At 42.2% G+C, this 576,716-nt stretch overlaps 4 protein-coding genes across 14 annotated transcripts; 2 read left to right on the top strand and 2 right to left on the bottom strand.

Annotated features, from left to right (window-relative positions):
* Positions 1 to 115,727: 115,727 nt before the first annotated feature.
* NKX2-2 (NK2 homeobox 2) lies at positions 115,728 to 117,885 on the top strand. The gene is made up of 2 exons (XM_061636683.1): positions 115,728 to 115,986; positions 117,326 to 117,885. The coding sequence occupies exons 1-2, from the start codon at positions 115,728 to 115,730 to the stop codon at positions 117,883 to 117,885; spliced, it is 819 nt and encodes a 272-aa protein (XP_061492667.1).
* Positions 117,886 to 202,867: 84,982 nt separating this feature from the next.
* Positions 202,868 to 204,606, top strand: NKX2-4 (NK2 homeobox 4). 2 transcript variants are annotated; one of them, XM_061636457.1, is made up of 4 exons: positions 202,954 to 203,356; positions 203,776 to 204,258; positions 204,291 to 204,295; positions 204,333 to 204,606. In XM_061636457.1, the coding sequence occupies exons 1-4, from the start codon at positions 202,978 to 202,980 to the stop codon at positions 204,471 to 204,473; spliced, it is 1,008 nt and encodes a 335-aa protein (XP_061492441.1). In that variant the 5' UTR covers positions 202,954 to 202,977; the 3' UTR covers positions 204,474 to 204,606. The 2 variants fall into 2 exon arrangements, with proteins under 2 accessions (XP_061492532.1, XP_061492441.1); XM_061636548.1 differs by having other exon boundaries at positions 202,868 to 203,356; positions 203,776 to 204,606.
* An 11,239-nt stretch (positions 204,607 to 215,845) lies between these two features.
* Positions 215,846 to 316,279, bottom strand: XRN2 (5'-3' exoribonuclease 2). 2 transcript variants are annotated; one of them, XM_061587991.1, is made up of 30 exons: positions 316,035 to 316,279; positions 296,085 to 296,212; positions 295,894 to 296,005; positions 293,199 to 293,310; positions 292,141 to 292,199; positions 290,578 to 290,667; positions 289,086 to 289,158; positions 287,143 to 287,193; positions 285,760 to 285,917; positions 285,066 to 285,140; positions 281,489 to 281,622; positions 280,091 to 280,148; positions 279,901 to 280,008; positions 279,084 to 279,128; positions 276,756 to 276,887; positions 275,008 to 275,126; positions 273,930 to 274,065; positions 259,267 to 259,374; positions 259,075 to 259,164; positions 255,784 to 255,856; positions 242,198 to 242,281; positions 237,388 to 237,485; positions 237,223 to 237,302; positions 234,832 to 234,888; positions 233,671 to 233,739; positions 233,351 to 233,485; positions 232,318 to 232,454; positions 224,189 to 224,258; positions 219,653 to 219,797; positions 215,846 to 216,406 (listed from the first exon to the last, which is right to left on the bottom strand). In XM_061587991.1, exons 1-30 carry the CDS (start codon positions 316,107 to 316,109, stop codon positions 216,350 to 216,352), a joined length of 2,868 nt encoding a protein of 955 aa, XP_061443975.1. In that variant the 5' UTR covers positions 316,110 to 316,279; the 3' UTR covers positions 215,846 to 216,349. The 2 variants fall into 2 exon arrangements, with proteins under 2 accessions (XP_061443975.1, XP_061443976.1); XM_061587992.1 differs by lacking the exon at positions 316,035 to 316,279 and adding an exon at positions 314,384 to 314,406.
* A 5,375-nt stretch (positions 316,280 to 321,654) lies between these two features.
* Positions 321,655 to 487,220, bottom strand: KIZ (kizuna centrosomal protein). Of its 9 annotated transcripts, XM_061587964.1 has the most exons (18): positions 459,820 to 459,897; positions 446,484 to 446,519; positions 443,376 to 443,424; positions 442,762 to 442,830; positions 436,090 to 436,152; positions 432,968 to 433,118; positions 430,726 to 430,888; positions 426,480 to 426,569; positions 422,135 to 422,762; positions 420,693 to 420,933; positions 416,284 to 416,418; positions 389,795 to 389,959; positions 384,124 to 384,274; positions 382,983 to 383,139; positions 381,767 to 381,832; positions 362,533 to 362,632; positions 325,219 to 325,262; positions 321,655 to 322,846 (listed from the first exon to the last, which is right to left on the bottom strand). In XM_061587964.1, the coding sequence occupies exons 2-18, from the start codon at positions 446,502 to 446,504 to the stop codon at positions 322,743 to 322,745; spliced, it is 2,397 nt and encodes a 798-aa protein (XP_061443948.1). In that variant the 5' UTR covers positions 446,505 to 446,519; positions 459,820 to 459,897; the 3' UTR covers positions 321,655 to 322,742. The 9 variants fall into 9 exon arrangements, with proteins under 9 accessions (XP_061443948.1, XP_061443938.1, XP_061443958.1 ...); XM_061587954.1 differs by lacking the exon at positions 443,376 to 443,424 and having other exon boundaries at positions 459,820 to 460,042; XM_061587974.1 differs by lacking the exons at positions 442,762 to 442,830; positions 443,376 to 443,424 and having other exon boundaries at positions 459,820 to 460,041.
* Positions 487,221 to 576,716: the final 89,496 nt, after the last annotated feature.

The raw sequence follows: 576,716 nt of genomic DNA, 5'->3' as shown, positions 1-576,716 counted from the left end.
GATTTTTCACATTCCGCAATGTTAAATTGAAAATACCCCCATGCCATTCTGATGCTTCCCATAAGCTCATTTCAAAATAAAACCTTACAAAACTTACAGTCCTGAACTCAGAAACGCTTGCTTAACAACCCTTTCAATTTTCATGGCGATACACAAACAATCAGGGAGAATAGAGAGTTCAAAGTCTAAAAAGAGAGAGGAAAACCACAGAGCCCTTTTGGGCTTTTTTCTCTCAGAGTTCTCATAATCTGCTGAAATTCATTAAAAATCAGCCATGTTCACAGAGTACCTGTAATCCTATGACTGACCTTGCCCCATACTCGTCTGCAGTGTAAAAGTTTAAAAAATGCCTGGCTGATTTTTAATTAATTCAATAAATTTTGGCTTGAACTGAATGATAGTGTTGGGCATGCTCAGCAAGAACCAACTGTCAGTGTTCTAAAAGCCGGACTCACAGCTGCTGGGCTTGCCTAATCAGGGGGCCACACCCACACCAGACCTTTATTTCACTTTAGACAGTCATGGCTTCCCCCAAAGAATCCTGGGAAGCAGGGCCGGTTCTAAAGGGCAGCCAGGTTGGGCACTGGCCCGAGGGCTCTGGAGCTACAGAAGCCCCCTCCGCTCCCCTTCTGTGATCCACACGCCCCCACACTCCCCACTTACCTGTCAGCCAGTTTTTAGCATTGCCCTTAATGAAGATGGCGGCTGCAGCTTCCCTAAGGTACTGAAGCTGCTGCCGCCATCTTAGTTGATGGCAGAGATGTGCACGCAGAGCATGCACGTGTGCCATCAACAAAGATGGCGGCTGAGGCTTCATTCCCCTTAGGGGAACCGTGGCCACCATCTTCATTAAGGGCAATGGTAAAGACTAGACATGTGCGCACACCCACACACCCACTGGGGGGCCACAGCAAGCTGATTCCCAAGGGCCCCTGCATGCCTGGAGCCGGCCCTGCTGGGAAATGTAGTTTGTGAGGGGTGCTGAGAGGAGACTCCTATTCCACTGACAGAGCTTCAGTGGCCAGATTGGTTTGACAGTCAGCCACTCTGATTGAAAGTCTGTGAGGGGAACAGAGCATCTCCTAGCACCTTTCACTAACTACACTTCCCAGGATTCTTTGAGAGAAGCCATGACTGTCCAAAGTGAAATAAAGGTCTGGTGTGGATGTGGCCAGTGACAGCTTTGGTTTAAATTTGGGTGGGAGGCTACATGTGCCTGCTGTAGAATAAAAAGGTGGGGGAAACCATGAAAAGCAATTATACTGTTCACAATGTTTTCCTTTTGGAAAGGAAAGGGGCTTCCCCTCTACCCAGTGCCCACACACCCAATCTCCTCCCCTCCCCCTCCTACCATCCCTCCCCCTCCCCCAGATCAGTGTTGGGCTGCAACCTGGGAGACCAGAGTTCAAATCCCCACACAGCCATGAAGCTGACTGGGTGACCTTGGGCCAGTCACTGCCTCTCAGCCTCAGAGGAAGGCAATGGTAAAACCTCCTCTGAATACCATTTACCATGGAAACCCTATTCATAGGGTCGCCATAAGTCGGGATCGACTTGAAGGCAGTCCATTTCCATTTTCAAACATGATTGCACAGAAATAAATTCTATTGAAGTCAAAAAGTATGCAAATGATCAAACCCACCCTCCCTTCTCCTCCCTCCTATCCTCTCCCTTTTGCCCCTTCCCTCCCCTTTCCTTTGCCCCACCCTACCCATCCCTATCCCCTTCCAATCCCCTCCTCCTCCCCCCCTTCTCCTCCACATTGTCTTAAGCATGATTGCACAGGAGTAAATACCATTGAACTCTATCAGCATGCAAATGATCAAACCTGCCCTCCCCTCCCACTTCCTTTGCCCACCTCCAATCCACTCCTTACCCTTCCCTGTCCTCCTCCCCCACGGTCAGTTTTACCTATCCTAACCATGATTGCATAGGAGTAAATCCCATTGAACTCAATAGGCATGCAAATGATCATACCTGCCTTTCCCCTGCTTCCCCTCTCCCTTCTTCCTCCCCTCCCCTCTTCCTTCTTCCTCCTCCCCAGCCCACTCCAGCCCTCCCTCCCTCCCTCCTGGTCACTTTTACTTATCCTAATCATTATTGCATGGGAGTAAATCCCACTGAACTCAATAAATATGCAAATGATCCAACCTGTCCTTCTCCCCTCCCCCTCCTGCCTGCTCCCCTCCCAGTCCTCCCCTCTGCCTTTCCACCCCTCCCTCTTCCTCCCCTCCCCATCCCCTGTGGTCAGTTTCACCTATCGTAAGCATGACTGCAGGGGAGTAAATCCCACTGAAATCAGTAAGCATGCAACTGATCAATCCATTCTCAGCAAATTTGGACAGGATCCCATTTTTTACCTCCAGGATTAAAAAGCAGAGAAATTCACTAATAGACAAAAATCCTTGCAGTTTAAGAATGTACCTATAGCCCACAGATATTTCTATCAAACTTTAAAAAGCTGGGAAATTGGGCAGCTATAGTGAATGCACCAGGGGAGCAGGAGACCTGACCTCCTCTCTGAGATATTGGACTGCCCTACAAATTGGTCAAAATGGAAACACAATTTGGGGTGGTCTTTCACAGTCCAATCCACTTCCTGTGCAGCTTGGAAGAATTTGGTAACATGTGCCTCTGAACATATGGTGAGTGGTGGCAACACCTGTAATCAGCCCAAATAATAGAAAGAAGACATGTGTTGTGCTGATCTTGTTTTAGCAGGGAGGAAGCAACATTATTAAGACAGTTGATATAGTTCAGATGGTCACTTTAAATATGTCTGATTTACTTTGCAATTTTAGTGAAGTTTCCTATAGGAAATCATTTTCTTTTGTTTCTATTTCTGTGAATATGTGAAGTACAGCAACACTTTGCAAAATTTACATGAAAAAAACTCCAAAAATAATTGTGGAATAATGGCACTGACTATTCTGCAGAATAGTCTCCAGTGGACATCAGGAGTGTCTCAGTTTGCACAAGATAAGACAGTGGGAGGTGAAATATATTCCAGCAAAATTCTAGGTGTGCTCTATGTTTTTAATTGACTGTGCCCACCTTGCCTTAAATGAAGTGGTTTAAACATAGCAGGCTGAAAACATGCATCTTCTTTTTTCCAACAGCTAGAGTCATTGCTGAAGTAGCAACATATTATAATCAGTCTGATTTTACATCAAACTGCAGTTTCAGATTCAACTGTTAATGCACCCAAAACAGAAATAGAACATAACCTCCATTTTGAAACACAAAAGACTGTCTTCACTGTCATATGACATTGACCAATAAAAAGGCTTTGAAATTAATAAAAATAAATATGATTTGTAGGATGAATAATGAGAGAAATAAAATTTTCTAGTTTAGATTCTCTGTAGAAACATTAGTAACACAGGAAAGAAGCAAAGTAAGAAGAACACCAACATACAAAATTTAATTCTCCATCTTTGGAGATGGCAGGTGTTGCCATCACTCACCATATGCTCAGAGGCACATGTTACCAAATTCTTCCAAGCTACACAGGAAGTGGATTGGACTGTGAAAGACCACCCCAAATTGTGTTTGCATTTTGACAAATTTGTAGGGCAGTCCAATATCTCAGAAAGGAGGTCAGGTCTCCTGCTCCCCTGGTGCATTCACTATAGGTGCCCAATTTCCCTGCTGTTTAAAATTTGATAGAAATATCTCTTGGCTATAGGTACATTCTTAAACCGCAAGGTTTTTTGCCTATTAGTGAATACTTTAGCAGCAAAAATAGTTTGATTTTTAAAATGCCCTAAATTTATATGGAACTCTAAATTTGTTGGAAGTTGAAATAGCTATACAAATCATTTTTCAGAACTCTGAATAAATATTTTTATTTTTATAATATCTCTCTTATAGCTAGACAATCTCTAGACACATTCTGTGTGGGATTGCCCCTAAGATGGTCCAGAAACGTCAACTGGTCCAAAATGATGCTGCCCAGCTAATGACTAATGTGAGTAGGCATGGCCATATTGCTCTGTGTACTAGGATGTGTCAGAGTTCAGTTCAAGGTGTTTGGTATGTCTAATTAATCCATAGAGTCTAAGTCCTCAGTATCAAGGGGTATATTCTTCTCTATGGTCTTTCACAAACTGCCTGGAGCTGGCACAGGAACAAATCAGGGGTAGACATAAACACACACCTTCTGTCCTGGCTGGTGTATGCAGCAGGGCTTTGGATGCAGCAGCAGATCTGCAAGATGCAACTGCTGAAAGTTGATTTATATTTTTTTTAAGTAAATAAATAAACAAAAACACTGTATTCTCCAAATATTTTACTTTTTGTTTGTCTCCAACCCATTTCCATTCACACATCTGAAAACACAGGAAGGACCATAAAACCCATGAATAAAATGCATGCTCAAAAACATCCAAAGGCCTCTAACTTATGAATATTCAAGGAATTGTGGCGCACATTAGTCCAGATAAAATGGGTGTATGTTTTCATATGTCAGGGGCAGGAAATAGAACTCCAAAATAATTTGTACATAACTGCTCATCTCTCTCATCATCAGAGATTTAGAGAGATAAAAGTCAGATAGGCCAGCAAAGTACCATTTGTCCTCTCCTTGTCCCATTGGCCTGTCTTCACCTCTTGTACCAGCATCAATATTTAATTGAGTATAAGAGTGGCATTTTTAAAAAATATGATTATCGTTATTACCCCATATATCTGAGGCTCCCAGTGGCTCTGCTGCCACATCAAGGGTGTGTGCATGCACCATCTAGTCTGCACATTATGAAAATTGGAGAGTGCAATGTTAACTTTGCAAAATATTGCAATACCATCTGAAACATTTTTTCTTCTTGAGAGACAGTTCTAGTATATTATTTAGCAGTGGAACTATTCTATGTGTTCATGCAGTTTCAAAAGGCCAAAGAAAAGCCAGCTCAATTATAAATGGAATATTAAAAGCACTCACATTGCTCACATCTTGCATTGTAAAGAATTTATGGATTTCACCTTGAAAAAGAAGATGCATAGAGCATCTTTAACTCTTAATAAATTGGAGGCTTTTAACATTATTTAACTAAATATGTGCCTAAGAGCTTTAATATGGTTAGGAGGAGAAAGTATAGAGGAAGATGGGCAACGTAGAACATTTTCTTCAGATATGTTTTCTGAACTTCACCATGAAAAACTGAACATTTTACATTTCTGGGATTAATATACAAATACAACATAGCATAATCATTTATAATGTTGACCATATAACTTTTAGACTCCATAACATTTTGAATCTATTCCACAACACTACAAATTATTATTTGTGTTTGTATTTAATGGGAAGCAGATTCAAATACCCATTTAACCTCCAATCCAGCAAGAGATTTCCTATTTATTTTGTTCCTTTACAGCTCATGGATGGGATTTTCTGGCTGCATTGCTGTTGATGAGACACATCTGCCCATACTTGCTCCTACTAGGCAGGCAGATGAGTTCATCAACTGCAAGAATTTCAATTTCATTCTACTCAAGGGACAACTGAACATGACCTGTTATCATTGAAGGAGAGTGGAGTACTGTGACAGACTATGGATGAGGGTACATTCTTCCCAAGGATCTAAGAAGCATGCTCTGAATTGAGTGTCACCTACCCTTAGTGGAAATGGCTCATGCAACTGTATAGGGGCTATCACAACCAGAGGAATACCATCTACAACAGGACTTTCAACCATTACTGCAAAGTTATAGAGCAAGTATTTGGCATATTCAAGGCACGGTGGAGACGCATCATCTCTAGGCTGCCAGTGATGGAAGAGGGTTTTGTCAGACATATACTACAAGGTGTTCCAGACATTCCTGAGCATGTACTGCCACCAGAATATAATGAGGATTGCCATCCATATGACAGGGATGCAAGGGACGGCAGTAGTTTGCAGTGCAGTCTTCCATTGCTTTACAGGAAATATAGCCCATTAATTGGTACACATACAATTCAAGTTTGTGTATGTTCTGCATTCATTTTCTAAATAAAATTAACTTAATTACACCTACATGCTTCAGTCATATACAGTGCATGACATTTGTGCTACTTTCCAATGAGGAGGTACTCCTCGCTCTAGCATTGTGACTGGACACTCAGGTGGCCTCAGTGGCAAGAGGCTCATCTACATGGTGGTTTACTGTGTGCTTAGTGCTACTCACACATTGTTTTAATTCGCATGGTTCACATGACATTACCGGTGAACAGAAGCTATCACACAGTTTCCCCCCATAAATCCATACTAACCCGTTATTATTATTTATTATTATTGTTGTTGTTGTTGTTGTTGATGATGATGATGATGATAATAAATAGTGTTACTGAATAATACTGGTATAACTCTAGGAAGTCTCAGCAAGGAACCCTCAGTCAACTTTCTCCTTCCCTACATTCATGAAATCCCATAATCCATTTTTTGTGTGATTTACTTTCATTTTGTAAAAAGAAAAAAGAAGAAAAAGACAGTGCACGTCATTTGTGTTAATTGAGTAAGATACATCAATATAATGGCAGCATATTAATTGTGCAACTAAATAATACCAGTAAAATGACAGAAGGTCTTAGCAGGGGACACTAAGCCAACTTTCTCTATCCTTCAATTACAGAACCATAATTACCAAAGAGCACACGATCTACCAAGTCTCAGAGAGAGGGGGAGAGAGAGGAAACCTACTTTGTGAGAAGCTGCTGTCCCTTTTGGAAACAGAGGCAGCAAAGAAGATGATGACTAGCACACCCCTTCCTATTACCTCCATTTTCAGGAGTTGGGGGATTCTGGTTTTTCCTGCCTCCAGGTTCCCCCTGTTTCAAGTTGGTTTTATGCAGTAGCTTTTGTAATGTGGTTTAGATTTTCAACAGTGTTTTGCCGTTATTCTTGTATTTTATGGTTTTAACCTCTGTTTTGTGAACTGCCCAGAGGGCTTTGGCTGTTGGGCAGAATCTGGATAGTTGTCCCAGAAGTATGCTGAATAACATCCTTCCCATTTACACAGAGCCATTCATCCCAAAAAAGGGGGGAGATATTTTGGGGACTTTGAGGTGAAGGTGAAATTCTAAGGCCTTTTGTGGGTGGGTGGTCCAAGCTTTCTTATGAGGTAGCTGAGGGTGGTTTCTTTCTTTCTTTCACTCTATAAAAATATTATTTATTTTAACAATTTGTAAATCATGCCTTCATCCAAAAGTGGATTTCAGTACACATAAGAATTTAAAATTCACAATGCAATATTAAAACAATAGAGCAATTACAAACACAACAGAAAGCTGTGGCTCTGCTGGCAACAGTCTTACAACAGAGTTCCTGAGGATAGGATGCTCCTGAGAAAAAAAAATACTATACAATGATGCAGTGTCATTCCCAGATGCATTCTTGCAGCAGGAAGATGGCTGCCTCCATGAATGGTATTGTTTGTTTATGCAGTACTTAGATCACTTTTCCATTGAGAAATCGCTCAGTAGCATATCTGACATTCAAGGTTACTTGATGTGAATATATGACATGATTTGATCGCTAATTTACCATCGCATTTACATTTTAACTGCTTGTGAAAGTTCATGTTTGAAAAATATCAAAATCATATCAAAGGATGCCAACAAGTACAGATCAGGCAGATTTCAAAGGAAACTTTCACATTTATATTTCAAATGTAATTTTCAGGCTTGAATATTCACAAGCAAGATGTCAATGGTGAAATGTAAACTTTTGGTGAACTTGAACATTTGCAAATTTTCATTTCGGTTCTAAATAGCACAGAGTTCCTCCATATCGTCTCTTCTTAAGTAAGGAACATAGGAAGTTGCCTTAGATTGAGTCAGAACATTGGTGCATGTAGATCAGTACTGTCTACACTGGCTAGCAGTGGCTCTCCAGAATTTCAGTCAAACAACATTCCCATTCCTACCTGGAAATGCTGGGGATTGAACAGGGGCCTTCTTCATGCAAAGTATTGGAAGTGGCGCAAGAGCAACTCCTGTTTGGGTTCTTTTGTTTGTATTCCAGAAGAAAGATGGCTAGGCTTGCCTACCTTTATCTGTGCTGTTACCTAACTTCCTTCCGTTGTAAACTGATCTGCCCCTCCTTCCTTTGTCTTCTTCTTCGACTGTCCAAGGAGAGAGGAGACATCTTTGTCTTTTTTTTCTCTCCTGAGCCAAGAGGGCAATACCCAAGTCTGGGCATTGCGCCTCCCACTTAGTTAGTTAGAGCTAGATATGCCTTTCCTACCTACCTACTATGTATTTCTATAAATAAAGTAGTTTTTCTTATTTTACTAAGTCTTAAGTCTCAGTGATTTAAATGCAGGATAAAAGTCTGCTTCTTAGGTAAATACTCACTGGCACACACGCAGCTCAGACTGCTGAATTACTCTGCATACATATTTCCATGACACAAGCAGATACTCTATCACTAAGCAATGGCTCTTCTCCTTCTTGGGGAGGGCTACTTGGAACATGTCATGCCTTATTTTTGAGCTACTTTTTCATGTAATTGCGGTTGCAAGACTAGAGGGATTATTTAGAAATGTCTTCCATTTTAAGCTGAAGCAATACTACTACTAATAATAATAATCATTTCATTTATTAGTTGCCTCATACCTAACAGTCTTTAAAAACATAAAATATAAAACAGATTTTAAAACATACACTATAAAAACTGAAAACCCAAATAAAAAGGAATTGGGCAACAAGGTGATGTGCCTGCATTTTTGCTAGTATGAAAGACTGAGAGAGAGAGATTGTGCAAGAAGGTTCAAAGAATGGATAAGAGATAGAGATGGAACTGATTGTCTCAGATGAGGAAAAATAATATTTTGTTTTCTTGACCAAAAACATTTGCACAAAAATACACAGTGTGGGGCCAAGAAGATGAAGCTAGCAGGGCTAGGGCAAAATCTGATGAGCGGGAGCAGGCCAGAGGCATTTGGAAGGTTAAGGATGGAGCCAGAAAGAATCTTGTAAATTATGGGTAGAGCCTACCAAAATCTGGAGTTCCTGGATTCTTAGACTCACCCTTCCCCTAAGTTGGTTACTAGTCAGAATATGGTTTTATCTGTCAGACCAGTAAAATACTGGCTGATTAGTAATCCTTACACCACCAAACTTTGAGGGCAAGAATCCTTAAATTATGTATGACGGACAATGTTCAGCTTTGTTCCACATGACAGGGTCAGTGGAGAACTAGGAGGAATCAGGACTTAACATGCCTGAACAAGGCATGCCGTGCCTATTTTATCAGCTTCTTTCTCATTTGTCTTATAGAAATTATCCATCCTATATATAGAAATGATCCATCATTTAGGGGGAAAATTAGGAGCATCACAGCATTGCAAGAGAAAACCCCATCCCCCAACAGTGAAAATACCAGGCAATGCCCACAATCTGCAAGCAAAAGAAGTGATAAAGCTGCTTGTTTATTTTTTGCTCTGTTTCAACAACAGGGAGATTTGGCTGGGTGTCTCTCTCACCTGCTGCCTCGTACATTTTCAATTTAAAAAGGAAATCTTCAAGCTCTGTTTCAACTATTTTTAATACTTTGGAATCTAGTTTTACTCTTCTTTACTCCCTGAAGGTGATTTCAATCTATTTAAAATTATATTCCCAGTAAACCCCTTGCTAATTTATTTCCCACATATGTAAAACACAGATACATATTGGGTAAGATAATATCATTTAATTGGATTTGATTGCAATCTTATACTTACTTCTAAGTAGACATGCATAGGATTTTATGTAATGTTCTGTTGGTCTAGCAGTGTGTGAATCTTCATCGGGCAGAAGAATTTTGTCCGAGCAAAGGCATGAATATTCCTACATCAACAAAAATTGATCCAGTAAATACATTATTTTAACCAGGGCTGGCCTACAAGTTTTGCCACCTTATGCAAACAAAACTGATGTCATCACCACCACCCCTCAAGTTTTATCATATGCTGAGCATATTATTTATTTATTAGATTCCCTACCCATCTTTTACCATAACATCCCAGGGCGAGTTACAGTAATAAAATATACATTTATAAAAACAAAACAGTAAAGCCATAAAACAAAAAAGTGCGAAAACAATTTTAGAAGTTCCATATATAAGCTCCAGCTGGTGTATAATGCAACGGCTAGACTGCTGTTAGCCACCATCATGTGACATCTGCTTTTGAGCAAGGTCCTTGTATTACTTTACAAAATCCTGAATACCTTAGGCCCAGGGTACCTTAGGGGCCACCTGAACCCTTACATCCCAACTTGATCACTGTGATCATCTATGGGAGCTTGGCTGGTTGTCCCCGGAGTTGTTGAGGCTCATTTGACATCAACAAAAACCAAATCTTCAGTGTTACTAGGCCATTCCTGTGGAAGTCTCTTCTAATAGAGATTCAGCAGGCACCTTTGGTTAGCTGGAATGTTAGCTGGAAACTTTTCTTTGTCACCAGGCTTATACAGACAATTAAGAAAAACATTTTCCATAATAGTCACCTGGTGATCTGTTTAAATTTGTGTGTGTGTGTTTTATAGCATTAAAATTGTTGCAAACCATTCTGATATTTTTATGAAATTGCAGTATACAAATATTTTTTTATAAATAAATAAAAATAAAACAATGAAAAACAATGCCATATATAAAAACAGTACAAATATTTCAAAACAATTTCATAAGTAGAAACAGTTAAAATAGTTCCAGTACAAATGCAAACTGGGATAAAGATCTCCATTTGAAAGGCTTGCTGAAAGAGGAAGGTCTTAAGTAGGCTCCAAAAAAGGCAACAGAGGTGGTGCTTTTCTAATAAGTAATAGGTGAGGGTTCCAAAGGGTAGGTGCCACCATAATAAAGTCCTGATTCATATATCATATGGAATGAATTTCTTTATAAGATGGTATGTACAAGAGGCCCTCCCCTGCAGAACACAATGATTGGTTATTCAAGGTGAGATAATCTTATAGATATCCTGGTTCAAAGCTGTATAGGGCTTTGTACACCAATACCAGCACCCTGAATTTAGCTCAATAGCTAATTGGCAGTCAGTGCAAATCTTTCAGCAGTAACATAAACATGGTGGCAAAAGTCTGTGCCAGTAAGCAGTCAAGCTGCCACATTTTTCACTAGCTGCAGCTTCCAAGCCAACCTCAAGGGCAGCCCTACATAAAGCACATTGCACTAATCCAGTCTGGAGGTTACCAGCACATTGATGACAGTGGTTAGGCTATTAAATTATTGTGAGAGTATTGAGATACTATATTCTCATTTATCATTTCAACAGCATTAGTACTCCACATTACTTGATTTACCCAGTTAATCCACCAAGATTCCTGGGTAACATTACTAGCATATGCTTATGTTACATGATTAGATTAGAATCCTTTTTTCATCTATGAGCATGCATTGAAAAAGTGGATAAATCCCAAAGTGCAGACAGTGATTCTGTTTCTAAGACAGGTGAATAGCTGAAATGTCCCCAGGCAGTTATGTAGTTTGCCTCAGTGTCTTGACTACTTCTGGCTGTGGCTGTGTATCACATCAGAATGGCTGCATGCAGACAAGTGGTTGATTGCATTATTGTTCCTCATTATAATGCTAGTCCTTTTATCTTCATTTCTAGTGTTGCTTTCACACTGTTGTACCTATTGCATTATAGAACAATATACTGCCATGTCATGCTAAATTTCATTCACACCAGTGGGCATGGTATGGCACAACATAACAACAGTGGCTGTCATCTGACATGTCATCACCCCCTTTATGTGCATATATACATCTGTATGCAAGAATGCAGCCCCAAATTTCATAATGTGAGTGGCAGTGCTGTGATCCCAAGAAAACTGTGGAAAAAATAAAATGCCGAACACCCACAATTTTCTGGTTTCACAGGCTTGTTGACAGATTTTTGTCTGAAAGCAATTAACATGGAAATTAGCGCTAAATTTCCACTTGATTCCACTAGATTTCCAGGAGAGGCTTTTGCATCATGTAAAAGATCACATAAAACATGAAAATTGTCAGAAAAACAGAATAAAGTGCTGTCTGAATGCAGCCAATGTTCTTGCGCATGTTTCAGAGATCCTATTGCCCATCTACTGTGCACATTTATCAGCACAGAAACACTTTCAACTGAACTCTCTCCGTGCTTCCAAGCCACAGTGGATGGTGCTTGATGGGATGTATTTGCAGTGCACTGTGTGCTGTGGTCCCCTCCCCTCAACTAATACCCAGCCACCATTGCATCCGCAAGTAGCCGGCCGACAGAGTTTTCCAAGTGGTGAATGGGCTTTTGTCATCTGGCCAAGAAAGTGCTGCTCTGACACCCTCGGAGGCTTGCTGTAACAACTTTGCAAGGCACTTTAGGGACAAAATCGATGAGATTCAGACAGAGCTGGATACTGCATTTAGAGCAAGTCCAATGGAGGCATCCAGAGCACTGTCTGTTCTACCTGTACTGGATCAATTTCAATTATTACGGACTGAAGATGTGGACAAGCTGCTTGAAGAAGTGTGGCCCGCCACCTGCTCCCATCCTGGCTGCTGAGAACTAGCTGTAGCAGACTGACTGGGTGGATCCAAGGAGTGATTAACGCTTCGCTAGAAGAGGGAGAGATACCATCTGCCTTGTAGGAGGCAGTGGTGCATCCGCTCCTTAAGAAAACCTCAATGGACCCAGAAGTGTTAAACAACTATCGCCCAATGGCAAATATTCCCTTTTTGGGCAAGGTACTTGAGAAGGTGGTGCTGGTCCAGCTTCAAGCATGCTTGGAGGAAACTGGATTACTTGGATCCATTCCATTCTGGCTTCATGCCTGGCCATGGCACTGAAACTGCCTTGGTCGCCCTGGTTGATGACATCTGTCAAGAGAGAGATAGAGGAATACGACCCTGCTTGTTCTCCTTGATCTCTCAGCAGCTTTTGGTACTGTCTTGACAAGGTGGGGGTTGGGGGTACTGTGCTTCAGTGGTTCCGCTCATACCTTCAGAGCCGCTTCCAAAAAGTAGTTATGGGAGGCTACTGTTCAGCACCATGGGGATTATCCTATGGTGTTCTGCAGGGCTTCATCATGTCCCCCATAATATTTAACATCTATATGAAGCCACTGTCATCAGGAAAGTTGTAGTGAAGTGCCATCAATATGCAGATGACACCCAGCTCTACCTCTCTATTCCACCTGAAACAGGAGAGACAGTTGAGATGTTCAGCTGGTGTTGGAGGCAATGATGGATTGGATGTAGGCCAATAAATCGATGCTGAATCCTGAAAAGGCAGAGGTGTCATATGTCCAGAGTGGTCATGTCCAGGAGGTGGGAAGACGGCCTGTTCTGGATGGGGTTGCTCTTTCCTTGACAGAGCAGGTCCGTAGCCTGGGGGTACACCTTGATCCAACACTGTCACTGGAGGTTCAGGTGGCTTCAGTGGCTAGGAGTGCCTTTTTCACCAGCTTCGACCCCTTTGGGACTAAGACTTGGCCACAGTGCTCCATGCTCTGGTACCTTCCAGACTGAATGATTGAAATGCACTCTATGTGGGGCTGTCCTTGAGGATGACTCAGAAACTTCAACTGCTCCAAAATGCAACAGCCCTATTACTGGTAGGGGTCCCTTTTAGCACTCATATAATCTCTGTTTTAAAATAGCTGAATTGGTTGCCAGTTTGTTTCCGGGCCCAGTTTAAGGTGTTCATGTTAGTGTTTAAAGCTCTAAATGACTCAGGTCCCAAATACCTGAAAGACTGCCTCCTTCTCTACAGACCCTGTCAGGTGTTGAGATAGCAGAGGGGGCCCTTTTGGTAGTTCTGCCACCCTTGGAAGGTCAGGGGATGGTGGCCCAGGAGAGGGCATTCTCTGTGGCAGCCCCTAAGCTGTGGAACTCCTTCCCCACCGAGGTGCATCTGGCAACTTCATTGTACAATTTTTGGCAAATGCTGAAGACACATTTCTTTACCCTAGCCTTCGACACCTGAGATGTATATTTTTAGGACCCACCCTATTTTCAGTGATGTTGTTTAGATCATTTTTAACTGCTTTAATTATGTGTTTTAAAATTCTAGTAACCTGCCCTGGGACCTCTGGGTGAAGGGCAGGGAAATAAACAAATAAATAAAAATTATTATTATTATTGATGATGATGATGATGATAAATTCCCCATCCTTCCTGAGTTCCAGAAGCCTGAGGTCCATTGTGGGCATACATGCAAGTATTTGTTTACCTGTGTGCATGACCAATTTTTTATTTTATTTTTGAGATGCAAGTTATCTTATATATATTTACACAGAACAGTGGGTAAAAGAAACATCTCTGTGTTGCAGGAGACTCACTCAGCCCACTCTCCCTATGTTGCTCCACACAGATATTTATTTACCTGTGCCCAGAACATTGTTAAATATATATTTGAGATACCAGTTTTCTGATATATCAAACTAGGGACCCATTTGCACTGTACAATTAAAGCAGTGCCTTTAAATGCTCATGGCTTCCCCCAAAGAATCCTGAGAACGAGGATTGCCAGATGCCCACTTTTTGCCCAGAGTCTCTAGATTTTAGGGGTACTCTCTGGGACTCCAAGAGAATCTCCTTTCTCTCCAGACTCTCAGCTTTCATTTAAAAAATAGATTAAATGTCTAGGTGGTCTGGTTCACAAGATAAACACCAAAATGTCAGCTGCCCCCCGCAATTTCTGTTAAATGAGCTGAGAGCTGGCTGCTCTAACCCCACCCTTTCAGGTTTGTAGCCAATAAGTGAAGTGCTTAATGTATTAGGCTTAATGACAGCACTAAGGCCTGCCCCGTGACTTCACTAGGGCCTGCCCCTGAAATCTCAGGGTTTGGGATGCTTCTGACCTGGCAACCCTACAGTAGGGCCCTGCTTTGCGGTGCTCCGCTTTGCAGCGTTCCACCGATACAGCGGTTCTCAAATGCAGTGATTGTTCCACTTTTATGGCATTTTTCAGGCGTCGGGTACCATTTTAGACAATGTTAGTCAATGCGTTCCGCTTTACTGCAGATTTCGCTTTATAGCGGCGGTCCAAAACAGAACCTGCCGTATGAGCGGGACCCTACTGTACTGGGAATTGCAGTTTATAAAGATAGTGAGAATTGTTAGGAGATCTCTATTCCCCTCACAGAGCTACCGTTCCCAGAGTGGTTTAAAGATCAATCCCTCTTCCCAGGGAACTCTGGGAATTGTACCTCTGTGAAGGGAAATTTTGATTTTCAGGTCAAAAAGAGTGGTTTTGATCGTGTCCTGTTCCATTGTTTCACATATACTGATGTTTCAGTGCCTTGTTCACTCTGGTCAGTGCTTCTTTCTCAGTCCTACAACAATTGCATGTGTGAGTGTACTAATAAGAAATTACAAAGGAGACAGAAGCCCAATTCAAGAGAGTGAGGATGAGCATGTTGGCCTCACCCCTTCTTGTACATCCCAGTCACATGTTGGGAACTGACCCTCTGCGGCAGGGAGTACGTTGTACTTGAGTACTCCCCCATGCTTTAGAACCTTTATCTTTGAGGGCGCTAAATCATGAGCCTACTGAAAAAGTTAAGCCCCTAACAATTCATAGGGAGTTGTAGAAATGGCAACCAGGTGTGTAGTTGTTCGGGGTCATGGGTGGGGTTGTAGACCCCTTACTTTTTTGAGAGCAAGGTTCCAGCCAGGTCCCTATGTATGAGCCAATCAGTATGAAAGGGGAGCATGTTAGCCACTAAGAAGAGTCCTTGTCCTTTTGTGCTGATTGGAGCCAACCAGAGTGAAAGGAGGCTTTTTTCAGTTGCTAACACACAGCCTCCCCTTTCATGCTAATTGGCTCCTAGAGATTTTTGTTAGAGTGGAGTGTAGCCACTGAGAGCAAGGGAGACGAAAGAAAGTGGAAAGGGGGATGTGGCTGTGAGGGGACATCATGAAGGGACCCTACATTTCTGAATTTGCCACTACACTACTGATGGCAATGAAGATGTGCAGAAGGGGGAGGACTCAATCTCACCTTCTTTTGATGGTATTTTTACAACAGCCCCATAAGTGAGTTAGGCTGAGAGACACAGTGGCTTATAGTTAAACTGGCTAATAGATGTTGCTTTTCTCCAAGGAATCCTGGCCACTGTGGGCTTCTGTAACAGATAATCAACAGCAACCTCACCAGACATCTTATTTATTTATTTATTAAATTTATTAGTCGCCCATCTGGCTGGTTGTCCAGCCACTCTAGGCGATGCACAACACAAAAACATACAATTCACATTAGATCCTTAAAATTCCAACAATAACACTAAAATCTAACCCACCCCAAAGGCCTGCTTGAAGAGCCAGGTTTTTAGGGTCCAGCGGAAACTCATCATGGAGGGGGCATGGCAGATGTCATTTGGGAAGGAATTCCATAGAGTGGGTGCCACAATTGAAAAAGCCCTCTCCCTAGTTCTCACCAGTCTAGCTGTTTTAACTGGTGGGACGGAGAGAAGGTCTTTTGAGGCTGATCTTGTTAGGCAGCAACGTTGATGATGCTGGAGGCGCTCTTTCAGATAGACTGGGCTGAAACCATACAGGGTTTTAAAGGTCAAAACCAACACCTTGAATTGGGCTCGGAAAGCAACTGGTAACCAGTGCAACTCCTTCAGCACTGGAGTAATGTGGTCTTGCCGGCGGCTACCATTAATCAGGCTAGCTGCCACATTCTGTACCAGTTGCAGCTTCCGGACCATTTTCAAGGGTAACCCTATGTAGAGCGCATTACAGTAGTCTAGGCGAGAGGAGACCAGGGCATGTACCACCAATGGGAACAGATGGTTTGGAAGGTAGGGGCGCAGCCTTTGTATCAAATGGAGTTGATACAATGCCGCCCAGCTCACAGCCGAGACCTGAGCCTCCATGGACAGCTGGGAGTCAAGAATGACCCCCAGGCTGCGGACTTGGTCTTTCAGGGGCAGTTGTACCCCATTAAGCACCAAGTTAACATCCCCCAGCCTTCTCTTGTCTCCCACGAACAGTACCTTGGTTTTGTCAGGGTTCAGCTTCAGCTTATTCCTTCCCATCCAGCCACTCACCAACTCCAGGCACTTGGACAGGGTTTCCACAGCCAACCCCGGTGAAGACTTGAACGAGAGATAGAGCTGTGTGTCATCTGCATACTGATGACATTGCAGCCCACATCTCCTGATGATAGCTCCCAGTGGCTTTATATCGATGTTAAACAGCATCAGGGAGAGGATAGAACTCTGTGGTACCCCACAAGTGAGAGGCCATGGGTCCAAGACCTCATCCCCCAGTGCCACCCTCTGGTACCTATCAGAGAGGAAGGAACGGAAGCACTGCATTACAGTGCCCCCTATACCCAGCCTCTCCAGGCAGTCCAGAAGGATACAGTGGTCAATGGTATCAAAAGCCACTGAGAGATCCAGGAGGATGAGGAAGGTGCATTCGCCCCTATCCAACGCCCTCCTCAAATCATCAACCATCATTTCTGGGGGATCCTTAGAAGAAGTTATGGCAGTCAAACTAGTATAAAAATGGTATACTTTTATGGTGCAGATAGATCTTGGTGAGCTTACTGCTGAGTAGGATTTGAAAACAAGATTCCATCAATCCAGCCTATCCATTATAGCACACTATCTTTTTCCTTCAGGGTTTCCATAGAAATCCTTAGAGGGATAAAAGGCCTCATAAAGTAACTGAGAAGTGGGTCCTAAATATGTATGAAATACTGTCACCCTCCCACCCCGTTTTCCTTTTAATTGTACATTTTATGTGACACAATAACCCTCTCTGGAGTACAAAGTCAATTGAACCTTGACAGCCATGCATAAGGAGTAGAGTACTAATGTTTAGATATTTGCACTGAGAATGTCTCATTAAGTAGGAGAGGGAGTCTTCCTTCACATTAAATAACCTTTGAGTTCATGCATATGAGAAATCCAGCGTGGCTGTTTCCTCAATAAGATGTTCTTACTTAGTTTTTCTATTACAGTTATCAGGGAGGATCAAAACAGACAGATGCATTTACTGTTTTCCATCAAAAGATAATACAAAGAAACAGTTTATAAAATCAGATTATATGAAAAATTGCCTAATGATTATAATTTCTAAACCCATTGCTGAATAATGATGCATTCAAGAGTTGTCATCGAATGATGAAAGGAACCTTAATATGAAAGATTTTCTCTATGAAGAATGACTACAGATGAATTGCAGGGAGATACAATCCTTTGATAAAGAACAATAAGAGCCTCTAGAACACTTAATAATAGACTACTCAGGATGAATTGAGGATTGCAATAAAAGCCCATAAATTAAAAAGTTTTGGAATGATATTCTGATAAAAGACATGCCAAGGTGATTTTTTTTTAAAAAAAAAACTGCTTTAAATCAACAGACACTGACTGTCTGTATATTTAAAAAATGCACATCATAAACTAATTTCTGAGCTCAAAGTAATTGCTTCAGAATACTGTCGTATCACATACGCTGAAAATATATATCTAGTCAATCTTTTGAATAACTCAAATTACAGTATCTTAATGCATAAACCAAATACTTGTGAAACTGAAGAGCACTTTAGTACTCATAATTCTCTCCCTGAAGTAACTGCAAAGAGAAAAGATGAAGATTCCTCAAGGACAGAAGCCTTAGAGAATAAGGCTTGATCTACACATGCAGCAGAATGAAGTGATAAAATCCTGAGGTTGTCGAGTGGGCTATTCTACTTGAGGTTGCAAGTTGCAGCGGGCATTTTTTAATGTTCTCCCTTTGCAGAAAAACATTCATGAAGTCCAGCGCATCAGGGAGAAAGCGCATCAGGGGGGCACTGAAAATTAAATAAACTCCCTGCTATCACTTAAAAAATGAAGTGGGATAGTTCATTCTATAATGTTATAATTCTAAAAGCTCATTTGCACCTCATTCTGCTGCCTGCACTGATTAGGTCTAAGGCTTGATTCAGATGCTTTGCCCACCATCCAATCTTTTCATGTGGTGAAAGACTGAGTGTATAACTCTTCCCATCACCATGCACCATGCCTCAATGTGAAGGCACTTATTGGTACCATTTACTCCCTCCATATGGAGCACGCACCTCAAACATTACATGTGCAAACTAAAGCTACAGGGTGATAGACACACGATCATCAGTCATTGACTGTATCATCTGTACATTTTCACTTGATAACTTTCAGCAGAACATGTAAGGTATCTGCACTGAACAGCATTTTGTTCTGAATTCATGCCAGGTGACATAGAAATTTATCGTGATGAATTCATGGGTGCAAGCTATCACTAGATGTTGTACTCACCAAGTGATGGTCTGGCCCCAGACTTTGATCCCTGACATCTGCAGTTTCAAAAGCATCAGGTAGCAGCAGTGATGGAACAGATCTTTACCCAAGAGCTTGCAAAGTGGTAGGAAAGATGATGCTGTAACTCTTCTAGGGTTGTCAGGTCTCTGGTTTTCTCCCAGAGATTATGGGTTTTTTGGGGTACTGTCCAGGTCTCTGGATGAATCTGGTTTTGACCTTTAAAACCCTACACGGTTTTAGCCCAGTCTATCTGAAGGAGCGCCTCCAGCATCATCAGGGATGCCGCTCAACAAGATCAGCCTCAGAAGACCTTCTCTCGATCCCACCGGTTAAAACAGCTAGACTGGTGAGGACTAGAGAGAGGGCTTTTTCAATAGTGGCCCCCACCCTGTGGAACTCTCTCCCAAATGATCTCCGCCACGCCCCTACTATGATGAGCTTCCGCCGGGCCTTGAAGACCTGGCTCTTCAGGCAGGCTTTTGGGGTGGGTTAGGTTTTTACTGTTATGGTTTTAAATTTTAACATTTTAATGTATTGTTTTTTATCTTGTACATCGCCCAGAGTGGCTGGACAACCAGCCAGATGGGCGACTAATAAATTTAATAAATAAATAAATAAATCTCCGTACTCCTAGCTTTGATTTTTATAAAATAAGTTCCTAGGTGGTCTGGTTCAGGAGATATGCACCAAAATGTCAGCCACCCTCCCTCGCAACTTCTGTTAAATAAGCTAATACCCAGCTGCTCGAATCCCTGCCCTTTCACGTCTTTAACCAATAAGTGAAGTCACAGGGTTGGAATTGACAAGGGATTTGTTGACCTCCAAGCAATAGCTAGAACCCATTGCAAGTACTGAAATAGCTGCCTTTTTCTGCTTATCTGCACATCACGCTTTCAATAAGGTTATAACTTGCAGCAGCAGCAAGAGTGCTTTTTCTCTGTGTGCACAGTACACAATAATAGAGCAGATCTAGAACAGAAGATCACAGCAGGATTTTGGTAGGCATGCAGAGTAAACAATTTCAGTTATGATTATAATAAAAGTGTACATACAGGGTTTTTTTTAAAAAAATTACTAGCAAAAATAGCATATTGTATATGTTATCATTCAAATAATTTTTGAACAGAAATTTAAAAATAGTCTACATGTGTCTTATCATGCCATTACAATGTGTTATACTTTTCTAATTATAAGGAATCAAACAAGCTTAAGTTTTCCTGGGATGTTGAAGAGGGCAGTTTTTTGTCTAATTCATAGCCTACTTCGAAAACCTTTCCAATATGAAGCTTTAATCCTATACTCACTTTTCTGGGAGTAAACCTACAATGCTAAAACCCCATACCTGGGACTAAACCCCATTGAATTTAATAGGACTTACTTTTGAGTAGACATGGTTAGAATTGTGCAGCAAATCAATGTGACTTTTGAGTGAACAAAGCAAAGGATTGTATTGTAAATCTTTCTCTTCCCCTCCAATCCTATTAAAGCAATTAGGCAGGGCTTACTTAGGTCACTGCTTTTATTATGTAGGAAACGAATAGTGATTTAAAAAAAAAAGTTCTGCAACGACCAACTGATTTTAACAATAAACTATTACAGTGCCTTGCAAAAGTAATCAGACCCTGATCAATGCTGTCATATTACTGAATTACAAATAGTACATTTACATTTTGTTCTGTATGATATTTTATTTTGAAACACTGAAATTCAAAATTAATTATTGTATGGTGACATTGGTTTTATGTTGGGAAATGTTTGTAAGAAACATAAAAAACTGAAACATGTTGCTTGAATAAGTATTCAACCCATACACACCAATATTTGGTAGAGCCACCTCTCGTTGCAATAACAACTTTAAGTCTTTTGGAGTAGGTATGTACCAGCTTTGCACACAGTGTCGGAGGGATTTTGGCCCATTCTTCTTGGCAGATTCGCTCTAGGTCGTTCAGGCTGGTTGGTCGTCGCTTGTGGATTGCAATTGTCAAAAAGCACCACAGATTCTCAATGGGATTGAGATCAGGACTTTGACTGGGCCACTGTAGGGCATTCACCTTTTTGTTCTTGAGCCACTCCAATGTTGCTTTGGCCTTGTGCTTGGGATCACTGTCCTGCTGAAAAGTGAATTGCCTCCCAAGCGTCAGTTTTTTAGTGGACTGAAGCAGGTTCTCTTGCAGTATTTCTCTGTATTTTGCTCCATCCATTCTTCCTTCAGTTTTAACAAGATGCCCAGTCCCTGCTGATGAGAAGCATTCCCACAGCATGATTCTGCCACCACCACCATACTTCACTGTAGGGATGGTGTATCTTGAGGCATGGACAGTGTTAAGTTTGTGCCACACATGGCACTTTGAGTTTTGGCCAAAAAGCTCTATCTTGGTCTCATCTGACCACAAAACCTTTTCCCACATTGCAGCTGGGACACTCTCATGCTTTCTGGCAAACTCCAGACATGCTTTGAGATGGTACTTTTGAGTAACAGCTTCTTTTTTGCCACCTTCCCATACAGGCCAGTGTTATACAGAGCTCTTGATTTATTATTTATTTTATTCAGCTTATATCCCGCCCGACTAGCAAACAGCTCTCTGGGCGGCAAACATAGAAACATATACAATAATAAAATTACAAGATCAATATAACAAATATAAAAGTACATCATCTAAAATACCAATTACAACATTTACATAAATAACTTAGATTAAAATGCCTCAGAGAAGAGAAAGGTTTTAACCTGGCGCCGAAAAGATAATAGTGTCGGCGCCAGGCGTACCTCCTCGGGGAGACTATTCCACAATTCGGGGGCCACCACTGAGAAGGCCCTAGATCTTGTCACTACCCTCCGGGCCTCCCTATGGGTCGGGACCCGGAGGAGGGCCTTCGTAGTAGACCGTAGTGTACGAGCCGGTTCATAACGGGAGAGGCGTTCCTGCAGGTATCGTGGTCCCGCGCCGTATAAGGCTTTATAGGTTAATACCAACACTTTGAATCTGGCCCGGTAGCATATTGGAAGCCAGTGCAGGCGAGCCAGAACAGGTGTTATATGCTCAGACCGCTTAGTTCTTGTTAGCAGTCTGGCTGCCGTATTTTGCACTAGCTGTAGCTTCCGAACCATCTTCAGAGGTAGCCCTACGTAGAGCGCATTGCAGTAGTCCAAACGTGAGGTTACCAGAGCATGAACCACTGATGTAAGGTCCTCCTTACTCAGATAGGGACGTAGCTGGGCTACCAACCGAAGTTGGTAAAACGCATTCCGTGCCACCGAGGCTACATGGGCCTCGAGTGATAGGGAAGAGTCTAAAACGACTCCCAAACTACGAACCTGATCCTTTAGGGGGAGTGTAACCCCGTCCAGGACAGGGTATGTATCCACCATCTGACCAGAGAAACCATCCACCAGCAGCATCTCAGTCTTATCCGGATTGAGTCTCAGTTTGTTAGTTCTCATCCAGTCCATTGTCGCGTCCAGACAACGGTTCAGCACATCGACCGCCTCACCTGAAGAAGATGAAAAGGAGAAGTAGAGCTGCGTGTCATCAGCGTACTGATGACAACGCACTCCAAAACTCCGGATGACTGCACCCAACGGCCTCATATAGATATTAAAGAGCATGGGAGACAAGACCGAACCCTGCGGGACCCCATATTGGAGAACCCACGGGGTCGAGCAATGTTCCCCAAGTATTATCTTCTGGAGACGGCCCGCCAAGTAGGAGCGGAACCACTGCCAAGCAGTGCCTCCAGCACCCAACTCCGCAAGTCTCTCCAGAAGGATACCATGGTCGATGGTATCAAAAGCCGCTGAGAGATCAAGGAGAATCAACAGAGTTACACTCCCTCTGTCTCTCTCCCGATATAGGTCATCACACAGGGCGACCAAGGCCGTCTCAGTGCCAAAACCAGGTCTGAAACCCGACTGAAATGGATCTAGATAATCCGTTTCATCCAATAGCGCCTGGAGCTGGTCAGCAACCACTCGTTCCAAGACCTTGCCCAAGAATGGAACATTTGCCACTGGTCTATAGTTGTTAAAGTCCTCTGGGTCCAAGGAAAGTTTTTTCAGGAGTGGTCTCACCGCCGCTTCTTTCAGACAGCCAGGGACCACTCCCTCTCGTAAAGAGGCATTTATCACTTCCTTGGCCCAGCCAGCTGTTCCATCCTTGCTAGTTTTTATAAGCCAAGAGGGGCAAGAATCAAGTACAGAAGTGGTTGCACGTACCTGTCCAAGCACCTTGTCTACATCCTCGAACTGAACCGACTGAAACTCATCCAACAAAACATGACTAGACTGTGTTCCAGACACCTCATTAGGACTATCTGTCATAAAATGGGAATCTAGGTCCCGACGAATGCATAAGATCTTATGCTGGAAGTGCTTAGCAAACTCATTACAGCGGGCTACCGATGTATCTACCATGTCCTGTGGGCCAGGGTGGAGTAGCCCTCGGACAACTCTAAAAAGCTCTGCTGGGCGGGAGAGAGATGACTTAATAGTGGCGGTGAAATGTTGTTTCTTCGCCGCCCTCACCGCACCTACATACCGCTTGGTAGAAGCACAAACCAGCACATAATTGCATTCGTCGGGAGTTCATCTCCAACTCCGCTCAAGCCGTCTCCTATCTTGCTTCATCACTCTTAGCTCCGGAGTATACCAAGGAGCTGTATGAGCTCTACAAAGGAGAGGGCGCGCAGGAGCGATATGGTTGACTGGTGCACCATTACTCCACTCCCACCCACTGAACTCTGTAGCACCTTCAAAGTGATTGTGGGCCTCTCTGTGGCTTCTCTCAAAAGTCTCCTTCTTGTTCGAGTGCTGGGTTTTGCAGGATGGCCTTTTCTTGGCAGTGCCTGAGTGGTGTGATGCAGCATCCACTTCCTGATTATTGATCCAACTGTGCTCACTGGGATATCCAAACACTTGGATATTATTTTATACCCTTTTCCTAATCTATGCATTTGTATTACATGATCTCTCACTTCTGTAGAATGCTCTTTGGTCTTCATTTTCCTTCAGATCCACAGCCTGACCAATGATCCTTCAACAGCGGGGGTTTTATCCTGACAATGTGACAGCAACTTTAATGCTTCACTGGTGGAGACCAATGGTAAGGTAACTGTGTCTTCCATGAGGGCAATTCCTTTCATCTGTGTAAACTGGGAGCTTCCACAGCACAGGGGTTGAATATTTATACAAGCAATGTTTCATTTTTTTATGTTTCTTACAAACATTTCCCAACATAAAACCAATGTCACCTTACGATAACTGATTTTGAATTTCAGTGTTTCAAAACAAAAAATCATACAGAACGAAATTACAATATACCCTTTGTAATTCAGTAATATGAGAGCATTGGTCAGGGGTCTGATTACTTTTGCAAGGCACTGTATATGGGGTATGTGTATTTTACATCCCCAGAGTGTGTGTATGCAGTATTCCCAATATCCCTGTGAGGTAGAGTTACCGATTAGAAACCAAGGCAGCTCACAACAAGAAGTAAATCCCTTTAAAATCCAATAACCATAAAAACAAGCATAAAACAGTTGCAAAATAGGTTAAAGTGGCATGATTCTGAATTTTGGGTTCTGTGAGTGAAGTTCCTTACCATTTGAGGTTGCAGTCCTGTGCACGCTTCCCTCTTTGTGTAAGCCCCATTGAATACATTGGGACTTGCTTCTGAGTAAACATGCATGGGATTGCACTATAAATATCTTTACAGGTGGTGTAAATAATAACATCTTTCACATTCATGCTTATATAAATATTTCATACTATGTCTCAATAAGTATCTGATTTCACACTGTGGTTTTATATTATTATTTCCTCTATATTTTAAGTGAGTTCTTCTTCCTTGGTGTGGTCATGGTTCCCCTCTGTTGTTTTCATCCTGAGAGGCAGATTAGGTAGAGAGATTATGAGTAGCCCACGATTGCCCAGTAAACTTTGCAGCTATTTCCATTTTAAACCATTAATTAAAATTATTTACATGCAGGCAAAGGTTATGAAGCACATGACTTTCCCCAAAGAATCCTGGAAAGTGTAGTTTCTCCCTTGCAGTTATAGTTCCCACCACCCTTCACAAACTACAGTTCCCATGATTCTGTGGTGGAATTCATGTGCTTCAAATGTGTGTTGGATATTCTTTAAATGCATGGTGTGGATCTGCCCCAGGCATGCTTGTGCATTCATTAGTGAATTGAAAAGGACAATTTTAAAAGATACTTTTAAAAACAGGATAAGGGTTGTAGTTCAGTGGTGGGGCACATGCTTTGCATGCAAAGGTCCAAAATTCAATCTCTGGAAAAGACTATTTCCTGGAATCCTGGAGAGCCAATGCTAGTCCATGTCATCAGTTCTAAGCTAGATGGTACCAAATGGCCTGAGTCGGTACAAGGCAGATTCCTTTGTTCCTAAAAATGGAAAGAGACCCAAGGGCCACAGTGACGCTGAAATTTATTTATGCATTTTATTTACAACATTTAAATACCACTTTATTGTAAAAAATCTCAAAGCAGTTTACAGAAGAAATTAAAACAAAATTACTAACAAAAACAGTTAAAGACAGGTATTTAAAAACATTCAAAATAATAAAGCCAACAATAAAAACAGATAAAAAAAACACAATAGCTTCTACATGCCTGGGTAGACTTAGCCTAAACAAAATGTTCTTAGCAGGTGCTGAAAAGGATACAATGAAAGCATCTGCCTAATGTCAACAGGTAGGGAGTTCCAAAGCATAGGTGCTGCCATGCTAAAGGATCAATTTCTTACAAGAGCAGAAGAGCAGAACTATGTGGCACTCATAACATGGAACGCACACCTTGAACTTGGCCTGGAAGCAAATCAGCAACCAGTACAGATTTCAGAGCAGAGGCATTATGTACTCACAGAGTCTCACTCATGTCAGCAATCATGCCATGGCATTCTGCACTAACTGCAGCCCCCAGGTCAGGTTATGGTGCATGGGGTTTCTGTAACCTTGGCTGACTGGCTGCCATGATTTTTTAATTTTGGTTTTTGGTTAGGAAACCTGACTGGTTGTGGGATGCTGATTTTTTTTGCCTTATATGAATCTTCTTGCGGTTGATATGGTATTTCATTTAGGAAATCATCACTCTCTTTTGTTTTTGTTTTTCTGTTTGCATTTCATTGACCTCTGAGCTCACTCCCTTACACCCATAGAAGCAACAACAGGGTTTACATGTGCTCAGCTCAACCCCGTTAAACACACTGATGATGCACCTTGTTGGTTGCATGACCATTTGTTTCTTGCCCAATAGCGGTAAAAAAAGAATTCACATACTGGGAAATGTGGCTTCAATTGCTGTTGTTCCTAAGCTACTACCTGTGAAGGTAGTGTGTTTTCCTGTGTCAATTGTTATTCACTGGAACTGGATTGGCTGTTAAAGCAAGTTTATAGCAGCCCACAGGGTAGGCAGGAAAGGGTAGAGTATCTTCTTATTCCTTTCTCAAACCTCTCTCTGCAGTGAAGGGTCATGTTTGTAAAGATGTTCGGAGCAGGGGCAGGGCATTGCAGGCAAGGGATTGCCATCCCTGCTTGGATATGGATATTTTTGCAGAGGACCCCTAGTCACACCTTACAAACAGCACAATCCTAACCATATCTACTCAGAAGTAAGTCCTGTTGAGTTCTCTGGGGCTTAGACCCTTAGTAAGGTTGCTTAGAATTGCAGCCTTCAGGGTCATTCACCTTTTCTCCTGATTGTTCCCATCTAACATCTGCACAACTCTAGGCCAGAGCTTGGAAAAGTTACTTTTTTGAACTACAGCTCCCATCAGCCCCAGCCAGCATGGCCACTGGATTGGGCTGATGGGAGTTGTAGTTCAAAAAAGTAACTTTTCCGAGCTCTGCTCTAGGCTCCCTTCTTCCTGCAATGGCCTTCTGATGACTGACCTGGCCTGAGGACACATAAACCCTTATTGCCAGGAGCAAGTAGGCTAGATTAAATGTTCCCTATCCAGGCTCCCTAAGCAAGTGAAAAGGAATTATCCTGTCACTTCAGCTGGACCTGGAAACACTCTTTTAGCTAAGATTTCTGTCTTAATTTCCAATCAGATTTTTGGTTTGTTTGTTTGTTTGTATGGTATGATCCAAGCGACTGTGGCTGATGTTTACTGTATCATGCTTAATGACATTACTAGGGCCAGCTCCTGTGACATCACTAGGGCCCGCCCCAAAATATCAGGGTTTAGGATACTTCTGACATGGCAACTCTTCCCTATCATGTATTTATATTATATTACGCATTATGGAACCTATGCAACCCAGCTGAAGGCCTTATTATCTCTGGGCCTGTTCTTCTGAGCTTTCCACCATTTAATGGGGGGTTTGTGCTGCACAAATTGAGCCTACATGTATACAGGCCTATGCACAGAGTACCTGGCTCACACAATGCCCTATCCATGTCATAGGGATCCATGAGACAGGGGAAAAGGGCATGCAGCCACTGTCTACAGTTGCCAACCAACAGGGAAAATGAGTTCTTCTGTGTTCAGTATTTGATAGTTGTTAGCCATTGTGTGCATTTTTTCTGGAAAAGTATAAAGAAACAAGCCTGCCTATTTGGCTAGTTTTCTGCTTTGGGGGCAGTTGTCAGAAAACAAAGAAAGGCTAGTGTGTTCTGTATTTTACCATCCACCATTTTTTTCCAGCTCTACATTTTGATGTATCAATAGCTTTTGCAATGGGCTCTGTCCCTTGATTAGCTTAAAACCAGAGCTTGGAAAAGTTACTTTTTTGAACTACAACTCCCATCAGCCCAATCCAGTGGCCATGCTGGCTGGGGCTGATGGGAGTTGTAGTTCAAAAAAGTAACTTTTCCAAGCTCTGCTTAAAACCACTGGACCCTGCCCCCCTGTGACCTTTTCCCCAAACTGGTAGGCTCTACTACCTGCCTCAAATCCCAGACCAAAAGTCCTATGGCCCTCAAGCCCCACCAATGTACCGGAATTTCCTTTCCCCATGTGTTAGCAACTTGGAACCACTCCCTCTACCATGAAGCAACAATCCTTAGCCAGCTGAGTGGGTGAGTAAGCATACAAGCGTGAACTAGATCTTACTTCCACCAAGTACATCGGTTTAAAATGAGAGTATCATTATATAGCATGAACCCAGCCTCAAAATGGTAGGTTTCATGTCCACATGTACAAAGGAGGGAGCAGTCATGCATTTTGGAAACTGGCTTTGAGAAATCAAATCCTGCCTTCTGATGCAGGCAGGATTCCTTGATTGAAAGCTGTTGTGGTAACCTTGAACCTGTGACTTCATTCTGGCCTTGCCCATTTTGAATAGCTGTATCAAAGCCACAATAAGGTAGTTGGAACCATTTTGAATCGGTGTAACTGAAATGCAATTCTGACTACTGTGCTTAAAATAGCCGTGTTTGCTCACAGCCAAATGAGAAACTAAGATGATTTATTATAAGCTGCAGCAGAATCTATTATTCATGTTAGAGGCATGGAAAGGTCTTTGATATGTATCTGGAAAAATCTTGAAGCCCATAAAAGAGATAAATTGTGTATGAATCGTGTCACTGAAAGGAGAGAAGAAGCTCTCATTCACAGTGTCAGGCCTTGGTTATAATGTAGTTATGATCACCAAACTATAGCTAATATAAGTACATTCTACACATATTTGACCTGAATACTAATTTTATCAAAAACAGGCTTTCATTAATGGAATGAAAGAATTAAAGAGAAAATGTTCATTTGGTCTGGGTTTTGCTCCCTGCCTACCGAATTTGGAAAGAGGTGTGCGGCCAAAAGCCTGGCTGTTTCTTCTGAATCAGTGTTAAATTCAGCCCTTCTCATCTCCCTGCATCACTTCCCACAAACAACAGCTAGCTTTTCCTATCCTAACTTTCCCCCCATCTACCTCCTTCTCCCTTACTCTTCAGCTTCATGCTTCTCAATTTCCCTAGTTCACAAGCTCTTTTACATCTCCTGGCTGACAGGATATTCTTTCCCTAGGATCTCTGTGTGAGCTCTTTCCCCATCCCATCCCACTCCAACCCTAAAAATACACACACCCTTTCCAAACTGAATACTGTATACCATTGTTTTTCAACAGAAGCTGGGAAGTTGCATTGACAGGGAGAGAGAAAAAATCACTAATTAATTAAGTAATTTACTTAACTTCAAGATGTGTCAAAACATTATTTTGGATTGACTGAACAAGAGTAAAGATTCCATGGGCTAGTTCACATATGCATGAAATTGTGTGTATGAATGAGCCTTCCCAAACCGAGCATCATAGACAGATATGAATCATCTTCAAAATAATTCTTTTCGATTGAGTCAGTGAACACATTTAAGGTCCAAGTTATCAAGTGGCGGCGCATGCACTTTGTGAACAGACATGGTATCATCTAATTCATTAACTATATGAACAACTGTAGAGCCTCCTTTTCTTTTTCACTACCATGGGTTATTACTATACATTTCTCCTGCTAGTATTTGGATTACTCTGTCCCTAATTGTTGCCTTGTTTGTTTTAATGAAAAGACATCCAAATGTTTGGTAATGACTTCATACAAGATAATAACAACAAACTCTCCTGCTTAAATGCCTATAATTAGAGTATTCATTATTATTAATTGTACTAATTAACCGCCCGCACAAACCAGCTTGGCAAGGAATCCACAGAACAAATGCTAAGAAAGAGTGGCTACATAGGTTTGGATTTTGTTGTTTTCATAACTGTAACCTGCCTTTCTGCTAGGGTGGCCACTTACAGATTGCTAAACAAGAGGAAATGGATCACCAAAAAAGAGGGACAAAAGATGACACAAATTTGCATACTTTTTCATATGCTAATTTATAGAGAGAGATGCAAAATTAGAAATAATTATTGTATGTTTAGTAAAAATACATCTCACCATCCTGGATAAGACTGTGACCATCCTGGGTAAGATTGTGACCTGTGTCCAGATGCAGACTGTTGATGGGCAAATATAAGGCACCTGCTCTCCCTTTTTATGATTCTTTACCTTTAAACCTGACTTGTACTGGAGAGCCCTTGAAGTAGAGGATGCCTTCAAGCAGAGAACTGTCCCCTAACAGCCCTTCAAATAAAGAACTGTCCTCTGTAAAGTAGGACACATGGACACCCTATTTTCCACCTAATAGACCACTAGATGGCTCACGATATAATCCTAATATCACAAAAGTAACAACAAAGTATACATATATAACACTGTATAAAAGCCAATAGAAACAGTGGTGACAATATAGACAGCAACAAATGTACAAAACCAAACCACCATATCATCCTTCAATGGCCTGGTGGAACCAGAAGGTTTCTGCAAACTTTCTAAAAGACTTTGTAGAACAGACCAGGCAGGCTTTTTTGGGGAAAGGAATTGCACAGGAAAGGCATCACCATGAAAAAGTCCCTGCTCTTTTTTTTTAATAGTGCATGTTTCTAGATGTTCATCAGGCCATGGTCTGCAGAATCCTTGTGAAAACCTTCTTGTTCCATCCAAGCACAGCTTGTGGCCTGACATCTTGAACATTCATAGACTTCTCTGTACAACTGAGGAGACCCAGAATATGTTTCACCGCTGCAGGTGGTGTACTTATCCTGTTTCCTCTTAGGCAACTATCATTCCTTGTCCCACCAGAGAGATATTGGCAAAAGTCAAGCAGATGGATCTCACATCCTGTGAGATCCAGCTGTTGGCTATGATCTGCCAGCTCAAGTCATTCATAGCTGTATACGGAAAATTCATAGTTCTGCACATGATATTCCCTTGCTGGGCATGCTGTCAGCCACAGCATCCCTACAGATCTTCAAATCATTAGTCCCTGTAGGACAAAGATGGGAGAGCTGTGCCCCTTCAGTACAACTTCTGACAGGATCATCTCTGACTGAGGTCTGAAAGTAAAAAAGGAAAAGAGGTGGGGGAAACCCTGTTTTTACTGCCACATTCAGAGCCTTTATGGTCTTCGTTGGTATGGTTAAAGAGGGATGGGGAGGGCAGATAGTCTAATCTATTTGGGCTCATGCATCTAATATCTTTACCCATTCATCTCCAGGATCTAATGCTGGATGCTTGAATCCTGATCCTCATCACAGGCCCGTTCTGTAAACTTAATTTTACAGGAAATGTCCTGGAGTATTCTTCTGAAGGAACCCACAGAAATATATGGGAACAGCGTGAGAAAAACCCCTTGAAATGAATTTAGCTTGTGCATGAGAACATCCTGGTGGATTGTGTCCCAGATCTTTATTCTAGTAACTCCCTCATCATCTACCACAAGGTGTCACTAGAGATTCTTTTACTTTTCCACAGGCAGGAGGAGAACCCCTCATTATCAACGCCCCCCCCCCTCGGGGTTATCCTTCACTTGCTAACAAAATACATGGATGGGGAGTGGTTGGTTTAAAAAAGAAAAGACCGTGGCAAGAAATTAGGAGATCACTTTTGTAAAGATTGAAGTTATAATTAAGCCAAGCAATTTGCTATGACCAAATGCAAAGGAGCACATGATGCCTGCCCCATTTCACTGTACAGAAGAGGGAATTTTAGCAGGTGCTGCTTTTCTCAGCCCTTCATAAGAAGGTGTGCTATCAACGTCCTTTCTCCAACACAACGTATACACCATTCTCCTTTTCTGCCCTTCATGTCTGGAATCCCCCCCATCCCAGATCACCCAGGTGGTGTGAGCTCTTTCTCCCTACAGAAACCCTTACTCAGAACCCACATTCTCCATGAAGTCTTTGCTCCAGTTCATTTCCACTGGAAGCAGACCTGGTAGATTATGGTCCATTTTTATTTATGTATTTATTTGTTTAATGCACCTCCTTCCTCCCAAAGGAGCCCAGGGCAGCAAAAACAAATTAGCTGGGGGCGAGGGACACTTTCAATTTATTTTGAAGTACCACACTTTTAACTGCTTACGGCATAAACGTTATGCCTTTCAAATACATGTTTTATTTAGAAGACTTGGAAAAGAGACTTAACTCTTTTCCTTGGATCAATCACTCTCCTGGAGCAGCTATTTTTTTTGGAGGGGGAGGATCAGGCTTCATTTATTTGTATGTAGTATGTAGTTTGACCCTTATTTATTTATTGGTTCCAATAAAGGGGAAGTTCATCTGGCACTGATAGTGTCAACTCTCTGTGATAGGCTACACCTGCCTCCAAATCCCTCGTCTCAAGGTGCGCGGCTCTTTCCCATCCTTTGCACCTCATTCCCCTGTCAGTGCATGAGTCCCACAGTGAGGCAATCATCCATTACGAAGGGCAAAAAGAGCAGCATCTGCTTTATTTGAAATGCTGTGCCTGTTCACTTCATTGCTAATGCAACACTAATCTCACATACCTGGTAGTAAACCCCATTGAATTTAATAGGACGTCCTTTTGAGTAGACGTTGTTAGGACTGTTCTGTAAATGAACGGGACTTTTGAGTTCACATAGGAAAGGATGGTGTTGTAAATCTCTCTCTCCCCCACTCCAATCTTATTTTTTAAGCAATTAGGCAACGCTTGCTTAGGTATCACTGCTGTTATTTAGCAGAAAACTAGTACTGATTTTTTAAAAAGTTCTGCAATAACCAAGTGGTTTTCACAATAAAATGTTATATGGGGTGTAGGTGTTTTTTACATCTGCAGTGTATGTATGTATAGAGTCTTTCCAACAACCTGTAAGGTAGGTCAGGCTGAGAGCTGGTTCAGTCAAGCTGCACATGTTCATTGTGTGTGTATGTGTGTTAGCAAGCTTTTTTGTTTTTGTTTTTTTGCTGTAAAATATCAGGACTGTGGAATTTTACAGTTAAAGTAATTGGGGCGCTTCCTTTGTGCATCTTTTTCCCCCTTCACTTCATGGTTTGTGAATATGACATGATATATTTGCAGCTCACTTTTTTTCCTGCCCCCTTTCATCTTTGCAACAACCCTGTGAGGTAGGTTAAGCTGAGAGTTGGTTCAGTCAAGCTGCACATGCTCAGTGTGTGTGGATGTTAGCAGGTGTTTTGGAGATAATTTGCTGTAAAATATCTAGACTATGAAATGTTGCAGTTAAAACAATAGGGAAAGTTGGTTCAGTGCAGCTGCACACCTTTTATTGGCTATTCCTATCTTTTTAATATGTTTCAATCTTTAAATGTTATTTAATAATTCTATTGTTATGATTTTTGAATTATAACTAGAAATGTAGTGGCAAATTCTGAAGTCCATGAGAGTTACACCACACACACACACAGCCATGCCTCCTTTTCTACTTTCCCTCATCTCCCATGCTCTCTGTGTCATCTCCAAGTCCATGTTCCACTACAACAGACATCCTTAGGAGCCAATCAGCATGAAAGGGGAGGCTGTGTGCTAGCTACTGAGAAGAGTCTTAGTGGCTGACTCACCTCCTCTCACTCTGATTGGCTCCAATCACAAAAGGACAAGGACTATTCTCAGTGGCTAGCATGCTCCCCTTTCATGTTGATTGGCTCATACATAGAAACGTGGCTGGGATCCTGCTCCCAAAAAGTAAGGGGCCTATGCCCCCCCCAGGACCCTGGATGACCATATCCCTGTTTATAACTTTTTAAAATGCCTTATGAGGGCAGAAACTCTGAAAGGCAGATTAAAAATCTGTTAATTAAATACATATTGGATCAAGACTGTGGATTCAAAATAACTGTTCATATTGGTAATATATGTACATAAGCAGTAGTTCTTGCCAGTACATCACTGGGAGGTGTGGGTGGATGGAAATGTAGGCAGCCCAATCTACATAGAGTGTAATGGACCCAGATATCCTGTTGGCACCCCTGCCCTTCCCGTCTATTGAACTTTTCCAGAAGTGAACTGGGTATGTGGACCTTGGAAATGGTGAATTGCTCCTTGAGGGATGGGGTAGTTCATAGTGACCTAAATTGTTTTAACTGATTTTAATATTGTATTTTTATATTTTTGTAACCTGCCCTGGGACCTTACAGAATGGAGAAAGTGGCCAGACTCCTCATAAAGAAGGTAAATCTTGGTACTGGAGAACTGGTGCCCAGTCTGCAATATTCCATCTTTGGGAAAGGTGGGAAAGCAATTCCAAGTGGTGTTCAGTGGTATGAATAATTTGGATCAGTTCCAGTCCAGCTTCAGGCTCAATTTTATGATGGAAACAACCTTAGTCAACCTGGAGGATAATTCAGAGAATGGAGGGAGGACAATCCTACTGATCAGGGCTGGCGCCAGGCATGACTGAGCCCTTGGGCACCAGCCTGCTCCAGGCCTGTGGCACCATAGCCCAAAGCCCCATAAAGGCGGTGCAGGGCTAATAAGCCAGCCCACACATCCCACCTTCCTCTCGTGTCATGTGAATGACATGTACACATAGTGCACATGCCTACCATCACCCAAGGTGGTGGTGTCAGCCCCTTAGGGGAACCCCCACCGCCATCTTAGGTGATGGCAGGCATGTGTGCACAGTGTGCACAGCATTCACACTGATGGGAGAGGTATGTGGGGTGTATAGGCGGACTTATTGAAGCCTGTGTTGTCTGTATTGGGGAGGTGCCTGGGAGCACTCACTCCATGATCTGTGGCAAGGTTGGGTTGCAGGACCCGATGCTGCTGTGGATCACTGAACAGGAAAACCACCCTTCTACCCTAAGGAGGGGCACTTCAGGGGCCCCTCTGGACTACCGGGGTCCTCACCCAGGGCCCAACCTGGCCGCCCTCTGGTGCTGGCTCTGCTACTGATGCTCCTGGACCTCTCAGCAGCTTTCAATACCATGAACCATGATAATCTTCCAGACCAGTTATCTGGGCTGGGATTCAGAAGCATGGAGTTATGTTGGCTCCAGTCCTTCCTGAAGAAGCAGACTCAGAAGGTGGTGCTGGGGATCTTTTGTCCCACCCCTTGGCCTTTGGCCTAAGAGGTGCCTCAGGGTTCTGTCATGTTCCCCATGCTGTTCAACATGAAACCACTGGGAAAAGTCATTGACAGATTTGTGCTGAAGTGCCACAAATACGTAGAAGACACTCAGCTATATATGACACTCAGCTATATGCCACCCTGGGCTCCTGCTGGGAGGAAGGGTGGGATATAAATCAAATAATAAATAAATATATCTCTTTCTCACCTAATTATCCCAGGGAGGCTGTCGATTTTCTGAACTGGTTGCTGGAGACAGTACACGGGATGGATGAAGGTAAACAAGCTGAAGCTCAATGTAGAGAAGATGGACTAGCTGTGGGTAGGAACATAGGCTACTATGGATGAAGATTTGCAACTCGTCTTTGATTAGGATTGCACTCTCAAGGAATAGGGATGGTGGAGAAACTTTGCAAAATGCCAGAGGGCACCAGAGAGCTTAAATTGAAAAATTGCCTATTTGTTTCAGCATTTAAAGATAATTTAATAAGTGCCACTAAAATAATGGAGCTTGGAGGTCAACTTTATCTAAGTGACAACATTTGCCAAGTTTTAGATGAAGGAGAAGTATGTTGTACTGCAAAATTGAAAAACGGACTTTTGCATTTGGAATATTTTGAAACTAAGCATGCAAATACAGCCAAAGAAACCTGTGATTCTGGATGTGTCCATGTTTGGCATTGAAGAATGGGACATGCCAGCTTAGCCAGAATCAATGCTCTAGAGAAGGAAAATTTGGCTAGAAGCATTAAAATTAAACAGTGTAAATTCACAGAATAATGTAAATGTTGTATAAAGACAAAATATGTAAAACCAAAATTTCCTAAGAAAAGTGAAAGGAAAACTACACAACCTCGAGAATTAATTCACACAGACTTTTTTGGACCCATGAGAACACCATCACAGGGTGGAAATCTATACATGCTTACTTTCATAGATGATTATTCGAAGTATACTACAATGTACCTATTGAGAGAGAAAAGTCAAGTACTTCAAAATTGTGTCCAACAAATTTGGTAGAAAGTCACAGATTATAAGATCTAACAATGGAGGATAATTTGTGTCCAAGGCTATGCAAGACTTTCTACTACTCTGGAACAAAATGAGGTAGCAGAACGCATGAGTCATTCCTTGTTGGAAGATGCACAGTTACCACAGAAGATGCACAGTTACCACAGAAGTGCTGTGGGGAAGCAGTGGTTACTGCCACCTATCTGCAGAACTAACTTCTGGCAGCTGCAACTAACAAAACACCTTTTGAACTATGGCATGATAAGACACCAAGAGTGTCTCACCTTCATGTATTCGGCTGCAAGGCCTTTGTACACATCCCGAAACAAAAGAGGTCAAAATTTGACAACACTGCCAAGGAAGGAATATTCATTGGATATTCTTCAACGCAGAAGGGATACCGAGTCATAGATCCCAAAACTGATGAAGTTGGAGTATACAGAGCTGTCCACTTTGATGAAGGAAAGTGTGCACACCAACCAGAAGGGGCGCCACACAGATGACAGCAAAATGGAAGAAGAAACAGCGAATCTTCCACAACAGAAGAGATATTAATACAGCTGCAGAGGAAGACAAGGAGTCTGCGCCAGAAGAGGCATCAGAGCCAGAAGGGGCAGCCAAAGCGCCAGCACCCAGATGCTCTGAACGTACCAACAGAGGTGTATCACCAGAAAGACTTGCTTACCTCATGAGAGATGAACTTTCAGAGACAGAGACCTGGAAAGAGACTGAAGTCTTACCCAAAGCTGAAGCTGAGAGGTGGAGGCAGGCTGTCAAGGAAGAGCTGGAAGCTCTATACAGGAATAAAACTTCGACACTGACCAAGCTTCCTCAAGGAAGGAAGGCTGTAGGCTGCAAGTGCATATTCAAGAAAAAGCCAGATGTTGAAGGTAACATTGAGAGATACAAGGCAAGACTAGTAGCCAAAGGATACTCTCAAAAGTATGGACAAGACTACTATGAAACATTTGCTCCTGTAGTCAAACGCATGGCTATCTGAGTGTTGCTGCTAATAAGAAAATGCAGGTGGAGCACATGGATATAAAAACAGCATTTTTGCATGGATAAATAGAAGAGGAAATCTACATGCAATAACCACTAGGGTTTGAAGTTCCAGGAAAAGAAACCCTAGTGTATAAACTTCAAAAATCCATCTATGGACTTAAACAGGCTGCCAGAGCCTGGAATGAGAAACTGTGCAAAATGCTCTTGAAAGAAGGTTTTGTACAAGGAAGAGCAGAGCCATGCTTGTACAGCAGATTCAGAAACAACAGATGGACTTACTTACTTATTTATGTTGATGATCTACTGTCAGCTTACCAAGACCCACTGGACAAGCAACAACTAGTGAATCATCTCAACAAGGAGACTGAGGTGCAGTGCCTAGGTGATGTCACTCACTTCCTCAGAATACAAATTGAAAGAGAACATGATGGATCCTTCTTGCTGAGTCAAAGGCAAAAGATCCAAGACCTTCTTGAGAATCTAGGACTGAAGGATGCATATCCAGCACATACTCCAATGGAAGTAGGATATCTGAAACCAGACCACAACAAACAAACATGGGAAGACCATGAGAGCTACAGACAAGCCATCGGGAAACTTCTGTATAACAGTACTGTTACCAGGCCAGATGTGGCAGTAGCAGTGGAATACGTGTGCAGAAAAACCAGCTCACCAACCAAGAAGGACTGGGAAGCAATCAAGAGAGTGGTGAGATATGTGAAGGGCACTGCAACCATGAAACTGAAGTTAGCGGCTACCCAAGATCCCAAACTAGTGGACAACACACTACAGGTCGAAAATCCACCAGTGGAAACATCTTTTACTATGGAGGTTCAGTGATCAGCTGAGCAAGTAAGAAACAAGAGGATGTAGCATTCTCTTCCACAGAAGGAGAGTGTCAGCTTCTGAAGCAACCAGACAGTTGACATGGCTAATTGAACTGTTCAAAGAATTAGGCATCTCTATACCTGGGTCTGTCATGATGCATGAAGACAACCAAGGATGCATCAAACTCATGGAGTCAGATGGGGTGAGTTCACGGACCAAACACATAAACATGAAGCACCATTTCATTAGAGATATCTACCGCAGAGGACTACCCAAGATGGAGTATTGTCCAATGGAAGACATGACTGCTGACGCTCTAATGAAGGTGTTGGGCAAAGTCAGATACTGCAAGCTGCAAGACAAGATGAACCTCATGGGCTGAACCAAACACTCGTTGAGAAAGGGTGTTGGAAGTGGGGCAAAAGCAACTCCTGTTTGAGTTCTTTTGTTTGTATTCCAGAAGGAAGATAGAGTTAGGGTCCTCCAGCTGGCTAGACTTGCCTACCTTTACCTGTGCTGTTCTCTACCTAACTTCCTTCCATTGTAAACTGATATGCTCAGGGAAGCTTCTCTGCCCCTCCTTCCTTTGTCTTTTTCTTCAGCTGTCCGAGGAGAAAGGAGACATCTTTGTCTTTGCTCTCTCTCCTGAGCCATGAGGGCAATACCCAAGTCTGGGCATTGCGCCTCCAACTTAGTTAGCTAGTTAGAACTAGGTATGCCTTTCCTCTTTACTATTTATTTCTATAAAGTAGTTTTTCTTATTTTAGTACGTCTTAAGTCTCAGTGATCTAAATGCAGAGTAAAAGCCTGCTTCTCAGGTAAATATTTATTTATTTTATTTATTTTAAAATAATTCTAGCCCGCTCTATTTTAACCAGAAACTCAGAGCAGCGGACAGCAGCAATAGAATAAAAGCTATACAATACACCCAATACATACAATCAACAAGTTAAAAAACATACAAAAAATTTATGCTACTATCGTAATTTGTTAAAATTCCTATTCTGCGTTTAGTTTAAACGCCGTCCGGAAAAGGAATGTCTTAACCTGGCGGCGGAATGCCAAAAGCGAAGGGGCCACATACTGGCACACACACAGCTCAGACCGCTGAGAATCTTTGCACATATATATTTCCATAGCAATTCCTCTCTGGTTGCAACCTTCCTTGAGCTGGTTTGACATGGCCATGAATTCTTAATGTGCTGTCAAGGTGCTCTGTGTGCCTGCCTGCCTGGGCGCTCAGCATGCCGAATACTTCTGGGAGTTTGCACACAGCTCTCCACCTCTCTGCATCTGCTTAGTGATGAAGTGGCTCTCGGGCTGCCAAAGGTTGAGTGCCACCGCTCTAAGCAGCAGCAGACCGATTCAGTTAAATAAACACAGAGGCTCAAGAATAAAACTGGAGGCCTTACATTAACACTTTCCCCAGAATGTAATGTTGCTCTAGACAGGTTACAATACATGGATCCAAAAGCCACATGACTTTTATTTGGGTTGCCTGAAATATCACCAAGTCATCATGACGGGCAATCTTTGGTATTCCTAGAACTCGTCATCAAGCTAGATGTTAAACAAAATGTGGTGGCAGGGAGAATGATAGCAATCTTACAGGTGGAGTTCTGCAGACATAACTGGATTAGCCTTGCTGGGTGCAAGAAAGCTTGCAGGATGTACCCAGCTGGCTAAGAAGAAATAATGGCTGTTGCCCATTCTTGAAAATAAGACATCTAGTAGTTATTTAGCCAAAACCCTTAAAACAGGGATGGGGAACCTCAAGTCCAGGGGCCAAATGCAGCCTTTCATGCTCTTTAGCTGGCCTCTCCCCAGGCCACACCCCTTACAGCCCTGCTTTGCACCCTCCTTGTGTGGGTTTGCCTGGCTGGAATGTGTCCTTGAATTCTGATCGTGCCTTGTGGTTGCCTGGATGGAGAAGAGAGAGGGGTGCCAGAGTACATGCAGAAAATGGTTTATTGTACAAATGTTAAACTCACAATTGTTGCTCTGACCACATTTGTTCCTGGCCCTACCACCTAACCATTGGCATGTGACCCTGCCAGAAGATTGCCCAGAATGGAAGGCAGCCCTCAGGCTTGAAGAGGTTCCCTACCCTTACCTTAAAAGCTAATCGCATCCTAGACCAGAGGAGTGAAATTAGACTTTGAGATGCAGGCATCATGGCAAAAGTTTCCCTGCTCTATGTTCTTAATATGTTCTTATAAAAGAGGATTAGACAAATTCATGGAGGAAAAGGCTATCAGTGGCTATTAGTTATGATGGCTACTCTCTGCCTCCATAGCTGGAGGCAGTATGCTTCCAAATACCAGCTGCTGGAAACCACAGAAGGGGAGAGGGCTTGTGCATCAGGTCCTGCTTGCAGGCTTCCCCTGGGCAACTGGTTGGCCACTGTGAGAACAAGATGCTGGACTAGATGGGCCATTGGCCTGGTCCAGCAGGCTCTTCTTATGTTCTTCTGTTCCCCCCTATTATGTAGTGGTTTTGGTCTGTAAGACCATACTCAAGATACTCTGCTCAACCAGGCCAATTTCTTCTCTCGGTTTTCCTTTCTCTCCCTACACCCCAACTTAATGCACAACTGCCCTCAATATTCGACACCTCTTGAATAACAATGTGCCTGGTCAGTTCTTGTCTAACTATCTTGTGGAGTCTTTTTCCGTTTTATTTTCTTTTTAATTACATATAACCCTTCCTTCATTAACCTGGGGCCCCCCAGATGATTTGAACTACAGCTCCCACCTGTTACAAGTGTGACAAGAGCAACTCCCACTTGGTTCTGTTTGCATGGGGAGAGAGATAGTCCTCCTAGCTGCCTAGGCTGCCACTGAGCTGTACTCATATTTTCTGTCTGTCTTCCTTCCATGTAAACTGATATATCTGAGGGAGCTATTCACACCTCTGACTCACCTTCCTGTTTCCCTCCTCTCTGCTGACCACCAGAAGAGAAGGAGCCATGTTATTTTTGTCCTCTCTCCTCTAGCAATGTCCAAGCATGGTCACTGCAGCCTTCAACTTAGTTAGCTAGACAGAAGCAGCACTTTTCCTATCCAGTATGTATTTCTATTAATAAAGTAGTCTTTTCTTGTTTTTTTGAAACCAAGCCTAAATCTCAGTGATTCAGAGCAAAGTAAAAGTTTGCTTTCTCTCAGGTAAAATCACACCCATGCAGCACAGAGCACTGATCAAGCTACTGTAAGGGCCCATCCATGCCTAACCACAAAATCCACATTTTCCATATTTGGTTGGTGGCCTCGAGATCCATACATGTCCTGTTTGTGGTTGGATTATTGTGAAAACCCAATTATCAAGCATCCATACATGTGGGCTTCCCCCCCCCCAAATTGCTTTAGCATTGGCCACTCTCCTAAGTCCACCCGTTTTCAGTGATTGATCCATAACGGTCATTTGCTTTCTGCACACTTTTTTGGAAGAGCGCAGAAACAGGTTTGTGGATGTGCAAAAGGGCAACGTTAATGGAACACACACACCCCAAGTGCAAGCAAAAGAAACGCCTGGGCTGTTACATATAACATAGTGCATACTAAGGATGGGAGCTACTGGTTACTCCTGATTCCATTGAATTTTTCAAACTGAGAGGCAAATCCCTTTCCGTGTTCAATTGTTTCCCACAATCTCCTGCTGTTACCATTTTGAAAGGGCTTTCCTTCTGCCCAGTGCACACACCAAGTCTCCTCTTCATGCCTCCTCCTCCCAAATTGTATTAGATCCTCCACCACCAACCAAGGGAGGAAGCAAGAGATTGTCATTCAGTTTTAAGTTTGCAAAGAGAGGACCCAAATTAGTTTCAGGATCGGAGGAAAAGAACACAACTTACAGTGTGTGTGCTCATACACACACACAGAGAGAGAGAGAGAGAGAGAGAGAGAGAGAGAGAGAGAGAGAGAGAGAGAGAGAGATCTGGCTGCCTGGCTCTTTGGTTCGTTTGGCTCCCCCTCCCATCCCCATCAGCTGTTGGGCAGCAAAAGAGAGGTTTTGCCTGCTGCTGGATCGACTACAGGATCAATGCCACATTAAAGTACTAGAGATTGCTCCTCTCCCCACCCCTGCCTCCTTTCCTTGTATCAGCCCAAGGAAGCTCAGTTAAAAACCTCCTCCTTTAAACTCCATGTTTTCAATGAATTGTTTGCATAATATCACAAAATAGCTTTTAAGTGGAAATATTATTCATTAAACATTTGATTTTACGATTGTTCGCAAAATAGTAGTTTTTTTTTTAAGTGATACAGTTACAGAAGCCAGAAAGAGGAAGTAACCCAGTTCAGTACCAGAAGCAGGAATGAAATGTAAGGGAGAAAGAGGAGGCTTGGACAGAGGGTAGATCCAATTTCAGTACCAGAAATGCAACTGGCTATTGGGGGGAAGGAGACAGGGCGCTTGGCATATGACCAAGGAATGCCCATTGGCCACCTATTGCAGGAAGGGCCACGAGTACATGGGCATTAATGCAATTGATTATCAATACAGGAAAGAATATCTGTTTTTCCGTTATATTTCTAATGCTGATATGTGAATGCAAAAATCCGTACTAGCTTGCAATGTCATATGGACAATGGTGAATTAATGAGGACGCAAAGCAATAACACTGCAGATTATACAGTCGTATAGATGGGCCCTAAGTTAAAGTCCGCTAATTTACTAAAACTTGAACTGATCTACCAGCCATTACAGCCAACACCATCATCAATCCCAATGCTGGCTGTGGCTGTTAGGAGTTCTAGTCCAAAACATCTAGATCAGCCTTTCCCAACTAGTAGGCCACCAGATGTTGTTGGACCACAATTCCCATCTTTCCTGACCATTGGCAATGTTGGCTGAGGCTGTTGGGAGTTGTGGTCCAACAACATCTGGTGGCCCACTAGTTGGGAAAGGCTGATCTAGAGGGATACCGGGTTGGCAAAGGCTGATATGAACAATGTTGGCCTTCTTCCTATGTTGTAAATCTGCCTTTGGAATTTGAAAGCCATGAGTTTGGTCCACATTTTACCATTCTCAAGATTTCATACATTTAGAATCTCAGGCCTGGTTTGTTTATTTTTATTCATTTTATATACCACTTAATATCACATTTCTAAGCAGTGTACAGTGTACATAAAAACAAGCCATACTTAAAACAAAACAATAAAGCAATAAAATTATCATTAAACCCATGACTGCCTTAAAATTCATGCTGGAACAAGAAAGTCTTAGTCATGCTCCTGAAGTTCAACAAGGAGGGTGCATGCCTAATTCCAGGTGGGAGTGAATTCCACAGGTTTGTGCCCAGATATTACACCTCATTTTTGTGTATCTCACATGCAATGCTTTCCAATTTACTCAGTTCACATATTCAGCTGCCAGTCATCTAGCGATGAGAAATCAAGTTGCTTGAATGTTATCTATGAATTGGTCTTCAGCGTTTCTTTTCATTATGAAAATAACTCAGATTTGGTCAGTTTATTTCTTTTAGGAACATGTGGCATATAAAGAGAGGTGCAAACATGTGTGTGACACATCTTGATATCTTAAGGCACATCAAATAATCATGTCAGAGGGTTAGACATATTTATTTGAGTTATGTGCTGTATTTTTGCCCTGCCTTATCCTTTCCTGCGGGATTGAATTGCTGCATGAGATTGAATGGGTTGGGCAGGGTGCACCGGACTGGCCAGAGTTATGCCCCTTGAATTCCCACTCCCCCTTTTCCTTGTAGGAATGGCCATTTTTCTTATTAAATTCCACATTTGTACTCCACATTTTCCAGCCTCTGCTAGAAGGCAGATGTGTGCAGAAAAGACATCTCAAGACGCAGGTGGGGGCATCCTTTTAGGAAAGTAAAGCCAGCTGCCCTCAGAGATTATTCTGCAACTCAGCCACGCTGTCAAGGTTGTCTGACCCTGCAATCCTATAATCCCATTAAATTCAGTGGGACTTACTTCAGAGTGGACATGCATAGGATTGCACTGCAAAAGCAGCAAAATATCAACCAAGGGATTAAAAGAAAATACATTATGCTGCAATCCTACATCCATTTTCTTGGGAGAACTCCCCATTCAACTAAATAAGGCTTACTTCTGAGTAGACATGTATAGGTCCGCATTGTTAATGGTCAGAATCGCTTTTCATTAGACTTTAGACAATATTGTGTAATGAATTCCTTATCCATATTTATTTATTTTATTTATTTATTTTATTTCATTTATAAACCGCCCGTAGCTAGTAGCTCTCTGGGCGGTGTACAAAACAAGGTTAAAATACAATGTTACAATAAAATCAATAACAAATATCAACAAAATTTAAACTAAAGACATTAAACATAAAACATTAAAACATTAAAATGCCTGGGAGCATAGCCAGGTCTTAACCTGGTGCCTGAAAGAAAGTACCGTAGGCGCCAGGCATATCTCTTCAGGTAGGCTATTCCACAGTTCGGGGGCCACAACAGAAAAGGCCCTAGATCTAGTAACAATCCTCTGGGCATCTTGATGAGTTGGTACCCGGAGGAGGGCCTTAGATACTGAACGAAGTGCACGGGTAGGTTCATAGCGGGAGAGGCGTTCCACAAGGTATTGCGGTCCCACACCGTGTAAGGCTTTATAGGTCAAAACCAGCACCTTGAATCTGGCTCGGAAACAAATAGGTAGCCAGTGCAAATGGGCCATAAATGGAGGCCACATCTCTCATACTTAGGTATTTCCCCCCTTTTCTATGATGATAAAGCAATACACATTTCAGATCAATACCTAGTGGATAAAGAAAGCTCAAGAAATCCAACATTTTGCAGATGCTCATGATATACAGGCTTTTTTAAAGCCACAAAGGCCATGTATGGACCAACAAATTATGGCACGAATTGATTACTTTCAAAGGATGGTACCAAATTTCTTAAGGATAAAGAGTCTATTGCACTGAGTTAGAAAGAGCATTACCATGAGCTCTTTAATTGTAACTCTATTGTGGCTGATGAGGTCTTCTCGCAAATTCTGCAACAACAAACTAGACACAAGCTTGCAGTAGCCCCTAATTTGGATGAAGTCAGTAAAGCCATTAATCAAATGAAGAATAACAAAGCTAGTGGACCTGATGAGATCCCTGCTGAGGTCTTTAAAGAAGGTGGGCCTGAACTTACACAACAACTTCATAAGCTCATTGAAAACATCTGGATGAGGGAGGAGATCCTGGAAGATTTTAGGGATACCATATTTATCACTCTTTTTAAGAAGGGTGATAGAACAGATTGTGGGAACTATCGAGGCATCTCTCTTCTTGCTGCCACTGGTAAAATCCTTGCAAGGATCCTCACAAATTGCCTCCTGCCTATCTCAGAAGATATCCTCCCCAAATCCCAAAATGGTTTCTGCCCTTCCAGGGGGACAGTGGACATGATCTTCACTGCATGACAGCTTCAAGAAAAATGCCGGGAGCAAAACCGAACTTTATATATGGTGTTTATTGATCTGACTAAGGCCTTTGATACTGTGAATCAAACTGCTCTCTGGACCATCCTTCTGAAAATTGGATGCCCTGATAAATTTGTGAATATTTTGCAACTCCTTCATGACAACATGACAGTGATAATTTTAGATAACAATGGCTTTCAGAGCGATCCATTTAGAGTTGGTTCAGGCATAAAACAGGGATGTGTCATTGCTCCAACCTTATTTGCTATTTTCCTTGCTATGATTCTACACCTTATTGAGGGGAAACTTCCTACTGGTGTGGAAATCATATATTAAATAGATGGAAAGCTTTTTAATCTCAGTAGGCTGAAAGCAAAAAGTAAGGTAATGTCAACCTCTGTTGTAGAACTTGCCGATGATAATGTAGTCTCTGCACATTCAGAGAAAGATCTTCCAACTATCCTAAATGTCTTTGCAGAGGTATATGGAAAGCTTGGGCTCTCACTTAATATAAAAAAAACCAAAGTGCTTTATCAGCAGGTGCAAACTAGTCTCTCTAGCACCATCAATCCAGCTAAATGGTGCGACGTTGGAGAATGTTGATCACTTTTCTTATCTTGGCAGCCATCTCTCTGTAAAAGCTGACATCGATGCTGAAATTCAATATCGTCTGAGTCTGTGAGTGCCGCATTCTCCTGAATGAAGTGTAGAGTGTTCGAGGATCGGGATATTCACAGGGAGACCAAAATGCTTACTTACAAAGCCATTGTACTACCAACCTTACTGTACACCTGTGAAACATGAACCATTTATAAACACTACTCCCAACTTCTTGCAAGATTCCACCAACACTGCCTCTGGAAAATTCTGCAAATTACTTTGGAAGATACATGGACTAATGTTAGCTTTTTGGAAGAAGCAAAGACCACCAGTGTTGAAACAATGATCCTTCAACATCAACTTCGCTGGACTGGCCTTGTTGTTGAATGCCTGATTACTGTCTTCCAAAGCAACTACTTTACTCCCAACTTAAGGATGGAAAATGGAATATTGGTGGACAGCAAAAGAGGTTTAAAGATGTTTTTAAAGATAATCTTAAAAAATGTAACATGAGCATCGAGAACTAGGACGTTTTGGCCCATAAGCATCCCAATTGGAGGTCAGCTATTATCAAAGGTGCAATGGACTTTGAAGAAGCATGAGTACAGGGCGGAAGGGACAAATGAGCCAAGCGGAAGGCACGTCAAGCAAATCCTCATTGCAACTGTCTTCCATCTGTAAACCTATGTCCTCACTGTAGGAGGCTATGTGGATCTAGGATTGGCCTCCACAGTCACTTACGACCCACCGTTAAAGACCTTATCTTGGAAGGTCACGAGTGATCACCCATGAGTGCTGCTATTGAAAAAAACAGTATCACAACAATTCAAAAGCATCTTAAACATACGCAGTGCTTGATAAACATAAGACCTACTCAGATGTTACATGTGGGTACCCTTATCTCCCCAACCTATCTCCCTAATAACATCAAGAAACAGAAATTCATGTCATGACATCACAGCATGCATTATTTCCCCAGCAGCCACTGAGCTGGATTAAAGGGTGGGGAGAGGAACATTGGATGTGATTATGCACATCATGCATTCCTTTTACTAGACATTACCAGGGAGACAGATGAGGGTGACGGTGATTGGAATCAGCCACCTTTCCCTTTGTAACATCTGACTAGGTCTTTAGGGGGAAATTAGAAGGAGAATCATGTGTGCCAACTTGAACACCTTGGAGGAAAGGTGGGTTATAAATGGCGCTGTTGTTGTTGCTATCATCATAATCACCAACAACAAAATCATTCTCTTGGCTTTTCCCTGCTTTTGCTGGGGGTGGTGGAGGAAGAAAAGCATTCTCCCCTTACCTGTATAACTATGCTGCTCAGTCCTCACACAATGTACTTAATTTTCAGGCCAGAGAAATGGCTTTAATGTCTTGAGATTAGCCCATCCTCCATTGCCCCTGCAAACTTTATAGCTGTCGCTTGCACTGCAAACTACCCGTTGATTTATCCTGTGCCGAAGTATGCTGGCATTTTATTGGCCATTTGAAATTTGTTCTGGGAATACTGATACATACATGTGTTGTGAATGGTAAAGGGAGAGGGGACTAGTGGTCAGGAGTTGCTTCATAGTGTGATGGAGTGTAAGCTAAAAATTGTTTTTGCCTCAGACTCCTTTGACCCTGAGACAAAAGGTCAAAAGCACTCCCTATTCTGGAACTGATGCATTTTTTTTAACGATACACAGAGGTAACAGTGAAGGGAGGAATTCTGCCACCTAAAGCAACTCTTTCATGCTGCTTCATGGTAAGGCCAGCCCTGTCATCTGTCCTGTTTTAAAAAGTGTGCTGGGCTATATAATTTTCTTAGCAGATTCTCATTTTGATGCCTAGGCTAGTCCAGACTCTTATCATATAGTCCACAGTTGAAATCAAAGAGATCAGCAACAGTATATAAAACAATGTTTATTTGTAAAACCAGAGAGCATGGGGAAAGTTACATTCGGGATCACAGGGATCATTCTTCCATTGTACTAGAAGACAACAAAAGCATGGATTATTGATAAGAGATCGTGTGGGATGCTTTCTCTTCCCAATGTAGATCCATCACTCTACACATCATTTGCTCTTGAGCCAGAATCTGACATTTTGACTGGGGAAGGAATTGAGCTGACCGCTGCGTGTCCATATCCTTTTTTGCAATGCACTGTGATGTCTGAAAGAGAAAATATGAAACATTCTTTGGTTCATTATATAGACACAGCTTGCAAATTGGGTATGTAATAGTCTTATCAAAGCCAAATTGTGTGGCTTCAGGCAGTCTATGGTCCAGTGCCTATATGAACTGCTCACTGAATACCAGCTACTATCAACCTTCTGAAGTTGCTTAGCAATGTGATGAATAGCAGTCTGAGGAGCTGATTTGGAATAGGGAAGCATCAGGGGATAGAGTTAGATGCCCTCTGTTCCTTCACCGCTGCTTCAGACAAAATCTGAACCCCCATGGCTATTTTACTGTGAAAATAATGGTGATTGGGAGATCCTATCATGCATTTCCCATGTCACTTCTCTTTTGGCCTTCAGCCATAGGCAGGGCCGGCTCCAGGAATGCCGGGGCCCTTGGGCAACAGCTTGCCCTGGCCCCAGGTGTGTGTGTGCACACGCGCATGAGCGCACACACACATGCACGTGCTGCCCCCATGCCCCCCCAACTACCTGTCTGCTGTCTTTTACCATTGCCCTTAACGAAGATGGCGGCTGCGGTTTCCCTAAGGGGATGATGCCTCCGCCGCCATCTTTGTTGATGGCACGCGTGCATGCTACGTGCGCGAATCTCTGCCATCAACTAAGATGGTGGCAGGGGCTTCAGTACCTTCGGGAAACGGCGGCCACAATCTTCGTTAAGGGCAATGGTAAAAGACAGCAGACAGGTAGGTGAGGGTGTGGGGGGCACGGATCATGGAAGGGGAGCGTAGGGGCAGCTGAGGGGCCCCCTGTAGCTCCAGGAGCAGTTGGGCCAGTGTCCCACCTGGCCTCCCTAGGCAAATGTAGGGTGCGGTCTCTAGGGCACATCTCCAATTCACAATAGATGATGGTGAGGCCTAATAGTGCCTCATGTGACCTGAGTGTACACCATAAAACATGCCCCAGAATTCTCTGCAACTTGAAGAGGTCCTGTGTTCAAGTTAATGTGGAAGTCTGAAAGCCATGGGGGACAGGGAAGCAGAATTCATTGCAGCTCTTGTTGTTGTTGTTATGTGCCTTCAAGTTGCGACCCTATGAATCAGTGACCTCCAAGAGCATCTATCATGAACCACACTGCTCAGATCTTCTAAGTTCAGGTCTGTGGCTTCCTTTATGGAATCAACCCATCTCTTGTTTGGCCTTCCTCGTTTTCTACTCCCTTCTGTTTTTCCCAGCATTATTGTCTTTTCTAGTAAATAATGTCTTCTCATGATGTCTCCAAAGTATGATAGTTTCATCATTTTAGCTTCTAGTGACAGTTCTGGTTTAATTTGTTCTAACACCCAATTATTTGTCTTTTTTGCAGTCCATGGTACGTGCAAAGCTCTCCTCCAACACCACATTTCAAATGAGTTGATTTTTCCTTATCCGCTTTTTTCACTGTCCAACTTTCACATCCATACATAGAGATCAGGAATACCATGGTCTGAATGATCCTGACTTTAGTGTTGAGTGATACATCTTTGCATTTGAGGACCTTTTCTAGTTCTCTCATAGCTGCCCTCCCCAGTCCTAGCCTTCTTCTGATTTCTTGACTATGGTCTCCCTTTTGGTTAATGACTGTGCTGAGATATTAATAATCCTTGACAAGTTCAGTGTCCTCATTGTCGACTTTAAAGTTACATAAATCTTCTGTTGTCATTACTTTAGTCTTTTTGATGTTCAGCTGTAGTCCTGCTTTTGTGCTTTCCTCTTGAACTTTCATCAGCATTCGTTTCAAATCATTACTGGTTTCTGCTAGTAGTATGGTATCATCTGCATATCTTAAATTATTGATATTTCTCCCTCCAGTTTTCACACCTCCTTCATCTTGGTCCAATCCTGCTTTCCGTATGATATGTTCTGTGTACAGATTAAACAAATAGGGTGATAAAATACACCCCTGTCTCACACCCTTTCCAATTGGGAACCAATTGGTTTCTCCATATTCTGTCCTTACAGTAGCCTCAGGACAATCAGATGTTGTGGCACCCCCATTTCTTTTAAAGCATTCCATAGTTTTTCATGATCTACACAGTCAAAGGCTTTGCTGTAATCGATAAAGCACAGGGTGATTTTCTTCTGAAATTCCTTGGTCCGTTCCATTATCCAACGTATGTTTGCAATATGATCTCTGGTGCCTCTTCTCTTTCTAAATCCAGCTTGGACATCTGGCATTTCTCGCTCCATATATGGTAAGAGCCTTTGTTGTTGAATCTTGAGCATTCCTTTACTTGCATGGGATATTAAGGCGATAGTTCGATAATTACTGCATTCCCTGGGATCCCCTTTCTTTGGAATTGGGATATATATTGAACGCTTCCAGTCTGTGGGCCATTGTTTGGTTTTCCATATTTCCTAACAATTTTCATCAAAATTTGGACAGATTCATTCTCAGTAGCTTGTAGCAACTCTATTGATATGTCATCTGTTCCTGGTGATTTGTTTCTTCCAAGTATTTTAAGAGCAGCTTTTACCTCATATTCTAAAATTTCTGGTTCTTCATCATATGGTTCCTCCATGAATGAATCTGTCATCCTTGCATCACTTTTACAGAGTCTTTCAGTGTATTGCTTCCATCTTCCTTTTATTTCATCTTGGTCGGTCAGTGTGTTCCTCTGTTGATTATTCAACATCCCTGCTCTTGGTTTAAATTTCCCTTTCATTTTTCTAATCTTTTGGAATAGGGCTCTTGTTCTTCCCTTTTTGTTCTCTCTTCTATTTCTATACAATCGCTATTGTAATAGTTTTCTTTGTCTCTACGTACTAGTCACTGTATTGTTGCATTTAGGGTTCTGACCATGTTTCTATCTCCTTTTGCTTTTGCTTTCCTTCTCTCTTTAACCATTTTAAGAGTTTCTTCAGTCATCCATTGAGGTATTTATCTCTTTTTAACAAGAGGTATTGTCTTTTTGCATTCTTCCCTGATGATGTCTCTGACTTCACTCCATAGTTCTTCTGGTTCTCTGTCAACTGAATTTAAAGCCTCAAATCTGTTCCTTATTTGATCTTTATATTCTTCTGGGATGTTATTTAAATTGTATTTTGGCATTATAATTGTTTTGTTGTTCTTCTTTAGCTTTACTCTGATTTTTGATACAACCAGTTCATGATCTGTACCGCAGTCTGCTCCTGGTCTTGTTGTCGCAGAAAGTATGGAACTTCTCCATCTTCTGTTGCCAATTATATAATCAATTTGATTCCTATATTGACCATCTGGTGATGTCCACATGTACAGTCGTCTTTTCGGTTGTTCAAAAAATGTGTTTGCAAAAAACAAATTATTGGCTTCGCAGAATTCAATAAGTTTTTCTCCTGCTTCATTTCTGTCTCCTAAGCCCCATTTTCTTACAATTCCTAGTTCTTCTCTGTTCACTACTTTTGCATTCCAGTCCCCCATGATTATCAGAACATCTTAGTTTGGTGTGTGATCAATTTCCTCCTGTACTTCTGAGTAAAATCTCTCCAATTCCTCTTCTGCATTTGCCATTGGATCATAGACTTGGATGATGGTTATATTAATAGGTTTCCCATTTAATCTTGTTGATATCACTCACTCTGACCTTGCGTTATAGCTCCTAATTGATTTTGCTACATCACTCCTCACTATTAAAGCAATCCCGTTTCTTCTTAATTTCTCATTTCCTGCATAAAATATTTTGTAGTTGCCTGATTGAAAATGTCCCATTCTCATCCATTTTAATTCACTCACGCCAAGTATTGTAATGTTGATACGTTCCATTTCTTGCTTGTCAATTTCTAACTTTCCCTGGTTCATGCTTCTCACATTTCATGTTCCTATTGTGTGCGCTGTACAACTCTGGACTCTCCTTTCACATCTGTGTGCATCAGCCTCTGGGCTTCCTTTCAGTTTTGACCCAGCTGCATCATTAGTCACAGCGCTACTCGTACTTGTCCTTTGTTCTTCCCCAGTAGCTCGGTGAATGCCTTCTGACCTGGGGGGGTCTCATCTTCCAGCTCTATCTCATGTTGTATTTTGGATACTCTATTCATAGGGTTTTCGTGGTAAGAGGTATTCAGAGGTGGTTTACCATTGCCTTCCTCTGAGTTTGGATGCATCTTAGTCTGGTGTCTCAGCTTTGACCATTCCGTCTTGGGTGCCTCTGCTAGGAGTCTAGCCTTTTGGTCTAGACTCCTGATAGCATTGCTCTCAGCTTCTTCAACACTCTCAAACCCCCTCACCACGTTAAGGTGTGCATCCTCAAGGGGAAGCATCCTAGTGAGAAGCAAAAGCCATGGCCAGAATAATACTGAGTCCCAGATTTTACTATGAGTAAACCTGATTGCAGTATGCTTCAGCATGAGTACAGAACAGGCACCGAAGTAAAATATTCTGCCACTTGATCATTTTTCTATTAGCATGAGGCAGCCCATCCCACAATGTCCTGGAAACTTGTGCATTATATGGAAAACCTTGACTTATTCATTGTGTGCTGGCATTTAGTATAATAAAAATGTTAAAATGTTTAGACACTTGACATTTACCACCACACTTATGCACTGGGTTTTTTTCTTCTGTACTTATCAAAAGAGTTTATGAACACATTTAAAGCTTCTCATTTGAGGGTTTTTTTTAAAAAAAATCACAAACATATCAATATGTTGTGTTTAAAATAAAATGCTGCATTTGTGGCATGTTGTTGCGAACTCCCCCAGCATCTTTGCTCTCTTTCTTTATAGTTTTCCAGACAGACATAGAAATTATTCACTGTTCTGCATAAAAATTACTTCTAATGTCCTTCAGAAAATAATGTAGGGCTTTTGAGTGACAAGGAAAATATCCAAGGTGCCAGGACAGGAACAAAATAATCAAAGGCCATTTCCCACTCTTTTCCTTCTCCCTGTGAGTATGTACCAAATGTCTTGTGTGGTTGCAGCTAATTAATAATGATTAGCAATGCTGATTAGGGGCAGGCTGATCTTATGGTCCCACTACACTGGCATGTCTTATGCCAGCATTTGCACCAGCTTAACTAGTTATGACTTTATGCACTCTCTGCAGCAAAGCAGAAGGACAAGAAGATAGACAGCAGTAGATAACAGAACTGCAATGACAACCCTGCCCCCATGGCATCCCTGGAAATTCTGCTGCCACCTACCACCAGTGTTGCCAACAAGAAAAAAATCCTACCCAACCGACGCCCTAAATCCACCAAAATCTGACCTTAACCCACTAGACACCACATTTGATAACATTTTGGTGTTACTGTAAAACGAAGAATTTCTTAACAAGTTGGATAGGGTTGCCAGATCAGAAGCATTCCAAACGCTGAGGTCTCAAGGGTGGGCCCTAGTGATGTCATGAGGTGGGCCCTAGTGATGTCATGAGGTGGGCCCTCTGTACCCTACATTTCAGAAAGAGGTTTGAGAAATGAGTAAGGGTTAATAAGATTCTCTTTCCTTTTCTGCCTACCCTCAGGGTTTCTGCCTACCACTGTTGTTGCTTCTATGGATGTGAGGGAGTGAGGTTAAAGGTAAATGAAATGCAAATAGAAAAAGAAAAAGAAAAGAGAGTGATGTAAAGAAATGCAAGAAGACAATAAGGGATGCTAAAAAAGAATTTGAGGAGCACATTGCTAAGAACATAAAAACCAACAACAAAAAATTCTATAAATACATTCAAAGCAGGAGACCATCTAGCGAGACAATTGGACCCTTGGATGATAAGGGAGTCAAAGGTGTACTAAAGAACGATAAGGAGATTGCAGAGAAGCTAAATGAATTCTTTGCATCTGTCTTCACAGTGGAAGATATAGGGCAGATCCCTGAACCTGAACTAACATTTGCTGGAAGGGATTCTGAGGAACTGAGACAAATAGTGTTAACGAGAGAGGAAGTTCTAGGCTTAATGGACAATATAAAAACTGACAAATCACCAGGCCCGGATGGCATCCACCCGAGAGTTCTCAAAGAACTCAAATATGAAATTGCTGATCTGCTAACTAAAATATGTAATTTGTCCCTCAGGTCCTCCTCCGTGCCTGAGGACTGGAAAGTGGCAAATGTAACACCAATATTCAAAAAGGGATCCAGAGGGGATCCCGGAAATTACAGGCCAGTTAGCTTAACTTCTGTCCCTGGAAAACTGGTAGAAAGTATTATTAAAGCTAGATTAACTAAGCACATAGAAGAACAAGCCTTGCTGAAGCAGAGCCAGCATGGCTTGTGCAAGGGAAAGTTCTGTCTCAGTAACCTACTAGAATTCTTTGAGAGTGTCAACAAGCATATAGATAGAGGTGATCCAGTGGATATAGTGTACTTAGACTTTCAAAAAGCGTTTGACAAGGTAACTCACCAAAGACTTCTGAGGAAGCTTAGCAGTCATGAAATAAGAGGAGAGGTCCTCTTGTGGATAAGGAATTGGTTAAGAAGCAGAAAGCAGAGAGTAGGAATAAATGGACAGTTCTCCCAATGGAGAGCTGTAGAAAGTGGAGTCCCTCAGGGATCGGTATTGGGACCTGTACTTTTCAACTTGTTCATTAATGACCTAGAATTAGGAGTGAGCAGTGAAGTGGCCAAGTTTGCTGACGACACTAAATTGTTCAGGGTTGTTAAAACAAAAAGGGATTGCGAAGAGCTCCAAAAAGGTCTCTCCAAACTGAGTGAATGGGCGGAAAAATGGCAAATGCAATTCAATATAAACAAGTGTAAAATTATGCACATTGGAGCAAAAAATCTTAATTTCACATATACGCTCATGGGGTCTGAACTGGCGGTGACCAACTAGGAGAGAGACCTCGGGGTTGTAGTGGACAGCACGATGAAAATGTCGACCCAGTGTGCAGCAGCTGTGAAAAAGGCAAATTCCATGCTAGCGATAATTAGGAAAGTTATTGAAAATAAAACAGCCAATATCATCATGCTGTTGTATAAATCTATGGTGCGGCCGCATTTGGAATACTGTGTACAGTTCTGGTCGCCTCATCTCAAAAAGGATATTATAGAGTTGGAAAAGGTTCAGAAGAGGGCAACCAGAATGATCAAGGGGATGGAGCGACTCCCTTACGAGGAAAGGTTGCAGCATTTGGGGCTTTTTAGTTTAGAGAAAAGGCAGGTCAGAGGAGACATGATAGAAGTGTATAAAATTATGCACGGCATTGGGAAAGTGGATAGAGAAAAGTTCTTCTCCCTCTCTCATAATACTAGAACTCGTGGACATTCAAAGAAGCTGAATGTTGGAAGATTCAGGACAGACAAAAGGAAGTACTTCTTTACTCAGCGCATAGTTAAACTATGGAATTTGCTCCCACAAGATGCAGTAATGGCCACCAGCTTGGATGGCTTTAAAAGAAGATTAGACAAATTCATGGAGGACAGGGCTATCAATGGCTACTAGCCGTAATGGCTGTGCTCTGCCACCCTAGTCAGAGGCAGCATGCTTCTGAAAACTAGTTGCCAGAAGCCTCAGGAGGGGAGAGTGTTCTTGCACTCGGGTCCTGCTTGCGGGCTTCCCCCAGGCACCTGGTTGGCCACTGTGAGAACAGGGTGCTGGACTAAATGGGCCACTGGCCTGATCCAGCAGGCTCTTCTTATGTTCTTATGACAGTGATGATTTCCTAAATGCAATACCATACCAACCACAACAAGGTCCTATGAATAAGGTAGAAAACTCAGCATCCCACCACCAGTCAGGTTCCTAACCTAAACCAAAACTAAAAAAATCCTGGTAGCCAGTTAGCCAAGGCCACAGAAATCTCCATGCAGCACATCCTGACATGGAGGTTGCAGTTAGTGCAGAATGCTATGACATGATTGCTGACATGAATGAGACCCTATCAGCACATAATACCTCTGCTCTGAAATCTGCACTGGTTGCCGATTTGCTAGCAGGACAAGTTCAAGGTGTGCTTTCCATATTACGGGTGCCACATGGTACTTGTTCTGCTCTTGGATGAAATCAGTCCTTTAGTGTGGCAACACCTATGCTTTGGAACTCCCTACCTATTGACATTAGGCAGATGCCTTCATTGTACTCTTTTCAGCACCTGCTAAAAATATTTTTGTTTTGGCAAGCCTACCTAGGCATGTAGAAGCTATTGTGTTTTTTATCTGTTTTAACTCATTGTTGGTTTTATTATTTTGAATGTTTTTAAATACCGTCTTTAACTATTTATGTTAATAATTTTGTTTTAATTTCTTCTGTAAACTGCTTTGAGATTTTTTACAATAAAGCAGTATATAAATGTTGTAAATAAAATGCATAAATAAATGTTGGTACCACTGCAGCCCGCGGGTCTCTTTCCACTTTTAGGAACAAAGGAATCTGCCTTGTACCAACTCAGGCCATTTGGTACCATCAAGCTCAGTACTGATGACATGGACTAGTTTTGGCTCTCCAGGATTCCAGGAAATAGTCTTTTCCATAGATTGAATTTTGGACCTTTGCATGCAAAGTATATGCCCTACCAATGACCTGCAGCCCTGCCTCTGTTTAAAAAAGTATCTTTTAAAATTGTTCTTTTCAATTCACTAATGAATGCATATCATACCTGGGGCAGATCCACACCATTCATTTAAAGAACATTCAACACACATTTGAAGCACATGAATTTCACCACAAAATCATGGGAACTGTAGTTTGTCAGGGTAGTGGGAACTATAACTGTGAAGGGGAAATGACACTTCCCTGGATTGTTTAGAGGAAGTCATGAACTTTAAATGTGGGTTGGATGTGCTTTAAATGTATTGTGTGGATCTAAGACATAAACTTTGCCTGCATTTAAATCATTTTAATTATTTCTTTAGAATGGAAAGAAGCTATAAAGTTTACTGGGTAACCATGGGCTACTCACCATCGCTCAGGCTAATCTGCCCTTCAGGATGAAAGCAACAGAGGGGGACTGTGACGCCCTTCCCTGGCTCTCCCTGTCAGGTTCCTACCTGCTCATGGCTACTGCCTGTCACTAGGCACCACCAGGGACTCCACCAGTCCAGACTGTCCTTTTTTATGGTTTCTCTCTCCGCTCTAGCACAGATCTCAATAGATCCCCCTGCTAGGCAGCACCACCAGTCACGTTCTATAACCAGTATCCCCAGAGACTCTGCCTGAGTCTCTCTCAATCAGGTTACCTCTGTGACTGCATGCTTAAGCTGTCCCAATCCCTTTGATCTACACAGAATGCATATAATTCTGGTTTGCTCTGGATACTTGTGGTGTTATATTCTTCCCTTCCCCGCTGCAACCATTTGTCACTGTTACCCTTCAGCCTTGGTCATTACCTTACCCTCCCTTCTGGTCTGTGAAACCCCAGCCAAGGATCAGGCCTTCGGTAAACCAAATATAGTTTTTATTAAATAACAGAGATAACAAAATTACTTTATAAAGGCACATAAGCATATGGTTTCATCTATTACTATGATACTTGTCTTAGTATTAATCCGAACTCCACACTCTCCTCACATCCACCAACTCTCCACACAATCTCCTCTCAAAAACCCACCAAAACAACCCACTCACGTCCACCCAGATTTAACTGTCATCCTTCCATTTATACTCTCAGCCATTCTAAACACTCAGCCAATCATCCAGCATTCTACTGCCCATTCACTCCCCCCTCCTCTTTCATTCCACTTACCACGTATCTCCTATACAAACAGCACTTACCATATATACATTGATACAGGAACATCACAGGGACCATGACCTCCTCAAAAAAGAAGGTCACACTTAAAATGTAGAGGAAATAATCATGTACAACCATAGTGTGAAATCAGATACTTATCGAGCCATAATATAAAGAAATATTCATATAACCATGCCTGTTAAAGATGTTTATTATTTACACCACCCATAAAGATATTTATAGTGCAATTCTATGTTTGTTTATTCACAAGCAAGTCCCAATGTATTCAATGGGGCTTACTCAAACAGGGAAGTGTCCACAGAACTGCAACCTCAAATGATAAAGAACTTCATGCACACAAACCAATAGGTGAATCATCTTCAGAATTATGCCACTTTAAGCTGTTTTGCAACTATTTATACCTGTTTTTATGGTTACTGGATTTATTTCTTGTTGTGAGCTGCCTTGGTTTCCAGTTGGCCACCCTACCTCACAGGGTTGTTAGAAAAACTCCATATACACATACACATACACATACACACTCACCATATAATAGTTTATTGTCAAAACTAGTTGGTCATCGCAGAACATTTTTTTTTTAAAAAAAATCAGTATAAGTTTCCTATATAATAAAAGCCCTGCCTAATTGCTTTAAAAATAGGATGGAGGAAGAGAGAAAGATTTACAACACAAACACAATCCTTTGCTATATTCACTCAAAATCCCATTAATTTACAGCACAATCCTAACCATGTCTACTCAGCAGTAATCCTATTGAATTCAATGGGGCTTGCTCTAGGTATGTGGGATTACCATTGCAGCTTTTCTTCCAGAAAAGTGAGGTTTTCAGAAGAGGCTATGAATTAGACAAATGAACCGCCCTCTTCAACAGCCCAGGAAAATTTAAGCTTGTTTGACTCCTCATAATTAGAAAAGCATAACAAATTGTAATGATCTTTAGTTCTCCTGCACACAAGAAAGAAAGAGACTTTTGCTGTTACTGAAAGCTATACACTTACTCAGTTCATCAGATTTTCAGACATCAGGAAAAAAAATAACAGTTTTCTAGCCTTGCAACAGGTTCTAGCTATTGCCTGGGGGTCAACAAATCCTTTATCAATCACAACCCTGACTTTACTTATTGGCTACAAACCTGAAAGAGTGGGTTAGAGCAGACAGCTATGAGCTCATTTAACAGAAGACGGTGGCTGACATTTTCATGTCTGTATATCTCTTGAACTAGACCAACTAGGAACTTATTTTTTAAAAACAAATGAAAGCTAAGAGTCTGGAGATTGGGGTGACTCACCCGGAGACCTGGGGAGGACCCCCAAAATCCAGCATCTCTGGGTGAAAACCGGAGTTCGGACAACCCTAATTAGAATTTTAAAGTACTAGTAACTGTAGGTGTGTTGTATTTAAGTTTGGAACTGCAGATATAAATATGTATGTGTGTCTTTTAGATCTGAGGGAAGTATGGAGGTTTTGCATTCCTTTTTTTAGATTTAAAAAATGCTGTGTGTGGTGATGGGGTTTGGAGGTGTGATTGGCTACTCTGAGAACAGGATGCTGGACTAGATGGGCCCTTGGCCTGATCCAGTAGGCTATACTTGTGATGATTATGTACTACTTAAAGGATATCTGTTGTGGAATTACATTAAATACAAACAGCATTTCCTCATTGGTTAGGCAGATGCACTCTGTGTGTGCTCATGCCATTTATTTCTGAGGCCTATAGTTCCTAATCATCATGCCTCCTCTGCTCATGTTTGTGGGAGCCAGCTGTGGTTTGTGAGGAGGAGTTGGTGGTGCTTAGGCTGTATCTCACTTTGGTTAGGTAGATAGATAGATAATTTTTATTTCGGTCACAGACCAGCAAATACAAAAGAGGTAATTCGTAATCATAAAATACGTATTTACAAAGGCATCTTCCAGTTTACAAGGCTATGTCATTGAGACTAAAGCAGGAATGGTTCAATCTGGAAAGGCTTTTAAAATATTTATACCTACATTAAAATGTTTACACCAACTTCTTCCTACGGGCCATGGCGGCTACACAGAATTTCGTCACCATATTCGTGACCCATGGCTCACAATCGGCGAGTAAGAGATGAACAAATTTTTCTTCAGTGAATCTGACCTTTTGTGCAGACATGGATAGATGAAAGTAGGACGAATATCACCATAGAGAGGGCAATATAGTAAGACATGATCCACTGATTCCATCACCCAGGCGTCACAAATGCAAACCCGTTCAGCATAGGGCACTCTCTTGTATCTCCCCTCTAATAGCGCTGAGGGAAGTACATTAAATCTTGCAAGAGAAAATGCCTTTCTGTACTTGGGGATGCTCAAATTGGTTAGATAATCCGCAGGCGTGGAAGCTTTCACATTAAACCAAGTATTGGGGTATGCTGTCGCAAGACTCAGATTATTTTGGAGCTCAATATCCCCAATTCGTTGAGAAATGAGTTCTTTAGCCTTGTAGTAACCAAGGTCTGACACGGCTTTCAATGAAAAGCCAAGTGATTGCAATTTGATATTCACCGCATGTTTCCATTGAGATTGATAGGTGTCGGTAAGTATTAATGGAGTGAGACCCAGAGGAGAGAAAATCAACCTTAGCCAAAGATTTAACTTATGGATCCAGGCACATGACTTTTTCTATAAAGTCCCAACTTCCAAACGAAGAGCTACATTTGGTACACAACTGGGTAAACCAAAAATGCTCCTAATGAACTTAGATTGTATGCATTCCAGGGGAGCATAGTTACCCTGAGAGCAAAGCTGTGAGCCATATAACAGCTGAGGAACGACCCCGGCATTAAACACCTGCATGGCTGAGGGAATGTACTGGCCCCCATTGGAAAAGAAAAAAGCAAGTAATGTCCTTGCGCTTCTCTGGGCATTTTCAGCTGCATTATTTAACTGGGTTTTCCAAGAGCCAGAGGAGTGGGAAGTAATTCCCAAGTACTTGAAGGCGGACACTTGTTCAATCAGGTGATTGTTTAATAGCTATCGGTGTTTAAGCCTTCTTTGAGTAAAAACTAAGATCTTAGATTTGTCGTAGTTAATTTCCAGCTTTTCTACCATGCAATAGGAACTAAGTGCTCTCAGAAGGCGATGCAAACCCACACTTGTTAAGGACAAAAGGGCAGCAGCAGCAGCATAAAGCAGGGAAGACAAAGGTCTACCTCCCAGCTTAGGAGAGTGGCGTTCACCTCCGCTAGATGTTTAATTAAGAAGTTGATGTAGAAGTTAAAAAGAGATGGGGCAAGAATACATCCCTGCTTGACTCCATTGTAAGTTGGAATGGGGGCGGTCAGCTGGCCCTCACGGTTACATCTTACCTTCATACATGTACTTCCATAAAGACTCTGGATTAAGATCAATAGCTGCCTATCGATATTAGACTCCTCCATTTTTCTCCAGAGCCTGTCCCTAGGGATCAGATCAAATGCGGACTTAAAGTCTATAAAAGCCGCATATAACGTTCCCCCAGGAGGAGACATATATTTCTCCACGAGACTTTGGAGCACTAGACTCTGGTCAAGAGTGGAACGTCCTGCTCTAAAACCAGCTTGCTCATCAGCTACGATCTTTTCATCCTCCCGCCAGTCAAGGAATTTCTCGAGGAGATGGCCAGCATAAAGCTTGCTGATAATACTCAGCAAGCTAATTGGGCGATAGTTGGCTGGATCGGTTCTTTTCCCTTTTTAAAAAATGGGGACTATGATAGCCAGCCTCCAGTCCTTAGGTATATAAGCTGATTGATCAATGTGTGTGAATAGGGCAGTCAGGATCGGTGCCCACCAGCCTATATTATCCTTAAGCAGTTCCGGGCGCACGTTGTCACTTCCAGGTGCCTTTCCCGGTTTAAGCTTGCTAATAAGAGAAACAATTTTGGAAATAGATACTGGTGGCCATTTGGGAAGGGAATTTAGATTACTATCCTCCCCTCCTGGGCATTCACTGCTTTGGCTCTTAGCAAAAATGGCTCTAAAATGAGATTCCCAAGCGCATGCTGGAATATGAAAGTCCGTACTGACAGAAGACTGCCCACCCTTGGAGACCAATCTCCAAAAAGTGGCCACGTCATTCGCTCTGGAAGCTTTTATTAAATTTTGCCATCCCTCTCTCTGGGCTCGCTTTTTTTCCCCTTAATTAAGTTTTTATAACGCTTCTTAAGCTCAAAGTACTCCAAAGGCAGAGCTGGTAGATTAAGGTTTCTGTATAACTTATACTTATCCAAAAGTAAGTTCTTTAAGGTGATACATTCATGGTCAAACCAAGGTTTAGAGCTACAAGGCTACAAGCCTTCCTAACACTTTCGGAGACAAATGGTTACGAAAGGTACAGATCAGTTCCTGAAAGAGGTCTACCACTGTTTCTGGAGCCTTAGCAGTTAATATAGACTCTTGCAAATGAAGAGTTTCCTTTGATTGTAATTGTTATGCCATATCGTTGGCTAGCTTAGGTGACCATTTTATGCGCGCGGCTCTAGGTTCTGGGTAGAACATTGCCTGCCCATTTTCCTTCTCAGAAAGGCAATTGGCAAGAACCTCCTTGTCTTTATATCTCTTTAAAAAACAAGCACATCAGAGGATCTGGTGTAAAATTCCTCCTCTGTCACTGGCCCATAGTGTGGTGCTGGATAAATTACTCTGGCATCCTTTCAATCAAAGAGGTAGCCAACTAGCCATGGCTTACAGCAGCAATGAAACAATAGCTGAGTAGCACCTTAGAAGCTGTACATAGGAACAGAAATGCAAACAATGAAAAATACAAGAAAATGTCTAGAAGCAGATTTTTTTTTTTTAAAAAGGCTAGATTTTGGCTAAACAGTTTCATGAAATACATAATAGAGAAAAAAATGTTTGACATCCACTAGATTTCCCATTGCCACTAGAAAGGAAATTTTGCCACTAGACCCTCACCTAAAAACACTAGATTTAATGGGGAAATCACTAAATTGGCAACAGTGCCTACCGATCACAGTGATAACCATCAAGGATGCCTCCTCATATTATTAAACCAAGGGTGGACAACCTTTTTTTTCAGCCTGAGGACCATATTCTCTCTGGGCAACCTTCCGAGGGCCACTTGTGAATGGCGGGTGGGGCCAGAGGCAAAAGTGGGTGGAGCAACAAATGTAAATGTTGGTTTCATTAATCAAAGCACTTGCAGGTGTTAGGTTAGAGGTAAGATCTTTATTCAGTTGAAAGTAGTATCTCACTTCAGTCCGAACTGCTCCTAGATTGCAGACTTAGTCCCTCTGAAGTCTGCATTTGGGAAACCGCAGGCCGAGGGGGAGGGGGAAGAAGAGCAATTTAATTAAGACTATACACCTATTTGCTGTAGGGAATTGTACTGAACCTCTGGAGACCGCTATTGTTTGTTCTGCCACCTGCTCCTGCAAGGAAGATTAAATCACAAGTCTTTTGGCCAGCACTAGCAGTATATAGAGTGGAAAGTGTTTGGTGCCCACTAACAAAATTGTTTGTGCTCCCCATTGCCTTCCCCAGGGCATGGTAGACGCTCCCTTGGAGTTGGGGGCTGTAGGCAACTGAGTTCAAATTCATGAAAGCTACATACTTATCCTGTGCCCAGAGTACTGATTTTAAGTGAGGGTTATTGAGCCAGTATATCGTTCTCCTATCTTGCAGGAAAAGAGGGGAAACTCTGTGACTATGGGCATTCTGTTCTGCTCAACTTGAGATGCTTAGTGGTGAGGGATGGAGTATGTTTAAGAATCCTGCTTTGAGGCATGGGCTCCCCCTCCACTGCATATCTGTCTAGGGTTTCTTAGCCTTGCACCCCTAGTTGCAGCACCTATGTTGAGATTTCTGGTGGGTAGAAGTCCTGAAGCAAAATATCTATAAGGAGTTTGAGAACACAGGAGTTATCAGTCTTCACTTTTCCTCGTGGTATTGGTTGTGTTCCACCAGAGTAAGGGTTAGGGCTGCATAAATGTACCACACCAACATATTGGGGCTTTTTCAGTGCCATGAGATAGCAATCCTAGCCTGCCCTAACTTGCAGGCATCAGCTGAAGATAGGATTCCTCTGTGGGCTTATTAATTTCACCCTTATTGAGAGTTGGCAGATAAATTATTTAAGCTGTGTGGAAAGTATTATGAAGAAAAATGCCACACAGAGGATCTACAACAACAAGAACTTTACTAACTAATGATATGAAGAGAACAAGACCACAACATGGTGCTGCTTGTAAGGCAGGACTGGTAATTGAAACTTCCACAGCCTGGAGCTGACTCAGCAGTTCCTGGTATGGCAAGCCTGGAGGGCTAATACACAACACCCGTCCTCCCTAGTTCTCATAGTCCCGAAGATACTTGGGATGAGATCTAATGCGGGTTGATCGGTGACAGTTTTGCATCAAGGCTGATAGTGTTAGACAATTTTTCTATTTCTCCTGTGGGATCTTTGCTGGGGGTCCTTTAAATGACCTATGACACAGGCTTAAAGCAAAAAGGTAGGCCTTTATTTGGTAGACAAGCATATGCAAGGACAGCCCCCCCGAAATTTAAGAGGGACTGTAAAGAAGTACAGTCTGAACAGATCCTCTATACCTTATTGAACACACATGTGACATTAGTTTTACCAATCCCCTAAATTCTTTGTAATAGTTCTTCCCTCTTGAAATATTTCCAACAAACCAGATAACTTTATTAAAATGAATTCATGGATATTCATAATCAAGTAGATACCTCCCATCCCCATTGTGTTCATTGATGTCAGTCGGTCCCTTTGGCTGATATTACCACTATTCTACTGTCATATATTACTGATGATCTTGTACTGTTCTGAAACCAATATCTACCATTACATTACTTTCTACCATGGCTCCTGACCAGTCAAGCTGGTCAAGGAATATCTCTAGGACATAACAGCATGTTCCTTGGGTGATTGGCTCTCCTTAGAATAACTGGCAGTTTCTATAAAATTATACACATCATACACATCATGCTATTTTTTAAAAAAAGAATCAATGTCAAGCTGAAATTCTTTCTCATTTCTACCTAGATTCTGTTATAAAACTTCCCTTTAACTGAAGCCATTTGCTCTATTAGTAAAAGAGATCAGAAGCCCAGTTTCCAAGATCACATAGTAAAAAAAATAATTCATTAAGAGTTTGTACACATTTGTTCAAACAATGTCAGATTAATGATCTGCAGTCATGCATGGCCATTTGGCACCGAAAGATGCTCAGGAATTTTGTAGCAGGGTGAATTTAACCCTTTTTCTGCTTGGTACACGCAGGCCTGCTTTTAATGCCTGCTGTGTGTAACAAAGGGGAAAGAAATCCATTTTTCCTTCATCAGTTTATCAGGATGCCTGGGGGGAATCTTCCATCATTTCCCCCATCCAAAGCTAAAAAAATTAAAATTTAGCTTCACACAATTCTTCTTAGGACTAATTCTGTTTATACCTAGCCCCACACCATGGGTACTCCTCTTCCAGAGGAATAAGCTGGGGTGGCACATAGCAAACAAGATATCCCTCATCAGATTCATGAGGACTGTCAGGGACACCCTCTTTGGAAAGATAGCACTCCTCTGCAGTGCCTTTCTCACATTCAGCTTGTGTGAATCTCTCCTGGCTTTCACCTCCTGGCCCAACCAGTGGATCCAGTAAATCAATGGGCTTTGGACAGACCCAGGGAATCTCCTCCCCCATCTCACCATATCTAAGCCAATGTTTACATCCCTCATTTGCTTCAAAAGCTTCACAGCCCTCCATCATTTTTGAGGATACAAGACTGGCAGGCAAGTCAGGGTGAGCCCCACCCCTCTTTTCAGCCCCTCCCAGGTTGCAGTTAAAAATGAGCTCAAGCCACTTTGCAGATAAGTATCTGTAGCCTCGATTGTCTTTCTTTCCCTGGCCTCGGATTATAAGGGCAAGGTGTTGGATTTCTTCTTGGTCTCAGTTTATACTGGCAAGGCGATGGATCAGGAACTCCAGAGCTGGAGCCAACACTGTAGAGGTTGCTGGCATCTACGCTCTGATATCCACTGCTGCCCAGGTCCTTCAGCTGAGGTTCCACAGGAATGTCAGGCAGACTTGATGCCATCCCGTCAGAGTTGCAGCCATCAGAAAAACCTTCCAGGACATCCAAAAAAAAATCTGGAATCTCTCCTGTAGCTCCTACTTGGGCAATCAGGTTTGGATCAATGCTTTCATCCGTGGAATGGAATTCTTCTCTCAGCCACTCTACAATCTCCTCCTTGGGCTGGGGTGGTGGTGATGGCACCTCTGTGTCACTCAGGTCAAGTGGTCTGTGAGTGTGGCTTGTGTAGATCCATACAACTCTTTGCTCCACTCGGATAGCTGTATAAGTGGTCATCAGGACTTTGGCCAGGGTCTCTGCTTGGCTCTTCACAAAAACGTAGTTGGATGGATGGATGGATGGATGGATGGATGGATGGATGGATGGATGGATGGATGGATGGATGGATGGATGGATGGATGGATGGATGGATGGATGGATGGATGGATGGATGGATGGATGGAATGACAGGGCAGCACTGTAGGAACTGAGAGAGTGTTCTGCATCTGACAGGAGAAACTAAAAGGTTAAAAACCCTAACCTTCCAGGGGCAGCCCTATTCTTGGGATGGGGCAGTTCAATCCTCAGTAATTCCCCTGCTTCCCCTGAAAAGGCCATAAGATCGCTGGGTGGTCTTTTCTTTTTCTTGTGGAAAATTGTTGACAAGTGATGCAGGAAGATATTTCAGAATTTGTTCAGCCACCCCCCTTTTGCTCATGTAAGCCATACCATGGGTCACCTGAGCAAGATGTTGCACCAGGGGTCTGGGGTTTGGACCATACCAGATACTCTTAAATTGTGCACAATCAGCGTTGATCCAGGTTTCCTATCCTCTGTAAGAGCCTTGTCCTACAATTCTGCAGATTTTAGAATATTAACACACACAAAGATAGAAATCTGAAAGAAAAGAAAGGAGCTGAGGAACTGCAGGTAGCTGTAAATAGGAACTGTTCAGACTGTACTTCTTTGCAGTCGCTTCCAGACTTTCTGGGGGACTGACCTTGCATATGAATGTAGAAATAAAGGCCTACCTTTCTGCTTTAAGCCTGTGTCATAGATTTATTTAAAGGACCCCCAGCAAAAATCCTACAGGAGAAATAGAAAATTCTCCAAAAATAGTGCATCACCTAGTTCCCTGTTTGGCTCTGGTTCATGCAGGTCCACTTCAGGGTCCAGGTGCTACTGCTCTTGTCTGGCATCTGGAGCAGCCACAGGCTTATTTCCTCTTCCCACTTGAGTATTTCCAGCACCCTCAGAGAGAACTGATGGAGCTGAGCTTCGTCCTCTTATCTGGTCCACATGTCGATGTAACACATGACCATCTGGTATTTGAACCCTGTAGGACAATGGCCCTGTAGCTTGGGTCACAGTGGCAGGAATCCACGTTGCACCAGAGCCATAGTTCCTGACATACACCAGGTCACCTGGGGTGAACACCCGTGCCAGGTTTTGAAGTGCAATGGACTCCCTTGGTAGGTCCTTGGTCAAGCCAGGATGCAACCGATCAAGCAGAGTCATTAGTCATCTGCTCATTAATAGCTCACCTGGGCTCCTTCCAGTTGTGGCATAAGGTGTGATGTGTTGTGTCAGGAGAAAACTTGCAAGATATCAGTCCCAGTCACCTTCAACAAACCTTTTCAATGCATCGTTTGTTGTCCTGACCATCCTCTCGGCCTGTCCATTGGTTGCTGGATGAAAAGGCGCTGAAGTGACATGCCGAATCAGTCCATTATCCAGGAATTCCACAGAAGTGAACTGAGCCCCATTATCTCATATAATGGTGTTGGGCAACCCATGTGTTGTGAAAAGTCTGTGTAAGGTCTTGATAACAATACGGGATGTCATTGATGATACCAGAACCACTTTGAACCATTTGGAGTATGAATCAACAACAATCAAGAAGGTTTGCCCCTGGAAAGGGCCTGCAAAGTCTGTATGAAGCCGTGACCATGGCATTTTTGTCTATTCCCATGGGTGCCCTGGGGCATGTGGTGGAGCTGGTCTTGAAAGCTGGCACTTCTCACATCTCTTGATGCATTCTTCAATCTCGCTGTCCATCTTGAGCCACCAGCCGTAGCTGCACCCCAGGACCTTCATTCACACTATACCAGGGTGTCCGACATGTAGGGCCTCCAGCACCCAATGTCTCAACACAGTGGGAATGACAAGTCTGTTTCTCCACAGGAGGCATCCCTTGTGCACTGATAGCTCATGTTGTTTGGATACAAATGGTCTGAATTTCTCCTCAAGCTTTCCTAATGGCCATCCCCTCCACACCTAGTTGAGAACACAGGCAAGAACTGGATCCTTGGATGATGCGGTGGCAATATCCCCAGCATGGAGGGGTGGTTCCGGTAACAACTCTATTAACAGCACATCCAGTGGGGGGGTTGTGTCAACCCCAGCAGAAAGGAGAGGGATGCAGCTCAAAGCATCAGCATGGGCAATGCTCCTGCCAGGTTGATGTTGCAAGGTGTCAGTGTCTGAGGATGTGTCTGAGAGTATTGTTCTTCAGTTGACTTCAGTAGACTCAGCAGCAGCTGTGAGGTTTGTAAGCAAAGTTGCTTAGGCTACTTTCCCTGTAGCTTTACACTAAATAAGATAAAAGCATATTATGTTTTTTGTAATATATATGATATCTTTATGATGACGTATTTTACATTTTTGTGTTTCCTGGTATATTTTGATGTTTTGTATATTATATGTTTTTGTGGTTCTTAGTTGTTTTACTTATGTACATTGTTTAGAGATATTTATTTAATTATGTTATTTAAAATGTGGAATTATTGTGAGTGGTGGTATTGCTTGGCTTTGAATGCGGAATTTGTATTGTATTTCTTATATTGATTCCTTTTTGTTATGATTTGTAAACCACTTAGAGAGTTCTGCTGAATTATGAAGCAGAATATAAATTAGATTAAATTTAATTAATTATATATATATATATTTTACCACAGGCTCTTAGTTAGCTTTCACAATTTTTAATTTAAAGGTGTTCTGTGGAGCTCATGAACACAATTTAAACCTGGGTCTTTTGGCTTATGAGTCTGTGGTCTTAAATATGAGGGTATTCTTGGGGGTCGTCTTAGAAGATTATTTAAACATTTTAGGACTAGATTGACATGGGGTACATACATGGATATTATCCCATTTTATTCTCAGAATAACCATACAAAATAAGCAGAGTCAAGAGACATGACTGGTCCAGACTGCTCCAGTGAATCTAGTGACTGAGCAGGGATTTAAATGTAGCCCAACAATCTAACTGCTACTACACCACACGCAACCCCCTAAAGTAGGGGCGGGAAGCCTTTTTGCTGTCAGGGACCACATTCCTTTGGAGTAGTCTGTTGGGAGTCACATGCCAGTGATGGGCAGAGCCAGAGCCAAAAGTGGGTGGGACCAGCACCTCTCTCTCTCTCTCTCTCTCTCTCTCTGACGCCCCTTCCCTTCGCTCATTCTCTCTCTCCCTCTTTTTTCTCATTCACTGGGCTTCTGGGGGAAGGACAAATCATTCTTGCCAGAGGTCTGAACTGCAGAAGGCTTTGTGCTCCCATTTCTTCCATCACTCCATTTCTGCTTCCCCACCCCTGTTTTCCTTCCCACATGAATTTACACTGAGAACTGCAGGTTGCCCACCTCTGCCTTAAAGGAAAAAAATGCCGTTTTTTCTTTGTATTTATCTATATGCTTTCAATGAATTAGACTGCATACGTAGCCTCCCTGAGGACCTCCAGTTGCTTCTGTGTTAACTTACAGCTTTAATAGAAATTTGTATGATATTTTACAAACTTTTTATACTTTACTACAAAAGTGGTCCAAAAAAAAAAGGTGTTATCTATTTAGGCAAGTTATCCTTTTTTTGAATTTTAGAATTGGATGCTTCGATATATTTCTCTCTTCCTTTCTCACAAATGTGATTTCCCCCCTCTCTGTTGTCAACATTATTGTTGATCCTGAAATTATAGTGTAAGGAGAGTGATTTGCTAAGAGATGTTGCAAATAAAAATGAGTCTCAGAAAATAACTACAACAAAAAACATTTAAATAAAGATAGAGGTTAAAGAGAGAGCAACAAAAATAGCTCCCAGGGGCTCATTTGGCTTCATCTTACAGCATGATTTTGAGAGGGGGGGGTGAGAGACCAAACAACAGAAATACTATTAAGTATATTTCAATATGCCTCTTTTACTTATTCCTCCTTCTCTACCTTTAACTATGTAGGAGAAACCAACTCACTCCTAGCACTTCACTGAGGTGGTGGCAGAATCAGCTTTCTGCTCTTAACACAGAGTGCCCTGGCCTCCTCTGTCATTGAGTCTATGGGGTGGGGATGGGGGTGGGATACACATACCCATGATTCCTTACAGTAAATGGGTTGTTCAACATCCCCCCCAACCAGCATAATGTCAGGTACTTTATTAAGTGTACATAATACATACATAATAAGTCTAAGCTTGCTGTGGTGCATAAAAATATGACTGGTCCATTCTTCCCATGTAACTCAATGGCTACAGTGAGGAGAGAGATCAACCAGAGTGCAGAGTGTGCATGTAACTATGCAAACTTCCATGCTCCAACAGCACACGTTATATCAGTCTGCTGTCTTTCCTTGACTGGGTCTGGAAGAAGACCAGGAAGGTGACTCCTCCAGTGAACATCCACAGGAAAGAGAGGAGAGCTAACACAGTGGTCAAGAAACTGAGGCATGAAAGAACCAAAAACTGGTCCTGCTTTGAGTCATGTGCCTTCCAGAAACTCGGTCAACAGCTTCAAGCAAGCAACTAGCTTTATTTCTCAGCCTACCCTGCCTATCCACACTGTAATGTGAGGATAATAATGGTAACATAGCTTATTTAGTTATTGTAAGGAATACTGAGGGCCAAGCTAGAATTGACACTAAACACATAATTAGCAATCATGACCCTCTTTATTTTGGAAAAAACGTTAATAGTGGGGGGAGGGTTGTTGTTGGGACCAGAGTACACAGGGAGGTGAGATTTAACCTTTTCCTTGGTCTTGACAAAAATCTCCCCCTTGCTGCTGCCAATGGAAGCTTCCTTTTCAGGGCTAATAGTAGGGCTGTGAACCAAATTTGGATGAAGCCTGAGTCCCTAACCAAATCGCTCCAATTTCAGCTGATCTGGGCTTCGGCTGGCTCAGGCTGAGACAGTCCCAGATTGCCCCAGGTAGGGTCAGCCCACTCAAAGCAACCTGGGTCGATCAAATGGCAGGGCGGTCAGGCAGGGGTCGGGGGAGAGAAGGAGAGGCAGGTAGCCTCTGCATGGTCTGTTCCACTTTGCTATGGATTCCTCACAGGGAGTGTGTTGGCAAAACAGCTCCTGGCCCACTGAATTCACTGCTCATCAGCTGGTGAGTGGAGGGTTCAATCTTGCTCTCTGCAGGGGCCTGCTTTGCCAACACGTTCCCCACAGGGAACGTGCTGGCAAAGCAGTACCCAGACGGTTTGAATGCAGGGTCTCCGTCTTCCCCAGCTCCCTTCCCATTTGCATTTTAAGTAGGGTTTAAAATCCCAATTAAAAATCCCCCTGGGAACACTTTTTCCCCCACCACCCTCTTGACCACATGTTTAATTAGGGTTTAACCCCTAATGAAACATAAGGGCTGGACCCACAAATATATCTGGGACTCAATTCCAGATCATGTCAGCCCCAGATTGTCCTGGGACCAATCTGAAATGCTGTATCAGGCTCCAGATCAGATTGGGAGGGCCATGCACAAGCGTTGGGGGCTATTTGCACTGGGACTGCACTGCAGGAAGGAAGGGTTAAATCTCCTCTTCCCATTACTTGTGGTCCCAATAAAAATGGGGGGCAGTCTGCAGTTAATGCTTTCATTAAAAAAAAGCTGGTGTAGCTAATCATCAGAATTAGAGATCATATATGTGACATATGTGAACAATCTAAAGTGCCATATGAATGCAAAGCAGTATGATCATCAGTGGTAGCTTCAGATTTGTGGAGAAATTCATTAACTCTTTGTACATTTATAATTTAGCACACAGGCAAATTTGGAACTGCTCAGATTCTGCTGAGCAGAATTTACCTGGCAGCTATAACGAATGAAATCTTGTATGCATACAGTGTGAAAAGAAAATGTCTGTGTCTGTGCAGCAGGAAGAGTCAGACAGGCAGAACAGTGCTATTTGTAGACCCTGCTCTTGGATATAATGGTCCTAATTTTTTAGGAGGGGGGTTGCCTCCTCTTCCCCCTACATTAAGCTTTTATCTTAACCAGAATCAAGGTTTTTGCATCTTTAAAATGAGGAACCCTCCTGATACTTATTACTTGGCTCTGCTGTTTCTTCAGGTCTTTCACTTTGATGTAAAACTTTGGCTTACAGTTTGTATTTAACATCTTGATTAGCATTAAGGCTCCTTAGAGATTTGCATATAATAATCTGACCTACTATTGAAAGTTTGTTGTAAAGGATTTTCTTCTGCTTTTAAACTAAAGAATACAAGTATAGGGAAGCAATGATTGGGAAGACTCCAGAGAAGGGAGATTTGGGCCCGTTGACACAAAAAAAACCCAGCTTCAGAACAGACTGTATTCAAACAGGGGAGTGAGGAGGAAGTTCTTCCTTGCCCCGTTGATGGGATGCAGCTCGCTCCAAGGGCCTGCCCCATGACATCACTAGGACCCTCCCCTGAAATCTCAGCTTTTGGGATGCTTCTAACCTGGCAACCCTATGCCCAGGAGAACAGAATCCATTAGACCTAGAGTCTGAGAAGGATCTCTTTGATGGAGTGTAGAGGAGGAAGTTACTAAACTCCAAATCTGGAGTTGTAATATCTACAGTTATGTATATGCACAACAATGTTCATGTCATGGATAGATGGGAGTTAAAATGTAGAAAATGCATATAAATTTGCAAGTCTTATCTTTGGTCTTTAGCAAGTGTTCCCTCTTGCCTTCCTGGCTTCCTTCATGAGGGCAAAAAAAGTACATGTTGACCTTTGTTTCCTCCTACTTAATCTCCTCAAGTCGGGTTTGCCATTGTGTCCGTTTCATAAGCAGCTTTCTGTAAGTAGAGAACCTCCTCTTTTGTCTAAGGCTGCAGACACACTAACCCATTTGTAGTTTTTCCTCAATCCAGAATCATTCATATTCATGCTCAACATGCTGCTTTCAATCTCGATTGATTCTAGTTCCTGCTGTTCACAAAGGTGGATGTGGTTAGTAGAAGTTGGTGACTCCAATGTCAGTGGGGCAATGAATCTGATCTGGCTTTTAGTCTGAGCTTTCAAGGAGCATCTTGGACAGCTCCCTGAAAGTTCCGAGTAAAACCAGGAGTGGATTCACTGTCCCACTGATCAGAGCCACCAGCCTCTACTGGGTGTAGTTACTTGATATGCATTTGAAAACCCTACCCTTGATTAGAGTATCCATACCTTTTCCTCCCTCCACATGCCCCAGGTGAAGGAAGAAAGAAGTGGTTACTGCGATCTTGGTATATGTCCAACTACAACATCATTGGACAGGTGTGGATACAACCCCCCGCCCATTGCTGAGACCGTCTACATCTGTTTTCAAATGGACACACTGTGGGGTAAGGCAAAATCAATCTGCAATGAGCTTTAATTTTCTGAATAAAAACAGTGCTTTTCAGGGGCAAAAAATATGCAATAGATCTAGACTAGATAGAAATCTTTTTTAAAAATACAAGTTTAAAGGTACTTTAATAACTTTACATTTTTATCTAAATTTAAAATGGAACTTAGTCTGCAACTACATTTAAGTTGGCAGCAGAGGGGAGGAGAGTAAGTAGGGCAGAGGAGCAGTGGAAGACAAGGAGGGGGCACTGGATGGCTCTGGAGAGTCATATGCAATCTGGATAGATGGCTGGGTGAGCCAGCAGAGCAAGCTCACAAAGGGCCTGGAGAGTGCAATTCATCACCACCCTGTGCACACCACCTGAAGCAAATACCTCATTTTGCCTAGGACACATTTATGAGTTATGAAGAAAAGAACAACATTGTATTTGTTTATGTAATTGACTGCAATATTATATTCTTCATGTTCTTGTTAATAAATCCACTTTTTTGTTAAACTAATCTAATGGGTTCTGATCTAGGCAGATTCTAACCCAATTTATCTCAGGTCATGTTGTTGCTTTGGGCTTTTCAAAACAGGTATATGTCAATTCTCTGTTAATTCAGAAAGTGGTAAAGTTGGAGCAATTCAAACCCATTTATTTTGGCTTTCTTAGTGATCCCTGTGATGTCTTTATATATTAAAAACTGTAAATATGGTAAGTGCGGCTTTATATAGGGATATATGGTAAGTGAATTGAGTAAGAAGGGGGAGTATATGGGCTAGAATGCTGGAGAATGTTGGATGATGATTGGCTGAGTGTTTGAATGGCTGAAGGTATAAATGAAAGGATGACAGTTGAGGTTGTTGGGGGAGTTGAGAGTGATTGGAAAGGAGTTGAAGTGAGAGGCAGTTGGGATTGAGTTGACAGAGTTCTGAGGGAGGTTTGGATTCTATTAGGCTGATATTTGGACAGAATATATATGACCAGAAACATAAAGAGTGACACCATATGAAACCATATGCTTGTTAAACATTCCTAAAGTAATCTTGTTATTTCCTAGTGTTATCAAATAAATACTTTTATTGGTTTACCAAAAGCCTGATCCTTGGCTGGGGATATACAGAGCAGAAGGGAGGGCAGGGTAATTACCAAGGCTGAAGGGAAACTGTATCTAATGGTGGCAGTGGTGAAGGAAGAAATAGTAACAATGTCAAGTATCCAGAGCAACCCAGGATTGTATGCTTTATAGACAAAGATACAGGGGGGTTGTGGACAGCAAGGGCAGCCAGACACAAAGTAACAAGCCATAGGGAGACTAAGGCGAAGTCTCTAGCAGTATTGTTTACAGGGAGTGGCTGGTGGTGCTGCCTAGCAGTGGGATCTTGAGAAATCTGTGCTAGAGCAGAGTGAGAAAAAATAACAGTGACGATCCTGACTGGTGGTGTCCTGAGGTGGTGCCTAGTGAAAAGTGGTAGCCACAAGCAGGTGGGAACCTGACAGGTGGAGCCAAAGGTGGGAATGTCACATCCCCTGGGATGCAACATTCAGGAGAGGGTAAGGACTCTCTCAAGGACCTCAGGCTACATCACAGAGTCCTTTTACACTGCAGTTGTGTCTTAAAAGAGCCTAGTTGAAGCAGTAAATAGATTTTAGAGTCCAAAGTCAAAGCATTCAGGACTCTAAACAGAGTGCTGAATGGCAAAACTGCTATATGAAAGAAAAAATGGAAATGGACTGCCTTCAAATCAATTCCGACTTATGCCGACCCTATGAATAGGGTTTTCATGATAAGCGGTATTCAGAGGGGGTTTACCATTGCCTTCCTCTGGGACTGAGAGGCAGTGACTGGCCCAAGGTCACCCAGTGAGCTTCATGGCTGTGTGGGGATTTGAACCCTGGTCTTCCAGGTCGTAGTCTAACACCTTAACCACTATGCCACACTGGCTCTCTGTATGAAAAAACAGAGCTGAAAATATGCATAGCATACTGTGCAAACCAGAGCATGACTAAGGTTCAGGTGCCCATAACTTCAGAACAGAATGATGTATGAGGATGTCATTAGAGGGGTAATATTATAATAAATATTTTGAAACAACAGCAAATTATGTGTCTTTACCTCAGAAAGCTGTATAGCATAACAGGCCCAGAATGGTAGCTGCAACTGCAGCGATATTGGAATAGCAGCCATATTGGATTTCCAGGCGAAAACCTAGATCACCAACATCTCCATTTTTTTCTGTGTCATTTTACCTATCTAATCTATATGCAAAAGCTTTTCACTAAGTGCAGTTTTGTGCCTCATTTTCTAGGAGTTGTCACTGTTCTACTAGGGGTCACCCATTTCATTAGTTGAATTTGTTCCATTGAAAACCTTAGGATCCACACCTAAGTCTGAAAGTCTGATCAATACAAGTTTTAATAAAAGATTGACTGTGAAAGTTTGTAATCTTCTGCTGCATACTGATATTCTGGAATGTGTTTATAAATGTTGTGTACATGGATGGATTAAAGATATAGATGGCATCATATCAATCAAATTTGAATGTGGATATGGGAAGTCTAATACATATAATTTTTTCTAAGGTATTATGAAAGTATCTTGAACTCTCTTTTACAGGGAGATGCTATGTATTACTTGAAGTATTTGTATTTTATTTGTTTTTTTCCATGCTTTATATTGAACAACTTTGAGTGTAGCATATATAGAAAAGAGAGCCAGTGTGGTGTAGTGGTTAGAGTGTTGGACTATGACCTGAGAGACCAGGGTTCAAATCCCCACACAGCCATGAAGCTCGCTGGGTGATCTTGGGCCAGTCACTGCCTCTCAACCTCAGAGGAAGGCAATGGTAAACCCCCTCTGAATAAAGCTTACCATGAAAACCCTATTCGCCATAAGTCGGGATCGACTTGAAGGCAGTCCACTTCCTTCATATATAGAAAAGTAGTACACAAAATAGTGACTGACTGGCTATGAAGAAAATTATCTAATTAAAATCTTATATTATTTGTACCCCACTCCTTACAAATTGAGAAGATTTATAGAGCTTTAAATGGTGCATGTTGGAGAGTTTCCCCCCGTCATATCTTTTGGACATACCTATTACTATTAAACAAAAGAAGATCCTGCAAAATATGTGTATAGATCAGACAGATGTAGAATTTAGTCTTCCCCTTTTAATGTGTAGAAAGATAACGATTACATACTATTGGGGAAAATAAAAGAATAATCTAATTTATTTGTATGGCATTCCAAAATTTGAGATGTTATAATCATGTCCAAATGCATAGTTATGTGTGATATAGGGAAGGAAGACACAACGGTGACAGATTTATTGAAAATTTGTATTTGTTGTTTTGAGATTTCTGGAATTAACAGAATAATTACAATATCAATCCATATTTTGTTTTTGTTATAATAGATTTCCTTTTTATTCTGTATTATTTTTCCTTTGTCACATATGAACTGTGTTATTAATTTCATTAAATAACATAAATAACAAATATCTTACAGTTCTTTCTTCCATACTGCTGTCGTGATTCCATATATGATGGCGCCAATAACAAGCACTTGCTTGAAGCTGCTCTGTCAACAAACTCAGAGAGAGTGATAGAATAAAAAGAGATGAGTTAAGATCTGAATAACACAGTTGGAAATCTATATAGATATAGTTATAGATACCAATGGGTTGCAATGCTTCATACACTGGAGATCTTAGGGATAAGGGAGAAACTCAAGTCAGTTCTCATTTAAAGCTGAATCTATGAAATGCGCACTTTCCAAAGCCATAAGAGAACCAAAACACAGCCATCTTTCAAAATTCACACATCTGAATTTTGCAATGCATTTATCCAACCAAAGAATGTTTACAAAAATGCATATATTGAGGGAACGTGTGCATAAAAATGAATATATTCATGAAAATGACATACAAAAATGCATTATATTAAAATAAATTGCTTGCAAGAGTGTATAAGCCAAAACTGCATACCAAAAAGTGTGTAGGAGAAATTCGCACAAAAAATGCAGAAGAATTTTCATGAGGATTTTTTATTTTTAAAAAATCACAGATTGCTGCAGAAATGTGGAGAACTGAATTTAAGATTAGAAAAATGAGGAACGGAGAGGACCGAAATTGACAGATTCTTCCATCGCTACTAGTAGTAGAGTAGGGAGTAACTCTAAAGCCCTTTGCATTTTTAGCCTGTAGAACTGATGAAGACCAAAATAATTATGCTTTGGAAGCTCTTTTTAGCATTTTAGCATTTGTCCAAGAAGTATGTGCTTCGTTAAGACGTGGAAGTGAACAAAAAGTATTTTTTGTTTATAACAACCAGAACAATGATCACATTTTTACTTCCAGATCACTGTTACCTGGAGATGTGGCTCTCTTGACTATCTGCCTCTCTGAAGCACAATTTCTTTTGCTTTGTATGAAGCATCGTTACTCTGCTATTTCCTCCTGCTCTCCCTGACATTTGTTAACCTTCCAGTAATGAAATTCACTTGCATTAATGGCTTAGATCTCACTATAGTTGTTGTCCTCACACTTGCTCTGCACCTTTTGTTATCAGTGCGGCAGGCTTCCATCAGCGCTCACACAATGACCCTCTGCAGCACTTTTAACAATGTTTGTATTCTTGTTGCTAAATTTCACAATTTAGACCATCTTGAAACATTTCTGTGGTTTATTTATGCCCCACATCTTACTAATTTCCCTTTCTGGTTATTTTATTTTTATGACAAGGCTAATTAATAGTACACATTTTTCCAGAGACCTGCTTAATTACGTTAAAGATTAATTAGTTGACTTCATTAAGTGAGTATATGAAAAAAACCCTCAGAGGCCTTCTGAGTCTCAGGGAAACACTTTTACAGTGGGAAGGGAGTTCTAAGATATTTTGCCTGAGGAGATAGCCTCAAATTTGCTTCCTGTCTTACTTCAGGATAATTTATTTTATTTTTATATATATTGATTGATTGATTACATTTATATCCCACCTTTCTACCCAGGAGCTCAAAGTGGTGTACATGGTTCTCCACATTTAATCCCCACAACAACCCTATGAGGTAGGTTAGGCTGAGAGGCAGTGACTGGCCCCAGGTCAGCCAGTGAGCTTCTTGGCTGAGTGGGGATTCAAACCCTGGCCTCCCAGATCCTAGTCCAACATTCAAATGATTACACCACACTGGCTCACACTGCATTCCAATGATGTGCAGAACCACCATCCAGAGAAAAAAATACTGGTCTTTTTGAAATTCTTTTTTGGCTTCCCTTGAAAATTCCTCAGATGATTTCCTTGAGGGAAAATTGCCAAATTTTTATCAAATTTCATATTAGATGAGAATTTTGTGGCAACTCCACTCAGAGTGAACCAAAAGACCCAACTGACCAAATGTTGCAATCTTACATAAATTATTATTTAAATGTAAAGTAAGTGTCTGTTGAAGCCAGCCTCAGGTGCTAAGAAATACAATCATTTTTCTGATTATTGATGTTTAACTTTGCACTAATGCAAATGGCTGCAACTCCAATGAATAATCCAAAACACAACTCAATGCAAAACTTGCACCAGTAATTTAGCCAAACAACAGTGTACTGTTTCCTTCATTACAGATGTTTGATTGAATGATCAACTCTAAAATATGTAGAGTTATGCAGTGGATCATATATCTGTGAGTAAAAAAGGAAACTTCTCACATCAGCATCATTCATTAAAGTCATTTGTTTACATATTTTTAAAAAGCTGTGCCATCCGTCATCACTGATCCCAGGCATATTAGAACAAATACAATATAACAAGTAATAATAACAAATCAAACTACAGCATAAAACTACAGCAACAATAGCATGAGATGGACTTCACAAAAGTAACTTAAAATACTTAAGAGAATAAGAAGTATTTGTTTGATACTTAAACATAACAAGGTAGGTGTCAGATGAGCTTCCCTGGACAGGGAGTTCCATAGGTGAGGTGCCACCGCTGAAATAGCCTTGCCCCTTATTACCACCCACCATTTACTTCTGATGCATCTAAATGAGAGCATCAGCAGACGATCCAAATGTATGTAAGGGCTGTTTGATATGGGAGCAGGCATTCCTTTAGATACCTTTAGATATCCATGTCTTGGTATTAAGGATATTATTATATAATATTAATATTAATGGATATTAAGATCCTTCAGGGCAATCATCCTAGGACTCCTCAGCATGAAATCTGGGATCACTGCTATTAGCTCAGGCAGGAAAACTATTCAGCAGTGGGATGGTCAGCATACTAAAATTCTATTTGGGGATTAAGGCTCCCATATTTGACCATGTGGTGACAAATAAACATGGCAGCCTTAACACCCAAATAGGGCTTGACAATAACCACAATTTGTCCCTAGACCTCCAGCACCAAGTGCAAACACAGCCAAGGCCTGATCAGAAAGGCATTATGGAGATGGAGATGGGATTCCTATAGATCACAGGAATTTCCCCTCCCCAACCCTCAAGTCTATGTTGGTGCCTCACTGGGATCCTAGGTGGTCACAGCTGAGAGAGATCCATTCCTTCTATCTCATCTGCCCCGATTTCATTAATATACACCATCAGCCCCCTTATGGGTAGTAGTTGTTTGTTGTGGACACTCTAGTCACTGTGTCTGAGAACACTGACCAGAACAGGGACAGACTTTAAATATCTCACTTCCATCCCTTCTCCTCACCTGGATTTTCACCCCAATATCATATCTCCTCCTGCCTGTTAGTACTCTGACACACACACACACACACAATATTCATGACATCTCCCATGCACATAACAGTTTCAACTGGCTGAGCAAGAGCTCAGGTGGAATAAATGCAATACAGCTATTACAATGTGGGCAGCAGTTATAAAAGCTAAAAATACTTAAAACATTTAGTAGTAGTAGTAGTAGTAGTAGTAGTAGTAGTAGTAGTAGTATTTAGGTTTATTAGTTGTTTGTTCCTTGAATGTCTCCAAGCAACTTACAACAATACTTAAAACAAAAAGAAAAATATACTATTAAAAAAAATCTAATAAAACAACAACAACCCCACACAGCCACAGGAAGTTTAGCAGCATACTAATAACAGACATCATCTCAGTCTATCAAATGCCTGGGGGGAAAAGGTAAGTCTCTACCTGGTGCTGAAAAGAGGTTGATAAAAGCGCCAGGAAGACCTCACTGGGGAGTATATTCCACAGATGGGGAGCCACAACTGAAAATCTATAGTTGCTAAGTCCAACTAACTCAAAAATAAGATGTGTGCAACATCTAATATATTTCAGATAGTGCAGAGTGCTAATCCTCAGGTTCAATACCAGGGATGAGGAAACTTTTTCAATCCCAGAGCCTCATTCCCTAATGGAAAACCTTTTTTGGGGGGGGGGGCAATGCCAGAGAGAAAAGTGAGTGTGCCAGAGGATGCTACTCTTCTTGCCCTTGTACAGTTGGCAACATTCCAGCCATGCAAAAGTCAGGGTTTCTACCCTCATGCACATCTCTCTGTCCTATTTCATTGATAATATTACTCTCTTTTTTTTGTTACAATCAAGTCATATATAAATATCCTCCATCCAGGCAAGCAAGAGGCATTATCAAAGTGCAAGGACACATTCCAAGCTAGAGAAAAGTACTTGAGGAGGGTGTGTAGCAGGCTGGTGAGGGGTGTGGTTTGGGGGCATGCCCTGGAGAGAGTCCTGAGGATCAGATGGAGAGGCCTGGAGGACCACATTTGGTCCCTGTGCCGGAGGTCCCCATCCCTGTTCTATATGCTCAAAATGCTCCTGCTGGGAGGAAGAGCGGGATAGAAATATAATAATAATAATAATAATAATAAAGCAAGTTAAAAACACATAACTGCCAATTCACTGCAAATTAATTAGAAATACTAAACACTGCATATAAAGGTTCAGGATGTCAATGTCAAGTTAGACCAAGAAACATACTCCCTAAGACTTGTGGAGTTCCCAAAACCTTCAAACAATCCAGTGGCTCCAGCCTGTCGGCCATTTACTCTCTCTCTCCCTCTACCTCCCTCTCTCCCTCTCTCCCTCTCCCTCTTCCTCTCCTGGCCAAGCAACCATCCCATCTCCCACCTGGGATCCCTCTATACCTGACATGAGAGGCATCAGTCTAGATTATACCCCATAGACACCATTCCAACAGGTAACAACAATTACACATTAAATCTAGGTGTTTGTTGGAGCTCTGATATAAGGAAAGCAGGGTTAGATGTCCAAGTGTGAGAGAGAAAAGAATCTAAACATGCTATCAGCCATGTTTCATACCAGTTTGAATACTCCATGGTCCTTCAAGGAATCTTTTCATGTTGATATGTTCTTCTCACAGGAATTTTGGTTTAAAAAGAAATTACCTCAGTTTATAATCTTCCTGCCTATCCTTTTTCTATATTCTACTTTACCACAAAACTCTTCAGACCTCTTATGGATAATAACAGTGCCTTGCATTCTTCATCAATAACGAACCTGTTTCGTTTGGTCAGACTTTAAGAGAAGGAAGCTATCCTTTCACCTGTATAGTCAGGGTGTGAGAGAATGAAATGTTGGCCATTACTGCTCAGCTTCAGCTACACCATGAATGGGTTTGAGATTTCGAAGGCTGAGTCTGCTGTCATGTGACAAGTGTCACTGTTCATCACTTCAGGAAAAAACAATTGTGTTCATATCTTCTAAATGGGTTCTTCCAAATTTTTCTTCAGTCTTTCTGTTGTGCTCACTGAATGAGCATTTCTGTACAAGCAGCTTCCATTCATCCCTGTCCCACCTTCCAGTCTTTCCCTCAACCAGCTATTATTACTCAAATGTAGCAAACTAGCACTTCAAGCTACTTTCTAAGTACTAATTAGTAGCTGTAGTTCAATTACTTTTAAAGTAGCTAGTGCTGAGCAATGGTTCCATTCGTACTCGGACAGATTTGTTCCAGAAGGTGATTCTGGGGGACCACAGCCCAGTTCCATGGCATGTATACTAAAGGGTCCTGCCAGGTTCTAGCTTCCCCCTCCCCCATACTCAATGAGATCTACATGAAACTGCAGAGCCAAGTCGTCAGAGCATATGCTGAGGTGTCTGGGATGAGCTGAGGATCAATAAACTGAAGTTTAGTTCTGCCAAGATGGAGGTGTTGCTGGGTGCTTCCTGTGCCCTAGATGCTTCTATTCAACCTGTTCCTGATGGAGTTGAACTCCCCTTGAGAGATCAGGTTTGCTGTTTGGGGTTTATTATTGATCCAGCTTTGTCATCAAGTTCTCAAATGGCCTGTGCAGCATGAAGAATCTCCAAGTTAGACTGGTGCACAGGAGCTTTCATTGAAGAGGGGCAATGGTGAAGACCTCACCTCCCAGCAATGGCATCACTGCTATTTCCTGGAAACACCAGATTGGCTCTGCTGGTGCTTGAACTGCCCTGACCTCTCCACCACCCTGGCCTGCCCGTCCACTATTCTGATATGCAGTAACTGTTATGTAAATTTATTTATTTATTTATTTATTAAACTTGTATACCGCCCCATAGCCAAAGCTCTCTGGGTGGTTCACAATAACTAAAAACAAATACAATTTAAAATACATCTTTTAAAAAACAATTCAAAACACAATTTAAAAATTTAAAACAATATAGAACACATGCTAAAATGCCTGGGAGAAGAGGAAAGTCTTGACCTGGCACCAGAAAGATAACAGTGTTGGCGCCAGGCGCACCTCGTCAGAAAGATCATTCCATAATTTGGGGGCCACCACTGAGAAGTCCCTCTCCCTTGTTGCCACCCCCCGAGCTTCCCTCGGAGTAGGCACCCAGAGGAGGGCCTTAGATGTTGAGCATAGTGTACGGGTGGGCTCATATCAGGAGAGGCGTTCCATCAGGCATTGTGGTCCCAAGCCATGTAAGGCTTTATAGGTTAAAACCAGCACCTTGAATTGAGCTTGGAAACATACAGGTAGTCAATGCAAGCGGGCCAGAATTGGTATATGTTTGAACCGTCTGGTCCCTGTTACCAATCTGGCCGCTGCATTTTGCACAAGCTGCAGTTTCCAAACCGTCTTCAAAGGCAGCCCCATGTAGAGTGCATTACAGTAATCTAACTTGGAGGTTACCAGAGCATGGACAACTGAAGCCAGGTTATCCCTGTCCAGATAGGGGCGTAGCTGGGCCACCAACCAAAGTTGGTAGAAGGCACTCTGTGCCACCGAGGCTACCTGAGCCTCAAGTGACAGAGATGGTTCTACGAGAACCCCCAAGCTATGAACCTGATCCTTCAGGGGGAGTGCAACCCCATCCAGGACAGGTTGGACATCCACCATCCGGTCAGAAGAACCACCCACTAGCAGCATCTCAGTCTTGTCTGGATTGAGCCTCAGTTTATTAGCCCTCATCCAGTCCATTGTCGCAGCCAGGCACTGGTTCAGCACATTGACAGCCTCACCTGAAGAAGATGAAAAGGAGAAATAGAGCTGCATGTCATCAGCATACTGCTGGCAACACACTCCAAAGCTCCGGATGACCACACCCAACGGTTTCATGTAGATGTTGAACAGCATGGGGGACAGAACTGACCCCTGCGGAACCCCATACTGGAGAGTCCAGGGTGCTGAGCAATGTTCCCCAAGAACCATTTTCTGGAGGCGGCCTGCCAAGTAGGAGTGGAACCACTGCAATGCAGTACCTCCCACTCCCAGCTCAGCCAGTCTCCCCAGAAGGATACCATGGTCAATGGTATCAAAAGCTGCTGAGAGATCAAGGAGAATCAACAGTCACACTCCCCCTGTCTCTCTCCCGACAAAGGTCATCATACAGGGCGACCAAGGCAGTTTCCATGCCAAAACCAGGCCTGAAACGTGACTGAAATGGATCCAGATAATCGGTCTCATCCAAGAGTGTCTGGAGCTGGCCTGCAACCACTCGTTCAAGGACCTTGCCCAGGAATGGAACATTTGCTACCGGCCTATAGTTATTAAGATTTTCTGGGTCCAGGGAGGGTTTCTTCAGGAGTGGTCTCACTACCACCTCTTTCAGGCAGCCAGGGACCACCCCCTCTCACAGAGAGGCATTAATCACTTCCCTGGCCCAACTGGCTGTTCCATCCCTGCTAGCTTTTATTAACCAAGAAGGGCAAGGATCCAGCGCAGAAGTGGTTGCACGAACCTGTCCAAGCACCTTGTCAACGTCCTCAAGCTGCACCAACTGAAACTCATCCAAGAAATCGGGACAAGGCTGTGCTCTGGATACCTCACTTGATTCACCTGCTATAACACTGGAGTCTAAGTCCTGGCGGATGCTAAAGATTTTATCCTGGATAAATGAGCAGAGATTGTTAATGGTATGAGATGCTGTGTGCCAGTGTGTGCTGTGTTGTGCCAGTGTGTGTTGCGCCTGCAACTTAATTAGTTAGTTAGTTAGTTAGAACTAGGTATGCCTTTCCTATCTATTATGTATTTCTATAAATAAAGTAGCTTTTCTTATTTTACTGTCTTAAGTCTCAGTGATCTCAATGCAGGGTAAAAGCCTGCTACTTAGGTAAATACACACACTGGCACACACACATCTCAGACCGTTGATGATCTCTACTAATATCTATACAAATTTACATAACACTAGCTAAGATGAAGGTGCTATGCCCAGTCATGGGGCAGATAAGCTTCCCTAAGTACATCAGTCTGTGACGGAAAGAAGTCAGTTCATGTGTCCAGTAACCCCATTTTGTTCTGGGTTGTAGACAACTGTAGTCTGGTGTTCTATGCCTTCCTCATGGAGAAAGTCTTGCATAGCCCTGGACAAATATTCTTCTCCATTGTCAGATCTTATGATCTGTGGCTTTCTGCCAAATTTGTTGGACACAATTCTGACATAGTCCTTCAATTTTTGAAGTACCTGACTTTTTTCTTTTAGCAGGTACATTGCAGTATACCTTGAGTAATCATCTATAAAAGTCAGCATGTATAAATTTCCACCCTGTGATGGCATTTTAATGGGTCCACAAAGATCTGTGTGAATTAATTCTAGAGGTTCTGCAGTTTTCCTTTCACTTTTCTTAGGAAACTAGAAGCCTTTGTTTTTGCTTTTTCAGTCTATCTTTGTTTAAAGTCAGGCTTTGCTCCTTTCTGACACCTATCACAATCTCTTTGAAGGTGATTTCGAGATTTGCACTTAAAACAGAGCTTCCTTCTGTGTTCTCCAGTATCCTGCTGTGGTCTCAAGGTATGACTCATCCCTCTGTCTTTTGTTTGTTTGCCATCTCTGCCCATAGTGAAATTTGCTTTCTCAGACATTGCCTGTTCCTGTCCTGGTCCTTCAAATATGATGTAATTCGTCTCATATTCTGGTCTGTCTGTTCTAGTACACAAGCAGTTAATTGATGACATTCATGGAGAGAGCTCAGGAGCAATGCTTTTTGCATCTCATCATCAAATTTTCTTCTACACCTTTTCAGTTCACGGAGCAGTCCTGTGAATCTCTCTAGATGTGTACTGAGACTGTCTGCCTCTCATAAACAGTTCCTTGTAAAGGTACATTACATGATTTTTAGACTTTCTGTCATATATTTCTTCTAGCTTCTGCCACATTTCTTTCACATTCTTACATCCTATGCAAACATTTAGTGCCTCATCTGATAATGCAGAAATAAGAAGAGATTTCACTTTTGCATGCTTACGTCTCCAGGATGCTGTAACAGTTTCATCCTCTGCCAAAGGCTCAGGTTCGGTCAGGATTCCATACAGAACCTCTCCTTCCAGGAGTGCAGTCATTCAAAGACTCCAAACAGCATAATTGTTCTTCTCCAGCCTCAGGACATTACTCTTTAGTGTTGATTCTCCAGCCATGGCTTTCCTATCTTTTGTTCTGCTTTTCTTTCTCTAGTCTAGTCTCCTTTTTTGATCTCTTTCTAAATCACACACAGTATTTAGCCTTTTTAGCTTTCAGGCACAACTTGCAATTCAACATAGTTTACTGGGCTTCCATAACCCTTTGTTATATAAATTTGAATACAGTAGGGCCCCACTCATATGGCAGGTTAGGTTCCAGACCCCTGCTGAAAAGCAAAAACCACCGAAAAGCAGATCAGCTGTAGCACAGGGGTCTGGAACCTAACCTGCTGATCGCACCAGAGGAGGAGAAGATCAGATCTTCCCCTCCTCGGGCACAATGAGCTCAAGCAGGAGTCTGATCACACTAGACGAGGAGAAGATCAGCTGTAGCGAGCTACAGGTGATCTTCCCCTCCTCCGGCGTGATCAGCTGGAGTGCAGGGAGCTCCAACCCCCCTCCAGCTGATCGCCCCGCTGGCGCTGTATTAGCGTAACACTGAGAAGCGGGGCCCTGCTGTAAATGAGCAGAGATTGTCGGTGGTCTGAGATGCTGTGTGCTATTGTGTGTGCGTTTACCTAAGAAAGCAAGCTTTTACCCTGCATTGAGATCACTGAGACTTAAGATTTAGTAAAATAAGAAAAGCTACTTTATTTATAGAAATACATAGTAGATAGGAAAGGCATACCTAGTTCTAACTAAGTTGGAGGTGCAACGCCCAGACGTGGGAGTTGCCCTCATGGCTCAGGAGAGAGAGAGAGCAAAGACAAAGGTGTCTCCTCTCTCTCGGACAGTCAAAGAAGTGAAGAGAAGAAAGAAAGGGTGGGAGGAGGAAGGGCAGACAAGCTTCCCTAAGCATATCAGTCTGCAATGGAAGGAAGTCAGTCAGAGCATCACAGGTAAAGTTAGTCAAGCCTAGCCATCTGGAGAACCCTAACTCTATCTTCCTTCTGGAACATAAACAAAAGAACAAAACAGGAGTTGTTTTTGCTCCACCTCTAACAGTAATAACCCTGCTGCCGGCAGGCCAGGTCCACAACAACCCCCGTCCCTGCTGGCCATTCTGCTGGGATACCAGCTGTGATCCCTTCTGCCTTGTCACAGTTATTCATCCTCTGGTAACCTCCATATTATTGTAATGTACTGTAACGTGTTGTGCACAAGGCTGCCTTTAAAAACTATCTGGAAACTACAGTTAATTCAAAACCAGAGCTTGGAAAAGTTACTTTTTTAAACTACAACTCCCATCAGCCCCAGCCAGCATGGCCACTGGATTGGGCTGATGGGAATTGTAGCTCAAAAAAGTAACTTTTCCAAGCTCTGTTCAAAACACAGCTAATAGCTTGGTAACTGGAGCTGACGTTGGGACATATTTCACCAGTCTTCAACAGCTGCTCTCAGTCTGTTTCCTGGCACAATTCAAAGTCCTATTGATGACCTTTAAAGCCCCTCATGGCTTGGGACTAGAGTACCTCTACAGCAGCCTACCCATGCACAGAGGTCATCACTGGAGGCCCCTCTCTGGGTGCCCCTATTGACTGAAGGTATAGCAGATGGCAACCTGAAAGAGAGCTGTCTTGGTTGTAGTGCCCCATCTATGGAATATGTCTGCTAGAGAGCCTCACAATGTTACGTTTTTGTCACCAGGTGAAGATCAATTTGTTTTCTCAGGCCTTTTAAAGAACTTCTTTTGCTAACTTGATTGGTTTTGTGCTGGTTTTATTTCCTTTTTAAAAAATCTTGTTTAAAAATTACATGTTATTTATTTTATTTATTTATTTATTTATTTTCATTTCTAGACCGCCCATAGCTAATAGCTCTCTGGGCAGTGTACAAAACAAGATTAAAATACAATATAGAATAAAATCAGTAACAAAGGAACACATTAAACTAAAAACATTAAACATAAAGCATTAAACATTAAAATGCCTGGGAGCATAGCCAGGTCTTAACCTGGCGCCTAAAAGAAAGAACCGTAGGCGCCAGGCGTATTTCCTCCGGTAAGCTGTTCCATAATTCGGGGGCCACCACAGAAAAGGCCCTAGATCTAGTAACAGTCCTCCGGGCATCCTGGTGAGTTGGTACCCGGAGGAGGGCCTTAGATACTGAACGAAGTGAACGGGTATGTCCATAGCGGGAGAGGCGTTCCACAAGGTATTGCAGTCCCACGCCGTGTAAGGCTTTATAGGTCAACACCAGCACCTTGAATCTAGCTCGGAAACAAATAGGTAGCCAGTGCAAGCGAGCCAGGACAGGTGTTATATGCGCAGACCGATTTGTCAACAGCCTGGCTGCCGCATTTTGCACTAGCTGAAGTTTCCGAACAGTCTTCAAGGGCAGCCCTACGTAGAGCGCGTTACAGTAATCCAGTCTAGAAGTTACCAGAGCGTGAACAACCGAGGTGAGATCATCACTGTCCAGATAGGGACGTAGTTGGGCTACTAAGCGCAGATGGTAAAATGCATTCCGTGCCACCGAGGCCACTTGAGCCTCGAGCGACAAGGAAGGGTCAAAAAGGACCCCCAAACTACGAACCTGTTCCTTCAAGGGGAGTGTAACCCCATCTAGAACAGGATAAGCATCCACCATCTGAGCAGGGAAAGAGCTCACCAACAGTGTCTCAGTCTTGTCTGGATTGAGTTTGTTTATTAGCTCTCATCCAGTCCATTATCGCGGTCAGACAACGGTTCAGCACATCAACAGTCTCACCTGTGGAAGGTGAAAAGGAGAAGTAGAGCTGCGTGTCATCAGCGTACTGATGGCAACGCACTCCAAAACTCCTGATGACCGCACCCAGAGGCTGCATGTAGATGTTAAAAAGCATGGGGGACAAAACCGACCCCTGAGGGACTCCACAATGGAGAGTCCAGGGTGTCGAGCAATGTTCCCCAAGCACTACCTTCTGGCGACGATCCGCTAAGTAGGAGCAGAGCCACTGCCAAGCAGTGCCCCCAACTCCCAACTCCGCGAGCCTCCCCAGAAGGATACCATGGTCGATGGTATCAAACGCCACTGAGAGATCAAGGAGAATCAACAGAGTCACACTCCCCCTGTCCCTCTCCCGACAAAGGTCATCATACAGGGCGACCAAGGCTGTTTCTGTGCCAAAACCGGACCTAAAACCGGATTGAAACGGATCCAGATAATCGGTTTCATCCAAGAGCACCTGGAGCTGGCCGGCAACCACACGCTCCAGAACCTTGCCCAAAAAAGGGACATTTGCCACCGGTCTGTAGTTGTTCAAAACATCTGGGTCCAAAGAAGGTTTCTTTAAAAGAGGTCTTATTATTGCCTCCTTGAGACTACCAGGGACTACTCCCTCTCTCAAGGAGGCATTTATTACCTCCCTGGCCCAGCCGGCGGTTACAGCCCTGCCAGTCTTCACTAGCCAAGATGGGCAAGGGTCCAGAGCAGACGTGGTCGCCCGCACCATTCCAAGCACCTTGACCACTTCCTCGAGCTGCACCAGCTGAAATTCATCCAATAATAAAGGACAAGGCCGTGCTCTGGACACTTCAATGGATTCATCTGTCATAACATCAGAGTCTAAGTCCCGACGGATGCATGCAATCTTGTCCTGGAAGTGCTCCGCAAATTCGTTGCAGCGGGCTTCCGATGTTTCCTTAGTACCTTATAACTGTTACTTTTTTATTGATGTGACTTTAAGATGGCTGTCACTTGCTTACCAAGGTGGTCATAGACCAGACAGCCACGTATTGGGGTCTGCCAAGTCCTTGACACCTCTTATGCAGGCCCAACTAATGGGAGGAAAAAAAGATTGGTGGTGGTGGGTTGTATCCTATTTGACAGGTTACAAACTGTGAAGGCCTAGATGAGATTTACTAAATGAGACATCCAAACCCTGACAAAAGTCCTTTGCGGACATGAATGGAATCATGAAGAGGCATATAAGAAAGCTGGATCAATAATATACCCAAACAGCAACAAGCCCTTTAAGCAGAGACCATATGCCAGTCTGCGCCTGTGTTGGAATTACTTTTTAACGTGCTTTTAAGCCTTTTTTTAAAAAAAATATGTTTTTAAACCTTTTTTTTAAAAAAAATGTTTTTAAAGATATTTTGTTTTAATATATTTTGAAGTCTGTTTTTATGATGTTTTAAAGTGTTTTTAGTGTTTTTGTTTGCCTCCCTGGACTCCTACTGGGAGGAAGGGTGGGAGATTAATCAAATAAATAAATAATATAACACATATTTTTCACTTTGATGGTGATGATTTATGTAGCACTTCTTAGTATTTATAGTGTGTTTTACAAAGCATTTAGCCAGTGATTCTTACAAGAATCATGCAAGGTAGTTAATATTATCATCAGTGTTTGCTTGTGCAGTAAGGAGTTTGAGCCTGCCAGGTTAAGGGTTAGTATGTAGTTCCTGAGAGTCAAAAGAAAGTCAGAAAATGGAGCCTGGTCGCTCAGGAGGCAGAGCCTGGCAAACCCTGGCAGACCCTGATGTGTTCAGTGATGTTTGTACTCATCCAAGTAAATTAGCATGTGTGGGACCCTTTCAAATGACCAAGGTCCATGTTCCCCCATAGAAGGGTTGAACGTTAAAAATCATAGCCACTGAAATTTTGTGTGAACCTTGTATCAAAAAGGTCAAAATGATGCTATGAGCAAGGCTTGGAGCATCTATTCACTCAGAAAGAAATGACTGTATTCTTACAATAGCTTTTCTATAGCTGAGCAGAATCTCTTCAGTTCCATATTTCCATATTTCTGAATAATTGTATTTATTATTTTACTTTCAAAGATACTTTCTTAAAAATAAATAAAGTAAGCCTTTCCAACAGGAGTGAGAGACTTGTTTAAAATGTTAGAATAGTTAACCTACAGTGTAACCCAATATTTATCTGGCTGAAAAACTGATATGATATTCAACATAGGACCAAACTAAACTGATGTGGGAAATCCATGATTAGGCTTTATAATAACCGGGGGGGTTGCGAACAGATCAAGAGCATGGCACTGAGAGATGGGGGGGTTAACCCTTCTCCCACAGCATCTTTAAAATTTAAGCTGCTATTTGCCCTGTTAATCGATACCTATATGATACCTGTAAGTTCTCTGTAGGAAAAATAACAGTTTCAGTCAGAAAAAGCACATGAAGAAAAAGATTAACTTCTCTCCTAGTACCATGATCCCAATTCAAGATATCAAATTTTCTATGAAAAGAGTAAATCCAGATTAAATATGTTGGGGGAATATAGGCTGGCATTTTGATGCCAACAGTGCCATATGAATGCTGCAAAAATCTGGCATGCATGCGGATCACCGATCCCACAATAAATACCCATCTAAAAGCCCCCTCGGTCCAGACAAGATAGAGACTCTGTTAGTAGGAAGCAGAGCTTGGACAAATTACTTTTCGGAACTACAACTCCCATCAGCCCCAGCCAGCATGGCCAGTGGATTGGGCTGATGGGAGATGTGGTTCAAAAAAGTAATTTTTCCAAGCTCTGGTAGAAAGTTCCTCTCCCCAGATAAGTGGTGTTCAACCAGTTTGGATAGGGTTGCACTTACCTTGAAGGCTAAGGTTCATAACTTACTCCTGAATTCACTGCTGTCACTAGAGGCACAAGTGTCCTCTGTGATGTAAAGCGCCATCTACTAGCTTTGACTGATAACCCAGCTATCTGTAGTCTCACAGCTACGTTACTGCAGTGTGTTTTATATGGGACTGCCTTTGAAAGAGGTCCAGAAAATCACAGCAGATGCAGAACTCAGTGACCAGATGCTAACAAGGACCAGACATGTGAGCACTCTACATCAATTCTGGCCCATTTGCACTGGCTTCTAATACATTTCTGGGCAAGTTTAAAGGGCTGGTTTTAATCTATAAACATAAAGCCTTGAACAGCTTGAGGCCCAATACCTCATGGAATGGCTCTTCTTATATGATCCTAACTTGACCCTGAGATAATCTTCAGAGGCCCTTGTGATGTCCTTATATGTTAAAAACTGTAAATATGGTAAGTGTGGGTTTATATAGGGATATATGGTAAGTGAATTGAGTAAGAGGGGGAGTACATGGGCTAGAATGCTGGAGAATGTTGGATGATGATTGGCTAAGTGTTTTGAATGGCTGAAGGTATAAATGAGAGGATGACAGTTGAGGTTGTTGGGGGGAGTTGAGAGGAGAGGGATTGGAAAGGAGTTGAAGTGGGAGGCAGTTGGGATTGAGTTGACAGAGTTCTGAGGGAGGTTTGGATTCTATTAGGCTGATATTTGGACAGAATATATATAACCGGAAACGTAAGAGTGACACTATATGAAACCATATGCTTGTTAAACATTCCTAAAGTAATCTTGTTATTTCCTAGTGTTATCAAATAAATACTTTTATTGGTTTACCAAAAGCCTGATCCTTGGCTGGGGATATACAGAGCAGAAGGGAGGGCAGGGTAATTACCAAGGCTGAAGGGAAACTGTATCTAATGGTGGCAGTGGTGAAGGAAGAAATAGTAACAACGTCAAGTATCCAGAGCAACCCAGGATTGTATGCTTTATAGACAAAGATACAGGGGGGTTGTGGACAGCAAGGGCATCTAGACACAAAGTAACAAGCCATAGGGAGACTAAGGCGAAGTCTCTAGCAGTATTGTTTACAGGGAGTGGCTGGTGGTGCTGCCTAGCAGTGGGATCTTGAGAAATCTGTGCTAGAGCAGAGTGAGAAAAAATAACAACGACGATCCTGACTGGTGGTGTCCTGAGGTGGTGCCTAGTGAAAGGCAGTAGCCACAAGCAGGTGGGAACCTGACAGGTGGAGCCAAAGGTGGGATCGTCACAGCCCTTCTCTGAGTGGCCACTCTGACAGATGTTTGATGAATAGTGATAACAGAGAAGATCTCAATGGTGACACCATCACCACCACTTTAGGGGATGCCCTCGCCAAAAAGACTCGCTTGGCCTTTGCATTAACATCTTTTCAGCACCAGGGAAAGACTTGTCTGTTCTCTGAGGCATTCACTTGTTAACACTACATCACTGCTGTTAGGAGGGTATTCTTTTGCTGATTCATTTTGATAGTGATCATGCTGAGGTTTCTCAGGGGAGGCAGGTTTGATTATTACTGTGTAATCACTTGTAGTGATTTAATTGATTACTGTGGGGTTGAGGGTTATATGTAATTTACTGTATTTGAATTACATGGTCTGTTTTAGGCTGCAAGCCTAACCCCACTTACCTGGGAGTAAGTCCCATTTAATTTAGTGAATAGACATGATTAGGGGATTGCACTGTAAACTGTAACTTCACCTTTAGATTTCAGTATAAGATGATTAAGTTAAATTAATAATTATGATGATGACAGTAAACTGTTACATCATCTTTAAACTTCAGTATAAGGTGATTAAGATGATGATGATGAAGAAGATTAGAGAAGTACTTTGAATACTCAGAAGCACTCTAGGAATGGTGCCTGTTTTATTGTTGTAAGAATTAGCTGACATTCAATTTGGCAAACATCTATGTCCATGTCCCCATGCTAATTCACTAATGTGATATAAATAGATGTCCCATGTCGACATGCAACTGAAAGATAACTGTTCTAGTGTGGGTTGTTAAAATCTCAGATAATCTCAGATAATCAGACAATGTCACTATCTCTCAGCCTTCCCTGCCCCGTTCTCTGCCCTTACTCTAATTATCAGACTATCAGGAATCATCTGAACACCTTCTCTTCTTCCTTTCTTTATTCAAGTAAATATGTTATTTTCAGTCTAATATAGATAATACAAACCACCAGGTATACAAACTATGAACTTCCAATATGTAATGAGATAAAGCATACAAGTTTCATAATGTTCCCAGCAGTGTATATGTGTGTACATGATCTTGCTCCTTGTCACACCAATAAATTATGACGAGACTCCATTTTTCCACAAAAAGATTACAAGAGTATCTTCCTTCTCTATCTCTTACCATATTTGGTATATATACCATGCATACAATATCCCATTCTTTAATGCATGCAATTACCCATACTTTAATAATCCATTCTGCCAAAGTTAGCTTTATCATTATTATTTTCTGATTGTAGCAAATACTTATTCTGGGAGGAGTCAATAAATGCTGGACAAATTCTGCTAGCACTAGGTCTTTAATGTAACCAAATAAAATAAAGGATCTATCAGCAGCGTATATCCCATTATTATGTCAATTTATTATACAGCCACGAGAGTAGCTGTATACTATAGCCAGCATGGATCTTTCACATTCCGCAATGTTAAATGGAAAATACCCCCGCATGCCATTCTGATGCTTCCCATAAGCTCATTTCAAAACAAAACCTTACAAAACTTATAGTTCTGAACTCAGAAACGCTTGCTTAACAACCCTGTCAATTTCCATGGCGATACACAGAACAGTAAGAGAGAATCGAGAGTTCAAAGTCTAAAAAGAGAGAGAAAAACCTCAGAGCCCTTTTGGACTTTTTTCTGCCAGAGTTCTCATAATCTGTTGAAATTCATTAAAAATCAGCCATGTTCACAGAGTACCTGTAATCCTAATACTGACCTTGCCCCATACTCTGACCTTCATCTACTGCAGTTTAAAAGTTAAAAAAATGCCTGGTTGATTTTTAATTAATTTAAGAAATTTTGGCTGGAAGCCTATTATAACGCGGGGCATGCTCAGTAAGGACCAACTGTCAGTGTTCTAAAAGCCTCACAGCTGCTGGGCTTGGCTAATAAGAGGGCCACACCCATACCAGACTTTGATTTCACTTGAGACAGTCATGGCTTCCCTCAAAGAATCCTGGGAAGTGTAGTTTGTGAAGGGTGCTGAGAGGAGACTCCTATTCCCCTAAGAGAATGGTTAACAGTCAGCCACTCTGATTGAAGGTCTGTGAGAGGAACAGGGCATCTCCTAGCAACTCTCAGCACCCTTCACTAACTACACTTCCCAGGATTCTTTGAGAGAAGTCATGATTGGCTTTGAGCCATGGCTTTGAGAGAAGCCATGATAAATTCTTTTAAATTGTTTTTAAAAGATGTGTTTTTAAATTTGTATATTTGTTTTTAATGTTTTTAGTTATTGTAAACCGCCCAGAGAGCTTCGGCTATGGGGCGGTATATAAATACACTAAATAAATAGATAAATAAATAATGATTGTCCAAAGTGTAATAGAGGCCTGGTGTGGATGTGGCCAGGGACAGCTTTGTTTTAAATTTGGGTGGGAGGTAGGGTTGCCAGGTTCAGGTCCTGAGACTGATCCTGTATCTTTAGTAGAAGAGAATGTCAGCCAAGTGCCGGTGTTCTTGCAACAATGTAATGGGAAAAACCACAAGGTAGAATTCTCCCTTCCCCCTGCCCAACTTTGAAAGATACAGAAGACATCTTGGTTGCCAGGCCCAGCCTGGTCAATCTTACCTATCCTAATCATGATTTTATTTATTTATTTAATTTAATTTAATTTAATTTATATACCGCCCTAAGCCCGAAGGCTCTCTGGGCGGTGTACAAAAAGATAAAAATTGCATAGGAGTATATCTGATTCAACTCAATAATCATACCAATGATCAGACGTGCCTTTTCCCTCCTTCCCCTTTCCTCTCCCTTCCTCCTTCCCTCCCCTCTTCCTTCTTCCGCCTCCCCTGCCCACTCCATCCCTCCATCCCTCCCCCCCGGTCAGTTTTACCTATCCTAATCATGATTGCATGGGAGTAAATCCCACTGAACTCAATAAACATGCAAATGACCACATCTGTCCTTCTTCTCCCGTCCCCTCCTGCCTGCTCCCACCCCAGTCCTCCCCTCTGCCTTTCCACCCCTCCCTCCTCCCCCTCCTCCCTTCCCCATCCCTTGTGGTCAGTTTCACCTATCCTAAGCATGACTGTCGTATGTGTGTGTGTAAATCCCACTTAACTCAATAAGCATGCAAATGATCAATCCATTCTCGCAAACTTGCGCAGGATCCCATTTTTTACCTCCCGGATTAAAAAGCAGGGAAATTCACTAATACGCAAAAAACCTTGCGGTTTAAGAATGTACCTATAGCCCACAGATATTTCTATCAAACTTTAAAAAGCAGGGAAATTGGGCAGCTATAGTGAATGCACCAGGGGAGCAGGAGACCTGACCTCCTCTCTCAGATATTGTACTGCCCTACAAAGTTGTCAAAATGCAAACACCATTTGGGTTGGTCTTTCACAGTCCAATCCACTTGCTGTGTAGCTTGGAAGAATTTGGTAACATGTGCCTCTGAGCATATGGTGAGTGGTGGCAACACCTGTAATCAGCCCAAATAATAGAAAGAAGATATGTCCTGTGCTGATCTTGTTTTAGCCTGGAGGAAGCAACATTATTAAGACAGTTGATACAGTTGAGATGGTCACTTTAAATATGTCTGATTTACTTTGCAATTTTAGTGAAGTTTCCTATAGGAAATCATTTTCTTTTGCTTTTGTTTCTATGAATATGTGAAGTACAGCAACACTTTGCAAAATTTATACTAAAAAACTCCAAACATAACTGGAATAATGGCACTGACTTCTGCAAAATAGTCTCCAGTGGACCTCAGAAGTATTTCAATTTGCACAAGATAAGACAGTGGGAGGTGAAATACATTCTAGCAAAATTCTTGATGTGCTCTATGTTTTTAATTGATCGTGAACACCTTGCCTTAAATAAAGTGGTTTAAACATAGCAGGCTGAAAACATGCATCCTCTTTTTTCCAACAGCTAGAGTCATTGCTGAAGTAGCAACATATTGTGATCAGTCTGATTTTACATCAAACTGCAGTTTCAGATTCAACTGTTAATGCATCCAAAATAGAAATAGAACATAACTTCCAATTTGAAACACAAAAGACAGTCTTCACCATCACATGACAATGACCAATAAAAAGGCTTTGAAATTAATAAAAATACATTTGACACAGATTTCTAGGATGAATAAGGAGGGGGAAAATTTTCTGGTTTAGATTCTCTGTAGAAACATTAGTAACACAGGAAAGAAGCGAAGTAAGAAGAACACCAACAAACATACAAAAATATAATTCTTCATTTTTGGAGATGGCAGGTGTTGCCACCACTCACCATATGCTCAGAGGCACATGTTACCAAATTCTTCCAAGCTACACAGCAAGTGGATTGGACTGTGAAAGACCACCCCAAATGGTGTTTGCATTTTGACAACTTTGTAGGGCAGTACAATATCTCAGAGAGGAGTTCAGGTCTCCTGCTCCCTTGGTGCATTCACTATAGCTGCCCAATTTCCCTGCTTTTTAAAGTTTGATAGAAATATCTGTGGGCTATAGGTATGTTCTTAAACTGCAAGGATTTTTGCCTATTAGTGAATCTTATTATATCTGTCCAGAACTTCTTAATTTTGAGACAAACCAAAAGATATCTTACATCCCAGCATTAGTTGCCTTGCACCTTCAACATAAATTACTTCTTGTACTATTAATACAGTTGAGTTAATAGCATAAAAAATAAATACTACATTTATAAAAGCTCTTCTTAAGGCTCACAATAACTTGCTGACAGATATTCTGCCATATCCATAACTACTGATCTGACTAAATTTCCTGTCCACAAATCAGCACTCTTTTAAGCCATATATATTTTCTGCTGATTAGCTGTGATTTGCCTGGAAATGTCATGACAAAATTATTTTGCAAGCAACTTTAATGCAATTTGGAAACAGAGTAAATATCCCTAACACGATCCAGTCTCATGTGGGAGGACTGAACTAATATAAAAAGCAAAAGCATTTGTAACAGAGTTCTTATTTGTCTTTTGTGTGAGTTCTTGCTGTGTGTTATTTGACTTCAACACATGCTTGCCCTTTGGGGACCATATGCTGTTTGCCCATGAGCATCTGTAACTTAAGCAAACCAATGCCCCACAATCATAAAAGTTGTGCGAATGTTTTTCTGCTCTGCATATGCATGCATGTGTGCACATGTGACTTCCATTGTCTTTCAAGAAATAATAATTCTTCAAAAATCATAATTGCCATACAGTCCTTCAAGCATGTCAGACCAGCCCAATCTGTTTTGCTGCTTTAGTCAAAAAGTTTGTTTCCTGTTTTGGGGGGGGGAAACATGAGGAATGCCGAAGGAAGTAAAGAAGTACTGATAACAGCAGCAGTATATCTTAAGATGGAAGAAAGCCAAAGAAATCCTAGAAGTATTTGGGGGGGTGGGCTGAGGCACAGCAGATTCTGCTGCTCCTGCATCATTTCCAGTTCACCTGTATTTATGGGTGAGGCGGAAACTTCCTTTAAGCCTCCTAAACGCTGGACTTCCCTTCTACCTGACCTTCTGGGTCAAAGAAGTAATCAGGTTTCACTTCTTTTGGTTCATGTTTTACACAGCAGTTGCTTCAAAAGAGCCTCGCTATTCTCAGTGGCTGCATCAATATAATGGTAACGATTATTACTATCATGAGAATGACCCATTTTGCATGAGTATTGTTTATCAGCATTAGACTGTAAAGCAACTGGAATGTCTCTCTTCTGAGAAATCTGGAATCCTGCCGAAAGTGAAGAGGCCTAAATAAAACTGCAGCAAGAGCCATTTTTGTAGCGATCATTACATCAGAGTCATAATAAACCACAAAGTGATAAATATGAAACTAATTACAGTTTGCTGTTACCAGATTGTTATGTGTGCTTTTAAAAGGCATGATAGGCAATGGCCATCTGTTAATCACAGATGTGTATCTACTAGATGAGGTATGCTTAGGCTTGGCTGCCCAAATATAAAGACAGCCTACACCAACGTGCATGCAGAGGTGAAGGGATTACCTGTTCTGAAGTATTACACAAAGGTGTTTCAGAAGGGTTTTTGTCATTAAAGTAAGTGGGAGCAAAAATAAATTCTAATCAGAACTGGTTTATGACACATAAATATTGAGTAACATCCCGGCTTAATTGATGTGAACAGGCATTTCCTCAGCTGTTTCTAGTCAGAACTGGACCTTACTAAGCCAGTCATGCACAACTTGTGACCTACCAAGGAAAATGCAGTCCACTAGTCACATATTACACTATTTTAGGATCTTGAAGCTCCATCGCATTTTTGCAGTTACAGGCAAAAAAGGAGGTTTTCTGGGCTCCAGGAAGGCTGCCATAACATGCCTAGTAGGCTGTGTTTGGCTTAGCAACATACACATTAGGTAGGTCTGTATGGCAACCTCTTATTTTCCTTAAAGCTCCGTTGTACCAACACACAGTTATTCCAGCGATACGTGTGATTTGATTACTGTTTCATAGCTGGTTTACACATGCCTGAATGCATGCACTCATCTCTTCTCACTTGGTTGTTCAACACTTGGTCCTCAGAATCAAATGTGTGAACCATCTCCGTCAAATACCACTGTGTTCAAGTTAATAATGGGTAATGTGAATTTTCTCTAGTGATTAATTTGCAATAGCTCACTCACACAGAGAAATTATGTCTTGATCAATGAATGATGTATAGGCAGAGTGTGAACCAGCCTCAATGCAAGAAAAACATGCTGTTGGAGGACCAGAACTGTTCTTTTTAAAATGTTCTTGATTACCATTGCAGTCACCTTTCTTCTCTGTTTTATGTCCTTTGTTTTTGAATTCTTTGAAGTCTTCAAACCCAGGCTCACTTTATGAGGTGTGAGGTTTGCAGCAGCTATGCATACATAATGTTGTGAGTTATGCCTGTTTAATTTGGTGCCAACCATTCTATGTGAGACCTCAATGCAGTGTTGTACGGACTATCTGATTCACAACTCACTTTCTGAACACAACAGAGTGTGAGTTGTGAATCAGGAAGTACATAATTCAAGACTTGTCTGAACCTCAAATTTACCAGGTGGCTTGGGAAAGCTATCATCTATCACCCTTGCCTTCTCCATAAAAGCTTCTGTCATAAAGGGACAATAATACCGGCCAATCTTACCTTATTCACATTCTTTAAATACTCAAAAGCTACTCAGAGGGGTAGATTTAGTCATTGGTTCAGCACATGCTAATGAAGTGATGAATTTTAAATGTAGGAGCTATTGTTGTTGTTGATGTTATGTGCCTTCAAGTCGATTACGACTTATGGCGACCCTATGAATCAGCGACCTCCAAGAGCATCTGTTGTGAACCACGCTGTTCAGATCTTGTAAGTTCAGGTCTGTGGCTTCCTTTATGGAATCAGTCCATCTCTTGTTTGGCCTTCCCCTTTTTCTACTCCCTGCTGTTTTTCCCAGCATTATTGTCTTTTCTAGTAAATCATGTCTTCTCATTATATGTCCAAAGTATGATAACCTCAGTTTCATCATTTTAGCTTCTAGTGATAGTTCTGGTTTAATTTGTTCTAACACCCAATTATTTGTCTTTTTCGCAGTCCATGGTATGCGCAAAGCTCTCCTCCAGCACCACATTTCAAATGAGTTGATTTTTCTCTTATCTACCTTTTTCACTGTCCAACTTTCACATCCACACATAGAGATCGGGAATACCATGGTCTGAATGATCGTGACTGTAGTGTTCAGTGATACATCATTGCATTTGAGGACCTTTTCTAGTTCTCTCACAGCTATCCTACCCAGTGCTAGCCTTCTTCTGACTTCTTGACTATGGTCTCCATTTTGGTTAATGACTGTGCCGAGGTATTGATAATCCTTGACGAGTTCAATGTCCTCATTGTCAACTGTAAAGTTACATAAATCTTTTGGTGTCATTACTTTAGTCTTTTCGACATTCAGCTGTAGTCCTGCTTTTGTGCTTTCCTCTTTAACTTTCATCAGCGTTTGTTTCAAATCATTACTGGTTTCTGCTAAGAGTATGGTATCATCTGCTTATCTTAAATTATTGATGTTTCTCCCTCCAATTTTCACACCTCCTTCATCTTATACCAAACATATACTGCATTTTTTAATTAGAAGAAGGAGAGAGGGGGGGGAGTGTTACTCTGTTGATCCTTCATGATCTCTCAGCGGCTTTCGATACCATTGACCATGGTATCCTTCTGGGAAGACTGGCTGAGTTAGGAGTGGGAGGGACTGCATTGCAGTGGTTCCGCTCCTACTTGGCAGGTTGGCTCCAGAAGGTGGTGCTTGGGGAACATTGCTCGGCACCCTGGATTCTCCAGTATGGGGTTCCACAGGGGTCAGTTCTGTCCCCCATGCTGTTCAACATCTACATGAAACCGTTGGGTTCGGTCATCCGAAGCTTTGGAGTGCGTTGCCATCAGTCTCTGTCACTTGAGGCTCAGGTAGCCTCGGTGGCACAGAGTGCCTTCTACCAACTCTGGTTGGTGGCCCAGCTACGCCCCTATCTGGACAGGGATAACCTGGCTTCAGTTGTCCATGCTCTGGTAACCTCCAAGTTAGATTACTGCAAAGCACTCTACATGGGGCTGCCTTTGAAGACGGTTTGGAAACTACAGCTTGTGCAAAATGCAGCGGCCAGATTGGTAACAGGGACCAGACGGTTCGAACATATACCAATTCTGGCCCGCTTGCATTGGCTGCCTGTATGTTTCCGAGCTCGATTCAAGGTGCTGGTTTTAACCTATAAAGCCTTACATGGCTTGGGACCACAATACCTGATGGAACGCCTCTCCCGATACGAACCCACCCATTCACTACAGTCAAGATCAAAGGCCCTCCTCCAGGTTCCTACTCCGAGGGAAGCTGGGACGGTGGCGACAAGGGAGAGGGCCGTCTCAGTGGTGGCCCCCAAATTATGGAATGATCTTTCTGATGAGGTGCGCCTGGCACCATTACTGTTATCTTTTCGGTGCCAGGTCAAGACTTTCCTCTTCTCCCAGGCATTTTAGCATGTGTTTTAAACTGTTTTGAATTTTTTAAATTGTGTTTTAAATTGTTTTTAAAAGATGCGTTTTAAATTTGTATATTTGTTTTTGATGTTTTTAGTTTGATGTTTTTGCTGTAAACCGCCCAGAGAGCTTCGGCTATGGGGCGATATACAAATACAATAAATAAATAAATTACAATGGAAGGGGAAAACAAATACATGAATACCTTATCCATCTACATATGTTCTGTATATATACTATTGCAGAAAAATGCACCCTATTGTTAAAAAATATATACTGTAATACACTCTTAGTATATTGCATTAATAACTGTGTACTGAAGCAATCTCTGCACCTCTCTCTCATGCTGTGGCATGTATAGGTGCTCTAACCTGGAGGGAGTGAGATGGTATAAGAGTGCAGCATATCCTGAGCATATGTCCTCATTTACTTTTTGTTGTTCATAACATTATTTATTTTCTTACATTTATGTATCCCCTTTCTTCCAACATGGAACCCAAAGCAGCATGGCATACACATGGTTCCAGGGTAGTCAACCACCTAGGCTTAGATCAGATCCAAACCTAAGGTGGTGGGCTAATGTTCCTTCAGACCGTGCCCTGGGGCCATGTAATAAATGTGAACTTTGAAAAGCACTTGCTGGAACAGTTCTTCACAATAACTTAAAATTTGTCAATTACTGGAAGTTCCAGGCTTAAATCTTGAGATGCTGATTCAATGTGCATATTCAGAAATTTAGGTCTTGTGCAAGAGTCCATTCTCTGAGCATTGGGACTCCCAGCAAATTTTACCAACAATGATAAAGAAGATAAACTCAAAATATGACACAATCATGATTTTTCTTGGAAATATTTACTATTTAATTTGGAGAACTTTCAAAAACTTCTTGGGCAGCATCCAGACAAATTTATGCACTTTTAAGCCCCAGTTAGAGTAGGAGAGATTTAAACACTTGCTTATCTCTCCAAGACAAATGAATGCTTCTTAAAAGTACTTCACTTTGGCTAGATTGGATCCTTGGGGATTATTCATATTTTGCATCAGAATATTCTTTATCATACACACATCCAAAGTTTGAACTCCACTTCAAACGTGAATATTCATTTGCAATTTAGAACTCATTAAAGTTTAGAATCCTATGTGAGCAAGGTTGGTGATTGTTCCTGAAGTATCCAAGGATCTGATTCCCTTTACCCCTACCAGCCTCCGGATTCAACCCAACACGCCTCTTGGTGCTGGTGCTGGTCATGAGCAGCAAAGAGTACAGCTTCAGGGAGCTATATATGGAATAAGGTAGTTCTCGCCCAGAGGAAAAGGAATCCAAATCCAGACCTTCCTCTCACAGGAAAGACGTTTCCGTGAAGGGTGCAAGCAAGCTTTTCAAGTGCTGCCTACCTGTGAAATAAACCCTTCGATAAAACCGTATAACCTGTTTTTAACCATAGATAAAGACTTAATTTCCGTGAGGAAGTGTGAAGTACAGTAGTAACCATGTCAAGATCAACAGCTACTGCTAGGCATAGCGTGGCTTGAGATTTTACAGCAGTAATTAAAGGTTTCTCGGTGCCCTGTGAAGAGCCAAGAGGTAACTCGCGGTTAGAGAGCTATTGTTGATGTTCAGCACTTCAGGTTAAAAGGTGCCTTTTATAGCTCTATTTGCACCTGCTGAATTGTCTCCTTACTCACATCCAAACTCATCTTCTCCCGCTCCTAGGTCTTACCTAACCGCAGCTATTCAATGAAGGAGGAATTAATTTTCCTCCCTCTTCCTGACAACGAGAAATAGCTTCCTTTTCTGGCGAGAAAGCCTGGAGACGGTCAGGTTTTTCTAATGTCATCAGGCTCGGAAGAGACATCGTTTTGATCGTTGTTGTTGTTGAAGGAGGTGGGAAGACACAGAACAAGGACTCAGAAAGTAGATTTATAACCTGATTTTAGGCCGTTTGGTCCCAATGTATTCAGTGGGAATACTTACACTCAAGTAAGTATGCATAGGATTGCAGCCTAAATTTGGGTCCGATACTGCGATATAAACTCCGGATTTGAGTATGATTGTGAAATTTAGCGCTAGTCCTTACCACAGAGAGTGCGACACACTCCGATCCTTTGCATCTTGGTATTCGAGTGAGTGTTCCTAGAGAGTCTTTAAAAAATGAAGGTCTCATCCAGTTCTGTCAGTTCCAGCCCAGCATTCTGTTTCCAACAGAGTGCAATAAGATGCCTTTTGAAAGCACACGTGCAGTGCCTATAGGTCTGAACTATAACCCCCATTATTCCTGGCCATTGCCCATGCTTGCTGGGAGTTGTAGATCAGCAACATCTGGAGGGTCAAAGGTTTCCTACCTGCTGTAGGTAACGACCTTCCCCTGGCGTTTCTTCCATCTCTGCATCTGGCCTCAGAGGACCGAATGTGTCTAAATCCTTTCTGAAAATCGCCTAAGCCGGTAACTATGGCCAAACGTGTGAAGTCTTCCTTTAGACCCTTTTGAACCTTTTGGATAACCTCGAGTTGTAGTGTTATGAGAGAGGATGAAAAATGTCTCAACTTTCTATCCCATTTACACTTTCCACACGCCCCCCCCTTAATAGCCATTTCCTCATAAGGAAGGTCCTCCAGCCTCTTGGTCACTTGGCCTGCCCTTTCCTATACTCCTTCGAGCTCTGTGACCTGTTGGTTTTGGTTTAGATGGAGTTACCAAAATTGTACACAATTTTCTAAATAACAGAGCCTTATCATAGTTACGGTTTTACCGTTTACTAATAACTCATCACATTGAGTTTGCCTTTTTGGGGGGGGGTTGACGTCTCAAGATCTGTTTCTTCGGTGGTGACCGATCCCAACTCTGATCGATCTGTGTGTGTGTGTGTGCGCGCGCGCGCGCTTGTTTATATATGGTATATCCAAGCCTCCAGCAGTTCTGTAATGGGATGAAGGTGGTTTTTTATCCTTGCTTATTTCAAGTCATTGATCTTCGGACTACAAATAAATAAATCGTTGGGGTAGTGCTTACTCGCACGCTGGAAGGACAGCATATTCAAAACCACTTACCACGGATTAGGTACCCTGTAAGCACCCTGAGGGCCTTACCATCGGGGCGGTAAAGGAGCTGTTAAAAGAGTGGCTTCTTCTTCCCTGCCCTTGTATGCTTGAGGGGAGGGGGTTGTAAACTGTTTTAGTGGTCTTCATGCTTAAGGAACCAGGGATGTTACTAGTAATTTCGGGTTAATTATACGGAGTACCTAGAGATGAGTTCTGTTAATGTTCTTTTGCTTCCTTCCACATAGTAAATGCTGAATAAAATGTGTCTGTAAGACCGGGATGGTTGTGATAGCCCCTTTGTCGGACCTAAGCTCTGAAGAAAGGGGGACATAATGAGCTGTGGCCAAGACGATCTCTTCTTGGCTTCCACTCTCAGCAGCTAGCGAGTGGGAGAAAGTGTGAACTCATCGTGTCTGAGTCTGAGGTTAGCAGCAGCGAAGAACTGAGGCCATCCCTCCTTTTCTCCGCGCAGTTCCTCTCCCCACCCGCAGACCACCACCACGGAAGGGGAGGGCGGGCGGGGCGGAGGAGCTGCAGCTGGAACCATCAACGGAAAGCCAGCCTTAATCTGTTGCAAACCGCGCTATCAAAGCTTGAATCAGCATATCTAATGTAAACGAGCTTTCACACATAAATAACGTGCCACATCTGGTCCTTGGGGGTTTTATAGTGCCTTAGCTACCGAGCGATTTATGGGGAGGTGAGCTCGTGAAAAACAAGAGGAGGGATCGGGCCAGGGCAACGGGTAAGCCTGAAACACCTACACGTTTAGGTGGCGGTTGTGAGAGAAGCGGGATGGAGGCAGAGAAAGCATGAAAGGGTCCTGGTAACTATTTAGAGACCTGCAGACCAGGCGGGATCTGACCGAGGAAGTGGGGCGGGGAGGCAGCGCGTGTCGGGGGGGAGGTGTAGTTCCATCTGCTCAGGAGGTTCAGAGCCGAGGTGGTGGCAACTGAGAGAAAGCCATCCAGGAACAGTCGTGTTTGCGCTTCGAACCAATTTATTACCGATGAACATATGGCCAATATTTTGACTCACGTCATAGAGCAAGAAGCAAAACAAACAAGATCGCGTCGCTGAGGAGAGAGAGAGAGAGAGAGAGAGAGCACAGTTTCCCCCCCCCCTCTCCTCAGCTAGCTCGGTTCATCAAGAGCTGCTGGCTGATTTGAGACAATGTGAGGGAGCGCCCGAGGGAGGAAGGCGCCCAGGCTTCTGGGGTGTCTATATAAAGTCCACCGGCAGCAGCCTCCCCTTGGACAAACACACACAGGCAGAGTCACTCACATCCACCTATCCCACGCGCCCCCGCACCACCAGAAACCCCTCTCGCAGCCCGGCGTTCTGGGGGCCAGCCGAGCCTGCCCTGACCTCCGCACACAAACACACACACACCCCAACCCGTCTCTCCAGCCCACCCACGCACCCACCCACGCAGGCAGGCAGGCGGGCGTGTAAACGAGTAGGCAAGCGACGCGCGGGGAGAACAGCGAGGGCGAGGCGCGCACAAGAGGGCTACGCAGCCTCCCACCCCCACCAGGTGAGGCGCTTTGCTTTCTTGACGCGAAGGGAGGCGTTGGGCGAGGTTGGTGGGCTGCGGCGGCGGGTGCAGCCGGAACGCAGAGAATCAAGTCGGGACGGGGAAGCGGGTCGGGGTGCGGGAACATTTGTCTGACTCCAGGTAGGGGTGCGGGGCTCCAGCGCCGGTCCCTGGATGAACAACTTTGGCGCCGAAAAGTGAAGAGAGTCAGGCGCGCTTTAGGCGCCGCTGAAGTGTTTCGCCTGTGAAGGAAAGCCGTGAGAGACTTTGGAGGGGGCCAAGATGAGGCGCGTGGAAGCCGCCTTGGAGGGCTTCTGAGGTCTGGCGCGCAAAAAAGGCAGGCGAGGACGAGACGATTGGGAGGAAGGGGAGTGACGATTCCCTTGTCCCGCTGTACAGGTCAGGCTAACGGAGTGGCGCCTCAGTGCTCCCCCCCCTCCTCCTTTGCTTTCCCCTTGTCCAAAGGAGCCGGGCCATAAAAGACTGGCCAGGGAAAACAGCCGCAGCGGCGCTTTGCCCAGTGGGACTTGTTCATCTTGCCAGGTGCAGAAGGTCTGCCAAGCAGCGCTCCTGCTAAGGGGAAGAGAGGGAGGGACAAAAGAAGGGCGCACAGCCTGAAGGGAGAAACCACCGGGGAGAAAAGGTGGCCAGCCATAAGCCTGCCATCGGCCCCCAGACAGCATTCCGCGCCTAACAGCTCGACCCCGCTAAGGTAAATAGCCGGCCAAGAAGGAGCGATGTGCGCCTGCTGCTGCCCGAGCGCCTTCAGAGCAGCAGCGCACTCCGGAGAGCTCCCTCCTTTCCCCGCCCCTTCGGCAGTCTCGCGGGAAACAAGACCCACATTTACCTGCTTGGGCTGCACGCGCTCCTGCGAACTACAGCGCGCGCCCTCCCCGGGAGGCACGTCTTGGCAAGTCTGGCCACTGTTCAGCTTACTGCTGATCTTCTCTGTTTCTCTAGATTTGGTGTCTTATTGCTAAATGCTGCACAACATTTAGCTCTATTGACCTGTTTAATGTCTCTTTTCTTAGAGGGAGCGGGACGTAGAGATCCCGAGACACAGAACGTTTGCTTCTTTTCTCAAATGCAGATTATCGTGCTAGGAGCGAAAAAAGCAGCTGTTAAAAAAAAAAGTCCGGGGGGGGTGAGATACACTACTCGAGGGAGTCAGCAGAGTTCGCCATAGTATCAGAAATGGTTCAGAATCCGTCTGATGGAATCAGAGATGGATGTATTTCTCTTGCAACTGGTTGATCTTCTTCCATTTTTAAATTACGAAACAAAATCGCCTTGCATTTCATTGATTTTCCTCACTGAGGGATTCATTTCAGTGTGGCAAAGTGGTAGTCCAAGAGTTCCTCAGCTTTCAGCTTTTGTTCATTTCTTTCTTATATATAAAAGGTAAAGGTGTCCCCGCACTTATAGTGCGAGTCGTTTCCGACTCTTAGGGTGCCGTCTTGCGACGTTTACTAGGCAGACCGTATATATGGGGTGGGATTGCCAGTTCCTATCTTTTAAAACTAGCCCTTGGTTAAGAAAACTCGAGGGATTAGCTCAAAGTGTGTAAAATGAACATCGTTCCTAAAATCATTTGAAATATGAGTGACTTTTGAGTAGCTGGCTTCCTCTCTCCCCCTCCCCTCCATCCGAGTTACATGTAGAATATATATATAATTAATTCTGATAACCAAGTGCTTTCAGGTCTGCTTTGCATAAAGAAACAGAAATCTCTTCTATTCAAATTGTTCTTATCAAAAAGGAAGGGATGGATTTTTTCTTTGCAGAAGCAAGCTGACAATGTTTAATCTCATTGAGGCACGCTTAATCATTACAGAGAAGCGAACGAATAAAGCTGAAGGAATGGCTAGAGGGAAGGAAGCATTTAGTTTACAAATAAAACGGTCATAATAGTCTGCAACCGAAAGGGTACCCGGAGGCTAGATTTAGCTTTAGCAGAAAATTATATATTCAGCAGGAAAGGCAACTCTGAATTCTACAGCCTAAGTGGAGCTACGTGGCAACGCCAAGACTTTCCTTTGATTGCTTAGGTAGTTGGAGGAACAACTTAATATATTATTTCGGTATTTTTGTAAAAACCTCATTAAAGTCGATTTATCAAAGTCCTAACACGTGCCCTCTGGCTTTCGTACAGCCCGTGAATAACCGATTAGACTGCAGAAAAAAAACCGTGACGTCTATTACAATTTATGACCTCGGGATATTTTCGGAAAGAATTGGGGAAAGCGTGTTATCAAAGCGAGGGCTGCAGAGGGCGAAAAAATCATAATCATCCTCAAAATGAAAATCTCATTTAGATGTGGAGATCCTGAATACTTTATTTATTTATTTATTTTTCTGTGGGGATGACAAGGAACCGATTGCTTTTTCAGAAGGCGGCGGGCGTGAGACGTCCCATCCTGACAGTGCCTTTGATATAGCAGAGCAGTGATTATTTGCGCTTTCCTTGCCTTCCTATAACTGTGGGAATCTTTGTTATTTCTGTCCCTCCAGAATGGTGAAAGTAATTCTACCCCATTTGCAGGTCAGAACTTTTTCAGTCATAGTGAAGATAGCTTAATCGGGGGCTGATTTCAAAAACAGAAGCTGCTCAATATTCCTCCCTCCAGGAGTCTCCTCTATCGTAACCAAAACAATTTTGTCCAGGCTTTCTGCTTTTAGGATAATTCTCTTAGAGTAGGCTACTATTGTTATTGTTATCTTTTCTGACGTCAGTAGCTCTTGCACGTCGCTTTTCGCAGACAGAAGAGGAATAATTATTTTTGTGTCAAGAGATAAATCTCGTCCTTTCAAAATGTTTGGACACGCACACACACATATCAGCAAAAAAAGGCTAGGTGAACTGCAGTCAAATGCAATTGTAGGTCGTCTTTTGGTGTCGGGAGGTCTTGTGCCTTGCATTTTTTCAAATGACGCTTTATTAGCAGCCTCAAAAGATGGCACCCCTTAATAATTAATCTCTCCCTCCCCCAAGACACATTAAAACAAAGGCTTACACGACTTGATTGTTCTTAGGGTGTGCTGCGAAGATGAATCTCTTAAAAACAATAATCAGAAGTAGATTTTGAGTATATATTGTCTTTTCCTATTGATTTCAAGTGCACCCTGTTCTGAGACTATCAAACCCAAGATGAAACATGCCATTCCCACAACCTGTGTCTCCCACCTAATCCTCATCAGGAGTGTTAAAGGTGCAATGTGTTTTCACTTGCACAGAGTGAATGAAAACAATCTGCTTGCACCTTTTCTCTAATAAAACAAGCTAATACACTTGAAGGCTGTTATCTGAGATGGGATTTTGTGATGGGTGTGAGATCAATACTGTACAATTCTCCCCCTCGCCCTCTCACACATACACAAAGAGGGATTTCTGTTAAACACCTTTTCCTCCTCCGTTCAAACACACACACAAATCAAGTCCAGCAATTTGGTACCTTGAGATGAATAGAAAGACCTTGAACTTTTTAAAGACCGGGAAGGTTTCTGTCCGCTAGCAAAGGAGAAGGAAAAGACAATACCTTTAGCTCTCTAGCAATAAGGCCAAGTGGGGTTTGAACTAACTGCCTGCATCTTTCCCTCACACCCTGCAGTGTGTGCTGCTTATTAGTGAACCCTGGCATAGAATGTAACTGTAATCGTTGCAGAGGAGTATATACCAGATAGCAGCACGTTGTTGCTGCTATAAATCTTGACTAGGATCTGACCATAAAGTACCGTGTTCATTGAGGTCTAAACTTCAGGATCAACCACTTTCAGGAGTGGTATATTATAAATGTCCTGCCTTCAAATAGTCCTAGTCTTAGAGCAGTGTACAACCAGCACTGCAAACTTTCAAGTCCTGCTTTAAAATTAACCGTAACTCCTCTGCTGCTGAACAATCTATAGTTCTCTTGGTGGTGGTGCTACCTCCAACAAGCCCTCATTTAGCTTTAGCCTCTCATGTTAGAAGTGCACATGCAATTTACATGAGTATGGCTGCTAAGAGGGTCTCTTTCCGTGCTCTTATCCCCTACAAACTGTTTAGATCCTATATGTTGTTGTTGTTGTTTAAAATCCCTATTTTGGACACTGAATCCTTCCTCGAAGCTTGAAGGACGGTGAAGATATCTGCAGAAATCAGTGAACAGGCGACTGTCTAGTGTTTGAGCTACCTGTAAAAGTAAACAGGTAAACACTTCCTCGCTCCTAGAGGGCACTTGTGTTGAAGTACAAGCACTTACGCTGTGTACACGCACCTCTCCTTTTCAGCCTCTTGTTCAATTGTTCAAATAACCCCCTCCATCCTTTAATTCCAGGGCTTGGGTTTCGTAGTCTCTGGATGGAAGGGCATTTCGGGATTCTTAAACTGATGGGCAGACAGAATTGCCAGTTTAGCTCTGGCTCTCAGGAAACCACAATCACTGGAATACTTCACGTCCATTGTCAGATCTGTTTTTATTGCTGTTGTTGGGAGAGAGTTAATAGGAGAGCGTTCACTTGAGATACACTATTTAATAGGATTCTCCTTGACTAGCTAATAACAAGACAATACTGCAACCGGATTTCAGGCCTCAGTAAAAAGGTCCCAAGAGCCCAAGCCCCGGTGCATCTCACTTCTTCCAAGGAATGTGGATTTCTGTCAACATCATCATTCACCACCCTGGGCCAAGTCCATCAGACCTCAAATATGGAGAAAGGGGGGGAGGGAACGTGACTTGGGGAAGAATCTATATATTCTGATGTTCCCATTGGATTTCTCTGCACATTGCTTGAGACGATTGCTTATTTCCCCCTAAACCCCCTTCAGCATAAGCCCAGCCAAAGCTTGGTTGGGATGCCAGTCTGTAGGACAAACCAACCCATGAAAAGAAGACCAAGGAAGGCGTGCACAAAGGGGTGATGGATATGACTCCTTAGGACATTAGACAAGGATATTTGCGGCCCACTAAAGGAAGCCAAAGAGAAAGGTCAGGGTCCCATCTGCAACGGAAGAAAAATTTCTAGGGCAATCCGAATTCAGAATGTCTTGTCACCCTCAGGTTTTCACCACAGCAGCTAAAAATCTGTTGAACCCTCAAGCCAAATGCAACCGGACCTGCAACTGGACCTATAATTCCCTTGGCAGCCCAGTCCTTCCTAAGCTTTCCCACCAGTCTGCCTCAGTCTCTCTGAGTGGCCTTTCCCACCACTAATTGGGCAGAGATCTTTCTATGAGACCCAGGGTGCATTTCATCCAGCTAGGCCAGGATGTGGCATTTCATCTCTGGCCTCACCACACAGTAAATCCACCAGGTCACGATGGGAGTGGAAACCTGTGTGTTCAATCGACTCTTTAGCTAAGGCCATAGAGCTCTCCCGGCCTCACGTTCCATCCCCACCCAAAAGTTTCCTGGGGTTGCGAGGTGTGGCGAATGGGATGCCAAACACTTAGCTCACTCGAAACACTTAGCAAATGAAAGAGAAACAGACAGAGAAGTTTATGAATTATATTTAACAGGAGACAAAAGAGAGGGAAGTTGTGGTCCTTTCTACCAAACGATTCCTTTGTTGTTGTGGGAACTTCGTATGTTCGGCAAACTTGTATGTAAGCCCTATAGACTGATATCGGAGGGAGGCGGTGAAGTGGTGCTGAAGGGGAACAAAATTATGACTTATTGCAGGTCTTTTGTGTACAAAGGAGAATAGCTGGTCACAGTCCAGCTGTGTCGCTCAGTCGGTGTGTGTGCTTCTGAATGGCCTATTGTCATCGCCGTTGGAAGGGCGGCTGATTAATGTCCTTCAGGAGCCCTGATTTTCCCTTAGGAAAATATTTGCTTATCAGGTGGCCGGAGGGAGCGAATCTGCCCGAGTCCATCACATGGGAAGCGTGTGCTCCAGAGTGTAACTTCACCAGGAGGTCTTTATTGATACAATTCAACAAGTGAGACTTTCCTCCTGATTGTGATGAAAAAATGTTGTTGTTGTTTGGTTCGCTGCCCAAGTATCAAGGGTTCAGGTAGACAGTTCTACCCCACCTAAAACACAAACAGCAACAGAACACAAGACACAACCCGTTTTCCAGGCCACAGGAAAGGCCCATATAAGAATAATCCCTTACACTGCCATATTTCCCCTATCTCCGCCTCCTCACTTGTTTTAAACAGAAGGGTAGAGAAGGGGAGGGTATTTTGTTTGCAGTTTGCTGCTGTTATTTGTAGTTGCATGCTCCTAACATTTTTCAAAAGTCTCCTTTAACTGTGGGTCTAGTCTCCTTGGCCTTGATCCAAAGAGAAGAGATAGTTTTTCCCCTCCAAAAATTACTTAACGCTGAAGAACCTTACTTCCTTCACCTCACTACTCTCAAAGTAAAATTTATAACTCATGTATTTTACTACATTTGCTGCTTAATCCTTCCACTGTTTAGAGATCCTTTCGCATTCACTGGATTGCCTGGTTGCCTTACTTTATCTGAGCGCATTATCTCAAGTTAGCTCATTTGTTTTCAAATGGGGATCACTTTACAGACATGTATATTATTGAATAATTCCTGCATGCATGTCAAATACCGACTTATCACTCCACACACACACACATTATCAGTATGTGCAGTAAAAACGATGAATGTCCATTTAGTGCTCCCTTGAATCGATACGCACACACAAATAATATATCTCGAGTGAAAAAAAGGAGACGAGCTAGGGAGCATCTACATGAAGGGACTTTCCTTAATATTGTGGCAAGATTCCGAAATGAATGAAGAGATAGTCCATTGAAAGACGTTGAATGCCATGACAACTAGGAACAACCTCAGATTTATTCCAAACAGTTAGAACACATTGAAAGAGGGCGTCAATCATGTATTATTTCGCCAGTGAAATAAATGCAAAACCTGGTCTAGGACAAAGGCTTCCAACAGAAGCCGGACATTTGTCTACATTTCGCCCATTGTCCGCAGCTTAGCAATCGGTTTGTATTTATGTTTGCTCCGGTCCGACCACCCAGGATGCGCTCAGGGACTTGCTTAAAAAAAAAAAACACGAAGCATTGTCATCCACATCACATACTAGATGGGAGGCGTAGGGAGCGGGTGGGGGTGGGACGAGGAGATATATATTGATCAACAATCATTAATTGCTTTGGTGCTTCTTCTGAGATCGCACTCCATCTCTCTCTCTCTCTTACACACACACACACACATCCCATTTCTCTATCCCGACCAGTTGGTCGAGAAAGTCGGTCAATTACAGCATCTTGATGGTCTCCGAAAGTGTTACGGGGCGTTGGGGAGCAGGGAGTTTGCTGGGGAAAGGGAGGCGATCCCGCATGACTCCCCTTTTGAAAACCTCCCTTCCCCAAAGCCGGCTTTAAGACCGTAGGAGGATTCCTTCCACCGAGTTCTGTCCTGCCCTAAATATTGCAGGCAGCATCGCCAGCACCGCAACCCCACCCAGATTCCCTCGGAGATAAACAATGCCTCTGTATTCCGCCTCCTGCTGTAGAGCAAGGGACAGAGAGTTCACTCTTTTAAAAGGGAATCGAGCAAAGAGTCCCAAGACAGGGCTACGAGCTGTGAACCTCTGGGGACCAAACCAAGTCGGGGGGAGGGAGGGAAAAGGGAGGGGGAGAGTCAGCAAAAAAAAAGTCTGGTTCAAGTGAAAACCGAAAATGCTGGGAATTTTCCCATCCACAAGGTTTATTGTCCTTTCAGTGTTCCTAAAGATAGGCTATTTAATACTGTCTGAATAATAAGCAGTAGCGTCGTATTCTAAGCACATACCTCAGAGACTTTAGGTGCTATTTTAAAAGGTATTTAACATTCATTTGCTTTTTTTAAAAAAAGAGAGTGCCTTTGAAACTGTGTAATCTGGGGGGGTGTACGTGTGTTTCCTCAAATTTCCAGTTTAAAGCAGAATTTTAAAAATTGGCTAGCTCTGGCTTTTACAGCCACATGCCTTGTTAAACGCACAAGTAATCTCTATAGAAAACGGAAGAGTGAAATAAATTAGTCATGTGCAAATAAAAAAAAACCCACCAAAAATCGTTCGACTCTATCTACGAGCTGAATGATCCTCTTTATTGCTAGTTTAGCTGATTTCGGAGCAAACTGGAACCAATTACTTGCTGTTTAATTTCTACCACTCATCCTTAAGCCTCAACCAAAATATTGACCTAGGAGGTTTACATAAGTTGGGCTCCTGCCACCCCAACAACATCTTGTTTAGGGAATCAATAATTTGAATAGATCTCCCTTTTCTTTCTTTTCTTTTCACTTTATTCTAAAGGTGGTGAATTTAGCTCAAGCCACTGTAAAATAGTCAATTTTCCAGCTTGCTTGAAAAGAAAGGAAAGCAGGAAGGAAGGAAGGATGGTCACCAACGAGAATGGGAAATGAATGCAAAATCGGGTTGGAGATGGGGGTGATGGGTTTTTTGTTTTTCTTTGTAATTTCAGAGGCAATTTGTTAAAACGTACTTTCAAGTATGTGGAATATCTGGCTACTTGGAGCTCCTTTGTATGTAAATATTGTGTAGAAAAGCCCTCCCCATCTTTGTAATTAATTGACACGTTATACCACTCATCATGTGCTACAGCACCAATGGTGGAGGCTCGCATCCCCCCCAAAAAACCCCGCAATTTCACATCTGCAAACACTGTCTTCATCCACTTGACTCCTAAGACCCGCCCACACGTGGCCAACCTTTTGCGTTTTTAATGTATTTCTGTCTCCCCCCCCTTTCTCTCTCTCTCGGCAGGTTCATGTGCAGAGACCAACCTTATATGGACTGCCCGTCTCAGCAATGGCTTGTTTTTTCAAGGAGGCACCGTCAGCGCTCTGTGCTTAAAGCAGACCCTCAAGTAAACGCACGTTGGCATTTTTCCTGGAGTTACAAAGTCTTGAGGAAGCCCCATCGCCCCCCTTGTGATCCACGAATCTCAGCAACCCAACCCTGAAACAACAGATATTATATGCCTAAAGATCGCCGCTGATTTTTCTCCACCTCCCACCCCCTCCTCCACCACCATCACCGCCACAGCCCCCGTCACCGCTTCTAGTCTTTCCGTTCCTTCTTTATTCCAACCCCAACCCCCACTTCCTTCTTCTCTCCCTCCCTCCCTACCCCCCCTTTTTTCACCGTGTATGTTTGGCGAACCGAGAGGATTGACAAACTGGTCCTTCAAAGTTTCCTGCATAAAATTTGGCCAGAATATGTCTCTGACCAACACAAAGACCGGCTTTTCTGTAAAGGACATATTGGACTTGCCTGACACCAATGACGAAGACGGATCCATCGTGGAAGGGGGGGACGAAGAGACCGAGGGGCCGGAACCCCCCAAAAAACCCGGAGTTTTGGGAACAACCGCATTGGACTCTGTTCAGACGCTACCTCTGAAGAACCCCTTTTATGACAATACTGATAATCCCTATACGCGTTGGCTCGCCACCACCGAGAGTATCCAGTATTCCTGTAAGTAGCCGAACTTACACTGGGGCTCCCACTCATTGTGAGCCTGTTACACTCGCCAGGAACCCGGATGAACCCGTGTTGCTTTCCATTACTCTCCCCTCGCCAAATCCCTCCTAGTTCTGTTGTTGGGGGTATGTGTTTAAGTTGTCCTTGGAAATAACAAAAGCAAACTGGAGGTCTAGATTCTTTAATTACCTTAACCGAGTAAAAATAATGGTTTTGGATCCTCATTTATGACAGCAAGAGGGGGGGAAGAAAACCCAGTCTGAAAAGATTTTAAAATGTGCCACCCCAAATTCCCCCATCCATCCAACCGTATTCCTCCCCCTCACTGAGTCCTTTCCACTTCTGTAACTAACAGAGCATGCTTTGTGGGGACATTTTGGATGGCCTTGCTTTAAACGTTTGAAAATCGTCCCATTGGCTGTGCTGGGTCAAAGAATGGCTTGTTGAATTATTCTTTAAAAATCAATCCACGTAGCCCTGAAAGAAGAAATCCATTATGTGTGTTTGTTAATGGAAGTGTCCAAACTCCAAGTGTTGTGAGGGGGGGGGCTTCAGCGGGAAGTTCTCCTGCGCAAGACCCCACTTAAATGAATGGGAGTTACGCAAGACGGCTGTGCACTGCGCCCAATATTATTATGTTAACTATGGTCTGTCCGCCCCTATCTACAAACATCTTTCTTACTATTTCTGTGCTGAGTTTCCTAAAAGACCCATTAATGTGGCATATATATTCAGCTGTATTTTGTCTGTATGTTTGTATTTGTGTACACAATTTCCCGTCTGTGTTGCATGTGTGTGAAGCCGAGAGAGAAAGAAAATTCAAACACACCGCGGTCCATACCTCGCACGAGCGCGGGGCGGCGGGGGGGGGAGAGAGAATGTGTGAATATGATAAATACATATCAGATGTAGAAGTTTTTAACCACACAAACATAAAATCGAAATGGCTTTTAGGTACTCAGTTACCATTCATATGTAGAGAATGTGGGCTTTTCCATTACGATTTGTTGGTTGTTTAGTCTTGATAAGCCTCCATTTGGTTAATAAGAGGGCTATTCTCATTGAGGAATCTAGTGTGCACCCCAAAGAAAGGGGATTGCAAAAGACTCCCTCGCTTTCCTTTCTCCGGGTTTGGAAGGCAAGCAGTCAGGAGAATGAGCAGAGCCCGGTGGTTCACAATGGAGCAGGTCCTGCTTTCCTCCTCGCCCGCCCGCCCGCCCGCTCGCCCGCTCGCCTACCTGCCTGCCTGCCTGCCTGCCTGCCTGCCTGCCTACCTACCTACCTACCTACCTACCTTTCTTCTGATTTGCTTCCTTTGTGGCTTTTCCCTCAGTGCACGGCTTGGCATCCAGCAACTCCCAACAGGATTCGGTGTCCAAATCTCCAGAGCCTTCTGCGGACGAGTCTCCGGACAACGACAAGGAAACTTCGAGCAACGGCGATTCTGGCAAGAAGCGGAAAAGGCGGGTGCTTTTCTCCAAAGCGCAGACTTACGAGCTGGAGAGGCGCTTCAGGCAGCAAAGGTACCTCTCCGCGCCGGAGAGGGAGCACCTGGCTAGCCTGATCCGCCTCACCCCGACGCAGGTGAAGATCTGGTTCCAGAACCACCGCTACAAGATGAAGCGGGCCCGGGCCGAGAAAGGTATGGAAGTGACTCCTCTCCCCTCCCCGCGCCGGGTAGCCGTGCCCGTCTTAGTCAGGGACGGCAAGCCGTGCCACACGCTCAAGGCACAGGACTTGGCTGCCGCCACCTTCCAGGCGGGGATCCCCTTCTCCGCCTACAGCGCCCAGTCTCTCCAGCATATGCAATACAATGCCCAGTACAGCTCGGCCGGCAACCCCCAGTACCCCTCAGCGCACCACTTGGTACAAGCCCAGCAATGGACTTGGTGAACGCTCTAGAGCCACAGAGACTCAGAAGGAGGATTCCAAATCAGTCCAGCTGGGGGAGGGTGTGTGTGTGTGTGTGTGTATGTGTGTGTGTGAGAGAGAGAGAAGACTGAGGTTCTGATGCTGGGGTGGGGAGGGGGTTTCCTTCTTTAGGGGCGGGGGTCAGTTTGCATTATTTTGGGTGTTTTGTGCGCCATGTTTACAAGAAAAAAATCACGCCGTTGCTAGTGGTCCTGTCTACCTACAACTACACATTTTAAATAATAATAATAATAAAAAAGATTAAAAACTGAAGGCTTTTGTGATTTTTGTAAAGTTTGTTTGTGTGTCATAGAAGCTGTTGTCAGTTGCATTGTAACCAAGGAGCGAATATTTTGAAATAGAACGTTATTTCTCATTCATACAGATATATACACTTTACATATGGCCAAGTATAGAATTCTGACCACTATTAGAGATCCCGTTTTTATTTTATATTAGTGTAAATATATGGGATGATTGTGACCATAAATTCAGGACGGGCTTCATTCGGTTTGTTTCTGGTTAGATGGGAAATCCTCTCCCCCACAAAAAAGAAACCAAAACTTTAGAAGCAAATCTGTATGTCCTATTATATGTGTGTGTGCGCGAGAGAGACTCTTCATACCAATATTCCATGTATAAATCCAGGAGGAAGGCTAGGATGTTTTGAGGTTTTGGGTTTTTTTAATAAGAATTTTAATTAAACTGCTGTGTTTTGTTTTGTTTTAAATTCCACATTAAACAGAACGTTTTTGTTGTGGCTAAAGTTAAGCTAGCTTCTTTTCAAATTTTATTTAGTAGTAACATTGGAACAACTCTGAGGAAAGGGAACTTGCTGGAAACCAGCAGAGAGGAAAATCGATCGCTCTCAGGCTTGGAGCAGCTTAAAGTGCTTGTGGGAGGAGGTGTTAGTCTCTCCAGCGAAGTTTGCTCTGGGCCTGTGTGCCGCAGCTGTGGAGTCAGGAGGATCCCAGAGTCTTAGAGCTCTCAATAAAGATGACAAGGACAGAGGCAGTGCCTACCCTACCCTCCCACCTCCACCCACCCCCGACCCAAACTTTTTTCAGATCGGCACTGAATGTAATCTCGTCCTCTCTACCTTCTGCCTGCTCAAGTTTATCTACTTGAGATACTAATAAGGAGATAAAGTGACTGGTGGAAATGAAAAAAATCACCCTCCTCTTTCCCCCTCCCCCGCCCCGCCGTCCTCTCGCAGCCTCATTTAAATGTAAGAGTGCTCCTTCAAGCTGAGAAGCTTTTGATTCCACTAGCAATTCAATGGCCTTTACTTTCTTCGCTGGTTTGGAGGGTGTTGCTCCTGCTTCGAAACTGGAAGTCCCGCGTCGTTATCTTCTGAGACTTGGTGCTGCGTCTTTCGGTCTTTGGCGAGGGAGGCTAAATGCTCAGAGGTCCTCCACGCAGACGAAACTGCTGACTTCTTCGCCCTCTTTTTTGGCATTTGAAACCCAGTGAGGTGCGTTGATTCTCACCCGAAAGGAAACACGTTTTAGGTATTGGTTCCACGCAGGTTGACGGTGGAAATTGTTGGGAGACGGTTCGCGGGTCGAAGCGTGCATGGAGGGCGTTTTGAGAACCGAAAGACTTTCCTACTAGGAAACGGCGGATCTGTCAATTTCGTGACTTAAAGAAGGAAGGATACAGACAGGGACTGAATTCGGGACTGGGGTGCTTAATACAATCTGAACGAATTAACTGACGGATCATCGGGGCCGGTTTTCTGCCTTGCCCGTAGTGTGGGATTTGAAACCAGACCTGTTTTGAAAGACTCTGTCCCTGCTGCGCCATTCCCGAGACTGTAGCTCTTTCCCGAAGCTCTGCAAACAATTGAAAGGGCGCCCTGGACACGGAGAGCGGTCCCAGCGGAGCTTCCGGCAGAGCTCCGGTTCCTGGCCACATTTCAACTCCACATCTAAAGCAAACATGATTATCTGGCGCAGAGATCTCTGCAGTAGTGAACTGAGCATCCGGAGGGCGCTAGCCGGGCGCCCCTCACGGCTTGGAAAGGCCTTTAGTGGCTTCGCCAAAGGGTTGCAGCCAACTGTGGGGACAAAGTTAAAAACCTGCCTCCTTCCGGGGGGGAGCGGTCTCTGCCAAACGGTCGTCCTTAGAAAAAGAGCAGTCTGGCGGTGGCCCAGCCGCAGCCTTCCCTGTGGCTGCAGGGATCGAAACTGCCCGCGGAGGATCGGCAACTACTCTCAGAAGGCGGCGCCCTCGAAGCTGGAATTGCTTTCTGGGGGCGAGGGGGGCCAGATAAGGAGGCTTTCACGGATGGCCTTCATATGAGCTCCCATGCTCGTTCTATAGGACTTGCTGGAGCCCAGCTGCGTAGACCTACTCGATGCCCCCATCTCCGTCTGTCTCTCTCTCTCTACGTTCACATTCAAACACAACATCCCGGAGAGAAGCAACTGCGGCTCTTTTTCTTTTCTGCTCTATTCTTTTTTGAGCAAACCTTCCATCCATAGCGGGGTTGGGGAGGAGGCGAGCGCGGGGGGGGGCGCCACTGTCTCTTCGGTCTCTACTAAATCTATCAAGCTGGTGGAGTCTTGTGTGGCCCTAACCCCCAGCGGCCTTACATTTCAGACGCCGATGGTGGCGCAGGAGTTTGGGGTAGTCTATCTTTGCACAATATACAGTACCCATCACAAAACGGCACAATAGGGAAGGCTGGGAGTTGAGGATGTTAGAGGCGTGCATATTAAGTCGGGGTGGGGGAGAGAAAAGAAAGAGCCACAGAAGGGGCGGGGGGGGGGGAGAGCGAGAGCGCTTTCCCTTCCCTCTCTCTTCTTCTTTTCCTTGTTTTGTTTTGTGTGGGTTTTTTTTAAAAAAAATGCGATTCATCAATTGGCGTATCTAGAAGGAGCAGAGCATCCCCGAGTCAGGGGGAACTACCTCGGGTTTTGTTCCGCCTGTCAGTTGGTGCCATTGTGAGCCACGTTGTACATGCTATATTCCATATGGACAGCTGGGCCGGGAGAGGGCAGAAAGGGACCTTCACAAAACCCAAATTGTATCCCCCTTTCAAAACCAGTATTGTTGTCTGTGAAAGGAAGACGAATGAAAAATTCGTGCGATATCTGTTCTGGAAGGAGAAGAAGAGGAAGAAGAAGAGAAGAGAAGAGGGAGGCAGAGTCCCTTCCCCTCCCTCTTTCTGAAGGCAAACAGGGCCTCTTTTTTCTACAGAGCCTCCTGAAAATATGTCTGTCGTTTCACAGGAAATTAGTTTCTTGCATCTGTACAGAGGCTACAACAAAATCTCGGCCATAGAATTAAAGCGTTAAAATCTCGGTGTTTGCCTCCTCACCCCCTAATTGTAGTTCCGCCGCCTGCCTGTTTGTCTAACTGTTCAGCTGAGCCGGGCCCACAGAGAACAAGGAATCTCATTCACGAGGAGATGTAATGTTATGCAGAGGCTCCTCAGGCCAAAACTGGACCAGGCCGCTGCAGGGCTGCTCTCTGATTATATATGTTGTTCTCCCCCCTTCTCCAGAGACATCGAGGACCATCCCACGCTGCCTAGAATGATCACAGAAAGTTTTCTGGAAGAACATTTGTGGACATGATCCAGGCAAACGTGAGCACTTCTAAGTCCCACTGATTTCACTGAGAAAGGGAAGCACTTGCTTCAATCTCTCCTTTTGAAATCTATGAGATTTAAAAGTGCTTCAGATTTTGTTTGGGTCCTGCCCTTGCCTTTTTGAATGGCAGCTCTTAGGTTAACATAGCAGGTCATTTGAAAAACCGCCCCTCCCTAGTACCTCTTAAGAGCAAGCGTGTGCTTGCGCCAGTTTTTCTACGTCCCTCTCTTTGTCTAGTGAAATTAGGACGTTTCCGTTTTAGCACACTTCTCATTAGTTTGTTGGTTTGTTTTTGTATATGTATATTATGTATAGCTTTTTGTTATTGTAAGTCGCCTAGAGTGTCCACTAACCTGGACAGATAGGCGACCAATAAATAAAATATTATATTATATATATTATATAGTATATCTGGGTATGATTCTCAAAAACCGGGAAGCCATGTAAGTCCATTAAAGAACAAAATTCACAGAATCAGTAACATGATACCTTTCCCCAGAACCATCGGATGCTTTGGTTGCTATATATAGAGGCAGTTTTTATCCCAAACCTTCAGGTTTTCCTTAGCCATTCAGCATCCTGATTGGGGTGAACGGTCAGAACAAGTAGCCATACCTTTCGGGAGGTAAATCCCAGTGAAATCAACCGGCCTTGTTTTCGGGTAACCTGGCCTGGAGTGTAAATGCCATGTTACGTAGTACATGCTACGTTAAGGGCACGCTTAACTTTCAAGCACATTTCCCATTGAAACCTGCACGATGGAATGACGGTGACAAATAATGACAATAATTGCCGACTTGAACGCTCGCATTCCAAAGAACGTCAGTTTGCAAAACAAAAAAAAGCGAAGGGGCACCATCCAGCCTCACTGATTCCCAAGGGAACGTGTGTTTAGCTTCGTGGCTGGATCCTGCCCATCGAGTCCAGCCTCCTCGAAGAAAGTCGTATTTCGGCATTTCAGCAAAAACACCGCAGCAAAATTCTGTTGCGTGCCTATTTCTGTATTTTTCTGCATTGACTAAACCGTCCCTTAACACGTTTTTTGTAGACAATGGCAGGAGGCAAAACGAAAGCATTACGGCGGGAGGAGAGAGAGAGAGAGAGAGAGAGAGAGAGGAGACAATGAAAAAAAAATCCAGTTCGTTTGAGAACTGATGGGCTGTCCTGGGCCTCTGGGTATGTGCGCCTTCGCGCTAGCCCGTTTTTCCTCAACAGAAGAACTTGCCGTCTAACGTCTGCCTTGCCGGGCCATTTTCTTTTCCACTGCCTCTGCCCGCCATCAGCACCCCCGCCGCCTGCCCCCGCTGGCTTCCCTCCCGCAACTCGTCACTGGAGTAGCTATTTAGGGAGAATCAACTAACCTGATAATGAGTCGAAAAACCCCTTTAAGCTCGGGAAATAACCTGCATTCATTACCTATTGACTGTTAGGCTTACTTTAGACCTGGCGTGGGATTTTTTTCTTTTTCTTTCAAACGATTCCTCTCAAGAGGTCTGGTCAATGGAAAGCTAATCCAATATTTACAAAGTATAAAGACAATCCTCAGTTGTATCTATCACCCTGCGATGGGTTGGAGGAGATGGTGAGGAAAAGGAAGGAGGGGAGGAACGCAAACTTTAGGTTGGGGAGAGCAGGTTGGAGGTCTCTTCCGGTTCTCCCGCCGCCGCCGACCCCGCCTCTACCCTGCCACCCTCCACTTCCTGAGCGGGGCCCAACACAAGCAGCACCGTTGCGGAGCGATGCGGCAGCAGATACTCGTGAAGTGCTGGTGTGTATTAGATATTGTATTGAGCAATATTTCAGGAAATATGTACTTGTGGCGTCCTGAGAGCGACACTCTTGCTCTGTCGATAAATCAACTCGCTTTATCCCAACATCTGCAAATAAACTCTCTCTGATCTCCCCCATCAAAAGAAAACAATTTAGTTTTATTGCTTTATTTCTCTCTCTCGCCCTCCCTCTCTTCCTCTTGGAAGCCTTCTTCGATTATAAGCGCTGTTATTAATAAAGCTAGCTAGGCGAGCCTTAATCGCTTACAATCGGGCGAGGAGGGGTAGGGGAATGGAGCACGAACCGGCGTCAGCCTCCCGACGAGTCTCTCCCTTTAATGACACTCTTTCGCCACAAGGGGTCACTAGAGTCCTTCCTTTCTGCACAGCTCAATGTCCTCCCGGGGCTATCTAGCCTATAGGTTCGAAATCCATTTCAGGCATACTACATTTTAGGCTTTAAAACGTTGCTTATTGCGGAAAAAGAGAAGGAGTTTATAGTGCTGGTATTTGACCGTAAGAAAGGATTGATTGATTAATTGATTTATGTCAGCTAATTATATACCGCTTAATTACCGAAGTTGGTGTCCGAATTTTCATGGGCTTGCTACCCCTGAATCCAACTGTCTGAATTGGATTGACAGTGGTGCGTCGAGTCGAACATCTTTATTTTCTGGACTGTTATTTGCTCCTATCAAATTAAGAGGCCTGCAGCATTTGTTTTCCACTCGCTGGAATCCCCCCCCCAAAAAAAAGACATCGAGAAACTCTGTAGTGGGGGATGTCATTTTCCCCTGCAACATAGCAAATGAAATACGTTCCTCGGTTTAATTCACAAGAATAATCGTCTGCCCTTGGCGTGAGGGGATCTCCCTGTGCGCTACCTGACTGCCCGCCTGGCAAAGCGGTAGTCCGATTGCTCTGGCATAGGGCCAGGTTACTTTTAAGTGTGCAAGCGCGCCATGGGTGGAAAAATAAACATCATCGTTAGGTAATGAACATCAATCTGAGTGTCCACATAGAACGACCAGATGACTGCTTTGGTGATGAGACAGCTGTACACGTACATTGTGTACCCAGGGCCAGATTTTTTTTTTTTGTGGGCCGTGCTGCAGTTAGGTAACTTTAATCTCTAAATTTAATGGTCTTATGACTGTGTGGCATAGTGGTTAAGGTGTTGGACTACGACCTGGGAAACCAGGGTTCGAATCCCCACACAGCCATGAAGCTCATTGAGTGACCTTGGGCTAGTCACTGCCTCTCAGCCTCATGAAAACCCTATTCATAGGGTCACCATAAGTTGGAATCGACTTGAAGGCAGTACATTTACATTTTATGACTTGAAGGCAGTTCATCAGCATCATCATGGAGGAGGGTTGCTCCCTATATGGTAATGTGTATTCCTTCACTTACTTCAAAATGTAATAAGCCAGGACTACTGCTTTCGGGAGCCCTCCTGCTCATTTTGCTAAGTAAGGCTCTGGACTACTCCCCCCCCCCCCAAAAAAAAAGTCTTGCCCTGATGGCAACACTGGGTGTGAAAATCAGTTGAAGGCTGAACTGTGGGTTGAAAAAGAAACACTCTGGCCATGTTTAGAATACTCATGTCATAGTATTGGTGAAATTAGCAGAGTTTAGCTGAATGTAGCTTGCTCAGCTTTTCTGTGCAGAATGAGTGTGTGTGGTTCACCTGAGAGAGCGCAAGCTTTTACCTTGCTTTGAATCACTGAGACCTTAGACTTTGTGAAATAAGAAAAGACTACTAATTGAAATGCATACTTGATAAGAGGTGCTCTAGTTCTAGCTATCTAAAGTGATTGCAGGCTAAGTGGCCAGGCTTGGTCATTTCCCGCATGCTAGAGGAGAGGGGAACAAAGACAAAGGTGTCTGCTCTCCCTCAAGCTGGTCCAAGAAGGAAGGAGAGGCTGGAAGTGAGGCCAGCCCCCTGAGAGTATCAGTTTACAATGGAAGGAAGACAAGTAGAGGAACACAGGTAAGGATAAGCAGCCTAGCCAGATGCAGGACCCTCTCTCTATCCCCCCTCAGGAATGCAAAGAGAACCAACTAGGAGTTGCTCTTGCCACCCTTCCAACACATTTGACATATGTTTTGGTCATATGAGGGAAGAAAATACTTTAATTTGATCAATCAGGGAAGTTTGGGATTAGTATTGTGAACTGGCTTTTAGACTAGCTAAAAGACATGTAGAGTTAGGCAAGTGTCCCTGAGAGAAGATGTGCATTTATTCAGAAGTGCGTATGACAATGATTTCACACCACATGCCATGGTTCTTTTTCAGCCCTTGCAAATCCATTTCCTTTGCAGAGATTGAATGCACATGTGGTCAACCAGCTGTGCAAATCAGTTCCCACCCTGAACACAACATTGTCAGACAGAAAAAGACAATGAGATATGTGGGTTTTCTCCAACTTAATTCAAATGTGATCCTTACTTGTGGAAAACCGCCACAAACTTTCTAAATGTAGGCTAAGTTTGACGAGTGTCTGCTCCAGCATTTACCAAGAATTCATGGAGGTGGGGAGCAACTGATTGTGTGAAGTACCTCTGGCAGAGTTCATAGCACACAAACCAGGCATTTTCACTCATGGTGACAAACTCACATCCAGTGAACAAGCTGCACATTCAGTCAATGCTTGAAAGAATCCTAAAAGTCTTCCTGTGGGACTCAGCATGCATAAATTATCATGGATTTCTAAAAGGATTTTGCAAAGTTGCACATATAAAAGGTATTCTCAAGGTTGAGAATATAGCAAGATCTCGGTGGTGACAGTGCCACTGGAGGAAGATGAAGACTCCTGTTCATATCAGATGCATCCAGTGGGGATCAACTTAGCATTGTGAGATACATCCCAATGTACCTATGCAACACCTGAATGCATGGATCCCCCTTGCTGGACTGATAAAACAAGTCCCAGAAAAACAGATATGCATAACATGCAATGCATGCATGACTAAGCCATTTTGCACATTATTTGGAATTATGTAGTAGCAAAGGTGGAGGAATGTTCTGGACTGCACCACTTCAGACTTCAGGTGGGGGATCACATTTTTCAGTGCTCTCCTATATTAAAGTTGGAAAAAACATTATGAATATAGAAAACTAGCATATTGGGAAGAAAGATAGTGTAGCACAGCCCTCTCCCTAAGATGCTGGCTTCCTACATACAAGGAGCTGTTTATGTGGGGATCCATTACAACAAATATGGCATGCACATGAACCAACTGCAGCCCGAAGCAATGCAATCCAGCATTCTACCCACTCAGTCTATCTCCTCGTTCTGTGTAAGAACATCTATGAGTCCTTTTTAAGCAGAAGGCTACGAAGAGGATATGGGTCAGTTTCTGGGTGATGCTTAAGCAGATCTAGTTACTTCTGTGATGTGAATACTCAGGATTAAGTTGGAACAGAAATTCCCAATGGATAAAGGACAGCACACTTAAGTATCCACCTAGGAACTGCTTTCCTGTCTCTTCATTTCATATTAAGACTACCCAGCTTTAAATGAGCACCCTTCATTTACAAAGCAAGCAAGTTCCCAGGACAAAAATCTGTACTTTGAGTAGAGAAGAATGATTAAGAAACAGGCATTTATTTTTGCCCGTGTTTCACACTACCCTCAGGGTGAAGAGGAATGAACAAATGATGACCGCTTACAGTGCTCAAACCACACATATTAAATGGACGTGGCTTGGCACAGTATGAGTCAGGAAGCCCCCAGAATAAATCTTACCTTAGCATAACATCTTCAGGTGGACTTAAGGAAGCCATTGTTCTCTCAGTCTCTGCTTGATATATTAGTGTGGCCTGCAACAAAGTGTTGCAGTGGGGTGTACTCCTGTTCAGGATTCCAACCAGCTTGATAAGCCCTTTTCTGGGACACTCCATTCCAATCCCCCACCCTAAATTTTCTTTCCCCCATCACCACCAATCAGTATTCCATGCCCTCCGAGCATGCTTAGTTATCAATGGTCTGTTTCCCGTCCCCTCTTCAGATTTTTGTGTGTGCTTGGGCAACTTTGAGTTTTCTCTAAGTGTGCTGGGGCTGTAGATCTGCTTGTGGATGCTGCCATTTAGGCTACATAAGGATCTACACTCAGATAATAAGTTTACTATTAGTATGCATGACATTAGCCTGCCTATCTGTTGTAAGGATTACTGAGGAAATATATATGTGAGGCTTAGACTGTGCTATGTACTACTATGGCTTAGGATGGGTCAGGGATTAAAACCAAAGATTGGCTACCTCCAGCCCATTTGCTCGATATAATACACTGACCTCTCTTTTGTTATGCCATTCCTTTCTCTTTCTGAATCAATGAGCGTAATGCATGAACCTGTAGCTTTATTTGTGTCTATCAAGATAATTATTTGAAAGGGGGAAAAGAGAGTAATACTGCAATTAGCCACAGAGAGGCACTATTGGATAAGAAGAGGGCATCAAAAGCAGTGCAGCATCTGATCTGAGACAGATTAATGTACCATTTGTTATCCTACCTTGAAGCAAAGCATGTTTTTTTTCTGTCTGCATCTTTCCCATTCTTCCCAACCTTGATGGTCAAGGGTGCGTTTTCATAGTGTAAATTGGATTGGATGCCCCCCTTAGACAGGCACACATTGGAAACTGACTGTCCATACGGGAGGTAACGAGAGGCAGTGTGAACAGCAAATGCTGTGCACTCTGTCAGCTGACTTCCTAATGCAGGACTGTCCTAGAAGGAAAATGTGCTACCCAAGCTCCTTCTCTACATGCCAGAGCACCAAACCAAGAATCCAGCAGTCTTTCCATGGGATGTCACTTCTTCTTACTCTGGTGCCCCTAGGAGTTACTAGATCAGCTGGATTAAATGTGTGTCTATATGTTCTGCTTTACCGCTGGGATTAAACCTACTGATCTACCAGAGCAAAACAGGCTCTTAAATATTTTGAGGGGAGACTGATTCTGTGCACCACTCTGCCAGCTCCCCTTCCCATACAACTTCCCTGCAGTTCACACTTTTATAGTAAAGGCCCAAATCAGTAATCTGGGGGGGGGGAGGCAATTGACAATCCCCTCAGATCAGAATGCACTAGTAGTAAGTAACCAAACCATTAGATTTATTAACAAAAAGAAAACAGAATTGCAGACAGTTAAAGAAAGAAAACATTGGATTAAACTCATAACATTTGTCCTAATTTGTGTAATAGGCAGAGAGGTCATAGCTTAGGCGCTGGAGGTTCCACAGTGAGAGGCAAATTGAGTCTAGACTCAGGAATCAACAGACTCTTCCTGCACTCCTGACAAAAGATGTCACGTGCATGGATACCAGACAGCATGACTAGCAAACTCCAACTGAAGACATTCAGCACAGGAGTTGGTTATACATTTACAGATCTTTGCCTAAGAAATTGACATTAGTGTCATTATCAGCTTCAGGGTCCTGAAACAAAAGTCAATCCTGGCTGCAGCATGTGCTGTTGACTCTTCAGGAAGAAACGGAAGAAGGAAGATAGGTTGGGAGTCTGGATGCCACAGATGGTCAAACAGACTAACGAAAGGCAATAAAATGTAGTTCTGTAGACAAGTTTGTGAAACAAAGACAAGGGAAATATCATCTGAATATGAAAAAAGAATGAGCAAATCAGAATTTTTATGGTGCTCATCCTCTGCAGGGCAGCTGGCCCCCATCTTTAGCTAAAAGGTCTTCCCAATAGTGAATACTATGACAAACAACATAATACAAACTGGGTCATTAAGTATAAGTTTGAAAGCCTTTCAGATATATATGGGTACCAAACAAAAGTACAATTATTATGCAAGTATATGTTCAAGAAAATTGTTTTTAAATTTCTTATTAGAATATTATATTAATACAGATGCATTTCTTATATGAAATAAGAATGATTGTTGTTAATTCTATGGAAGTCAGCTTTTCTAGTTTTCAAATTAAGATTTTTGTTTTTATAAAAATCAGACAAAGATATATACACAACAGTTGACATCTTTTCTATACCAAAGAGACTGAAGACATATAGTCATTTAAGTCACCATTTATGAAAACACCATTTAGGGTCCCAGTACTAGATACATTGCCAGAGTGTTCTCTGGGCACACTACATTCACACATTTTTATATCATCATCCTCACCATCAGCATCAGCATCAGCATGTTCTGTTATAACTCCATTTCATTTTAATGGGGCTTGAGTAGGAGAAGATGCAGGTGGGTCATGCTCCATGATGCAGATCTGTCTACTACTCTACTGCCCTTAAGGACCTTCTGCTCTATGCCTCACCCCTCTTGGGGCAGGCAACTGCTTAACTTTGCTTTGTGGCAAGGCCTGTAGTGGGAGAATGGCAAGCAACGGGAGGCACAAACATGCTACCATGCATCACTTCCCCATCACTGTAGCTTGCCAGTTATACTGTATAAATATGGTTTTCATATATGATAATGGGAGACAAAAGAAAGGCGGTGGGGACTGCATAAAGAACAGCATGCTATTTTTTCAAAAAAAGGGAGAGAAAACAGAACATTCAACCAATATTTACAGTTTTATGTGCAAATATCATTATCACACCTGCCTCACAGATATGCTTATATACATATTGAAACACATATGAACCTGCCAGCCCTCCTTCTCTCTCCACTCCCAGCTCAGGAGAGCTGCAACTTGGTCCCATCTATCTATCTATCTATCTATCTATCTATCTATCTATCTATCTATCTATCTATCTATCTATCTATCTATCTATCTATCTATCTATCTATCTATCTATCTATCTATCTATCTATCTGTCTGTCTGTCTGTCTGTCTGTCTGTCTGTCTGTCTGTCTGTCTGTCTGTCTGTCTGTCTATCTATCTATCTATCTATCTATCTATCTATCTATCTATCTATCTATCTATCTATCTATCTATCTATCTATCTATCTATCTATCTATCTATCTAATCTCCCAGTAGGAGCCCAGGACAGCAAACAAAAGCACTAAAAACACTTTAAAATGCCATAAACACAGACTTCAAAATATATTAAAACACAACTATTAAAAACATATTTTAAAAAATCTTTAAAAACATTTTTTTAAAGTTTTTAAAACATTTTTAAAAAGAATGTTTAAAAATATATTAAAAAGCAATTCCAACACAGATACAGACTGGGATGAGGTCTCTACTTAAAAGGCTTGTTGAATGAGGAAGGTCTTCAGTAGGCGCCAAAAAGATAACAGAGATGGCGCCTGTCAAATATTTAAGGAGAGGGAATTCCAAAAAGATAGGAGCCACTACACTAAAAGTCCATTTCCTATGTTGTGCGGAACAGACCTCCTGATAAGAGGGTATCTGCAGGAGGCCCTCACCTGCAGAGCGCAGTGATCGACTGGGTATATAACGGATAACATGGTCTTTCAGGTATCCTGGTCCAAAGCTGTATAGAGCTTTATACACCAAAACCAGAACCTTTAACTTAGCCAGGTAGCTAACAGGTAGCCAGTGCAATTCTTTCAGTAGGGGAGTGACATGTTGGTGATAACCTGCTCACGTGAGCAGTCTCGCTGCCACACTTTGCACCAGCTGCAGCCTACAGACCAACCTCAAGGGTAGCCCCACATAGAGAGCATTACAGTAATCCAGCCTAGAGGTTACCAGTGCATGGACAACAGTGGTCAGGTTATCCCGGTCCAGAAATGGCCACAGCTCTCCTACCTGCAAAAGTAGGTAAAAGGCACTCCTAACCACTGAGGTCACCTGGGCCTCTAGCAACAAAGATGGGTCCAGGAGCACACCCAGACTACAGACCTACTCTTTCAGAGGGAGTACGACTCCATCCAAAGCAGGCAACTGATCAATTATCTGAACTTGGGAACCATCAACCCACAGTGCCTCCATCTTGCTAGGATTCAGACTCAGTTTATTGGCCCTCAGCCACCACTGAGTCCAGGCAGCGGTCCAGGGCTTGCACGGCCTCTCCTGATTCAGATGTTACGGAGAAATAGATCTGGGTATCATCAGCGTACTGCTGACACCTCACTCCAAATCTCCCAAAGACCTAGTCCTAGGGACAAAGTGCTGCTGACTACACAGAGAAAAAGCATTATATATGGAGTGTCACAAAATATTTGCCTATATTGATGCTAGTGTCTGATATTTCTCCTGCTCCTGAACTAAACTATCATCAATTATATATTCCTCAGGGGTGAGATAATATAGTGGTTAAGGTGTTGGACTATGACCTGGGAGACCAGGGTTCGAATCCCCACACAGCTCACTGGGTGACCTTGGGCCAGTCACTGCCTCTCAGCCTCAGAGGGAGGCAATGGTAAACCCCCTCTGAATATCGCTTACCATGAAAACCCTATTCATAGGGTCACCATAAATCAGAATCGACTTGAAGGCATAGTTAACATAGTGGTATTATTTTCTTGTATCACAAAAAAAGATTTGATTAATTTGTTTATATATTTACATATGTAAAATGACAGAGTTAACAGTATAGGTATTATTCTTTTGTACGACAACAGAATCACAGTTTATTGCAATTATATACAGAGAAGGGGAGCTAGCCATTTAAAATGATATTAATTTTAAAGAACAGAAATCAGTTACCACAGTATTAATGAAAATATAAAAAACAAATAGAACCGTCACATTATAACCAATAGAACTCAAGGCCACTCAGATTGTGGATTTCTATCCAGTATTTTACAAACAGCTTCCAAGTTAAGTCAAAAATTTTACTCCACTCCACACTGGGTTTTCTTCCTATCACAAACATAGCTTGTTTAGTGAAACGTGCAAAGCTAGACAGTTTTTTCATTGCCTTTAAACTGGAAGACTTCAGAGTCATTTGCGAAGGAATTCTCTCTCCTTTGTTTTACTGAAGACAAATGCCATCAAATCTTATGTGTACTTGAATGAGTACAATTTTTGGTTTGGTTCTGTTTTTGTACCATGGAAGCAAGATAAAAGCAAGAGTTCCACATCGTTGCTGTGTGCGTTGCTAAATTTGTTTAAAGCAGCACAGTAACAGAGTAACAGCAGAAGTTGAAATGCGAGTGTGCCAGCGTGTGTGCGCGTTTACCTAAGGAAGCAGGCTTTTATCCTGCGTCGGCATCACTGAGACTGCAGACTTAGTAAAATAAGAAAAGTGACTTTATTTATAGAAATAGATTGTAGATAGAAAGGCATACCTAGTTCTTACAAACTAAGTTGGAGGTGCAACGCCCAAGTGTGGGAGTTGACCTCATGGCTAGGAGAGAGAGAGCAGAGACAAAAAGTGTCTCCTCTCTCCTGGACAGTCGGAGAAGAAAGGAATGGAAAGGGCAGAAGGAGGAGGGACAGTTAAGCTTCCCTAAAGACGCAACAGTCTAATGGCCAGAAGGAAGTCAGTCAGAGCATCACAGGTAAAGGTAAACAAGCCTATCCACCTGGAGGACCTTAACTCTATCTCCCTTCTGGAACATAGACAAAAGAACAAAACAGGAGTTGCTCTTGCCCCACTTCCAACACCCCTTCTCAACAAGTGTTTGGTTCAGCCCATGAGGTTCATCTTGTCTCGCAGCTTGCAACGTCTGACTTTGCCCAAAGCCTTCATGAGAGCGTCTGCAGTCATGTCTTCTGTTGGACAATACTCCATCTTGAGTAGTAGTCCTCTGCGGTAGGTATCTCTAATGAAATGGTGCTTCACATCTATGTGCTTGGTCTGTGAATTCACCCCTTCTGACTCCATGAGTCTGATGCATCCTTGGTTGTCCTCATGCATCACAACAGGCCCGGGTATAGAGATGCCTAAATCTTTGAACAGTTCAAGCAGCCACATCAACTGTCTGCTTGCTTCAGAAGCTGACACATACTCTGCTTCTGTGGAAGAGAGTGCTACAGTGTCTTGTTTCTTGCTTGCCCAGCTGATCACTGCATTTCTGTAGTAGAAGATGTTTCCACTTGTGGATTTTCGATCTGTAGTGTCTTCAGCCCAGTCAGCATCTGCATATCCCACTAGTTTAGGATCTTGGGTAGCTGCTAACTTCATTTTCATTGTTGCAGTGCCCTTTAGATATCTCGCCACTCTCTTGATTGCATCCCAGTCCTTTTTGGTTGGCGAGCTGGTTTTTCTGCACAAGTATCCAACTACTGCTGCCACATCTGGCCTGCTAACAGTGCTGATGTACAGACATTTCCTGATGGCTTGTCTGTAGCTCTCATAGTTTTCCCATGGTTTTTTGTTCTGGTCTGGTTTCAGATATCCTACTTTCACTGGAGTAGGTGCTCAATGTGCATCCTTCAGTCCTAGACTCTAGAGAAGGTTTTGGATCTTTTGTTTTTGATTCAGCAAGAAGGATCCATCATCTTCTCTTTCAATTTGTATTCCAAGGTAGTGAGTGACATCACCTAGGCACTTCACTTCAACCTCCTTGTTGAGATGATTTACTAGCTGTTGCTTGTCCATTGGGTCCTGATAAGCCAACAGTAGATCATCAATGTAAATCAGTAAGTCCATCTATTGTTCTTGAATCTGCTGTACAAGCATGGCTCTGCTCTGCCTTGTACAAAACCTTCCTTCAAGAGCATTTTGCTCAGTTTCTCATTCCAGGCTCTGGCATCCTTTTTAAGTCCATAGATGGATTTTTGAAGTTTACATACTAGGGTTTCCTTTCCTGGAACTTCAAACCCTAGTGGTTATTGCATGTAGATTTCCTCTTCTATTTCTCCATGCAAGAAAACTGTTTTTATATCCATGTGCTCCACCTGCATTTTCTTGTTGACAGCAACACTCAGAAGAGTTGTGATAGTTGTGTATTTGACTACAGGAGCAAATGTTTCATGGTAGTCTTGTCCATATTTTTGAGAGTATCCTTTGGCTAATAGTCTTGCCTTGTATCTCTCAGCATTTCCTTCAGCATCTGATTTCTTTTTCTTGACTTCTTCTTGAGGAAGCTTGCTCAGTGTCCAAGTTTTATTTTGTGTAGAGCTTCCAGCTCTTCCTTTGCTGCCTGCCTCCACCTCTCAGCTTCAACTTTGGGTAAGGCTTCAATCTCTTTCTAGGTCTCTGGTTCTGGAAGTTCATCTCTCATGACGTAGCAAGTCTGTCTGGTGGTACACCTTTGTTGGTACGTTCAGAGCGTCTGGATGCTGGCGCTTTGGCTGCCCCTTCTGGCTCTGTTGCCTGTTCTGGCTCTGTTGCCTCTTGTGGCTCAGATTGCTCGCCTTCCTCTGCAGGTATATTATTGTTATACCTTCTGTGGTGGAAGAATAACTCAGCTTCTTCTTCCTTTTCGCCGTCATCTGTTTGGTGTGGAGCCCCTTCTGGTTGGTGTGAGCACTTTCCTTCATCAAAGTGGACAGCTCTGTATACTCCAACTTCACCAGTTTTGGGATCTCTGACTCGGTATCCCTTCTGCGTTGAAGAATTTCCAATGAATATTACTTCCCTGGCAGTGTTGTCAAGTTTTGACCTCTTTTGTTTTGGGATGTGCACAAAGGCCTTGCACCCGAATACACGAAAGTGAGACACGCTTGGTGTCCTATCATGCCATAATTCAAATGGTGTTTTGTTGGTTGCAGATGCAGGAAGTTGGTTCTGCAGGTAGATGGCAGTAACCACAGCTTGTCCCCAGTACTTCCTTGTACTGCGCATCTTCCAACAAGGAACGAATCATTTGTCCAAGAGTCTAGTTCATTTGTTCTGCGACCCCATTATTGTTAAACCTTCTGTGGTGGAAGAATAACTCAGTTTCTTCTTCCTTTTTGCCATCATCTGTTTGGTGTGGCGCCCCTTCTGGTCAGTGTGTGCACTTTTCTTCATCAAAGTGGACAGCTCTGTATACTCCAATTTCACCAGTTTTGGGATCTATGACTCGGTATCCCTTCTGCATTGAAGAATATCCAATGAATATTACTTCCCTGGCAGTGTTGTCAAGCATTGACCTCTTTTCTAACTGCAGCTTCTCCCCAGTACTTCTTTGGTAACTGTGCATCTTCCAACACGGAACGAATCATTTGTCCAAGAGTCCAGTTCATTTCTTCTGCAACCCCATTTTGTTCTGGGTTGTACCCAACTGTAGTCTGGTGCTCTATGCCTTCCTCGCGGAGAAAGTCTTGCATAGCCCTGGACACATATTCTCCTCCATTGTCAGATCATATGATCTGTGGCTTTCTGCCAAATTTGTTGGACACAATCCTAACATAGTCCTTCAATTTTTGAAGTACTTGACTTTTCTTTTTTAGCAGGTACATTGTAGTATACCTCGAGTAGTCGTCTATAAAAGTCAGCATGTAAAAATTTCCACCCTGGGATGGCACTTTCATCGGCCCACAAAGATCAGTGTGAATCAATTCTAGAGGTTTTTTGGTTTCCCTCTCACTTTTCTTAGGAAATTTAGGTTTCACACTCTTTGTTTTTATACAGCACTCACATTTCTCTGTGCATTTGCATTGTCTAATTTTAATGCCTCTAGCCAAATTCTCTTTCTCTAGAGCAGTTACTCTGGCTAAGCTGGCATGTCCCATTCTTCTATGCCAAATATGCAAACATTCAGAATCACAGGTTTCCTTGACCGTATTTGCATGCATAGCGTCAAGGTATTCTAAATGTAAAAGTCCATTTTTCAATTTTGCAGTGCAACATATTTCTCCTTCATCCAGAACGTGGCAAAATTCTCCACTCATATAAAGTTGCCCTTCTAGCTTCATTATCCGAGTAGCACTTATTAAATTATCTTAAAAATCCGGAACATATAGACAGTCTTTAAGTTCAAGCTCCCTTTCTCCTTCTGGCATTTTGCAAAGCAGCTTTATTATGCCTATTCCTTGAGAAAGGAATGTTTGTCCAGATGCTGTTAATACACTTTGCATGTGACTTCTAAAACTTCTAAACAGGTTTTTATCGATTATGAGATGTGAGGTGGATCCTGAATCAATTAAACATCTGTTTTTATAATCATCTTTTCTTGCATCCAATACATGGTAACTACAAGCCTTTGTTTTTGCCTTTTCAGTCTGCCTATGTTTAAAGTCAGGCTTTGCTCCTGTCTGACACCTATCGCAATCCCTTTGAAGATGATTTGGAGATCTGAACTTAAAACAGAGATTCCATCTGTGTCCCTTGCCCTCCTGTTGATTCAGGCAATAACTAATGTCTCTATTCTTTGTTTGTTTGTTCCTGCCCATAGTAAGGTTTGCCTTCTCCGACATAATTTCTTCCTGTCTCTCTTTAAAATCTTGATCTTTTAAATATATGATCTGACATGTTTCGGTCAGAATTTTCTAGCACATGGGAAATTAATTTATGACGCTCATGGAGAGAGCTCAGAAGCAGTGCCTTTTTCATTTCATCATCAGCTAGGCCCCTCCCGCATCTTTCCAGTTTAAGTAGCAGTCCTGTGAATCTTTCTATATGTGTATTCAGAGTGTCTGCTTCCTTCTCTTTCAGGGAAACAATTCCTTTACATTACATGAATGTTAGATTTTCTGTCATATATTTCTTCTAGCTTCTGCCACATTTCTTTTACATTCCTACATCCTACGCAAACATTTAATGCCTCATCTGATAATGCAGAAATAAGCAGGGATTTCACCTTTGCATGCTTACGTCTCCAGGATGCTGTAGCAGTCTCATCCTCTGCTGAGGGCTCAGGATTGATCAGGATTCTGTTTAAATCTTTCCCTTCAAGGAAAGCAGTGAAGCACAAATTCCACACCACATAATTATCCTTTTCCAGCCTCGGGATGCTCTTAAGTGTTGATTCTTCAGACATCCTTTCCTATCATTTGTTCTGCTTTTGTTTCTCAAAGTCTCCCTTTTGTTGATTTCTTTTGTAAATCACACACAGTATTTAGCCTTTTTTAGCCTTTAGGCACAACTTGCAATTCAACATAGCTTACTGGGCCCATAACCCTTGTTGTTGTGTAAATTTGTATATTTATTAAGCAGAGAATGGCAACGTTCTGAAATCTGTGTGTGCCAGTGTGTGTGTTTACCTAAGAAAGCAGGCTTTTACCCTGCACTGAGATCACTGAGACTTTAGTAAAATAAGAAAAGCTACCCTATTCATAGGGCCACCATAAGTCAGAATCGACTTGAAGGCAGTCCATCATCATTTTATTTATAGAAATACATAGTAGATAGAAAGACTTGGGAGTTGCCCTCATGGTTCAGGAGAGAAAGTGAGCAGAGACAAAGGTGTCTCCTCTCTATCAGACAATCGAAGAAGAGAAGAGAGGAAAGTGTGGAAGGAGGAGGGGCAGATAAGCTTCCCTAAACATATCAGTCTAACTATGGCAGACAATCAGTCAGAGCATCACAGGTAAAGGTAATCAAGCCTATCCATCTGGAGGACCCTAGCTCTATCTCCCTTCTGGAACATAAACAAAAGAACAAAACAGGAGTTGTTCTTGCCCCACTTTCAACAGTAAAATCATTCTGCTAACTGGTTTTTCCTTAATGAAACCAAGAAGAAGAGTGCTCAGAAGGGCTGGTTTTGGAACAATGCAGATAGTTTTCTTTAGAACAGCAAGAAAAATCTCAGACTGTGTCCTCAAGAACTGCAACCAGCCAACAAGAGTTTTAGCATGCTTCCTCCTTCCTGCAGAATACAAACAAGGGAACATCTTTAAGAAAATAACTATCCACAGTCCCAGGAAAACATGGGCCCACCAGACTATACATACAGGTACATTTCTATGGATTATAATTTAAAGAATAGCTGTTTTCCACAGTGCATCCTGCACCAATGAATTTACAATTTTGAATATTAAAGGTCCTACTCCAACATTTCCCTCACTCTCTGAAAAGCTCTGGAACTCCATATATGTGCCTGGGATTTGAAGAGATCAGAGATCTCACACCCAGAAATGGACAAGCGGAAGCTTGCTTGCTATATGTGAAGGCATTCAGTGTGACAGTGGTTAATAGATGATATTCAATTATATTTAACATTCTACAGTATCTGGTACTGTTCAGCTTTTGAAAATTCTTATTTATCATCCACCAATATCAGGCTGCTAATATGTAAAATCATGAATTTTAAATTGAGAATTTCACATTCAGATTTTGAGCCTGAATTTTAAATTTGACATGTTGCATTCAAAATTTAACAGGGGGGAAAAATGTAAATTTTAATTATTTGTTAACCCAGCTTTAGATATGAGTGAATCATGAGTCCCTCTGGATAGTGGAAGAAATGCATTCTCTAGCTTCCCCTTCCAACAATGACAAAGACGGCTACTAATAAAAGCCTTTCCAATTGGATTTATCTACCCTGCAGCAGCATCACAGAACACACACTTGATCCCCCCCCATCTTAATGTGGTCTTTGTCTTTTATTGTCTAAATACTTGCCAACCTTATATGTTTCTCATGTTCAAAAAAAAAAGCAGGAGCTGAAACAAATTATTGTAAAATTTAATGCCCTTTTCTTGCAGAGCAATGTGTTAGCAGCAGCAAGTAATGAATTCATGCGGTTTGCTCCTTCCCTCTGCAGGAATTGTCTCCTACTGAAGGTTAAGGACACTCATCTGAAAACTCATCTGTCATACAGAGAGGTGTTTATTTGAAATGTTGCATAATGTGACTGTATCACACATTCCTAGTAAATGAATTGTTACATGGCAATCATCAAATCAAGTCCCTAGAATAAACTCTCGCTGAAAAGACAGAAATTACTGACAACCAGTAGCTTGCAGTGAAATGGTGTTTGCTTTGTATTGCACTGGGGGTGGGGGGGACTCCACCTCAACCAGGTTTGGTAAATAGATGCTTGTAGCCTAGCACACATTTTATGATCAGGGAATCTCTGGCTGGATTTTGTCATATATTTTGTCTAAAGTCTTCTTAATACCTCTAAATATGAAGCTTCCATATACTGTTTCAGACCATCTAGTCCAGTTTTCAAATATCTCTAGCTAACATTTTTTCCAGCCCTACAGCTTGAGATCCTTTTCACTGGAAACAGCTGAAATTTAATCCTGGGCTGTTCTGTATGCACATCTCTACATCTAAACCGTGGGCACTCCACCCAGATGTTAGAAGAAATCATCCATCACAGTTCTCATACTATTTATGTTCTTACAGATAAATAATCTATTTACGGATTGAATTATTTATTCATTCATTCATTTGATTTGATTTGATTTATTATTTGATTTATATCCCGCCCTTCCTCCCAGCTGGAGCCCAGGGCGGCAAACGAAAGCACTACAAACACCTTAAAACATCATAAAAACAGACTTTAAAATGCATTAAAACAAAACATCTTTAAAAACATTTTTTTAGAAAAGCTTTCAGTTTTTTTTAACAAAGGTTAAAAACATATTTTTTTAAAAAAAGGGTTTAAAAACATATTAAAAAGCAATTCCAACACAGACACAGACTGAGATAATGTCTCAACTTAAAAGGCTTGTTGAAAGAGGAAAGAGGAATTATCTGCAGAACTGTGTCCTCTTTCTTCGTAAAGAAATACAGCAAAGGCAGCATCTTTGGGAAATGGGTGACATTTATTCAGAGCTAGTCCTGCTCAGAATAAACTCATTGAAGTTAATAGACATGACTAACGTAGGTTCATTAATTTCAGTAGGTCTGCTTTGAGTAGGACTTAGTTGAATACAGCCCAGGGTCCCACTCTTCATCTAACTTTATGTTTATTCACACACATGCACACAACTTCTCCCATAACTCTCCCAATATGTCTTCTGTGAGGATGGGAAGGGTTGCTTGAAGGGAGGATAAGCACATACAAAGAAGGGCAAAGGCTTCTGTATCTTTCATACTTAAGTAACCTGTGTACTTATTTCTATAGCACTGTGGTTTTGCAAAAGAAAAGTTTGGCAGACACAACCTGTAGGTACAGAAGGGTGAAAAAAGTGCCCTCTTCTACACACTGGTGTTACAAGTACAGGAGCCTCATCTTCCTTTCCATCTGGTCACATTGGCCTCTCCTACAGGTTGGAGAGCCTTTCTTCAGCTTCTGGGACAGAAAACGAAGATGTCTAGGGCAAGTAAATGTCTGGATCTACTACTTTTCTGCCCCCCGCTGTGTGCAAATGCATTATAACGGCTGAGACTGAGCTGTACACCAGGACAGCCCAAGGTCAAATTTCACCTCTGCCAAGAACTCAATGTGATCCCCTTAAGCAATCCATTGTCTTTCAGTCTCCTTCCTCCTCCTCTCTCCAGTTTAGAGACAATGTAATACTGGCCTACTTTGCATAGTTGTTATAAAGCTTACTAAGATAACATATGTGGACTACTCTAAACTTTCTAGAGCATCAAATGAATGCTATGAGCTGGTTTCCCCACCACTACAGTTGGAGTCTGTTCAGATGCAGCAGAGGCAAAAGTCTAAAGTCCCCCACATCCCCTTTCCAGAGTCCCAAATTCGAATCAGGGGATGCGTTGGCTATATCTGCAACAAAAAAATTAAGGGCAAACCACATGATTAATGTCACATGTAGTTTGGCCCTTGCATAATCCGCCTATCATCTAGTTTCTTTAGACCCCTCCATCCCTCCCTCTCTGCCCCTTTCTCTCTCAGTTCAGCTGCCATCATCATTCTTAAAGTTTCTTGCCAGACAGTTTAAGGTTTTAAAAAAACCCTTCTAATTGACACATTTCTAGTGTGTACATGGTACAGAGTCCCCCAAGTATGTAGGAACCACTCCCTTATTTTTAAGTGGTCCTATTTCATTTCCAAACTGATAGCCATTGAGGGACCTGAATTCTCTATTAGGGAGATTATTTTCCATAAAACCATGAGAGGTAGTGACTGGCCATTACCACATCATAAGGCTAAACTAGACTATGCATGAAATGTGTGATTGCAATTCATCTATCTGATTTAGGGAGGGGGGTGAAATACAAACTGCAGGGAGATTCCCAGGCCTGGGACCACAGAGCATGGAGAAGAGGGGTTAACTCTGTCCCTCCATGCCATGATCCTGATTAAAATCCCCTCCTCCAAAGCTACTATTTGGTCCAGGAAGGGAAGCAGCTATTGGCACCACTACCAGCTACCCTCAGCACATTTCCCTACCTGGTTAATTGGTGCTCAGGAAGAAGTAGGTCTTTGCATTATTTTAGTTGCTGTGGTTTATATACTGGTTATTCCAGCACCTTAATAGCAAAACAAAAGGAGTGAAATGAGTTCCTAAGTAGAATAGATCGTAACTGCCACAGACATTTCCACCCCCGCATATCCCTGGATCAGTATTTCTTGATTTAGTACTTCAAGCCATAGAAAATTGCAGCTCCTCCCTGATGAAGTGCTTTAATTCTGATAGCACTTTTCAAAGTTGTTCAGCAGGCCAGGCAGTTAACGTTCCTCTTCAGATGTCCTCCTCAATGCCTTTATCAGCTCTTTCAATTTCCCTGTACCAGAAACTGCCTGAAGTACACTTGGTGGCCTTCAGGCTCACATGCCTTTCTCAGTCACTCAAGTGGAAAGCCACACAGCCCAAGTTTTGGAGAGGACAGCTGGACGGACCCTGCTCTGCAGAATGGGTTCCTACATGCTATTAGAGGAGAAAGACATTACTTCGAGACACTTTTCCGAATAGTGGTGTCATATTCTGTTGTTCAAAGTAAAAATAGCAATTCACATCTAGTTGTTCCGCAAGCGGAATCAAAGTACTATGTGGCGCAATCGTATAGGAGGAGGAGGAAGATAAAGAAATGAAATATCAGTCATAATGATTTGATACTGATTAATAGTCATTGCTGATACTCACAGTAATCTTTTACCGCTGATCTTAGCATTTAGCACCACACCACTGAATTTGGAGATAAAGCCTTTTGCTTTGCTCTTTTAAGAGTAAAAGCATTCTGTGCAAAGTAAAAGGCAGCCTTCCCAGCAACCCCCTCCCCAGCACTAGAACAGAGAAGTCTGGAAATGGGGGGGTACACATGTGTGTGAGTGTATGTGTATGTTTGACTGCATGTATGTGAGACTGCATGGCTGATGAGTGTGTGTGCTGTGTGTGTGGTTAATGTGCATGTATGAGTGTATTTGGTGAGTGTATTTGCGTGCATAGTCTGTGTGGGTGGTGTGGCATGTGGCCTTTGGAGAGGGGGCAGTCTGTCAATGCATCCCTTGGGCTGGTAAAGGTCAGCCACCCCAGCCTTAGACCAAGTTGCCCAATAGCCCTCCAAAACCTGGAGCTGGCCCTGCTTCCCTGCCCAGAGGCTGCAGATACAAAATACAGAATGGGTCTGATTCAAGGTGCTGACCCTAGTGTATAAAGCCCTATAGAATTTGGGAACTCGGGTATCTGAAGGAACATCTTCCCCAATATCTCTCTATCAGAGCTGTATGGCTAGCAGGAGTTGTCCTGCTTGTGGTCCTCTTGGCTAGCAGGGCAGTGATGCAAGTCTAGGCATTCTTGGTGGCAGCACTCCATTTACAGAACTCCTGCCTGAGTAACATTCTGCTGTCCTCCATATGAACTCTGTTCAGGCACAAGCTGAAAATATTTATTTGTTCACGTCTTCAGCTGAAGTTGATTCTGGAGAATATGATATTATTTATTTATGGACAGAGGTGGGGAAAAAGAGGTAAAGCACAAGTAGCTTAGTAGAACAAGTATCACATTTTATTCATTTACTATTACATTCTTGCAGAGGTTGGTGACAGTGCAGGGAGCTATCTGCTCTATACAGGCTTACCTCCTTAATGAGAAAAGGCAGGAATTATCTATCCCTCCCCTTAAGCCCCACCCATTCAGGTGAGTAGGGAAGCCTTCTCAAGTTCCCCATTACTGGACCACAGGTCCTACAGCCCTGAGCAGCAAAGCTTGGGAAGTGCCTATTGTTGGAAGTGGGGCAAGCACAACTCCTGTTTTGTTCTTTTGCTTATGTTCCAGAAGGGAGATAGAGTTAGGGTCCTCCAAGTGGCTAGGCTTGACTACCTTTACCTGTGATGCTTGACTGACATCCTTCCATGGTTAAACTGGTATGCTTAGGGAAGCTTATCTGCCCCTCCTCCTTCCACCCTTTCATCTCTTCTCTTCTCTTCTCTGACTGTCCGATAGAGAGGAGACACCTTTGTCTCTGCTCTCTCTCTCCTGAGCCATGAGGGCAACTCCCAAACCTGGGCGTTGTGCTTCCAACTTACTTACTTAGAACTAGGTATGCCTTTCTATCTACTATGTATTTCTATAAATAAAATAGCTTTTCTTATTTTACAAAGTCTTAAGTCTCAGTGATCTAAATGCAGGGTAAAAGCTTGCTACTTAGGTAAACACACACACTGGCACACAGCATCTCAGACTGTTGACAATCTCTGCTAATATCTATACAAATTTACACAACACCTAGTACCCTCAAGGGTGCCTAAGGGTGCTTAATTCATTCCTTACCTGTTAACCTTTCCACATCTTTTGGCTGAATGTGAGCAATCAACCAAGGGATGTGTTCATAGGAACATAGGAAGCTGCCTTATAGTGACCATTGGCCCATCTAACTCAGTATTGTCTACACTGACTGGTAGCAGCTCTCCAGAGTTTCAGGCACAGTTCTCTCCCAACTCTACGTGAGGAGATGCGGGGGGTTGAACCTGGGACCCTCTGCATGGAAAGCAGATGCTCTACCACTAACCTGCTAAAGCCCCCAATTCAACTAAGTCCTGTTCAGAGGAGACCCATTGAAATTAATGAATCTAAGTTAGACATATCAATTTCCAGTGGGTCTACTCTGAGCATGACTAGCATTGAATACCACCTCTAGTTAACAGCAACTCTACTCTGACACCAGAACAGTACATGTTTGAAGTGTGGCAAAAGCAACTCCCCCTTGGTTCTCTTTGCGTGCCTGAGAGGAGATAGAGAGAGGGTCTTGGCTGTCTATCTTTACCTGACACTCCTCTACCTGTCCTCCTTCCATTGTAAATTAGACCTCACCTCCATACTCACCATCCTCCTCCTCCATCCAGCTGAGAGAGAGCAGACATTTTGCCTTTGCTCCTCCCCTCTAGCATAGGGCAAATGACCAAGCCTGGCCTTTGCGCCTCCAGCCTAGTTAGTTGGAACTAGTTATGCCTTTCCTATCAACTATGTTTTTCTATAAATAAAGTAACTTTTCTTATTTTACAAGATCTCAAGTCTCAGTGATATGAATGCAGGGTAAAAGCCTACGCCTTTCAGGTAAAACACACACAGTACACATAGCTAAACTCTGCTGCATGGGGTTGCCAGGTGTCTGGCTTTCACCCAGAGACTCTGGATTTTGGGGGTCCTCTCTGGGACTCCAGGTGAGTTACCTTAATCTCCAGATGCCCTGCTTTCATTTTTTTTAAAAAAATAAGTTTCTAGGGGGGCTGGTTCATGAGATATACACCCAAACACCAGCCACCCCCCACAACTTCTGTTAAATGAGCTCATAGCTGGCTGCTCTAACCCCGCCCTTTCAGGTTTATAGCCAATAAGTGAAGTTAGGGTTGTGATTTGTTGACCTCCAGTCAGTAGCTAGACCCCATTGCAAGGCCAGAAAACTGTTGTTTTTTCCTGTTTATCTGAAAATCTCATAAATTGAGTAAGTATATAGCTTTCAGACTTTTTCTCTCTTGTGTGCAAGAGTCAAACAAGTTTAAATTTTCCTAGGCTGTTAAGAGGGCAGTGTTTTGAAAATCTTCTCAATATGATGCTTTAATCCAATACTTGCTTTTCTGGGAGTAAAACTGCAATACTAATCCCACATACTGGGAGTAAACCCCATTGAATTCAATAGGACTTACTTATGAGTTGACATGGCTAGGATTGTGCTGTAAATTATTGGGACTTTTGAGCGAACATAGCAAAGAATTGTGTTTGTGTTGTAAGTCTTTCTCTCCTCCTCCAGTCCTATTTTTAAAGCAGTTAGGCAGGCTTACATAGGTATCGCTGCTTTTATTATGTAGGAAACTAATACTCATTTTTAAAAAATGTTCTGTAATGACCAACCAGTTTTGACAATAAACTATTATAAGCGGTGTATGTATTTTTGCATCTCTGGCGTGCGTGTATATATTGAGTCTTTACAACAACCCTGTGAGGTAGGGTTGCCAACTGGAAACCAAGGCAACTCACAATAAGAAATAAATCCCTTTGAAATCCAGTAACAAGTATAAACAGTTGCAAAACAGCTTACACTGGCATTATTCTGAATTTTGGGTTGGGTGAGTGAAATTCCTTATCACTTGAGGTTGCAGCTCTGTGCATGCTTCCCTGTTTGAGTAAGCCCTATTACATACTTTGAGAGTTGCTTCTGAGTAAACAAACATAGGATTGCACTATAAATATCTTTACAAGTTTTATAAATAATAAACATCTTTGACAGTCATGCCTATATAAATATTTCTTCATACTATGTCTCAATAAGTATCTGATTTCACACTATGGTTGTACATGATTGTTTCCTCTACATTTTAAGTGTGCCCTTCTTCCTTGGGGTGGTCGTGGTTCCCCTCTGTTTTTTCCATCTTGACTGGCAGATTAGCCTGAGAGATGGTGAGTAGCCCATGGTCACCCAGTAAACTTTATAGCTTGTTTCCATTTAAAAAAAATAATTAAAATGATTTACATGCAGGCAAAGTTTATGGCATAGATCCACACAATACATTTAAAGCACATCCAACTCACATTAAAGGCATATGACTTCCCCTAAAGAATCCTGGGAAGTGTAGTTTCCCCCTCACAGTTAAAGTTCCCACCACCCTTAACAAACTAGAGTTCCCATGATTCTGTGATGTGATTCATGTGCTTCAAATGTGTGCTGAACATGCTTTAAATGAATGGTGTGGATCTGCCCTAGGTGTGATGTACATTCATTAGTGAATTCAAAAGAACGATTTAAAAAATACTTTTTTAAACAGGGGAAGGGCTGTAGCCCAGCGGTAGGGTATATGCTTTGCATACAAAGGCCCAAAATTCAATTTCTGGAAAAGACTATTGCCTGGAATACTGGAGAGCTAGTGCTATTCCATGTCATCAGTACTGAGCTAGGTGGTACCAAATGGCTTGAGTCGGTATAAGGCAGATTCCTTTGTTCCTAAAAGTGGAAAGTGACCCATGGACCATAGTTAATGTTATAGTTTATTTATATACCACGTTTTGGCCAAAAGGCCCCCAAAGTGGTGAACAAAAGATTATAAAACATATTACAAAAAAATTACATAAGAAATAACCAGTAAAAAATATACAGTAAAAATACAATGCAACAAAAATAATGCAAATGCAATACAACAAGAACAATGCAACAAGAACAGAGGACAGAACAAGAACAGATGTTAATATGAACTGTGATCATCTGAGAAAAAGAAGACAAAAACTATAATGAAAATCCAGTCATTTAGGAAGAGTAATCTCTGTTTCTTCAAGTGTCAGTAGTTGATTTGTTGTAAGCTGTCCAGGGAATGTTTCTTGATGGGCAGCAGGAATGCACATGGCATGCAGAAGCTGATGAAGTAGAAATAAGCAAAGCTTGTGCCACAAGTATATTCTTTACCAGCAGCATAGTCAGACTCGGGGTCACACTGCTTCCCATAGCTGGCAGCCAATAAGATCTCCTGCCAGGCCTCACCAGTTACACATCTGAACCAGAGCTTGGAAAAGTTACTTTTTTAAACTACAACTCCCATCAGCCCCAGCCAGCATGGCCACTGGACTGTGCTGATGGGAGTTGTAGTTCAAAAAAGTAACTTTTCCAAGCTCTGATCTGAACAGCAGCAGCACTGCTTGTGGGAAGGTCTGGAAGTTGTTGTTGCGATTTATTTGGGTTCCATCAACCAGAGCAATTTTCCCAAACACCTGCATCCCAACATTTATTTATGTGACTCCAACATTTATTTATGTATCTTATTTACAACATTTATATACCGCTTTATTGTAAAAAATCTCAACATGGTTTACAGAAGGAATTAAAACAATAAAATTATTAGCAAAAACAGTTAAAGACCAGTATTAAAAAACATTCAAAACAATAAAGCCAACAATGAGTAAAAACATAAAAAACACAATAGCTTCTGCATGTCTGGGTAGGCTTGCCTAAACAAAAATGTTTTTAGCAGGTGCTAAAAGGAGTACAATGAAGGCATCTTTCTAATGTCAATAGGCAGGGAGTTCCAAAGCTTAGGTGCTGCCACACTAAAGGACAATTTCTTACAAGAGCAGAACAAGTACTATGTGGCACCTGTAACATGGAAATCACACATTGAACTCAGCCTGGTAGGAAATCAGCAATCAGTGTAGATTTCAGAGCAGAGGTATTATGTGCTGATAGGGTCTCACTCATGTCAGCAATTATGTCACAACATTCTGCACTAACTGCAGCCTCTGGGTCAGATTGTGCTGCACAGGGATTTCTGTGACCTTGGCTGACTGGCTGCCAGGACTTTTTTAGTTTTGGTTTTTGGTTAGGAACCCTAACTGGTTGTGGGATGCTGAATTTTCTGCCTTACGCACAGGAATCTTGCTGTGGTTGGTATGGTATTGCATTTAGGGAATCATCTTTTGTTTTTGTTTTTCTGTCTTTTCTTTTTCTTTTTCTATCACTCCCTTGCATCCAGAGAAGCAACAACAGTGGTTCCATGCGCTCAGCTCAACCCCTTTAAACCCACTGATGATGCACCTGTTGGTTGCATGATGGTTTGTTTCATTCCCAATAGTGGTAAAAGAGAATTTATACTGAAGTGTGGCTGCAATTGTTGTTGTTCCCAAACTGCTGCCTGTGAAGGTAGACCAAACCATATGTGTTTTCTCTCTGTCAATTATTACTCACTGGAATTGGGTTGGCTGTCAAAGTGAGTTTATAGCAGCCCATAGGGTAGACAGAAAAGGGTAGAGAATCTTCTTATTCTTACTCATTGCTCAACCTTTTTCTGAAGTGAAGGGTCAAATCTAAGAAGTTTGGAGCAGCTATGTTAAAAGGTTGGGGCAGGACATTCCAGGCAGGGGTTGCCAACCTTGCTTGGATATGGATATCTTTGCAGAGGATCCCTAGTCAAGCTTTACCAACAGCACAACCCAAACTATATCTACTCAGAAGTAAGTCCTATTGAGTCCTATGGGGCTTAGTCCCTTAGTAAGTGTGTTTGGAATTGCAGCCTTCAGGGGCATCCATCTTTATTCCTGAATTCTCCCATCTAACATCTCCACAACACCAGGCTCCTTTCTTCTCACAACAGCCTTCTGGTGGCTGGCCTGGCCTGAGAGCACTTAAATCCTTTTCGCCAGAAGCAAGGTGGCTAGATTAAATGTTCCCTACCCAGGCTCCATCTTTTAGCTAAGATTTCTATCTTAATTTCCAATCAGAGAAATGTTGAATTGTATGCTCCAAGCAACTGTGGTTGATGCTTAGTGTATCAGGCTTAATGACATCACTTGGGCTCTCTCCTGAAATCTCAGGGTTTGGGATGCTTCTGACCTGGCAACCCCACTGCTGCATCTTAGTTAAATTCTCTGCTAATGTGTAACAGCATAGAGTGGGTGAAAGAACACCGGCCTACCAGGCCGATGCACTAGCAGATCAAACATTCCTTCTCAGCCCCAAGGTAAGCAGTAAAAACTTACACTGTATCTAAGGGAGGGTGGGAGGTTGCCAAGTATTTCAAAACAGGCCAGAAAGGGGGAGCAAGAAGAGATTAAATAATAGTCTCACTCTGAACTGCCCTGTATTCCTATTTTGGGAAAAGGCCAGAACATAAATGTTGCAAGTGTGGTAAGAACAACTACTGTTTGTTTTCTTTCCATACTTGAGGAGAGACAGAGAAAGGGTCTTCCAGCTGGCTAGGCTTTCCTACCTATCTGTACCTGTGATCTTCTCCACTTATCTTCCTTCCATGTAAACTGATACTCTCAGGGAAGTTGACCTCACTTATGACCCTCCTTCCTGTTTATCTCTTCTCTGACTGTCCATGGAGAGAGAAGACATCGTTCTCTTTTTCCTCTCTCCTGAGGCATGAGGTCAATGTCCCACCTTGAGCTTTGCCACTCCAACTTCGTTAGCTAGCTAGAACTTGGGTATTTTCCTATCTACTATGTATTTCTATAAATAAAATAGCTTTTCTTACTTCTGAAAAGGTTTAAGTCTCACTGATTTAAACACAAGGTAAAGCCTGCTTCTTTAGGTAAATATATTCACTGGCACACACAACTCAGAACACTAAAAACTCTGCAGAAAAATATACACAACAATAAAAACTGCATAATAAATAATAATAAATAAATAATATAGAGAGCTACCTTTTCAGCATGATCAAGCATTTTCTGGCCTGTATCTATTCACGGCAGAGCTTGTTTTGTCTCTGAGGCATAGTGCTGGCATTCATGCCACCCCCCAGGATTCCATGCCCAGCTTTGAAATATTTATTGTGTGACAACCAGCACATCACAGAAAATGTGTCACTTCTGTCATGGATAATGGTTCTTCTATATTACAACATCATTTGCCCTACTTCTGTCTCTTTTATAAATTTAGAGCATACACTGTGCATTAATATACCATTTAGAACAAAAGGGTACATATTTCACTGCTTCTCAAGAGAAGATGCTACACAAATAGCATATATACCTTTACGGTGGTGAGAAGGCCATGCTTTACATGCAAAGGATCCTAGGTTCAGTCCCTGTTATCTCTGATTAAAGGATCTCAGGCAGCAGGTTTTGAGAATGACCTCTGCCTTGAGCCTTTGCAGAGCTGCCACAAGGTAAAGTAAACAGTACTAACCTGCACGAACCAATAGTCTGACACAGCAGAAGCCCCATTCCTTTCATGAGCATTTGCATAGAAGAATTCCCAGAGAATTTTGCCCTAAATTATAGTTCCAGTCTCTTCACAACAGAAGGGCAGGGCTATCCTACTAATGTGGTGCCCTCCCAATGTTGTTAAACTACAACTCTCCATAGTCAGCGCTAGTACTGACTATTGGCTATACTATCTGGGGCTAATGGGAGCTGTCGTTCATCTAAAGGGCACCATGTTGGCTCTCCCTATCCTAGCAACTAAAAGCCAAAGGCAAGGGGAACACAAGCAGCATAATCCTATGTAAAGTTAGGCACACCTGCACTCACTAATTTAAACAGGCTTAGGTGAATCTAGTTCTGCATAGGATTCCAGCCTCCCACATTCACTCCTTTCCTTCTTTGTCCCCCAACAGAAGAATGTAAGAACAGAAGAAGAGAAGAACATAAGAAGCTGGATCAGTCCAGAGGCCCATCTAGTCCAGCATCCTGTTCTCACAGCAGCCAACCGCTTACGCATGGGAAATCTGCAAGCAGGACCTTAATGCAAAGAGCACTCTCCCCTCCTCTGGTTTCCAGCAACTGGTATTTGGAAGCATACTGTCTCCAACTATGGAGGCAGAGCATAGCCATCATGGCTAGAAGACACTGATAGGCTTTTCCTCCACAAATTTGTCTAATCCTCTTCTAAATCCATCTAAGTTGGTGGTCATCACTGCCAACAAGTGATCCCATTCTCCATCTCATAGTTTCCTGTGACAAATCTTTGAAATGTACAGATACTCTTATGCACATTGATGGAGAAAAAAATGGATTTTTTCTATAATTCATACATACATATATATAATAAAATTAAGCAAAAGGTCATAGGCCTTGGGGTTATAAGAAAAGCAAATTCAGCTTTCAGTTCATAGTAGGTAGGCCTGAGTATATGTTTAATTGATGATTGGTGATGCATTGTCAATGAGCAAGCATGCTTCCTTAGTAGGGAAAAGCAATTTTCCGGGGAAGCGGGTTAAAATGGTAAAAATGAAGATTTTAGTTAAGATTATAGAGAATTCATATATCCTTTTGTTTATATGTTTTGCTTTATATGAAAATATATTTTTAAGAAAATATATCCAGAGGATTAAAATATCCTAGATGCTTGGGAATGAAAATCAGTTAACTGGCAAACGGTCACGTTCACCTGATTTGTGAGTGACTACCCTTAATATGCTGGGGGGTAAAGAAAGGCCGGGGACGGAACTGGCAATCCCACCCCATATATACGGTCTGCCTAGTAAACGTTGCAAGACGTCATCCTATGAGTCGGAAATGACTCGCACTATAAGTGCGGGGACACCTTTACCTTTTTACCCTTAATGAGAATTCTGTTCCAAACAAAGGGCATGCAGTCCTTTTCTTTAATGCATTCTCGACTATGTGATCTTGGAAAACAAGGTTTCTGATCTCACATACTATAGAGCTTGCATCCCTCTGTGTTTTATGGAGGAGTGGCTGGCTCAGATTTACCCTTTTCCCTTTTCTGTGTTCCCTCATCATTCTTTATATTATATTCTTTATATTATGTGGCTTTTGGTTATAACATGGTGATTTAAATTAATCTTTCTCTATAGCAAAGTAGTAATAAGCAGAATTTCACATAGAAACTGCCAGTCACTCTAAGAAGAGCCAGATTTGGCTTGTAATCATGGCTTCACCCAAGGAACATGCTGTTATGTCCTAGAGATATTCCTTGACCAGCTTGACTGGTCAGGAGCCATGGTAGAAAGTAATGTAATGGTAGATATTGGTTTCAGAACAGTACAAGATCATCAGTAATATATGACAGTAGAATAGTGGTAATATCAGCCAAAGGGACCGACTGACATCAATGAACACAATGGGGATGGGAGGTATCTACTTGATTATGAATATCCATGAATTCATTTTAATAAAGTTATCTGGTTTGTTGGAAATATTTCAAGAGGGAAGAACTATTACAAAGAATTTAGGGGATTGGTAAAACTAATGTCACATGTGTGTTCAATAAGGTATAGAGGATCTGTTCAGACTGTACTTCTTTACAGTCCCTCTTAAATTTCCGGGGGGCTGTCCTTGCATATGCTTGTCTACCAAATAAAGGCCTACCTTTTTGCTTTAAGCCTGTGTCATAGATTATTTAATGGACTCCCAGCAAAGTCCCCACAGGAGAAATAGAATAATTCTCCAACACATCTGAAGTGCAGGTATTCTAAAGTGCTTGTTGGAGTTCCTTTTTAAAGTTCTGTGCACACTTCTGTTACAATCCACCAGGATCAAGAAATGGAACCCACAATGCAGATGAAGAGGTGGGGCTATGCAGATAGAAATATGCTTGATTCTCAGTGGCTCCCATTAAGTTCTATTGTGCTCCAAGCAATGGGAATCACCAGGGGCATAGAGCATGTGTAGCTCCAAGTACTATTCCTGCATCCTTTTACTTTCTTTCATACCAATGAATGGTTGGTATTAATTTCTCTGAGGTAAAGAAAAATGCTACAGATAGGGAAACATGTTGTGTTGAAGGCAAAATGTTCTCCAGCAGTGACACATCAGATGTCACAGTCTCCATTGATAAGCAAACTGCAGGGGATTCCACTGTGTTCCTGTTGCACAGGGCACACAGATAATTTCTGCATGTACCTTTCTGGGCATTTGTGCAATGTACAGACCAACTGCTTTTGCTGAACTTGTTTTTCTTCTTCTTCTCAGTGGTATGACACTTTTAAAAATATGCTGTAGTGATTAGAATGTTGGACTAGGAGTTGAAAGACCCTGAACAGGGTGAACGAACAGGAGTTGGGCAGAGGAGGTGTAGAGAGGAAGATACAAAGACATGGAGGACTCTGAAGCTGTGTGCTCTGAAGGGCTCCATAGCAGCTTGATTGGAAGGGGCGTGGCCTGATAGCTGCTGGCTGAAGGGGCATGACCTGATAGCTGCTGGGTGCAACTAGGAGCAGCTGTGTGTGCTGGGAGTTTTCATTTTGTTTCCTGACTCCTAACTGAGCAGAGCAGAGGGAGCTGTGTTAGCTGGTCCAGAGGAGATACAAGCGAGCCAGCTCTCAAAGAGAGAGTGAACAGGGAGAGCTAACAGGAGTTTGGCGGAGGAGTTTGGTGGGGGAAGTCAAAGGGGAGGGCTCTAAAAAAAAGTTTTTTTTCTTGTACAGTGCATCACATACCGGTGGGACTCTCCTATTTATCCTGAAGGAAGACAGGACAAAGCACAGGCCATTCCAGTACAAGTAGAAAGAAAGAAACAAAAAGCAGTAGAGACTATGGATGGGAAGGACACTACAGCGGTGGTGATCTGCAAGGTGTGTGCCCAGTTTGTTTTCTTGCTTGAGAACAACATGGCATACATGTGCAAGCTGATGCAAGCTGGTGGAAGAAAAAGTGAGGGGCCTGGAACATCGGGTGGCCACACTGAAGAATATAAGAGAAGATGATGAGTTCTTAGATAGAACGCTGGAACAACAACAGCAAAGAGAAGTACGGAAGGTGGAAGAACAATAGCAAGTTGAAGCAGAAGAAGAGACTGTTTTGGAGAGCAACAAAGAAGTGGAGGAAACTCTGTGGAAAAGGTGACAGAAGTAGAAGAGCTAAAAGACACCTTTCACTGGTGAAACTATGGAGCCACTTCCAGGCACTTGAGGATGAGACTAGAGGACAGTCTGCAAGGGGACAATTACAGGAGACCCCACACGACAGCGAGCGAGAGGCTGAAGCTCCATCAAACAGAGGCAATGAAACATGCCCCATGACAAGAAGAGAAGAATAGTAGTAGTGGGAGATTCCCTGCTATGTGGGGTTGAAACCCAAGTATGCCAAGAAGATCCATAGACTCACCAGGTATGTTGTCTCCCTGGAGGATGGATTAGAGATGTGACAGAAGGGTTGCCATCACTCATAAAGCCCAGTGACAGATATCCCTTTCTTCTCATCCATGTGGGAAGGAACTAATGATACTGCCAAGTGGAGCTATGAAGAAATCACATAAGACTTTGAAGCTCTGAGAAGGAAACTCAAGGACTTTGAGGCCCAGATAGTTTTCTCATCCATCCTTCTGGTACTTAGAAGAGGAGTAGAAAGGGAAAGAAAAATACTCCAGGTGAATGACTGGCTATGTAGGTGGTGCTGACAAGAGAGATTTGGATTCTGGGACCAGGGACTATGCTTACTAGAAGATGGACTGCTGGCAAGTGTTGGGTTGTAGCTCACAAGGACTGGGAAGAATGTATTTGGCCACAGTGTGGAGAACTTCCATCAAGAGAGCTTTAAACTGAATCCTAAGGGGGAGGGAGATGTAAATTTGGTGGTAACGACTAACAAAGACTTGTGCACAGTAAGAGGAACTGAGCAAACAGCTCTAATGGGGCCCAGTAATAGTCTTCATAAAAATATAGGAAGGAAGCCAGACTGTAAATAACATAGTCTTCAATGTCTGTATACTAATGACCAGAGTATGGGAAATAAACAGGATGAACTTGGATTCTTGATGCAGGAGAATAAATACGACTTGATAGGTATAACCAAAACTTGATGGGATGACTCCCATATGACTGGAATACAGCAACTGAAGGATATAACTTGAGAACAGAAGGAATAGAAAGGGAGGCGGAGTCACGTTCTATGTTAAAAATATATATCCCTACATAGAAATACAGGTGGATGAGGTTGGTCGCTCCACCGAGAGTATCTGGATTAAAAGAAATGGGGCAAGGAATAAAAGGAGCGTGGTGGCTGGAGTTTGCTACCAACCACCCAATTAAGGAGAAGATGAAACTTTTGAAAAGCAAGTTGCCAATGTTTCAAGGAGACATGATGTAGTAGTAATGGGGGAATTCCATTGCCCCGATATCTGTTGGGAGGCAAATTCTGCAAAACACGCCCATCCAAGAAATTCCTGACTTGTACTGGAGATAAATTTCTCCTACAGAAAGTGCAGGAAGCAATTAGAGGATCAGCTATCCTTGACTTAATTCTAACCAATAGAGATGACTTAGTGGATGAAGTGGCAGTTACAGGAACTCTGGAGGAAAGTGACCACGCTATACTTGAGTTCTTGATTTTAAAGGAAGCAAAAGCTGAGAGTAGCCATATGCGTACCCTGGACTTCAGGAAAGCCGATTTTAATACATTCAAAACAATGGTAAGTAAGTTCCGTGGCAAGTGACCCTAATGAGAAAAGGAGTCCAAGATGTATAGTTTCCAAACTGAAAGATTGCAGTTCCTCTCTATTTAGCACTGGGAGAGATGGGACTGTGGAAAGCAGTGTTATCTGGTTTCATTTATTTATTTATTTTTCCCATTATTTTTTTACAGGAAAATAGTAAGGAAAATCATACACTCAGTATTTTTTAATTACTCACTAAAAATAATAAACATGCTCCCAGTTTCCAGTGTTCATTCTCAGTGGCATAACCACTGAGATAACTAACAGAATCTTTAAATGTTATAGAATAATTTTTATTTTATTAATAATAATTTAATTGTGTGAAATTATAATTGGTTTTGCAATCCTATACCCACTCACAAGGGAGTAAGCCTGATTAAACACAAAGAGACTTATGTCTGAGTAGACATGTATACCATTGTACGGTAAGTTAACTATACAGTGAATTCTTAATGAGACTTCAGCTCTAGGATTCTTAAAGCCTTTTGTTCAAACAACTGACTCATCAATTGCAGTTCTGACTTCACTCATTGGCTAAAAATACTGAAAGGTGGGAGCAGCCAGGCTCACTTATCTCACAGAAATCACTTAGAAGTTTGCCTTCACATTTTGCTTCACAACTTCCCTTCCAGAAGGGCTATAGACTTATTTTTTCAAAAAGAAAGAAAGTAGCCCCTGCTAGCATAGGAACTACACAGGAAGTGGATTGGACTGTGAAAGAACAACCCAAATTGTATTTGCATTTTTACAAATTTGTAGGGCAGTACAATATCTCAGAGAGGTCAGTTCTCCTGCTCCCCTGGTGCATTCACTATAGGTGCCCAATTTCTCTGCTTTTTAAAGTTTGATAGAAATATCTGTTGGCTATAGGTACATTCTTAAACTGAAGGTTTCTTTGCCTATTAGTGAATATATATGTGTCTGCCAGAGGATGTTAAGTGAAAGCAAGAAAAAGCTTGTTGTTGTTGGTTGGGGGACCAGCAGAGCACAATCTCAAACCAAGTCAAAATCTGGCTTCCCATAACCTGAGTCCAATAGTCCATGTCCTGCACTCTGGGATGATCAAGAAAAGATCCTGGCCCACCTCTGTGTGACAACCTTTCAAGTACTTGAAGAGTACTATCATATCTCTCCTCAGTCTTCCCTTCGCAAGGTTAGACATGCCCAGTTCTTTCAGTCTGTCCTCATTGGATTTTGTTTCCAGTCCTGTGATCATCCTTGTTGCCCTCCTCTGAACCTGTTCCAGTTTGCCTGCATCCTTCTTAAAGTGTGGTGTCCTGAACTGGACACAGTATTCAAGATGAGATCTAATCAGTGCCAAATAGAGGGGAACTAGTACTTCACGCCATTTGGAAAGTATACTTCTGTTAATGCACCCTAAAACAGCATTTGCCTTTTTTGCAGCCACATTGCACTGTTGGCTCATATTTGTTATGTAAATTTGTATAGATATTAGCAGAGATCATCACCTGTCTGAAATATGTGTGTGCCAGTGCATGCGTTTAGCTAAGTGGCAGGTTTTTACCCTGCACTGAGATCACTGAGACTTTAGACGTAGAAAATAAGAAAAGCTACTTTATTTATAGAAATACACAGTAGACAGGAAAGGCATACCTAGTTCTAACTAACTAAATTGGAGGTGCAACGCCCAGGTTTGGGAGTTGCTCTCATGGCTCAGGAGGGAGAGAGAAGGCAAAGGTGTCTCCTCTCTCTTGGACAGTCGAAGAAGAGAAGAAGGAAAGGGTGGAAGGAGGAGGGGCAGATAAGCTTCCCTAAGCATATCAGTCTAAAGACAGAAGGAAGGACACTAATTCTATCTCCCTTCTGGAAGCCATCTGGAGGACCCTAACTCTATCTCCCTTCTGGAACATAAACAAAAGAACAAAACAGGAGTTGTTCTTTCCCCACCTCTAACAATATTCAGCTTGTGATCAATAATCCCAAGATCCTTCTCGCATGTAGTATTGCTGAGCCAATTATCCCCCGTCTTATAACTGTGCATTTGGTTTCTTTTTCCTAGGTGTAGAACTTTGCCCTTATCCCTGTTAAATTTCATTCTGTTGTTTTCAGCCTAATGCTCCAGCCTATCAAGATCACTTTGAATTTTCTTTCTGTCCTCCAGGGTATTCCCTCTCAATTTTGTATTATATGCAAATTTGATTCCCTGCATCTCCTCATAAAAGCAATTAATAAATATGTGGAAGAGCACTGGGCCCAGGACTGAGCTCTCCAGTACCCCGCTCATTACCTCCCCCCAGTTTGAGAAGGAACCATTGATAAGCACTTTTGAGCACTCTTTGTCTTCCTGACTTATTGCACATTACAAGACTGCACCAGCTCTCATTCAAAATGACTTTAAGAAAAGGCGAATGAAGTCTACTTGTACACTGTTGCTCCTGTGAAATCTAAGGCACTTGTGTGTCACCCTATAGCAGTGATTCTCAAACGGTGTGCCCAGGCACACTGGTGCGCCCTAAGAGGTGGCTAGGTGTGCCTCAAATATTATGAAAGTATATTTTAAAAATGAGAAGAAACCCATTTGTATAGGGTAAGCAATAGATTTCTATAGTTTGTTATTTTTATTCATAGTTTAAAATACATTAATATATTTTTAATTTTGTACACAAAGTGCGCCAGAAAATTTTTATGTTTTACAGTGCGCCGCGAACCAAAAATGTTTGAGAACCACTGCCCTATAGGGATGGAAAGATCTGTCAATTTCGGTTCTCTCATTTTCTCATTTTTCCAATCATAAATTCAGTTCTCCTCATTTCTGCAGCAATCTGCATTTTTTAAAAAAAATCAGGAAAATTCTCCAACTTTTTAGTGCAAATTTCTCCTAATAAACACATTTTTGTAAGCGGTTTTAACAAAGGTACACATTTTTTGCAAGCCACCTCTCTATCTAATGCACTTTTGCACATTTTATTTTCACTCATATATTCATTTTTATGCACACTTTCCCCTCATATATGCATTTTTGTAAATATTGTTTAGTTGGCAAACTGCATCACAAAATTCTAATAAATGCAAGTTTCTAAGAATGGCTGTGTTTCAGTTCTCATACTGATTCGGAAAGTGCAAATTTGATAAATTCTGCTTAAAATGCTGTATTGAAATTCTCACCCATCCCTATCACCCTAAAATCAACATAAGGCTATTTTTTTTATAGGATGGTATAAACCTGAATGGGAAATGCACAGCAGAGTCAGACTTAGCAGTTCAGGGAAATCAGAACTGGCAGCTCTGCTTTTGTGACCACGTACATGAATGCAAAACAAACAAGAATCTCTTAAAATGCTTAACAACTTCTCTGCCCCGTAGTTTTGGAGTCATAGAAAATCAGCACCAAAATAGTTGTGTGATGTTAGCTATTGTGCATGATAATTTCATAGTCGTTCTTTAAAAGGCCTGTGGCTACTGTCAGCCTTGGTGTTTTGAAGTGGCGTATCATCTTTGACCTGACTATTCAGCAAATTATTGCTTTATTGTAGGAGCTTTATTTCATGCATGAGTAAGTCAATATTTGAATTCCTACAGAAATTTAGCAAGATCAAGGTGAAATACAGACTTTTATTTTCTTCTGCGGAGGCCTTTTACAATCAAAACTATGAAGTCAGTTTAGTGGATGGGGCACTGATAGTGAAAAGTAATTGCATAGGGGAAATCACAAGATTGGATCAAATGTCCGTGCAAGTATTACAACCTAGTCCCTAAGGGTGCAATCCAACCCCCACTTATCCTGCGCTAAGGGAAGTTGGATGTGGCAGATCTCCAGCTGAGTCAACTGGGTCCTGGCTCAGCCAGACTGTGCCAGCATAAGTCCCTCAGCCTGGCTCAGCCAGGGCTCAGCCGTTTCAGTCAAGACCAGTGCAAGTGAAGCTGGTGTAAGTCCCTAAAAGGGGGCATTCCAGGAATATGTTTCTTTGTTTGTTTGTTTATTATTTGATTTATATCCTGCCCGTCCTCCCAGCAGGAGCCCAGGGCGGCAAACAAAAACACTAAAAGCACTTTAAAACATCATAAAAACAGACCTTAAAATACATTAAAACAAATAAAAAAGCTTTAAAAACATCTTAAATAAAAAGGGGGGAAAGGTTTAAAAACATATTAAAAAGCAATTGCAACACAGATGCAGACTGGGCTAGGTCTCAACTTAAAAGGTTTGTTGAAAGAGGAAAGTCTTCAATAGGAGCCAAAAAGATAACAGATGGCGCCTGCCTAATATTTAAGGGGAGGGAATTCCACAGGGTAGGTGCTGCCACACTAAAGGTCCATTCCATATATTGTGCAGAACGGACCTCCTGATAAGATGGTATCTGCAGGAGGCCCTCACCTGCAGAGCACAGTGATTGATTCGATATATAAGGAATAAGATGGTCTTTCAGGTATCCTGGTCCCAAGCTGCATAGGGCTTTGTACACCAAAACTAGAACCTTGAACTTATATGAATATGTTGGGGGTGAAGTGGAAAATTGCACTCTCAGGGGTCACTGGTATTAGTATGTAAATGAGGTGGAAGGGGACGGATGTTGCGACAGGATGGGGTGGACAAAAGATGAGTATGTGCGTTCATACTTCCTCTTAATGGAGAATTACCTGACGAATCACGGAGCCAGGTGGGAGCGGGAAACAGGTAAAGCCCCTTTTTGGGTACCTTGGGACACATGACCGTACATTGTAAAAACCTATAAAAGACCCTCAATTTGGGGAAGAAGGCAGTCTCCCGCCATAGCACATGCTAGCAGGGACTCCTTACAATTGTAAGTATAATAAACAGCTGTAAGCTTCAACCTGCCTCAGTGTCGTTTCCTGGACAAGGACTCCATTAAGGAGAAAACTCCACAACAAGGGCGTGGCTGAGGTTAGGGAAATTAGTCTACATCCAACTTGTGTTCAGAGCTTTGCTTGCAAGTCCCAATTCAGGCAAAGGTTACACCGGGAAAAAGGTCAGTCTACGAAAACAAATACAACAAAAATCAATGGACAGGGGCCAATCCTCACAGCCCAGTCCCAGGCTCACTAGCCACCCTCACCTCTCCGACAAAGCTTGCTGGATCTGGCGGAACTCCTGGCCTATCAAGTTATTTCAGCACACTCATCTGTCTGTCTCCTCAAGATGAGTGCACTTGCAATTTCTGGGGCTTACTCCCCAGTAGGGGTATTTAGGAACACAGGCTTTTACTTTCTGGTCCCTGCGTGCAGCTCTGCTGGCTGAGCTGACATCCAGCTATCCCAGAGGCTCCTGAACAGCAGCAGGATGCGGTGGAACAAGCTTCCCTTGCTCCAGCACTACTTACGCCAGCTGCTCCTGAGTTGGATTGCTCAGCTTGTATACCTTACACAGAAACACATATAACATTAACTAATCTCCAGAACATTGCAATACTTTCCCCTCACCCTACTTGAGTTAGAAGGCAATCTGGAGAGGAAACAGGGTAGGAAAGAGGTTGCTTAACCCTTTTCCCCTGCCCAGGGAATCAGTGTTTGATGATTTTGCTCCACCCAATTTTCCCTGCAATGCTACATGAGGCTCCAAGCTTATGTTTGTGAGATCAAACACACATTTTGAACGCAGTGCAGAGAAAGCAATTAGACCTGAAATGATTTTTCTCCCGTGAGCTGTCCTCTGCAAATGCTGGTATTCAAATATTGAATATTGACAGATTTTCTCTGAGCATTCAAAAACCTTCTGAATACTTGCTATCTGTATTTTATATGCAATGACATTTCATTTCAGTATTTTATCTTTCTCTTTGATACTTGGTTTTAATATTTGGTAGGTGATACTTGAGTGTGTTTTATAGCTGTCATGCAAAAGTAGAGATGTGAAGGCCCAGAAAAAAACTGGGGAAAGTTGGCAAAAACTGGAGAGGGGGGACCTTATTTTTCCTAATTTTTCTGGGGAGTTTCCCAGGCCACATCATTATCAACAGTATTTCATATTTGCCAGGACATGCTAACTGGCATGCAATACTATTTAGTATTGATGGTATTTAATGTGACAGCTTGTGGGATTTCATGTTTAATATCTGCCAAAATTAAAACAAAAAGATGCTAAAGCACTCAAATTCCATTTTTGAAGGGAAAATCCACTTTCAAAATTCTAATTTGAATTGCAAATTCAAAATTATGCATTCAAAATTCAAACGAAGTAGGGCATTATGGTGGGTTTCCCCCCCAAAAATATTTGGAAATAACTAGTTTCTGTGCTCATAATTAAGGCTGCAATCCAATACACACTTGCCTGGGAGTACGTCCCATTGAACCCAATGGATCTTACTTCTGAGTAGACATGTATTGGATTGCAGTATTAGTCAATATCCACGAACTGAAGGCAGGAGAAGTTCTGTATTTCTGGAAAGAGCCATATCATAAATATCTTTTTAAAGTAGATAAGTTAGAGATTGTGACACAACCTGATTTTTCTGATGATACATTTGCTAACTGTTAGTATGATAATATTTTCATTTCATTGTGCAGAAAAGATAATTACTTTTTTAGGGTTTAAGAACTGAATGTGTTGATCCAAAGTTAATCTCTGTGTTTTAGCATTTGAGTATTATATTAGAAATATAAATGTCAATGGGCTGATGTATCATGAGATGAAAGAGACGTTATTTAAATTAAAGGAAATACTAAGAATGGGAAAATTTAATACCGGTGTTCCATACTCTGTCATCATCATCAAAATCAGCTGCTACCACAATTAAAGAAGAAAGGACATAATACGTTTGCTAATAGGAACACCCATCTAGAGCACTGTCCCCTCTGCCTATTGCTTATTTCTTGTAATGAACTGAAGTGAATGTTTTATTTGTTGCGCTGAAAAGGTTTATGATTATAGACATGATGTTGCAGTAATGGAGTTGACACACCAGTAATAGAGTTGACATTTTATTGAAAGAAAGAAAAAAAATGAAAGAGGGTTTTTCCTTAATATATCCCCATCATCTTTGAATAGTGTCTCATGTTACCAACACAATAAACACTCATATAACAGGAAATGCTTCAGGAATGTTGCTAGGAATAAAGAAATCAGCTGTATACTTGAACTTTATTCAGAAATCAAGGCAACAACTTCTTCACCATTAAATCACAATAAATCTAATCAATGTTCCTTGGTCACACATGGTGAAAATGGATAACTAGTAACAGACGCCAAGTATCTAGTCCTGTCTGGATGCTCCTAAGTGATGGTTGCGCAGAGGCAATGTTACCATGAGGCAAGGTGAGGCAGCCACCTCAGGCGGTGGGTTTTACATGCTAACAAATGAATAACTGAAACATATGGGGATCAGTCATGCCATTCATTACTAGAAAAGGAATGAAAGCCAGAGGCTTAAATTAATTTTGAGTTAGATATATTATTTCATTAAGAACTGATTCATTTTCATGAAATGGTCAGATGAAGGCTACATGGTACAGCCTGATTCCAGAACCTGGATCTCAACCAGGAGTCTTTGGATAACAGAAATGTCATTCATCAAGAGCAAGGTCATCATGCAACATATTGATTGCCTTTTGATTTTTCCACTCCAAATAGTCCTCTCCAAAACTCCTTCTTTCCATGATAATGTTGCTTCTATTTAATTTAATTTTTGTATATTGTATTGTTTATATTGTGTATTATTATATTTTTATATCTGTGTTTATTTTTCTTGTAAGCCGCCTTGAGGGCCTTTGGCCGAAAGGCGGGGTATAAATAAAATTTAATAATAATAATAATAATAATTTTGCCATAGTCGTGGGGGTGGGGTTGGAAGCACTTCCAGTGTCCTAGAAAAACCCCAGTTGCAGAACTAGTAGTTCTGCAACAGATGTGTGCAGATGTTAATAAGTGTGTTTCTGAAATGATCCTACAAATGTATTCATTTATAATTTATGAAATACTTTCCCCCTTTAAAAGATGTCACAAGCAGTCAGCAAAAATTGAAAGTGTTTGGAGCTATAGCTCAATGGCAGCAGGTAGCAGCCCTGAATATTGGCTAGCTATGTCACTTTCCAAACAAGGGCAGATGAGCATACAAGGAACTTAAATGCACATCCTAGCTGATCAGTGAACATAATGCATGAAGAATCTACACACCATAGCAAATTTAATGATTAGTATATATGAGTGAGTTCATTCAGTTCATAAATCTTTGTCTTTGTCTCATTTGCAGTTTATAGCTGTGATTCTGCCATCAAGATGATCACAGTCCCCAAAACAACAAAATTAATTATTAATTATTAGTGTGCTTTTATTGTGTAAACTCTTATTGGAAAGGTATTTACATAAATTACAAAACATGTCCTTAGGATTTATGATGACCCTCCCCCCATTTTAGGCAAAAGAAAAAGAAGAGAAACTGGATGTTTTAGATCACAAATACTATTTTTGCATATTGTGAAATGACTGGTTAAATACAGTTGCTCTCCACTTGTAGGATATTTGTTGTAGCTTGGTTACTTACTTTTCCAACAATAAACTGAACACATTTATCTTGATGACATCATTCCATCTATGAGCTACCTACATGAATGAGGCACACCATAGATACTATTTAGCTATGAGGTTTATGAATTAAATAATTTCAAATGGTGAATGAGCTACCTATATGAATGAGCTATGAGCTACCTATATGAATGAGACACATCATGGATACTCTTTAACTATGAAGTTTATGAATTAAATAATTTCAAATGGTGAATTCATCCATCTGTGCAAAATACGCTGTTTGAAGAATGCCTAAGAGAAGGTATTTTCCTTTCCTTTCCAAAACATATTCTGGCCTTAGAAAAAAGATCGGTTTAAGGGTGCTTAAGACATCAGGACTAAGGACATAAAAAGATGAGAGCTGGATGAGAACAAAGATTTATCTAGTCTGCCTTTCTGTTGTCCATAGTGGCCAGCCAGACGTGTCCAGGAAACCCACAGTAGGGAAATAAGGGCAAGAGACTTTCCTAGTTGTTTATTACCAACACCTGGTATTTGAAAGTACACCATCTCGAATCTTGGAGGCTCTGTTTAGGCTTTCATGGACAGTAGGTATAGATAGTTGTATCTACTTCCTCTTTAAAGCGATATAAGCCAGGGGCTATCATCACATTGTGGGGCAGTGAATGTGTGTTATGTGAAGAACATAAGCCTGCTGGAACGGGACAGTGGCCTCTAGTCCATCATCCTGTTCTCAGTGGGCAAACAGATGCTTATGGGAAGCCGGAAAGCAAGACCTGAGTGCAAGTGGCACTCTCTCCTACTGTGGTTTCCAGCAACTGGCTTTCAGAAGCATACTGCCTCCAACTATGGAGGCAGAGCATAGCCATTGTGGCTAATACTTAATAATAATAATAATATTTAATTTGTGTGTCGCCTATCTGGCAGATAGCCACTCTAGGCGACGTACATTAAAATGGGATAAAATACAATAGTATCAAATGCAGTCACATTAATCTCAATAAATAAAATACTGGACAGTCATCAGTACATTTATAAAAACATTTACATATACAGCATATAATAGATGACAAAATCATGGAGATTAACCCATCCCAAAGATCTCAAAGGCCTGTTGAAATAGCCACATCTTCAGGGCCTTGCGGAATACATCCAGGGAAGGAGCATGTCGGAGATCAAACGGGAGGGAGTTCCAGAGAGTGGAGGCCGCCACAGAAAAAGCCCTCTCCCTAGTACCCACCAACCTAGCTGTTTTGGTTGGTGGGATTGAGAGAAGGCCTTGCGTGGCTGATCTGGTCGAGCGGCATAATTGGTGGCGGTGGAGGCGCTCTTTCAGGTAAACTGGGCCGAAACCGTACAGGGTTTTAAAGGCTAATACCAACACCTTGAACCGGGCCCGGAAAACAACCAGCAGCCAGTGTAGATCAAATAACACCGGCGTAATGTGATCACGGCAGCGGCTGTTGGTAAGTAAGCGCGCCGCTGCATTCTGTATAAGTTGCAATTTCCGGGTCGTTTTCAAGGGTAACCCCACGTAGAGCGCATTACAGTAGTCCAATCGAGAGGTGACCAGGGCATGTATTGCGAGTGGGAGCTGTTGAACAGGGAGGTAGGGTTGTAGCCTACGTATAAGGTGTAACTGATACCAAGCTGCCCGGCTCACAGCCGAAATCTGAGCCTCCATGGACAGCTTGGAATCAAGAATGACCCCAAGGCTACGGACCTGGTCCTGTAGGGGCAGCCTCATCCCACCAAACACCAGGTCAACATCTCCCAACCTTCCCTTGTCTCCCACAAGTAGTACCTCGGTCTTGTCAGGGTTCAGCTTCAGCCTGTTCCTGCCCATCCATCCACTCACGGATTCCAGGCACTTGGATACGGTCTCCACAGCCCTCTCCGGTGAAGATTTGAATGAGAGATAGAGCTGAGTGTCATCCGCATATTGGTGGCACTGCAGCCCAAATCTCCTGATGATCGCTTCCAGCGGCTTTACATAGATGTTAAATAGCATGGGAGAGAGGATAGAACCTGGTGGCACACCACAATTGAGAGGCCAAGGGTCTGAAACCTCATCACCCAATGCTACCTGTTGATGCCTATCGGAGAGAAAGGAATGGAACCACTGTAAAACCGTGCCTCCCAATCCCAAACTCTCCAGGCGATCTAAAAGGATACCGTGGTCGACGGTATCAAAAGCCGCTGAGAGATCTAGGAGGACAAGGAAGGTGAATTCTCCCCTATCCAATGCCCTCCTCATATCATCTACCAGAGCGACCAAGGCTGTTTCAGTTCCATGTCCAGTCCTGAAACCCGATTGGTATGGATCTAGATAATCCATTTCATCCAAGTGTGTCTGCAGCTGATTAGCCACCACTCGCTCAATGACCTTGCCCAAGAATGGTAGATTCGAAATTGGGCGAAAGTTGTTTAATATTTGGGGATCCAAGGAGAACTTCTTTAAGATGGGCTTTATAATAGCCTCCTTGAGGGCTAGTGGCATAACACCCTCTTGCAAGGATGCATTGACCACCCTCCAGTTGTGGCTAGTAACATTCTGACTTGGTAGCGCTGCAATATTGAACCCTGATGTTTTCATCACAATATGGCTTGTACAGCAGTTATTCAGGAAAGTGTACCATTACACATGTGCAGAGGGCCACTGTCTCCTCACTAAAAATATATCAGTTTTCTACACATCGATGGACAATGGAAGCACATCCATGTAAGAGAGACAAGTGTGATTTTCAGACAAGATTGACTCCACACCTCTTATTTAGAAATTAAGCCATACCACATGACATACGTTTTTAAATTCATATATAGATTACTCCTGCACTGCACATCCATTGTCAAAAAAATAAGCTTACATGCAAAATACTTTTAATATATGAGCACTTACTTTTAGCTGCATGCAGTTTTTCTCCCCCCCAAAAAATCAATTCAATGTTTCATTATCCAAAACACTTTTTTCTCTAAATTAAAATAATGAAGTATTCCAACCAATAGACAAAAATATTGTTTCATTTGAGCCAGGGCACATCAAAACATATCTATAATGCATGGCTCAGTACTGAAAATGTGAATAATCTCTGCTCATGTGCAGAGGACACCACACCAAACTAATCATAATGAGCCTCTGTTATGTCTAAGGTTAGGGAGAATATCTTCCAGGTTTGGGGAAGGATGTGGAGTCGTATCCAGACAGGCAAATTTATTTTTTTATTATTAAATGTATATCCCACCCTTCCTCCCAGTAGGAGCCCAGGGCGGAAAACAAAAACACTAAAAATACTCTAAAACATATTTAAAAACAAATTTAAATAATAAAAATATTTTAAAACATTTTTAAAAAGCATTTCCAGTGCAGAGGCAGACAGAGATAATGTCTCTGTTGAAAAGGCTTGTTGAAAGAGGAAGGTCTTCAGTAGGAGCCGAAAAGATAACTGATATGGTGCCTGTCTAATATTTAAGGGGAGGGAATTCCAAAGTGTTGGTGCTACAACACTAAAGGTTCACTTCCCATGTTGTGCAGAACTGACCTCCTGATAACATGATATCTGCAGGAGGCCCTCACCTGCAGAGTGCAGTGATCAACTGGGTACATAAGGGGTAAGATGCTCTTTCAGGTATCCTGGTCCCAAGCTATTGATTCCATAAAGGAAGCCACAGACCTGAACTTACAAGATCTGAACAGGATGGTTCACAACAGATGCTCTTGGAGGTCACTGATTCATAGGGTCACCATAAGTCGTAATCGACTTGAAGGCACATAACAACAACAAAAACACCAAAACCAGAACCTTGAACTTAGCCCGGTAGCTAATGGGCAGCCAGTGCTATTCTTTCAGCAGTGGGGTAACATGTTGGTGATACCCTGCCTCAATGAGCAATTGCACCACTGCGGACCAACCTCAAAGGCAGTCCCATGCAGAGCACATAATACATCCTGGAGGTTACCAGCGCATGAACAACAGTGGTCTAGAAACAGCCACAGCTATCTTAGGTTACCTGGGCCTCTAGCAACAAAGATGGATCCAGGAGTACCCCCAGACTACAAACCTGCTCTTTCAGAGGGAGTACAACCCCATTCAAAGCAGGCAATTGACCAATTATCTGAACTCGAGAACCACCAACCCACAGCACCTCCATCTTGCTAGGATTCAGACTCAGCTTATTGGCCCTCATCCAGCCTACCACCAAATCCAAGCACTGGACCAGGGCTTGCACGGTCTCTTCCAATTCAGATAATACAGAGAAATAGAGCTGGGTATTATCAGAGTACTGCTGACACCTCACCCCAAATCTCCTGAAGACCATACCCAATGACTTCATATAGATGTTAAATAGCATTGGGGAACAAGATGGTACTCTGTAGCACCCCACAGCATAACTGCCAGGGGCCTGAAAGATAATCACCCAGTGCTATTCTCTGAAAACTACCCTGAAGATAAGACTGGAACCACTGTAAAACAGTGCCTCCGATACCCATCTCACCAAGTCAGCTCAGAAGGATACCATGATCAATGGTATCAAAAGCTGGTGAGAGATCAAGAAAGAATGACAGGTCACACTTTCCCTGTTGTTCTCTTGATAAAGGTCATTCATCAGGGCAACCAAGGCCGATTCAGTCCCATAACCAGGCCTGAACTCAGATTGCAATGGGTCAAGACAATCTGTTTCATCCAAGATTACTTGCAATTGCTGCACCACAACCCTCTTAATCACATTCCCTAAAAAGAGGGTATTTGCGACCGGGATATAGTTGTCACAAACCAATGGGTCCAGGGTGGGCTTTTTCAGGAGTGGTCGGGGCATCAAGATTGCGACAGAATTGGGCAACTTTACTCTCGAAGTGCCTTGCAAACAATTCACAGTGGGTCTAAAACTCCATTTCCTGCAGTTGATGTTAACAGACCCCTGACAATATGAAAAAGCTCCACTGGATCAAATCATGGACAGCTACTTGAGGATGCAATGGAGGCAGAGAAGTGGGCCTTCTTCACTGCTCTCACTGCCACACAGGCATGATTATGTTTTACTCATGCCTGGTTAGCCTCCGAGCACTTCTTTTCCCGCTTGAGCTTTAGCCGTTGCCCAGCCTCTTTCATTGCCCTCAGTTCACTGGTGTACCAAGGTGCAAACCAGGCTCCGCAATGCCAGAGAGGGCAACCATGTTAAGAGCCTGACACTGTCCTGCTTTAAGTCAAGGAAACCAGGCTCAGACTCGCCTGTGGCTTTTTCTCTTTTTATGAAAGTAATAGATACATCGAAATCAGTTCACCTCATTAACTTAACTACTCTTTCTAGGAACTTTGCACTGCCCTAACTCTAACTAAGCATGACCTCATGACTCTAAGACATTGACTCAGCAACTGGGTGCCCCCCCGAGTTCCCTTAAGTAGGCTTGGATCTCACACACAAACGAAGGCTCCTCCTCAGCTCAATCTGTTGAACATCCCACCTCAAATGCCTCTGAGCACAGGACGAAGGTAGTTTGATCTCAGTTTCCCCCTCTGACAAAGGGGGGCTGCTAGATGTCAGTTCCGGCAGAGGAAGCTGGGCAGCACTCAGCTGGGAAACGTCTGATGTGCAAAGCTGATTCTCTGGCGGCAGCAAAGTGTCCAGCTGGAGAGTGTCAGACACGCCATGTGGCGCTTCCACAGGGGGGTCAGGAACTGAGGGGGCTGAGCTGTCCAAGATGGGGGATGGGGTGCCCCAAGAGTCCATCCTGCTGTCTGCCCCCTCCCCAGATTCCCAGTCCAAGTCCTCATCCTTATTTTGCCCTCATCTATACACCCCCTCCCTGCTTGGCTCACAACAGATGTATCTCGTTGGTCCACAGTGTGACAAGGGCTTCAACAGGGTCACCTGCTTTATGTACGGAAATTCCCCCAGGACATTCAGGAATTCAGTGGATTCTATTAGTCTCTGGGGACAGACCATCTTAATCTGTCCACCACCCCTGCAGGGGAAGATTGGAGCCGCAAGTCTAAACTTCACCAGGAAGTGGTCTGACCATGACAATGGGGTGACATCCACCACCACCCCATCTCCAGACCATCCCTTCCTTCATCTGGAGCAAAAACCAAGTTGAGGGTGTGCCCTGCCCTATGTGTCAGACCGGTGACAACTTGAGACAGCTCCATGGTTGTCATGGAGGCCATGAAGTCCTGAGCCGGAACACTAGAGGCAGCCTCAGTATGGACAATGAAATCACTCAGGACAATCATTCCGGATGTTATGGAAAGATATATATGCAGAGCGTTTCAGCGGTCTGAGCTGCGTGTGTGCCAGTTTGTGTATTTACCTTAGAAGCAGGCTTTTACCTGCATTTAGATCACTGAGACTTGAAAATGAAATGGCCTGCCTTCAAGTCGATCCTGACTTATGGCTACCCTATGAATAGGGTTTTCATGGTAAGTGGTATTCAGAGGGGGTTTACCACTGCCTCCCTCTGAGGCTAGTCCTCCCCAGCTGGCTAAGGCCTGCTCAGCTTGCCACAGCTGCACAAGCCAGCCCCTTCCTTGTCCCCAACTGCCAGCTGGGGGGCAATTGGGCGCCTTGGGACTATGCAGCTTGCCCACAGCTGCACAGGTGGCAGGGCACGTAACCCCTGAGCCACTCACTGTGGGGATGATCTTTAGCTGGCCCTTTATACCCAGGAGACACGAGCAGGGATTTGAACTCACAGACTCTGGACTCCCAGCCAGGCTCTCCTCCCCACTGTGCTGAGACTTAAGACCTAGTAAAATAAGAAAAGCTATTTTATTTAAGTTGGAGGCGCAATGCCCAGACTTGGGTATTGCCCTCATGGCTCAGAACAGAGAGCAAAGACAAAGATGTCTCCTCTCTCCTCCGACAGTCAAAGAAGAAGACAAAGGAAGGAGGGGCAGGTCAGCTTCCCTGAGCCTATCAGTTTACAATGGAAAGAAGTTAGGTAGAGAACAGCACAGGTAAAGGTAGGCAAGCCTAGCCAGCTGGAGGACCCTAACTCTATCTTCCTTCTGGAATACAAACAAAAGAACCCAAACAGAAGTTGCTGTTGCCCCACTTCCAACACAGGGCTCCTCCAATTCCACAGCTGAGACAGCCTCCACCAGTTCAGTCAAAGAAGCTGCTGGGCAGCAGGGTAGATGGTACACCAGCAGCAGCCCTAATTTACTGTCTCCTTGGCCTGACACCAGGCACAGGCCCTCACAGCCAGCCACAGACAAAGTGGTTTTCTGGTGACAGAGATGGAAGTTCTGTAGACCACAGCAACTCTCTCCCCCCCCATCCCTGCAGCTTGTGCTGGTGTTGCACCAATTATCCAGTTGGGCAAAGCTGGGTCAGATCAACTCCTCCCAGTCCCAGCTTACCCATCCAGGTCTCGGTAACGCACACCAAATTGGCACCCTCATCCACAATCAAATCATGGATGAGTGTGGTCTTATTGTGTACTTATCTGGCATTAAACAACAGCACACACAGGCCAGTGGGTACAACAAATGAGCCACCAGGAACCCATCCATGGAAGGAGAGGGAGCCAAAATGTTTCATTTTAGAAATTACTGAGAAAACTCACCCAAAAGCAAGCTAGAAATAATACCACTATGCATTTTCTTCTGCATTCAAGATATTCTGAACTTAAGCTAAGGGAGGGGTTTGTTGGAAGCAGATCCACAGATCTTTTCTGGAAATACTCTGGAATTACAAGTGGCTTAGATAAACCTGCCCTGTTCCACCCAGTTTTTAATGAATGAATGCAGGGAAATGGTTAACACCAGGGCTGGCCCCAGGCATGCTGGGGCCCTTAGGCACCAGCCTGCTCTGTGCTCTGGCACCCGCTTGCAAGCACACCCCACCTACTTACCAGGTGGGTGGAGGAGCAGGATGGTGGGCAGGTGAGAGGGGTGGGACGACAGGCAAGCGAGAGAGCGGGAGGGGTAAGCAGGTGGAGAGAGGGTAAGGTGGCAGGACGAGTGGGATGGTGGGTGAGTGAGCGGGGAGTGGGGGAGGGGGAGTGAGTGGGGGAGGGTGGGCGAGGGGAGGGGTGGGGGGAGGGCGAGTGAGTGGGGGGAGAGGGTGAGCAAGCAAGCAGGCAGGGGAGGGTGAGCGAGGGAGCAGGTGGGGCAGAGGGAGAGCGGGCAGGCATGGGGGAGAGCGAGTGAGTGGGTGGGGGCTGGCCGGTGAGTGAGTGGGCAGCTCCCTCCCTGCGATCTGTGGCAGAAGGAAAGCACTACTCCCCCACCATAACGAGGGGCCTTCGGGCCAGCAAGCAAGCGAGTGAGCAAGCGAGTGGTGGGTGAGCGAGCTGGTGGGACAGCAGGAGGGGGAGTGAGTGGGTGGGGGAGGGCAAACGAAGGAGCCAGCAGGGGCGGAGGGCAAGAGGAAGGGCGTAGGTGGGCTGGTGAGCGGGTGGGCAGCTCCCTCCCTGCAATCCACAGCAGGGAGCCTGCCGTGGAATGGGAGCACTACTCCACCACCATAACGAGGGGCCCTTCAGGGGCCCCTGTGGGCCATTGGGCCCTCAGCCAGGGCCCCACCTGGCTGCCCTTTGGAGCCGGCCCTGGTTAACACACAGCTTGTTGCAACTCATACACAAGCCATCCACTATTTCTCCTCCCAATTCACAAAACAAATACAAAATTATTTAAGTAAAATTTTATATTTATTATAGGAAGAGATTCACTGTGTTTGGTTGCTTGCTTGCCCACTCTAGCAAGGCCACAAAAGAAAATACTAAACTAAATAAAAGAAGCCACTTAAAGTAGAAAACATACCCTGTTGTTTTTCTAGTTACCTATGAAGAGACCTGGCCTTCAGGAAAACAGCTCTGAGCACGACTTCAGAAGCGGGCTAAGACTACCACATAGCTCTGTTCTTGAAGTAGGCCAGACCTCCCTAACATGCTATACTGACTATGCTGGATAAACCTCATCATAACAGATGGAGCAGGAGATGTCCTAGTAGGGCTGACAAGCAGGCAGTCCAGGGAGGGAGCCCCTTGCCATTGTTACATTTGTGGATTAGGAATGGTGCAGAGAGCTGACTGGCCATAAAACAGGGATTGACAGAAATCCCTTCACAAGCCTTTGTAAATTCAAGAAATTATAAAATGTGTATGTAACAAGAAAGAGTATGCTATGCAATGTTGAGATGGGGGGGCGTTAAAATTGGCTTGACATTCTCTTTGGGAGGGCTGCCCCTCAGTAGCCCCAGTGACCAGCCTCCGCTGCCACCCTCAACACAGGGCGTGGGGGAACTAACGTCTCCAGAAACAGCTTTTTTTGTGTATGTGTGTTTACTTATTTATTTATAAGTTTTGAAAAACATATATATTCATCAACAATCTAAACAATACTACTTTACCCCATAAATCTTCCCTCTTCCCACCTATTCAACATCTTCCATTTTCCATTGAAATACACAGTTATAGAGTCTGGCTCATCCAGACGACTGTAAAATGTGTGACATGATCGCTTTGTGTTTTCATTATTTTTCGGTCGTCCATATGACACCGTGCGCTTTTGCACATTTTTGCGCTGTTAAATCCGCTCCTGCAATACCGCAAATCATGTGATTTGCTTTTTTAAACCGGGAATCATCCGCTGTACCTTCAGGTGCTCGGATGCAATACCGCAGACTTTACAGCTGTGGGCGTTTGATGGGCGGTTCTTGGGCGGTTCCCCATATCCCTTCCCTCATTCTCAGCCAATCACATTTTTCCACTGTTGCGCATGTGCGCTAATGTCCGGGGAAAGCCCAGGAAAAAGGAACCTATCAGAGCAATGGTGTGGTGTTGGGGGGCCCCCTGCAACTTCTACTGCACAGATGCAAAAAAGCGCATTTGCGCAGAAACAGAAACAGCGGTTAATTTTTAGCCAGCCTGCAAACTGGGCAGCCGCTCAGGGTGAGATCCGCAATTGTGGTTGTTTGTAAACTTTTTCAAGGGAGAAAATATTTATCTTTGCCTAACCTCCACCTCCCACCCCTCACCCCCCCGCATCAAATGCCCTTCTTGAACATATTGGTCTTTGCTTCCAGGCATCCAGAGTCGAGGGAGAGGGAGGGAGAAGAGAAATAGAGGCTTTCCTCTTGGATTAGAAACACTCAGGCACCGTTAGTCAATTTCGCTTTCCTGCCTGCAAGGCTACTCTCTTTGAGTCTTGTCAATTTCAACCACAGCCTGCAGGTTCTCTGCAGCCCAGCTGAGCTGAAAAGCATACAGTGGCTTTTGCAAAATATCGCAAATACAAGCAAAAAACCCACAGGAATTATTGGCATATAAGTGGTTTGCTAGAGCGTCTCAGCCACCTGCAACCATAGAGACTGGTGGTCTACCTTCCTAGACATGACACATCATTACTTGCTGTTCTGGAGAAATAAGTGGAATTGCAATCATGTGTATCTCCAGAAACGTTAATATGCGTAAAGGTAGAAAAGCATACAGTTGGTTTTGCGAAATATCACAAATACAAACAAACAAAAATACAGGAATTATAGGCATATAAGTGGTTTGCAAGTTTCTTTTATCAGAGGGAACACCGCAAAGCCTGTGCTGGTCGCTTCAGCGCAGATTGACACAGCAGCACGCGGGGCTGCTTGCCCGCATTCCCTGCCCGAGCCAAGAGCAGCCACCCATGGGGGGGGCTGTTTGCTTCCCTCAGGGGCAGCATTCCTGCCGCCGAGCCACAGAACGGTCCGGGGCTGAACCCTGCAGTGAATGAGCCCAAGGGCTACGGGGGGATTCACCCGGCGATTACAAGCGCTGATCCCTTGCACTGCCCACAATCTCCCTGGATGGTCAGGGGCACCTGGAGACACCCCCCCGGCCGGCGCTGCTCCAGAGTGGTGAGCGACAAGGAACTCCATTACAGCCACTACTACCAAACCATCAAGAAATTCAAACTTTCGTGCTCGTACGTTCAAGCGCATGCGCCCTGTTGTGCTTTGTTGCAAAGGGGAAAAATACGTCATATTTTTGCAGACCAATTGGCTGATAGGGTTATGGGCGGAGCTGGGAAAAAGCGAGAAGAAGTATGGGTCCTCTCTCTGTGTGTGTGGGTGCAAAAAAAGCGGGGGTTTTCTATTGGGAAAGAGCAAACAAACAGGCAAAGTGAGGACTGTCAGATGACGAACTGGATATGGAAAACGTGGATTATCCCGCTCCATTCGGATGAGCCCTAAGGAGAACGTTAACTAAACCATAGTCTTTTAAAAGGAGTTGGTACTTGACCCATTCTTTTATCTTTTGCAGAGAAGAGTATGAAGGGCCACCAGGCCTCTTCGAAAGCCTCTTTATTTTCCCCTTTCCTTTTGCTAATCTTAATTTGATTATCAATTTTTCTAATAGGGCAATTTCCCACACCTTTCAACACCATCTGTCCAACGTGAGACCTTCCAGAGTTTTCCAGACCCGTGCAATCACCATTCTGGCAGCCACCAACAAGAAGCCAATCAATTTAGAAACAGCTTTTTCTAGTCTTGTCCAGTAATCCTATTTTAAAAGTGTAAGTGAGATGTCCTCTTGAAACCAATAGTCATATATTCCTGCTTGTATGCCGGTTGCAGATCTAAAGATGTGGAAGTGGAAAGGTAAGCCCGTTTCACCTCTTGCTCCTCCCCAACCTGCTTCTTTTTTGTTAAAAGGTTTGTATTGGCCTTGATCAGCCCTGACCTGTGCCAGCTTCCAACCAGTCATCACAATGAGAAAGCCTTTTTCTCCCATTAATCCTTAGTCCACGGGGTCCCATTGTGGATTGTTACGGTATTTTGCTTCACTGTTTGAGGTTAAAGGGCACCATTTATTTCAGTGCTGAGATAATTCTGCAGAAAATACATCCATGGTGATGACCACATCAGTGCCATTTTTAGACTTATAGCTAAGGACCCTGTGACTTTTATCTGATGCACCTGCACAGCAGAGGAGAAAGAATCCAATTACTACATGACAATAGGTATCAAACTCCTTCTGAAAGAATGAAGCCTTGAATATGGGAAACAAGTACCATGAAAGCTAAATTCTTTAACTTTTTTTTATATAAAAACACTAACTTTCTCTTGAAGGCTTTTATTAAAGCCAACCAGTAGAGTCTTGGACAATTTTCCTATCTTTAGTGCTGCTACTGTTGAAATATCAGCCATCCTGCATTTTATTTTCAAATGTATAATTACTGCACTGGATTGAATAATGGTATGTTTCAAGAAAATGACCTTCATAGTTACTGCAAAGCTTTGCAATCTGTGTGTTGAGTTATATGCTATTCCGTTCATCAACAACAATAATTCTGTTGGCTTTGGCTTGTTAGAATGATTATTGTTAGCTCAATAGCATTGCCAAAGAGCAGAGCACTTTTCATTTCTTTTGGCTTGTAATCATGTTCTAGGTGGAGTAATTGTCTGTGTAAGAGATGAAAGAAGAACCTTAAATGTGTCCTGCTTATAGCAAAGATTGTGGACACTATCCAGTGAGACATTCTCTGGTGAAAACTGGATTGAAATGAATGGAATGTGTGCAAGAGTTCATTTCAGTGGGTTTGTCCCAAACGTCCCACTGACTTGTGCCCATTGTCATTAGTCTCAGCCTCAGGCTCCACATTAGCATGTTCATTTGTTCCACTAGGTTTCTACCTCATGTGCTTTGGGACGAGAGAATCCTCCAAACAAAATGTGTGACAAATGTACTGTTTGGTCAGTTTTCAGTACCACAAGATGTGTGGAATCACAGGCAAGGTGATGTAAGTGAGTGGAAGCGGGAAACAGGCCCAGTAGGGACCACTCCCACCCCACACTTCACAATGATGCATACAGCATGGGGACTGCTGTTATGATTTTGCAAGGCTTTTGCTCCAGCATTGCTACTATGATTACAAGTCTTATGGAGATGTCTAGAGAGCTATCTGGGTCCATGCCATGGAGAACACTTCTTTTGCATGAGCAGGTGGTGCCTGCCACTTTAAAGAAGGCAGTGGTGCGGTCACTACTGAAAAAGCCAGCCTTGGACCCAATGGATTGTAACAACTATCAGTTGGTTACAAATACTTCCTTTCTGTAGAAGGTGATCGGGAGAGTTGTGGTTGAACAGTGCAGACATTACTGGATGAGACTGATTATATGGATCCATTCTAATCTGGGTTCAGGACCAAATCAGCCTTAGTCAACCTGATGGATGACCATTATGGAGAAGACAGGGCAAGGGTGTGTATTGCTAATCTCCTCAAGAAATCTAGATGTAAATCAAGGAGGTATAGAATGGTATGTGCATGGCCTCTGTCCCATAATTCATGTATCATACCCCTGAGTTATTGGGGTGCTGATTGCTTCTGCACACTGTTATGGCTTCTGGCTGGGAAAATAAAATCCAGTGATGACATACAGGTTATTTCAATATATTTATTATTTATTTATTTATTTAGTTGCATTTCTAAACTGCCCTATAGCTAACAGCTCCCAGGGCGGTGTACAATATAGCAGAGTATACTAACCATGGAGAATATTTAGAAAACTGCACGGTGAAATGCTTTTGGCCCATACCACCTTGCCTGAAGTTCATACTTTCTGGAAGGATCCAGCACTGTGTAAGCAGCTCAAATTTTAACACATCTGATAAAGAATTTGCTTGGATATATAGTTCACTATATCTAGCCTTTCTTGTGGTTCACATTGTACTGTACTGGTAGCTGCATCAGTATTTTCAGTTGAGATGTCCTCATGCCCTCCCTGTACTTCCATACTTTGTCTCTACTGAGGTAGACACATTGGGTGCTACCTGCATGATGTCTGATGAAGTAGCATCTTCAGCATGTGTATCAGCCTCACTAGATGTCTTCTGCCTTTTGAAGTAGTTGCTCGGCTGTTTTGCTTTTTCTCTCTAGCAAGCTTATATAGAAAACTCTTGTGCCTTTTTTCAACTGTAAACCAATCAAAACTGGAGCACTAAGTTTCTGTTGCCCAAGGAAGGTATTTTCAATGCACATTTCCTGAGAATCTTGTCAGCACTTTTGGTTTCTATTCCGCTAGGTTACTTTTGGGGTTTTGTTCTGCTGCTGAGTTGTCCCTTACAGCAAGCTCCAACTCAGTCATTTTTAAGGCAAAACCCAAATATACATGCAATTGAAGAAAACTGAGTAAACATGGACATTCCTTCACACTTTGCTTGGAGAAGGAAGAAGGCCTACAATCAGAGCAGGGAGGGCCTTTGCAGGGTTCAAATTAGGAGAAAAAATAGCTATTGCTATATTTCACCAGGGCTCAGTGTGATTTAGGTTACTGTTACTTTAAGACCAACTTCCTGTTGGAAGTGGGGCAAGAGCAACTCCTGTTTGGGTTCTTTTGTTTGTATTCCAGAAGGAAGATAGTGTTAGGGTCCTCCAGCTGGCTAGGCTTGCCTACCTTTTCTCTACCTACCTTCCTTCCGTTCTAAACTGATATGCTCAGAGAAGCTGACCTGCCCCTCCTTCCTTGTCTTCTTCTTCGACTGTGTAAGGAGAGGGGAGACATCTCTGTCTTTGCTCTCTCTCCTGAGCCATGAGGGCAATGCCCACGTATGGGCATTGCGCCTCCAACTTAGTTAGAATTAGGTATGCCTTTCCTATCTATTAAGTATTTCTATAAATAAAGTAGCTTTTCTTATTTTACTAAGTCTAAAGTCTCTGTGATTTAAATGCGGGGTAAAAGCCTGCTTCTTGGGTAAATACACACTGGCACACAGCTCAGACTGCTGAATTACTCTGCATATTTCCATAACACTCCCAGAGGACCTCTAGCACAAGGAACTTGCCATGCAACTGGAAACGGCTAGCGAGATCAGTGCACCCTTGTTATTTCATTAACCGCTTGGATAGGGTGTTCAATAAATATATTGGTTAGCACACTACAAGCTGTCTCAGGCTGTTTCCAGATTGCACAAAGGGGGATATGCTGCAGTAGGAAAGCCTGCAGGCTATTGCAGGAAGATCCATTACCAAAAAAGCCATACTGAAATGAAGATCGTATTTATTCAAACTTGTCCCATCAGCTTCATACTATCATTGCATTTCTGGAGTGTTGGAATCTTGTAAAATTTACAAAAGCATCATCATTCGATCAGAACAAGTAGCATTCATCTGAAGTGCCTGTGACCCAGGGAAGCTTTCTGTCAAAACAATAGAGAGAGTCCAAAACTCCTGCTGATTAGCTGGGTGTGCATCTATGCAGATTAAAATAAAAAATAAGTAAATAAATTTAGAATTTGGGGAAGAGCTATACCCGCATCCCTCCCCGGAACATCCGTGGGACAGGGGGAGTACAACCCTGCTTCTGCTACTCAGTCTCTCAGCTAGGGATGGAGAGATCTGTTTCGGTTCTCTCGGTTGATCATTTTTCGAATGTTAAATTCAGTTCTCTACATTTCTACAGCAATCTGCGACTTCAAAAGAAAAATCCTCATGAAAATTCTCCACCATTTTAGTATGAATTTCTCCAAATAAACACATTTTTGTAGGCAGTTTTAACAAAGGTACATATTTTTGCAAGCCGTTTCTCATCACATCATGCCTTTTTGCATGTTAATTTCAATCATATATTCATTTTTATGTACACTTTCCCCTAATATATGCATTTTTATAAATACTGTTTAGTTTGCAAACTGCATCCCAAAATTCTAATAAATGCTAATTTTGAAGGATGGCTGTGTTTCAGCTCTCATATTGTTTCGGAAATTGCGAATTTGATAAATTCTGCTTGAAATGTGAACTGAATTGAAATTCTTACCCATCCCTACTCTCAGCCGCTTTCAGTATCATTGGCCATGATATCCTTCAGGGCCAACTCTGCAGGATGGGTATCAGTGGCACTATGCTGTCATGGCTCTGTTCTTAACTGCAGGGTTGTGTCCAAAGAATAGTACTGAGAGAGTGCTCCTTGGTCCCCTGATGTTTATGCTACAGGGTTGCACAAGGCACTGTTCTGTATCCAGTGCTATTCAACACCTATGTTATTCCATTGGTAGTGCTCATGAGGAGTTTTGGAGCAAAGCATCATTAGTATGCTGATGATACCCAGCTCTAGTTCTCCATTACATCTGAACCGGATGCAGGGGTGGACTAGATGAGGGTCAATAAACTGAGTTTGAATCCTGGAAAGGCCTTGTGGGTGAGTGGTTCCTGTGTCCAGGAGATAAGTCAATTGCTTCTTCTGGATAAGGTTGCACTCCCTCTGAAGAAGTAGGTCTGCAGTCTGGGGGCGGCCCACGAATTGTGGAACAGTCTCCCTGAGGAGGTGCGCTTGGCGCTGACACCATCATCTTTTCGGCGCCAAGTTAAAACCTTTCTCTTCTCTGAGGCATTTTAATTTTAGTCTAATGTTTGTAATTTGATTTTAGACTGTGTTGTTTTTATATGCTTGTTGTAACAGATTCTGTAATTTTATTGTATTTTATGTTAACCGCCCAGAGAGCTATCGCTAGTCGGGCGGTATATAAGTTTAATAAATAATAATAATAATTCATATTTGTCACTAGAAGCCCACTGACCTCTACGGCCAGGCATGCTTTCTGCCAGCTTTGGTTGGTATGCCAGCTGCAACCATTCCTGAACTGGGATAAGCTGGCCACAGTGACCCATGGATTGGTAACCACAAGACTTTATTTTTGTAACAAGCTTAATATGGGGCTGCCCTTGTATCTGATCTGGAACAGTGGAAAATTCAGAAGTGCAGGGTCCCTTCATGTCAGTCACAGCCAGGGCAGGGCACCCTTTTTTACTGCTGGGTTGAGAATAAGATCCTTGTTAACATACCTTCTCCCACAACAAAAGTCCCTAGGAGCCAATAAGCATGAAAGGGGAGAGTGTTAGCTACTGAGAAGAGATTTCACAGTGGCTGACTTACCTCCTTTCACTCTGATTGGCTCCAATCAGCAGGAAAGGGCAAGGAAGCATGTTAGATGACTCTTCTCAGTGGCTAACACTCTCTCCTTTCTTGCTTATTGGCTTGTAGGATGCTGGAGACATAGGGACCCTGCTGGGACCCTGCTCCCAAAAAAGTAAAGGGTCTAAGATCTCCTGAGACCCTGGATGGCTACACCCCTGCAGCAAGTGCAGAATGCAGTGACCAGAGTTTTGCTAGCAACATGTTACCCCCTTTGATGACAGAGCTGCACTGGCTGTCAGTTCGCTACAGGGCCAGATTCAGGGTTCTTGGGTTTATTCATAAAGCCCTGAACATCTTGGGCCCAACGTATCTTAAAGACCATGTAATTCCTTATGCTCCACCTCAATCTCTGAGATCCTCTGATGGGACACTTTGGTTGTTCCCTATGAAGCTGAGGTCCAGCTGGCCTTTACTAAGGAGTGGGCCTTTAGTGTGGCAGGCACAGGAATGTAAGTAACATAAGAAGCTGCAATAGATGGACCATTGTTCCATCTAGCTCAGTATTGTCTACACTGACTGGCAGCAACTCTCCAGGATTCCAGACTGGGTTCTTTCCCAGCCCTACCTGGAGATCCCAATGGGAATTGAACCCAGGACTTTCTGCATGCAAAACAGATGCTGTACCATTGAGCTATGGTCCATCCCCTGTCGCAGAGTGGGGAAATTGGGAATAGAGAGACTGAGTGAGCCTTTAAGTGTGTTTGAATCTTTGCTAAAGATTACACCTTCCCTGCAAATTAGTCAGACAGAGACTTTAAGCTTTAAAATAAGAAATAACTACTTTATTCTGGAAGTACATACTTGATAGGAAAGAGTTCTACATCTAGCTAACTAGCTAAGTTGGAGCTGCAAACACTGAGCCCAGTGCTTGCCCTCATGCTTGGAGGAGAGGGAGAGACAAAGAGAATATGTCTGCTCTCCCTCTCAAGAGAAAGAAGAAGAAGGAAGGAGATCGGAAGATGTGGTCAACATCCTATGCATATCAGTCTAGCAGGAAGGGAGAGACAGCAGGAGATCAAAGAATAGGTATTAGCCTAGCAAGCAGGAGGTCTCCTCTCTAGCTACCTTTTTTAACCCCATGCAGCCTCAACCCACAAGTTGGAGTTGAACCACATATTCCAACATCCCCTGCCTTGTGGAACTCCCTGCTAGTATAGGCCTGGCAGGAAGCATTCCTGCCTTCTTCAAGATGTCTTCTCAAAACTGTGTTATTTAGGCAGGCCTTTGAAACATGAATTGCTTTTTCCCAACCAGTTTTTATTGATTTTTTATTTATCTTATTGTGGTTTTGTCAGTTATGTATACCGCTTTGCTGTACGTTCAAGAAAAGTGCAGTCTATAAATTTTTAAATAAATAAATAAAAATCTGGACCTGTTGCACAAAATCAGTTTCAGTTGTCGCCTGATGATGTGCTCTGCCCGAGAGTTTCAGTTGCCCTAATCTGAATTGCCTCCACTATTCGGTTTTGATTTAAATTGCACTTCTTACAATAGTATTATTTTGTATAATCTGTATTATTTATATTATATGGAAACTACTTTGGGACCTATGGTGAAAAGAATTCTAAAAATTCTGTAAATAATTTAAAAAGAAAAAGAAAATGGCAGCAGCAAGGAGAAGGGCTGTAGTTTAGTGGTAGAGAAGGGCCCAGGTTCAATCCCTACCATATCCATGTAAGGCTGGTAGAGAACCCTAAAATCCTGAAGAGCCGCTGTCAATCAGTGTAGACAATACTGAGTGACATAGACCAATGGTCTGACTTGTCATAAGGCAGCTGGAGTGGAATGTGTGTAGGGGCAGCTCTCTCTACCTATGTCCTCTGCTTGGAGGCCTTCATCCGTAATACATCCATGTTACTCACCGTGATGTAATCAAGAGGCAGGAGTCAGCAGGACAGGCCCAGCCTTTTTACATTCCAGCAGTAGCCACAGCTGTGGTTCCAACTCCCTTCTTCCTTGGTGTCAGTGGCTATAGTTCATCCTCTAGTAGCAGCAGCAGCAAGTATGCTTGCTAGGTAACAACAGACAGGTGGACTGTGGACTGGACTGCCTTCAAGTCGATCCCAACTTATGGTGACCCTATGATTAGAGTTTTCATGGTAAGCGGTATTCAGAGGGGGTTTACCATTGCCTCCCTCTGAGGCTGAGAGGCAGTAACTGGCCCAAGGTCACCTAGTGAGCTTCATGGCTGTGTGGGGATTCGAACCCTGGTCTCCCAGGTCGTAGTCCAGTAGTGATGTTATAAAAGCAGATGTCCTATCTAATATCAGATTAATCTGACTGATGTTATTGAATGGCAACTGACTGAAAACATAGCTGGGGAAATGTTGCATATTCCCTATGAGAATAAGTGACTCTGGCATTGGAAAATTGCCCAAATAATTCATAGCTGAGAATGGAATGTGATATCACCCATAGGGTTCGTGGCTTGCAGTTCCTGATCAATAATAAACAATCCATTTTTGCAGGACACATCTAAGTGTGGAAAACTTTAAATAAGAGGCTAATCCTGCCACCATTCCCTCTAATTCCCTTCTTGAACCATCCATTATTAGTCACTGCAATTTATGGATTGGAAAGAAGCAGAGGCATACAGGATGAGGGATTTGTACACAGGCCCCTGACAGGTGAACAAATTAAAGAACAGCTACGAGGAGTGCAGCATAATTGCTTATAGCTCCTCCAAGTAGTTCACTTTATAATAATCCCAGAAATCAGGCACCAGGCTATGAAACTGCTTACCTCATTGAAAACTGAATACCCTCCAAAATGTATTATGTTTTGTTAAAGGAAGTGACAGGAACCTCAGAAGGACTTCATATCGTGCAGAGAAATGACCTAGAAGCCCCTATTGAACCTTAAAGCTGATAAAGCCTTTGGGAAAAGAAAACTTTGAGATCTGAGTTAGCTCATATAAGGGAAAACATACTGAAATTTATGCATCTGTCTCATCAAATCCTAGGTAAAATATACAGTTAAGGCTGCAGTCCTAAACTCACTTGCCTGGGAGTAAGCACTGTTGAACTACTTGCTTCAGGCACAGTTCAGATTGTGCTGCTGGTTAGTCCAAGATACTGGCGAGAGTGTGAGGACTCCATCACATTTGGTAGAGGTGAGATGGCTGTGGTTAATTTTTTTCAGAGAGAAAAGCAAAGTTATTTCATAGGAAGCCAAGTTTGCCTTCCTATCTATTTTTTGTGGGGAAAGCGAAGGATCTGACGCACAAGGGATTACTGACATTTTTATTTATAGTTGCTAGACTTACATTGCTATACAGAGGAAAACATTGTACACTCATAGTTTCAAGGATTGATTTCACCAAGTATGAAAAAACTAGCAAAACAAGTGAAGACGAGCAGAGGACAAAAGACAGAAGAGCTGGCCCTGCTCTATTACATATATTTTTAAGGAAAAGCATGGCTGTCATGCTTTGAATACATACAGACAATTGTGGGAAGGCCTCCTACATGGGACGGGGGTGTGTGTTTCCTGATGGTGCAAGTGTAGCAATTGTGCACTCCTGTGTTGTTTTTATCTCTGTGATAAAGACAAGTGATAGCTCCCTCCACTGTTGAAATGTCCAGCTGATTTTATTCTGTTCACCTGAAAAACATTAAAAAGAGGTGAGGAGCTTAAAAGAAGAAAGGAAAGAAGATTGTCCACAAACTGCCTTTAACTGACCAAGCTTTACCCACCTGGATACTTGGTGCAACACCAGCACAGGCTGCAGGAATGGGGGGGGGGAGTTGCTGTGGTCTTAGGGTTGCCAGGTCTCCGGTTTTCGGCCGGAGTTTCAGGGAAAAAGGGGCCGTCTCTGGCCTCCGGCAATACTTTGCTTAAACTGGATGATCTCCGGCTTTTCATTGGCCGCCTTCCCGCCCTTTGTCATTGAGGCAGGGAGAGCTGGTGCCGCCGGGATGGGCTCTGTCTTCCCAGCCAGAGATGCCCTGCGGCCGAGGCCAGAGGTGCAGCCTGTCTTGGACAGGGGCGGGCGGGAGCGGCAACGAGGGGCTGGCCCTGGGCGCACGAGGCGGGCGCTGCTTAAAAGGCCGGTCGGGCGAGCGCGGCGCTGTCATTCTCCCTCCTGCTGTGGGCACCGCTGGGCGGGAGTGGCCGCGATGGAGCTTGGCTGCAGCGTCTCTGGCTGGGGGGGGCATTGCGGCCGCTGCCGCCCAGCGGCGCCCACAGCACGAGGGGTGAAGCGGCCGGGCGTCCTCGGGGCTAAGAAGGAGCTGGCCCCGTCCGGCGTCCACTGCTGCTGTGGGTAGCAGGCTGGAGAGAGAGAGAGAAAGAGAGAGAGGCTGGAGAAAGAGAGAGATGCTGGAGAAAGAGAGAGAGGCTGGAGAAAGAGAGAGATGCTGGAGAGAAAGAGAGAGATGCTGGAGAAAGAGAGATGCTGGAGAGAGAGAGAGAGAGAAAGAGAGAGATGCTGGAGAAAGAGAGAGATGCTGGAGAGAGAGAAAGAGAGCGATGCTGGAGAAAGAGAGAGATGCTGGAGAGAGAGAAAGAGAGAGAGGCTGGAGAAAGAGAGAGATGCTGGAGAGAGAGAAAGAGAGAGAGGCTGGAGAGAGAAAGAGAGAGTTTGGCCCTAATCCTCAGTTTCTTACTATTTCCTCTGGATAATTGCACTGCTGGAAATGGACAGAATCATCATGTAATTGTCTTTTCTTGACAGGATGTGGGAGTGAGATTGAAATGACAACAAATAGGAATGTTTGCCATTTTCCCATTTTTCTGCACATTTCCCATCTCCCCAAAGCAGCCTTCCCCAACCTGGTGCCTTCCAGATATCTTTGGGCATACAGCTGCCACCAGCTAACATCTGGAGGGCACCAAGCTGGGGAAGTCTGCCCTAAATTGTCAGCTGCTTCAGGTCTATCAGATCTAAGCATATGGTCACCCTGTTGTGGGAAAGTTCCCATTAAACTGACTCGTGTTGTCTCATTAAGTCTCTAATGTGGCAATTTAAGCGAACAGACCTGATCTTGTTCTGGGTTTTGGACTTCCAGCAGGGGCTTAGACTAGAAGGACTAAAAGGCCCCTTCTAGCTCTGTGATTCTATGCTACATGTAAGTGTGTGTGTGTGTGTGTGTGTGTGTGTGTGTGTGTGTGTGTGTGTGTTACACACAAACGCACAGGCACACACACAAGCATACTTTTTTTCTTTGATCAATTTTGCTTAGAAAAAAAGTGTCTTGTTCTTGTCAGTTGACTTCCTTTTTTATTCTTTGTATGTACTTAAACAAGCTGGTCTGTTTTAAAAGAAAAGCTTGGTGGTGTTTGTGAGAGCCCACGAAAGAGCAATTTCAGGTAACTGCCACAGCCAAATGGTTAAGAATTGGCCTTATGACATAATGTGTACTGGCTGGTCTCTACAGAATTCCAAACACCATTTCAGACTTAAGGCTGCCATCTATTATCCCAAAGGCAGCCAAAGTAGCATCCTCCAGATATTGTACTAAAACTCCCATGAGCCCTATCCTGCTTGGCCAGCAATCACAATAAAGTCCAAAAACTTGACTGCATCTGTTTAATTATATGCATGGAAATGGAAATGGACTGCCTTCAAGTCGATTCCGACTTATGGCTACCCTATGAATAGGGATTTCATGGTAAGCGGTATTCAGAGGCGGTTTACCATCTAAGGCTAGTACTCCCCACCTGGCTAGGGCCTGCTCAGCTTGCCACAGCTGCACAAACCAGTCCCTTCCTTGTCCGCAACTGCCAGCTGGGGGAAACGGCTCCTTGCGACTATGCACCTTGCCCACAGGTGGCAGGGCACATAATCCCTGAGCCACTCACTGTGGGGGTGATCTTTAGCTGGCCCTTGACATCCAGGAGACACGAGTGGGGATTTGAACTCATAGACTCTGGACTCCCAGCCAGGCTCTCCTCCCCACTGTGCTATACCATCTGTTGCATGAGCATACAGTTAACATACAACTGACTTCATAGCACCATGCAGATAACAACTGGCTCACTCTGCATTAGCATAGCTGCTGCAAGCACTCTTAGTTCATTTTTACAAGATAGTTCAACATGCTATCTTGTTCATTAAAAAAATGCATTCATTCCTGACTTTACCTCTTACCACTTCTCCAGGCTGTAAAAAATAAAATAAAACACCTTCCACTTTCCTTTTTTGTATCTTTAATTCAGTTGTTGTTGTTAATGTGCCTTCAAGTCAATTTCAACTTATGGTGACCCTATGAATCAGCGACCCCAATAGCATCTGTCATAAACCACCCTGTTCAGATCTTGCAAGTTCAGGTCTGTGGCTTCCTTTATGGAATCAATCCATCTCTTGTTTGGTCTTCCTCTTTTTCTACTCCCTTCTGTTTTTCCCAGTATTATTGTCTTTTCTAATGAATCATGTCTTCTCATTATGTGTCCAAAGTATATGTGTCCAAAGTCAGAGGAAGGCAATGGTAAACCACCTCTGAATACCTCTTACCATGAAAACCCTATTCATAGGGTCACCAAAAGTTGGGATCGACTTGAAGGCATTCCATTTCCATTTTCCATCCATACTCCCTAAGATGGTGAGAAGGAATGACCTTGTCACTTCAGCTGGACCTCTTTTAGGTAAGATTTCTATTTTAATTTCCAATCAGAAATTTTTTTTTGAATGGTATGCTGCACGCACGCGTGGTTGATACAATGTATCATGCTTCATGATGTCACTAGGGCCCGCCCCATGATGTCACTAGGGCCCGCCCCGTGACATCACTAGGGCCCGCCCTGTGACATCACTAGGGCCCGCCCCGTGACGTCACTAGGGCCCGCCCCCATTTTCTCAGGTTTTTGGATGGTTCCGACCTGGCAACCCTACAGAACTTCCATCTCTGTCACCAGGAAACCACTCTGTCTTGGAGCTGGCTGTGAGGGCCTGCACCTGGTGTCAGGCCGAGGAGACAGTAAACTAGGGCTGCTGCTGGTGTACCGTCCTGCTGCCCAGCAGCTTCTCTGACTGAGCTGGCAGAGGCCATCTCAGCTGTGGTGTTGGAGGAGCCCAGAACAATAGTGCTGGGTGACTTCAATGTCCATGCTGAGGCTGTCTCAGCATGACAACTACCGACCGGTTGCAAATACCCCCTTTTTAGGGAAGGTGATTAAGAGGGTTGTGGTGCAGCAATTGCAAGTACTCTTGGATGAAACAGATTGTCTTGACCCATCCCAGTCTGGGTTCAGGCCAGGTTATGGGACTGAATCGGCCTTGGTTGCCCTGATGGATGACCCTTATCAGGAGAAGGACAGGGGGAGTGCGACCCTGTTATTCTTACTTGATCTCTCAGCGACTTTTGATACCATTGACCATGGTATCCTTCTGGGCCGACTTGGTGAGCTGGGTGTTGGAGGAACTATTTTACAGTGGTTCCGATCCTATCTCCAGGGTCGCTCTCAGAGAATAGCATTGAGCGATTGTCTTTCGGCCCCCTGGCAGTTGTGCTGTGGGGTGCCGCAGGGTACCATCTTGTCCCCCATGCTGTTTAACATCTATATGAAGCCCTTGGGAGCAGTCATCAGGAGATCTGGGGCAAGGTGTCAGCAGTATGCTGATGACACCCAGCTCTATTTCTCCATAACATCTGAATCAGGAGAGGCCGTGCAAGCCCTGGACTGGTGCCTGGACTCTGTGGTGGGCTGGATGAGGGCCAATAAACTGAGTCTGAATCCTAGCAAGACGGAGGCGCTGTGGGTTGGTGGTTTCCGAGTTCAGATAATTGGTCAGTTGCCTGCTTTGGATGAGGTTGTACTCCCTCTAATAGAGCAGGTCCATAGTCTGGGGGTGCTCCTGGATCCATCTTTGTCGCTAGAGGCCCAGGTGTCCTCTGTGGCTAGGAGTGCCTTTTACCAGCTTCGGCTGATAAGACAGCTGCAGCCGTTTCTGGACCGGGATAGACTGACCACTGTTGTCCACGAACTGGTAACCTCTAGGCTGGATTACTGTAACGCGCTCTATGTGGGGCTGCCCTTGAGGATGGTCCGGAAGCTGCAGCTAATGCAAAATGCAGTGGCGAGACTGCTCACTGGGGCAGGGTATTGCCAACATGTCACCCCACTGCTGAAAGAATTGCACTGACTACCTATTAGCTACCAGGCTAAGTTCAAGGTTCTGGTTTTGGTGTACAAAGCCCTATACAGCTTGGGACCAGGATACCTGAAAGACCATCTTACCCCTTATATACCCAGCCAATCACTGTGCTCTACAGGTGAGGGCCTCCTGCAGATACCATCTTCTCAGGAGGTTCATTCTGTACAATATAAGAAATGGACCTTTAGTGTGGCAGCACCTACCATGTGGAATTCCCTCCCTTTAAGTATTAGGCAGGCGCCAACTCTGCTGTCTTTTCGGCACCTTTTGAAGACTTTCCTCTTTCAACAAGCCTTTTAGGCTGAGACCTATCCCAGTCTGTGTCTGTGTTAGAATTGCTTTTAATAGGTCTTTTAGTATCTTTAACCCCCCTTTTTTAAAGATGTTTTTAAAGTTTTTTTTATGTGTTTAATGTTGTTTTGTTTTAATGTATTTTAAGGTTTTTTTATGATGTTTTAAAGTGGTAATAGTAGTAACAGTAATTGTGGATGGAGGATCAAACTAGGATAGCAGCCTCACAAACAGAAAGAGAATGAAAAAAAAAATAGGGAGGCCTACAAGCTCATGCACACCCTAGCAGCTGATTCACGCCCCACTGGTGGTGTGTCCCCATTTGTCCCCCCATGAAAATGCTTTGCAGAAAGGGGAGATTTTTGATAATTCAGGACTCCCAGAACTGCAACTATGTCATCTGAAAGTGGAGCTCATGTACCTTAGGCTGCAATCCAATACATGTCTACTCAGAATTAAGCTTCATTGGGTTCAGTGGAACTTACTCCTAGGTAAGTGTGTATTGGATTGGAGTCTTAGTTCCTGTTCCACTGGAGCAGCTTGTGAGCAAAAATAACTACTGCTCTGAACTCTGTGGTGGGCTGGGGGAAATATTGTATCTTTTAACCCAGAAGGGATCCAATTTATTTATTTATTTATTATACTTGTATACCGCCCCATAGCTGAAGCTCTCTGGGTGGTTTACAGTAACATAATAATAATAATAATAAAATTTTATTTCTGAGTCGCCTATCTGGCCGGGTTAATGGCCACTCTAGGCGACGTACATAATAGGATAAAATACAACATATAAAATACCAACAGATAACCCAAAAACCTCAACTATAATGAGCTAAAACCACCCACAACTGTAACAAGATAAGACTAGCCCACCCCAGGAAGCTTGTATGCCCGCCTAAATAGCCAGGTTTTCAAGGCACGATGGAAACTTGGCAGGGAGGGGGCATGGCGGAGGTCATAGGGCAGGGAATTCCAGAGGGTGGGGGCCACAATCGAAAATGCCCTCTCTCTGGTCCGCACCAGCCTAGCTGTTCTAACTAAAAACATATACAATCTAAAAATACATCTGGGGCCTACTGGGTTTCATCTAACTTTATTTAATTGCTGGTTCTAGCCTGTTTGTGCAGACACAGGGCTTATCCAAACGGAGCGGGATAATCCACCGTTTCCATATCCGGTTTGTCAGCTGATAGTCCTCACTTTTCTCCTTTTTGTTCGCTGTTTCCCAATAAAAAAAAATGTCCCAATGAAATTCCCGATTTCCAATAGCAAATCGCATTTTTGCCAGTATTGGAAAGAGCGGATTTAACCCGCCAAAATGCATGACACCACGCGACATCATTTGGACGACCGAAAAATAATAAGCACACATAGCGCGCGTGTCACACATTTTGCAGTCGTCTGTGCACAGACACATTCTGTTGCTCACACTCTGTCTGAAGTGCTGGATCCAGGCCACCAACCCTAGTATTATTTTTTTAATTTATTTATTAGATTTATATTCCTCCCTGTAAGAGCCCAGGGTGGCATGCTTTGATACTTGGCTTTATTATTTACGTTCTGGGATTCAAAATTAATTAACAATGACAGGACTCCCCCTGCCCCCCCCCCTCAGCTACCCATGCACCCAGTTATGGAAGAACTACATGCGGCAAAAAAAGTTGAAGACCTTTGGATTATAAGAGAGAAGATTATTACCTCTAATATCTAGTATTTATGTGTTATTATTTAATTAGTTTATATTTAAATACATTTATTTAACTCCCAACATATAACTTCTAGTTTTTGTGGAAGGAAAAACACTTCAAAAGAGCCAATATGCAAAAAGACTGCTAAAAGGACAGAAATTTATTGATAAGCAACAGCAAAATACTGATGGCCATCAGGAGAGAGTGGCCAAGCACGAACAGGTCTCTCTTGAGCCATGGACACACAGCCTTATAAAGTTGTACATACATCACACAGAACATTCCAGATCTTATTCCATATATGGTTAACATAGCACATGTAGGAGTGGTCTTTTACACATGTAAGATGTCCTGTAAAATGTACCTTCCCACTGTCACGTCTCCCATCCTGTTGTTTCTGTTGACAGCAGATTTTAAACTGCACAATGTAGAAATACTTCTGCTTGACCACAGTTTCCCTGTTTCCTGCAGACACTGTGTAGTTTATTTATTTATTTATTACATTTATATACCGCCCCATAGCCGAAGCTCTCTGGGCGGTTTACAGCAAGTTCCACTTTCTCTTACTGCAAGCTCTGAATAAGATTTCTTTTGCAAGAGCCAAAACCACAGGCAGAATTAAAGTTAATCAATGCCACTGATTCTTTTTCAATAAATCCGACTCCCACAATTTCCCCCGTTTTGAAGCTAGGCTTCAACTAGGTCGGATTTATTGGAAATGCTTTTATTAAAATCAGAGGCTGCATCCCCATTTTCAGTTTCCTCCTCCACTCTGTCATTATCTCTGCTGCCCACCCCACCATTTTCAATCCCATCTGCTCTCACTACCATTTGAAGCTGTTTTCTTAGCTATTTCCCCACCTTTCTTTAGGCAGCACTTTAGACATAAGCAACAAAAATGGATTCCCAGACAAATTTTGAAAAACAATAGAGTACCATGTATAAAGGCAATCCCCTACAGGGCTGGCGCCAAAGGACAGACAGGTTGGGCCCTGGCACCTAAAGTTTAACTCCAATGCTCATGCCCTGCTCTCACAGCCAAAACTTGGAGGACAATGACAACCCACATGAAGGATAATTCTGTTGTTCATCAACACCCCTCTCCCAAATCACTGTGATTAGAGGGGCCTCTGAAAATGATTTATTCTGATTAAAAGCTTGACCTGTGTGCCAATACGCACGATTTGCATGCACAGACACACACACTTCCCTCTCTCAAGCTCTGGGCATTTCCCCAGTAAGCTTGATTTCATTTCTTAGAAAAGGTGGATGAGTTTGTGCATTTTGCTTTTTTGAGAAACTGAAAAAGTGATTCAGAACATTGGGGGTCCTGATCCACCAACTCAAGAATATGAGATTATGGGTGGTATTCAATACTAGTCCTACCCAAAGTAGACCCACTGAAGTTAATAGACATGACTAACTGAGGTTGATTAATTTCAGTGAGTCTACTATGAATGGAACTTAGTTGAATACTATCCCATAGTTGGAAATGGGGCAAGAGCAACTCCTGCTTTGGTTGTTTTGTTTGTATTCCAGAAGGAAGATAGAGTTAGGGTCCTCCAGCTGGCTAGGCTTGCCTACCTTTACCTGTGCTCTTCTCTACCTGCATTTCTTCCATTGTAAACTGATATGCTCAGGGAAGCTGACCTGCCCCTCCTTCCTTTATTGTTTTCTTTGACTGTCTGAGGAGAGAGGAGACATCTCTGTCTTTGCTGTCTCTCCTGAGCCATGAGGACAATACCCAAGTCTGGGCATTACACCTCCAACTTAGTTAGTTAGAACTAGGTATGCCTTTCCTATCTACTATGTATTTCTATAAACAAAGTAGCTTTTCTTATTTTACTAAGTCTTAAGTCTCAGTTATCTAAATGGAGGTAAAAGCCTGCTTCTAAGGTAAATACACACACTGGCACATGCAGCTCAGACCACGGAGTATCTCTGCATATATATACATATTTCCATAACACCCGTGACCTGAATCATCAATTTGCCTTGTTATTTAGGCTTCATTTAGAGCTGACGCACACTCTTAGTATCATTCATTGCCTAGAAACCCAGCAGAATCAACTATATGCACTTCCTCCATTTAATTCTCAGTGAAAATCGGCTACCAAGCTGACAAAGACTCTTTCAGTCCCATGACCTGGCTGGATGCCAGATTGAAATGCATCTAGAAGAGTCAGTTTCATCTAGAAAAACCTAGAACTGAGATGCCACCATGCATTCCACCAGTTTATACACTTCTGTAATGCCAAATTGATTGGGTCTCATTGAGATATGCAGAATCCAGCAATTGCTCCTTTAATGCTCTAACTGGAGCCTAAATAAGGGTCTTAACAATATGCTTTTATATGATGTAAGCATATGCCATTATAATAGGTAGAAGCCCTAAAGTTGTATCCTGTAAAGAGTCAATTCTGTTTGTAATGATGGATGATGTCACATACAGACAGCAGGATCAGCCTCACAAGACCTTCTCTCAGTCCCACCGGTTAAAATAGCTAGGCTGGTGCGGACCAGAGAGAGGGCTTTCTCGATTGTGGCCCCCACCCTCTGGAACTCCCTTCCTCTTGATCTTCGACATACTCCCTCCCTGACAGGTTTTCGCCGAGCCTTAAAAACCTGGCTATTCAGGCAGGCCTATGGGATTGGGGAGGGTTAGTTTTATGATGTTTTAATTGGAAACTGATTTTAAATTGACTATGACTGTGTTTTATTTTGTATATTGTATATGATGTATTGTTCTTTATTGTAAGTCGCCTAGAGTGTCCATTAACCTGGACAGATAGGCAACCAATAAATAAAATTATTATTATTATTATTATTATTATTATAGGAGTGGAGCTACTGGGCAGCGTCAGACATCCAGCAGGAAGTGACATATAAGGCCTATGTACAGAAGCCCAAACATAGACTGAGAGGGGGCTGGAGACTTCAGGTCACAGAGAGGATAGGAAGAATGGGGGCTTGCTGGGCAGTGCCAGACAGGAATAATCATATCAGGAGTGTCCCCAGCAAGTCCTTTGGCTGACTGGCTGGAAATTCCTTATTGTAACTGACAGTCCATAAGCATTGGTAGGGCCAATGATGTGAGTGGACAGGCTTAATGCAACCAGTGAGGCCAAAGGTGTAGTATAGCCCACTGGTTTATAAGACTCCAACACATGCTATTAATGTGATGATAGCAGGAGGAAGAGTGTGTGACTGATGACCCAGAGAAGTTCAACCACAACTGACAACTACTACTAAGGGGTCTCTCAGCAGCTGGCTTAGGCTGTACCTGCTCTGTTAGTGCTGTTTATTGTGTTAGTCCTTATCTCATGAATAAACCTTGTTAATTAGTACAGGTTGTGTTAAATTTTATTGCCTACCTGAATCTGTTTAAAAAACATCTGCCCCCCTCCTTAGCAGAACAAACGGCACTCCTAATTTATTTATTTGTTTGTTTGTTTCATTTATATACTGCCCCATAGCTGAAGCTCTCTGGGTGGTTTACAGCAATTAAAAACATTAAAAACATATATACAAATTTTAAAACACAAAAAACAATTTAAAAACACAATTTTTAAATTTTTAAAAAACAATTTAAAAACACATGCTAAAATGCCTGGGAGAAGATTCTTCTCATCCATTCTGAAGGAATCTGGATCTGGGTTAGGCACTAATGCAGTTCCTTGGTGCATAAAGTCCAGGCCAGTAAATGTCTGAGTGGAGCTTGCTGATGTCTCAGATCTGAGCTGCCATCTCACTCTTCCTGGAGGTAAACCAATCAGTAAATCAATTTGAGCAGTCAGAGATGGATGTTAAGTCTGCAAAAAAGGGGGATCTTCACCTCATCCATCCACATGGCCGCCATGCCCCTGCTTGTAGTCCAGGGATGAGGGTCCTGTGGCCGTCTAGATATTGGTGGGCTACGACCGCAATCAACCCAACCGTTAGTCATGCTGGCTGAGATTGATGAGAGATGGAGTTCAACAACATCTGGAGGGTGGTAGGTTCCCCACTGCTGCTAAAGACATTTTTCACTTTCAGAAAAAAAAGGAAGAAAAGGCTACATATGGATCCCGCCTCCAAGCAAATTTTTCTTGCTCTCCAAGCCCCCAACAATTTTGGTATTAATTGCAAAAAGAAAAAGAAAAAAGTAGACACAGTGTTGGGATTGGTAGTGCACAACACCCTGATGGGGATGCAAATCATCCCCTCTTCAGTCATCAGATCAAAACATTTGATGAGTGGAGAGAGAGCAATAAAAAAACCCTCCTCTGCTGACCTGTACTGACTGCTTGCAAGCAGCCCTTGCAGGATTAACCAAAGGTGAATGTGACCCTCGGGAAGTGGGTGGAAAGTTTAGCTACCCCTGACATGGTGAATTCAAACTTCAGCAAAGCAAATGAAGTTTATTGGCAGGTGTGGCTTCCAAATAAGATTAGCGGAGCACTGAAATAAGCATCCTGTTAAATAATAGCTTCTCCTTCTTAGCTGTTTCTAAAGAAGAGACTCTGACCATAAGAAACTGCCTTACACTGAGTGAGACAACTGGTGTCTCTGTGTGTACTCAGACAGGCATCCCCAGATCTCAGGCAGGTCTTTGCCCTTTTTCACTTTCAGAGAACCTTCTAACTGAAAGATACCAGAGACTGAATCTGGCACCTTCCAAACAAACTCAAGATCTGGGTATGGCTGGTCTAAGAAATGAACAAGTTATCTCACACCAAATCAACAACCATGCCTCTAAACTAAAAAGAGGGACCTGAATTGTTTGGATCTATGGACTCCTGCTACTAGAGGCAGCTGGGCAAATGATCCTTCCCTTTCACAGAGATTACCATGATGAAAACAGCTGAAACGAGAAAAAATCACCCTTAACTTTGATGAAGTTAGTCCTCTTTAGGCTCCTGCCTTATTTAGTGTGTGTGTGTGTTCTCTTGAGAGCCAATTGTTTATTCTATTTATGCAATGCAAACATTGAGGGCGGTTAAAGAAATTGCTTCCTTTCTTTTTCACTAGGGCTAGAGAGGGGGGACCCCAGGCCTGAGGACCAACTGGTGCCCTCCGGGGCTCTCTATCTGGCCCTTGGGACTTTTCCCAGCCTCACCCCTCTCACCAGTCCTGCTCTGTGTCTCCTGTTCTTCTGCCCATTTGGAATGGAGCCTTGAACTGTGAGTTTATAAACTTGTGACTTTTACATGGCTGGCATTGTTGGAATAGGCAAACTTGCATGTTCCCTTGTAAAAAGGGAGATGTTCCCTTTAAGGGTTATTTGGGAGATATCCCATGTACCTGTTTACCATGATGTAACTTCCTAATGGGTGGGATTGGTTACCTGGCTTCCTCCTCCTTTGTCCTGGGGATTCCTGCATAATCTCCATTACTGAGCTTTTTACCTCTGGGAGAGGCCGCATGGCAGATGCTCTCCTGAGAGCATCACTACCAAAAACTAAAATGGACTAAGACTTCTACTTTTTCTTTCATCTAAGCTAGAGCCTATGTTTCTTGAACATATGAAAGGTCGTGAGTAAATATTCTTTATCTTTTTACCTAACAAGACTCTGTGTGAGTTATTTGACTAACTAGTACATCTGTGGGAAAGGTGTGGACTGGTTTATATTCTCACTCTACTGCTTGCGTATATATCTCTGCTAAGAAATAGGACCACGTAACCATTTCCTATTTCATTTTATATTTTTAAAATACCAAACAGGAATGTCACCTATGGAAAAAAGGTAAGAGTTGCATCTATTGCTCTATCCACTTTTTTGCCTCTAGCCCCTCCCACCACTGGCATGCACCCCCCCCCAGAATGTAACCCTCATGTACCCTTCATGGCATGCAAGCTACACCTGCTCATCTCTTCTGCTTCTTTCACATCCTCACCCATCCCCGATCTGTTTCAGAGTGCTTGCGAGTTGTGGGGGGGGATGGCCTTTCGGAACCCAAATAGGTCTAGGCTGGCAGTAGATATGCCCTTCAAAAAGGTTTGCAAACAGGAAAGGTCCCAAAGGAAACAGGGCAGTTCTTCTATGCCTTTTATCCAGTGCCTCAGAGGCACCAGACAGAGCATCCCAGGTTGGAATCTGCCCTCCCCTCCAACTGAAGGGAATGGAGGGGATTTATTTAATATTATTCATTTCTTACATTTGTATCCCACTTTTCTTCCAAGGAGCTCAAGGCAGTGTACATAGTACATTTAATCCCCAAAACAACCCTATGAGCTAGGTTAGGCTGAGAAGCAGTGACTGGCCCAAGGTCACCCAGTGAGCTTCATGGCTGATTGGGGGATTCCAACCCTGGTCTCCCAGGTCCCAGTCCAGCACTCTAACCACTACACCACACTGTTAAGTAAGAGGGCAAGGCCATCCAGGCAGAAATAAACTGCTGAAGGTTTCTTGCCCCCCCTTCCCTCACTCCACTTCAGTGGGAGGGGGGGTTGTCCTCCTTGCAGGCTTCCCATTGGCATCTGCTTGGCCACTTTGGAAATTGGATGCTGGCCTAGACAGACCTTTGCTCTGGTCTAGCAGCCACTCTCTTCTCAATTTCCCCTGGAGGAGGTGGACTGGGAACGGGCAAAGGTGTTTCTTATATTGATTAATCACACTTCTTTTAGAAATGGATCTGACACTCCCAATTTCGTGCCTGTTTTCTCAGAAGAAAGGTTCCCTTTCCCGTGGTTTCCTCTGTTGGAAGTGCGGCAAGAGCAACTCCTGTTTTGTTCTTTTATTGTGCTCCAGAAGGAAGACAGAGCTAGGGTCCTCCAGATGGATAAGCTTGTTTACCTTTTACCTGTGATGCTCTGACTGACTTCCTTCTGTCGCTAGACTGTTAAGTCTTTAGGGAAGCTTACCTGCCCCTCTTCCTCCTGCCCTTTCCTTTCCTTTGTCCTCGATAACTGTCCGGGAGAGAGGAGACATCCCTTTGTCTCTGCTCTCTCCAAGCATGGGGCTAGCTCCTACACCTGGGCATTATGCCTCCAACTTAGTTAGTTAGTTAGAACTAGGTTTGCTTTTCTATCTGCAATGTATTTCTATAAATAAAGTAGCTTTTCTTATTTTATTAGTCTCAAGTCTCAGCGATGCTGATGCAGGGTAAAAGCCTGCTTTCTTAGGCAAACACACACATGCGCTGGCACACTCGCATTTCAACATCTGCTGTTACTCTGCTGCTGTTGTGTTGCTTTAAACGAAATTAAGCACACAAATTACACACAGTGCAATATCCTCCCACTACGTTAAAGTAACTTTGAAAGGCCCTCCAGTCCCAACGATCTTCACTGAAGTTGCTTCTAGGTCATTCGTATTTAAGGTTACAGCTGCAAGAAGCAACAGGATGCCACCAGCTTTTTTTAAAAAAAAATTCCACTTTCCTGATAACCTATTGGGTGACAGATCTTTTCCAGGCACCCGCTTGCAAAAGCCAACACGAAATCTTCCCAGACAAGGAAGCAATGCATCTCTGTTGCTCCCCAACAAAATAGGCAACAAGGGGCACCATCCGGCAAAAGTTGGCACTTTTAGGACCCATTCGTTTTAGTGCCAGATCGGTAGGTCGGACGAATAAATGCTTCACTTTGGGTTTAGTTTAGATTAGAAAAGGTGATCGTCTGAAAGCACTGAAGATGTTATAGATGACCGAGCCCCTGTAAATCTGTGTTGGAATATATGTGGTTCAACTCCAACTTGTGGGTTGAGGCTGCATGGGGTTAAAAGGGTAGCTAGAGAGGAGACCTCTTGGTTGCTAGGCTATACCTGTCCTTTGATCTCCTGCTGTCTCTTCCTTCCTGCTAGACTGATATGCATAGGATGTTGATCACAGTTCCTTCCCTCCTTCCCAGTCTTCTTCTTTCCCTCGAGAGGGTAGCAGACATATTCCTTTGTCTCTCCCTCTCCTCCAAGCATGAGGGCAAGCACTGGGCTCAGTGTTTGCAGCTCCAACTTAGCTAGTTAGCTAGATATAGGACTCTTTCCTATCAAGTATGTACTTCCAGAATAAAGTAGTTATTTCTTATTTTAAAGCTTAAAGTCTCTGTCTGACTAATTTGCAGGGAGGGTAGAATCTTTAGCAAGGATTCAAACACACACATAAGCTCGCTCAGAACTCTCCATTCCCAGCATTGCAACTCTCCGACAATCTGAATCAGCTTTTGAACTCTGAGTACAAAGAATAAAAAGAGTAGCCCTGGAAAATGGGGCAGAAGATGGACACGCTCCACCAGAAAGTTACGTTGTGCATATCTGTTGCTCTGGAGAACTTTCTGGTGGCTTGTAATAAGCGCCCAGAGAAGCCTGAACCTATTTCAAGTAAGGGGGGGGTCGAACAGTTTTTGTAAGTAGGTCTGAACAATTTTAGAAACGTGACTGGTAAACTGTACAACTTTTTTTTTTAAAACCATAATATTGCAGGCTTGCTAGGGCGGAAAATTCCATTGAAATGGTTGGAACCAAGTCAGTGTATTTTAAGGCTGAGGCTAACTCAGCGCATACCTTCTGCAGGCCTTCGAGTGAGGTGAAAGTAGTGGAAGATCCCTGTCTTTGCGGCCGGTGCCTTTATAAGGGCACTCGGAAGGGGCTTCTGCCATGAACAGGAGGTTAATAGTTAACCTGAGTAGGGATTTCCTGGCGTGTTTGTTTTTTCTTGATGTGTTTAAGCCACCCAAAAGGCTTCCGAGGTGGATCTCCTTTCCATTGCTGAAAGCAAATCACTTCCGCCCCCTCCCCACGCCCCCTCCCGCAAGTATAAAACAGAAGCCCCAGCTACAATCCTGGCCCCAAATGCAGTTTAGTTAAAAGCACCACAATCGAAACACACAATAACTTCACACTATAGTACAACCCTGTTCGGAAGTAAGCGCCATTGAATTCAATGGGATTTACTCCCAGGTAAGTAGATATGGGATTCCAGCCTAAACTATCGATTAGAGTTGGCGAGTTTAACTCTCCCACTGAAATCGGGGGACCTTAAAAGTGCGTCGCTTGAGGCTCTTGTCTCCTAGAAGGCCCGGGAACTCCTTTCACGCAGCAGACAGGCCCTTGTCTGGGCAGCGCGGCTGCGGAAAGCTGGAGTGAGAGGTTCTGTAGACACGTGTGATGGAGTGCTTACACACAGGAAACCATCGTGTCATGAAGGCGGCTAGGATGCAAGGGCTCCCCCTGACGTGCTGGTTTTCTGTTGGTGAGGAGCCCCTCCCCCCCAATCTGAAGTAGCATCAGCCAGAGATAGGTTGGCATTTCTTGTGAGGGCCGGTGCCCTCCAGCCTCATCGCAAGCCTGCCTTCGCAGAAGTCAGCCCAGCTGAGTACCTTTCTGAAGGGTGGGCAAGGAAAAGCGGTGCGGGAGCCAAGATAGCCCTTTGCACGCTTGCCTGCTATTGCATGCAGCTTGCCCACTTGGCGCTGCCCGCTGCCCAGCCACTTTGAAAGAGCACCTCGGTCCGATGTGAACTCCAGCACAGTGGTATGAGCAGGAAAAGAAAATATCTACATCGCGGGTACCCCCTCCTTTGGCCGTGCCCATTGAGCACCACCTCTTGCCATCTTTGACCATGCCCCCAACTTAATGGAAGACGTATGAAGTGCTATACGACAATGAATACTATTATTAGATATTGTATTATAAATACAAGTACCTCTGAGCGTGTACAGAGTGCCATTTCTTCAGACTTATGCAACTGCAGTCCTCACACTTAGAATTAAGACGCAGGGCTTCCTCTCAGATTAGACTGCAGAGCTCGCAGGAGTCCTGTTTCACACACACACAAACACACAACCTCTCTTTTCACAAATTAAGCACCATCCCCATCTCCTGTGACAATATTCTGTGGACATTTCGTTTTCCTGCCTTCCTTCTTGCACTATCAACCTGGTAGCTCTCGGGAGGTCTGCCCTAGCGTTGCTAGATCTTATTTCCGCTCCCTCTTTCTCCCAGCCCAAAGGCGATCGCTTTCAGGGCTGCTCAGACAGATCGGGAGCAGACGGGTCTTCATCACCGCCGGGCCCCTCCACCTTGAGAAAAGAAAAGGCGGGACAAGGGGAGTCACTACTTCTGGCCACCCCAAATCTTCCCTCCGACTTTTGCTCTCGGCTCAGCTAGAGGACGAAATGTGAGAGATCTGCGGGATGCGTCGGGTGTTGTGAAAGTCCTCGAGAGGGGGGGGGAGAGACTGCCAGTCCAAAAAAAAAAACTTTCTAAGAACTTCAGCCTGCAGGGTTCCGCTTCAAAAAAATGTCCGCCTGGCTTCGTCCCAAGGTCGCCTTCTCGAGCAAAAGGACTTGGCCGGTAGATATGGGGGGGGGGGGGTTGAAAGCTGAGGGCGCTTGGTTTTTGCCACTGAGTTTCCACCAAAGACAAGAGCCGTCGCCAAAACACTCGGAGGAGACACAGATCAGGAAGAAAGAGGGCCTCAGCCCTACTTGGAAGTCTGACCGTAGGCGACCAAACGGTTCAGATCCGGCACACGGTTAACAAGCCTGTCAACCTACCTAGTCTCTCTCTCTCTCTCTCATATAAGTCCAACTGGCCAGTGGATATCACTTTCACGTGTTGAAAGCTGAGGGCGCTTGGTTTTTGCCACTGAGTTTCCACCAAAGACAAGAGCCGTCGCCAAAACACTCGGAGGAGACACAGATCAGGAAGAAAGAGGGCCTCAGCCCTACTTGGAAGTCTGACCGTAGGCGACCAAACGGTTCAGATCCGGCACACAGTTAACAAGCCTGTCAACCTACCTAGTCTCTCTCTCTCTCTCTCTCTCTCTCATATAAGTCCAACTGGCCAGTGGATATCACTTCTTGCTCTCTCTGCCCGACAAGCCACGATGCAAAAGCAGAATTGCTGATCTTCCTCATCCGGCTCCGACTTGGCTTGGAACAAAAGTCCCATTGAAAGTGGAGCTGTCTCCCACGGGATGCGTGTAGGGCCGGATTCAGAGAACTGGCGGCACCCTATAGGCAGGCAGCCCTGCCCTTCAACAGAAGGCCGAAGCAACTCCGCTTGGGTTCCGTCGGACCTGTAGTCCGCGCTCCGACAGCATCCTCACTTCCCCACGAGATTTCAGACTGGACTGGACCGTTCCATACAGTTGCAATGGGGAACTGAAGCCCATCCTTTCCTCGGCCCCTTTGGAGAGAGCCCCGTTTCTTTCCTCAGCCCAGTCGAACTTGTCCTTGGCGTGGCCGTGCCATCATGTTCAGGCCATCTGTCGCCACCCTGCAATATCCGCCGATTTCATAGGCGCAGTTTGTCCTATAGTTGACTATCCCTTTTCCTTGGGCAGGACTTGTTGAAAATCTCTCTCCCCCCCCCCCGCCGCCCAGTTTTTAGGGTAGGGATCTGGATGACTCCAAAACTTACTTTCAGCTAGCTGGTTCAAACAAACCTCAACTAAAATCATCTCCAATCTAGTAAATATACGACGCTTTGCCCGTGTTCGAATCGCTTCACTTCTATTTTCTCGGCCATCTTTACAACAACCCTGTAAGGTAGGTAGGGCAACGTGATTATTCCCTTCACCCAAGGTATCGCTCTCTAACTGGCGGCATTCCCCTTGTCCTTCTGCCGCTCTTCCGCTGGACGGATGCCCTCCGGCAGTCTGAGCGCGGCCGGTACGCCCAAGCGCCAGGCGGGGGAGTGGTGGCTGGGAGGGTCGCGCTGCCCTGGCCTGCGCGCGCCCATAGGGCGGTCAGGGCAAGAGCTTGAAGAGGCGCGCACGGGAGGCGCCAGCACCCAGCCGCCGACTTCGACGCGCCTTAGGATGGTGTCGAGGGGAGGCCTTGGAGAGGGCGGCGCGGGGGAAGCGCCGGGACTCCGAGCGAGGAGAGGCGATGGGGTTGGGTGTCCCCGCCCAGCTGCCAGGGGGGTCTGGGCGAATAGCTGCTGAGGGAACCCTGAGAGTCGGGGTCTCTCTCTCTCTCTCTCTCTCTCTCTCTCTGAGGGCCTGGGGGGGGGGTTCCAGGCCTTTGGGGGGTTGCATCTGAGGAGTGTGAGGGTGAACACGAGGATACGACTGGCTGAGGGGGTGGGGCGATCACTGTGGATGGGAGCTGTCCGGGAGGGAGGGGTTCCAGTCTTGGAGCAGGTGGAGGTGCTCCTCTAATTGGCGCGGGGCTCCCTCCGGGCGGAGGGGGGGTGGAGGAAGCCAAGGAGTGGCTGCGGGGGGGGCATCGCTTGTGGCTCCGCCCCCGCCGGTGGCTGTCGTAAACCTGGTGCCGCCGGGCTAAAAGAAACCCCAGCCAAGGCGAGAGCTGAGGGAGGGCTGGCGCGCCGCCGCCTCCCTCCTCCCCCCTCCTCTTCTTGGCCGGGTTCCCGCGCAGCGACGGCTGGCGGGCGGCGGCGGCGGCGGTCAGCCCCCTTTTCCTCTGGACTCAGCAGCAGCGTCCGCCGGGCGAGCGAGAAGGGAGCCAAGGGGCCGCCCGGCGAGCCATGTCGCTCAGCCCCAAGCACACGACGCCCTTCTCCGTCTCCGACATCCTCAGCCCCATGGAGGAGACCTACAAGAAGTTCGCCGCCATGGAGAGCAGCCTGGGCGCCCCTTTGGGCGTGGGCGCCGCCGCCTACCGGCAGCCCCCGAGCTCAGCCCTCCAACCTCAGCAGCAGCACCCCATGGCTGGCCACAACGCGGCCGCCTACCACCCCATGGCGCACGCGGGGGTCTCGCAGTTTGCCCATGGCCCTGTGGCGGGCTACTGCAACGGCGGACTGGGCAACGTGGGCGACCTGGCGCCTTATCCGGACAGCGTGCGTAGTAGCGCAGCCGCCTCCGGCTGGTACGGAGCCAACGCGGATCCTCGTTACCCCACGAGTAAGCGGGGAGGGGCTAGGAGGGGAAGGATCTGGCTTGTGTGCATGTGTGGAGACTGGGGGGTTCTGCCTGCCTTTTGCTGGGGGGATGGTGGAGGGTGCCCCGTCTAGGCTTTTATCATTGGTGGCACATCTCCGCCAGGGCTCCCACCCCAGACCTGGAAAGCCTCACGCCTAAAGTTTGGGAAACCAATTGAAGTTCCGCAGTGGGAAGGGGAATGGACTTTGGACGTACTCCTGACATGCCGGGGAGAATGACAAGGGAGATGCCCCGGCACTTTTGGACGCAGTAGCATTAAGCGCTTAATAAATGTTATTCATACAGGGTTGATGACGATGCTTTTCCCGCGTTCACTTTCTCCAGGATGGCATTCCTGGTCTGGTGACGACCATCTCTTAACTCTCCTTGTGTGTGCTCAGTTTCCAGGCTGATGGGCCCGTCGGGGGGCATGAACATGGCCGGCATGGGGGCTCTGTCGGGCATCGCGGAGGCGGCCAAGTCCATGGCCCCCGGGCTTCACGCCGCACCGCGGAGGAAGAGGAGGGTGCTGTTCTCGCAAGCGCAGGTCTACGAGCTGGAGAGGCGCTTCAAGCAGCAGAAGTACTTGTCGGCCCCCGAGAGGGAGCACCTGGCCAGCCTCATCCACCTCACGCCCACCCAGGTCAAGATCTGGTTCCAGAACCACCGCTACAAGATGAAGCGACAAGCCAAGGACAAGGCCGCGCAGCAGCTCCAACCGCAGCAGCCCGAAGGCCCCAGCCTGTGCCAGCCGCCGCCGCTGCCACAGCCCCAAGCGGCGTCTCCGAGGCGCGTAGCCGTGCCCGTCTTGGTCAAGGACGGCAAGCCCTGCCCGCACAGCGCCGCCGCCGCCGGCCAGCCCGCCAGCCAAGCCCCCGCCGCCAGTGCCAGCGGGGCGGGGGGCAACTCTGCTCAGCACCAGCACCCTCAGCAGCAGCAAGTGACCACCCTGAGCCAGGCGCCGGATCTGGAGGAGATGTCCCCGAGTCCGCCTTCTCTGCACAACCAAGTGGGCGCCCTGGCGCAGATGGACGCGGCCGCCGTCGATTATAACGGCGGCATGGTCAACGCCAGCTTGCTCTATGGCCGGACATGGTAGTATGCCCCCGCGGAACCGAACCGCCCCCTTGCTCTTTCTGCCCCGACCCCCGCAAGAGGTGGCCGCTTCTGGGACTGCAGCGCCCCTCTCCTGTTCGTCCTGGGTCCGCCCATGGCTAAAACCTCCGACAGCAGCGAAGTGGAGCCGGCTGGGTTAGCTGGGCAGTGGCCATCTCTGTCCCGTTGAAGTTTAAATCTTCCTCGGCTCCAGGATCTTCCGCAGGTCGCCGGCCCAGGTAGATACAGCCCAAGGCAACCGGAGGGTTCAAGAGCGATTTGTCCAAACGGAGCTGGGGATTTTGAGCTGGTAGTAGGTTGTTCTCTAGCGTCAGTCATTTGGCCATCCGCTGAGCCAGTGGCGTGGGGGGGGAGGGGGGGCCACCAGCAAGGCTTGATCTGAGGATGGTACAGTGTTCGAATTGGCTTAGGGTCGCTCCAGAACTCGGCTGGATCGGTGTCGTGTACATAGCTGATAAAGCCAACTGAACAAGACCAACAGTAGTCTCATGAAGTGCAACATCTCTGGAAAACAAAATACTATTAATAACCCTAATAATAATTTTATAAGGGAGCCCCTTAAGTGCAATCTCGTTATTATTGATTGAGAGCTGATTGAATTGCAACTCAAGGTCGACTGGCAACCTTATCCGCCATTTTCACAAAAGAGAAGGCGCAACTGTCACATGGAAAGGTGGCGGGGTGGAGGTACCCAGGAAGGATATTTTCAAGAGAACTTTTTGGACGTGGACACTCAGATTTAAAAAGAAAAAAACGTTTTTAATTATTACGCATTATTTAGTATGTACTTGAATGTATTCCTAGCAAAACCTCAAACAAACATAGCAATTGTAAAAAGAACAACAAAAGCAAACTGCACCCCATTTCAGTGAAAGGTAAATGAACTGATGAAAGCGTGGCTAGAGGGTCCCCAGCAAATGCTACCTGTCTATGAAGGTCACATAACCGGTACAATTCAGTGGTAAGTTTTCCTGCGTAAACTCCTTTGAAATGGCTAGGAGCCGAGTATGAACGCAAATACACTTCTCTGGAAAGTGTGCGCCTAATTCAGTTTGAATCTCCCCGTTTGCAAACTAGGGAGGCTTGTATTAAGGTCTGAGCTCTTCAAGCACCCGAGGAAGCGGTAAAAATGGACAGGGCGGATAGAAACCGTACAATTCTTCTGTCCATTAAATTGGAAACAAAGGGCCAAACAGCTAAAAATAAACAGAAAAAAGAAGGGCCACTGAAAATAAATTATATGATGTCTACCTTCGAAGGCCGAAGTCTTGAGAAAAGTTAGGCTGTTTGAAATTTCAGCAGGGTTTCAAGTAACCTCGACTGAGCGTAGGATTGCATCCGAAGCCTCTGATGTGGCCAAGAAAATAGCTTTTGCAGAATTTTACAAGTCTGTTTTATGGGCTTGAGGGTTGGTGTTCTGGTTTTTATTGGATGGTTGCTTTTTGTTGTTGTTTGTTGTTCTTAACGCATTGGGTTGGTCTTATTCCTTCTAACAGACCGGTTCTGACACAGATCTGGTCTTCATAGAATCATCACGCGGTTTGTTCATTTTTTGCACATCTGGTCAGCAAAAGCAAAGCGATTATTTTCCACGAAGTTATACGTGGTTCCGTGCGGTGGGGGCAGAGAGGGGGAAGCTTATTAATAAGTTTGAAAACCTCAAATTGAAAATAAAATCAATAAAGTGAAGTCTGGGTCAAAATCTGATCACAGCCATGTCAGTAAAGTCAGTTCTGCCTCATTCATGCAAATAAAGGGAACATCAGAAATGAGATAAGATTCATAAACCAGGGAGGCACAACAGCCAGAACCTGTTCTTAATCTGGTTTACAACTCCCCAGAACAGAGATGTTTGTGGTGTAATTTTTTAAATTAAAAGCTGTATAAGCTAATTGGCCGGAAATTGCAGTTTTTTTTAAAAAAAATGGGATAGGCATCAATTTATATAATTTATTTCATTCTCTTTAAAAAGGGCACAAGTTCTCCTGAGGAAGTCCCATTGAAATGAACAGGAGCCCTGCAAAATCATGGAGTGCCCCATTTATGTTAATGGACCTTGCTCAGGAGAACTTCCAGGTGGATTATGCTCCGAAGCCTTTAATGGCGCGCTGTACAAATGTTAATAGGAGTACTGCAACACAGTCCTAAGCGCTTCTCGACGATGTTAACGGAGTTTTCTTCTACATAAGGAGGGTGTCCTTTTCGGATCTCAGAGCACAGACCAAGGACTCTTACGCAGCTTCCCAGTTATTTCGAAGGACACACAGGAGAACTCCCCCCTTGGAATGTGCCTTTATAGCACAATTCTATACACGACATTTACTTCGGCAAAAGTCCTGTGGGACTTACTTTCTACTAGATACTCGCTTTTAGTGTCCTTTAGGTAATTCACTCCAAGCAAACACGCTATTGAAAATAATGGATTCGGGTGTCCCCACAATCCAGATTATTTTAGATAGTTTCACTCCTCTGTTTTGTCCAAAGTCCTCACAATGGCATTTACCTCTAAGTAACTAGGGTGGTGGGAAGTCAGTCCCATTAAAATAAATGGATCGGTCTTTCCGAAGTTAACACTGAATCTTTGGAAATATGTCCCACACATTTCAGTTAAACCTGGAAGCAAGGGGGCACAATCCAACCAAACCTAGGCGCTTGGTAAATTCAAGCGACTTGAAGGAGAAAGCACGTACTTAAATCGCTGTGTCTCATTTAAAATCAGTGAGGTTGTGAAGTGACACCCTTTGGCTGGATCGTGCCCATTCGGAGAAAGTTAGATTGCAATCCCATGCCAGGAAAGACCAATGGAACTCAGTGACATTTAGGCTACAATCTTACATCGCCGTTTACCTGGGAGTAAGGCACGTCTAATTCAACGGTACTTTTAAGTTTGCCTGCGTAGTTCGACTCTGTAGTTCTGAACAAACAAAAGCAGGTTTATTGCATCAGTGGGGCTTAAAAGCTGGTGGCGACTAATTTGCTACAGCTGGACCAGGTTAGTGTTAAGAGGGACTAGCTGTCAGGATCCGGATTCAAATAAAAACAAAGAAAATCACTTTATAAATTGACATCTTGAGACTGCCACCCTAAATTTACTTACGAGGAAATCGGCCTGGTTGAACTCAGTGGGGTTTACTTGGGAACGCCAATTAGAAAACGCAAGGGAGAGAGCGCAGGAAAAATAGGATGGTATTTCATGTGGGTTTTTTCTGCTTCCTAATTCTGAGAACAGGCCCTGAATGTTGCCAATAACCAATGACATTCCTCCTTCCGATTAAACACATTTGAGATTCAACTGTAGTAAATCTGAAAGCGCACGATAACCTGGGAGCAAGGCTGACGGAACTTACTGGGACTTGCTGGCAAGTAAACATGCACAGGATCGGACTGTAAGCACTTGAATCCCAGTAGTTCGACTTAATTGTGAAAGGATCGGGTTGTATGAAACGTTACAGTCCTGCTCCCTTATCTCCCTTCCCCTTTATTGTATTTACCGTCTCAAATAAACGCTTGGACAAAACATATTTTAGCTATTTGCATACACCATTTTATTTCCCCTACATTATAATAACTTTATTAGGATCGGCTAACTTTATTTGAACTAGCACAGCTACCTGCATTATTTTTCAATAAATATTCCTTTTTAATCTAATGTTCTTTGGGGCTGAAAAGACAGTAACATCCAGTTGCCTGAAAGTAAGAGGATAAGAAGGGAAAATACCCGTGACAAAGAAGTTTGGGGAAAGGAGAGTGTGTGGCAATTGAATAGGATCTCTGAAAAACATTAACTGAACATTCGTTCCCATGGTTTTATTGGCATTCCAACAAGACAGAAAATTAATTACAGAATTATTGGTGAGGTGGTAAGTTATTCGTCGGCTTTAAGATGCACACTTACTTGGGAGTTATAGTCCTGAAGGAATTCCATCGTAGGAGTAAGCTCCATCAAACATGGAAATACTTCCGAGTAAACATGGCTACTGTGACAGGGCCAAACCTATAGATAACTTCTCCAAAAGCAAATCCCATTGAGATCAATGCGGCTTACTCCCACGAAAGTGGATATAGGATTGCAGCCTAACTCTTATTAAAACTACCCGTCCAAAAAAAGGGGGTGGGATGAAAGTGTAAAGGAGTTGATTAATATACTTATGAGCATCATTTGGGCAGCACAGTCCCTGGAAACAAGCCCCACGGAAGGCAATAGAAGTTTCTCCTAAGTGAACATCTGTTGGATTGGGCTGCATAGAACTCGAAACCCAATGTGGAAGCTGATGTCACCGAGAAGTGACGTGTTTGGGGCCCTGGGAGAGCCCTATTGTTTGACCTGGGACCGTTCGTTCAGACACGCGGGTCAGGGTCACCACCGATCTCATCGACCTGGCAACGTGCACTTCTGAGCGGGACCAAGTGCAGTGATCACGGAAAGCTGTTTCTTGGGCAGGCCATTCCGGGGCGGGGGCGGGGAGTGCATTTGCACGCGGAGATCGCCATGTGCACAGCTCCGTATCAGACGTGGCGAGACTAAGGCGGTCTAACTGGCTCTGGGCCCCGCCTTTGGGACGAGTAGCCGGGCGGAGTCCAAAGAATGAGAATGACGGAGCAAGTGAGAAGGTACATTTTATTGGACCCAGCCTGGAAGCAAGTTTCGGAATTGACAAGGACTCTTTCGTGTTGGTATTCCCAACAATTCAGTCCAGTGGCCGCTTCACCCTCTGAAGACACTTTCCCAAAAGTTGCCAACGGCTTCTCCGCGCGCCCAGTAGCTTTCGCAGCTTCGTCTCGGGCGGGTCATAATGCAGCCACATAGGCAACTCCACCGGCAGTTCTCTTAAGCAAGCCCGATGGAAAGGAACAGGAGCTTCGCAAGAGCATCTTGCTGTTGTGGAGCTCCTGTTCATTTCAGTGGGGCTCGCGCTGGAGAATTTCCGGGTGCGACGTGCCATATGATCTGTTTGATTATTATTAATTCCTTCACTCTTGTATGGGATTAAGATTTAATTGGAACATTTTTGAAAGCCTTATTCCACATAATGATAAAGTGAAGGAAAGGAGAAGGTGTTCCTGGCAGTTTTAACGTGGAGAAAGAGTTCCAGAGAGAAGAGTAACAAAGGGACTTTAATCATGGGTACATGCGCTCTACTTTTATCTCTGAAAGAATTTTTAAAAAATATTCTAAATAAATGAGTTTGTTAATTAGACCATGCCTAAATACAGTGATGGACACTGCTAAAACAGGCTCACCAAAGTTTTCCAATGTGTGTGCGACTAAATAAAAAGTTTTATTTTAACCCTAAAACGTTTGTGTATGAATGCGCATATACGCTACTCTAAAATGTGCCACAGTGACCGCGCAAGAGCTCTTGGGTCTCCCAAGCTGTGGAAGCTGTCCTGGGAAGCCACCGAACTGCGTTGTGAACGCCTGGCGCCTGGGCAAGGTTTCCAACCAGGAAAGTCACTACCATCACTAGTTAACTGTACATCTAAATTCTAGAAAGTTTAGGCTGGCAAGATTCGATCTCAGGAATTATGACGACTAAATCAAGCTACTAGACTCAAAAAGGCACGTTGCACTCGCTCCTACACCGCGTCAGAACATACCTACTTGTGCCCTGTACAACGCCTAGCAGCAAAACAACAACAAATGATGTGGATAACAATTTTAAAAACATGATTATAATTATTATTCAAGGTCTTTACTGTTTTGCCCAGCTATATCTATAGTATATATGACAGATAATAAAATAGTCTTTATATATATATAAATCTGTCGTAAAGATTTCTCGTGCTAATTTGCCCTCCAACTTAAACCCCCCTTTCTTAATTGAAAAGCCGAAGTGGCTCGTTGCGGGGAGCCGCGAGGGCTTCTCCTCCTCACTCAGCCCAAGGAAATATTTCCCTCCATTCAGCGGCAACATTTTTTCGGATCATTTAAAAGAAAGGCTTCCTCGGGCAATTAGTGTTCCCCAGATCTTTAATGCGAATACAAACCGGGCAGACTTCGGTGAAGCTCATTATCTGAAGTGGCGGGTAAGTGTCTTTGGAGCGGCCCGGCGAGGAAGGGGTCTAAAGTGGGAACAAAGAGCCTTCCAAAGTTTCTCTGGAGCCACCGCCGCAGCGGGCAAAGTCAGCAGGAGCTCTCCACCTCCGGCCCCTAGAGCTGGGGCCCCCGAGAGGCTCCCACAGGCGGCGGCCTTTAATTGGAGGCCAAGATTGTGTCCAGGGAGAGGCCTGCTTTTAACTCTGGAAAGAGGCGCCTGCGGGAAGGGGAGGAGGCGGCGACTGGCCGCTCCGGCTTCTCCTGCAGTGACCCCCAAGGTTGAGAGAGCTGCTTTCGCAGTCACTTCGGGGGCTCTCGAGGGGACTCGGACAAGGCCTGGGCTGAGCAGCCGAAATGTGTAGCCCGGAATCTCAACCCCAAGGCCTCTGCCACCATCGCCTCTCCCTGCCGTCCGCTCTTTCCCGTGGGCCAGGCCCTGTACAAGGAGGCCGGGCGGCCTGTTTCCTCTTCAGGAGGATTTGCAACCCGCAACCGTCCGACCCCAATCGATAACAGAGTCTTGTGCCACCTTCAGGACTAGCTGGTTGTTATGGCTGAAGTTTTCCTTGCCTACAGTTCACTTTATCAGCTGGACGAGACTCCTGGCTGTTTTGGCAGCAACAGACTGACAGGGCTGCCTCGCTGGAAACTCAAAACAAGGGATCAGGTCAAAAATATGAATGAATCAGTATAGTCACCATTGGCTGGAGGCCAAGAAGCCAGAGAGAATTAAACAATCCTTCCCTGGATCCTCCCTCTGCCTACAAAGTTGGGCTCTGGGCAACTACACAGAGCTGTGACATCTTTGCTGGAGTACTTTCCCTGCTGCTGGGGAAACTGTGAAAGGGTTGGTAGAGAAACTGTAGCTTTTTCGAAAGACTGTCAGGGAAGTTTTTCCAAGCAGGAAAAGCCATAACTGCCTTACACATTATTTGTACAGTGTACATCTAAAATATGAAGTGTGAATGCAACAAATAGGCATTTGCAAACAAGTATCTCATACAGGAACACTCCTGAGGGAGCTGTGACTAACTGCAGCTTTCAATCAAATGTACACTCATATCAAACTCAGGTTTAATACTGTGGAATGTGTCAGATCAGCCCATATCATTAATATCTTTTTAACCCATAATTTGCAAAGAAATATAAAACATGATGGGATGCCCTACGCAGAGTAGAACTTTAAATGATCACACCTCATTTCAAGACTTAGGAAATGAAAGCACTTTAAAATCCCATTGGTTTCCTAAATATGTGTTCAACTGGATCCTCTGTATACTTAAGTCTGAAGTCTAACTGGATTGAATGGGGCTTACTCCAGAGTAAGTATGCATAGGAGCACAGCTTAACACTCCTATTTAATACCTTTGGCTGGATTATTGCCTTTCCAGCAGATGTGATTTGGCTCCCAAAGCTTCCACAATTTTGGTGGCAGTAGCAAAAGCAAGCAAGCATGCATCCCTGTGCATCCCAGATCAGATTGATCAGCAGAAATCAGCTTAGGGGCTGTGGGCATTGGAGAGTGTGTGAGAGGATGGGGAAGCCACATCCATTTTTGGCCTCACTCACTGTACGTGGATCCAAGAGGTTTAGCCAAAGGTGAATGTGGCCTTCAGACCAAAAAAAAGGTTAACTACCCTTAAGAGTTTTTGAAGAGGTGCCTCAATGTGGTATGCGAGCATAGATGCAAGGACACATGTTAAGAACAAAACTGGGCATCACTCTTAGTCCACTTAGAAAGACCTGTTGACTCCAAGCTCAAAATGCAGCTTTAAGGGACCTCACAGTCATCTCCAGTTCCTGTTTGCAACATTAGGTAATGTTCCACGCCAGTACCAATTTGTAACCCTATATAATTAGGAATACTTGAATTAAGAACATAAGAAGAGCCTGCTGGATCAGGCAAGTGGCCCATCTAGTCCAGCATCCTGTTCTCACAGTGGCCAACCAGGTGCCTCGGGGAAGCCCACAAGCAGGACCCGAGTGCAAGAACACTCTCCCCTCCTGAGGCTTCCGGCAACTGGTTTTCAGAAGCATGCTGCCTCTGACTAGGGTGGCAGAGCACAGCCATCATGGCTAGTAGCCATTGATAGCCCTGTCCTCCATGAATTTGTCTAATCTTCTTTTAAAGCCATCCAAGCTAGTGGCCATTACTGCATCTTGTGGGAGCAAATTCCATAGTTTAACTATGCGCTGAGTAAAGATGTACTTCCTTTTGTCTGTCCTGAATCTTCCAACATTCAGCTTCTTTGAATGTCCACGAGTTCTAGTATTATGAGAAATAAGTTTTCTCTCTCCACTTTCTCAATGCCTTGCATAATTTTATACACTTCTATCATGTCTCCTCTGACCTGCCTTTTCTCTAAACTAAAAAGCCCCAAATGCTGCAACCTTTCCTCGTAAGGGAGTCACTCCATTCCCTTGATCATTCTGGTTGCCCTCTTCTGAACCTTTTCCAACTCTAGAATATCCTTTTTGAGATGAGGCGACCAGAACTGTACACAGTATTCCAAAAGTGGCCGCACTATAGATTTATACAACGGCATTATGATATCGCCTGTTTTATTTTCAATACCTTTCCTAATTATCCCTAGCATGGAATTTGCCTTTTTCACAGCTGCCGCACACTGGGTCGACATTTTCATCATGCTGTCCACTACAACCCCGAGGTCTCTCTCCTGGTCGGTCACCGCCAGTTCAGACCCCATGAGCGTATATGTGAAATTCAGATTTTTTGCTCCAATATGCATAGTTTTACACTTGTTTATATTGAATTGCATTTGCCATTTTTCCGCCCATTCACTCAGTTTGGAGAGGTCTTTTTGGAGCTCTTCGCAATCCCTTTTTGTTTTAACAACCCTGAACAATTTAGTGTCGTCAGCAAACTTGGCCACTTCACTGCTCACTCCTAATTCTAGGTCATTAATGAACAAGTTGAAAAGTACAGGTCCCAATACCGATCCCTGAGGGACTCCACTTTCTACAGCCCTCCATTGGGAGAACTGTCCGTTTATTCCTACTCTCTGCTTCTTAACCAATTCCTTATCCACAAGAGGACCTCTCCTCTTATTCCATGACTGCTAAGCTTCCTCAAAGTCTTTGGTGAGGTACCTTGTCAAACGCTTTTTGAAAGTCTAAGTACACTATGTCCACTGGATCACCTCTATCTACATGCTTGTTGACACTCTCAAAGAATTCTAATAGGTTACTGAGACGGGACTTTCCCTTGCAGAAGCCATGCTGGCCCTGCTTCAACAAGGCTTGTTCTTCTATGTGCTTAGTTAATCTAGCTTTAATAATACTTTCTACCAGTTTTCCAGGGACAGAAGTTAAGCTAACTGGCCTGTAATTTCCGGGATCCCCTCTGGATCCCTTTTTGAATATTGGCATTACATTTGCCACTTTCCAGTCCTCAGGCACAGAGGAGGACCCGAGGGACAAGTTACATATTTTAGTTAGCAGATCAGCAATTTCACATTTGAGTTCTTTTGAGAACTCTCGGGTGGATGCCATCCGGGCCTGGTGATTTGTCAGTTTTTATATTGTCTATTAAGCCTAGAACTTCCTCTCTCGTTAACACTATTTGTCTCAGTTCCTCAGAATCTCTTCCTGCAAATGTTAGTTCAGGTTCAGGGATCTGCCCTATATCTTCCACTGTGAAGACAGATGCAAAGAATTCATTTAGCTTCTCTGCAGTCTCCTTATCATTCTTTAGTACACCTTTGACTCCCTTATCATCCAAGGGTCCAATCGCCTCCCTAGATGGTCTCCTGCTTTGAATGTATTTATAGAATTTTTTGTTGTTGGTTTTTATGTTCTTAGCAATGTGCTCCTCAAATTCTTTTTTAGCATCCCTTATTGTCTTCTTGCATTTCTTTTGCCAGAGTTTGTGTTCTTTTTTATTTTCTTCATTCGGACAAGACTTCCATTTTCTGAAGACTTTTTGCCTCTAAGAGCTTCCTTGACTTTGCTCGTTAACCATGCTGGCATCTTCTTGGCCCTGGTGGTACCTTTTCTGATCTGCGGTATGCACTCCAGTTGAGCTTCTAATATAGTGTTTTTAAACAACTTCCAAGCATTTTCGAGTGATGTGACCCTCTGGACTTTGTTTTTCAGCTTTCTTTTTACCAACTCCCTCATTTTTGTGAAGTTTCCTCTTTTGAAGTCAAATGTGACCGTGTTGGATTCATGCACTTGGAACTTGATCCAACAAACTATATAGCCAAAGCCTCAACCATGCTCTGGTACAGCTAGCATTCCTTTCAATAGTGCTTGCACAATAGAACTTTAAATTGTGGTCATTGCCCACCCTTCCTTTCCTGCTTTGCACCATACAGGTCTTTAGTCACAAAAGGTTTTAGCTAAAAATCTAGAGGAAGAGGGGGAAAGGTCAATTCATTTGATGACAGACAACTGCCTGTTTGAGTTGATTCCAGTGTGAAGAACAGTTATAGGAGATATAGGGAGTAGGAAAGTCTGCAGAGTGTATGTGTATTTGTAGGGTTAGAGGTGTGATGGCTCATTTACATGCAGAAGCTTTCACTTGATATGGGACTTGCAAGCACTGAACATGTGTGAGAGGTCTATTCCTCCATTCACAGGCAAACAATATCTCTCTCTATTGCATCTCTAAGATCCCCAAGACCTGTGTGTCTCACAACCTGGTCCCTTCCTTCCTACACAAACAATTTTTGTCTGAACAGTAGATACCTGCATTTCTTGGCTTCATCTCTGAAAATTCTAGGTACTGTAAGGTGTTTTGATAGATGGGTTACAGTAACAAAGGTCAAAAATACAAACTTTTAAATCCTGCAGATTGTATCGTTGAACTGTTTTGAATACCTTCATTACAAGGAGGTATATAAACACAGAAAATAAATGAGTGAGTTCCTAAAACAACACATTTCCTATATACAGGAAGATGACAGATCTATTAATGTTTTCTAAATTAATGTTTGGGACCCAGTTCAACTACCCTTCCTGCTATGACTTATGTGGGAGCTTCCTCCTACAAACCTCTGGAGAGCAGAGAGCATATCTAGTGGTGTGGTAAGGGATCAACTAGATCTGCCCTTTAGTGTATACGTAAAAAAGTGGGGAAAGCATTGTTATCTAAGCATTGCTTCAGGAGGAAGTTGTTTTGGACAACTCAGTTTTAATATCTCAGTCAAGATTGAAGAAGTTAGTGAAGGAAGTAAGAGTCCTCTTGCTCTCTTACACACACAACTTTAAATAGGTAGCATAGGAGTGCCTTGTGGATGAAATAATATAGCCATTGTTCTTGTTTAATAATATGAGCACTACATAAAGACAACACATTTATGTTGTAAAAGATGAAACGTTTACTTGGAAAGTTCAGCAATCATGTTCTTAAAAGGGACAAATACATCACTGAAGCATTTTAGGACTACTGACCAAAAGTCTTTAAAATGTTGTGCTTGCAGACAGTTTCAAAGTTAATTTCCACAATTCAACCACAATTTGTGTGTTTTTTCAATGCTATTTTTCTTAATGTAAGCCTCTTCCTAGCTGTGAACCAAAGGAATATTCCGATGTGAAATTGAAAGGCATCAACAATGTAATAATGCAATAAAAACACACACATAGTAAAGACCGAACAGTACCCCTTCATTAGGCTTTACACACAAGCAAATAAGTAGTAATTCACTTGCATTCTGCAGTATAGTTGTAAAGCAGCATACAAATCTTATCAGTAAAAATGTACACAGTGTAAAAAGAAAGGTTATCATCTGAAAATTACTCAGATGATAAATATGATTATAAAAACAGGATTATCTTAAATGGTGGAAAATGCCAAAAGCCTAATTCCAGTTGTATCTTCCAGAAGATGGTGGCAATGGGTATGGTCTTCCATAACCCTGCAAAAGAAAAAAGGAAAAGATAGTATTATTCTGTTTTTTGCAGTCATAAGCTATTACAAAAAAGAAAAAGGAAAAAGAGAATATTTATCAGGTAACAGTAGTACAAACAAAAAAGAAAAAAAGGACATGCAAATGATGGCACAATCCAGCCCAAAGTTAAGCAATTTCATGTCCCATTGAGCTCAATTACAGAATTAAGCATATGTTTAACTGTATCACTGAATCAATAGGTCTTAACTTTGGCTTGAATCATAACCCTCAATTACCACCATTCCTTGAATTCAGTGTAATAATAATAGCCAATCTTCTGATTATTATTACTGTTATAGTTTCCATTTTTTTCTTATAGTAAAACTGGAGTTTAAGATCTCCATAAGTATAAGCACATTAATAAGGGGAACCTAAAATGCAAACTTGGTAAATGAACATTACAAAACATATTTACATTTAAGTTTAAGCTTAATATTCACCATAGTAGTTTGAGACTTGGGGAGCATTTCTGACCAGAAACTGGAGATTATTGTTCAATTTCCTATTTGTATTACATTATGCAGCCTGGGACAGGGGCTCAACTGTTTGAACTATAGCATTCAAAGACTTTAACTCAAAAGTTTGTAAGAAGGAAGGGGCTCTTACAATTATGTACTGGGAAAATCAGAAGGGAGTAGAAAAAGAGGAAGGCCAAACAAGAGATGGATTGATTCCATAAAGGAAGCCACAGACCTGCATTTACAAGATCTGAGCAGGGTGGTTTCTAACAGATACTATTGGGAATCGCTGATTCATAGGGTCACCAAAAGTCAAAATCGATTTGAAGACACAAAACAAAACAGTATTTCAGTAAAATATGTTTTGATGTAAGGTACAACAGTAGCAAATAACCTTACATTTTCTCTGAAGCTGAACTCTTAACTATTTCATGCTATGTTCATGAAATAGCGCAAGCATCTATGTAAAGGATTGGCAAAGGGGCTTATTTTGGGAGTATTGCCAGCTGAACCAGCACCTGTGGCAACAGGCCTTTATTTTGTAACAGGTGACAGCATTTGGTGGGCTGATTCCATGTGGGATGTCCACAGACCTATTGGAAAACAAGGTAATAGAACCCTTCTGTATGTTTTTTTTTTAAAGAATGTTAACCATTTGTCCCGATACAATACATCTATTGCTCTCACTATGCATGACAGATACATTTGAGGGAGAAGTAAGTTCCTAGAACATTTTCAAAATGAAGCCCAAACCTGAATCCAACAGTTCTGGGATCCTATCTGGGCAATCTTTTTAGAGAGACAAAAGGGTCAAAGTATACCACGAATAATAATCAGCACCATCCACAATATTTGTAATCTGCAAGTGCCTTGCATCTAACTTCGCATCTCTGTACGCCTTCCACCACCAAGCATGCGGAAGCTACTTATGGCAATCAACAACACATCTTCTGCTGTTCTGATAAACTGGAAGGAGCTTGTATGATGTGCTTTTTATCTGCAACTGTGAGACTTGTACAGATGTGGAGAACTTCAGCTTTTTATTTTCAACAGCCTTGACTGATGAAGACAAGAACTTTTGAATAGGAACTGGCTGTATATCCAAGTAATGTTTGTCTGAGTGTTTGGACAGCTCCCCGCTACAACTGTGATAAGAAGCACCCACCAAATGCTCAGGACAGCTTGTCAACAGCTTGATGCAATTTCAATAGAGCTTTCAGTTTCAGGTGTTTATGGTAAGAATTGCTAAAACACTTACACTCTCATGCAATCATCCCAGTAAAGCATGAGTGCAGTCCTGAGATATCAATGGATTACTGAGTTTTAGTGCTAGCAATGAAATTGCATCAAGGGAGCTTGGGGAAGGGCAGAGAGAATCAAGATTTGGAATGCATTTCTGTCTTTCAGATTGTGTGCAATCCTATATTTATAAGATAGAGATTACAAGAGGGAGATGAGATTATTCATAATTACAACAGGTAGAAATTTATTTCCCTAAAAGTGACTATGCAGATCCATACTATGGAAAAATTACCTAGGAAACAAATGTTTAAAAAGAAACTATACTTCTAAAACAGCTGATCTCAGCATGAGAGGGAAGTGAAACCTCTTCATACTATGCTATGGCTGCCTGCCAGTTTAGAACTGTTAGTTATTCTTGAAATAGAACTAAAGACAACAGTTTGATTCTTATATTATTTCAAAAGCTAAGCTTCAGTTCCATTAGGCATCTCAAGAATTTTCACATCAAGGTACACCCAGTTTAGTGTTATTAATTATACATTTTGCCAAACATACACAGTTTTCAGCTGGTTAGCATATAATATGTTTACTTATACTGATTTGATTCAATATTGTATTTGCAAAAAGAAAAATGAGTTGCAAGAATTCAGGACTTGAGATAAACCTTATTTTGATTTTTAAACATGGATACTAAAAAAGGCAATAGAATTTTCAAAGGCATAAGGAACCTGTGGCCCTCTACTTGTTGTGGATCTTAACTCCCATCAGACCCAGCCAGCATGGGCAATCACCAAGGCTGATGGAAGATGTAGTCCAACACCACCTGGAAGCCACAGGTCCCCCACCTCTATCCTAAAAAAAAGGCAGGACCATTCACATAGAAACTCATTGCAATAAGAACAGATCTACGACATCAAGAAGACAAACATTTCTAGATGACTGCAATAAACCAGCCAAAAAGAGTCTAGAAAACAAGGGAGAGATCCTATATAGGTGGAAAGTGCAGCAGATGCTCCAGTTCTTCATCTTCACCATGGAGCAGTCATTTCTGAAGGATTAGCCTGGAGGCAGTAAATGGATCCTACCAACAATTCTTCTGGTAATGACAATCCTTTGTCGATGCAGATATTTTAAGCATAGGATATGTGAAAGTTGCGAAATTCTAGATATTGGCCACAGTTATTCATCCTTAAACCCCATTAAAATTAACAGGACAATGTATCCCATTAATTACGAGTCTCAACCACAACTAGGTCTGCTGAAAAACTCAGTGGGTACTGAAGTACCTTGTTGTACTCTTTGCTCTGTTATTGTTATGTGCCTTCAAGTCGATGGTAACAAATGCTTTACCCACCTAATATTTCTCATCCCTCCTCAAAACTATACATTTCGTTTCCCCCCTGAAGCTAGAGAACCTCTAGCTTTCAGGATTGAGATTACATTATCATCCCCCGCTTTCCTCCAAACATAGCTTGCTCGAGGACCATACAAAAACCACGTAGTGCTTTGTTACCTGCCTTCCCCTTTCCCTCCGATCACTGGGCCTTTGTGGGTAATTCATTGGTCCTCCTGGGCCTTGGTATTGAGTTTGCTGGTATGGTGGTCCTTGGGAATGAGGCATGCGGTTCCAAGCAAGAAGAGGAGTGGCCCCTGAATTTCTGAAGAAAAAATATGTATATCATAGGTACAGAGTTTATTATTTTCTGTCTGAAGGCTATAGCTTTGTAACTAACATTGTATGTGAGGTATGGCAGACCTCAGTTCTATTTAGTCTATCGCTTACACAAAGATTTAATGCCTCTTAAATATCAGGCCCATTGTTATTTTTATAACAATGTTGTCCCTTCCCTAATGGTGGAACTTTAATAAACAAAAAACTAGAAAACTAAAAACAAAATGATATATGTTGTCTTTTCACTTCCATATGTTAATTGGCAACAAACATATGGAATAAGAAAACCTTTGCCAAATTCAGATTCAGGTTTTTACAATGCCCTGAAAGGATCTGGTCCATTTGGTACTGCTGGCTCTCCAACCTGCTTCTCTGCACTGATTTAAAGTATAAAAATAAATTGTATCAGCAAAGCGTAAAGTTATTTCAAGAGTAAACAAGTGTAAGAGTGAGGCTTTATTTTCTGGACATCCAGGCTAAATCTGGGAGCTCATTCTTTCTATTTAATTGCAGGTTGCAAATGAATTCTTACTGCAGAGTAGTTTGAATCCAGGGTAGGGGCTTTAGCCGTTATCTCCTCCTGTCCATTATTCTACTTAATATGTCAGAAGGTCTGATCAGGAAGAAACCTTTTCAAGTTCTATTGATGTAGTTTTCAATTGACCACAGTGACCTAGCAACATAAGCACTAATTGGCATGGACCAACCAACATTTGGTATACAGTTTATATGGAAACACAAATGCAATGTTGATTATCACCAAGAATGCCATCTTAGATAACCAGCAAGTAGAAGTGCTTTAACTGTATCAGTATAATGGAACAGGTATATATATACATGAATATTCCCTATCAGAATAAAAATACATATTCAGAAAAATGTATAGTTATAGTTGGGACATAAGCTCTACAACCAACAGGATTTCACCAGTCTTACTAAAAATTCAAAATTCATTTAAAAACAAAAACAGTTAAGCAAAACACTGTATTATTAGCAGTACCAAATAGAAAGTAGCTAAAAGGTATCTGTCTAGCTACATTATTAATATCTTCCCATCTGGGGAAAGTATTATTTATTGATTGGATTAATATTCCACTCTTCCTCCCAAAGGAGCGCAGGGTGGCAACATAGCAGCAAAACAATGTGACAACAGCAAAGTACTAGAAATACCAACATTTAGTGTATTTGGGCAACATGAAACAAATATACAGTGCTGCTTTGGCCTATATCTTAATCTTAAGAAGCAAGTCAATGTGGTAAAAAGGAGTTAAAGGAACTCTACCAAAGCTAGTAGGCCAGGATTCAAGGTATAGTGCATTTTTTTGTTTCACAAATCCAAAGGGATTTTAGACTTGTTTCTTTTAAACAGCAGCAAACATCTCTTGAAACTACTGTATACACACCTGCCTCCTCCCACCAAAGGCAAATGGAGAAGCCTAATTAGGTAGGAAGTCTATGTGTGGCCATTCAACAACTCCAGCCTCCAAGCAATGATTAGTGAAAAGAATGGATGCCACTCAGCAAGGATAGCAGAGTGTTACTTTCCACAACCAGCACTCCGCTGATTGTCATTAATCAGTCGCTAATGATTAATCAGTAATTAAGTCACTAATGTGGTGAGAAGCCAGGAATTACTGGTTGTCGGCTATGAAATGGCTTATACTCTGTGATGAACTTGGCTTCCTGTATGTTTTTTCCGGTTCATGAGACATCAAAAAATAGTGGTTTTTTGCAACATTTTCTATAAGAATATAACAATGGTCCTGTTGCATTAGACCAAATATCCGTATTTACTCCAACATTCTGTTATTTCCTTTTTCTTACAGATGAAGTGGTGGTCATATATTCTACCCAATCTTGATTAAAACTTTATATGCTGGCCAGGCAGGTATCTTCAGGTGCCCAACAGCAAAACAAGAATGTGATGATGTTTGACCTTAGCAGCTAATTCTCACAGAAGCAAAGATTACGCCATGAAGTTTCACCTTTCAAAAGTAATTTAGGAAGTAACTGAATCAGCAGTTTAAGAATTGAAATCATATCTTATAGACAGGCACTGCACTTCTATGTAAATACATCTCTGTGTTATGTTTATACCCCAACCTTTCTTCCATCATGGATCTCAAGGCAGGATATATAAGATTCCTAGGCAATCTCCCATCTAGGCATTGACCAGACTCAGACCTTCAGCAGGGTTGCTGCAACATATACCTTCAGATCATGTTCTGGGGGCTATAGATCCATCTGACACATCAACAGAGTATTATGTGTGCAGCTGAAAATACTAAAAATAACCAAAGTTCTGTTCTTGAGAGCTACTCTGTTCTCCAGATAGCATGCTGGTATGGGTGTGTCAGAAACATATTTTGCGGTATAACATCACTACCTCGTAAGTACTCAGGCCCCATAATGCAGAGCAACATTTGAAATATTTCCTTCTCTCTTAATATTTGAGAATGATTTCCTTTTTCTTACAAGTGAAATGGTGGACATATTTCCTACCCCATCTTGATTAAAATTTGACAGGCCTGCCCAGGGAGGCATGATTTTTCAGGGAGCAAATCTAGTTCATGATATCCAAGAACAGTCAGGTGGTATAATACATATATATCCATGGGTTCTTCAGAGGGATCTCCAAAATAAACTGTATAGTTGCTAGGAAAGATACAAGGTCCTCCTTCACCTGCCCTTGTGGTGAGCACATCTAAACTGGATCAGCAGACCAGAATTGCAAACATTAATTGCTCAAGAAGACCGACTGGGTAAGTGCTGGGGGGTGGGGTGGGGAGATAGCTCTCTACCTTTTCGTAAAATATTGCAAAAATCTTAAATATGCAATCCCCTCTTCTTATTTAACTGGCCTTCCCTTTGGCTTAGAACAAAAATGACATCAGCTAAGCCAACTGCTTATATTTGTCTTAGTTAAATGCAGGGTTCTTAACTGCGATGATGAAGCATGGTTACATAGGTGAATTTGAGATAATTGATAATCACAGAGCTGGGAAGATTGTTGTTAATCTCATGCGCATATTCAACAAGTGTGGCATGATCAATCTCAGATGCAGGGAGGCTCAGAAAGGTTTAATCTTGTCATAGGGAGGTTCACAATGAAAATATAGCATCTTACAATTTGCTTTCATTTAATATAAATACAAAAATCCATGAGAACATATTAGTGAGTATTCTTGATTACAACTATAAAGAGTTTGCATATAAGAGATAAAATTGATACAAATACTGTTCTGGTATTAGTAACATTCAATACACTACCGATTAACAAGAAGCTCTTATTACAGAAATACTATGACAAAGCTTCAGCATACTTGAACTCTTTTGAAAAATGACCTTTCTATATAAGGAAAGTATAGCTTTCATGTTATGTCATTGGTCAGAATTCCAAAAATAAATATATAGGAACTGTGATTTCACACAGAAAAAATAAAAGGGGATTCACCAAATGTGGTAAGGAGCAGAATCCATTCGTGTAGAATCACAGTCCAATATTTTGTTATCAGTTGTTCTCTTATAGTAAAGAACAATACTTACAAAGAAAACATATGCTCGAGTTAGCAACCATTTATCTGTATTGTCTTATTTTGCTCTACAGATATAATAGAATTATTCACAGATACACTTTCCAAACCCCAGGATATCTGGCTTTAAGGGCATACAATCAGCTTCTCAATGAAGAGACACACATATAAAACATCCCTTATTATCAAACCATGTCACATTCTCTCTGTTCCATGGTACTTATTGGACTGCAGATTCCTTAATCCTCCCCAGAGTCCCTCCTGCATTTAATTCAGTTCAGCCTTAAGTAGTTAAAGAAACTGTTTTCAGTGGCAACTAATAACTACTGACCTACAGTGACACTGCCCTACAATAGACTTGTCAGGCCTGAAAAAGCTGTACCAAAGAAGCTGATTAGGACTTCAAGAGGTTTGTAGCAAGAATCAATGGCTGGTCTGTACTAATGCTGTGGTTCTAGCACAGTGATGATAAAAGTGGACCACCATTAGTTATGCCTCATTAAGCTCCACGACTCTCCTAAAAAGAAATTTGTTTAGCCTGTCCAAAACCTAATGCAGTTTTAAGCTGTCTGTGTTGAAATTCATAGTGCTTCAAAAGCTTCAATGAGCCAGAGGCCAAAGAACCCAGAATGCTACACTACACTAGAAGCATCAACAGCAAGGTTCATTTTGAAGTTTGTGATTATTAATGGAAAGTTTTTTCCTCTAAAGAACCCATTAAAAAACACACCCTCATATGTTTAGAGAGTTAAATGATGCAAAAATATAAGATACAGAAATTATAGAGGAGGCTGTTTTGCATTCAGACACTTGCATATGTAATTAAAAAAACTTTAACTAATACCTGTCAAATCTTTGTGGCGGCTGTTGAAATAGAGGAGTAGGACCTTGCCATGAGTCTTGGGGCCTAATATCTGTAAAATAACAAACAAACAAAAAACCCACAAATGTAAAACAGTAAAGTAAAATGCAAATAGGTATGTGTATTTTAAGAGCTATTACAAAGTAGCTAAAAAAAAAATCTATACATTGATAAAACTAAAAGAATTCTAGAATGCTTAACAATGACAAAGAACACTCTCACCAAAGTCAGTATTTAGCAAATATCTTGGTAAAGGTAGAAAGCAAGCTGTCCCTCATATGATGTGCAAGAGTGGCTTAATTTCTAAAATTCAACTGAGACACACTTTGAAATGGCAGCTGTGAGAACAGAATTAATCTTTTCATTGTTATCATTGATCATATGTCTTTTAACTGATCAAGTTAACTGTAGCAACATTACTAAAATATCAGGTGCCCTTCTGAGACATGGAAAAATATGAAACAATTTTTGATTAAACAAACCAAAAACTACCAATCGTTCTTAGAAATACTATTTCAATATTTTATTTTTATAATGTATTATTGCAACATACAACTCCTCCCACCCTGCAAAAACAAGAACAGCCCCATAGATTAAAATTGGCCCCCATGAAAATCAACTAAAGCACTAGTTGATTGGCAATCTCATTCTTGTGTCCACAGAAGAAAGTCCCACTGTGTACAATGAGGCATTCTCTCTGGTAAGTGCGCAAACGAATGCAGCCTAAAGCTTGCAGCCCTACTATCTGTAGGGCAGCACAATATCTCAGAGAGGAGGTCAGGTCTCCTGCTCCCCTAGTGCATTCACTATAGCTGCCCAGTTTCCCTGCTTTTTAAAGTTTGAAAGAAATACCTGTTGTCTATAGGTACGTTCTTAAACTGCAAGGTTTTTTGCCTATTAGTGAATAAATATAAAGTCACATTTGCATTGCAAGACAACTGTTTTTAAATGCTGTTGAAATTGTATCCAACCTCAGCAATAAATTCAAAGATGGCTAAAAACCACCTTAATGGTGGAGGAGAGATGGGGTGTGTGCGTTGCTGGTGGTCCTGTGTTTATGCCAGAAAATCAGTTTTAAAGGTAATTTCTGATTTCACATTTCTGATCTTCCATAACCATGGTGAGCAGTAGTCAGATACATCCCTAAGCCCTGCTGAAGGGAGATGGAGATGGATCATTCTATTCTGTGGCCTGTCCTAATTGCTAAACCATAGTTTAGCACACTGGTGGGGAATCTGTCTTGCAGTGTCTGCTAGTCTGTCATGACTATCTTATTGAGGGAACTCCAGGAGTTCTAGAGGTACAGTTGGTAATCACTTGTATAAGTCCATCTTTATTTATGTATTTTTCTGTTTGGGAGGGGTATTTGTCTGAGAAATCAAGGTGTAGATATTTGTCAATATATTGTTTTGTCTCTACATGGTAAAATTTTTCAAGTCCACTTCATTTTTGTTTTCTTAAATCTCATCATATTCCAAGAACATTAACTTGTGAACTTAGCATACCAGGCTTTTTTATTTTATTTTCCAGGACATCTTTTTATAAGTGAATCAAAATTAGAGTATAGCAGGGTAATATGGTCAATCCAATCTAAGCTCTCTTAGAGCTAGCTATTGGGGTTAGTGATGTTCCCTGATTTGACACTAATGTGCCAATTTTCAACTGATGAATAATTGTATGCTGATAGCTTGCAGGAGTCAAGTGGAGTCTGGTAGTACTATGTGAATACAGGCTTGGATTTTGCTGTCCTAAGTGTATGATTTTATTACTTTCATTTTAGTCAGTAAACTTGTCAATTAGCTGACTTTCCACTAATCAAAAAAAAAAAAAGAGGAAAAATGACAAAAAGCATCTTTCAATCAGTAAACATGAAGCCTTGGCTTTGATTGCCATGCTGATTACATAAGTTGTCACTTCAGTTGCTACTGGAGAGGGTAGCTTAAATCATTGCATCAGTTCAAGGAATTGCTTATATTCTCAAGACCAATGAAATATTTACTGTCATTTCTCCTCTTATGGTCTATACCTTTCTGAAATGTCTGGCTCTTATTTTAATGTATTCTCCCTTATCAGGTTTCTTACATATCCATAAAGAATGTTTAAAAGCTGGTATTGGAACTCTTCCCATTATTTAGATGCCTGGTGTGTACATTCCTTGAGTGTTTTCAATGTTGTCTCTTCATGTGGGATTCAACACTTCATATCGACATTTGGGTAACAGAGCTGCACAATTAAGGAAACGTCCAGACTAGTAGTTTTTGAGCTATCATCTCTTAATAAATGCATGAGAAGGTGACACAATATATCCAGTCTGTTGCTTATTCTCATTTCACACTTCTCTTCCATATTACTCTGTCTGATATTCTGTTTTCTCCTTTTGTGGGTGAGAGGAGTAATAGGGGATGATGGAGTTGAAGGAAGAAGGGCTAGAATGCATTATCTCCCTTCACCATTTAAAAATATGGGCCCTGCCCATGTAATGTGTTTTCTGTTAGTTGTCTACAAAGGTGGTAGAGCCTCCCCGAAGAAGTACGACTGGCGCCTACGTTTCTATCTTTTCGGCGCCAGGTTAAGACCTGGCTATGCTCCCAGACATTTTAAGCGTTTATGTTATAATTTAAATTTTTTCTTTTTTCTTTTTTTCTTTAGTTGCTGCTTGTGTTTATTGTTTGTTGTCTGATTTTATTGTTGATATTTTGTATTTTATCCTTTTTGTACACCGCCCAGAGAGCCACTCGCTATGGGCAGTCTATAAATGAAACAAATAAATAAATAAATAAAATGTGAACTGCTACATCCCTTATAAACCATTAAAGTTATATGTTTCTCAGAACAGGCTGACTGGTCAGCATCAAGATAATTTTAGTAATACTTAGTCTTGACATGGACTTGACCTTAATTCCTACATCTCCCATGAATGTTTTTGGGTGGGGAGGAAGACTGAATAGTTTTTTAAATATTATTTATTATTTATTTATTACATTTATACCCTGTCTTTCTTTTCATGATAGAAACCCAAGGCGGCTTACATATGGTTCCCAGGCGGTCTCCCATCCAGGCACTGACCAGACCTGACCCTGCTTAGCTTTTGCAGGGTACTGGCCTCAGGTACCTTCAGACCATACTAAATTATCATTGCAATAGTGTTTGCTTCCTACAGTAAATATTCACAAGATTTGTACTATCTTAATTTCATTAATTTATGAATGTGTGATCTTACCTAGTTAGTGTTTAAGGAAGCTCACGTCTAATTTTTAAGTGCTTCAAATCCCTGCAACCATTTTGGATTGTATTCAGATAAGGCCTACTCAGAGTAGACTCTTTGAAATTTATGACAGCAAGTTAGCATCAATCTGTCTAAGACTAACAATGAATACCACCCTTTGTTGGCCTGTGTGACTGAATTCATCTGATCAAACACTACCCAAAGCAGGAATTGCCAGTGTTCAAAATTGGGCTGGATTTCCTCCAGCAAAGTTACACTGATGTCAGTCAGACCAGCCTGCACCGTGCATGATTCTTTCAAGTGCTATGATAAAAGGTTTCTGTTCAGGTCAGACCATTAAAACATAAGTCATTCAGTCTGAAAGTGCATGGAGTGGGGCTCAGGTTTCCTTCCAGCCATCCCTTTTTTTAATGCTCCAATTGACAAAGGCAATGTGGCATTCCAGTAAATTATTGCTAGGCCCTGATGTCCTTGAATATTAACACTTTAACAGGAGCATTACTATCCTATCATAGTGTATCCATTAGAAACCAGCTGCTATAATTATGCTGCACTTAAACACCATTGAAGAGAATCAAAGGTATCACTGAAACTGAAGCTTTTGATTGATATATGTTGTGTTTTGAACTAACCAGAGATCTATTGATTAGATATTTTCTTTCATTCTGTTTACTGGTCCATTTATTTAGAAGAACAGAAGACATTTAACTGCATAGCTTGTTAAAGTGATGTTGTTGCTGGTACTTTGTAGTATGTTGTACTTTTGTGCTAAGAAAAATCGTAAGTGGGTAGTCTTTTAGCAGTATCAGATGGTTGCAATGCCTTCTGTCCTTAACCACAGTTCACCCTGTACACATCTTTCTAATGCAAGTTATAATGAATGTACTTATTTACTCAGATTTATAGCCCACCTCATCTGGAAAACTTGTGATGGGTAACAAGATACATACCTGAGCAAAATGGAATAAAACTTCATCAAGTTAAAACTTCTTTAACATTGCCTTCACTTTGCTGAATTAACTCTGAGCCCCTGTGCAAACCCAAGGCCTGCTCCCACATATGTGTGCAAGTATGTCAGAAAGTTATTTTTCCCCATCTTCACTGCAGACAGGCCACAACATAGTTGTTTAAACAATCTTTGCCATTCTATAAGCAATATATATCCACTAATAGGCAAAAAAAAAACCTTGCAGTTTAAGAATGTACCTATAGCCAACAGATATTTCTTTCAAACTTTAAAAAGCAGGGAAATTGGGCAGCTATAGTGAATGCACCAGGGGAGCAGGAGACCTGACCTCCTCTCTAAGATATTGTGGTGCCCTACAAATTTGTCAAAATGCAAGCACAATTTGGGTTGGTCTTTCACAGTCCAATCCACTTCCTGTGTAGCTTGGAAGCATTTGATAACATGTGCCTCTGAGCATATGGTGAGTGGTGGCATCACCTGCAAAGACGGAGTATTAATTTTTTTTGTATGTTTGTTGGTGTTCTTACTTTGCTTCTTTCCTGTGTTACTACTGTTTCTACAGAGAATCTAACCTAGAAAATTATATTTCTCTCATTATTCATCCTAGAAATCTGTGTCAAATTTATTTTTATTAATTTCAAAGCCTTTTTATTGGTCAGTTGTCATATGATGGTGAAGATAGCCTTTTGTGTTTCAAACTAGAGATTATGTTCTATTTCTATTTTGGGTGCATTAACAGTTGAATCTGAAACTGCAGTTTGATATAAAATCAGACTGATTACGTTGCTACTTAAGTAATGATCTAGCTCTTGGAAAAAACAAACTTGGCCTGCCCAAGATGCATGTTTTCAGCCTGCTATGCTTAAACCACTCCAGTTAAGGAAACGTGGGCATGGTCAATTAAAAACAGTGCACACGTAGAATTTTGGTAGAATATACAGTATTTTGCTTCCCACTGTTTTATGTTGTGCAAACTGAGACATTCCTCATGTCCATTGGAAACTATTCTGCAATATAGTCAGTGTCACTGTTCCAACTCCATTTTTGGAGTTTTTTTTAGTGTTGCAAAGTGTTGCTGTACTTCACATATTCACAGAAACAGAAGCAAAAGAAAATGTTTTATTATAGGAAACATCACTAAAATTGCAAAGTAAATCAAACATATTTAAAGCGACTATCTGAACTTTATCAACTGTCTTAATATTGTTACTTCCTCCCTGCTAAAACAAGATCAGCACAGCATATGTCTTGTTTCTGTTATTTGGGCTGATTGCAGGTGTTGCCACCACTCACCATATGCTCAGAGGCACATGTTACCCAGTTCTTCCAAACTACACAGGAAGTGGATTGGACTGTGAAAAATCAACCCAAACTGTGTTTGCATTTTTACAAATCTGTATTGATTGATTTATTGATTGATTGATTGATTGCATTTATATACCACCTCACAGACAAAGCTCTCTGGGCAGTTTACAACAATTAAAAACATTAAAGCAAATATACAAATTTGAACCATACTAAATTAAAACCCATAAAAACCGATAGGCAAGTTAAAACACATGCTTTTCAAATGCTGTTAAAAATGCCTGGGAGAAGAGGAAAGTAGGGCAGTACAATATCTCAGAGAGAAGGTCAGGTCTCCTGCTCCCCTGGAGCATTCACTATAGCTGCCCAATTTCCCTGCTTTTTAAATTTTGATAGAAATATCTGTTGGCTGTAAGCACATTCTTAAACTGCAAGGGGTTTTTTTGCCTGTTAGTGAATTTCTCTGCTTTTCAATCTGGGAGATAAGAAATGGGATCCTGTGCAAGTTTGCTGAGAATGGATTGATCATTTACATGCTTATTGAGTTCAGTGGGTTTATTCCCCTGCAATCATGCTTAGGAAAGGTGAAACTGACCACAAGGGATGGGGAGGGAAGGAGGTGGAAGGGCGGAAGAGGGAAGGAGTAGGGAGGAGAGGAAGAGCAGAGGGGAGGAGGGGGATGGGAGTAGGCAGGAGGGGGATGGGAGGAAGGCAGGTTGATTATTTGCATGCTTATTGAGTTCAGTGGGATTTACTCCCATGCAATCAGCCTAGCATATGTAAAACTAACCATGGGGAAAGAGAAGATGGAGGGTTGGAGTGGACGGGGGAGGAGGAAGAAGGAAGAGGAGAGGGGAGGAGGAAGAAGGAAGAGGAGAGGGGAGGAGGAAGGGAAGGAGGGGAAAGGCAGGTCTAATCATTTGCATGTTTATTGCGTTCAATGGGATTTACTCCCGCACAATCATGCTTAAGATAGGTAAAACTGACCGAGGCGGAGGGAAGGAGGGGATTGGAAGGGGATGGGGGAGGGGCAAAGGAAGGGAGAGGGAAGCAGCAAGAGGGAGGGGATGGGAAGAGGAAGGGCAGGTTTGATCAGTTGCATACTTTTTAAGTTCGGTGGGATTTACTCCTGTGCAATCATGCTTAGGATAGATGAAACTGACCTAGGGGAGGAGCAGGGAGGGGGGGAGGAGGAGGGAGGAAGGGGAGATGACTGGATAGGTGGGCACTAGGCAGACAGGAAACCCCTTTCCTTTCATTAAGGAAAAATTGTGAACAGTATCATTCTTTTTCAGGGTTTCTTCCACCTTGTTATTCTACAGCAGGCACATGTAGTCTCCCACCCAAATTTAAAACAAAGCTGTCACTGGCCACATCCACACCAGACCTTTATTTCCCTTTAGATAGTCATGGCTTCTCTCAAAGAATCCTGGGAAGTGTAGTTAGTGAAGGGTGCTGAGAGTTGCTAGGAGAGTCCTCACAGAGCTTCAATCAGAGCGGCTGACTGTTAAACTACCCTGGCCACTGGAGCTCGGTGTCAGGGGAATAGGAGTCTCCTCTCAGCACCTTTCACAAACTACACTTTCCAGAATTCTTTGGGGGGAGCCATAGCGGTCTAAAGTGAAATAAAGGTCTGGCCTGGGTGTGGTCCCCTGATTAGCCAAGCCAAACAGCTGTGAGTCTGGCTTTAGAACACTGACAGTTGGTTCTTACTGAGCATGCATCATTGACTTTAATGTTAAATTTCTTAAATTAATTAAAAATCAGCTAGACATTTTTATAACTGTTAAACTGCAGAGGATGAAGGTCAGAGTATGGGGAAAGGTCAGTAATAGGATCACAGGTACTCTGTGAACATGGCTGATTTTTAATGAATTTCAACAAATTAAGACAACACTGGCAGAAAATAGTCAAACGGGTCTGGATTGTTTTCTCTTTTACACTTTGAACTCTCGATTCTCTCTGATTGTTTTGTGTATCACCATGAAAACTTAGAAAGTTGTTCAGCAAGCGTTTCTGAGTTCAGGACTATAATTTTTGTAAGGTTTTATTTTGAAATGAGCTTATGGGAAGCATCAGAATGGCATGGGGGGTACTTTCAATTTAACATTGCAGAATGCGAAACATCCATGCTGACTATACTATACAGCCACTCTCGTGCCTGTATAATTAAAGTTTCCCCATCAATTAATTCCATCTTGTTATGTTTTAAAAAGCTGCCTAAATAGAGCATTGCAAACTCAAGCTCTTTAAATGTTATTGAGTTATACATGGGTAAAAATAGGCATTTATACAGTGCTTTAGACATTGATCAGTAATCCCTACAACAGCCCTCTAAAGTAGGCTTGTATGATTATCATCCCTGTTTTATAGAGGGAGGGCTGAGATTGGGAAAAGGTGGCTTGCCTAAGGCTGTGAGGGAGTTTGTGGCTCACATGAAATCTGAATTGGGGAATTCCTGGATCATCCTCTTAGCCACTCTCTACACCAGTTCTCAATCTGCACTGTGAGCAAATGTTCAAACGGCAATAACTAGATGTTCAACTGTGATGTATATTTTGGAGGTGGGATATAAATATAGTAGAAGAAAATAGAAATGGGGGGAAAACTTACTTGAAAGCAATTTTGGAATCTGTTGTGGTCTTCCCAGAAGCGGTCTGTATGAATTTCCCTGATTGTAAGCTCCAGGGGGAGCAATATTGCTGTAAACTCCACTTCCTGACTGTCCTCTGTCCCTTGACATTGCATGACTGTAATATGGAGGTGGGGAGGGAAGTGAATGTCACATGGAAAGATGTCACAGTTTAGATCCACACATGGCAACAAGGACAAAGCTCACATTTGAGACCTGAACAATGGTAAATTTCTACAACTCTGTATAGACAAAGCAAGATATTCATAGGTTAGGAAATCTATGAATGGTGGGATATGGAGCAGACATTGTGTGCGTCCACCATTGTAAAAATCAAGAGTTGTGAGAGTAGGGTTTCTGTACATACAAATGTCTGCACACTCTGACAGATTTCCTCAATTATTTCTCCTACATTAAGAGACAGGAGGAAATCTGAAATTAGATGAATGTACATACTTTTGTACATATTGATGGCCCAGTCACACATCATCCAGGTCTGAACCAGTCCTGACTCTAAGGTATATTGGCCCAACTTACGGAATTAAATTGTAGCCATATTAAAAAGTATTATCTCTTAGGTAATTTACAGAATTATAAATGCAGCTGGGCAACTGAACAAGATTCCTCAGAAGGCTAGGAAATTTTCTTCCTTTGAGTTTTCATAAAAATGCAGGTCAGGGATTGTTTTGGGATGCTCTCATATATCAGGTACTACGGTTCTAAAGCTTAGTGAGTATAAAAAAACCTCTTAGTTGCTTGATAGAGAAGGACACAATCTGTCCCAAGATAATACAAATTTGTGCAGTCTTCTTAAGGGTGTTTTTTTGGAGGGTTAACCATTCCTTTAATCTAACTCAAGGACTAAGAATATTTCATACAACCTTAATCTACACAGCATTTAAAATATGCCTGGTTCAATTTCAGTTCCATATTTTCCTTGCTAAAACATGAGTGAACATATCTATATGAGCAGAGATCACAAGACCAGCAGTAGTTAAAGTCACTGCTACTTACCCCAATGTCCTGAATGATGACTGGTCCAAGTGAACCTGCCTTCTGTCACGGTTAAAGCCAAGCTGTGGCCTCCAAGGTCTGCCATCATTGTTAGTTTTCTCCCAGTCACCTGGCTTCAGAACTGGTGGAGGCTTTCTAAATAATAAGACAATGAAGTTTAATTAAACAGGTGCCACAGTTACAGATTTGGAAGAGACCTAAATGCCATCAAGTCCAACTCTCTGACACAGGCAGGACCACCCACAGAATCAATCCCACACATGCTACAATGCAGCAAGTGGTTAAAAAAACCTGGTAAGCAGTACATAAGGATTACTTACTTTGCCCCAGATAACATCACTGCTTTAAAAATAAAGTCTTCTTCGAACTGTGGGTCTTTAAAGTTGACACTAAGAATGAAAATATTTGAAAAAATATGAAGAATTAACACACTGTCTGTCATCTGACATCGAAGCTAATAACTTATTTGCTCTGTTAAAATAAGACAAGGTGAAGATCAGTGGTGAGAACCCGCAGCCCAAGGACCAAATTAGGCTAACCAGGCTTCTAGTATTTATATCTATCTGGTATTCATATCTGATCTGTTTTGGGCTGGCTACACCCACTTGTCACTCACCTGATGGCATATGATGTCTGGCATGGGATAGGTAAAGCCATGGCTGTGAAGGAACAATCAGGACCCTTACAGGGTGCTCCCAATTGTTCTTTCACAACACTGGGTTGCATTCAGTGCCATTTAAATTTGTCACTGAATGCAAGCCCTGCTGCTTGTGAGACAGGATTGGTTCCCCTAGGGAGCGCCTATTCTGTCCATATGCAACATGATGTGCATTTGGTGCCAAATTTAAACTCTAAGCAAATTACTCTGGATTGTTTCTTTGCAGGTCCAACTTGCATCGGGTGCCAAATGCAACCCATGTTGCTTTTGGACAGGATCAGTTCCACCTGACACCACACACTGTCAGATGACTGTCAAATGGGGCACATTTAAGGACTGGTCACTATTTGATGTGGCCATTCATGTGGTTCCCCATCCCAGTGTAGATACAATTACCTCTCTTCCACCCCTACTGAGGTGTATTCGACCATGCTTTATGCAGGTGACATACTAGCAGAGGTAATCAATATACATAGACCATTGTTACTGCTAAGATGTCAACTAGCAGGAGACAGCAGATCACTCTGCAATGAGGAAAGGAAAACACAATCATCATCTGAATGCAGTTTAGAGTAAAGTATATTTGATCCATCATTCCAAGAAAGGGCCCATATTTTCTGAGATTAGTTGCTTAGTTGCCTGCAAGCCCACAAAAGCAAGAGCCTGGAAAATAAGGAAACATCTAACCTCATAGGTTCAGTGTGTCCCCCTCTCCCGCCAAAAGGAGAAGCCAGCCATGAATTGGTGAACTCCACAACTATTGAGGACTTCATACCATGATCTAAAACATGAAGCTGGATAACTTCACACAAACACAGTTTACCTTATTGCAGAATTCTGTGTCAGATCACGCAGCATTGGCACAGGAGAGTGCACTGTCCTAATGGATATGGAAAAATGAAACAACTGTTCATTTAGAAGAAAAACTTGCTTGACTGCAGAGAAAATGTATCTGATGTAAACTGGCACTGGTGACTAGAACATCTGCTCCTTAGTTAGTACAAAAGAACGCTTAACTGACCAAAGTGACCAAATTCTTGACAGTAAAGCTCCACAAATATTTTAGACACTGAATAATATTTCTAAGACAAAAATCCCAATAACAAGTATTTAAATGGTTCCTCCAATACTAAAAGCAGCTAAGGCAATTTGCTTTAGTCCAAGCAAAATGGTAAAGAAATTGGAAGGGTAGCACGTTAACATTTCAAAATGACTGCATATAATATGCTGTCGAACAGCACAGAAAGTAGCATGTTCAATACTAATAAAATACAAGATGGTAGAATTTAATCAAAATGCAGTGTCTGTTTTCAAAATGAAATGCATTTTAAGTTTTGCAATGCTTACATCATGTTAAACCATCCCCTTGGTGTACGCCAGCACTTTTCACCATTTTCAGACCCACCTTTAACCTCATCCTCATTATTCTTATTCCCCATTCTAGCTAATTTCCTCTAGAAACAGAATCTTTCTAATTCTATTGAAATCCTTAGCAACACACGTTCAAGTGGCACCTGGTTGGCCACTGTGAGAACAGAATGCTGGACTAGATGGGCCACTGGCCTGATCCAGCAGGCACTTCTTATGTTCTTATGTTCTAACTGAAAACCAATGGCATACATTAAGCAGCTTTGATCTGTGTTGTGATGGAGATCAAGAAAATATGTACTAATTTTATTCTGTTTGGAGAACATTTATTTATTTATTTAAGTATTTATAAGCCACACTTTCCATAAAAGTATATCAAGGTAGCATTACAAAATACAAAAACATGACAGAATTAAAACCAATAATAACATCGCTAAAAACAATAATAAAAGCATCCATAAATACTGCATTAGTTGGAAAAGAAAATCCATATTAAAAGGCCTGTTTAAAAAGTTCAGTTTTCAGTAGACACCTGAAAGAAAGAAAGAAGGGATGGTTTCTATCGAACTTCAATTTGGTAGGGAGTTCCACAGGACACGGCCTGTCATGCTAAAGACTCAGTCCCTAGTGGAGGCCAACTGAACCTCAGGGGCATGAGGAACCACTAAGACTGCCCCATCAGAAGATCTCAGTGACTGAGATGGAACATAGGGAGATAGGCAATCCTTAAGGTACTTTGGGCCCAAGTTGTGTAGGACTTTGTGAATTGACACAAGTACACTGAACATGGTCTGGTAGCAAATTGGCAACCAATGCAGGTCTTCCAGTAGCAGGGTAACATGTTGCCAGTAATCTGCTTCTGTGAGCATTCTGGCCACTGTATTCTACACTAGTTGCAGCTTCTGGAGCAGATACAAGGTCAGCCCCACATGAATTGCATTACAGTAAATCTAGTCTTGAGGTTACCAATGCATGGACCACTGTGGTCAGGCTATCACAGTCCAGGAATGGTCACAGTTGGCATACCAGCCTAGACTGCCAGAAAGCACTCCTGGCCACAGAGCTCATTTAAGCCTCTAGTGACAAAGATGGATCAAGAAGTACCCCCAAACTGTGTACCTGCTGTTTCAGCAGGAGTGCAACCCCATCCAGGACTGGCAATTGACCTGTCTCCCAGACACAGGAACCACTTACCCACAAGCCTCAATCTTTCCATGATTCAAGCTCAAGTTTATTGACCCTCATTCAGTCCACCACTGCATCTAGGCACCAATTCAAAGCTTGCACAGCCTCTCCTGATTCAGATGTAATGGCAAAATAGAGCTAGGTATCATCAGCATACTGATGGCAGATACTATTCCCAATGGCTTCATATAGATGTTCAAAAGTACTGGGAACAAGATAGTACCCTGTGCCACTCTACAGTATAAACGCCAGGGGCTAAGGAGTACTCTGCCAATGGTACTCTCTGGACCCTGTAGGTATGAACGGAGCCACCACAGCATGGTACCACCACTGCTCATCCTGCAGAGCTGGTCCAGAAGAATACCATGCTCAACAGTATTGAAAGCTGCTGAGAGATTGAGCAGGAGGAGCAGGGTTGCACTCCCCCTGTCCTCTCTATAACGGTCATCCATCAGGATCACCAAGGCTGATTCGGTCCGAAACCAGGCTTGAACCCAGACTGAAATGGATCCAGATAATCAGTCTCATCCAGGAATGTCTGCAGCTGTTCTGTCACAACCCTCTCAATCACTTTTCCCAGGAAGTGAATATTTGAGACTGGGCAATTTAACAAGGAGGTATTCTTCATCAGCAAGTAAATCTTACTGTAAGCTATACTTACTCATCTGGAAGAACTGGATTATCATTCACAGTAAGTTTTCCTTGAATACCATGACACAGCTCAGGAGGCATGTCTACTGGCTATTGGGAAATAATAACATCCTGATCAGATGAGTTGGACAAGAATGAATGAAATGTAATTTGCATTAGAAAAAAATTGACATACCTCTTTTTCACCAGACTTGTACTGTTCAAGAATGAAATCATGAAGTTGATGATGTTTCCCAACAAAGAGAACATCACCACCAAGACTATTTCTTCTGTCTAGTGAAGGAAGCAAAGTAATAACACTTCATTAAGAGCAACCTTTAGAAAAGGTGAAACTTACAAAACAGGCCCATGTTTTTACTACTTGCACTTGCAATACAAACAAAATAGTTTTCTCTAGGTTTATCATCTATTTGAGATAGTACAAGGATGCTACCTTGATGCGTGTCTTCTTTATTCTTCCATTGATGTGTGAGAAGACAGCATCCATTTGTTTTATACTATTGCTAAATGTAAATGAACCTTTCATGGCTTTATCAGAGAGGAAGGAACCCTGGGAGTCAGGCATCAAGTCCTTGCTCACTGTGCATCAGGCATTTGATTACGTAGGGGAATTTATTTATTTGCAGCATTTATAACCCACGCTTTACTTATTGATTTATAAAAGTATTTATATACCACCCTCTCATAAAATATGAGTGTGTGTACAGCAATATAAAAACAAAAAAAACATTAAAACACTACAAAACAATCTTTAAAATGATTGGCTATTCAAGAAACTTCCAAATAACTGTTGGCATACAAAACCCTTCAGCCAAAAAGACTCTCAGAGTGACTTGAAAAAAAACCACAGCTCTGAGATGGTTCCTGCCCTTCAGCTCAATCTAAAAAAACTATGACACTTGAGAAAAATGGAATGGGAGGGAAAAGCAAGCTTAAGCACAAGTTCTTAAGTTACAAGCAACGTCAGTGCAGTTCTGGCTATCTTGCCATCCCTCCCCTGAAGCACTCTTCTCTCCTAGCCCATCTCCAGATCAGATCTAGGAGAAGAGCAAGTGACAATGTCCAGGCTAGGACAACAGGGCACCTCCTGCCACACAGATATTCCCCTTTAAGCCAATAAGAACATACCTTAGGTTCAACTGAATAGAAAAAACTAAGCAACTCCTACCACCATTTGTACAAATCCCATAGCTTGTAGCTGCTCCTCAGTCTGGACAACAGATTATCTAGCAAAACCACTTGGATGCTCCTCAAGGCCTGTTAGTCTCCCCAACCCCCATTCTTTCCTGCCTGCCACAAGCATAAGGCTGAACTTCATTTTCCTCTGCTGCCCTACCCAGCCCTAAATCTGCAGGATCGCTAAAGTCTACAGTACCAAGTACCTGACATCAAGGACCATAATAAGAACTTCAGGATACTACAGTTTAAAACTTTCTGGGTCTCAAGTTTTAACATTAAATTACTACTGAAAGGAAATGTAAGATAAAGGTGACCAAATGCTATGTTACAGTTGAATTAACAGAAGTATCATCACAGATGCAAGAAGGAATAATTCAACTCCTCTTCGCCTTTGAGTGGATTATTTGTTACAGACTTGGTCACAACGTGATTCAGAATACAAGAACAAAAAGGAGATTCAGCTTAAACTGTTGTCCTGCCCAGAGTCCGAGACATGAGACGGAGGTGAGGTTTGGTCTAATTCTGTGTGAGCAGCAGGGTCTTGTCGGAGTAATTAGCGATGAACCAATGGTAGAAGTTGGCAAACCCTAGGAACTGCTGAAGATCCTTCTTCGTTTTGGGAGACTGCCACGTGAGAACACTGTGGACCTTGCCTGGGTTCATCCCCACTCTGGTGGGAGAAATGTGGTACCCCAAAAAGTACCGCGTGGTTAAGTCAAAGCAGCACTTCTCCAGCTTGGCGTAGAGGCAATGTTCCCTGAGATGTTGTAACACCGCCCGTACGTGTTCATCGTGTTCAGCTGGAGAGTCCGAATAGATGAGGATATCATCCAAATACATGATCATGAACTGGTCCAAATAATCCCTAAATATGTCATTCATAAAGCTTTGGAAGACCCCGGGGCTATTGGATGTACCAAACAGCATGACCAAGTACTCAAACTGTCCATATCATGTCTTGAAGGCTGTCTTCCACTCACCCCCCTCCTTGACTTGAACCAGATTGTAAACTTCCCTCAAATCCAACTTGGTATAAATTTTGGCCGACTACAGTCACTCCAGCATCTCCGTGATGAGCGGCAGGGGGTAGCTGTTGGGAATGGTGATCTTGTTCAACTCTCGGTAATCATTATATGGGTGTAGCTCCCTGCTGTTCTTCTTAATGAACAGCAAAAGGTTAGGGTTAAAGCTAAAGTTAAAGCTGGGATTTGAGGTTTTCCTGCACCGGAGCTCTTTCTGCTTTGGAGGGGCATCCTTGGGCCAGGTGCCCCCCTTTCCAAAGCTGGAGACTGGGACAGTCGAATGAAGCCCCTCTTGAGTTTAGTTTCCAGGAATTCCCTTAGCACTGCCAACTCTGGTTCCGACAAACAGTAGATCTGCCCTGAAGGGATGCGCGCCCCTGGCATCAGATTTATGGCACAGTCGTATGGTCGGTGGGGGTGCAACTGATCGGCTTCTTTTTTGTCAAACACATCCCGATACTCCTCATACTTGTCCGGCAAGATGACTCCCTCCTGCAGTGCAACTCCATGGTGTTGAGGGGAGGCTTCTTCCATGGCTGGCAGTGCTGATGGCAATCCCTTGAGGTAAACACCACCACCACTTCATCCCAGAAGACTTGTGGGGTTGTGCTAAACCAACCAGGGCATTTCCAACAACACTGGGAAGTGGGGCAGGGACACCACATAGAATGAGTCTCTCCACATGTCCTGGGATTTCCATTCCCAGCGTCTCCGTTGCCCTGGTAACAGTTCCTAACTTTAAGGACCTCCCATCAATGGTCTCGACGGACAAGGGCTTCTCAAGTATCTGAGTGGGCACGCCATGCTCCTGGGCAAAATTGCAGTTCATAAAACTTGAGGAGGCCCCGCTATTGATCATGGCGCTGACCTGGAGACTTCACCCCGAAGGAAGAGTCAATCGAACCGGCGGGTGAAGGGAGGGCTGCGACAGGAGGGGCTGCTGGCGGGGCCACAGTGTCTGCTTTGCTCCCAACTCTTTGGCCTCTATGAAAGCTGGGATTTGAAGTTTTCCTGCACCAGAACATTTTTTTTCATTTGGAGTAGCATCCTCAGGCCAGGTGCCCCCCTTTCCTGCAGTACAAACACAACCCCTCCCTCTTGCGCTTCTCCCCCTCTGATAGGCGTGGTCTAGCTCCTCCAATTTGCATGGGCTTCACTCCTGACGAAGTCGAGGTTCCCACGCTAGGCGGAAAACAGGCGCAGGGAGAGGTGTGGGAGCCTGAGAATGTGGAAATTCCACCCTGCGCTCCAAGTGGCAAACTTCAATCTGACTATCTGCAGGCATAACTGGATCAGCTCTGTCAGGCTGCCGGGTGGGGAGGTGCGCACCAATTCATCCAGCACCATGCTAAGTCCGTTCCAATAGAAGTTTATCAGAGCAGGATCATTGTAATCCACCTCCTGGGCTAGGACGTGAAACGTGTTAGTATAAGTCCCTACTGAGCCCTTTCCCTGTTTCAGGGCTCCTAGCTCTTGGGAGGCCATCTCTTGACGCTGAGGGTCATGAAAATCTCTGTCATGGCTGCGATGAAGGTGGTATATTGACCCAGGACAGAATTGTTTCTCACCAAAACCGGGGTAGCCCACTTGGCAACTTCCCTTTCCAAGAGGCTGATGATAAACACCACCTTCACATCATCATTCAGGAACTTGACTTGTCGTACGCATATGTACAGTTCACACTGGACAAGGAACGTGGCGCACTGGTCACTCTGACCACCATAGCGAGGAGGTAGTTCCACTGGCGCCTTGACTCGGGTGGGTGGCACGGCCACTGGTAGCGCGTCTCCTTGGGCAGCTTGGTTAATCAAGGCTCAAAGGTTTTGATTCTCAAGTCGGAGATACTGGGTTTCTGCGCGGAGATTCTGGACTTCGGTGTACAAGGCTTTGATGGTTCTCTGAAGTCCCCCTTCGGCGGCACTGCTAGCCTCCATGGTTTCGGTTATGGGAGCATTGGTGAAGGGAGGTGGCGGCTGAGTCAAGCTGTCCTGCTCAGAGTCTGAGACATGAGATGGAGGCGAGGTTTGGTCTAATTCTCGTTTTCTTAAAGTGTGATGGTTACATCCAAAGCGGTGTGCTTCATAAACCTGTCTACTCTGACTCACTACTTTCCCTAACCAGCCTACCTAAACAGTCTCTGCAGCGTGTGGGGAAAGTTGACTCAGCACTAGAGCCTGGGTGGGCACCTGCTTAAGTAGGGAAGGTCTTCAAAGGAGCCGTTTATATGCAAAGTTCCACCCTCTGAAAGTCTCTCTTCTTGCACCTTCTCACGCAGGGCCTCTGACAGTGGGGCTTTGCTAGGTGACAGCATGACCTCAGGGACCAGGAAGCTGGTTGGCAGGGAAGCGTTTGACGTGCAGGTTGGGGATTCCTGCATGGCTGAGGTTGGTGCATGTGAAGGGTCGCTTCCCAACGGTTCAGGCAGGCAGGGCGGGACCTGCCTCGATGGGGGTGCTGGCTAAGGGAGTCTGCGGGCTGGCAGAGTCCCCCCTCCTTCAACGCCCCCAGGGACCTCAACCGCATCTGACTCCTCTCCCTGATCTAACTCCCTTGCGCCTAGGGCGCAACAACTGTAAGACATTAGGACTAATGAAGAGGCAGCATTTTCATTCTATATAGCTTATTAAGGGGACCAAGATTGACTGGTAACAGCTTTTGCCACTTGAGATAAAATGAAAGAAAATTGATTTATGGTATAGAAAGATGTGGGCTTAATATTAGGAAAAAATAGTACTGCACAGAAGTATCGCTACCAAAAACATTATATAATCCTTTAATTCTTACTTTCTTCAGGAGTGAGATCAGAATACACCTCTGCTAGAGCAGCTCTCAGACGGCGTTCATCTACAAATGGCAGCAGAGCAACTCCTACAGAAAACATTAACATTTTCTTGTTAATGACACAAACAAGGGGAAAAAAACCAGGTACAAGAAACATCGCCAAGATCACCCAAATTGTCCCCAAATCATAAGAACATTAAAAGAACCTTGAGAGATCAGACCCAAGGCCCATCTCGTTCAGCATCTTGTTCTTACAGTGGCCAATCAAACCAAGCCATATTGTTCCATTGATTTCAAAGGGAGAGAGATGAGTACACGGTTTAGCTCTCCCACTGAAATAAATGAGACTTAATATTGTTTAACTTTAGCCCACTGACTTTCTGTTGCAGGTGGGGTTGGGGTGAGGAGACTTAAATTTTCCCCCCTGCCTTTTAGACGTTACAGTTATTAAATTCTCTATTGTCTCCCCTCACAAACTCTGCATAGAATTTTCTACTATTTGGACATTGTTGCAATGTGACCAGAGAAGCACACATTTCCATAACTAGCCTTTTCAGTTATACATTAGCAGCCTCCATTCTTGATCTACAAAGTGAACAATTATATTTAAAGTAACCGTATTTCTGGAAATATAATAGAACTGCAACATTAATTTTTAGTTTCAATGCAAGTGCTCTGTCTATTTCCCCTTGAAAGTATATATGGCATATGGGGATAGTCACAGCATTCTGTTGCTTACTCAACCCTCTACAAAACTCTTTTTAGGCAATGGAAATAAAATTGCAGCTAAAGATAGTATTAAGCACAGTCCAGCCATGTTTAACAAACACACTCTTGAAAATGAAGTCTATGAGGTTTAAAATAAGGTTGTGCAGTGGTTTCAGCTGTACCCTGAACTGAATCAGGCCATTTCTGGGGGATCTGGCCTTCATGTGAGTTGGGTGAAGACAGCCTGGATTTGCCTTGGGTTGGAGTACATGGAGTGATTTGGGGCTGTCAGGGGGCAGGAAGAAGGTGTAGGGTGTGTGCTTCATAAGCACCTTTCCCACAGGAAAGGCATTTGCAAAAAGCACCCCACAGGATTGAACACACCAGTTCTCGGTTAGTGGGGAGGAAATGCAGTGCCTCCTTCCCTCACCTTCCTCCTGATCACATAGCCCCATCCCACAAATAGATTCACAACCAGATCTGGGTTAGAGTGAGGGCCCCTGGATTGGGGTAATGTGTGCCACCTTAGTTTAAAATTGCTTAACTTTGGTTTGACTATGCCAAGGATTTGTGTTAGGATGGATAAAATGTGTCTTACCATGAATTTCTATTTGCAGATCCTGATGGAAGACTTTCTTCATAGGGATGATTGTCTCCTACTGGAGGGATCTGGCAGGGTCCTCTCAAGCCTTCTGCCTCCTCTCTAAGAAGAGGAGTCATCCCCCTAGCCAGACCAGCCCTGCCTGCGGTCAGAGAAGGCTAGGTTCTCAAGTTTTGTCAGTTTTCTGCCTTTTTTTCTGGTCATCCATTTTCCTGTTGTGCTGTGAGTTTGATTGGATGGTGCTTCCTTTTCCTGTTTTGGTTTCTACTTTCTATAAGTTGTACTTTGAGCTTAAAAAGAGGGGTCAGGCTGGGCCCTCTCAAGCCTCTTGCCTCCTCTCCAGGGGCAGGAATAATCCCTTTAGCCAGACCAACCGGCAGAGCAGATTAACTCCTCAACCTCCATCCGATCGTCAGATTGGCATACAAATTAACCTAACCTAACTACAGAGAATGTCATAGCAGAAAACAAAGATAGTTCCCCCATGGCACAAAAACATAGGGAAAAAACCCAATCCCATAGAAATCTGAATCCCATTCCCAAATGACAGGTGATATCCTAAGGGAAAGGAATCCCTAACATATGTGAGGCGGTGGATGAAGTCATAACCTAGTCTTCTCCCCAACCATATCAGCAGAGGAAGAAGAGGTGGGGAGAATGACTTCCATCAGGATCTGCAAACAGAAATTCAGGGTAAGACAAATTTCCATTTTTGTCAGATGAAAGGCATTCTCCATATGAATATACCAGAGCCATGGTGAACACAGGGGGGGCTTCCCCTGCTCTTTAGGTTACTGCCTCACCCCTCTTTGGAGCACCTTCTTACCAAAAACTGTGTCAACTGATGCAGAGAAGTCTATTTTGTAATGTTTAAGGAAGGTGTGTGGAGAAGCCCATGTAGCTGTCATACAAATATCCACCACTGGAAACACACCCTTAAAGGCAGCTGAGATCATGGCATCTCTTAGAGAATGACTGGTGATGCCAGAAGGAGGTTGCTTATCCTGAATCGGAAGGCTTGAGCAAGAGCCTGTAGCCAATGTGAGATGGAGGACACGGACACCTTCTTCCCCACAGAAGGTCCCGAAAATGACACAAATAGATTCTGACTTCCTAAACTCCCGAGACCTGTCCAAATAAAAACGTAGGGTGTTGTGAACACCCAGTGTATGCCACTTGCACTCTTGGGAGTGAGAAGGATTACTACAAAAGGAAGGCAAAACCACCCCTTGTGATTCGTAGAAAATGGTGTTAATTTTGGGAATAAACACTGAATCAGGATGGAGAAAACAGAGTTGGGGGTCAGCCGACAAGGCCCCCAATTCAGACACCCATCTTGCTGAAGTAACAGCTACAAGGAACATCATTTTCAAGGACAGGAGTTTCAAAGAACAAGTGGCTATGGGCTCAAATGCAGGACCCATCAGAGCTCTGAGTACCCAATTCAAATTCCATGAAGGAAACCTATGGAATACCTGAGGAGACAACAAGCCCCCCCCCTTGACAAATTGTTTGAAAAGGGGATGGGCAGACAATAGAGGACCTCCCCTAGGCTGGAAAGGACACTGCTCAGTGCCACTGCCAGACTTTTGATAGTGCTACAACTGAGACATTTATCCACCCACCCAAAGCAGGTCCTTTACTTCTCTGGCAGCAGGATTAGCACCCAAAGACGAGCACCAGGCTAGAAAGGCCTGCCACATGGTATTTATTATTTATTATTTATTTATTTAATTTAATTTATATACCGCCCTAAGCCAAAAAGGCTCTCTGGGCGGTGTACATAAAAGATAAAACAGAATACACTCTATTGGTGGAAGCACACCTAGAGGGCAGCAAGGTGTCCAACACCTTACCAGAAAGTCCCATCTGCATCCACGAGTGCCTTTCAGCCTCCAGGCTGTTCGGCAGAAAAAAGCTTTGGTTGAGGATGGAGCACCAGACCCTGGAGAAGGTGATCTCTCTGAACTAGTAGCCTCCAGGGATCCCCTATGGCGAGATTGACTAGGTCCAGAAAGCAGGGCCTTAGTGGCCAATGAGGAGCTACCAGGATTACTTCTGCTCCCAACTGATGCACCCTCTGAATTCTCTTCTGAATGTGATTGAAGGGCACAAAAGGGTACAGCAACCCTGCAGGGCATTCTATCTCTAGAACATTCACACCACATGATCTTGGAGATTGAAAGCAAGAGACAAAGGTGTCCAGCTGAGTGTTTTCCGCAGACACAAAGAGATCCACCACCGGCTGATCTAGCTGATGAAGTAATTGATGAAACACTAGGGGTTTAACTGCCACTTGGTCTCCTTTATGTCTATCTTGGTCAAGCAGTCTGCTGTCTGGTTGTCCACCCCACTAGATGTTCCACTTTCAAGCTGAGAAGGTTGTGCTCTGCCGACCTGAAGTTTCCTTGCTTCTGCCATCAGAATCCTTGAAAGCAAGCCTCCCTGCTTCTTCAAGTATGCCTTGGCTGAAACCTTGTCAGTTTGGGCTAGCAGATGGGAATCCTGAACCTCTGTAGCCAATTGCTTGAGCTTGAGCCAGACTGCCTTGAATTCCAGAACATTGATGCTCATCATTGCTTCCTTGGAAGTCCAAACCACTGGACAGCCTTGGTGTGCAAAAACACCCCAAGACCATATAGTCTCTAGCATCTGTCATAAACACTGTGAGACAGTTCCTTCAGAGACCCTGGCAGACAACTGACAGGGTTTCAGCCACCAGAGCAGTTCCTTCTTCAGGGAAACAGGAATGACCCCCATCACATGCCACTTCATTGTGATGAGTTCTTGAAAGGGCAGCAGCAGCTGTTGTAGGGAATGATTGTGAAATTGAACCCATAGGACCAGCAGACCTTGCAGATTGGCCAGTTCCATAAGATCCATGAAATCCGATTCTAGAACAGAGCAAAATGCCTACAGGACCTTGTCTACCCTTTCTAGTGACAGACACATGGTGAACCGGTTTGCATCTGAACAGACTCCCAGATGAGTCAAGGACTGAGTGGGAGACAATGCACTTTTCTCCCTGTTAACCACAAACCCCAATTCCTGCAGACACACTACTGTTCTCAAGGTGTGCTACAAACATAACTCCAGGGACAGCACCCAAAGGGGGATGGCATCCAGATAAGGATGAATGCCAATGCTCCAAACTCTGAGATGGTCCACTAATGTCAACAGTACCTTGGTGAAGATCCTTGAGGCCAAGAAGAGTCTGAAGGGCAATGTCCAGTACTGGTAGTGATCCTGCCTTTAGGTGAATCAAAGAAAGTGACGGTGAAAATACCAAACTGGAATGTGAAGGTATACCTTGGAGAGGATCAAGGTCATCCAATCTCCTTTCCTCAATGCTTCCACAATGGACCTCAATGTCTCCATTTGAAGTGTTTCCCACAAACTTGTTGAGCAATTTGAGGTCCAAAAGGATCCCAGATGTTGCCATTTTTATTATGCACCAAGGAAATAATAGAATAAACCCCTGACTTCCTCTCTGAGGGAGGGACCTTCTCCATTGCATGAATCTTCAGCAGATGCTGAAGAGTCTTCAGATAATTTTGGTGCTTTCCAAGAACCCTGGAACAAGGAGTTAAAATAAACCTTTAACAAGGAATCTGAGTGAACTCCAGGGAGTAGCTGTTGGTGACAGTGCTGAGAATGCATTTATCCAAGGTAATCTGAGGACACCGAGAAGCAAAAGTCATCAGCCTGGCCCCACCTGCCCCATATCCCATGGACCTATGGAGTCAGGGGGTGGAGGGCTTTTTTCCCACCTTTTGAAATTTTGCCAGGTTAAAGGCTCTGCCCCCTGACCTACTGGCCTGGTTAAAGGCCCTGCTCCCTGACCTATTGGCCTGTCCCCTATCCCACTTATTGCCCCAGTGGGGATGATAGAAGGAGAAGCACAAAACTTGGAAAACTGTCTTTGGAGATGAAAGGGCTGACTGAAACAGCCCTTACACTCCTCCTCCTTATTTGTCAAGGGCAAGGTCTTCCTCTTACCTTTGATTTCAATGAGGTGGGTGTGATGTTCCTATATATTAGTGTATATATGGTAAGTGCTGGTTGTTTAGAGTATACATGGTAAGTAGTGAAAGAGGAGGGGGAGTGAATGGGCAATAGAATGCTTGATGATTGGCTGAATGTTTAAAATGGATGACAGTATAAATGAAAGGATGACAGGTAAATCTGGGTGAATGTGAGGTGGTGAATTGTGGAATCTGGGGGGAGAAGAGAAAGAGTGGATTGCTTGGTGGGGTTTGAGAGAGTTGTTTGCCAGGAGAGAGTGAAGAAGGAGGGGGGTGGAGTTCAGATTAGTATTGAGTAAAACCATATGCTTATGTGCCTTAAGAAGAAATCTTGTTAATCTTGTTAGCTTTGTTATCTTTAATAAATACTTAATTTGGTTTACCAAAGGCCTGATCCTTGGCTGGGGTTTCACAGACCAGAAGGGAGGGTAAGGTAATGACCAAGGCTGAAGGGGAACTGTAACAAATAGTGGCAGCGGTGAAGAGAATAACAATACCAGTATTCAGAGTCTCTGGGAATACTAGTATTGGGACGTTACTGGTGGTTGCCTAGCAGGGGGATCTGTTGAGATCTGTGCTAGAGCGGATAGGTAAACCATAAGAGAGTGCGGTCCGGACTGGTGGAGTCCCTGGTGGTGCCTAGAGACAGGCAGTAACCACGAGCAGGTAGGAACCTGACAGGGAGAGCCAGGGAAGGACGCATCACAGGTGGCGTCAGTAGCAGTGGGATACGAACAACAGAGAATCCAGATACGAACCAAAGAGAGTCCCAAAGACACGTGGTGACAAAGGAGACTACGTCACAGGTGTTGGCTGTAGCAGTGAGATACGAATACTAGACAATCCATAATAGTTGTGTGGCAAACAGAAATAACAAAACAAGATTTCTTGTGAGAGTGACTGGCAAAGAGTGTGTGGCAAAGAGTGAGTGAACTCAAACACCATGGCTGAATACATAAAAATGAAAAGAGAGGAGCTGGTGGAGAAGTGCATAACATTCAATTTACCTCATGAGGGTAAAGGGGTAGATGAATTGAGGGTAGCACTTATAGGATTTGCAACTGCCCAGCAAAAACAACCTGTCAGAGAAGAGACCCCAGAAGGATATTTAAGCAATCCCGCTTATATAGAGTACTTGAGAGAGAAGTTGAGGATGGAAGGTGCAGAGAAGGAAAAACAGAGAGAGTTGGAAGCTGAGAGATTGAGGATGGAGGCTGAGGAAAAAGATAAACAGCGGGAGTTGGAAGCTGAGAGATTGAGAATGGAAGGTGCAGAGAAGGAAAAACAGAGGGAGTTGGAAATTGAGAGAATGAGATTGGGGTTTGAGGAGAGGGAGAAGCAACGAGCATTGGATGCTGAATTACAAGTAGAAAAGTTAAAATTTGATAGAGAGAAATTTCACTCTGAGGAGACAAGGAAAGAGAGAGATGGAGCAAAAATAAAAATTACTCCAAAGGACTTTGCTGTCTATGAGCCTGGTCAAGATCCTCAAATTTACCTCAGCACCTTTGAAAAAGCAGCTCAGTTGTGGGGGCTACCTGAAGATAAATACATGCAGTATTTATCAAACCTGATTAAAGGGGAATTGGCTGAGGTATAGCAATATTTCCCCTCAGACAAGCCCGTCACCTATGCTGAATTCAAAGAAGCAGTGTTTAAAAGATTCAGACTGGGGCCTGATTATTTTAGAAGGCTTTTCAGAAATTGCCAGATACAGACAGGGAGGTCTTTTGTGGAACTGGGAGCAAAGTTGATGGATATATTTGGAAAGTGGATGAGTAGTGCCAAAGCTCAGTCAGTGGAAGAGGTGAAAAGCCTCATGATACTGGATCAATTATACCATCAGTTACCACCAGAAATAAGGCTCCTGGTCAAAGATCGTTCCCCTACATCTGTGCAGGAGGCCGCAGAGTTGGCGGATCACTTCGCCTCCAATAGAACTGGCTGGGTGGGGAAAACATCAAGAGAGTTTAAACCCAGACCATATAGTGCTGGCAGAAGGGATGTGGTACCACAGCGAGTGAGTCCTCCATTAAAATCTGAAGGGCACAGGACACCCCAGAGTGGATCTGTGTACCCTAAAAGTGAGGAGAAATTATGCTACAAATGTGGTAGACCAGGGCACCTACGTTTTCAATGTGAGGTTGCCAACCCCATTAGTAATCCTGCTCAGACAAGGGCAGTGAAAACAGAGCCCAAGGCTGTAGAAACAGCGAAAAAGGTTCAGTTTTGCCAGATAAACTGGACAGAAGTAACAGACCTTGATTCAAGTCTGAGAGAGGAAGTGAGTGTACAAGGGGCAAATTATTGGGCATTGCTTGATACTGGTGCCGCTCAGACATTACTGAGGCCAGATTTAATAAAATCTGAGGTAATATTACCTCAGGAAACTGTGACTATCCAAGGAGTGAGGGGTCAACCAGAAAGTTTGCCTGTGGCCCTGGTGGAAATGACTTGGAGAGGCCGAGAGGGCCGATATAAAGTAGGCATTAATGCCCAGCAACAAGAACCAGTAATACTAGGAAGGGATGTAATGGGCGCCCAAGAAAAGATCTATGTAGTGACCAGACAGCAAATTGGCAGAGAAAAAGAAGCCATATTAAGGGGGGCTGAAACAAACAGGGTGGAATCTGTTAACCAGCCTCAGGTCACCATAGCAACCACTAGCAGGCCTGCTGAAAAAGACAAACTGTATCAGGTGGTCTCTGATACGAAAGAAGCAGATCAATTCAGGGAAGAGCTGCATAACGATACCAGTTTGAATCAAATAAAGGAACAGGCTCTGGCCCAACAGATTCCTTTCACTGACAAACTGAGGAATCAAGTTGTGTGTGAGAATGGGATTTTATATAGACTGTGGATGCCTGCTGAGAGAAAGGATGAATGTGAACCAATGAAACAAATGATGGAAATGGTGAAAGAGAATTTGAGTCATGCACAGGAGAAGCAAAGTTACTGGTATGACAGAACAGCCAGAGAACGTGTGTATGATGTGGGAGATATGGTTATGGCGTTCATACCCAGGAAACATGACAAATTACAGGCTAACTGGGAAGGACCATATACCATCAGAGAAAGGCTTGACACAGTGACGTATGTAATCACCACAGACCAATTAAACAAAAGCAAAGTGGTTCATGTAAATATGTTAAAGCCTTACCATACCAGGGATGCAAAGGTATTGCAAGTTACCTTATTCCCTGAGGGAAGTGGGCCTGAACTTCCAGATTTGGTACAGGAAAGCAAAGACAAAGGAGAAGTAGATCAAGTGGAATGGTCAGAGGAGGTAGAGGAGGAAGTAAAAGAAGAGATTCTGAGAGTTTTGAAAACCTATAGGAATCTCTTTAGCAACAAACCTGGCCGAACCAGTATAGTTATACATTCCATTGATACTGGAGATCATGCCCCAATCAGATCTGTTCTGTACCGTGTGAATGGGAAAGTTTTGAATGAGATCAAAAGGGAGGTGGAAGATATGCTGGAATTAGGAGTGATCAGGGAATCCATCAGTCCCTGGGCCTCAAGTATTGTCCTGGTTCCGAAAAAAGATGGAACGACAAGGTTTTGCATTGATTATCGGCTAATCAATAAAATTACTGTCCCAGATGCGTATCCTATGCCTAGGGTAGACGCAATGTTAGAGTTATTGGGGGCAGCAACCATTATCTCTACACTAGATCTCTGTAAAGGATTTTGGCAAATGGAACTAGACGAGCAATCCAGAGCCAAAACTGCCTTCAGTACACCAGATGGGTTATATGAGTTTGTGACCTTACCCATGGGACTAAGGAACTCACCAAGTTCATTTCAGAGGCTAATCAATACTATGTTGCGAGGCATGTCAGATTTTGCAGTGGCCTATATCGATGACGTGGCCATTTTTAGCAAGTCGGTGCCTGAGCATGTCCAACACCTGACAACAGTATTGGAGGCCTTAAGAAAAGCAGGCCTCACAATAAAAGCTAAGAAATGCCAGTTTGGACTAAAGGAAGTAATCTATTTAGGACATAAGGTGGGGAGTGGGAAAATCACCCCCTTATGGAGCAAGGTGGAGGCAATACAAGCGTGGCCGATCCCCTTAACCAAAAAACAAGTAAGGGCATTTCTGGGTGTGGCTGGTTTTTATAGGAAGTTTGTGAGAAATTTTGGGGAAATAGCAACCCCCTTGCATGAATTAACAAAGAAGAAGTGTTCTGAGCGTGTGGTATGGACGGATGAATGTCAGAAGGCTTTTGATCTACTGAAGCAAGCCTTGTGCCAAGGACCCATATTAATAGCACCAGACGATGAGAAACCATTCATCGTGGCTACAGATGCGTCGGACCTCGCGCTGGGAGTCGTCTTGCTGCAGGAGAGAGAAGGCACCAGACATCCAGTGGCGTATCTGAGTCGCAAGCTGACGCCGAGGGAGAAAAACTATTTGTCGGTCCAGAAGGAGTGCCTAGCGGTCGTGTGGGGACTGAACAAGTTGCGCCCATACGTGTGGGGACGAAGATTCACAGTGACTATGGATCATCGGGCCTTGTTTTGGTTACAGACTATGAAAAACCATAACACTATGCTGCAGAGGTGGTCCTGGGCCCTACAGGACTATCAAGTGGACTTCCAGTTCATCAAAGGCAAGGACAATGTACTGGCCGATGGACTTTCCAGGCAAGTGGCTGGGACTGCAGTGACGTGACCAGACAGAGGAACAAAGAAAGACATTTTCCCCATAGAGACTTTTATTTGTTAACGCGACGTATATATCCTGGAACAGGAATAATACTCTGCAGTTGTTTAAGGGGGGGGGGGAATGTGATGTTCCTATATATTAGTGTATATATGGTAAGTGCTGGTTGTTTAGAGTATACATGGTAAGTAGTGAAAGAGGAGGGGGAGTGAATGGGCAATAGAATGCTTGATGATTGGCTGAATGTTTAAAATGGATGACAGTATAAATGAAAGGATGACAGGTAAATCTGGGTGAATGTGAGGTGGTGAATTGTGGAATCTGGGGGGAGAAGAGAAAGAGTGGATTGCTTGGTGGGGTTTGAGAGAGTTGTTTGCCAGGAGAGAGTGAAGAAGGAGGGGGGTGGAGTTCAGATTAGTATTGAGTAAAACCATATGCTTATGTGCCTTAAGAAGAAATCTTGTTAATCTTGTTAGCTTTGTTATCTTTAATAAATACTTAATTTGGTTTACCAAAGGCCTGATCCTTGGCTGGGGTTTCACAGACCAGAAGGGAGGGTAAGGTAATGACCAAGGCTGAAGGGGAACTGTAACAAATGGTGGCAGCGGTGAAGAGAATAACAATACCAGTATTCAGAGTCTCTGGGAATACTAGTATTGGGACGTTACTGGTGGTTGCCTAGCAGGGGGATCTGTTGAGATCTGTGCTAGAGCGGATAGGTAAACCATAAGAGAGTGCGGTCCGGACTGGTGGAGTCCCTGGTGGTGCCTAGAGACAGGCAGTAACCACGCGCAGGTAGGAACCTGACAGGGAGAGCCAGGGAAGGACGCATCACAGTGGGCCTCTAAACACTCACCAAAAAGTTTAGTGCATGAAAAGGGAAGACTTACAAGGTGCACCTGGGAACCTGCATCCACCTTCCACTGATGAAACGAGATGTTCCTATGCGCCACGGGCGGAAGCATGAGTTGTCTTCATTACACCATCTTTAATATGTTTTGGAACATTCTCCCTAGAGGTCATTCATCAGCGCTAGGAAAAACTGATGCCATAGTAGCTGGCCTGAAAATAACAGCGTATGCCTCAAAACTACAGCTGAGGACAATCTCCATGCATTTGTCACGAGGATCCCCGCATCCCCTCTCTACTTCTGATGAAATAGCAGTAAGAGAGCTGAGAGTGGCCACAATAGGGTCCACAGCTGGGAAATGCAAATGATCCATGACAGAATATGGATGAAAATAGTACTTCCAAGCCAGTCTAGGAACATTTTTGGGCCTGTAAGAGTGTGCCCATTCTGCCTTTCGAACTGCATCGAATGATGGCGGACAAGGCACAGAAAGAGGTTTACCCACAGCAGAGGGGAAGGCTATCTTGGCCCCCACAGCCAGTGACTGATCAGAGGGTGGCTCACTAGAAGAAACTTCCTCTGTCAATTCCAGCACCCTACCTTAGCCAGGAGAGCTGGAAACACTTCAGAAGTGGATAACTTGGAATGAGGCTGTACCACCTCAATCCCTTCAGAAAATTAATCCTCATCCATGGGGGTCCACATAAGACCATAATGTCTCAGAAACCACCACAGGTCCAACAAATTGAGACCCAGAACTGGACCCATCAGCAGCAGAAGCTCCGCCTCCTGCCTCCGCCTCCATAGCCCTATACTAGGAGGCAGAAGGCTGAGTAAGCACAGGAGAAGGGGACCAAGAGCGAGGAGACCCCACAGCGTTAGAACTTTATGGAGATCTGTGGGAGCTCCTCCTCTTATGACTCCTAGACTTTTTGTGGCGTTTTCCAGATCTATAAGACCTCTTAGAACTGGATCTGCCCGACCTGATCCCTGAGCAGGAAGGGCACCTTGAATCTCTTGGAAAATATAATCTCTAATCCAAATAATAAACTTGGGGAACTCCCCTCCCTTGGGAAGGACTTTGGAGGTTCCCAGCCCCTCTGCACTCACCCCCAATCTCTGCTGGCTAGAGCCCCAAGATTCCACCTCTGCAGCCTGGACCCTGTTAGCCACAGACATACCAGAGTCTGACAGATCCCTAGCAGAGCAGGCAACATGATGCGTCTCAGAACATAGATGAGAAGATGCCATTTTGAAAATGAGGTCACACTCCGGGAAGCCAACAAAAAAGGCAGGAAAAAGAATCTGTGCGCCAGTCTTGTAATTCAAAGAGCAAGCCCCTACCCTGAGGGCCAACATACCCGCTGGGACAAGACTCCGACTGCTGAGCACTGAAGCAGTAAAAAAAAGGGGGGGAGACTGATGGTTTTGCTAATAAGGAGAAGGTGAATGCCAGGAACAAAAAACAGCAGAGAAAATACAAACTGCATGAAGCGGCAGAGGAGATTCAAAATGCCACTCCCACTTAGCTGCGGTTCTTTGTAGGATATGCCAAAACTCTGCTTTACCAAATTGCTTCCACAGGAAGCAAAGGCAGAACTATTTCCAAATGACATTCCCGCTTAGCTTTGGTTCTTTGCAGGATGTGCCACTCTGCTTCCCAAACCACCGCCCCAGGAAGGCTAAAAGCCCAGAGCTGGTCTAAACCGCCAAAGCAATAGAGCAAGGAATCCCGACAGGCACTCCAACTTGGCTTAGTTTCTTTGCAGGATGTGCTGTTGCCAACCAGCTTTACCCCAAGGGAAGAACAGCCAGATATTGAGCTGCCACACAAAAGCTCCCCCCCGACCCCAACCCTGTAATAAACTTAGAAGAGGAGGAAGAAGGAAGGAAGGAAAAGGATTTACAATCATACACACTGACAACAGGAAAACCTTTTAAACTCAAAATACAACTTACAGACAGCAGAACGCAAAAACAAGGAGAGCAGATATGATCCCAATCAAACTCGCAACACAACAGGAAAATGTAGGAGGTGTCATCCCTATGGAGAATGTCTTCCATCAGGCAAATACTATCATAATGAACTGAAGAAGAGTTATTAGTTTGCACTTTTAGCCCTTATAGAACACTGAAGTTCTACATTCAAAATTATAGTTCTCAGAATTCTAATAAGATTACTGAAAAATATGAAATGGAAATGGACTGCCTTCAAGTAGATTTTGAAGAGGGTTTTCATGGTAAGCGGTATTCAGAGGGGATTTACCACTGGCTTCCTCTGAGGCTGAGAGGCAGTGACTGGCCCAAGGTCACCCAGTGAGCTTCATGTCCGTGTTGGATTCGAATCCTGGTCTCCCAGGTCATAGTCCAGCACCTTAACCACTACACCACACACAATAATTTATTTCTAAGTATGTCTGTTACTCAAATATTACTCAAATAATACCCAGAGACAAAAAATATGCTACATAGATAATAAATTGTAGTTTAATTTCAAGCCAAAACAACATTCGGGTGTTGCTAAAATTGCTATTTGTCACAGCTAACTTTTGACAATTACTTTGTTCTCGATTTTCCCCACTTTAAAAAAAGTTTTGATCTGATAACGTAGACATTGAAATCCCTTTGGGAAGTGGCAGCACACATGGCTATGGAATAAATTCTTTCCTGATTTGTTCAAATGACTCCAAAGACTTATTGAATAAATATTAATTTCATGAGCTTAAATATTACCTTGCCAAGCAAATTTCTTCCCATTCAAATCAATAGCAAAGTCTTCAGGGTAAAAATCAATTATACTTGATTCCTGTTGGGTTTTTTTAAAGAAAATATTATTACAATGATTCAGAGATTTGTAGAGGATCATGTGAAGAATCAGATTATTCTTGTTCACCGATTAGATTTTTTTTATAACGTTTTCTAAAATAAAAAAATAAGTTAATTCTCTTCTTTCCAAATCGGTACAAATAGCAAGTTGAAATGAATAGAACTTTGCTGACAATTTTCACACTCCAGTGTAATAACCACTTCTAAAGTTTGAAATCTCACAACAGGGCCGGCACCAGGCATGATTAGTTCCATGGGCACCAGCCTGCCCTGGGCCCGTGGTGTTCACCCTGCTTACCTCTCCCGTCGCCTCACATGAATGTTGTGGGTGCTGTGCACACATGCCTATCATCATTCAAGATGGCGGCAGGGCCTTCCCTAAGGGGCTGATGCCCCCACTGCCATCTTGGTTGATGACACACATGCGCACTATGCATGCAAATATCTGCTATCAGCCAAGATGGCGGCAGGGGTGTCAGTCCCTTAGGGAAGCATCTGCCACCATCTTGGTTGATGGCAGGCATGTGTGTACAGCATGCACAGCATTCACAGCAATGCGAGAGGTAGGTGGGGCGTGCATGTGGGCTTATTGAAGCCTGTGTGGTCTGTATGGGGGGGGTGCCTGGGAGCCACCTCTCTCCAATCTGCGGCAGTGTTGGGAGTTGGCGCTGTCGTGGATCATGAAACGAGAGCACTACCCTCCCTCCCTAAGGACCCAACCTGGCCATCCTCTGGCACCGGCCCTGTCTCACAATGTAAATCTTGGATATTTTCCAAGACATTGCTTTGGGCACCTGCTCCACAATATTAAATATTAGACAGATACCATCTCAATTATCCTTTTGGCGCCTATTGGAAGACCTTCCTCTTTCAACAAGCTTTTAAGTAGAGACCTTATCCTAGTCTGTGTCTGTTGGAATTGCTCTTTAATAATAATAATAATAAAATAAAATTTTATTTATCAGACGCCCATCTGTCTGACCAAACGGACACTCTGGGTGACGTACAATATAAAATACAATCTCAACATATACATAATCATCATAATATTAATATTATAACATCTCATCTAACAGACCATCCTACGCTAATACAGTATAAAATCTAGCCCACCCCAGAGATCCCATAGGCCTGCCTAAAGAGCCAGGTCTTCAAGGATCGGCGAAAAGTCAACAGGGAGGGGGCATGATTCTAATTTTTTTTAAAAAAAAATATGCTTTTAAAGATGTTTTAAGTATATTTTAAAATCTGCTTCATGATGTTTTAGAGTTTTTTTAGTCTTTTTGTTTGCCACCCTAGACTCCTACTGGGAGGAAGGGCAGGATATAAACAAACAAATGTGGCTTGACCAGATCTGGGGTAAGCCAGAGAGATCATTTGAGGTCATCCCAATTTTAACTTTTCCTCAGCTCACTGCAGCTAGCTGTAGAAGTTTGAAAATTGGAAATTTTATTGATTAGGGTCCCAAAGTATAATGGGGGTCTATAAACAAGGAGTTTTGTCACTCTCATAGAGAAATTGGTAAGAGATGTAGGAACAACCAGAAAGCTTCCTTTTATTCCAGCTAAAGAGAGTTGTTAACCACAAAAGGGAAATAGCAGCAAACGCACAGAAATATGTATTAAGAGATCCCAGAAAGGGACTCTAAGGCTATGACAATATTTTAATAATTACAAGAGAACAAACATAGGGGAACATACGAGTACCCCAGTCATTTTTAGAAGACAACAAGGGATCCAAGTATCTTAAAGGTCCTGTTTAAAATCCACAATAGTTGAGTTTTATGATAGATAAGGATTTTTAGCTAGATTCAAATGAGATGAAGCCTCATACGACACAGATGGTATTTTTAAATGAATAAAACCAAAACTGAATTAGAGGAAAAGAATTTAAAATGTCTCTGTGCAGAGTACAGTAACAAGCCGCAGATCGCACAAGGGAGGCAGCATTCTGCATACTGTTGTGCTCCAAACAGGCTGAAACTGGATCATGCATGTATGAGGAGGGCAGATGTTTAAATGCTAGAGTAATGCTAATGTAGGGGTGCTCCTTAAATAGAAATTATAGCTTTAGGGTTTATATAGATGCAGGTTTCAATTCATCATAATATGGCATAGATTTATATTTATGTTAAAAGAAAGTAGTCAACACTAATGGTTTGGAAAAATCCTGAAGCTCATGAAAAGGCAAACTAGAAGGGGACAGAAACCACATGGTTTACTACAAAAGAGAGGAACAAGTGGACATTAGGGAGTAAACAAGTACATCATTGAAAAGTGGATCTTGGATGGACAATGACCAATCAGCTTAAGAGTTTTGACATTATAATATATTAATTTAGATTATTATATTATATTGTATATTAGGTAGGAGGGTAGAATATCTGTGAGGCTATAAAAATTGTGCACACCAGGAAATTGGATCACTCTCTGGATTTCCAGAAGCAGGGTCTATGTTACCTGGTGAGGGTCAGTGACCTGAGGATCCAACTGGGCACCTGGGTGCTGTTTTTAGAAACATGGGTGTGTCCTTCTGCCAAGTTCCTTGGCTGGCAGAGTAACAAGGATCTTTCTTGCCTAGGCCACATCAGTGTTGGCAAGTAAAAGTTTTACTTAGCTTTGCTAATGAGTATGCATGCTTATATTTTTCTTTTTCCTATTTGACATGATTTATGTCATTGTTTTAGCATTATTTGCACTAAACAAGGCAAATGAGAGAATCTGAAAGAAAGGGGAGTGTTGATTCACAGATCAGAGCCGAAAGTTTCTTGTCCTGTAGGCTGGCAGTGAGCTGTCCTCAGACAGGTCTAAGATGTGAGAGTACTTTTAACTACTGTTAAAGAGGTTGATTGGAAGGCACTTGGTACACACGATTGCCACACCTACATACCTTGAAGGGGAGAAAACACTAGGGATTTGGGTGTGTTTAGGGTGCCCCCTCTGGGATCCCCAGATCCATCTAAATCAATTAAAACTGGTGTTGTGAAATCCTCCTACACAGCAGAGAACAGATTGGGCTCTAACTGGAAGAGATATAACCTAGTCTCAGTTTATATGGTTTGCCAAGTTTCTGTCTCCAATGAACAGGGTAAAATAAACACATTATTCAGGCAGACATTGAAGCTGTTAAGAGAAAACTAAAACAAACGTTCAAATGTTGAATAGATGAAAAAGGAAACAGCAAAAACAAAATTCTTACCGGATCAGTCATAAGTTTCCGCCAGGTTGGTGGGAGGAAGTTACCACTAGCTGCCGGAAAGACTCCCATAAGTTGTTCAAGAGGTCTGAACTGCCAAAAATAAAGATAAATAACAATAACTACTTTGACCTCCCTAATAATGAGATTAGTGGCTTCCAATTAATTGTTATAAAGATGAGCAGTACATCTTACCGGTTTGGTTCCCTTCTCAAAGTCTGAGGGCATGTCTGCAATCCCTTCAAAATCTGAAGCAAATGGTGCATAATGGAAAGGATAATACCATTTCCAGGAGGCACATCCCTAGTTTGCAAAATGTAAGAAGAATTCAAATCACAAAAAGAAGATCCAGCAATTCTTCATTCATACTTGTAGGGAGAAAGGTAAGATTGGAAGCCATCTGGCAACTAATCTAGATGAATTCTGAAATAGCACATATATTCACCAAAATATTTTCAATTCTTTTTTGTAAACCAATTTGAAAAATTGGACCAGTGGTATACAAATTCAACAAATGAAATGTTACATTACCACTAACTCAGTTGCCATTCCTTCACATACTACAAATATTTTGGATTATACACCAAAGCCAGCATAGGAAATTTATGTACTGAAAAATCAACCAATCCATATCCACAACATAATTAAGTCAGAGTCAGTGATGTGGGGCAGAACATTTTCCATAACAGAAACATTTTGATTTCCAAAAAAGGCACTCTTTCTTAAAATATGTTTTTAACAATAGATACCATATTAACTAAACTGAACAGTTTCAACATTCTAGTTATCATTTTTCCAATGACTGTAGCAAGGAACCATATGCCTGTGCAATTACACATATACAGTGCCTTGCAAAAGTAATCAGACCCCTGACTAATGCACTCACATTACTGAATTACAAATGGCACATTGTAATTTCGTTCTGTATATTTTATTTTGAAATACTGAAACTCAAAATCAATTACAGGCATACCCCGCTTAACGTTGCCTCCCTATAACGTACATGCTCCATACGTCCCCATACCCTGCTTAACGTTTGCGCGCTTCACAATAACGTACACTTTATTGGCATGACGCCGCTGCCATCTAGTGGTGATTGCGTGCAGTACAAGTGAAGACAATTGCTTCACTTAAAGTTTATTTTTGCTTAAAGTATACTCTCCGGTCCCATTGCAAACGCTAAAGTGGGGTATGCCTGTATTGTAAGGTGACATTGCTTTTATGTCGGGAAATGTACTCTAAGGAGTGCCCCATTAGGAATGCTGTAGTGCAGCCAATCTCAGTAGGCTTACTATCATTGCCAACCAGCTGATCAGCGCTGACAAGACTCCCTTGCCAAGGAACACACTTTAAGGCTTACAATTGTTCATTGGCAGCCATATCTTTATCTGCCCCACACCTGATATCATATTTGATGGCAGCTGTTATGCAGGTGCCTGTGGTTGGGGAAGAAAGGTCATGTGGGTTAAATTGGGATCTGTGTCAGACTGACTTAGATTTGTGGGCTGGAGCTTCACAACCCCTGAGGTATACAAACAGAAAAAGGAGGAGGAAAGGAACAGTGACATGGCTCAAGTGTTTGTGGATATATGCGACTTAAGCCTGACAGACATGCAAATGTGAGCAACCACCTATGTCAATAGGGTGTGGTAGTGGATGTCTCTGCATACCAAATAAGTAGGAACCTTCATGGTGAGTACTAAGTGTTCCAATCTCCTCTTTCACATGGCAGGTGTCCACTGTGAGATGTGAAAGAGCTACACAGAATCACAAGAAAGGACGTCTAGGCCAGGGAGCAGATACTATTTGCTCCTAAAAGAGCCATCAACAACCTGAACAGAACTGTTGGGGCAGTCCATCTCCCAACCTTCCCTGGGACTACTTAAGATCTGTGTGTCCTGAGAGAAGGCAGAAGTGAAGAAGCCCAGGCCTGGGAACTTGTATCATTAGGCAGCCTAAGAGAACTACTGCTCTATGTTTTATACCATTTACTTGTTTTAGTATTTTAAAGTTATGAAAAATATGGACTTCCTTCAAGTTGATTCTGATTTATGGCGACCCTATGAATAGGTTTTCATGGTAAGCGGTATTCAGAGGTGGTTTACCATTGCCTTCCTCTTTTAAAGTTATAAACTACCATATATAAATGCAATAAGTCAATAAAATAATAAGTAAATAATAGAATCCAGCACCTTCCTTTCAAAGACCGCCTCAAATTAGTAGTGATTTGTGAAGGTGTTCATCAAAGCCCAGGGTCACTCATCATCTCAGGATAGGTGGATAAGTAGATAGCACATGACTGCTGCCCTGGTGGAATATGATGTTATCTGTAGGTCTTGGGATGTGAAAGCCAGGACAATAAGGATTTTATCTTTAGTGCCAACTCATCTTCTCTGGGGTGGAAACAAATGACTAGACTATTCATTTGTCTGTACAGCTTTGTCCTCTATATGTAGGTTCAAGTGCACTTCTGACATCTAACATGCCAGTGTTCTCCAACGGGTGAACTGCATCAACTTATTTGGCATTGTGCAGCCCAGTCCTGGGAGGTTGTTGACTGTCATGACAATTGTCTATGCTGGATCTTTTAGAGGCAGTCCCCTAGAGAAGGTGCAGGTTTGTCAACAATCATTTGGACTGCTTGAGAATGGATATAGGAATGGCCTTGTGGTAATGGGTTATGTCCTCCTGGAGGGACAATAATGACAACAGGAAAAGACTTGAGTGAAGTTGGGCCCAGGATAGGATCTCAATGTAGGTGATGCTTAGTATTTTCTAGGTATAACAGGGTGATTTGTAGATCCTGACTGGCCTTGTTTCTATGACACTTTGCTTCCTTGGGGACCATGAAGTCAGGAATTGGTGAACATTTACTAACTCTATATAGTACCCATTCTTGATGCTTTGTAGAGCCCATTGGTCAGACGTTGAGACTTCCCAACTAAGTAGAAACAATAGTAGTCTTCCTTCAACTGGGATATGGATGGTGTCAAAGCTGCTGTCTACCTCCCCTGCCTTAGGTGGGTTCAGGCTTGGTAGTAGTGACGCTTTTGCTTCTGTTAGAAAATCTGGGCCTGTTCTATGATAGTTGCTGTTTATGAAGTCTTTGTTTTGAAAAAGGTCTTTTTGGGGACAAAAGAAAAGAACCACTGTCTAGGTTGGTCTCTCGCATCTTTCTTAGGAGCTAAAGACATAGCTTTGCGCTTGTCCCTTGTTTCAAGAAGTACAGGTTTAAGTGCTTCCTCTCCAAAAAAACCTGGCTTCCTTAAAGGAAAATGAGGTGAGGTTGCTCCTAGATACTATCTACACACCAGTGCTTAACCCAACAGGAGACCCTGGCTACCAGGAGACCGAGTCTACAGCAGCACCAGCTAAGAAAGCTGATGCCTTGGTCAATTTTTTTTGGGGGGGAGGGGTTGTGTAGTCTATCAAAGTGATTGTGGTTTTGAGTAAGATCTTTTAGCCATAGTAGAGAGGCTAGGCAAAGATGGAAGAGACAGAGACCACCTAAAAAGGCAAAAACAATTAGCTTATGGGTTCTCTTTAAAGCTAGACCTCAGTGTTTTTCTCCCAAATTCTTTAGAAGTATATGACCATATTTAGACATTATTGCTCATGATAGCAGTACACCTACAGGAACACCCACTAAAGGATGTTCCTGCTGTTCTTAAGTATAAAGGTTGCAGGGGCAGATTAGTGGGTGCAGCCCATTCTGATACGACTATGTCATTAAAGAGTGCTGGAAAGACTCAGGTTTCTGAGGGGTTCTTGTTTTGAAGGCCCCCAAGATGCTGCAGATACAGAATCTTAGTTTGGAGGGCATATACCCAAGGAAAGCAAACCCTTGGACACCAATGGTAGAAAGTAAACAGTCTAGAGTTTTGAAACTCTTCCATGTTGAAATCCTCACTACACTCCTTTCTGAAACGTGGGGACATGGTAGGTCCTGATTGGGGATTTAAATACACAAAGGATCTCCTCTCAATTTGGGGAGTGACACAAATTAAAGTATATTTGATGTACAGTTTCCTTCTTTTTATATTATCAATGCCTGAATACCTCTAAGCAGATATATTCATGCCATTTATTATTGATATTACTATTTGAATATTTTATATGCTTTCACACTGCTATGCATTTACCACAAGTATTACTCTACCACTGTATTTACATTGTGTCTTTCAAAAGTGCATTTAAGAAAGGCTACCAGAGTTAAACATAGGTCAGGATGTATAGTTTTAACCCCATAGCCAGAATCTAATAGTATGTAGGGCAGTCTCTTGTTATTTAGAAACTCTTGAGGTAAAAGCCAAGAATGTTTATAATTTTCTCCATCTTGTTTTAAAACAAAGCACAGTGTCTGTTACATTACTCGTACGCATTACAGAACCCGCTGGTTACCCAAGACTATTGATAACTGAGTGTTCTATGTTATGATAACATGTAGTGAATGAGTGTATGAAGGATTTTCCTTTCTAGGTTGGCTGAGATGAGAGAGGGCTTGGAGGAGCTGAAGGTTGGGAAAGTAGATGATAATATGGGTGTCTGGGAATAAACATAAACAGATATTGTGAGTACCCAAAAAACAGATCCTGTGATCAGCAAGCAACCTCAGTTTGGTGCCATACTAGTATGGGACAGAAGAGATACAGAGTCACAGAGTGCCAGTTTGACCAACTGATGGATGAGATACCAGGGGCTCAGCCATTAAAACATTATCAGACTATGAAGACACCCCCGTTTCACCAGAAGATTTGCGAAGTTTCTACCACGGCCTACCACCTGAGACTCAGTGAGCACACCTCCCCCCCCCTTCTCCAAGTCTCCTTTTCCTCGCTACAGTACTGTTTGGCTACCAGCTACTTGTATGTGTCTGCATATGAAAGTTTAGAACTAAAGGGCATATGTAGCTGTGTACGTACTTATTTGCATTGGAATGACTCACAAGAGCACTCCTGGCTGTGTTAATCGGACACATTTCAATAAACCCTATTAAAATTGGTAAGATTGTATTCCTCGACACTATGTGTTCAGGAGAGTGCACTTTGGATTTAAGATTATCTTTCTTCTTGGGAAATTTTGAGGACTAGACTCCTCAGAGGATGGTAAAGGGTGCTTAGCCTTGGTTTTGGACCATTAATCTTTACTGCCTTCACTTCTCTGAGAAGCAGCAAATGTACCTGTTCTCTGAGAGCATTTGGGTTTTCTCTGGAGTTCACTAAATGTATCAGTAATGATGGACTCTTTGGATGGTTTGCCCAAAGTCCTTCTGAAAGAGGAAACATTCACAAAAGAGGCCCTTGGTCAGCCCTTATCTGCCCTGGAGAGGCTTGAGCTTGCACTCCTTGTTTTCATCAAAAGCTTTCTCCATGGTTGAAAAGCACTTAGGAAGGCACACATTGCCCTTCTATATCATTTTTCTGCTGAAAAAATGGTGCTGCATTTTCAGCTTCCACAGGGCATGGGGGGACTCCATGTGAGGTTGGATCTTGGAACCATCAAGACTTGAACTGTGATGGTAAGTATCTCAGCTTGGCAAAGAAAGGTTTCCTGATTGTGGAAACAGCCAGGATTTTGAGGCTTCATTGATAAGCAGCTAGAGCACTGTGGAAGTGAGGTCGCAGAGGGCTGACTCACTGACACAGTTGCCATTGTGGCTTAAGATACAGCTGTGGTTTGCTTCCTGACAATTCTAAAGTACTTTCCTTCATTGAAGTTGTTTTGCCAGATGAATGTTTTCCTGTCAGAACCATCATCAAGTAGAAGGCAGAGAGGAAGATCCAAGAAAAATGCAGAGGCAAAAAGGTTTTTCTTTTTAAATAAAAAACGCTACAGAAAGCAAAGATAGCCATGATACTGTGGAGGAAAAATTGAACAACTGGAACCCATCTTGTCCTTAGCATCCATTTTGCTCTCATATATCTCCTTGATATAAAAGTTATTTCTGAGACGTCAGCTGTGCAGACACTGACTACTTATGAAAGTAGCTAAGTACTAGGAATAGAATAAGACCTGTTTGTGGTCGGCCACTTGGGGAAGATTCTGAAGTAACCAAGAAACATGCCTGGGCCTGATATGTTAAATAACATATCTGTTGACCTCTGGAAAGTCCCTTGCAACGTGTCTTCATGACACACCACCCACAGCTTTGTTTGTTCTTTCCATATCGTTTACATAATTAATGAAGCTAGTTTGTAATTTTGTGATACATACTAGGCACCATGCCCATGGAGGTCAGAGAGAGCTTTCCCAATCTTGTTTTGGGAGGTCTCTTTCTCTCATTACTGCAGTAATTGTACGAGTGGGTTTTGAATAAAGCTTATGGCAATCGATGGTTAATGTGGTCAGGCTTCCCCCCCCCCCAACAATATGCAAAACAAAAGCAAAAAAGAAAACCCAAACAAGCAGGAATATTTTTGAGACAGAGGCCTGAGTTAAGCAGAATGATGAGAAGAGGAAGCCAATGCTGGAAAAGGCAGTAATGAACTGAGGAGGAGCTAGCAGAGAAGAGGGTAAGGAAAAAAACTAGGCTTGCCTTCCGGAAGGCTGGAAGCGACAACCCACAGTGGATTCCTCCTATGCCAAACAGGATAAAAGATTGTGCAGAGAGGCAGGAGCATACAAACCTGGGAGGAGGCTCAACTCATTCACATTGCAGTAAACCATGGTTAACATGATGTCCTAATGTGATCATAAAATGTATTCTTTTTTATATTATGAAGGTTTGGTTACAAAAAACAATGGTATCAGATGTATTTTGATAAACTGTACAGACAAAACGTAACTGTGTCAATTTTATTTATTTATTATTTGATTTATATCCTTCCCTTCCTTCCAGCAGGAGGAATTCAAATTCAATTCAAAGCAAACACCAATAATTTCTAAACCATATGCCTGGATCAAAATCTCAGATCTAATATCTCAACATAACCCCATGCCAAAGAGAGAAAATGGGGGAGATGGAACCTCTTATTTAAACATGGTTAATTTCTACTGGCTTTAATTAATCCAAAAGTTTCTAAACTTCCACAATAGGCCTGTAATTTCTATCACTCTATCTATTGTTAGCCATTTTTAAAAAATCCATCAAACTCCAATTCAAATGAACATTTCTTTTACAAAAAAAGGATAACATCTTGTGACACTGTATTATAACTGTCAAAATCTCAATCTAAATTTTTCAATGTGTTTCTGTAGAAACACCCGATTGATCATTATACCAGGTCTTTACCAAAATTAAGCTGCTGTAAAACTTTTAATCCTGTCACAACACAATTTGCTTTATTTATCTTTAACAGAGCTCAATGCAGCTAACAGAATCAAAACATTATAATAGAAAAAAAATAATGAACAGCTACTAAAATCAATTTCATCAAGACAGCTTTCAGCAAATAATGAAAATATCACATGGTCTCCTCTGTGTCTACAGATCCAGAGTTAGAATGAAAAGCTGCTTCAGCCCTTGAATGCTCCTCTGTTAATTATATACCACCAATGATGCTATTCTTCAGCCTTATATAAAGAAAAGTTAATGTTTGAAATACACTAGCCAATCCACTTGCATGTTGTCCACTCTCCAGATGTACTCTGTCAGTAAATGTATGAACCTTTGTGCCCAGGCTAGCAAATCATGCCTCCAGATGGAGTATCCATGACTTTGTTCCTCCTTGATGATTGATGAATGCTTTCACAGAATTGTTGTCTGTCCTCAACATTACTTGCTTAAGGCAAAATAGCGGCACAAAATGTTGCAGTGCCAGTCATGCAGCCCTTAACTCCAGTAAGGTGATATTTTGTTTTGCTTCCAGAGATGACCACACACCTTGTACAAACTCACTTCTGCAGTGAGTGCTCCAACCACATCAACTTGAATCTGTTGTAACTAATATCTGTGATGGGTTCTTTGGAGGACACCTCTGCATAAGTTGCAGTCCTTTGTACACCACAGCAGAGCTGCCCTCAGCTGGCCTGTTAATGGAACCTGGAAATGTCTGGAATGCGCTATCTGCAATTGGTAACAATGCTCATTGCAGAGGCCGAACATGAAATCTGGCCCATGGTGTAACTTGGAAGGCAGATACTAGCATCCCTAAAACCTTTGCTAAGACCATGAGGTCCTCCATGGTCTTCCCCAGCAATGGCTGTACAGCCAACTCTATCTTTTCCACCATTTGCTTCAAAAGAGATATTGTCTCGCATTCCGTATCTATCATTGCCCCCAGATGCGGCAGATGTTGCACTGGACTCAAATGGCTCTTCACAATGTTTACCAGGAATCCATGATCCTTGAGAGCTGTTAGGGTGACATGAATGTCCTGATACGCTGACGGCATTGACTGAGATCGAATCAAAAGGTCATCTAAGTATGGGTACAGATGCATACCTTCCTAACGTAGATGAGCCGCAAGGGTCACCATTATCTTCATGAAGACCTTTGGGGCTGATGCAAAGACAAAAAAGCATTGCCCTGTACGGGTAGTGTTGGTTGCCATAAGTGAGCCAAAGGTACCTGCAGTGCTGTGGATGGACTGGCACATGGATATAAGCCTCAGGCAGATCTATGGAGGCTAAGAAGTCTCATGGTTGAAATGCTTCCCTTATGGAAACTAAGATTTCCATGCAAAATTTTCAGTACCTTACGAATCTGTTCAGGAATTTTACGTCTAATACTGCCCTCCAAGCACCCCCTTTCTTCGGTACAATAAATAGCAGAGAGTAAACACCACATAATTTCTGGTCCTCTTGAACTGGTTCTATGGCTGCTATTTGCAGCAGATGTTCTGTTGCCTCCTGAACTAGTCTGCGCTTCTCCAGATCTGAAGAAATTGGTGATGGAACAAATCTGCTTGGAGGTGGGGCCTGAAACTATTTGATACCCATGATGCACCACATTCTTGAAGCAACGGTTGGATGTTGTTGTCTCCCACCGTTGAGCAAAACTTAGTAGCTGGCCTCCTACTGGAGTTTGAAATAAGTCAGAATTGTCTTTGTTGTCTTCCACGCCTGTTGGCGTTAGCTGAACTTGGAACTCACGTTCCTGGTTGCTGTTGGTTACTCAACTGGAATCTAGATCAACCCCATGCCTGCCTATTGGAACAGTAATCTCGGCCTCTTCCACCAAATCTGGATGGACAGTATGGCTGGTAGCGACAAAAGGAACGCTGGTCATCTCTTCTTTGGTTTTTCACTGGCATTGCCTTTTTCTTTTCCTTTGTCTCCACTAACACATCCTTCAAAACATCCTTACATCAAACAATTTCTTGCCTGCATACGGTTCTGTAGCCAGCATCGCATGAGAAGTAGCATCTGCCTCCCAATGGTGAAGCCACAAGATGTGCCTAGCCACCACTTCAGCTGCCATAGCTCTGGCTGAGAATTGTGTCGCATCCATTGTTGCATCTGCAATAAATGCCTCCACTTGTGAAAGCTTCAGAATAATTTTCCTGAGTCTTTCTGGATCCTGATCTGGATTGTTCAAAACATTGCCTAACCACAGTAGTGCTGCCCTTGAGTACACAGATGCTGCTCATGCTATAGCATTGATCGTAAGTGCTTCCTCGTGTACTTTCTTTAGTGCTGTATCTAACATTTGCTCTGTGAGATCCTTCAACAGAGCATCCCCATCCCTTGACAGGAAATTTCTGGTTCTAGCAAGTACAACCTATTAGCATATTATACTGATTTTTTTTTAGACTGAATTGGTGAATTCCATGTGATTTCACTAATTTCTTGAGAAATGAAGACCACTTTGACCACTTTGTCGTTAGGCTTTTTTTCTGGAAGTACAGTGGCTCCCCTGGATCTGTCAATTAATTTAATAATATTTGCATACTTTGTTCTTTTCAAGCTCCTGCCTAATAATGTGGATTTTTTTATACCAGACTTATTTTTCAATCTTTCTGGATGACTATCAATCTGGTCTTTCCTTGGCTTGACCACTATCTGAATCTCTTTTGTGGTCTATGTTTTGTTCAAGATCTGATTTCTGTTAAGAAAATCATTTTCCAGAACTCATCACAACAGTTTTATCAGTGTAATCAGTATCATCCACTTAATGAGCAAGCAAAAATACTTTTTAAGTATTCTCTCTGTGTGTTGGGTGTGCAGGAGAACCCATAGATTTTGGTATCTTTTTTTGGTTACCACTCACTGAGTCATCAGTCATGAATATAACCATGAATTCAAACATGTGGACCCAAACTGGACACAGAGTTCTGTTCCAACCTCAGAGCTTTTCAGCAACAACACCATCCAAAGTTCAGAGCTACACTCCATGAGGCACAAGGGGCAGCCACTGGAAGAAAATATAACTCCTTCCTCTGCACATGCTTGGTGTGTTTTATGCTCACGTAATGGAGGGGGAATTCAATAGCTTTTATCCAAGCCCATGTTTTCTCACAAATATTTTAATACTAAGTGGCCTTTCAAATACAACTGTAGTTTCACAACAGACTTGGCCCCAGCATGGATACATTTGTAAGAAGATTTTTAAAATTAAGATTAAATTATTTTGTTTTTTTAATAAAGTGCCCATGCTTAATTAGCATTCTTAGATATGTACACAGACTACCAGACAGACATTTGTCTCTTATTTCTAAGCAGAGATATGTGCTGGCGGTAATCTGACCCATCAATCTAGCCGCAGCATTTTGCACCAGCTGAAGCTTCCGGACTAGGCGCAAGGGTAGACACACATAGACAGCACTGCAATAATAAAGTCTTGAGGTTACCAATGCATGAATCACTGCAGCCAGGCTATCCCTGTCCAAGAAAGGCCATAGTTAGTGCACCAGTTGTAGCTGGTAAAAGGCACTGCCATTTAGGCTACCTGACCCTCAAGTGACAAAGATGGACCCAAGAGCACCCCCACACTTTGCATCTGTTCTTTCAGAGGGAGAGTAACCCCATCTAGAACCGGCAAATGGCTGATCTCCTGGACACTAGAACTACCCATCCACTGTGTCTCCGTCTTCCCAGGGTTCAAACTCAGTTTATTACTTCTCATTCATTCCACTATATCCAGACAGCATTCCAGACATTGAGCCTCTCTTGACTCAAATAGAAGTAGAGCTACGTAACCAGAGCTTGGAAAAGTTACTTTTTTGAACTACAACTCCCATCAGCCCCAGCCAGCATGACCACTGGATTGGGCTGATGGGAGTTGTAGTTCAAAAAAGTAACTTTTCCAAGCTCTGTACGTAACACCAGCATACTGACGACACTTTGACCTAAAACTCCTAATGATTGTTTCCTATAGATGTTACATGCTTTATAAACAACAAGGAAAACTTCTAACAAGGAAAAAAGGGGGGAAACAGAAGAAGCCAATGTGGCTTCACAAAAAGCTTAGAGATGACCTGAAAACAAAAAAGGACACATACAGTAAGTGGAAAGAAGGCCAGACCACAAAGGAAGAGTACAGACAGGTATCACGGAATTGCAGGGATGGTGTCAAGAAGGCTAAAGCTGAGAATGAGCTGAGGTTATAGCGAGGGATGCTAAAAGCAACAAAAAAGCTTTCTTCAGTTATGTCCATAGTAAAAGACAGAGAAAAGAAACAGTGGCACAGCTACTCAATGAGGATGGCAAAATGATAACAGATGACAAAGGCAGAATTGCTCAATTCCTACTTTGGCTCAGTCTTCTCCCAAAAAAGGATCTGTGACCCTCCTGGGAAACATGAGGTAGAAGGGGCAGGATTGGAGCTTGAGATTGATAGACAAATGTCAAGGAATACCTAATCACTTTGAACAAGTTCAAATCAGCAGGGCCAGATAAACTGCATCCTAGAGTATTGAAGGAACTGGCTGAAGAACTCTCAGAACTGCTGTCCATTATCTTTGCGAAATCATGGAGGACTGGCGAAGTGCCGGATGACTGGAGGAGAGCTAATGTTGTCCCTATCTTCAAAAAAGGGAAAAAGGAGGAACCGGGGAACAACAGACCTGTCAGCCTAACATCAATCCCTGGAAAAACTCTGGAGCAACTTATAAAGCAGTCAGTCTGTAAGCACCTTGAAAACAATGCAGTGATTACTTGGAGCCAACATGGATTTATGAAGAATAAATCCTGCCAAACTAATCCTATCTCATTTTTTGACCAGGTATCCTCCCTTGTAGACTGTGGGAATGCTGTGGACATAATATACCTCGACTTCAGCAAAGCTTTTGACAAAGTGCTCCATGATATTCTGATTAGCAAGCTAGCTAAATGTGGGCTGGATGGAACAACTATCAGGCGGATCCATAGTTGGCTCCAGAATCATACTCAAAGAGTGCTTATCAATGGATCCTTCTCAAACTGGGCGGAAGTAACAAGTGGGGTACCACAGGGCTCTGTCCTGGGCCCCGTGCTCTTCAACATTTTTATTAACGGATGAGGAGGTACAGAGCATGCTCATCAAATTTGCAGATGATACAAGATTGGGGGGCATAGCTAATACCGTGGAAGACAGAAACAAAATTCAAAGGGACCTTGATAGGCTGGAGCATTGGGCTGAAAACAACAGAATGAAATTCAACAGGGATAAATGCAAAGTTCTACACTTAGGAAAAAGAAACCAAATGCACAGTTATAAGATGGGGGATACTTGGCTCAGCAATACGACATGTGAGAAGGATCTTGGAATTGTCATTGAACACAAGCTGAATATGAGCCAACAGTGTGATGTGGCTGCAAAAAAGGCAAATGCTATTTTAGGCTGCATTAACAAAAGTATAGTTTCCAAATCGCATGAAGCATTAGTTCCCCTCTATTCAGCACTGGTTAGACCTCATCTTGAATACTGCATCCAGTTCTGGTCTCTGCACTTCAAGAAGGATGCAGACAAACCGGAACAGGTTCAGAGGAGGGCAACAAGGATGATCAGAAAGAAAGCCCTATGAGGAGAGACTGAAAGAACTGGGCATGTTTAGCCTGGAGAAGAAAAGACTGAGGGGAGATATGATAGCACTCTTCAAGTACATGAAAGGTTGTCACATAGAGGAGGGCTGGGATCTCTTCTCGATCGTCCTAGAGTGCAGGACACAGAATAATGGGCTCAAGCTGCAGGAAGCCAGATTTCGACTGGACATCAGGAAAAACCTCCTAACTGTTAGAGCCATACGACAATGGAATCAATTACCTAGAGAGGTGGTGGGCTCTCTGACACTGGAGGCATTCAAGAGGCAGCTGGACAGCCATCTGTTGGGAATACTTTTGATTTGGATTCCTGCATTGCACAGGGGGTTGGACTTGATGGCCTTATAGGCCTCTTCCAACTCTACTATTCTATGATGTTAAATAGCATTGGCAACAGGATTGTGCCTTGCTGCACACCACAGCATAAAGATCGTTGGGCCAAGACAGAATCCCCCAATGCTATTCTCTGGAAATGGCCTTACAGGAATTGAGCCACTGTAAAACAGTGCCCCCAATACTCATCCAACAGAGCCATCCAGGAGGATACCATGGTCAATGGTATCAAAAGCAGCAGAAAGATCAAGAAACAGAAGAAATGAATTCTCCCTGTCCCACTCTCAATATAGGTCACCCATCAAGGTGATCAAGGCTCATTCAGTCTCCAAACCACACCTGAGCCCAGACTGAAATGGATCCAGATTGTCTGTATCCTCCAGGAACTTCTGCAAACTGCTCCACCACCACTCTCTCCACTACCTTGTCCAAAAAAGGGGTATCTGTGACTGGGTGGTAGTTATTACGAACCACACGGTTCAGGGTGGGCTTCTTCAGGAGTGGACACACTACTGGTGGTTTAAGGGCAGCAGATTCCACTCCATCATGTAGAGACACGTTCACCACACCCTGGACCGACTCACTCAGACACACACACAAACACTGACTGGCTTTCACTAGCCATGATAGACAGGGGTCAAGAAAACAAGAAGCCGGTCACTTCATTGCAAGTGTTCTGTCCACATCATCTGGGCACATAAACTGAAATCAATCCCATAAAAGGCTCAGCTGGACTTGCAAAAACTGCTGTGTCTAAGGCACTACAGAGCTCAGGAATTTTATCCTCAAAGTGTCGTGCAAATTGCTCACAGTTTGCTACCAAGTCTTCAAGAGAACCATCAACCAATGTTGGTACAGTTAGCCTCCGGACCACCCGAAAAAACTCTGCTGGACAGCACATTGAGGATGCAATGCTAGCAACAAAGTAATTCTTCGCTGCCTTCACTGCCATTTGGTAGGCAGAATTGTGTGGCCTAACAAGTGTTTGGTCAGCTTTCAAGTGAGTTTTCCACCATCTGCACTCCAGTCATCTCCCAGCCTTCTTCATTGCCCACAACTCTTCAGATTAAGTTACAGAAAATATTTTAATTACAGTCCAATATGTTCTGACTGTTACAGCAGTTAGTATACATGCTTATTCAAAAAATATAAAAATTCTAAAATGGAAAAGCTGATTGAAATAAATGAGTTAGTTTGGTCTCATTTTGATTTAAATCACATTTATTTAAAGTCAGTCTATCCTCCTTGGACCATAATTCAAGAAAAAGTAATATTTTCTTCTAACTAAAAATCATTATCTCATTTAGGATGCTATAATACATATACTATCAGACTTTAATAGTATCTCAAGGGGTACACGGTTTTGCAAATTTGGAGCCAGTGAGATTTTCTAGGAGCCAGATAGTTGGAAAACCCTATATCCTGGCCTCTCTAGCAACCCAGGTACCAATCTCAAAATTTTAGGCACCCTGGGTTTTGTGGCACCCCTAATTATGCCAGTGTTGTTCCTCATTAAGTCCCTTGGTAGGCAAGTGAACAAAGTTTATTGAAATGTCTGACTATTGACAATAAATTATCAATTTTGAGAAAAACAAATTCAAAGTAACTTAAAAGATAGTCAGTACCTGATAATAGTATTGGAGAACCCAACAAAGACCTTCCACATAAGACTGTACAACTTTACAGCGAAAGTTTTTATCAGAGACATCAACATCAAATTTGTTCTTGTAATAGCGCTGTTTCCAGCCAGCTTCCCATAACCTATACAACAATTCAAGTTTTGTTAATGTTTGGCATAATATGAATTCACATAATGTACAATTCAAACTTGAAAATTGTTTTAACACCAGAGTAAATGGTATAAAAGCAACTTTAATCAAACTTCTATGTTGACTCCAGAAAACTCTGAGTAATATAATCCCCTTTCTCATCCTTTTCCTCAGTCCCCTTCCTATTAGCCAAACACAGGAGTGGATATAAGGACAGTGACTGGGATCCAAGGGGCTTCTAATAGCATTCTGTGCGTACAGAGGGACTTTTCAGGTCCCCTCTTCCTACTATAGCATCTTGCATTCTTTCTTTCCTAGAGGTTCACTGAGACCCTTCTGGTGAGGCATAGAAGAGTTTCAGCTGAAAGAGAAATCCCTCTTTCCCCAGTGTGCATAAGTGTACACACAGAGACAGACATGTGTGAAAAGCTTTTTTGGGTTTTAGGTACCAATCCTTGCTCAGCCATGTAGCTTGGGTGTGGGAGTGGGGGAAAGAGCTTAACTCATCATCTCTCGGCCTAAGCTACCTCACAGTTTTGTTGGGAGTATAAATTGCAACGGTGTGCTTTTTGGAGAAAACAGTGGAGGGCTAAGTTGTGCAGCTTTAAGAACTAAACAGTTTCATTTATGCTGCAGAACCATGAGGCTAAGCTGAATATTGAACCTCTAGCCAATCTGGTGCCGAGTCTCACCAGGGAGTAGCAGCTTTTAGGATGAAAACCTGCATGCATACTAATAGAGACACTTAAAATTTAACAGCTATAGCCTGCACATCTCACTGGAATTTACTGAGCATCCCAACCCTCCACATTAATTATTGATGGATAAAAAGATCATGGAAAAGCATTAGAAGGAGCTACAGACAGAGGGTAAACAGTATTAATGAGGCGACATCCCTTTTGACAATTTGCTAACAAAGTACCAAATGCATCACCTGATATTATCTTCGGGCTCAGGTTCACTGTCACTGTCCTCAGTTTTTCGCTTAACTCCTCCTGCTGGGGATGGTGAACCATCAGAGGTGCAACTCGTATTAGGAGAAGCTAAAGGAGTCTGGGAATGCAGTTACCATGCAGACAGGAAACATGTCTCATTACACTTATAAAATTAATGCTTTTTTCCATAAAGAAAAACAAAAAAGAACCATCTATTTTATTTATGTACACAAGCTGGGATCCAAAAGAATCATGTACAAGCTACTTTCATGCACCCAACGTTGCTTTGAGCTAATATTTCTCAAAGAGTAGCCTTTCATGTCATGTAACAAGTCACTGGGGATTTTCAAAATCAGATCATGATATGGCAGGGAAAGGGAGTTGTGCTTAAAGGAACAGGGAAAATATCCCACTAGAGCTTCTGCTTTCCTAACTTTAAATATTTAATGACTACTTTATGGGCTACTATTTTGTTCATATTGTGTATCAGAGCTGTGCACCAGATTCAGAGAAGGCCAGAGCCAAATCAGGCCTATCTGAAGGTTCTCAGGCCTCAGGCGAGTTGGGTTCAGACAGCCACGGATCACTACAGTTTGGGTTGGATAACCCAGAGCAATCTGTGGTTGTCAGAGGATGGGGCATCAGGCAAGAAGGAGAGCCAGGCAGAGCAGGAAAACCTCATGAAAAGGCCAAGACCTTCTGGGAGAAGGTAGGCCCAACTTCCTTCCTTCTTGCTATCTCCTCCCCCAGATTGATCCCTTGGCAACTCTGCATGATGCGGATGATGCTCTGCAAGCATCCTTTAGGAAAGCTATTTGTGGAGCATCACCCACTCAGGATTGCCCTCTCTAATGATCAGCTGGTTCAATGGATGCGTCGATTCTACAGGGTGCTGTGATGGTTTCCCCTCCATCAATGCCTCCGCAGAAGCATTGATTTGAGGAGGGGAGAGGCATCACAGCACCCTGGAGAATTGACCCGTCTTGGTTGAGTGGGGGGAACAGGAGACACAAAGTATCCTTCCCCCATCCCTCTCCTGGTTATATGTTTAATAGGGGTTTTAAAACTCTAATTAAACATTAGCCCTGCCCCCAAACTTATTCAGGACTGGATCTCAGGCAGGTGGGGGAGCTGTGCACAGCCCTAGTATCGAATGAAATCATAATGTTTGGAGTGCGTATATACATTGCTTTAACTTCAGGTTCACACTGGAAATTCATGCTGGAAGATGAGCACAATCATGGCTCCATCCACATCAAGCACATTCCCTTGTATATGGAACTTGTGGGGGAGGTGCATTTCAAGAGTTCATTCATTCATTAAATTTCTATCCCAACCTTCTTCCCAAAGGAACCCAGGGTGGCAAACATCAAAATGTTAAAGCAATACAATTTAAAATAAAAGCATTTTAAAAACATTTACAAATATGTGTATACACACAAAATAGGGAGACAAAGGCAATTTCTGGGCTCATCCTGGGTTCAACCTTCAGAGCCAAGGAAGCAAGCATAAAATTAGAAAGGGGGAATGGGGGAAGAAGAGGGGACCACACCACTCTGGGCTCCTTGGAAGAATGGTGAGGAAAATGTAAATAAATGATGTTTTTGGCACTTTGAAATAATGAATATTAACAGTGGAAAGTTACCAAAAACAGAAGCCATACTTGATGCTCTATGGAATTTTCTATAAACTCACATATTCATGCCTTTTTCCTATGCTTGTAACAAAGTTTAGATCATTCACTTACGGTCTGTCTGTCTTGCATTCTCATTTCAAAGGCCGCATGTCTTGGATTATTAATGGGTTGATGACTTGATCTATTTCCCCTCCCCAAAGGTTGTGGGGTGAACTGTCCACCAGGCATAGAATGCTGCTCCCTCTAGGTGAGCAGACATACATCATCAGAAATATTTATCACCAATTTCCAGAGCAAGAAAAAAAAAGGAGTTCTGGTATGCAAATATTACCCAACTGAGGCTGCAATCCTAATCACACAAACCTAGGATAAGTCCTATGGAACCCAATAGGATTTACTTCTGAATAATAATAACAAGTAGCGATATATCCAATACTTCCACTTATTTTACTGGCTTTGTTGCCATTTGTCACAGGCTGCATTCCCAAGGGCAATATTCTACTAACCTGGCTTGTCAACAGAAGGATTACCACCAGTGCAACAGGACTTCTCCCCCTCCCCCTGTGTGCACCCTACACCCTCCCCAAATCTGCTCCAGAGAGTTGGAGGAACCCCTAGAACAGATTTAGGGGGCATGCAGAGGGAGAAGGGGGGAGTTCCATTGCACAAATAGAAATCTTTGTGCTAGCGGAAGTACTTAGCGCAACCCCAGTACTTAATCAGGAAGGTAACAGTACAATCCTAAGCATCTTTACTCAGAAATGTTTTATTGACATCAGTGGGACTTACTCCATTGTAAGTGTACTTCAGATTGCAATCTTGCTATCCTAGAAATAGCATTCAGAGGTTTACCCAAGATAAACATGCCTAGACAAAAACCTCAACACATCTTGGGCACCACCCATCCAAATGAAGTTAAATGCTTTAAAAATGACATTCATTTCAATTGAAGACATTTAAGTAATGAATTTTCATGCATGTATTTCATGCACATTCTGGAAGAGCAAAGGATTCCTGAGACAGCCTGCCACTTGAGGGGATCTTTCAAAAGACACATTTGTTCCTCTGCTCTGTTAATGATCTGAGCTCACATTCGGTGTATCTATGAATCTATTACTCCTAGGAAATACCAACTGTGTCAAAGAGCTTAAGCACTGGTGGGGGTTCAGGTAGTCTCAGTTCCTAGATCAGTCTCTGGAGAATAGAGTAGCTCTGAGAATAAGTTGGCCATCCTTGTTTTACAGGACAAAATGAAATCTTGACTTCAGAAAGTCAGCTGGCATTTCTTTAAAAACATAAGCTTAACATGGTATTAAGAGTTTATTAAATTGCTTTACTGAAAATTAAACTCTTAATCCAGACACTCCATGAAGAGATACATCATCTGCACTCACTTTGCTGACATAGCCACTCTCACTGAGTTATTAGTCCTGTTAAATTATTAATGACATTAAGTCATAAAGATAAATTTTTCTAGTAAATTCTGAGAAGTTTCAGCTGCCCTTAATCCAAGTGGCATATGCAAGTAAGGTGGTGGAGTTAAAGTGGAAGTATCAGGATGGCAGGAAGACAACTGGCAAATCTATAATAAACGCTACACTTAGAGGATCCCCACCCACCTTCCTCGGCAGCAGTGGGAAAACATGATGAAAACATTTATCAACTGTTGTATGGCAAGCTACAAAAAGAGCTTGTTTAGTGAGGGAGTGTAAAAATGGCACAGAATTATCTATTTTATATTAAATCTGTAAGGTTGCAATCCTATGCACACTTGTTTGGTGGTAAGCCTTATTTAACTCAGTGGGATTTACGTCTGAAAAAACATGCATAAGATTATGCTCTATGCCTCAAAATTAGCCAGGAACCTATACCTAAGGAACCTATAGCGCAGGCATTCATGTGTCCAAGCAACACTCCATGCTGCTTGAAAAGACACTTTTCAAATTGAAACAAATTCCAGAAGCAGCATTTAAGATTTGCTCAGAGAAAAAAAAGTCAAAGATCCTATGGAGGCAGACAAACTCTTGGACATGTAAGTAATTGTTCTTTGGAGTCTGGATTCATGCTCTATAGCTAGGATCCAAAGAACTGTTTGGCTGGTTCCATGTGCCCAAGGAAGCAATGGTAATGTTTCTCAAACAAGAGCATCCTATATCATATATCCAAGAGAAGCTACAAGAATAGTTAGTGAGTTAGGATAGGTTGGGAATTCCAATTCAGAGAAAAACAAGTCAGAAATTCCACTGGACAGTGCAAGCAATGGGGTAACTGCAGCAGTTCTTTGGAACCTAGCCTAGAAAAAACAGCTACAACATTTTTTATTTCTTTTATTTCCAGCCCACATTTTAATGCAGAAGGATCCAGAAGGCAGCTTACATAAATAAATAAATAATCAGGATGCTACTAGAAGAAGAAAACAGGTCTGGAAGCATTATTTACCTTCATTCTTTTTCTTTTCTCCTTCTGCCTTCTTTTGAAGTTTTCCTAATATCAAGAATGAAGATATTAGAAAAACTGTGTGGCATAAAAATTACATGGAAAAAATATAATACTTCAAAAACATTTTTGGCCAATACTTGGAAAATAAAATGCTCAGATTATTCATACTTGCCATACCCTTTTTGCAGAGCTACCTATTTCCAGCTATGAAGAATGCTGCTATTCTAAACTAAACTGGAATTCAACTAAAATATCCATAAAGATGTTTAGCATCTATTTACATTTACCAGAACTTTTTCAAGCCGGATGCCAAGCAAGAAAAAAAAGAGGGCAAGGAATGGGGAAAATGTTGCTGAAGTTGTAGTCTGCAGTTTGTATGACAGCAGCCATTGGTCCTTTGTCCTAGCATGCTTTACTAAAATATTCTGCCCAGCAACATCTATTTCTCTTTTTGCATCTTTTGCTTACATTGAAATAGAAGCAGCATTCTGTTCAACTCAAAAATCTACACACTTTGTTATTATTGTTGGTTTTAATGAAGTTATTGTTTGTTGTGCTATCCCTAAAACATTTAATGGACTTGCCTCATAAAACAGTTGGATTAAACTAGCACCAATTAACACAGAGAGACATTGACAACTTACAGAGACAAACTAGCCTCTAAGGACTCTGGTTAAAATATTATTTTTTAAAATTTATTGTATACTGGAGTAACAAATATCAAGATAATAATCACACTCGCTGTTTACATTATTGCAATTAAAATATTATCTATAAAACACAGATGCAAAATGAAATATCACAAGAACCCTTTTACCTCATCATCTTTACGCTTCTTAAAAATACTGTCTTCAACTTCTCCAACAGATAACATGATCATCTGCACTCTTTGCAAGTTGACATAGCCATTTTCTGTAAGGTATCCCTGTAAATTGTAAAATAGAACTGTAACTATCTTTCCTCCTCCTAAAGAGATTAAATGTGTGTGTGTGTGTGCGATGACTTACCCCAGTTTTGTGCACAACGTTTTTATATATGTTCACTAAACGATCAATTGCGCCTTCCCTGCAAAACAAAAATAAAACTATTTATGTCTTTTCCAAGAACGTTGTACACAAAGTCTGAACTAGCATTTAACAACTAATCTGTGAACGGGTGCTGATCTCATTGACTGCCTCCTACCATTCCTTCCAATCACGGAGATTGCTGGCAAGTAGGAAAACCCCTAAAACTCTTTCCCTCAGTGATTCAGAGAATCCCACCCTTACTCTCCTGGGCAAGTAGCACAGGTCCCACCAGAAAATAAGAACTGAACAGCTGATTTTAATTTGGCAGCAGCCTGTTTCATTACATTTGTTATAATTATGTTATGGCAAGCTAGAAGTGACAGGGATCTGTAAAAACCTCTAAATTTAATTTTAGTACAAAGTGCTTTTGATCGCCTGTACTCTTAAGGCAAAAACAAACAACCACCCACATGTATTACAGGGCAGTTTGCTACTAAATTAGGGGTAAATGAGCTCAGATCCATGGCAGACAGTAATCAAAGGCTCAAGGCGGCTAGATGTAATACAGTAGGGCCCCGCTTCTCGGTACCCCGCTTCTCGCCATTCTGCTAATACGACGCCAGTGGGGCGATCAGCTGGAGGGGGGGCTACAGCTGATCTCCTCCTCTTCTGGCATGATCAGACTCCCATGCCCCATCTGATTGCACAGGAGGAGGGGAAGATCAGCTGTAGTGCGCTACAGCTAATCTTCTCCTGCTCAGGGCAATCATACTCCTGCACTCCAGCTGATCGCGCCGGAGGAGGGGAAGATCAGCTTGTAGAGCGCTACAGCTGATCTCCTCCTCTTCTGGCGCGATCATGCTCCTGCGCTGGATCTGATCGCGCCGAAGGAGGGGAAGATCGGGGGTCTGGAACCTAACCTGCCATATGAGTGGGGGCCTACTGTATGCAGAATAAATATAAGCAACACAAAGTAATTACGTATGTGAAGTCATGCATTTCAAAATGTCTCAGATCCAACAGATCTTGATACTGTAACCAGCTGTAGTTTATTGGATTTGGAACAACCAAAATCTTATTAAGGCCAATACCTAAAATCACCACACAGTTAAATGCTGTACACCAAAGAGGGCTTTAGGCTTGTCTTTTTCAAATATAACCCCCTCTATGCCACATGGCAAACTGTTTTTGAAGTTCAGGGAACTTTCAAAACAAGATTAGGTTATGACAATAGGAAAAATTGCACTGGACATGCCCCAACCCTTGAGACACCTAAAACGTGATCTGGATTGGGTCAATGTTTATAATTTGTTATCTTCAATACATAACAATTACTGTATAACCATCCTTGGGTTCACCACATCAAGTAATTTTGCATATAATGCTGTTTTTCCATACCTGATCTCTAAAGAGGGTAAGTGAGGAAGAAAGTCATTTCCCACAAAGAAACACATGAAAACCCAGTCATCGATACTTCTTTCAACATCAAAAGTGAAAGGCAAACTGGCCATCGTTAGCTCTCTTTCCAAATACTAGAATCATTTAAAAGAGGAGACACAAAGGTAACACATTTTTGCAGATGCTAATAGAAATATTTATTTATTTATAGGTATTTATTTGGGGGTATATTTATGGGTATTTATTTATACATAAGTTTCTACGCTACTAAATAAAAAAAATTCTCAAAACGGTGCATATAAACTTGCCTAATATGCATCAGTTCCATGATAGGGTGCTGCTATGCTAAATGCCCCATTCTTGTGGATGCCAAATGGATGTCAAAAGAGATAGCAATCCTTTTCCAGGAGATCTCAAAGAACATGCAGGGATGTATGGAGAAAGGCAGACCTTCAAGTAGGCTGGCTCCAAGTTGCTTAGGACTTTATATGAACCTTCAGTGTTGTGGCACCTACCCTTTGGAATTCACTTCCCTGAAATATCAGACAGATGCCATCTGTGTGGTCTTTTTGCCACCTGTTGAAGACCTTCCTCTTTCAACAAGCCTTTTAAGTAGAGACATTTATTTATTTATTTATTTATTAAATTTATATCCCGCCCCATAGCCGAAGCTCTCTGGGCGGTTCACAACAGATAAACATCCAATATACAATTAAAACATATCTGTGTTGGAATTATTTTTAGATTTTTTAAAAGATGTTTTAAATATTTATTTTTAGAGATCTTTTTGGTTTTGTGATGTTTTAAAGATATTTTTGGTGTTTTTGTTTGCTGTCCTGGGCTATAAATTAAATAAATATACACTAACACCTTAAATATGGCCAAGTAGCATATTGGCAGCCAGTGCAGATTTTTCAGCAATGGTGTCACATGATGTAAATAACCAGCTTTGGTCAACATCTGAGCTGCTTGGTTCTACACCAGCTGCAGCTTCCAAACAAGCCTTAAGGACAGCCCCACAAAGAACATGTTGCAGTAATCCAGTTGCGAGGTTACCAATGCCTAGACCACCATGGCTAAGGTATTTGGGACCAGAAACTGCCACAGCTACCAAGCGAAGATGGTAAAGAGCACTCCTAGCCCCTGAGGCTACCTGAGCCTCAAGAAACAAAGATGGATCAAGAAACAATGCTAGACTGTAGATCTGCTCCTTCAGAGGCACAATCCCCTTTGGAACAGGCACCTGGCCATCTCCCAGACATGGGACCCACTCACCCATCAAATATTCTTCTTGCCAGGATTCAAGCTCAATTTATTGGTCATTATCCAGTCCATCTAATCACACATCAACAATCCACTCAAATTATCTACATTATGGGACCCAAACAGACATGGACAGATACTGACACTAAACAACTGAATATTCATACTTAACACTCACACTCAGATAGGGGTGGGATGGACCAATCCCACATAGCAGGCTCTCAATAGAGGTGGGTGCAACTTCTCTCCCTTTCTCAACAACCAAGCAGTGACGCTTCACCTATCCCCCCTACTAAAACAAGCAAAGTTACTGTAATTATTAGCACCTCATACCATTTGCTTCCTTTGCCTAGTAGAAGTACATTTGATCAGGTGGAAAATGCCTCTCTTTTTCCACTAAGCAAGTGCAATCTGTCTCTCTCACAGAATTAAGGGAAAATTCTAGCACAGTTTATGGGGAAACACTGTTCCCCATAACCTGGAATCCCTGCAGGGATCTTCCTGGAAATTAAACAGTGTCCCCATTTCCTCCAAGCACATTACAGACTTCTTCCCCAAAAAATCCAGTCCTGGTTTTTGCAAATTCCCATCCAGCAGCTTTGGAAAACTAAAATATTTCCCTTCCCCATACTCTCTAACTGATTTGCTTGGGACAAGCTTTTTGTTCTTTGCAGCCATCCTGACAAAGGGCTTCATTTGTGCAGGAGCACAGCTCAGCAAGCATTTGTTTCAACACCTCTTATGCATTGCAAAAAACAAAAAAAAGAGGAAATATATCTTAAAAGATGAGACAAAATTAGATACGCCAATTTATATGTACAGATGCAAATTTATAAATAATCACTATAATTTAAATAGAAATATAATGCAACATATAGTTAGAATCCTTTTTCATGGCAATGAATCTTTCTGCAGGCTCAGCTGAGAATTCTTAGTTAAGTATTGGTCACCTTGTGGTGCCATCCCCCAGGGTGCTGCTCTTTTTCCATCCCAAATAGTATTATAAACAAGAAGGCTGGAGAATAATTTTATACATCAAAACTGGGCACCGAATCAATAGAAGTCAAATTGGAAAGTGGTACTTAGCATTCAGAAGGTATGCTTCCCCCACCTACTTTATACAGTGTCCTATCACTCTAGGTACTAGAAGGTCTAGGTAGCATATAAATCCATTTGAATTTGTCAAATTCCCTTCCTTTGGACTCCCCGATCTGCCTCTTCACTCTGGAGCCTGCCTTCTGCCTGGAAGTCTTGTCCTTCTCCGTCTCTTTGCCCTACCTTCCCTTCTCTCCTGTTAAGAACTTCTCTTTCTTTCCCCTCATCCCTTGCCTGGTTGCTTGACTCCAAACAATGACACTTTTCTCCCACCTTGTACTCACTGTCTTTCCTCCTCTTGTCTTTCCTCTCTTTTTGAGTGTCTCAGGACCTTTTGAAGTGCTCAGCATCTCCTGACCCATCTCCTGACCCCTCCTTCCCAGTCAGCCAGCCAACAAACGTGACACCCAGTAATGATATCAGACAGGGCTCCCGATGTTCATGGCTATCCCAACCCAGTACCTGCTGTAGCTGGGCAGGAAAGAAACATGGTGGCAAACCCTGGAATTTTGCTCCAGACAGCCTTTCAAATAGGGGACTGTCCAGGATAAAGTAAAGTAAAGGCTACCCTAAGATCAGGGCTAACAAGGCTAGGAACATGATCTTTCCATGGCACAAAATAAATCTATCCAAGTTTTTTCTTCTTTCCCTGCAGCAGTTCACTTCACAAACCAGTTCATCTTTTTTGTTCCTTTATCAGCCTCCGGAGGACAAGATGAGGGGAGTCTGCTATAAAACCTCTGTTTTTGTTTTTTTCCTTTCTGAGATAGAAAGAGGTGTGTGTGAAAGAAGTGCCAACTGCAAAGAAGACAGCGAGGGCTGGGAACAGAGAAAGACCTGCAGACAAGACTCACGGGAGAAGCATGAGACAAATGCATATATGGTGGCAGGAACAAAGCTGACTAACAGAAGTAAAGAGATGTTTGAAAATGCCAACTTAGTCAGAGGAATGAGCAATGAACAGGGCAGGATTAAACACAAGACAAAGCAGCAGCAGCCTGTTTTCCAGCCATTTTTAATAGGGAAAATACTACTAGTAGTCAATAAAAACCAAAGGGCAAGACTCATGGCTTCTCCCGGCTCATTGCCAGAATTCAATTCTTGGTTGCCATGACAACTTGTGCATATTTGCTTGGAAATAAGTCCCACTGTCTCTAATGGGCCTTGGGACTCAATGCATAGGACTGCAATAGCTCCAATACACCCTAATATTACTTACTTCTCTCAAAACACATAAGCGAATAAAGATAAATTCCTGTTCCGAACCAGGAGGACAATCTGCAAATTGATCGTGCTACAAAAAGAGAGAAAAATGATATATTATTCACTTTAGAGTAGCTTCTTTCACAGCACAGTCCTGGGCGTGTTTACTCAGAAGTAAGCCCTGCTAAGTTCACTAAGTCCATCTCTCTAGTAAGGTGTGTTTAGGAATGGAGCTCCAGCAATAAATATTAGTGAAATGAATTTTAAAGCAAAATCCTAAGAAGTAAGCCCCACTGTGTTCAACAGGGCTAACTCCCAGGTAAGTGTTTTGAGACTATAGCCTAATCCTGCAGTGTTGGCTTTGATCTGCAATCCCCTTTCCATCTTTGCTCCACAACATTTATATGTAATTTGGCATTTTTATTGAATTAATTTGCCCTTCCCCACTATCTAAAGTCCCATAATTTATTAGGATCTTGAAAACCTTACTTCAACACCACATTTTCTTCCTTTGCAAACTGTTCGGAATGGTTCTCAGTATGTCCCTGCTGCCACCCTGTGATGTTTGGCTCAGAAACAGCAATTACTCAAGGCTACATGATGACTTCAGATTCTTTCTTAGCCATGAACGGGGATCTCCCACATTGAAACTTATCACTTTTTTCCTTTTGGCTCTCATGAAAGGGAGTCAAGTAAACTGTTCAACCTACCTCCCCTTGTTTTTCTTTTGGAAAACCTTGACAGTCCTTAACTTCATGTCCAAACTGGTTGCAAAGACCACATGGCTTAGGTTTGTTAGGCTTAAATTCTTCTCTGATTATAGTAAAATTTGGTTCATGTGTAGCTAATCCCAACATAATGAGGTCAGCTATAAAAGAAATGAAGCAAAACTCAAATATTAGTGGCTGACTTATAGATGATCTTCCAAACTTTGGAAGATTGTGAACAAGCCATAGCCTTGTCAGTTCCACCAGCCTTCCTCTTGCACACTTTGGTTACAGCTAAATAGGATACAGAGGAAAACCGGTGTTTGTGTGTGTGTGGGGTGCACACATATATGTGAGTGTGAAAGAGAAATTAAAAGCCTCACACCATGCATGGGGGTTAATACAGAAAACACAGGCAAATAACGTATTAGAATCATTAAACACACTGGGTCAGATCCAGACTTAAGTAATGAGTCCGGAACTTAAGTCATCTGCTCTGATATTGAAATACTCAAAGAAAAGTTCCTTGTAAGCACCTAGAAATACATACATACATACTCATTTGGAACACAAGTTCAACTAACTTAGTCTAGATCCAACCTATTAATTCCTCTTCTTCAGCCTAGCTGAGATCAGATACCAATGCCACAATTCAGGCCTGTTGCAGCTTAATAAGTTTAGACACCAGTGAAGACAGAACAACATTGTTAAAATTAAACGCTTCATGTTGCCAGTGCCTCATCATAATCCCCAGTGGGGGTTGTGAGCTTGTCAGCCATCCCACATATTCCTATGGGAGCTACCAACTGTCTTAAACAAGTCATAGTTATCCGTTCTTAGGAGCCGGGTCTAAACAAACCATATAAAGGATGCCAATTAGGAGTATGACAGTATTTATCTATTTTTAATTTTATTTAATAGTGTTCGTATACTGCATTAATTATAAACAAAACCTCTAAGCCTTAACCTTTTCGGGTCATGGATCCCTTTGAGAATCTGATGAAAGCTATGGAAACCCATAAATAAATAACTACAATTTATTTGATTGCATCAGAAATTTATTTTTGTGTGTAACCGATTCATGAACCCCCTGGGGTCCACTGACCACAGGTTAAGAACCCTGGCTCTAAGCAGTTCACAAAAAAGTAAACCATATGGTAATATATCATAGAAATAAATGACAGTATGGAAATAAATGCAAGGACAAACAATATACTTTTCAGAAACTTTTAGTAACCTCCCAAATATAACTCTAGACCCCCAAGATAGTATTAACATGGTTTACAAATGTGATGTACTCAGAACGCAGTACTGGGCCATACACATCATTCTCCACTCAACAGATAGAATAATTACTAATGGAGGAAAACTCAGAAATGGACTTACCATCAGCACCACATAAACAGTGGTGAGTGTTTGGATCATGGTTTGGATGAGCTAAAGCACAAGCAAATAGAATGAATTAAATAGATTTTGTTATTCTTAGGCAGTTGCAAAGAATTCTTTATCTGAATAAAGATGACAAATGCTGCCTTAGGCTCCTTTGGGAGGAAGAGTGGGACAGAAATTAAATAAGTAACTTGTAGAAGCACAAAGACAGTCAAGAGGTCAGAAAGGCAATAAAGAAACAGAAGGTTGATAAAACCAGCAGACCTAAAGTGCTTTTCACTAAAATACTATGGTTTATTAATATATGAGTATCTGTAATTGTCAAGATATTCAATGACTGACATTTAGTCGGATTCCAAATTCGTGGAGGACAGCAACCATGAGATTAATCCCAAAGTAAGAGAAGGACTGCACTCAGAGTCTTATAGACCCACTTCATTCTTCAATGCAGATTATATCATAGTAACAGCAGTGTTGGTTGCCCAATTAAATAAGATCCTAATTTAAACCCTATTCAATCGTTCTAAGCCTCATATGATTAGAATTATGCAAGGATGCAGCAAGGATTAATTCATATTTATTTAGTATTATTTATATTCCACCCAATTTCCAGAATCCCCCTCCTCCTATATTGCAGTCCTGAATGGGGTATTCAGGATGATTTCCCCAACCATCAGGAGAGGCTTTTGGGGACAGGAAGAGGTTAGTCTTAAAACATAAAATAAATGAATGTTCAAAAGCCATGAAATAACTCACAGATTTAAAAAAAAATTCTTGCATTCATAAACCCAAGTTATTAACCACTAACTTAATTTAATCTGATGAAACTAATATCAGTTTTGAAAATGCACAACATTGTTGTAATATCATGATGGGATTAGATTTTATAGAAGGTTAGTAGAAAATGTTTGGTACCAAGGCCAGTCAGAATTTGCAGCCCTGGGCTCCTACTGGGAGGAAGGGCAGGATATAAATTTAACAAATAAATAAATAAATCGTGGAACCCTGACTAAGATGTTAAAAAGTTTAGTCTTTTATGTTTACCCCATATTTATAAGATACATTTTGGGGCATTGCCCTTACAACTTAAAATAAAAGAGCAACAAGAGTTCCAGTATATAAATGCTAATCATTCTAAAACAGCTCCCTAATTCAAGCTCATAGCATTAAAATACTTCATTTAGGGGGAAAAGCCGCCTAAATAATGACTTTCAAACTTTATTTTAAACCTAAACCAAGTTTAAGCCATCTACACTTCAATGGGGAGTTCCATAATCTGAGGGCCACCACAGAAAAGGTCCCATCTCTCAAGATTGTGAACTAAACTAGAAGACGGCTTATGAGCATGGCCTCTAAAACAGTACTGGGAAGGCTCACACAGGTCTACGCATTTATTCAGATAACCTGGTCTAGAACCATTTATTTTATTTGTTCAGTAGATTTATATCCTGCTTTTCAACTAAAGTCCTCAAAGTGGCACAAAATAGATACACCAATAAACATATGCTCACAAAACAAAAGCAAATCCACCAGTCCCACTGGAGCAGGAGATGTTCCTCCCCACAGAACAGTTGTTGCAAGTTCGTACTGGAGGCTAGAGAGGAGACAGTCCAACCGGAGCAGCCCTGATGTTGTCTTTGCCTGCCTCTCTTGCATCCTTCTTCCTTCCCACTTTAAAGGTCAAAATTTCATTGCAAGTTGCTGTAAGGTTTTTAATTCTGATACTATATCATTGTTTAAATTAATATACGTACTAAAATCATTATTACTATTTGTGGTTTACCTAAAAAAACTCTACTGTTCTATACACATTTTTCATATCTTTTGATAATGTACTTTTGCATAAAAATATTCAGAAAAAATAGATTTCACATCACACAGCCCTAAGCAATTCTACTAATACCAGTAGAAACATCTTTTATAGTAGGGGGAAAAAATACCTCTTTGCCTTCGTATGTAATCCATGATTTTGTGTTCACCTTCACCAGGGGCACTAGCATCAGATAAAATAACCTATTAACGACAACAAAAGGAGGCAGTTTTAAAAAGTAGATTGAAACACTCAACACCACCATAAAAATTACTACTAACTAGTGTTATTTAGCACAGTGTTCTCCTTTTGATACCTGAAGCATTTTTTAAAAAAATTTAAACTGGAAGCACACTTTACCCTTACACACAGAGAGATACATATCACTTCTCAGAATGATGTTCAGGCATCCTAACAATTGTGAAATGGCCCAGATGATAATGCCTCCCTGCTTTTCTCTTTGCCCAGTCAGGCAGGGATGCAACCACATGTTTCAGGTGATGCTTGTGTGATTCCACCATGCCTATTAGCTAGACAGCAGTCTGTATGAGGGGATCCTGGTATAGATTGCCTCCCTTTAGATCAGCCTTTCCCAACCAGTGTGCCTCCAGATGTTGCTGGACTACAATTCCCATCTTTCCTGACCATTGGCAATGCTGGCTGAGGCTGATGGGAGTTGTGGTCCAACAACATCTGGAGGTACACTGGTTGGGAAAGGCTGCTTTAGATGATACCATATACTTTGGAGAGCAAAGACACTAGCAATGGGACCTTTCCACTTTGACCGTTGACTATTTCTTCACAAAGCTAAACTGTGGAATTTGCTCCCAGAAGATGTAGTGATGGTCACTAACATGGACGGCTTAAAAAGACCATTAGGCAAATTCATGGAGGATAAGGCTATCAATAACTACTAGCTATGGTAGTTATGTTCTGCCTCTGCTGTTGGGAGGCAGTATGCCTCTGGATACCAGTTGCTGGGAACTGCAGGTGGGCAGAGTGCTATTGCACTAAGGACCTGCTGGTGGGCTTCCCATGAGCATCTGGTTGGCCACTGTGAGGACTGGATGTTGGACTAGCCTTTGGCTTGATCCAGTAGGGCCCTTCTTACATTCTTTGTGGTGGATTTATCTAACATGATGGCTTAACCTTTCAAGGCACATCTGGCCCTTGCACAGCACACCAATATGCTCTGGCACATAGTTTCCCTTCACCTTGCCATGCTGCACCACAATGCAAGCTGCTTTTAAAACAGAGGACATTTCAAACTTGATAGGACACTTGGGAGAAAAAAAATATCAAAATTCCACTGGGCTCATGCAAGCCTATCTATGAATTTCAGCCAATAATTGTTAAATAAGAAAGTGATCTCATTTTTTTAATATCATTACAGCTGACAATTTTTTTTCCAGGATCTAAACATTCATTTCAGTCATTCGTTTTCCAGATTTCCACATCTGAGATAATACAGGTGAATGCCTATGAAGCTCCGAAACTACGCAATAATTAATATTAAGCTGTAGTTTCTCATTCAGTGAATATTTATACTCTGGAACTCATCTACATTACTAAAAAAATAGTAGAAACCCCATTCACTTTGAAAAAGTGGGTATGAAACTTACTGTCAAGTTTTTCCACCCTGGATCATTGTTTAAACGATCGGCAACATAATAGCGAAGGCATTTAGCAAGATTGTCCATGAACTCGGTTCCCTAAAGAACAGGAATGCAAGACACAATTTAGATTATCATGGGCACACTTACTTATTTCTTGGGACACAGCCAGTCATAAACCATATAGTGGGTGACCTGCCTAAATAAGTACAAATCCACTGCTGAGTTATGCAGATCAGGCCCTAAAATGCATCAAGAGAGGCATACTAAGGCCTAGTCATAGGCAGCCAATTAACACCGCAATTTTACAGGCAAAGGCTTAGTGATTCACTTCAACAGCCATCACTAAATCTATAGCAGAGGATTTAAAAAACAATTTTTTTTACACAACTGGAATTTGTGCCACCACTTATATAGGTGGGGAACCTGCAGCCTTCAGCCTCATGTCATGTTGTGGGAGGAAACCCAGAAGGGGAAAAACAGAGAGGGAAAGGACCCCAAATAGATGGAGTGATTGCAGGAGAGGGGGAAACCCCCCAGCAGTCATCAGTTCAAACTTCTGTCAAGAACAATCTGTCCCTCCCCAGCAGCCCTCTGAATGAAGAGGGAGAAAAAGAAAAAAAAAAGAATCAGAAAGAGAAAAGGGGAAGCCTTCTTTTGTATTTAGATCCACTCCCACAGGCTTTGGGCCTGCACACTGCTGACACACACCCCTTGACAGATTATCCCTTGGGGGATGTTGTCCTCAATGGAAAGAAAGTTCCCTACTTCTGATTTATATTTTCCATTTTACCACTGGGAAGCAAAAATATTCAGAAAAAGACAACTTGACTAATTATTAGGTTGAAGTTTTATGCTTGAAGTTTATAAGGGATAAAAGCTTTCTTAAACTTTACCTCAAATTACATAATGAGCAGGTGTTCCTGCTCTTCATCATTCAGGTCTTATTAATGGCAAAAAATGTTTATTTTTCTTAAGACTATTAGAATGTATAGGCTGAACACATCTTCATGCAAGGTTTCTACATGTAACTGAGCACTGGTTTTGGGCTGGGAGGGATCATTCAAGGAGACTGATCTCTGTAACGCAAGCTTTTGTATGGAGAGTTTCTGGTTAGAAATCCAAAGCAGCTTTAACCTACATTCAGGCTGAACACGCTTAGAAGACTTTACCTGTGATTGGAAATTCTGATTACACAGGATTCTCACTTGTAGGAGGGTTTCTAAATGTGTTCAGTTGAACACATTTTAATATCCTCTTCAGATACAAGCCAGTACACCTGGGAACTTAGGGGGCAGATCTTACATGCACACCCCTGCCCCCATCCCTATAACTTGCATGTTAAGCAAATGCCTGAACTTGGCTCAGGCCCTCCCTTTTACCTGTGATATTAACAGTTTACACTGCCGAACTGAAAAAAGCCTCTCCAAATCACAGCCCCTCAAACCTGCGATAAGGGTACTGTGCTGATATTGGCAGGACAATTTTCTAAATGCCAACAGCTTAGATTTTCAAATAAGACTTTGATTGAAACTGTTCCCACTCCCAAATTAGAAGTATAGGAGTACTTACTGGGGTAATGCAATTGCTGTCAAACCTTTCTTTTATTTCTTCTGGAGGAAGAAAGCCACCTTTAAAAGATACGTAATGTAACTAGTTTGACAAAGACAAATGTAGGAGGGAGAGACATATCCTGCTTCACTCGTTATATTTATTTATAAATGTATACCACTATTTTCTTAAAAACATCAAAGCGGTTTACAACACATTAAAAACAACAACCAGAGAATAAAAAACATTAAAAATACAATAAAAACAAAGGTCAACTGTGTGAAAAAAGCAGCTTCATAATTGCTTGCGTACGCCTGGCGGAACAGAAAGTTTTCCACCAGGCGCTTAAAAGTTAAAACAGAAGGCGCCCGGTGAATCTCTCATATTTTGAACATATAACATCTTATTTTACCGCACCTCAATTACAGGAATCACAGTTCTGATTAAAAATAATTAATAGTTACATTAATAGTTAATAACCAATTCTAGACATTTTTACTCAGGAGTAAGTCTCATGGGTCTTAGTGGAGCTTACTCTCAGGTAAATCTACATAGGCTTGCACCTGCAGTGTTTTAAAGTATAAATTATAAGTGATTAGTACCAAAATCATGCAAATTACATGACTTTTTATTCTGCATAATTTATTCAGCTTCTAGTCACAAGGAGATGAAAGGTGCTAAAAAGGAGATCAGTGAAGCCCCACTCTCCTGCTACTGGAAATCTTAATTTAACAACTCTTCAGATTTTACAATACATTGCTCATACACTTTCAAGCATATCTGCCCAACTATATGGGTTAGAAATTTGCTTTGTGCTAACAAAGGCTTGTATTTTGAGGAACCTGAATTGTAAAGTTTTTCTACTTTCCCAAGGAGACACAGAACACGTTCAACCCTGCCAATGCAAACATCTCATTCATACAAAGTTAAGGAAGTGCATGTTAGAGTCTTTTCTCCAGGCCAATCATTTGCTATCTGCAATATGTAACTTGTCCCAAGAATAACATTTCACAAGATGTAACTCATTCTTCAAGTCATCTGTTACTGAAGTGTACTCAGTAGGTAGCAAATCTATGTACCTTTTCCCAAGATTTCTTCTCTTATTCTCTGCTTCTCTTCTGTTGTCTCCACTCCTTCCTTTGATGCTCTGAATCTTCTAGATCTCTGCTGATTCATTTTTGCACGGGGAGCCTAGGGAAATAGAATTACCATGACTAACAATTTTCCCCTTTAAACTTAATTTTCATACTTTTATTAAACTTTGAACCTTTGACTAAATCACTAAACTCGAAAGCTTGCTTATTAAAGTTGCACAACCAAGAAAGCTTTATTTGTTGGTACCAATCTTTTCTTCTTTCTTCTTTATGTGTTATCAAAGCTTTAAACAGATGTTCAACAACTTAAACCAAAAGAGAAAAAACTGCAATTGCATTTATTATTTTATTTACAAAGGATTTTTCAGAAAGAATTTTTTTTTGCCAGTTCTCCACCATCATCCATGGGAAAATTCATTGCAATTCATTATGCCTCCAGTTCAACAATCCAGCTGTGTCTCAGTATTTTACCACATGTATTAGAGCAGTAACGAACAATCCACTCCCTCCCAAATGGCATTTGGCTGTTCCCCCCACACTGGCCTCATTTAGGTCCAAGGCAAAAACCTTTTTGTACCCATGCCTTTGGAATGTAATCAACCTTATTACTGACACTGCTACTTTAGATACTTTAGGGCAGCATTCAAGTACGAGGAAATGAATAAATAGTTTGTTGCTGATTGGGTCCACTCTGGGCTGCCACTATTGAATCTATTGCACTAGTGTCTGGGAGCAGTGAACAAATAGCACACAGTGCTGGAGGAAGGCAGTAGCAAAGAAAGATTTGGGATAGGAGAGGGCGTAATGCCCTCTTCCTGTTGTCCCCCAGCTGGAAAAAATGGTGTGCTCCAGAACATGCTGTGGGTATTATGTGAGTTCAAGTCGATTACGACTTATGGTGACCCCATGAATCAGCAACCTCCAAGAGCATTTGTTATAAACCACCCTGTTCAGATCTTGTAAGTTCAGGTCTGTGGCTTCCTTTATGGAATCAATCCATCTCGTTTGGTCTTCCTCTTTTTCTGCTCCCTTCTGTTTTTCCCAGCATTATTGTTGTTTCCAGTGAATCATGTCTTCTCACGATGATTCCAAAGTATGATAACCTCAGTTTCATCATTTTAGCTTCTAGTGATAGTTCTGGTTTAGTTTGTTCTAACACCCAATTATTTGTCTTTTTCACAGCCTATGGTATCTGCAAAGCTCTCCTCCAACACCACATTTCAAATGAGTTGATTTTTCCCTTAATCCACCTTTTCCGCTGTCCAACTTTCACATCCATACATAAAGATCGGGAATACCATGGTCTGAATGATCCTGACTTTGGTGTTCAGCGATTATCTTTGCATTTGAGGACCTTTTCTAGTTCTCTCATAGCTACTTTCCCCAGTCCTAGCCTTCTTGATTTCTTGACTATTGTCTCTATTTTGGTTAATGACTGCGCCAATGTATTGATAATCCTTGACAAGTTCAATGTCCTCATTGTGAACTTTAAAGTTACTGTAGTCTTCTTGACGTTCAGCTGTAGTCCTGCTTTTGTACATACTAAACATGCTAATCAGTCACATATTGAAAACTGCAACTTAAGACACCTTACTGGGTCCAGGAGAGATGGCAGAACCCATCTTTTGAAGATCCTTGTTTTTTCATTCCCTAATAGATCTCAGAACAAGATGGCCTCCTAGTTAGGACTATTTAATGGAACTTAATGGAGCTATTTTTGCTATGGTGTACACCTAAACTAGTTGATTGTTGAAACAATCTGGAATATCCCTTGAGTAAAGAAACTTTTCATCTTAACAGTTAAGGGATCCTCCAGTGGGATATGTCTACTGGAGCTTGTGATCATGAAAAGAGGTGGTTTGGGATATATTAACAACAAAGTCCTATAATTTGATAAATTAATGTTTTCTAGTTCAGATATATGTATGAAGTGTAAACAGATAACCAGTACAGGATCTCATAGATCCTGTATGAATCATGGTGTCATAATGAAATGGCAACAGGCCTAATCCAGACTTCTTTGCTGTGCTAGCCTGAGAGATGGTGCAGTGAAAGGCCATTTTTTTCTGTTCCAGCTGGCATGAGTGCCACTCCATCAAACCCCATGACTGTTGGCCTGGAGTCAGGATTACTGCCTAAATAAATAAAATGATCAGATTAAAAGCAACGACAACAACTCCTGAACAATAAGGCTAGATATCTTTCCAGAAGGACCTGTCCTGAAGAATACCACTTTCAGTGCAAACAGCACTCAAAGAGAAATTGAAGGGGAGTTGATAAACTCATCATATCCTGTAATACCTTTCTGGATTATGCATATGTGCCAGAACATCAAACGCTGCTGGTAGGTGGGATGCTTTATGGGGATGTCAAACTGAGTTCAGATATTAGTGGCTTCCTTAATTCACCTTGAATGAACTCATCCTTTATAATCTACCCTTGTTAGGATAAGTAATTTTCATAATCAAAGGATGAAAAATAAAATACTCATATATAAATGCAGTAACACTAGTTTTGCTTCCATTAACCATCCACTAAAGTAGATGAACACAATGTTTACAATCCATGTCTACAACAGCACTGCAAATAAAGTAGAAGGTAAACCATGGCAGAAATAACAAGACAATTTTTTAATCAATTTTAGCCCAAAGATATCAATAGCAAACATTTCAGTACTTACCACTCCATCTATCGCCATGTAGAGAAGCCGCCTCGGTCTCACAATGTTAAAAAGCCTGTCAATATACTCAAATATGGCCACCATCATTTCATCTTCATTTTTGGGTGCTGGTCTGCAATGTAAGATATTATGTCAATATTCCAAACAATGCTTAACATAAGCTACCTATTTAGAGTACAAATGTCACTCACTTGTCCTCAGGATGTGTACAAGGATGGATGATGCCATTCATATCCAAATACAAGTTATCAAATTCTATTTCATTGGGGTTCGGTTTGCTGCTGTCAACTGGAATTTTGATACCTTTACATTCTTTAGGCTGCAAACAATGAATGAAGAACAAAAGCCTTTTAAATATTTGGATCGTATCACAGTCCAAAGGAAAACCAGCAACAATTAAGGAAATATAGCACAAATTGAAAGGAAATGGAATATTTTATAAGTAGCAGTTACGATGTCTCATCACTTGCCATTGGAATCTTTTCTCCCTTACCTCTGGCTCAAGTACCTTTAAGAAAACTACAAGAAATTTTGCACTGCACCCATGAAAGCTAGCAGTTTTTTCTTTTTACTACCCTACTTGGTCACAAAATTCCATTAGGTATTCAAATATGGTTATGGCAGGATGTCTCTATCACAGAGCTTGGAAAAGTTACTTTTTTGAACTACAGCTCCCATCAGCCTAATCCAGTGGCCATGTTGTCTAGGGCTGATGGGAGTTGTAGTTCAAAAAAAGTACCTTTTCCAAGCTCTGCAGGGATCCATGGGTCAGCTTCACTTTGTATAAACACAGGCTTCTTTTCCATTGCCACCAATTCACTCAGAATACTGTCCACACCCTCCTAGTAGCATGTATAGTAGGCTTTAAGCACAAGATGAACATCAATACTGAGAAACAGAATAACTCTTGAACCTAACTGACACCAGTTTCTAAGTGGCTTTTATCTTGGGCCAATTTCCCTAAATTTCCACCCACATAAATTACTCCCTGAACACAGTCCAGCTACTGAGGACAATCTTCCTCTGTATCCCAAAGCTCCCCTGGTTGTGCTCCTGGCTATTTGGATAGTTTAGCCAACTTACAAAAACCACCTGTGTCACCTTGCTCTGGTAAGACCTTTTCACAGGGTAGCCTCTCAGAGCAACTCAGTCACCAGCTCCTTTATCCTGATCTTCCCCAGACAAGTATTGACAGGACACGAAGTGTTAATATTCAGTAATAGGCAAAAGAAACCTTGCAGTTTAAGAACATACCTATAGCCAACAGATATTTCTATCAAACTTTAAAAAGCAGGGAAACTGGGCAGCTATAGTGAATGCACCAAGGGAGCAGGCGATCTGACCTCCTGTCTGAGATATTGTACTGCCCTACAAATTTGTCAAAATGGAAACACAATTTGGGTTGGTCTTTCACAGTTCAATCCACTTCCTGTGTAGCTTGGAAGAATTTGGTAACATATGCCTCTGAGCATATGGTGAGTGGTGGCAACACCTGCAATCAGGACTGCATCTCCAAAGATGGAGTATTAATATTTTTGTATATTTGTTGGTGTTCTTATTTTGCTTTTCCTGTATTACTACTGTTTCTACAGAGAAACTAACCTACAAAATTATATTTCTCTCATTCATCCTAGAAATCTGTGTCAAATTTATTTTTATTAATTTCAAAGCCTTTTTATTGATCAATGTCATATAATGGTGAAGACAGCATTTTGTATTTTAAACTGGAGGTTATGTTCTGTATCTATTTTGAGTGAGCACACTTAGAATATTGCTAGAATATATTTCACTTCCCGCTGTTTCATCTTGTGCAAGGTGAGACAACTCCTCATATCCATTCGAGACTATTCTGCAGAATAGTCAGTGTCATTATTCCATAATTGTTTTTGGAGTTTTTTTTAGTGTAAACTATGCAAAGTGTTGCTGTACTTCACATATTCACAGAACCAGAAACAAAAGAAAATGATTTACTATAGGAAACTTCACTAAAATTGCAAAGTAAATCATACATATTTAAAGTGACTATCTGAACTATATCAACTGTCTTAATATTGTTGCTTCCTCCCTGCTAAAACAAGATCAGCACAACATATGTCTTGTTTGTTATTTGGGCTGATTGCTGGTGTTGCCACTACTCACCATAAGCTCAGAGGCACATGTTACCAAATGCTTCAAAGCTACACAAGAAGTGGATTGGACTGTGAAAGACCAACCCAAATTGTGTTTGCATTTTGACAAATTTGTAGGGCAGTACAATATCTCAGAGAGGAGGTCAGATCGCCTGCTCCCCTGGTGCATTCACTATAGATGCCCAATTTCCCTGCTTTTTAGAAATATCTGTTAGCTATAGGTATGTTCTTAAACCGCAAGGTTCTTTTTGCCTATCAGTGAATTTCTTTGCTTTTTAATCCGGGAGATAAGAAGTGGGATCCTGTGCAAGTTTGCTGAGAATGGATTGATCATTTCCATGCTTATTGAGTTCAATGGGATTTACTCCCCTACAATGCTTACAATAGGTGAAATTGACCATGGGGGATGGGGAGGGGAGTAGGAAGAAGGAGGGGGAGGGGAGTAGTCAAGAGTGGAAGAGGAGGGCAGGTTTGACCATATGCATGCTTAGTGAGTTTAGTAGGATTTACTCCCGAGCAATCATGCTTAGGAAAGGTAAAAGTGACCATGAGAGAGGAGAAGAAGAGGGAAGGGGAGTGGGCAGGGAAGGAGGAAGAAAGAAAAGGGAACGGAAGAAGGAAGGAAGAAGGGAGAGGAGAGGGGAAGGAGTGGAAAGGTAGGTCTTATCATTTGCATGCTTATTGAGTTCAATGGGATTTACTCCCATGCAGTCAGGATAGGTAAAACTGACCATGGGGAGGGGGAGGGGAAAGGAGAGGGAAGGAGCAAGGGAGGGGACAAATGAGAGGGAAAAGTAGGGGGAAGGAGGGGGTTGGGAGGGGCAAAGGAAGGGGGAGGGGAGGGGCAAAAGGGAGGTGATGGGGGAGGAGTAGGGGAGGGCAGGTTTGATCATTTGCATGCTTATTAAGTCCAATGGGATTTACTCCCCTGCAATCATGCTTAAGATAGGTAAAACTGACCATGGGGGAGGGGGAGGAGAGGAAAGAGGGAAAGAGGAAGGAAGTGGAGAGGGGGGAGGAAAGAGGGGATGAATGAGATTGGAAGGAGATTGGGAGGGAGGAGCAAAGGAAGAGGGAGGGAAGGGGCAAGAAGGAGGGAATAGGAGGGAAGGGCAGATTTGATCATTTGCTTGCTTTTTGAGTTCAAAACCCGTACACTGCGCTCAACATCTAAGGCCCTCCTCCGAGTACCATCCCATCAAGAAGCTCGGAGGATGGTGACTAGAAATAGGGCCTTTTCGGTTGTGGCTCCCGAACTGTGGAATGGTCTCTCCGATGAGGTGCGCCTGGCGCCGACGCTGCTATCTTTTCGGCGCCAGGTGAAAACCTTTTTATACTCCCAGGCATTTTAAAGTGTATTTTTATAGTATTTTATTACTATGTTGTATTCAGGATGTTGTTTGGTTCTTGTATTGTTTGTATGTTTTTGTTTTTTGAGTTATGGTATTTATTGTATTTATATATTGTCCTTGCTTTTACCTTTTATGTACACCGCCCAGAGAGCCTTCGGGCTTCGGGCGGTATATAAATTAAATAAATAAATAAATAATTCAAAAGGATTTAGTCCTGTGCAATCATGCTTAGGATAGGTGAAACTGACCTGGGGGAGGGGCAGGGAGGGGTGGCAGGAGGAGGGGGAGGGAAGGAGATTGGGTGGGTGGGCACTGGGCAGAGGGGAAGCCCCCTTCCTTTCCAAAAGGAAAACATTGTGAACAATATCATTGTTTTCCAGCGTTTCCCCAACCTTTTTATTCTACAGCAGGCACGTGTAGTCTCACACCCAAATTTAAACCAAAGCTGTCCCTGGCCACATTCACATCAGACCTTTATTTCAGTCATGGCTTCCCCCAAATAATCCTGGGAAATGTAGATTGTGAAGGGTGCTGAGAGTTGCTAGGAGATACCTTATTCCCCTCAAGAGCTACAATCACCAGAAGAGGGGTTGACTGTTAAAGTGCTCTGGCCACTGGAGCTCTGTAAGGGGAATAGGAGTCTCCTAACAACTCTCAGCACCCTTCACAAACTACACTTCCCAGGATTCTTTGGGTGAGGCGATGACTGCCTAAAGTGAAATAAAGTTCTGGCATGGGTGTGGCCCCCTGATTAGCCAAGCCAAACAGCTGTGAGTCTCGCTTTTAGAACAGTGATAGTTGGTTCTTACTGAGCATGCCCGCACTTATCATTGACTCCAATGCTAAATTTCTTAAATTAATTAAAAATCAGCCAGGCATTTAAAAAAAATTAAACTGCAGAAGATGAAGGTCAGAGTATGGGGCGAAGTCAGTAATAGGATTATAGGTACTCTGTGAACATGGTTGATTTTTAATTAATTTGAACAAATTATGAGAACTCAGAGAAAAAAGTCCAAAAGGCGTGTTTCCCCCCCCTCTCTTTTTACACTTTGAACACTTGATTCTCTCTAATTGTTTTGTGTACCACCATGAAAATTTAGAGGGTTGTTAAAGAAGTGTTTCTGAGTTCTGGACTATACGTTTTGTAAACTTTTGTTTTGAAATGAGCTTATGGGAAGCAGCAGTATGGTATGGGACGGTATTTTCAATTTAACATTGTGCAATGCGAAAAATCCATGCTGGCTATAGTATACAGCCACTCTCGTAGCTGTATAATACAGACCTCAATTTTTCCCTCAGCTATTCTCTGATCTTATCCCTCACAGTGCCCTCATTAACCAACTCCCTCCCTCCTCAACTTCCAACTCTCACTGGTACTTTCCTCTTACCACCCCCAGCTTAACTGACTCTTTCCCATAACACTCCAAACTGGCTGGAATCTCCTGTCCCCAGAGCCTGCTGTCCCCAGACCAAACAGAATGATTTTATATGATCCAGCATGCCCCATCTAATACATTCTCAAAGGATTGTGTATCTCTCCTTTCAGAATCCAGTAGTCCCTGCTAAGTAGGGTTATAGCAATGCAACAATACAAGGCCTCATGGCAGCCAGAGGTCGCACTTTTTTTGTTCTAAGCAAAAACATACATTATTTTTATTATTATTTATTAGATTTATTAGTCACCCATCTGGCTGTACATATAGAGCATTTCTCCACAGTCCGACCATGTAAGTATTAATCTCAAAGAAAGCTTCTAGAAATTCATTTTTTGTTGGTAGGCTAACACCAGTACATCTTAATTGTATTTATAAAATATTGAGCAACTTATGTTGGAGAGTATACATAAGAACATAAGAAGAGCCTGCTGGATCAGGCCAGTAGCCCATCTAGTCCGGCATCCTGTTCTCACAGTGGCCAGCCAGGTGCTCATGGGAAGCCCACAAGCAGGACCTGAGTGAATGAGCACTCCCCCCTTCTGGGACTTCCAACAACTGGTTTTCAGGAGCATACTGCCTCTGACTATGGTGACGGAGCACAGCCATCATGGCTAGTAGCCACTGACAACCTAATCCTCGATGAATTTGTCTAATCCTCTTTTAAAGCCATCCAAGTTGGTGGCCATCGCTGCCTCTCATAGGAACAAATTCCATAGTTTAAATATGCACTGCGTGAAGAAATATTTTCTTTAATCTGTAGTGAATCTTCCAACATTCAGCTTCATTGACTGTCCACAAGTTCTGTGAGAGGCAGAAAAACTTCTCTCTATCTACTTTCTCCATGCTATGCATAATTTTATACACTTCTATCATGTTGTCTCCGACTTACCTTTTCTCTAAACTAAAAAGTCCCAAATGCAATGTTTCCTCATAGAGGAGTCACTCCATCCACTTGATCATTCTGGTTGCCCTTTTCTGAACCTTTTCCAACTCTTTTTGAGGTGAGGCAACCAGAACTATACACAGTATTCCAAATGCAGCTGCACCATAGACTTATACCATGGCATTATGATATCAGCAATTTTATTTTCAATACTTTTCCTAATGATCTCTAGCAATGGAATTTGCCTTTTTCACAGCTGCCACACACTGGGTCAGCATCTTCATTGAGCTAGTCACTATGACCCCAAGGTCTCATTCCTGGTCAGTCACTGCCAGTTCAGACCCCAGGAGTATATATGTGAAATTAAGATTTTTTGCTACAATATGCACAACTTTACACTTGTTTACACTGAATTGCATTTGCCATTTTACCACCCATTCACTCAGTTTGGAGAAGTCCTTTTGGAGCTCTTCACAATCCCCTTTTAAGCAGGGCTGTGGAGTCGGAGTCAGAGTCGTGGAGTCGGAAGCAATTTTGGGTGGAGTCAGAGTTGGTAGAAATGTACCGACTCCGGCTTCAAAATAAATTTTGACTGACAAATTTTTAAAAATATAAATTCAAAATGTCAAAGAAGCTTCCCATGAAGTCAGTTGTAGTTGAGCATTTTACCATAACTCAAGATGGAAAACATTTTGTGTGCCAGTGTATGACACAGGACCCAGATGAAGACAAATGCTGTGATGCCAAGATCAACGCATATTCAGGCAGCGATAAAAATGCTCCTATGAGAGCTTCCAATTTAAAAAGACATTTACAGCCCTTTCCAGGGCTGTGGAGTTGGAAGCAATTTTGGGTGGAGTCGGAGTCGGACAGTAGAAAAATAGAGGAGTCAGAGTCGAAGGTTTGGCATACCGACTCCACAGCCCTGCTTTTAACAACCCTGAACAATTTAGTATCATCAGCAAACTTGGAAACCTCATTGCTCACTCCTAATTCCAGGTAATTTATGAACAAGTTAAAAAGCACATGTCCCAATACCAATCTTTGGGGAACTCCACTTTCTACAACCCTCCATTGGGAGAACTGTCTGTTTATTCCTACTCTCTGCTTCCTGCTACTTAACCAACTCCTGATTCACAAGAGGATCTCTCCTCTTATTCCATGACTGCTAAGCTTTCACAGGTGTCTTTAGTGAGGTACCTTGTCAAAAGCTTTTTTAAAGTCTACTATGTCCACTAGATCACCTCTGTCTATATGCTTGCTGACATTCTCAAATAATTGTAAAAGGTTAATGAGAAAGGACTTTCTCTTGCAGAAGCCATGCTGGCTCTGCTTCGGGAAGGCTTGTTCTTCTATATGCTTGGTTAGTTTATCTTTAATAATACTTTCTACCACTTTTCCCAGGACAGACATTAAGCTAACTGGCCTGTAATTTCTGGGATCCCCCCAGATCCATTTTTAAAGACTGGTGTTACATTGACCACTTTCCAGTCCTCAGATATGGAGGCAGATCTGGTGGACAAGTTACATATTTTTGGTAGAACATCAGCAATTTTGCATTTGAGTTCTTTGAGAACTCTCTGGTGGATACAATCCATACCCTGCAATTTGTCAGTTTTTATTTTGTCTAACAAGCCTAGAACTTCATCTCTCATCACCACTATTTGCCTCAATTCCTCAGACTCCCTTCCTGCAAATGTTGGGCTCCTGCTGGGAGGAAGGGAGGGATATAAATCAAATAATAATAATAAAAAAAAACAAATAAATGTTAGTTCAGGTTCAGGGATCTGCCCTATATCCTCCACTGTGAAGGCAGATGCAAAAAAAAATCATTTAGTTTCTCTGCAATCTCCTTGCCCTTCTTTAGTAAAGAACTCCCTTATTATCCAAGGGACGAATCGCCTCCCTAGACGGTCTCCTGCTTTGAATGTATTTAAAGTATTTTTTGTTGTTAGTTTTTATGTTCCTAGCATTGTGCTCCTCAAATTCTTTTTTAGTTTTCCTTATTGTCTTCTTTCATTCCTTTTGCCAGAACCTATGTTCCTTTTTATTTTCCTCATTTGGACAAGACTTCAATTTTTTGAAGGAAGACTTCTTGCCACTAATAGCTTCTTTGACTCTGCTTGTTAACCATGCTGGTATCCTCTTGGCCCTGGTGGTACCTTTCCTGATCTGAGGTATACACTCCAGTTGAGCTTTCAATATTGTGTTTTTAAACAACTCCCAAGCATTTTGGAGTGATTTGACCCTCTAGACTTTGCCTTTCAACTTTCTTTTTACTAATCCCCTCATTTTGGGGACATTTCCTCTTTTGAAGTCAAATGTGACTGTGTCGGATTTTCTTGGCAATTGGCCATTTACAAAGAGTCTGCCTCTTTTGGGATTTCTAACTTGCTGGATTCAATGTCCTCTTTTATGTATAGAGCGACACCACTTCCAATATGTCCTTTTCTCTTCTTCTAATATAGTTTATACACAGGGATAACCATGTCCTACTAGTTTTCTCTGTTACACCAGGTTTCCGTTATGCTCACTATATCAATGCTCTTCTCTAAGAGCAAGCACTTCAGTTCTCCCATCTTGGTTTGGAGGCTTCTAGCATTAGCATACACATGCTTGTATACAGTGTCTCTCTTCAAGTGTCTTTGGCACTTTTGGTTTGGCCTGTGGTAATTTTGCCTTTCTGAATTGCTATCCTGTGCCCCTGCTCTCACAGTGCCTAGCTTTAGGTCTATCCCATTTAACTTTTCATCACTTTTTTGGTCTTTATCCCAGGGGAGAGGTTTATTCTGAATCAGACTCTCCTCAGCTCCTGTTGGGTTCCCCCCCTCAATCAGTTTAAAAGCTGCTCTACCACCGCTTTGATTTTAAGTGCCAGCAATCTGGTTCCATTCTGGTTCAAGTGGAGGCCATTCCTTTTGCACAGGCCCGGCTTGTCCCAAAATGTGCAAAGCATGTAATGCTGCTATTCTACATATTTTTGGACCTGTCCTAGGATAAGGAACATTTGGATTCAAGTTATTGGAAACACTGATAGTCCTGAACGCAGAAATGCTTGCTTAACAACCCTCTAAATTTTCATGGGGATACACAGAACGCTCAGAGAGAATCAAGAGTTCAAAGTGTAAAACAAAAGGAAAAAAATCCAGACCCCTGTTGGACTTTTTTCTGTCAGTGGTCTCATAATTTTTTCAAATTAATTAAAAATCAGCCATGTTCACCTGTATTCCTATTACTGGCCTTGCCCCACACTCTGACCTTCATCGTCTGCAGTTCAAACGTTAAAAAAAATGTATGGCGGATTTTTAATTAATTTAAGAAATTTAACATTGGAAGCGTGCTCAGTAAGAACCAACTGTTAGTGTTCTAAAAGCCAAACTCATAGCTGTTGGCTTGGCTAAGCAGGTGGCTACACCCACACATGACATTTATTTCACTATAGACAGTCCTGGCTTCCCCCAAATAATCCTGGGAAGTGTAGTTTGTGAAGAGTGCTGAGAGTAGATCGGGAGACTCCTATTCCCCTTACAGAGCTCCAGTGGCCAGAGCGACTTAACAGTCAACCCTCTTCTGGGGATTATAGCTTTTGATGGGGAATTGGACATCTTCTAGCAACTCTCAGCACCCTTCACAAACTACACTTCCCAGGATTATTTGGGGGAAGCCATGAATGAAACAAAGGTCTGGTGTGGATGTGGCCAGGGACAGCTTTGGTTTAAATTTGGGTGGGAGACTACATGTGCCTGCTGTAGAATAAAAAGGTGGAGGAAACACTGACAATGATACCGTTAACAATGTTTTCCTTCTGGAAAGGAAAGGGACTTCCCCTCTGCCCAGTGCCCATCCACCCAATCTCCTTCCCTTCCCCACCCCTATCCTTCCTCCCTTTCTCTCTCCTCCCTCCCTGCCCCTCCTCCAGGTCAGTTTCACCTATCCTAAGCCTGATTGTACAGGAATAAATCTCACTGAACTAAAAAAAAATGCAAATAACCAAACCTGCCCTCCCCTCCTCTTTCCTCGTATCCCCTCCCTCTTGCCCCTTCCCTTCCTTCACCTCCCTCCCCCTCCCCTCCCCTTCCAATCCCTGCGTCCCTTGCTTCCCCTCCCCTCTCCCCTCCCTTCCTCCTTCCCTCTCCCCTCCCCTCCTCTCCTCCTCCCCCATGGGCAGTGTTACCTATCCTAAGCATGATTGCATGGGAGTAAATCCCACTGAACTGAGTAACAAATGATCAGACCTGCCCTTCCCTCCCCCCTCTCCTCCCCCTCCCCCTCCCCTCCCCTCCTCCTTTCTTCTTTCTTCCTCCTCCCCTGCCCACTCCAGCCCTCCCACCTCCCCCCTGGTCAGTTTCACCTATCCTAAGCATGACTCAATGGAAATAAATCCCACTGAACTAAATAAGCATGCAAATGATCAAACCTGCCCTCCTCCTCCCCCCTCCCTCCTGCTTCCCTCTGCTTTTCTTCCTCCTCCCCTCCCCACATGGTCAGTTTCACCTATCCTAAGCATGACTGCAGGGAAGTAAATGCCATTGAATTCAATAAGCATGCAAATGATCCATCCATTCTCAGCAAACTTGCAGAGGATCCCATTTCTTACCTCCCAGATTAAAAAGCAGAGAAATTCACCAATAGGCAAAAAAAACCCAACCCTTGCGGTTTAAGAACATACCTATAGCCCACAGATATTTCTATCAAACAAAAAAGCAGGGAGATTGGGCAGTTATAGTGAATGCAGCAGGGCAGCAGGAGATCTGACCTCTCTGAGATATTGTATTGCCCTACAAATTTGTAAAAATGCAAACACAATTTGGGTTGGTCTTTCACAGCCCAATCCCTGTGTAGCTTGGAAGAACCTGATTATGGAGAGCTGGTGAGAGAGGTGGAAGGGATTAACATGTCTCAGATGTGCCCTTCTGAGTGCTTGGTTCAGTACCAGTATAAACTTGAGGATTGGTGTCATGGGCCCCAAGTAGAACCTTTGGCAAGACTGGGAGGATGAAAGGTGGGTTACAGATGTCAGAGAGGGGGTTGGGGAGAACACAGGAGAAATGGTTTCAGAGCTCTCTGGCAGCTCTGAGTCTGATGAGTCAAATGGTGCCCATACCATCACCCCTGCATCTGTGACAGAGAGAAAGCAATTTCCACTGGCACCCAGCCCATACCTAGCTGTTGAACAGACAAAATTTAATGAACACCCTGGAGTCTTCCAGAGACAGCAAAATGAAAGTAGCACATCAGAGTCAGAGATTATACTTTTGCCAAGCTCACATGTATTAGAAAAGACACAGACAGCTTCAGAAAATGCTCTCTGCTCCTAGAAAAGCCTTTGCTTTGCAGCAAAAGCTGGAAGATACTAGAAAATGCTTGGACAAATAATGTGCCCACTCACCTCTCATATATTTAGGATGAGTGGACATGATTAGGATGTTGTGGCAACAGTTTGCTTAGTTTGTATCCCAAGATATGCCATCTGCTGTTGCCTCCACATACTTAGCTTTGTATCCTGAGATATGACTAGCCTGCATGCTCCTGTTCTGTATCCTGGAGCATGCTTAGAATGCCTGATGCTGCGTTCTGACCTGTACTGACTTCTGGAATAAAGTTCATTAAGAAACCCAGTCTGTGAGTCCTGAGTCTGCTTATCTGGTTGGGAGCTAGTACAGTCTGGATGAGGAGATTGCCATGGTTTACAGCATGACTAAACTGTGGCCCTTCAGATGTTGTTGGACTCCAGCTCCCATCAGCTCCATCCATTGTCAGGTGTAATGTGAATTGTAGTCTAGCAACATTTGGAGGGCCACAGGTAAGCCAACCTTTCTCTATAAGAATCTGATCTCTCCCCAGGCTTCTTAGCTATCTGAGTGACCATCTTGAGTGTTTGTAGCTTGTGATGGGTAGGCAGGACAGGCTCAGAATTCTGCTGATCTACCACTCCTCCACTGCATAAGTTGATGAAGAAGGTTTTAGATTTGAGGAAGCCAGAATGATAGTCTTGGGGAATCTCAACATTAATGCCAAGGCCACTTTAACTGGGATCGTTCAGGACTTCATGGGCACCATGACAACCATGAGGCTGTCCCAAAATGTCATTGTCCCATGCATGTAGAAGGACTCACTCTCAGTTTAGTTCTCTTAACTGGACAAAACGATTGTGTCTTGATAGTGGGAGATTGTATTGTAGACATTGACTGGCAGCACCAAAGTTTCAGACAGTAGCCCTACCTGAAGATGCCAGTGGCTGAACTTGAGATCTTCTACATTCAAAGCAAGTACTCTACCAAAGGGCCCTTCCCCCAAATATAATTTTTCACCTGAGACACTATAGCTGAGGTTTGAAGGATGGCTCCCAACTTTATAAAACAGATAAGAAACCATCTGCTATTTTGTAAGTATTTTGTCTCTCTAGGGCTGCAATCCTATATGCACTTATTGGGAGAAAGTTCAATAGAACACCATAAGACCTACTCCGAAGTATGTAGGTTTGTTCTACTGACTTGTATCACTCACAAAAGAATTAACAAGAATAATCATCATTTGTAAAGCACTTTAAAAAATTGTTCAAAATGCTTCACAAACATTCTCGAGCAGATAACCACCCTGGTAAGATATGCAAGTATTAATTATATAGCTACAATAGGGGCTGTATACTACAGCCAGCGTGGATTTTTCACATTCTGCAATGTTAAATTGAAAATACCCCCCATGCCATGCTGATGCTTCCCATACGCTCATTTCAAAACAAAACCTTACAAAACTTATAGTCCTGAACTCAGAAACGCTTGCTTAACAACCATCTAAATTGTCATGGTGATACACAAAACAGTCAGGGAGAAAAGGGAGTTCAAACTCTAAAAAGAGAAAAAAACACCCGAGAGCCCTTTTGGACTTTTTTCTCTCAGAGTTCTCATAATCTGTTGAAATTCATTAAAAACCAGCCATGTTCACAGAGGACCGGTAATCCTATTACTGACCTTGCCCCATACTCTGACCTTCATCTTCTGCAGTTTAAAAGTTTAAAAAAGGCCTGGCTGATTTTTAATTAATTCAATAAATTTTGGCTTGAACACAATGATAGCGTCGGGCATGCTCAGTAAGAACCAACTGTCAGTGTTCTAAAAGCCAGACTCACAGCTGCTGGGCTTGCCTAATCAGGGGGCCATACCCACATCAGACTTTGATTTCACTTGAGACAGTCATGGCTTCCCGCAAAGAATCCTGGGAAGTGTAGTTTGTGAAGGGTGCTGAGAGGAGACTCCTATTCCACTTCAGAGCTTCAGTGGCCAGAATGGTTTAACAGTCACCCACTCTGATTGAAGGTCTGTGAGGGGAACAGGGCGTCTCCTAGCAACTCTCAGCACCCTTCACTAACTACACCTCCCAGGATTCTTTGGGGGAAGCCATGACTGTCTAAAGTGAAATAAAGGCCTGGTGTGGATGTGGCAAGGGACAGCTTTGGTTTAAATTTGGGTGGGAGGCTACATGTGCCTACTGTGGAATAAAAAGGTGGGGGAAACGCTGAAAAACAATAATACTGTTCACAATGTTTTCCTTTTGGAAAGGGGCTTTCCTTCTGCCCAGTGCCCACCCACCCAATCTCCTCCCCTCCCCCTCCCCTCCCTGTCCCTCCCCCAGGTCAGTGTTGGACTACGAGCTGGGAGACCAGGGTTTGAATCCGCACACAGCCACGAAGCTCACTGGGTGACGTTGGGCCCGTCACTGCCTCTCAGCCTATTCATAGGGTCACCATAATTCGGGATTGACTTGAAGGCAGTCCATTTTCAAACATGCTTGCACAGAAATAAATCCCATTGAACTCAAAAAGTATGCAAATATTCAAATCCACCCTCCCTTTTCCTCCCTCCTATACCCTCCCTCTTGCCCCTTCCCTCCCTCTGCCTTTGCCCCTCCCTACCCATCCCCATCCAATCCCCTGCTTCCCTTCCCCCTCCCCATAGTCAGTTTTACCTATCTCAAGCATGATTGCACGGGAGCAAATACCGTTGAACTCTAAAAGCATGCAAATGTTCAAACCTGCCCTCCCCTCCCCCTTCCTTTGCCCCCTCCAATCCGCTCCTTCCCCCTCCCCCATGGTCAGTTTTACCTATCCTAACCATGATTGCATAGGAGTAAATCCCACTGAAAATAAGCATGAAAACGAATAGACCTGCTTTCCCCTCCTTTCCCCTCTCCTCTCCTCTCCCTTCCTCCTCCTCCCCTGCCCACTCTAGCCCTTCCTCCCCCCTGGTCAGTTTTACTTATCCTAAGCATTGATTGCACAGGAGTAAGTCCCACTGAATTCAATAAACATGCAAATGATCTCCTTCTCTCCTCCCCATCCCCTGTGGTCAGTTTCACCTATCCCAAGCATGATTGCAGGGGAGTAAATCCCACTGAACTCAATAAGCATGCAAATGATCAATCCATTCTCAGCAAACTTTCACAGAATCCCATTTCTTACCTCCCGGATTAAAAAGCAGAGAAATTCACTAATAGGCAAAAAACCTTGCGGTTTAAGAACATACCTATAGCCAACAGATATTTCTATCAAACTTTAAAAAGCAGGGAAATTGGGCAGCTATAGTGAATGCACCAGGGGAGCAGGAGACCTGACCTCCTCTCTGAGATATTGGACTGCCCTACAAGCGGGTCAAAATGCAAACACCATTTGGATTGGTCTTTCACAGTCCAATCCACTTCCTGTGTAGCTTGGAAGAATTTGGTAACATGTGACTCTGAGCATATGGTGAGTGGTGGCAACACCTGCCATCTCCAAAGATGGAGAATTATATTTTTGTATATTTGTTAGTGTTCTTCTTACTTTGCTTTTTTCCTGTGTTACTAATGTTTCTACAGAGGATCTAATCTAGAAGATTTTATTTCTCTCATTATTCATCCTACAAATCTGTGTCAAATTTATTTTTATTAATTTCAAAGCCTTTTTATTGGTCAATGTCATATGATGGTGAAGACTGTCTTTTGTGTTTCAAATTGGAAGTTATGTTCTATTTCTATTTTGGATGCATTAACAGTTGAATCTGAAAATGCAGTTTGATGTAAAATCAGACTGATTACAGTATGTTGCTACTTCAGCAATGACTCCAGCTGTTGGAAAAAAGAGGATGCATGTTTTCATCCTGCTATGTTTAAACCACTTCATTTAAGGCAAGGTGGGCACGGTCAATTAAAAACACAGAACACACCTAGAATTTTGCTGGAATATATTTCACTTCCCACTGTTTTCATCTTGTGCAATCTGAGACACTCCTGGTGTCCACTGGAGACTATTCTGCAGAATAGTCAGTGAAATTATTCCACAATTATGTTTGGAGTTTTTTTAGTGTAAATTTTGTGAAGTGTTGCTGTACTTCACATATTCACAGAAATAGAAACAAAAGAAAATAATTTCTTATAGGAACCTTCACTAAAATCGCAAAGTAAATCAGACATATTTAAAGTGATCATCTGAATTAAATCAACTGTCTTAATAATGTTGCTTCTTCCCTTCTAAAACAAGATCAGCACAGCACATGTCTTCTTTCTATTATTTGGGCCCCTTTCCAAACGTTTGATAGAAATATCTGTCGGCTATAGGTACATTCTTAAACCACAAGGTTTTTTGCCTATTAGTGAATATGAAGATACTATTTGGAGTATGGATGAGAGTGATTTAAGCCTGTGATAATAGCTTGCCTAAGTTCATGGCTGGGATGAGATTTTACTGGAAACGTCCTGGCTCATAGCTCCTATTCTGAACCACTACTCAGCACATATACTTGCATCTCTTCCAACAATGTATAAAGCACAAAAATAAAATGTTTCAGTTTTAAAGGTTTTTTCCAGTAGCATAGAAACTTTGAGATTGATTAAGCATGAAAATTAACATGATATTATTGTTTAGTTTAAAAAATAAGCAGTGAAATATACATAGAATTAATGGTCACTTCACATGCCACATTAAACTATAGCTCTTAAAACAAACAATATTTCAATGTGCATCAGCAGTGTACAAAGGTTCCCATTGCACTCCTCCCTTGCTCCTGTGGTGACATGGATAAAGCAAACCAGAGTCTCGTTTGTCATATCACCTGAAGCTGGTTTGTTTTCCCCAAACAAGCCTTACTTACCACTGATGGTTTCTTAGGAGAGAAACAAATCAGGAGCCCTGGTTCAGATGACAGAAGCCAGATTCTGGCTTGTTTTGTCTGCAGAACAGCAACAGCAGGGGAGGAGAGTCATGGGAACTTTTGAGCAGTGTGTACCAGGATACATTGTTGCAATGCTCTGAAATATGTTTCCACACACACACAAAAGACACTAGATATTTTTCCTGAAACAATTCATGCTATTTTTCCTTCCTGTAAAGTCACTTGCATTTTTAAAATGCCTCATGACACCTCCAAAAATGTAATTAGGTAATATATGACATTAATTTTCTCAAAACTGTTACATAACTACTGTTGCAATTACCTACATACATTGATCATGGGACTTGCTTCTGATTTAATATGCATATGCTTGTGTTGTAAACTGTTTTTACACTATTAACTTTCTTACAGAGGAGCTCACTCTACATTACATGGTCAAGTTTATGTACCCTTACACAGCAGTATATATTATAGAACTACTTTAGGGACCTACTGCCTGGAGATCAGCACCAACAAAAGAATGCTACCACACTAATAGGTTGTATTCTAATTCAACAGAGATTCCCCTCCCCACCCAACTACAGCATTTAATAGTAGTAACAGTGACCACTACATCACACTTTTTTTGACAATTAAAGATCCAGCTGCCTGGATCAGATACACCTTGGACCACAAAGTCTTCTATTGTGTCATTTCAGCAAAGAACTCAAAAGAACAGTAGGGGGAGAAAATCAGCAAAGTTAGAAACTCTAAGCAAGAAAATATAAAAGGGTGGTAGTGGGGACAAGCAAGAAGTTACTATAAGCAATGTAGTTCCAAGTCTCAAGTTCTCCAGAGAGCAAAATCCAATTTTGGTTTCCAAATACCTTCTTAAGGCCAGGAGTTCATTTAACTGGGAAGCATTGGCCCAATAAAGCATGAAGCCAAACTGACCTGTGGCAGAAAGATCATTCTCCTGCATCACCTTGCGTTCAATCAAGGCTGAAATTCTTGGAATGCTATGCAGGAGTATGGCTATTGCTATGTTTAATTAGCTCTGTTTCTGTGTCTTTAACAGCAACCTGACAAGCAGAATTGAAGATTTCTGTCTTTAACATAAACTGTGATAGGGAAACAGTGTAAATGAAACAGTGCTTAACAAAGGTGGCAACCGTATTTTGGGGGTAAGTCATAATCAACTTGAAGGCACATAACAACAACAACCCACATGCACATAAAGTGATAGGCATGAATATTTAACTTTACAATCAAAAAAGATTTCCTTTATTATCAGTACTTTCCCTATACCATTATTGCCTTGTTTGTAGATTATTAATGCATTGGTACGGACATTTTACAATGTGTACATCACCAAGCACAACATTACGAATAATGAACTACAAGCTAGGGGCCTGTGAGGAATCACAGCAGATGACAAACAACTGAGAAACCATCGCAATTGCCATGCTCTGGGGCTAAGAGTAGGTTCTAGCTCATATAATGAACCTCAACACTCTAATCACTGCAAAACTGAACTATTCCACTGTCTGCTGAGGTTCCAGGCTAGGAGAACTGCAAGATTTTCATCTAGCTCTAAACATGAGGGATACAGTGCAGAGGGTGGGGTACTTTTGCCTTCCCATTCCCGAGGCATGCCTCAGAGCACACATTCTCTAACCTTATTTTGACACACTCTTCCATTTCCAGGATACTTTAAAGCACCTTCCTCCTTGCAGCTGAAAAGCCCATGGGCAAGGGGGCTAGCTAGTATTGGAGGAAGTGTGGCAGGAGGACAAAGGATTCATGCCTATGATCCTGTTCCTTCCACAATCCAATAATCAATTAGGAATGAGTAGGCTGATTTTCACACACATGTACACTTTTTCCTCTACCACCTTCAGCTGACAATGAAGTATCCTCAATGTTTTGTGGTGCCAACACTCTGGAACAGCAATGCCATTATACCCTCCAGATGTTGTTAGACTCCAATTGCCATCACAGCCAATAAGCAGGGATTACAGGTGTTGTAGTTGAGCAGTATCCAGAGAACCACAGGTTTCCCACCCCTACAAAAAATCTTCCATGGACCACGATTGCACAAAAAACATCACCTCTGATCCTACTCCCCTCCCCCCATGAATCTTTTAACATCAAATGGGTCAGAGCCTTTAACAGCTCACAGTATCCTGGGGAGGTGTTAGAATCATGATGCACATCTCATAGTCCTAATTCAACCCCTCCCCAAATATTGTTAGCTCATCAAGGAAGTCAATTCTCCCCCAGCACAGTTTTCATTCTCTCCCACCTAACACTTAATTGCCTTGGATGGCAATTAACATTAAAAAAATTTGGATGGATGAGTGGGCATTCTCTTTTCACTTACAAACTAATATTTTTCTACATATATGGGAAGTCCCACCCCCAACATGCCAAAACCCCTACCGTGTCTGTAGTCTTGTTTCACTATTCTACTGATAGGCACAGGACACCAAGTTCCTTGTTAGTATATATCATTTATATATGGTAACAATGTTGCTTTGAAAAGAAGTCTACAAAAGTTACTAACCTGCTGGGGAATGAGAGGAGAGGGACAAAGAGCTCTGTCTCTCCTCCAGCAACCTGCAAATTTTTATACTGGATGCAAAGGATGGAGAAAGTGCTTCATTTCTCCCCCAGGAGCCTGCTCACTCAGCTGCATGCAGTTCTTTGTTACCTGCGCCTATGAGGTGAATGCTTAAATACAAGGCTGCAATAATATTAAGACCATACTTCTAACTAAAGGGGCACAGGATCACACACCCTCCAATGTTTCACAAATGAAAAATAGACTAATTCTTGTCCACATTAAAAGTCACTATCTGAACCCCCCTCCTTGCTGTTAATACATTGCAAAAAGATCTTCTCCACCTACTATTAATTTACTTTGTTCTGGCTTCTGATACAGAGTATGAACCATATATTAAACACACACACACACCAGCCAAGAATCCTGGGAAATGTAGTTTACCCCTCAAAGAGCTACAATTCCCAGCATCCTTAACAAACTACAGTTCCCAGGATTCTTTGGGGGGGTGCTTTAACTGTATGGTGTGTACACAGCCTTACATAGCAGATTTTTAATGGGGTGGTGATAGTAAGAATGTGTAATAGGTTGTATTATACATTCATTATTTCAGGGAAGAGGCCCAAGCTCAGTGGTGGAGCATCTGCGTTGCATGCCGAAGGCATCTTCAGTTAGGGCTGAGAGAGACTCCTGCTTGAAACCCTGGAGAGCTGCTGCCAGTCAGTGCAGACAATGCTGAGTTTGAGAGACCACAGGCCTGACTATAAGGGAGCTTCCTATGTTCCTAGAACTGAAGGACTTATTATCTAGAGAAGCTGTAATGGGGGGGGGGTATGGAGAGCCAGGCACTCACATTTTGTGTACATGAATATATATTTATATGCATGAGCAACAGACACATTTGACCCACCCAGGAGCCCACCCTATTCAGAGGTGTAATTGGTATCTGGGGACCATGTACTAGTTAAGGTATTGGACTAAGCCCTGGGAGACCAGGGCTCGAATCCCCACACAGCCATGAAGCTCACTGGTGACCTTGGGCCAGTCACTGCCTCTCAGCCTCAGAGGAAGGCAATGGTAAACCCCCTCTGAATACCGCGTACCATGAAAACCCTATTCATAGAGTCGCCATCGAAATCGGATCGGACTTGAAGGCAGTCCATTTTCCATTTTCAACTGTACAGGATTGTCATAAGGAATAATAAGGTAACGCACAGGATGCATTGTTAACACTCAGAAGCGAAATGTAAAGCTTTATTATTACTAAAAGAAGATGGGGCAACTGGTACATGGATAGCATAGCACGCACATTCATTTATGATACGGGCTACCTTAAGACTAAACGCTTTTGAACATCACTGTTGCAAATAATTAAGACTGGCTACCAGAGTGGGCTGCGAGTCTATTGACGCGCCTCAGCAGTCGCACGTGAAAGCGCACGTGGCGAAGCGACAGGAAGAACAAAATTCAGGTGTGTGCTCCCGCTCGATCCCCGTGATGCGGAGCCTCGCCAGAACAGCAGCCCTCCCTCATGCTCGCAGAGTCCACCCGATCCTTCCTGTCCGCTTCAACATCGGCCTTGATTAACAAGGACACAAAGCAGGGCCAGGGCCGCGCTGCGTCAAGTTGTCTCGGAGCCAGCGCTCCCCCTCACCTTCTCTTCCGTGCAGGACACGACGATAGACGGGTACTTGCGGCTCAGCCACCGGAAAAATGCCGGAACCCCCATTGACTGCCCCCACAGTGCGGCTGTACGGAGCTATCTGAGAAGTAACCGGTGAAGGCTACAGAAAATTTCCGGGTCACCAGGTCTCGGCTAGCATGATGGGAAAAGGAAGAGGACTATAGCAGAAGCCGAGTGCCCAGGCCCACGTGACCAGTGTCGTAACTAACCTCCATTTTCGAACCTGATGGGAATATGCGCATAAATAGAAAAGAGTTTCTGTAGGCGCGATCTGCGGAGACAATGAGAGCATGCGCGTTTTGAAAGCCCCGTATTTCTGTGCTGTGAGTGGCGCCTTAGCTGTGTGAGACTAATTGAATCGGTGCAGTTGGCTTTGGTTGTTCGAAAAGAAAAGAAAAAGTAGTTTATGAAAAGGCTATCAATGCCTTTTATGTGATCATAATCAGTTTTGGCTATTAGTAAATAGCTTTTCCTTATTCCAAGAATTAGATTATCAATCTCTTCATACATCCATATTTGGCACACTTTTTATTTGGTATTAAAATAAACGATGTTATGTAGTCAGGGAGGGATCATAGCTCGGTTGTGGATCACACGCTTTGCAAGCTGAAGGTCCTAGGTTCATTTTCTGGCATGTCCGGTTAAAACGGTCAGGTAGCTGGTCAAAGGAAAGACAGCTTGTTCTGTGCTGTTGCCATTCAAAGTAGACAGTACTGGACTAAATGGCCTGACCTACTATAAGGCAGGTTTCTATGTTCTCCATTTCTAGGGATGGGGGATATATATCTGTACTGTGTGCTGTCCTCAACATGCCCATGAGAACCATAGCACTGACAGACGGTGTTTGCCAAGGTCCTTTGCCTCTCCCAGTTTTTTAAATATTATATTTTTTCAGGGGGGGGGGTAGTTTTGCCTGCTTTTTTTAACCTTGCTTTATTTGTTTTGGAAGGATATTGGTGCTTGCCTGTATGTGTGCTTTTCTTCACCCATTTTTCTTCAGTGTAATGGTACCCATGACAGTTTTTTAGGTTTCCAAATGTGACCCATAAGTGTTGCAGACCCCTGCGTTGTTTAGACAATAGGCAAAATCCAGCCCAGTTAAGCATCTTTAAAGTCCTAAAGAGCTACTATGGTTTCTGTTCAAGGCTGGCAAGTATACCATATATGTATCATGCACATGTCAAATGTCTTCATTCAGTTGACACTCTTTGGTGGATACAACTGTTTCCTAGAGAGATGGGACTGTGTTCATATCCAGATGTAACACTTGAGGGATTTCCATTAAAGATCACACTTCATTATTTATTATCATGATTAATATCCTGCCTTTAAGACTACAAATCCTTCCCAGGTAGCCTACTAGTAAAGTACAAATAGATATTTTTTTTTTTCAATAATTTTTATTCAGATTTTCATAAAACATACAAGACAAAATCATAAAACATTCAAAGACAAAAAACAAAATCAAAAATAGTTAAATAAAAAGAAAAAAAGAAAAGAAGAAAAAAAAAACAAAAATAAAAAATAAAGAGTAAAATATTGACTTCCCATTTGTCAAAGATCAAATCAGTTATAAGTCTATAATATATAGCAATCCTGTCTCTTAAGTCATATTATAAAATCACTTTCCTCCAGTAGTTATCTTACTTAATCATCAAATCTCATAAACATTACTTTATTCTTTCCACAAAAAGTCAAAGAGAGGTTTCAATTCTTTAAGAAATATATCTATCAATTTTTTTTCCAGATAAGCATATCGATTAATCCATCTCATTACTAATTATGATAATCTTATTGTCATAACCATAGTCAAAATAAACATTTCAATTAATCCATCACATCAGAATCTGTTAGGTTCAGTAATTTCAGTAGCCATTGTTCTATTATCTCTATTAGTTCCATTTTCCATCTTCCATCTTCAGTAGTCTTGTTAAGTCCAGTAATTTCAATATCCAATCTTCCATTATCAGTATTCCATAATAATCTTGCTGTCAAAGCCATAGTCATATAATAAGAGTCTGATGGGAATTACCTCTATCCCAAATATTTTCTTGCCATCCATTCTGAATAAGTTGCTGAAATACTGCTGTAAAATCATATCTCTGTTCTTTTTTTCAAAATACACTGGGTCATCTCTTAAAAGTTTTTCCATTGTCACATGGCTGCAGTTAATTCCATAGATTTTCTCTATATTGGGCTCCATCACATCATTCCAGTCCAGAAGATAATCCATGCCATTGATAACTTTATCTCTAGAATCTTCATTAATTTCTTCAGAGATAACATTGAGTTCCAAACAATAGATTTTATTTCTAAAGTCCATAGACTCCAAATCTTGTTCCTGTTCCACGTTTGTTCCAATCTCCGGGATCTCCTCTCTCACAGGGACCCCTATTCCAGTCTCCAGGGTCTCCTCTCTCACAGGGACCCCTATTCCAATCTCCGGGGTCTCCTCTCTCACAGGGACCCCTTCCAGGGTCACCTCTCTCACAGGGACCCTTATATCTTTAATCTCCTGCTTCATTTTACTCAATTCAATTTTCGTTATCTCAATCTCATTCATTATTCTCTGAAACATAGTTATTTCCAGATTCTCAGCCACTTTCTTAATTGCCATTTTAAAAGAAAAATATAGGAAAACCACTTCTTATTTCAGCAACAATTGGGTTAATACTCCAAACTTGGTGACATCACAGTATAAACAGAGCAGACAGCCTTATCTCTCCAATAGTTAAGTAAACAAAATGCAGTTCCCAGGATCGAAGCAATTAATGGCAATCGTCAAGAAACAGATTCGTCAAAATAAAATAGACCAAAAAGAGAGTAGTCTCAAAACAGTATAATATTTTTCAAAATAAAAATCTGGAATAGAAATCCCTCTTCTGTGTGTATCTTTAGAATGCAAATCCAGGACAGCTTTTTGCAACAAAAACAGAGATAAGCTATTAATTAGTGCGTAGCAGAGAGAAGTTACGGCTCCCCAGTGAGATGTCAAAAACCGATCAATCTGGCAAATCTCTTTTAAACAGCAACAATTTAAGTCAAGTAAAAGAAAAATATAGAAAGAAGGGTGCTTGCCTGTTAGTGCGTTCTCTCTTAGAAGATAAGATGAACGTTCGCTTTAACAGATAGAGCTTGCTGTTGAAAATCCGTCCCACCTTCGTCGGCTGGACCTCGTCCCATAAATTAATGAGATCTGGTCGTCCCAACAAAAATAGGCTTTGAGGTTAATCTCTTCGTTTCTCCCTACCCGGGAGAAGTTTAATCAGTCAAAAAAAAAAGAAAAAACTGACTGATATATCTGAATAAGCTTCTTTTGAGGCAGGAGCCCGTCTCAAAAGCAGGCACAGGCTAAGTCACCCTTCCCGGAAGTCCAAGTACAAATAGATATTAATAAAATCACAATGAAACTGTATTTTAAAAAGTCATCCATGTCCTTCAAAGGATCTCTTCACATCTCTTCCCCAAGATTCTCTCCCCCTTAGGAACCGACAGCAGGCCTCAGGACAAGGAACAGCAAACCCCATGCATCTGCAACCAGGTAGTTCATCCTGTAGGGGAGAAGGGGGGGGGTTAAACTTGGCCAGAGAAGCCATCTGCCATTATCTCTGCATTCCTTACTTGCTCTGCTGTTCCTTCCCACAGGGCAAGTTTATGATCTCTTTAACCATCAACTCATCACACTTCACCCATTATATGTCCTCTCCCCAAATAAACTGAACTTTTAAGGTTCCAAGAAGACCAGTGTCTGTCAGAACAGAAGAAAATTCCAGTTTTCTGGAAAACATATCATACCTGCTTTTTAAGTGTGCCACTTCCTATTCTCCTGTGTACTTCAGGGATTGCCCTGATTCTCTGTGTTTTTAGGGCCAAACTAGATGTGATGTATCACCACCACTACCATCATCAGGCACGAATGATACAATTAGCATCATGTCTAGCTTGGCTGTACTATTGGCAGAGTGTCTTCAACAACTGGCAATTCCCTCATTTAAATCAGGAAGATTAGTAATATTAAAATTCCAGGAATTAGGAAGGAATTTATTCTTTAAGGCAGATTTATGATCTGGTTATATTTCACTTGATGTAGGTCTGCACAACTTGTGACCTACCAAGCCAAATGAAGCACACCAGCAACATATGATTATCTGCTGCTGCCCAGGGAGCAGCAGCTGAGTGAGCCCAAGGAGATGGAGATGGAAGAGTTAGGAAATATAGAATACGTCGGTGTTGGCAGCCTCCTCCTGCTCCTCCTCAGGCCCGGCATCGGCGCTGCTTCTGGCACGTCTTCGGGACCGCGACCTGGAGTTCGTGATGCATGATGCGTCAAGACGTTGGTGACTTCCTGATTCATAGCTCAGTCTCTAACTGTGCAATCCAAACTGCAGATATGTCAGGCTGCAGGGAGTTAGACGTGGTGCATGCAGGACTAAGCCAGTGTAAATATTCATGCTGGAGATACACCCAGTGTAAATCCCCAAAAAGGGGTATGTCAGGAAGAGATGCAGGGAGGGCTGATTTTTACCACATGCAAACCCCATGCCCCTGCAACCAGGTGGAACTTATGCTGGCCAAAGGAGTGGTATAACTCAAGAAGCTCCATAGAAATCAATAGGATGCGCCACATCATGGAAACCTGTGTCTAGGCCCCATCTCCTGGCCATGCCCATACTGCCCTGAAAGGGCTCTGTGGATGCATTATAAACACCAGTCAATCAGAGTGCACCACCACCAAGATATAAACTATGCATGGTTCAGTCTCGGTTCTTATGCTGCCTTTTTTGGTGTGACATGCTGCTGCACAAATTCCTCATGGGGGGATTTTACGCTTAGAAGGTTGACTCAGCCCTGTGGTGACTAGCACTTTGCATTGTGGGGAGCACTCTGAACAAACTGGGCACTTCCCAGTACAGGGGAGCAAACAATGCTAATGCTAACATCTCTTCCCCATGATTCTCTCCCCCTCAGGAACCAGCAGCAGGCCTCAGGGCACCAGGAACAGCACCAAACACTCTTGAGCAATGTTTGTAAGCAGTGCATTGTTCTATCTGTCTGCTTTGAGCTGCCGTTCCATCTGAGCTGTTATCTCCTTCTGTGCTTGCAGTAAATCTTCCTTTAGCATCTCCTTCTGTGTAGTGTTTTTTTACTTGGCACCATTTGGGTGTGTGGGCATTTCAGCATGTGCTTTATTAGTGTTGTGCTTGGTCACATTGTGTGTGTGCGCGTGTATGCGCTTGTGACTCACCATCCATGTGGTGTGTGCTTGGTGTGTGCTGATTGGATGATGGTGGTGTTGCTGTGGTCAGTGTGCATCTTTGTGTTTATTCTAATAGGCTCTTTCCACTGGCCATAGTCCCTCCCATTTGTTTCCAAATGAGATTCGGATGCAGATCTTAAATTGCTGTATCTCTGGTAGGCATACCTTATGCTGCTTTCCTATAGTCTGGATTGCTCTCTTGGCCACTCTATGCTATGCCAACTCTCTGAGTGGAAGGCTCTGCCTTAGTGCAAGAAATAGGCTACGTATCCTGAGGTTCCCATGCAGCCTTATGATTTACTGAATACCCCACCAAAAAAGAAAAGAAAAGGCTTCCATTTATTCATTTATTACATTTATATCTGCCCTTACTCCTGAAGGAGCCCAGAGTACCCCCTCCAAAAGGAATAACAAAGCATTCTAAAACAGTTACAGTTAAAACATTCTTAAAAAATTACTGGGGAAAGACCTCCCTTTCTTACTGAGATTTGTTTAATTTGTTACCCATCCTTCAGTGTGAGGTCCCAGGATGGAGTACATACAAACATTGTTCTTCAACCTTGGGTCTCCAGATGTTGTGGGACTACAACTCCCATCATTCCCAGACAGCATGGTCAATGGTCAGGGATGATGGGAGTTGTAGTCCACCAACATCTGGAGACCAAAGGTTGAAAAACACTGCGAGATATTAAATACCATGAAAACATCACTTAAAACAATTAAATAATTCATTAAATAATTAAAACAACACAGTGATTACTATAATCTAAAATTACTCTACTCCCTAAAACCAAGGGTGCCAGCTGCCCTGGAAAAAGGTGGGGGCAACTGTGCAAAATAACATTCTGTGGCTGAGGCATGCATCTGCAAATCTGACATAATATGGTTTACTCCTACATCCCAATGGCAAAGGGCAAAAATGGTGTGTATGGCATTAGGGCAGAGTTAGATGAAAATCTGGATCGAGACTGCAGCAAGGCAAGGGTTTAAAAAAACCATCTCCCATAGTTTCAGTCTGGATCTCACACACACCCTCCAATGGTTGCTAATTACTCAGAAATCACACAATTAGTAAGTGTGAATAACATCATGTCTGTTTGGGCCTTAAACTGGGTCCAACTACACATTATATGTGAGTGCACATATAATAGTAGCCTGATGAACCTTTTGGAACAAAAAAAACCCCAGTGCTTTCAGCAGAGCAATCTGCAACAGTGAAGAGGTATGGGGGGGAGTACTTAAGTGGGGGACATACCCTGCCTTCAGTTTCCCTGCTGCAAATTGCTCACTCCCTTGTGGATTTCAAACGGTGTTTACAAAGCAAAAGGTTAAGACTAACAGTTCCTCTGCTGTAAGTCATCCCCTAGGAAAAGCTGCCCTTAGGCTTTTTGGCATATGCACATGCGTGTAATGTTAGGCCCTCAGTCATAGAAGTCATCAAATTCATCTTTTTGTGAGCAATGTTCTTGAGGACGCAGAGCTGCTTCAATATCAGAGTTGCTGTCATCAGAATCACCCCAGAAGGCTGGATTAGGAAAACAAGGGGAAAAACAAAATAGTAGAAGATATCAGATGACAAATAAAAATGGCAATATTCATAGTTTCAAACAGATTGCAATAAGAACACCAAAATGCTTATTTATCTATACATATTTTAATACATACTTGTTTAGAGTGTCTTTTAAAAAAATGCATCTACCCCCTACTTACAGATGAAATTTAGGGGAAGAGGCTGTAATCTGAAGAACGGTAAATCTGGCAACTTGCTAACAAAATTTTGAAGAGACAATTATTTATCATGGAGGGAAAAATCAACAATTTCAGTTTCTGAATAGACAGCACTAAAATATGAATTTTAGAACAAAAATGTATCTCAAATGTTGAACATATTTACAGAAATGCTTGTTAACACTGCAAATGGCCTTAAATACCTCATTTCCCTGGCACGTTGACTGCAAAACCATTTATTAGTAGTCACTTCTGCATGTACAAATGGAGCCAAAGTCTGGCACAGATGGGGCTTGAGTGGGAAATTTTAAGTTTGGCGTTTCATAAATTGTTACTTTCCATAAAGTCCTATTTAGAACATATTATACTGAATAACACTTGGTTTTGAAATACATGTGAATCATGAATCTGTAATATCAAGTTTTATTGTGTGTTTGTGTTAAAAAAAGAAAGCCTTGAACTGGTTACATGAGAATGTCACATAGCATTTTTGGGGCTGAAATTGTGAGTTGGGGAACTGCTTATAATCAAATGAAGAACAGATTGTTTCCTTTTCATTAACATTCTCCAGTTGGGATCTGCTGGTAAAAATGGCTTAGACTTACAGAACTCTTATGTTATTTCAACCGTAACCCTAAATTCTTAATCAACTAAAAGATCTATGAAAATTGTAGGCTTTGCAGTGTGGCCATTATTAGGTGACACATGTAAATGCCATACATGCTTTAATGTACTTGTTGAATTTCTTCCTGCCTTTCCACCATATTATGACTGATAGGGCAAATGTTACCTACTATTTAGGTGTGTGTGTATGTTTATATATAGAATAAGAATGAAACAGGCTTGTCAGATTTTCAAGATGGTGAAAAGCCAAGTGGACCAAAGAGCTTCAAAAGGATATAGTTCCAAATTGATGGTGTCTAATCAAGAAAGATATCTAGGTGTCAGGGTGGATAACTTACTGAAAATGTCATATCAACAGTCTGATTCAGGTATAACACTAAACCAGACTTCCCCAACCTGGTGTCCCCCAAATGTTTTCAACTACAACTCTCATCAGCCCTACAAGAGCGGCCAACAATTAAGGATGATGGGAGTTGTAGTCTAAAACATCTGGAGGGAACCAGGTTCGGGAACGATGTGCTAAACCATAGTTAACAAGAATGAGTCAGAAGCTCACACACACATTTCACCTTTCCTCCAGCACAGTCACAAGCAGTTCAGAAGCATTTGCAATCATATCTGCCTCACCATAGTTTGTTGTGTGTTGAAACTTTACAAACTGTGGTTAATGTTAAACTATGGTTTGTTTGAAACAAACCAACTTCAAATCATAGGTTATGATGCTGGCTTGATTAAACAAACCATAGTTAATTAACATTAACCACAATTTAGTTTGGACAAGACAATAAAATGATGGTTAATGAATATTGGAAGCAAATGCTTTTAATCTTCTCATGGCCATGCTAGAAGAGAGGGAAGGAGGAAGTACTTGAACCCGGGGATCACTGTGGCTTAGTCTATTATGCTAAACTGTGATTAACAGTGCCAGCAGCTGGCCAAGTAGGAATGGGCCTGAGGGACCCTGGGGCTCAGAAGGGCCCCAGGAGGATAGAGCTGCAGCTCGGTGATCCACACCAGTGTCAGGTCACAGGACGTGACTTGCAATACATGTCAACCTCTTACCACAGGCTACAAATCACACCCCGCAACCCAAGGCTGGCTCAGATAGCGGAGTTCCACCCTCCCAGAAAACACCCCTCCGACAGAAGAAAGGAAGTATTTAACTATGGAATTAACTGCCACAAGCAGTGATGGCCACTGACTGCATTTAAGCATGCAATGAAAAGGGGACTAGACACATTCAGGGAGAATAAGTCGATCAGCACCTATTATCCATGATGCCAAAATTAAGTCATCTTGTTCAAAGGCAGTATCTCTCTAAATATAACTTGTTCTGGGCAAACAAATGTTGGAGGGCTGTTGCCTACAGGTCCTGCTTATAAATGTCTCAGACTGCTGGCTGATCATTGTTAGAAACAAGATGCTGGACTATATGAACCATTGCTTCAGTCCATCAGGACTCTTTCAGTGTTCTTACAAAGCTTGGCAGAAAGAAAAAAGGTTGACAACCCAAATTGTTTCTATTATTACAAATGATCTGCTTACCTTTGGATTTTATTGTTGATACCATTCCCCTTTGGTTTTCAGCCCTATAAAATATGTTTTAAATGAGTTAGGAAACATATTTGCATCAGTGATTCTGTGACGGTACTCAGACACAGTTGTGATTCGGAATACACAGAAGGCAGAAACAAATGTAAAATTTTAAGAGTAGCCAGCTTGAAAGCACCTTCACCATGTTCTGTACATATTTGTTTCCCATACCAGTGTGAGCTCTGAAAAATTATTTCTGCAAGTTTTCAGCAGGTTCACTTTAGGACAAAAACTTTGAAGGATGTTTATTGGCTAGTGCTTGTGACATTACCAACACATATTCCTTCTTCAAACCTAGAGCAGTTTTGCAACTGTTTTGTGATTTTTTTTTAAAAAAACCATATAGATATCTAAATGTGTGTGAGCGTGTATAATAAAAACACACCATGTGACATGCTGATATATTTATCAGCATGTCACATGGTGTGTTTTTATTATACACACTCACACACATTTAGATGTGTGTGTGTGTGTGTGTATATTTATATATATATGGCAAACTGGGAAGCCAGCTTTCATAGCACAGATAAAGGACCCACTAGGAACAATATTAAAATGTTATGTGCCTTCACCCTAAGATCAATGGAAAGCCCGAACAAGTAAATATGTTTTAAAATGTATATTCTACAAAAACTGCCTTTAATTTGTAGGAAACAGATTTTCTCTGAAGGTTAGCTCGACCGGAAGCATAAAATGGCTTTAAAATGTATTTACGGTTGCTACGTTATGATCCTGAATGTCCTTGCTAAAAACACCTGAGCTTTTAAAAATGTCAACAACAAATTCTAAAAGGTATTAGAAGAAAAATGAATTTGTCCCCACTTCCCCTATATCCTTATGCCTTGGCTTGAAGATATATTTCTAGGACTTAATAGTTGAGTTCCCATAGCCTCACCTCTGTTCCTATGTAAATATTGTAGGCATTCGGCTGCTTTTGATCTACCTTGATGCAAATACAATCATTATTCTGTTCTGCTAAATGAATGCTCATGTGTCTCAAGCATCACAGACCCTTTTGAACCTGCCAAACAAGCTCAAATCATTTTGATCTTTTGTGTCTTTTATGTATATTGTGCTGCTGTTGCAGCGAAATAATCTCACAAGGGGCAATGATGTTAGAGAATTAACTATTCTATTAAGAGTCTTATGATAAATGACCAAAACCTATACCTCCAATACATTTTAATGTAAGAGATCTAATAAGAGGAAAGATGGTATTTTCTGACAAAAGCTAATCAAACTGATGACAAACATTAAATATCTTCACTACAGTCCAGTCACCTAACCTGCATCAAAAGTTTGTTAATCTGTAAATATCAAGTTTAAAATTACAATACAAATTGTTTTGAATTGGTCCTAAAATATTGCCCTCTCTCAGAAGCACTTCTACACAACATGTTTTAAGAACTTTTAATTTAAAAGGTGAATTGGAATATTCTTCCAATCTTCATGCATGATCCTCTCAAGTTGATCCCCCTGATCTGGGGTGATTCTCCCTTCTCACTGCACCCTCTAGTGCCATATCCCAGGCTTCCCATACAGAGAAGCTTTTTTGGAGGAGTGAAAGCATTCATATGTAATTAATAATGGACGAGACAGACTGGAATGGAGATATGGGAATTAACCAAATTTTAAAAGGGGGGAAGTTTGGTACAGCTATATGGCTGCCCATTTGCTACCGGGACAAGTTCAAGGTTCTAGTTTTGGTGTACAAAGCCCTATACAGCTTGGAACCAGGATACCTGAAAGACCGTCTTATCCCTTATATACCCGGTCGATCACTGTGCTCTGCAGGTGAGGGCCTCCTGCAGATACCATCTTATCAGGAGGTTCGTTCTGCACAATATAGGAAATGGACCTTTAGTGTGGCAGCACCTACCCTGTGGAATTCCCTCCCCTTACATATTAGGCAGGTGCCATCTCTGCTATCTTTTCGGCGCCTTTTGAAGACTTTCCTCTTTCAACAAGCCTTTTAAGTTGAGACCTATCCCAGTCTGCGTCTGTGTTAGAATTGCTTTCTTTAATAATATGTTTTTAAAGCTTTTTTTAAAAAAATGTTTTTAATGTTGTTTTGTTTTAATGTATTTTAAGGTCTTTTTATGATGTTTTAAAGTGTTTTTAGCCTTTCTGTTTGCTGCCCTGGGCTGCTGCTGGGAGGAAGGCCTGGATATAAACCAAATAATAAATAAATAAATATATACCCTGATCCAGCAAAAGTGACCTGTATACACAAAGGGTGCTAATGCAATGAAAAATCCCCACTTCAGTGCGGGCAGTGGAACTACAAAGCTCACTGCCAAATGGATGGATAACACTGTCTGAATCTGTCATCTCCAACACCAGCAGTTTGGGGAATCGAATTCCAGCTATTCTCTTCCCCATTGCTTTCTTCCAACAAGCCATAAGCACTGCTGACTTACAGCACTATCCATCCTTTTGGTCGAGAGGTCTTCAGGCATAGCCTCATGTACTAAGCCTGCTGTTGAGGATGCATGGAGACGGAGGGGCATACAGGGTTTTCAAAAATGTACAAGCACATTAAAATAAGTTAAGAGAATACAGGTGAAAAGCCTGCTCACAGCTAATGTTTACAGTTTGAAACCAGCAAATACAATCAAGAACATCATGATCTGACACTGTGCTGTTTCATAATTAAAGACAAATAATCCCTCCATAAAAAGATGGAAAAAGGGAAATTCAAATTTAGAGAATAATATTGTAGAACTACTTCTTCTATGTGAGTTTGCTCCATACTTAATGTGAGACATATTAGTGAAGCACAATTCAAAATTTTATTTTTTACAAGTCAACCTTTCAGAAAGCCCATCTTTGATAAACCTAAGTCCAACTCATTAAGGCCAAGTTGGTACATAATAATTCTTCTCCCCAAAGAAAAGCTCTTCAATGAAACTGGTATCTTGAAAGGAGAACTGATGGGTTGCTTCACAAATAATTGGCAGGGAACAAGTTATGAAACTTTTCTCCTCATGGGGTTTTTTTTGGAGGCGGGCAGAAGAAGCATGCAACTGAACATAATGTATATGTACTGCAGGATTTTTTTTGTAATTCACTTCCTATTCGCTTCTCATACTGCAAATTTTATCACAGGTTTTTCAAAGCAATTTCCGAGGTAATGGGTTAGCTATAATGAAAGACGGTCTTTAATATAAGGTGCACCATTTCTTTTATTAGGAGGCTTGAAAGATGCGTACTAAAATGTAGAACTGTTGCTGTATATCCATTTTCTATCCTGCCTCTGTCATAAATTCTATTGTGATGTTCGTTAAGTCTCTCTCTTTTACGTAGAACATTTCTGTATTTTTGTCACCCTTTGTTATTTGAATCTTGAGGCGTGTATGGGATGTGCACAGATGTATATTTATAAGGGTAAATTTACATCTAAAACCCCGCAGGAGTGTTCTGGGGCACAAAAGCAGTGGTTGGAGAAAGTGGAAAACCCTCTCCGGCTTCTCCACTGTAAATCACACCCACCTAAAGCTGCTTCCATTACCAAAACAGCAGCCATGAAGATTTAAATACATGTGCGTGAGTGCGTGTGTGCTTGCAAAACATAGTTTGACCCCCAAAATATAAGATGCCAGCAACAGAAACGTTAATTTTGTAAAAGTTCCCTTTTCTATACAGTATTTCAGAATTGTATGTTTATTGTTCAAAGGCTAAAAACATTTTTTGGAAAGACCCTTAGGGTGCTTTCAAATGGGAGCTTAATTTGCAAATGGGTCATTGAGATATCGCAAATGGGTTGTTGGCAACAGGTTTGCTTTTGTACTTATCAGATTTCCCCTGAAAAGGGTAAATTCAGTTTAAATATAGGGGAAATTACAGAATGTCATTTTGATACCAATATTGTCATGTGGATGCTAAAAACCCTTGCATGCACGAGGACAGAAGCAGCTTGCTGAGTGGGGAGAGCTGATATGCTAACTTCCCAACAGGCAGGTCACTGTTGTGGGGTGTGGTGGCAGGGACAGTGGTGCAAATGCACTGGCAGGAGCACCAGAATGGCTCTGCTGGTGCATTTGCACTATGCCTGCCTGCCTGCCTGCCACCTCAACCCTCCTCCTCTCCCTCCTGGTAAGCAACAGCCACCCACCTGCTAGGAAGCTAGTATAGTGGCTCATGCTTCTGCATGAGGAGCATCAACCCCACAATTAAAAGCCACCTGGAAACATCCTTAGTGTGACATACCTCCCTTAAAGGAATCAGTAGAGATTTCCCGGTTTCATAATAGAGATGAATGCATTAACAAACAAAATGTTATTCCTTCATCACTTTCAGCCCACGTGGCAGTTTTCTTTCATCCTCTTATGGCAAATCACAAAATGCCACAAGTGGACACCAGTTTTGGTTGAGTCTGACGTACACTAGTTAGCAGGAAAATCTCCTAATGCATAACATTTACTTCCTTGTAAACCTGAATCTGTTTCACATATATGTGACCAGAAAACAATTTCTCCCGGATCAGTTTGATATTTGCCCGGTAGCAAGTTATTTAGCTCACTTTCCCAGACTATGTGTATTATTTGAACTTACTTATTGAATAATTCAGGTACTTCTGGCATAGTTAGTCTTTGTTTGGGCCTGTTCTCAGTTATCCAAATGTTGTGAATTAATATGGTGTGCATGTTAGTGAAGTCAATTGAACCTAAACGTCTTCTAGTTCTCTCCTGTTTATGGCCATAAGAAAATATTCATTCTTTTGCATTGGGTAGCCATTATTCTCCTGCAACTAGAACTAGACACTGTCTCTGTGCAGTTAAAAACAATCCAAACTAGATGGTAGCAGAGGGAATTTGTTTCCTCATATTAAGCTTCTAATAACAAGTTCACACTTGTTAAATATGAAAAGGTACACACCAAGGTGTCACAGTTCTACTGGAATCCTAGCAGTATTATGAAACTGACTAGAAAAATCAAGGGTCAGTTTGTTTCCTAGCCAGGTTGTGAAATTGACCAAAGAATAATAGCCCATCATAACATTTACTCAAAAGTAAGGTTGCAATCCATTTGTCCTGAACTGCAGGCACTCAAAAAAAACCTAGGGGGGGGGAGACATGCATATACACCAATTCAAAAACCAGTAACACACATATACACATACAAGACGCAAATAACCTACTTAAAGGTAGCCCTGCACGATAAAAATTATCCTTCTCCATATATAGCTGCATCAAGGATGTCCAGGGCCCAAAAGTCACCACTACTCTGGCATTTTGATAATCATAAAATAGGTATTCAATGTCCATAATGTCTTCTATCAGGCCACATTCTGGGACGATGTTACTCATCACATCCTGTGTGCTTTGCGTTGGTAAAAAGGTATCATACCTTTTGGTTTTGGAAAGTTGGAAATCACTAATTTGCAATGGCTCAAAGACAGATTCCAGTTTTGCTGGGATATAGGAAGAGGGGAGTATCGCACCTCATCTTGCAGCAATAAGTCAGAGTCAAGGACATGTTGCCACGGAACTTGGATTTCATCACCGGGAAGCATGCTCTCAGTTAAAGCATTTGGAGGTGTCTCAGAAGGTAAGGGGGTATAATTAGGCCCAGTAAGTGGATGCGGTGGTATGCGAGGGAGATCTAGGTGTCCAGCAGTAGGGCAGTCCTTAGTGTTCTGGGAAGCTGACGTAGATAACCTGGACAGCTGGGTGGGAGTCCGTGGGGTTGCTTCCATTATTTTGAAAAGCTTTTTAAAATCCATTCCCTTGGAGCGGGTTGAAGTATTTTTAGACTTAAGATTTACAGTTTTCTTCTTCTGGGCCACCTCTACTCCCTTTGATTTCACAGGTTTGCGCTTGGAGCCCTTCTTTGTGTTTTTGGGAGCGAGGGTCTTCATTTGGAGAATAGGAGAGGTCTGAGTACCCATATGAGTTCCCAAGCACTCGTTGTGGGTTTCCCAAGTGGGAGATTTATGGAATTCGGCTATTACGACCAAGAGAGCATAACATTCCGATAAGAAGTTCTTGATTGAGTCGAGATCGTTAGCCAGCAGCTGTAAAGATGACTCCAATTTAAGGGGGTATACTTTATCCATCCCTTCCAGCTCCGCTTGCCTTTGTAAAGAAGGTGTGATCCAGGGGCTTGTGAGATTATTAGGCCTGGATAGAGCGGGAGGTGTCAAAAAACCTTCAGAAATCTGGAGCGGATCAGGGGCAGAAACCCCCCATTCGGGCAAGGGAAGAGCATCCTCAATCTCACTTCCAGGAAGTGGGTCATGTGAAATGTGAATAGAGCAACACCCTGTCCCAGGTGTGTCGCTAGGCAAATCTACTTGAGGGATATCCACTTGTGCAATTTCTGTGGCTAAATCCACTCCCTGGGAGGGTCTGTCATAAAGATATAGGTCGCTTTTAGTATAGTCCACGGACCAGTCCAAACTAGGAGGATTATGAGATGATACTTCTACATTATGACATCCCTCATTAGAGGCAAAAGAGCTTCCTTCGTTGCACTCCTTGCAGCCCCCTTTCTTGGAGAAGTACAAAAGGATTTTCGCTTGCTTCTTCCCTTTCTTGGGGGGTCTATGCCTGTGAGGGTAACCACCCCTAGTGCCTTGGATGCTTGATGCGTAAGCACCATGAGTGAAAGTTCAAGCTTGGCTGAGTGCGGAATTCTTGGCTGGATATAAAATTCAAGTACTAGCAATATATTAGAGAGCAGCTGTAAATAGACAGCTGTAAGCAGAATGTTAAATTTCACACACTGACACTATGTTTATTGTTGAGTCGAGTTCTTATCACCGGGAGTGAGGGGGAGGAGAGGAGGGAAGCCGGTCCGGCATCTTTGCTATTTTCACCCTCAGATAGGAGAAAATCACTCCTATTGCTGCTTCAATAAGCACTGCAGACTATAAGTATTATTATGGTTAGATTTTATCCAGCTGTAGCTAGGTCAGAGCTTACCAAATATGATGAGAAAGCTCGGCGAAAACCGGGAGTTGTTTCCTATACCTCTAACACCCTAAACAACCAGAAGCCCATCCAACTTTTTAGTAAAAACTCGAGCCGTGATATAAAGGAAAATTTAAGGAACTCTCCTGGGTGTTTGGACAAGCCTCTGATTGAAGTCCATTCCATGTTTTTGGATCCACATCTTCAACAGCCACAACCCTCTACTCTAATCTTTGCCCCAACCTGGGAAGAGAAGGAACTTATAAACTCGTTCCACTCCCTGCCTATAAGATCTCAGAAGATCATTGACCAACTGACGGTGTTAAGAGACACTCTTGCCCATGCCATCTCCCCTGAAGTTGAAATGACTCCCACATCTCAGGAATGCACTCAAGTGAGATCTGTTCTTAAGAGAAAGACCACCCAACAGATCGTGATCAACTCTTTGATTCAAATTTCCTCTCCACCAAAGGATTTTATGCGCTCCCCTTCGGGAGATCACAACCACCAACCAACTAATAGCCATGGTGTGGTACAGGCTTCTCCTAAGATAGTTCATAGTGTTTATTTTACGGTCATAGACCCACAGATAAAAGCAAAGAAATACATTATACAATACAAGGCAACAGAACAATATCAATCCACTTAGTACAAATATATCATTCAAAATCAGCATATACACGGCTCTACAGAATGAGGAGTAGACTTAATGAGAGTGCGCTTCTGTTGGGCCACAAACACAAATTTGGCTACTTGGATGGTTATTTCTTTATCTAAACCCAAAAGCAAGTTAACAATAATTGCTTCGGGAGTATAATGACGGACTTTCATCAATATGGGAGTAAGGAATTTCATACGGATCTGAGAGTACAGCGGGCAGTAAAGAAAAATGTGTTGAGTAGTTTCTATGGTACCAACACCACACAGGCAAACACGAAGTTTGTAGGGGACCCCCCTAAACCTTCCTTCCAATACCGCTGAATATAAGGAGTTGAACCTGGCTTTAGAGAAGGCTAAACAAAGTTTAGGGATTGTGAGCAGATCTAAATAGGAATTAGGCTTTCCGAATACAAAGTTTAGATTCAAGTGCAAAGGGGAGCATATTTTAGAGGCGTTGCTGATTGCGGTCTGATCGTCAATATCCTTGAATCGGGATTGAATTATAGCTAGGGCATCACTTGGTGAATGAGATGCTAGATATTCTTTGGAAAGACCCATATGCTTCAGTTTCATTTCCAGTTTATTATTCCAACTGGAAGGCCAATTATCTTTCCAGAATAGGGGTATTAATCCGGAAGAAATATTGGAAGATATTTTGACCCAATAGTTAAATGTCGACAACCAAGCCTGACATTCCATTGAGATAAACCCACATTCCAATCTAAGTGCCGCTGAAGGAATGCATCTAGGAACTCCTAGTAGGCATCGTAAAAAAAAGGAGAGAACCGCTTCGATTGAGGAATCTATTGAGTGAATCCATATTGGGACTCCATATAAAATTTGGGGAATGATTTTATTCTTGAATATCTGAGTAATCGCCGGGATATATTGTCCCCCTTTATAATAGAAGTATCGGAGCAAGTTCTTTAAGGAAATCCTAGCACTCATTATCGCCAATCTTCTATGAGAAGCCCAATTCAACGAAGAGTGGAAAGTGATACCGAGATATTTATATTGAGATACTTGTTCAATAGGATGTCCATTAATTATCCCAACTGGGGTTTTTATTCGTTTTGAGAAAACTAGGATTTTAGATTTATCAGAATTTATAGATAAATGATTCTCTTTACAATAAGTCATGAACGCCCTTAGTGTACGTTTGAGTCCTACCTTCGATAACGAAAGGAGCACCGCATCATCAGCGTATAACAATAAAGGGCAACTTTCGGCCGGAAAGGCAACGTTCATTCAAGTCATTTAAGAATAGATTAAAAAGAAGCGGGGCTAATATGCAGCCCTGTCTCACTCCTGTGGACGTGGGAATGGAATTAGTTCACCCACCGTCTTTTCCACATCGTACTCGAAGAGATGTATGTTGGTGTAAGTGGTACATCAGAAATAAGAGTCTTTTATCTATGGTGGTTTTTGATAATTTGGCCCACAAAATATCACGGGGAATGGAGTCAAATGCAGCCTTTAAATCAATAAAGGCGACATATAAACCATTTCCCTTGTGCTTACCATACTTGTCCGCAAGATGGTGTAAAAGAAGGCAATGTTCCAGGACAGAGGAACCTTTTCTAAATCCTGATTGTTCTCTGCCTAGGATGTTTTGTTCCTCCATCCAAGACTGGAGTTTTGCTTTCAAGTACGAACCATATAGTTTGCCAATAACTGATAATAGGCTGATGGGGCGATAATTAGAGGGATCGTCTCGGTCTCCTTTTTTATAAATGGGAATGACTATTGCTTCTTGCCATGATATCGGGAGTTGACCATATTCGTTAATTCTAGTGAAAAATTTTGCAAGAAGAGGGGCCCACCATTCTGGGAAGTTTTTTAGGAGTTCAGGAGGAATATTATCTGCGCCCGGCGCTTTACCAGCTTTTAACCCCTGTATCAAATTCCTTATCTCAATTTGATTAACGGGGGGCCATGTCGGGAGCAAGAGAGGATCCGGAGAGATGTAAGCTGTATAGTCCTTGGCTCTTTCAGATTTGTACATAGACCTGAAATACCGTTCCCAAGTTTGTGGGGAGATGTTGCATGTAACTGAACACAAGGGTCTAAAGGCCTTCGAAACTATAGACCAAAAGCTTTTAGAGTCCTTGGTCCTAGACGCACAGATGAGTCTCTTCCATTCATCTTGATTTGCTAGTCTCTTTTTAGTTGCAAGTGTTGCCTTATATTTACTTTTGATTAAGTAATAAAGTGGGGGAAGATGTTTCAGGTGCTGCTGACGGTATTTTAAGTAAACGGACCTTAGCTGACGTTTAAGCAGTTGACACTCATTATCAAACCATTTGGGGCCAACTGATTTATGAACCTTGGGACCAAGTGACGCGGGGAATAGTGTATTATTAATGTTTGACATGAGAGAGGCATATACTTTAAGGAGTGCTTCTGAATTATCAAGCTTCATTAAATGAGTCCGAATGGCCAGGGCAGTGGGGGATGACAAAAAAACTTCTGTTCTAGCGGCTAAGGAGGTCGTCCAAATAGATCTTTTATAATGAAAATAAGACAGATTTACTATGGAGTTATAATCAGAGGATAAATGCGACTTCTGCAGAATACGACATGAAAAAGCAAGAGGGAGATGGTCACTGTTTAATTTGGTACCAATAGCAAATTTTTCTATCAAATTAAGTAGTTGGTAGGATAATAACACATAATCGATTACACTACTTCCCATCTTAGATATAAAAGTGTATTCTGCACAGTCATCAAGATACTCAAGACCGTTCAAAATGATCAAGTGTTGGCTGGCTACCAAGCGTGCTAAACAGATTCCTCCACAATTAATCTTGAGATCTTTTGAGTTCCTGGAGAAAGGAAAGAGAAAGTGGTCACAATCCTCTCCGCCCCATAATTTTGACGCGAACAGGACGCGATTATTGGGGCCGATCCTTGCATTAAAATCGCCCATGAATATCAATTGTGCCTGAGGATAGGCAGACTCTATTTTATTTATTTTATTTAATTACATTTCTAGACCGCCCTATAGCAGAAAGCTCTCAGGGCGGTGTACAACAAATAAAATCACAATTAAAATATGAGCAAGTGTGGAAAAAAAATATATATATAGTACAATTATAAAACATTAATAAAATTGCCATTGAGATTTATAAATTAAGATCATATTAAGTTTAGAATGTTAAATTAAAATATTTAAACATTTACAAAATTTAAAAAGCCTCGGCGAAAAGGTAAGTTTTTACCTGGCGCCGAAAAGATAACAGAGAAGGCGCCAGGCGTATCTCATCTGGGAGGGCATTCCATAGTTCGGGGGCCACCACCGAGAAGGCCCTAGATCTAGTTGTTGATCTCCGGGCCTCTTTATGGGTTGGGACCCGGAGAAGGGCCTTCGACGTCGAGTGTAGTGAACGGGTAGGTACATAGCGAGAGAGGCGCTCCATCAGGTATTGCGGTCCAATGCCGCAAGATCTAGCGTATACTGATCTAGCGTATACTGATCTAACTCATCCCAACATTTTTCTATAGAATTACGTGGCACCAGAGGAGACATGTATATATTAATAAGCAGTAAAGAAAGTTTGTCAAATTCAATTAGAGCTGCCATCGCGTAAGAATTCAAATGCTGAAGGGAAGTTACATGCATATCCAAGGAGGTGGAGATAAAAATCGCCATACCCCCTTTTGGTCTACCTTTCAATGACGGAGAAGCAGGAAGATGAAAAGTGGTAAATCCATTTAGAAAGGGTTTGTGGATAATCCAAGTTTCTTGTAGAAAAATGATGTCAAAACTAGAAAGGTAAGTGATCCACTCCTGATCATTTTGTTTAGAGTTCCAGCCAGCGATATTCCATGAGAGGAAATGTAGGGAACAGTTGTCTGAAGAGAAGGACTTAGGAACTTTTGGATACAAAGGGGTTTTTTTTGGAAGGGTTGGGTCAACGAAACCAAGTACAGAATGAGATTGTCAATTAAGTTCTGTAATTTGGGACAAACAGCCCTCCGCATCTCTGAATACTGCTCCGTTGTTAGTACTGTAAGGTTGGGACATCTTAAAGTTAGTAGTGGAATTAATTGATTTCATTTTCGCGGAAGGTGACTCGAGTTCTTCTGGATATAGAAATCTTGATCTGACCCAATCCTCACCAGCCTGCAAGGGGGCATTTATTTTATGGTGCATTGTATATCCATCTATAGTACTTGACTGGAGGAGATCAGTCTCTGACATTTTAGTATTACTCGACTTTTCCCCGGGAATTTTGGTCGAGGATGATGACCTGAGTCGAAATATTAGTTGGTAGAGCCTATTGATTAAAGCTGTTCTTTCTGTGTCGGGTAGGGTGGAATATAATTCCACGAGTTGACTTTCCTCAGGTTCCATTTCCTGGAACAGACCCATTGTAGGTTGCAGATGGACCCCCGTCTCATGGAGACTATTTGCCCTAGAAGATCGGTCGAACAGGGGGGGCGGGCAACCTGTGATGCTTGAGTTGGTAGATAACGGAGGATTACTGTGTTGCGGAATATGCATAGGAGATATTATCAGCGGGGTAGGAGGAGCCAGATTTATATAGGATCTCTGCACCGAGAAACCCATTCTACCCAAGGAATTCCTTATTCTGAAAATTTGATTGGCCACGGCACGAGAGTGGCAAGTGATAATCAAGCGCCATTCATAGAAGAAGTGAGAAAGAATTTTCATAGACCTTATATAACTCATGCGCCGAGAGGCATACAAAGATTTCCCAATACAAATGTCCAAAAATGGGATGCTTGGTAAGGAATAAGAATGCTCATTGTCATTGCGTTTGTAAGAAATGACCAGTTTATCTGATTGTAATACTAAATTCCAAGAAAGCGGAGGATAACAGTTAGAAGCTCTCGGGAGGGAGGGAGGGACATTCGTGAAGACAGCAGTGCTCTTTTCCTCCTCGGACGGAGATTTGGATACCCGAGAGGACATTTTTGAGTTAGAAGAGAGGGAACTTAAATCATGGCGAGTTTTCCTGTTTGTCCTGCTAGGTTGCTTTGAGAAGGACAGCAGCTTTTGGGGTTCCAACAGTTTAAATAGGGGCTTGAAGTTCAACTTATTAGAAAAGTTGGTTTTTGGATTTTAAAATTTTTGGATTTCTTGACATTCTCATTTTTAGGCTGGATTCTCAAAGTCCTATTCTTCTTCTTGCCCAAGGACTTTGTGGAGGTGGTGAAATGCCGCTGGGATGTAGAGATATGTGACTGAAACGCCTGCACCAGAGTGGTAAGTAGCTGATTGGTTTCTGATATGTACGCTTTTACAAGTTTTAGTTCGTCAAGCAGTAATGTCTGTTCTATCTGGTCAGAAACCAGGCTCGAGGCGGCCTGCTTCTTCTTCTTCTTGAGGGGGGGGGGAGTAATGAGCTCCTTAGATAGATGTAATGAATCAATAGTTAAGAAAGAAGTTGGAGGAGTTTCATTAAGAGAGTTCACTGAATACTTGAGTCCAACATCTTGCAACTCCTCAGCAAGATTTTTTGCAGCAGGTGGACTCCAAGAAGATTTAGCGGAAAGTGGGTGTTCTAAGGTCCAGTCATGAGAATTAACCCTTGGAGTGTTTGTTTGCGGTCTTAAAGGTGACTGCTGGTCTGAATGACTTGCAAAGCTTACAACACCGACCGGAGGAAAACAACTCGTAATTTTTGATTGCAGGGTTCTTACCGCTCCGTCACCCTCAAGGGGGGGTCCCAACTGCTGAACGTGACTCCTGGTCGTTACCATTATAAACGACTTTTCACTCAAAAGGGATGGGAAAAAAATTTTTTAGGAGTTTAGAAGCTCCAATAAGAGTGCGTAGAAAAGCCGAAAACCAAACTGTAAAACAGCTCTATTCCTGGTATGCGTGGATGAGAGCTACGTTAATTGCTAACTCCACTGAACAGAGGTTAAGATTAAGAACATAACAACATAAGAAGAGCCTGCTGGATCAGGCCAGTGGCCCATCTAGTCCAGCATCCTGTTCTCACAGTGGCCAACCAGGTGCCTGGGGGAAGCCCACAAGCAGGACCCGAGTGCAAGAACACTCTCCCCTCCTGAGGCTTCCGGCAACTGGTTTTCAGAAGCATACTGCCTCTGACTAGGGTGGCACAGCACAGCCATCACGGCTAGTAGCCATTGATAGCCCTGTCCTCCATGAATTGGTCTAATTTTCTTTTAAAGCCGTCCAAGCTGGTGGCCATTACTGCATCTTGTGGGAGCAAATTCCATAGTTTAACTATGCGCTGAGTAAAGAAGTACTTCCTTTTGTCTGTCCTGAATCTTCAACATTCAGCTTCTTTGAATGTCCACGAGTTCTAGTATTATGAGAAATAAGTTTTCTCTATCCACTTTCTCAATGCCATGCATAATTTTATACACTTCTATCATGTCTCCTCTGACCCGCCTTTTCTCTAAACTAAAAAGCCCCAAATGCTGCAACCTTTTCTCGTAAGGGAGTCGCTCCATCCCCTTGATCATTCTGGTTGCCCTCTTCTGAACCTTTTCCAACTCTATAATATCCTTTTTGAGATGAGGCGACCAGAACTGTACACAGTATTCCAAATGCGGCCGCACCATAGATTTATACAACGGCATTATGATATCGGCTGTTTTATTTTCAATACCTTTCCTAATTATCGCTAGCATGGAATTTGCCTTTTTCACAGCTGCCGCACACTGGGTCGACATTTTCATCGTGCTGTCCACTACAACCCCGAGCTCTCTCTCCTGGTCAGTCACCGCCAGTTCAGACCCCATGAGTGTATATGTGAAATTAAGATTTTTTGCTCCAATATGCATAATTTTACACTTGTTTATATTGAATTGCATTTGCCATTTTTCCGCCCATTCACTCAGTTTGGAGAGATCTTTTTGGAGCTCTTCGCAATCCCTTTTTGTTTTAACAACCCTGAACAATTTAGTGTCATCAGCAAACTTGGCCACTTCACTGCTCACTCCTAATTCTAGGTCATTAATGAACAAGTTGAAAAGCACAGGTCCCAATACCGATCCTTGGGGGACTCCACTTTCTACAGCCCTCCATTGGGAGAACTGTCCGTTCATTCCTACTCCCTGCTTTCTGATTCTCAACCAATTCCTTATCCACAAGAGGACCTCTCCTCTTATTCCATGACTGCTAAGCTTCCTCAGAAGTCTTTGGTGAGGTACCTTGTCAAAAGCTTTTTGAAAGTCTAAGTACACTATGTCCACTGGATCACCTCTATCTATATGCTTGTTGACACTCTCAAAGAATTCTAATAGGTTACTGAGACAGGACTTTCCCTTGCAGAAGCCATGCTGGCTCTGCTTCAGCAAGGCTTGTTCTTCTATGTGCTTAGTTAATCTAGCTTTAATAATACTTTCTACCAGTTTTCCAGGGACAGAAGTTAAGCTAACTGGCCTGTAATTTCCGGGATCCCCTCTGGATCCCTTTTTGAATATTGGCGTTACATTTGCCACTTTCCAGTCCTCAGGCACGGAGGAGGACCCGAGGGACAAGTTACATATTTTAGTTAGCAGATCAGCAATTTCACATTTGAATTCTTTGAGAACTCTCGGATGGATGCCATCCGGGCCCGGTGATTTGTCAGTTTTTATATTGTCCATTAAGCCTAGAACTTCCTCTCTCGTTAACACTATTTGTCTCAGTTCCTCAGAATCCCTTCCTGCAAATGTTAGTTCAGGTTCAGGGATCTGCCCTATATCTTCCACTGTGAAGACAGATGCAAAGAATTCATTTAGCTTCTCTGCAATCTCCTTATCGTTCTTTAGTACACCTTTGACTCCCTTATCATCCAAGGGTCCAATCGCCTCCCTAGATGGTCTCCTGCTTTGAATGTATTGATATAATTTTTTGTTGTTGGTTTTTATGTTCTTAGCAATGTGCTCCTCAAATTCTTTTTTAGCATCCCTTATTGTCATCTTGCATTTCTTTTGCCAGAGTTCGTGTTCTTTTTTATTTTCTTCATTCGGACAAGACTTCCATTTTCTGAAGGAAGACTTTTTGCCTCTAAGAGCTTCCTTGACTTTGCTCGTTAACCATGCTGGCATCTTCTTGGCCCTGGCAGTACCTTTTCTGATCTGCGGTATGCACTCCAGTTGAGCTTCTAATATAGTGTTTTTAAACAACTTCCAAGCATTTTCGAGTGATGTGACCCTCTGGACTTTGTTTTTCAGCTTTCTTTTTACCAATCCCCTCATTTTTGTGAAGTTTCCTCTTTTGAAGTCAAATGTGACCGTGTTGGATTTTCTTGGCAATTGGCCATTTACATGTATGTTTAATTTAATAGCACTGTGGTCACTGCTCCCAATCGGTTCAACAACACTTACATCTCGCACCAGGTCCCGGTCCCCACTGAGGATTAAGTCCAGGGTTGCCGTCCCTCTGGTCGGTTCCATGACCAACTGGTCTAGGGAATAGTCATTTAGAATATCTAGAAACTTTGCTTCTTTGTCATGACTGGAACACATATGCGGCCAGTCTATGTCCGGGTAGTTGAAGTCACCCATTACTACCACATTTCCTAGTTTGGATGCTTCCTCAATTTCATATCTCATCTCCAGGTCTCCCTGAGCATTTTGATCAGGGGGACGATAGATCGTTCCCAGTATTAAGTCCCTCCTGGGGCATGGTATCACCATCCACAACGATTCTGTGGAGGAGTCTGCCTCTTTTGGGGTTTCGAGCTTGCTGGATTCAATGCCTTCTTTCACGTATAGAGCGACTCCGCCACCAATACGTCCTTCCCTGTCCTTCCGATATAGTTTATATCCAGGGATAACCGTATCCCACTGGTTTTCTCCATTCCACCAGGTCTCCGTTATGCTCACTATATCAATGCTCTCCTCTAAGACCAAGCACTCCAGTTCTCCCATCTTGGTTCGGAGGCTCCTAGCATTAGCGTACAGGCACTTGTAAGCAGTGTCTCTCTTCAAGTGTCTTTGGCACTTGTGGTTTGGCCTGTGGTAATTTTGCTCTTCTGAATTTATATCCTGTGCCCCTGCTCTCACAATGCCTACTTCTAGGCCTACCCCTTTTAAAATTTCATCATTTCTTTGGTTTTTATCCCAGGGGGGAGGTTTATTCCGAACCGGACCTTTCTCAGCTCCTGTCGGGTTTCCCCCCTCAGTCAGTTTAAAAGCTGCTCTGCTACCTTTTTAATTTTAAGTGCCAGCAGTCTGGTTCCATTCTGGTTCAAGTGGAGCCCGTCCCTTTTGTACAGACCAGGCTTGTCCCAAAATGTTCCCCAGTGCCTAACAAATCTAAACCCTTCCACCTGACACCATTGTCTCATCCACGCATTGAGACTGCAAAGCTGGGCCTGTCTGGCTGGTCCTGCGCGTGGAACCGGTAGCATTTCAGAGAAAGCCACCTTGGAGGTCCTGGCTTTCAGCATCCTACCTAGCAACCTAAATTTTGCTTCCAGGACCTCACGGCTGCATTTCCCCATGTCGTTGCTGCCAACGTGCACCACGACCACTGACTCCTCCCCAGCACTGTCTACCAAACTATCTAAACGACGGGCAATGTCCGCAACCTTCGCACCAGGCAGGCAAAACACCTTGCGGTCTACACGCCCATCACACACCCCACTGTCTAGGTTCCTAATGATCGAATCACCCACTACAAGGATCCCTCCACCCCCTGGAGATATATCCTCGGCACGAGAGGATAGCTGCTCATCCCCCAAGGAATGGGTCCCTTCTAAGGGATCGTTTCCCTCTTCCTCAGCTGGATGCTCTCCTTCCCCGAGACCATCGTTCTCCATGATAGCAGGAGAGCTATCATTGCTGGAGTGGGACACAGCTATAACGTCCCTGAAGGCCTCCTCCACACACCTCTCTGCCTCTCTCAGCTTTTCCAGGTCTGCCACCTTGGCCTCAAGGAAATGAAGTCGTTCCCGGAGAGCCAGGAGCTCATTGCACCGAGAGCACACCCACGACTGCTGTCCAACAGGCAGATAGTCGTACATGCTGCAGGCTGTGCAAAACACTGGAAAGCCCCCACACGCCTGCTGGCTTCTTACCTGCATAGTTTTGTTTGAGGTTTATTACGTCAATAGGTTGGAGACTGTGGTTTAGTTGAGGTCAGGGAACAGACGGGCAGAGTGGGGGGCCCTGGCCTCCTCGCCCTGCTGCCGAACTCGCTCTGCTGCTTAACTCGCCTTGACGCTTTGTCAGCTGGGGCCTTGACGCTTCGTCAGCTGGGGCTCCCTCTAGCTCGTGGAGCAGGCTCCCTCGCTAGGTGCTCTGACTTTATATGTGTGGCTGGTTCCTCCCAGCTACTGCTGCCAGCCAAATGATTAAATTCTTGTACTGCTGCCAACACACCATAAAACAGTTGTAAAACAATAAAACCGTCTCAATGATTTGTGTCAGAGACACCCCTTTGAGTAAATCCAGTGCTCCAAAAAGGAATAAATAAGAAGCCAAAAACAGGGAAAAGTTCCCTTCAAACGTAACAACACTCTGTAGTTCTTTTGGGAGCCATAAAGTGGAGATGTTGTTTAAAATAGGGAGTTAAAAATTGATACAGAAAGAGCGAGAAAAAAGAAGTCTTACCGGAAGCAAAACCAAACCGGAAGTCTTCTCCTAAGATATCTTCCCTTAACGCCCCACATAAACCGTTAATGGCGGGTTTGGACTGGGATAGATCCAGATATCTTGGTCCTGAGGAACTGGCTCATGTCCCGGTGGGGGCCCCTGAAATAGGGACTGCAAAGGTGTCCTTGTGTGTGCCCCTGGTAAGGTCTGGCGCCATATTTTTGGATAAAGATGGTGTGCTAAACCAGATCTCAGAGTGCGTTTGACAATCCCCGCTTAGAGATGGCCCCCCCAGCCAGGTCTATGTCAGGGGAGGATGGCGCACCTCTATTGGTTTGGGATCAGACTGGTTCCCAAATAGACCAAATTAATTTCCTGACTTGGAATATAGCGGGGTGGATGTCTAAACAAAACTGTCCTGGGTTCAGGGAATTTTTGGGTACCCATGATGTGATATTTATACAGGAAACCTGGTCTTGTAAAAAAATCTATGTGAATGGTTTTTCAGTATAAGAGTTATTTGCTGAGCCCCCTAAAGGGAAAGGCAGGCCCAAGGCAGGCTTCGCAATTCTGGTTTCCACTTCTCTACATATGAACGTCAGAGAGCTTCCGCCATGCGGAAATATTGCGATTGTGGGATTAATTGAGTTTAGAACTATCACCCTTTTAGTAATTAATGTATATATCCCGCCCTCACTTCACAAACGTGGTATAATAGCGTCTTGGGAAAATCTGGAAAAATATGTAGTTGAACTAGAAGCTCTATACCCTAGGGCATACTCCCATTGTAATGGGAGATTTCAATGCCAGAATTGGCCCGAATAACAATGCCCTTTTCTTATCCAAACTATGGGGAGGAATAGATACAGACAACTTTATTCCTAGGTTTCACAGATTTTCCAAGGATCTAAAGGTGAATTACGCGGGAACCTGTCTAAATCAATTAGTGGCCCGTTTAAATTTGACGATTCTTAATGGCCATACAAAAGTTGACAATCCTGCAGAATTCACCTACATCTCTAGCCACGGAAGTAGTGTGGTGGATTATGTGCTCATTTCCCAATCTCTCTTTAATTTAATCTGCAACTTTTCAGTTGATGCGAGATTTGAAAGTGATCATTTACCTTTAACTTTTACCCTGCGAATACCTGAGTTAGGCCACCTAGAGATAAATCCTCATTATGAGGTCCAGGCACCTGACTCCTCCTATAAGAGAGTCTTTTGGTCGGATGCGATCGCTGAGAAGGTGTCTAACCTCTTAGACTCTCCTTCAAGCTTGGATCTTAGGTCCCGATTAGTTGATGCTAGTGAAATTTCGGCTGGCTTATGTGTCTATTCTACTCTGACCTCGGCCCTGAAGACGGCCTTAAGGCCATCACCCCCTTCTTCTCGAACACTCAGGACAAAAACGTCTAGCTGGTTTGACAAGGATTGTCATGAGGCTAAGAACCAATTGAGAAGGGTGTATATCAGGTATAGAAACGATAATGTAAATACACTGCCATTGGAATATTACCTTATTAAAAGGAAATATAAATTACTGATTGCTAGCAAAAAATGACGAGATGTTCAAGAGCGATGGAAGGTTCTGATAAATGCCTCTTTAAATAATAACTCCAAGCTCTTTTGGTCCTTGGTTACAGGTGCCTTGGGCTCTTCTTCTAACTCCCAATGTAACATCCAGCCCGCTATATGGGAACGCCATTTCTCCGCTTTGTTTGCAAATTCCTCAGACTACTCTTCATGTATGCCAACTATTATAGACATAAGCGCGTTGCCAGCTTGGCCCCCAATTGAACAATCCGAGATAGTTACATTGATTAAGTCCTTAAAAACTGGTAAGGCCCCGGGGATTGATTCAATTCTTCCTGAACTGATAACAATGCATATAGACTGGTGGGCCCCAGTACTGGCCAACCTCTTCACCTTGATTAACCTAACCGGCAAGTCTCCCCAAGCTTGGCTTGAGGTGGTTGTTATCCCAGTATATAAAAAAGGGGATAGGGACGACCCCACCAACTATAGACCCATTAGCCTTCTGTCAGTGGTGGGAAAGATTTACACTAACCTTCTAAATGTGAGACTGACCTCCTGGATAGAGGAAGAGGATATATTGGGTCGAGAGCAGGCTGGTTTTAGAAAGGGCAGATCTACTATTGATCATTGTGCAGTATTGAACCATCTGGCAGAGAAGTATAGATGCTCTTTCGGTAATGGTTTATATGTTGCCTTTATCGATCTGAAGACCGCCTTTGACTCCATCCCGAGAGAATTACTATGGACTAAATTATCCCAGACATTGATTGATAAGAGACTCTTGTTCTTGATTAGCCGTTTATATCAGCACACAACACTTCGTGTGCGATGTGGCATGGATGGTAGTCTGACAAATCCTATCTCTGCCACAAAAGGAGTACGTCAGGGATGCATACTGGCCCTTACCCTATTCAATCTTTTTATCAACGATCTGAGTAAATACTGCCTTGCTGATAACTTCCATCCTCCCAAACTGGCCGATGCTAAGTATCCTTTACTGCTTTATGCAGATGACGCTGTATTAATGTCCCTCTCAAAGATTGGCCTAAAACACCTCTTACATGCTTTTATGACTTATTGTGACACAAACTCCCTTACCATCAATTTCAATAAGTCAAAAATTATGTCTTTCTCTCGGCGCTCTGCGATCCATTCTTGGGTAATAAATGGCCAAAAGATTGATCAAGTCAAACAGTACAGGTACCTGGGGATCTTGTTCTGTGCGACACTCTCCTGGTCTACACACATCCGAATTGCAGTCCAAACTGCCCATAACACCTCTAAGGCCATTCTTCGATTTTTTGTACCCAGAGCGGCCAGTATATCCCGGCTGCTCTCCAGACTTTTAAAGCTAAAATCCTCCCTCAACTCCTCTATGGTATTCCATTGTGGGTTTCTAGCTTTAATGCCAAAGTGGAATCGATACTTTCGATCTTCCTGAACTCTATATCCAGAATGCCTCGATGTGCCTCGGCAGCTGGCCTCCGCCTCGAAGCAGGCTTAAATTCCATTGAATGCTCTGCCTGGATTTATGCTTTCAGATTCTGGACCAAAGCTGCTTATGCTACCCATTCTTTAGGCTACCTAAATTTAATTTGGAAAGACCCTCACCTCAGCTCTTGGTCCAAAAATTTTAATGAGAAAGTAAAGTTACTTGTCCTATCACTGGATTTGCTTTCCTTTACGGATCCTGTCTCTGCTAATCACACTATTGGCCAGCGTATCAAGGATATAGCCCTCCAATATTCAATGGCCAGTGCTTGTAAAACTTGTTCCCCTTTCTATTTTGGCCTAAGCCCTCCATTCCCTAAATCCATGGCCTATCTTGCCAATTTGACCATACCGAGTTTTCATCATCTGTTTGCCAGGGCTAGATTCAACTCCCTCCCCACGGCACTCTTAGAGGGCCGCTTTCAAGGAACTCCATATGAAAAACAACTCTGTATCTGCAAGAAGGGGGAGATAGAAACAATTGCTCATGTTCTTCTTACCTGTGACTTATATAAAGATGTACGTGCCAGATTTATTTCGCCATGTATCGAAGCTTTTCCTAGCAGGCCCACCAAGTGGTTAGTGAACCATCTCTTGTCTGATATAGACAAGCGTACCACTGAATCAGTCGCCCAGTTTCTAATTCTAGCTCAGAGCCTACGTAAAAATGGTTCCTAACATTATGACTGATTGTTGTAGACTAATTTTTTTAGCTGATGATTCTGTATCGTCTCGTTTTATTTGTTTTAATATGAAACTTTAATCAATTGTATATTGGGTCTATCACCGCACAATAAAATTTGATTTGATTTGACATACAAGACGCAAACAAACATGTTGTTGAAATGAGAATGGGTGTTTGATGACCATAAGGGACAGGAAACATTAGGGGACAGCCCTGCCCACTGGGCTATGATGCATCCCCTGTGTGGATGGAACATACTGAGATGCATATAACCAAATAGTACTGAATATACCCTGAAGCATGAACAGTGAATGGCAATTCTACATGTACGGTGCCTTACAGCAAAAGAGCAAATATTTGTTAGGATTAGAAATCAGGAAGCACCCTCTGACCTAATTGCTTCACTGACTGGGATGAAAAACATATGCATCTATTTAGACAAAATAAAAGAATGGGAGTGGAGGCGGGAAATAACCTAGATGGATACAATATATCTCTGTATTCAGTATGTTGAAAGTCTGACATTACATCCGGGAAGTGAGAGATGTCTGTCGCTGTTGGCCTCTTTCCTTATACTCCAAATGACAGTACAGCACAATCCTATATAGGTCTACTCAGAAGTAAGTCATTGCATTCAGAGCGTTGGACCATGACCTGGGAGACCAGGGTTCGAATCTCCACACAGCCATGAAGCTCACTGGGTGATCTTGGGCCAGTCACTGCCTCTCAGCCTCAGAGGGAGGCAATGGTAAACCCCCTTTGAATACCGCTTACCATGAAAACCCTATTCATAGGGTCGCCATAAGTCAGAATCGACTTGAAGGCAATCCATGTCCATGTTCAGCTAAGGTTGCAATCCAATACATGTCTACTCAGAAATAAGCTCCAATTGGGTTCAATGGGACACTCTCAGGTAAGTGTGTATTGGATTGCAGCCTAAGTGGGCAAAGGTTTGCAGCCTTAGAAGTAAATTCCATGCCAGATTGTCCTTTTTTCTTCCTACACCATCTCAAGAGGGGGACTCCACTACTTTTTCCTCTAGTCGAGATTGGCTGCCTCCCACCCATTTCTTCACAGGAGGGAGCCCTGCTTCCACTGTTGGCTACCCTTTGTAAACCACCCAGAGAGCTTTGGCTATGGGGCGGTATATAAATGTAATAAATAAATACCCTTTCCTTATACCCTCCTCTCCAACCAGTCTCTCCTGATCTTAAACCTTGCATCTCACTACGCAAGGGCCATCCATATGACTAGGGCCATCAATATGATTGCTCCCAAGGGTCTTCGGTGGCATGGAGATCACATTGCTCCCTGGTATTCCAAGGAGCTACAGTTGATTAAGGAGGCCTGATGAAGATTGGAGCGCAAGTGGCAGAAATCTTACTCTAAAGCTGACCAAACATGTTAGGACACATAACAGTATCTACCACGTGGTGGTGAAGGCAGAGAAGTCATACATTGCTGTGTTCATTGCATCCTTGAGGAGTCAGCCAGATTTGTTCTGTATGGTCCGGAGACTAATTACCCCGTATTTGGGGGATGGACCCCTTAAGCACACAGTGACTAGTCACAAGCTGTGTGCAAGACACTTTGAAAACAAAGTCACTCGACTTAATATTTATTATTATTATTATTATTTGATTTATATCCCGCCCTTCCTCCCAGCAGGAGCCCGGGGCGGCAAACAAAAGCACTAAAAACACTTTAAAACTTCATAAAAACAGACTTTAAAATACATTAAAACAAAATATCTTTAAAAACATTTTTAAAAAGCTTTCAAGACATCTTTAAAAAAAGGTTAAAAACATATTTTTTTTAAAAAAAATGGTTTAAAAACATATTAAAAAGCAATTCCAACACAGACACAGACTGGGATAAGGTCTCAACTTAAAAGGCTTGTTGAAAGAGGAAAGTCTTCAATAGGTGCCAAAAAGATAACAGAGATGGTGCCTATCTAATATTTAAGGGGAGGGAATTCCACAGGGTAGGTGCCACTACACTAAAGGTCCGTTTCCTATGTTGTGCAGAACGGACCTCCTGATAAGATGGTATCTGCAGGAGGCCCTCACCTGCAGAGTGCAGTGATCGATTGGGTATATAAGGGATAAGACGGTCTTTCAGGTATCCTGGTCCCAAGCTGTATTGGGCTTTGTACACCAAGACTAGAACCTTGAACTTGGCCCGGTAGCTAATGGTCAGCCAGTGCAATTCTTTCAGCAGCAGGGTGACATGTTGGCGATACCCTGCCCCAGTAAGCAGTCTCGCTGCCGCATTTTGCACCAGCTACAGCTTCTGGACCAACCTCAAGGGCAGCCCAACATAGAGCGTATTAAACTAATCGACCCTGGAGGTTACCAGTGCACAGACAACAGTGGTCAGGCTATCCTGGTCCAGATACAGCCACAGCTGTCTTACCAGCCAAAGCTGGTAAAAGGCACTCCTAGCCACTGAGGTCACCTGGGCCTCTAGCGACAAAGATGGATCCAGGAGCACCCCCAGACTACGGACCTGCTCTTTCAGAGGGAGTACAACTCCATCCAAAGTAGGCAGCTGACCGATTATCTCAACTCAGGAACCACCAACCCACAGCACCTCTGTCTTGCTAGGATTCAGATTCAGTTTATTGGCCCTCATCCAGCCCACCACTGAATCCAGGCAGCGGTCCAGGGCTTGCACAGCCTCTCTCAATTCAGCTGTTACAGAGAAATAGAGCTGGGCTAGACGATGTCCAGCCTGTTTCATTGCCCTTAACTCATTGGGCACCAAGGTGCAAACCGGGCTCCACAATGCTGGAGAGGGTACTCAGGGGCAACCATGTCAAGGCCCAAGGTCACCCAGTGAGCTTCATGGCTGTGTGGGGATTCAGACCCTGGTCTCCTAGGTCGTAGTCCAACACCTTAACCACTACACCACATTGGCTCCCATGTTAAATAATATTGGGGACAAAAAGGTGCCCTGAAGAAACCCATGGCACAAGTATCAGGGCTTCATATAGATGTTGAACAGTATGGGGGACAAGATGGTACCCTGCGGCACCCACAGCACAATTGCCAGGGGGCCGAAAGACAGTCACCCAATGCTATTCTCTGAAAACGACCCTGGAGATAGGATCCGAACCACTGTAAAACAGTGCCTCCAATACCCATCTCACCAAGTCGGCCCAGAAGGATACCATGGTCAATGGTATCAAAAACCGCTGAGAGATCAAGTAAGAGTAACAGGGTTGCACTCCCCATCTTTCTCCCAATAAAGATCATCCATCAGGGCAACCAAGGCCGATTCAGTCCCATAACCAGGCCTGAACCCAGACTGGAATGGTTCAAGATAATCTGATAAACTTTTAGGCATTGCCAATCAAACCTGTTCTTGATTCCATATCTACTAGCAAAGAAGAGCTGAAAAAATTGTAGAAGTATTTAGAACATCTCATCCACTTAAAGACTTGTTGAAGACTATATCAATGAGAATGATGCAAGGCACAAATTATCATCATCATTATTAATCCATATATCCTGCCCTTTGTCTAAAAAGAGTCCAGGGTCATTACCAGTGACCAAATAAATAAAACCAACATAAAACAATAGTTAAAACCAATGTACAGTAATGACAATGCAACAGGCAGCCAATGGTGCAAAGGCATGAATAAAAAGAACATAAGAACATAAGAAGAGCCTGCTGGATCAGGCCAGTGGCCCATCTAGTCCAGCATCCTGTTCTCACAGTGGCCAACCAGGTGCCTAAGGTTTTAAGATGTTGTATAAACTAAAACAGGGTGGGGGATAGCCAGAGCTGTGCTGGGAGGGAACTCCATAATCAGGACACCACCACTGAGAAGGCCCTGCCCTGCATCACTGCCCATTAGGGGACTACAAGTAGGGCCTTCACACTGATCTCAAAATATGGGCTGGTAAATATTGGTGAAGGGATTCTTTCAGGTACTTGAGACTTAAGCCATCCAGGGTTTTGTACACAACCAACACCTTAAATTGGGCCTGGTAGCTCACTGGCAGCCAGTGCAGTGCTTAGAGGGTCAGAAACGCATGATCCCATCTCTCTGTCCCATGTAATAACTGGGCAGCGATATTATGAGTTGGCTGAAATTTATTTATTTATTGCACTTCTATACCGCCCCATAGCTGAAGCTCTCTGGGCAGTTTACAGCAATCAAAAACATTAAAACAAATATACAATTTAAAACACATATTTTAAAAACAATTTAAAACACAATTTTAAAATTTAAAGCAATACAAAAACAATTTAAAAACACATGCTAAAATGCCTGGGAGAAGAGGAAAGTCTTGACCTGGCACTGAAAAGATAACAGTGTTGGCGCCAGGCACACCTCATCAGAGAGATCATTCCATAATTTGGGGGCCACCACTGAGAAGGCCCTCTCAGATTGTATTTTAAAAAAGCTCCATGTAGAGTGCAATAGTTGAAATGGGAGGTTACCAGGGGATGGATAATTGAAACCAGGTTATCCTGACCCAAGAATGGTTACAGCCGATGAAGCAGCCAGAGCTGGACATAGGCACTCCTCACCACCAAAGCCACCTGAGTGTCAAGTATGGAATTAAGGAGTACCTTCAGAATATGTAGCACTTCCATCAAGGGGCTTGCTACACTGTTGAGGACATGTTGTCCACTTGATTCCTGAACCTGGGAAACACCCACCCCTGTGCCTCTCTTATCCGTCAGCTTCTCCTTCTTTGCCCTAATCTGGCCCATCACTCCTTTCAAGATACCAGCACTTGCATAGCCTCTTCTGTTTCAAATGAAGTGGAGAGACAGAGCTGTGTATTGTTGGCATATTTATGACACTATGCTCCAAATCCCCAGATGACACCTCCCAGGAATTTCTATAGATGTCAAATAGCATGGGAGATAAGATGGGACCTTGTGAAACCCCATACTACAAATGCCATGAGGACTAGCAGAAGTTCCTCATGCTATTTTCTAGTAAGTACTCCTGAAGACTGGAGTGAAACCACCACAACACAGGGTGGTATTCAATCAAATAATTGTGCTAGTGCAAGACATCCCTCCCTTTCCTGCCCCTGCATGTGCCCTGCACACTTCCCAAATCTGCTCTGGAGAGCTGAGGGAAAACCCAGAAAGTTTTAGGGAGCACACAGGGGGAGAGGAGGGGGAGAATGTTTCATTGCACAAGGAGAAATCTTTGCATTAACAGAACTAGCAACTACAGATGCATTGAATGCAACCCATAGTACTCCCTATTCCCAACCCACAGAGTTGCTCAAACCCTGTAAAGAGGCTGAGGAGAATCAATAGGATAGCACTCCCCCCATCTATCTCCCGAGGAAGGCCATCAATCAGAGGGACCAAGACTGTTTCAGTATGATATCCAGGAGCCAAATTGAAATGGGTCTGGATAATCCATTTCATTCAGGAACATCTGCAGCTGACTGGAGAATACCCTCTCCATCACCTGCCCAAGAAAGCAATATTTGCAATTGGATGGTAGTTATCGAAAACCTCAGAGACAAGGAAGGCCCTCTTTAAGAGGGGCTGCACCACCAACCACCATTTCTTTAAGCATGGTGGACATCACTTCCTCCTATAACCAGGCATTAACCATTCCTTTACCTCCTAGTCAATCCCTCCCCTGCTAGATCTTACAAGACAAGATGGACAAGAATCCAGAGGTCATCTGTTTGACTTAACCCTCTACAAGCACCCTGTGCATACCCTAAGGCTATGGTAACTAAAACAGATCCCATAAACACTGATCAGGATCTGCCTGAATTGTGGCATCCAGTTTGGAACAGATGCTAGTGACTTTGTCCTCAAAGTGCTTTGCAAATCCATTACAGTGCTTTTCCAAATAGTTCAACCACTTCCACCAGTAGGCTGAATTCAACCAGCCCATTCTTCACTTGAAAGAGCTTTGCTGAGCAGTTCACTGAGGACACAATGGAGGCAGAGAAGTCGGCTTTCTTTGCCACCACTACTGCCACATGGTCAGCTCCATGGCTTATGCCACTGGCACTACAGCTGTCATCTGGCCCGTTTCATTGCTCAGAGCTCTCCAGAAAACTAAGGAGCCTTCAGGGCTCTACAATCATTCAAGAGTGATCTTGTCAAATGCCCTACCCATCTCACTATTTCATAATGAGACAAGGGTATTAACAGGGGCACCATTCATGCCAACAGGAAAATCCCCCACGGCGTTCAAAAATCCTTGTAATTCTATAAGTTTCTGGGGGTGGACCATCTTAATGGGTCCCCCATCCCTGCGGAGAGGTCAGTCACAATCCAATCATCAGGGAGTGATCGATCCATGACAACAGGCTGACACTCCCTCCCTCCTACCAGATCACTCTCTGTTTGGTCTGTCGCGAAGACCAGATCTCAAGTGTGACTTGCAATATGTGTTGGGTCCATGCTGTACTGAGACAACCCCATGATTGTCATGGTGGCCATGAAGCCCTGAACTGGTCCAACCAAGGTAGACCCAGCATAAATACTGAAATTACCCAGGACTATTGTCCTGGGGTTATCCAAAATTACATCAAAGACTGCCTCTGCCGCCTCAGTCAAAGACATTGTCATTATGGACAGTACACCAACAGCATCTCTGTTGTCTCTTCAGCCCAACGCTAGTTACAAGCCCTCATCTCTGGCTCTCAGGTGGACAGGTTTCCTAGAGAGAGATGAAAGTTTTGTGGATGTTTGCAATATATGAGCATCAGCAGGAATTTTCTGGGTGGCTGGGTGAGTATCAAAAGTTAATGCTCCGTATAATAAAATAAACATATGTACATAATTAGCATCAGAGAAGAGATCTAACATTTCTGACAGATCCAATGACTGAGTGGTAGCAAGGCCTGGTTAGATCTGGCCTTGAAAAACATGTATTCCAGGTCTACCCCTCTGTTACTTCTTAATGGATAGCCTATTATCCATCTATGGGTAAACCTTACATACAGACAGTATCTTTCCACTCACTGATGAAATCCTCAGTTCTTTCCCTGGCTTTCCTCACCCCCTCCACTCCTTAACTGAAACTGCACTGATGTTTCAATAAACTTCACACTCCCCACATTTTTTTTAAAAAGCAGCACACCAGGATAACAACACTGGATTACACTTCAGAGTTGTCATATACTACTCTAAATCCCCCTCCCTCCAGCAAAATGGTTATAGCAACACTGGACAACTTTGCAGGGCTGATATAACTGCTCTCTCAGCTATAATCCTGTCCCTGGCAATACTGGTATAATAATAATGGACTATCTGGATTGGCATTAGCAGAGTAATTTTTCTAATGTTTACAGATTTAACAACAAAAAACCACACATTTTTGTATGAAATAAGACCCAAGTTGAGAAGATTGTGAACTGTTAGCTTTGCTGCTACCTTTTTTTTTTGGGTAGACACACTACTGCACAATCAAATCTGCACTAAAATTATGGATACCTAAAATTGTTTTCTATGGGCCAACAATCACTTCTCTACCAGGGGAGACCTGGCTTTAAAACAAACCAAGAACTTTGTTCTCAAGAGTTTAGACAATGGGTGTTTCTCTTTAGCCTTCTCTTTGTCTAATTGGCTAGGTCTGCCTTTCTTAATTTAAATTACTGCTGTGCATTCATTGACTAAAAACACTGAAAGTCAGAAGCAGACTAGTTTCTCATACAAAACAAATGAGGAGAACACCACTTGCACATTTTCCTTGTATTTTGCATTCTACAAATGCTAGAAACTAGGGATCTTGGCATGACTCGTTTGTGGTGGGAGACTGGTGCCTTGCCCCTCCTGCACATACCATTGCTTCAGTGCCCCCAACCCTCCAACTGGGATTGGTACTGCACTGAATAACTGGATGGGCAATGGTGCCAAGTCACACACACACCCCAGTTCCCTCCCTCAGGACTTGGTGTTGTATACTAGGTCCACATGAACCTTTCCAGTCACCAAATTGGGTCTCCATACATTACATTTTTAAGTATAGACCTAAATGTTCATGTAAAACATGAAGTGTGAATATGACAAACAGGAGTTTAAGAACATATGTACTCTACTGGTACACTCATCAGAGAGATAGACTCTGGTGCCATGTTCAGCATGCACCTGAGTCTTTTGCTGTGCAGTAGGTAAAAGAGTCCATAGAGAGATCTTCCTGCCTTTCCAAAGAGTATTATAAGGAAAAGACATCTACAATCCAAACTACTTGGTCTTTTAATACTGACTTAGACATTCTTCATCATCTCTAATAACTCTGCTTAAAGCAACATCTGAAACAGAAGGTTTCTGCAGGTATTAACGTTCCATCCATTTCTGATTCAAGTCTTCCCATGCTCACAGAGATGTAGCCAAAATGGCACCACCCATGCACAATACAGGTATCTTGGGTAACCAAGGTGTGCAGCTGCTAAAAAAACCTTTACTGAAAAAACCCTAAAGGAGGGAGGAACCTCAAAAACTGCCCCACTCAAAGTCACAAAATGTTGACTGGGGTGGGGTAGAGACTTACAAGCAAGCGGAAGGGGAATTGAAATGGAGTGGCTGCAAAAGGAGCAAGACAGAAGAAACACGTAAGATATAAAAAAAGATGGAAAGAACCATCTCACTGGCTGAGTTAACGCATCATAGTACACTATAGTTAAACAGTTTCTGGGTTGCTTGTCTCCTCCGCACTCACGCTGAGAGGAAACAAGCCACAATAATGACATCTGAACTAAGGATCGTTGTTTGTTTCGCTCCCAAAAAAACACCATCACTAAGCTAAGAACAAACCTTGGCCACAGACTGTGGTTTATTGGGAGCAAAAGAATGTAATGCAGAACCAGATATTGTTGTTTGTTTCTTCCTAGTTTGTGTGGTGAGGAAAAAATGGCCAAGAGTGGTGAGTTCATGATAAACAATTGTGATTTACCATGATGTATGAACAAGACCATCGTCTAGATATGTCATTTCCTGGTTCACACTGAGAAGCTATTTTAAAATGTCCCCAGGGATGAAAATGACAGAAATGCAAGTTTTTAATGTAGCTGGGATTGGGCACTAGTATATCCATCACTGCAAAAAACGTAACCCCCAATGGGGAGAAGATGGTATCCAAAACAGCCCAGTGAGAATGCTCAGTGGACACAGAGTGATGACCGACTGTAGGGAAGGTGAAAAGCAGAAAAACAGAGGGCAAAAGGAGGGGAATAGAAAGGAGTGGATGGATCCCTGAACAGAAGCACTCCACACTGCAATTGTTTGCTGCAGGGCCACACTTGTCAGTTCTGTTACAAAAGGTAAATTATAAGTCTCAACTGTATGTATGGTAGAGAGCAGCACTGTGCTATCAAGACATAGTGCTTTGTTTAAGCATCTTTGTTTCCTTCCTATATTTTGGTTACATTAGATTTTTTGTGTTTCCAAAGATGAAGTGAGAGTCACATCAATCATAATTATCAACTTTCATCAAATGAGTTTTAATTATTAGTCCTATGGAAATTTATTGATACAAGGATGTCCAATAAAGTACTCAATTATGGGATTTTATCTTATGAATATTCATTAGGTGAGGATCTGATCAGAAATAATGATGTATTTTATAGGGAGCAGGGAACACCGTAACTTGGGGTCCCAAGCTATTGTTAACCTGCAACTTCCATCATCCCCAGCCAGCTTACCCAAGGATCAAGGATGATAGGAGTTGTAGTCCAACAACATTTGGGGACCCAAAATTGAAGACCATATACCTAATCCTACAGATATGTATTCTGCATTGGCATCCGTTAAGAAACTATTTTTATTCACCCTTTCCAACAAAGAATTCAAGGCAGTTTACACTGGTGAACTGAATGCAATACTCATAATATACATTTAAAATACAAATTTTAAAAACACCATAAAAAATAAACAAGAAAACTGCCCCAAACTAACACACACACACACTGCCGCCACCACACAGGCTCTAATAAATTTCTAAGGGATTTTAAAAATAAAAGTCTTGCAGTATCTCCTCAAAGGTTTTACAAAAAGGATCAGACAAAGTAATGGAGAATAACGCTTTCAAAGGTTACTAGTCATGTCTGCCAATTTTAGAGGTAGTATTCCAGGGAGCATGAACAGAAGAATGCTATTGTTTCTCTCACTCTTGGACTCCCCATAGGCAACTGATTGGCCACTGTGAGAATAGAAACCTGTACTAGACAAGGCTTTAGCATGATTCCAGAAGGGCTCTTCTGATGTGCTTTAAGATTAGTGGTGGTCATATTAAGACAGTGAACTCCAACTCCAATGTTCAAAACTAAGATGGCCCTGTTCTATAGGTTTTAAGGGCAGATGAGAGAGATATTCCCCAAAGTATATTCAGGGTGATATATATATATTGTTATTCTGCAAAGGCACAGAATGCAGTATCGGAGGCAAAATTAATCTTCCTAATTAATCTTCCTAAGAAATCAGTTTTCATTTTTAAAGATTTTAGCCCTTATTGTTGCAGAAATATGTTTTGAAGTGTGTGGATTATTATTAGTAGTAGCAGCAGCAGCATTAGTATTAGTATATCCTGCCCTTCCTCCCAGTAGGAGCCCAGTGTGGCAAATGCCTGCTGAAATCTCAGAAAATAAAAGTCCTGCTGGATCAGACCGAAGGCCCATCTAGTCCACCATTCTTTTCCCACAGTAGCCAACCAGATACCTATAGGAAAACAGGACATGAGCGCAACAGTAGTCTCCCATTCATGTTCCCTAGTAACTGGTATGCAGAGGCATATTGCCTCCCATACTGGAGGCCATATATAGTCATCATGACTAGAAGCCATTGACAGCCCTATCTTCCATTAATTTATCTAATCCCCCTTTAAAGCAATCTACTTTGGTGGCTATCACTACATATTGCGGTAGCAAATTCCAGAGTTTAACTATATAGTGTGTGAAGAAGTACTTTCTTTAGTCTGTCCTGAATCTTCCAGGATGCAGCTTCATTGGATGTTCCAGAGTTCTAGTACTGAGGGAGAGAGAAACATTTCTGTATCCACCTTCTTAACATCATGCATAATTATATACACCTCTGTAATGTCCCCTCTTCCTCACCTTTTTCTAAACTAAAAAGACCCAAACATTGGATCATTTTGGTTGCCCTTTTCTGCAGAAGCAAGAAGACCTGCTAAATATGTTCTCCAGTGAAAGAACTAAAGTATTCTGCATACGTTATTCTACTCCACATGACTAGCAAAACTAGAATTATGCAAAAAAAAGAGCCATTATGCACATTTGGTCAAACTATATAATTCATGCAGTTTACAGAATATATATTTTTTTCTGCATATTTGGATTTTCTGGGTTTAAAATTTAAATATTTCTATCCCATGCTGAACACCACCCTGGGTATATTGGACCCAGGCTCTTAACTAACTAATGTATTAACATCAAGTTAAGACTATATGTCTATCTCATTCACAGGTGGGAATGGAAGATGTCAAAATTTGACATTAAAAGAAGTGCGCAGGCAAGGGGAGCTGAACTCTCACCCACTTTACTTCCCCATCAATAGAACTCCTTTTTCTTTCCAGCAAGGTTCAGATACTAGAAATAATCCTTGCTGGAACAGAAGTGCCTGGGACAATGAACTGCAGGGAGATGAGGCAAGGGAGGATTTGGCCCTCATGATTCCAGCCCAACCCCCACACCATATAATGTGAAGATCACACACATACCCCAACAAAACTTGGGTAGGGGTTATTCTTGAGATGCGGGGGGGGGAATCAGGGAGACATACAGTATAGTTAGTTTCAACTGCCTTCAAAGTACCTTTTTCTTTTTCCTGTTGCAGTTGGGTGTGGGTGATTTTTTCAAAACTACCTATTGATCACAATGGGGAAGAGAAAATAAACTGTTACCTCCAACAAAATCAGGAGGGCCACAGTTTTCCCATCCATGGTCTAGAGAGACAAGAGAACTTTGGGGCTTAGGATCAGGATGATGCCCAAAAGGTAGTATAGGACTAGAATTTTAAATCATTATTTGGATTAGTTAGCCAACAACATACTTAAAAAAACCCTCATTAATAAATTCCTACTGGGCATTATATATAAACAAAAACTTTCAATAGTCATATTTCTAAGCTTTGTGGTATATCTGTGCACAAAATACTCCTTCCCCTATCCGAGCAATTAAAATAGGAAATAATGCAATAAAGTACCACAATGATTTTATTAAATAATTTACATTATTTCATTAATTTCTTTTAGAAACAGGCTAAGAAGTAAAGCTTTTATAATTTAGCAAAGAAAGAGTGACCCCCAATGGCCATTATGATTATCTGCAAAGGACAAGCTCAGGCACTTATAAGAGGAACATTTATCGCATAGATGTCTTAAACATTACAATCTGAATTCATTAACACAAGCATCCATTACCAATAATCACTGATTTGCTCAAAGGAAAAACATGTTAAAAATTAGCTTCTGATTAAGGTGCAAATTTGAAAATCAACTTAATGGCTTACTTCTGATATTCAACTTACAGTCAACAGTGCACGTTATTTTACAAGAGGAATATATCAGCATTTGGGTCTCTTTAGCTTTAATGTTGCAAAGCAAAGAAGCCTAAGAAACAGACATTACATCTAGCCAAAAACTGCAACAACAGAATGCTACTGACCTCCACTGGCTGCCTGTATTGCTACAGAACTACAAAATGCCACACACATTGCACTGCAGCCATTGGTGTAGAGATTAAAACACAGTTAATGATACCCATTCCTCAAAATAATTATTTTTGTTTCATTTGAGAATATATTATAAACCACAAATTTAAAAATGCAGTTTCTGTCAATCTAAACATATTTGTATTAATCTGCAGAAATTTTGCAAGAAAGCGATTTTAAGCTTAGATAGAACAAGGGTAATATTTGCTGGAGAAGAGGAAACTGTGGCATGCACCTCCAAACAAAAGGGAACAAGTGGCCTTCAATCGGAGAGCAGCTTCCTATTAAGACTCACTCCTTCGTACATTATGCTTTTCATCCCCACTCAACCACAAAATGATTTTGCTGTAGGACACACAATAGTGGAAAAAGATTTACATTGAAAGAATCTTTAATAATAAACTGTTGCAGGTCTGCCTACTTCCCCCATGATTTATAATACAATAAACATTGGATTCTATTAAGTCTCATGCACTGAAGTTGCACTGAAAAAAGAAAAAAGAAAAAAGAATATGAAAGCACTCAATTCTTCCCATCTCCAGTGCCATAATAGTGAAATGAGCATGGATAAATGTGCTAAGAGTATCTCTTTGCATCTTTTATAGCTTGTGTGTATTAATCTGTAAAGCTTATTAAGAAAGTCATTGCTATGCAAAGCAGCACCCAATCTCTTTCTCTTGCTTTTCAACAGAGTGCAGTGTTTAGCCAATAGGACTCGTCCGCTGCCCCTCATTCTGCATTCATAACATGCAACATTTGCACAATGTATCTCTCAAAGACTACTGAATAGAAAGCCTTAATACTCATGTAAACAACTGCAAACCAATTACTTAATGAATCAGGCCCACGCATAATGAGGTGCCAGACAAAGAGCTATAAATGCATTTTTGCGCCCAAGCCTCTGCTTTAAAGTAAAATCCCTTAGCTGTAGTTTGGGCTTAACCAGCACATCATAATTATTGTCTGTACGACATCAGAGGAAACCATTTTTTTATTATTATTTAGGTCCATCAGGGTATTTTTCGAGGCCACTCATCAGCTCAGTGACTACACATTGCAAAGGGAAAAAAATTAAAGGTACCACAGTGGTACTAGACTGTTATGTTTATTTTCAAGTACTGAGTTTCAAGACCACTTGTAAAAGCAATAAAGCGCAAGAAGTGAGTACAATAAGAGGAATCTTTAGCATCAGCCTCTAAGAAATTTCCCTGTGTCCCAATTGCAAACAAGCACCTGAGCCATTTCCCATTCTTTCACACTTTATTCCTACATTGTGCTTGTAAACATATTTCTAAGATAGATGTCAAGTGTGAAGCAGTAAGTGTTACTAACCAGATTGGTTTTAAAAGGCATTTTACTTCCAAGTTATTGAGGAGGCTAAAATGCACATGATTCATTTAAAAACAACTAATCATTCATACTGTATTTGGACTGGTATTTTCTCCTGAAGCCAAAGACACAAAAATCAGTAAATTCTTCCCAAAAATCTATCTGCAATGCATACAAATTTTCAGAAATAATCTCGATACTACAGAATCTGTACTGTACGAGCAGCATTTCAGAAATGCTAGAAACTGCTGGCTCATATTAAAATACAAAACACCTTCTTGAAAATGTTTGTGCTGTTTATACATATGCTTGTTCTCTGCAATCAAGAAATAATAGCTGAAAACTATTTTGATGGCAAGAGATGTTATTTTCTCAGATTATAATTCCCTCATATAACAATCACCGTAGGATAATGAAACGTTAACAAATGTATCTTAATAAATAAATTTTAAAAGTATTACTTTCCAATCCCAACTCCTGAAAATAAAGATAAAAAACATTTTCTATTACACAGTGTAATGTGTATATTACGATTTATACACTATACAGACCATTAGTTTTGTTCCAAGGCCAGTACAGAAAGCTAGTTCTCCACAATTAGAAATTCTAACAACCTTAAAAAATAAAACGTAATCTATCTTCAAGAATATTGTTAAGCAGTGAAAAGCATTCTTACACTAACTCTATGTGCAACAAACGTGTGCATATACATTAGGCATTATAAATGGTTGTTTCCAAGAAGGAGCACACAAGCAGAACCAAGCTATGAGAGTTCTTTAATAATTATTATGTAACAATCTAAAGCCAATCAAAAATTCCACAATTGTTTAGTATGCTTCACTTGCTATTATCACTTGATTGCTAGTCATTTGATTCATGCTGCTAACAGAAAAAAGTAACAAAGCATTACTCAAAGAACTGAAAAAAGATAAATTGCACCTCTTTAGGAAAAAACAAGGACATTAATTAAATGCTCTCGTTTTGAAAATACAAAAGAAGAAAGTAACAAATAATCTAGTATCAAATACTTCTTTTAGAGGATACAAAAATAGGTATTGAGCTGAAGCTCATTTACATTTCAGCTACATCCAGAAGACGACACACCACTTTATTTCTTCAAGACTTTGTGTTTTACGTCTGCCCTTTTCCTGACAACTTCCATTGTTTGGTCTCTAAGTAGTCCTACTGAGAGCAGCTGTACACACTAATTTGTGGTTCACTGAGATGTCAATTGAGTCTTAAAATGGGAAAACAACAGCTGCAAGACAATACCTGGCTTTAGTGCAAATATTTTTTAAGGTGTACAAAATTTTAAGTTGTTGTTTTACTGAAACACAAAACTAAACCATAGTCCATGGATCAAAATATTGTTGCCAGTACTTCATTAACTTTCTAGAGGCATTTCTCACTAGGTTGAAGCTATTCAGAAATGAAAGCCTTTAATGACTTTACCTTGACAAAGGGCTTCTTCTTTCCAGAGATGAAAAACTGGGTTCTGAACTGGTTCCATTGCTTTTCTGTTCTTTTAAACTATTGCCGTCAATATTCAAACCTGTAAGGGGGATAAATACCAAAAGCTTTTAATTAGTTGTTCCCTAAATTAAATTAATAGACCCTCTGAGGTAAGCGGCAGTAATGCAGCTAAATCTCTGCTCATGGCCGGAGTTCGATTCCAACGGAAGGAGGAAGTCGAATCTCCGGTAAAAGGGGTCAAGGTCCACTCAGCCTTCCATCCATCCATGGTCGGTAAAATGAGTACCCAGCATACGCTGGGGGGTAAAGAAAGGCCGGGAAAAGAACTGGCAATCCCACCCCATATATACGGTCTGCCTAGTAAACATCGCAAGACGTCACCCTAAGAGTTGGAAACAACTTGCACTATAAGTGCAGGGACACCTTTACCTTTTTAAAATTAAATTAAGAGCAGCCACACACAGTAACTTCTGACCTGAAGTGAAAATAGATAGTATATAGTGTACAGTATATAGTAAAATAGTAAATTATTTTGCATTAAATGTTTTAAAGGAATAAATTATTAATTATTGTTCAACAACAACAAAAGATCCCCAATCAACCCATATCTAAAAACACATTATAGGACATAATGGTTTGAGTTCCAGCAAATTATAGATTCAAAAATAGTGTATCACCCTTGCAAAAAACTGACAAGTTATGCTACCCTTGCATTTTCTTCAGTGTTTTATGCTTTCTGTCCATTTGTACAATATAATTTGCTCTATCCATACAGTTAGTCATTCACAGTTGGCCTCCAGCTCCTGATCCTAATCTGAACTTTTCTTATACTTCTGTGAATTATACCCACTTACAGCAGCTGGAACTCATTTCAAAGCTACTCTCAGGTAGCAAAAATAAACACAAATATGCTACTAATCTGGGTTATACTGTAGCATGTGCAAATGACCAATCAGGGGTGAGGAATCTGTGGCCACATATTACAACTCCCACCACTAACCATTGGTCATGCTGGCTAGGGCTGTTGCAAGTCCAACAACATCTGTAGCGTCACAGGCTTCTCACTCCTATCTGGATCAACACACAGGCAACAATATTTGGGTCACCTTGGGACTAATGGTATGGGAATAATGTAGAGTATGATAGTAAAAAAGACAAAAGTTATAAATACTTGAAAACAGTATCTTATTTTTAACGTGTTTCTTATACAGTAGGCAAATTAGTAGGGACTACCATGTTGTTGTTGCTGTTATAACTATTATACTATTAAACACTGTCAAGCATCCAATGAGAAGATACCTTAAGGTTGCAAGCCTAGACAAATATACCAGGAAGCACGTCCCACTAAACTCACTATAGAACTAACATTTATTTAAGTACTGAAAAGAACTGTAACTCAATCAGTTTATAGTGACTAGAGTTTATAAAAACTTTCAAAATACAAATTAATGGAAGTATGGGTTGGATCCAGAGTTGCGCAGAATGGAAGTCCAAGAACTCTACTGATAGAAGAAGGAAGGCGAGTTTTACAAGTTCACCCCACACACACACACACACACACACACCACAGCCTCTGAAAACCTGCTCTGGAGGGTTGGAGGACCCTTCAGAACAGTGTGGGAAGTGGTGCTGAAGTATCCAGTCTGTAAAGTGGGAGCCTCCAATGGATTGAAAACACTTCTATTCATGGAAGGAGTTCTTCCATTCATGGACTGGCAAGTCTGGATCCAACCCAACAGAATCAGATACCTCTTTTCCCACACATTTGTTGACTTGGCCAAATACTCACCTGAAAGTATAGCTTTGCTCATTTTATATAGATAGATAGGATAGATAGATAGATATAGATATAGATACACACACACATATGTTTTATTTATTTATTTAAAAATATTTCTATCCCGCCCTTCTACCCTATAATAGGGAACTCAGGGCGGCTTACAAAAATAAAATCAAACACGTACATAATAAAATTGTAAACAGTAAAATCACAAAAACATTAAAATAAATTAAAATACATAAAATACTATACACACACACATATATCCCCCTTTAGGAGGCACACCTTAACGTGGTGAGGGGGTTTGAGAGTGTTGAAGAAGTTGAGAGCAAAGCCGTCAGGAGTGTAGACCAAGAGGCTAAACTCCTAGCAGGGGCACCCATGGCGGAATGGTCAAAGCTGAGACACCAGACTAAGATGCATCCAAACTCAGAGGAAGGCAATGATAAACCACCTCTGAATATCTCTTACCACGAAAACCCTATGAACAGAGCATCCAAATGCAAAGATGTATCACTGAACACAAAAGTCAAGATCATTCAGACCATGGTATTCCCGATTTCTATGTATGGATGTGAAAGTTGGACAGTGAAAAAAGCGGATAAGAGAAAAATCAACTCATTTGAAATGTGGTGTTGGAGGAGAGCTTTGCACATACCATGGACGCGAAAACGACAAATAATTGGGTGTTAGAACAAATTAAACCAGAACTATCACTAGAAGCTAAAATGATGAAACTGAGGTTATCATACTTTGGACACATAATGAGAAAACAAGATTCATTAGAAAAGAGAATAATGCTGAGAAAAACAGAAGGGAGTAGAAAAAGAGGAAGGCCAAACAAGAGATTCCATAAAGGAAGCCACAGACCTGAACTTACAAGATCTGAACAGGGCGGTTCACGACAGATACTCTTGGAGGTCACTGATTCATAGGGTTGCCATAAGTCATAATCGACTTGAAGGCATGTAACAAGACACACATATATACATATATATAGGGAGTGATACTAAAGGGACTACAAAGGTAAAATTTAACATAGAAGGCATAAAATCAGTGTCAGGCTCTACCTTCAGTCCCTCCCAAAGGCTCTCCAGAACAAGATCGTTTTCAGAAGTCTCCGGAAAACCAACAGAGAGGGAGCAGAACAAACTTCTTGGGGTAGAGAATTCCAAAGCTTGGGGGCCACAGCTGAAAAAGCTCTCTCCCGCGTGCCTGTCAATCTAACATCTTTCACTCCAGGCACGCAGAGGAGACCAGAGGCAGATCATCTTAAATCCCGGGCAGGTACATATGGGCATAAGCGGTCCCTCAGGTATACTGGTCCAAGGCCGTTTAGGGCTTTAAAGGTCAAAACCAGCACTTTGAATTGGGCCTGGAAACAAATTGGGAGCCAGTGGAGTCGATAAAGCACAGGAGTGATATGCTCCCTGCGCCATGCTCCAGTTAACATTCTGGTTGCTGCATTTTGAACCAACTGCAATTTCCGAATCGTTTCAAAGGCACCCCAGTCAACTGCCTCCAGGAACGGACGCAGTTGGTATGTATGTATGTATGTCTTAATTTGTATACTGCCCCATAGCCGAAGCTCTCTGGGCAGTTTACAACAATTAAAAACATTAAAAACAAATACACAAATATACAAATTTAAAAACACTTTTTAAAAAAAACAATTTAAAAACACATGCTAAAATGCCTGGGTAGACCAGTCTGAGTTGGCCAAAAGCACTCCTGGCTACTGCAGCCACCTGATATTCAAGCAGCAGGGCAGGATCCAGGAGGACTCCCAAACTGCAGACCTGCTCCCTCAAGGGGAGTGCAACCCCATCCAGAACAGGTTGCAACCCCGTCCCTGGTGCAGTTTTTCCCTTGACCAGCAGTACTTCCGTCTTGTCTAGATTAAGTTTCAGTTTGTTAGCCCACATCCAGCCCTTCACAGCCTCCAGGTACCGGTTTAGGATGAGCACTCCCTTCCTGCAATCAGGTGGTAGGGAGAGATAGAGCTGAGTGTCATCAGCATATTGATGACATTGTACAGTAGGGCCCCGCTTATACGGCGGGTTCTGTTCTGGACCCCCGTTGTAAAGCGGAAATCGCCGTAAAGCGGAACCCATAGACTATAATGGGGCCATCGCGCAAAAATGACGCGAAAACGTTGCAAAAGAGCAAAAATCGGCTTTAAAATAGAAAATGAAAGCCGCCACATTAGTGGAACGCCGGTAAGCGAAGCACTGGTAAGCGGGGCCCTACTGTACTCCAAATCTCCTAATGACCTCTCCCAGCAGTTTCATATAAATGTTAAAAAGCATGGGTGACAGAATGGAACCTTGCGGTACCCCACAGGCCAACGGCCAGGGGGTCAAGCAGTAGTCTCCCAGCACCACTTTCTGGGTCCTGTCTGTCAGGTAGGACCGGGGCCACCGTAAAACAATGCCTTCCAATCCCGTCCCAGCTAGACGGCTCAAAAGGATACCATGGTCAATCATATCGAAGGCCACCGAGACGTCCAGCAGCACCAACAGGGATGCACTCCCCCTGTCTGATGCCCAGCGTAGGTCATCAAGCAGGGCGACCAAGGCAGTCTCTGTGCCATGACCAGGCCTGAAGCCTGATTGAAAAGAGTCTAGATATAGTCCGATTCATCTAGGAAAACTTGGAGCTGAGCAGCAACTACCCTCTCAATCACCTTGCCCAGACAGGTGAGATTAGAGACTGGGCGGAAGTTGTTAAGATCTGCAGGGTCTAACGAACACTTTTTTAACAAAGGTCTTATCACAGCCTCCTTCAACAATGTTGGCACAGAACCTTCCCTTAGGGAGGTGTTAATTAAATATGCCAACCAGTCAGCCACTCCCCCTCCCCTTCTGGCAGATTTGATTAACCAGGATGGTCAAGGGAACAAGTAGTGGCCCTCGATTCTCCCAGAATCCTGTCCACATCCTCAGGCTTTACAAGCTGAAAAAGATCCATAGAAAAATGATTAGAGGAAGCTTCAGGGACATCTGGCACAACTGTAGTTAATGAGGAGTCCAAGTCAGTCCGAATGCAAGCAATTTTATCTGCAAAGTGCCTCGCAAACACGTCACAGTGAGTGACTGAGGGCTCAGGGTCTAATGTAGGGCCAGAGCCCAAAAGACCCCAGATCACCCAGAAAAGCATCGCCGGATGACAATGAGCAGATGCAGTGGTGGCAGAGAAGTGAACTTTCTTTGCTGCTATCACCGCCACATGACAGACTCAAAAATAAGCTCTAGCCTGTGTTCGATCGGAAGCGGACTGAGTTTTTATCCATCGTCACTCTAGCCGTCGTCCCTGCCATTTCATCAGGCCCAAGGTTTGAGTAAACCAAGGTGTATTATGGGCCTTCCCTGGTGGGAGAGGGCGCTTTGGAGTAATAGTGTCCACCGCCCGGGTCACCTCTGTATTCCAGAGATTGACCAGGGCTTTGGCAGTATCGTCAGCCATGCTGGGAATATCCCCCAGAGCATTCAGGAAACCATCTCAATCCATGAGTCTCTGGGGGCGGACCATCTTAATCGGCCCTTCACCCCCGCAAAGGTTACCAGGGGCACAAAGTCTAAACCTTGTCAGGTGGTGATCTGTCCATGACAACAAAGTCACTAAGAACCCCTCCACCCTCAGATCACCTTCTTCCTGTCCCAAACAGAACACAAGATCAAGTGTGTGTCCTGCCACATGCGTTGGTCCAGATATTAGAGACAGCCCCATGGTTGTCATGGCAGCCATGAAGTCCTGAGCTGGACCTGTGAGTCTAACCTCGGCATGTATGTTGAAGTCACCCAGGACCATCAACCAGGGGAACTGCAACACCAACACTGAGACCAGCTCCACCAGATCAGGGAAGGAGAGTGTTGGGCAGCGGGGTGGACGGTACACCAACATAATCCTCACTCTGTCCACATATATATCATGTTGCATGGAATAGATTAATTTGTAAAAGCTTTCCTAACTATTATGTGCATGTCATTACATGGGGTGACATCCAACTATGTCTGCCTGACTGTGCAATGGACTTACACTTGGGCAATGGGGCGTCCCCTTCCTCTTCTCCCCCTTCTAGCTCTTTCATATTCCCCACATCTGCTCCATGATGCTGGATGTCAACCATAGGTAGTGGTCCTTTTCTGAATTACATAATTGCACTGATGTAACATGGTTTACAGAGAGGCCATACCTAAGAGTACAGTACTCCTTTGTACATACAGAAGGTTCCAGGCTCAATACCTTGCATCTCCAGTTAAAAGGAGAGCAGATAGCAGGGATGGGAAACAACTCTGCTTGAAACTTTGGAGATCCACTTCCAGGGTTGATAAATGTTGAGCTAGATGGAACAGTGGACTGATTCAGTACAGAGCAGCTTCATATGCTTATCTCCATTTTTCCCACACCCTTTTCCAAGCCTCAAAAAGTTAAGAACAGTTTAAGCCTACAATCCTAAATTGGTAGGGAGCCAGGACCATTGAACATTGTGGAACTTACTTCTGAATCAACAAGCATAGGATTGCACTGCACATAAAACCAAATCTGCAATAGCAACAGTACATCCAAATAACTGTATATATAATAGATATCCAACATTAGTCATACTCAGAGTAGACCCACTGAAATTAATGGACAAGTAAAGGCCATTGTCATCCATTGTAGAGGGTCAGGATCTGCTCCCAGTCAATTATCATCCTGTTTAGAAGGCTGGGCAGATATACATTTATAAAAGCTCCAGCATAAGTGTGCTCATATTGGCCTAGTTCACACACAATGTTAAACCATAGTTTAAAATATACTATGGCTTAATGAGCATAAGCGCTTTGCTCCTCCCCTGCTCCTGACTGAGCTACAGGGGAAAATATAAGCAAGGAGCAACAATTTGTCACTACATGCAAACACAGACTCATGGTCTGTTTCTCTTCAAACAAACTAAAAGGTACAGCAAATGCTTGTTCTTGGCTTACTATTCCTGGTTTGTTTGAAGAGAAACAAATCATGAGCCCGCATGACCATGGGCTTGCACATAATTTTGGGAGACTTCAATATTCACATAGAATCCTCTGCCTCAAGTAACGCTCTTGACTTTCTATCCTCAATGTCTACATTGGGGTTGCAACAGTTAATTTCAACCCCAACACATATTGCAGGCCATATCTTAGATTTTGTCTTCCTACCAGAAACAGGTACTTCTGATTTCCGAATAGAGAATATAACCTCTACCCCACTATCATGGTCTGACCATTATTTAATTAGCTTTAACCTTCTTGTGTCACCTGTACCCCCCAAAACTAGAACTTCAACTAAATTATATCGCCCTAAGAGATTGTTAGATCCCGACCTATTCGCATCAAAGTTTAAGGAATATTCATGCCCCCCTACTGGAACTCCAATCGACACTTTGATCTCCTCTTGGAACAACATCATGACTGAAATTATGGATTCAATGGCTCCCCTTCGCCCGTTAAAAATTACAAGATCTAAATCAGTCCCCTGGTTCTCCAAAGAATTGCTAGAAATGAAGCGTACCTATCGAAAGTTAGAACGCCGATGGCAAAAAACTAGGAGTCCATCCGACCGAGCTCAAACCAAGGAATTTGTGAAAACCTATACTTTGGCCAGACACGCTGCCCAAAAAGCATACTATTCAACTGCAATCAATTTAGCCGGAAATCAACCAAAACAACTTTTTCAGATAGTTAACAGCCTCCTCCGTCCTAAACAGCCGGTTTCTGATATAGTCCACTCTCAATCCCGTTGCCAGGAGTTTGCTACATTCTTTGAAACTAAGGTAGATCAGATTCGCTCCACCTTGGACTCTATTAAAATGGCAGAACATAATGATATTCCATCAGAAATTGATGTAGCTGAATTGGCAGAATCCAATGACACTCCATCTGAAACTGTTCTTCCATCCCAATTTACGAACTTTCAACCTATCTCACCGGTTGATATTCCCCAACTTCTCACTAGAATGAGACCGACAAATTGCTCACTTGATGTCTGCCCTTCATGGCTTATAAAAACATCAAAAGCTGAACTTGCGAATTGGCTCTGTGTGATAATCAATGCCTCACTTCAACAAGGCCATGTTCCCCAGACATTGAAAGAAGCAATTGTAGTTCCATTATTGAAGAAGCCTTCCCTTGACCCCACACTTCTTACCAATTTCCGTCCAGTATCTAACTTATCTTTTATCAGTAAAGTTATTGAACGAGCTGTAGCCACACAACTGCAAACATTTATAGATACTAATGATTGTTATGACTCCTTCCAATCAGGTTTTCGGCCAAAACATGGGACCGAAACAGTGCTAACAGCACTGGTAGATGATCTACGACTTGAATTGGATAGAGGAAATCTAACTTATTTAATTTTGTTAGATCTGTCAGCCGCATTCGACACTATCGATCATACCATTCTCCTAGACCGCCTCTTTAGTATGGGATGCTGAGGAACGGTACTACAATGGCTCTGCTCCTTTTTGGAGGGCAGACTACAAAGAGTTGTCCTTGAAAATTTCTCATCCAAGGTTTGGCCATTACGATACGGTGTCCCCCAAGGCTCCGTATTATCCCCAATGTTATTCAATATTTATATGGAGCCCCTAGGAAGGATTATCCGTGAATTCGGAATACACTACCATCAATACGCAGATGACACCCAACTCTACTACTCTTTCCCTCCAGATGCCGTAGAGGCGGTTCGTCCCTTAAACCAATGCCTGGTTGCCATACAAAACTGGACTAATAGGAATAAACTAAAACTTAATCCAGAAAAGACGGAGGTTCTGTTAATTGGACAAAAACCGTCCCATGAAATCAAAAACCTACTTACCTTAGACGGGGTCTCACTCCCTTTGAAATCCCAAGTTCGGAGTTTGGGCATTATCTTAGATTCCGCTCTGACCCTTGAACCTCAAATTGCAACAGTATCCAGAAGTGCTTTCACTCAATTAAAACTAGTCCGTCAACTCCGTCCTTTTTTAGGAATGTCGGACTTGAAGCAAGTGACACAGGCTCTTGTGACCTCAAGACTGGACTATTGCAACTCTCTTTATATTGGACTATCTGCAAGATCACTTTGCCCGCTTAAGCTGATACAGAGAGCGACAGCAAGAATGCTGACCAGAGCAGGTCCACAAACACACACCACACCTCTTCTTTATCAACTTCATTGGCTTCCGATCTCATTCCGTCATCAGTTTAAAATTTTAGTATTAACTTTTAAAGCTCTAAATGGTTTAGCACCAATATATTTATCAAATCGTATTCTGGAATTTAAACCTCAGCGACCGATAAGAATACATTTCGAACACTCTCTCATCATCCCATCCACCTTTATAATCCGCCATGCCAATACTAGAAATAAAGCCTTCTTGACCATAGCGCCCATCCTATGGAATAATCTTCCACCAGAGATCCGACGTTCTTCTTCACTCATGGACTTTCGCCGTCAGTTAAAAACTTTTTTGTTTCTTCTAGCTTTTAAACATTTAATAGTTAATTGATTTTTTAATGATTTTATTGTACTCTTATTATTTTATATTAGATTGTATTGGACATTGTTTTTTGTTCGCCGCTCTGAATTCTATGAACTAGGGCGGGGTATAAATTATTAAAATAAATAAATAAAAATAAATAAATAATGGTAAACCTGACTAAGTGTGGTTCTTGGCTTGTTTCCAGTCCTGTGCAGCACAGTCAGGATTGGGGAAAGAGCAAAGCACACATGCTTCAGCTACAGCTTAACACTATGTGTGAACCAGCTCAGTAACAGGAAGGTAGAATACTTATACTCTGTAGAGTAGAACTGGGTCCTGTTGTAACTCTAGCCACCAGAGCATCTCTAAACTTAGGCTCTGAGGCCCATTGTTCTCCTGCTGCTCCGATATGATGAACAGCCCAGAGTATGCTTTTCCTGCCATATTTAAATATGCCCTTTGATGCCTTCAGTTGCATATCCTCATTGGCATGGAACAGTTACTGAGGTGCCAATATGTATAAAGCATGATGAGGAGTGGAAGACTCAATATGGAACTCAGGGCAAGATGACAATGACTGGCTTCAGTTGTTTAAAACTGAGATTTTCTTAGTACAGTAGTGGTATTTGCAGTTGAACATGTTAATGTCATAGCAATAAGAAGACTCAGCTTAGAATATTATAATCATATGAATGGAAGAAATTTCATAAGCTGGAGATCTTAACGGTCATGTGAGGGCTGCGCCAATTATTTCCTTGTACCCTCCCTTACAAATTACAAAGTTGTTTCACCGCTGTTTGTTTCTCTGTGAATAAACTTCTCTGGTGTCCTGTACATGGACAATAGCAGAGTTTTTTATGAACTGATTGTATGCAACCGTTTTATCTTGTCTCATAAGGGTGAAGGGGGAGCTCCATGCGTCACTCTGCAGGTGGGGGCTAGCGGGAGGCCACCCAGGGCTGGGCAGAGGCAATCTCCATCCAATTCAAATCCCCGCCCAGCAAAGGGATTTGGATTGCTCTGCTAGAGGGTCTTGTTACTGATTTTTGTATGCAGCTCTGTAAGTCTTTTTGGCTAAAAAGCAGGGTAAAAATGCTTCAAGTAAATAAATAAAAATAAAAACAAACCCAAATGGATTTTAATGTTTTAGAGAAGAAACTTGAGTAGTATTATTCAGTCAAAGTGAAAGCAAATTTAAGACCTATCTGTTTCAGTGGTGACTGCTAAGTACATGCTTAACTTCAATAGAAATCAGTGGGATTTTAAAAAGCTCAGCTTTGGTTGAATTCTGCCTCAATTCAACAGTTTAAATATCCCTGCGTCTGTAATAGCTTCACTATTTTTTATTTATTGAGCTACGTGCCTTCCAATAAAATACCATCCCTCAAAATTTCACAAGCCACTGCCAAAAGAATATGATTTATACCAAGTCAGACTACTGGTCCAGTACTGTCTATTCTGATTTCCACCAACTGTCCAGGGTTTCAGGAAGAACTATCAGCCATGAGATCATTTCACTACAGATGATGGAAACTGAAACTGAGACCTTATACATGCAAACCATTATTCTGCCACTAAGCTATGGCTCCACATCTTGTAAATATGTCATACTTAAGGCACTCTAACATCAGTGTCAAAACTCCCTACTGTTCCACAACTATGGTTTTGGAATGAACTTGGGTGATACTGGAGCCACTAAACAAAATGATCAAAATGTCTCATATCACTCACGTCCATTGCATCATGTTGTTTTGGGACAACGGTAGAGAACAGCTTTTACCTGTTAGCCTTCTTGCTAGTTCTGCATCATTTTGTTTTTATTATTTTTGTTGGGTTATTTTAGTTTACTTTTTTATATATTTTCACCTGTGTATTTATTTGTGCAACGCCTAGTGCATTTTTTGGAGGAAAGGCAACAAACTGCAAAAATATTAAAACAACACAACAGGTGTGCCCCTGAATCAGCGAGACCTATGGCTCACTTTCAGCTCAACAAACCACACTTGAGTAAAATCAGTTAAACTTGTCTTTACAATAATGTAAATCTACATCTCAGTTACTGCCTTGAGCAGGGGTTTTCCAAACACACCATCATCATTGGTTTGACAGATTGTATACAAGAAAGCGGTTTACATCACCCTAAATTAATATTTAATTACATAAATATTAATAGGAAGGTAAAGTCACATGTTACACTTTTCTCAGCCAAACTATATGATTATTCTTTATACCATGCAGAGGTAGTCAATTGTCAGTCATTAAGTACATAGGCATTTGATGTTAGGCTTGCATTGCTTAGGTGTTCTACTGCTACAAATTAGTTATTCAATCACTTGAATGGTCATGGTTTAGAAGTCTCCTATAAAACAAGTTGATTAGACTGACCTTCCACAGAGTTCCAAATTTTGGACTAAACAGTTTGAGAGCAAAGTGAGCAGTGAACTATGAAACAAGCAGATATACATACATACATTCATATGTACATACACATATATACATACAGAGAAACCATAAATTCTACAGAAAGTTCCTCAAAGTTATTAATGCAGGATTTTAAAGTATTTACTGAGGATTCCTATTGCAGCTCTCTCTTTTAAGGATATTTTTCTAACCAGAAGGTTGAAGAGTTTAGTAACAGTTTTCAGACTGAATTGATTTTCTAAGCCAGAGTTTCTGGAAATTGCACTTTGTGACATGTATGACTGATGAGCTTACTAATGTTTTATTATTCTGTATCTTTTATAAGACAGAATCCAATATTTGTATATTATTTGATTGATCATGTTATCTGTTTTAGTAGGCATTTATATACCACTGTCTTATAGCCTGGCATTCATCCAGTTGTACTTGATAGCTAAAAGGTGAACAAGTAAACATATAATGCTATGCAAGGAACAGGCTCCAATCCCAGACACATGTAACTCAGTGGGCCTTACATCTGAATAGACATGCACAGGATTGGGCTATAAGGCACAAAGGCTACATTTCTGTGCCACAAAATACATATATCCTATAGCAAAATTTCCTCTTTCCAAAGCCAGATTATGATGTACCATGTTAGTATTTGGATAAGAACTCTTGGAAGGAAAAGAAGGAGAGAATAGTGAGCCAGCAGACAGAAGATATGGGAATAAGTCAATCGAAAAGGGCACATACCCCGAACTAGTCACTCAGGATAATTTCATTTTAAACACATTTTCCTGCTTTGAACTTCATTTGAATAATTAAAATATGCAGATGTATTCTGATCCTTAATGGGCATATTAAGATCTGCAATTTGGCCCATACTGTTTTATTAATACTTCTTCATCAAGCATTATTTCAGGGTGAAAACTGCTCATTATAATTCACCCATTATTGACTGAGGGATGGGAGCAGCCTCATATATCTGGTTAAGTACTAGTTTTTATTAACTGGCTTATTAACAAGGTTTTGGAAAATCTAAGTGCTCTGGAATCATCTGGATTACCTTTGCATATATGCTTAATTGTCACATTCTTAATCATTTTGTAATAAATGGCTTGGATATCGAAAAGATCCTATCTTTTTGGATATCTAAAAGACCCTCTCCTCTCAATAAAACCACCATAAGCAGCTAGAACATCTGGGAAGCTGGGTGAGGAAGGCTTAACATCACTGCTACTCCCCAATATTTCCCCTTGGCTGCTGCCAGCGCTTCTTGGAGGACAGATGAGGGAGGCAGCTGTGAATCATCTAGCTTGGCATATGAAGCTGCCTTATACGGAGTCATACCATTGACTGGCAGCAGCTGTCCAGAGTTTCAGGAAGGAGTCTTTCCCAGACCTATGTGGAGTTACCTGGGACCTTTTGCAGACAAGGCATGTGCTCAACCACTAAGTATAGGAGTCCTACCTCCAAGCTATATTTAAAACTAGGCTTCTGTGGCCTCTTGGTGCAGAGACCAGCAATAGCAATGTGGGTTGGGTTGGGTTAGGTTAGCTCCCCTCCCTCCCCCATGTTGAGGTTACTTTTGTATTTAATATGATTTCACTGTGATATTGAATTTATTCTATGATGTGTTTATTGAATTGCTAGGGTTTTTTTTGTATTTTTGTAACAAATCAGTTTTTTAGATATGATGTTGCATTTTGTATTTATTGTTAGCTACTCTAGGCATAGTCCACCAAGGGAAAGCTGCATATTTATTTAAGGATTTATAAACAACTTCCCAACAAATGTTTCCAAAGCAATATACAATGGGAATATCAAAAACATATATAATAAAAATAAATATATATAACAAAACACAGATCTTAAAAACATCAATTTACACAGATTTTGTATAGTACACAATATAAAATGGCTGAGTCAGTTTTCAAGGAAAGCCCTCTTAAAAATGTTTTCAATAGCTGCCAAACAACAAAAATGGTAGGTTCTTGTTAAAGTTCCATCTGCAACTAATTCCACAGAGTTGGTGCCACAACACTAAAGGCTCAGTTTCTAGCTGATGTCAGGCGCATATAAACAAACTAACTCCCATACCAGCCTGCCCTTTCTGTAAGATCTGTTGCAGAGGCCCTTCTCTGGGTCCCAGCAACAATGCCCAAGGCAAGTTTAGCTGATACGTGTAAGACAGCTTTTTCTGTGCTCACACCTCAACTATGGAACTTCCTGCCTTGGGAAGTCTACTTGGCTCCTTCTTTCCCTGCCTTACATCAAGCAAGACCAAGATTACTGTACTGCATTAGGATTTTTGTTTTCACATTTTTGTAAACCACTTTGAGCACTGTGCCCACAGTGGAAGGATGGGATATAAATAATAAGATAAAAATAATAAGAAAGGTAACATTTCTTAATATAGATGTACCACCAAGCAAGCTGAACTGGGAAAAAACCAGAACGCATCTTTAAATAAACATATTGTAGAGCAGGGGTGGGGAACCTTAGGCCTGGGGGCCAAATGCAGCCCCCCAGGCCTCATTGCCTGGCCTTTGGGACTCTCCCCAGCCACACCCCTCACTGGCCATATCTTCCTTGAGTGCTTTTGCTTGGCTAGAATATGCCCTTGAACTCTGATAACGACTCTTACTTGCTAGGGTGGAAGATAGAGAGGAGTGTGTGAGTGCGTTTACAAATCAGCCTACTGTACAATGGTGAAACTTACATTCAGTGCTCTGCCCACTTTTGCCACTAGCCCTGCCCACCACTGGCATGTGGCTCCCAGAAGGTTGCCCATAATGGAATGGAACCCTAGGGCTGGAAAAGGTTCTCCAGAGAAACAAAAAGAAAACAAAATACCGTGCAAAAGATGATGAGAGGAATATAGAGAATCAGAAAGAGGAGAAGTTGTTAATTTTATACTAGTCACTGGCATCAAATTCTACCCCACCATCACCTTACAAAGCTTAGGTGTCTTCTAGCTACAGACCAGCCAAAGAAAACACCAGGCTCTTCATCTTCTGAAGGTTGATTTGTGAACTCCATGTCTACATGAATCTGTAAATAAAACATGCCCCACACTAAAGCAGGACCATCTTGGTTAGCGGGGAAATGCCTTCTCTTCCCTGCCCCCACAACCAACAACTAGTTAGAATTGCGTACAGCTTTCCACACCATTACATTTAATTCCAAAATAGTAAAACAGTCATTGGGCACTAGGTGGTGCTGCAGCTGAAGCATATGCAAACTGCTTGGCTTCATAAAAATAATCTAAAGGAAATCCCTACTCATCATCCCCTTAAAAGCTGCAGTCAGCTACCAGAAACACAGCACTCAATTCCTGTTAATATCTGGCATGTTCTAAAACAATGACAGCCTCCCTTAACACTATAGATTTTTTCCAGATAACTACAAGCAACATATGTTTTTGGCAAATTCTTGTGCTAGAAGGAAAACTAAGTCAAACCTTAAGCTCTCTCTCTCCACATGACATGTACAGTATGCTATGCACATTTGGACAAACACACACAAATATTACCATGTGTTCCATATTAGCAATTTCCCACCTCTGGACTCTTATATTACTAACACGTATTAGAATTGGAACTTTACCAATATCAAGCATGCACTGAAAAGAATGAAAACCATTTCTTAAGCACACTGATTCCAAATATTATGTTGAGGTGTGTGTGAAGAAAAGGTTATCACTAAGGGATAACTAACCTGCATGAAGTGATTGCTCCCTTAGATGGTAGTGGAAATATCAAGCTATCAGATCTTTCAAACACTTTACATTGCAAAAGACAATTTAAGCCACCTTGCTGAATAATAATCAAATGGTATACAGAGATGACAAATCCTACTTTCCCCACATGGAAAATAGTGTTTAAAATCATGCTGTTAATGTCGTCAGTACATATGCGGGGGGGGGGTTCAGCTCTCCTCTTCCAGTGGCAAACTCTCACTCTCCCAAAATCCTTAGAGGTTGGGAGCTCTCCAAAGTAGCACCCCATGACACATGAGGAGCTGTAACTGAAAAGTCCTCCCCCTCCCTCTCCCCTCTCTCTCTCTCACACACACACACACTCACTCCCTCACTCTCACACACACCCTCACACACACCACTCCCTCCCTCACACTGATATATCGCACACATATACAAACATGCACAGACGTACACACAGAAGCACTTTGCACACATGGGCCTCCCTGGATCTCAGTCTATGCTGGGAATATATTATGAAAACTAAGCTATTAATATTCCTAATTTCTATTCCAACATGCAAGCTTTTCTATTGCTATGCATTAAGTATAGATTCCTTAATTTAAAAATCTATCATCTAGTTATGAAATCAAGATTATAAAAAATGAGAATATTGTGTGGTTAACTGAAAAGCACTCTTTCATCCTTTTTCAATATTGCAGTAAGATCTAATCTCAAAAAAGGGAGGAATGACAATATATCAAACTTAAGAACGCTACTCTCTTCTCAGTGCCTGCTACCTCAGATCCACTAAACTCCAAGTATTCCTTCAAAAGAGTGTCCTCACAAGACACTTAAATTAGTTTTGCCATGTCTAGCATCTGTAATTCAGAGGCAATCTAGTCTACACTAGAATGCAGAAGTGACTTGCCAGGTGGGGCAGAGACAATCCATTACCTTCCCGGCAGGTGGGCTACTGTTGCTTACTAGGTAAAACCCAGGCTCACATTTACCTCAGCTGAGGGACAGAGGTCCAGCCTGGGACTTCCCTTGGACAATGTGGCTTCTATTCTCTTTCTCTCTGAGGAGAGGGCCATCAGCAGCTCATGGATCTTATGTTTGCCCTGAAGCACCTCTCAGTCACTCCACCCTGGCAACATCCTAGAAAAGGCTGGCTCAAGGGGCCTCCCTTATGTCATCTCCATACCCACCAGCCTATGCCATCATAAATTCAATTAAGGAATAAACTGCAACCTCTAAGGAGATTACACAGTCAGCATGACAACAATCTAGTTCAAATTTTTTCATATATAATATTTTTTTAAGCATCACGCTACACGCTTCTGCGCAAGCATGACGATGTGAGGCAGGGCCGCAGTGACACTGCAGCTCACTCGAAGTGCGTGGTGGCAACGCACAAGTTGCGTGAGGCACCCGGTAGCAGTGGTGTAAGAGTTGCCCAGTGGCAGCAGTGACGCCCATGATGAGGTGAGGAGGCGAATGGGGTGGCGGGAGAGGTGAGTGAGGCACCTAGTGGTGGCTGGGCCTGGCCTTTGGTGGGTTGGTTAGTCAATTGATCAATGGGGGGAAGGACCAGTGGGGAGTGACCTGTGGGGGGAGGGAGGGGGAACTCTGGTGACCGGTGTGCAGGGGGAGGGAGGGGGAGCGCTGGTGAACCGTGGGGGGACAGAGGGGGAACTCTGGTGACCCGTGTGCAGGGGGACAGAGGGGAGCGCTGGTGAACCATGGGGAGAGGGAGCACTGGCACTCCATGAGGGGGTGCACTGGTGACAGCAGGTGGGGTTGGCAAGCGAAGCGAGCAGGGATGGAGTTCCTAGTAATATAGAAAAGCAATTGCAGAATCCGCCTGTTCACTATGACTGGCAATGTACTATGGAATACTGATGCACCTGGCAAGAAAAACAGTAACAAGACAACTGGTGACATGGTTGATGATGTCCTGCCTTGCTACATTGCTTGTCCTGGATTTCCTGCCTCAATCCCTTATTCTCCCCCTTCACCCCCAGACTAGAAGACTGAAAATGACAGCGAACCCAGTGGGAAAGCTCACCACATTTGGCCGTCAGGAGGTTTTATCTCTGGGGTCTCTTTGAGAAGGTCTCTTAGGAGAACAGAAAAGATTCAGCTGAGCACAACAACCCAGCACATAGAAGGGAAGGGCCTGCCAGTAAGGATGTAAGTTTTTCAGTTTCTCCTGGGCTCCTGCTGGGTTAACAGCTCCCTACCAAACCAAGCTCCCTCTAGAGCTCCTTTGCCCAGCTCAGTTCCTGCTCCAGCCCCAGCTGCTGGCCACAGACAGGCTTAAGTGTGGCTGAATCACGCTTATGGTTTTCATTCTTTTTCCTGCATAGAAGTACATTCTACAAATGAAATGCATGACATCTAAAGTATTCCCAGGAATATACGCCCATACCAGTACATTTATCATCATTTTTTGATGGTCCCTCTTTGCCCTGGAGTCAGTCTTTACAGCAGGGATGGGGAATCTTTTTCAGCCTGAGGGCCACATTCCCTTCTGAGCAATGTTCCTACAGCCACATGCTAATGGTAAGCCGGATCAGAGGCAAAAGTGGGCAGAGCAACAAATGCACATTTAACCTTAGTACAGTAGGCTAGTTTCTACACACATTCACACACGCCTCTCCATCCTCTCCATTATCAGAGCTCATGGACATGATCCAGGCAGGCAAAATACTTGAGGGGCAAAGCAGGGGCAGTGAGGGGTAGGGCCTGGAGAGAGTTCCAAGAGCCAGATAGAGAAGCCTGGAGGGCCACATTTGGCCTCTGTGTTCTTCTCTTCTACAGAATCTCAGATATTAATAAGGATATTAAAACATGTAACTTTGTAAAAATTTACAGACATCTTTTTTTGAAACGGAAAGCAATGCCCATCCCTTTAGAATTAATGTTATCCTCCAAGATCCATTCCCCATATTACTTTTTGACCCTTGATGAGAAAATGTTGAAAGTCAATCAGAAATGTCTCTGTTAACAACTTTCACAAGAGAGTAAATACACACATGCACCCCAGATATATCAGTGTAAGCACTTTCCACATTAAAAACAGCTATGTAAAGAAGTATTCTTCAACACTTCTATGCTAAATGTTTGCACACAGATACATAGTCCAGTATCTACATTTGCAATTAAGGCGTTTCTTCTCTAGAAAAGAAAGTAAGTGCTGAATTTATTTACAATGAATGGGCATCTGTCAAGGATGCTAATGTGTACAATATCCTCAAACCCAAACTGCCGTGCTATCTTTGATATTCTTTATAAACAAACATAATTTGGCTGCCAGAAAAAGAGATCTTAACAGGTGCTGATGAGACCTTATTGCAAAATATTTTTAAATTATCCGAGTGCCTTTGTAACTGAGGCACAAACCCAGCTTTTTGTCTGGTACGATATTCCCCCCTGCTCTTATTCTAATGATACACATTCAATTACTACAGAAAAGAAAAGACTCAAATCAGAAACATCTGTAGTTTGCCATATAATTACTGATTCTTCCCCATGGAGACTGACCTTTGTAATACCGATACCAAGACCTGAAAGACTAAAATGACAGAGGATATTCACAAGGTTTAAAACAGATAACATGATTATAAGGAATTAAAATAGGCACTGTTATTTTCCATCTTGGTTTATGTTAACATGAGCACAGACTTTATGATCTTATGTTTAATCTCTGTACTCAGTATGTAGTAGCTGAATTTACTCACTATTAGGGGGATCCACAAGCCACTGAAATGCAATGTTTTGATTATATAATAAAGTCAAACCCTGCATTTGAGACTATAATGCAGCCATTACTTTTTACCTGTAATAGGAATCTTTTCCACCAGGCTTTCTTCCTTGCTCTCATCTTCACACCAGCTTGCGACTTCTGTATGTGAACACACACAATAATGAAGCACATTTCAAAGTCACAGTGATCAGACCAGTTTGTTTTCTTTATAAGCCCCATTCCCTTTAATTTTTCACTTTTGTTATCTCTTGTTTATTGATCTAAAATGTCTATTACAGTTCTTTACAAAAGGACCCTACTGTGAACTTTAGTCAAATACGCCACTACTGCATCCCTGTGCAGCTGGCAAAGAAAACAGTAAACTGGCCAAATACCTTGAATAGTTTAGATCTATTTAGACATTTTATATTGTAGAAACAGTAATAACTTCACCATCTTGGCTATTAATCCATTTGCATTATTTGATATACATAAAACAATTAAACCCGGTTTAAATCACAGCCTCTCTCTTTTATTGATAAAAATCTAGAAAAGAATCTGAACAGCTTTGCTTATATTTACCATGTAAAGGCATCTGTGTCCTAATTGCTTAGCTTTTTTGCCCTTTGATGCAAGGACACACTGAGCAAGTCACCGTCTCCCGCTCCTAAATCAAATTACTTCCTTTAGCACAACAAATTTATCTAACAATCCATTTTTTTAAAAAAATTGGAAAAGCCAACACATGCTTCTCTCAGTATGAAGCTTCTTCTAAACAGGGGGAGAAGCTATCTATGCTTCCTCTGCACTAATAAGCATGTTTCTAATGTAGACATTCTTCAAAGTTTCTGTCAAGAAATGCATTTTATCATCTACAGGCATTTCCTTTTCATATGTTTTTAATGAGATTATACATGATTCAATTTCTAATTTACAACTGAAACAGAAAACATGCTAATTTTTCAAAAAACACAGAAATAACTGCAACTGTAGTTTGCCATATAATTACTATCTATAGCATCTTTCTCAAACAAATTCAAATATACTTATATATTAATTCCATTGTGCCAGGGCTCCATTGCATACATTGGGTTTCAAAGCAAAGAATGACCCAATCGCTTCAACCAAGTGCTCCATAAATGTAATCCTGCATTTCTGAGCAAAGTAGCACACGTGTATTCCTATATGCCTACAGTTGTTAGACTGGGTCAAATATAGCCTGCAGTTTTGACTGCTGCATTTTATAAACATATCCTGAGTCACCAATATTGTATTATATTAGACATGAATGAGCCTTTAAAAATATTACCTTTCCCCCTTTCAACATTGTTACCAAGCCACTGTACATATTTGTCTCGCTTTACTGAGCTACTGTTTGTCTGCAAATTATAAGATGTTTTATCACTACAAGCAAGTGATCTGTCTTCATGTTTTTCTGGAAAACTCTCTTTCAATAATGGTGTAGCCTGCAGAAATAGAAACAACACTATATTATTATAACAACAGGAAGTACATGTCTGTTTCTTTTTGGAACCTCAGACAAGAGAAGCTTTAAAAACTGCTATGTTGTTACAATATTTAGCAGTATTATAATGGCGGAGAGAACATTAAGCATCATTTTTTTAAAAAAGAAAAAGATCTACTTAACCTCTCTCAGCTTTCACCTTAAAATGAAACAACTACTCAGTGTGTCTTATATACATTTTACTATTGCTGCTTCATGGGTTTTCTGGAAAAATAAAATGCCACCGTTGGCAATCTGCTTCTTGAAGGTATCTTTCAGAAAGCATATGAATTCCTCACCCCATACCCCACCAATGACCTCATATCATTGGAGTACTTATGTTCTGTATCTGTGACATCTTTGTTGCATACCAGTTTTATTAGACAGCCTGACCAACCATGAGGGGGTTGGATAATTCTGGCTTTCAGACTAGTCTATTCAGTGCCTGGTGAATATACTGCTCCCTGAGAAAATACAGAAGTTGGTCTTCCCTGAGGAGAGAGAGGCAAGTTGCTATAATTGCAATCCAACATACACTTACAACTCAATGGGACTGACTCCTGAGTAAAACTGAACAGGATTTTCCTTTAAGACAGCCAAAAATTTGTGTTTACTCATCTCATTGCGGTGGTCTCAAGGACAAATATCCTACATATTTTGCCTTCAAACTAGCACAGTAAGGATATCCGAATAGTAATGAGTACATTTAGTAGTCCACGAAATGATTGTCAATGCCTAAAAATCCTCGTTTATCAGCAAACATCTAAAAGATCCAATATTTGCAAGACCTTTTCTATAAGTATACATGTGTATGTGTGTATCTATATAGATATAAAATATTTTAACATGATTTTGTCACCCCTGAGAATTTTCTCCAGATGTTAGTCTCTTGCCCTACACAGGCAAACAGATAATTATATTGACAGAAAATGAAACAAGTACTGACCAGATCACCTTGTTCATGTCTCTCAAAAATCAATAAGGTGTCAAACATGTCTTTTACTTCTTGTCTGAGTAAAACATGGTGCTTTTGCAAGAATAAGATATGCTCACTTAAACGTTTCCATGCCATTGCAAAATAAGATGTCAATTCAGGCCTAAAGAAAGATAAAAAAATATGGCACCCAAATTATGCAGAGCAAATTTATTTATTTAATTAACCACTAAGCTATTTTCTGAAATTCTTATTTGCTCAAATAAACACCCAGAAATGAATTGGAATAACAATAATTTTAGCCCTTCCAAAGCAGAACTTAAAATTAAGGCTTATATAGTAAGTATCTAAATATTAGCATACGAGTCAGTATAGCAAAGGAGATACCATTTTAGATTTGGATCGGGGAGACTGAGGTTCAGATCCACACATCCATGAAGTTTACAACCTAAGTTATCTCACACTATCGTTGCAAAGATAAAACAAGACAGCCTCAAACCTGCCTTTCTGAGCACCTTGGAGAAGAGACAGAGTACAAGTGTAATAAATATATTGACCACATGTAACTGCATAGTAGCTCAAGTGTGCAAGGTCCACTAATTTAATGAAGCTTATCCATGTATAGCATGGCTTAGGATTGCAGCTTTAACATACTTCATATGAAAAATGGGACTGAAATCCACACTGGATGCACTTTTCATTGCAAAATCTGGACAGAAGTAGACCTACAACATAGTCTATCTAATTTATTGTCACTTGCACAGTAGCAAACAATGCCCCCAAATTTCAGCAACTTACCATTTACAGTTTTCTTTCTATATACAGGGCAAAAACCATCTCAAGAAAACCAAGTGAATTTTACAAACGGGGTGCTTTTTTTAAACTCTAGGCAATGTTAACCTATTGGGGTAAAAATGTCCCATGAGGGTTTTCAAGCAAAAACTAACACAGAGAAGCAGATAAGTGTCCTTCTTCTGACACATCACACATAGCTTTATTTGGGGATATTTTACCACACTGAGAAACATTTGAATTTATCAGAATTATTAGAGTAAAAAATGTGCAATGTGGTTTTTCAAGCAAAAACTGATCCAAGGAAGCAGATTAAAGTGTTCTGGTCCCCACACAACACACATAGCTTTGTTTGGGACTACCCTAAGATACAATGGAAGTCTTCTCTCTCTCCCTCTCCCTCTCCCTCTCTTTTATCATGTGTCCAGAAGTTGTTGATATTGCTATTTTTGTGAATGGTGACCTGGTCTCTGATCAAGTCAGTTCAGCTACACTTTAAAAATAGTCCCAAAAAGCACAAAGAAAGTACAGTACTTATTTATATTATTAATATTTATTAAGCACTTGATTTTTTCTAGGAATTATGCAAAGATTTTTTTTTTAAAGACTCCCTGGCTATAGGCTTACAAATAAAGTTACATGAATGTTTAACAGCCAGGTACAATAACCACTAAGTGTGACAGTTCTGGGAAGAAAGAGCCAAATGGCAGCTGCTGTGTTTAGCTACAGCTCTCTTGAGGGATTATCACAGAATGTTAACTGTATGATGGAGACAACAGGGCTACCCATCCCTGTCACCTATGCAAGGGTAGCATGTCTATAACCAAAAGCCTGCTCTATGCACGTAGGCTTCTGTCATGATTTAGAACTATGTATGATGTGCCCCCCCCATCAACATGTAACTGTGGGGGTGGGACCAGCGGGCACAGCCCTGATCCTCTCTTGCAATTTGTGCAAGGGATAATGCCTTAAAGTGGTTATTCATTACAGTATTTAACCCTTAAGATTATGAATGCTTAAGCAACCGTTTGAGATCCCAATCTCAACGAGTTACAGCCCTGTCATCAGCAAGCACTAGTGAAAAGTATCCCTCCGCATCTTGAATGAAATTATGAAAGCAAGGTTTTAAAACATAAAAACCAAGAATAAAACAAAACTCTTTAAACAAGCAAGCAGCTCAAGAGAAGCCACTGAAATCACCTGGACGTTGTCTCTCCTATGAATGCACAAGATTGAAGGTTCCTGTTCTCCCCATTGCCCATTAGCTATTCAGAGTTCTTATTTGTTAGATGTCGTGCTCCCCTAACTCTTCAACAGCAGTTCGTCTGAACAGGCAGGGTAAAGTTGGAGCTCCCACCCAAGATCTGGAGACATCCATAAAACAAATGGGAGTTCTACTGTGGATTGTCTTTACAGTATTTCTTAAAACACTTTTTCTTTATTCATTCATTTCTTATTAATACGAATTACACATATGTCTGGCCTCACCAGTAGATCAGAATCATGTAAGTCAGGATCAAAGCCCTGACTGGTTACAAGCGTATACTGACATGCATAATGTTTACAGTGGCCTTAACCAGTAGCTCAAGACTATACACTTGGCCTTAGCCAATGTGTGTCTAATTTTTTATAGGTCAGGATTACATATCAGGCTTATACATCAGTACATATTGCAGTATCTTAAAGTATAATGTTCTATTAGTTCAGACCTATACACTGTACAAGTTACATTGCAATATTTGTGAAGTTACATTGCAATATTTGTGAAGTTATATTGCAAGGAATCAACATCAAACAGGTTACATTTCCTTGTTAGTGTATTTCAATACGTTTCTTATCCATAAATAAATGGAATAATCTCACCCTTGTGGCAGGCAGACCTCTGGCTATCGGCAGCATCATAGCATAGCAGTACATTGGACCAAGTCTTTCAAGACTGGTAAAATACTGCTCCTGAACTCCTCTATTTATTCACTAGTAGGCAAAAAACCTTGTAGTTTAAGAATGTACCTATAGCCCACAGATACTTCTATCAAACTTTAAAAAGCAAGGAAATTGGACAGCTATAGCGAATGCACTAGGGGAGCAGGAGACCTGACCTCCTCTCTGAGATATTGGACTGCCCTACAAATGTCAAAACGCAAACACAATTTGGGTTGGTCTTTCACAGTCCAATCCACTTCCTGTGTAGCTCGGAAGAATTTGGGAACGTGCCTCTCAGCATATGGTGAGTGGGCAGAGGAGAAGGAAGAAGAGGGGAGGGGAGGAGGAAGGGAGAGGAGAAGGGAAGGAGGGGAAAGGTGGGTCTGATCATTTGTATGCTTAATGAGTTCAATGGGATTTACTCCTATGTAATCATGGTTAGGATAGGTAAAACTGTCCATGGGGGAGGACGGGGAGGGGAAGGAGCGGATTGGAGGGGGGCAAAGGAAGAGGGAGGGGAGGGCAGGCTTGATCATTTGCAGGCTTATAGAGTACAATGGTATTTACTCCCATACAATCATGCTTAAGATAGGTAAAACTGACCATAGGGAGGAGGAAGGGGAGGGGATAGGAGGGGGAAGGGGAAAGAGGGGATTGGAAGGGGGAGGGAAGGGGCAAGAGAGAGGGGATAGGAGGGAGGAGGGAGGCTTGATCATTTGCATACTTTTTGAGTTCAATGGGATTTATTTCTGTGCAGTCATGTTTGAAAATGGAAATGGACTGGAACCTTCAAGTCAATCCTGACTTATGCCGACCCTATGAATAGGGTTTTCATGGTAAACGGTATTCAGAGGTGGTTTTACTATTGCCTTCCTCTGAGGCGGAGAGGCAGTGACTGGCCCAAGGTCACCCAGTCAGCTTCATGGCTGTGTGGGGATTCGAACACTGGTCTCCCAGGTCGTAGCCCAACACTGACCTGGGGGAGGGGCAGGGAGGGGAAGGGGAGGAGATTAGGTGAGTGGGCACTGGGCACAGGGGAAGCCCCTTTCCTTTCCAAAAGGAAAGCAATGTGAACAGTATCATTGCTTTTCAGTGTTTTCCCCACCTTTTTATTCTACAGCAGGCACATGTAGCCTTCCACCCAAATTTAAACCAAAGCTGTCCCTGGCCACATCCACACCAGGCCTTTATTTCATTTTGGACAGTCATGGCTTCCCCCAAAGAATCCTGGGAAGTGTAGTTAGTGAAGGGTTCTGAGAGTTGCTAGGAGACACCCTTACAAACCTTCAATCAAAGCGGCTGATTGTTAAACCATTCTGGCCACTGGAGCTCTGTCAATGGAATAGGAGTCTCCTCTCAGCACCCTTCACAAACTACACTTCCCAGGATTCTTTGGGGGAAGCCATGACTGTCTCATGTGAAATCAAAGTCTGGTGTGGGTGTGGGCCCCTGATTAGTCAAGCCCAGCAACTGTGAGTACGGCTTTTAGAAAAATGACAGTTGGTTCTTACTGAGCATGCCCGACACTATCATTCAGTTCAATGTAAAATTTCTTAAATTAATTAAAAATCAGTCAGGCCTTTTTTTAACCTCTAAACTGCAGAAGATGAAGGTCAAAGTATGGGGCAATGTCAGTAATAAGATTACAGGTACTCTGTGAACATGGCTGATTTTTAATGAATTTCAACAGATCATGAGAACTCTGACAGAAAAAAGTCCAAAAGGGCTCTGGGGATTTTTTCCCCTCTCTTTTTAGACTTTTTAGAACTCTCAATTCTCTCTGACTGTTTTGTGTATCACCATGAAAATTTAGAGGGTTGTTAAGCAAGCGTTTCTGAGTTCAGAACTATAAGTTTTGTAAGATTTTGTTTTGAAATGAGTTTATGGGAAGCATCGGAATGGCATGGGAGGGTATTTTCAATTTAACATTGCGGAATGTGAAAAATCCTCATGGGCTATAGTATACAGCCACTCTTGTGGCTGTATAATAAAAGTGTTCAAGGTTATCTCATGGGGTCAAAGCTGTCTGAGCACCATCTCCGACTACCATCTCAGAACAACAACCCTGTCCACCATCTCTAAGCAGCATCTTAGATAATATAAGCTGCTAAGCCAGTAACTAGTTAGTTATAAACAGGTATTAAAGGTCTGGAATTCCATATAAGGGCAGCTGCAGCTGGTAGCTATGTGTGATCAGTTTTTTGTCTTCACAAGACATCCAAAATGGACGGGCAGCAGGAAAGGAAAAAGTGTTACTAAATGGCTTATCTTATGCTTATGTGAGGAGGTCTGCATACCTGGACATACAATATTCTATACCTACAGATCAACATATACATTTTATAGACTCTTAGAAGACAAATTTACATTAACCATGGGGTCAGCCCATTCCACCACGTTCTTCCATCCCTCATCAGCACTACTCTAGGAACCCAGAATTATTCATTTTCCCTGGAATGAGTGATGTGTAGGATCAATTTGCTTCCTGAACTCCAGGTGATAACTCCTATAGACAAGCCACAATCTTTCATAAACGAACACAGAATGATTGTTCAATATATCTTTTAAGTCTGCAAGCCTATACACACTCACCTGGGAGTAAGTCCCATTGATCTTATACCAGAGATTTGCATAGGATTATGCTGTAAAACAGGGATGGCTAACCTGTGGCCCTCCGGGTGTTGTCACTATAGTCTATAGCAGGGCTAACTTGTGGCCCTTTGGATATTGTTGAACTTCAACTCCCATCAGCCCCAGCCAGTATGTCCAATACGCAAGGATAATGGGAAGGGTCATAGCTAAGTCACCCTTGCTGTAAAACCTTTACAGAGTACATTTTGAATAGTGAAATCATGCACCAGACATTTCATACGATGCACTTCCTCTCTAGAAATTTTCAGATTTCAATATTAGTCATATACATGACCAAGAAGAATGTTAATTGTGTGAATCGTAACAATGATCATACCTGACTTGTTTTTCATCCAGTGTTCCACGTTCATCATTAAGCATTTTCTCTGGAAAAAGGCATCCATTCATTGTAAGTTGCAAAAACCTCTGAAGCTGATGAAGGACAAGTGCTTCACATACCTCAAGGTCTTCTTGTTTCAAGCTGCCACGTTCATTACAGATGCTATAAAACAAAAACAGGTACTTAATGAAATATTTGCTAAAGCCCACTGTAAGCACCCTCCTTATCCATGGAATCTATAATAGTTCTCACCGTAAATGGCTTAAATATAAATTATAACGAGCAACGTTGTTATGTGCCTTCAAGTCGATTACAACTTATGGCAACCAACCCTATGAATCAGTGACCTTCAAGAGCATCTGTCATGAACCACCCTGTGCAGATCTTGTAAGTTCAGGTCTGTGGCTTCCTTTATGGAATCAATCCATCTCTTGTTTGGTCTTCCTCTTTTTCTACTCCCTTCTGTTTTTCCAAGCATTATTGCCTTTTCTAGTGAATCATGTCTTCTCATGATAATCTCAGTTTCATCATTTTACCTTCTAGTGATAGCTCTGGTTTAATTTGTTCTAACATCCAATTATTTGTCTTTTTCACAGTCCATGGTATGCACAAAGCTCTCCTCCAACACATTTCAAATGAGTTGATTTTTCTCTTATCCGCTTTTTTCACTGTCCAACTTTCACATCCATACATAGAGATTGGGAATACCATGGTCTGAATGATCCCAAGTTTGGTGTTCAGTGATACATCTTTCCATTTGAGGACCTTTTCTAGTTCTCTCATAGCTGCCCTCCCCAATCCTAGACTTCTTCTGATTTCTTGACTATAGTCTCCATTTTGGTTAATGACTGTGCCAAGGTATTGATAATCCTTGACAAGTTCAATGTCCTCGTTGTCAACTTTAAAGTTAGATAAATCTTCTGTTGTCATTACTTTAGTCTTCCTGACATTCAGCTGTAGTCCTGCTTTTGTGCTTTCCTCTAACTTTCATCAGCATTCATTTCAAATCATTACTGGTTTCTGCTAGTCTGCATATCTTAAATTATGATATTTCTCCCTCCAATTTTCACACCTCCATCTTGGTCCAACCCTGCTTTCTGTATTATATGTTCTGCGTATACATTAAACAAATAGGGTGATAAAATACACCCGTCTCACACCCTTTCCGATGGGGAACCAATCGGTTTCTCCATATTCTGTCCTTACAGAAGCCTCTTGTGCAGAGTATAGTTTGCGCATCAGGACAATCAAATGCTATAATGAGCAAAATTAGAAGATATCAAATATAATCTAGAACTACCTCTTCAGTTGTGATACCTTTTGGGTAATAAAAGCTATTTCCCCGATTCACAGCACACCTGAAAGTTGTCGTTCTCCCCTTCTGATGTCAAAAGGATTGTCGCTACAGTCATAACTCTCAACTGGGTAGAAACCTCTCCCCCAAGAAGTTTCGGTTGGGGAAGAATGTGACAGGACATTTGGAAAGAACTACTTCAAGGTTAACTTTTACTTCAGGGCTTGAGCCCAATAGAGGATTTTAAATTGGTACCCAAGGGAAAATAGGATATGAATCTGTCGCATTGTACTCTTTTCAAGAACAAGACACATATACAATTCTGCCTACAGAGGCCTGGACTGGAGTCCGGCCAATGGGACTGTGCCCACACTTGCTTATCATGACACTAACCTGAACCAGGACCATAAAGACTTAGCTTTACTGCCAAATATAGAAGTCTGTGCATTTCAACTAATTCTGGATACATTCATGGGGAATCCATGACTCTCAAGCAACCAAATTATCTCTGCCACACTGAGACAGATTCTCTCAGCAGATAAGTCAACTATGGGTGAACAGTAGTGATCTGTAAGCCACTTTAGAAGCTTTGATAGCTGAAGATTGGCATAAACAAACTCACTGTTCCTGATGACAAGCTAGAAACCAGGCAGAAATCTCAAATAACTTAAAAATGTACAGAACAGCATGTAAGGTACCCTTTAAGTACAGGAAAAACTTTCTCAGGGGGCAGGGTTGAAATCAGAATACAAAAGTGGAAGGGGGGAGGGAGAACTTAGCCATTTTCCTGTTCTTCTTGATCATTTTCTTTTAGCAAGGTTTAAAATATGATGAAAAGTATGTGAGAAGCCCTATGGGGTGGAGGAGCTAATTGGGGAGATTTGCAGCAAGGCATATCGAAAAAAATTAAACACCTCCTCCTAGTCTGTTTCTGAACACCTCCATAGGAAGTGGTGTTTCCATGTTTAAACTGGGACACCACTACATGCATGTGCATAAACTTGTAATTTGGGACTCAGACACAGTTCTTGTTGAATTGAGGGCAGGGCAACTCAATGTGGTAGTGAAGACTATCCATAGCCAGCAAGAGAAGTTCTTCTAGTTGTTAGACCAGCAAGCTTAATCCAGAAACCTTTATGTGGGCTCTAGAGGGACTTTGCTTACACCCAAGTTTTGCCAGCGGGGAAGACACCTATTGGTATGTGATATCATCCAGAATACCAGAGCAGACTCAGCACATGCAGTAGAGCTACTAGCAGTACAGTGGGGCATCCCACTTCCCAGCGAGGGATGGGGGTTTCAGACATGTGCAGACCCCTAAGGGGGCAGAAACAGCAGGAATCTACTTTTTCTCCACCATCTTCTCCACAATCAGGAGCCAGTGAAATCCCACTTTCTGAAAGGGGGCCCTTTCATTCCTGCTCTCACTCAGGCTACTGTAGTAGATAGTAGAAATCTACTCGTTTAAATTGTATACTAACATTTGATCATATTACCAACAAGTTACAGGACAGTATAAGAAAACATTGGCATATAGTAGAGCATGTTGAAGGGTGTCAGGAACCTCCAGAAATCTCATATAAAAGAACTAGGAATCTTTTTTTTTCAATTAATTTTTATTCAAATTTTCAAAACCAAAACAATACAAAAAGAAAAAACACAAATCAATAACTAATACAATAAAAAAAGAAAAAAATATATAAAAATATTGACTTCCGATTTGTCGTAGTTCAGCTATAAATCTATAATATATAACAAGCCTGTCTCTTAATAGATTATAAAATCACCTTCCTCCAGCGGTTATCTTAATTGGTTTCAAATCTCATTAACATCATATCATTTCATTCTTCCACAAAAAGTCAAAGAGAAGTTTCCAATCCTTGAGATACATGTCCATCAATTTTTTTTCTAGATAAACATGTCAATTAATCCAACTCATCAAGTCTACTAAGTCCAGTAATTTCAAATCGCTCTTCTTCCATTATCCGTACTGGTTCCATCTTCCATCTTCCATCTTTACGCACCCAATAATCTTGCTGTCATAGTCATATAATAAGAGTCTGATAGGAATTTCCTTTATCACAGATATTTTCTTGCCATCAATTCCGAACGTATCACTGAAGTATTGTTGCAAAGCCGCATCTCTGTTCCTCTTTTTTACATGATACACTAGCACATCTCTTGAAGATTTTTCCATTGACACAAAACAGGGATTAATTCTGTTAACTTTCTCCATTTCAAGTTCCATCAAATCCTTCCAGTCCAGGAATTTTTTTGAACCGATAATATCTTTATCTCCAATCTCTTCAATTCCTTCAGGGACAGCACTGAGTTCCAAACCGTAATATTTGTCTCCAGGATCCATCACAGCCAGGAAATCCAAATCTTTTTCCATGTCCATATTTAATCCAATCTCCATAGTTTGAACCTTGCCTTTAATTTCTCTTTCATCCTTTTTTGGTTTTCCAGATCTATCTTTATTCTCCTTTCTCATAGAATCCTGAATTTCTTTCAGCTCCTGTCTCATTTCATCAAATTCAATTCTCAACGCTTGACTATTATTTCTCAGTTCTTGTTTTATTGACTTAATCCCATTCATTATTTTCTGAAACTTGTCTAAAGATAAAGTCCCTTCTTGTACATCCATGATCTTCTTAATTGTCATTCTTAAAGCCAAAGGAACAAAACTCCTTCAATTTTCAATGTCCCAAGCAAAGAGCAGTTTATTTCTTTATCCAGTTACAAAGGAGTTAATCTTTCAAACCAACTGGCGTCACACTCTAGACAGCCCTTATCTCTTATATGCCCAGAAGTGCAAAAACAGCTTTAGTTCACAGCGTCCAAATAACTAGTAGCAGAAAGAATGAGCAGATTCGTCAAAAAAAAAAAGTAGATCAGAAAAAAGAGTCCCAGACACAAAAAGACACAAAAGTCTTATAAATCAAAAAGATTTTTCTTTTCTCTTCCAATCAGAAACCCCTCATCCGTTGTAATCTTTATAATGCTATTTTCCATGTCAGCTTTTTGCAATAAAAAAAAAGATAGGCTATTTTTATTTTCTTCCCCCTTAGTTCCATGAGTAAAAGAGAAGGAAAGTTTTGACTCACCCAGGTTTTCTTAATTGCTGGTTCTTTGACAAATCTCTTTAGCTGTATAGATAAGAAAGTAATAAGCGTAGACAGGAGAATGCTTGCCTGTTAGTCCGTTTTTCTTTAAAGAAAAAAAAACGGGTCACTTATTCAGCTGAGCTAGCTAGAAATCCTCGCTCCGTCCGAGCTGCTGGAAGACCTTCTTTCACAGACAATTCTGACGAATTCCAGTCTCCAACAATCACAACAAAGCTGTGTGGGAAATCTCACGTTTCTTCCTTATCCGGAAGAAATTATCCCCAGTCAAAAAAGACCCTTCTGACTGGATTTAAAACTGAAAAAGTTTCATCCAAGACGGGAGCCCGTCTCAGAGGCTGCACAGGCGGAGGGATCCTCCTGGGAAGTCCCTAAAAGAACTAGGAATCTTAAGGACATTTTAGTAAAAAGTGATTTCAGAGGTGGGGCACAACTGAGGCAAAATTTACTTCCAGGTGCAACTTTTCCCCAGGGTCATCATCCCTGTGGGCGCTGCATCTTTTGCAAAAATACTAGCAAGATGATAGAATTTGTGAACCCCACTAATCAAAGGAAGTATCATCTAAGACACTTTTCTACATGTAATATGGATAGAGTTATCTATGTTATACAGTGTGGCGGCAAAAAACTGTACATAGGACAAACTACAAGAATGATAAAAATAAGGATAGGGGAACATTGGAGTAACCTAAGGAATAACAGAAGAGGGGCCCCTCTTGTAGATCATTACAATCAATGTCCTCATTCTGTGACAGAGTATAAGTTTTGGGTTTTGGAAAAGGTATATGGAAGAAATATAGACATCCTATTACGAAGGGAATTACATTGGATTCTAGAACTGGATACCATGATTCCAAATGGGTTGAATGAGGAATTCAACCTGTTGCCTTTAATTTAGAAAGCAGAGGTATTTTCAACTACAGTCAGGTGTGCCCAGAAAAAGGTTAAACTCATTACATGCTATATTTAACTTAGAATATCTTCCACACAACAGAAGTTACAAAACTATTCGTAAGAGTTGGCTATAGTAATTTGATGAAGAATCAATGTGTGTAAGTATATATACTTTTATATATAATTTTAGATGATTTAAATAAGATGTGTGTAATTTTATCTGTGTGTTGATATATATAAAAAAATTCTTTTTTGTTCTAGCCCCTGATGAAGGCTTGGTTGCACAAGCTGAAACGCGTTGGGCTTTGAGCTTCTATAGAGCATCTTGTAATATATCCTCAAGCTCTCACACTTTTTTTTGCAAAAACTTTTATATTTTTAATAGTACTTCTGTACACAACAATAAATTTCTTCTCAGCATTCTGGATTTTTACCTCTTTTTCTTGGTTATTGAGGAGGCACTAGGACACCATCAAGTGGATTGTCTCAATCCAACTGCTTGAAAGGCAGTAAATAATGCCATTACTCCAAGCACACAATGGGTAGCTCCTCTCATGGAGCATCAGTTTGCCTTCTAGCCAAGTATAGAACAATACAATCACATACACAAAATCATACATAAAAGGATAATCTTACACAGAAAATGGTTACAGCTAAGGACACTCATACATAGAAAAGGTTAGTAAATATGTTAAGATGCCATATGGCCCTCTCCAGATTGTCAGGCCCAGGATGCGACTCAGGAACCAGACCAGAGGTTGTAGTTAATTCGTGTTTTATTAGAGTAATGTCCAAACAAAGACTGCGCTTTCTCTTTTTTTTTTTTTTTTTAATAATTTTTATTCAAATTTTTCCAAAAACAAACAAAACAAAGTCAAAAAGACATAACAATACATCAACAAAAAAATGAAAATAAAATAGTTGACTTCCGATTTGTCGCAGATCAGCTATAAGTATATAATATACATCAAACCTGTCCCTTAATGTATACATACAGAGTCCCTTTTCTCCATAGGCTGTCTTAATTAATCGTCAAATCCCAGTATCATCATTTTATTTTGATCTTTCAACAAAAAATCTAAGAGAGGTTTCCATTCCTTAAGAAATGTATCTGTCGATTTTTCTCTAAGTAAACATGTCAATTTATCCATTTCTACTAAGTCCATTAATTTCAATAACCATTCTTCCATTGTTGGTGTTGATTCCATTTTCCACTTTTGTGCATATAATAATCTTGCTGCCGTAATCATATATAATATTATTCTTCCATATTTCTTTTCTATTTGTTTATCCATAAAACCCAATAAGAAAAATTCTGGTTTTGACCGAATATTTATCTTTAGAATTTTTTGCATCTTCCTACCTATCTGTGCCCAAAATAATTTCGCCTTTTTACATGACCACCACATATGATAAAAAGATCCTTCTTGTTGTTTACATTTCCAACAAACATTAGAGACATTACTATACATTTTTGACAGCTTTTCTGGAGTCATGTACCAACGGTACATCATTTTATAAAAATTTTCTTTAAGATTATAACATAATGTAAATTTCAAGCCTTTTTTCCACATATTTTCCCATTGATCCATTTGTATGTTATGACCAAAATTTTTTGCCCACTTTACCATGCACTCTTTTACTTGTTCTTCCTCCATATCCATTTTCAATAAAAGTTTATACATTTTTGCAATTATGTTTTCATCATTTGTACACAAACCTATTTCAAAATCAGATTTATTTATTTCAAACCCATACATTTTCTTGTCCATTTTATATCTTTCTAACAATTGTAAATAGGCAAACCAATGAAAACTATATCCTTCCTTTATCAATTGTTCTCTCTCTTTCATTATGTATTCTCCATGTACATTTTCTAATAGTTCTTGATAAGTTAACCATTTCTCTTTTCCAGACATTTCTCTTCTATAAAAAGCTTCTTGACTTGAGACACATAATGGTATTTTCGAATAAAACCTTGGTTTGTATCTATTCCATATTTTCAACAGAGGACGTCTTATAAAATGATTATTAAAGTCTACATTTACTTTTACTTTGTCATACCATAGATATCCATGCCATCCCCACTTCAGATTGTGGCCCTCCAAATCCAATAGTCTTTTATTCCTCAATAAGATCCATTCCTTTATCCAGACTAAACAGCAGGCAGCAAAATAAAGTCTCAAATTTGGTAATCCCAGTCCTCCTCTTTCTTTAGCGTCTTGAAGTAATTTAAATTTAACTCTTGGTTTTTTTCCTTGCCATACAAATTTAGAAATATCTTTTTGCCATTGTTTAAAAGGTAAATCAGAGGATATTACAGGTATTGTTTGAAACAAAAACATCATTCTCGGTAATACATTCATTTTTATCACAGATATTCTACCCATTAATGACAGTTGTAGTTTATCCCATCTTAGCAAGTCTTTCTTAATCTCTGTCCATAATTTTTCGTAATTATTGTGAAACAACTTTGAGTTTTTATTTGTCATGATGATGCCTAGATATTTCAACTTTTTTTCTATTGTAAAATCTGTCTTGTCCATTAACTCTTTCTGTTCCCTTAAGGTTAAATTTTTCACCAACATCTTTGTTTTTTGATTGTTGATCTTAAATCCTGCTAAAGGTCCAAATTCTTTTAATTTGTCCATCAGTATATGAATTCCTTCCAAAGGGTTTTCTAGTACAATTATCAAATCATCAGCAAATGCTCTCAATTTATATTCTTCTTTTTTTATTTTTAATCCCGAAATCCTTTTATCTTGCCTTATATCTCTAAGCAACACTTCTAAAACCAAAATAAATAAAAGGGGAGATAATGGACATCCCTGTCTTGTACCCTTTTGTATTTCACATGAGTCCGTTAAGTCTCCATTAACAATTATCTGGGCCTTCTGTGATGTATAAATCGATCTAATCCATTTTATAAAGTTGTCTCCAAAGTCCATTTGCTCCAAAACCTGGAACATAAATTTCCAATTCAAATTATCAAATGCTTTTTCAGCATCTAAAAAAATCAGAGCTGCTTGTTTATCATTTCGTTGTTCTAAATATTCCAACACATTCAAAACATTCCTGACGTTGTCACGTAATTGTCTTTTAGGTAAAAACCCTGATTGATCTTCCTGAATAAATTGTTGCAATATTATTTTCAATCTTTCAGCCAAAATCATTGTAAAAATTTTATAGTCATTGTTCAGTAGAGATATTGGCCGATAATTTTTTGTTTTAGTTAAATCTTGGTCCTCTTTAGGTATTAATGTTATATTAGCATTTTTCCAACTATCCGGTATCTTTCCCTCTTGCAAAATAGAATTCATTGTAGACTGTAAAGGTAGCAGGAGTTCTTCCTCCAAACATTTATAATACATTGCAGATAGCCCATCTGGTCCTGGTGCCTTTCCTAATTTAATTTTATTTATAGCTTCAGATATCTCTCTTGACGTAATAGGGCCATTAATAACTTGTCTCTGAAAATCTGTAATTTTAGGCAAATTCTGTTTAAATAAATACTCTTCTATTTTTTCAGATGGAATTTCTTGACACTTATACAATGTTGAGTAATATTGATGAAAAATCTTTTTAATTTTTACATTGTCTGTCAGCGTCTCATCTCCTTCTTGTATCTTTAAAATAATATTTTTTTGACGTTCTTTTCTTAATTTATATGCTAACCATTTCCCAGGTTTATTTGCAAATTCAAAAGTCCTTTGTTTAGCAAAATTTAATTTCCTTTCAATTTCTCTAACTGTCAACATTGATACTTGCTTCTGTAACATTTTAATTTGATTTACAATAGAAACTTTAGCTGGATTCTTTTTCAATTCTTCCTCTTTTTGTTTTATTTCTTCCAAAATTAATTGCATTTTCTGTTGTTTCTTTTTTTTTAATTCAGAATTACATTTAATAAAGTATCCCCTCATAAATGCCTTACTTGTATCCCAAACAATATTTTCACTTGTTCCTTTATGTAAATTATATTCAAAGAACTCCTTTAATTTCTTCTTACATTCTTGTACTACTTTATCATTCTGTAATAAAGATTCATTTAGTCTCCATCTAAATCCAAGATTTTTTTTTTTTAAGGTTAATATCACAGGATTATGGTCCGAAAAAGTTTTTGGTAATATATCCATTTTAAAAATATCCTTCGCTAAAATTTTTGACATCCAAATCATATCAATCCTCGAAAATGTTTTATGTCTTTCTGAAAAATAAGTAAATTCCTTTGCATTATCATTTATATATCTCCAGGTATCCACCAATTCTAGATGTTCCATGAGTTCAAAACAAATCTTCGGTAATTTACCTTGTGTCTCTTTGATATTTTTTTCAGAAAGCCTATCAATTTTTGGTGAGATTACCCCATTCCAGTCACCCATGACACACCAATGCTCATATGAAAACTCTGACAATTTTTCCATAAGTCCTGTATAAAACCTTGTTTTATCTTCATTGGGGGCATAAATACCCACTATCAAAATGTTTGTACCTTGTAAAGTAATTTCAACCCCCACAAATCTACCACTATCGTCCAATAATACCAATTTAGGAAGCAATTGTGGGTTAATATAGAGAACAACTCCATTTTTTTTTTTTGGTCCAGCTGAAATAAATTCTTCACCCAAATTTTTACAAATCAAATATTTAGAATCTTTCTTCTGAATATGAGTTTCTTGTAGACAAATTATATCCAATTTTAATTTTTTCAAATAATGGAACACTTTCTTTCTCTTCTGCGCCGTGTTGGCTCCATTTATATTCCAAGTTAGGTATTTGTAATCCATCGTTAAGCGTGTATTTTAAAATTTGCCTGATGCGGCAGCTGGAGAGGCTGTTTGCATCTGGTCTATTGTGGCCTTCAAGGTTTGATTATCCGTCTTCAGCGCCTTGACTGCTGCTAGCAGGGCTTGGACATCCGTCTGCAATTCAGCTACCTTAGTCCTCAAGAGTTTCACTTCTTCCGTCTCAGAAGTGGGGTTCGTCCCCCCCGCTGCTCCCTTTGACATCTTGTCCCAGTCAAGCGAAGAGAGCGTTGAGGGTGATTTAGGTGGCTCTGTCAAGCTGTCAGGCCCAGGATGCGACTCAGGAACCAGACCAGAGGTTGTAGTTAATTCGTGTTTTATTAGAGTAATGTCCAAACAAAGACTGCGCTTTCTCATGAAGCAATACAGGAATACAGGTCCTGCGACATTGGGAGAAAGTTGACAGAGCAAGGGGCTGCTTCCCGCCTGTTCTTTAAGAAGGGGCTAAACGGGCGCGCAACCTTTCGCTCCTCCTTAACTCCCCCTCAGGTACTGCCCGCCTTCCCCCCCTTCTCTCCTGTCTTTTCAACCGTCTGCGTGTGCGTGGTGAGGGGGGAGGCATCACCTCCTCCTCTTCTGAAGTGTCCGATTCCACTATGGGTGATAAAGAAGGAGCTGAGGGTAAACCATCTCTCTGCCTTTCTGCTGTGATCAGCCCTCCCTCTTGCTCTGAGCTGCGGAGAAGGGAGGGCCTGGGAATGTCTGGGGGGATTCTAAAACTTCAAGGCTCTCAGGCTCCCCGTTGCTAGGCGACCCTATCTCTGGCATGTCCTCTGTTTCGGCTTCGCTCCACAGAGGGTAAGTTCCTCCCTCCTCCCTCTGCCAGCCATCTGAATCCTCTTCTTCCAACCCCCCAGGAGCCCAGCTCATCATCCCGACACCATCCCCCTTCTCAAGCTGTGCCCCCCTCCCCCTGTCTGGCTTGGGGTGGTGAGGAAAACGTTGATGGAAAAGTTTTACTAACTCTGGAGCATGCACATCATCTGCATTTTCCCATGATCTGTCAGCCACTCCATAGCCCTTCCAGTGAATCAAATACTGCAGCTTGTGGCGTCTGATCCTGGAATCCAAGATTTCCTCAACTTCAAACTCAAGCTGCTCATTTATCAGGAGTGGGGACCCAGGAGGCTCCTCCGGCCGCAGCTCACTGGGAGGGGCAGCTTTCGTCAAGAGGGATCGATGAAACACAGGATGTATTTTAAACGTGTCAGGTAGCTTCAGCCGGTACACCACGGGATTAATTTGAGTTTCTATTTCAAAAGGACCCACCCTTTTGTCTTGTAATTTTCTACATTTGCCCAGCATCTGGAGGAAACGGGTGGACAGCCACACCTGGTCTCCTGGTTGAAGGGGGGGGCCCTCCTTCCTGTGCAGGTCAGCAACTCGCTTGTACTCTGTTTTGGCTTCGTTTAACTGCTGTTTCAGTGTTTGTTGCGCCGCTTGCAATTCTTTTAGGAAGTCCTCAGCTGCCGGTACCAGCATTCCTTCTGAGCTGCTTGGAAAGACTTTAGGATGGAATCCATAATTCGCGAAGAATGGGGTTTGTTGAGTGCTGGAGTGTAGAGAATTGTTGTAGGCGAACTCTGCAAAATGCAAATATGATACCCAGTCAGTCTGTTGATAGGACACATAACTTCTTAAATATCTTTCCAAAACGGCGTTCAAGCATTCCGTTTGCCCATCTGTCTGGGGGTGATGGGCGGAGGAGAGTTTTAATTCCGTCTGCAACTGTTTCCACATTGCTCTCCAAAATTTGGCTGTGAACTGAGTTCCTCGGTCTGAGACTACACTGTTTGGCAACCCATGCAGTCGGTAGACTTCTTTGATGAATAACCTGGCCGTTTCCTTAGCGTCTAAGGCCCCTGCACAAGGGAGGAAATGCGCCATTTTGGTGAGTAGATCTACCACGACTAAAACGGCTGTCATTCCTTGGGATTTGGGTAGATCAGTTATAAAATCCATGGAGAGATCCTTCCAGGGTTCATGTGGGACAGGTAGCGGTTGTAACAGTCCTGCTGGTTTTCCTGTTTGTGTTTTTGTCCGCAGACAGACAGAGCAGGACTTTACATAGCTTTCAATATCCCTACGCATTTTAGGCCACCAGAAGTCCTTGGCCACGTTCTGAATGGTCTTGTAAATCCCAAAGTGTCCCGCTGTGATGGAATCATGGCACTGGCGTAGGATTCTGAGCCTTAATTCTCCTTCTGGCACATATCTGGCTGTTTTGAACCATAATAGTCCATTCCTCCAGTGAAAGGTTACTTCTGAGTCTTGACTTTGTCCCGTCTCCTACCCATATTTTAGTACGTCTGCATCTTCTTGTTGTGCCTTTTTGAGTTCCTCTTCCCACGAAGACTGGCATGATCCCAACATTAATTTCTCTGGCGGGATCACGTACTGAGGCTGGTCCTCGGATTCACTTTCTTTGTACTGTGGCTGTCTGGATAAGGCATCAGCTCTCTGGTTTTTGGCTTGGGCTTGGTAAGTGATCTTGAAGTTAAACCTGGTGAAGAACTGGGACCATCTTATTTGTCTCTGGTTCAGCTTTCTGGCAGTTTGGAGGCTTTCCAGGTTCTTGTGGTCGGAGCGCACTTCGATCTGATGAGGGGCCCCCTCTAGGTATTGTCTCCAGTTTTCAAAAGAGTCCTTGATGGCCAGCAGCTCCTTCTCCCAAACTGTGTAATTCTTCTCTGCAGGCTTTAACTTCCGAGAGAAGTACGCACAGGGGTGCAGCTCCTTTCCTTCTTTGTCTAATTGCAGAAGGACCCCCCCGATAGCAAAATCTGAAGCATCTGCTTCCACGATGAAAGGGCGGGTCGGGTCAGCAAAGTGCAGAATGGGCTTGGAAGCGAACCTTCTCTTCAGCTCCTCAAAGGCCTGGGTGGCATTCTCTGTCCATTGAAACTTCTTCTTTCCCCTTAAACAGTCAGTCAGAGGAGCTGTCAATTTGGAAAACCCTGGAATGAACTTTCTGTAATAATTGGCAAACCCCAAAAACCGTTGTACATCCTTTTTGGTGACAGGTTGGCCCCAGTCCAATATACAGCTTACTTTCCCTGGGTCCATCTCCACGCCTTCCGCTGAGATTCGATATCCAAGGCAGTCTAGAGACTTGAGGTCAAATCCACATTTCTCTAATTTAGCATACAGGTGATTTTCTCTCAGTCTCTGCAACACCGTCTTCACATGCTGGTCGTGGTCTTCCTGGTTCTTTGAGAACACCAGGATATCATCTAAGTAACAGATTACATATGTGTCCAACAAGTCTCTAAACACGTCGTTCATGAATTTTTGAAAAATTCCTGGACTTCCACAAAGTCCGAACGGCATGACCAGGTATTCATACTGTCCGTAAGTGGTCAAGAACCCTGTTTTCCATTCATCTCCCCGCTTCATCCTGATCAGATTGTACGCTCCTCTCAAATCCAACTTCGTGAAGATTTTTGCAGAGCGCAGTCGGTCCAACAACTCTGAGATCAGGGGCAGCGGGTAGCTGTTGGGTATGGTGATCTGGTTCAATGCGCGATAGTCGTTACAGGGTCTGAGTTCCCCCCCTTCTTTTTCACAAACAATAGTGGCGCTTCAGCAGGGGATTGTGAGGGGCGTATGAATCCTCGCCTCAGGTTTTTATCCAGGAATTCCTTCAGGGCCTCCCTCTCAATCTCTGTGAGAGAGTAGATTCTCCCTGATGGAATGCTGGCTCCTGGCACTAGATCAATCGCACAGTCGTAAGGGCGGTGGGGGGGTAAAGTCTCTGCCTCCTTTTCATCAAACACATCTTTGAATTCTTCATACTTTGGCGGCAGGGCCACTTGCTCGATCTCTTGCACTGCCCCCGCTAAGGTGTTCTTGATTCCTTCAGGTTGACAGTTCTCCTGGCAATACTGTGAGGTGAACCACACCACCGCCTCCTTCCAACTTATTGTGGGTTCATGCTTTGCTAGCCAGGGCATTCCCAGAATCACCTCAAAGTTCGAGAGATCTGACACGTATAGCGAAATGAACTCTTCGTGCCCGGGGATTTGAAGTTTCACTTCCTCCGTGGCTTGTGTCACCCCTCCTGACTTCAGGGGTCTCCCATCGATAGTCTCCACAGCTAGGGGAGCGTTCAGTTTCCACCGGGAAATTCCATGATGCTTGACTAACTTTGCATCAATAAAATTTGTGGAGGCTCCACTGTCAATTAAGGCAGTGGAATTAAACACCACTCCTCTGGAAGTTGTAATCCGAATAGGCAAGACCAACACCCCCTTTGAGGGAGGTTGGATCGTTGGGGGGCCTTTATACAACGCTGCCCCCAGTCCACCGGCCTGCATGTGGACTGGGTGTTCTAGTTTCCCGACGGCTCAGCTTTCCCCCCTTTTAGTCCACAGTCTCTGGCCACGTGGCCCGGCTTTGAACAATAAAAGCATAAACGTTCTCGGCGGCGTCTTTCCTTTTCTTCTTCCGACAGTCTTGGCCTAGCCCCTCCCTGTCCCTCAGCTGCATTACCTGCCATTCCTGCAGAGGGAAGGGTCTTGCTGCAAGATGCCGAGGCTGAGTATCTCGGGACCTCCTGCTTCCTTTCCAGGCGCCTTCCTTCCATCCGGTGATCTATCTGTAGGCATAGCCGGATGAGCCCTGGTAGGTCAGCGGGGGGGGAGGTCCTGGCCAACTCATCCAGGATTTCAGCATTTAATCCACTCCGGTACATAAACATCAGGGCGGCGTCATTGTAACCAGTTTCCTGGGACAGAATTTTAAAAGCGTTAGTGTACTCGGAAACAGTCCCTTTAGCTTGCTTCAGAGCGCCTAGTTGCCACGCTACTGTTTCAGCTCTTTGCGGGTCTTGGAACATCTCGGTCACCTCCTGTATAAATCCTCTGTACCTTCTTAAGACAGTATCTTTTCTCACGAGATACGGAGTCACCCATTTTGCAGCTTCTCCCTCCAGGAGGCTAATCACGAAGGCCACTTTAGCCCCATCGTCTGGAAACTCCATGTGCCTGACATCCAGATATAACTCACATTGAGCCACGAAAGTTGCCAACTGATCACTTTGTCCCGCGTATTTTGGGGGCAATCCAATGGGAACCTTTACTGCGGCAGCTGGAGAGGCTGTTTGCATCTGGTCTATTGTGGCCTTCAAGGTTTGATTATCCGTCTTCAGCGCCTTGACTGCTGCTAGCAGGGCTTGGACATCCGTCTGCAATTCAGCTACCTTAGTCCTCAAGAGTTTCACTTCTTCCGTCTCAGAAGTGGGGTTCGTCCCCCCCGCTGCTCCCTTTGACATCTTGTCCCAGTCAAGCGAAGAGAGCGTTGAGGGTGATTTAGGTGGCTCTGTCAAGCTGTCAGGCCCAGGATGCGACTCAGGAACCAGACCAGAGGTTGTAGTTAATTCGTGTTTTATTAGAGTAATGTCCAAACAAAGACTGCGCTTTCTCATGAAGCAATACAGGAATACAGGTCCTGCGACATTGGGAGAAAGTTGACAGAGCAAGGGGCTGCTTCCCGCCTGTTCTTTAAGAAGGGGCTAAACGGGCGCGCAACCTTTCGCTCCTCCTTAACTCCCCCTCAGGTACTGCCCGCCTTCCCCCCCTTCTCTCCTGTCTTTTCAACCGTCTGCGTGTGCGTGGTGAGGGGGGAGGCATCACCTCCTCCTCTTCTGAAGTGTCCGATTCCACTATGGGTGATAAAGAAGGAGCTGAGGGTAAACCATCTCTCCGCCTTTCTGCTGTGATCAGCCCTCCCTCTTGCTCTGAGCTGCGGAGAAGGGAGGGCCTGGGAATGTCTGGGGGGGATTCTAAAACTTCAAGGCTCTCAGGCTCCCCGTTGCTAGGCGACCCTATCTCTGGCATGTCCTCTGTTTCGGCTTCGCTCCACAGAGGGTAAGTTCCTCCCTCCTCCCTCTGCCAGCCATCTGAATCCTCTTCTTCCAACCCCCCAGGAGCCCAGCTCATCCTCCCGACAGCCAAGTATAGAACAATACAATCACATACACAAAATCATACATAAAAGGATAATCTTACACAGAAAATGGTTACAGTAAGGACACTCATACATAGAAAAGGTTAGTAAATATGTTAAGATGCCATATGGCCCTCTCCAGATGTCAGAAACAATAGCTAGGTCATTAGACGAATGAGTGAAAGGGTAGGCCTTGGTGGTGTCCTAGTGCCCCCTCAGAAATACCTTTCAGATGAGTACCAACAGTACCTTCAGGAGTGGGCACTAGGACACCGCCATGGGCAATTTAGTGCATTTGTGCCCTCTGTTAACGGGGACAGAAACCTAGTGTAAAACTTTTTTAACTGATAGTTCAGGTCGGACACAAACACGTCCACCTGCATGCTCCCAAACCTATATTTTAGTTCCTTGAAGACTACTCTGTTTAGTTGCCATTCCCCTGGTTGAAGAGTTTGATAATGCAGCCACTCTGCCTACACGTTGTCAGTCCCCTGAACATGCTCCACTATCAGTGAATTGAGATTTCTCTCCACCCATGATAGGCGTTGCCTGTACCTGTAGTAGTCTTGATCTCGTTTATTCTTAGGGACTGATATGAGCTATGGTTGTGATGTTACCTGAATTATGGATGGTGAATGGATTGTTATCGAGGAGGGTTACAGGTGAATCTCCTCATGCAAGGATGCCATTATTTTTGTGAAGATCCTCAGGGCTGAAGCTAGACTGAATTGCATTGTTCTCTATCGGAAATGTTGGTCTGCACAGGCGAAGCACAGAAGCCAACGGTGTTCCAGATATATAGGTATATGTAGATATGCTTCCATTAAATTGACTGAAGTGAGGTAGTCCTGAGGGTGAAGCATCTTACAAATGAAGTTCAACATTTGCAATATGTTACAAATTTGTTCAAGTATTTCAAGTCCAATACTGACCCTCCAAGTGTCCCATTTCTTCTGAAGGATGAACAGCAATGAGTAGTTACCTGAGTGTCTCTGCTCTAAAGGCACATGTTCTATTGCCACGATCTGGTTAAGGTGGTTTATTGCTGCATCCATGAAATTCCGCTTCTCCTGACTTTTGTATATCAGTGATGGTATGAAGGTAGAGAATGAAATTCTTTCTTGTGTCCATAACATATCACACCTTGGACCCATTTGTCTGAAACTGTGGCTTCTCATCTGTAGGAAAAACTCATTGGTCTTCCCCTTACTGAAGGAGAAACTGAGTCATAAGTTATTTTGCTGTTTTCCTCCCTTTGTGGTTGAGGGATTGGAGAACCTGTTGTTTGAATACTGTTGTCCTCTGAATTGGAATCTTGGGCATCCCCAGGATGGCCTATAGGGTTGAACATTACAAAATTCACATCCTCTACCTCCAAATCATGAGGACCAAAATATCTGGTAAAGGGGCATTTTTCTTCTCTCTTTTGTGTCATATTCAACACCACCTTCTTTTTTTCCTTTTGATTCCACTAATATATCCTTCAGAGCCTCATCCCTACCAGCTTCTTCCCATCAAAAGTATTGGCAGCTAAGATGCCACTAAGCCTTGCCACTATCTCTACTGCTATTGCTGAGGATGCAAACTGGGTTGTGTCCATGGAAGCATTCGCCATGAATGCTACCACCTGTGCAGTCTTGAGGACTGTTTTGCATAAGTGATTTGAGTCTTGGTTAGGTTCCACAAGGAAGTCATATGTCCATAACCTGGCTGTTCTGGAGAAAATGGAGGCTGTACCAGATACTCAAGGAGCTGGAGCTGCTGCTTCATGTACTCATTTGAGTGTGAAATCTAACTTTTGTTCCATAATGTCTCGGAGCTGACTCTCTCTATCTTTAGAAAGGAAGGCTTTGACACCTATGCTGAAATGGGTGCATCAATAGCTGGGACTTTCAGCTGTTCCATCATCTCTGCATGTAGTTGGTAAAACTTGTTGGCATACGACAATGATTTCTTAGATTGTAACTGAGCCTGCCATTCCACTTTGATCAATTTCTTTTTTGAGTTGGGCACCTGCATTGCTTTCTCTGCTGGCTTGGGATCTGGTAGGACTGTTGATACCCTAGATGAAATGGAGGATGTAGCTTCTGGAGTGGGCTCCTTCAATTCTAGAATTGTGATGGCTTTTGTTAGCAGTGTCATAAAATGTCTCTCTTGGAAGAGGCGTGTAGAGATTTGTTCCTCTACACTGGAATCCTCACTCCATTCCGTTTCCTCTGTGTTCTGTATGCTATAATGATACGCAGCCTCAGTTATTCTATCTTCCAGCGGTGGATGAATGGCTTTGGATGTTATAGAATTTGATCCCACCTGACCCAAATAGATATCACGTAGAATAGGAGAGAACTGAGATTGTAAAAATACATTGGAAGACACTGCTGAAGATTGAACATTATTAGGTAACATCTTGGGTTGAATAGGTATATTGGCATTGATCTACTATTAGTAATTAAATCTGTTGAAATCTCAACCAATAAGGCCTCTTTCAGCTGTCTAATTAAATTAGGAGTGAATGAGAACTTTTCTTCTTGCTATATCAAGTTTGCACCAGAGGTGGCAGCAGAAGGAATGTTTACATTTAGTAAGTTAGAGAGCCTATGGTTCATAACTTGAGACTGATGTAATACCTTTTGTTGACCACTGGGGGCCACAGAGGTTGAAGCTCCTACCATCAAATTTAGGTACTGCTGTTGCATGATTAGATTTATTTATTTTATTTATTTATTTAATTACGCTTTTAAACCGCCCTATAGCAACAAGCTCTCAGGGCGGTGTACAGCAAAATAAAACCACATTTAAAAACAAACAAGTGTGGATTAAAACATACAATATAAAACATATTTAAAAACAAAATTAAAATACGAATAAAATAAAAATACAGTTACAGTTAAGTTTAAAATAAAATTAAATTTAAGTTTAAAATGCCTGGGCGAAGAGGTAGGTTTTTACCTGGCGCCGAAAAGATAACAAAGAAGGCGCCAGGCGTATCTCATCTGGGAGGGCATTCCATAATTCGGGGGCCACCACTGAAAAGGCCCTAGATCTAATTGTTGTTCTCTGGGCCTCCCTATGGGTTGGGACCCGGAGAAGGGCCTTAGATGTCGAGCGCAGTGAACGGGTAGGTATATAGCGAGAGAGGCGTTCCATCAGATATTGCGGTCCGATGCCATTAAGGGCTTTATAGGTAAGAACCAACACTTTGAATCTGGCCCGGAAACATATAGGTAGCCAGTGCAGTTGGGCCAGAATAGGTGTTATATGGTCGAATTTCTTCGTCCCAGTAAGAACTCTGGCCGCAGCATTCTGCACTAGCTGAAGTTTCCGAATCGTCTTCAAAGGTAACCCTACGTAGAGTGCATTACAGTAATCCAATCTAGAGGTTACCAGAGCGTGAATAACTGAGGCGAGGTTCTCCCTGTCCAGATAGGGTCGTAGTTGGGCTACCAGCCGAAGCTGGTAGAACGCATTCCGTGCCACCGAGGCTACCTGAGCCTCAAGTGACAGGAGCAGATCTAATAAGACCCCCAAACTACGGACCTGCTCCTTTAGGGGGAGTGTAACCCCATCCAGAGCAGGTCTGACATCAACCACCTGGGCAGAGTACCCCCCCACCAACAGCATCTCAGTCTTGTCAGGATTGAGTTTCAGTTTATTAGCTCTCATCCAGTCCATTATCGCGGCCAGGCAGCGGTTCAGTACATTGACAGCCTCACCTGAAGAAGATGAAAAGGAGAAGTAGAGCTGCGTATCATCAGCATATTGCTGAGAACGCACTCCAAAACTCCTGATGACCTCACCCAGCGGCTTCATATAGATATTAAAGAGCAGGGGGGACAGAACTGAACCCTGCGGGACCCCATATTGGAGTACCCAGGGACTCGAGTAATGCTCCCCAAGCATCACCTTCTGGAGGCGATTCCCAAGATAGGAGTGCAGCCACTGCCAAGCAGTGCCTCCAATTCCCAAGTCCGTGAGTCGCCCCAGAAGGATACCATGGTCGATGGTATCAAAAGCCGCCGAGAGATCAAGGAGAACCAACAGAGTTACACTCCCTCTGTCTTTCTCCCGACAGAGGTCATCATACAGGGCGACCAAGGCCGTTTCTGTACCAAACCCCGGCCGAAAGCCCGATTGAAATGGGTCCAGATAATCAGTTTCATCCAAGAGAGCCTGGAGTTGGTGAGCGACCACGCGCTCTAGAACCTTGCCCAGGAATGGAACATTTGCTACCGGTCTATAGTTGTTAAAATTATCAGGGTCCAAGGAGGGTTTTTTAGGAGCGGTCTCACCACTGCCTGTTTCAGGCAGAGTGGGACCACTCCCTCTCGTAAAGAGGCATTAATCACCTCCTTGGCCCAACCGGCTGTTCCATTCCTGCTAGCTTTTATTAGCCATGAGGGGCAAGGGTCCAGAGCAGAAGTGGTCGCCCGCACCTGTCCGAGCACCTTGTCCACATCCTCGAGCTGTACCAGATCAGAGGGCGCAGCAGAAACATCATCTTTTAGAGCCAGTTGCTGTACTGGTAGCTCACCAGAGGTGGCAGAATCCCCAATGCAATTTTGTACAGAAGCTTCCAAACTGGTTATGGGGACAGATTGGGAAAACAAGCCATTTTCTGAGTTATTATAAACCTCTGGGTCCGGATCTGGCCAGGTTCCCCTTCTGGTTCCGACAGCCCTTAATCATTTATTTGTTCATACAGGCCCATTTTACTTCTGCATTTATTGTTATTGAATTCCTCTATCCTGCTACTGCAGGAACTCTCCTCGCATGGCACATTCTTCGCCCACTACCAACATTGCTTTGCATTCAGGCTTTGCACTACTTGAAGGCCCACCAACATCTCTGCTGTGCGACTGTTCAGGCCATACTGCGCTGCCATGCTATCAAGAAACTCAAAATGGTGGGTGCTACTTTTTGCCCCATTGCTTTCTGCATTCTTTCCATTTGTTTCTCCCCAGCCACTCAGGGCACCCACCTGGCTTCAGCTGAGGAGCCAGATTTAGATTTATTCTCTGTTTCAGGCATATTTTAGATTAAGAGCCCAGGCAGTTTAATCAGTGGAAATAAACTGTGTTCAAAGGATCTGCAGTGGAGAGAGTTTATTTGAATGAGGACAATCAGGTTTAGTGAATTAATTGAAAGCCTGAGTAGGGTAATCATGTTAGAAATAATCAATTTAGAGTATGAATTGGAATAAATTATTTGCTGAATTAATTAGGGAAAAGATAAAAATAGCATCTTCCAGGGCAAGGAGCCAGGCATGTAACAGGCAAATGGAAAAACACAGAGAACGTAGATTCAAAGAGGAACTTTTTTTTTTTAATATAAAGATAATGCACAGTGGAAGTTAAAACACACCCTCACCCTCAAATGCACAAACATTCTGAATAGACACACACAGCAAACTTTTCAGACTTCAACCCATATTTCAAGAAGCCAGAAGAATATCAGCAAAAATAGGTTCTGTTCAAGCCAAGGCAGGAAAAAGAACTGATACTCCAAAGGAGGGGGTACCTATCGTGAGTTTGGAGTAATAATGTTATATCCTGCCATTGAAGCAATTGAAGGATTGAGAGAACCCATCTGGTCATGTCCTAGTGCCCACTTGAGAAATGTACCATCAAAATTAAAAGCACATGTACCCACTCCTGTGGCTGGCAAGAAGAGGCTAGGTCTAGCATAGCCCCTCAGGAGATGCCTCAGCGGATGGATCATCCCCAAATGCACTCTTTTAGCCCTCAACACAGACAGACAGAGACTATACTGTCCTGTCCTGCAATAAGGGGGGGGAGCTCTCAGAAGAAGAAGATGCAGCAGACTCCTGTTCTCTTTGCTCAAGGCTTTCCTTTTTGGCAGATGTTTCTGATTTACTGCACAAAGTACTAGGCCTCAAGGAGGGGAATGAAGAAGCTTCTGATCAGACATAGACCTCTGGCACAAGGTGCTTCCAGACAATTTATTATGGAATTGGTCCTGCTCATGCACACAATTTGTTTGCAGTGTCCACACAAAGTCGTCATCAATATGTCAGCCCATACTTTTTGTTACATTTAATCTGGATTCTGCCTTACCACTTAAAATCCAATAAATAAAAATAATGTGTCATGTTACTGCTGGTGTGGATGCTCATACACATATTTTTGGTACATATTTGGCACATATGCGGTGACATTTCAGCAGGTGGCCTCCAACTTCCACTTGCTCCTCACCTGAGTACAACTTAGCCATTTTGTTTCCAGTAGCCCAAACATACATTTTTATTGCCTAACCAAAGGCCATCACCAATCATAAAATAGTACAACCTAGTCATTTTATTTGAGGGTGCCTATTTCCACCAAAAGAGAGCCAGTGTGGTGTAGTGGTTAAGGTGTTGGACTACGACCTGGGAGACCAGGGTTCGAATCCCCACATAGCCATGAAGCTCACTGGGTGACCTTGGGCCAGTCAGTCACTGCCTCTCAGCCTCATGAAAACCCTATTCATAGGTTCACCATAAGTCAGAATTGACTTGAAGGCAGCACATTTACATTTACATTTACACCAACTGCTGTAAGTTTAATTTTTTTATCTTAACAGCCCAGTAGGAGGATCTGTTCTTTCAAGATCTCCACAGAGTACATGTGGAGAATTATCTTGGAGACTGTAGTCACAGTATATACATCATCCCTTTTTTTTTTTTTACAAAAAATAAAAATTAGTAGAGGTCTTTCACAAGATCTCTTTACCACTCTTTTCAGCCTTACTCTGAAATATCACTCTTACACAACTCCTCAGTATTAAAATAAATTAAAACCTCAGATGGAAATTAATGTTGTCTCCTCTCCAGAAGCAGAAACCTCCATTCTGTCCATTGTGAAATACAAAGGGTGTAACATTTATTCTTGCACTTTTAAGCATTTCCTGGAACATTTAAAAACAAGAAGGTGTGTGCATGCACAAATAAATACCTGCACACATGCCCAGGACAGAAGAAGGGCAAGGGAAGAGTGATTGAGTGACAAGTTCCACATATTAGTGCAGATGGCAAGCAGAACAGAAATGAATAACCATGACTAAAAGAAAATCCCACAAGAATTGTGTGGAAGCTAACATGCCAAATGCACACACAGAAAAATTCAAATCTGAACGAACTGTGAACAATATATAAGCCTCCGTCTGCAGGGCTGTGGAGTTGGAGTCGGGAGCAATTTTGGGTGGAGTCAGAGTCGGTAGAACTGTACCGACTCCGATTCCGACTCCTTCATAAATGGCAAATGTATATCAGCCCCACGGATTGGGCTCGTGGGAGTTGTAGTTCAAAAAAGTAACTTTTCCAAGCTCTGGATTCACATGGTGGTGATGAAATGCCTTATGCTACCATTTTACTACAGTAAATTTGTTATTACTAGTTAATATACATTTGCCATTTATGAAGGAGTCGGAGTCGGACAGTAGAAAAATAGAGGAGTCGGAGTCGAAGGTCTGGCATACCGACTCCACAGCCCTGCCCATCTGGAAGCACCTACACACCCTGTTTTTACCAGGCAAACCTTTTTCCTTTTCCTGACACCTCTGAGGATGACTTGCAGACTGAATGGGGTAAACCCAAGGCTATCCAAGCCAAATGAGGCCTTTTTAAGGATATTCTGCATGCTGCCTAAAACAATTATGGGAAAGCTGCAGGCCTCTCATGATGCTCCTGTGGCAGCTTTGTTGTTTGGGGAAGTGGTACCCAGGGGTGGAGATGAGGTTTTAAAAAACTCCAATGATAACAATTGTGAAAAGTTCCATGACGCATCTTGTATGGCTGTCAAGGCTTTCATATTTGCCATGGCTTCTATCCTTTGGTTGAAGAAACTACACAGAGGTCCCACAACCAATCTTAAGATCAGACAGGGTATTAAGAAACTGGCTGAGAATGTGCCTTTATGGTGTATAAGACTCCTGGCAGGGTCCTGGCTGGATTAGTCCAAATTTAATCCAACAGCCACTCTGTTTAAAAGGGGGCAAACTACTTGGCAAGGCTCTTGATGAGGATAAAAAGATGGTGGTCCAGAGGGGATAAAAGCAGAGTGGGAATAGTTCCTTTCATCCCTTTAGGCAGCCCTTTCAGGGCCAGGAAGGCAGAGATTCCAGAATCTATTGGAGCAGGTTCAGATCTCAGCCCAGATGGCAGCAATCCCAACCTCAGATTCTTGCCAGGAACAGCTCAGCCAGTCAGCAGCATGGCCATCACAGCAAACACAATTCACTGAACACCCAAGTCATGGGAAGGTTACACGAGTTTGCTATTGGAACCTTTCCACAATGGATCAGTGGTCTTCAGAACTGTATAGGGGGCGCACATCTCAGTCTGCATGAAATTGGGGCACCGCTGCTGTGTCATCCTTACGGCTACAGCAGTGTTGCCTCTTCTTGGGACCGGGATGAGGAAGGGCAGGACAGCAGCAGGGGAAGCACTGGGTCAGTATTAGCAGTGGCCATGAGTCCTGGCAAGTGGCAGCTGTGGTGGCACCCTACTTCATGCACTGCAACTGGCACAAGTGGCACTTGTTAGAAGTCTGTAGAACCATTAAACTCTATCTGAAATGCACCAGGGAGTTTTTTTCGTTCCAAGTCCTCCTTTTTTCATCAGGCAACCATGGAGAAGAAGGTGTCCAGGATCTCCTAATGGATCAAGACTTGTACTACCGTATGCTGTGTGGTCAACGTTGCTCCTGTTCCTGAGGAGATTACAGCCCACTCCACTAAAAGTGCTGCGATCTCTGCAGCCTTTGGCATCAATGCTTCATTGGTGGAGATTTACACGGCTGCTACATGGGCTTTGGCGTCCTACTTTGTACACCACTATAGGTTGAACACATTTGTTTCGGCAAAGGTAGTCTTCAGCAGAATGGCACTTCATCAAGTTGTTTAGGCATAGATCCACTCGCCATAAAGTGGTGGGTTTTTTTTAATTAACTGGTATATAAATCTTGTAAAATAATTAAAAAACAAACAAACAGGAGTCTAGATTTCATCTTATGGACATCCCTAATCAGGATATCCTCCTCTACTCTAGGGAAGAAGGAACATTAGATTTACCAGTGATAAGTTCCTTTTCAGTGGTGATAGGAGGCTATCCTACCCATTTTGTAGAGCAGTGTTCTTTAAACCTGGGTCCCCAGATGTTGTCAGTCTATAACTCCCATCATCCCCAGCCAGCTTAGCCAGTGGGCAAAAATAATGGGAGTTGTAGTCCAACAACATCTGGGGCCCCAAGGTTGAAGAACAGTGTTATAGAGGATAGTGTTGCTATGGATTGGTTTAATGTTTTTCATGTTACTGTTGAGGTTCAGAATGTCTTTTTCTTCTGTGGTCTCAATCTTTTCTTTTTCCTCCCCTATTTATTCAGGTTAGTACAGTAAAAGATTAGGCTGGGTGTTTGAAGCTGGATTCCATCCTGAACCAGGGGAAGGGGTGATCTCTCCTACACAGGGTGTAAGCAGGCCTATGTCCTGCCTTCTGGATTGAGCAGGAGGAGCAACCCAGATTAAGATAGTCTCCTACCACTGTAGAAAATGAAATTATCACAGTCCAACATTCCTTTTTGAAATTGATTGAGCCATACATAGGGGAGAAATAAGGCCCTCTTTACTGGATGGCAGAAAGAGGGAGAATGAGGGAAAGAGATGGGTGTGACTCCTGTGTAGAAATAGTCATGTCAATTCCGTCCGCATTCATGTTTGTTTTGTTTATCTTCCCGTACCCCTCTGGGAGAAATTTCCAAAAAAACCTACGTGGACAGTGACATTGGGTATTGAGTTGCATTGCTTATCTTAAATATTAGGGGGTCACTCAATATGCTTCAGCCTCCAAAGTTTTTTGGGGAGAGGGTGCCACACACAGTCCCTAACCTCCCATCCTATTCCAGCTTAAAACAAAACACTCTTACCCTCCAAAACAGCAAACAAAAAGAAGACAAGAAAACCATTTCACATACTGCAGAACCAGAGCTTGGAAAAGTTACTTTTTTGAACTACAACTCCCATCAGCCCTAGGTAACATGGCCACTGGATTAGGCTGATGGGAGCTGTAGTTCAAAAAAGTAACTTTTCCAAGCTCTGTGCAGAACAGCTGTGTATAAAAGTCCCACGCACTTAAGCCTCCTTTATATGTACCCTGATGTACATGGCAGGGGCAAACTTTGTGAATGTCTCCCTTCCTCCAGCAAAAGCTATGTGAATGCTCCCCCAAATAGCATGTTTCATGTACAACACAAATCTCATTGTTTCCATTTACATGATTCTTCTATGCAGACCCAACCTAGATGAGAGCAATCCAGGGCACTTATAAAGGGGATACAACTTGAGCTAAACACAGTTACTAAAACTAGCAAACTAGGCAAACAGACAGTATCACTATTACCATCTCCCATTTAAATGAAAATAGTCATTGAACCTTATAACAGTCTCCAGTTCCATTGCATTCACAGCTTTGCTCTGGTACAACGTCAGGCATACAGGATCTGCTGTGGCCACAAAGTGTTCTATGAATGTCAAGACGTGAGCAAATCCTTCACATGACAAAGATTTTCTGCAGAAATAGAAACAAATGCTGTTTACAACCTGATAAAATATTCACAACAAAAACCAAAGTGGGCACACAAAAGTAAATGGGGAGGGTGTCACATTTGCTGATTTATGTGACCTATTTGTGTATAAAGCAGAAGGTGGGGTCTGTTTCTTACACTAAAAAATTAAGTGAATCTTCCTCCTCCCCCTTTTGATGGAAGGAAGTAGGCCATATCCCTTTCTCTACTTTATACATGAATGGGGTACACATAAACAATGCAGTTGCCTCTGTCATGTCTAATTTTGCCCTTAAGAAACAGATTTTCAAAACTCTATGAGCTAATATAAACATGTTTTTAAAAATAATATACTGCCTTGTGTGTCCACACCACTGAGTACATTGTATAAAATGGCAATGGGAGTACTTAATTTTAACATATACTTTTATATTGTTGTATGGTAGCGCATTTGAAAAACAGCAGGAAAGATGGGAAAGGATCACACCATTTTCTAACCTACACACATACACATCTTCTACAGCACCTTTAGATTTTTTGGTTGCATGGATTGGTGCAGCTCTCGTTTTCTGAACTGTAGAGCATCTACAATAAAGAATACTGTATGAAAACCATTTTTAAGTTGTCAAACCTCAAAGCATCCAATTTTTTGTTGTACAACAAATATTGTACGTATCATGAATGAATGAATGAATGAATGAATGAATGAATGAATGAATCTTTATTTTTACCCCACCCTTTTTCCAAAACTGGAACTCAAGGCGGCTTACAAATAAAAACTACACATAGGTAAAAAAACATACAAAAATATACAATTAAAATAGAATTAAACTATTTGTGACATTAAATCCATGAAACATACACTTAAGATACTAAGACAATTTAAAACATTAAGAATAGGACCATAGAACAATACAACAGACCTTATGAGGCCCTATCTTAAACATCTTCTAGTTGTTGTAGCAGAGGCAGGACTGCTACTGAACAGAAGAGTTCTATCTCTTCTCTTTCCTGTAACATCTAGAGACACCCAATGTATGAGATGACATTGCCTCCTATCCCCTACAAGCAGCAGCCAATGAAGCAGAGCACAGACTGGGAAACTCGCAGTGTGAAGATGTAATCGCACATACTTAGTATCCCTACTAAGAACATAAGAAAAACCCTGCTGGATCAGGCCAAAGTCCATCTAGTCCAGCATCCTGTTTCCACAATGGCCAACCAGTTGTCTATAGGAAGCCCATGGGCAGGACCTACACATTTCAGCAGGCTTTCTCAACCTGGTACTCTCCAGGTGCTTCAGACTACAACTCCCATCAGCCCCAGCTGGCATGGAAATTTACCAGAAAGCCCACATCACTGATTCTGGCCTCAGGATTATATAACCTAGAATTGTAGAAACCACATATCTGGCAGCAAAAGTTGTCCTGATTTGATTATTAGAAATCATAAGCCGTTTTTGCTAAACCATTTAGTGTATTTCCCTGTTTTCCTTTTTGAAACAGGAAATTGTACATCTTGATTACAGCAGGGACTGAATACATCTCAAATGCAAGTTTGAACAACAAAGCACTGAGTTGCAAACTATAGCTCAAACAACTGAGCATTTAGTCCTTTCTAATTTAACAGTACTCAAACATTATTGTATTTTTAAAAATCCTGCACCTATATAAATGGACAAAGTCGCTCCCAACAGGTACAAAACATAACCGAAGGGACTGTAGTAAAGCGATACCTCTATAAAGATGCAAATTAAGGTTTAAGCATTTTGACAATGGGCCACGGCTAATCCTTTTACAGAGGTGTAAATAGCTATTCAGATTTTTATTTCAGACCACCTGTTTTGTTTCTACATTCAACAACAGAACTCCACAAAACAAACACACAGCTGACCTATAAACATTCAACAATAACATTCGATAGACTTAGCAAGGTTTTTGAAATATCTACAGTTTTAACATATATATCCACACAAAGCTGTAAAATATTCTTCCAAGTTGCTAAACACTACTGCGGTGCACTTCCACAATAGTGACTAAGAACAGTGGAAAATGAAGATGGTGTGGGAGTGAAGTTTTCAAGTTTAGAGTTAATACACATTGAGCCAGTGAGAACACACAGGCAGTTTAACAATGCTTTTCATTGCGCTGAAGTCTTACAAAATCTCTATTTCAGCTAGCTCGTTCCCTATTGTGCTCCTCCCTCTGGGTGGTCTTTCCAGGGTGCCACTTGAAGGGAATACATTAATAAAAAGGAGGGGCAGGAAGGGACACATAAATAAAGAAAAGTAAAATGGATGACATGATGCAGCAGGCTATGGATCAGGGGTCAGCAAACAAGGGGACTTTCTCTTTTACAGGTTGCTTCCTGGAAACAGTCTGATTAAGCTGACAGCTTGAGTTATGTGTTACATTTTGTAATGCACAATCCATCTGTGCTAAGTCCTCTTGAATGCAGCTGAAGCAGCACAAGCAAAAGGTCTCTGCCTTGTTCCTTCTTAAACATGAGCTTGAAATACTCATTATCTTCCTAAGTGCTAAATCCGAGAGGCTGGACTTTTAAAGGCTCTAAATGAAGCACAGGTTAGTTATGGGAACTGACAAAGTGTAGGACAAGCCTCCAGTTTGCCTCCAGTTCAACGGTATTGACACACAGCACATTTCATAATTCCATGCACTACCCCATACCTGCCTAAGTACTTGTGCTCGATATTGGAGGCCTGAAGCATCAATAACAGCAATAGGTGGATAACTACAAGATGGCACTATAGAGACATTATGTAGGAAGGTCAGAGCACAAAATTAAATTTGTGAGTGTATGGAAATCTGGGTGTACCATTATGTACTAAAACCAGTAGATGAATTGAAAATACATGCACTGTGATGGCACAATGAAGATGGCTAAAATATTAAACAGCAATCAATTGCATTGTTAGGCTGCTTAAGTCCTATTAAATCCAGTGGGATTTAAAAATCCTATTTGTGCATAGGAAAGAAGCCTTAAATAGTTTTATTTTGGGGTGAGGGACTAGTCTAGATATAAAATACAGAAAAGTATAAAAACGTGTATAACTTGACTCCATTATTTATAACATACCACTTGAACTAAACACAAAAACTTCATTTACAATAAAGGCTGATTATATGTCTTTTTTCCTTCACAGAGGTTATTTACAAGTTAATTACAAAACTATGTAATTTGCAAAGATGATTAATTACATTTACACACAAATCAGGCATAGTAACCTGACTCATGAGAAAAAAATGTTTAACTGAGACCAAAAGGTGAAATGCTTAATATCTCCTGAATTTTTCTATAATCACATTACAGGCATACCCCGCTTTAACATACGCAAAGGGACCGGAGCGTGTATGTAAAGTGAAAATGTACTTAAAGTGAAGCAATTAATTATCAATGCATGTACTGCACTGCAATCGCCACTAGATGGCAGCGGCGTCATGCCATTAAGTGTCCGTAATTGCGAAGCGCGAAGCGCGTTAAGCGGGGTATGGTGGCGTATGGAGCATGCACGTTATAGCGAGGCGACGGTAAGTGAAGCAACGTTAAGTGGGGTATGCCTGTATATTAGGAGTATGCAACTAATGATCCATCTTATCACATACAGCCTGGGAAAAATGGGGGAAGGGTGGAAGAACAGGGACAATGAGTAGTGCAACCTGTAAAGAATTGTGATACCAATGAGCCTTAAAATGTCTAGCCTCTCAAATTTAGCACTTAGAAAGAAAATGAGTATTTCTGGCTATTTAAGAATAAACAAGGCAGAGTTCTGATGGATGTGTTGTGTTACCACTTGCTTGAGGCCTAGGAAAAACTGGGAAGGCACCCAGGGCATAGGCATGAAAGATGGGGCGTGAGTAACTGGAGACCCAAACAGAAATGAGAGAATATGGCTATTGCCCAGGAAAAGACCCAGAAACACAAGTAATTAGGTGAGGCCCAGAAACCACTGCGTTCCCTGAATAATGATGCTATGCTAGAACCCAGGAGGATAACAGAACTGTTTCAGCCATCTCTCTGCAATGAAACAGCAGATCAGATGCTCTTAACGGTACCATGTTTGCTACCAGTGGAAAACGGTGACATCAAAGACAGGGGTTTGCTGCTGGAAATGAGGTTAAACAGCTTGAGGATCAGTGAGGAAGAAGGCAAAGTGGCAAAACTTTTTCTGATGATGTGCAAACCTGAGCTAAAATATCAGTAAAAAAAAAGTTCCAAATGACAACTAAAAGGAATGAAGAAATTAATGGTTTGGTTTTACCTTATTGCAAGACTAACAGATGAGCCTCCACTTGAGATATGACACAATGTCTGTGAAAGTGGATGTTCTTTCTCATTATATATTGTGTTGGAGCCTATATCTTCTAAACTTTGCTGTAGTTTTAATGGATTCATTTCTTCTTCCTCTTCGCTCAAAGTAACAGTGAGGTCACTGCTTCTATCTAAACTTTCACCTTCTTCCTCCTGTGCATTTTCATCCAGAGGCAGACAATCCTCAAGAACTGTAATAGAAATTTAACAGCATTTCTCCCACATTAACCACAATTACGCATGAAATGGATTACAAAGCAAATACTGACATTTGAAAACATTTGTTTATATTACAATTACAACACATTCAAAAACCAAGACGTCATCAAGATGGCAAGGATAATAACCATAGGTTGTAACTGGCTTGTTTAAAATGATGTATTTAAAAAAACACTGAAAGTAAAACACATAAATACAATATAATGTCACAAACCTATCAGATATCTTCATTACCAAGTATAAAAGCAGAAGATAAAAACAAACCATCTCACAGCCTGTATAAAGAGGAAACTTTTAGAAATCTATACAATTAATACAATTATTCGCATTGTAAACCCCAATCACTGAAAAAGCAGATACTAAAAGAGGATTTCTTCAGTTTGCCTACATGAGTCAATTTCCACCCTTGTATATTCCATCAACAGTCAGTTGTCCTATAGAACAAAGAATGAGACCGCAAGGCCTCTTCCATTGGGCTATTATGACCCATGTGTATATTTATACTTCTTATATTAGCCACTTTGAGTTTTTCTTTTAAAAAAAGGCTATAAATATAAATAAATAACGAGGAATACATCTGCAAGGATTGAAGCTAGATATCTCTAAACAAATAGCATTAAATCATTATCTTTAAGAAGTTAGATCAGTCATAGCACTGACAAATTCAATGAAAATCCAATTTAAAAATCATGGAATAAGCAGATAAATAGAAACAAGTTTGACTGAATAAAACAGTAAGATTAGAGGAGGCGGAACTATAAGGTGTTTGGAGAGGCCAAGTAACTGGGTATTGCTGCTGAATTGTCCCTTTAAAAGGGTTATCAGGTTACATGCTTACCCACTCCTGTATACCTTGGAAAGTAATGACGATAATAGGAAAAATGTCTCCATTCCAGAACAAGAAAAAGATCTAGAAAGTTGTACCCAAAGAGAGAGTAAATAAAAGACACAGGTCTCTTTCATGGATTCTTGCTATAGTAGCTCAGGCAGTAAATGAAACTTAATGAAAGCTAAAGTTCCCAACTGCATCCTTGTCATTCTTAGTATATAACAATGCACTTCCTTTGCATCTGTAGATATTGCAATGATGGGTACCATTGTAAAAATCCAGCTAGACAGAAGGACAGCTATTTTCCCCTCCCAGCAAGCCCATTACATACATCATCACTATACCTGGGAATTTTGCTCTTGATTGCTCATTTCCAGAAACAAGCTGCTCAGGGTGACACACCAATAAGATTGGCCGTTTAGATCCTTGTTCATTTTGTACAGAGTGCTCATGTGTCAGTATTTCTTCCAATGATTTGCAGGAACTGTCACTTTTTAAATCGGTGGTTCTGTTCTCTGGACTTAATCTTCCATGTAACAGGGAGTTAAGTTCAGGAGACATTTTGCTTTCCACAAAATTACTACTGCAATTATTTGTCTTGCTTTCTACTGTTAAACCGCAAGTTATTCCATTCTCATATGATACACTGGATGTGACTGGCATTTCCTCGCCCATCAGTAGATATGTCTTCTCATCTATTTTGTCAGACTTATTTGAGCGCTGTAGATTACTATTAGTTCGTACTACACAGCTGTCTGTCACATAACTGCTCTGTGATGGTTGTCTACGTGAATATGGGTCAGAAATTGAAAAGCTCTTTGTGAGCTCGGAAGATTTCTGCAGCGCACTGAATTCTTCAACGCTTGAGACAGCTGACATTTGGCGGCCCATAAAGATTGTTGCTGTGCGATACAGTCCTCTTGACATGGCTGTCCTGGTGTTAATTCCTGCCTGTCTTGCTTCTGGCATCATCTGAGAAACACAGTTTGAAATCAGAATAATTTTTTTGTTGCTGTAGATGGGGATTTTAAAAGATGATGCTTTGGGTTTAGGAGAACAAGGTGTTATCTATTGTAAATATACACCCACACCTGAAAGGCTCTCTTACAGGCACAATCAACCCGGAAGCAAACCCCTCTGTAATGTAGTGGAGAGCAAAGGAGAACATCCCAGTGAATTGTACACCACTCTTTTGTAAATGCAAGTACACAATTCTGCACGCTACCAAGTACTTTGAACCTTGGGTCTTCTGTATGCAAAACATGCGCTCTACCATTTTGTTGACAGATAGGTTTGACCATATTCTCAACTAAGTTCCAGATAGTTTATGGACATACTAAAGTGAGATGGAACATTGTGAGAATGTCACAGAATATTGGAAACTGGCTTTTATATATCTGCGTCTGTGTTGGAATTGCTTTTTAATACGTTTTTTTAAAAAACCTTTTCTTCCACACAATATTTTTAACTCTTTTTTAAAGATTCTTTAAAGCTTTTTTAAAAAATGCTTTTAAAGTTGTTTTAATGTATTTTAAGGTTTGTTTTTACGATGTTTTAAAGTGTTTTTAGTGCTTTTGTTTGCCGCCCTGGGCTCCTGCTGGGAGGAAAGGCGGGATATAAATCAAATAATAAATAAATAATATTTAAATGATGGGTGCAAAAGGTTATCCTGCTTTAACAGACTTAATAAACAGATTGCTATGTTCTTGCACCAGTTTCATTTATTTCAATGGGACTTGTTCCAAATTTTTCATGCCCACCATCTACCCTAAATGTAGAAGTACTGTTCCCTAGTATTAAGTCATGAAGACACTCAAGTAATATATGACTTTCTGTAACATTCTGAAAACAGGGTTCTACTTTGAGGTTTATTACTAAGAGGTTAGACATGTGCAGTTTAATTTATATGAAAATGCACAACATGGCACCATCCATCAGGCACTGACTGGACCAATGGCTGACAAGAGCCTACACCCCTTCCCAGTAAGAAGACCATCAAGAAGATAGCCAAAGAGTGTGATTCCCAACCCACCAGCCAGAGCACTGACAGCTGCAGAGAGATTATACCACCCTCCCTCTCAGCACATACTGCATGGGAACTGTCAGTTGTTCTCTGGGTTGCCTTGGCTATTTTGAGATTATGGAATTAATACAGGAAATTCTATTTTTAGCCATTTCCCCCATTTTTACACTTTTGAAATTTAACTATAAAGCACCCCATGCATTTGAGACAGGATTTAAACCTTTGTAAAAGTTACATTATTTGCCATGTTCCAAAAGGCCATGCATGAAACTTCCATGTAAACAGGGAATTGTCCAGCTACCTTGCAACCTCTTGCACTCCCAGAAAAAAATGCTCCAGAACAGATAAATGTAGCTTGGGAGAGAATTTACCAACCCCTCACCCCCAAACTAACCCATGTGCAGAAGCTCATTCCACTCACACATGGGTCTGTTTGGATCTCAGTCATTATTTCCTTACAGCCATAACTGTACATAGCTCCTTGTTGTTGTGCTGCTGGAATTTGTTAAATGGATTTGATATAGTTAACATTAATTTGAGTGTATATTGGGGTTCCTTAGGGATTATATTAGTTAAATCTGTTTTTACTCATGTTTGATAAGCTGCCTTGAGTTTCTTTGAAGAAATAGGCCGGATAGAACTTTTAAAAATAACACAAATATATTCCTGAATACCACTATACTATCAGACCCCTATATTATAAGCTGTTATGATAACCTATTTATTTTTTTAATTTACTTACAGAGAGTAAGTAAATAAATTAAGAGGTAACCATTACAATAACTTATCACAGGGGGTACTAAAGAACTGCGCTATTATACGTATTTTAGACGTTCTGATAGTGAGGTATTTATGTAAGTAGGGCTGCAAGGAAATGAACTTTTCTTTAAGATCAAAAACTTCAAGGACAAATACTTTCCAACCATATTTTAAAAACACAGAAAAAATTAGTATTTCAGAGTCCTATCCATATCGTTTCATAAATATCTGAACCAAATGCAATTCATACACTGTGGAAGGCATATATAGGTCAAAGTTTGTGAGGCTCGTTGCTGTGTGTATATTTTGAAGAATGGCCTAAATTCAAGGTTTCTCCACCTTTTTAATCTACAGCGAGGGAAAAACATCTATAAACTTAGATTAACGTCTGCTAACGCAATGAAGAAAGAAAAATGAAAACCTTCCTGCTACTATTAAACACACACACACAAAATAGTGTTGCCTCTGTTTCTTCCCTGATAAGAGTCTTAAATACCAAACAGTTAAATGCATAATAACATTTACTGGCAGCAAGACAGCCTGCTTAGCTGATACATAAAGCAGGTAAAAGGAGGAAAGTTAATTTCTTGGCTGAATGATTCCATCAGTAGCTATAGGGCAAACTAGAAAGTCTTTTAGTAAAGTAGCAGTTGATTCTTCTATCAATCTGCAGCACACATACTCTTCCAAGGAATGCATTAAATATGAAAATCATATCCTGTTATCATCTGTTTCCAGCTTTCAGCCCAGTAAGCTTTCCTTAATGAATGCTATAGCCGAAGGGACAAGCATGCTGTTGGCTTTTCTGAATAATGGAGTGATGCTACCCATTTTGGCTTATTACAATATCGACTAGCTGAGGGGGTTTCACACATAGTCACAAGTGACTACTCTTGCCAGCATGCTCCAAGTTATTACAAGATGTTTTTAGACATTTCATCTAAAAGAGCTTTCCTGCTTTTAGGGAAGAAAAACAGCTCTGGTCTTGAACGGTATCATTTATATGGAGATAGGAGGAGGGATTAGAAGGCTGCATTACTGCAGATATATAGCAGAATATATTTGAGTATTCCTTGTCAGGCTTTGTCTGTGGTTTAGATATGCCATATTTTCTTTTCTTTTTTCTGGCTTTTTTTTAGAAGGGGAAACTCAAAATGGACAAAATTATACATACTAAAATATTTAGTGTTAAATTTAAATATTTGCCACACTTTGTGGAATTTAAAACATTAGAAAGCAACCTAAAGTGTGTGGTGTTGGGGGGGGTGTCACACTATTTCTTAATTTCACAGTAACAGACCATTTTTTCAGCAATATGCACAGTTTAAACTGCATGCTAGAAATAAGTACATAAAGGTTTTGCAATTGTACTTTTTAAACTGATTAAAATAAAAGCTACTCAAAGCTCCCCAATCAATAAAAACTATGGGTATGATCCAGCAGGAACTACTTTTTAATGGGAAAGACTTAAACATGTCTTTAACTTTACCACTGACATGACACACAGCAGAATTCTAACCCCCCATGTTGATGGCTGGGTGGTAGCTGGATGGTGCATCGTTGTCTCTTTGCTGGCTTTTGTGGAAATGAGTGCCACCAGTTGGGTGCCTCCACCACAGCAGAGGCTCCAGTGTCACTCAGCTGGTAGCCAACAAAAGCTTTAAGAGCGAGTGGGGCATTAGTGGCTTTGGACCTGCTGCATCCAAAGCACTGCAGATCCAGTCCGCAAAATATTTTTTAAAATGCCGCCCTTGCTTTCTGCCCTGCTGGCACTGCTTTAGATATGGCAGTGGATCCATCGTTCTGTTCCACTCCACTGGTCTCCAGCCCCAGTTTAGATTAGTCTGCCCAAAGTGCTTTGCTCTGGCTGGATATGCCTTATATGCTAGAAAAATATTTTCACTTACCTGGCATTTAATATCGTCTCTCTCGTCACTTTTTGATATATTTTTTCTCTCAAGAATCTGCCTACTCTTAGTTTCTCTTTCATACTCTGCCTAATATATAAAGAGACATTATAAATAAATATTAAATAACCAGCTTACTGACACAGGTTGCGATCCAGCCAAAGTTAAATATGTCCCACTGATTTCACTGGGGAACAGTTAAGCATATACTTAAAACTTTCCCACTGAAATTAGTAGATTGCATTCAGATTGTAATGAATATATAGTAGACAGTAAAATTAAACAGATTTATTTTATTTTTAAAATAATAGCATAATCATTCTGAACAGCATTCTCAAGAAGCATTCTAAATTTATTAATGACTCATATATAGGCATAATGGCTCAGAAATTCATACATTGCAAGCCAGCTCCAGGTGCTCTTGGATGAAACCGATTATCTTGATCCATTTCAATCCGGTTTTAGGCCCGGTTTCGGCACTGAAACAGCCTTGGTCGCCCTGTATGATGACCTATGTCGGGAGAGGGACAGGGGGAGTGTAACTCTGTTGATTCTCCTTGATCTCTCAGCTGCTTTTGATACCATCGACCATGGCATCCTTCTGGAGAGACTCGCGGAGTTGGGAGTTGGAGGTACTGCTTGGCAGTGGCTCCGCTCCTACTTGGTGGATCGTCTCCAGAAGATAGGGCTTGGGGAACACTGCTCGATACCCTGGACTCTCCATTGTGGAGTCCCACAGGGATCGGTTCTGTCCCCTATGCTTTTTAACATCTACATGAAGCCGCTGGGTGCAGTCATCAGGAGTTTTGGAGTGCGTTGTCACCAGTATGCTGATGACACGCAACTCTATTTCTCCTTTTCATCTTCCTCAGGTGAGGCTGTTAATGTGCTGAACCGCTGCCTGGCCGCGATAATGGACTAGATGAGAGCTAATAAACTGAGACTCAATCCTGACAAGACTGAGACGCTGTTGGTGAGTGCCTTCTCTGACCAGATGGTGGATGTTCAACCTGTTCTGGATGGGGTTACACTCCCCCTGAAGGAACAGGTCCGTAGTCTGGGGGTTCTTTTCGATCCATTCCTGTCTCTCGAGGCTCAGGTGGCCTCGGTGGCATGGAATGCGTTCTACCACCTTCGGCTGGTAGCCCAGCTATGCCCCTATCTGGAAAGCGATGACCTCGCCTCAGTTGTGCATGCTCTGGTAACCTCTAGATTGGATTACTGCAATGCGCTCTACGTGGGGCTGCCTTTGAAGACAGTTCGGAAACTACAGCTAGTGCAAAACGCAGCAGCCAGACTGTTGACGCGGACCAAGCGGTCCGCACATATAACACCTGTTCTGGCTCGTCTGCACTGGCTACCTATTTGTTTTCGGGCCAAATTCAAAGTGCTAGTTTTGACTTATAAAGCCTTACACGGTGCGGGACCACAATACCTAGCGGAACGCCTCCCCTGATATGAACCTACCCGCTCACTATGTTCAACATCGAAGGCCCTCCTCCGAGTTCCGACTCACAGAGAGGCTCGGAGGGTCGTAACAAGATCTAGGGCCTTTTCAGTGGTGGCCCCCGAATTGTGGAACAGTCTCCCCAATGAGGTGCGCCTGGGGCCAACACTCCTATCTTTTCGGCGCCAGGTTAAAACCTTTTTATTCTCCCAGGCATTTTAATTTTAATTTAAAATTGATTTTATTAGTCTTAACATATATCTGGCTGTTTAACTGTTTAACTGTTTATTATGTATGCTCTTACTGTTTTTTGTGATTTTATTGTATTTTATTTTATGTTGTACACCGCCCAGAGAGCCTTCTGGCTGTGGGAGGTATAAAAATTGAATAAAATAAATAATAATAATAATAATTTGTTGTGCACAATCTTTTCTTGTAAAACCTATTACACTTACATGTATGACTCCTCATGGAGTTCCCCCTTTTTTACAAATGGATGAAGACCCCAAATACCTGAAGGGGCAGCTCTTCCCATATCAACCTCATTAGGCTTTAAGATCTTTTGCTGAGGCCACTCTCTAGATGCCTCTTTTGTTAGAGGTACACTACTGAACCACAAAGGGAGAGGGCCTTCTCTACAGCAGCACCCTAATTATGAAAGGCCCTTTCTAAACAGACTCACCTTGCACTGGCAATGCAATCTTTTCAGCACCAGGCAAAGCTTTTCTTATTTAGCCAGACATTTTAAATTGGTTAAGTTTCAATGTGGTTCAAAGATTTTATCTGCTTACTATTGTATGTTGATAAATGGTGCCAACATGAAATCTGAATTGGGTGAAAGGCATGATTTAAAATTTTAAACGTTTATATATGGCATCATCCAATTTAAAATACAAATGAATTGACAATTAATTTGAATACATCATCATCTTGCTACATTATCTTATACAGTAATTTATTATTTATTTATTATTTCAATTCATATACCGCCCTTAGCAGAATAGCTCTCAGGGCGGTGAACAAACAAGATAAAATACAATATATCATAGTAAAAAATCACAACAACATGTACAAACAAACAACAGAAAGCACAACAAAAATGAAATAGAACACAAATTAAGAAGGATACATGTTAAAAGTAGAAAGATTAAGAAAATTAAAAGATTAAAATGCCTGGGAGCATAAAAAGGTCTTTACCTGGCGCTGGAAAGATAGAAGTGTAGGCGCCAGGCGTACCTCTTCGGGGAGGCTGTTCCACAACTCAGGGGCCACCACAGAAAAGGCCCTAGATCTAGTAACCACCCTCCGGGCTTCCCGATGAGCTGGTACCCGGAGGAGGGCCTTAGATTCTGAACGAAGTGAACGGGTAGGTTCATAGCGAGAGAGGCGTTCCACAAGGTATTGAGGTCCCACGCCGTGTAAGTAATACCTTGGTTAACAAATCCTCCAAGAAAGAAGCTCCTTTTAACAAAGTCTTTTTTGGGTGTGGGAATGTGGGGAAGGGTGCACACTCTGACAAAGTCAGAATGTGGCTCCTTATCTACTGGATTGTGGCTGCTACAGGCATGTGGCTGGAATAGTGCTCCTTGGCAGGTGGCACAGGTGCGTCTGCAATAAATAGTGCTTTGGGTGCCCTGGAAACACTGCTGCAGATGCATCTGCTCGAGTGTAGGGGAGGGTGGCATAGAGACAAGCACAGAGTGGTGGTGGCAGCTGCCCCTTGCCTGCCTCCTCGAGTGTACGGAGGAGAACTGTGCTTAAAGCTTTAGATGCTACATGATGCTACATGACAAGAAAAAAAGGCAAGGCAGGCATCCCTGGGTGCATTTTGGAAGAAGCCTTCAAGTGGTCTGTATGCAAGGCTTTCCTGACCTTGTTGTTTTATTTCGCATTGTTCGTTTTGAATAAAAACTTTTCTGAAATATATTGAACTGCTCTTATGTTTTGTGGTATAGGAACCTATCTCTATTCTTTCCATGTTATTCCTAGCGCTGGTAGCAAAGTCTCTATTAAAAAAGAAATGTCCAGGAACGCATGTACTTCATTAAGTGAAGTATAACCGTAATTCCTTTTGTAACATTTGTCATTTTGCTAAAGAAAAGATTTAGAACTGTTTATACTATCTTTGGAGCCTACCATCCATACACAACTCAAATTTCATAAGAGTTGTGTGTTTCAGATGGCATATATGTAACCAGCAACACTTGTAAAGATAGTACTGACAAAAGTATAAGAACTGTGACCTTGACATCCAAATAAATCCCAACAACAGGTAAGTGCTGGTGGAGCAGAAACCAATGTGGAAAGGTGATGTGGCCAAGTCCAAAATAACACAGTTCAGTCAGTCAGTCAAACTTCTCATACAACATCATCAAAGGAAAATAAAAACTACCGCAGGATCAGCATCCATGGGAGGCATTCAAGAATGCTTCAATAGCTAGCAAAACTAAAAATCACAAGTTACTCAAGAAAAAGCAGCATCATAAGAAACTGTAATAAAATGCTGGGACATATTTCACCTCTTTCTTTAGGTCTAGTTACATTGGTTGAAGAAAGAAAACATCATATATTTAGCAAACAGGAACATGGACGAAGAACCACAATAGTATAGAAAGAATATTCAAGGCACTCTGTCCCTCAAACTCTCCCTCATTTCCAAAGCTGTAAGGCCAGTTTGGCTCAGCATGTTACTTGTATATCTGCATTTGTCACATAGCAAGCAAATTATTCTTTAAAAAAGGGTTTAGGACTCATTCCGTTTTCACCATTGTCAGTTATTAAAGAACAGTATATAAATACCTTCAACTTCTGAAGGCACTCTGATTTTGAAGCAAACTTCCAAATATGAGCTTCAATGCAATCAAATTCCTTCAACAAATCTCGATTTCGAAGCAGAGACTTTTTCTGACGCTCACATATTTCTTCTAGGTATTTTTTTAACTTTCTGTATTTCAATTCAGTTCTACACAAGGGAAACAAACAAAAAGAGAAATAGCTGCACGTTATTTACATCAGCTTATTCTTGGAAGACAAATGCTTCCCAAGGATTCTGACAGGAACCTTGCTGAAGCCATCTTAGAAAAATCTATGGAGGAAGAATTCCAATACAATGCTTGTTTCTATTCTTTTTCACTTTTAACACACACACAGATTTCCTCAACAAAATGTTCAAAACTACAATTAAGAAAATAAGACTCCTATTTTAAAATAAGGCTAAAATCCACTTCAAGGGTGAAATACCCACAGGATTTCTACTGATCTCAATACAACCTTTTCCTCTCTGTTCCCCTTTCTGTCATATATGCACATGCACAGGCAGCACCATGCATGTCTCCCATAGCCCCATGTATTTATTTGTTATTCCTCCACTTCTGTGCCATTCAAATTATGCATGCTCCAGGAAACACATCAGGGATCCCTGGGTCCTTCAGCCTCACTTTGTACAAACACAGGCTTAATTTTCTGCTGCCACCAATTCACTCACAATACTTTCAACACCCTTCTACTAGCATCTATAGTAGGCTTTAGACAAGAGATGGAAACCAATACTGAGAGAAAGGATAACCCTTAAACTAAGGCTGTAGGTTTATTAAAGGGATACTATTTACATATGGGAATACTGTGATACTTATATTGGGGTCTTAAAGGTGCTTGCTGACAGTCTCTAAAGATTCTAAAGTTACTGACCCTGACCTCTAAGTGGCTTTTACCTCAGGCCAGTTTCCCTAAACTTCCATCCCAGCCAAATACTCCCACAACTCAGCCCAGCTACTGGGGACGATCTGCCTCTGAATCCTAAAGCTCCTCTAGTTGTGCTCCTGGCTGTTTAGATAGTTTAGCCAACTGACAAAAACCACCTGTGTCACCTTCCTCTGGTAAGACCCTTTCACAGAGTAGCCTCTCAGACCAACTCAGTCACCAGCTCCCTGATCTTCCCCAGTCAAGTATTAACAGCAAACTGTTAATATACAGGTCAATTGTCCCTCAGCTATTCTCTGGTAGGGTTGCCAGGTCACAAGCATCCCAAACACTGAGATTTCAGGGGTGGGCCCTAGTGATGTCATGGGGGCAGGCCCTAGCAATATCATTAACCATAATACAGTAAGCATCAACCACAGTTGCTTGGGGCATACCACTCAAACAAAAACATTTCTCTGATGGGAAATTAAGATAAAAATATTAGCTAATTGAGGGTGTTCCCAGGTCCAGCTAAAGTGACAGCATCAAGCCTTCTCACCTGCTTAGAGAGCCTGGGTAGGGAACATTTAATCTAGCCTACTTGCTTCCAACAAGAAGGGTTTAAGTGCCCTCAGGCCAGGCCAGTCACCAGAAGGAAGAAGGCAGGAAGAAGGGAGCCTAGTGTTGTGGAGATGTTAGATGGGAGCATTCAGGAGTAAAGATGGATGTCCCTGAAGGCTGCAATTCTAAACACACTGACTAAGGGACTAAGCCCTATAGAACTCAACAGAACTTACTTCTGAGTAGATATGGCTAGGATTGTGTTGGTGGTGGTAAGGCTTGACTAAGGATCCTCTGCAAAAATACAGGCATACCCCGCTTTAACGTTTGCAATGGGACCGGAGAGTATACTTTAAGTGAAAATCTACTTTAAGTGAAGCAATTGTCTTCACTTGTACTGCACACAATCACCACTAGATGGCAGCGGCGTCATGCCAATAAAATGTACGTTATTGCAAAGCATGCGAACGTTAAGCAGGGTATGGGGATGTATGGAGCATGTACGTTATAGCGAGGCAACGTTAAGTGAAGCAACATTAAGCAGGGTATGCCTGTACTGATATCAAAGCAGGGTTGGCAATCCCCTGCCTGGAATGCCCTACCTGCCTTTTAGCATAGCAGCTCCAAACTGCTTTATAGATTTGACCCTTCACTGCAGAGAGAGGTTTGAGAAATGAGTAAGAATTAAGAAGATTCTCTACCCGTTCCTGCCTACCCGCTGGCTGCTCTGAACTCACTTTGGCAGCCAACACTTCCAGTGAGTAATAATTGACAGAGAGAAAACACACATGGTTTGGTCTACCTTAATAGACAGTAGCTTGGGAACAAAAGCAATTGAAGCCACACTCCCCAGTATATGAATTCTCTTTTACCACTATTGGGCAAATAACCAGGTGCATCATCAGTAGGTTTAAGGAGGTTCAGCTGGGCGCATGGAACCACTGTTGTTGCTTCTATGGATGGAAGGCAGTGAGGTCAGAGGTAAAATGAAAGGCAAGTAGAAAAAGAAAAAGATAAGACAGTGATGATTCCCTAAATGCAATACCATACCAACCACAACAAGATTCCTATGAGTATGGCAGAAAACTCAGCATCCCACCACCAGTCAGGGTTGCTAACCAAAACTAAAAAAATCCTGGCAGCCAGTCAGCCAAGGTCACAGAATCCCCATGCAGCACAACGTGACCCAGGGGCTCCCTTCACAGAGCTACAATCCCCAGAAGAGGGGCTGACTGTTAAACCACTCTGACCACTGGAGCTCAGTCTGGGGAATGGGGAGTCTCCTAACAATTCTCAGCACCCTTGACAAACTACATTTCCCAGGATTTTAAGGGGGAAGCCATTACTGTCTAAAGTGAAATAAAGGTCTGACATGGGTGTAGCCACCTGATTAGCCAAGCCAAACTACCGTGAGTCTGGCTTTTAGAACACTGACGGTTCCTACTGAGTATGCCCACCGCTGTAATAGACTTCAATGTTAAATTTCTTAAATTAATTAAAAATCAGCCATGCATTTTTTTAAACTTTTAAACTGTAGAAGATGAAAGTCAGAGTATAGGGCAAGGTCAGCAATAGGATTACAAGCACCCTATGAACGTGGCTGATTTCAAATTAATTTCAACAAATTATGAGAACACTGGCAGAAAAAAATCCAACAGGGGTCTGGATTGTTTTCTCTTGTTTTACACTTTGAACTCTCAATTCTCTCTGACTGTTCTGTGTATTGCCATGAAAACTTAGAAGGTTGTCCAGCAAGCGTTTCTGAGTTCAGGACTACAATTTTTGTAAGGTTTTGTTTTGAAATGAGCTTATAGGAAGTAGCAGAATGGCACAGGGGGTATTTTCAATTTAACATTGCAGAATGCGAACAATCCTTGCTGGCTATAGCATACAGCCACTCTCGTGGTTGTATATGTAAATAAATCATATATCAAGGAAACCAAACCCTGGGTAAGCAGAGGAACCACTGGAAGTCTTGCACTGCTTCGAGATTGGGATGTGCGCAACACTATATATCCACCCTGCCTGATTTTTCACTCATTCAGCTGAGGAAATAGGCACTGGCCTAAGAAAGTGTACACCTTTTTAAAATAAATATAACTTTTTTTTCTGATACTACAGACTAACACGGCTATCCCTCTCCTATTTTTATATGCAATTTAGACAAAAAGAAACAATATCAAATTGCTTAAAAGTGTGGGTATGAAAGTGAGTTTTTTGACAGCTAATGCGAGCTTGTTCAGCTGGCCAGCTTGAGCCAACATGAGATAGTCTTAAACTGGCAGGTTTTTTTAATCGATGAATATACTGGGGTCATGAGTGGTTGCAACTGTGGTTCTCCTCCTGCAGAATCCTGATATTTTCTTTTGAATTGTGTTCGGTCCACCATTCTCACCAATTCACATGAATAGATGTGTTATTAAAAAGCGGAAAGCCCATTCTGAGGTTGATGCTTCCACTGGTGAAGGTACACCAACATCATCCTGCAGTGCAGACCTGAAGGCAGGGCCAGGAGGAATCTCTACTGCTTCTTCCTTAACAGGACACTTGGCTAAGAGAAAGGAAGAGTCTTCCAAGGTTAGAGCTGCTAACGTGAAGAGAAAGCCAGGATGACAGCATCAAGATACTTGGAAAAGAATCTATGAGTGGCTCTCTTATGATCTGTTGCTCAGCAGCAAATGACATGTTAAAGCCAAATGTGTTTTACAAGTTGAACTTATACTGAGTTTGATGGTGCTTACTCCCAGTTAACTATTCACAGGATTGCAGTTATGTCCCATAAATCTGATCATGAGATTTTACTAGTAGTTTGTTTTGAAAGTCTGTCTTTTTAAGGTGAAGTTTTTAAGCAGTGTGTTGAAAAAGCAAGATATATAAAATCACAGTGGCATGACTCTGGATTTTCCTGGGGGGCATGGCTATGGGGGCAATTATGATGCACTTCATGATTGTTAGGAATTGCCCCAAAATGTGCTTGCACTCACTTACAGGATACTTGATTAAGAGTCTGAAGTAAAAAGAAGACTGCCAATACTTTGAACTCTGTATGTTGCTCAGAAACTGAGTGACTACAAAACAACTACTATTGCACTCACCACTGGCTCAGACTACAACCATGCCTTTACCAAATAGAGGCACCCATGACGCTATAATTTAGTCAATATCATATTGTTAAGTCACCCTTCCGAACGAAGGAGAAACAAGACTCCTGCAATTGAATGGCCAAGAAGATTAAAATGTTCCCCTACAGGTGTTTCTATGTTACCGTTCTTAATGTCAAATTTGTGTCCAGTTTTCTCTTGCGTAGAAACTACCCAGTTTACTTTATACACATTCATGTACATTTGCAGATCTGAAAGTGACCATCCTAACAGCAAAGTTCAAAGACAGGATACAGCGGAAGATCGCTGAGATACCACTACAACCACTGGCCTGCACCCACTTTTTCCTAGGGTTGACTGGAAATTGGAAATACTACGCTGCTCATGACAGCGTAGCAGCTGTGGCAGTTTCAACAAACGACATTCCTGCCATTTCAGAGAAAGCACTGTGCGCTAGTGCAGCTCCCTCAGCAGAGGTATTATATGGTGTTAACGGGATATCCCAGTCAATACTATGCAGTCACTTACCCTTTTGACGGACTTAGCTGAGATAGTCTTATTGTTAGTGTGCTGCCAAGGCTTCCTGTGGCTATTGTGGGGGGTTGTTTTTTGTGTATGTATCTAAAAATTCTAGGTGTTTTATGTGAATTTGTTCATGTTTTATACAATTTCTTAATGGTATAATGTATTTATGTTAATGTTTTTAAATATAAGTTGCTTGGAGACCCTTGTGTAACAAAAAACGAAAAGGCTACTAAATAAATAATAGACCCATTAAAATAAGTTATTAATAAAACATAAAAATATGTTTAAACAGACTTACGTGCAGGTATCAGATTTACTGTATTCAAGCATTTTTCTTTCCAATTCCATCCTCTTTGTTTCACTAAAAAAAATACAGAATGATGAAGTTACTGGACACTATAAATCACTTTACAGTAAAGAAAAGGAAGGCATTTTACACATTTCAGAATGAGCTAGACACCCAAAGAATATTAATTTTTCCATTGTGAATTCCAAGTCATCAAGAATCATTATTAATCAAAATGCTTTAATCCTAATGTAGGCAATAATCTGAGGTGGCAGTTATCACTGGAACCACTTGCCTCTTCCAACAGCAAATACTGGGGGCTCACATATATTTACTCTGGGAAGCACACCTTCTACACTCAAGAAGAGATGTGGAGAAAGCTTCATTTGTGGCATTTGGCTATTCAAGACAGACAAAAGAAAGAACTTCTTGACACAACAGGAAATTGAGCAATGGAATTCACTCCTACAAGAAGCACTGAGGGCCACCGACTGGTTTTAAAAAAGAATGGTTTATTTATTATCATTAAATTTATATCCCACCTTTCCTCCCAAAAGGAGCCTAGGGCGGCAAGTTACAAGTCTTAAAAATATATTAAAACAAAACATGTTAAAAACATCCTTAAAACAAACCTGATTAAAAGCAATTCCAATACAGATGCAGACGGGGATAAAGAGATCTATTTAAAAGACTTATTGAAAAAGGAAGGTCTTCAGTATGTGCTGAAAACAAAATCAGTGCCTATCTAATATTTAAGGGGAAGGAATTCCAAAGGGTAGGTGCCATAACACTATGTTATATGGAACAGACCTCCTGATGAGATGGTATGTGCAGGAAGCCCTCACCTGCAAAGCGCAGTGACGGACTGGATATATAAAAAGTGAGACAATATTTCGGGTATCCTGGTCCAAAGCTGTATAGGACTTTATACATCCAAACCAGCACCTTGAACTTAGCTCAGCAGCTAATTGTCAGCCAATGCAATTCTTTCAGCGAGGGGGAACATGTTGGTGATATCCTGCTCCAGTGAAGAGTCAAGCTGCCACATTCTGCACCAGCTGTACCTTTCGGACCCACCTCAAGGGCAGCCCTACATAGAGTACATTGCAGTAATCCAGCCTGGAGGTTACCAGCACACAGATGACAGTGGTCAGGCTATCCTAATCCAGAAATGGCCGCAGCTGTCTTACCAGCCAAAGCTGGTAAAAGGCACTCCTAACCACTGAGGTCACCTGGACTTGTAGCAACAAGCATAGATCCAGGAGCACCCCCAGATTATGAATCTGCTCTTTCAGGGGAATGCAAACTCATCCAAAGCACTCAGTTGACCAATTATCTGGACTTGAAACCAACCAACCATCCACAGCATCTCTGTCTTGCTAGGATTCAGAATCAGTTTGTTGGCCCTCAACCAGCCCACCACCAAATCCAGGCACCATTCTAGGGCTTGCATAGCCTCTCCTGATTCAGATGTTACCGAGAAATAGAGCTAGGTATCATCAGCTGCTGCTGAAGCATCAGCCCAAACTCCTAACGTTCGCTCCCAATGGAGTCATATAGATGTTAAACTGCACTTGGGGCCAAGATGGTACCCTGCAACATCCGACAGCACTACTGCCAGGGGGCTAAAGGACAATAACCCAATGCTATTATCTGAAGATAAGATAGAAATCACTGTAAACCAATGCCTCTGATACCCATCTCACTAAGTTGGCTCAGGGATACCATGGTGAATGATCTCAAAAGCCACTGAGAGATCAAGTAAGAATAACAAGGTTGCACCCTCCCTGTCCTTCTCCCAATAAAGGTCATCCATCAGAACAAGCAAGGACAATTCAGTCCCACAACCACGCCTGAACCCAGACTGAAATGGGTCAAGATAATATGTTTCATCCAAGAGTCCTTGCAATTGTTGTGCCACAACCCGCTCAATCATCTTCACTAAAAAGGTGGTATTTGCGACACAGAAGTAGTTGTCACAAATCAATGGGTCCAGGATGGGCTTTTTAAGGAGCGATCAGATTACCACCTCTTTCAGGACAGCTGGGATCACTCCCTCCCACAACGACCTGTTCACCACACCCTGGATCCACTCACTCATACTCCCTTGGCAAGCTTTAATAAGCAAAGAGGGTTAAGGGTTGAGGAAATGTTGCTGGCCACATTGTCACAAGCACCTTGTCCACATCATCAGGCGGCAACAACTCAAACTGACCCCAAGAATTTGCAGCAGACATTGCACTGGCACCTCACTGGAGTGAATGTGGATGTGGCATCAAGAGTGCTACAGAGAGGGGAAACTTTACCCTTATAAAGCAGTAACAAATATCAGAAATGTGTTGGCCATTGACCATCAGCTACAATATAAGACAGAGCATTAACCCCAAATAATTTTAAATTGACATTAGTAAAGACTATGTGACAGACAGGCCATCTAGCATTGTGAGAGAACCTTGTGGTTAGCAGTGTCTTAGTACAGTACATCTGCCACAACATATACAATACATGGAAACCGCAACTGCTGGTTTTGTAACAACATAAATCTGCAACTCACAGCTGTTGTTTTACTGATTTTTCTAGTCAACATATTATAAAGATAGAGAAAAGAGCCTGAAATGGTTTTAAACATGCCTGAAATGTTTTGGTATAAGGTTTTATTTTATGAACATAGGACCATAGGATTACAAATAATAAATAGCATTGTGGGTGCTCCTAGGATTTCATGGCTGTAGCTGAGCTTTATCACATACAGTAGGGCCCCACTCATATGGCGGGTTACGTTCCAGAGCCCTGCCAAAAAGCGAAACCTGCCAAAACCAGAACTCTATCAATAAAATGGTGCCTGACACCCAAAAAATGCCGTAAAAGCGGAACAAGCGCCATATAAGTGGGGCCTTACTCTAATTGAAAGCCGCCATATTAGCAGAATGCCAAAAAGCAGGCTGCCGAAAAGCGGGGCCCTACTGTATATATATATATACAGTAGGGCCCTGCATATCAGCGCTCTGCTTTTCGGCATTCCAGTAATACAGCTGCACCAGTGGGGCAATCAGCTGGAGCACGGGGAGCTCCAGCCACCACGCTCCAGCTGACCACTATCAGCTGGAGCGCACAAGCTCCCCATGCTCCAGCTGATTGTGCGCTCCAGCTGACAGGGATCAGCTGGAGCACCAGGAGCTTGCACACTCCAGCTGATCCTTGTCATCTGTAGCATGGGGAGCTCACATGCTCCAGCTGATTGCTGTCAGCTGGCACTCCCTGCGCTCCAGCTGATCATGCGATCAGCTGTAGGGTGGGGAGCTCGCGTGCTACAGCTGAGTAGGGCCCCACTTTCTGGCGGTTTTTGCTTTTCGGCAGGAGCCTGGAACGGAACCTGCCGTATGAGTGGGGCCTTACTATATCCAGAAAACCCACATCCATACATTCTGGACCAGCTGTAACTCTGTAGGACCCTTCAAAAGGGAGCTCCATATGAAACTCTTTGCCCACTGAGACAAGGCTAGCACTGCCTGCAATGGATTTTAGGCACCAGCCTAAAACTTGGTTGTTCCAGCAAGCCTTCTCGGAAAGGTGACCCATATTGTAATCCTGTGAATTTACATGATGCTATAAATCGACTTGAAGGCACATAACAACATATTTTATTATGTTTTCTTTATTACATAATGCTATATTTTATTATGCTTTCTGTAAAACCAGAGTTGCTTGTTTTATTTTGTATGTTTTAAATTTTGTACACTGCACAAATATATTTATATGATTATGTGGTATAAAATGTGAATGAAGAAAAAGTGCATTGCAGCAATCCAATCTTGTAACGAAGGTTAATGTTACTATATCCAGGTCAAACTTCCTCAGGAATCAGCAAAACTAGGGCACCAGCATAAGCTGGGCAAAGATACTTCTAACTACTGTCGCCACCCCATCATCCAGATGTAAAGCTGAATCCAGAATCTGACTCACAACTGCAAACCTGGTTTTTCAAGAGGAGTACAACTCCATCAAAAACAGGTTGAATCCAAATTCCAGTGACTGCCTCCCTCCTGAGCAGGAACATATCTCTTACATGCAGATGGAACTTCATTTTGTTAGCCCTCATCCAGCCCATTACTACCTCCAAGCACTGGTTCAGATCCACAAGAGCTTCCTTGGTATTAGAGCTGTGTGTTATCCACATATTGATTGCAGCACACTTCAAATCCTTGGATGACCTCTCCCAATAGTTCCATTAATATTCTGAGTAACATAGAGAACAGAATTGATCCCTGAGGGACACCATACACCATACACTAAAAACTTGCTCTCCTTCTACTCCAATAGTTTATTCTCTTATTCCCACCACCACCAGCAGCTAATAAACCTAGCATTAGGATGAAGGAATTAGAAGCAGTGAGTGGGGGTAGACAACATGTTGGTTTAACTGGCGCTTTCTCAGAAGCTGGTAATCAATAGATGGACAGGATTGGGTGGGTGGATGGGTTGAAAGGGGCAGGGCAAAAGGAAACATGTCCTGTGTCACAAATAGGTTGAACAGTTACCCGTGTTTGGTGGACAGAGACCAGGTAAAACACTGACCTATCATACAAACAAAAAAGTCAGAATTTTATTTTGATGGTTAATGGTGAACATGGTATGGTATATACAACACCAAAAGAAATAAACAGAGTTTCAAATATAGTATTCTAAATTATACAGGAAGGATGAGGATCCTGCAGGATGTAAATCTGAAAACCTTTCCTCACGGTTCTCCCACAGTTAGATTAGCAGCACAAGGAAATCCTTACAAAGTCATTACAGGCAGAAGAAATTAAGAATGTTATTCATAGTATCAAGGCTGGAAAAGCCCTGACACCAGACAGTTTATCCATAGAATGCTATAAGTCATGTTTACATATATTGGTCCCTAAGCTTTTTAGGGTGTATCAAGAAGCTTTTCAACTAGATATCCTGTCAACTTCAATGTATGATGCATATATTCATAATAGGCAAAACAATCCTTGAAGTTTAAGAACGTATGTATAGCCAACAGATATTTTTATCAAACTCTAAAAAGCAGGGAAATTGGGCAGCTATAGAGAATGCACCAGGGCAGCAAGAGACCTCACCTCCTCTCTGAGATATTGGACTGCCCTACAAATTGGTCAAAATGCAAACACAATTTGGGTTAGTCTTTCACAGTCCAATCCACTTCCTGTGTAGCTTGGAAGAATTTGGTAACATGTGCCTCTGAGCAGGAGAGGAAAAGGGATGGGGTGAGAGAGGAAATAGGGGGAGGCAGGTCTGATCATTTGCATGCTCATTGAGTTCAATGGGATTTACTCCCATACAATCATGCTTAGAATAGGTAAACTGACCATGGAGGAGGAGGGGGCAGGGGACAGGAGAGGGAAGGAGGAAAGCAAAGGAGATGGGAGGAGAGGGGCAAAAAGGAGGGGATAGGAGGGAGGAGGAGGGGAGGGCAGGTTTGATCATTTGTATGCGTATTGAGTTCAGTGGGATTTACTCCTGTACAATCATGCTTAGGCTAGGTGAAACTGACCTGGGTGAGGGGCAGGGAGGAAGGAGGAGGGGGAAGGGGGAGAGAAACGGAGGAAGGGTAGGGGTAGGTTGGGAGGGGGAGGAGAGAGGGAGGGGAGGACATTTTGTGGGCATGCACTGGGTGGTGGAAAAGCATCTTTCCTTTTCAAAAGGAAAACACTGTGAACAGTATCATTCTTTTTTCAAGGTTTCCAACACCTTTTTATTCTACAGCAGACACGTGTAGTCTCCAGCCCAAATTTAAACCAAAGCTGTCCCTGGCCATATCCATACCAGACCTTTATTTCACTTTAGACAGTCATAGCTGCCCCCAAACAATCCCGGGAAGTAGTTTGTGAATGGTGCTGAGAGTTGCTAGGAGATGCCCTATTCCCTTCACAGAGCTACAATCCCCAGAAGAGGGCTGGCGGTTAAACCACTTTGGCCACTGGAACTCTGTCAGGGGAACAGGAGTCTCCTAACAACTCAAAGCACCCTTCAGAAACTACACTTACCCAGATTCTCTGGGGGAAGCCATGACTGTCTAAAGTGAAATAAAGGTCTGGCATGGGTGTGGCCACCTGATTAGCCAAGCCAAACTACCGTGAGTCTTGCTTTTAGAAACTGATGGTTCTTACTGAGCATGCCTGACACTATAATAGATTGCAATGTTAAATTTCTTGAATTAATTAAAAATCAGCCATGATTTTTTTTTTTAACTTTTAAACTGCAGAAGATGAAGGCCGGAGTATCGGGCAAGGTCAGTAATAGGATTACAGGTACTCTGTGAACATGGCTGATTTTTAATTAATTTCAACAAATGATGAGAATAGACAGAAAAAAGTCCAAAAGGGGTCTGATTTTTTTCCTCGTTTTACACTTTGAACTCTCAATTCTCTCTGACTGTTTTGTGTATCACCATGAAAACTTAAGAGGGTTGTTAAGCAAGAGTTCAGGACTATAAGTTTTGTAAGGTTTTGTTTTGAAATGTGCTTATGGGAAGCAGCAGAATGGAATGGGGATATTTTCAATTTAATATGGCAGAAAGTGAAAAATCCATGCAGGCTATATAATTTCTATTATCCTTAAGCCTGGTAAAAACCATACTAATCATGTAAATGATAGACCAATTTCTTTAATTAATGTAGATATGAAAATACTAACCACCTTTTTTGCCAAAAGAATCCAGGCTGTGATACCAGCAATAGTCCATCCAGATCAAGTGGGTTTTATTCGCTATAGATAAGGAACAGATAATTTAAAATTGGTAACTAATTTGCTTACTTTGAATAGTCAAAGATCAGATTCAGCAGCAATTATTTCTCTTGATGCTGAAAAATTATTTGACAAGATCTACTGTCAATATATTTTTGTAACTTTGGAGAAATTTTTGGGTTCCATTAAGAATTTAAGAAGTGGATCAGAATTTTATACCTCTCCAAAATCTCAAGTAAGGACAAATGGAATTCTTTCAGATCCATTTGATTTAGATTCTTTCTCCATTAATATTTTATTTATGTTTGGAACCATTGGCATGTGCAATTAGACAGAACAGGGAAATTCACGGTTTTGTGCATGCACAAGTGGAACTTAAATTAGCTTTGTATGCAGATGATTTCTATTATTTATTAGTAGATCTGAAACAACTATATCAGAATTAATTAGATTAATTGATAAGTTTGGTAGAATTTCAGGGTACATTCTAAATTGGTCAAAAATTTTTGCAGTTTAGATATCATTTACCAGTGGGTGCTGAATGGCAAAATTTAGAATTACAACACCTGTTGGTGTCCATCTGTGGCCTGTCTGCTTTGAGTGTCTCAGCATCCCCTAAATTGTTGGAAGGAATAATTGGATCTTCACAGAAAATCAAACCCATAATTGTTATTTATAAATATTGATTGGAAGCATGTAAAGTGGAAGTTCAAGAGCTTAGGGAAGAATGGAACCGGGAGTTAGAATATGCAATACAGCCTAAACAATGGGAAATTGCTTTAGAGTCTATATGTTTTTATAGATTTAACACTGAGATTGATTAAGCAAAAACTGGTATTCTAGGTACATTGGACACCACAATAGATAGATGCTGGAGGTGCAATACTGAAAATGCTTCTCTGAGGCATATGATGTGGGGTTATCCAGTGATATTTTCTTTTTGGTCTGAAATTGTTGTCCATATTTACTTTGTAATGGTGGAATCCTTGAACTTTGTGGATGCCCATGTACTTTTCAATTATATTCCTATTATATGAACATTAATGGCAGGGCAACAAGAATGGACTTCACATGCCCTAATAGTCACTAAGAGGCTTATACTTCAAACCTGGAAGGATAAATACCCACTAACTATTGTGCAATGGCTTGATTACCACTTATGCACTTGCTGCATTTGAGTGTACTTTCTATAAACACCAACTCCATCTGGATACATATATTTGGACGTTTGGGCGGCATATATTGATCTATATGTGTAAACTAAAATGGATGTCTAAGTACATATATTTTTGTAGGCTTCAAGCTCGCCGTGAACCCTTCCATGCAGAAATGCCTTGGCGGCTCAAGCATTCACGGCAGGCAAGGTAGGCAGCTGAAGCAAACAAACAGCAGCGTGAATGCTTCACCTGCCCACCTAGGTGGTGGCGGCAGTAGCAGCAGCAGGAGGCTAGGGTGGCAGGTCAGGGCCTCCCCACAGGACAACCTCTTGCGGCGGCGGCAGCACCACCAGACAAGGGGGATGGGAGGCGAGGGTGGAATGGCAAGCAAGGTGGGAGAACAAGGAGGCCCAGGCAAGCCACAGAGGAACAGTAAGGACAGCCTGGGGTAGCTTCTCATCAACCATCCTGCTCTGTTGTTGCAGCCGACCCCGCTCACCAACAGCCTTAGCAGTGGAAGGCAAGGAGGAGGGAAGGGATGGGACAGCCTGACAGTTGCTGAGGCACTGCCCCAGTCACTCCCCACTGCTCCTGTGTCATTCACCTTGGCCAGCCACCTCCCTCCTCCTTGCAGGAGGCCTGAAGGGGAGAAGGAAGCTTGGGGAGCCATGGAGGGGAGAGGCCATGGCGGAAAACAAGTCCAGGCACAATAGCAGCCACAGTGATGAGTCATAGGAGCTGGGTGCACAACCTGGACCAGCTTGCCCTGTCGCAGGTGCTCAGCTTGGTGGACGAAGACAGGTGTGACCGGCTTGAGAGGCAGGACCCAGCAGCCCAGTTCCCTTCCCCAAGTCACAGTAAATGGCTCCAGCTTCTCATACACACACACTCAAATGCACCCCTTGCCACACACAGAAGGAGTTGTCATGGAAACAGGAGTGGTCTGTTGCAAGGAACAGCTGAGAAAAGGAGGGAGGATGAGGGAGGGGGAAAGGGGGAGAAGGCAAAAAGTGTGTAAGAGAGACAGAGAGAGACAGAGTAGAGGGAATGCAGAGTAGGAGAGAGGGAAAAGGGGGTGAAGTTAAAAATTGGGGTTGTGCAAAGGGGAATGGCAAGCAGGGGCAAAGCCCCCCTAGTATAGATATTTAAATGTTCTCTTAATGTGAGCTGACAGGGTGTGTGTTATTTCTTTTCTCATTTTTTCCTCTCATTTTTTTCTTCTTAATAAAATTGCAATTAAAAAAATCATAGTTAAAAAGTTAGCCGATTTTATTGGTCAATGTACCGGTCACATTGATTGGCATCCATAGTGCATTGTATCAAGCACATGGGCAAGAGTGTGTGTGTCTTCCTCACATTTCCCCAGCTATTTTTGACTCTGCTATTGCACACAAACAAAAAGGAAGAGAAACTATACCTAATGGCAATCAATAAATACAAAAATGTAAGTCAAGGCTAAATTATACATCACACATATAAGTATATTTAAAACATTAATAAAATATTTCTAAATCAGTTAAAACAAGTTGTACAAACTCTCAGTTCAAGAGCTAAAAGACAAGTTTCCTAAGCATATCGCTAATAATCTTGCAATTTAAAGACCCCCAAGTCAGCATAAACCCTGTAGACTAAAATCCAAATCGCCAAAAGCATTTTGACCTCATGGTCTTCTCCAGTGGCCTGGATTACAGCAATCTGACTCCTTGAGCATTCTCAAAGGGTTAATTCATTCACATTGACACTCAGATAAGAAGCTTTATAAAGGATAGATGTGAAACTTAATGCAACAGATCTTTTTATCCTTGAACTCTCTGGATACACGTGGATCTTACATTCCCTATTCAAGCAGTCTTAATTTGTAACCGTGTTGGGATAGAGGGTCCACATGTTGAACAGGAAGGTCAGGGCGGGGGATGGGGGAGGTAAAAATGCTAAGCTGAACGCAATTACAGTCCTCCCCACAATCAGGAATGCTTTAATTGCCCTTCTACAAATACAATTTAAGAATGCCTGAATAGGGCTGCAATTTATGTAATTAAATGTACATTCCTGAAATCCCCATCTTCCACATTTTAAACCACCTTTGCAGGCTTTATTGTTAATTGCAAGATTGTCTATTAGGTTAGGAAACTTTATCTTTCAAATGGAGAGTCTTTGTACAACTTGTTTTTATTTGTTTGTTCATTTAGAAATATTGTTTGATTTAAATAAATATACACATGCATGCATGTATATCCTACAATAAAACTATAGTCCAAATGCATTTTTCATGTCTGCTGCTGGGCATGCATAAGTTCACAATGATATTACACCAATGCTAGCCCTGACTGGCACAGTAGGACTGTAAGATCGGCCTGTCAATCACAAAGTGAAGAATACCGAGGCCCATAATTTTTAACCTGCTTGTTGATCTCTCCTACTTCAATAGTGGAACTTCCATCTCCCAGTAATAGGCAAGAAATTACATTATTACATTGCTCAATGAAAGCATTTTAATTTTCTTCATGAGTAACCTACCTGCTTTATCTCCCCATTCATAGAGCCTGTTTGACCCTGTTAAGAATAAATTCAGTCACAGTTTATATGCATTTGCTGTAGTCCTATTTGCTGCAATGGCAATGAACTGAAGCTTCTCCCCACCCCATGCTTCTCTTCTAATTAATTTTTAAACATACTCATCTGGAATATGTTACATAACATTTTTCATGCAGTAATGTATATGCTTAAGTGCTCATCTTCTATGCACTCAGGTGCTAGCCACACTGAGGCAGACCCAGCTAAATTTGGGCATGCTCCCATAGAATCTGTCAGAATGGGCCAATCTGGTCTTGATTCCAAAAGATAAGGCAGGCTGTGGGCAATTCAAATCTCACTAATATCTTCCTGGAAAAGAAAGGGGAATGGAAGTGGAAGAAGAAATTCAACCAGTTGAGTAGGACTTGTAACGTATTTGATAACCTCCCACCATATATATCTACCGACGCCCTAAGTTTATCTACAGAGGCCCTTCTCTGTGTGTCCCCTCAATCTGAAGCTCAGAGGGTAATCGCAAGTGCGCCTTTACGGTGGTGGCCCCCGAACTACGGAATGCTCTAAGGAAGCTTGCCAGGCACCCACACTGCTTTCTTTACAGCTCCAGGTTTACTACTGTGAATTACTACTACTACTACTACAGCTCCAGGTTAAGACTTTTTTTGTTCTCCCTGCCATTTTACGATCTGGCTTACCTGGAAGTAAGTCCCGTTGAACCCAAATAGCTTACTTCTGAGGAGACATGTGTTAGATTGCAGCCTAAGTCCCTGTGGTTTGACTGGCAGCTTTAATGTATTTGAGGACTCTTAATTTTGTACTGTATATAGTATTTTATTGTGCTGACTTTCTATAGGGGTTTTATGCTGTTTTTTTCCCATGTTTATTCTGGTTTTACTGTTATATTTTTATTTTCTGACACCTAGGTAAGTTATCATATGGGGTACCTCATAAATATAATAAATAAAATTGAAATTCAGTTTGCAAACTCTCACTTGTTCATCTGATTACACTTTTCCCAGTCAGACTGGACTCGAGACAGTTTCTTAGGAAGAAACTCACCATACTAAGCAGCACTTGTCCATTTTTAAAGGCTAGCCTGACTTCACATATGCATCATGGGATGCGAAAATGGCAGGGCTTCACTTAAAAATTGCCATAGCAAAGACTCAAATAGCGATCCCATGATAATGTCATTTTCTTTTGCAGCTTGGGTGAAACACATAAAAGTCCCACACCACTTCAAGGGTAAATGCACATACAGGCAGATGGAATGAAAATATGGGAGCTCAATGCATACTAGCTCCTTGACTAGACAGAGACACAACTGTATGCTAGCCAACAACAAACACATAAAGAACAAGACAAAAGAACACAAGACAACCCACACTACTTCCATCCCTGTATAGCAAATGGGAGGTGGGGGAGAGACATAGGAAAAGAGTATAGGAAAAGAGTATCCAGGTATGGATCAGCTATCTGAATATATAACACACTGCATATTAAGCAAGATAATACATTACTTATTAAAACCGTAGTGTAGTGTTATGTCTGTGTCAGCATTAACCAGGCTTAGCAGTAACCAGATTCCCTTGTACAGAGTTTCCAAACCAAATTCAGACACTGTTTTCAAAACCAATCCTCCTTTGCCCCAGAACAAATATAACAGTACATCATGGGACTGGAGAAGAATTCAGCATACTTTTGATCTAGAATGCTGTATCTGTTCTGGGTTTTATTTTTTGCTCATGGTTCATTTCAAAGTTTATTGAAATGGAAACTAGAAGTTACAAAACCAAAATGCATAAATTGTATTTTATTTCAGAATATGGATTTCTCTGTGTATGTGTGTGTATGTGTCACAGAAAACATGGAGTCTGGTCCTGAGCATGTGTACTCAGAGGTTAGTTTCACTTAATTCAACAGTGTTTACTCTCAAGTAAGTGTACAAGGGACTACTGCCTAAGCATAAAAAAAAAACCTCACAAGCAAGGGCTGGCAAGTACTGAGCAAGAATAGTGTGTTTCCATTAAATGAAAGGAAATGTTCATGCTGCTTGATTGGTTGATAGAGGCAGATGTTAATCATTTAAAGACCAAGGAAACTGCACAGCTCAGATAGCTAGAGGGTATAAGACAAAACTACAAGATTATCCAGGTATACGCAGTGGATTATCCTGGTGGCAAGCAGAATGGCATCTCCTGGATGTTGCTGATGTAAAACATTTGGAAAATGTTTACCATGAAATGTACAGCACCATCTTATATATGTGTATTCTGAAGAAAGATCCAGATAAGTAGATATAAGATCGCAACCAAGCTAAGATGCAAGTTTAAAACCATGCTAACAGTATTTTCTTGCACTCTTTTTACGGCAATTCCTGATGGACTGTGGCAGTGACTACAACACAAAAACATTATTTAAGAACAGCACATTATGAACTTGAATACTGTGTAAGTGCATCCATCCATTTAGCTATATTTTTAAATCCTTAAAATGAATCCCAGCCATGTTTTGTCAACAAATACGTATTAGCAAAAGGTTATGTAGAAATGGTATTATTACATTTTTAAACATGTGTGCTGATGTCATACAAGTCCAATAATCACACTTTAAAAATGTAAATGTACTGCCTTCAAGTCGATTCTGACTTATGGCAACCCTATGAATAGGGTTTTCATGAGGCTGAGAGGCAGTGACTGGGCCAAGGTCACCCAGTGAGCTTCATGGCTATGTGGGGATTCAAACCCTGGTCACCACTACACTGTCTACACTTTAGACAGCTAGAATATGCCAAAAACCACAACTTGCGTGTCTGTGTATTGTATACAATCATTTTCACACATGGCAGCAGGCGAATTTTGAACATATGTGTTAAAGCCTGCATGCGTTAACTCTCATGCAGCTGGACCCTTCGCAGAGTTCGACAATGTTTTTTCAGTAGCATCATGTCAATTGGATTAAACTCTGTTGAATTCAGCAGGCCTTTTTTCCAAGTAAAGGTGTAACAGAATAGAAAGTGGAAGTCATGTCAACCCAACTCTAAAGAATTAGCTAAGTTTGGAAAAAGAGAAAACAGAGTTTTTACAATTAAACATGGAAGACAATATTTTATGTTCAGGCATATAGAAGATTTCAAGGGCAATTTAACATGAGAGTTTTTCACTAGAACACTGATAGTGGGGAGGGGGTCAAGATGGCGACTGAGTCGGTTGAATGATTACTCGGCTCCTATATTATTTTTATATCTTTGGCCATTGTGAGTTATCTAAAGTGAACGGACTCAATATAGGAGTAAGACAACTCCTCTATCTTCCCTGGGCTTTTGAAAACATCTGAAAGGAAAAGTGAGTAACCGGAGAGATAAGCTACAAAGCAGTTTATGTTGAGACCTGGAGGAGGGGAACACACAGGAACAGCAAGCTGAAAACATCGACTGCTTCTTTATTGTATCGCAAGGAAGCAAGGAAGCTCCAGTTTCTTTTCAAGTACATCTCTGTAGTGGAATAGACGTAATTCCAGCGCACATACACAGGTACTCTCTATTATCTTTTTCCCAGCGGCTCGGCACCTCACTTAATTAATATAAACATCAATGTAGCTGCAATTTCAACGGAGAGAGAAGAGTTCTAAAACACTAAACTGAATTCTTACTCGTAGGAGCACGAGAGCAGAAGTAAACCTGAACTATAAACTACATAAGGGGGTAGAAACATTTTTGTGAGTTGGAAGGAGTAATTCTACATGGACCTTTAACAGCTTTGACGTCACGACCCCCCTTGCATATTACAAACTAATTAGTCTCTCACTCCTACAAAGCCTTGACTCCTTTCTTTAACATTGCAGCTGCCAAAGTATCTTTTATTGAAATCAGAACAGAGTGCTAGGAGGTGAAGAGAAATTAGTGCTGTTTAAGCATATTTCACTCTTTGAAATTCACCTGACGGGTACAAAATGGTGACCACGCGTGCTCAAAGCCGTAGTACTATAATTAACAGCTCAACTCCTAATTTAATCCAAAAATCAATATTAGACTATTGTGGGATAATTAAAAGTAATAAACCTACAGCAAAAGTAAAAGAGCAGCAGATGGACCAAAGAACTCCAGAATTAACACCTATGGAGAGTCTGGGTTTCTTTGACAGCACCAGTTTTATAACTGAGACAGGAGATCATCTAGAAGATAGAAGAAACTCAGACAAGCATTCCTATAACGAAAGTCCAACAAACTGGTCCACTGATCCTGATTTGAGAGAAGACACTTTCCAATTTTGTAGACAAACACAACTTACAGTAAGCAAAGAAACTCTAGATTCTTTAAAGGAAAACTCAGGCAATTTAGTTTTGGGAGAGAACGAGGAAGAAACTCCTTCCTCATGGGAAATTTTAAGAGATCAATGTTTTTTAACCAAGCAGACAACGGAAAAAATTTTTCATAACATGGATAAACTGCAGCAGGAAGTCTCTGGCCTGAAAGCTACCATTGGAACTTTAGTTGCCCTTGTAGAGTTGGGAATTCTGACGATAGCCCCTCAGACAAATTTTACTATTCAAGGTTTGGAGGACACCGTGCCACAGAAAGAACAAGCAGTTAGAGATATTCGGCATAAGGAGGATTTCGACCAAAACACAACAACTCAACAACTAAAAGATATACTTGAAGACTGGAACAAGCACTCAGAGACATTCCCTTATGTTGGTAACCAAGAGCAAGCTCTCAGCAATAACGATGTTTCCATTTTAAATCTCACACCCTCCGACCCAAGACTTTTAATAATTGATAAATATTCAGATAAGGCCTCTACTCCACTGATAGTGGAAAACATGAGTTGCCCACCTAATATTTTTAAGCAAACCCTGAAAACTCCATCAGAAGAAGATGGTTCAGTCAAGTTTCACCAACAGTCTCCCCGTATGGTTCAGCAACGTAGATGGGAGGCAACCGAGGAACTCAGTGAATCATCACATCCCCTAAAATACAACTATAAAGACAATAGAAGGAAAAGGAGTAAATACAACCCTTTTTATAAGAAAAGGATTAGATCAAAGGAAAGAATACCGAATGACTTTCAAGTGATCATCCACAACTGGTTAGTGAGAAAATCAGGAGGGAGATTAAGTTCGTGGAAAGAACTCCTAACTGATATTCAATCTATATTGGGAACAGCCCTTGACATAAGAAAAGGAGTTTTTTGCAAATGTCTACCCTCTTTTGGTCAATTGGGAAGCATCGAGCTCACATTTCGGAGTTCGGAGTTAGGGTACAATTTCTGGTCCCTATTACATAGGTTTTCCAACAGAGGGCTACTATTTGAACTCATAAGAACACCAAACAAGTCCTCTCAAGGGCATCATAATATTTCCACTTGGATTCCAAAGACTGGAAGTAAAAGATGGCTGGAATATAACACTGGGGAAAATAGAGGCTGGAGGAATCAGAGATACGAGCTCCCCAAATTTGTAACGTACCCAAATAACATCAGGCTGCAAACACATACCCACAACCAGAAAAATTGGAGAACACAACACATGATCCATATTAAAGATAAATATTGGATCAAGGGTGATAATAATAAGCCCAGAGATTACTCTCCTAAAACCTCCTTGGACTATTCTAAATGACTTGATACAAAATATAAAGGGTTAAAGATAATCTCCTGGAACGTGGCAGGTTGGGAAAATAAGATGGCAGATAAAGAATTTATTGAGATGCTCCAACTATATGATATAGTCTGTTTACAGGAGACTTGGACTAATGAACTCAATTCTCCACTGCTGCGGGGTTACAAATCATTCTATCTACCAGCCACAAAGAAATTCAAGAAGGGCAGAGGTAGTGGTGGACTGGTGTCCTTCTTATCGCTGGAATTAATCGAAGAATCCCAGTTGGTTAAATTGGAATCTCAAAATAACTATCTTCTTCCAGTACAATTAAAAACAGAGACTGGAGACCCCTTCTTCTGCATAAACACATATTTTCCACCGTCTAACAACCCTGTAACCGTTACCAAGATATGGAAGGATTTAGTATCTTTACTGGAACAGATAGATCAGAAGTTCCTGCAAGCATATATTCTAATCTGCGGGGATTTTAATGCCCGAATTGGGGCAATTTCAGAAGGTTTCTTTCATCCCTTCGGTTTAGATCTGGAAGAGATCTTTCTAACTCCCCACACCTCGATGGACAGCAAATACAATCAACAAGGTCTTAAATTCTTAGAATTTATATACCATCAAAATTTATATTCGCTGCATGGGAGTCCACTGGACATAACTGAAGGTTATTATACCTATCTGAGCAATTTGGGTGCCAGTGTTATCGATCATATAATGGTTTCAGTCTCACTTTTCCCTTTAGTAAGTGCTTTTGAAATTCTTGGAAGAACAGAAAGCGATCATCTCCCCTTAGTGGTGACTTTAAATCCCTTGTTGGAACGGATGCCAATAACAGATACAACTAATCTTACCGGGGAAATGCTGGGCGAAAGGAGACTGAAATGGTCTAACAAATTAAGTAGTAACATCCAGCAAAAACTACAAAACAATTTTCTGATGAGCAGGCGACAACAATTTGGGGATAACTCAGCGAATCATATAGATATTTTCCAGCAAATAGTTACTGAACTTAGACCTTGATTAATAACAACTAAAGATAAAAGTAAACAGATATTCCAACACGGCTGGTTTGATGCAGAGTGTAGGAAGGCTAAGAAAGTATTAAAAAAAAAAATCAGAGAATCCTGTAAGAAACCTTCAAAAGAGAAAACGGAAGAGTTAATTAAATGTAGGACGGAATATAAAAGTTTACTTAAAAATAAGAAAGGGGTATATATAAAAACTCAGTGGCAAGAATTGGAACAAACAGTAAGGGAACACAATGAAGGTAAATTCTGGGAGCTGGTTGCACGAGGATTAAAGGAAATAAGATCTACCTCGGAGGCTGCAGTTCCTGCTTCTTCCTGGATTAAGCACTTTACTAACTTATTTGGTGGTCAACCTAATGATAGTGCAGAGATTGAGATATCTAAAAACTTTGATAACTTACCTGAGTGGCATCCAGTAACTACACATGAGATAAAGACGCTTATTGCATCCTTGAAAACTAAAAAAGCACCAGGAGAAGATATGCTTCCCCCAGAACTCTTTACAGAAAATGTAGACTGGTGGATACCCATCCTGGTTGGATTATTCACCACAATCAACAGCTCTGGTCAAATGCCTCTCGGATGGAAAACAAGCATAATATTTCCAATCTATAAAAAAGGGGATAGAAATGACCCACAAAACTATCGTCCAATCAGTTTGTTAGACATCCCCTCAAAAATATATGCTCGATATTTACTGCAAAAACTAACTGATTGGCTGCAAGATAATTTGATTATCCAGGAAGAACAAGCAGGGTTTAGAAGAGGTTACAGCACGATTGACCAATGCTTTGTCTTAAATCATATTATAGCGAAATACACTAAGAACAGAAGACATCTGTATGCTGCCTTTATTGACCTCACTGCAGCTTTTGACTCAATCAACAGATCCAGACTATGGGAGAAATTACAAAGCATTGAGATGGATCGTAGACTTTTACAGTTGATTCAAGAGTTGTATAGCAACACAGAACTGAGGATCAGAATTGGCTTAAAGGGTGCATTAACTGAAGCTTTGAAAACTACACGAGGGGTGAAGCAGGGATGCATTTTGGCTCCCACTCTTTTTAATATTTATATCAATGATCTGGTCCCATGGTTAGCTCGAGTAGATTCGCCTGCACCAGCAATTAGCAATAGAAAGATTTTTATTTTAATGTATGCAGATGACTTGGTACTTATTTCTCTTTCTCGTTTGGGCCTTAAAAACCTCCTTGACTCATTCAGCACTTACTGTAAAAATGAGAATTTATTGATAAACTACTCTAAGTCTAAAATTATGGTCTTTGGCAAACGTAATCCAAGGTATAAATGGTGTTTGGATCAACAGGTCTTAGAACAAGTCCGCTCATTCAGATATTTAGGGATAGTTTTCAGCGAGTCCCTTTCGTGGAAACGGCATAGTGAGATGATTAAGCTGAAAGCAGAGAGAACAATTGGAGCCTTAATGAAATTTTATTATAATAAGGGTGGACAATTGATCGAACCTGCCTTAAAGATCTTTGGCAGTAAAGTAGTCACACAAATGCTCTATGGGGTAGAGGTATGGGGAGCAGATACGAATGTGATCACAACCCTGGAAATAGTGCAGAATAAATTCTTTAGAAAACTATACTCCTTACCCCCAGGAACACCTGCAGCTTTCTTGAGAACAGAAACTGGCTGGCCATCTATAAAGATAAAAGCTGTGTGGCTCCGCTTGAATTATTTTAAGCGAATTGCTTCTTTGATAACGGAACGTTTACCAACTTTGTGTTATAAGGAGTTAGAAAATAACCATAACTGGAAGTTAATGTCCCATAACCTCTTAAATAGCTACCATCTTCCCGAGCTAAAATATCTCGTGGACATAGAAAAAAGACACCTAAGGGACTGGCTCCTTTGGATAGACGCTAAAAGAGATCTGTGTCTAATCAAAAAATCCAGATTTTCTACTTATTTTGCATTAGTGAAAACAGAACATTTTAGAGCTTGTTATCTGACTAAATTAAGGCTAGCCCCCTTAAGAATTGCTTTCATGGAACTTCGGTTCCAAGTTATGCCTACAGCGGTACTGGATGGTCGTTATCAGAAAGTGCCATTTGAAAGAAGACTGTGTATTTGTGATCTAGGAGAGGTGGAGGATATTGTGCATTACATGTTAAGATGCCCTCTATACGATCACCCAAGAGAGAGATTTATTAAACCTTTGTTGTCCCAGGGAAATGGGAACTCCCTGGAGGAGACCTTATATCTCCTGAGTGATGTTAACAGCTACGTGACCCACAAGGTGGCTCTTTTTGCCCTTGCGGCAAAAAAGATCAGAAAAAAAGAATTAGACTACATAGCAATTAACTGCCAGGGAGACTCTGCTTGTTAATTTTTATTATGTATATTTTCTATGTCTTTGTTTATATTCAATATTAAAGTTTTGTACAGTATTTGTCATGGCTTATGGCTAGCACAATAAACATTTTTGACTTGACTTGATAGTAGAACACTATCAGTGCTCTTCACTGGAGCCTTTGGCTGAGATATGAATGTAAGAATTGCCTTGCTCAAACAGACAGATGCCATTGGATGTTCACAAGCAGGGCATGAACATGATGGTCATTCCCTGTTGCTTATTCCCAGAATCAAGTAATCAGGGTAGATTATCTCGGTGAGCAGAAGCTCCATTCACCTATCATAGTTATTGACAGACATGAATTGGTCTAAATTTTCCTTTAAAGATATCAAAACCATTCTACATATTAGATAGAAGAAGGTAGTGGACTCACGTATAGAATTCAGACTCAAAGTGGGAGGGCCATATTTAACACTTCCAGCCATGAAGCTCACTAGGTGACCTTGGGCCAGTCACTGCCTCTCAGCCTCAGAGGGAGGCAATGGTAAATCACCTCTGAATACCGCTTACCATGAAAACCCTATTCGTAGGGTCGCCATAAGTCGGGATCGACTTGAAGGCAGCCCATTTCCATTTCCTCATTCTGCATAATGTATAGAAGAGCTGCAAGACATAGTCTCCATAACAGACATACACAGAGAAAGCAGAAAGAGATGGCAGAATCCTAAAGTGTAAGACTGGAGTGAACCACTCCAGTGGGATACGGTTATCCCTGGATATAAACTATATTGGAAGGACAGGGAAGGACGTATTGGTGGCGGAGTCGCTCTATACGTGAAAGAAGGCATTGAATCCAGCAAGCTCGAAACCCCAAAAGAGGCAGACTCCTCCACAGAATCGTTGTGGGTGGTGATACCGTGCCCCAGGAGGGACTTAATACTGGGAACGATCTATCGTCCCCCTGATCAAAATGCTCAGGGAGACCTTGAGATGAGATATGAAATTGAGGAAGCATCCAAACTAGGAAATGTGGTAGTAATGGGTGACTTCAACTACCCGGACATAGACTGGCTGCATATGTGTTCCAGTCATGACAAAGAAGCAAAGTTTCTAGATATTCTAAATGACTATTCCCTAGACCAGTTGGTCATGGAACCGACCAGAGGGACGGCAACCCTGGACTTAATCCTCAGTGGGGACGGGGACCTGGTGCGAGATGTAAGTGTTCTTGAACCGATTGGGAGCAGTGACCACAGTGCTATTAAATTAAACATACATGTAAATGGCCAATTGCCAAGAAAATCCAACACGGTCACATTTGACTTCAAAAGAGGAAACTTCACAAAAATGAGGGGATTGGTAAAAAGAAAGCTGAAAAACAAAGTCCAGAGGGTCACATCACTCGAAAATGCTTGGAAGTTGTTTAAAAACACTATATTAGAAGCTCAACTGGAGTGCATACTGCAGATCAGAAAAGGTACCGCCAGGGCCAAGAAGATGCCAGCATGGTTAACGAGCAAAGTCAAGGAAGCTCTTAGAGGCAAAAAGTCTTCCTTCAGAAAATGGAAGTCTTGTCCGAATGAAGAAAATAAAAAAGAACACAAACTCTGGCAAAAGAAATGCAAGAAGACAATAAGGGATGCTAAAAAAGAATTTGAGGAGCACATTGCTAAGAACATAAAAACCAACAACAAAAAATTCTATAAATACATTCAAAGCAGGAGACCATCTAGGGAGACAATTGGACCCTTGGATGATAAGGGAGTCAAAGGTGTACTAAAGAACGATAAGGAGATTGCAGAGAAGCTAAATAAATTCTTTGCATCTGTCTTCACAGTGGAAGATATAGGGCAGATCCCTGAACCTGAACTAACATTTGCAGGAAGGGATTCTGAGGAACTAAGACAAATAGTGGTAACGAGAGAGGAAGTTCTAAGCTTAATGGACAATATAAAAACTGACAAATCACCGGGCCCGGATGGCATCCACCCGAGAGTTCTCAAAGAACTCAAAGGTGAAATTGCTGATCTGCTAACTAAAATATGTAACTTGTCCCTCGGGTCCTCCTCCGTGCCTGAGGACTGGAAAGTGGCAAATGTAACGCCAATCTTCAAAAAGGGATCCAGAGGGGATCCCGGAAATTACAGGCCAGTTAGCTTAACTTCTGTCCCTGGAAAACTGGTAGAAAGTATGATTAAAGCTAGATTAATTAAGCACATAGAAGAACAAGCCTTGCTGAAGCACAGCCAGCATGGCTTCTGCAAGGGAAAGTCCTGTCTCAGTAACCTATTAGAATTCTTTGAGAGTGTCAACAAGCATATAGATAGAGGTGATCCAGTGGACATAGTGTACTTAGACTTTCAAAAACCGTTTGACAAGGTACCTCACCAAAGGCTTCTGAGGAAGCTTAGCAGTCATGGAATAAGAGGAGAGGTCCTCTTGTGGATAAGGAATTGGTTAAGAAGCAGAAAGCAGAGAGTAGGAATAAACGGACAGTTCTCCCAATGGAGGGCTGTAGAAAGTGGAGTCCCTCAAGGATCGGTATTGGGACCTGTACTTTTCAACTTGTTCATTAATGACCTAGAATTAGGAGTGAGCAGTGAAGTGGCCAAGTTTGCTCACGACACTAAATTGTTCAGGGTTGTTAAAACAAAAAGGGATTGCGAAGAGCTCCAAAAAGACCTCTCCAAACTGAGTGAATGGGCGGAAAAATGGCAAATGCAATTCAATATAAACAAGTGTAAAATTATGCATATTGGAGCAAACAATCTTCATTTCACATATACGCTCATGGGGTCTGAACTGGCGGTGACCGACCAGAAGAGAGACCTCGGGGTTGTAGTGGACAGCACGATGAAAATGTCGACCCAGTGTGCGGCAGCTGTGAAAAAGGCAAATTCCATGCTAGCAATAATTAGGAAAGGTATTGAAAATAAAACAGCCGATATCATAATGCCGTTGTATAAATCTATGGTGCGGCCGCATTTGGAATACTGTGTACAGTTCTGGTCGCCTCATCTCAAAAAGGATATTCTAGAGTTGGAAAAGGTTCAGAAGAGGGCAACCAGAATGATCAAGGGGATGGAGCGACTCCCTTACGAGGAAAGGTTGCAGCATTTGGGGCTTTTTAGTTTAGAGAAAAGGCGGGTCAGAGGAGACATGATAGAAGTGTATAAAATTATGCATGGCATTGAGAAAGTGGATAGAGAAAAGTTCTTCTCCCTCTCTCATAATACTAGAACTCGTGGACATTCCAAGAAGCTGAATGTTGGAAGATTCAGGACAGACAAAAGGAAGTACTTCTTTACTCAGCGCATAGTTAAACTATGGAATTTGCTCCCACAAGATGCAGTAATGGCCACCAGCTTGGATGGCTTTAAAAGAAGATTAGACAAATTCATGGAGGACAGGGCTATCAATGGCTACTAGCCATAATGGCTGTGCTGTGCCACCCTAGTCAGAGGCAGCATGCTTCTGAAAACCAGTTGCCGGAAGCCTCAGGAGGGGAGAGTGTTCTTGCACTCGGGTCCTGCTTGCGGGCTTCCCCCAGGCACCTGGTTGGCCACTGTGAGAACAGGATGCTGGACTAGATGGGCCACTGGCCTGATCCAGCAGGCTCTTCTTATGTTCTTATGTTCTTATGTTCACTTCAGATTTCAGATGAGGTTCTGTTTTTGACTGCTCTATAATACACACAAGAATCTCTTTAAAAACCCCACGCATGAGAGTGCAAGATTGTTTTCTAACTTTATTCCTTACAAGTTTTCTGCTTCCAGGAAGGTTTGGTTTTGTGTAGTGGGTTGGGGGAGCATTAAAATACCTATGCACACATTCCACTTGCAATCTTAGGAAGTACATGTCATTCTACCATCTTATTACTTCACTCTTATTACTTTATTCTGCTGCATGTGTGAACCAACACTGTACTTCTTGTGGTGGTACATCAGATGAGAAAAAATTGGTCTTCAAGCATCACATCCCAATGACTTCATAGAGAAATAAATACAATCATTTTACAGGGAGCTCCAAGCAAACTTTGCACCTTCGGCCTAACCATCCGTGATGAAAAACTAGTCTACTACCAAGGCATCGCGCAGCCGGTAATCCTTCTACTTCCATCGGTACTCTTCCATGCCTCACAGGCCAACGGTATTCTGCGGGATGCTCTCATTGGCCCTAACCTGCCCCAACGCTTAGCAACGAGAAAGGCAGGCTCCGCCCCAGAGGGAACATGAGTTCTGGACTATACCAACTGGGAATGAGGGGGCGGAAAACGAGAAAGGAAACCGTTAAGGAGGACCTCCAATTTTCCCAGGAGGGAGGGGAGTAAGGGTTAACGGCATGGCGATCTCACCTGTCCCGGAGACGCGTCTGAAGGCAACGAAGTTGGTCGTCATAATAGCCGCTAACCGCGAAAGGGCTTTGAGTCCCATGCGCGCTGCTGGCCATCGCACAAGCACGGCAGACAGGCCTATACGCGCCTGTTTGTTTTTCCGGTGTCTACGATACAAGGCTTGGTCCCGAGATGCGCCACGGTCAACCCGCCTCTCCTTCCCCGTAAGCCAATCGCCGGCCAGACGAAGAAATGAAGCCACGCCTAGTCTCTCCTCTCAGAACGCTGGTGACATTAAGGAGAAAGTGGGAGGGAGAAAAAGGAACCCTTTCCAACCCGCCTTCTATTGTAATACACATTTACTCATAAGAAAGTCTTGCTGAGTTCACCGGGGCTTAATCCCAGGTAAGTGTGTCTAGGATTGAGGCCTGCTCCTGTACACAATTGTTCAGAAATAAGTCCTGCTGAGTTCAGTTGGACATCCTCCGTAATAAGTGTAGTGCAGGGTGCGTGGTTAAGTTTCCTATGGGATAAAATCAACTGGATTTTTGAAAGTGTTTCAACTTGGTTTGGTCGTTTTCGTCATTTATTGCCTGATCTCGTGTCTGTTTTCTCGGAAGTAAATCCCATTAAGGTCAGCAGGATTTAGTCCCAATTGGGTCGCCATGAGTCGGGATCGACTTGAAGGCAGTCCATTTACATTTTCCAAATGTGCATGGGATTAGTGTCTGTTTTGTGTAATAATTTCTGCTATGAAATCTTTGATGTATTTCAAAGTTATTGGTGAACGAGTCACAAAATTAGTCCACAGGACCTCCAAAACAATAAAAGCTCCTAGCTGGAACTGAATGACATCCAAGTCATATCCACAGACCAAACAGCTGAAGTAGTTGGACTTGAACTGATTTATTTCCCCTAAAAATCTGCATTGCATAGCAGGTCTCCACTGTCAGATGTCAGATAATGTTCCATGGGATATTCATTATTATTATTATTATTATTATTATTATTATTCACAAGCTTTTTTAGGTTGCATCCATAGAGTAGGCTCATTGAAATTAATATACATGACTAACTTAGGCTCATTAATTTCAGTGGGTCTGTTTTGAGTAGAACTTAATTGAATACAATCTTTAAATATGAAATGTAATAGTACTATAAAATAACTTGTATTCCAAAGCATTTGATTTATACTGAATTTAATGTGTCTCTTCCGTGACCCATCTAGCTCTAGCTCATAAAACTATAGGCCCCTTGTGTGAAATTGCATGCCAATTCGCCATTAAATCATGTTGCACAACACAGGACAACCGCTGCTGCACAAAGTATATGCATAAAGGTTGAGCAAATGCACAAAAGAGGGAACAAGGAGCAGTTATTTTTAAAAAACACCCCACAATGTATAAGAGTACTTAGCCATATTGGCAATGTGTTCCATTCATCCTTGGTCAGTAATGATAACCTGGCAGATAGAGACAGTAGCCAAGTACTGCCTGTTTGCACTGGTCCACCTTGATAATGTTGTACTCCAAACTGTAATATAACTAAGATCTAAAAATAAATTAGGTTCCTTACTATTAATACTTTTGTTTGTTTTCTTTTAGTTGTGCATTTGTGGGCTGAGAATGGAGAGGTGGAAGAAAACAGAACAAAATAAGTTCTAAGAGAAGTTTATTTTGAGCTAAGGGGAGTAACTAATGAAAATAATAATAAGCAGACCACGTTTAATATTTGTAGTTTATCCTTTTGTTTGGTTAAGCCATACTAACAAATAATATTTAGATTGTGTACCCCTTGCAGATGGATTTCCCATAAGACTGCAGGACAGGAAGGAAGGAAGAAGAAAAGAAGTAGGGGTTGGGGGCGGAAACAACAAGAAAATACATTGAAGGAAGCAGGCGCAGAGTGGGCTGGATTTTCTCTCCTTTCCTGTTGAATTTAATTTGGCCCTGTTCCTATTAAACTAGAATAGACACTTTACAGGTACAGCACCAAATTCAATTCAGTTTATGGGAAATCCATAACTGCCTACTCAAGGTCCTACACGCTGCCCATGGTCAACACCATTCCTCTTTTTTTTGGAAAAGGCACTTGTAATAAAAAAGAAAAGGCCTGCTTCCTCCTTGATTTCCACAATAAGGAATCCATTACTCCCAGGGCTGTGGAGTCGTGGAGTCGGAGTCGGAAGCAATTTTGGGTAGAAATGTACCGACTCCGGCTTCAAAATAAATTTTGATTGACAAATTTTTCAAAATATAAATTCAAAATGTCAAAGAAGCTTCCCATGAAGTCAGCTGTAGTTGAGCATTTCACCATAACTCAAGATGGAAAACATTTTGTGTGTCAGTGTATGACACAGAATCCAGATGAAGACAAATGCTGTGATGCCAAGATCAGCGCATATTCAGGCAGCGATAAAAATGCTCCTATGAGAGCTTCCAACTTAAAAAGACATTTACAGCCCTTTCCAGGGCTGTGGAGTTGGAAGCAATTTTGGGTGGAGTCAGAGTCGGGGTCAGACAGTAGAAAAATAGAGGAGTCGGAGTCGAAGGTTTGGCATACCAACTCCACAGCCCTGATTACTCCTACAGAGGAGTTTCTCCTTAGAACCTACCAAACTTCAGAATAAAGACTTCGGTATTCTTTGATCATTTTACACATTTCAATTCCAGTTGTTCTTATTCATACACCTACCCACAGAATTCCCCATGCCAAACTCCTGTTGTTTTTTGTATTCCATTTGCTCACCGGTTTTCTCAGATTGCTTGCCTATTTTGTCCTGGAATATTATTTCTATCAACTCCTGATAGCTTTTACAAAGAACGTAAAAGGGTTCATGTTTCAGCAAGGAGTGTAGAGTAGATAGCCAGGTGATTTGATATACAGATCTCATTATCTTGATTCCAAAGTCCAGAGTGGACTTTAATAATCATTTAGGATATCCAGTAACTGGTATGCTGTTTGTCTAAGCTGTTGAAACAAATCATGGAAGTGTACTTAAGTATAGTTTCTTGGGAAAAACAATCTTAACCAACATACCAGTGCTCATTTTTTTCTAATGAATAATGATATTGATGTGGAAAGCCTGATTTGCTTTGAAATAACAAGCCTGTCTGAGAGAGTAATGTGATGTTCATTTCAGTTATTTATTATATCTGTATACCACCATTTTGACAAGGTACTCACAGTAGTTTACATTTTATAAGAACAGGTTAGCATCTTAAGAGATACGCTTTAAAAAAGAAAAGGGAATAGAGAGGAAAAAGGAAGATAAGCAAATTCAGGTGCCAACTCTTTTATGTTGCACAACACAAATCCACTCCTTGCAATACCGGCAAAAATGCGATTTGCTGTTTAAAATCAGGAATCATCCGCTGTGCCTTCAGGAGTTAGGATGCAATACCACGGACTTTACAGCTGATGGGCGGTTTTGGGGCGTTTCCCCTTGCCCCTTCTCCTCATTCCAGCCAATCACGTATCTGCACTTCTGCGCATGTGCAAGAATAAGCCCGGGGAAAATTGAACCAATCATCGCAATGGTGGGGTGTTGGGGGGGGTCTGCAACTACTGCGCAGATGCATTTAATTTTTTGCCAGCCTGGAAACTGGGTGGCTGCTCTGGGTGAGATCTGCAATGCACAGCAAGCGAGAAAGGGGGGGTAGTCAGTTTCACCCTGCCTCCAGAAAGCTTTGTCAATTTCATTGTACTTGCTGGGGTTTTTGCTTCAAATCAGAAAAGCATACATTCCTTGAAGTGTAATATGGCAAATACAAACTTAGAAAATGGCTTCTGGTCGGTTTCAAGCCCACTGGGAAAGCTTTGTCAATTTCATTCTCTGTGGGAAGGAAAGGGAGAAGGAGGGGGGGTGACAGTTTCTTGCTTTTTTGGAGAAATAAATGCAATTGCCAGAGTGTGTATCTCCTTAAATATCAATAAAGGCAGAAAAGCATACATTCATTTAAGCATAATATCGCAAATACAAACAAGGCAGGCGTGAAACCGACCAGCAGCCTTTCCTTCCGAGGCGAGAACTCCTTTACAGCCATATTGTGCTTCGTTGCAAAGGGGGAGAGGAGCATACGTAATTTTTTTGCTGACCAATTGGTTGATAGGGGGAGGTTTTAGAGGCGGAGCTTGGAAAAAGCGAAAAGAATGTAGTGGTCTTACCGCTGCGGGTGCGGGTGCAAAAAAGCCTTTTTTTTAATTGGGAAAGAGCGAACTAAAAGGCAAAGTGAGGACTATCAGATGACAAACCGAATATGGAAACCGTGGATTATCCCGCTCCGTTTGGAAAAGCCCACAGTGTCTCACCTCTTTCTTAAGATGCAGGCAGCTTGCACAGCAGAACTTCTTGGTGAATTTGTTGTTCTGTTTGTCTCCTACTCTGCTGCTGTCCATAGCATTGGTAACTGGCCTCTTGAGATACCCACCTCTTCTTGCCTTATGGTAGGATTGCCTCAATGTAAAATGTACTTTTTCAAGTAGAAACAATAAAATAGAGGATTACATGCCAGTGCCACAAAAGGTAGATATAAAACTGCAAATGATGTTCTCTGCTTGTATCAAGATTCCATTCCTTCTGGTAAATTACACCAATTCTGTTACTCTATAGTTTTGCAAATCAAGGATTTGCATAAATTCAGCTGTGAGCTTTTTTTTTTTTAATGAAGTTATGCTTCTTTATTTGATTTTGCTGTGCAACTTGGAATTCAGCTAAACCTTCCACACCATTTGGGACACAAATGAATACATTTTTCTTTACCATCCCCTTTTAAAATTTGTAAAGCTGGCCCTAATGTAAAAGGCATACACCAAATTTACATAATGCTCATATAAGACTTTAGTTAATGAAAAGTCCTAAATGAAGAGCACTGTAAATATTGGTAATCAAAGAGCAAATAATACCAATGAACATATATCTGCAGAGCAGTTGTTGAGATCCATTTCTTACTGTCAGTGTCAATTCATGGCACACAGTCCTAATTAATATGTTGAATTTAATGTTTAAATTTCAATAAATTTAAATGCAATGAAATGCTTTCATTCAGGCCTACAGTTCCATGAAATGAATAATTGCTTTTCTCTGATGTATACATCTCTTGTTTTGTCAAAAAAAATGTGCATTTTGCATACTACAGTATCAGTTAGATGAGCTCTCAGTTCAGAAGAAGCTTGTGTTAAAACCAGCAAGTGTTGAAACTAGAAGAACAAGGCTGTATTAGCTTTAATCTTCAGATGTTTTGTAAGAATCTGAGAGACTGGGCCAAGGAAATTCCAAGTGAAAAGATATTCATCCATTTCAGAAATGTTTGCATATGCTGTTTAGGCACTAAAGATGGTTCATATTCAGGAACAGCCATGATGAGGTGGGATAACAATGGTATATAGAACTGGGACATAAGCAAGTTAAAAATTGCTGTTCAAAAGATCCTGTTTTCAGAGTCTTTTATTCATTACACATGAAGGACTGGATCCTCCCATGTTTCTGGAGCAACGTTTCTCCAAATAGCTAGCTCAAGAATGCCTTTCTGTCCATTACATTTGTATATTAAGTTGCTCAGAGTAGCATATATAAGGTTATCACATTTTATCCTTAGAACAACTCTGTTTTGAGAGACAGTGACTTGACTAAGATCCATCTGGTTGGCTATTGGGATTTGAATCCGGGACTCACAGTCCACACTCAGACATGCTAGCCAATATACCACACTGACTGTTTCTGTGTTTGCAGGCAGATGAGAACTTCCTGATATGCTGGTACTAAAGTTGCACTGAAGTGCATGCAAGGCAACATTTTACGGCAAATTTGGAGATTCCTGCCCAAGAAAAATATTTGAGGAACTCTGAGGGAAGTAAAAAATAAGCTTTAATAAGACTAGCAGAATTTCTTAAGGGGTTCCAGATCTCCCTGACTAGGGCTCACAGACAATATGAATGCATGTTAGTCATGCAGCACAGTACTATGCATGTTATTGACCTCTCACCTGTATTAAAATTCCTCCCTTTTTGGATACAGTTTAAAAAAATCTCTTCCAGAAGTAGGGAAAGCTGATATATCCTGGGGCTAAAATTATGATTGAATTTGTCCAGCATGTATTTGGAGAATTTGTTCAGGAGAAACAACTCAGAATTTCTAATGGGGATAAAGGGTTAGATAAGATTAGTGAAATTTCTCAGGGCATTCCCTAGTTGATACATAGGTCAATTCCATTTTTATTTTATTTTATTTGCTACTTTTGTCTTGTTCAGGGCAGGATCTACAACCAGAGGAAAACTTCCTAGCACCTGAAGAAGGTCTTTGCATTTTGAGGGTCTGGTGAAGAGTTCTGGAATATATAAAAGCTTGCTTACTATTTTTGGCATTTTGACTGTTTCTAATAAGAGTATTGCCAAACTATGGATTTTGAAGCTTTTTCTTATGGACCAACACATCTGCCTTTGTTTTTCATTATATTGGTATCTTCAAATCTAACACAGCAAGCAAGATGAAAAAGAGCTTATTAAATTCAAGTTTGCTCAGTTTAAAGGAAAAGGCATGTTCTGTGTTAAGATATTACTTGAGAGAGATTGCACTAGAATGGCACCTAAATGATTAACAGTGCAATCCTCTGCTCAGAAGTACATACAACTATGTTTCATGGGACTTACTTTGAGGTACGTATACAGGGTTGTAGTCTTACCACACTTTCCTGGGAGTAAGCCCCATAGAGATGGTGGAAGTTACATCTGGGTAAACATGCATAGGATTGCACTGTAAATGGCAGAAAGATCTCCATTTGAAATCATCCAAAGAAATCTCTGATTATTGGGGGTGGGTGTGAAGTTCTCTACTTTTTCTATGTCTTGGCAAAACAAGAATTCCTTTAACATGGTATCACAATGGCACCTTACACCATGGAAGTTACCCATTATTTATGGAACAATTGAAGGTAGCTGTTGGTACTATAATGAGATTTCATGCATCTGGGGTGACAATACAATAAAATAAAACGTTTGGGGGTATAATCCTTGAAGTCCAGAGCAATATTAGGATTTTTATGCCAAATGTTTATGTGGCCTGTTAAATGATGCGAAGGATTGTGTAGTCAGAAAGAAAAATCAAGAGGTAGTCATAAATCCTTAGGAGCAGACAGACTAGTATATGCAAAATATTGGAATACAAGTACAATACCATAAGAAATAGTTAGAACAGTTATTAAAATTGTAAGATTAACTGCATGTAAAGCACAAATAAAGGACAGGAGGTGCTTGAAGAAGTAAACAGGGAGTGTCCCCTTGTCACAGATTATATGAACCGGAGAAATATGAGAGCAGAATATATAAAGAATTTGTGACTTGATACAAATGATGATGTCACATTATGCTGTGCTTAAGAGATTCTGCATAGATAATTTTAAACATATTTATGATACAATGCCTATGGGAAGTCCACATGCAGGATAAGGGTGCAATAGCACTCTGCTGCATGTGTGCTTTAGCAACTGGTATTTAAAGCAAACAGGATGACTCACTTGACCACATGTTCCCATAGTAACAGAAATGAGTGATGGACATAGAAGTGACCATAATCGCATGGAAACATGCTATGGATTTTGCACATCCTGCCTTGTACCCAAACAATGTATAAAATAAAAATAGATTTAAGAACATTTTTGAGGATGAAGATGGAGAATATTGTGTTGTTTGCAAGCTGTATATCCAGCTGTTGCTGTCAGGATAAATACTTTGAGGACAAAGTCACTTGGCTCCACAGTGATTTAGACACTAGTATTGTGGCAGTGCCAGCCGAGGTGTCCAATGCAACACTGAACCCAATGTTGTGGGATCAGTTCCAGTTAATGCAGCCTGATGATGCTTGCAGTGATGCACCTCATTAGATCCTTGTCCGTCCTGGCTTATTAAAGCTAGCCGGAGTGGGGTGACTGAATGTGTCACAGGTGTACATCTTTGCATGATGGTGTGATGCCCACTGCCCTTAAAGAGGCAGTGGTGCATCCACTTCTTAAAATGCCTACACTGGACCCAATGGAGTGTAACAACTATAGACCAGTTGCCAACACCCCTTTATTGGCAAAGGTGGTGGAGAAGGTGGTTGTAGAGCAATTGCAGGCATGCCTGGATGAGACTGATTATCTAGATCAGTGGTTTCCAACCTTTGTGTGTATGGGACCCCCCTTTGTAACTGCAAAAATTTGTGTGACCCCCCCCCACTAATTATAATTTTAGTCTCTGTTAATTGAAAAAATGGTGCATGGCAAAATCACATCTCCAAATGTCCCTTTGTCTCGGGTTGTCCCCCAAGTTGGCAAGGCTCATTTAACAATGACACAAAATTGAGCCTTCAGTGTCATTGGTCCAGTTCTCTGGAATGGTCTGCCAACAGAGATTCAGCAGGCACCTTCTGTTTTAACTTTAAAGTGCCTGCTGAAAACTTTTCTGTTTTGCCAGGCTTATGTAGTGCAGAGTGGTAAGCGGCGGTAATGCACCTGAAGCTCTGCTCATGGCCGCAGTTCGATTCCAACGGAAGGAGGAAGTTGAATCTCTGGTAAAAGGGTCAAGGTCCACTCCGCCTTCCATCCATCCGTGGTCGGTAAAATGAGTACCCGGCATATGCTGGGGGGTAAAGAAAGGCCGGGGACAGAACTGGCAATCCCACCCCATATATACGGTCTGCCTAGTAAACGTCGCAAGACATCACTCTAAGAGTCAGAAACGACTCGTACTATAAGTGCAGGGACACCTTTACTTTTTATGCAGGCAATTAAGAACATGCTTTTTTTTGCAACAGTTGACCTTTGTTTTTATTGTATTTTTAATGTGTGTTTTTTCTGTGGTGGTGGTGTTTTCAACATGTTGTAAACCGCTTTGATGTTTTTAATGAAATAGAGGTATACAAATGTTTTTATAAATAAATATCGGGTGCAGAGCCAATTCCACGAGAGGGCACCTGCACAACTTGTGGTCCAACAAGCCAAATGCAGCCAAACTGCTGCCATGTATATAGTAGATCAGGGAATCTCCCTTTTTATTACCTGCCTGGGACTGCAAAAAGGGGAGGTATTGTCAAGCTGTTGTCAGGATGAGCCACAACTAGATGGTCGTGTGGGAGATCCATGAACAGTTCTCTGATTTTTATATTTTAAGGTAAAAGCATGTGTGTGAGAGAGAGAGAGATCTACTTGGTGCTATAGCATTCAGGAAGGGGTTAATGCTGCTCCTAGATTATTTTCCTGACCTAAATCATTCCCTTAATCTACTGTTTACCTGATGGGGGGAAACATGCAGGCACTATACAGATATTTCCTGTGGAGCAAATAAGCTTTGGAGTGTGGTGTGTACATTAAATCACGTGTTCTCAAACGTTCAGCTCTTTGTCCCTGTAAAAATGGTATGGGAGCAGACAGTTAAAACCTCTCTGTCACCATCAATCCAGTTCTCCTTCCGTGGCTGCTTTTAACTTTTAAAAACCTTGATTATGAATCTCCTGTTTCATGCCTGGTTTGACCCTTGGTATACATATCTAGTTCCCTAACTAGTTGCATAACAAGTTATATGACCATGAGGTGAATGAGAAAAGCCACTCCAGGTGATACATTTTGGGCCATTTGGTTGGCAAATTGTCAGTTGTTTGATTCTGTGATTTTATGGTATCTTGTGATGTCCTCTGGCTTCTTAAGGACTCCCATCAAGTAATTTGAACAATAACGGAGTTAACGTTGTTACATATATGCAGCTATATCAGAAAGCTCTGCCCACTACAATACAGCCAGTCATCACATGCCGTTTTCTTTGAGCTGCCTCCTGGTAGTATCTCTCTCCAGTATTAGACCCCAAATACTTAAAGTAGTTTTGTATGCATTTGCTATACCAAGAGAGGGACCATTTGAATTTTTTCTTTGATATCAGAATGTCTTGGGCTAGCCTTGTTATATAGCTCAGAAAATGTAGGGTCCCTTTGTGTTATTATCATCCTTTAACAGGAGTTTTAAGTTTAAATTAATAGATTAATCACTAATGAGAAGCTTAACAGGGACAAAATTAAATGCAGTGCATAGTCCAGAGGTGGTGTGCCTGAGCAAAATCAACTCTACATAGAGTTAGACTGTAAGTCTTCACTTTCAGTGGTGGATTGAAGCATGTATTTTGGGGGTGGAATATAAACATAAATAAGTAAATTACATTTATTTTCAAGGGGAAAATGCTGACCCTAAGGTTCTGGTTCAGTTCCTACATAATGCTGAACCATGGTTTGGGCTGCAGGAACAAGGCCTCTGCTGTTGCACTCTGATTACACATTCCGTTGTTTGTGGCTGGGAATCCATATTTTGCCATTCATCAGAATCAGCAAACTATGTTTGACCTCCAAATCAGGATTGAACACCAGCTTTAATCCATGGCTTGACATCCTGTCTTAGAGGGAAAGTATACACCATAGTTTGCATTTCTCAAATACACCAGCAAACTGATTTTCCACAAACTGGTGAGTAACTGATCAAAACACATGAGAGCAGGGTTTGTTCCCATAACACCAAACCATGGTTTGGCATTACCTGAACTGACTCTCTACCTAAATTTTGTCCTATATTAACATCAAGATGTGCCGACCTCTTTGGACCAGTGGGCACATTTTGAATTTTGAAAAAGTGCTGTGGGCACCAGTTACAAAATGGCTGCTGTGGGGGCGTGGCATAACACAGAATTAGAGAGAGCACAGTCATTGTTGCTGCCCCGCCCCAAACAACCTCAGGCTTACCATGGGAAGTTAGCTATGTCCTGCTGATCCTTATTGTGGACATCACACAAAACTGATTTCTCTCTCATTCACACACAGTGGTGCTGTCGCTGTCTGTCTTCCATCTGGAAACCTGTGTCCTCACTGTGGGAGGCTGTGTGAATCCAGAATTGGCCTCCACAGTCACTTACAGACCCACTGTTAAAGACCTTACCCTGGAAGACAATCTTACTCGGCCAGGAGTGATCGCCAATGAAATGAATGATTGTGGAGATCACACAAAACTGATTTCTCTCTCATACACACACAGTGGTGCTGTCGCTCTCTAGTAACAACAGGCAGCATTCCTCAGTACTAGGAAAAATTTACATGGCTGCACAACACACTCTCACATGTCCGTGTGCACACACATACACTGAACAGATACAGACCACAGACACACATGCATCTCTAATTCACTCATTCATACTTGGTCGTAAGACTTCTGTTGTGTCAAAACCAACTCTCTTAAGATATGCACTTCACATACAAACAGTAGCAGCCAGTGGGTGGCCCAGGTGGGTCTCCTGGCTTCGCAACACCATGAATCACAGCCACTGACCAAGAGGAGGGGTGGAGGCACATGGCATCAGAGCCTATCCAACGCTCCTGCTGCCACATGCCAAGCTCCCTGCACCTTTCCCCTACCTCTTGGTCAGTGGCAGTGACCTGCAGTGTTGTGAAGTTGAGAGCACAACAGAGGGGGGGCCCATGCCGTCCCACTGGCCACTGCTACATATACATCTCTCCCTCTCTTTGTTCAAGTCCATCTCTCTCACACAAACCACACATGCACACAGACCACATATTCATGCATACCTCACTCTCCCCACTCCTGCATGCATACATACACTCTCCCTCTCTCTCTCCCATGCACGCACACAGGCCACACATCTCCCCATCTCACTCCCAAGTATATCTCTCCCTCTCTTACTTGTCTGCAAAAAAATTTCCAGGAGGGGAAGTAAAACACTGAAAGGGTGGAACAGACTAATTTCTCACACACAAAAGTTAGATGAATGGTTCATCCCAGGAAAGAAGCCCTTTGCAGGTGCCAGGTTAGCAATCCCTGAACATTATATCTATAATATAAATGCTTCATATGTTTTCATCTACTTCTGAGAAAGACAGCAGCCCTTGGCAAGATACTGTATGGCATTTTGTTTGATTTCCCCTGCCCCACTTTAAAAAAATGTTTTCTGTGATGGCAGCGATGCACTATAGTGGAAAAGGTTGCTTTACAACAACCACCCCTCATACTCCCCCACTGAAAAGAGATTTTACTTTTCTGATTAATGTATCCTTGATACAGCAGGATAATATGTTTCCTGAATATGGAATTCTTTAGTACAATGAGAATATCAGGGCTATGAATAATAGCCAGTATGATAACAGCAATAAATTACCCAATATGTGACTGGATTATCCTCTAAAATGTGAAGTGTTTCAAATTAAATTTGTTTATGACATCTGTAATTGTCTGCCACTTGGGCATGCTTCTCAGCAGGTTGAACAAGTGTGCCAAGCTTTAGAAGGTTTGAAATAAAAGAAGCATTTGGATTAACCTTGGTTCTTACTATTGTTACCGTGAAAGAGAAAGAGAGAGAGAAGCTACTACCTAGCAGAGCAACTGATAGCTCCCAGCCACCAGCCAGTTGAATTGCCACCTGCAACCCTGTATTTGCCACCACCCCCCACTCCATCTGCTGATTGGAACCCAGAGGACAAATCAGTTTCCCATCTGCAGTTTTCAGTTTAACACTCTGAGCTTCTATCTTATTTAAAGCTGCTGGAAGCATTCATCACAAGAGGCAGGCAACCAGAGTCAGGGGTGTGAATGAGTGGAACGACTGCTCTCCACTGTCTTGAGCTTTGTTGAAACAAAATAAAGCTTCAGTTCTGAACACCCTTCTTTCAGAGTACAGAATATTTTCAATGCCTTGTTGTTGCTATACGGCTTATGGTGGCCCTATGAATCTTTTTTAGATATATTCATAGCGTCTTCATGGTAAGAGATATTCAGAGGTAATTTACCATTGCCTTCCTCTAAGCCTATGGCACCCAGTATTCCCAGGCGGTCTCCCATCCAAGTACTAACCAGGCCTGACCCTGCTTAACTTCCAAGATCAGACAAGATCGAGCATGTTCTGGGAGATGCATAATTGTCTGCAGAGAGAGACATTTTCTCTTCCATGGCATTAGCTCATTAAATATAACTTATAAACAAGCTTGATTAATTGCAAAATACTCTACTTGCCTTGCCTTCTGATTAGAAGCTAAGTGGTAAAAATCTGTTGGTGAATCGACTTAGGTTAAGTTAAACTGATATTGTGAGGGGAGTTAAGCATCATTGAATAAACACTGAATGGTTTTACCAGTTAAGCAGTTGCTTCTATTGAAATCATTTTAATCTAAAACCACTTTAATTTTGGCTGGATTATGCTCTTGGTGTGTCATTTTTAAATATTTGTGTCCTCAACACTCCCACTCAAATGTTTTAGGAGACATGCCACCGCTGAAACATGAAAATTATGATAACTGCATTAAAAATAGCTCAGTACAGGAAAAAAACTTAATCATGTATTCATGCTTTATATATGTGGAATCCAATTGAAGGCCTTATGTTCATAGCTTTTGACCCAGTGGATGCTTTCAAGAACATAAAAAGAGGGAAGTAGTATTTGCCAATGTCATCCCCACCTAGGGTTGCCATATTCCAGTTCCACAAATCCGGGCAGGCTAATTTGCATATTATGCAAATTATTTGCATATTAATATTTGGATTGTCCAGTTGTTTTGTTTTTGTGCCTAGGAATTACCACCAAAAACTGGGGAAAGATGTGAGAAATCTTTTTTTTAAAAGCAACATTTTCAGCCTTAAATGCCGAGACTCTAGTTTCCAACACTATGGAATGTTGATTGATTGATTAAGAGGATTTATATCCTGCCCTTCTGCTGTTAAAAACAGAGCTCAGCACAGCTTACAAATATAATAAAAACAATAAAATACACAATCAATATAAAAACATAATAAAAATACAAAATAGCAACAAACATAAAGTAAGTCAGGGCAACAGTTATTTTAATGTTATTATAATGTTCAATTTTAATGTCAATATGTTCTATCTAATGTTTTTGTTTAATTTGCTGTTGTTCGTCACTGATTTTATTGTATATTGTATTTTAATCCTGTTTTGTTCACCGCCCAGAGAGCTACTCGCTATGGGCGGTTTAAAAATGAAACAAAATAAATAATAAATAAATAAATAAATAAACAGTACGGTTAACCATATACAATATATTTCAAAGATGTGGTGGGTGGAGAAAAACAAGAAGACAAAATGTTAGGAAAAGGAGTCTTTCACACCACATGCTCAGTTCTAAATACTGTTGCAGCAAGTTTCACAAGTTCCTCCAGTATTCCACTGGTGCAGGCACTCAGACATTCAAAGTATCTGTATGTTTCTTAGGTTTTATAAAAGCAGAGCTTTGCTTAACCCAAAATTTCTTCTCCCTTTGATCAACCACATCTACACAGGTTCCACCTCCATACTGTTATCACTAATAGTACAGCTTGAGGACTTTGACAAGGTGCTTGGACTGGTGCGTGCAACCACCTCTGTACTGGATCCTTGCCCCTCTTGGCTAGTGAAAGCTGGCAGGGCTGGAACAGCTGGCTGGGCCAGGGAAGTGATAAATGCCTCCTTGAGAGATGGAGTGGTCCCTAGTTGCTTAAAAGAGGCAGTAGTGAGACCACTCCTGAAGAAACCTTCCCTGGACCCAGATAATTTGAACAACTATAGACCGGTAGCGAATGTTCCATTCCTGGGCAAGGTCTTAGAACGGGTGGTCGCCAGCCAGCTCCAGGTGCTCTTGGATGAAACTGATTATCTAGATCCGTTTCAATCCGGTTTTAGGCCCGGTTTTGGCACTGAAACAGCATTGGTCGCCCTGTATGATGACCTATGTCGGGAGAGGGACAGAGGGAGTGTTACTCTGTTGATTCTCCTTGATCTCTCAGCTGCTTTTGATACCATCGACCATGGTATCCTTCTGGGGAGACTCATGGAGTTGGGAGTTGGAGGTACTGCTTGGCAGTGGTTCCGCTCCTACTTGGTGGATCGTCTCCAGAAGGCAGGGCTTGGGGAACATTGTTAGACACCCTGGACTCTCCATTGTGGAGTCCCGCAGGGATCGGTCCTGTCCCCTATGATTTTTAACATCTACATGAAGCCGCTGGGTGCGGTCATCAGGAGCTTTGGAGTGCGTTGTCATCAGTATGCTGATGACACGCAACTCTATTTCTCCTTTTCATCTTCCTCAGGTGAGGCTGTTAATGTGCTGAACCACTGCCTGGCCACGATAATGGACTGGATGAGAGCTAATAAACTGAGGCTCAATCCTGACAAGACAGACGCTGTTAGTGACTGCCTTCTCTGACCAGATGGTGGATGTTCAACCTGTTCTAGATGGGGTTACACTCCCCCTGAAGGAACAGGTTCGTAGCTTGGGGGTTCTTTTTGATCCATTCCTGTCTCTCGAGGCGCAGGTGGCCTCGGTGGCACGGAATGCATTCTACCACCTTCGGTTGGTAGCCCAGCTACGTCCCTATCTGGAAAGCGACGACCTCGCTTCAGTTGTGCATGCTCTGGTAACCTCTAGATTGGATTACTGCAATGCGCTCTACGTGGGGCTGCCTTTGAAGACAGTTTGGAAACTACAGCTAGTGCAAAACGCAGCTGCTAGACTGCTGATGAGGACTAGGCGGTCTGCACATATAACACCTGTTCTGGCTCATTTGCACTGGCTACCTATTTGTTTCCGGGCCAAATTCAAAGTGCTAGTTTTGACTTATAAAGCCTTACACGGTGCGGGACCACAATACCTAGCGGAACGCCTCTCCCAATATGAACCTACCCGTTCACTGCGTTCAACATCTAAGGCCCTCCTCCGAGCTCCGACTCACAGAGAAGCTCGGAGGGTAGTAACAACATCTAGGGCCTTTTCAGTGGTTGCCCCCAAATTATGGAATAGTCTTCCCGATGAGGTGCGCCTGGCGCCTACACTTTTATCTTTTCGGCGCCAGGTTAAAACCTTTTTATTCTCCCAGGGATTTTAATCTATTTGTGCTTTTAATGTATATCTGGCTGTTTACTTGTTTAATAATGTATATTTTACTGTTTTTGTAATTTTATTGTATTTTATCCATGTTGTGCACCGCCCTGAGAGCCCCCGGGCTGTGGGCGGTATATAAATCGAATAAAATAAATAAATAAATACTCAAAATGAAACTGGGCCTGGAAGTGTGCAACAACCCAACACATATCTTGCTAATTAGATTACCAATGCCAGGATGTCTGTCTTATCGACTACTCTCCTGCTCCACCCACCCACCGGGCATCATGAAAGACCCAGTCCTGGGCTCAGAAAGAAAATAAATATCTGGTCCTCTTCAAAGTACTGATAAGCCTCTTGTTTTAATTAAAATAGTAATTATAAATTCTTGCTGTTATCACTAATGGGAGTTAATTATCTTGCATATGCTGCTGTTGGTTCTATGGCTGTAACGGAGTGAGGTTAAAGATAAGTGAAATGCAAATAGGAAAAAAAAAAACACAAAAGGCAGTAACACTTTCCTAAATGTAATACCATACCAACCACAACAAGATTCCTATGAGTAAGGCAGAAAACGCAGCATCCCACAACCAGTCAGGATTCATAACCAAAAACCCAAACTAAAAAAATCCTAGCAGACAGTCAGCCAAGGTCACAGAAATCCCCATGCAGCACAACCTGACCTGGGGACTGCAGTTAATGCAGAATGCTGCAGCACAATTGCTGACATGAGTGAGATCCTATCAGCACATAATACCTCTGCTCTGAAATCTGCATTGGTTGCTGATTTGCTACCAGGCCAAGTTCAAGCTGTGCTTTCCATGTTATGGGTGCCACATAGTACTTGTTCTGCTCTTGTAAGAAATCAGTCCTGTAAAGTGGCAGCATCTACACTTTGGAACTCCTTGCCTATTGACATTAGGGAGACAGCTCTTTTCAGCACCTGCTAAAATCAGTTTTCTTGAGGCAAGCTTCTCCAGGCATGTGGAAGCTATTGTGTTTTTAAATCTGTTTTTAACTCATTGTTCGTTTTATTATTTTGAATGTTTTTAAGTATCTGTCCTTAATGCTTTTGCCAATAATTTTATTGTTTTAATTCTTTCTGTAAACCGCTTTGAGATTTTTTACAATAAAGCGGTATATAAATGTTGTAAATAAAAATAAATAAATAAATGTGGGAGTCACTGTGGCCCTTGAGTCTCTTCCCACTTTTAGGAAACAAGGAATCTGCCTTATACTGATTCAGGCCATTTCGTACCATAAGAACATAAGAAGAGCCTGCTGGATCAGGCCAGTGGCCCATCTAGTCCAGCATCCTGTTCTCACAGTGGCCAACCAGGTGCCTGGGGGAAGCCCGCAAGCAGGACCCGAGTGCAAGAACACTCTCCCCTCCTGAGGCTTCCGGCAACTGGTTTTCAGAAGCATGCTGCCTCTGACTAGGGTGGCACAGCACAGCCATCACGGCTAGTAGCCATTGATAGCCCTGTCCTCCATGAATTGGTCTAATCTTCTTTTAAAGCCGTCCAAGCTGGTGGCCATTACTGCATCTTCTGGGAGCAAATTCCATAGTTTAACTATGCGCTGAGTAAAGAAGTACTTCCTTTTGTCTGTCCTGAATCTTCCAACATTCAGCTTCCTTGAATGTCCACGAGTTCTAGTATTATGAGAAAGGGAGAAGAACTTTTCTCTATCCACTTTCTCAATGCCATGCATAATTTTATACACTTCTATCATGTCTCCTCTGACCCGCCTTTTCTCTAAACTAAAAAGCCCCAAATGCTGCAATCTTTCCTCATAAAGGAGTCGCTCCATCCCCTTGATCATTCTGGTTGCCCTCTTCTGAACCTTTTCCAACTCTATAATATCCTTTTTGAGATGAGGCGACCAGAACTGTACACAGTATTCCAAATGTGGCCGCACCATAGATTTATACAACGGCATTATGATATCGGCTGTTTTATTTTCAATACCTTTCCTAATTATCGCTAGCATGGAATTTGCCTTTTTCACAGCTGCCGCACACTGGGTCGACATTTTCATCGTGCTGTCCACTACAACCCCGAGGTCTCTCTCCTGGTCGGTCACCGCCAGTTCAGACCCCATGAGCGTATATGTGAAATGAAGATTGTTTGCTCCAATATGCATAATTTTACACTTGTTTATATTGAATTGCATTTGCCATTTTTCTGCCCATTCCCTCAGTTTGGAGAGATCTTTTTGGAGCTCTTCGCAATCCCTTTTTGTTTTAACAACCCTGAACAATTTAGTGTCGTCAGCAAACTTGGCCACTTCACTGCTCACTCCTAATTCTAGGTCATTAATGAACAAGTTGAAAAGTACAGGTCCCAATACCGATCCTTGAGGGACTCCACTTTCTACAGCCCTCCATTGGGAGAACTGTCCGTTTATTCCTACTCTCTGCTTTCTGCTTCTTAACCAATTCCTTATCCACAAGAGGACCTCTCCTCTTATTCCATGACTGCTAAGCTTCCTCAGAAGCCTTTGGTGAGGTACCTTGTCAAACGCTTTTTGAAAGTCTAAGTACACTATGTCCACTGGATCACCTCTATCTATATGCTTGTTGACACTCTCAAAGAATTCTAATAGGTTACTGAGACAGGACTTCCCTTGCAGAAGCCATGCTGGCTCTGCTTCAGCAAGGCTTGTTCTTCTATGTGCTTAATTAATCTAGCTTTAATAATACTTTCTACCAGTTTTCCAGGGACAGAAGTTAAGCTAACTGGCCTGTAATTTCCGGGATCCCCTCTGAATCCCTTTTTGAATATTGGCGTTACATTTGCCACTTTCCAGTCCTCAGGCACGGAGGAGGACCCGAGGGACAAGTTACATATTTTAGTTAGCAGATCAGCAATTTCACCTTTGAGTTCTTTGAGAACTCTCGGGTGGATGCCATCCGGGCCCGGTGATTTGTCAGTTTTTATATTGTCCATTAAGCTTAGAACTTCCTCTCTCGTTACCACTATTTGTCTCAGTTCCTCAGAATCCCTTCCTGCAAATGTTAGTTCAGGTTCAGGGATCTGCCCTATATCTTCCACTGTGAAGACAGATGCAAAGAATTCATTTAGCTTCTCTGCAATCTCCTTATCGTTCTTTAGTACACCTTTGACTCCCTTATCATCCAAGGGTCCAATCGCCTCCCTAGATGGTCTCCTGCTTTGAATGTATTTATAGAATTTTTTGTTGTTGGTTTTTATGTTCTTAGCAATGTGCTCCTCAAATTCTTTTTTAGCATCCCTTATTGTCTTCTTGCATTTCTTTTGCCAGAGTTTGTCTTTTTTATTTTCTTCATTCGGACAAGACTTCCATTTTCTGAAGGAAGACTTTTTGCCTCTAAGAGCTTCCTTGACTTTGCTCGTTAACCATGCTGGCATCTTCTTGGCCCTGGCGGTACCTTTTCTGATCTGCAGTATGCACTCCAGTTGAGCTTCTAATATAGTGTTTTTAAACAACTTCCAAGCAATTTCGAGTGATGTGACCCTCTGGACTTTGTTTTTCAGCTTTCTTTTCACCAATCCCCTCATTTTTGTGAAGTTTCCACTTTTGAAGTCAAATGTGACCGTGTTGGATTTTCTTGGCAATTGGCCATTTACATGTATGTTTAATTTAATAGCACTGTGGTCACTGCTCCCAATTGGTTCAACAACACTTACATCTCGCACCAGGTCCCGATCCCCACTGAGGATTAAGTCCAGGGTTGCCGTCCCTCTGGTCGGTTCCATGACCAACTGGTCTAGGGAATAGTCATTTAGAATATCTAGAAACTTTGCTTCTTTGTCATGACTGGAACACATATGCAGCCAGTCTATGTCCGGGTAGTTGAAGTCACCCATTACTACCACATTTCCTAGTTTGGATGCTTCCTCAATTTCATATCTCATCTCAAGGTCTCCCTGAGCATTTTGATCAGGGGGACGATAGATCGTTCCCAGGATTAAGTCCCTCCTGGGGCATGGTATCACCACCCACAACGATTCTGTGGAGGAGTCTGCCTCTTTTGGGGTTTCGAGCTTGCTGGATTCAATGCCTTCTTTCACGTATAGAGCGACTCCGCCACCAATACGTCCTTCCCTGTCCTTCCGATATAGTTTATATCCAGGGATAACCGTATCCCACTGGTTTTCTCCATTCCACCAGGTGTGCGTTATGCTCACTATATCAATGCTCTCCTCTAAGACCAAGCACTCCAGTTCTCCCATCTTGGTTCGGAGGCTCCTAGCATTAGCGTACAGGCACTTGTAAGCAGTGTCTCTCTTCAAGTGTCTTTGGCACTTGTGGTTTGGACTGTGGTAATTTTGCTCTTCTGAATTTATATGCTGTGCCCTTGCTCTCACAATGCCTACTTCTAGGCCTACCCCTTTTAAAATTTCATCATTTCTTTGGTTTTTATCCCAGGGGGGAGGTTTATTCCGAACCGGACCTTTCTCAGCTCCTGTCGGGTTTCCCCCCTCAGTCCATGATTTCTTAAATGCAGTACCATACCAACCACAACAAGATTCCTATGAGTAAGGCAGAAAACTAAGCATCTCACAACCAGTCAGGATTCCTAACCAAAAACCAAAAATATGATAAATGAAGAAATATTTATATATGCATGACTATCAAATATATTTATTATTTACACAAACTGTAAAGATATTTATAGTGCAATCCTAGGTTTATTTATTCAGAAGATAGTTCCAGTGTATTCAGTGGGGCCTACTCAAACAGGGACAGAAATGCAACCTCAAGTGATAAGCAACTTCATTCACACAACCCAAAATTCTGAATAATGCCACTTTACGCTGTTTTGCAACTGTTTATACTTGTTTTTATGGTTACTGGATTTTAAATGGCTTTATTTCTTGTTGTGAGCTGCCTTGGTTTCCAACCCTACCTCACAGGGTTGTTGGAAAGACTCCATACACGCACGCACACACACACACACACACTGCAGATGTATAAATACATACAGCCCATATAATAGTTTATTGTCAAACCAGTTGGTCATTGCAGAAAAATCAGTATTAGTTTTAAAAAATCAGTATTACTTTCCTACAGAATAAAAACTGTAATACCTAAGTAACCCCTGCCTACTTGCTTTAAAATAGGACTGGGGGGACGACAGAAAGAGTTAGAACACAAACACAATTCTTTTTTACATGCACTCCAAAGTCCCATTGATTTTCAGTACATTCATAACCATGTCTACTCAAGAGTAAGTCCTATTGAATTCAGTGAGATTTACTCTGGGCATATGGGATTAGCAATGCTTTTACCCCCACAAAAGCAAGTATTGGGAAGGTTTTCAAAACACTGCCCAGGATCTGACTCCTGCACACAAGAGGAAAAAAACCTGAAATGTATATACTTACCCAATTTATGAGATTTTCAAATAAACGGGGGGAAACCACCATTTTGTTTTCTAGACACTGCCTCAGGTCAATGAAACTGAAACACAACCCTGGCTTCACTGATTGGCTGCAATCCTGAATGGGTGGGGTTAAAGCTACGAAGTGCTATAGTATACAGTACTGTTTAAAGAAAGATTTAACAGTCGGGGGCTGTGATGTTCCTGTATTAATGTAAATATGGTAAGTGCTGTTTGTATAGAAGATATATGGTAAGTGGAGTGAAAGAGGAGGGGGGAGTAGATGAGCAGTAGAATGCTGGATGATTGGCTGAGCGTTTGAATGGCTGAGAGTATAAATGGAAGAATGACAGTTGAATCTGGGTGGGTTGTTTTGGTGGTGTTTGGAGGGTGGGTGTTAGTTGGTGGATGTGAGAGGAAGAAGGTGTTTGGTGGTGGATGTCAGGAGAGTGTGGAGAAAGAGGGAGTGGGAGTTCTAGTTAATAAAAAGACAAGTATCACAGGAATAGATGAAACGATATGCTTATGTACCATTATAAAAGTAATCTTGTTATTTCTGATATTTAATAAATACTATTTTGGTTTACCGAAGGCCTGATCCTTGGCTGGGGTTTTCACAGACCAGAAGGGAGGGCAAGGTCATTACCAAGGCTGAAAGGAAACAGTAACGAATGGTGGCAGCGGTGAAGAGAAGAATAACATTACAAGTATCCAGAGCAACCCAGAGTTATATGTGTAATCTATATAGATACCAAGGGGTTGGGAACAGCATACGCACGCAGTCACAAAAGTAACCAGATAGAGAGAGACTCAGGCAAAGTCTCTGGGAATATTGGTTACAGGATGTGACTGGTGGTGCTGCCTAGCAGGGGGATCTAGTGAGATCTGTGCTAGAGCGGAGAGAGAAACCATATAAAGGACAGTCCGGACTGGTGGATTCCCTGGTGGTGCCTAGTGAAAGGCAGTAGCCACAAGCAGGTAGGAACCTGACAGGGAGAGCCAGGGAAGGGCGTCACATGTGGTGGCTGTAGCGGTGGGATACGAACAAAAGAGAGTCCCTAAAAGTGGTGTGGCAAAAAGAAATAACAAATAAAGATTACTTGTGAGAGTGACTGGCAAAGAGTGTGTGGCAAAGAGTGAGTGAACTCCAACACTATGGCTGAATATATAAAGATGAAAAGAGAGGAGCTGGTGGAGAAGTGCATAACATTCAATTTACCTCACGAGGGTAAAGGAGTAGACGAATTGCGAGTAGCACTAATAGCTTTTACAACTGTCCAGCAAAAACAGCCTGTCAGGGAAGAGACCCCAGAAGGGTATTCAAGCAATCCCGCTTATATAGAGTATTTGAGAGAGAAGTTAAGATGGGAGCATGAGTTGGAAACTGAGAGATTGAGGAGGGAGGCTGAGGAAAAAGACAAGCAGAGGGTCTTTGAAACGGATGAGAAAGAAAAGCAGTGGGAGTTGGAAATTGAGAGATTGAGAATGCATACTGAAAGAATGAGAATGGGGTTTGAGGAGAGGGAGAAGCAACGAGCATTGGATGCTGAGATACAGGTGGAAAAGTTAAAGTTTGAAAGAGAGAAGTTTCATTCTGATGAAACAAGAAAGGACAGAAATGAAACCAAAATAAAGGTTACACCAAAAGATTTTGCAGTGTTTGAGCCGGGACAAGATCCACAGATTTACCTCAGCACATTCGAAAAGGCAGCTCAGATGTGGGGGCTACCGGAGGATAAATATATGCAATATTTATGAAACCTGATCAAAGGGGAATTGGCAGAGGTATACCAATATTTCCCCTCAAACAGGCCTGTCACATATGCCGAATTTAAAGAGGCAGTATACAAAAGGTTCAGACTGGAACCTGACTATTTTAGAAAGTTATTCCGAAACTGTCAGATCCAAGCAGGGAGGTCTTTTGTTGAACTGGGAGCAAAGTTGATGGATATATTTGGAAAGTGGATGAGTAGTGCCAAAGCTCAGTCAGTGGAAGAGGTGAAAAGCCTCATGATACTGGATCAATTATTCCATCAGTTACCACCAGAAATAAGGCTCCTAGTCAAAGACCGTTCCCCTACATCGGTGCAGGAGGCCGCAGAGATGGCAGATCACTTCGCCTCCAATAGAACTGGCTGGGTGGGGAAAACATCAAGAGAGTTTAAACCCAGACCATATAATGGTGGCAGAAAGGATGTAGTACCACAGCGAGTGAGTCCTCCAATAAAATCTGAAGGGCACAGGACACACCAGAGTGGATCTGTGTACCCTAAAATGGAGGAGAAATTATACTATAAATGTGGTAGACCGGGGCACCTATGTTTTCAATGTGAGGTTGCCAACCCCATTGGTAATCCTGCTCAGGGAAGGGCAGTGAAAACAGAACCAAAAGAGCTGGAAACGAAAAAGGTTCAGTTCTGCCAGATAAACTGGACAGAAGTAAAAGACTTTGATTCGAGTCTAAGAGAAGAAGTGAGTGTGCAAGGGGCAAATTATTGGGCATTGCTTGATACTGGTGCCGCTCAGACGTTACTGAGGCCAGATTTAATAAAATCTGAGGAACTATTACCTCAGGAAACGGTGACTATCCAAGGAGTGAGAGGTGAACCAGAAAGCATACCCATGGCCCTAATAAGAATAAAGTGGAGAGGTAGGGAGGAAAAATATAAAGTAGGTATTAATGCCCAACAACAAAGAACCAGTGATACTGGGAAGAGATGTTATGGGGGCACAAGGAAAAATATATGTGGTGACCAGACGACAACTTGGCAAAGAAACAGAAGCCATGTTAAAAGAGGCTGAGGAAAACAGGGTGGAACCTGTTATGGAGCCTAAGGTCACCATAGCAACCTTTGGCAGGCCTGCTGAAAGAGACAAACTGTATCAAATGGTCTCTAGTGAAGAGGCAGAGCAGTTCAGGGAAGAGCTGGATAAAGATACAAGTTTGAAGCAAATAAAGGACCAAGCCCTGACACAAAAGATTCCCTTTACTGACAAACTGAGGAATCAAATTGTGTGTGAAAATGCGATTTTATATAGACTGTGGATGCTTGCTGAGAGAGAGAATGAATGTGAACCAGTGAAACAAATGATGGAAGTTGTGCAAAAGAATTTAAGTCAAGCTCAGCAGAAGCAAAGTTACTGGTATGACAGAACAGCCAGAGAACGTGTGTATGATGTGGGAGATATGGTTATGGCATTCATACCCAGGTAATTCATACACACGATAAATTACAGGCCAACTGGGAGGGACCATATACCATAAGGGAAAAGCTTGACACAGTGACGTATGTGATAACCACAGACCAATTAAAAAAGCATAAAGTGGTTCATGTAAATATGTTGAAACCTTATCATACCAGGGATGCAAAGGTGTTGCAAGTTACCTTATTCCCTGAGGGAAGCGGGACTGAACTTCCAGTTTTGGTACAGGAAAGCAAAGACAAAGGAGGGGTAGATCAATTGGAATGGTCAGATGAGGTGAAGGAAGAAGTAAAGGAAGAGATTCTGAGAGTTTTGAAAAATTATGGAGATCTCTTTAGCAATAAACCTGGCCGAACCAGTATAGCCAGACATTCCATTGATACTGGAAATCATGCCCCAATCAGATCTGTTCCGTACCGTGTGAATGGGAAAGTTTTGAGTGACTAGAACTAGGAGTGATCAGGGAATCCATCAGTCCCTGGGCCTCAAGTATTGTGCTGGTTCCGAAAAAAGATGGAACCACAAGATTTTGTATTGATTATCGTTTAATCAATAAAATTACTGTCCCAGATGCGTATCCTATGCCTAGGGTGGACGCAATGTTAGAGTTATTGGGGGCAGCAAGCATTATCTCTACGATAGATCTCTGTAAAGGATTTTGGCAGATGGAACTAAACGAGCAATCCAGAGCCAAAACTGCCTTCAGTACAGATGGGTTATATGAGTTTGTGACTTTACCCATGGGACTAAGGAACTCACCAAGTTCATTTCAGAGGCTAATTAATACTGTGTTGTGAGGCATGCAGATTTTGCAGTGGCCTATATAGATGACGTCGCCATTTTTAGCAAGTCGGTGCCTGAGCATGTCCAACACCTGACGGCAGTATCAGAGACATTAAAGAAAGCAGGGCTAACAATAAAAGCTAAGAAGTGTCAGTTTGGGTTGAATGAAGTAATCTATTTAGGACATAAGGTGGGGAGTGGAAAAATAACCCCCTTATGGAGCAAAGTTGAGGCAATACAATCGTGGCCTATCCCCTTAACTAAGAAACAAGTTAGGGCATTTTTAGGTGTGGCTGGTTTTTACCGAAAGTTTGTGAAAGATTTTGGGGAAATTGCAACCCCCTTGCATGAGCTGACAAAGAAAAAGTGTGCTGAGCGTGTGGTATGGACGGATGAATGTCAAAAGGCTTTTGACCTTCTGAAGCAAGCCTTGTGCCAAGGACCTATATTAATAGCACCGGATTATGAGCAACCATTCATCGTGGCTACGGATGCGTCGGATCTCGCGCTGGGAGTCGTCTTGCTGCAGGAGAGAGAAGGCACCAGACATCCAGTGGCATATCTTAGTCGCAAGCTGACGTCGAGAGGGAAGAATTATTCGTCGGTCCAAAAGGAGTGCCTAGCAGTCGTGTGGGGACTGAGCAAGTTGCGCCCATACGTGTGGGGACGAAGATTTACGGTGACGACGGATCATCGGGCCTTGTTATGGTTACAGACTATGAAAAATCATAACACTATGCTGCAGAGGTGGTCCTGGGCTCTACAAGACTACCAAGTGGACTTCAAGTTCATTAAAGGCAAGGACAATGTATTGGCCGATGGACTTTCAAGGCAGGTGGCCGGGACTGCAGTGACGTGACCCAGAAGTAGGAACAAAAAAGACGTTTTCCCCATAGAGACTTGTTTTATTGTTAACGCGACGTATGAATCCTAGAGCGGGAATAATACTTTGCCGTTATTTTTAAGGGGGGGGAAATGTGATGTTCCTGTATTAATATAAATATGGTAAGTGCTGTTTGTATAGAAGATATATGGTAAGTGGAGTGAAAGAGGAGGGGGAGTAGATGAGCAGTAGAATGCTGGATGATTGGCTGAGCGTTTGAATGGCTGAGAGTATAAATGGAAGAATGACAGTTGAATCTGGGTGGGTTGTTTTGGTGGTGTTTGGAGGGTGGGTGTTGGTGGATGTGAGAGGAAGAAGGTGTTTGGTGGTGGATGTCAGGAGAGTGTGGAGAAAGAGGGAGTGGGAGTTCTAGTTAATAAAAAGACAAGTATCACAGGAATAGATGAAACGATATGCTTATGTACCATTATAAAAGTAATCTTGTTATTTCTGATATTTAATAAATACTATTTTGGTTTACCGAAGGCCTGATCCTTGGCTGGGGTTTTCACAGACCAGAAGGGAGGGCAAGGTAATTACCAAGGCTGAAAGGAAACAGTAACGAATGGTGGCAGAGGTGAAGAGAAGAAGAATAACATTACAAGTATCCAGAGCAACCCAGAGTTATATGTGTAATCTATATAGATACCAAGGGGTTGGGAATAGCATACGCATGCAGTCACAAAAGTAACTAGATAGAGAGAGACTCAGGCAAAGTCTCTGGGAATATTGGTTACAGGACGTGACTGGTGGTGCTGCCTAGCAGGGGGATCTAGTGAGATCTGTGCTAGAGCGGAGAGAGAAACCATATAAAGGACAGTCCGGACTGGTGGATTCCCTGGTGGTGCCTAGTGAAAGGCAGTAGCCACAAGCAGGTAGGAACCTGACAGGGAGAGCCAGGGAAGGGCGTCACAGGGGCAGCTGACGTTTTTATGTATATTTCGAGAACCGGACCACCTAGAAACTTTTTTTAAAAAATAAAAGCTGAGAATCCGGGCCACCTAAGGAGCTAGCCGGGCGCCGGGTGGCATGCAAAGAATCTGGGTAAAACCCGGCTAACCGGGCAATATGGCAACCCTATCCCCACCACCTCCCAAAAATTGGCTCCAGAAAGTTGAGAGACATTCCAGAACAAGGTTGAAGGTGGGAGGGTGAACTGGCAAAACTCACCTTTCCTATTTTTCTTTTGGTGGATTTTTTTAAATCTTGGATCAAAAACCTTTCTGTGAGCCAAAGGGCAACCATTGGATTCCACCCTATAGTAAGTGTTCACAAACCTTCCCAGTTTGATCTTGTGTACTATTCATGCAGCCAGGAGCCTATTCTTGGCAGCTCTTCCAGATGAAGATCCAAAGCAGATAGACAGAAATTTGTTCCCCTGGAGGGCAGCTGAAATTGAGGAGAAAAGTCATTCTCATCAGGGTATTTAAGAGCACTGTGACCAGCTGCAAGAAAGTCCTTTAGAAGTGGGATTCAGCCACTCAATTCAAGCTCTGATCACCTTTATTCTGGATTATTACAACATGCTCTATGTTATAGTTGCCTCTGAAAATGTCCTAGAAGCTTCCACTGATGCAGAATGCAGAGACCCAGGTGTTATCAAGAGTTCAACAGGGACAACATGTCCCATTTTGGTACAGCTGCACTAGTTACCTATTATATTCTGGGCACAACTCAAAATTTTGCTATTTACCCTACACAGCCTCCTTAGAGAAAAGGCCTCTTCCATTAACTATTTCTTCCTTTTCCTTCCAGACAATCTGGAAAGCACTGCTCTTTATGAGTTCCTTCCTTTTATGAATTAAGGCTTGCATGTCACAATGACAGTAACTCATACACTGTCTCTGGAAACTGACAGCCACAATACCATTCACCAGTAATGCTCCTCCCCATCAGACACGCATGAAGAGCACCAATGAAACTGCAGCAACATCAGGAACACTGGCTGATGATGTCATCCAACCCATTCACTACTTCATTCCACACAGAATGGATAAGCAGGCTGCTTGGAAAAACAAGCAAGCATTTGCACCTCAGTAGCTTGCACAGTGCATGATTAGGAGGACTGGACTGCATGTCAAACTTACATAATATGGGGCAACCTCTTCTCTTATAGTGGGAGTAAATTCCACCCTTAGCACCAGTACTCCAGTACAGAGAGTAAAGTACAATAGCTAGTGGTGACCTTCCATAGCATAGAAGGCAATGTATGATAATGGGAAAAAATGGGAAAAGCGTTTGACAAGGTACCTCACCAAAGGCTTCTGAGGAAGCTTAGCAGTCATGGAATAAGAGGAGAGGTCCTCTTGTGGATAAGGAATTGGTTAAGAAGCAGAAAGCAGAGAGTAGGAATAAACGGACAGTTCTCCCAATGGAGGGCTGTAGAAAGTGGAGTCCCTCAAGGATCGGTATTGGGACCTGTACTTTTCAACTTGTTCATTAATGACCAAGAATTAGGAGTGAGCAGTGAAGTGGCCAAGTTTGCTCACGACACTAAATTGTTCAGGGTTGTTAAAACAAAAAGGGATTGCGAAGAGCTCCAAAAAGACCTCTCCAAACTGAGTGAATGGGCGGAAAAATGGCAAATGCAATTCAATATAAACAAGTGTAAAATTATGCATATTGGAGCAAAAAATCTTAATTTCACATATACGCTCATGGGGTCTGAACTGGCGGTGACCGACCAGGAGAGAGACCTCGGGGTTGTAGTGGACAGCACGATGAAAATGTCGACCCAGTGTGCGGCAGCTGTGAAAAAGGCAAATTCCATGCTAGCAATAATTAGGAAAGGTATTGAAAATAAAACAGCCGATATCATAATGCCGTTGTATAAATCTATGGTGCGGCCGCATTTGGAATACTGTGTACAGTTCTGGTTGCCTCATCTCAGAAAGGATATTATAGAGTTGGAAAAGGTTCAGAAGAGGGCAACCAGAATGATCAAGGGGATGGAGCGACTCCCTTACGAGGAAAGGTTGCAACATTTGGGGCTTTTTAGTTTAGAGAAAAGGCGGGTCAGAGGAGACATGATAGAAGTGTATAAAATTATGCATGGCATTGAGAAAGTGGATAGAGAAAAGTTCTTCTCCCTCTCTCATAATACTAGAACTCGTGGACATTCCAAGAAGCTGAATGTTGGAAGATTCAGGACAGACAAAAGGAAGTACTTCTTTACTCAGCGCATAGTTAAACTATGGAATTTGCTCCCACAAGATGCAGTAATGGCCACCAGCTTGGATGGCTTTAAAAGAAGATTAGACAAATTCATGGAGGACAGGGCTATCAATGGCTACTAGCCATGATGGCTGTGCTCTGCCACCCTAGTCAGAGGCAGCATGCTTCTGAAAACCAGTTGCCGGAAGCCTCAGGAGGGGAGAGTGTTCTTGCACTCGGGTCCTGCTTGCGGGCTTCCCCCAGGCACCTGGTTGGCCACTGTGAGAACAGGATGCTGGACTAGATGGGCCACTGGCCTGATCCAGCAGGCTCTTCTTATGTTCTTATGTTCTTATGTTCTTAAATCTAGGGGAATAGCAGCCAAAGCACTATAGCCACCATGAAAGCACATCGTAACCTCTCTGAATGCAGTGGCTCACTATAGGAGGTATGCAGGAGGTGTGGTCACCCTGTCTCAAAGCACCCCATTACATTCTGCATTGTGCACAACTAACATAAACGGCCAGACACCATGGAATCTGCAGTTGCAGTCTGGGAAACAGAGGCTTAACAGAAGAAACCACAGCCACTATACCAACAAGGTAAAAACAAGCACCAACTGCAAAGAATGGTTGCTCATCCACTTGTTATCGCGTGTGAAAGAAAAATATATCCCGTTAAATAAAAAATATTTTTTGTGCCAGCTAAAGGCTACCCAGATGTGTAATTTTAACATGTAATTTATTGTGCATATACTTCTGGTTTTACTTACATTTTGATAAAATTTTAGGTTCTTGTTTTTAATGTTCAATGTTTTCAGTATTTTAATATTTTCTTTTTTGTTTAGATCACATTGAGGTTATGGTGGATTAACCAATATATTTATCATGTTAACTGGGTTTTTTCCAATTAAATAAAAAACTTCGACAGAGTGTGGAACTGAGTCCTGCCCTTGGTAGCTAGAGTTGCTCCTTCCTGTTCCTCCTGTGCAGCCATGTTTTTTGTACCTTGACATGCTTCTGCAGACTTTCAAAGGCAGATGAGTATTGTTATTATTTTATTATTTTATTTATTAGATTTGCTGTATATCCTGCCCTTCCTTCCAGTAGGAGCCCAGTATATAAGCCAGACCTCTGGAGAGGGATTGCTCTTTACAGCAGGAGGCTTTGAATCCCAGCTCCTGGTCTAGAAAGTAACTGCAGGGTAGACAAAAATATGCTTGTTGCAGAATAATTGTTAAAGCTATTTTTATACTGCCTTTCAATGATATTCTAAGGGCAGTTTGCAAGACAGAATAAAACAATGAAAATATGAATAACAACCAAAATAATAAAGGGCTACAAAATCATAAAAGCACCATATATACAGTTTACTAAGCATTCTAAAAAGGTTGAAAAAAACAAAGGTCTTAGCCTGGAACCAAAAAGGCAATAAGGTAGGTGTCAGGTGAACCTCTTGACAAAGTGTTCCACACTGGGGTGCCATCACTGAGAAGGCCCTCTTTCTAATACTCACCTCAAATGACAGGGAAATGCATGGGAGACCCTCTACTGAAATACTTCATGAATGGATAGATGCATATGGAGACATGTCTTTCAAGTGCCTTGGGTCCTAATCTGTGAAAGGCTTTAAAAGCCAAAAGCAACACTTTGAATTAGCCTGGAAATACACCGGGAGCCAGTGTAGTTGACACAGTATAAGCATAATAAACAGCCACTTCTAGTTAGTAATCTAGCTGCATAATCTGTATAGTGACTGAGAGACCTAGTTTGTAACATGCCCATTCAACTCCATGCATAGAACGTATCACACTCAATATTAAAGAATCGTGGAAAATGACTGACTCAGCATAAAAGAAACAACAGGATTGATCTTGACTACCCCTTCATAGGGGAAAGGATGGGGACAGACAGACATTCACTCTCTACCTGTCACAGAGCACAGAATGACTTGTTGGAATGTATGAGGTTCAACTCCAACTTGGTGGGTTGAGGCTGCATGGGGTTAATAAGGGTAGCTAGAGAGCTAGACCTCTTGCTGGTTGAGGCTATCCCTATCCCTTTGATCCTGCCGTGTCTCCCCTTCCTGCTAGGCTGATAAGCAAAGGAATGTTGATCCCAGTTCCTTCCCACCTTTCTCAGTGTTCTCTTTCTCTGGAGAGGGGAGCAGACATCTTCTCTTTGTCTCTCCTCTCAACCAGGATGAGGGCCAGCACTGGGACCAGTGCAGGCTGCTCCAGCATAGCCAGTTAGCTAGATGTAGAACTCTTTCCTATCAAGCATGTACTTCCAGAATAAAGTAGTTGTTTCTTATTTTAAAGCTTAAAGTCTCTGTCTGACTAATTTGCAGGGAAGGTAGAATCTTAGCAAAGATTCAAACACACACACACTAAGCTCGCTCAATACTCTCCGTTCCACAGCGCTACACAACTCTGCTACGCAACTCATTAAAATTCTGACATGACTGACAAGAAGCCTAATGACCTCACTCCAGTAATTGCCTGCCTTATGAATTGCAGGTGTGGCAAACCTTTGGCCCTCCAGATGTTGCTGAGTTCCCATCAACCTCAGCAAGCATGGCCAATGATCAGGGATAGTGGGAGTGGTAGTTCAGCAACATCTGGAGGGCCAAAGGTTTATTGTTTATTATTTTTTCTCTATCCAGCAACACCTCACCAAAGTATCTACTGTTTTTGTGCCTCTACCCCACCCCACCCCACCCCACCCAAGTGTTATTGCTTGGTTGATCATTCCCACCCACCCCCAAAAAACCCTACTCCAATTTTGTTGCTCACATACATGATTCCATTCTTGTCTCTTGTCTTTCCCCCCCACACACACATTTTGAGAGTTTCAGTTCAGATTGATCATGCCAGCAGTAACTATGAGGGGAATCAAAGGGACTGTGAGTTCTTAGAATCTAACAAATTACCTTGTCTGGTGGTCCATGGCTTACAACAGGGAACAAATGCAGCCCTTCCCTCCCAGGGTTGGTGGTGTCATGGTGGAATACCCATTGTCTGCTTCCCTCACTGTGTCCAGTGTGTTGATCACATCTGAGCTGTAATACAAGATGGGTGGCCTGTCTGCTAACCATCATAGGATAGAGACATAGTGGGCACTTTTGTTGAATGTTATTGGTTGTACAGTGAGTTGTGGCAGCATCACATAGGTAGAGGGTTAACAATCTTACATGTGCCTTTTGAAAATTACTTGATTGACAGAGAAGGTACAGATACAGCTTCCATTGACACTGTATTCCCATGCTGAGAACACCTGCCCCTGTTTCTTTTCTATCTGCACTTTTGAAAGGGACATGAGCTCTGTAAGGGAACAGGTGGCAACTCTATAGGAACAATTAGCTTCCTATTGGTCATTGCTGTTGACAGTATCTCTTGTGATCTTCAACAAGCTGGGAACACCTTTCTGGAAGCACTGGATGGCTGTCTGGAGAGATAAGGGATAATAATACAATAGTCAGCAGCTACAACAAGTGGTACCTATGACTGGGTGTGTATTAGAGGTGTGTGAGTGAATCACTGAGAAAGGATGTTGCCATCTTTAAAAGTATTCTGTCAAGCAGTTTATCGGTTAATTTTAAAAACACTTCATAGGACTGTTTTTTCTGCTGCAGTAGGCTACTCCCCATCCTTTTAGAGTTTGTTACAAAAAAAGGATTAGAATGTTCAGCCTAAGCTCAGCAGATGTTTAATTCTTCCGATAAAATCAATGGGACTTTTAAATGCTTAGTTTTGGCTGGATCATACCTGTACTTTTATTTCTCTTGTATTAAAAGCCTTTATCTGTTTATTTTGAACTTAACTACCCATAGCTTTCAATTGCCTGTGTTAGCAAAGGAAATAGCACTTTCCAAGAACAAAACTGAAGAATCACAGATTGGAAGAGCCCAAGTGGATCTATCATGAATAAACATAATTAATCCATCCCCTTCTAAATTAAAAGTAAGCATTCCAAAATGTTAACCTAATGCTACTTTTAAGAATGGAGGGGAGAGGTATGCAGGAATAGATTAAAAAAGAGAAATAAGAAAAATGATTAACAATATTTAGCATTTTATAGAGTGCATTTCAAGTTTTAAGTAATCATTACAACAACCCTATGAGATAGGCCAGTATCATCACAATCCTGCAGATGGGGTGGGACTGAGAGAATAGTGCTAGCCTAAGGAGGCTAGTGAGTGCTTGGCTGAAATGAGATTGAAGAGGGGACTTCCTTCCTTGCTACTAGCACCTGTAGCTGCTAACTGCATCATTTTGGTTAGATGTTTCACTGTGTCCAGATGTGTCATGGATGTCCTGCAGTCATCACAATTCCAGAAAAAGAGGTTTGTTTTTATGAAAACAAAACCACTGATAACATTGCTGCTTATGGGATAGGCATGTTGCCTGCACAGTCTGTTCTCCAACAACCCTTTTCTGGTGAATGTGGTTCTCAAAATAGTCAAAACTGGCATTACTCTCTAGAGAACATTGTACATTGTTTCTGCTATTTTAATACAGAAAAGATGCATTAAATAACTAATAAGTGAGTGAACAAACATCTATCTCAGCTTCAAGCTTTCCCAGCCATCCCCCTCCCAAACACACAATCATCTGCAGTATGGGATTAGAGACCCATTTACATTTCAAGGTTGTTTAAGGACTACCGGAATAATGTGTGTGAAGTGTTTTGAGCTTGCACAAAAGCTCCATATAAATGCCCAGTATTATTATTGTTAATAGGGCTTATAACTGAAATATTTATACAGACCCATACATTGGACACAGGGTGAGGGTGGGGAACTGGCAAAAGTAGCTAACAGGTTCAAAGACACCTGTGAGAAAACTTGCAAAAAGACAATCCAAAATTTACTTTTATTTATTTATTAAGATTTATATCCCACCTTTCTCCCAAAGACCTCAAGGTGGCATACATAGTTTTTCCCCTACCCATTTTATCCTCACAACAACCCTGTGAGGTAGGTTAGGTTGAGAGGCAGTGACTAGCCCAAGGTAGAGGTAAAGATTGCCATTCTGTACTAACTTGAGAAGTTAAAAAGCCATCAATAACAGTATACGGGAAACTGCAAAAGGACAGTAAGGAGCCCATCTTGTTTTATGTATTAAAATTTTAACAACAGTATGATTCATTAATTTTCTGACAATTTTAATACCAATCATAATTCCATTATAAGCAGATGGAGATCTTGGAAGAAACTCCACTGGCTTCCGGAGGGGAGCATCAGGAGTACTGGGGGCAGGGGATACTCTGGATGCAGGATGCTTTAGGGCCCCTGGAACCTTCTGGTTGGTGAAACCCTTAACCCATCTTGGGCGCCAAAACAAAGAGAAATGAAACTGTGAGGAAATCTAGGGCTGTAGCCTCCGGCAGACTATGCAGAGGCAAGGGGGGGGGCAGCGTGAGGCCACTCTGGGCATCTCCAAGTTTTCTGTTGAGGGTAGCATTGAGCCATCCAGCACCTGAAATGCACTGTGAACATCCCTGGAAAGGCAGCGCCAAGAGCACTAGAAGAGTCCAGAAGTACATGTGGGCTCTGTGAAGTGAAGGAGGGTTCAAAATTACTAGGGAGGGGGAGAGTAGGATGCACCATTTCAAATGTGGTATTGCTGTTTTTGTTCTATGATGGGTGCTTTATAGAGTAATATATGGAAGGAAAACAGCTTCTCCCCAGAAGCTTACAGTCTGAATTTCGACAGACAGAGGGGAAACTAGAGGCAAAGATAATAGTGGATGATTATGCGCAAATGCAATTAAACATACTTAGGCTTTCTTTCAACAAGCCAAAAGCCCCACAAGAGAGGTAGGGGCGCAGCCTCCCCCGCTTTATGCATGCGGTCAGTGGAGGAGACTGTCCAAGGTGAGGAGGGCATGGACCTTTGCCCGCTCCCTCCCTCCCCTTCCCAGTGTCCTCTTGCTGGGATCGCTCTCAAGGGCCCCCTATTCTGTTCCCAAGGAAATCGCTGATGTAGTCGCTACTGTCAGGTCAAGCTCTGGCTGACGTTTTGCGGAGAGCTTTCCTACAATGACCGTCTGGTATCTACATTACAGAGTTCCAGTAATCCACTTATTTATTTTTCTTTCCTCTTTTCTTAAAGATGTTCCGTAAATATACATTTTGTTTAAAGCCAGGAGAAAAATGCTGCAGGAGGAGAAAAGTGGAAAGTTAAATGTGTAGGCAAAGCTGGTCTTTCCCCCCCTCCCTTCTCACTTTGACGCCCATGGTTTTCAGGGACTATTGGACACGGAGGCAGGCTCACGTTTTAATCCTTCCCGTCAAAATCTTTACAGGTGAGGAGGGGGAGTGCATCCTAGCCTTTAGTCATTTGATGGTGCCCATTTTCTTTTAAATGGGTGACTAAATATTTAGAATGTTCTCTGTGTCCCCACCTCTACCCCTTAAAATCAGTTCTTCTGCCTGAGGTTATTCATTCAGGTGTGAATAGATTCAGGTAGGTCTCTTTTGCTTTTTGCAGCATCTTTGTATTAGTGTCTTTGCCTCTCTTTGGACTGCTTTTTCTTTTTTAAGTATAGTGATGCCATCATGGTAAATTAAGCTATGTAAAAAGTGCCATGCATATTAGCAGAGCTATATAAAGAATAATGAAGCCAGCCAATCCAGTTGAAACAAAGCAACTCAAATTTACTGTACACCGACACCTACCTAATCCTAACTACTCTGTGGAATTTAATGCCCTTTTCTTTAGTGTGATCTGCTCCTATGTAAGTGTGTGCTTCAGATCCTGGCCTTATTTAAATCACAGTTCCAGTTCCATCTTGCACATTCTGCTTAATGCGCACTGTGGATCAGGCTGAGAGCAAACAGTTTGCCTCCCTTTTAAAGAACTGCATTTAAGAAATTAATATCCTGCACGCAAAAACATTGCTCACCTTTTCAAGTGTTTCCACATAATCCACAGTTCTGCTCCTTCTTTTTCTTTTATTAGTACTGATAATCCCAATGGAAATCAGTTGAAAACTAATTTAGATGTCCTGTGTTTATAATCAGGCATTTTTTAAAAAGCTAGAACAACAATCAATAACAAACCATTCTTTGCCAAATAATGCTCAGAAGGAGGACAAAATAGTTTATTCCAGCTGACTTGACACTTATGCACTGTAATAAATTCCATCAAAATAAATAGGGATTGCTATTGCGGGACAGAGTAGGAAACTAGAGACAAGAAAACAACTCATGCAGCACTTGTACCAGAGAGCTAAAAATCACTCCAAAACCTAAAGGGGTATAAAATAGTGAATAAGCATCCCAGTGCCCTTGAAGGTGAAAGGTATGTCAGTGGTAGGATAATGCCATTGCCACTAGCTACAATCATTTAATTTATAGTCTTTAGCATCCTGAACCATCAGTGTGGAATTCTAAGAGGAAAATAGACACAAGTGACAAAGTCACAAACAAAAATATATGCATGTAAATCTAAGACCATCATTCCACTGGAAACTATTGTTTCAAACTATTGAAACAAAACCCCACTAAAACTATTGTGGGGTGAGCAAGAGCAGTTCCCATTCATTTCAGTGGGGCTGGAGTAGGAACACTTCCCCGTGGATTGTGCACTAACTCATTACACTGATCATTGGCATTTTGAAAAACATAACTTATTCAATTAATCTATGAATGCACACACACAATGTCCTTAAGGATATTAAGAATATATTAGAATATATTGTAAATTAGGTTAAAAGTGATATTACTTGAAAGAGAGTATTATGTTACAACAAAAGTCAGGAATGCAGGGTCTGTTGACCACATGGGAACGCTGACAATCTTGGTGGTATATTTTTGTACGTTTTGGAAAAGAAGGAGAGACAGATTAATGCTGTTGTTCACCTAAATGTGAAAGTCAACAGTCACCCATATTATGTCTAAAACGGAGATGCAGATAAAAGGATTTTCGGACATTTACCAATAGTGAGCGAGAGCATTAATACTGCAATATGAAAAGTGTAATACACATGTGATTCATGGACACACTCATACAGATAAACATATTGTGCACGTGTAACTGTATATATGAACGCAAAAGGATTCCCAAACATGCATACACATTCAGATCACTCAAAATGTCAAAATACTGAAGTATTCTGGAATTACTAAAATGTAGTGATTTCCATGGTAAAAAAGAAATAGGCAATTCTGTCCAAGGAAGAGGAAATTCCTCAAAATATCCAACTTTAAAAACAAACAAAACCAATTGTTCTGTAATTCGCCCAATAACTATACAGACAGAATGTGTGAGAAGTTTTTGATCTCTTAGGAAAAGCCGTTTGAAAATGCTGTGTTATTAAGTGTAGTAGTCAGCTGCTGAAATTGTGGACAGCTCCTCGCCAATCCAAAACTGGTATGACATGTCCTCTGCTATCTATAGTCCAGATTTTTAAGTGCCGCCTGGAGGAAAAAATAATTAGAACCTGATCAAACCAAAATACTACATCCGCAGACTACGATCCAGCCGAATTGTCACTATAAGTTGAAAATAAATGTATCCCAACACACACCAAATAGGACAAAAGTGGAACCACAGTGAAGCTATGTACAAAGATATTTTTACGGGCAAAGCCACAGTCTGAGTAATTTTACTTTAATAGTTTATATTGCTTACAATGCTTTTAAATTATTTATTTTTAAAAAAATTCGCTGTATAAATTAATCTGAGCTTTGTTGTGTATGCGTATTAGAGAGGAGGATGACTATATTCTCTGGAGAGTAAAAATAAATGTTCACTATAGGAACATCTGTTTTTAGTGCAAGAGAAAAAGGGGGTAGTGTGTTAACTAAAGGATGTAAAAATAATCTACATAAACTTCCTCCCACATCCCAGCAGCTAAAATTATGTACCGGTTTAACCAAGGGAATTTAAAAATAAATCAGGATGAAACCGGTTTGAAACTTCATAGAGGAACGCGGCACTGCGTTTGTACAACAAAACATGCATCTTCATGTTTAGATTAATTTCAGTTTTTTATTATTTTTAAACCAAGTGAACGTTGTCCTCTCCAGTTCTTCCCTGGCTACCTAAAGGAAAGCTTCAGGTTTTAGGACAGCTTTCAGTTGTAAAACGGCCTAAGACGTTTTCAGAGAAGGACAAGGGGAAGTCGGTTTTCCAATTTCCCTTTAAATGAAACAACCCCAAACTAAAGGATACTTCAGATGGGTTCAGCAAAGGGAAATCACAGACTAGTAGGAAGAGAAGTCAGGCAATCAATTTAACTTGCTAACTTGCCTGTGGCTTGGGTCTCCTTTTACATTATTATTATTAGTGATTTACACACACGCACTTTCCTCACTCCCCCCCCTTTCAGTTCGGCTGCTGAATGCAGTTAAGGCCAAGATTGGGGATAATGGAAATATCATCAGGAGACAATTACCCCTTTCGGAGTATTCACTTCTCTTCACAGACACTGTCATTTCAGAAATAGGATCATTTGGTTCCATATCGCACTAAATAACACCCAGCCGTCTCAAATTGCCAGCTTCTGAAAAGGCACCCCTCGGGATAAAATTGCGGGAGCCTCGCCGGCTGCTCGGCGCTCGCGCTTCTGCGCTAGATAGAAAGCCGAGCGCGAGCGCGACTTCCGCGAAAGAGCCGGCGGGCGAGGCGCGAGCCCGTCGGTGCGCAATTTTTCACCTTGGGCTTCACCCGGGAGTCTCGTTTCAATGCGCTAGAGGAGACCTTTCCAGGTGGGACAGGTGCGCCCACTACCTCGCGGTCTGCGGGAGGGCCCAAAGGGAAAACTCAGGCTGAAGAGAAAAAAGGCGGGAGTCGCGGTGGGTGCAACGTGGCCAGCGCGCGAGGAAGAGTCCGCGGCACGCGCGCGCTGGCTCTGTCTGCCCCGGCCGCGACATGCAGCCCTCGGGTCTCCTCCTCCTCCTGGGCGGTTTTCCCGCCCGTACGGGGTTTACGCTGGCGGAGAGGGAGAGACCTCGCGCGCGCACCCACCGACACCCACATACCGCCAGCGGCGCAGCTGGTTGGTTTCGTCGCGGGGATGCCGCACGGGCCTCTCCGCGTTTCTCTGCCAAGTGGGCCTTGGTGTCGCGGGAGGGTGCCTGCTCCTCTCTGGCTTCGCTCTGCGGAAGGAAAAAACCCCGCCGTCTTCCGGCCTTTCCCCCTCTTCTCTCGTCACTCTCTGCTCCTTGCCTCAGAAAAGGAAACGCGGGTGTGTCCCCCCCCCCCCGGCATGCACCGCCGCGCCCGCCTGGGTGACATTTCCGAGTCAGATAAGCGGCGCGCCGAAGTCCCCCTTCGAATGGCGGCCTGAGTGGCTGAAGCCCGCGCGCGCCCTCGCCTGCGTCCGCAGTTTTCCTTCCTGGCTCGACTTTGGGCTTCCTTGTCGCCTTGGCGTCCCCTCCGCTCCGAGCGAAGCGCAGGTGGGGGAGCTTCCTCTGAGGTGCTTGTTCTTGATCTGAGCCTGACAGACTTCGTGACATTCTTTGTCTTAATATTACCCCACGGATTACTAATTAGATGAGGGAGACCAAACCAGCAGGAGAGGAGGCAGCGGGATCGCGCGCGGGATTTCCCTCTCCTCGAGAGGCGAAGAGGAGGACGCGGCTGGCCACACGCAGAGGAAGGGTGCAATCCCCAACACACGTGCAGCGCCATCTTAAGCATGTTTACTTAGAAGTTAGCCGCACTGCATTCAATAGGACTGCCCCTTTTTAAATGCGCTGTAGGATGGAAGCCCTAACCACAAAGTAGGCTCAATTAAAACAAAAAACAAAAAAAACCCAGAGGAGCATTCTTCCAAGCAGAGGGACTGAGGACCCGAGAAAGACAGGTTTAGTCCGACTGAGGATGTTTAATGCTCCAGTCCTATCCTCAACCATTTCGAAATATGTCCAGCCGAACTTAGCCGTACTTCTGAATAAACTGGACGAGGCTGAACAGCTCTGTTCTTCCTGTTGTTTCCTCTCCGACTCTACAGCCTAAATAAATACAGAGAGTCAAAGAGAAACACTTTTAACTAGGTCCTATTGCTTTCAGGGGGCAATGAGTAAGGATTTGGGCATAAACTGAATTCCCATTGAAAGCGTTGAGACTTTAAGGTCTGTCCTAAACATGTTCCAGGGCAACAGCTCTGTTAGTCTGTTGCAGGAAAACAACAGTCATTGTGGCACCTAAAAGACTCTCCTGAATTAGTCCACAAAAGCTTTTGCCAAAATACTTTTGTTAGTCTTGGTGCCACAAGTCTTGGCTGGTTTTATTCTACACATGCTTAAATCATAAGAAACACCCACTGAATGGAATTTATTTCCTAACTGGCAGACTTAACATTCCAGCCTTTGGGTTGGTTAGACCCACTGGGCTAGATCCAGCCAAAGTTAAGGATTTTGAAATCAGTTAGACAGTACCTATCAAAACAACAATTCTACTTTATTCCAACTGAATTCGAGGGGACTTAATCCATTGTAAACATGGATAGAATTGTGCTGCACCTGTGTTCAGGATCACAGTTCTTCTTTTTTTAAAGCCCCCTTTAAAAAAAAATTCAGGATGCACACATATGAAAAACCCTCCAACCATAACAAGAAAACCTTTGTTTTTATTAGGCCTTCCCCAAACTCACTTGTGGAAGCAGTGGCAACTCAGCTTGGATGAAGGTAAATCCCAAATATCCAGAAAGTTAAAATGGAACATCTCTCTCTCCCCACCCCCACTTTCTTCCAGAAACTCTTTTTGTCACATGAAGCAGTCCTATTCCTATGAAGCAGTTTTCAAGTAGCAGACCATTGTCACTTGCTAGAAAACATAGTGATTCAGAATACCTGGGCTTGGCCCAAGTCTAAAATAGTTCATTAAAGGATTGTGGGACTACTAAAGTACACATATCACCGATTAGTCACCCACTGACCTCCCAAAACTTGTCCCAGACATTGTTGGGTTAGTAAAAGGAGTGTATTATTAAAACTTGGCTTTTACTGAAATGTTTTTTAGTTACAACAACAGCATAAACAAGGGTACCATGAATGGACAGCATATGAGAGGAAGTGGACTCGAGATAAACTTGATTTACAGGATCCAGGCAGTAGAGGTGGTTATGGAGTACAGACATTTGAGTGACCATGAGTAAGTCACATCATCAGTCATTCCTCCATTAACTCTTATTCTAGCTCTCTGTTTTGAGCCCCTTGTCTGGTCTATCCTGGACTAGATGTCTCCTCGCACTTCAACTCACAACTACTAAAATAATCCACTCTCTTGCAGAGAGCTGCATGACCTTGGTATGTTGCCTTCATTGGTGCTCTAGAACTCCAACATCTTTCATTGTCCTAAATATGACATCTAATTTGCAGTGCGAGCTTGTTCATGTCTTATCCATAAGTATGCCACATTAAGTTCAATGGGACTTGCTCTCTAATACAGCCTTGTGTTTTATTGTTTTTTTCCCATTTTTATGAACAGCAGCATTTATTTATTTGTTTATTTTTCTTTATTTACTGTCTTTATTTACTATATATGGAAGGAATGTTCTTTGGACAGCTTACAATAAACAAGTAAAAACATGTAAACAACTATTTTAATGTATTCTGATTTACATTTTTGTTATGAATTTGATCATTTGAAGTGCATGATCTGTTATTGCACGTGAAACTTTTTCATATAACGAACCCGCTGAAGTCATTACCACGGAAATGTTTGGAGTAAAAATGCGCATGCGCGAGTGAGTTCTTTATAAGATTGGTGTTCCATCTCATCCTCCGCATCTGCCGTGGCTTAAATACAAATAATATAAAAGCAGGTATAAAATACGATGGGCCTAATCCAACACGGCGTTCTTGAGCCTCAGACTTAATGGGAGCTGCAATGAGGGTCACTCACGAGAACTTCCCGGCATATCAGCATCAATATGAAATGCCATTTCCTGTTCCTGTGCAGTCCCCATTCATTTCAGTGGACCTTGAGCAAGGGTGGATACTTAACCGGGCTTCCTAGTTCTTTAAACAACTGCTTGATTTTTTTTTTTTTAAAAAATCAACTAATGCTGGGTATAATTTACCGAAAACATTTTGCATTGTTTTGTGATTATCATCATTAAATATCATTATGATATTACTGGTTTTTACCATTAAGTGTACCCAAACACCATTTGGAAACTGGAAGTTTGAATACGTTTTCGAGATATTAAAGTAATGTGAGATTAATTTTACAATTAAAAAAATAAACCCTATTCTAAAAAATTTCCTTCAGTGGCACGGTAAAATAACCCAGGGGCAGAGCATCATGGAGAGAATATTTCCTCTATCCTCACTAAAACCTCGTAAAGTGGTTTAGGCTGTCAGTGAACTTCGTGGTTGAGTGAGGTTTTGAAGCTAGGGGACCCGGGTCCAAGCTTTACGCTGAGTCCTCTGCTCACAAGCGCACATACACCATTCTATGCCTTCTACCTTAAGGACATAAGTGCCTTTCTGAATTAGGCCAAGAATCTCAGCAACCACCACCGGAAATTAGCCAGTGCCGGTAAGACACCTTCTGCCCGCTCCTGAGCTACACCAAACTGGCTCTCAGGGCTTCCTGCAGAGCCCACTGATGGGTAGCCATGCCTTAAACGGGTATGTTATCGTCCACCTGAGTCTACCTGCAGCGGACAAAGAAACCCTTGTTCTTGGAGGGCGACCTACGGCAGAAATATCCTCAGCACATGCCTGCTCCAGGACAGCAGCTGATCTGTTTCAGATCGGGAAAGGGTGTGATCAGATTTTAGTTGCAAATCTCACGTTTGGATGATCCACTCCTTAAAATAAAAACGTATTTTCAAAACAAAAGCAAAACCGTAGTGCATGGAAAGTGCAGTTTCTGCATGTTTAAGGGAACTGTCCCACTGAACTGAAAGATCTTACTCCTAAAGAAGATTTGCACAGGATTGTAGCCTAACGCTCCGAATATCCTAAACCACTAGTGGAAGCTTTCCTACTTCTCCAACTTCTTCCCCTCATTACCTCCATAGCTCTTCAGAGTGTCCAAAGCGTCATCTTGTTGTAATTCTTATAACCATGTAGGTAAGGCAAGCCAGTATAATTATCTCCATATTAGGGAGGCTAAGAGAATAAGGCCCTTATGAATATGAGTTCACGTAGGAGGCGAGATTCTAACCCGATGTTTCTAGATTTTTCTAGCTCCAGTGTCTCTCACCGCTGCTCGAGACCAATTTTTTAGAATGGGGTAAAATATTTTTATGATTTGGAATGACTGGAAACAGACCCCCAGTTGAACAACAGTTCTTGTTTCTCGGGAGCCACTGATGAAAGCAGCATTGTGTTTTTAATTTGAAACACCAGGTTGACAGCCAGACTCAGATATCAGTGCAATATCACTTCATTCTTTGACCAAAGACCACGCTTCTTTAAGCTCCCTGGAAGAACAAAGGCAAGCCTCGCAGCACTGTACCAAGACACAAAACTTAAAGGAAAAGGAAAGACCAAACTGCCACTGAGATTTGTGGACGATTGAGTTTTTTATTTCGTTTTTCATGGCAGGTGATGAGCCATTGGTTCCATTCAGCTTTTTCCTGGACAAGGACCTTTAAGATTCTTTGCAACGTGCTCAGGCTTTTGCGATGACAATAGAGGTTTATTCAGAGGATGGATTCGCTTGTTTATTACTACCTACGAGCAGGTTTCACTTGTGTCCCTGAGAAAAGCAGAGTGAGCTTCTGCAAAGCTGTAATGTAAACAGCCCCGTTTTGCTTCGATCTTTCTGAAAGTGAAATCAACCGATCTGATCCGACACCTGCTAACGTAGAATAAAGAGCTGGCTCACATACGGACATATTTATTTATTTTCTCTACACACCTGAGGACTTCTACTTGAATCTGTGAATTGGCTCCAGCTGAAAAACGTTGAATTTGAGCTGACTTGGATGATATCCACGTTCTGACTGTGTTATTAGATCTGTGATAACTCATTTACATATGCAAATCATCACTTGGTTTTGCAGCATTCAGTCCTTTGTCCTGTTGCTTTCCATAAGTCTGTTTCCAACTGTTTGTATTGGATTTCGGCAACGCAATCTGATCCTATGCATATTTATCAGGAAATGTCCCACTGAGCTGGGTGGAAGTATGTCTCAACCAAAGCGTGTAAAAAAATTGCATTTGAATTATTCTACAAGTTTTTTAAAAGTCACGCTTCAAAATTCTGGTGGAGAATGGAAAATCTGAAAGTTCCCCAAACACCTCCCCCCCAAGAATCCTCTCTACATGTGGAAAGGTAGCACCTCAGGGTGAAAGCTATACTGGTCACTTTAGTCTAGGACCCTGTCTCTAAACTACAAAAGCAAAACATACAATGAAGTCAGCAAGGGAGATGTATTGCAGAAGTAGCCCCTTCCTCTTGCGGAACTGGGAACAACTTGCTAATTAGATGTGCATCTCGATCACATGGATATCCCTTGCCAAGTTTTGGATAGGGTTGACCATTCCCAGTTGCTTTGCCACGGACTAGTTTGGAATGCGTATCCGTAACCACTCTGTTGGGTTCCGATGCAAGCCTTTATTGCCAGAAGTATGCCTACCTGTGCAAGCTATAGTTTCCGTTGAAATTAATGGGATGCGCTTAGAATCAGATGCTGCAAACATTTTTCTCCCAAATGGTATATCCGGTTGGACAGCATAGTATGTGAGTGTGAAATTCACCCATTATAATCCAGGATAGTTTTATTACAATAAAACTTAACTTCCATTCATGTTGTGTGCCTATACAGAAAGGTGCACACATGGGTGGGGTGATGTGAATCAAATGTCTTAAAATACCTGAAGAGTTGCGATGCAGAAAGGAAGCAGACTTGTTCTCTGTTGCTCCAAAGGGCAGGGCTAGAATCAAGGGAGTGGAAATGGCAGGAAGGCAAATCTCAGCTAAATGTCATGAGAAACCTCCCAACGGTAAGAGCTGTTGGACAGTGGGACAGGCCGCCTCCGGAGGCGACGGGTTCTCCATCGCTGGAGGTTTTTAAGCAGAGGCTAGAAGGGTATCTGTCAGGGATGCTGTAGCTGCATTCTCCATTATAGATCTTGTAGGATCTACAGTGTCGATTCATCGTCCCTCTCAACTCTACAATTCGATAATTCTTTGCACAGAGAGAAAGACATACCCAGTTTGTATCCGCCAAGGCATGTAAGGCCTCAGACTATTTATTTGGTCTAGGAAAGCTTCTGCCATAATAATAAATTAGTGTTTAATGTGCTCCAAGACGCTTCGTTGGCTTTGCTGCAACAGGGATGCCCCTCTGGAAAATCTCACCTTTGATATCAATGGGTCACACCCACTGATTGGCTCTTGCGTTTATTTGATTGGATTGTGTATTCATTTGTGCCGTAACATACCGACTGCTATCTTTTGCATTGTTTCATCTTTTGGGCTCGAAACAAATTAAAATAAAAACAAATTACATTACATTAAAATGGTCCCCCCCTTCTCTCAGGTACCCACTTCTGCATCCGAAGATGGGGGCTCTAGCCTGCCCCCTTGGGATATATGATTTGATACCGTTACTATGTTCCTTTTCCAGGAGTGCACGACGCACTCTTGGCGCACACTATGTAATCCTACGCAGTAGGATAGGAAGTTTCGGAAGACAACTTTCCCCTTCTAATTGTAGAAAAAGTGGCGTGTGATTCTTACAGAGGATAAAAAGAGGGAGGTTGGCGGCAGAGTTGAATTAACCTTTATCCCACACCATCAGCCTGAAGTATGTGGATTTAAAGCCGCCATAGCCTCAATGATTAGGCTGACCATAGTAAAACAAAAAATGCAGTCCACTCTATGTGTACTCAAACAAATATATATAGCTGTCTTACAGCGCAATCCTATGCATGTTTACTAGTTAGGAAGTCCCACTGTCTCCAGTGGGAGCTATTTCCAGGATTGACATCTCAGCACTGTTGCTCTAGTCATTGAGTTCATTTTTTGGGGGAAACACAATAATGATAATAACAAGCATCTCTTTGTGCGATTTAAACAGGTGCTTAATTCTCTCCCATTGAAATCAAGGTAACTAAATGATGCACAGCTTTGTCAGAATTGTGTCCAATACCCTCGCCTACTGTGTACACTTACATGGAAGTAATTCCCCTTTAAACGAGGGCAGATGCTTGCTTATTTATTTATTTAATTATTTATTTATATCCTGCCTTTCTTTCGCCATAGAACTCAAGGCTGCATACTCTGGTTCTCAGGCGGTCTCCCATCCAGGCACTGATCAGACCCAGAACTGCTTAGCTTCAACAAGGTGGCGGCCTCATGTGCCTTAGGCCAATCCGCTTAAGATGGCTATACAATGCTGTGCGCACTTGCCTTGTTGGCAACTCAGTGGGACAGTTCAGCGTAAACATGCATAGGCTCCGGCTACACGTCAGAAAAAAATGCGATTTCTTTGGGCTGATAATTTCTCGCGTCTTCCCATTCGACCCTAGAGCTTTTCTGTAGTTTTCCTTGTATTTTTACAGTGCTCTCGACTTACACAATACTAACAAACAAATGCCTGCCCGGAGACGGTTACAGGGCTCTCTCGGCCTGGGTTTCTTCGGCCGCTGCGTTTTGATCCGCTACTCTCCGGCTTGGCGACGGCGGTGCTCTTTAAGCGTGATCCTTTTCCAACAGACGCTAATCAAGTAATTTCCCCATCCCAGCCCCATCAAATTGCTCTTTAGCTGTTGAACTGTGGAGTTTTGCTCCGCTTTTCTCATGCTAATCACCTCCATTCAGCCGCTCTCTTTGAGGCTATTTGTAGTGGAATAAATCTCCTTGTTTGCCTGCCGCATGATTAATTGATATTGTGGTACAGCGGGGAAGGAGGGGGGCCGCGGCTCCTGCGCAGAGCTGAAAAGACAGCGCAACATCGGAGCCCGGCGACGGCGCTGGAGAGACATCATTGCGCCGCCGAGGTCTCTCAAAGGTCGTCGAAGGAGGCGGAGGGAATAGACGGATCACGTTTATTTGGTCCTATTTATTTACCCCTTAAGAAAAAACGCGATGAAAGGAAAAGGCAGGAGTCTTTTGCTAAACAACCACTAAATGCTGAGGGGGTGGGGGATGCCCTAACAATAAACAGCCCCCAAAGCGATATTTCTCTTTTGCTTATTGGAAAAACATCACTTTTCTAAACTCAATTTAATTCCGCCTGTAGTGACTTCACAACACGTATCTGCTTTATTTTTCTTCAACACTAGTTGGCTGGTGTGTGTGTGTGTGTGTCAAACCTTTGGGCTATAGTCACCATCCTCTCCCTTGGTTGAATACGCGCAGCCAGGAAAGGGACTGGGCAACAAGGGAGAAATCCGGAAGAGGCTGGGCCCACCAGCATCCTTAGCCATCCCTCCTTAAACAGACACGCCGCAAATCGGGTTGTTTCAGCTAGGGCTGAGGAAGAGCGCGTCGCTCAGCCGCGCGGTGCGCACTAGTTGCTCTGGAGGAAACCAAGCCGACTTTCTCCCCGTAACCAGCAGTCCCGGACCAGTTGTGAAGCCTGCCGGTTTAAGAAGGTGCCTACGAACCAGCCTGTTTTGCGTTTAGGGCGTTGTTGTTGTTTAAAAATGAAAAATACACGGGTCTTGATCATTCGGACATGTACAAAAACACGGTGGTTATCGACAGGCCGCCGGTTCTTTATGTCCTTCCCCTCCTTTTTTTCCATAAGGAAAGGGAAGGCGAGGAACCATCCCAGTTTCCTTTCACCAGTGCTAGAGTTCCCCTTTTCACTCCACGCGCAGATCCGTAGCTATTTCAGCAGATTCTCGCCCTCCACCTCTATTCTCCTCCACAGCCCCCCCTCGCCGCCGCCGCCGCCGCCGCCGCCTTTGGTCTACAGAACAAATCTTGCTTCCCAAACCCCGTAATTGCAACGCGGCGCTTCAATTAAACAAGTCCTGTCTTTGCTTCTGGCTTCATTGCAAATATATCCCTTCAACAACAAAAAAAGAAGAAAAAGAAAAAGACGACTGAGAAGAAACTGTTTTCCCTTCTTTCTTCTTCCTCTATGCAGAGTAATTGATAGGCTCGAGGAGAGGTCAGGATTAGCATAAGAATTAAGAGCAGTAAATTAATTTAATATTCCATGCACATCTTCAATTATTCCTCCAGACCTTTGTCTCCGCGGCTGGCAGCGAGAAGGTTCAGCTGCTCTTCAGCCAAACAACATCTGTGCAGTTAATAATTTGATAAATAGCTCATACAAATAGTTTCTGAATTATCTGCCAAGCCGGGACTATTCAGGGTTGAAATGTTTGGCAAGGCCTCCAGTGCAAAGGCTCGCCTCGCTGCCGCTGGGGTTCCTGGAGTGAGGGAGTTGCCCGGGTAGGCGTCCTTCTCCCGGGTATCTTCTCATCTTTATAACCAGCGACTTTCAACAAAGGCCCAGGGATGCCAGCAATAAAGCATACAATAATCAATGACTAGCAATTAATAACGAGGGTGGGCTGGGGGGCTGGTTGGGGAAACTTAATTAAATATGCTTATAGCCAATGGGGAAGGGATGACAGGTGGGGGGGTAGTGAAGGAGGTGGGGTATGAAATGCTTTTCAGAGAACATGGGGCACAATCGGCTCTACAGTTTTCCTGGACAAGCAGTAGTGTGGTGGCAAATTCAGAAGTGCACGGTCCCTTCGTGATAGTCATGCCATGCCCCCTCATAGCTATACCCTTTCTAAACTTAACCTTCTAAGATTATACAATAAAATGAGCATTCAGGCTCTTACTTTGTGTGGAGAACTTCCCGTTAGTGACTGTACATTGCAACAATCAATGCAGATCATGTGTTGCCTTTCAGGTAGATCTGCTACTTACTGTTCAGGTATATGGGCAAATGTACTAAGATGCTGTAAGGTAAGGAATTTCCTTTGCTGAGTTTCCCCTCTTGGTTGTCACAATAAGACTCAGAGTAACTGCATTTGGGCCCAAGTTCTCCCCTCCCTTCATTTCCAATTTCCAGTTTCCAAACTCCTCAGTCCTTCCCATATGCACCTTCTCCCACAACAAGATGTCCCTAGGAGCCAATTGGCATGAAAAGGGAGTGTGTTAGTCTTCTCAGTGGCTGACTCACCCCCTTTTACTCTGATTGGCTCCAATCAGCAGGAAAGGATGATGGAGACATAAGAACCCTGCTCCCAAAAAAGTAAGGGTTATAAGACCCCCTGGGACCCAGGACAACCAAACCCCTGTCAGGACAAGTCCTACTGAAATGAATGAGAGCGCATACACACACAGTAGTCCCTGTCACTGGAAAGTGTTCTTGCACATGGTGCTCTAACTCATGTTCATCAACTGCTGAAGGTCCAGTGATGGCTTCATTGTGTGAAGAGGCCCTCACAAGTACTTGATGTCTTTGTCCACCACAATTGAAGTATGTCACTGTACTTCAGCAATGGGGAACCTGCAGCTCTCTGATGTCCCCAGACTCCCATCCACCCGGTCACCATGGACAAGGACAATGGGAACTGGAGTCCAACATCATCTGGAGGGCCAGATGTTCCCCAGCTCAGCTTGGAGGTGTGCATCAACAAAAAGATTCACAGAAAGGCTCAATTCCTTCCATGCTTCATTAGTCAAAAACTGAAATGGAGTTTATAGGAGCTCACAACTGGTTCAGTCTGGCTGATGACTGCAGCATCATGGTGAAGACTTGTGTGTATTATTTTAATCTAACCCAGTGTTCACCTCAGATACAGTGCTTTCCATTGGAGTTAGTTCACACATTACTATATACATGATAATATTCTCAAGATTAATCAAGTGATGTACATGCTTATGTGAATGGGCCTTTTATAATAGACTTGATACGTTACTACAGAGATTCTTTTCCATAGTAAACTCAGCAGAGTCTTGTAGCACTTTAAAAGATGTGGCATAAGCTTTTGTGGACCAGTGCCCACTTTGTCAAACATTCAGCAAATTTTGTATCTGATAACGTGACTCTAATTCATGAAAAGGGCTGCCATAATAAAGCAATGCATCTTAGTGCCAAAAGACTATATGCTTTTTTTCCCTGTTGAATTTCTGTCAAATTTTCCTATATTAAAGGCATCCTTAAACTGTATTTTCATGGTAAATTGAGAACAATCCACCTAAGTACTTTTAAATCCTATCAATTTAATAGGAGAAAGTTAAGCATGTGCTTATCTCTTTCAATGAAAACAAGGCTCAAAGTGCTTAACCTGGCAATATCACTGCTTGTTTGTCTTTTTAATATTTTGTTTATTTAACTCTGTAGAGCAATTCCTTTCCATCCTAAATATGGCACTGACTAGGCAGACACTTGAAGTCATTGAGAACTACACCCAAGAGTTGAGAGTAGTTCTGAATAAGAAGTAAATAAACTGGATGTCCTTGCACTTTAATGAGAACATGGTAGTGCTGATCCTTAAATACTGGCAAACAATCTTCAAGACCCTAATAACAGCACTTCCCAGACCTCTTTTAAAAGATCATACTGCCAGGCATGTGGCTGAATGAGAGAAACCTAGCTTATTAGAGCTGGGTGACTATCACAAAACAAAAAAATTGCCAGGAGTGTTCACTTGAATTCAGGATGATGTCCTCAATCTCTCTTTTGTATTTGCTCACTGCAGACGTTTGAGAAATAAAGTTCTCATCATGCAACTCTTGTGGAAAGCAAAATTTGAGCTCTTTAGCTTAAGTGCCGTATTTGGGCTAGAAGCAACAGATTGTATAGAGAATGGGACCTAGAATGACCCAGCAGTGGGATCCATTTCCCAAAAGTCCTTTTCCAAAGCCTTAGTACGCAGGCAATTAAAAAAGGAGTGGAAAGGCCTTCTGATAGTTTTAATTAAGTTGCTTTGTCTGAATGTAAGAAGTAGTAGGTAACTAGTTATATGTGAGATCTGAACTGATTACTAGATTTTACAATGGGCCTGTTTCTCTACTAATAATTGAAAGTTCACAAAAGATTTTTTTGTGTGTGCTATAGGAGTAAAATCAGATAATACTGGAACTTCATGTTTATAGTTAACTACTTCCAGACCACAAAGTAGAACTGGGTTGTAGTATCTTGCTTGAGGATATGTGTTGAACTAAGTAACTTCACACCTCTCTCATCTCAGTTCGTTTGGATGTCTGTATTTAAAAACCATTTAAAAAAGACAAGCTATGAACTAAAACACAGCACCTGCAGCTCATGAGAACATGAAGATGTCCCCCATCTGCTTCTCTGTACTTTAGATGCTTAGCCAAAAGAGATTTTTGATACCTTTTATTTCTGAGTATGGTCAACTTCTGTCTTCTTGGGGGTCACTCTATTCTCCAGACAGTGGTCCAGGAATCAGAATCAGATTTTATCAATTTAAAGATCAGTAGTTTTGATTTTTCAATCAAATCCCCAAGAATGGGATGATCAGGGCAGCTAATAATTATACTAAAACCAAAGCAAGTCAAACAATACACACAATAGTTTACTCTACAAAATGACCATCTCCCAAGATCCACAATAAAGTTAGTACAGTTTTGCAGTAAAATGGTGTACCCTTTATTGACAGGGACAAACAAAGGTTCGTTGTGTTCCAGTGAGATACATATGCAAGCTATTTAAAATGTTTCCAGTTCAATTGGTTTATCTAAGCACTGAACTTTCCCAACAAAAAAGCTCAGAAAATTAAGCCTGGTCTCACCCACCTAGGACATATGTGCATGTTTCATTCTAGCCCAGCAGTTCCCAAACTCTCCCTCCCTCCAGACCATTTGAAAATTGCTGGGGATTTCGGCAGACCACTTAATGATTTTGTCAACCCTCGTAGCAATTGTAATGCTTCATGCTTTATGCTGTATGTTTTTAATTGTATTTTAATTGCTTCTTTTATATTGCATTACGATTTGAATCCCATAGAATACAATATAAAATACAATAATAAATAAAATGCATCATAAGAAATAAAAGAAGGAATAATAATTGGTGTTCATCTTTTAGTTGGGTGGGTAGGGTGTGTCCTTGTTATGTTATTGCAGGATGAGCACCTTTAATTAATAATGTTCTTTTATCTTTTGATGTGTTTTAAATTTGGTATTATATGCTTTTTTTTTTAAAGTGTAAGTCCCTCTGAAACTTTTTTTGTAGTAGCAACAAATATAATAAATGAAACCACAATTAAAATCAATACATAGATTTAATGTGTCACGCCCGCTGTTCACAGCCACTGCTTCTGCTTTCTTCACAGACACACCATGGACCACCTGAATAAAGACTGCAGAACACTAGTAGACTGCAGACCACAGTTTGGGAACCCTTGGTCTAAGCAGTTGGCCAATCCTTTTGCCCCAGCAGCACAGAGAACAGAGGGAGATGTATAATAGTGGCACCTACAGTGTTTGCTGAAAGTACTGTATAGCAGAGAACAATGGCAAACCACAATGCTGTTGCTGTAGAGGTCTCTTTACCCCCCCTCAATTGTCTGCTGCACTCAGTGGCACTCCCATGTAGGAGAAACTTTCTGTGCAGTCCAATTACAGGGATTCCTATTGGTCAGAACAGCCTTTCCCAACCTGGTGCCCTCCATGTATTTTGGACTACAACTCTGAGATGAACAGGACTTGCTAGGATTCCATTGTAGGGTTGTGTGAGATAAAACCATTATATAGTTCTATTTCTAGCAGAGTAAAACTGGCAAAACAGAATCAAGCAATAAGCCAGCTCACCTTCCCCTCACATAGACTAGCTGAATAAAAACAGAGTCTTCTTTAGAAAAAGTTACAAAAGTTGACTGACAACCTTCATACTGTTGCACACCTCCCCAGTCTCCGAGCGGTGAGATTCCAGGGGCCCCTGCGCTCGTCCTGGGCTTGGTTTCCTTGGGAGAAGGTCAGTGGAGACTGTGGTGTCTTTATGAAATATGGTTTGTTTATTTACACACATTCCAACCTGAGCTTAGGATGGAGGGGTTCAAGGCATCAGCAGTCCAATATCCAGCTTTTCTATCAGGGTTACAGGAGGCATCCTAAAGCCATGGTGCAGAGAGGCAGTCTCTCTGCCTGCCTCCAGTTCCCAGCCTTTCTCCGAGACAACTCTAAACACACTCAAAGCACAAACCTCTGCAAGCCACCAGGAAGGGGGGGAAGGCTCTCCTGAAGAGTTTCAATGACAGAAGGATCTTCCTGGCCCATTCACCAGTTGCTGGGCACCTGAAAGACCCATTAGCAAACTGGCCACTCTATTAGCTTAACAAAAGAAGCTCATCTGGCCAGCAGAGCCAGCCCCTCACCCCAAGGCACAGGATTCCAAATCAAAGGCTGGAAGGGGACTCACAGGGATCATCCATTCCAACCCCCAAACTCACAACACTATGTTCTGGTTACATAGGTTTTAGCTTAGAGAAAGACAGTCTCAGACAGCAGGTTCTGTCCATGGTTTTAGTGTTCTGATAGAGCAGCCTTGTGGCTACTCTCTTTTGAGGTTAATTGAGGATATGTAAGATAATTAAAACAAAGGAGGAGGAAGGAAGGGAGAAAAAGCAACTGATAACCAGGAACTTACATCACAGCAAAACATAGAGCTGTCCTGAATCTAGCTAGAGGTATCTCCCTACAACTATACTAAAGCATACACAGCTCTTTCCCTATTGGTAGCATGCAAGCTTGCTAACTCCCAATCCTCTTCCTTGTGATTGTATGCAAGAACCTCAAAGTCCATCTTGACTTGAAGGTTCTGGAAATGCTCTCTTGGCAATGGTTTGGTCAGAATGTCTGCTATCATCTGCCCCCAAATTATGGAACAGTGTTCCCGATGAGGTGCGCCTGGCGCCTACTCTTCTATCTTTTCGGCGCCAGGTTAAAACCTTTTTATTCTCTCAGGCATTTTAATTGCTTAATGTTAAGTTAATTTTATATCAAGTTGTTAAATGCTTAAGCTGTCTGTTTTTAGGGATTTTATCTGATGTCTATTTTACTGTATTGTATTTTATTCCTTGCTGTGAACCGCCCAGAAAGCCATTGGCTAGCGGCGGTATAGAAATGGAATGAAATAAATAAAAATAAATAAATAAATCTCCATACTTGGACAGTAGTTCATCTTGATGAATCCTTTTCCAGTCATCTCACACACTATGTGGTATTTAATTCTGATGTACTTAGTGCATGGTGTGATCCTCTCAGTCTGAGAAAGTCTAATACAACTCTGGTTGTCTTCCATAATCTGATTTGGCTTTTGTACACTTGTTCCAAAGTCTTTCAGCAACTGGTTAAGTCATAAGAGTTCGCTGCATGCTTCTTCTGCAGCTGTGTATTCAGATTCTGTGGAAGAGACAACTAACAAAGGAGAAGGAAGGAAGAGATAAAAACAACTAGTAAGCAGGAAGTTATATCATAGCAAAAACAAAGGGCTATCCTGAATCTAGCTAGAGGTGGTATCTCACTACATCTGTACTAAACTATGAATGGTCCTTCCCTAATGGTAGCATGCAAACTTGCTTATTCCCAGTATCCATAACATGTCGTCTTAGCAGTTTTGGAATATTTGAATCTGTCTAGCCCTGGTTTTCTGGTAGGCCTTAATTTAAGTACTTATTTGAGACTAATGTTCTTGTGAGAAAGCCATATACTGCTTAGTTCCCTTCTCTGAATCTTTCTGAATCCCTGGAAAGTTTGACACCTACTACCCTCAGGTTATTGTCCTGGGTGACATTTTAATACCTTTTTTTATTTCCCTGCATGCTGCCTGACTTTTGAAATAATTGCATTTCTCAGCACAGAACATGTGCGGAAGTGGGGAGACCTCTCGGAAAATGGCTTACCTGTAGCAGCCAGTTTGAATGCAATTTGTATGCTAACTCCTGCTTCACAAGAGTTCTCCATTTCAGGCAGTGCTCTTTTCTTTGTAAATAGGAGAGGTTCCACATAGAAGTTCTCCATACCCAAAGTCCCTCTAACATGGGCGTGGCCCTCTGACTAGTCTTTTGGCCACCTTCCAAATATGAGGGAGATGCTTCAAGTCTGTCTTTTGAGGGGACAGGCTTCACAGATCTGTCCAGTTATGGAGCAGGCATAGCATTACATAAAAATATGTTCATTTACATGTGTACACATTACATACACAATCCAAAATACAGAACATATATTTCTTACAACTTGAAAATGTGTTTTCTTTTCCTTACAAGTTAAAACTGTGGCCATTTTCTTTTTACATACCTTGTCCAAAATTTGATAGGCCTTCCAGGGACCAGATCAAAATTGTCTTGGACAAACAGTTGGCCAGACCTGTTGTATTTAAAGGTTTTTTTTGTTGCTGTTCCTTAAAAAATATATATTCACAAGCTGATGATGAAAATTCTGTAACAGTTCAAATGGCAGCTGCCACCCATTGCCTAGAACGTAATGGTATCATAAAGACCAGTCCAGTTTTGTGTCCGGACTGATCATGTCACTGGTGGCTCCAAAGGTGAAATGTTGATATAAATGTTTGAAAATTTCTCTATGATGTTATTTGAAAGAGAACTTATTTAATAAACAAAACAAATTGAGGACATTATATGGCCAAACTAAGGCATATTAAGTCCCATTTATTTTAATGCAAGATATTAAACATATGATTGAGTCTTTCATTCAGATCTGTAAAGTGTTGAACCATGCCCATAATGTATAGTTTATTTTGCTTTTACCATAAGCTAACAAATTAATAACTTCTTCTGCTTCCTCATCCCTATCAGCTTACGTGTCAGGAAGGAGACACTTCTCTTTATATCATTTTCTTAATCTCTTTCCCTGTCACTGAATTTCTGTCTATTCCTTTAAAAGCAGTCTTTGTATTGTCTGTCCATCTACCTCAAGGTCTCATACTTCTACCTCGGCATCCAGAATCTGCCTTGCATGTCCTCTCACATCAATCCTTTTTATATTTCCTGCTCATTCCACTCTCTGTCCTCTTACTTTTGCTCATCTGATCTTTTGAAGTGGTGCTCCTGATTAAGTCTTCTTCATACTTCATATTTTGCATGCATCCAATATTGTACCTAGCAACACGTTTTGAAAAAACAGGTGTTCCTTCTGTCGCCTTTGTTAGTCTCCAGGACTTGCATCCATACCAAAAGGCTTGCTGAACAATTGTATTATAAACAATTGTACTATAAAACTAGATCTCAAGGTTTCTGAAGGTATTTTGGAGGTTAATGCCATTTTAGCTAACTTGAACAGGCATATATTAGCACTGTCTTGTTATTCAGTTGTCCATAGTAATTATTGTTCTGAGAAATATGGATTTTCTCCAAGGCCACCAAGCTTTGGAAAATGAATTAGGGAGACACAGCAGGTGTGCAGCAGCACCTTCAACTAGGAGTGGAAGTGGCTGTGGAGAATTTACAATGCAAACCAATGCTTGCTTACATGAAAGTGTGTCTCGCTGAAATAAATTAGATTTCTGAATAGCCATTATTAGAATTTGTCTGAAAGGAGATATATTTACACCACAAATATGAGTTCATAATAGTCATTCTCTCTTCCCAAAGAATCCCAGAAAAGTTGGCAACTCTTTGTTCATGAGTCCTAGGTCTCCTCACAGAATTACTGTTCTCATTCGCTGGAGAGAGGGAAGAATTGGTGAACCATTTTAAGCCTATTATAACATAATATAGAATCTGTCCAATATTTCAAACAGGACAACTACTGAGATCAGCATTACTTCTACATCTACATCCTTACTCTTTATACTAATAGCAAACACATTCTCTGAGTACTGATCCTTATGAAGCCAAGGTGACACCATATACATGAAAGGGGAGGTATCTGTAGGCTTGAGGGAACTCTGAGGCTTGCAGAAGTATAAAAAATCCTAAGGGAGCAAAAATCTTTTTTTAAAAAAAAAGCCCAATGAGAACTGAGCATGCTCACTGGTCATAGAACATTGAGTATCTGTTGGGAGGATGAGAAGAAGGAGGAAAACGTGGGAGAGGGGAATGGAATGGAGTCTTCTGGATAAGGGCAAGTCTGGCTGTTACATTGTAGAAACATACTGGAGAAGTGTCCATGGATTTTAGATTCATAGACGACAGATCACACTCTAGCATTCCTGGTCTGTGCCCAGTTGCACCCAGTCACTCAACTAAAAATAAGTAAAAACAGTTTTCTTTAAAGAACAGTTATGCCCCAAGAACAAAACAATGAAAAATGGAGTGGCACCATGGTGGTAACCCTGAAGTGAAGAACCCCTTTGGTGGCATCACCCCTTTGGTATTAGCTCACCAGTGACAGTTCACTGCATTTATTTTTATCTCTATGGGCAGGAAATGATGCCCAGAGTCCTTTCAACCACCATCATGTCTCCATGGTTCTCTTTGTATCTGCCACAGCTGTAGAGCTTCTTAGATGGATGAGGACTATCAAGAGAGGGAGAAGCGATGGTAATTTTCCTGTCCTCCCCCTACATCCTTTCTTTCACATCATCTGCCACAAATATGTCCACACTGCAAGCATTTATATGGTTTTTCAATTGTGTAGATTCTCTGATAGGTAGTAAGCTAAGACCCATGGCAAACTCTTTCTACACTCCACGCATTTATATGTTTTCTCTCTTGTGTGAGTTTTTGGATGATAATGAAGCTTGTCATGATATCAAAGTTCTTTCCACGTTCCAAGCATTTAAATGTTTTCTCTCCTGTGTGGATTATGCAGTGAAGCATAGGTATTAATTTAGAATTGATATTTTATACATCCACACACATGCACACAGGCAGTTACCCATAAATTTATTTTTTCTAGTTTTTCTTAGAGTAGAATTTCATTTCAGTCACTGTACTGAGAAGTAGGGGATTTATTCCTCCTTTTATTCCTTACTTCTGTTTTCCACCTCTGCTTACTTCTTTTATATCCATTTTGTTCCAGGAACATTCCACATGGTATTTCCTGATTCTCAGTTTTCCACCTTTCACCTTTGAGAATGGCCACAATACCATGATTTTCCTCTATAATTTCCCTGTGAAGAGCTCTCTGGGCAGGATTCAGCAGTGTCCATTCCTCTGCAAAATGCACAGCTGCCACCTCATAGTTTACCAGATCCTGATCTGGTTCCACATCTGATGCTGCCCCTTCACCATAAAGAAGAGATGGCGGAATACATATTTCTGGCACCATTCCATTGCCAAGTGACCTGTGTCTGGTATCTGATTTCATTGACACAGAAAAGGCTCTGTCTGTGGCCACTTCTGCAAACTGACCCTTTACCTGCTCCTCTTTCTGCTTCTTGTCCTCTGCTTGATTGAGGAGGAAACCTTCTCACTGGGCCATTACCTGGGAATTGGTCTCTACTCCATATTCTCTGATCTAGTTCTACATTTCTGAAGGAAGAACAGTCAAGAATAGCTCCAGGACCACCAGACCCAGTATCTGAGTCTTTGTATGTCACCACTCATAGCACATATGGTGGAGTTGGCTATAAATCTTTCAGGGCCTCTCATCCTCCCGATAGTGGAACTGCCTGAAATGCTGGTGCTGAACATCTGAGCTAACAGTATTCTCTTCCAGGATCTTTTGCATGATTCTATCCCTAGTTCCTCACTGCTCCCAGTTTTGATACCATCAGGATATTTTCCTGATCCAAGGCTATCTGAGTCTTGCACTCCCTTCTTTGATCTGTGCTTCAAGGAAGACTTCAGTAGGGTCAATTAAATGTCTTCCTCTCCTGCCAGTTTCTGTCTCTGGGCAAAAACTGTCCTAAATTGAGGGGCTACCAAGTCCAAATTTCAGAAGAGGCAAACAATGCAGTGCTTCAGAGTTCACTTTCCACTGGGGGAGGGGAGGAGTGAGATATCTTTCCACTTCTTTGTTGCTGACATGTAGATTCCATAATGACATTGCCAATACCATGCTCCCACTTGAAAAAGCAAGCTGAATTTCAAGCTGTTTTAAGAATCAGGTTAATAGAAGAAATACAAGGCTACTGCCAGCTTTACTGAGAAGCCAGGCTCCTCTCTTCATCAGCTATCACCTGGCAGCAGCCACCCCCTCAGACCGTAATAAAGGGAAGATAACAGATGCAGAGCTTTTCTATTGACACAGCTGAGAAATCAGTAGCTTTTGGCTCCTCCTCTTCTTCATCTTTTCTACCTCAGCTGGTCATTAGAAGAACTTGTAACTAAGATCTTGTACCTGAGTTTGATTATTTCCTCCTCTCTTGCAAACCATTTTCCTTTTGTGTCATGTCTTTTGAGATCGTAAGCCTGAGGGCTAGGGTTGCCAGGTTCATGGCCTGAGACTGATCCTGTATCTTTAGAAGAGAAAGTCAGCCAAGTGCAGGTGTTCTTGCAACACTGTAATGAGAAAAACCACAAGGTGGAATTCTCCCTCCCCCCTGCACAACTTTTAAAGATACAGAAGACCTCTTGGTTAACAACAACAACAACAACAACAACTTGATTGTAATAAAATGTCAAAGCAGTTTACAAAAAACCCATTAAAATTATCAAGACCATTAAAAACAGGCAATTTAAACATTCAAAGAATAATTAAAATCAATAATACACTAGAAAAAAAATTAAACATATGTCAACATTCTACATGTCTGGGTAGACTTGCCTAAACAAAAATGTTTTAAGCAGGTCCCAAAGAGAGTACAGTAAAGGCACCTGCCTGATATCAATGGAAAGGGAGTTCCAAAATGTAGATGCTGCCACTCTAAAAAGATCAATTTCTTACAAGTGCAGAATGAGTATTATGTGGCATGGTACCTATAACAGTGCCAGTTCTGCAGATCAAAGCAGTTGAGTGGGCATATATGGGCAGGGGTGTAGTCGTCCAGGGTCTCAGAGGGTCTTAGACACCTTACTTTTTTGGGAGCAGGGTCCCAATGTCTCCAGCATCCTACAAGCCAATCAGCATGAAAGGCAAGCGTGTTAGCCACTGAGAAGAATCTTCTACCATCCTTCCTTGACCTTTCCTGCTGATTAGAGCCAATCAGAGTGAAAGGAGGTAAGTCAGTCAGTGAGTAGACTCTTTTCAGTAGCTAACACTCTTCCCTTTCATGCTGATTGGCTGTTAGGGATGTCTGTTGTTGTGGGAGAAGGCATTAACAAGGATCTAATTCTCAACCTAGCACCAATAAAGGGGGAAGGGTGTGTGCCTGTGACTATCATGGAGGGACCCTGTACTTGTGAATTTGCCACTACACTACTATATATGAGGTGAGGCAATCCTGCAAGTAAACTGGTCCCAAGCCGTTAAGGGCTTTATATACCAATAATAATACCTTGAACTTGTCCCAGTAGCAGATCTCTGAGCAGATGTGTTATATACTAGTAGTGTCTCACTCCTAGAGATGTGAAGGTCCAGAAAACCCCCCAGAAAAATGGGGGGGGGGGAAATACCCAGCCTTTCTTTCCCTGAAGTCTTTTTGTTTTGTTTTTGAAATATTAGGGGGGGAAGGGGAATTCCATCTCCTATTTCCCCCAGGTTTTTTTCAGGGCCTTCCCAACTCTACTCACTCCTGTCTGCAACCATGCTGCAGCATTCTGCACTAATTGCAGTTTCCAGTCAAGCACAAGGGAAGCCCCTTAAGAGTGCATTGCAGTCAGGGCCGGCGCCAGACATGCTGGGGGCTGGGGCCCTTGGGCACAAACATGCCCCAGGCCCCAGTGCTCCCCTTCCACAATTCGCGGCAGGATCTGAATTGTGTCAGATCAGGCCTGAATCAATCCAGATCAGGCCTCAAAATGGAATTGGGAGTGGCTTGCACAGCCCCAGTTTTCTAACTGAGGTGTTTGTAATGGTAGAAAATATATAACAAAAAGTCTGGCAAAGCCCAATGTACATCTCAACTATTACACAAACATGAAAACTTTTAATTACATTCATAGACGTTTCCAGAAGGAAGAATGACCACAGTGTGAATGTACACTAAGATGGGTTAAGTTTCCATGGATACAGCTGAGTATTTCCTTAGTTTGTGATGGCTGACAGATGTAGTCAAAAACACTTGACAATATCATCATGATTAGGTTTCTTCTGGTGAGTGAATATCTATTCCCCTCCCCCCTAATTTTATGCATTGAATGTTAAAGTCTGCAGAGAAGAAGAAAAATATCCCTCAGATAAACTACAGTATAGCAGGGTAGTTTAAGGATATGTTTCATTGTGAGGTGGTTTTAAAACAAAAATATAATGACAATGTTTATAAAAACTCTGAATGCATCAAAATACTAAAATGCATTGCTATTGTTAAGATAAGTAAGAAAGATATGGGGTAAAGGGATGAAGAAAAAGATTTATAGGACAGGATAAGAGGTAGGACAAGTATATTGAGCAAGACAGAAAGGTGATGGGGTAGAACTTAAATAAAAGCTTAATTACTTAGGGTTCTGTTTTTAGTTTAGCGCCTAGGGGAAGGAGGAACCAAGAAAGTGACAGAGTGTTGACAGATCTTAAAGTAGCCATATCTCAGTTAAAAGTTAGTGAAAGAGGTAGTATAACAGAGTGGTTAAGAAACAGAGTAATGGGTCAGCCAGTGCTCAGTTTAAATGCTGCATCAGCCATGAGCTCAATAGTTAACTGTCACAACCATTCTTATCAGGATGTAGACCTGAAAAGCATCTCTCAAAATATTGATTATTTATTACTGAATTACATGGTGGATTTATGTCACTCTTTACTTTATCATTTGCAGAATGAGAGGCTGTAGGAACCCTGAACCTTGATATGGCCCAGGTGGACTAATTAATTAATTTCATATGAACATGTTCAGGCCTTTGCTTACTCACAAACTCACAGGGGTATCTGTATTCCCCAACAGGTAGAAAGCTGAAATTTGGCTCTCCACAATAATGAGAAAAAACCTGAAAATAAACTATTTTTATGCATCTCACTCAGAATTTGCATCATGAATTCCACAACAGTCGACAACAGGCCAGTATACAACAACTCAGCCAAAACATTTACACCACACAGGGCTGTAGATTCTTCCCTTCATTCTTCTCTTTAGCCATTCTTCAATCATGGATTGTAATAGGAATGTCATTCATTCATTGGTGATCACTCATGGCCGAATAAGAATGTCTTCCAGGGTAAAGTCTTTAACCATGGGTCCGTAAGTGACTGTGGAGGCCAATTCTGGATCCACACAGCCTCCCACAGTGAGGACATAGGTTTCCAGATGGAAAATGGTCATGATGAGGATTTGCTTGACATGCCTTCTGCTTAGCTTATTCGTCCCTTTCGCCCTGTACTCGTGCTTCTTCAAAGTCCATAGCACCTTTGATAATGGCCGACCTCCAATTGGGACACTCATGGGCCAAAGCTTCCCAGTCCTCGATGCTCATGTTACATTTTTTTAGATTAGCTTTGAGAACATCTTTAAACCTCTTTTGCTGTCCACCGACATTCCGTTTTCCATCTTTAAGTTGGGAGTAAAGTAGCTGCTTTGGAAGATGGTGATCAGGCATTCAAACAACATGGCGGGTCCAGCGAAGTTGATGTTGATCATTGTTTCAACACTGGTAGTCTTTGCTTCTTCCAACATGCTAACATTAATCTGCCTATCTTCCCAAGTAATTTGCAGAATTTTACGGAGGCAGAGTTGGTGGAATCTTTCAAGAAGTTGGGAATGGTGTTTATAGATGGTCCTTGTTTCACAGGCATACAGTAAGGTCGGTAGTACAGTGGCTTTGTAAATAAGCATTTTGGTCTCCTTGCGAATATCCCGATCCTCAAACACTCTATGCTTCATTCGGGAGAATGCTGCACTCGCAGAGCTCAGACGATGCTGAATTTCAGCATCAATGTCAGCTTTTACAAAGAGATGGCTGCCAAGATAAGAAAAGTGATCAACATTCTCCAGTGTCGCACCATTAAGCTGGATTGATGGTGCTACAGAGGGATTGGTTCACACCTGCTAATGAAGCACTTTGGGTTTTTTGATGTTAAGCAAGAGGCCAATCTTTTCATATGCTTCTGCAAAGACATTTAGGATAGTTTGAAGATCTTCCTCTGAATATGCGGAGACTATATTATCATTGGCATATTGAAGTTATACAACAGAGGTTGTAAGTACCTTACTTTTTGCTTTCAGCCTACTGAGATTAAAAAGCTTTCCATCTGTTCAATATGTGATCTCCACACCAGTGGGAAGTTTCCCCTCAACAAGGTGTAGAATCATGGCAATGAAAATAGCAAATAAGGTAGGAGCACTGACACATCTCTGTTTGACGCCTGATCCCACTTTGAATGGATCACTTTGAGAGCCGTTGTTGTCCAAAATTGTCGCCGTCATGTTGTCATGGAGGAGTCGCAAAATATTCACAAATTTATCAGGGTATCCAAAGTCAGCTGTGAAAAAGGCAAATTCCATGCTAGCGATAATTAGGAAAGGTATTGAAAATAAAACAGCCGATATCATAATGCCGTTGTATAAATCTATGGTGCGGCCGCATTTGGAATACTGTGTACAGTTCTGGTCGCCTCATCTCAGAAAGGATATTATAGAGTTGGAAAAGGTTCAGAAGAGGGCAACCAGAATGATCAAGGGGTTGGAGCGACTCCCTTACAAGGTTGCAGCATTTGGGGCTTTTTAGTTTAGAGAAAAGGCGGGTCAGAGGAGACATGATAGAAGTGTATAAAATTATGCATGGCATTGAGAAAGTGGATAGAGAAAAGTTCTTCTCCCTCTCTCATAATACTAGAACTCGTGGACATTCAAAGAAGCTGAATGTTGGAAGATTCAGGACAGACAAAAGGAAGTACTTCTTTACTCAGCGCATAGTTAAACTATGGAATTTGCTCCCACAAGATGCAGTAATGGCCACTAGCTTGGACGGCTTTAAAAGAAGATTAGACAAATTCATGGAGGACAGGGCTATCAATGGCTACTAGCCATGATGGCTGTGCTCTGCCACCCTAGTCAGAGGCAGCATGCTTCTGAAAACCAGTTGCCGGAAGCCTCAGGAGGGGAGAGTGTTCTTGCACTCGGGTCCTGCTTGCGGGCTTCCCCCAGGCACCTGGTTGGCCACTGTGAGAACAGGATGCTGGACTAGATGGGCCACTGACCTGATCCAGCAGGCTCATCTTATGTTCTTATGTTCTTATATACACAGATCGGTTTTGCTCCTTGCATTTTTCTTGAAGCTGTCATGCAGGGACAATCATGTCCATTGTCCCCCTGGAAGGGAGGAAACCATTTTGGGATTTAGGGAGGATGTCTTCTGGGATAGGTAGGAGGCGATTTGCGAGGATCCTTGCAAGAATTTTACGTGCGGTAGCTAGAACAGATATACCTTGGTAGTTCCCGCAATCTGTTCTATCACCTTCTTGAAAAGAGTGATAATTATGGCATCCCTAAAGTCTTCCAGGATCTCCTCCCTCATCCAGATTTTTTCGATGAGCTTATGAAGTTGTTGTGTAAATTCAGGCCCACCTTCTTTAAAGACTTCAGCAGGAATCCCATCAGGTCCACTAGCTTTGTTATTCTTCATTTGATTGATGGCTTTACTGACTTCATCCAAATTAGGGTATACTGCAAGCTCATCTCTAATTTGTTGTTGTGGGATTTGTGAGAAGATCTCACCACCCACATAAGAGTTACGATTAAGGGGGTCGTGGTAATGCTCTTTCCAACTCAGTGCAATAGATTTTTTATCCTTTAGAAGTTTGGTACCATCTATTGAACATAAGGGATTTGTACCATAATTTGTTGGCCTGTAGATGGCCTTTGTGGCATTAAAAAATCCCCGTGCATCACGAGCATCTGCAGAATGCTGGATTTCTTGAGCTTTCTTTATCCACCAGGCATTCTCTAGTTCTTCTTTGGACCTCAGCCTTTGCACTGGCATAGATGTTTTTTCTTAGCAGCACAGTTAATGTTTTTTTGCCATATCTGGAAGGCTTTCCTTTTCTTATTAATGATATGTTCAATCTCACTATCATTCTCATCAAACCAGTCCTGATGTTTTTTAGTCTGGTATCCAATAGTTCATTCACATGCTGCAATAATGGAAGTCTTCAGTTTAATCCAATGTTCCTCGACGTTTTCAGGGAGTTCCGTAGGTAGATGTTTCTTGAGAGTTGTTTGAAAGCAAGCTCACTTAATAGGATCTTGAAGGGCGTGGATGTTCATTTTATGCCTTGGTTTTCTTCCTTGGAGCCTATGTTGAGGAACAATATCAATGGCCATAGTGGATTGAATTAATCGGTGATCTGTCCAGCAGTCATCGGCACTCGTCATGGCCCTAGTGAGGAGTACATCACGATGATCTCTGGCACGGACAATTATGTAATCCAGGAGATGCCAGTGCTTTGACCGAGGGTGCTTCCATGATGTTTTAAATTTATCTTTCTGGTGAAAGAGTGTGTTTGTAATAACAAGATTATGCTCTGCACATTTCGTCAAAGTAGAATTCCATTCAGGTTGCTATTGCCAACTCCTCCTTTCCCAATGGTTTCTGGCCATAAATCAAAATCACGCCCAACTCTTGCATTGAAATCGCCCAGGAGGATAATTTTATCCTCCTTAGGTATCTCTGATAAGATGGTGTCCAGCTGGGTATAACATTTTTCCTTGATGTCTTCATCAGCATCTAATGTTGGTGCATAAGAATAGTTGCCTGCTGGGTTTTGGCAAGTTTTAACCGGAGAGTTGAGAGTCGTTCATTAATGCCAATAGGAACTTCTGACAAGAGCTTCACAAGATCATTTTTAATAGCAACGCCTACTCCATGTATTCATTGTTCTTGTTCAGGCAGTCCTTTCCAGAAGAAGATGTAACCTCCTTTTTCTTCCTTCAATTGTCCCTCTCCTGCTCTTCAAGTTTCTTGGAGTGCTGCTATGTCAATATTAAAATGTCTCAACTCCCTCGCAATGATGGCAGTCCTGCTTTCAAAACATTCACTATCTGTATTGTCCAGCAATGTCTGTATATTCCATGTTCCAAAATTGAATTGTCTTTTGTGACCGCTAAGTAGTGACCCTACTGGATGCTGTGATCCAGTCAGGGAGAGAGATGAGGCAGACTATGTTTAGGGCACCTTTTCTAGCCCCCTCCCCATATGGGGTGAGCAGAGTGGATCCTGAACAGGACTGCTCAGTCGTGGATATAGCTGCCTCGGTCCTTGAGTCAGGATGACTGAGTCTGTATCCACCGCCCATGTGCCAGTCCATGACTAGGGGCTTCGGGATTTCAGAGTCCTGCCCCCGTCGCCATTCGCCAATCGCCATGGGGCTTTTGTTTTGTTTTGTTTGGAAGATGCCTGTGCATGAATTTGTTTTATGTGGGGAGATCAGTGCATGATGATCAACACACAATCTTGACAGAAAAAGGCTTTGATCCAATGGCATGGATACCAAGATGACTGGAAGTCTTTTATCTGCTACAGCCTTCATCCGCCTTCACAGCCGTTGTAACATATACATTGTTATCCTCTGTCTGTTCTGCCATTGAGGACATTCTTGGATCGTTCTTTGTCTGGTTCCTCTCCCTTGACTTTTCCGCTATGGGTGACCCTGCTGGGAGTACATGACTCCTGACGGCATCGCTCATAGGGTTCATTGGAACACACAAGCCCACTCACCACTACAAGGTTACGATCCAGCGAGGGGAATAGGAATGTATCAGCATGTAGAATGCAAATTGTGTTTGCTAGCGCCACCCAAAAATATTAAACATCAGATCCTTTGCAGAAGTTGTACTTATTTTTCAAATCTTTTAAAATTACCAACAAACATTGTACTTGCCTTTAGACCCTACGTTAGCTTTATTTTACAGATGCCTAAGAGTACAATCTTACATATGTCCGCTCGGAATACCTTCCACGGGACTTACTCCCAGGAAAGTGTGTATAGGATTGTAGCCCAATTAAGATTCAACAACACATTAACTCCCTAAATTTGGGAACAAAATGGAATCTTCCAAACCCTACCATTGTATTTTTTTTGCTGTTATTAACTTAACTGTACATCCTCACAGTGGTTGCCACTCTGTGGCTCTCCAGATGCTGCTGGACTACAGCTCCCATCATCCCTGACCATGAGCTGTGTTGGCTGAGACTGATGGGAGCTGTAGTTCAGCAGCATCTGGAGAGCCATGGAGTGGCCACCCCTGGCCTAACATCTTATTCACATTTATGATCATCCAATAAAATACATGGAAAATTAAATGCAAAAAATCTTCAGCTATATGGTTTATGAACTCTCTTTCCTTGTACCATCAGGTTGTATACCTAATAATAATTACTCTTGTTGCCTGATCAACTTTTTGTCATGACCTCAGCAGTTTTGATTGGGACACAAGGTGCATGGTGTAGATATTTAGTGTTTAATTGAGCCTGGATGACCCAAGAATCCCTTTGGCTCAGACAGTACACCCAGAGACCCTCAAAAACATAACAGTATGCAGATCTTCAAATCAATCATAATTTTCAGTCCCTTGCAAGGTGATCTTTCAACATTTGTTGTACTTGGGCCTGGACCTTGAAATGATAAAGTGATCTCAATTTCCCTCTGGCAAGATTATACACTGAAATATACTTTTCATCTGAAATCATGTCCTAGATGCTCCCTTACACTGGGCCTTCTGTCTGCCCCCTTAGGATTCCTCAAGGAACAATTTTCAATTATTATTATAAGAGAAAGAGTTGACATCAGTGTCAGCCAGGAAAAAAAAAAAATCCCCACAGCAAGAAAACAAAGATCCCAGAGTTTACAAAAGCCACATATGAAAAGCTATGCATGGAAAAATATCATTTGGGAGATAAATGTATAGATCAGGTGCTGCCATTATTGTTATGTGGCATCCATAGCTCAACTAAGTTTTGTTTGAAATATAGTTGTCGACTGAGTAGTTGATGAAACAATTTAGTTGATGAAATAATAACCATTTATGCAAATAATCCTTTGCAATAATTTTCATGCTATCAAAAGCTCAATAGAGTTTTTGAAATAACTGAAGGAAGTGTGGGAAAATATACAATTAAAAAGGAAACAATTGGAAGACTGGAAACAAAGCCCAGCACATGTTTAGCCTTGAGAAGAGAAGACTGAGTGGAGATATGAGTACCTTTCAAGTTATTGAAAGGTTGTCAAACAGAGGAGGGCCAGGATTTCTTCTCAATCGTCCCAGAGTGCATGACAGCCAGATTTCGACTGAACATCAGGAAAAACCTTCTGTTAGAGCGATACGACAATGAAACCAATTACCTCTGGAGGTGGTGGGCTCTCAAACACTGAGGCATTCAAGAGGCAGCTGGACAGTCATCTGTCAGGTATGCTTTAAGTTGGATTTCTGCATTGAGCAGGGGGTTGCACTCGATGGCCTTATAGGCCCCTTCCAACTCTACTATACTATGACTCTATAAAACATGCTGATTGTGTCATATGAGTGAATGTTTATGGAGAGGTATTTATTTGTTCTATGGCTGTATTTCAGAGATCAAACTCATGAGAACTATATGCTGCCATGTAGCTTGCTTTCATAAGAGTAGCAAAATACCAATCATTTTGATAGGTAGGATTTGTGTGAAGGAGGATACCTTTGTATACTGCAGATCTCTGGGGATTTCAATATTGCTCTGTGTGCTCTGTGTTTTCTTTTTCCACTGAGTGCACAGCAGATATTCATTTATATGGAGAAAAGTAGCAGAGTGCACTTAAGGATACACTGGACTGAGGATAAACCAAGCCTTCCCCTGTGCCTGATGATATATATGTCTGGGTTCAGAGCCAACTCATCCTGATCCCTTTTAATAGCATTCGCAGAGTCCAGCCTGTTTACCTTGTCCCATAGACCTTAATGGGATCCTAAGGAGAAGGGTTGTGGCTGTGGTACAGCAGATACTTTTCATGTAGAAGGTCTCAGAGTCAATTCCCAACATCCCCAGGAAGGGCTGGGATAGACTCCAGTCTGAAACCCTAGAGAGCTGTTGCTAGTTAGTGTATATAATGCTGAGCTGGATGAATCAGTGTTCTGACTTGATATAAGGCAACTTCCTATATAAGTTAATAAGCCCCAATTCACAAAAAGCCCCATCTGTTAAATCTGCATAGACTTGCTTTGGGTTCTACTACATATATGTAGCAAGACTGTAACCAGCAGTCAGTATGACATGACAGCTTCATATAGGCACTGACCACATCAGGAGCTGCAGTTTTCTTGTATATGTGTACAGAATTCACACTCCCAGTGGATTCTGATGATATGACAAGACAAACACACCTCCACAAGTCCATGATCAACAGCATCCTTACTTACCCTACAAATGATGCTGTTGGAGTTATGTCAGTGGAAGACTCAGGCTACATTACATGTCATGTTTCCCATACCCCATGTATGGAGGAAAAATAACAGCGTATGCAGCAGCCCTGTAGCCAGCCTTCCTTTTCAGGACGGACAGTCACATTTGTAGGTGGAGCATTTTGGAGGAGGAGATGCTTAGTGTCAGCCAATCCCCCCCCCCACTGGTGGAGAGGATGTGAGGGCCAGGCCAGGAGAAGGGGAAGGCAGTGACCTTTCCCCTAACTTCTTCTCCATGCAGAGAGTGTCTTAACGTACATAATGGGCTATGTATTTATTTAGTCTTTGATTTATATCCCGCCGTTCCTCCCAGTACAAGCCCACAGAGGCAAATAAAAGCACTAAAAACACTTTAAAACATCATGAAAACAGACTTCAAAATATATTAAAACAAAACATCTTTAAAAACATTTTTTAAAGCTTTAAAACAACTTTTTAAAAAAAGGTTTAAAAACACATTTTTAAAAAAAAAAGAAGGTTTAAAAACATATTAAAAAGCAATTCCAACACACAGACTGGGATAAGGTCTCAACTTAAAAGGCTTGTTGAAAGAGGAAGGTCTTCAGTACGTGCCGAAAAGATAATAGAGATGGCTCCTGTCTAATATTTAAGGGGAGGGAATTCCTAAGGGTAGGTGCCGCCACACTAAAGGTCTGTTTCCTGTGTTGTGCAGAATGGACCTCCTGATAAGATGATATCTGCAGGAGGCCCTCACCTGCAGAGCTCAATGATTGACCGGGTATACAAGGGATAAGAAGGTCTTTCAGGTATCCTGGTCCCAAGCTGCATATTGCTTTGTACACCAAAACTAGAACCTTGAACTTGGCTCAGTAGCTAATGGGCAGCCAGTGCAATTTTTTTCAGCTGATGCCCTGCCCAGTGAGCAGTCTCACTGCCGCATTTTGCACCAGCTGTACCTTCCAGACCAACCTCAAAGGCATCCCCACATAGAACACATTACAGTAATCCAGCTGGAAGTTACCAGTGCATGGACCACAGTGGTCAGGCTATTCCAGTCCAGAAACAGCCGCAGCTGTCTTACCAGTCGAAGCTGGTAAAATGCACTTCTAGCCACTGAGGTCACCTGGGCCTCTAACGACAAAGATGGATCCAGAAGCACCCCCAGACTATGGACCTGCTCTTTCAGAGGGAGTATGTCCCCATCCAAAGCAGGCAACTGGCCAATTATCTGAACTGACGCTGTGTCTCCGTCTTGCTAGGATTCAACTCGGTTTACTGGCCCTCATCTAGCCTACCACCAAGTCCAGGCAGTGGTCCAGGGCTTGCATGGCCTCTCCCGATTCAGATGTTACAAAGAAATAGAGCTCAGTATTATCAGTGTACTAATGACACCTTACCCCAAATCTCCTGATGACCGCCCCCAAGGGCTTCATATAGATGTTAAATAGCATGGAGGACAAGATGGTACTCTGTACCACACCACAGCACAACTGCCAGGAGGCTGAAAGACAATCACCCAATGCTATTCTCTGAAAATGACCTTGGAGATAGGATCGGAACCACTGTAAAACAGTGCCTCCAATACCCATTTCACCAAGTCGGCCCAGAAGGATACCATGGTCAATGGTATCAAAAGCCGCTGAGAGATCAAGTAAGAGTAACAGGATGACACTCCCTCTGTCCTTCTCCCGATAAAGGTCATCCACCAGGGCAACCAAGGCCCATAGCCAGGCCTGAACCCAGACTGGAATGGGTCAAGATGATCTGCTTCATCCAAGAGTACTTGCAATTGTTGCACCACAACCCTCTCAATCAGCTTCCCTAAAAAGGGGGTATTCCCTAAAAAGGGTAGCTGAAACCACTTTCTCCTGCAACAATGCGTTGACCACACCCTGGATCCACTTGGTCAACCCCCCTCAACAAGCTTTAATAAGCCAAGAAGGGCGAGAGGATACATTGCTGGCTGCATCATTGCAAGCACCTTGTGTACATCATCAGGCCATATCAACTGAAACTGTTCCCAAAACGTTGCAGCAGATGTTGCACTGGACCCCTCACTGGGGAGTACAGTAGATGTGGATGAAGCATCAAGATTGCTACAGAGGCAAGCAACTTTACCCTCAAAGTGCCTTGCAAGCAATTCACAGTGGGCCTCCGAAGGGTCTAAACCTCATTTCCTGGAGCTGATGTCAACAGATGCCTGACAAGACGGAAAAGCTCCACTGGACGGCTACTTGAGGATGCGATGGTGGCAGAGAACTGAGCCTTCTTTGTCACCCTCACAGCCACACAGTAGGCACAGTTATGATGTTTTACTCATACCCAATCAGCCTCACAGCATGTCCTTTGCCACTTGTGCTCTAGCAGTCATCCAGCCTGTTTCATTGTCCTTAGCTAATTGGTGTACTAAGGTGCAAACTGGGCTCCACAATGCCGGAGAGGGCGCTCATGGGCAACCGTGTCAAGAGCCTGATGCACCTCGCTGTTCCACAGCATGACAAGGGCTTCAGCGGGGTCACCTGCTCTATCTACTAGGAACTCCCCCAGGGCATTCAGAAATCCAGTGGATTCCATTAGTCTCCAGGGGCAGACCATCTTAATCTGTCCACCACCCCTGCAGGGAAGGATCGGAGCCATAAGTCTAAACTTCATCAGGAAGTGGTCTGACCATGAGAATGGGGTGACATCCACCCCCCCTATCTCCAGACCACCCCTTCCTCCATGTGGAGCAAAAAACAAATTGAGGGTGTGCCCTGCCTTATGTGTTGGGCTGGTGACAACTTGAGACAGCCCCATGGTCATCATGGAGGCCATGAAGTCCTGAGCCAGAACACTACAGGCAGCCTCAGCATGGACATTCAAATCACCCAGGACTATTGTTCTAGGCTCCTCCAATACCACAGCTGAGATGGCCTCCGCCAGCTCAATCAGAGAAGCTGCCAGGCAGCAGGGTGGACGGTACACCAGCAGCAAACCTAGTTTACTGACATCAGGTGGAGGCCCTCACAGCCAGCTCCAAGACAGAGCGGTTTCTTGGTGACAGAGATGGAAGTTCTATAGACCATAGCAACTCCTCCCACCATCCCTGTAGCCTGTGCTGGTGTTGCACCGAATATCCAGGTAGGCAAAGCTGGGTCAGATCAACTCCTCCCAGCTCTTTAAAGATAGTATCTTTAAAAGTTGTGCAGGGGGAAGAAAGGATTCCACCTTGTGGTTTTTCCCATTACAGAGTTGCAGGAACACCTGCACTTGGCTGACTTTCTCTTCTCCTAAAGATACAGGATCAGTCTCAGGCCAAGAACCTGGCAACCCTAATTGTGACTGGGAGTCCCAATCACATAGGGCTTCCAAATCACATGGAGGAGCCTTTGTAAGTCCAACCAGCTCTCCCCTCAGACCCTCTCACAAAACATGAAGATTGGAGGGTGGGCTGAGACAGGCAAGGGGGTGCAATGTGGCGGGTGGGTCCTGTACCACAGCCCTGTTACCATTACATTGTATGGCACCCTTCACATAGAATAAGGCGTGAAAGGAGCTATAATGAAAAGGTGTTCTGAAGAGTACAAGCTCTTCTGAGCAAGAACTTGTCATTGCTTATGTAACTTTGTCAAGCAGCGCTGGGGACCATGTAACCCTCAGTCCCAATGGTCAGGGATGACAGGAACTAGAGCAGCCTTTCCCAACCAGTGTGCCTCCAGATGTTGTTGGACCACAACTCCCATCAGCCTCAGCCAGCATTGCCAATGGCTGAGGCTGATGGGAGTTGTGGTCCAACAACATCTGGAGGCACACTGGTTGGGAAAGGCTGAACTAGAGTCTAATAACATCTGGAGGGCGCCAGTTTCCCCAGCCCTGCTGTAAAGCATCAACACTATATACTTACTACTACTACTACTGCTAACAACAACAATACAGCTTTGAGCAGAAATAAAATTAAGCATGCATTTAGCTGGTAGTAATGCAAAATACAAGGGGGGGAAACCCACAGACAGGGAATGGGTTAATTCATTCCCTGTGTGGTAAGTTATCAAATTTTTAGAAACAGGGAACCAGCAGCTTGGGGAGATGGTGGTGGTAGAAGATTGCTTCTCTGGCTTCTCCCCTGCCAGTAAATCATCAGCCTTCCACGGCTTTTCAGGAGCTGTGCCTGAATAAAATATGACAGGTCTCTCTCGTAGGGCCTATATGTGTGGCACTGTAACAAGTCCCATTACTCTCTTGCTATGCATACTGACTGCAAATTGTGTAGGTTATCATGAGACACCATAAAAAAAAATCCTTCCCCCAACTGATTATGAACCTCATGCATAGCAAATGACGGTGCAATAACGCTCCCGATTTCCTGTAGCGGAGGTAAGAAAACAAATTTACACACTGACAGGCTAATGGATACTTTCCCAAAGAGCGGTTAGAAAGAAGTAGTAAATGGGACTGCGCTGATGCAGGGCAGCAGACCTGGTCAAGGATCAAGACACCCAGCAACATATCGGATAACACATAATTGGCAGGTCACATCTAAATGAGTGCAGTCATGCATCATGTGGATGGCTTTTGCCAGCGATAAAGACACTTGTAAACAATTCAGTCACTGAACATGGCAATAATATGTTGATCCGGCATGTAATGAGGTGTTCCTGGAATCAATAAACTAGTCATGAAGAGCAGGGAGCAAGGTCAGTGTCTGCCTGTTTGATGACCTTTCCTTGACAGTAAGGACATCATATACTCTGAAGAGGCCTTTTTCTCATATTGCAGGAAAGCGCCCGAGTGTCAGAACTTTCATTCGCAGCAAGCAAATGAACAAGCAGCCTCTGCATGCTAATGAAGTCCAGGCTATTTCCCACCTTTTCATCTCCACATTATGCTCTTGACTTTGGAGAAGGTGGGAATTAGGTTGGACCCTGATGTCAGGCTGCCTGATGGCTCGGCTCCGGGAAAACTGGTAATTGAAGCTGATGACTGATGCGGAGGAGGCCTGAATTTGGAAATAAACAGTTTCAAGCACTGCATGTCATTTCTAGAGAGACTGCTGAGTGAATGGAAATGAGCTGTGTCCCTTGAATCTAATGCAGTTTCTCAGCAGGAAAATCGCCATCTTTTAGGCAACAATGCCCGTCATTAAGATTTAAATGTTCGGGTGATAATGTAAGGAATAGCTTCTGCTTTGAGAAACAGCACTTATGTAAATTCCCTTCAATTCCAAGATCTGCATTTAATCCACACCCAAGAAGAGAGCACTGTTTTAGAAGAAGAGAGACCTCTAAATATCCTTTCTTGGAAGCAATAGAAAACAGCAACATTATTCGCCATTTCATCAACAGAGAATGCAGTCTTTGTGCCCCAGAAAACAGTCAAGGCATAGTTTTTGAGAGAGATAACCCTTGTTCAGTTGGGTCACATTTTACATTACAATTCTTAATGCTTCCTTTCAAATCTATGCACCGTACACACTACACACACTGATTTATAGGTAGGTATGTATATCTGGGGCCATATCTACAGTGGAATTGCTTGGACTTGTATGAGCCAAGGATCAGGCCATTGAACCTAAAGGCTATAGCAGAACACTAATCTCTGAAGACTGTTTCTTGATCCTCAAAACCTAGTGCTCTCTGACTAGGGAATGGATTATATTATCTGTCAGCTGTCTTAAAATACACACTGGAAATGTCATAAACTGTTTTTAAATCTTATCTGTTCATGTGAAACTAAATCTAATGATTTGCTCCTTTATGCAGAAAAAGAGAGAGTGTAATCCTAGCCCAATTTATATTAGCGATTTGGATATTCTCCTTCCAAGGTAACTATTATTCATGAGTGGTTTTTTTCTTCTTCTATAAGAACTTACTGGTATGAAAGCATTTATCTACTTGAATAATTGCCAATTAGCTGTTTTTGGCAGCCTCCAGAGTAGTGCAAAGCTTCTCATGACAGAGGAAATTGCATGATCAGAACCTGTTAAAAGCCAGCTCCTGATAACGCAGCTGACACGCAGATCCAGTGGTGGCATTGTGCAATTCTTGTTTTACAAGACAGTGACACTATGGATTTCTAAAGAATCTAACTGGCATGAAATTAGAGTGATTACATGGTAAATTAGGCCTATAGTTGCCTGTCCAAGAGGCAGCGTTTAAGAAACAGCACGCCCTGTCCTGCCTCGGGATGGAGTCAGTAAAAATAAATAAATTGTGATGTCAGTGGAAGTTGGATCAGGCCCAACATGCATTGCTCCCCTGTACTGAAGGCTTCATAAAATAGTGATTTAATTTGCCAGGGAAGTATGGCAGACTGCATTGTCATTTACCCCATTTCTCCCATTTTTACATTCTGGTAATTTTAGAATTATAAATATTTTGGCTAAGATCCAGCACATACATTCACTGAAAACAATGTATGCTTAAGTCAAATGTGCCATTTATATTTAGTTCTCTCAGATCAGAATCCAGTAGGAACACAATTTAATGGTACTATATATGTTAGCTTCATTCACTTCTATGCTAGAGGAAAGTTCCATTAAGAGGAGTGAGGAAACCTCATCTTGGGAGCTCCATTGCACCCGTAAGGGATTACTGGGTTAAGACATCCTAATACTGTACAAGCATGGTTATTTCCTAACCGTTATTTTGCCCTGTTTACCAATTTTGCAAATTCTATCCTGTGGTAAATTATATTATTGTCATTTAAAATCCAACCCTTTTTCAGTAAACTGCCTGCGATGGAGTTACAACAGTTCTGTCAGCATGCAGTATGCATACAGAAGAACCAAAGAGGTTACCTTCTGCTGTGGTTTTGCAGTAACAGAGAATGTTGTTATTGGGTAGCATATAGCCATTGCAAATAAAAATAATAACAATTTCTCATTAGCAAATACTTGGGGATCTTGTATGACAGTACAAATCTAAAATTTGATACGTATACTGCTGTTGACATTGAAAGTTTACTCTTTAAGTATTTATTGATACCTGCAGTGCCATAAATGTACATCACACTTTCTAGTTCAGGGGGGGGGGAAGATGGTCCCTTGTCCTAAGGAGCTTACAATCTAAAGTGTGACATTGGGGAGAGAACAGAACAATGTGAAAGGCAATGATAACAAGGCATAACTACGAGCAAGACAAAAAACAACAGATTAATGTATATGCATGTGTACTATTACTTCCACCAGTGGTGTCTTAGAACTGTACCTTAAAATCCATTAAGTGCTTGCTAGCCCAATCATGTCTGCATGCATTTAGAAGGATATTTATCTTTCTAAACATCTCATGATTCCCCCAGGACTAATTTCAGCCTAAGATTTTGTAGTTAAGGTCCTTCTTTCCGAACCCCCCTGCCCTTTCCCCAAAGGTATTGAGGCACGCTAAATGTTCTCTGGATTACCCCAATATATTTAGGGCCAGGATGCAAGGTTTAAGTTCTTAACACACTTAGAGGGAGATGCAGCTGAAATAATTAGAACTTGCATGATTGAGATAAAGGTGCCAGTGTATTAGCAGTTAATAATATTTGTAGGATGCAGAGTCTGTGTGATATAATGGACAGCATGCTAGACTTAACCAAGGAAATCTGAGTTCAAATTCTCACTTAGCCATGACATTCACTAGCTGATCTTGGTTATTTTATTTTATTTGTGAATCACCTCCCACACAAAGTCCCAAAGTGACTGGCAGCAATAGTAAATCTGTGAATAAATACACTAAAAGTCCACCCACAAAATTAATCACAAAAGCCTCTCACCCAAGAACAAGATGAACCACTGCTGCCAGAAAGGACACAGCCCCTCCCCATGTCTTGTCACTTTCAGTATAACCCACCTCACATATTTCTAGCAGGATAAAATGGGGGGGAGAATCTGTGTGTGCTATCCTGAGCTACCTGAAAAGATGGGAGAAAAATGTAATAAATAACTTGGAACTTTCAGGATATTAGTTGGAGTTTAAAACACATTACATAGATACCCCATGAAAATTACTGGGACTTACTTCTAAGTAATATGCTAAGAATTAAAGGGTGTTCAACCAATTGAACCAAACACATAAGGCTTAATACTTGTATGTTAAGTCAGTTTACTCCTATGTACATGATTGTACAGCTTAACAAAGGTTTGAAGATCAAGGTCTTACACCTTAGTAGTCCATAAATATTTATTGGGAAGAAAGCAAACACCAGGCCTTATGAAGGCAGCCTTATTTATTTTTGTGAAGTCATTGCCCTGACCACAGCCAAATCTCCAGATTACTTTCTTCTTCCCTGAATTCTGTTTGGTCTTGAACCGTCTCATTATCTCCTTACCCCAAAGCATTCTTCTTATGACACAGTGGTGGCTCTGAATATCAGTTCTTCATCAGAGCCACACATTTTTGATGTTTCTTGCTAGCAGTGTAGTAATAAAATGAACTTTAAAAAAACCAACTTGGCAAGAATGGAAACAATCTAATTTAAATTGATTTTGGTGGCTCAAATAATGTTCTGCTATAGCTTCCATCTTTTTGCTATACTGGAGTTACACATTGGCTTCTAGGTTCTGAAAATAATTACTTTAACCCAGCATCTCCTGGTAAGACTGGGAAAGACCGTTGTCTGAAACCCTGGGGAAGCTGTTACCCATCAGTGTAGAGTACACAATACTGTGAGCTAGATGGACCAATAGTCCCATTTGGTAAAAGGCAGCTTTCTATATTCCTACATGTTGGTTAAAAAGAGTTACTTAATTCTTAAGGAAGAAAAAGGAATGTTGATCTCAGTTGCAGTTAGTAACCCCCCACCACATTTTCTCTGAAATTCTAACTCGGAAATACTTTTATTGAACTAGTTCTCTTTGTTTACTATGAATCTAGATATTTCCAAAGTATGAATGTGATCCTGCTTCCTCTGAATGGAAATTACTGGCCCAAAATAGCATTCTCCCATCTTGAACAGAAAATATTTTTACCCAATTTCTGAGAATTTATTTAACTTAATTGAATATAATGCAAAAGAAGTAAAATGAACATTGATCCATTCATAATGGCAGTGATTTATCAAAGACAAAACAATGACAGTCACTTGGAGAAATAGTTGACAAGGGATGTAAACCTGATGTATTAAAATCAATGGGGGTTTGCGTCTGATTTCTGTAGAACTAGAATTACATCAGATAGATGGGAATTTAAAATCACTTTAATATGTTATTAAGAATCATGAGCACAAAACACCCCACCCAGAATAGTTCTCTCATTAAACATTAAATTTATTGTAGGTGTATTTCAAAAAAATGATGAAGAAAGCTTAAATGTAAAATCATGGGGGAATGACAGAAAATTAATTTCCCCCTGAAAATTATGTTCCATTTATTTTAATAATAATAATTTCAGGAGCAAATTTTTCACTATATATGCATATCGAGCTTATTCTAAAATCCAGCTATTTCTTAGTGCAATGTAAATATAGTTGATTCCAGTGTGCAACCTTTAATCACCCCAACAAGAATATTTGAAGACATTTTAACACCTATGTGGCATAAAATAATATATCTCACATGCATATACAATAATTCATATGAGTTTGCAACCTCTGGAGTATGTATGCATCTGCCAAGTCCTCCAGTTTGAAATAATGCACATAACTGATTCTCAGCTTATTTTGGTGTTTCTGGTTTGATTGTATAGCAGTTGTAAGAGAGATACTTAATGCTATACATACAGGATACATTTTTTTCTTGGTCATTCAGGAGTGAGCCTGTTGTCTAAAGGAGGTTGGCTACACATCCTCTGACATTGTTCTGAGTGAAGAGTTGCAATCTTAAGCAAACATAGTATCAGTGAACTTGTTGGGACTTAGTTATGAGTAATCATAGTGAGGATTGCACAGTAAATGTTCAGTGTTAAATAATAAATAAAATAATACTACTACTTTAAAAATAAAAGGCTAATTTCAATCGTTCCTCTTTCATAATTGCTTAGATGTCATGGATTACTTGTTTTTAAATTCAGTAGCTATTGAAAAGGTTTGTTCTGCTATTTATTTTCCTTAAAATAAGTTTCAGGAATTAGGCTTTGTATGGCTCCTTCCCCCTGTAATTTTATACTGTTTAGGTTATCAGCTCCCAGTTTTCTTTTGCTGTATGCATATATTGTAAATGGAGGCCAAATGCATTTGAGATCTACTTCAGAAAAAAAGGCCATAAATTGGTGGGCCTTTGAGGTTTGCAATGAATGATATGTATATCAAGGAAAAATCTGTATGTGAATAGGAGAGTCGTTTTGCTTTTGTCCATCACATGCATAAAAACCTCTTCATGGTTGCCAAACTTCATTAATAATTTCCTTCTCTATGCTAATACAATCAGAAAATTATGCAGACTGTTTATATTTCTTTACAGGCAGCACAGGCTGATGACATGAATCAGCCATTAGTGATGCACATGGAAGAGTCGCCACTAATTGTGCAGAATGTAATTAGTGATTATGTAATATCTAAGCTCTTGCAACTGTCATTAATGTCCACTATTCACCAGAGATAGTTCTTACTGAATTAGAGAATGATTACTGCATGCTAAATCTACTTAATCATAAATATGCTAATTAACACTAGATGCACTTTAGCCAGTGGTTAAAAGCACTAGTCACCTCAAGGAAAAAAAATTGCAGCACATCACCATCTAAATTGCATGCAATGAATTTTCCTTTAAAAAGGTAAATGTGGTTAATTAAATGGTTTAGTAAACGCTAAGGCAGGACTATTGACTACCGCAACCTAAGTAAGCCTCTTCTGTAATCGATATTGTTAGGCTCTGGTTAAGCATAGAAACATGTTCTCTCCATTCAGTTTGGGTGCAGAGAGGCTGCTTCCTGGTTTCTGTTGCTACACAGCCGACATTTTTCAAGCTCTCCATCAAATGAGGGGCAGATGAGTAAGCCTCACATGTTTGATGCCAATTGTTCTTACTGCATTCTTGGGGTAACAAAATACAAAGCTAATGCATAGAGACAGTATAGGCTTCTACATAATTTTTTCTGGTTTTTCTTAAAAAAAAGATTGTTATATGGGAGTCAGATTTTTAAATGCTACCAAATGAAAGGAGCAAATACAACAATCATCCAGTTTTTGAAATCTTTGCCTAGTGCCTACATTATTTGATATATTCTAGTTTTCCATATAAAAAAAGATATGGCTGTCATGAACCCCTAGGATAATACTAGTTAATGATTTATGACAACTCTTCCTGCAGATATATTTTGTATAAATAATAAACACTCCTGCATGTATCACACGGCACTCATTCATAATCAAAAGATGCACAAGCTATAAAAAGTGTTTACCTAGTAACATATTTAAAAATCATCATACACAGTTGGGTAACTCATACAACAGGCACAAAATAAGTCATAGTAACAAAAACACAAAAATGAAAATTAACAGCATAAGGCAGTGCCTGCCATTCTTTTATCCTCAGGCAAAAATAGCAAACAAAGAGCACAATCCACTGGGAAGTTCTCTTGCAAGCCCCATTGAAATTAATGTGCAGTGTGACTTTTGGGATGGCTGTGCCCAAAATAATTCTTTAAATTATCACTCTTTAAAAGCAGGAGGTGGGGGACAGTGAGCGAGCAAGAGAATGAGAATGATAAATAAGGTATGAAATAAGCAAAAGCTGTAATTTACACTGGGCAGATTTAATGTTTGCAGCTAAAGATGAGATTCCAAGTGATCTTGGAAGGTCAGGAATATGCTGAAGGTCATAAATATTCTATCGAACATGGATGAGAAACAGGTCATGTCCACAAAGACCAGAGCTGTTTCTCATCAACTCTGCTTCCACTCACCAAGTTCATTCAGCAAGGCTCTGTGGCCTAGCAACTGCCAGGACTAAACCTTGTAGATGTACAACATTACCAAAAATATGGTAAACAACAAAAGGGGATTCTTTCAACTTAATTAGAGTCCTGTGGGATGTAGTCTTCTTCATGGAACATGAGCCCATTTTTGCCCCAGATATAAACCACTGCATCTTTATCAAATGCAGTTTGACATTCTTGCACACAAAGAGGTTTGTCCATAATTACCCTTGCTGAGTGGCAACCAAGTGAAAGTTGAGGCCCACACCCTTACAAGTAGTTGTTTCAAGACAGTGTTGGAAGGAGGGTCAATTGGATATCCTTGGTCTCTGTCTACAGGGGATGTTGCTGGGTGCTTCTCAGCCCTTACCTGATGAATCCATAGTTCAGGACCCAACCTAAGACTTGTGTGTGCTGTTCTGTCAAGCCACATTCCACAAAGGCTTCCTTTGGTACTGGGCTAAATTTCAACTAGGAACCCTCGGCTGTATGCATGGGAAAGAAGCATGTGTATCACGTTCTCCGGTATTGTTCTGTGGCTATGTGTTGTGGAAGTCTTGGGTTCTAGGCCTGCTGCCGTTCTCTTTTTCCACCCAAAATTATTGTTACCGATACAACACCCCAAATGCTGGCCTGCAGAGTCACCACAGCATCTCTCAGATGTGGAAATCTAAGCTGCACCTTCTATTTCCCATTGAAACTTTCTCCTCTACTGAGCAACTAGCCAGTGTTGTCTGTTGGGACTTTGCTCTTACAGTATAGTGTCTAGTCTTCTTTGCTCATTTGGTTCCTGTCCTTCTACCCAGCAAATTGCTTGTTCCCATCACAAATACACCAATAAAGACCTGTTTTATGCAGTTTTATGAATACTGGGTTAAATCCAGACTAAGTTTACTGAAGTTGTCCCACTGATTTCAACAGAATTTAAGACATGATTAACTTGTTCCATTGATTTCAATGGGACCCATGTTCAACTAATTTAATCTGACTCCAACCTGTTATCTGGTATGGAAGAATTCACGGTTTTGAATCCTTACTTCTGGGATGCCTATAGATTTTACATACAAGCTTCTGTCGTAACTAGGAAGCCTGTGCTAAGGCAGGTACTGTGAGCTCTTTCTGTTTCTGCATGTTTATGTGGGGGATGATATGGAATGGGTTAAGTGATGCCACCCCAGTATACCTGAATTGCTGCGTATTGATTATGCCACTCGTGCATGGCTAATGTGGGGGCATCAGTGAGCATCACTATGATTTTTGGGTGGTGACAAACATACTTGCCAGAGGCTTTGTGGGAGTGGCTGTAGTTGCTCTGTTACCTCCTTTTTCTAACACTGTTCTTGTGTTTCTGACTCGCTGCTGGAGGTGCACTGAATCGCTACTAGACTCTGCCAGCACAAGCGCTGGGCTGGGAAACAGCTGCCTGGACATTCTCACCTGCCCTGCTCCTGTATCGGGGGGTCGGGGGAGAGTGCTTCCAAGGATGGACTTCTCTTTACCAAGGGGCAAGCAAGTCAGAAGCACCACTGACATTGGCAAGGAATTGCTGCACTTCGAGGCAGCCAGAATCTGTACCGCCAGAACTATGTAACTGCTTTATAAGAACTGTGACTTTAGGAACTTGCGTTTGAGTGTGCTTTTCTGTCCTCCCTCCCATTCTTTTTTCCTTCTGTGCCATGTCTTTCTGGATTGTGAGCCTCAGGGCAGGGACTAGCTTAGTACTGATTTTTATAAGTGGTCTGAGAGTCTACAGAGTCTGTAGGATTGCTGTGCAATTTCTATTCTGCCCTTTCCTGAGAGCTCAGGATGGGTAGCAATAGTTAAAAACAGAACTAAACTCATACAATAAAAACGAATTCCCCTACCTGCTTAATCCTGGCCACTGAAAAGGCAATCTAAAGAGAAACTTTTTTTAAAAAAATATCTTTGCCTGAATCTCCACCTGCTCAGACTTTGACGGACCTCTAGGGGAAAGGAGGGCTACCACTACCAATGCCTCTGTTCATGCCTTAATATAAAAGTCTGATGCATGGCCTGGCACACAGTCAAAAGCATGCTTTCACTTGATCTTAATCACCATGATGGTTCAAACAAAGAAAGTGGGCTCTGCACTTCAATCTAGAAGTGCAGGATCCTTCAGGCTATATAATGTGCAAACATCTGATAGAGATTGGCATGTAACTTCCATTGGCATTTGACAAAGCTGGCTTCCAACAGTGAGTGAGCAGATATTCTAGGGGGAAATAGTAGTAGTAGTAGTAAAAGTAATAATAATATCATCATTGTTGTTGTTATTGAATACTGCTTGACATTTATGTTAATGCTGTCAAATATAAGGCCTAGAGCCCTATCAGATCCTTGGAGTCCCCGTGCCCTCCTGCAATATTCCCAGATTCTGAGCAAGTAACTGATATCTTAATTTAGGATTAGCTAACCTGTGGCCTGCATTCAGCCCCCCAATAGGCTTTTGTGGGGGCCCAAGCCCTCCCCCACTTTGTCATTTTTATTTTTAAAATGCTTTTTTAAAACTGAGCACTCCTGCAGGTCCTCTGATGTGATTATGTGATACCAAAAGGTTTTGTGACAACACCACCCCAATATCACCAAAATGTGTCCTTTTAAAAATTAATAATAAATGTTGGCCACACCTTCTTTTACACTTTAGTTATGCCCATTTTTATATGTAGCCCCTGGTGGGGGGGTTGCCCATGGGTCAATGCATCCAGTGGCCTAAAGGTTAGCCACCCCTGCCTTAATACGCAAAGAAGTTGGCCTGCCAATTGCTGGTACAGTCTGTAACTGGCAGAAGGCTGTCCCTCCCTGGGTGTGAGACAGGGGAGTAGATATGCCCTGTGTGAAAGATATTGAATGGGTCTGACTGTTCCCAATTCTCGCAGAGGCCTACTGGGATAATTGGTTCAGGTAGATTTTTATGGTGGGCTCTTGTTGTGTATATATCAGGTGTTTAGGAGAAGTCTTAGTAAGGAGGAATATGGGTGATGCCACCCCAATTTCAGTAATCATGGGTAGAGGAGGGTATAGCTTTGTGGAGGTGGTGAGCTACCATCAGAGTTGAAGGTAAGGCTATCTACGCCTTGTTCCTCGCTCCCATTCCTCCCATGATGGGTTCGTCATTGCTCATTCCCACTGGCCTGTGTGTGCTGTTGTTTAATGCCAGATTGGTACTAATTGGTACTACAAATAAGACTATTTATTATTGTTGTTGTTGTTGTTTATTTATACCCCGCCTTTACAAAAAAAACACAAATATAAAAATACATCAATTAAAAAAAACACCAAGACTACACTCATGCATGATTTGATCATGGATGAGGGTGCCGATTTGGTGTGCTTTACCGAGACCTGGCTGGGTGAGCTGGGAGGAGTTGATCTGACCCAGCTTTGCCTACCTGGATAATCGGTGCCACACCAGCACTGGCTGCTTTGAAGGAAGGAAGGAGTTGCTGTGGTCTACAAAACTGCCATTTCTGTCACCAGGAAACCACTCTGTCTGGAGCTGTGAGGGCCTGCACCTGCTGTCAGGCCAAAGAGACAAGGAACCCTAGTTGCCCGGCAGCTTCTTTGACCAAGGTGGCAGAGGCTGTCTTGGCTGTGGTATTGGAGGGGCCCAATAGTCCTGGGTAATTTCAATGTCCATGCTGACGCTGCCTCTAGTGTTCTGGCTTAGGACTTTATGGCCTTCATGACGACCATGGGGCTATCTCAAGTTGTCACTGGCCCGACAGATAGGGCAAGGCATACCCTTCACTTGGTTTTTGCTCCAGATGGAGGAAGGGGTGGTCTGGAGATGGGGGGTAGATGTCACCCCATTGTCATGGTTAAATCACTTCCTGGTGAAGTTTGGACTTACAGCTCTGATCCTCCACTGCAAGAATGGTGGACAGATTTAGATGGTCCACCCCTGGAAACTAATGGAATCCACTGGATTTCTGAATGCCCTGGGGGAGTTCCCAGTAGATAGAGCAGATGACACTGTTGAAGCTCTTGTTGTGCTGTGGAACAATGAGGCACATCGGGCTCTTGACACGGTTGCTCCTGAGCACCCTCTCCAGCATTGTGGAGCCTGCTTTGCACCTTGATACACCAGTGAGCTAAGGGCAATGAAACAGGCTGGATGACAGCTAGAACACAAGTGGCGAAAGACGTGCTATGAGGCTGATCAGGCACAAGTAAAACATCATAACAGTGTTTTACTGTGTGGCAGTGAGCACGGTGAAAAAGGCCCACTTCTCTGCCACCATCACATCCTCAAGTAGCCGTCCAGTAGAGCTGTTCCATATTGTCAGGGGTCTGTTGACATCAGCTTCAGGAAATGGAGTTTTAGACCCTTCGGAGGCCCACTGTGAATTGCTTGCAAGGCACTTTGAGGATAAAGTTGCTTGTCTCCGTAGCAATATTGATGCCCCGTCCACATCTAGTGTAGTCCCCAGTGAGGTGTCCAGTGCAACGTCTGCTGCAACTTCTTGGGATCGGTTTCAGTTGATGCAGCCTGATGACATGGACAAGGTGCTTGTGACAATGCGGCCAGCAATGTATCCTCTGAACCCTTGTCCTTCTTGGCTTATTAAAGCTTGCCGAGGGGTTGACCGAGTGGATCCAGGGTGTGGTTAACATGTCATTGTGGGAGTGAGTGGTTCCAGCTGCCCTGAAAGAGGCAGTGATCTGACCACTCCTGAAAAATCCCACCCTGGACCCATTGGTTTGTGACAACTACTGCCCAGTCGCAAATAACCCCTTTTTAGGGAAAGTGATTGAGAGCACTGTGGTGCAGCAACTGCAAGTACTCTTGGATGGAACAGATTATCTTGACCCATTTCAGTTGGGTTCAGGCGTGGTTATGGGATTGAATTGGCCTTGGTCACCCTGATGGATGACCTTTATCAGGAGAAGGACAGGAGGAGTGTGACACTGTTATTCTTACTTATTTATTTTATTTATTTATTTTATTTATTTATTAGATTTATATACCACTCGACTAGCAATAGCTCTCTGGGCGGTGAACATAAAATAGCATAAAAATACAATAAATAACAAAATAATACTAAATAATACAATCAAAAATCCAATACAATAACATTTTTAAAAGTAAATCAATTTAACTTAAAATGCTTCAGAGAATAGGAAGGTTTTGACCTGGCACCGAAAAGAGAGCAGAGTCGGCGCCAGGCGTACTTCCTCGGGGAGACTGTTCCATAGTTCAGGGGCCACCACTGAGAAGGCCCTAGATCTCGTCACTACCCTCCGGGCCTCCCTGTGAGTTGGAACCCGGAGGAGGGCCTTCGTAGCAGAACGTAATGTATGGGCCGGTTCATATCGGAAGAGGCATTCCGCAAGGTATTGTGGTCCCGCACCGTATAAGGCTTTATAGGTCAATACCAACACTTTGAATCTGGCCCGGAAACATATTGGCAACCAGTGCAAGCGGGCCAGAACAGGTGTTATATGCTCGGACCGCTTGGTCCTTGACAGCAATCTGGCCGCCGCATTTTGCACTAGCTGTAGCTTCCGAACTGTCTTCAAAGGTAGCCCTACGTAAAGCGCATTACAGTAATCCAAACGTGAGGTTACCAGAGCATGTACCACTGCTGTAAGGTCCTCTTTACTCAAATAGGGACGTAGCTGGGCCACCAACCGAAGTTGGTAGAACGCATTCCTAACCACCGAGGCTACTTGAGCCTCAAGTGAGAGGGAAGAGTCTAAAGAGACTCCCAGACTACGAACCCGGTCCTTTAGGGGGAGTGTAACCCCATCCAGGACAGGGTATATATCCACCATCCGATCAGAGAACCCGTCCACCAACAGCATCTCAGTCTTGTCTGGATTGAGCTTCAGTTTGTTAACTCTCATCCAGTCCATTGTCGCGGCCAGGCAACGGTTCAGCACATCGACAGCCTCACCTGAAGAAGATGAAAAGGAGAAGTAGAGCTGCGTGTCATCAGCATACTGATGACAACGCACTCCAAAACTCCTGATGACCTCTCCCAAGGGCTTCATATAGATATTGAAAAGCAAGGGGGACAAGACTGACCCCTGCGGGACCCCATATTGGAGAACCCGCGGTGTCGAGCAATGATCTCTTGGCATTTGACAGTATTGACCATGGTATCCTTCTGAACAGACTTGGTGAGCTGGGTATTGGATGCACTGTTTTACAGTGGTTCCAATCCTAATCCAGGGTCGTATTCACATAATAGCACTGGGTGATTGTCTTTCGGCCCCCTGGCAGTTGTGCTGTGGGGTGCCACCGGGCAGCACCTTCCTTTGATGCTGTTTAACATCTATATGAAGCCCTTGGGAGCGGTCATCAAGAGATTTGGGGCGAGGTGTCAGCAGTAAGCTGATGATACTCAGCTCTATCTGTCTGTAACATCTGAATTAGGAGAGGCCATGCAAGCCCTGGACTGGTGTCTGGACTTGGTGATGAGCTGGATGAGGGCCAATAAACTGAGTCTGAATCCTAGCAAGACGGAGGCGCTGTGGGTTGGTGGTTCCCGAGTTCGGATGGTTGGTTAGTTACCTGCTTCGAATGGGGTCGTACTCCCTCTCAAAGAGCAGGTCAGTAGTCTGGGGGTGCTCCTGGATCCACAGGCCCAGGTGACCTCAATGGCTAGGAGTGTCTTTTACCAGCTTTAGCTGGTAAGAGAGCTATGGCTGTTTCAGGATCAGGATAGCCTGGCCACTGTTGTCCATGCACTGGTAACCTCCAGGATTATGGTAATGCACTCTATGTGGGGCTTCCCTTGTGGTTGGTCTGGAAGCTGCAGCTGGTGCAAAATGCAGTGGTTCAACTGCTCACTGGGGCAGGGTATCAACAACATGTCACCCCACTGCTGAAAGAATTGCACTGGCTGCCCCTTAGCTACTGACTAAGTTCAAGGCTCTGGTTTTGGTGTACAAAGCCCTATACAGCTTGGGACCAGGATACCTGAAAGATCCTCTTGCCCCATATACACCCAGTCGATCACTACACTCTGCAGGTGAGGGCCTCCTGCAGATACCATCTTATCAGCAGGTACATTCTGCAACAAGGAAGCAGTCCTTTAGTGTAGTGGCAACTACCCTTTGGAATTCCCTCCCTTAAATATTCTCTCTTATCTTTTCTGTGTCTACTGAAGACCTTCTTTCAACAAACCTTTTAAGTAGAGACCTTATCCCAGTCTGCATCTGTGTTGGAATTGCTTTTTATTATCTTTTTAAAGCTTTTTTTAAAAGATGTTCTTAAATATGTTTTAATATGTTTTTGAAGATTTTTGTTTTAATATATTTTAATGTCTGTTTTTATGATGTTTTAGGGTGTTTTAGTGTTTTTGTTTGCTGCCCTGGGCTCCTAACAACAACAACAACAACAACAACAACAATAATAATAGAGCACTCCATTTAAATTAGTAGTGAAGTTGTCATGGATGGGGTTTTCAATTTTCAGGGTGAAAGACAGGGGGAGGAATAGCTGGTGATTGCCTGTAACCAGTGGCAATGGAGGTGTTAACAGGGATGTTTCAGCTGGTAGGAATAGAGGGTAGTTGCTTGACATGTGAAAATATTTTGCAGAGCATGTAACACTCCATTTAGATGAGAGTAGTTGGGAGTTGCAGAGGAGGAGGTATTAGTGAAATGTAGAAGGCATCCTGGGAATTGATTGCAAAGGATAATTTTAGAGGCTAACCAGTGGTCCTTCTTCTGCTCCCCTTCCAGATCAAAACTAGTGTTATTGCCTTTTCTATGAGAAATTATGGGTTTAACCCTTGGTCATCTGCTGATTGGGGAATTTGTCCATCCAACCATTTGATTTATTTAGCCTTTTAAAGCGTTCAAACTAATTTGTATTTCCTCAATAACCTTACAGTAACCCTGCAAGGTAGATCAGTATCTTTAACCCAATGCTGCAGATCGGGAAACTGAGAGAGTGACTTGCATAAAACAGCCTGGTACCTTCTTGACTGTGGTGAGATTTAAACCAGGAATTTGAGATTACACTCTTACTTCTTAGCCATTACACCATACACACCTTTCCCTGGGCCATTTCACAAGTTCCTACTTGTGAAGTAACACTAACTCTTAAATCCTGATCCCATTTCGTCCTCCCCCATAGAGGTATGTTCTTTTAATTTCAGCAAATAAACATGCTCAGGATTAATTTGCAAAAGTACTTGTCCAGTTTCAAATAATTTATCAATGTTGAATAAATTATCAGTGTCTGCATTTGCAGGATACCAGATTTACTGGTACCCTGCAAGCTCAACAATGGAAAGAACTGCATTGACATCAATGGGACTTGGCTGACTGGGTTCAATCAAAGGTTACATATGCAATATGTTTTGAATTCATATTCATTTTAATACAAATTTCAAAAAAGATTAATTGCAAATCAGCTCTGTATGTATGAGTGACAACTCCATAATCCTTGGATTTAGCAGTCTCTATTTTATTTTATTTTTCAAAAGAAGCCATTGCACTTGAAGGAACCCATGTCTTATTAGATTCTTCAGTCAAGGCCATATCCTGAAGATGACTTAGGGGATTACTTTCAATCAGCATTGCAAATAATATGGAACCTGACCTTGCAACTACATAATCCTTTGAAAATGGGTCTTCAAGATCAACTTTATATATACTTCAACAGTCCCCATATACATGTTGATGTTCTGCTTGGTGGAAGAGTGGTAAGTTTTAGTCCCAGAAAAGCAAATAAAGCATTACTTATATCTGTATCCCCCCATTTATCCCATGGGCCTAACAATGCTTTTCAGACCCCTCTCTTATGTTATACTGGTAACATGGGAGCTACTGGCTCCTTCACCTTGGAGAGATCTTCCAAATACAGTCGCATAATCTCCTCTTCCCCAACCTGAATACAACTCCTGAAGGAAACAATCCTTCCCTCCTTCTCAGGGCCTGGAAGCCATGCTCAGTTTGGATCGGGGGGGGGGGAGGGCAAGGTCACATTCCCCCTCCTCAAAAAAACTCTGTCCAATCCCAAACATTGCTTTAATTGTGAATTGGAGTGCAGGGGATAGGTGAAAGAAGAACTCACACCGTCACCTCAAAACAGCCCATTTATTACTGATGAATGTATTCCCATTGCCATTGTAATGAGTGAGAGAGAAGGTACACTCCCCTAGTTGGGGTGTGTCTGGTGGTGAGACTGAGACTCTGCTAATCCATCCCCCTACTTCTCCACTTCCCATTAAAGTTGAAGGTTCTTTAGCTAGAGATTAAGGCAGGGCGAAGCAGATGGAATGGAACTATGCGGTGAGGAATGGGCTCAGTACTCTGTCTCCCATTGAGTTCTGTGGAACTGAGTATAAAGGCTTCAATGTGGGAAACAGCAGGTGTAGCCCCTCTCACAAGTGATGTCCTGAAGTGCATGCCATTCATTCTCCTTGAGAAAAAGTGGAGCTCTGCACCTAGAGGCAGTGATGTGTGGTGAGGACACTGCCTAATGAGACTGACACTAAATGGCCAAGCCACCCCTGCAGGGGACCCTATGGAAGGGGCATAATCCCTCCTTTTCATCCAGAAGGCAGGCCGCAGAGAAAGGACTATGCTCCCTTCCCCAAGCAAAAACAAAAACAAAGCAGGAGCTAGCTTTGAGAGGAAAGGGGGCAACAAAGAGCATCATCACTACCAATAGCCAACTCGTGTTAAGAAGTTTTCCTTTACTTTACATGGCCCCTCTGTGCCAGTGCGGACAAAAAGAGCTACTTTGCCAGCTGGTACAAATTTCTAGAGTTCTGCTGGACATGTTTGAAGGTACATCATACAATTTGCACCAGCAGAGTATGCAAACTCTGGTGACCTCTGATATATATCTTGATTCAAATTTAGTACCATCTGGGTAAATATCTCCTATTTCATCATGACTTAATCTACCCATGAATGAAACACAAAGCCTGGCCAGCTTAAACCAAAATAGGATCTTTCTTTGGCCTTTTGCACCAGCTTGACTGGTTTAAAAGTAGTATCTAATTCATGTTGTTGCTGTTGTTGCCCTGATCCATACATATGATTCTTGATTTACCTAGAGGAAAATCTAAAGTGGTATCTCTTTTTAAAATATTTGTTGCAAAATAAATACTTTTTTTAAAAAAAGAATGCTGGAATTAATCCTCTGGAAAGAAACACTGGAAAAAGAAATTGCTCCCTTTGGCTGGACTGATTGATAGAAAGCTTTTCCATTGTCTCAGCATGCCCCCAACTGGCAGATGGGCTGAAGGGATCCAGGAGGAAACCAGCATTCTCTAGTGCTATTCTAGACCTTACACAGAATACACACAAACAGACTAACACACACATTACCCAAATAGGAAAGGCATATTGAACATTGATTAGTCATAACAATTCCTGATTAGGATCTCCTGGTATGAAATACTAACTGCACAATGCTGGAATGTCATGCTTTCCAGAAGTACTTTGCATGTGGTATGTTACATTTCCATCCTAAACATATTTTCTTGGGAACAAGTCATCATCACTAGATGTAATTGTCTAGCGAAAGATTATTTTAATGGAAAGAAGTCACAAAATGTGGAAGGGCGGGGATGAAGATATCCAGCCAAGGTTGTGGCATACCTCCAGTGTTCTGCTTCCTTCTAAGATAAAAAACCCCAACAAAATTAGCACATCTAGCTAGATGAAACAAGGCCCTCATGTTCTTAAATCTAGAGGATTTGAAACCAACTCAGTGGAATTGAAGATGATAAAGATACAGGCTGAGAAGATGATGACAGCCAACTCAAAATGGTGCTGAAACCTCAGAGGCCACTAAAAGATACTGTTAAGTTTTTTCACTTAAGGAAGTGACTGTGCTCCTGATGGAACAGCTTGGCTGTTTTAGAAATGAAACAAAAGTTGTATGGGTTTCTGTAATAACCTCATATTAAAATGACACTTGCAAAACTGAACAAGGTGGCAGTCATACCCAATAAAGCATAAATTACTAGGCATTACTGAAAACCAGGAGAAAATTAGGAGGATTTAGGTAGCAAATTCAAAATATCTGAAGAACATAAGGCACAGATAGAACCCACATGTGAAGGACCTCAGGGAATAGGGGAATGTCATGTCCCACCACTTTTCTCCCAGGAACAACTCAGAGTGAGAACTAGACAAGATCTCCACAGAAGAGGGCTCCACCATTAGCCCCAACATATATGAGGCCCAGTGCAGTTAACAGACCCTGACAAGACTGCCACTCTGGAAGACTCCCCACTCAGAGAGTAGAACTGAGGGATCTGGCATATGCAGACTGGTTACACACCCCAGCTCTAGACCCTTCACAGTCCGCCCCAGGACCCCAACAGCAGAGACTGTGATGAGTCTGGCCCAGATCAGAAAATACAGTGCATACCTGGCAGCACCTTACTTGGGAGGAAGAAGAAAGAACTAATATGTACTCCAGTTCACAACCATGCTGATGCTGCAGGAAGGAAGAAGTGGGGCATCCCTGGCTGCTGCTGGTGCAATACCTCTTGGGGACCAGTTCCTGAGCAAGAGATGTCTCCTAGGTTGGACAGCTCCCTTGCTGTCTCAGCAACCATGCCCTAAAGCAGGGGTCGCCAACCTTTTTGGACCAGAGGGCACATTTCAAATTGTGTTAGAGTGCTGGGGGTACCAATCATAAAATGGCTACCATGGAAGCATGGCATAACACAAAATTAGAAAGTAGTCATGGTGAAGCTTTTCCCATAATTTTATTTCCTTATTAGAAAATGCTTCACCAGTTGAATTCTTGCTTGCCGTACAGCCGTTAAAGGCACAAGAACCCTGTTTTCTGCCAATGCCAACCATAAATCAAAATCTAGGCTATGAAACAAGTCACTTATCAATCACAGCTCTGACTTCACTCATTGGCTAATAACACTGACAGGCAGGAGCAGCCACACTGGCTCATGTCACAGAAATTGCTTAGAAGGGTATCTGCATGTTTTGAACCATAACTTTCTGTCTAAGAGGGCTAAAGAGTTACTTTAAAAAAAAGGAAAGCTCAGATTTTGGGCTACCTGCTGGGGGCATCACTGAAGACCTGTGGAGGGATGCCATGGCATCCACAGGCGACAGGTTGACGACCTGCTAGACTGCTACACCAGCTTGACAGTAGATCAAGAATCTGAGCCTTGTATCTCCAGTCTTGCTAACAGAACAGAGAAGCCGTGGCAGCTTTTGACCCCGAGACCTGGGAGGGCAGCACCAAGGAGACTGATAATAATGATATTATCACCAACAACATGATAATAATGAAGATAACATCTGTATTCAATAACAACTAATAAGTATATTATGCCATTACAGTAAAGCAGTATACAACATAGCAAAACAACAACACAGCAGTTATATTTCACCCTTATGTGCCTGTGTTAAGAAGACAGGTCCTTACGCTGAGGAGTTCACAATCCAAAATTCAACACAGAGGAAACAGCAAGGGACTCCAATCAGTTCAGGAGTCCAATTCTAAATCCACTTAAATGATCACAGTGGGGCTTACTTCTATGTAATATGAATAGGATTATGTTAGTAACCACAGCTAAGTCACACCTTCTCCTCACTATAGTTAACTATTTCATATGTGAGACTATGGAGAAAACAGCAAATATTACATTCTGGAATATTCTATTTAAGCTATGCCTGGCTTATTTCCCGGTATGCAGAAAAAACTTCCATTACTTGAAGCAGTATATTCAAGTATTGTGGACAATAAAGATTTCCAGAGTTTCTTTAAAATATAAAACCAGTCCTATAAACTGTAAGCTCCTATTGCTCAGAGAAAAAGATGCGGCAAGTGGGTGGGGAGGAAGCCAAAATGTTGAAAAAGGAGTCTTTCACACCACATGATGAGTTCCAAATTCCAAATACGGTGGCAAGTTCTACAAGTTGCTCCAGTAGAGGTGCAGGCACCCAATCCTTCACACAAAGTATCTTTATGTTTGTAACACCCCGCTCGCCCGCGCAGCCTGGACGAGCGGGGCACAGTTGTAGATGGGGGCAAAGCTGCCTCCGCCATCTTTAATGGGGGCAACGTCACGCGTCACAGCCATTTTGTGTGCACAACGTGCAGCTGTGGGGTAAAGGGGGACTAAATAGCTATTTGTCCCCCTTTTGTGGCTGGAAGGTGCGGGAAGGGAAATAGGTAAGGACAGCTAGGTGGCCTTCAAGTCGATCCCAACTTATGGCGACCTTATCAATAGTGTTTTCATGGTAAATGGTATTCAGAGGTGACTTTACCATTGCGTTCCTCAGAGGCTGAGAGGCAGTGACTGGCCCAAGGTCACCCAGTCAGCTTCATGGCTGTGTGGTGATTCAAACCCTGGTTTCCTAGGTCGTAGTCCAACAATGACCCAGGGGAGGGGCAGGGTCAGGGAGGGTAGGAGGAGGGGGAAGGGAGGAGATTGGGTGGGTGGGCATTTTCCAAAAGGAAAACATTGTGAACAGTATCATTGCTTTTCAGCGTTTCCTCCAACTTTGTATTCTACAGCAGGCACATGTAGCCTCCCACCCAAATTGAAACCAAAGCTGTCCCTGGCCACATCCACACCAGGCCTTTCTTTCACTTTGGACAGTCATTGCTTCTCTCAAAAAATCCTGGGAAGTGTAGTTAGTGAAGGGTGCTCAGAGTTGCTAGGAGACGCCCTATTCCCCTCACAGATGTTCAATCAGAGTAGCTGTATCATATGCCCATAACATGTTTTTGGGGTAGTTTGCCACCACACCTGTCATTTAAATGTGCATATACATATATAATCTGTATATATGGCAGTAACAAACTCAGAACTTGAAGAATGAACTCATAGAGATACATTGCTGATTTCAAAGGCTGGCTTGCCAGAAAAAATAAAAAAATAATATCCTTGCTGTTGCTTTAACCTACTGTGCAGCCAGCCTTCCTTATTAGATGGGATATTTGGAGGGGGAGCATAGCACTAACCAATCCCCCCCACACTTACTGGTAAAGAGAATGTTTGTCAGGTCACGGGAAGGCAGTAACCTTCCCCCTCACTGCTCCTTCATGCAGAGAGTGTGTTAACTTACATAATGGGCTATGTATAGGTCAAGCTAACAGAAAATTTAGTGTGAACACCAGGAATTAAATGACTGACATTGTTTATTTCATAGGAAAAAAGGATGTTAAGGATACAGTGAACAAACAGATACAAAAGGGGTTAACTCCTCCTTAAGGGTCCCTCCTACTCTTGTTCCTGACCTTTAGATTTCCTTTCCTTTTGAATAATCAAGGGAAACTTTTAAAATCCTATCTAAAGTACTAACTAAGTGATTGGAAACTAACTGTGGAAAGTGATTTGATTTTTTTTTTACTGGTCACTGGGTTGATTTTTCTGCCCATAAACCCTGAAAAGGCCTCATGCAGAGCTGCACACACTGGAGAAAAACAGAAATTTGGCACAGGCTATAGCCTAGGTGGCTAGCCAGTCAGCTAACTGTAGTGTGTACAGCAATGTTTCTAATCCTCTAGGGCAGCTTTCATCCTTTGCCATCAAATACTCAAGAAAAGAAAGAAAAAGTCATTATGATTGGAAGTACAGCAAGTGATTTAAAAGAGTAAAGGGTAACTTAGGGTAGATATTTTTTCAGATCAGATCAATTTAAGTTATCTCTTTATTTCAGCCTTTAGCAATAAGCACCCAATCCTGCTCTACTCATCATAATAACAGCATAATAAACACTTACTTCTTACTGCAAACAAACAAATATGCTTCTTTATTGCTGGATGGATAGAGAATACAACTGAAACTAAAACTGCACAATTTCACATATTACTGAAATGTTTATTTCGTTTCTGCTGTGCATATATGGTCTAACATGTTCATTTTAAAATTATCATAATGATCATCCATCTCCTCATCAAACTGATGTTCACCATCTTCTGTACTCAAGTCCTGGTTACTACAGTTGGAGAATTTGCACATATCAGTGTATGTGAGTCTATTTTTCATGCACACACATTTTGGTAGCTCACACTTCTCTACGCAATTGCCGGCTAGTAGATCAAGCACAGGATGAGGTGCTGGTAGATCTTCCATCCAGTGTACTATCCTCAGTCCCATCTCTGACTTCCAGCTTCTAGACCCTGCCAACAGGACTTGGTGCCCTTGGGTCCTGCTCTAAATACCTTCTGCACATGAATTGTTCCCTTGGATGAGATGGAAAGCCACAGATATGTGTATCTATGCATAACCAAAATAGACAAAGTGTGCAGGAAAAAGAATAAGTAACTGAGGATGCCCACCCCAAACTCTGCTGTGGGCAGGAGAAATCATACAACTGAGCAAATGGCCAAATGTCCTTTATCAGATGCCACTGCACCCCATCTGACCTGGAGTTTCTTGTGGGCACAAGACATGGGTATGTGCATCTATGCACAATCAAAATAGACAAAGTGTGCAGGAAAAAAATAAGTAACTGGGGGAGTCCACTCCAAAATCTGCTATGGACTACACCTGAGCAACAAGTCAAGTATCCTCTACAAGATACCACTGCATCCCGCCTGACCCGGAGCTTCTTATGGACATACAGCGCTGATATAGGCATCTATGCACACCAGCAAAATACTAAAAGAAGGAGAAAAATAAGTAAATGGGGATGCCCACCCAAACTCTGCCCTGGGCCAGGACAAATCTAACACCAAAGCAAAGGGGAGAGTGTCCTCTATGAGATGCCACAGCATCCTGCCTGACATGGACATTTTTGTGGGTGCATGGCACTGATAAGGGCATCTATACACAACCCAAAGAGACAAAACAAGTGGAAAATAATAAGTAACTGGGGGTGCTCACCCCAAAATGTGTTGTGGGCCACACCTGAGCAAAGGGGAAACTGTCCTCTATGAGATGCCAGTGCATCCCACCTGGCACAGAGCTTCATGTGAGCACATGGCATGGGTAAGTGCATCTATGCACAACAAAACACATCTAGTCAAAACACATAGAAAGAAATAAGGAACTGGGTATGCCTTTCATAGGATCATAGAATAGTAGAGTTGGAAGGGGCCTATAAGGCCATCAAGTCCAACCCCCTGCTCAATGCAGGAATCCAAATCAAAGCATTCCCGACAGATGGCTGTCCAGCTGCCTCTTGAATGCCTCCAGTGTCAGAGAGCCCACTACCTCTCTAGGTAATTGGTTCCATTGTCGTATGGCTCTAACAGTTAGGAAGTTTTTCCTGATGTCCAGTTGAAATCTGGCTTCCTGCAACTTGAGCCCATTATTCCGTGTCCTGCACACTGGGATGATTGAGAAGAGATCCCGGCCCTCCTCTATGTGACAGCCTTTCATGTACTTGAAGAGTGCTATCATATCTCCCCTCAGTCTTCGCTTCTCCAGGCTAAACATGCCCAGTTCTTTCAGTCTCTCCTCACAGGGCTTTGTTTCCAGTCCCCTGATCATCCTTGTTGCCCTCCTCTGAACCTGTTCCAGTTTGTCTGCATCCTTCTTGAAGTGCGGAGACCAGAACTGCAGTATTCAAGATGACCAGTGCTGAATAGAGGGGAACTAGTACTTCACGTGATTTGGAAACTATACTTCTGTTAATGCAGCCTAATATAGCATTTGCCTTTTTTGCAACCTCATCACACTGTTGGCTCATATTCAGCTTGTGATCAACGACAATTCCAAGATCCTTCTCACATGTCGTATTGCTGAGCCAAGTATCCCCCATCTTATAACTGTGCATTTGGTTTCTTTTTCCTGAGTGTAAAACTTTGCCTTTATCCCTGTTGAATTTCATTCTGTTGTTTTCAGCCCAATGCTCCAACCTATCAAGGTCCCTTTGAATTTTCTTTCTGTCTTCCACGGTATTAGCTATGCCTCCCAACTTTGTATCATCTGCAAATTTGATAAGCATGCTCTGTACCTCCTCATCCAACTTGTTAAAAATGTTGAAGAGCACTGGGCCCAGGACCGAGCCCTGTGGTACCCCACTTGTTACGTCCACCCAGTTTGAGAAGGAACCATTGATAAGCACTCTTTGAGTATGATTCTGGAGCCAACTGTGGATCTACCTGATAGTTGTTCCATCCAGCCCACTTTTAGCTGGCTTGCTAATCAGGATATCATGGGGAACTTTGTCAAAAGCTTTCCTGAAGTCGAGATATATTATGTCCACAGCATTTCCACAGTCTACAAGGGAGGTTACCCGATCAAAAATGAGATAAGATTAGTTTGGCAGGATTTGTTCTTCAAAAATCCATGTTGGCTCCTAGTAATCACTGCATTGCTTTCAAGGTGCTTACAGATTGACTGCTTTATAATCTGCTCCAGAGTTTTTCCAGGGATTGATGTTAGGTCTGTAGTTCCTTGGTTCCTCCTTCTTGCCCTTTTTGAAGATAGGGACAACATTAGCTCTCCTCCAGTCATCCGGCACTTCACCAGTCCTCCATGATTTTGCAAAGATAATAGACAGTGGTTCTGAGAGTTCTTCAGCCAGTTCCTTCAATATTCTAGGATGCAGTTTATCAGGCCCTGCCGATTTGAACTCATTCAAAGTGATCAGGTATTCCTTGACCATTTGTCTATCAATCTCAAGCTCCAATCCTGCCCCTTCTACTTCATGTTTCCCAGGAAGGTCATAGACTCTTTTTTGGGAGAAGACTGAGCCAAAGTAGGAATTGAGGACTTCTGCCTTTTCTTTGTCATCTATTATCATTTTGCCATCCTCATTGAGTAGCTGTGCCACCATTTCTTTTCTCTGTCTTTTACTATGGACATACCTGAAGAAAACTTTTTTGTTGCTTTTAGCATCCCTCGGTAGCCTCAGCTCATTCTCAGCCTTAGCCTTCCTGACACCATCCCGGCAATTCCAGGCTACCTGCTTGTACTCTTCCTTTGTGGCCTGGCCTTCTTTCCACTTCTTGTATGTGTCCTTTTTTGTTTTCAGGTCATCTCTAAGCTTTTTGTGAAGCCACATTGGCTTCTTCTGCTGTTTCCCCCCTTTTTTCCTTGTTGGAATTGCTTGCCATTGCGCTTTTAGAATTTCCTTTTTTAGAAACTTCCACCCATCTTGGACTCCTTTTCTCATTAGGGTGGCTTGCCATGGAATGGTACTTACAATTGTTCTGAGTTTATTAAAATCAGCTTTCCTGAAGTCCAGGGTGCACGTATGGCTACTCTCAGCTTTTGCTTCTGTTAAAATCAAGAATTCAAGTATGGTGTGGTCACTTTCTCCCAGAGTTCCCGTAACTGCCACTTCATCCACCAAATCATCTCTATTGGTTAGGATCAAGTCCAGGATAGCTGATCCTCTGGTTGCTTCCTCCACTTTCTGTAGGAGAAAGTTATCTCCAACACAAGTCAGAAATTTCTTGAAGGGGCTGTGTTTGGCAGAATTTGTCTCCCAACAGATACCGGGATAATTGAAATCTCCCATTACTACTACATCATGCCTCCTCAAAACACTGGCAACTTGCTTTTCAAAAGTTACATTCTCATCTTTGGGGCATCACAAATCATACAGCCATGGATACAGGAGAGGGTCCTCTGTAGGATGGCATTGGATGCTGTCAAGCCCAAGCTTTCTGTACCCATGCCACAGACAAGAGCTTTTAAATGTTAAGAACTATTGAAATGTAATGAAGAAATGAGAAACTGTGCATCAACAATAAATAGTATTATACTGCATTGTGAATGAATTTGAGAACCTGGGGGTGGAGAGTGCTTCCCATATGGCACAATGTGACAAATGATGGCCATTTGACATAGAAGTCTTTTAAACACCGATTCTGAATGTGTCCCATGTGTCAGCATCTAGTGAAGATCTGTACAATTGTTCCAGAGTTTTTCTTGCCTGTTCATCATACACCATTCCTCAGGCCTTTTTAATTTGTGTGAATCATTCTCCAGTGGATGCTCAAGAGTGAGCGAGTGTGCAGAAAACCTGCTTTATAGATTTTTCTTCTAAGCATCTCATTACTTCACTTGTTTTTTAGTAACCAAATGCTCCTTTTCTGATGAATATGAGTTTCTCTGAAGATAGATTCAACGCCCAAGTTTTCTGCTGTTTCTTTGGGAACAGTGATGGGGTCTTCAGGTTTACTGTCTCCATAAGCCTCAAGGAAATCAAGGCAGCTTCTCGTCAAAGTAGTAATGGTCAGGATGTTCATCCATTAAGTTTGTAACACCTCACTTACATTTTATATTGTTGTGTGGTATCTCTTGTGTCTTGTTAAAAAAGGTCGTTCTCAGAAAGTCTGGAAGGTTCAATAAGATTCTACAAAGGACCAGAACATGCTAGGAGGAGAGTGAAAAATGAATCCACATGGGGACTACCTGAAACACTTTACTTCAAACATTCTTTTCCTTTTTTGCTAACAGGGCCGGTTCCAAGGGGTGGCCAGGTGGGGCACTGGCCCGAGGGCCCCTGAGGCTCCAGTAGCCCCTGGGGTGCCCCTCTGCTCCCCTTCCACGATTCGCAGCAAGATCGCTGCTGCAGATCGCACTGCAAGAGCTTCGGAGCTCTGCCATTCCCTTCTTTAACTTACCTTGTTCTGTGGTTGCACGTGCAGCTGTGCCCTTAAGAAAGATGGCAGCTGAGGTTTTCCTAAGGGGCTGAAGCCTCTGCCGCCATCTTGGCTGATGGCACGCATGCGTGCTGTGCGCTCGCATTCCTGCCATGAACCAAGATGGCGGCAGAGGCTTCAGCTCCTTAGGGAAACCTCAGCCGTCATCTTTCTTAAGGGCACCACTGCGCGCGCAACCGCAGAACAAGGTAAGTTAAGGAAGGGAATGGCGGAGTCCTGAAGCTCTCGCCATGTGCGAGTCGCGGAAGGGGAGCGCTGGGGCCTAGGGCAGGCTTTTGTCCAAGGGCTCCAGTGTGTCTGGGGCTGGCCCTGGGCACGCACACACGTGTATTTGTGTGTGCGCACATGCATGCCACGGCCCAGGGCAAGCTGCTGCCCAAGGGCCCCGGCATGTCTGGGGCTGGCCCTGGTTGCTAACCCCCCCAAAACAGCACCATTAATATTGTGTTAATAAAATTTATCTTACCACAAACCATTGACAGACACAAAGTTTGTTGAATGGGCACTGATGTTGAACATATTCCTGCAAATAAAGAAAAAGAAGTAGAAAACAGTAATACTGGCCATACAGACCAGTGTTACCATTTCTGTCAGCTGCTCAGTCGATAGTTGAGAACACAGGCCATGACAGGCACATTCAAAGCCTGGCACCCTGCAAGCCTCATGCCTGAGGCACTTGCCTGTGTCACATGCCTCTACATCTGTCCCCGGGTAGAAAGGTGCCTTGCCTGAGAAAGAAATAGTTGTGACAGGGAGGGGTCAGGTATTATTTTATTTACTTATTTATATTATTTTCATTTATCAATTGCTTTATCAATACAGAAGTCTCAAAGCGACTTGACAAAATAAAATACAATACACATAAAACAACTAAAACCATAACAAAATTAAAATAGCAATGCAAAATCCACAAAATGCTCATCCAGCAATATGTTAATAAGGATCAGGTCCTACCAACCCCACTTAAAGATGAGCACCAATGTAGGTGGCAACATTAGCTAGAGACTTGGGTGACTAGAAAGATGTTAGCCTGGTGCCTAAAGATGGCCAAGGATGACACTGGGCATGTCTCCTGTGGAGAGTATTCCACAGACAGGGGGCTACCGCTGAAAAGGCCTATTCTCATGTGACCACCCTCCACACAGGGGCGTCTGATGAGAATGGCAGGGTCTGGGCTGGTTCATATGGGGAAGTAAGGGCTGGCCTCCAAGATCCTTTGCTACTAATGTAGTGCAGGACTGGCTTTAGGTCCATCCATGAAACTCATCATGTTATGTCACCTATGTTTTAAGAATCAGGATTGGCGGTTATGTAGTGGCAAATTCAGAAATGCAGGGTCCTTTCATGATAGTCACAGCCACACTCCCCCTCCCTTTTTTTCTTTTACTGCTGGGGTGGGAACGAGATCCTTGTTAATGTCTTCCCCCACAACAACAGATGACCCTAGGGGCCAATCAGTATGAAAGGGGAGAGTGTTAACTGGTGAGAAGACCCTGCCAGTCTTCTCAGTGGCTGATTCACCTTCTTTCACTCTGGTTGGCTCCAATCAGCAGGAAAAGACAGTGAAGCAGGTTAGAAGACTCTTCTCAGTGGCTAACACACTCTCCTTTCATGCTGATTGGCTTGTACAAAGGGACCCTGCTGAGACCCTGCTCCCAAAAAAGTAAGGGGTCTAAGACCCCCCTGAGACCCTGAATGACTAGACCCATGATGATTGGACAAGATAAATTTGGTGGCCCTTTACTTTTCACTCCCCTGTTCTCATGTGGTTGTCTTGCTCATGTCAGGATCCCACTTCCTTGACCTTTAGGTCAGTATGTTCCTTGCTGTGTCCCCTAAATATCCTGACTCCCAAACCCACACTTAGATCATAGGCACAGATGAGATGATTAGATTATCTTGTGCCAACAAAGTTTTCCTTTGTATGAGCTATATCAAAAGTAAATGATTCCTCTATCCCTACCTGCATCTAAGCATTATGTATGTATATATCAGAGCTTGGAAAAGTTACTTTTTTTGAACTACAGCTCCCATCAGCCCCAGCCAGCATGGCCGCTGGATTGGGCTGATGGGAGTTGTAGTTCCAAAAAGTAACTTTTCCAAGCTCTGGTATATATGTATAAGTATCTTTAATCCATGTTTTTTCACTCACCATACCAGGATGTTGCCAGATGCCTAGTTTAATTTGGGTCCCTGGTCCTCCTTTTAAGTCAAAAACAGAACTTTTAGCAAAATTCAGCCTTTTCTCTTGCAAGTAAACAGTTATTTTTACCCAGAATCCCTTGATCAACTCAATTAGACACAAGCCTAATCAGAAATCATGGGGTTCAACTCCTCCACAGAGACTGAGGCACTGGAAGCTTAAATAGGTGGGAAAGAAGCTTTGGCAGGATAATCAGAGATGCTTTTTTAGATGTCAGTGGTGAAAGCAAGTTTCACAGCAAGGTTCAGAATCTCACTCTTGAATATATTGAAGATTAAATCCTCCAACCTCACAATTACTTGATAGGCTATAAATACCGGCCCAACAAACAACATGTTTTTATTGGCCAGCAGAATATGTGCAGAATGCATGGCTTTAAGCCAGAGGGAGCCAACGTGGTAGCCCTCCAGATGTATTTGGACTCCAACTGCCATTAGCCCCAGCCATCATGGCCAATAGCCAGGAATCATGGGATTTGTATTCCAACAACATCTGGAGGGCACCACGTTGGCTACCCCTGCTCTGGGTCTTAGCCTCTCTATGGTGAAAACCTTATATTTTGCACTGAAAGTTAGTGGGACAGAAGTGGCAATAAAGACAGTGATGGCTTGCGACTTTGCTCTCTCTCTCCTCCATAGTTACACAGGACTTTATAATTGTTTATAACAAGTCACTGACATGGAAAACCACTGAGCCAGCCAGAGATATAGGGGCTTTTCCAGAGGAATAACCCCATAGGTGCTAAACCTAGGGCAGGTGTGGGGTGGGAGCAGTGACTATCCACCCTTGCCCTCCCTAAACAGTCCTCCTGAGGGTAGTCTTGCTTGTTTGTTTTATGCCTTATCATTCCTTTTGTTTTCCTCTTCTTTGTGCTCTCATGTCCTTTGTCTGTCTTAGGTTGTGAACTTTCACTCAGCCCTTCTTAATACTTCCTTAAATCTATCACCTGCTCAGAGCCTTTGGAAAATGGGAGCGCACTCCATCTAAATAGATACATGGAACACAGAAAAGCCCCTAAACACCTTATTTAGGAGGGATGCCCCCAGCCTGTGGGACTACTTCAGAGTGTTTCTGTGAGCAGGCATCAGCAGAGCATAAGCCTATAATGCCATCGAAGCATGCCTGAGATGAAATTGTGAGGATCAAGGTCAAAGTTCAAGTGCTTCCAACACCTGAGAAGTGTGCCTATGGCACAGTGATCACACACCCTGAAGTGTGTCACTGTGCATATAAAATGCTTTTTTAGGCATAATAATTATGTGTGATGTTTTCGTTAATGAGCTGAAACCAATGCAGGACCAGGCTCCCTTTTACACAGTTTGGGATCTTCCCTGCAAAAATCAATCAAAGCAATTATAAAACATGAGTCTGGTCACACATTGGCTCACCAAATACTCCCTGGGATAGTACACACATTTTCTTCAATGTACAGCAGCCACAGCCACAATGAGCTGTTGTTGTGATCCACATCAAGACCAGGAATGACCCAAAGCAATTTGCTGCTGAGAGAAAGGACAAGATAACACTGCCCATTCCACATACAGAAGTTAGCCAGACTGGCAATTGAATCTTACTTCATCCCTGGCAATGTCCTCAGTGACATTAATGGCAGTAGGCTAGTGTAGGTGGTGCAAGGCAGGCCATGTGGCACACACAGTTCTGTCCTCCAACACATCAGCACCATTCCCCCTCCCCTTTTGTTTCTGCTCATTCTGCCTAATGGTAGGAACATCCCCCATCGCATTCTAAGCAACAGACATAAAACAACTTTCTTGGTGCCAGATCCTTCCATCTGGACGACATTGGGAAAAGTAGAAGTATAAAGAGGATGATGGAGGGGTCAGACACTAGGAAAAATACATATACGTGCATTGTTTGTATCAAGACCTTGCTGCTGTTCCCTCTCTCATCCCTCCCTTCTGTCAGTTACACTTATCGCACCCTCCCCTCCCTTTATGCTCTCTGTCACTGTTGAAATTCAAATGGTAAGATCCTCAAGGAGGAGACCAATATGTTTGCTTATAATAGTCTGTGTACTATGTACAGTGAAGTGCTTTGAACATTGATGACACTATATCTACGAGAGAGAGAGAGAGAGAGAGAGAGAGAGAGAGAGAGAGAGAGAGAGAAGATATGACCTGGGGAATAATATGCCACCAAGAGGTACCACAGTGAGCATCTGACAAAAGCACATGCCTTAGGGATAGTGTTTTTCAAATGTTTTGAACTAGAGTCCCCCTCCCTTCCTTACAAACCTATTCTAGTTTCCAAGTTTATTTATGATATTTATATAGGCCACCCAATAACATTGTTCTCTGGACAACTCTCAAACATGTTGAAAGAACAATTGAAGCACTAAGATTGTCAGTTGAGACAGAGGTAATACCAGTTTCACTGCATGGTAAAATATATATGACATGCAAATAGTGAGTTGCAATTCAAAACACTGAAATCATAGATTGTAAAAGGCGTGGGATAATTTTTTTAAAAAAGGAAGCATTCACCTGGCACTGAAATGACCACAAAGATGACACCAAGAGAGCCTCTCCGGATAGGTCATTCTACAGCCAGGGGTGCCATCATTAAGGTGGCCCACTCCCTGGTAGCCAGCCACCTCACTTCCCCCATCACATTCCCATGCACCAATTACACTGTAATGCTGAAGTGTATTGCAGTTGCCCTGGGTTCCTTCTGGGAGAAAGTACAGGATATACATTTAATAATAGACAGACAGACGGCAGCCTAGAACCAAGACAAGGAACTGCATTATAACCAATATCTACTCCTTATGGTCAAAAAGAGGTTAAGATTCAAATGCCTGCTGAAGAGGACGCATGGTCCTATATTTGAAATAGCAGCAGTTCTAATTATCTGGGGAATGGACCCATGCATTATCACACTGTTACAAACATTTAGGTCAGGTGGGGTGAACCTTTGGCCCTGCAGATGTTGCTAAACTACAACCCCCATCATCTCTGGCCATTGCCTATGCTTGCTGGGACTGATGGGAGTTGTAGTTCAGCAACGTCTGCAAGGCCAAAGGTTCCCCACACCTGATTTAGGTGGAACAGCTCCAGTTTATATCTATAGTCATCAAATTTCTGCCGCTTATCACTATAGATAGGTAGGTAGGCAGGCAAGTAGATATCCCATGTTTGCAACTGTGCAGTTCAAAATTTAGCAAACTCAGCACAACCTGCACTATCCACTGTCTAGTCCAACTTTACCCAGTCATAGCAGTAACTGGATATACAACTATTAACAACTGTTTGCCCCACAGTAGCTCCAACCAAGTGGAGAACTAGGTCACTTCTAGAGTCCAGCCATACATTTTCTTCAGAATTAGACTTAAATAAAAACATGACACAAAGTACAGTGGGGTTATCAGACATGATCTGAGTCTGAATCTTAGCAAGATGGAAGCGCTGCGGGTTGGTAGTTCCCGAGTCCAGAAAACTGGTCAATTGCCTGCTTTAGATAGGGTCATACTCCCTCTGAAAGAGCAGGTTAGTAGTCTGGGGGTGCTCGTGGATCCATCTTTGTCATTAGAGGCCCAGGTGACCTCAGTGACTAGGAGTGTCTTTTACCAGCTTTGGCTGGTAAGACACCTGTGGCTGTTTCTGCACTGGGATAGCCTGACCACTGTTGTCCATGCGCAGTTAACCTCTAGGCTGGATTGCTGTAATATGCTTTATATGGGGCTGCCCTTGAAGTTGATCCAGAAGCTGCAGCTGGTCCAAAATTTTTAACTTATTAGATTTATATCCCACCCTTCCTTCCAGTAGGAGCCCAGCGCAGCAAAATGCATCAGTGCAACTGCTCACAGTATCACCAACATGTTATCCTGCTGCTAAAAGAATTGCACTGGCTGCCCATTAGGCCAAATTCAAGGTTCTGGTTTTGGTGTACAAAGCCCTATGCTGCTTGGGACCAGGATACCTGAAAGACCATCTTACCCCCTTTATAACCAGTCGATCACTGAGCTCTGCAGGTGAGGGCCTCCTGCAGATACCATCTTATCAGGAAGTCCATTCCGTACAACATAGGAAGCAGACCTTTAGTGTTGTGGCACCGACACTTTGGAATTCCCTCCCCTTAAATATGAGACAGACATCACACCTCTGTTATCTTTTTGGTGCCTGCTGAAAATCTTCCTCTTTCAACCAGCCTTTTAAGTAGAGAACTTATCCCAGTCTGTGCCTGAACTGCTTTTTAAGATGTTTTTTTAAAAGTTACGTTTCTAAAGATGTTTTGTTTTAAAGTCTTTTGTTTTTAAGATGTTTTAGAGTGCTTTTAGTGTTTTTGTTTGCCATCCTGGGCTTCTTCTGGGAGGAAGAGCAGGATATAAATGTAATAAATAAGATAATGAAATAATGAAAAATAATGATCTAGCTCTGATAAGTAATGATCTAGCCAGACGCACAGGTAGGTAAGAAGGTACAGCTTAATAGATCTGCTGTGATATAATCCCTTGGCAAAGACGCTCTCTCTCTCTCTCACTCACTCTCTCACACACACACCTGAGCATGTAGCACGGAGGTTCTCATACCTGCCAAAAGTGCATGGGGGATCACAGCAGTCAGGATGGGGGTAGGGTGGCACTGCAAGGCTCTTGTCATCATTTGCAACTATGTGGGTAGTACCTGGGAACTTTATTCTTTTACTCTGTTCTGTCTTTATTTGCGAGCTGCCTTGAGAGGATTTCTTGCGCTGAAAAGCAGTATAAAAATACTGATATTAATCATAGACTAAAACTTAAAAATGGACTAAAACAGTGTTTGGGCAGGTGTCGTGCCAATTTGGGATGGGCCCTGAGTATCATAGGGGCCCCTATCAATGGTAGGCACCATGTAGACATGCCCAGAATGCTCCTTTCTCCTTGTTCTCAGCCTCTCCAAAGTACCATATGCAAAGTGCATGCACATTAAGCAGAGTAAATACGAACATGTACATACATAAACATTAAATACACACATATGTATATGATCACACAAGGACACAGATTACTAATTGTTAATCATGGGTATGAATTGATAGATTCACACAATAAAGGCCTTAATTGCTTGCCAAAGCATTTAGGGGACATTACATAGAATTCTAACTGCTGCTAGAGAAATAAAGTCCTGTATCATTAGATAACAAGAAAAGAAGTAGGTTATTTCCTTTTGGAAAGCATCCAATTGCATGATGTATTTGCTCCGTAGATTATTTTATGTCATCTCAGTTAATTGAATTTTATCTATTGCTCTTAGAGTTCTTCCCTTTCATAGAAGGTTAAAAAGTTCAGAGGAGTCACATTTTTGGACTTTGACAGTTTATCCCATAAAGCAACTTAAGCTGCACAAAGTGTGCTGGGTGGTAGTGAGATGGAGTAATAAAACTATGAAATAATTGCTTTTTAGTGTCTGGGTGATTCAGTGTTCAAATAATTGTTTGTAAATCATTGCTCTGCAACACAGCTGAGATACTGTAACAAGTACATAAAAGACTTTTCATAGATATGGCCCCATCAATCAACGATGCCGCCCAACAAGATCTGCCTCAAAAGACCTTCTCTCTGTCCCACCAGTTAAAACAGCTAGACTGGTGAGAACTAGGGAGAGGGCTTTTTCAATCGTGGCACCCACTCTGTGGAACTCCCTCCCAAATGACATCCGCCATGCCCCCTCCATGATGAGCTTCCGCCGGACCTTGAAAACCTGGCTCTTCAGGCAGGCTTTTGGGGAGGGGTTAGGTTTTAGTGTTATTGTTGGAATTTTAAGGTTTTAATGTGAATTATATGTTTTTATGTTGTATGTCGCCCAGAGTGGCTGGTAAACCAGCCAGATGGGTGACTAATAAATTTAATAAATAAATAAATAAATACATTTTCCTTGGGAAGTTCCATAAAGATTCCTGATATTCCATCACTTTCAGTTTCATTTGTTGGAAAAACAAATTTGAGACCCAAGATTATGTTGAAATTTCACTATGAGTTTATTTATAATTGAATGTTTATTTATCTATGAAATTTATATGCTACCCTTCCTCCCAAAGGTGCCCATATTGAGCTCTCAATGCAATACTGCCCTGGTGGAATTATTATTTAACCTGTGAACTATCACCATGCACTTTTTATGGTATTGAAAAAACAAACACACAAAAATTGTGCAATTATAAACAAATTATGTGCACTCAGAATTTTCACCTGATGATTATTTTCTGGAGGAACATTTGGACCATTCAGGATAACAGGCCCTCTTTATCCCAAAATGTTCCCATTTTAAAAGTGGGGGTCTTTTTGATAAGAGTGTTTTCAATCTGGGGTCCAATAACTGCCCAATAGATGTATGAATCCTATTTTCATGACACCAAGGCACAGCTGACACTGACACTGAAATAACTATGTGTCAGTTAGTCAATAAAGAGTCAAAGAAGACTGACAGATTAGTTGCACTTATCTCCCTGAATCAGCTCATAGTGCTGACTGAACTGAAGGTCAACATCTAGTGATTCTTCTGCAGTAAATAAGTGTCTAGAGACTATGGATTTTCTGCTATGTAAGCTACACTGTCCCTCATTGTTGGACAATACAGCACCAATTTCAAAAACATCAATGTGTATTATGGAAAAAACCTCCCACGTACAAAACCGTACATATGTTTGTTGACATTCCTCCTCCTAAACTTTAGGCTGCAAACCTAGAGCTCACTCATAATAATCTTTGCTTTCTTTCACTCTTCCACCAACCAACTCAGAGTACTGTATGTCTGGCAAGCTTAATGTCAGGGATCAGAATGTCTGAGCAGTTCAAATGTTGATTCTCCAACCATTCCACACAAGCAAATCGGGCAGGATGTCTCAGAAGGAAAGGGGCCTGACATTCCCTGGGATATATCACACAGTACTGGTTGTGGAGTATAGCCCCCATCTATGAGCACATGGAACTGCACTCTGATCATGCTCCTAAGAAATTGGTAGAGGCCCCATTTAAGATTTGGGGAGAGGGGGGAGCAAAATCAATCAAGGTCCATTTTCAGATAAAGTCAAGGTTAAATGTCAAAACAGGAAATATGATAATTTGTTGCAGTTTATGTCTCTTATAACAGCTACAGTAATTTTATTAATACAGGACAGTCATCCCTCCACCTTTCATTCTTTTAAAGCAAAAGGATTCATGTCTTTGGTATGCATCCATAGTGCACGTTCACTTTATTGCTCATAAACAATAGACACTCAGTGTACAGAACCAGCGAGTTGAGTGAGCTGCAGATGTTGCTCCTGAGGATATTTATTCATATATATTACTTACTTGCCAAAATGGTTTCACTTTCTACACAGTTTACATATATAAAACTAATGATAAAAATATAGCCACACATTATTAAAACACACTATAAAACAATTGGCAAGTGAGGGCCTCCTGCAGATACCATCTTATCAGGAGGTCCATTCCACACAACATAGGAAGCAGACCTTTAGTGTTGTGGCACCAACACTTTGGAATTCCCTCCTCTTAGACAAGCACTATCTCTGTTATCTTTTTGGCACCTACTGAAGACTTTCCTCTTTCAACAAGCCTTTTAAGTAGAGACCTTATCCCAGTCTGCATCTGTATTGGAATTGCTTCTAAAGCATTTTTAAAGCTTTTTTTAAAAAATTGTATTTTTAAAGATGCTTTGTTTCTGTGTGTGGATTTTTAAAAAATTATTTGGAAATTTTGGAAAAAACCATATATATTCATCAACAATCTAAACGATACTGCTTTACCCCATTCCCCCCACATAAATCTTCGCTCTTCCCACCCTATGAAACATTATCCATTTTCCATTGAAATGCACAGTTATAGAGTCTAAGGAGAACGTTAACTTAAGCCATAGTCTTTTAAAAGGAGTTGGTACTTGACCCGTTCTTTTATCTTTTGCAGAGAAGAGTATGAAGGGCCACCAGTCCTCTTTGAAAGCCTCTTTGTTTTTCCTCTTTCCTTTTGCTAATCTTAATTTGATAGTCAGTTTTTCTAATAGGGCAATTTCCTACACCTTTTGATGCCATCTGTCCAACGTGAGACCTTCCAGAGTTTTCCAGACCCGTGCAATCACCGTTCTGGCAGCCACCAACAAGAAGCCAATCAATTTTTTATAATGTAAATTCTGATTTCCTTCTGTAAAAAGGTTTAAGTATAGCCAATTCTGCTGTAAAGATTATTTTTTGTCCAGTTATTATTTGAATTTCTGTATGTATGAGAGACCAAACCTTGGCTACTTTATCACATTCCCACCACAAATGCATAAACGAGCCACGTTCCCCACATTCATGCCAGCAGGATGGGTCCCCCGAGTCAGTGATTCGTGCTAAACATGCAGGAGTCATGTACCATTTTTCAACAATTTTTAAAGCCATTTCCCTGAAAGATGAGGCCACTGATTTAAATGGGAATTTTAACCACATGCCCATTCAGATCTCATTTTTTATTTTACAACTCAATTCAGTTTCCCATATTTCTTTAAGTATTTGGTTACTGCCCATATCCTTTCCCAATAAAAACATGTATAAGGAGGAGACTAGACCTTTTTCAGTATTGCCTGCATTCAATATTAATTTTTCTCCTTGAGTTAGTTCTTTTGTTCCTGAGTTATAATGTAATTTTTCCTTATAAAAGTACTGATTTGGTACCATGTCAACCAAGAAATACCCATAAAATACCCATATATCCCTCAACTTCCTATGCTAGGTATCTCGAGGTATGCAATTGTTATTCACATAAAAATCCTTTAATCTAAAAATATCATTTTTAATTATAGAGATGCTTTGTTTTAATACGTTTGTAAACATGTTTTGTTTTAATATGTTTTAAAGTCTTTTGTTTTTAAGATGTTTTAGCGTGCTTTTAGTGTTTTTGTTTGGTGCCCTGGGCTTCTTCTAGGAGGAACAGCGGGATATAAATTTAATAAATAAAATACTTTCATCAAAACATTAAAATAAAACACCCATCATTAAAATGTATAACATTAAAACAGCATAAAGCAATTAAAACAATTAAAGCAGGAGGTTCAAGTCAGGAGTGAAGGGAATGCTTAGGAGTGTCTTCAAGAGCGGCAGAATGCCAAACACCAATGAGGCCTTTTGTATTTCAGCAGGAAGAACATTCCACAACACTGGTGCCACACAACACACAGAGGATGAGACTGCCCCTCCATACCCAAATGATGACCCCAAAAGTTAACCAAACTTTGGCTTTTCCTATCAACAGCAGAAATGGGGAGTAAGAAACATAAGACACTCATGCATTTGAAATCCCCACTTTCTGTATACATCTGAATCAACATTTATGAATAAACATCTATGGCCACACTCCTGTTATAACAGAGACCATAAAGGTGGATACAAGTTAATGTATTATACGAATTATGGATGAACCAGTCCTTATTTCACCTAGATACAGGCTGAACTCTGATGATTTCAGGCTTAATCAGAGCTTGGAAAAGTTACTTTTTTGAACTACAACTCCCATCAGCCCAATCCAGTGGCCATGCTGCCTGGGGCTGATGGGAGTTGTAGTTCAAAAAAGTAACTTTTCCAAGCTCTGCATAAGATCCATTAGCTGAACAACCAATAGACTCACAAGAGTTTATTGATCCATGAAGCAAACAATCGTACCTGCTGTGTAAAGACAGATCTGCAGGTGTGCGATGGAGAGAGAACAGTAGGCACAGGGAATGCTTCTCTTTGGAACTGATTAGCAGCTTTTTGATATAAGAGAACTAAAGAATTGTAGTAAGTACATGCAGAGAATGATGAAGATGTCAATACCCTGGAATCTATGGGGGGGTTTTTTGGTGCACTTTTTAAAGCTGGTAGTCCTGCCAAGGCCCTGGTCTCTGCTTGAAATGAGTGAATGACTCAGGCCACTGATATGGTCACTCCCAACCATAGAACAGTGTTAGTTACTTTGTATTCCATAGAATTAAGTGCAATGAAACAATTGGGCCAATATTAGAGTGCAAAAAGCAAAAGATTCGTAGGAGATATGGCTGAATACAGGTGAGATTCCATCTTTATACTTACTCTGTGGTGGTGATGGCAGGGAAGAAATCTTATGTCACCACCACCATTGTGTTCACACAATGTCACATAGTAGAGCTTTTTTGAGAGGTGAAGGGGTTTCAAGAGGTGTCCTGGAGGGGTTGCTGTGGCCAGTTTGTTTTATATTTTTCAGACAATATTGCTTGCATCTGTGCTGACTTGGATGCCATGATTTTGACAACATCAGATATGGATGCAGCTAGTCATGTTATTATGGATACTTTTCAGCTTGTGCAATCTGAGGATGTGGAAAAGCTGCCTGGAGGACTTAACCTCTAGATCCTTGCTGTTTCTAGCTGTTCAAATAAACCATGGCTGGACTTTGAGAGAAGCCATGACTGTCCAAACTGAAATAAAGGCCTGGGGTGGATGTGGCCAGGGACAGCTTTGGTTTCAATATGGGTGGGAGGCTACATGTGCCTGCTGTAGAATAAAAAGGCGGGGGAAACACTGAAAAGCAACTATACTGTTCACAATGTTTTCCATGATTCCCTAGGAGTAAATCCCATTGAACTCAATAAGCATGCAAATGTTCAGACCTGCCCTCCCCCTCCTTCCCCTATCCTCTCCCTTCCTCCTCCCCTCCCCTCTTCCTTCTTCCTCCTCCCCTGCCCACTCCAGCCCTCCCTCCTTCCCCTCCCCGGTCAGTTTTACCTATCCTAAGCATGATTGCACGGGAGTAAATCCCACTGAACTTGATAAGCATGCAAATGATCAATCCATTCTAAGAAAACTTGCATAGGATCTCATTTCTTACCTCCCAGATTAAAAAGCAGAGAAATTCACTAATAGGCAAAAAAAAACCTTGCAGTTTAAGAATGTACCTATAGCCAACAGATATTTCTATCAAACTTTAAAAAGCAGGGAAATTGGGCAGCTATAGTGAATGCACCAGAGGAGCAGGAGACCTGACCTTCTCTCTAAGATATTTTACTCCCCTACAAGTTTGTCAAAATGGAAACACAATTTGGGTTGGTCTTTCACAGTCCAATCCACTTCCTGTGTAGCTTGGAAGAATTTGGGAACATGTGCCTCTGAGCATATGGTGAGTGGTGGCAATACCTGCAATCAGCCCAAATAATAGAAAGAAGACATGTGCTGTGCTGATCTTGTTTTAGTAGTGAGGAAGCAACATTATTAAGACAGGTGATATAGTTCAGATGGTCACTTTAAATATGTCTGATTTACTTTGCAATTTTAGTGGTTTCCTATAGGAAATCATTTTCTTTTGTTGCTGTTGCTGTTTCAGTGAATATGTGAAGTACAGCAACACTCTGTAAAATTTACACTCAAAAACTCCAAAAATAATTGTGGAATAATGGCACTGACCATTCTGCAGAATAGTCTCCAGTGGACATCAGGAGTGTCTCAGTTTGCACAAGATAAAACAGTGGGAGGTGAAATATATTCTAGCAAAATTCTAGGTGTGCTCTATGTTTTTAATTGACCGTGCCCACCTTGTCTTAAATGAAGTGGTTTAAACATAGCAGGCTGAAAACATGCATCCTCTTTTTTCGAACAGCTAGAGTAATTGATGAAGTAGCAACATATTGTAATCAGTCTGATTTTACATCAAACTGCAGCTTCAGATTCAACTGTTAATGCACCCAAAATAGAAATAGAACATAACCTCCAATTTGAAACACAAAAGGCTGTCTTCACCATCATATGACATTGACCAATAAAAAGGCTTTGAAATTAATAAAAATAATTTTGACACAGATTTGTAGGATGAATGAGGGAAATAACATTTTCTAGATTAGATTCTCTGTAGAAACAATAGTAACACAGGAATGAAGCAAAGAAAGAAGAAAACCAACAAACATACAAAAATATAATTCTCTATCTTTGGAGATGGCAGGTGTTGCCACCACTCACCATATGCTCAGAGGCACACGTTACCAAATTCTTTCAAGCTACACAGGAACTGGATTGGACTGTGAAAGACCAACCCAAATTGTGTTTGCATTTTGACAAATTTGTAGGGCAGTCCAGTATCTCAGAGAGGAGGTCAGGTCTCCTGCTCCCCTGGTGCATTCACTATAGCTGCCTAATTTCCCTGCTTTTCAAAGTTTAATAAAAATACCTGTGGGCTACAGGTATGTTCTTAAAGTGCAAAGTTTTTTCCCCATTAGTAAATTATATTACTATTGTTATAATTGTAATTGGGTTATTACTGTAACTGAATTATACTGCTGTTTGTGGTGCTGCTTAACTGGTGGTTTTGGTAAACTGTGATTTTTTGTATGGAAGTTGCCTTGTGAGGGCTTTGCCCTAAGAAAATTTAAATAAATAAATATATATATAAATTACTCTACTTTTTTAATTTGATTGCATAAACATTCAAGAAATTTTAGTAGGCTAAAATCACAAGCTTCAGTTATGATATGCCACTGATTGTTGTTGGCATATCTAAATCTAAAATTGACCTCTCCATTAAATGTCTTTCTTTACATATGAAATACTAAACACCTGAAACATTATTTCCTTTGTGCATTTTTTAAAAAGTGAGACACAATAAAGGTGACCTGAGAAAGGGTTCTGATTTTGTTGTTTCTTTTACTACAATGGCAAGCTTTTAAAATTATGTGGAAATATCACTGGAAGTGTACGAACCCCCCAAAGTTCACATCTAGAATTTGAGATGAAATTATAATGGAGAAATAACTCATTTAAGCTGACCAAAAACTTTAGCAAACCTTGATTTCTTCTTAAATGAGAGCTAATTTCCTGCTTGTGTGGAAGGGAGCTATTCTCCAAGTGATCCAATTAACTTTATTTGTATTAAGATTATCTAGTAAAATGAGTAACACTGAGGCTGTGAACACACTAGTCGCTATAGCAAAGTGTTCCCAGTGGCCATGCCCAAAGGGGGAACGGGTTGATCTCCTGATCCCTTGTGAAATCTGAAGCTGAGTTTGTTTAAAGAACACACTGGAGCTGTTCTCACCACGTTTTACAGTAAAAAGAGGCAGGGTTTGACAAGAGTCGTGTGCCTCCATTTTCAGAAGAGAGAGGTGGAGATGTACTGGAACTGGTAGAACAGTGAGTGTGTTTCTACCCTAAAATGAGATGTAAAACTTACAAATGGAAACAAAATGCCACAAGACAGGGTGTCATTCTGCCATCAGGAGCCAGTGTCACCAGACCACTTTTTAGCTGCTTTAGCAACAGTTGTCGGCTATGCAGAACTCCAAAGCGTCAGGTTTTCGTGAGATGCAAATCCAGTGCCAGGAAAAGCTTCATCTGCTGAATTTCTGCTGGTTACACAGCTTTGAAAGGTCCAGGAGCTGTGCTAGAAACGCCTTCTCCTAGACCCAGGACGTGGCTACAGTTGTACAAGCCACTGGTTGAGCTTCCACAATTATCACAGTTGGATAATCCTGAGTAGCAACTCATTTTTCTCATGGAAGAAAAGGCTATCAATAACGACTAGTCATGATGGCTACATTACCTCCAGTATAGGAGGTAGTATGCCTCTGAATGCTAGTTGCTGGGGGATCACAAGTGGGAAAGTGCTGTTGCACTCAGGTCTTGCTTGCAAGCTTCCCATTGATGTCTGGTTGGCCACTGTGGGAACAGAATGCTGGACAAGATGAGCCTCTGGCCTAATCTGGCAGGGCACTTCTTATTTAACAGTGGCCATGTTTTGAGTTGAACAAGAGCTAAAAGGTCAGGAATGCTGGCTCTGACCCCACTCCTACTTCATACTGAGACACACTGAAAGGGCTCATTAACTCCTCCCCTCCAATGAACAGCGGCAGAGATTTTGCATCTCTTCCCACATTACACCCCTTAGTCACTAATAAATGGCTCTTTCACCCATTTCCCCACAG

The sequence above is a fragment of the Rhineura floridana genome, chromosome 1 (assembly GCF_030035675.1).
Source record: "Rhineura floridana isolate rRhiFlo1 chromosome 1, rRhiFlo1.hap2, whole genome shotgun sequence".
NCBI lineage: Eukaryota > Metazoa > Chordata > Lepidosauria > Squamata > Rhineuridae > Rhineura > Rhineura floridana.
This window is presented reverse-complemented; position numbering and strand designations above follow the sequence as displayed.

Bases quoted from the DNA above. Each gene is read 5' to 3' on its own strand.
- XRN2 (XM_061587991.1), bottom strand. From the start codon at position 316,109: ATGGGGGTTCCGGCATTTTTCCGGTGGCTGAGCCGCAAGTACCCGTCT. The intron at 285,141-285,759 runs GTAGGTTGAACA...CTCTTTTTGTAG, and splicing joins CAAAAGAAAAACAAGGGGAG to CACGATCAATTTGCAGATTG. The intron at 281,623-285,065 runs GTAAGTAATATT...AAATGATTCTAG, and splicing joins GCTTATGTGTTTTGAGAGAA to TATTTGGAAAGAGAGCTAAC.
- KIZ (XM_061587954.1), bottom strand. From the start codon at position 459,898: ATGGGACTCAAAGCCCTTTCGCGGTTAGCGGCTATTATGACGACCAAC. The intron at 416,419-420,692 runs GTAAAACCAAAC...CTATTTCTGCAG, and splicing joins TCTGTTAGTCTTGCAATAAG to AAAATCTTTGTCATGTGAAG. The intron at 325,263-362,532 runs GTAAAGTCATTA...CATATTTTATAG, and splicing joins AGAAGAAGCCCTTTGTCAAG to GGCTGAAAACCAAAGGGGAA.
- NKX2-4 (XM_061636548.1), top strand. From the start codon at position 202,978: ATGTCGCTCAGCCCCAAGCACACGACGCCCTTCTCCGTCTCCGACATC. The intron at 203,357-203,775 runs GTAAGCGGGGAG...GTGTGTGCTCAG, and splicing joins GGATCCTCGTTACCCCACGA to TTTCCAGGCTGATGGGCCCG.
- NKX2-2 (XM_061636683.1), top strand. From the start codon at position 115,728: ATGTCTCTGACCAACACAAAGACCGGCTTTTCTGTAAAGGACATATTG. The intron at 115,987-117,325 runs GTAAGTAGCCGA...CTTTTCCCTCAG, and splicing joins CGAGAGTATCCAGTATTCCT to TGCACGGCTTGGCATCCAGC.